The sequence below is a fragment of the Vulpes vulpes genome, chromosome 3 (assembly GCF_048418805.1).
Source record: "Vulpes vulpes isolate BD-2025 chromosome 3, VulVul3, whole genome shotgun sequence".
Lineage (NCBI taxonomy): Eukaryota > Metazoa > Chordata > Mammalia > Carnivora > Canidae > Vulpes > Vulpes vulpes.
The window spans coordinates 102,910,350-103,483,825 of NC_132782.1; the positions used below are offsets into that span (position 1 = coordinate 102,910,350).

Sequence of the window (573,476 nt, forward strand, 5' to 3'; positions counted from 1 at the left end):
TTACAGTTGAAAAGGCTGGGCAGAGGCAGAGTAACTTGTCAGGGGCTGTGTAGACAGTAGATGGCTGAATCACACTTTGAACTCAGGCAGACTGGTTGGGAAGGGAGGAGTCTATAACCATGACCATTTTGCCCTATCGCCTCAGCACTGGTTAATATATGGGCAGTCAGTGACACAGGAGCGGGGGCTGGGGCCCGGGAGTCTAAGCTTTCACCCTGGATACCAGCAAAACCTTTCCTCTCCCCCTCTCCTCCTGAATCCCCTGCCTGATGTATAGTTTCCATTACACACGCACATCAACTGCACCGAATAAATAAGAGGAGTGATTGAATGGGAGACGCCCAAAGGGCCTAGGGAGGGATATAGGATTGGTTTCTATGATCTTTTAAAAAATTTATTTACTTCTTTATTTTAGAGCGAGTGAGAGAGAGAGCATGAGAAGGAGGGGTAGATGGAGAGGTAGAAAGAATCTCAAGCAGACTCCTTGCTGAGCTCGATGTGGGGCTCAATCTCATGACCATAAGATCAAGACCTACGCCAAAGCCAAGATTTGGATGCTTAGCTGACTACACCACCCAGGTGCTCCTCTATGATTTTTTAATGGGCCCGGGCTCCCCCCAAGAGTGAGTTTTTAAGGAATAATTACTTTCAAGTGATAATGCTCCTTGAGTAGTTGCTTTGAGGTTTATACGTTCAACAAATATTTATTGAACATCTATTTTAAGCCAGGTCTTGCTAGTAATAGGAGAAAGTTGCTGTTCCTGTGGAGTTTAAAAGATCAGGGGCTTTTTGTTTTTAAATAATTTTTATATCCAACATGAGACTTGAATGTACAACACCAAGATCAAGAGTCAGATGCTCTACTGACTGAGCCAGCCAGGTGCCCCAAAGTGTTGAGTTGTTTTTTTTTTTTTAAGTTTTTTTTTTTTTTTTTTTTTTTTTTATGGTGGGGGAACGGGTTAATTAAATAATCACATAAATAAAAGCCATTTACAGCTGTGGTAAAAGATGGGAAGAAAGGGTGGAAATGAGCCAACAAGGGTCCTGGCCTACTGGCAGTGGAAGTCAAGGAATGCTTCTGGAAGGATGAAGTTTTTGAGCTGAGATCTAAGTGATAAGTCTGGTCTCAGGCCTGGATCAGGCTGTAGAAAACAGAAACAGGATGGAGCAGGTCCTCAGAAGAACTGGAAGACGATCTGGGTGGCAGGAATCCAGAGACAGAAGCAGAAGGGACCCATCCAGGGCAAGAGGCATAGAAGGGCCAGAGCTTGCAGGATCTTGTTGGCTGAGGGAGGGGCTTCAGCTGGGCCCTAAGAGCAAGGCAGGCTAGATGTGTTTCCATTCTCATCCACACGTTTTGTTCATTCATTCTTTCAACAAATATTAATTGAACAAACACGAAAAAATTCTTAACATCATGAGTCAACAGGGAAATGTAAATAAAACCCCTTCCATGACAACCTACCAGAGTGATTAAGTTGAAAATACCAAGTTTCGGCAAAGCTACAGAACGAAAACTCCCAACTCTGTTAGCGGGAGTGCAAATTGGTTCAACCGCTTTGGAAAACTGCTGGGTACTTTCTGACGAAGCTAAACACACGATTACGTGGCAATCCTCCTCTCCCTGGAGGAGGAGGAGCTTCGGGGCGGGGGTGTGGAGTGTTTATGTGCATCGAGAAACATCTACGAGAAATGTTCATAACAGCTTTGAGTAGTGAAAAACTAGAAGTAACCAAGTGGCCCGTCAGCAGTCAAAAGATGAATGAATCGTGGCATATGTACACAATGGATCACTACACAGCCAAAACATTTTTAAAAAAAGAATCAGGGGCGCCTGGGTGGCTCAGTTGGTTGAGTCAGACTCGTGATTTTGGCTCAGATTATGATGTCAGGGTCATGAGATTGAGCCCCGCATCAGGCTCCATGCTCAACAAAGACTCTGCTTGGAATTCCCTCCCCCCCCTTCAAAAAAAAAAAAAAAAATCAGGGGCAGCCCAGGTGGCTCAGTGGTTTAGTGCCACCTTCGGCCCAGGGCCTGATCTTAGAGACCCAGGATTGAGTCCCGCATCGGGCTCCCTGCATGGAGTTGGCTTCTCCCTCTGCCTTTCTCTCTCTGTGTCTCTCATGAATAAGTAAAAATCTTTTTAAAAAAATAAAAAATAAAAATAAATTAAAAAATCAGGGCATCTGGGTGGCTCAGTGGGTTAAGCATCTGCCTTCAGCTCAGGTCATGATCTTGGGGTCCTGGGATCAAGCCCCACATCAGGCTCCCTGCTCAGCTAGGAGTCTGCTTCTCCCTCTTCTTCTACCCCTCCCCCCCGCTCATGCACTCTCTCTCCCTCTCTCATAATTAATAAATAAGATCTTTAAAAATATATAAAGAGTATAAAATTACTAACACAGGTAACAATAGGAAAGAATGGAATCTCACCAAATGTAAAAATGCATTAAAAAGTAAGGAGAAAAAAAAAAAAGTAAGGAGCAAATGAAGCCAGACATAAACAAATACATTTTTTCACGATGCCGTCTATAAGTTCAAGCAGAGGTGTGACTAATAAATATTGATCTGAGTTAGAACAATGGCTATGTTGGGAGGTCTTGATTAGGAAGGGATACAAGAGGACCTGGCAGGGATCTGGAAATGTACCAAACTGGATCTGGCGGTAATTATACGCTTTATACACGCACACACACACGCATCTTAAAATTCATTGAGCTGCACACTCATGTTGGTTGTACTTGCTCTATAAAACATAAAGATTTAAAACAGACTGGGGATCCCTGGGTGGCTCAGTGGTTTGGCGCCTGCCTTCGGCCCAGGGCGTGATCTTGGAGTCCCGGGATCGAGTCCTGCGTCGGACTCCCTGCATGGAGCCTGTTTCTCCCTCTGCCTGTTTCTCCCTCTGCCTGTGTCTCTGCCTCTCTCTCTCTCTCTCTCTCTCTATCTCTCATGAATAAATAAATAAAATATTTTTTAAAAATGTAAAACAGAAAATAAATAATAAGTGTACCATCTTCCTGGAATAGAGATTAAGGGTCAGGGACACGAGATAACGCACAAGGTCTCATCTCTGGGATGTGGCCAAGAGAGGCAAAGCCTGCTCTGAACTGCCATGCCCTCCCCTCCCCGAGCTCCTCCCGCAGCCACAGACCCAAAGGCCCTCTTTTCTTCTCTCCGTCTCCTTCCTCCTCAACTTTGGCTCCATTGCAATTAGAAACATCCGAGACCTAGCGGCTCTGGGCCCTGGGCTGAACCCACCCTACCAACAACCAACAGAAGAACTGGTGCTAGGATCCCTGGGTGGCTCAGTGGTTTGGTGCCTACCTTAGGCCCAGGGCGTGATCCTGGATCAAGCTCCCCGCATGGTGCCTGCTTCTCCTTCTCCTGTGTTTCTGCCTCTCTTTCTCTCTCTCTGTGTCTCTCATAAATAAATAAAATCTTAAAAAAAAAAAAAAAACAGAGGAACTGGTGCTGAAAATGTAGGATCTAGATTTCAAGCGCTGGCAGCCAAGGTAGACTGTGAGTGAGTGAATCCAGCAGACAAGCAGGCTGGGGAGATCCTTATTCCTTCCTGAATCATAGCATCCTGGTCCTGTTCACTTATTTTTCAGTACTGATCACTATTTGCCATCATTTGATTATTTATTGGCTCCATGCAGGCCTCCTCGGCCGCACTGGAAGGTACTAGATACTAACCATCCCTCACGTGGCATCCCTCCTTCCTGGTGTCCTGTGCCTGGACCTCCCCACTGCAATCAGAGCTCTGCACAGCAGCCAGGGGCTCCTGTGAAAGCAGAAAAGCTACACATGCCGCATAAAGCCTGCCTGGCCTCCCACCATGCTTAGTACAAAACCCGACCAGATATGGTCCAGCGCTTCCGTTTCTGGATATGCACCTACAAGAAGTGAAAACGGGGAAATATTATATTGTGAATAAATATTATATTGTGTATATTTTGCCACCATCTGAGAAATAAGGATACATGACAAGGCCCTCTGGGACCAGGCTCCTGTCCATCTCCAAAGGCCATCTTGCCCCTGTTTGTCCTCAAACCTTGCATGTCAGCCACATAGAGGGCTTTCTGCTCCTGGAACTCACCAAGCTCATTGCCCACATCTGGCCTTTATCCCTGCTGATTCCTCTGCATGGAGCCTTCTTCCTCCAGGTCTTTAAGTGGCCTGTGGATCCCCTCACTCAGGACTCAGCTCAAATGTCACCTCCTCCGAGTGCCCTTCCCTAAGGAACTTGCCCTGAGTAGCCCCATCCCCTTGAACTCATCACCTACTTTATTTTCTTCATAGCAGTTAACACTCCCTGCCAATGTTTGTTAAATGGGCCCTTCTCTCCTCCTAGAATAAGGACATGACCTTGTTTCCCTTCGGGAACTCACTCAACACATTTTTTAAAAAAGATTACTTATTTATTTATTCATGAGAGACACAGAGAGAGGCAGAGACACAGGCAGAGGGAGAAGCAGGCTCCATGCAGCTAGCCCGAGACGGGACTCTATCTCGGGACCTCGGGATCACGACCTGAGCCCAAGGTAGATGCTCAACCACTGAGCCACCCAGGCGTCCCTCACTCAACAAATATTTATGGCGCATCAGGCAGTGTCCTGGGCAGAAGCGGGTAAACTACTACCAGACCTTTGTTTTTTTGTCAATAACGTCTCATTGGAATACAGTCCCATGCATTGCTTTAATGCATTTTTTTATAGCTGCTTCAGCCCTACAACCTCAGAGCTGAGGGAAGTCATGGGAGAGAACTCAGCTGAGAAGCAGTGGGATTTGAATTAGGTTTTAACAGGTCACTCTGGCTGCTGCGTGGAGAATAGACCAAGGGTGGGCTTGACAGCCAGTGGGACAGTGGAAACACAGTGTGATAAGATCAAAGCAAAACAGGTCTGTGAATAAAGGGGCTAATGTCAGCCTTGACTGCCACGTGGACCCAGGGTCCTGTTTCCCTGAAGCTATAAGGTGAAGTTACTGTGGACTCTTGTGTTCAGAAAGCCCTGATCTGAGGCTCTGTGCTGGGTGTTGGAAATCGGGGCAGCTTCTCCTCTGTGTCCAGGTAACAGATCTTCCAGGAGAGAGAAAGCTATTTCACTGCTATGGGTACAGTTTCAAACTGCAAATTCTCTGTGATTTTAGGGAACAAAATTTCTCGCCAAGTAAGAAAGGAACGGTCGCTCAAAGAGAGAGGTCACTTTGACACCTTACAGGTGCAGAGTGTCCTCTCGAGAAATACTGCCTCCTGTTACCTTTGCAATTGGTTTGGTTGTGTCTGTTATCCCAGCCTGAAGAACGGCCAGGCTGAGTTTTTCCTCTCTCGGCCTAATGTCCTTTTCACTTGCTCACAATTAAGGATCATTCACTGCATTCTGTTCTTTTGTACCTTACATGTATTTTGACCTAGGAACAGTCCCCCACTTTTTTTTTTTTAAATAACATTCTGTTGCGGCAGAGAAACAAGCCAATTATACCGAATGTCACAGATTTCTCCTTTTGTTTCTTCCTTGGCATGGTTTAATTTGTTCTTCTGTCTCTTATATATTCTGTGAACTTTATTTTTTTTAATTTTTTAAAGATCTTTTTGTTTACTCGGAGAGAGTGCACGTACCCACACGAGGGGGGTGGGGGTGAGAAGAGAGAGAGAGAGAGAGAGAGAGAGAGAGAGAGAATCTCAAGCAGAGTCCCTGTTGAGCAGGGAGCCCCATGCAGGGCTCGATCTCATGACCCTGAGATCATGACCCAGCAGAAATCAAGAGTTGGATGTTCAACTGATTGAGCCACCCCGGGGCCCCTATTCTGTGAACTTTAGATCCGAAAGCTTCTTTGGATTCAGGTTAGTAAACATGCTTTCTGAAATAGGAGCTGCTGGCAAGGACAGTTTTAAGAGGATCTGTCTTCCACATAGACTTAGCACCCAGCTCTCTCCTAGATAGTCAAGCGGAAGAAATGAAAAGGGACGTCCACACAAAGACTCATACTTGGACGAGCATTATTCATCACAGCCCCCAAACTAAAAACGAGCCAAATCTCCATCAACAAGTGAATGAGAATCAATTCGCAATATATCCATGCAATGATTACTGCTCAGCAATGAAAAGGAAGTACACGTTAGACCCCTCTCAGATTCATTGTGCTGAGAGAAAGGAACTAGACGTGAAGGGCCACGCACTGTACATAGTCACAGAAAGCAGACCACTAAATGCCTGAAACCTGAGAAAGGGGAAATTGACTGCAAAGGAGCATGAGAGAACTTTCTGGAATGAAGGACATTTCCTTTCTCTATCTTGAATGTGGTGGAGATCACACAGGCATATGCATTTGTCAGAACTCATCACAGTGGATACTTTAAATGGGGTTATCCAGAAAACGAAAACTTTTGCAGTTCAGATGGTTTCCTGTTTACTTTCATTCCCCATAGAGGGAGCATGGCTTGTTGAGTGATAGGTGACTACACACAATCTCTTTTGTTTTTTTAAAGATTTTATTTATTTTAGAGAAAGAGAGCATGAGCAGGGAGAGGGGCAGAGTGAGATGGAGAAATCTCAAGCATACTCCACACCGAGTGTGGAGTCAACGTAGACCTGGATCCCACAGCCCTGAGATCATGACCTGAACTGACACTGAGAGTTGGACACTCAACCAACTGAGCCATCCAGGCACTCCTTCAAATAATTTCTGACAATGACAAAATTTCCATTCCAGTCTCCTGTTTATGTGAAAAACATTTCTCAGTATTTACTTCTATAAAAACAAAACATTGGAATAGCACTTACTCTAAACTCTGTCCCATTCCAGCCATGAACAATACCCACAGGTAGATGAACCTGAAAAAATACAGACAAAAATAGCCAACCCCATTCATCTCATTAAAAGACTTATTTAGAATGAAACATTTTATACATTGTACATCTGAAACTAACATTACACTGTATGTTAACTAGCTGGAATTTTCACAAAAACTTTTTAAAAAAGAATAAAATATTTTTAATATATAACAATTACTGATCACGACTTAATCTATTTCTGTTGTTTTGATCAATTATATTCAGATAATTCAAAGAAAAATTTTAGCACTCACAGCCTTAAGAACACAGGACAGTTTTCAAAATTAGACCCCTCGGGAAATAAGGCTTAAAAAAAAAGTAACTTCATTTAAGCATTTTTGTTGCAGAGAAGTATAATCAAGTAATTAATTTTTAAAAAGCCTTTCAAGTATATTACACTAAGGCAGAAATCTTTGAGGGAAGATGAATGGAAATATGAGTTCAAAGAGAAAAAAAAAAGAGGGAAATAAAATTTCCAACTATTAAGAGCCTGTTCTTGTTTCTTTTTTGTTGTTGTTGTTGTTCCTACAAAATTTTCCATTTGTTTTCATGATGTTGTGTGATTATGCTCATGGATCTTTGTTTTGTTTTGTTTTCATTTCATAATCATAAACTTAACTCTGTAATCCAGCCAGACTTGGAAGGGAGTAAGGAAAATATGGAACCCCATAGAGCTTCAGAGAGAGCACAAAGATTATAGGATATTTCAAGCAGATGCGGGTGTAGAGGTGCCCTTCCAAGCCAGAGAAGGAATGGTCTGGTAGCCAAGATAAAACAGGTCAGATTGATTAGATTTGTCCACAGTCAGCGATGACCATCTTCCTTCTTGTCTTGCCATTCCTGGGCCCAAAGTGTTCCATGGTTTCCACAATATTCATGCCCTCGTTTACCTTGCCAGAGAACACATGCTTGCCATCCAAACAATTGGTCTTGGCAGCACAGATGAAAAACTGAGAACTGTTTGTTGTCAGGTCCAGTATTTGCCATGGCCAAGATGCCAGGACCCATGTGCTTCAGGACGAAATTCCCATCGCCAATTCCTCCCCAAAATGGACTTACCACCACTGCCACCATGGCATATGATGTCACTACCCTGGCACATACTTCTTGGAATAATCCTGTGAAAGCAGGAAACTTTATAACCAAATCCTTCCTCCCCAGTGCTCAGAGCACGAAAATTTTCTGTGGTCTTTGAAACTTGGTCTGCAAACATCTCGGAGGAGATGCAGCCCAAAGGCTGGCCATCCACAGTCGGGTTGACCATGGCTGGGGGGAGGCAGGCGGCTTGGGAGTGGTGGCTTCTGCTTATGAATTTTTCTTAAAGATTATTTATTTATTTATTCATGAGAGACACAGAGAGAGGCAGAGAGACAGGTAGAGGAAGAAGCAGGCTCCCCGTGGGGAGCCCGATGCAGGACTCAATCCCAGGACCCCGGGGATAATGAATAAAAAATAAAGAAGCACACATAAATAAAGGGGTTATGTTTTTTTTTAAGATTTTTTAAAAGCTTTTTAAATTTATTTGAGAGAGAGAGAGAGAAAGGGTGTGCATGAGCAAGAGGGAGGAGCTGAGGGAGAGAGCTAAGCAGACTCCCTGCTGAGCAAAGTGCTGGACAACAAGGGGCTTGATCCCAGGACACCAGGATCACAATCTGAGCTGAAGACAGACACTTAACCGATGGAGCCACCCAGAGGCCCCAAGGGGTTATGTATTGATTAGTTCATAAAACCACTGTGGCCAGAGGCTCATGGGACCTGTATTTCCCCTAAGAACAACGATTCAGTATGCTCTAATTTGGTGTTCCCAGTGCCTTCACTGAACATTACTTCCATGAATAATGAGGCTCAACTGTAAATGGGATTATATACTATGCGACTTTTGATCTGGTTTCTTTTACTTAGCACAACATTTTTGAGGTTCATTCATGTTGTAACATGTCTGAATTTCATCATTTCAATGGCTGAATGACAGTCTATTGTGTGACTAGACAACAATTGATTTAGCCATTCAATAGTTGAGGAACATTTGGATTATTTCCATTTTTTTGGCTATTTTGAATAGTGTGGGGATGTCTGGGTGGCTCAGTGGGTTTAGCGCCTGCCTTCAGCCAGGGACGTGATCCTGGAGACCCGGGATCAAGTCCCACGTTGGGCTCCCTGCATGGATTCTGTTTCTCCCTCTGCCTGTGTCTCTGCTTTTCTCTCTCTCCCTTTCTCTCTCTCATGAATAAATAAATAAAATCTTTTATTAAAAAAATGAATTGTGTGCTGCTATCAACGTGTCTATATGCATTTGTCTGAGTACCTGTTTCTATCATTTTAGATGTCTACCTAGGAGTGGAATTTCTGGGTCATGTCGGGGGGACTCCATGTTTAAGTTTTTGAGAATTGAGTGTTTTCCACAGTATCTGCACCATTTTACATCGCTAGCAACGTATGAGAGTTCCAATTTCCCCACATCCTCATCAACACTGGTTATTTTTTTTCTGTTTGTTTGTTTGTTTCCACTGTAGCTAGCCTCATGAGTATATTTGCATTTCCCTGATGACTAATGATGTGGAACATTTTGTTTTGTGCTTGTTGACCATTTGCATATCTTCTTTGGCAGAGTGTCTATTCAAGTCTGTTATTTATGTTTTCATTGGGTTGTTTGCTTCTTTGTCCTTGATGGTAAGTGTTCTTCATATATTCTGGATACTAGGCCTTTATCAGATACATGATTTGCAAATATTTTCTCCCATTCTGTGGGTCATCTCTCACTTTCTAGGTAATATTCTTTAGTGCACAGGAGTCTTTAATTTGTTAAAATCCAATTTCACTATTTTTCTCCTGTTGCGTGTAAGAATCCATTGGCGGGGCACCAAGGTGGCTCAGTCAGTTGGGCATCTGACTCTTGATTTCAGCTCAGGTCATGATCTTAGGTCATGAGGTCAAGCACCGCGTTGGGCTCTATACTCAGCGGCAAGTCTGCTTGATATTCTCTCCCTGCCCCCCACTCATGTTCCCTTTCTCTCTCTCTCTAAAATAAATATATATTTTTTAAAGAATTCATTGGCAGGATGCCTGGGTGGCTCAGTGGTTGAGCATCTGCCTTCGGCCCATTGTATGATCCTGGAGTCCTGGGATCGAGTCCCACATCGGGCTCCCTACATGGAGCCTGCTTCTCTCTCTGCCTCTCTCTCTGTGTCTCTCATGAATATATAAATAAAATCTTAAAAAAAAAAAAAGAATCTATTGGCAAATCCAAGATCATGAGGATTCACTTCAATGTTTTCTTCTAAAAGTGTTATAGTTTTAGCCCTTATATTTAGGTCCCTGATCAATTTTGAATTGATTTTTGTTTATGGTGTGAGGTAAAAGTCCAACTTCATTCTTTTCCATGTACATATCTGGTTGTTCCAGGACCATTCATTGAAAAGATTATTCTTTCCCCCAATGAATGACCTTGGCACCCTTGTCAAAATCACTTGGCCATTGGTTAGAACTATCCACATGGCCCAGGCCAACCTCAAGGAATCAAGTATAGTTGAAAGGAAGGAGACTTAAAATACTTGGTAAATGAGACCAATGACTACCGTAGTCTTCATAAAGGAGACTGCAGAATTCTTCTCCAGGAAACTAAGTAGCTCAAGAGGAAGATCTACAAATACTGACATTTGGAGCTCTCCATGATAGGCCCGGGTCCCTCACATCTCCCTACAATGGAGCTTACTAGTCTAGTCTACAAAACCTCTCTTCATGGCAGAACTTTCCAGAAGCTTTAAGCTCCTCACTCCAAAACATGAACAAGCAGCTAAAGACTCCAGATACCTGTGAAAAGCTTTTATTATGAAAGACAAGTCCAAAACAATTAGCAAAAAGGGATTTGGGGAAACAATGACAATGAGGGTAATAAAGTCCCAAAAAGCTACCATAAATATCGTGGAGAGATAACAGACGATATATTATTCCTAAAACAAGAACAGGGCCTCTTTTTGTTTTCTTTTTCTTTTTTTAAGTAGGTTTGAACTCATGACCCTGAGATCAAGATCTGAGCCAAGATCAGGAGTTGGACACCTAACTGACTGAGCCACCCAGGTGCCCCTGTTCTGGAGTATTTAAGGTGAACTCATGGTCTCTGTAACTTATCTTAAAATATTTCAGCAAAGCACAACAAGATACCACGTTGTATGTTCTAGAATGGCTGTAATAAAAAAGGCAGCATTGATGTGTGTTCTGGTTTGTCTTCCTTCTCCCCAACTTCATGTCTAGCTCTCTAACTCCCCACCTGCTGGCAGGTGTTGCTGATCCTACAGCAACTTGAGGCCTTCCATCCAATACAGAGGTAGCAGCTGTCCACTGAATTCTCTACCAGTTGCCACAATTGTGTAAGATGTAATCTGAATAACACATCCCACTTACCACTGATTCAAGCCCTAATTGATGTAAGGTTGGTCCTAATTCCCCGAGGAAAGGCGACCATGTATTCATCAAGGTTACTGCATGCATAGAACATCCCCGAAAGGCCTTACCAGTCACTAGTAACCGTAAGATATTTGGAGGGAGGGGATGGGATGTTCAGGGATCAGGAACCTTACTTTTCATGCGTTCATTTGTTTACATTTTTTTTTTTACTTTGTGCATATATACATTTTTCAAATGGACGCTCATGGTAAAATACAACACGCATATAGAAAAAGCACATAATATATGCAGCTTGTGTAGTGTGGTATCTCCTTGTGGTTTTAATTTGCATCTCCCTGATTACAAATGAAGCTGAGGACTTCTTTTGATATTATTGGCCCTATGGATTTCTTACTATTTGCAAGGGCTTTTTAAAGTCTTTTCTCCATTTTTCTACCGATTGTCTGTCTTTTTCTTAATTATTTGAAGGAGTTCTTAGTTCAGTATATATATAAATTCTTTATCATTTATATAGGTGGTAAATACCTTCTACTTCTCTCTGGGTTTGTTTGTTTGTTTTAACCTTCTTTTAAGAAGTTTTTTTTTTATGAAGAGAGTTTCTAAATTTAGTTCATTCAAATTTATCAACCGATTTCTTTCTCATTTTTAAAGTTTTATTTATTAAAGTAATCTCTACATCCAACACAGGACTCAAACTCACAACCCTGAGAGTTGCATGCTCCTCTGGCTCCTCTGACTGAGCCACCAGGAGCCCCTAAATGTCTTTCTTTCTTTCTTTCTTTCTTTCTTTCTTTCTTTCTTTCTTTCTTTCTTTCTTTCTTTCCTTCTTTCGTTTCAGAGGTAGCATTTAGGGATTCATCAGTTGCATATAACACCCAGTGCTGGGGCACCTAGGTGGCTCAGTGGTTGAGTGTCTGCCTTTGGCTCAGGTTATGATCCTGGGGTCCTGGGATCGAGTCCCACATCAGGCTCCTTGCAGGGAGCCTGCTTCTCCGTCTTCCTATGCCTCTGCCTCTTTCTGTGTCTCTCATGAATAAATAAATAAAATATTTTTAAAAAATAACACCCAGTGCTCATTATATCCTCAATGTATCTTTTTATCGCTAGTGCTGTTTGTGTTTTATTTAAGTTTCATGGTAAGTCTTGATATCCAGTTAAGCAAATCTTTCATTTTGGTTTCCTCCAACCCAAGGGTGTCTGGCTATTTTTGCTTCTTTCCTTTGCCATATAAGCTTCAGAATCAGATCATTAAGTTCTAAAACAAAAAACAAAAAACAAAACAAACAACCCCCCCCAAAAAAAAAACAAAGAAAAAAGCAAGCTGAGATTTTGATTGAGATTGCATCTGATCTATAAGCCATTCTGTAGAATTACAGGGAAATTGATGCCTTTCAATCTTAAATCTCTTAATCAATTAGCATGGTATTCCTCTTCATTTACTTAGATCCATTTTAATGTCTCTCAAAAAACTTTTTTTACAATATTTCAGAGGTTTTGTACATCTTCTGTGAGATGTTGGACCTTTTTATTAAGTGTTCTTGAGTGTAGGAAGGAGACTTGCTTTTAACTTTGTTGAACTGTCAATTTTTTTACCATATGCATATATTTTTCAGAATATATTATTAAGATTTTTTAAAATATTTTACTTATTTCTTCATGATAGACACAGAGAGAGACAGAGAGGCAGAGACACAGGCAGAGGGAGAAGCAGGCTCCCTGCAGGGAGCCCAATGTGGAACTCGATCCCAGGACTCCAGGATCACACCCTGGGCCAAAGGCGGGCGCTTAAACCTCTGAGCCACCCAGGCTGCCCTATTATTAAGATTTTTAAATCAGTACTACGTCATCATTGCTTGAAAATTGAAACTATGAAGAGGTACACATTGGGGAGTCTCTTTCCCACTCCTGTGTCCATTTACATATCTCCAACCTTTTCCAAGGGATAGCCATAATTTATATTTCCTCTTGGTATATGGTCTGAATATATGTGGTACTCTCCAAATTCATATGTTGAAATCTACACCCAGTGTGTTGACATTAGTAAGTAGGGTCTTCAGGAAGTGATTAGTAGGTCATGAGAGTAGAGCCCTCGTAAATGAGATTGACGCCCCTATAAAAGTGACCCCAGAGAGCTCCCTTGTCCCCTTCTGCCATATGGGGACACAGGGAGAAGGCACTGGCTATGGACCAGGAAGAGTCCTCAATCAACCATGCTGGGGCCTTGATCTTGGATTTCCAGCCACCAGAACTGTGAAAAATAAGTTTGTATTGTTTATAAGCCCAACAGTCTGTGATATTTTGTTGTGGCAGCTTGGGCAGACTAAGACACCTCTCTTCTCAAAACAAATGCCATATATTATGTATATTTCTGACAATATCTCACAGGCAAGGCAAAAACACAAGGGACCAGTGGCTATGTTCCTTGCATTCAGAAGAAGCTGAGTGTGCAAACCCAAGAAGTTCTGATAAAGCGATCCCTGGAGAGACGTTCCCCACTGTTACACTCTGTTCTCTCAACAGCCTTTTAAAATTTTTGATCATCACTTATTAAGTTACAAAGAGCCAGTCCGTATGCTATGCTAAGCACTTTATATACTCCACCTGTTTTCTTCACTTCTCCCAGTGACCCAGAGCCCACGTACCCATCCACTTACAGAAGGCACAGTGCCTAAAGCCATAATACTCACTTTTAGGGTCCCATAAAAATATTTTAATTATTTTCAAATCATTATATTGTTTATTATATTTGTCTTTATAACAATGCAATAAAAAAAGTTTTAGATTGTTTTTTTAATGGAGGAATAAGGCCCCATCAGCAACCCTACCAGGTGGGTACTACTGTTATACAAATTATCCAAGGGAAGAAATTCAAGTTTGAGAAGAGCCTTGGCCAAGGTCAGACAGAAAGTGTGTTAATAGGGACTTGAATCCAGGCCTGGAGGACCTCGCTTAGCCACTCATCTAAAGGATCTCCAGGTCAGCACTTTCATATCCAACAGACGTGTGTAGTTGAAGCTGGAGAGGTTTGCTCTGGGAAGAGAAGAGTTAGAAGAGATTTCACAGAGTCTTCAAATATCTTTATGGCTGTCACATGGCAAAAGATTAGCCCTGTTCTGAATTGTTCCTGATAACTGAGCTAGGGTAGGTGGAGTGAAATTGCAGGAAAGTAGATTTTGATCCAGGGAGATAATGAACTTCCTGGGACTAATGAGATCCTTGCCATGACAATTTCTCCCAAAGACCAAAGATGGGAAGTATCATCCTAGCCGCTGACAAGAAAAGAATTCAAATAAGACTCTGTTGGAGAAGCTTGCTGCCTTGGGAGGAGATTTGGGTGAGAAAGAGATGAACTTTCATGTCCCTTCTATGTGAAGAGTCAGTCTACCATTGTAAATAGGAGCAACTCATCAGAATAGGGGAGGTTGGGTCCTCCCCACCCATACCCCAGTCCCTCGAATCTTTATTGAGTCCTCTCATATACCATGGGTGGGAGCCTAAAGGGATAGACTCTTTGGAAAAGCCATTGGCAGTATTCATTAATATCTAGACTGTTCATACCTTTGACTTAGCAATTCTATAAGGAGGAATCTGTCCTGTGATGTAAGTACACAGATGAGCAAAGGCTTTTTGCCCAAGGGTGTTTGCCACAGTATGTTTATAATTGCAGGAGGTTGACAACAACCAATGTGTCCATCAGGGTTAAGGGATTATATAGGATTGATATATTGTGAGTGATTCAAACCCAGACCCTTTAGGATGTCACCCTTAAGGGAGCGTCAGACAGGGCAGCCGGGGTGGCTCAGCGGTTTAGAGCTGCCTTCAGTCCAGGGCGTGATCCTGGAGACCTGGGATCCAGTCCCACATTGGGCTCCCTGCATGGAATCTGATTCTCCCTCTGACTGTGTCTCTGCCTCTCTCTCTCTCTCTCTGTGTATGTGTGTATGTGTCTCTCATGAATAAATAAATAAAATATTTTTTAAAAAGGGAGCATCAGACAATTATCAAACATACTTAATAAGTTAAATCCCGCAGCACAGTTAGAGATTGGTGGGAGCTGCATTAGGAACCTGGGAATGTGGGGGCTGGGGGGAGATGGGGATAGAGTGCAACTTTAAGTGGGGAGGCTAGGGTAGGCCTCATTGATAAAATGACATCTGAGAAAGACCTGAAGCTCAGTGGGACACCTGCCCCTCTTACCATTTTTTTTTTTTTAAGTTTGTTTTGTTTTGTTTTGAAGTAGGCTCCTCTCCCAAAGTGGGGTTTGAACTCACAACCCCGTGATCAAGGGCTGATGCTCCAACCCCTGAGTCAGCCATGTGCCCGTTTCCTTCGTTCTAAGGGGAAATTTGCCGGGATAACACCTTTGATGGGCCAGCCATCCAGCACGCCTTGGAAGGACAGTTGTTCATTTCAGTCCTGAAATTAAAAAGAGCTCACAAAGCTCTTATCTCATGTATAAAGCCTAAAAGCATTTCAGTTTGCAAACCAAGAGTGGGAGGCCTTGGGCCCTGGTGACTGTCTTATCTGCTTCCCAGTAAAGGAATTGAAACATCTCTTCGTAGGGAAAGGTCCTGCTTGCGCATCCTGTTTGCCTGCCTGCCTGCCTGCCTGCCTGCCTTTGTAGCAATCGGCCCATTGTGTTTCCATCAGTTTAACTGCCTGGGGAGGCTCCTCAGCTCTCTTTGTCCTTGATAAAGGACAGGGCCTCCTCCATTAGGCAATGATGAAGCCATTCTTGTGGTCTCTCCCTGGACAGGAGGTCACAAGTCAGCAGCTCCTTAAACCACAGGAGTTGGTCCCTATCAATACACTCTTGGCAGCAGACAGATGGGAGGTACCGATGGGATCAGTCCCTTGTTTTCCCTGACTCCAAGCAGGCCTTATCTGGTTCCTTTCAAAAATGGCTCTGGGTCATCTGGGTGGTTCTCTGTGTCACTCATGAATAAATACAGAAAATCTTTTAAAAAAATGACTCTGGCCTCTTTAGGGCAACAAGTAACTTAATGGGATCTGCTCTGGTTTACATGTTACCTCAAGTAGAGAATGGGGCTCCTTCAAGAGAAGAGACAAATAGAATTTTCTCCCAAAGCCAGAAATAAGTATCCTGAGACAGCTCAAAAAGTCCCAATGGAGGGATGAGGAAAGACTTCACTGGGACCAGTGACGCAGAGGAGAACAGAGGAGACACAATGGGGTTCTGACACAGGGAAATGGAGGATGGTGTCCTAGGCAGAAATCACAGCTAAGAAAAACACATGGAAGCTGCTAACAATGGAGCATATTCAAGCTGTTCTAAGCAGTTCCTTGTGTCCAAAGCATAGTGACAAAGAAAAGAATAAATCTTAGTTAACATTCATTGTGTACTTATATGTGCTGGCAGCACACAAGACACTTTCTAGTCTGTTTGATCCTCCTAATAATCTTATGAGCAAGTATATTAATATCCCAACTCTCTAGGTGAGGAAGCAGAGGCAAAGAAGGATTGATAGTTTGCCCATTTGTGGCACCACCAATAATAAGATTCACGATAATCAACTGCCACTGATTAATGACCGCATCCTCTGAGTGTTGAATGTACCTCCTCCTCCTCTGATCTGACTCTCACTGTCCAGAAAAGAAACTGAGGCTTGGGTAGCAGTAAAATTTTCGTATATTATTGAAACTAAGCTGGTACTCATTTTAACCAACTTGTTATAAATTAAGATGTTAGTTGTAATTCCTCAGGGCAACCACTATGAAAATAACTGGGAAATATATAGTATAAGAGATAAGGAAATCAAAATGGTACAGCAGAAAATACCTAACAAAAAAATGTAGGCAGTCACAGGGGAATTGAGAAACAAAGAAGATATGACATGGAGAAAACAAAGAGGAAAATAGCAGAAGTAAGTCTTTACTTATCAGTAATCACATTCGATGTAAATGGATTAAACTCTCCAATTAAAGAGTGGGTTGACGGAATTGGCAAATAGCATGAATGAACTTTACACTCACTGGAGATCCAAAGACACAAATGGGCTGAAAAAAAAGATATTCCATGCAAACAGTGGTCAAGAGGGCTGGAATGATTATACTGATATAAAAAAAAGTAGACTTTAAATAAAAAACTGTGACAAGAGGGACACCTGGGTGGCTCAGTGGTTGAGCGTCTGCCTTCTGCTCACGGGGTGATCCCAGAGTGATCAGGATCAAGTTCTACATCAGGCTTCCTGCGAGAAGCCTGCTTCTTCTCTCTTTGCCTATGTCTCTGCCTCTCTGTGTCTCTCATGAATAAATGAATAAAATCTTTGAAAAAAAAAAACGATTTTGGGCGAGGATGTGGAGAAACTGGAACCCTTTTGCACTGCTGATAGAAATGTAAAATAGAGCATTCTCTGTGGACAACAGTGTAGCAGTTCCTCAAAAAGGTGAATAATTGTCATATGACCCAGTGCGTCCATGCCTAGGCATAGATCACAGAATGGAAATAGTGTTCAAACATTAACGTGTACATGAATGTTACCTGCCTCTTTATTCATAATAGTCCAAAAGTAGAACCAACAGTTGTCCATCAACTGTTGCATGGATAAATAACGTCTAGTCTAGCCATACAATGGAATAGTACTCAGCCACAAAAGGCAGTAAGGTACTGATACACACTACATTGTGGATGAATCTTGAAATCATGCTAAGAGAAAGAACCCACACATAAAAAGCCACATACTATATGAATCTGTTTATATGAAATATCCAGAACAAGCAAATCCATAGAGTGTGAAAGTAGGTTAGTGTTTGGCAAGGCCTGGGGGTGGGGACACAGGGAGTGGGCAGTGGCTGCTTAGTGGGGTTTCCTCTCGGGGTGATGAAAATGCTCTGAAATAGATAGTGGTGGTGGTTGCACAACGTGGTGAATGTGTTAAAAGCCACTGACTTGTACCCTTTAAGATGGCGATATTTATGTCATGGGAATTTTACCTCAATGAGTTAAGGAATTAATAGAAATGAGAACAAAATAAAGAAAAAAAAAAGAAAAAAAAAAGAGATGAGGCTCAGATGAATGGGATATGAGGTGAGTTTTGCTAAGTGTTTCTGGATCTCTGAGAGAGGTTCTGGAAGTTTTTTTCTCCTCTGACCATTGACAGGCGAAGCTCCATGCAATCTGCCCTATCAAATTCACCTTGTGCCTCTCTGACCCTGTCAGTTGAGCCTGATTCCACTTCCTGAAATGAACTCATGTTCAGGGTCCTTCCACATGCTGTTCCACGTTCCTGAAATGGTCTTCCACCCCTGTGCCTGGCTGACACTACCATTCTTTAGCTCTCAGCTCAAACATCCCTTCCCTGGGGAAGCTGTGGCAGTTTTATATACACAACTCTAACTCTCACAGCACGTTCTGTTCTTATAAGGTGACTTTGACACTCTTCCCATTGAGGTGTGTGGTCTGTGTTCCCTTGCCTTGAATCGAGGTAAGCTTGAGACCACCATTGGAGTGCCATGATGGGACGTTGGAAGGAGTGACATTATGTCACTTTCATAAAAGGGAAAAACTTCTGCCCAGTTCTCCTGGGAGGCTCACTCTTGGAATCCAGCCACCATGCTGTATGGAAGCCCAAGTAGCCATGGAAGCCCCCTCCCCGCCATGGAGGGGGACTGGGATTCCTGGTCCATAATATCTCTGGGTGACAGCCAGCAGATAACTGGCACTGCCTTGCCAGCCAGCCATGTGATGAGCCATCTTAAAAGTGGATCCTCCAGAATCTTGACAACATCAAGTGTCAGAAGCCAGACATAAATGGCCACATATTGCATGTTTCTATTTATATGAAATGCCCAGAATGTGAATATCTATAGGGACAGAAATAGAGTAGTGGATGCCAGGGGCCAGGGAGAGGGAAACTCAAGGAGTGACTTTTCATGGGTACAGGATTTCTTTTTAAGGGAATAAAAATGTCCTGGAATTAGACCGTGATGATGATGGCACAACCTCATGGATCTACTAAAAACTACTGAGTTGTACAATTTAAAGTGGTGAATTTTATGGCATGAAAATTACATCTTTAAGAAAGTAGACCCTGCCAATTCCAGTGAAGCTGCCCTGGCTGATGCCATGTGGAGCACAGAGTTGCTGTCCAGGCCAAATTCTGCCCAAATTGCAGCTTTGTGGACAAAAATAAATGTTGCTGTTTTAAGCCACTAAGTTTGGGGATCATTGTTCCAGAAGAATAGATGCTGGTATAGAAGCTTTCCTCAACCACCTCCTCAGGGTAGGGCAGGGTCTCCGTTGTCTCTGTATTTATTATACCTCCTATCTTAGTTTGTAATTAAATATTCGACTAATTGCTACTTTCTTATTGACCAGTAAGCTCCGTGTTGTGTCTTTAGCAAAAACCAGTCCCCAGAGGTGTACGTGCCCGCAGTGTTTGAGAACCATGTGGCTGATGTCCGAGTAGATGGAAAGCAGGTGGAGTCGGCTTTGTGGGACATGGCTGGGCAGGAAGGTGATGATCACTGGAGGCCACTCTCATACCTGGACACACTTGTTATACTGATGTATTTCCTAATGACAGCCTTGATAGTTTAGAAAAAAAATTCTAGAGTAATGACTCCGGAAGTCAAATATTTTTGACTGACACTCCTATCATCCTGCTTGGAAGCAAGAAGAATCTTCAGAATGATGGGCCCACAAGGCAGGAGCGAGTCAAGGTGAAGTAGGAGCCGGCAAAGACCTTTTCTGCTTTCCTTTGGTTTCATGCTTGGATTCACACATAACTTGCCAGCATTCACACCCACTTCTGAGTGACAACAAAGCTGGGCAGATAACCAGAATGCTGCAATGGTTATGGTTAGAGTTGCAAGGGGCCAGGGATATGTTTGTAAGAATGTCATCAAGAGCCAGTGCAGCAGGGGTGACCTATCCAGACATCACCTTGCCTGGCTGGGTTCAAGACTGGCTCTGCCACCAATCCTCTATGTGACCTTGAGCAAAATGCTTGACTCTTCTGTGCTTTGGTTCTAGTGTGTATATTCTCATTACAATTGGAGTCCAGAGAGAAAAGGGAAGCCTTATGTTGGACAAAGATTTAGAAAATTGGGGGAGATTATGGGGAGGACATTGACATTATCCTACATTCTTTTCCATATTTATCATATGGATCTGTGAGTTCATTGCAGCAACCACACATCACCAATTTGTCTAGTCTAGCTAGAATATCAAAGAAGCTGTTCCCTTGCTGGGCAAATGAAATGGAAAACCTTGGGGCTGGCTTCAGGCTGTGAATGTGGCCAAGTCTCCGCCCAGCTGTCTGAACTCGGGCAGGTCACTTTGCCCCCCTGAGTCTTCCATTTCTCTTCTCACCTTTAAACCAGAATAACAACAGCACCTACCTCCTGGGAATAAATTAAATGGTACATGCAAAATGTTTCACACAGTACCTATGATGAGTACTTCTTCAAAAACAACAGCCACTTCTGTTTTTTGGATTGTGCTCAGTGCAAGAAGATTGCAAAGAAAGACAGAAGCTATTTTCCCCCTTAATATATGCAGAAAGAATTTGAATTGCCCTAGGATTTGGACCCATCCCTTTACACCAGCAGTTTGGATTTGGTTGCCATAGTCTCGGGGACCGTGAATGGCCAATGTGGAGGCTTGTTGTAGTTTCAGAAGTTGCCTTGACTTGTCTGACAAGGAGATACTGTTTCTATAATGTAGTTGTCTCCAATTTGTAAAATTCCATCTATGGATTTTTTTTCCCTTCCTATTCTCTACAGCCTCTTGTGGCAGGTCCTAAGAAAAGGCATGCTTACAAGGAGGGAGGTGACTAAGTCTTGGTAAGACACTAGACTCGTTTGAACTCAACTCTGTCCAGCTGGGTTCCTCTGATAAAATACATTTCAGCAAGAGTTACCTCAAGAATTCCTTAATCCCTAATCCTTTTTGTAAACAAGGCATTGAATAAATGTATTGCTCATCCCTCTGAAAAAGACCTTTTGAAAGTGGCATTCTTATTTTACCCAGCAGATCTGTTTTACTTCCTCCAAAGGGCTGACATTAATACCCACTGCCTTCCCCACTCCTGCCAAAATAAAATTCCATATTAAAACCTCCCACATGTCAACGTTCCAATGTGAGAACCACATATATGCCCCAGTTCAGAGGCTGGAACCTATAATCTCCAAGGGCTGCATTTTCTTAGTCACCATAGAGCAAGGCTGGGGTATAATCCCAGCTCCACCCCAAAGTCTACTTGCTTGGGGCCAGTTACTTCTCTGAAAGTCAATTTCATCTGTGAGATGAGCTGCCTTGCACCCCTTCATTCATCCAGTCATTCTACAAATGTTTGTACCAGAGATGATCACAATAGATGAGGTTTCTGTCCTGTAAACCTGGCAAGTGTGGGCATCAGGCGTGAAATAGCATCACAACCCAGTGCATGTGGGCAGCGCTGCCAGGGCGGGTGGTGTGGGGTGGGGGGAGTTCTGGGGCTTTCTGAGGATGACTTATGCTCAACTTTCCTGTCACTCTCCAGGTGCAGTGCAGGGAACGCCCTTCACTCCAGAGTTGCTGAGTGATGAGTCACCCTCGAGAAAATGGGTAAGTGGAGCAGACAGGGGATCAGAGGCCACCAGAACTTATTACTGGTCTCTGGGATCAAGTCACAGGTTCCCAGGGAAGGTGACTGTATGTGTGGAGGGCGTTTGTTACAGAGGGCCATTGCAATCAACATCCAGGGATGGGATTTGGGGAAGGGGAGGAGGAAGTCAATGCGGAGACCCTGCATGATGCCTCATTACTGCGATCGTGAGCTTCAGCTTTCTGACACAGGATCATGGCAACTGATCATCTCGAGTGGAATAGTACAGTTTCATGACTTCAAAAATTGTCCTAGTGCCTCCTTATGGACAGTCCCCTTCATTCATCCCAGCCCCTGGCAGCCAAAGTATGATGACCTTTCCATACTTTTTCCAAAGGGACTTTGCCTTTTTCCAAAATATTACATAAGTGGAATCATCTGTGATGTAGATTTCTGAGTCTTGTTTCTTTCACCAAACACAACATCTTGGAGATTCATCTGTGTTGTTGCATGTATCAGTGACCAGCTCCTTTTTATTATTGAGCATTTATTATCCTGTGGCACAGATATATGCTACAGCTAATTTATATCTATTCACCTGTTGGAATCCATTAGGTTATTTCCAGGTGGGGCAATTACAAACAAATATGCTATGATTTCACAGCGGTTTTGTGTGGACATAAGTTTTTATTTTTCCTGGGTAAACACCTAGGAGTGGGATTACTGAATTGTCTGGTGAGTATATGTTTGGCTTAATTAGCAGTGGCAAAACTGATTTCCAGAGTGACTCTACCACTTTGTTTTCCTATCAGCAATGAATGTATACTCACCAGTATCTGGTATTGTCATTGTCACTCGTTTTCATTTCAGCCATTCTGATGGGCACGTAGAGATTTTGTCTACTATCAGCAGTGCTATATGAATATTCTTATACATATAACCTTGGTGATTAGTTGTGAGTGTGTCCATAAGATACATTCTTAGAACTGCCATTGGTGGGTCGTAGGGTGTGAAAAGTTGATTAGATATTGCCAAAGAGCCTTCTGAGAAGGTGGGGCCAATATATACACATACCAGCTAGGAATGGTTATGTCTGTTTCCCCACAACCTCAACACAGAGTCTTGGGTGATTGCTGTGTGAGTATCTACCTCAGAGAGTTGTTGGTGAGAACTTGAAGTAAAGTATTAGAGCCGTGCCTGTCATACGCAGAGTGGCAGTGGATGTCATCGTATGATTACCACTACAAACCCATCGATCACATTATTATTTGTCTTTCTCTGAGTTTCTCATCAAGATATATGAGAGTCCTTTTTCTCTGAGGAGCTCAAACATTCTACCTACAGAATTTGGTTAATCCTTATAAATCTCTTCAGATGTTGGCCAGGAATTCAGGCTCTGTGGGTTTTACAGAATAGGGAAGTATGACACAATAGAGTCTTTCTAAGTTTACAGAACAGATCTGTGTTCCACAAAGTCAAAATTAATCTCCTTTGGAATGGGAATGGACTCCTCTAGGTTACAACGGCCTTCAAATGTTTTGTGTGGTGTGTGTGTGTTTGCGTGCGTGTGTGTGTGTGTGTATGTGGCTATCTACTTTAAGAAATACACCAAAAGCCAGGTCACAACATTCTTACCCAAAACAGAAATTAAAAAAAAAAAAAGTACTTCTTTGTTTTCTATTTGTTCCATCCCATCTCATTGAAAATATGTTCATTGGGAGCCACTGATAAATAGATTTCAGAACCTACTATGGGTTAAGACTAGCAATTTAAAGGGCACTGTTCTGGGATCTAGGTCACGGGCATAGACCTTCCTGGCAATGGAAGGAATCACATAACTGGATTCCTAACTGGAAGCGCAGAGTCTCACACTCAGTTTTGGGTAAATTATCCCCATTATTCCCATGTTTTTTCTTCTTCATGTATTTGGGATGGTAGAGTTTATTCGTTCCTCAATTATTCACAAATAGCTTTTGGATTCCTTAGGTGCACTACCCATAATTAAGTGCCAGGGGAAGAGAACAGGCTTTGAACAGCAAGACGCCTGGATGCAAATCTCACCTCCACCATTTGCTCATGATCTTGATTTAAGCCTTATCGGTCATCCAAGACTCCGTTTCCTCCCTGTAAAATGGGAGTTACAGTAGAGAAATCACTGAGCCAATATATATAAAGCATTTAGCACAGTGTCAGGCTCACAGTTAAGTCCTTAACACAGTGAGACCAGCAGCACCAGCATCACCAGAGAACTTGTTAGAAATGCAGTTCTTGGAGGGCGCCTGGGTGGCTCAGTGGTTGAGCTTCTGCCTTTGGCTCAAGTCGTGATTCCTAGGTGTGATCCTGGGTTCCTGGGATCAAGTCCTGCATCAGGCTCGCTGCAGGGAGCCTGCTTCTCCCTCTGCCTATGTCTCTGCCTCTCTCTCTCTCTCTCTCTCTCTCTGTGTGTGTGTGTCTCTCTCTAAAATAAAATAATTAGAATAGAACAGAATGCAGTTCTCAGATATCACCCTGGATTGACTACATCAGAAACCGCAGCAGTGGGGCCCCATGATTCCTAGGTGTGATCCTGGGTTCCTAGGATCAAGTCTTGCATCAGGCTCGCTGCAGGGAGCCTGCTTCTCTCTCTGCCTATGTCTCTGCCTCTCTCTCTCTCTCTCTCACTGTGTCTCTCTAAAATAAAATAATGAATAGAATAGAATAGAATAGAATAGAATAGAATAGAATGGAATAGAATGCAGTTCTCAGATCTCACCCTGGCTTGACTACATCAAAAACCCCAGCGGTGGGGCCCCGTGATCTGTTTTAACAAATCTTCCAGGTTTGAAGGAAGCACTGATCACCCACAGTGCAGCACTAAAGAGCCGGCAGCATCTGCAAGTGAGGTCTCTAACTGGTCTCCGGGCCGGCTCCTCCCACCTCCTCCCTCAGCACCTAGAGAGCTCGCTGATTGGTAGGATCCCTCGGGACCGTCACCACCCAACCAATCCGGGAGGGCGAAAACTGAAAGGGGCGGGACTGAGCAGCGCGAGAGGGGCGCACCTATTGGCTGTAGACCGGCGCTGCGCGTGCGCACAGCCGACGCGCGCCCGTGACGGCCGGTTGAAAGATGGCGACTGTCGCGGAGCTGAAGGCTGGTGAGTTCGAGTGGGCGGTGTGCCGGGTGAACGGCGCCTGGTCTTCCTCCCGTGAAGAGGATGGGCTGGAAGGAGAGCGCGCGGAACACAGAGTTAGCCTTTCCGGGGGTCGCTGCGCGGCGTCAGGGCCCGCAAGGCGTCTGGCTGGCGTGGCGGCCGCTGCGCCGGGGACGGGGGGGTGGGGAGGGGGGTGGGGTCCTGGGGGAGAGAAGCGGTTGCTCGGGACCAGCTGGGCGGGTCCCAGGTGCGCCGTCGAGCCGAGGAGATGCTGCGCGACCCGCAGGTTCCCGAGAGGTCTGCAGCCCTCGGTGGGCCTCCGGCGCTTTTGTCGGAGCCCTGTCGGGCCGAGGCTCTGGGCTGCCCCTTTCGTCGGCGCGACCCCGAACCATTAGCTTACCTGTCTCACCGAAGCCTTGCCGCAACCTGCTGGTTGGGTCCCGGTCCCCGTCGGGAAGGCCTGCAGGTAGGAGAGTGGTCTGGCCTGCCCTGGCCACGCTCCTGTGGTTTTTGTTTTTTTGTCCCCCCCCCTCCCCCCCAGCAAGAGTTCCGCAAAGGTGCGAGTCATCGAGCGGGGTGGTGTTTGCGCACCGTTGGTTTTTAAAATTTTTCTTAAGGTTTATTTGTGATAGAGAGACACAGAGAGAGGCAGAGACACAGGCAGAGGGAGAAGCAGGCTCCACGCCAGGAGCCCGACGTGGGACTCGATCTGGGGACTCCAGGATCGCGCCCTGGGTCAAAGGCAGGCGCTAAACCGCTGCGCCACCCGGGGATCCCCCGCACCGTTGGTTTTAACGAAGGTGTCCAAGCGGCGAACAGTAGTCGGAGGCGAGAAGCGACCGAGCCTTCCGTGGGGCCCTGCCCAGCCCGCCTGTGTTACCCAGTGGAGTCTGTGTGACACCCTAGGCCTGTGTAGGTTGTGAGAAATGGAGGTGCAGGGAGTTGCAATAGCTCGCGCCAAGTAACCGAGCTAGAAAGAGGCAGTGCGAGGCAGTGCGTGAGAACCTGGGTTTGCTCCCCCAGCTCTCCCCACCTCCCCGAGCTCCAAGTCTTCATCCCAGGGTCATACTGCTACCTGATTAATAACACTAGTTCCGGTTTTCAGGGACCTTGAGCTCTTAAATGAGTCATTTTTTTTAGAAAAGATTTTATTTATTCATTCATTCGTTCATTCATTCATAAGAGGCAGAGACACAGGCAGAGGGAGAAGCAGGCTCCCTGCAAGGAGCCCCCATGGGGGACTCGATCCCAGGTCTCCAGGATCACACCCTGGGCCCAAGGCAGCAGATGCTCAACCGCTGGGCCACCCAGGTGCCCCTAAAAAGGTCATTCTTAAATACCTAGTGAGGAGGGGTTGAATCTCTTTTGAGGGTAGAGTTCAGTAAGCATTGATACAAATGTGTATTTGGGGCATTGGGCTCATGAATGGTCAGAAAAAAAGGCATGCCTTTATCCACAAGGAATAGTCTTTTAAGTGAATCCGAGCACCCTCTCTGCACGAAATCCATAACACGTGTAAATCAGAGGATTTTTTTTTCTTTGTTTTTTTTTTTCTTTTTTATTGGTGTTCAATTTGCCAACATATAGCATAACACCCAGTGCTCATCCCACCAAGTGCCCCACTCAGTGCCCATCACCCAGTCACCCCAACCCCCCCCCCCCCCCCGCCTACCTCCCCTTCCACCACCCCTTGTTCATTTCCCAGAGTTAGGTGTCTCGCATGTTTTGTCACCTTCACTGTAAATCAGAGGATTTAAAGATGCTTTGGGATATCAGGCCAGGTTAAGAACCTCTTTTTTTTTTTTTTTTTTTAAGATTGCATTTATTTATTCATTAGACACAGAGGGAGGCAGAGGGAGAAGCAGGCTCCCTGCGGGGAGCCTGATGCAGAACTCCATCCTAGAACCCTGGGATCAGGATCTGAGCCAAAGGCAGAAAAAGCTCAACCACCGAGCCACCCAGGCATCTTTCTGAAGTTGTTGCTAGGGTACAGAGGTTTTTGTTGTTGTTGTTGTTGTTGTTTTTTTTTTTTTTTTTTTTTTTTTTTTTTTTTAGGGTACAGAGTTTTAAGCATAGTTAGAGAAAGGGCAAAATGGTATGCAACCTGAAAAGAAAATGTAATAGGAGATTAGGAGTGTCCTATGCAGATGTATCCCTACATGTATCCTTTTATGTTTTTTTCTTCTGTATTTCCCACTTCAGAATATGCTGTGTGTTCCAGAGAAACTTTTTTTTTAAAAGTATTTATTTATTTATTTATTTATTTATTTATTTATTTATTTATTTATTTATTTATGAGAGACAGAGTGAGGCAGAGACACAGGCAAAGGGAGAAGCAGGCTCCATGCAGGAGCCTGATGTGGGACTCAATCCCGGATCCCCAGGATCATACCCCGGGCCAAAGGTGGCGCTAAAACGCTGAACCACCGTGGCTGCCCCCAGAGAAACTTCTTGAAAATCTATTTCCCACTCAATCATTTTACATTGTATGAGCTTTTACCTTTTTCTTTTTCCTTAAAGAGGGGCAAGTAGGAAGGAGCAGAGGGAGAAGGAGAAAGAGAATCTTGAGTAGGCTCCATCCCCACTGTAGAGCCTAATGCAAGGCTGCATCACAGGACCCTGAGATCATAACCTGAGCTGAAATCAAGAGTCTGGTCCTTAACCAACTGAGCCACCCGAGTGCCCCTGGGCTTTTACCTTTTTAAACATTTTCACATTTTCCACCTCACTTGGTTCTGCCTCTGAGATGTAGGACTCCGTATGTTGCAGAGGGCAGCTGAGGCATAAGCTGGTGATGACACAGGATAGGCTTCCTAATTCCAGCTTCATTAATTCTCATTTCTCTGCTGAGTTTGAGGTTGTGTTGTGTGCAAATTCAGAGTAATTGGGGGATCTCTGGGTGGCTCAGCGGTTTAGCGCCTGCGTTTGGCCCAGGGCATGATCCTGGAGTCCCCGGATCGAGTCCTGTGTTGGGCTCCCGGCATGGAGCCTGCTTCTCCCTCTGCCTGTGTCTCTGCCTCTCTCTCTCTTTCCATGTCTATCATGAATAAATAAATAAATAAATAAATAAATAAATAAATAAATAAATAAATAAATAATAAATCTTTAAAAAAAATTTCAGAGTAATTGGGACAGGATCCTGGCCAGCAGAAGAAAATCTCTTCCATCTAATTTCCAAAGATGGAGTTAAAGAAGCACATTTGGTTATGATCCCAAGAATATGATAAGGCTGGACCTTCCTTTTATGGGCCTGTTACAATGTCTGATTGGGTGATAACTGTACTTGCATACCTGCCCAAAAGGTTGAGGGGATGATTTAAAAACAAGGGGCAAGAAAGGTTAAAGTTTAGTCTACACCGTGTCTCTGTAATCATATGGCCCAGGTTTTTGTTATGTATTAAAGCTTATGGGGGTTTTATGTTTATGCCTATGTGGATAAGCTCCTTGGGCCTTATTTATGAATTTTTCTTTATTTTGGTGCCTTTGGCAGAGTGCAGTACAGTAGTAAAATATGTTTATTACACCAATAATATACAGCAGTGTATTATGCTCCTAGGTAGCATTTATTGAGCTTTTACTATGTTCTAATCACTGTGCATGAGACGTATTGATTGTCTAGGTTTATTATTTAGCCATTAGGGACAGTGTGAAAAAAGTTAACTTTTTTGGAAGTTAACTCATAAGTGTCTTTAAAAAGCAAACAAAACCCAAATAAACACCTTTTTGTTCAGAATAGGCCATCCCCCAAGGATTCTGGATATCAAAGGTTTTTATCAAAAGACAACAAATTCCTTATGGGATGCACTTGATGTCTTTAATCATCTTTCTAGACCAGAGGTTTTTATTGACACAGAACTTGTCTGCAGTGATTAACACTCCTGAAAATATAGGAGACAGTGTAAATTTCAGGCCCCGGTAAGCTAAGTACAATTCTGTGCTCCCTTCTTGTTCCTCACTGAAGATGTGTACCAGACCATAGCTTCCTACAGTGATGATTTTGGAAAAATAAACTTGAATTTGATTAAATATATTGAAATAGCAAATCATTGCACCTTGGGAACTTTATTTTTTATTACAAACAGGATAAAATTGGATAACTTCCATTCAGCATATTGTTTAGATCAAAACAATGGCTATTAGGCCATTTACCTTTTAAACATTTTTCTTCAAAGTATACCTAAGAATGACCAAATTTATTCTTCATTAATGTTTTATATTTAACAGTTTTAAAGGACACCTTGGAGAAAAGGGGAGTATTGGGGCATTTAAAAGCAAGGATCCGAGCTGAAGTATTCAGTGCCCTAGATGATGAAAGTGAACCCCGACCACCATTGTCTCATGAAAACCTTATAATTAATGAACTAATTCGGGAATATCTTGAATTCAACAAATATAAGTATACAGCATCTGTCCTCATATCAGGTAAGAGGTTATTATTACTTGCCTGAAACAAAAATCTGCTTTTTCCTTTCCTCAATTCTCAGGAAATATTTAGGCTGAAAATCTTTTTTTTTTCTTTTTTTTTTTTAAGATTTTATTTAATCATGAGAGACACACAGAGACACAGGCAGAGGGAGAAGCAGGATCCATACAGGGAGCCCGATGTCAGACTCGATCCTGGGACTCTGGAATCACCCCCTGAGCCGAAGGCAGACCCCCTCAGCTCAACCACTGAGCCACTTAGGCCGCTAGGCTGAAAATCTAATTCCATTACCATACAGTATTGTTCAAGTGACTGGGACATAAAAATCTCCTGAGCTCTTTCCATAACTTGAATACATTCTCATGGGGCTTATTGTCTTGTAAGGGAAAATAAATACCTAAACACTTAAACTCATGTGTACTTTGAAAAATCATTTGTATTCCTGATTCTGAAAATTAAAAGTGATTTACACTTTATCTTGTGTGCTGCCAGCTTTTTCTATGTAGATGCTTTAAAAATACACAGTTTTGGGCGATTGGTTGGTTAAGCATCTAACTCTTGATCTCAGCTCAGGTCTTGATCTTATGGTTATGAGTTCAATGCTGGGCATGGAGGCTACTTTAAAATTAAGAATACACATAGTTTTGATGTGTATATTCTTTATTAAAAATATGAGAGGTTGGAGATAAAACTTCAAAATATTGCTAATATTGTAGGTTAGGGATATATAGAAATGTGTGTAAAAGCATGGTATTTTAAAACAGTTGTGAACTGGGGTGCCTGTCTGGCTCAGTCAGTTGAGCATCCAACTCTTGGTCTCAGCTCAGCTTTTGATCTCAGGGCTGTGGGTTTGAGCCCCGAGTTGGGCTCTGCACTCAGTGTGGGACCTAATTAAAAAGGATCAGGAAGGTAAACACCAACTCACTACAGTGATAGGAGGGAGAGAAATGGTGTTGGGGAGTTAAAAAAGTTAAAATACACTTATCTCATTCTATTTCTCATTTTATTTCAGTTAAAATACCCTTATTTTATTTCTGAAGAAAGAAAGAACTGGAGGGAATGCATAGTAGTGAAGTTAGATTTTCATCTGCCCTGGAGGGAGACACGGGACTGGAACGATGACTTTAATTTTTATTAATCTGTGTTTTAAGACTATCTCTTGCCTCATCAATGAAAAGAAACCATGAATTCGATTTTGGAAGAGAGAATAAATTCTTTGTGGTGTTGGAACTTTTCCATTTAATAGATTTTTTAATTAATATTCTAGATCTTTTATTTAATGTTAAGCATATACCTTAACTGAGTAAAGACTGGTGATTTTTTTTTAATATTTTATTTATTTATTTATTTATTCATGAGAGACGCAGAGAGAGAGAGAGAGAGAGAGGCAGAGACACAGGCAGAGGGAGAAGCAGGCTCCATGCAGGGAGCTCAACGTGGGACTCAATCATGGGGACTCCAGGATCACAACCTGGGCTGAAGGCAGCGCTAAACTACTGAGCCACCCAGGCTGCCCCAGACCGGTGATTTTTAGTGGTCTAAGAATCTTCGTATTAGCCCCCACTTTCCTTAGTTAGAGATGGGTGTATAATACTATTAATACTCAGAAAAGAAGAACATTATGAAAATATAATGAATTAGGTCTTGGACCTGGGCTTCCCTAGAATAAAAAGTAGTCACAATAGTCAAGTTTCATGTTAGGTATCTTGGCTTTTTTAAAAAACTGAGGTGTAATTAATAATGCAGTATACCTTTTTTAGTATACAGTTCTATGGATTTTACCAAATGCATACAGTTGTGTAACTACCACCTCAGTTAAAATCACAATATAGAATATTTTTATCACCTCAAAACATCCTCTCTGCCCTGTTGCAGTTAACTTCTTCAGCTACTAACCCCTAGCAACCACTGATCTGTTGTTTTCTGTTCCTAATATTTGCCTTTTCCAGAATGTCCTGTAAATGAGCCCATTCAGGTTGTAGCCTTTTGAGTCCGCTTCCTTTCACTTAGTATAATGCATTTGAGATTTAGCTGTGTTGGTTTTTTCCCCCTGAATAGCATTCCTTTGTATGGCTGTGCCAATTTATCTATTATCAGTTGATGGTCAGTTGTTTGTAGTTTTTGGCAATTATCAATCAGCTGCCCTTAAAGTTCACACACAGGTTTTTGTGTGAAGGTAAGCTTTCATTTCTCTTGAGTAAGGAGGTAAGAGTGGGATTGCAGTTGTTTGTGGTTAAGAACATGCTCACCTTTATAAGAAACGGCTCAGCTGTTTTCCAAAGTGGCTGTACCATTTTGCTCTGCTACTAGCAAAGCAAAGTATGAGAGTATCCAGTTGCCTTGTATCCCTGCCAGCACTTCATATTTGGGTTAATTTTACTTTTAGAATTATTGCTACCAAATAAATATTGTTCCTGTCTTGTATTTAATTTGTGGGCTTCTCAAAAAAAAAAAAAAAAAAAAAAAAAAGCCTTCTGAAGTCCATTATGCAGAAGCAGTATGTTCCCAACAAAAAATTGGGGGATTTAAAAAATGAATTTATGTTAAATTCTGTTAAGTTATATATATAACGGGGAGCTCGGGTGGCTCAGTGGTTTAGCGCCATCTTCGGCCCAGGGCATGGTCCTGGGGACTCGGAATCAAGTCCCACGTCAGGCTCCCTGCATGGAGCCTGCTTCTCCCTCTGCCTGTGTCTCTGCCTCTCTCTCTCTGTATCTCTCATGAGTAAATAAATAAAATATTTAAAAAAAAATAGTTATATGTATAACAAAATGATACTTTGAAAATCATAAAATCACATAGATCTGCCTAGGAATCTGCCATTATCACCCTCCCAAAATCTGAAAAGTCTGTATACCTGGTAAGTGGTTCTTATCAAAATCATATGTGCTTTTTAGAAGAATAAAGACTTAAAATTTTTCTTCCAGAATCTGGTCAACCTGTAGTTCCATTGGACAGACCATTTCTTATCCGTGAACTAAATGCATTTGAAGAATCAAAGGATGATACAATGTAAGTTTTTTTAAATAAAATTTTTTAAAATAAAAACTTAAAAATAAGTTTTTAGTTATTACTGTTTTGTAGTCCTAATCATTTATTAGTGGCTTTATTTCATTTTAATTGAGCAGGAATTTATTTGGTTCAAGTGTGTGTCTAACACTGCACCAAATCCAAATAAGACAAGGCATCTGCTCTTGAGCTAAAATTCCCATAGTTCCAGAGGACCGAACCTCTGTCTTGCTAAGTAAGGGTCACTCTTCTTGGCTTCTTGATGCATCCTTTTTTGTCTCCTCAGGCTTTGCTCTATCAGTTGTTTTTTTTCTCATGTCAGACTCTTCTGATTATTTAAACTCTTCTGATTATTTCCTCCATTTCAACCTAGGAATATACTCAGATCTAAAAAAATACCGGTCAAATCGTTTTTACCACTGAACTTAGTGATAACCAGCCATCTGCTTTCATTTTGTTTCTCTCCCCTCTTTTGCCTTCTGTGCATATCAAAAATTCTTCCCTCACCATTTATACTGAAACTGTGCTCTTGAAAAGAAGGGCGACTACTTTCAGGTAGTTTCTTAGTTCTTTTTGTCCCTCAAGGTCGCTCAAACTTTTTCCAGAGGATCCTTGAATGGCACACACACACACACAAAAATACAGTTGTACCTAGGAGGCCAGGGGACATAGCTCAAAACAGCCCTTCCCTGGCAAGAATTTTCTTTGAAGTCTTATGTTTTCTCTTTCTGAAAATTTCTTGAATTTTTTTCTTTCTGCTTCATGGTATAATTATCTGTTTTACCTTACAAATGCTATAAATGACATACCAATTAGATTGAAATCTCCCACAAATCTTTGTACCGTTAATAATCCAGAATCATATGCCCCCTTTATCCTGTGCTTTGTCCTAAGTCCCTGGCACCAGGGTGGGGTATACATCTGTATTTCCAGTTTAAGAAACTCAATTTTGCTTGAGTTTCTGTAGCGTTTTGTAATAGTGACTGTTGCCTCTTAAGATACTTTTTGTCACTTGTCTTTTTTGACCCTTTACTGTCTAGATTTTCCCTTCCCTAATAGTGTTCTCAGTTTCTTCTTTGGCTCGTTTAGGGTTCCCTTAGATCGTGAGCAGTCTCCAGATTTTGTCCTCTTGTCCCCTTGCCCACTTTTCCAAGTATGCCTGAGTCTTTAATGATGCCTCTATGTTGGTGACTCTATTTTTTTTTTTTTTTGAGATTTATTCATGAGAGAGAGAGAGAGAGGCAGAGACACAGGCAGAGGGAGAAGCAGGCTCCATGCAGGGAGCCGGATGTGGGACTCGATCCCAGGTCTTCAGGATCACGCCCCGAGCTGAAGGCGGTGCTAAACCGCTGACCCACCCAGGCTGCCTGGTGTCTTTATACCCAACAGACACCCTGAAGTGTGGGCCCACGTTTCTGCTGGCATCTCAAACTCAGTGTGTCCAAAATCTAAATGTGTTATTTTCACCTCCTTAAACCCACCATGTGTGTTCCTTATCTAGCCATTAGGGTCTTAAACTCGGAGTCTACTTCCATCTGTGGCTCCTTCCCCTCTCTCTACCAGTCACCTTGTGGTTCCGTCACTCCACAGTGTTCCCTGTCCCTTCCCACTGCCCTGCACTGTTTAGAAGCCATCTGTCTACTTTGTCTGTCTCTAGGCACTTTCTTTCCAACTTACCTTCATACTGCCAACAGTTTGCTTTCTGAAAGGCAGTTACTGCTCTGTTTAAAACATTTCTGCTGTAGGGCTGCCTGAGTGGTTCAGTCGGCTAAGCGTCCGACTCTTAAACTCAGTTCAGGTCTTGAGTACAAAGCCCCCACTGGGCTCCATGCTGGGTGTGGAGTCTACATTCAAAACAAAACAAAACCCCTCCATTGTAAACTTTTCAGATTTTGGAAAGTAACATGGATTATATAGTTGAAATTTGCTAAGAGAGTAGAACTTAAATGTTTTTTTTCATCCATGAAAGTAGCACACACAAAAGTAAATGGGTGAGGTGATGGGTATGTTAACTCAGTGAGAGGAATTCCTTCGCAGTGTGTGTGTAGTATATCAGATCATCGTGTGGTACACTTTAAATACCTTACAATTTTATTTCTCAGTTATACCTCAGTAAAGCTGGGAGAAAAAAAGTAATATGGCAAGTATACCAAATACTAGGTGTATGTGCCGGTGTGAACATACAGTGACTCCATAAATATACTGATAGTTTTTCAGGGAAGCTTAAGAATTTTCACACAAAGTACAATAAAAATATATAATAGCCCTGGTTAGGTCAAGCCATGCTACCAACAGTTTGTGCCAAATTTATGAAGAAAACTAGTTTTCAGAGTTTTTGTGTTTCAGCATTGCAAATAAGGTAATTATAAAGCCAAACTTAAAAAAAAATCTTTTTTTGAACTTTTATTTTATTTTATTTTTGTAATTTTTATTTTTATTTATTTATGATAGTCACAGAGAGAGAGAGAGAGAGAGAGAGAGAGGCAGAGGCAGAGGCAGAGACACAGGCAGAGGGAGAAGCAGGCTCCATGCACCGGGAGTTCGACGTGGGATTCGATCCTTGGTCTCCAGGATTGCGCCCTGGGCCAAAGGCAGGCGCCAAACTGCTGCGGCACCCAGGGATCCCTGAACTTTTATTTAAAAAAAAATCTTAATATCCATGAATTCATGGATTAAACATGCAAGCTATGTATTTTCTAATAACATTAAAAAGTATCTGAGTCTTAAAATTTTTAAATCTTAAAACTTCATTGATGTTAATTTAAGAACAAAATTGTTGAAACTTAAAAATCTTCTTGAACCTGTTAGCTCATTGGGAAACATGGGTTTAAAATTAAATGAAAAGACAGATCTTACATTCCTGGTTATGAGAGTTACAATGTAAGATATATTCCTTTCATATAAGAGTTGGGCATCTTAAATAGAGAAACCTACTTTCCTGCTTTCCTCATGATCTGGAGAAGTTGGCATGCAAGCAGTTATTGCTGCCTAACTGAGTGCCCCAGAATTTGGTAGCTTGAAACAATCATTTATTATCTGTAGTAGGTCAGGAATCTCAGGGCGCTTCTGATGCTCAGCGTTTCTCTGGAGATTCCAGTTACAATGTAGCCAGGGAGGCCCTGGTCTGAAGGCCTGGCTAGGGCTGCAGGATCCCCTTCTGTGTGGCTCGCTCCCACAAGACCATTCCTTCCACGTGTACCTTTCCCTGGGACAGCTTGAGCGTCCTCATGACATGGCACATACTTCCCCAGAGAGAAGGCATGGAGGAGACCACGGTGCACAGTGCTTTATGACCTAGTCTTGGAAGCTGCACAGCGCTGTCACTAGAATACCTTATTTGGTTCATAGAAGTGACTTGGGCCCACACTCCAGGGGAGGGCAATTAGGCTCCACTGTGTGAAGAGAAAGACATGTCCTACTTTAATCTATCACGTCAACTAATAAATATCTCAAAAAAAAAATCAGTGAAATTGTATTTTCAGTGATGAGATTAGAAACGAAAACATTTCTGTAGTACCTGTCTTCATTGTCAGCAGGTAGCTTCCCTTTCTGCAGGGGGACTAATAGAAATCACCAGCAGCATATTGTCGTGAGAAGAATATAGGACTTGGGGTTCAAGTAGAAAGTTTGTTTACTTACTAAGGAATCTCCAAATCTTCCCTGAGGTATGGTATTCTCATTTATCCACAAAGTGAAGATAAAATGGAGAGGGGTTAGAGTATTTTGTAAACTGTAAAAGTAGCTTTTTTAATGGGCCCTGCCTCCCAAAAAATAGCTTGTTAAATATCAATTCTAACCCAACTGCTGAATAGCTAACATTCATATACCATTTAATATGTGCCAGGCACAGTTCTAAACACTTGATATTTATTGGCTCATTTGGTCCACAACAACCCTTGAAGGTAAGGGCTACACTTATTCTCATTTATAGAGGAAGAAACATGGAGAAGGCTGGGGACATGAAGAATCTTGCTGAGGTCAAGTGGTGAATCCAGGATTTTAACCTAGACAGTCTGGCTTTGCCCACATGTGATCTTTAGGCAAGGATCTATTCCTCTACTTAGTGTTTACTGAATACTTGTTGTGTATCTATCAGACAGTGCTAGGCACTGGAAAATCTTCCACTGGACTTTGAAAGTCGAAAAGCAGAATTCCTGTGTATTGATGACACTGTGTTTCAGTTTGGGTGATGTTTACATAGTTAACATGGGTTCTCTGGGTTTTTAAATTGTCTTTCAAGTTAAATGGTACTCTTATATTTTAAAAAGCTCAAATAGGGATCCCTGGGTGGTGCAGCTGTTTGGCACCTGCCTTTGGCCCAGGGCGCGATCCTGGAGACCCAGGATCGAATCCCACGTCGGGCTCCCAGTGCATGGAGCTTGCTTCTCTCTCAGCCTGTGTCTCTGCCTCTCACTCTCTCTCTCTATGTGACTATCATAAATAAATAAAAATAAAAAAAAATAAAAAAAAATAAAAAGCTCAAATAGTTTGCGATTTGGATAGTAACCGTGCATCTTCTTTCTTTTAAGTCTTGAAAATTACGTGGCCATTTTGGTGGCAGAGGAAGCCTTAAAGAATAGAGGTTTTAAGCTTTTCCTGTATCTGCAATTTTAATTGATTTTGGTTTTCTTCCTGCTACAGACCTCTTTTATATGGAATTTTAGCTCATTTTTTACACAGAACGAAGGATGACCTCCAAAATCCATTCCTGAGAGGGTCTTCACTTCAGCCTCCAAACCCAAATCTCGGTGGACAGCCTAGCAGAAGAAAGCAAAGGGGTATGAATTTCCTGAGATTCATCATTTAGCTGTCAGCAAGCATTTGTTCTTCTTTTGTTTAAAAAAAATTTTAAGATTTTTAAGTAATGCACATACCCAACATGGGGCTTGGACCCCACAACCTCAAGATCAGGAGTCACACGCTTCACTGACTGAGCCAGCCAGGTGCCCCAAGTATTGTTTTCTTCTTAAATATCTTTCTCTCAGGAATAGTTTTTCCTGAGCTTTTGAGTTATAGTTTAATTCTACTTCCATCTAATAAAGTTTGAGTCTGTGTTACTTATTCTTCAAGAAACAAAATGCTTTTTGGAAGGAGAATCTTGGGATGGGAGAGTGGACAAAATTCTTAGGCACTCTTTCTATGCCAAAATATGGAAAAACCTGATTTTCACAGAGATTTGTACTCTTTTGGAGCAGCTTAGATCATTAGCATACTGAAGAAATAGCCTTTTATCAAGTCATCACTTTTTCCCCCTTCAAGACTGAAGAAAGGCAAGATTACTGAGTACAGATAGAGAAGTCACAGGTGTCTATATCCTTTGCATTCTTGGGGGACTGTTTGTGAAAGACTGACAGTTACCTACAACTAAATTCCTAGGAGCATAGCCCCTGTTTTCAGAATGTTTACTCTTTAATGAGCTTTCATTTGTTTTGATCACATCAGCAATAGGATCTCAGTTTGATCATCTGAACTGAATGGTTTATAGCTCCTTCCCAACCTTGGTAGATTTGATCTCTTTCTCAGAAGGACAGTCAGAGCTGGGGCTCAGGCATCAGATTAGCAGAGCAAATCTAAATCTTAAAGAACGTTGAAATAAACTTACAGGAAACATCTAGAAAACAAATTGCCTCTCGTAGTTTTTTAAAGATTTTATTTATTTATTCATGAGAGATACACAGAGAGAGGCAGAGACACAGGCAAAGGGAGAAGCAGACTCTCCCCAGGGAGCCCGACATGGGACTTGATCCCAGGACCCTGAGCTGAAGGCAGATGCTGAGCCACTGAGCCCCCCAGGCATCCCACCTCTGTTAGTTTTCATAAACTGCTGTGAGCAGTATTGATCACGTTAAATATTTGCTGTGTCTCCTAAGATCTGAAAATGAAGTATTTGTGAAGCAAGGTGACCACCTTTGGAGGTTATTTCTGATTTCACTAGGAGCTGTTCATTTCTGTATCTTAGAATGCTGAGCTGATGGAGCATTGAAAAAGAAATCATTCCTGCCTCCTTACCTGGCAGTTGAGAAAACCAGGACTGAGAGGTTGTAACTCCTCTGAAGCTTGCAGCTGATCATTTTTAACCGAATCAGCACCTCCAAGTGCTATTCCTGTACACTTTTCCCATTAAAGAATGTAAAGAAGTTTTCCTAGTTCCCTTTTCAGGGCTTGGTGCCTACTATTTGATGAGTACTTAAAAAGCAAAACAAAACACACAAGTGCATGAGTCAGTCTCTAAACATTCACATCATACAGTGTAGAATTCCCTTGACTCTCTTCCCTCCTGTCTGTCCCTAACTCCCTAGTCTGTCCCTCCCGTGGAAGGTCCCTGTCAGCAGCTGAGAGGGTGGGATCTCCTTCCAGACTCATTTTGGTGCATGTAGATTTATACATATTGCTGCTCTCTGTGTTCTCCTGCCATTCACTTTGTTTTCACTCGTCTTGTCGAAGTGTGTAGAGCTTCTTTGACCTCATTCTTAACTTGGTGTATTACGGCATAGTATTGCTAATCATCCTCTACTGATGTACTTTTATGTTCTTAATTGTTCGCTTTTACCATATTGCAGTGTAGAGTTACTTCTTCGTCCACACAAGTATTTCTCTGGTGTGGACACCCTAGAAGTACAATTGGTGGTTCAAAGCCTGTGCCCATTAAAAAATGTAGTAGAGGGCAGCCCAGGTGGCTCAGCGGTTTAGCGCCGCCTTCGGCCCAGGTTGTGATCCTGGAGACCCAGGATCGAGTCCCACGTCGGGCTCCCTGCATGGAGCCTGCTTCTCCCTCTGTGTGTGTCTCATGAATAAATAAATTAAAATCTTAAAAAAAAAAAAAAAGTAGTAGATACTGTCTCATTCCCCTCCAAAAAGGCTTTACCAGTTTACATGCCCACCAAGAATAAGTGATAATACCAGCGTCTCTATTTAATTGCCACCAGGGGATATTGTACATGTGAACACTTGTTAACATGGCAAACCCATGACTTGGGTTCTTTCAGTCCTATAAGGAAAAATAACATCTTGAGAAATCACTTTTCTGGCTTGTAAGCTCTTTATTTTTATTTGTTTTCAGGTGTACAATATAGTAATTCAGCACCCCACTGGCGTGCTTATCACCAGAAGTGCCCTCCTTAACCCCCATCACCTATTTACCCCATCCACCCCCCACCTCCCCTCTGGGAACCGTCTGTGTGTTCTCTAGAGTTCAGTGTTTTTTTGATTTGTCTTTTTTCTTCCTTTGTTCATTTGTTTCTTAAATTCCACGTGTGAGTGACATCATTGGTATTTGTGTTTCCCTGAGTTACTTTGCTTGGCATGATACCCTCTAGCTCTATCCATGTCCTTGCATGGCTTGTAAGCTTTTTATAATCAATGTCATTCATGGCTAATGACTTATAACAAAGTTACAAGTAACAGAGTATTTATTTCTTAACTCAGTTCTATTCTTTTGAGATGTGGGTCACAGAATAGCTAGTGGTAGCTTTACACTGCGGAGGTGGGAGGGCTGGTGTGGGGGAGAGAGAGGGAAAGAAAAAGGGAGACAAAGGGTGAGGGAGGAGAGTGCATTAGTTGCTCTGGGGCCTTCAGAGACATCAGAGAATCCAGTTCAGGTTAGTAGAACTGTGGGTGCATGTTCAGTGGAAAGCTCCATGCCAGGCTCAGAGGTGAGGAGGACTGCTGCACTAACAGAAGAATAGGGATTTTGGTAATTATTTTTCTTGACCTTCAGAAATTTTCTTGATAACAATGAACTCTTTGTGCAATGATTTGTGAAGAATTGCCAGCCAAAAATGGCATTTTGTCCCAGTAACACACTTCAGCATTTACTTTCTCAATTCTAGCTTAGTGTTTGATAGAAACATGTTTTATTTGACAACATTGAAAGGTTACAAAGATCTTAAAATAATTATTCAGATTACAATAACCTGATTTCTACAGAAGCTCATCCAGCTGAAATACAAAACACTAAAATGAAATCGTCTTTTCTGTGAACCTAAGCATGCCAATGGGAAAAGCATGCCAATGGGAAAACTCTTCTTTTATCGAAGTGCTGAAAAAAATGAACCGGGCTTATGTAGGCACACGTGCCTTTGGGATGGAAACCAGTTGATTAGTGCTGCTGATGTTAGAGCTTAAAATATTAGAGGCAAAGTAGTTCTTGCAATAATTAAAAGATCAGGTATCTCGTAAAAGAGAAAATCATTATCAGCGCAACTTTAATGCACTTCTATGAAGTCCATGAATAACATACTTCTTTTTTTTTTTTTTTTTTTTTTTTTTTAAAAGATTTTATTTATTTATTCTTGAGAGATAGAAGGAGAGACAGAGCCAGAGACACAGGCAGAGACATAGCCAGAGGGAGAAGCAGGCTCCATGCACCGGGAGCCCGACGTGGGATTCGATCCCAGGTCTCCAGGATCGCGCCCTGGGCCAAAGGCAGGCGCCAAACCGCTGCGCCACCCAGGGATCCCCTGAATAACATACTTCTTAATACTGCTTTTCTAGAAAACTTAAAATGGTTATGGTCTCAGGGTATTGTTAATTTTGTTCTGTCCAACAAAGCTGCCTAAAAATGAGGGGGATAGTCCTCTGTGACCCAGACCTACAGTCTCCATTCTTTATGTGGGCGATCAGCTGCTGTGGCCCGGCCAGCCTGGATGTAGAAGCAGATTGTCTTTAGAATTAGAAAATCCAGTATGTTTTTGGTGCTAAAGCTGGATGTTTCTAACAACTGTCTAAATTTGTGTTCTTTTTCTCCTGTCATCAAAATCATAAAAAATGGGTTTTTCCATTGTAAAAGTGTCCTCGGAATATTGTCAGGTTTCCACAATTTCTCAGAATTTAGCTTTGCCTTGCATTTTTGTTGGATTTGGCTAGTAAATCTCTTCAGGTTCTTTTAATTCAGGGTACTTCTGCCCTCTACCCCTTGCTCCCTATGACAAAAGAAATTCAGCAAAAGTGACTAGGGCCCCTTCTATTGTCAGAGCACAGGGGGTGGTCACAGGGGCTCTGGGCTCTTCCGAACTCTCAGGGACCTTTATTGTGTCTTCGCTTGAAGAACATTTTCTATGGTTTCTTGGATACTTTTCTGATTTGGGTTAGGAAAATGTAAACTCTGCTAGTTTGTTTTGTTTTGCCACAAGATGGTGCTGCTAGAGGCATTTCTATTTGAAGATAGAGTTTTTTTTTTTTCCTCCTCCTTTCTTTTTAGTTGAAGAACTTTGGCATCCCTCAAAATGCTAATTGAACACTCTGTCCTTTCTCATGGATTCCATTCCATACGTATCATGTGAGAGAAGTTTATAACTGCTCCTTACACTTGGGTTTACTCCAAGGTGCTCTCTATTCCTTTAAAAACATTTTAGAGGGGCGCTCGGGTGGCTCAATCTGCTCCCAGGGTCCTGGGATTGAGCCCTGTGTAGGGCTCCCCGCTCAGCAGAGAGTCTGCTTCTCCCTCTCCCTTTGTACCCTCACTTTCTTGCTCTTTCTTAAATACATAAATAAAATCTTAAAGAGAAAACACTTGAGAGTGAGTCTTTAGTACTAAACGTTTCTGATTTCTTCAGTAATGTTTTAAAAATGGTGAGTTGATTTCATTGTCCTAAGCCACCTAAAGAACTCATACAATATTAAATATGTAACATCTGAAAATATATGTAGATATGTCTGCACACTGCCTACTTTGACTTGGAATAAGTACTGACATTTATTTCTGTTCATTTCAGATGACCACTTACAAAAAGAGAAGGGGAACAGTACTAATATGGAAGATCCTCTTGTTTCTAAAGCAGTGAAGAGATGACCTTTCCATTCGGGTCATCTTTGATCTTAAAATTGTATGTATTAAAAGAAAAAAAATTGTGTGTATTAAGTAATGTATTTATTCTCCCAGCATTACCAAAATATATCACTAATATTTGTAGAAAATCGGGTTTCTGCAAAACATTTAGCCCCCTCCTATTTTACTACATTTGTGAGTAAAAGCTAACTCTGTCATCTAGCTTGTTGGATTTGACTCAAAAGAAAATGCATTGTTTCTTTAGAAAGAATTTTAAAGATTTTTAAATTTGTGAGAACTGGAAGGACTTTTTAAAAAGTACCCTGTATATTCTCCAAAAAAACAAGATTCAGGTCTTTATAGCCATATACTGTGCCCTTTAACAAGATTATATTGATTACATTTCCTTCAGGCTGGAATTACATGGATTTGTAGAAAAATTCATTTATGTTTTTAAAAAGCATTTGAAAGAACATTAAAGCCAGAAAAAATGAATTCCTATGTAGTTTGATTTTTTTGTTGTTGTTTACGATTAGTGATTTTTCAGATAACCATTTATAATTTGGTTTGAATATGTGAATTACCATCTAAATTTGAACTTCTAAACTAGGTAACAATGTACTTTTTCTTTCCTTAGACCATTTTGGCTCCTACTGGAAGATTTAATTAAAAGGTAGAGGGGGAAATAATTCTTTTAATTTTGCTGTAAGTAAAACAAAGAGTTTATTTTATTATACAAAGAATGTGGAATAAGCATGAAGAGACAGGCTTTAGGAGAAATACCAGAAAGCACCTTTTAAAGGATGGCTTTGTTTAGCCTCCATGTGGCCCTCAGCTGTGCAATTACAAGATGAGCTATGAAAGAGCTAGTCCCTACCTATCTGGACTCTAAATCTCATGACATGTCAATTTTTTATTCTTGGGATAGAAAAATGGTAAGAGTTCTTGCTGTGCTATCTTTAAAATGCTATTTGATATTTACTACAACATTTTTATAACGTGGAGTCTACAGACTAATGTCCCTAACAACAGCTATTATAATAGCCCTTGATTGGCAAAAGTCATAAAGTATATTCAGACGGAACTTGAATGTTTTCCACAGGACAGGTGAGAAGGGCTGTCAATAGCAAAATTGGCATTCTCTTCAGGGTGTTGATTCTGTGCTGTCTTTGGAAATTATTGAAACTTTTGAGTTTATGTTTGGTGTTGGTTGGTCCTTACAGATTAACCAGGAATTTTTACTTGAATGAAGAAAATTATTAAAGAAATTCCCTTAAGCCATACTTTACAAGTCAGAGGATTTTTGAGAGGCCCAATTGATGAGCTAGAATTACATATATAGATGCAGAAGTGTACTATAAGGGCTCATTTCCATTTTTTAAATTAAATCTGTAGTATCTGATAACAATTACGAATTCCATTGTATTATATGTGGTAATATAAATATCTGAATTCTTCTCAGAGGACTTGGTTTTCATCCAAGCATGTTGGCAGTGGACGCTAAATTTACCTCAGGAATTACAACCATGCAGGATTAGATTTTTTAAAAATGCTGGAGTTTATAATGTTGATCACTGATATAAAATCATCACAATAGAAGCTAACCAGAATTGTCACATGTAGTCCACAGTGCTTGTATGCATTACTCTGTAACTCGTTTGTACCTAGGCAACTTTTATACTTTGAATGTATTATTTAATAAAAAAAAAAACAATTAAGCAACTCACCTTTGTGCAGTGAGTGTTATACCTATAACTCTTCTGTCATCAGGAGGTGAACACCAGGACAAGTGGCTCCCCAGACCTTCCTTCAGGATCTCTAGTGGCCTCGTTGTTGGAGGGTGTAGAGAGGTGGAGGGAGGGGAACTTTTCCTGGTGGGTGTGCACTCAGTATCAGCCACGTCACCCTGCAATGGTTACTCTTCATCCAGGAGGCTGATGGGATCAGTCTCTGGGGGAAAAGTATTGTAATCTAGGGTGGGCATTTAGGGGCTCAAAACCTATTTAGTAGTATGTTTTTATATTTGGAAAAGAGAAAACCACCTATTTTCAAAACTGAGATTTTTATGATGATTTCCATAAAGGACCTTAGGTTGAAAAGTCTGCTCTAGAAATTTTTATACTCAGGATTTTTGAATGGCGTCAATTAATTTATAAGCCAGTCATTGAAAAAGTTACGTTGGCTGAGGCATTAAAAAGAAAAAACTAAGAGAAAGACAAGACAAATATAAACGACACATCAAACTATTCTCATAAACTAAATCAGTGCATCATGCTGGTGGTTTTCCTGGGGTTGTCGGGAGAAGTTGTCTTCCAGAAATACGGAGAAGTTTTAGGAGAAGACTTGGGATTTACAGAAAAACAGGATGAGAATTGGAACTGAAGAGGGACTTAGGGAAAGTGGAAATATAAAACTTGGGCAGTCTGAAAACCAAGCAGGAGCAGAGGTGACGTTAGAAGATGATAAATTTAGCTTAGCATATATGTTTGCACAGAGTAAACTGATAGCTTTATAATTATGTGCAAGAACGCAATTGTATACGACTCACATGCCTGTGTGATTATATAACATTTGATGTGTTCTTTTAACCTAAAGCCAAGTGTACTTGAAGGATTAACATTGTGAGAATATGCCTTTAAAGGCATTTGGGACAATGCTTCCTGGCCACTTGGTATTTGAGTTTTGTTAACAACCATTCTGCAAGGATTGCATGGTCTTTTTTGTTTGTTTGTAACAAAAGGTAAAACTACTTTTTTCAAAAAAAAGACCTTTTAAAAAATACATTTATTTATTAGAGCAAGCAAGGGAGGGGCAGAGGGAGAAGCAGGAGAATCAGGAGAAGCAGACTCCTTCAGTGTGGGGAGGAACACCCTGGGTCCAGGACCCAGGACCCTTGGGCCAGATATTTATCCAACTGAGCCACCCAGGCACCCCCGAAAAATAGACTATTTTTGAAAGCAACCTTAGGTTCACTGCGAAGTTGAGTATAGGGTACAGAGAATTTCTGTATACCTCCTATCCCTCCCCCAACACACTCACAGCAGGACCCCCCATGGGAGTGGCACATTTGTTCCAATCAGTGGACCTACACGGACACATCACGAACACCCAAAGTCCATAGTTTACATCAAGGTTCATTTCCGGTGCTGTTCACTCTGTGTGTTTGAACAAATGTATAATGACACGTATCCACCACTGTAGTACTGGCACAGAGTATTTTCACTGCCCTAAAAACCTTCTGATCAGCCTGTCCATCCCTCTAGCCCCCCAGCCTCTGGCAACCACAGACGTCTTCACTGTCTTCATGGTTTTACCTTTCCCAGAATGACACATACTTGGAATCCTACAGGATGTGGTCTTTTCAGACTGTCGTCTTTCACTTAGTAATATGCACCTAAGATTCCTCTGGGTCTTTTCACGGCTTGAGAGCTTGTTTGTTTTTAGCACCAAATTTTAGCATCACCTCAGTTTCCCACAGATTGTCCACTTGCCTCCTGAATAGCAGCTTGGTTGCTCCCAGGTTTTGACAACTCTGGGTAAAGCTGCTTTAAACATCCCAAGTGCAGGCTTTGGCATGGATGAAAGCTTTCAACTCATTTGGGTAAAATCTTGAGTATGATCTGCTGGTTCATATGTTAAGAATATGTTTAATTTTGTAAAACACTGTAAAACTAGAGAATTTTAGAGTCCTTCCCAATGGAGGGTAGGGAATCTGGAGTTAACCAACACCAGAGTTGGAAATTGATGAAGGAAAGAGCATTGCAGGTCACTATGCCATACCAGCTTGACCTGGAGAAGTGTGGAGCTCTCATGCGTGAAACAGGAGTGACTTTGTGCAAGAGAGATGGAGCCAAGCCGGGCCTGTGGCCAGGAATGATGTCCCTTCATTCACAAGAAGGCACAGTCCTGCGCAAATCTTGGGCTGGAAGACTTGAGTGGTGATAATACACCTCTTTAAATAATGAGATTGTGAAACACAGGCAGAAGTAAACCATGCTTGGGCCCAATCTTTGATATTATTAAAAACTGGAGGGAATCATATTTTGGAGCTTTTTGAAGCCAATAGCAAACACAAAGCTATTTGACAAAGAGGAGAAGGCTCCAAGAGAGAAATTGACCCTCTGCCATCCTGTTTCATGAGTTCATGGAAACTCCCATTATACAGCACCTCACCGAAAAGACAAGCCAAGGAAACTTACTGGACAGCTCTTGAAGTAACACTTTTTTAAAGTATTTTCCCCCCTAGATCTTAGAATAACCGGCTTTTTGAGCCATCAGAAATAAAACAGACATTTGACTTCATCAGTGTAACAATGCACTTTTGAAGACTTGAACAACTGAGCTTCTGCACTGCACAGATGTTTAATGAATGACTGTTAATGTACACATACGGTCTCCGAGCACTTGTAGAATGTACCAGAAAGGTATGGAATACTTTATATAAGGCCTTCCCGTGCATCATCATGTTTGACAACTCAGGAAGGTGGTTGAAGCAAAAATTCTGTCCATCTGTGCTCCTCCTTGAGAAGACACAGGCTCCGTTCCCTGACTGTCCTGGGGCTTCAGCTCTGGTGCCTCGCAGCCCACGTGTAAATCTCAGACATGTAAACCTCCCAACTACTCAACACAGACTCCAGCAGACATGTGGGGTTGGAATTCCTGCTCCAGCACTAGCGAGCTATGCTACCTTGGCTTGCTCCTTAATTCATCAACCTGCTTTGTCAACCACAGAATGAGAAAAAAAAAATTTTTTTTCAAGTACCTATTTCATAGGGTTGTTCTAAGGAAGAGGAGAGAGAAGGCAGGAAAATTCAGTGTTCGTTATAAAGCCTCCATTTATTAATAATTGCTTATAAGGCTGGCTCAGTGGTTAAGCATCTGCCTTTGGGTCAGGTCGTGATCCTGGGGTCCTGGGATCAAGTCCCACGTCGGGCTCCTCACATGGAGCCTGCTTCTCCCTCTTCCTGTGTCTCTGCCTCTCTCTGGGTGTCTCTCATGAGTAAATACAAATCTTAAAAGAAAAAAAATTGCCAACAAGTGCGATTCCGACGGCCTGCTCTGGGTTCTTTCCAGAACGGGAAGGTGGTAGTGAACTTCACTTTTCCCCTTCATCACCCTCCGCTCCGCACCACGTCTATACCAACGCAGGGACAATTTCCACTCCTTTTACAGCGTGGACAGTAAAAGGCACGTGGAGTAGCAGCTTATCCATCATTTTCTGAAGAGCTTTTCCCTAGCTCTGCAATCAGCTGAACTCGAGCAGTTCCTGCCTCTGCCTTAGGCCCGTGGGGTGTTTTCAGGGGTGCAACAGCAGGAGAGGTTGACATTGGAAGCAGACCAAGAGGGTCTGAGATGCTGAGCCTGCAGGAGGGGCGGGCTCTCCCTCACCATCACGCACCCAAGGCCTACTTGGTTTCCTCGGGTGAGAATACCAACAGCAAGCAGCACAATATGTTCATTTCACAAGGATCATCTCACCGACTGTTTACAAACAGCCAGGTAGGGAAACTGAGTCCCAGAGTATTTAAGTGACTGGCCCATGGTGGAACAGCCAGAAAGTGGCACCAGCCACTCGTTTCAGAGACCTGTCTTTAGCCTCTAAGCCAATTCACCCCTGGAAGGCATTTCCCTTTCAAATCTCTCTGGAAGTGAGTCATGGCAACGGGTGGGCCTGGGCAAATCTCTGCACACCTCCAGGACCTCAGTGTTCTCGCCTGCAAAATGGGGGTATGAATACAGATCCCCCCCTTCTGATCTGGCACCGGGGGTAGTGGACCTAGCGCACAGAGCCCGGCAGGGGTCTTCCCGCCTCCTCTGACCCTGTCCCCGCGCGGCCTGTCGCAGCCACGGGAGGCGCCCCCCCCCCCGCCCCCCCGCACCCGGGGCCGCCGCGCCGGGAGGCCGCTCGGCACCATATTTAGTCAGGGGGAGCGGGCAGCCCGGGCTGGTATGCGGCGCTGGGAATTCCTGCAGGAAGGAGCCCGCGCCTGCCCTTTTTGGGTTGTCGCCCGCCCTGCGCCCCCCGCCGCGCCCTGGAGGGAGGACCGGCCGGAACCGGAGCCCGTGCGGGGCGGGGCGGGGGCGGCGGGAGCGGGGCGCGCGGGTCCGGCTGGCGCGGGGCCAGCCCACCGCCTCGGCTTCCTTTTATGGCCTGTGTGCGTGCGGGCGACAGGGCCCCGGGAGAGACCTGGAGCCAGAGACACGGGGCCGCAGATAGAGACCCAGGGGAGAGACACGGGGCGGGAGATAGAGACCCAGGGGAGAGACACGGGGCGGGAGATAGAGACCCAGGGGAGAGACACGGGGAGAGACACGGGGCTGGGAGATAGAGACCCAGGGGCAAGAGAGAGAGGGAGACCCAGGGGCGAGACATGGGGCCAGAGACAGAGGGAGACACAGGGGAGAGACATGGGGCCAGAGATAGAAGGAGACACAGGGGTCAGTGACAGAGGGAGACTAGGGGCCAGAGACAGAGGCAAACACCTGGGAGAGACTCGGGGCCAGAGATAGAGAGAGACACAGGGGCCAGAGACAGAGGGAGATGTCCGGGAGAGACACGGGGCCAGAGACAGAGAGAGACTTAGGACAAAGTGAGAGAGTGACAGAGATATACAGAGTGACTGGAAGACAAAGCCTGATGCAGATACACTGCATCGGAAGGACGAAAGGAGGAGAGAGAGAGAGACAGACCAACAGAGGCAGGGGGAGGAGGGGAGAGAGAGGTCCTCAGAAAGAGGGGAGGCAGGGGTGAAGTTTTAAGCAGCTTCTTCATTTGCAAGAATTTCTTGGGCGGGGGAGCAGCGCTTGGGAACTCGCAAGGGCGGGGTCTCACCCACTTTCTCTTTGGACCCTGACAGCACCTTGCAAGTTGCATGAAGTACCCTCCCCAACACACGAACCCATTTTTCAGCGCAGACACTGAGGCTCAGAGCAGGGAGGTGGCTGGCCTGAGGCCAGGCCGTGGCCCGATGGCACTTCCAGGCCTGAAGTCACAGCAGCGGGGTTGCTTTTGTTTTGCTTTTGTTTGTTTGTTTGTTTGTTGCTCGTGGGTGGAAGTGGCGCAAACTGGAAAGAGTTAAAACTTCCCCTTCCCGGACAGTTCCCTGCCGTCGGGGGCTTCTGCCCGTGCTTGGCGAAGTTCACAAAATCCCCTTTCTCTTCCCTTCCTGCAGCGCCGGGGCCCCCTCTCCAGCCCGTGGGAGGCGAATACAATGGGGACTGGGGCGGGGGCTCGCAGTTCCGGCCCCCACAACCCCCTCCCGGCCGTGGGGAGGAGGCGCGAAGAATCCGTGATCCCCCCCAGACGCGGGGTGACTGTCCCCGGGCGGAGGCGGGGTGAGAGACACCTGCCCCAGGCTTCCGCGGGGCGCGCCACGCCCCCGCGCCCCCATGCGCCTCTCTCCCTGCGCCCCCCCGCGCCCCCATGCGCCTCTCTCCCTGCGCCCCTCTCCCTGCGCCCCCCCCGTGCCCCCATGCGCCTCTCTCCCTGCGCCCCCCCCGCGCCCCTCCATGCGCCTCTCTCCCTGCGCCCCCCCGCGCCCCCATGCGCCTCTCTCCCTACGCCCCCCCGCGCCCCCATGCGCCTCTCTCCCTGCGCCCCTCTCCCTGCGCCCCCCCGTGCCCCCATGCGCCTCTCTCCCTGCGCCCCCCCCGCGCCCCTCCATGCGCCTCTCTCCCTGCGCCCCCCCGTGCCCCCATGCGCCTCTCTCCCTGCGCCCCCCCCCGTGCCCCCATGCGCCTCTCTCCCTGCGCCCCCCCGCGCCCCCATGCGCCTCTCTCCCTGCGCCCCCCCCGTGCCCCCATGCGCCTCTCTCCCTGCGCCCCCCCCCCGTGCCCCCATGCGCCTCTCTCCCTGCGCCCCCCCGTGCCCCCATGCGCCTCTCTCCCTGCGCCCCCCCCCGTGCCCCCATGCGCCTCTCTCCCTGCGCCCCCCCGCGCCCCTCCATGCGCCTCTCTCCCTGCGCCCCCCCGCGCCCCTCCATGCGCCTCTCTCCCTGCGCCCCCCCGTGCCCCCATGCGCCTCTCTCTCCCTGCGCCCCCCCGTGCCCCCATGCGCCTCTCTCTCCCTGCGCCCCCCCGCGCACCCGCAGCGCCCTCCCCGCGCCCCCTTGCGCCTCTCCCTGCGCCCTTTCCCGCGCCCCACATGAGCCTCTCCTGCGCCCCCCCGCGTCGCCCCATGCGCCTCTCCCCTCGCGCCCCCACATGCGCCTCTCCCTGCGCCCCCTGTGCCCCCCATGCACCTCTCTCCCTGCGCCCCCCCGCGCCCCCCGGGCTCCTCTCTCCCTGCGCACCGCCCGCCGCGCCCCCCCAAGCGCCTCTCCCTGCCCCCCCGCGCCCCCCCGCGCCCCCCGGGCTCCTCTCTCCCTGCGCACCACCCGCCGCAGGTGCGCCCCGGGACCGCACAGACGCCGCGCTTCCCGGGCCCTGCAGGGGGCGCTGCGGAGGGAGGGCACGGAACCCTCCCCACCCCCTCCCCCGGGGCCGCCTCCCCTTTCCCACCCGCGGGCGGGCAGCTGGGTCTATAAAGCGAGGCGTCCCCAGCGACCCGGGAGATTTGGGCTCCCCTGCCTGGGAGGTGTGCCAGACCTGAGCTCTCCACCCAGTGTCTTCTCCGCTGTCCCCCCAGTTGGAGATCTGTAAGTAGGGTGGTCCTGGGGCGGGGTGGGGGGGCTTTGAGGGTCCCATGGGGCACCCTACAGGGGCTGGAGCGGTGAGGGCTCTGCTTGTCAGCCTCTCAAGGACTGTGGTGAGGAGGTGGGGAGTCACAATTTTCATTTCTCTGCCCGGTCAGCCTCGGTTTTCCCCAAACCAGCATCTCCCAAGGTTGCCAATGCTAAGGACCACCTTGGGGGTACTCAAAAGGCAGCAGTTCCGGGGGCCACCTCCCCATGCACTTGAATCCAGAAAACCTGCTTAAAAACCAACCAAACCAAAGAGGAGTCCCAGACAATTCTTATAAAGCAAATCCGGGAGATGTGATCCCTTAACATCTCAGAGGACCAGCTTCCACGGGCTACTAATTTTTATTTTAGGCACAAAGTGCAACTGAACTTCACCGAAAAGTCATATCCAGTCACAGAGGCGGGCACAGTAATGTTCCAAGTGGATTTGGAAGCCTGGCTTAATTCTTTTGATAATGTGTTAAATCAGTTAAAAACACATGGGCAGACACTCCGAAGAAAGAGGGGAGTTTTTCACCAGTTTAGAGGATGTGCTTGTGGATGTCCCCCGAGAGGTAGGGCTGGTTGAGACACAGTATATTCATTACATCCCAGTGTTCATGCAGACCACCCCCCGCCCCCCTCCAAAGTTTAAAAAAAAAAATCTTAACCCAGTTGACCCCCACCCAGACGGATGCTCGAGCCTCAATTTGCATCCACGACCTGCAGGTGTATTAGGGAAGGTGGCACCGGACTGCGGGCAGCGCGGCTGGTACAAATGTTGCTCTCACCTGCCCTGGATGGTGGGCAACGTGTGAGAAAGAGCGTGGCTGGTGCCGTTTTCACCCCGCATGGAGAGCGGGGCGGGGGGGGGGGGGGGATTTTGCTGCTTCTGGAAAAGCACCGTTCAAAGCCACCGTTCAAAGCTGATCAAGAAGTTAGAGAAGAGAAATTACTTAGAAACCCAGGCCAGAGAGTGTGGAGCGTTAAGAACTGATGGGTTAAATTGCAGCGTGGCCCGGGGCTGGCCAGGGGAGGGCAGGCCGACTGTTGGTGAGGCCCCTTGCACACTTGGGTTCTGTTTGGTCTTCTCCATTGGTTTCGTTTTCTTGAAGATGCTCGGCTCAAAGGCAGTGGCTGGCAGTGTTTAAAATACAGGACGTGGACTCTCTGGAGGGAACTCTTCCCTCTGCGTTTTGCCACCGAGACAGCCAAAACCGACGGGATACATAGGTGCCAGGCACGGTAGCTATGTTTGATGCAATTTAGGGAGCTCAGTGAATCGCCGCAACCACCTTTTAAAGGAGGCATCGTGATGCCTGTTGAGTAAAAAGGCAGCCTAGGCTCAGAGAGGTTCTAGAACTTCCCTAGTGTCCCCCAGCTGGCAAGTCGTGAAACCCATCCCTGGGTCTGTCTGATGCCAAGGCTGTAGCCCTGACCCTATTGTCTTTACCACGCACAAATATTCTTTTTGGAACCAGGTTTGGGGGGGAGGGCAGTGCACAAAATGCTTCCAGGAAGGCAAATATTTATCATCTTCTCTTTGAGGCAAACAACCAACTGACCTTTTTTGAGTTTAAAATAAAATGCATTGTTTGTCCCCTGGTGGTGGGCGGTCAGGGCTGCCATCGGGACAGTCTGCCGCATGAGCTGGCGGGGCCTTCCGCAAGAAGCTTCTGGGCTTCGCCTTGTACCCACCATGATTTTCTATTTTCCTGTCTGACATAGACGTGTTATTCCGTACAAGGTATTTGTTAGGGGTTTGTTATCATTACTTTTCTGTCCAGGGGCTGAGATTGAGGCAAACATGCCCATGTATGGTAGCGTTTTCCACGAAGCCATCCCCGGCTCACTCGCAAATTAGCGTCCTATTGCAGCCTTGCTGGTCGTGACTCTGGGGATTTCTCTGCCCTGGTTCTTGCCGATGGGGAACAAGTGGAGGAGCCCCAACAAGAAGACCTATGGGAGGGAAGAGAGCTGACTTTTTCTTGCTCCTCTCTTATGTGGAGGCTTTATTTATTTATTTATTTTTAAAAGTTTGACCACTCAGGTTTATTAAGCTACCACTTTCCAAGGTGGGGAATAGAGAACAGGACTTCTGGTTCTGGAAGAAGGTGATTATCTTTGTGAGACCCTCTTGCACCGGTGGTCAGTGACCCCAAGGCTTCACGAGGGCTGTGAGGGATGCCGTCCAGTCCTTTGATGAGCTTCTTTAATACTCTACAGTCCTGTCCCTTGATTCGTGAGCAGGTCCCCACTGTTTCCCCATTGCACGTCTGCCCCTGGCACTGTCTCCTCTGTGCTGCCCCTTCCCGGAGCTCGGCCCCACAGAAGGGTCGCTCAAACCAGCTCATCAGAATCTTGCCTCTTCATCAACTGCCAATTACCTGAGTCCCTTACCCAGCATTGGGGGCTCATTACTGACTGAATCAGTTGGCCAACTTAGGACCCCTAATCTTCAAGAAGGGAAGAGGAACCATTCTGGAGGCTGTGATGTCCAGTGTCAAGGTTCTTGGTGAGGACACTCTTCCAGATTGGAAGGAGGGTGTCTTCTCATTGTCTGCTCACATGGTCTCTCCTGGAAGTTTTATTTTTTTTTTTTTTAAGGGGGTGGAGTGTCTCTTCTTTCTGCAGGACCCCAAACCCAAGCAGGTGGATTTTCTGTGGTAGGCATAACTGTGTGATTCTAAAATCAGATAGGCATCGGATTTTCCTGGAAAACCAAGTCCAGTGTTAAATCCACCGGGATCCTAGAATGTCATGAGCAAACCTAGAAATCATCTGCACTGGACTTTGCAAACCTCAGCTTTTCCATCCGAAAAATGGGGTGGGGAAGAGCTAACGTTTGTTGAGCTCTTTTGCCAGTCAACATGCTAAGTTCTTTACTGGCATCGTTTTACCAACTTTACAGCAACCCTTTGGAGCAGATATTATTACTGTTTTACTAGTGTGCTCTGAATAACTGGCTCAAGATAGCTTGGCTGGCCAAGGAGGAGGAATGGATTCTGCAGATCTAGCTCTTTCAAACTCTACAGCCCACGGTATTGCCCTGTTGGGAGGATTAAGTGGGATAATGCATATGAAGGGTTTAACACAGCGCCTGGCCCCTGGCAAACTTCAGTGGACAGTTTTTTATAATGTACGTGACCAGAGACTTTGAGGATTTTGCTCAATGTGGCACGGCCGGTACTTGGCAGAACCAGAAAGCCTATTGTGCGGCCTCTCCGTAAAGGAGAAACTTGGCCCTAATTTCCCTTTTCTGTAATATCTTCACAAACCCGACTCCTATTTGCCCTGAAGATGGTTCCTAGAATCTTCTTTGATGTTGACATGGCCACACTTCCTCCCTGTGCCAGGAACACCACAGATTCTAGCTACACTGGCCTGTTTGTGATTCATGTAGGGTCGCGATGGCATCCTTTAAGAGCTCACCTGTGAACAGAAGACCTTTTACAGTGGCTCTTTTGCTCCCTGGGCTCTCCGGCCTCCACCCCTGACCTTGAAAGAATTTAACCATGGCCACACATTGGAGGAAAGGCTGAGTTTGGAGAAAGCCAAGCAGGCCTTTGAAGGAAATTTTATAAGGATCAGATGAAGGAGGAAGGAGCTAGCGGTGCTGTTTCTGCCGTGGGGAGTCCCGTATCTTGGACTTGAATCGGTTATTCAGAGGGTTGGAAGGAACAGCCCTCATCAGAAGTCCCCAAGAAAGGGCCACAGGACTCCCCCTTGCTCACTGACGCAGGCTTGACCTTGCAAGGTCATGATACCCATTCCTTCCTTACCCTGGAGCAGCAAAGTGTGCAGCCAATGATACAGAATCCCAAAAGGAGCCAGTTGGGGTCATGATCACCCCTAGGCCAAATGTCCTTCTTCCTGACTCCCTCTCCCCATCCCCTCCTCATTCTTTTTCATCCCTGGAAGTAATCATGGGTAGAATAGTCTCATGTATCTTTCCAAAACTTTCCTACGTTGAATTTCCTTTTTTTTTTTTTCTTACACAAATATTGGCATTCTGGAAATTAGGGTGGTTTTTTTCCTCCCCTCTTAATCATAGATCTTCAACATCTTTCTAAATCAGCATGTTTTGGCATTTTAAAAAATCAGCTGCATAATACCCTATTATTTGAAAGTACAGCTTCTTATGAAACAGCCTCTTATGGAAACATACCAGCTGCTCCCCATCACTTATAAAGAGTACTTTGGGGACCATCCTTATATCTATTTTTGTCTGATTACATGAGTTTATTTGTCAGATAAATTCCCAGCAATGCAATGGCTAAGTCAGAGGCCATCCACATTTATTTTTATTTATTATTATTTTCTTTTTGAGAGAGAGAGATTGAGAGGGGCGGACGGAAGAGGGGGAGAGCAGGGGAGGGGAGGAGGAAGAGGGAGAAAAAGAATCTTGGGCAGGCTCCATGCCCAGCTCAGAGCCCAACACAGGGCTCGATCTCACAACCCTGAGATTGTGTCCTGAGCTGAAATCATGAGTCAGATGCTTAACTGACTGAACCACCCAGGGGCCCCAGAATACACATTTTAAGTAAATAGATATGGGGCAGCCCCGGTGGCTTGGCAGTTTAGTGCCGCCTTCAGCTCAGGGCCTGATCCTGGAGACCCGGGATCGAGTCCCACATCAGGCTCCCTGCATGGAGCCTACTTCTCCCTCTGCCTGTGTCTCTGCCTCTCTCTCTCTCTCTCTCTCTCTCTGTGTTCTCATGAATAAATAAATAAAATCTTTAAAAAAAATAGATATGAGAAATACCTGTTGCATTTGAGACTATACATTTACCATAAGCTGTCTCATGCCAGAGTTGTAAGCTACAAAATACAATGGGGCTTTTAGGGCCAGAAATGACCAGTTCTCTCTAACCCAAAAGTGTTTTCTTTATTTCTTTTAGTTTTAAAGATTTTATTTATTTATTCATGAGAGAGAGAGAGAGAGAGAGAGAGAGAGGCAGAGACACAGAGAGAGAAGCAGGCTCCATGCAGGGAGCCTGATGTGGGACTTGATCCCGGGACTCCAGGATCATGCCCTGGGCTGAAGGCAGATGCTCAACCGCTGAGCCACCCAGGTGTCCGCCATAAGTGTTTTCCATAGGAGCGACACTGTCTCTTGCTAACAACCACGTTCTCTTGGTAGGGGAGAAAAATCATTTAGCTCTATGAACTAAAAAAACTTCCTTCCAGAGTGCCTTTAAACACAATATTTAAATGAGTTAGGCAGGGAGCCTGGGTGGCTCAGTGGTTGAGCCCCAGGATCGAGTCCCGCGTCGGGCTCCCTGCAAGGGGCCTGCTTCTCCTTCTGCCTATGTCTCTGCCTCTCTCTCTGTGTCTCTCATGACTAATTAATACCTTAAAAAATAATAATAATAAATGAGTTAGGCAGATGTACTAAAGCAACACTGAAGTGGCCATTTCACTGCCCACCTTCTACCTGTCAAGTGAGGTCGGGACCACATTTTCGGGAGGTGGGGTGTGTGCCTGATGGATGCGCAGTGAGGGGGCCAGGCCATGCAGCCGGGAAGAGCATTTCTACTCATGTCAGGCAGATCTGGTTTTAAATCCGGGCTCCAACTGTTTTACACAGGAAGGCTTTTAATGTAGGTGACTTTCTGGGATCCCTGTAATCTTAAAGGAGTGATAGATTATGCTCACCTTGTGGAATACTTAGGACACCTAGTGCGCTCGTGTATTTAATGAATGGCCTGGCCTGTTACCCCATGAATAGAAGGGGCCTGGTAATTATGGTGCTATTATTAGTCATAGAGTCCAGTTACCTCGTGGGGACAACTTGGGGCCGGGAGAACTGGTGCATCCAGGGAGCCTGGTCCCTCTCCTGCTTCCCTCTACACATCTGGCTCCTCCCACACCTAGGCCAGGCCTTGACCTAGTTTCTCTGATGCAGAGGGCCTTCTAGCAGGTGGACTGTGTTCTAGATCAGGCTCAGAGGGCGTTTGTTTTGTCTGCATGGCACTTAAAAACGTGCAGTGATTTAATTTGAGGGGTGGCTCTCTCTCGTACCTAAATTCAGACTTCTGGGTGTGTTAAACACCTGGCAATGCAGGGCCCACCCTCTCACTGGGTGACCCACCATCTCTAGGCAGGGTGAGAGGGTGCTGGCCAGCCACCTCTAGCCTGTGTCACTCTACGTTCCTCACCTGACCCTGGGGACACTTAGGTTTGTGTCTCTGGCCTAAGCTCTTGAGCTGGCAGCTTGGCAATGAAATCTTCAGGGAAGCTGTCAAGCAGTAGTGATGATGTGCAAATCCTATCCCATTTGGGCCCTGGAGTATTTTATGCACTTTTCATTAGTGCAGAAGCAGAAAGGGCAAAATCTTTTACCCCTGCATTCCTCGAGGGGGAGTAAAGCTGATGTGAAAACACATGAGAGCAGCTCAGCAGTTTCGATTGGTCCAGTTTCAACCCTTTGATGCAGAGTCACGGATGCCCTAAAATGTTAGCGCAAAATGTTCCCCCGAAGTGAAAAAACACGAAGCTCAGAGAGGCAGAGCCCAGAGTCACCCAGCAAATTCGTAGCAGAACTGGGACTTGTAACCCCTGTGGTCTCACGGAGGCTAAGGAAGAGCTCATTTGTGCTCAAAGGATGAAACGGTGTGGTGTTGGCGAGGCAGTCGGGACAGTGGACACAGCGGACACACTCGGCTGTGCCCAATGTTGGTGACACGGAGAGCAGCTGAGTCCTTTGTTTCCATCAAACTGTTTGAGAGCAGCCCTTGCTCAATAAACTGTCCTTAGTGGAGCAATAACCCTGCAAGTGTCCTTCCAGCCCCTGGAGCCGATGCAGGACAGCGGGGGAGGGGACAGCAGAGGAGGAGGAGGCCTTGAAAGGAGGGTGGGGACCCCCCCATCTCCCTGGGGTCTGGCCCTCCAGGCGTCTGTCTCTTGTCTGATCTGCTGTCTTCACTCCACCTGTGTGACCTTCTGCAGTTGGCCTTCCAAGTGGGTGTGGACGAGGTAGCGGGTGTCCTTGGCTTTAATGGTCTTCCTAAGAGAGCCCTTGCTTTTGCTCTAAAGCAGTGGTTCTCACTGGGGATACTTTTGCCCCCCAAGGGGCATCTGGCAACGTCCAGAGTTGTCACAACCGGCAGGAAGGGTGGCTCCTTGGCGGGGAGTAGTTGGGACCGGGGGGTGCCCTACACATCCCCAACCAGAGAATCAGCCCCAAGTGTCTGGAGTGCCCAGGCTGGAAGCCCCTGCTTGGAGCGAAGGACCACGGCAAGGGCAGAATGCCAGGTTCTGCTTCCACGCGGCGTGCGGGGAATCCCTCACTGGCTCGCGCTCCCCCATCGCTGCGGCAAATTTTTTTTTTTCTTTTTGCCAGCTGCCTTTTTTTTAAAGATTTTATTTATTTATGGCAATTTTTTTTTTTTGCCAGCTGCCTTTTTTTTTTTTTTAAGATTTTATTTATTTATTCACGAGAGACACAGAGAGAGAGAGAGAGAGGCAGAGACCCAGGCAGAAGGAGAAGCAGGCTCCATGCAGGGAGCCAGATGTGGGACTTGATCCCGGGTCTCTAGGATCACGCCCTGGGCTGAAGGTGGAGCCAAACCGCTGAGCCACCTGGGCTGCCCTGCCAGCTGCTATTTATTTGTCCCCGACCTCCCCTGATGCCCGATCTGAGGCGTCTTGCTAGCTGCCAGCCCCCCGAATGTTGAAGACTCTGCGTGCCTGGCCGGAGCACGTTCTTGCAATGATGACAACGATTTATCTGGAGCCTCCAGCACTGATCCGGGGTGATTCTCAGGCTGGCCTCTAGTTCCCACGGTCCTCAAGTGCTCCCTGCCTGTTTCAAAGAAGGCGAACAAAGCAGAAAAGGTCACCTTGGAAATAGCCCTTTGTTCAGATTCCACCAGAGCTCACTGTGCCATTATGGTCAAGTGGCTTAACCTCTCTGTGCCTGTCTCCTCATCCGCAAACCAGAGTTAATGGGGCACCTTGGTGTTTATGAGGGGGTTAAATGAGATGATAGCTGGTACCCAGTAAAGATTTAGCAACTCTGATCACTAATATTAGTGGTAGTAATTTGCTAGGCTCACTGAATTTCCTCAAGGGCACATCTGTCGGATTCCATCAGGGTTTGGTGGGAAAAGAGGTCTGTGGCCAAATGTTTTGAGGAGCCTCGGGCGTAAAATCACTTTTGGGATTCAGACCTTGCCAAGGTCTTGGATGTCTTGATACTTGCTCTGCCTCTCCACGACAGAGGTGGGGGGCTGGGAGCCTGGGGGAATGGGAACGAGGGGGAAGTTGTGCTTTTCAAGTGGATTCAACCGCAGAATCTTTTTTATTTTTTGAAGAGTATCCTGATCTCCCTGAATCCCACCCAACTCCCCACCCCTAATTTCAAGGGATTAGGGTTCCAAGGAGCACAGTCTGGGAAATGCCATTCCAGGGTGAAGCCAGGCTCCTCTTTCCTTTGACTAAAGCAGATTTCGCACTTGGTAACTGTCAGAAGCATCAAAGCCATGAGATATTTTATGTAGAAGCCAGCTTCTCTCGCTCCTTTTTTGGACAGAGACCGACTCTTTGCACTTGATCTAGTTTGTGTTTCTGAATCCTAGATTAGACACGGTTCCCGGCGGTGGGGATTCCTATATCCTTTTATTTTTCTGGGTTTTGTTTGTTTGTTTTTATTTTTATTTTTTGTTTTTCTGACTTTTTAGGCAGCTGACCAACATCACAATTTGAGAGAGCCCACTTCGTTGTCTCACTGCTCAGAACAAATCAAATACATCCCCGGCCTCTTGAGTATATCTGGCTCCTATTGTATTGTATTGTATTGTATTCATTTTATTTTAAAGATTTTATTTATTTATTCATGAGAGACACACAGAGACACAGGCAGAGGGAGAAGCAGGCTCCATGCAGGGAGCCCGATGTGGGACTCGATCCCGGGCCTCCAGGATCACACCCCAGGCTGAAGGTGGCACTAAACCGCTGAGCCACCCGGGCTGCCTTTTATTTTATTTTTTTAAGATTTTATTTATTTGTTCATGAAAGACAGGAGAGAGAGAGAGGCAGAGACACAGGTAGAGGGAGAAGCAGGCTCCATGCAGGGAGCCCGAAGGGGTACTCGATCCCAGGACCCCAGGATCACGCCCTGGGCCAAAGGCAGGCACCAAACCACTGAGCCACCCAGGGATCCCCTCTGGCTCCTATTTTAAACACTTTTCCTTGCACAACTAATTTAAGTGTCCTTAACCAATCAAACTGGCTCTGCTGTGTGACCTCAGGCAGATTCCTTCACCTCTCTGAGCCTCTGTTTCCATATCTGTAAGGTGGAGCTGCCTGTAACACCCCGCTCCGAAGGCTGTGCTGTCTTTGCTAGATGATCCTGCATGTGAGCGATTCAGCCCAGGGCCTGTACGGGGTCTGTGAGTGTTAACTGTCACTCTTGGTATTCAGAAAACTTGGCCCTGGGGATGATGTACAAGCCGAATGGGAGATGGTGGATATTGACATTGCTTACACATAGATGAGAATTGTACTCATTTTATGTAGAAATATTTTTCCTTAAATGGAAACTTGCGGAAGTCAGCAGAACAGCGTAACCCACCTGCAGGCACCCCAGCCCTCAACCCCAGGCTTGTCAGTTCAGCTACAATGATTCCCTCTGTCTCTGAAAGAAAAGGACTCTAAATACTTTTTTTAAAAAGATTTTATTGTTTATTTAAGAGAGAGAACATGAGCGAAGAGAGAGAAGCAGACTCCCCTCTGAGCAGGGAGAGCCATGTGGGGCTCGATCCCAGGACCCCGAGATCATGACCCAAGCTGAAGGCAGGTGCTTAACCCACTGAGCCACGCAGACGCCCCTCTAAATACTTTTAAAAAGTTTATTCACTTAAGTCATCTCTACACCTAACATGCGACTCAAACTCACAACCCCAAGATCAAGAGCCCCATGTTCCTCCCAGGCACCCCAGGAAAGGATCCTAAATAGAGGAAGTCATAGTACCTTTGTCACCCCCCCCCAAAAATTGAACAAATTCCCTAATATAAAGGCTATCGAGTTGATGTTCGAATTTTCTTACGTTTTTGGAGGGGTTGTCAAAATTTTGGGTTTTTTCTCACAATTGCATGTCACTTAAAGCTTTCCATGCAAGGGGTGGCTTTTTAAAAATGCAAAACGTGGGATCCCTGGGTGGCTCAGTGGTTGAGCATCTGCCTTCAGCCCAGGGCGTGATCCTGGAGACCCGGATGGAGTCCCACATTGGGCTCCCTGCATGAAGCCTGCTTCTCCCTCTGCCTGTGTCTCTGCCTCTCTCTCTGTGTCTCTCATAAATAAATAAAATCTTAAAAAAAATAAAAATGCAAAACATGCCCTTCTCTCTGATTTGCCCTCGTACGTGTGCCCTGCGGGGAGAAGGGGCTTCATTCCCTCCCTCACCCCCTCTGTGTTTGTCTTTTATTGTCCTTGCTGGACCTTTTCGTTCAGGAAGTGTTCCAATGCATGCACAAGTAGGGAGAACGTTAGGACACACTCCCTGGCACCTGCCACTCCACTTTGACAATGATCAAGCTGGAGACGCGTCTTTGTTGGCCTTTAGCTCCCATTTTTCCTCTGTCTCAAAGCTCCTTTGAGTTTATAGGTTCCTCTCCTTTCTTCTGTACTTTGCTAATGAAGTAGAGTCATTTGTCCTATGCCTGCCCACCTGTGGACTTTGTTGCATTCCCCCCACCAGCCCTCCGTGACTGTATTGAGCATGATCCCTGTGCCCGGCATTTGTGGGCACTAGACCCAAAGGCTTTGTCCGCTTTGGCCCCCGACCCCCTCCCCTTTGCCTTTCTGGAAGAATATTTCCTTGATGCTAGTGGCGCTCTGGATGGCATCCCATCTGGAGGTACGTGTATCTGATCAACAACTTATTGTGATAATAAGGTTAATTTAGCACATTTAGGTGATGCCATCCTCATGCACCGATGATAAAGCTCTGCATCTGCTTTTCATCTAACACCGTGGGTCTGACAGCTTGGACTCAGACCCGCATCCTCTGCATCACCCAGGGGAACTTGTTAAAGGAGCAGATCCTGGGGCTCCTCCCAGCCCTGCTGATTCAGAAGCTCTGGGGGGAGGGCCCAGCCGTCTGGGATTTCACAAGCCCCCAGGGGAGGCTGGTGCACGGAGACGTGTGCAGCCTCTGGTCTGATTATTTTAGCAGCTACAGATGGTCATCGTCAGGGCCCGTTATTTTATTAGGAGTTCCCAAATTGCTACATTTCTAGTTTTGTCGTTTCTTCTACATTTGTTAAGTGACATTGTTCCAAATAGCGTGAGTGTTCTCTAACAACAGTTAAAAGTGAGGTTGCAGGAGGGATGCTCCTGGGGTAACGTCCCATGAAAAACCTGCAAGAGTTTAAAAATGCAGGAAATGTGATTTTTTTTAAAGATTTTATTTATTCACGAGAGACAGAGAGAGAGAGAGAGAGGCAGAGACACAGGCAGAGGGAGAAGCAGGCTCCACGCAGGGAGCCCGACGTGGGACTCGATCCAGGGTCTCCAGGATCACACCCTGGGCTGAAGGCAGGCGTTCAACCACTGAGGCACCCAGGCGTCCCCAAAATAATGTCTTGATTGCCTGTCTTACATGGATGACCTTTGAAATTTATGTTAATCGTCATGCTTCGTGGATTTAAACATACTTTGCTTTCCATCCCTATAGTTATTTTTCTTACTGATGTTCAAATTCTCCTGCATTGGACCAGAGAACCATAGTTTAATATTTTATAGCGTCATAGAGTTTTTTTTAAAGTAATCTCTACACCCAACTCAAACCCTGAAATCAAGAGTCACATGCTCCACTGATTGAGCCAGGCAGGCGCCCCAGTCTTTTAGATTTTTAAAAATGTATTTACATATGTACCAAATCACAAGACAGATTCTCTTACAAATATTTCAATAAGCCTTATTGAGATATAATCTATATTCAGGAAAACTCACTATTTTTTTAAATTCACTGGCTTTTAAGTATCTGGCCCAGTGAGTTTTGATGAATGTATACAGTTGTGTAACCACCATAATCAGAATATAGAACATTTTCATCCCCCTGAAAGTTCCTTTGTGCCTCTTGGCAGTCAGTTCCTCTCCCTGCCTCTGGCAGCTGACTATGCTTTGCTTCCTCTCATGATGGTTTTGCCTCTTCTAGATTTGTGTATCAGTGAGGTAATAGAGCCTTTTGGGTCTGGCTTCTTTGGCTTTGCCTAATGCTTTTGAGATCTGTTTTTTTCTTCCTGAGGATGCTATTTAGGTATAATTTTAACTTAGAAATACATCATACACATCTTTGTATGATCAATGGTCACATCTTGTATGATTCCCTTTGTATGAAATGTCTAGAAAAGACAAATCTATAGAGAGGGTAGATTAGTTGGTGCCAGCAGTTGGGGATGGAGTGATGGCAGCCTGGCACAAGGGAACCCTTTTTGGGGTGATGGGAACGTTCCAAATTTTATTGTAGTGATAGGTGCACAACTCTGAAAATTTGCTAAAAGTTAATGAATTGTACATTTGCAAATGAGAGAATTTTATGGCATGTAAATGACCCTTTAATAAATATATTAAAAGAAAAGGAATTTTGGCATAAGAGGAAGTCCACACTCTGCATTTTCAGGGGAATTACTCGTGATGTGTGGATGTCCCAGTTAAGAAGACATCCCTGGGGGCACCTGGGTGGCTCAGTGGGTTAAGCATCTGCCTTCAGCTCAGGTCCTGATCCTGGGGTCCTGGGATTGAGCCCCACATCATTAGGCTCCCTGCTCCCTCTGCCCCTCCCCCTACTTGTGCTTTCTCTCTCAAATGACAGAAAGAAAGAAAGAAAGAAAGAAAAATGCAATTTCAGATCAAAGAGTTTGTATAGATTTTAAGGTTTTTCCATCCAGAAGTATGGTGTGTACAGAGGCCCAGCCCCTACAACTCTTGACAACACTGGATATTACCAATAACTTTCACCTCAGCCAAGCTGATTGGGGAAAATCAACAGCTCCTTTCTTTAATTCATTTACTAGTGAGGCTGAGCATCTTTTTCTCATGTGTATGGGTTGTTTGAAGGTCTTTAGGGAAAAAAAATCTATTTTTTTGTTGATCATAAATTTAAAATTACAAAACTACAAATGTGATAAAAAGAGGTCATCAAAAGTATATCCATGTTCACAGTAGCATTTTCACAATAGCTGAAACATGGATGCAACTCAGGTGCCCATCAACAAAAGAAGGGATAAGCACAATGTGTTATACACATACGATGGAATAATCTTCTATTGTAAAAGAAATTGGAAAAAAATGATAGAAAGTTAAAAATCCCTCTGGGGTGCCTGGGTGGCTCGGTTAAGCATCTGGCTCTTGATTTTGGCTGGGGTCATGATCTTTGGGTCATGAGATGGAGCCCCGTGTCAGGCTCTGCGTTAGCAGGGAGTCTGCTTGAAATTCTCTTTCCCTGTCTCCCTCTGCCCCCACTCATGCTCTCTCTTTTTTTCTCTTAAAAAAAAAAAAGTAGGTAAAAATCCCCTCCTAAAGTATACTCAAAAGTGGGTATTTCTCCACAATTTTTTTGCCCATATTATTCTATATATTTTAAAATAAAAGTGGGATATTATACCTACTGTTTCCATTCTCCCTTTTATTTTTTAAAAAGCCTTGTTGACCTATAATTCACAAGCTATACACTCATTTAAATGGTACAATTCGTGGCAGCCCGGGTGGCTCAGGGGCAGCCCGGGTGGCTCAGCGGTTTAGCGCCACCTTCAACCCAGGGCCTGATCCTGGAGACCTGGGATCCAGTCCCACTTCTGGCTTCCTGCATGGAGCCTGCTTCTTCCTCTGCCTGTGTCTCTCTCTCTCTCTGTCTCTCTCTCTCTCATGAATAAATAAATAGAATCTTTAAACAAAATTAAAATAAATAAATAAATAAATAAATAAATAAATAAATAAATGGTACAATTCAATGGCCTTTATCATTTTCACAAAGCTGTATATCCACAGCTATAATAAATTCTAAAATATTTCCATTTCCCCCCAAAAGAAGCCTTATACCCCTGAGCTGTCACTCTCCCAGCCCCTGACAACCACTAATCTACTTCAATCTTTATGGATCTGCATGTTCTGGATATTTTATATAAATGGGATCACACAGCATGTGGCCCTTTGTGACCGGATTCTTTCACTTGACGTAATTTTGTTGAGATTCCTCTGTGTTGCAGCGTGTATCAATCAGTACTTTCTTCCTTTTCTCAGGCTGAATAATATTTCACCCTATAAATAGACCATACCAACCCCTGCATAGTATTTTGTTGTATGGCTCGGCGGTTGGGCATCTGCCTTGGGCTAAGGTCATGATCCCGGGTCCTGGGATCGAGTCCTACATCGGGCTCCCTGCAGGGAACCTGCTTCTCCCTCTGCCTGTGTCTCTGCCTCTCTCTGTGTGTCTCTCATGAATAAATAAATCAACCTTAAAAGAAGAAAAAGAAAATATTGTGGTTGATGTGTCCAGCGCCATGATGATGGATGAAGATGTTCTTCAATGATGAAGATGTTCTTCTGAGGGGCTCTGGTTGTTTCCATTCTTTGACCATATAAACAATACCGTAGGGCACATCCTCATACTTTGTGGAATGTCTCTGCAGACTGTGTTCCTAGGCATGCGAGGTGACAGATTCCTCTGTCTTTAGGGCTCGATTCTGGCTGGAGTCTGATGCTGTCCTTTCCTTCATTCCACAGGGGACCAACCAGGCACCATGGCACAGAAAGGCCAGCTCAGTGATGATGAGAAGTTTCTCTTTGTGGACAAAAACTTCGTCAACAGCCCAGTCGCCCAGGCTGACTGGGCTGCCAAGAAGCTGGTTTGGGTCCCTTCAGAAAAGCAAGGCTTCGAGGCAGCCAGCATCAAGGAGGAGAAAGGGGATGAGGTGATTGTCGAGTTGGTGGAGAATGGCAAGAAGGTCACGGTTGGCAAAGATGACATCCAGAAGATGAACCCACCCAAGTTCTCCAAGGTGGAGGACATGGCGGAGCTGACGTGCCTTAATGAAGCCTCTGTGCTACACAATCTGAGGGAGAGATACTTCTCGGGACTCATCTACGTGAGTATCTGGGGACAGCCAGTCACTTCTTCCCAGGCTTCCCGCACCTCTAAGGGAGGAAGAGCTTTAAAGATGTGTTTGGGGTACAGGTTGGGAGGAGGAGAGTCTGACCCGAGGGAGGCCACATGGAGAGCTAGAATTCATTCAGACTTGGGTTCACCCCTGTCCTGCCCTGTCCTGCCCCACCTAGTTCGGTGACCTCGAACAAATTCTCTCACTTACTGAAGCTTCAGTTTTCCTACTGGTGAAGTGGGAATAACCACCCTCCCCACATAAAGGAGGCGCAAAGATGCTATGTGGTCACCAATGCGGAGGCCAGCGTGTGTGGCCAATGCTCAACAGGTTTCACTGAAGTACTTCCTGTTCTTCCTTCATCTTGGAGATGAGGGGGAGCTCATAATCTCTTGGGAAGGCTGGAGCATCTGGGCATCCAGGTGGGAGGAGACGTGGAGGCCTTCCCCGTCACAAGTGGGAATTCCTAGATTGGAGCCGGGGCTCCTTGGGGTCAACGGTGTAGATCAGAGCAGCCAAGAGCTGCATTGTCCACTAGGGTAGCCACTGGGCACGTGTGGCTAACTAAATTTAGATGCAAGTCCATTAGAAATCAGAATTCATTTCTTCAGTTGCACTGGCCAATGTCAAGTGCTCAAGAGCCACTGGAGGCTAGCGGCTGCTGTATTGGGTAGCACGGGATGGAACATTGTCATCCCCACAGGAAGTTCTGATGGGGGGCGATGTGACACAGGGGGTACACCTGTTCCTTGTGGGTTTGGACCAACTCCCCAGAGCAAGGACATAGGTGGCCCCCCGGTATCAAGCTGCTGGGAACAGGAGTGTCCTTCCATTTAGCTTTTGTCTGTGTGCTTCTCACAAAGGGCACACTGATCCGTTGGGCGAATTACCTGGTTTCTCGGAAATTTCATTTCCCTCTCTGTGACATGAGCACAAGATTAGTACCGACCTCGCGAGTGGGTTAGTTGGCACACGTCTGGGGACACTGCCAGCTCTCAGAATGCTAGGTGTTCCTGTCACTGTTATGGTCCCTTTTCCTGGACCCTGTGCAAACTTGTGAGAACATTCCCTTCCATCGTTACGTCCTCTGGCCCTGCCCTTGTCACGTTGCTGCCTGAAATTTACCCTTTAAAAAAAATCCTTGTCCTCTAGAAAAAGGATCTGTGGATTTTCTTTTTTTCCTAGTTAGGAAAAGAAGTCACATTTACTACAGGAGAGTTGGTAAATTCAGAGAAGCACAGCAAAAACACAAAAACTCAGTCCTCCTCCAGAGGCAGCTGATGAAATGGTGCATTCGTGAGCTCTTTGCTCGTGTGAACGGTACATGTTTACACATACACAAGCCTGCACACATAGGCTGGCGGCTCACTCTTTTTTTCCGTGTATGAGTCAATGCTGAGCATCCCCACATTTCTGCTATTACCCCCCAAATACTACCCTCTGAGGGGCTATGTAATCTGTCCCGCGGATGTGCCCTAACTGGCTATCCATTCTTCATATGGAGAGCTCAGAGTGGCTAACAGTGGCTTTTTTTTTTTTTTTAAGAACCAAGAGGGAACAGAGGAGCGACCTGTAATTATCAAATCCCTCCTCTAACCCCTGTTGTGTGCCTTGACCCCTTTAATCAATACAACATCCATGGAATAAGCGTATGTGTCCCATTTAACAGGTGAGCAAGCTATCTCAGCATGCTGAAGCCTATCCTTAACTTCCCTAACTAAGCAGCCAAGGTCCCCTTTATCCGAGCCACTCCTTGTATGGAAATACTATGGACCTGGAGCTGTCGGTACAGGGTGGGCATTTCCAAGGCCAGCCTGCCAGGAGCTGGGGGGTAGGCGGGGGGGCAAGGGGGTGAGGGCAGTGAGAGGTGGAATGGAGCTCTTCTAGGCCTCCCATCTAAGATATGTTCTCTCCCTCAGCGAGGTCAAGGACAGGCCCGTGTATAAATCTCACCTGCTGTCCTCTGACATAGCATTTGATCCCAAAATAGAAATCAGAAAAAAAAATAATAAAGGGCTTATGAAGGTCCCGAGACCCAAAATATCTAATCTGACAGCAGATTAAAAAAAATGAATCAAAGCGCTAAATTCCTGCTATGCTTCTCTGGACAGATTAGATGAAAAGCCTCTCAGCCTTGTGACCAGGTGCCTCCTCCTATCTCCTTCCTTTCTGGTCAGGTTAGTCACTTAAATAGAACCGTTGTCCTTGATGGAGGAAATAAAGAGGGAGGTGGGGGAGGGAAAGCATACACATGACAGCAGGAGGTGTGTCCCTTGGGAGCAGGTGGGTGGCAGGTGATGCTGAGGCAGCCAGGGAGCCTGACTTGGCCCAGCTAATGAAGAGAACATTCCCCTCTGTTCTGCAAAGTGCACCTCAAATGAAGACCCCTGTCTTCTTGGTTCTAGAAGAGTCTGTGGAAGCCATGGGGTCTTGTGTCTGACCCCTGAGATGCAGGCTCTTACCTTACTTGTTCATGGTACACACATGACACAAGCATGTGAGCCCTCGTCCGCACTCACCTGCCCTTCTGGACGCTGGAGGCTCTCTGCCAGGAGCTCAGTAGGACCACTCGGCCATTGGCTCTGTCCTTTCTGTTGAGGGACAGGCAAGGGTTTCAGGCAGAGGAAGCTCAATAAAGTGTGAGCCTTGCCTGTGGTGGGTACTGTCCCGAGTCCTTCCCAACCCGTTTTGTCCTTTTACACCACTGGGGAGAGCGGTGCCGACCTCCCACCCTGCCCTTGACCTGTTCGAGGCAGAGAGCTGCCGTGACTTGCCTGGGAAGGAACCCGGTTCAGACTCTGCTCTGCTTTTTTAGTCTCATTTTTGCAGATAAACTGGGGCTTAGAGGGGTGCCTGGGTGGCTCAGAGGCTAAGCATCTGTCTTCAGTCAGGTCGTGATCCCAGGGTCCTGGGATCAAGTCCAGCATCAGGCTCCCTGCTCTGCTCGTGCCCCCGCCCCATGAATAAATAAATATAATCTTAAAAAAAAAAAAAACAACTAGGCCTTAGAAAACTTATATAACGTGATGAGAAACAGCTGGATCTTGAACCCAGGAAGGCTGGCTCTGGGACCAGTGCTTTGAACCACTACTCATTTAACCTGCCAGTGAGGCTAGTACCCCATTTCAGAGACCAGGGCACTGAGCTCAGCTGCTCTCGGTCCTATTTCTGGAAGTGAGCAGAGCTGGGATCCAGGCAAGGCTTTCTGCCTCCGGGGCTGGAGTGACTGACTACCTGTGGATGGTAAAGGGTGTGAGGGTAGCTGAAAGCTTGAGCAGGAGGAGATGGGTGTGGGCTAGGGCAGGTGGGGATGATGCCATGGGTGCCATTAGCTTGGAGCTGGACAACCGTTAAGTGCACAGAAGGAAGAAGTCCAACTTTTTAATTATGATTTCTTGGGCACCTACTAGGTTGCAAGTTGTTGGTACAGAGTGAGTGATTTTTTAAAAATAATTGAGCTAATTTGGTATATCTCCTTTCCCTATCCACCTTACCCCCCCCCACCCCACCCCCCCCAAAAAAGAAAGAAAATCTCAGTTTCTGTCATTGCTTGAAAAAGCAGAGGATCTGATACCCCTGGGCCCAGGTTGCTAGGTGACTGCTGTGTTAGGTGGGGTGTGGGCACTGTTTTTCCATAGGCCTCACTGCTCCCTGCTGTCTTCCAGGGAGAGAGTCCCCTTCCCGGGGCTGAGTTTTTTCATTGTTGATCACTACACCTACTTTTTCTTCATACCTGGTTCAGTGCACTCATCTCCAAGCTGCTTGATCTCTGTAAACAGGGGGACTTCCTACCCCTATGCCAACAGCTTGGGGTTGGGAACATGATCCAGAGCAAATGTAGATGGACTTCCCTATCCATTGGGTTTCCAAGCCCAAATTCCCCACCCAAGAACCCCAAAGGATATTTTCCTCGTTCTGATTGCACTATTCTGGGAAGACCAAGAGGTAAGGAGAGGCCTTCCTTCCAAAATCGAGCAGGTGACAATGTTTTCATCTTAGACACTTGGCCCAATGACTTGAAGGAGTATCTGCCCGGGGATGCTGAGAGCAGGCTGTGAGCAGAGACCTCCTGAGTCCCCGAGGGTCCTGGAGGATGGAAATAAGATCTACAACTGCACCAGGTCTCAGAAGGTAGAAAGAAAACACAGCTGGAAGCTTCCCATTATTGAGCTCCATGAGCTCAATGTTTAGACCTCTTGGATTGTTATTGCTTCAGAGAAGCTTTCCACTAACACAAGGCTATCCATGCAAAGACCACAAGAGAATATTTAAAAATAAGAAGTATGTATCTTGTCTTGTGGCTTTTTCTTGTGTTTGTTGTTAACTATCTAGTCAGATTGAAAATGTTGTTTTGAATGGGTAATACATGCAAATATTAAATAGTATGTCAGGATACTCCAATTTTTTCCTTTCATCCCTATTCTTTTTTTTTTTTAATTTATTCATGAGAGATACACAGAGAGAGGCAGAGACATAAGCAGAGGGAGAAGCAGGCTCCATGCAGGGAGCCTGATGCGGGACTCGATCCCAGGACTCTGGGATCACACCCTGAGTCAAAAGCAGACACTCAATCACTGAGCCACCCAGGCGTCCCTCATCCCCATTCCATTCCCTTCCATAGAGAAACTGTGAAGACCTTTCTTACATAGGCTTCCAGAAATATTTCATGGTGGCTGATATTTCACAGGCAAATATATGTATATTTGTATATATGCATATTTGTATACATATAAATGTACTCTTTTTAATGGTAGCATGCCATAATTTTTAAGCTGGTCCCCCCACTGATGGATATTTAGGTTGTTTCTAGTCTTTCTTTCCCTTAAATATCAAAGCTGCAGTAAATTGCATTCTTCCTGGACTCTGTCTTTCCGACAGATGTCCTGAACGTCGTGACATTGCACTATAACCTGGTAAAGAATGTACATCTCTGGATCCCTGGGTGGTGCAGCGATTTAGCGCCTGCCTTTGGCCCAGGGCGCGATCCTGGAGACCCGGGATTGAATCCCACGTCGGGCTCCCGGTGCATGGAGGCTGCTTCTCCCTCTGCCTATGTCTCTGCCTCTCTCTCTCTCTCTCTGTGTGACTATCATAAATAAATACAAATTTAAAAAAATATTATAGAATATACATCTTCCCATCATTTTTTAAAAAAGATTTTATTTTATTTTATTTTATTCTTATCCCGAAGTTACGGATCCGGCTTACGGACTTCCCTTCCCTACATTGTTCCAACAATTAACCTACATTGTTCCAACTGATTTTATTTATCCAAAAGAGAGACAGAGGGAGAGAAAGAGAACACAAGCAGGGAGATGGGCAGAGGGAGAAGCAGACTCCCCTACTGAGGGTAGAGCCCGACGTGGGGCTCGATCCCAGGACCCTGAGATCATGACCTGAGCCAAAGGTGGACGCTTAACCTGCTGAGCCCCCCGGGTGCTCCTCTCCATCGTTTCATACGTGGGGAAGAAGAGGCTCAGGTGTTCAGCCACTCACACGAATCCCGCAGGTAATTAGGGCAAAGTTAAGGCTCTGCCCTGGGCCGCGCTGCTGAAACCCCGTGTGCCTTCCACCTTCCTCACCCACTGATTCTCGTTTCTGCCGGAGGAGGCAGCCGAGGGAGCAGTCTCCTGCCCAAGGCTCTGTGGCTGACCATATAAAGTGTCAGGGAAAAACTGGAGTCACTTCCTAATACGGTCACAAGAGGGAAAGCCTTGGCCTGTGGCTGGGGCCCACTGGTGGCATGGGGACCCTGGGATCCTGGCTGGGACACAGGAGGCGGGGGCTATTGAGAGCTCTGAACTGGGCCAGCTGGAGAGGAGGTTGTGGGGCACAGGGAGGCAGAGACATCACCAACTGCAGGGGGGCTGGGTCTGCTGAGGTCAACCGGGTTAAACGACAGAGCTCAAGCCTCCAGATTCTGAAGGCCGACCACCCTGCGTGGGGCGTGCTGCTGCCTGCCCAGCCCTTCCTGACTCGGGTCCTTGTGCCCTGGAAAGATTTGCCAAACTGAACAGAGATTCAGATTCTCCTGAAATCTTGGATTAAGTGCTTGCTGGGGGCTCAGCCCCGGGAGCTGTCCTAGGCCAACAGGAGGAAAGCGCTCCTTCCTCAGAAGCTGGTGATGGGATTGGGAGAGCCATGCATTCCTCCTTCCTTCTGTTTGTTGTATTCAGCAAGTACTTACTGAGTGTCTGCCTTGTGCCCGGCCCCATGCTGGGCTGGAGATACCCTGGTACGCAGCTTGCGGCCCAGGAGGTGACATTTAGGATGAGCCCTGAAAGGGGAGATGGAAATGGCTCTGGGGAGGCTGAGGGGGGGACCCATTCCAGGTTATGCGAAGGTTCCAAGGTGGCAAGGTTTTTGTCATCATGAAATAGAGGGAGCGTGGTATGGTCACTAACATTATTGAGCACCTGCTATCTACTGGGCCCTCTGTTAAATGCTTCGCCTGCATTATCTCACAGCAAGCCTGTAAAGGATCTCTTACGTCACACCTTCATGTTGCAGTCGAGGAAAAACAGGCTCAGAGGGGTCAAGAGACTTGCCCAGGGTCACACAGCCAGGAAGTAGCAGAATGAGGTTCAAACCAAGTCCTCAGTACCCGATTCTGTACCCTTAACCACGGCCCTTTACTGCCTCCAGGTCAAAGGCTTGGTGAGAGGGTGGTTTGGGCCATAAATGACCCCCACGTTCTAACAGGGGTGTGGCGGTTGGCAGTGGGCACGGCCCAGAAAGATCTGGAGGTGGGGTTAAGACCCGCGGGAGAGGTGGGAGTGGGTTGACCTTCATCCAGATGACTGATGGTTGATCGGTTGATCGGGCACTTACTCCTTGGGAGGCCCCAGGCCAGGGACCAGGGCACAGATGAACCGGACGTGGAGCCCCTGCCCTAGGACAGCATTGGCACCAGCGCAGCAAACATCTGCTGAGCACCTGCTGTGTGCCGGCCCAGGGCGAAGCCCCAGGTCACAGAGATAAGGCCTTTGCAGCCCCTGCTCCAGGGAAGCTTTAGTAATTAACCTACCCCTCAGGCACTTATGGAGCAAGTATTTAGTGAGCACCTACTGTATGCAGGCCCAAAGAGGAGGAAAGGGGTGCTCCTGCCCCCAGGGCACTTGCACTGGTGTTAATGGGATGAAGGGAGGGGGCTGGATGATCCGATGAAGGAGGGGCCCACAGCGGACCAGTCAGGCCGAGTGCAGGTCTTGGCCTCTGCCTCCCTCTGCAGGAACCTCACCCTTCACCCTCGCTCGCTCCTCTTCATGATCCAAAAACAGTAAACTGCCTGCAGCTCACCCATGTGCCCCTCGCCCTGCTGCCTTCCATGCCTTTGTTACCTCCCAAGCAGGTTAACACCTTCCTGTCCGTGAAGATTAGGGGCAGGGAGCACCCCCACCCAACTGGAAGTTTCCCTGACCCCCCCCCCCCCCCCCGTGTGGATTAGGACCCTCTCTCCCTTCCTCCCCCATTTCTCTGGGCTCTGTCCTTGTTCTTGTGACATTATTTTTAAACGTCCTCATCCCTTCTCTGATCTGTGGGTTCTTTGAGGGCAGGCGCTACCACTGATGTATTTATCTCCAGCATCTAGCACAGACCCGGTATACAGTAGGTGCTCAGTAAGTGGCTGATGACGTTTAGACAGGCCCTATGTTGACCTCACTCCTGCCTTTTTAGGGGAATGGTGAGAACCAGGGAGATTATGCCCTCCTTCCCCCACCAATCCTGTACCTTTTGAAGACTACTGTCCCCCTGCCACCCAGGGCCATCACACACCATTGTCCCCTAGCAGGCTGAGCCCTGGAGGGACCCTCCTCCTCCCATCACCTGCAGCCGTTGGCTGAAATCCCTCTGAGGGCAGGACCTTGTGTTTTTTTGTTGTCTTTAAACCTGGCCTCTGCCTCCCTCTGCAGAGCCTTGTGGCACGGTGTTGAGGATATACACGCTGAATGAATGAGGGAGTGAGTGAATTAATGATGCCTTGTTCCTCTGTCTATAGGATCAGCAGAAGTCGGACAGCCTCCCAGGCAGTGCTCAGGCCTGGGAGTGGGCCGAGCTGGGCTTGGCTGCCAGGGTCTCACTTTGTGACCTTGGTCAGGCTGCCCACCCTCTCTGGTGTGTGCTTTGGCCTGCGTGTCCCCCCGAGATGGGCCATCTGCTCCTCCTCTGGCCCCTTCTAGGGGGAGTTGGAGGGAGGGCCTGCTTCACGGCTAGGAGAGCCTCCGGCAGCCCTGATTATGTCTTTTGGGAAAAAAAAACAGTTCCTGTCGGACAGGATGGAGTCTGTCCACTGAGCTGTGACCTCAGCCCAGGGGAAAATCTGATGTCTAGGAGAGGACAGCGATACCAATGATAGCGCCTTGCTCGTGTGTGCACACGCATGGGGGTGGGGTGGGGTGTTGCCGAGGGCCTTCACGCCCCTTTCCCTCTTCTGATTATTTCCAGATGCTCCTGTGCACTTACTTGGTGGGGGCAGGACAACTTTTTTTTTTAATTATGGTAAAATCCATATAACCTAGAACTCACCACGTTAGCCAGTTTTAAGGATACATTTCCGAGGCAGTTAGCACCACCATCAGCGTTTTCTAGCCTGTACATTTTTATCACCCCAAAAGGGAAACCCCGTAGCCCTTAGCAGTCATCTCGCTCTCCTCAGTCCCTGGAAACCAGATCTGTTCCGGTCCCTGTGATTGGCCTGTCCTGGGCATTTCTTGGCAATGGAATCCTAAACCATGCGACCTTTTGTGGCTGGCTGCTTCCATGTCGGGGTGCGTCGGTGCCGTAGTGCGTGGCAGGACCATTCCTTCCTAAGGACAGCTGTGCCGGTCCCTTCTTTTTACAGATGAGGGGGTGCTTTGTTAACAGTCCAGGACGTGTGAGCTCTGGGGGGTTCTGAGTTTCCTGCCAGCTGTGTGACCTGGTGACAACCTCACCAAACCTGTTTTCTCATCTGCCGCGCGGGCAGCAGGGAAATCGCAGAGGGACTGTCACAGGGTGGATAAGAAGACTCGGTGAGCAGATAGGTGCCCACGCAGTGCTTAGAGCTCGGTGCCTGGCACACAGTAAGCGCTCAGTAGGCGGAAGCTGCTACCCAAGCCCAAGAGGCTCAGGGCGGTGAGGGGCAGCAGCACGCAGGAGAGGGGCCGGGGTCCGAACCCCGACTGTCGGAAAGCACGCAGCTGTGAGATAGAACATAGGGACTCAGGGTGCCTGGGTGGCTCTGTGGTTGAGCATCTGCCTTTGGCTCAGGGTGTGATCCCAGGGTCACGGGATCGAGTCCCACATTGGGCTCCCCACAGGGAGCCTGGTACACCCTCTGCCTCTCTCTGTGTGTCTCTCATGAATAAATGAATCTTAAAAAAAAAAAACATGGGGGTGTCCAGAGACCCAGTTTTTGGCCCTCGCTCCTCTTCCCCCATATGCAGCCTGTCAGTGATGCCATGGCCTTCCCATTAGCGCTCTGAGCCTCAGTTTCTCCATCTCTGGAATGGCAATGTGAATGCATCTAGCAGTTTCGCTGTGAGGCTGCAGGGAGAAAACGCACCCAGAGGCGCTCAGTGGATATGAAATGCAGGTGGTGGTGGGCGTCGCTGCGTGGGGCCCCCGAGGACTGGGTGGCTGGGATCCCCCACACCTACCTAGTGCTGGAAGTAAGCTTGGGTTCTCTGTTTGGCAGACGTACTCCGGCCTCTTCTGCGTGGTGGTCAACCCCTACAAGCAGCTGCCCATCTACTCGGAGAAGATCGTGGAGATGTACAAGGGCAAGAAGCGGCACGAGATGCCGCCGCACATCTACGCCATCGCCGACACGGCCTACCGGAGCATGCTGCAGGGTGAGCGCGGGCTGCACGGGCGCTGCAGGGCCTCTGTCCCCGCCCCGGGATTGCCTGGGCCCCCCGCCTGCTGTCCCCGCCAGGAATGCGGAGGCGGGCAGGCCGTGTGGGTCCCAGGAGCCTTGTGACTGAAAAAGGGAAAAAGGCAGCTGAACGCCTGGGTGCACGGCTGGGAGGGCGAGGGCGGGCACATGGCCTGGGCAAATGTGGGGGGTGCCCGCCAGCCAGCTCCGCACTTGCAGCCAGCTGTGGCTCACCCCCGGGTGCTGCCAGAGGTCTTCTCCTCTCTGGCTTCAGTTTCTCCGGCTGTAAAAAGGGAGTGTTAGGGTCCCTCTTGCAGCTGGTGGAGATTCTCATGGAGGCTTGTCCAGACTGAAGATCTTCACCTATTACCTCCGTGTTTGTGCATTATTATCACTATTACTATGATCAATGAGCTCCTTTTTTTTTTTAAAGATTTTATTTTTTTATTCATGAGAGACACACAGAGAGAGACAGAGACACAGGCAGAGGGAGATGCAGGCTCCATGCAGGGACCCCGATGTGGGACTCGATCCTGGGACTCTGGGATCATGCCCTGTGCTAAAGGCCGGTGCTAAACTGCTGAGCCACCCAGGGATCCCCTATTAATGAGCTTTTAATGGAGGAAAAATATACATACAGTAGAGGATGTAAAGTGCACAAATTTAGTGTCCAGATTTAAATTAATTTTGGTGTATGTCTTCATATGCCACTGCTCAGATCAAGATGTGAAATCTTTCCAGAAAGTTCCTTCACGCCTCTTCCCAGTCAGTACCTCCCCTATACCCCCCAGAAGTAACGGCTATTCTGACTTCCATCACCATCAGTTTTGCCTGTTCTTAAACTTCATAAAAATGATGTCCTTATGTTACTTAATATTTTTCTCATCAGTTTTCTCCCCCACAATCTAGTTCAAATGGAACAAAAAAACAGCAGTATATTAGATTTAGTTAAAAGCCTGGATTCTAAAACAGGGGTGCCTGTGTTTAAATCCCAGCTCTGGGGGCACCTGATTCCAGGATCCCGGGATCACGCTCTGAGCCAAAGGCAGACGCGCAACCACTGAGCCACCCACGTGTCCCTCTGAGTTGTGAGCTTTATCTGTTCAACAGCCTTGGTCCTCCCTCAGTGAATCCTTTCGCCTGAAAACAGTTGAGCCCTTGCATTTCTCCTCATGTGTTTTGGATGCATTGTATAAAGGGCAGCACCCATCCCAGTGTCATTGGCCTTTGGGGAAGGGTAAGAGGATTTTCTTTCCTGTAACTGGATCGGGTCTTGAGACACAGGAGTTCTCCCATCCTTACATTGGGAGAGGACAACAGAAAAGGGCTTGGGCTGTCCTAAAGCTGTGTATAATTATTATGTGATTATGAGGTGTGAATAATCCTGAGGTTGTGAACCAGCAGCTGGTAGGCTGCATCCAGCGTTCAGATAAGTTTGGCTTGGTCCACACAGAGTTTTAAGGTACTTGAAGTATCTTAAAAAGTCATCAACTTTTTTAAATTGGGAAATTATACATAAAATGTGTGTCTTTTTCTAGGGGCATGAATTTCCCAGTGTCGCAGTCCTTACCTGGCTTGGGGCACTCATTTATATTAACTACCTGGCCCTACCTCTGAGGGTGTGCTGAGTCAGGAATTGAGAGCTCAGTTCTGGAGATCCCCTGAGGGTAGGGATCCAGGTGTGCCTAAGAGATACCCCCCAAGGTAGAAGGGCTGAATAGAAGTGCCCCCAGATTATTGACAGAGTTAGCCAAACCCCACCAGTATGGCCCAAACTGCAGACATGGGGCAGCCATTACCTTCAAAGGCGAGCAGATGGAGCCTTGCAGAAGGGGCTGTGGAGATGGAATCTCAGGTTGTGAAGGATGGCACCTGGAGTTAGGGATGTGTCTTTGTTTAAATAAATAAATAAACTTTGTGTGCTGCCTTGATGGAAAAGTTTGCAGGGATGGTTCACACACCTTTTTAAAGAAGCTAAACATCACCAAGTTAGAGTGTTCATGTCATTTGGGGTGCTTTTAAGTTGCACAAAAATATAACACACCATATGGCAACTACTTAAAGTGGCTCTAATTAGGAGCCACTTCATAGGAGTTTGTTATTTCACATAATAAGAAGTGTGCAGGTTGGTGGGTTAGTTAATTCAACAGCTCAAAAACAGACTTTTGGGGGGATTTTCTTGGCTTCTTCCTCATGGTCACAGGATGGCAGCCATAGCTCCAGATACTACATCCTCGTGCGACGATATCCAAAAGCACGAAGGAAACAAAAAGTTAGGTTCTTTCCCTCTGTCTCTTTTTTATCAGGGAGAAAAACCTTTTCCAGAAACTCCTCAGAAGACATCCCCTTACATCTCATTGGCTAAAACTTGGTCGCATGCCAACCTCTAAACTCTGGTTTAGATGGTTACAGAGAGGACTGGGACATTAGTGACTGTAATTATGTCTCCTTGACTAAACCTTTGGTCACATGCCAACCTTTAAGCCACTCATTGGCAAAGAGGACCGAGACCTTCATAATTGGTTTAGACTATTCCTGGTTCTTTCCTTGGAGCTGAGGGAACTCCCACAAGCACATTTTCTCTGAATACCAGAAAAATGAAATTCTGTTAGCAAAGGAGAAGGGGGGAGTGACAGGTAAGCACTGCCACAGTGCTCTTAATATACGCATGTGTGACTTTAAAAAAACCTTTAATATTTAATGTTCATCCTAGAAAAATTAAAACATTTATTTAAGCTACGGAGAACATATCAGCACCCATGATTTTGTCACCCAGAGATCACCACCATTAACACTTGGGTACATAGCTGAACATCCTGAAGTGAAGGAATTTTTGATTGTCTGAAAATAATTGATTCCAGGAAAAAAAAATCACTTAAAACAGGGACCAAATTTTCACTGGAAGGGGGTGGGGGAAAGGGTTTGTCTAGGCTGGGGAAATGACATTGCAAATTGTCAGTCTATTTTATCTACATTTAATAGGAGTTTGGTTATAAATGCAACTAGATGCTAGTTCTTAGATTGAGTATAAAATTAAGGGATTTTTTTTTTTTTTTGCTTTTATTTCAGACAGAATCACATGAGATAACACAACATTCTTCATACCATGTTTGATTCCTGCAGCAGGAGCTAAGGAAAATAATTTTTGCAGACTTATTAGAAGGGTCACCAGTCTTCCCAAATGTTCTTTTGTGTTTGAGGGTGCTTCATAAAACCCCCGTCGTGTTGTTGTTCATAATGATTCTGCGATATTTAGTGAATTAATCTGACTTGTGTGTGTGTGGGGGGGGGTGGCCTTTCCAAGCTCATTGACTTCGTGACACCCTGCAGCTTCAAAGAAATCTGCAGTTTTGCAGAGCTGCTGCTTTGTTCTGTGTATCACAATGATGGTGGGTGTTGCTCCCCAATAATCGGTAAGAGAGAGCTGCTGAGTTGGTGGGCAGTGGTGTGCAGGCTGAAGAAGGATGCCTCAGTGAGGTCTGATTTCCTAAGCAGTTGACTCAGTGAAGGATATTTTTGTGTTGTGGTCCTGTTGCTTTCCTAGACAACCCCTCCACTGCGGGGCATTGTGACACTAGATGAGGAGGAGGATCCCCAGTGTTAATATATTGTCTCCCCTCTAGGCTCTGGGCTATAACACAAAATCACATTGTGAAATAGTATGGGCAGCCCCGGTGGCTCAGTTTTAGTGCCGCCTTCAGCCCAGGGCATGATCCTGGAAATCTGGGATCGAGTCCCACATCTGGCTCCCTGCGTGGGGCCTGTTTCTTCCTCTGCCTGTGTCTCTGCCTCTCTCTCTCTCTCTCTCTCTCTCTCTCTCTCTCTCTCCGTCTCTCATGAGTAAATAAATAAAATCTTAAAAAAAAAAAGATTTCTTAAAAAAAAAAAAACATTGACACATTGTAACAGTGACAAGGGTGAGCACACCCATCCATAAAAGATCAACTTTATTTTGTTTCAATTTTTTTTTATTTAGTGTCAATATTAACAGCTGCTACATATGGGTTCATTTTGGCAATACCTCATACTTTCTGGAAAACTTACTAATGATAAATTCCCATGAAACAAATCATGGAGGTGAGGGGGAAATGCAAGCTTGGGAAAAATAACTTTTTCTCTATAAAGTGGAAGTTTGTTTTTTTGCGGAGGAAGGCGTAGGCCCAGTTTGTGACCATGTTGATGAAGATCGCGATCCCACGGTGTAAGGCCACTCTGCTGGGACCCACGTTGAGCTTTCGTTGTAAAGGGAGCAGCCCTTTAGGCTTCCTCCCTAAATCCTTTTGTAGAACAAGATGGGGTGTGAAGAGATGGGGTTGGGGAGGGATGGATAACACACACGCTGAACGTAGAATATAGAATGCAATGTTTGCATGTGTTACATGAACCCCTAAATTCCCAAGGACCCATACGCTGCATAGGAGCCAGACTCTGTCCTCGTCTGTCCAGCATCTGCCCGGCACATGGTAGCTGCTCAGTTAATATGTGTTGATGAATGAATGAATGTACTTAATCACTAATTCTTCCCCAAACTCTCCTTTTTAAACATGTTGATCTCCTTTTACTACGTCTAGATATGTGTTGAGGACGCTACCTATACCTCGTCCTCGAGGGTGATTACTACTGGAGCCTTCCAACCTGCCCTGGCTACCCTCTATGACAGGTAGCCAACATCTGGGACCTTCCTTATCATGCTTGGACTTGACTTCAGCCCTCTCTTGGTGGATTCCTTGTTTCTGGGTTTCCATGTCTTCCTCTTCCTTGATTTTCCCTCTTGCTTATACCTGGAGCACCTTTTCTAGTACCTTCTCAAGTAAGGCTATAGATGAGACAGATTGGGATCCTGCATATCTCAACTGAAGACTTGATGATTCCCTGATATGTAAGGGCCCATTCAGCCCAGTTAAAATTTTAAGCAACAAATACTTTTCTTCCAGAATTTTTAAGGCATGCCTTCATAGCCTTCTAGCTTGCTTTGTTTCCGAAAAGATAAAAGCCAATATGATTTTTTTTTTCCAATCTGATTCTTAATCTCTTGTGTGTGACCAATTTTTTTTTCTTCTCCTCTGGAAGCGTTTAGAGCTCTCTTTATCCCTGTGTTCATGATGATGGGATTTGTCATGGGTCTGCTTTCACCCACTGTGCTAGAGGCTTCGTGGATGCTCTTAATCTATAAACTCCTGGCGTTAAATTCTGGGAAATTTTTGTGAATTACTTCCTTGGTGATTTATTTCTCTCTGTGTTCTCTGTTCTGCTTTTCTAGAAGTCTTCTCATGTCCAGAATTGAACTGTTCCCTTTTTCATCTCCTTCTCTTCTTCTTCTTTTTTTCTGGGCTGTCACCTCCTAGTGATTTATTTCAACTTCTGTCTGATGTATTAGTAGCTTTCTTCAGACGTCTGCTGATTCTCCACTGTCTGTTCATCTGGGATGATCCAGTGCAATGCTGCCAGGTGCTCAACAGGCTTTGCAGGAGGAGCTTGCTGGTGATGAGCTTAGCTATAGTTTGGTTAGAGCTGGGCCATCGCACTGGGGCACTTCTGATAGATCTTTCCATCTTTTCTTGTCCTTGGGCTGATCAGCTTTTTCAGGGAAGATTCATGCAATCTTCTTCCTGGAGGGTAAAGATCTGTCTACCGTCATTTTGAGGGTCTAGTCCAGAGGCTAAGCATTTCAAACTGTGGAATGAAACTTGCAGATTATCCTTTCAGTACAGTCCCTGGTGCCCCTCACCCCTCCAGGAATTTTATTCTTCCGAAAATAAAATCTGCCTCCTGCTATGGGCCATGGCAAGGGCAGTCACTTGTATCTTGCTTATCTAGCACCTTCTTAAACAGACTTGCAGGCATTCCTTGTATTTGCATGTGTCCTCCTTTGCCCTGTCTTCACGAGCCCCCTGCTGCCACCAGTTACTGAGGGGACAGGGGGTTCTGTGATGAAATTGGGTCGCTTCTAGCTTTCCCCACTACCAGCTTAGACTTCTTTCCTGGGCCTGTCCTCACTCATCCCATTTTCTGGCTTCCAAGACTTCATTACACTTCATTCTTTTCCAGTTCATTTCAACTGGTTCATGTGTGCTTGAAAAATCCCTTTACTGGAATTTTACTCAGGTTAGGGGAGGAAGAAGCAGTAGCTGTGTGTGCCCAACCCACTATTCCTCAATGGAAATTCCCTCAAACCTTCTTTTCAAAGAAGTGATAATCACAATAGTGGATTTTCCCCCCAAATCACAATAGTGGATTTCCCCCCAAAACGTATTATAAGTCATCTCTACATCCAATGTGGTGCTCGAACTCACAATCCCGAGATCAAGAGTCAAATATGCTCTACCTACTGAGCCAGCCAGGGGCCCTAGTGATAATGGATTTTTAATATGTGCCTCCTCTGTGCTCAGGGATTTACAGGAATATTTCCAGTAATCCTAACCCCCAACCTGCAAGGCAGACAAGATCAGATTAAGATCTTTAGAATTAAGCCTTGGGGCGCCTGGGTAAATCAGTCAGTTAAGCATCTGCCTTCAGCTCCGGTCATGATCCCAGGGTCCTGGACTCGAGCCCCACATCAGGCTCCCTGCTCAGCAGGGAGTCTGCTTCTCCCTCTCCCTCTGCTCCTCCCTCCCCCCAGTTTGTGCTCTCTCTCTCTCTCTCTCAAATAAAAAAATCCTTTTAAAAAATAAGTAAAATAAAATTAAGCCTTGAAACTATTATAGTGTCCACATGGGTAATCCAGAATAAAAACAATACTAAATTATAAAGTCAGGAGTGCCAACAACGTTTTTGTTTTTCCCCATCACATTTCCGTTGCTATTTTTAAAAAATATTTTCTTTATTTATTCATGAGAGACACACAGAGAGAGGCAGAGACACAGGCAGAGGGAGAAGCAGGCTCCCCGCAGGGAGCCCGATGCAGGACTAGATCCCAGGACCCTGGGATCACGACCTGAGCCAAAGGCAGACTTTCAACCACTGAGCCACCCAGGTGCCCCCCCATTGCTGGTTTTTATAAAACAGCAAATACCAAATCCTTTCAAAAGTTTTCATCAACTTCTCCTCCCTTCATCCCCGAGGTGTGCGTGTGCACGTGGGCCTGTGTTTATATGACTTGTGCACACATCCAACCCTGGAGGCAGGTGCAATTATTAGCCTCATTTTAGAGCCTAGGAAACTGAGGCTTGGGGAGGTGAAGAACTTGCCAAAGGTCCCGCCGTGAGTGTCGGAGCTGGATTTGAACTTGGCTTATCTGCTACCCACGCCTAAGGCTTGCCGGTTGATGGATGGCCCTAGCTGCTGCATTGAGCCCCTAATGGTCCCCAGGGAAGGTGGTTTGCTCCTGGAAAGGTCTCTCATCTTACCTGTCAGGCTCAGCCCTGGCAAAGTGACTGCTAGGTGATCGGGGTAAATTAATAGGGTGTTAAGTGGGGAAAGCACCACTATTGAGGCTTTCCTGATAAGCCACTTCAGATCTCCTGCCTCCCCTGCCCGGGTGGGGTGGGGGGCCTGGGGGAAGGGTGTGAAAGGCACATAGGATTGATTTCCTTCTGATGTGTTGAGTGGAGCCCTCAGGATTTGTTACTCTGTGCAAGATAGCAGCTGGGAGTGTTTCATCCTCATGTAGTTAGCACCAAGGGCCACTATCAGTGGATTAAAAAAGAAAGCACAGCCGGTGGGCCTCTATCAGCTCGGGGCTCTTGGCTGAACCCTCTTCAAACTGAAGGGAAATCTGGGAGATGGCATGATCTAACCTCTAAGCTCTCTGCTTTGCAAGTTCTCACACTCAGTGGCATCCCTCTCTCTGGGGTCAGCAGGCCCTAGGGTGCTGCAGGGGCCTGGGGGCTCCTCAGGCTCACCCCCTCCCCAGAGGCTGCTCTGGAAGCTTGGCAGGGAGAGGGATGACACCGATGTCCCCCTGGCTGACCGCTATGGAAAGCCTGCAGGGCTCGGCCCTCTCCGGCACCATGCAGGACCGTACCCAGCGGCAGAGCCTGCCCACTGGACAGACGGATGAAACCGACCCTCACGGTACCAAGCAAGTTGGCCCTAGAGCCCGGTGTCCCACCTGGAGGTGTCCCCCTCTGCTGCCCTTGAAGCATTTATCTTCCCTCCAAGGCTGGTAGTATGGTAGTGGGGTGCTGTTACCCCCATTTCACAGACCAGGAAACCGAGGCCCCAGGAGGCTGAGGGGTAGGCTTAGCCCTTCTCGCTTGAAAGCGCTGAACCTGGCCCGATACCCTGTGCCCTCGGGACAGAATCGCTGCTGTCCAGAATCACTTCTCTCGAACTCTCCATTTCGGATGACATTGATGACGGCCCTGGCGACGATCAGAGCAGGTGCTGAGGGCCTCAACGTGCAGGGGCAATTTTAAGCTTTGTGCACCCAGTCTTCACTGTTTTCATGTCCTTGAAAGGTGTGGATTTTGGTACCTGTGTTCCTCGTAAGAACAGTGTCTTGCCTCAGAGGTGGAGCCTGGCAGTCATTCCAGGTGGCTTTGCTCCAGAGACCGTGCTCCTTTGACAATGTGGCCCCAGAGAGCGGGGACCAGATGCGTGGTTGGAGATTTTGCAGCGGCTCTTGCCTCTGCATCTGGCCTGGTGGCAGGGAGGACAGACGGTGGCTCCGTCTGCCCAGCTCGGTCCTCACCGAGTCCCTGGGACGTGTAGCTATCATGAGAGGTTCACGTTCTTTGCCAGGAAAAGAGGAAGGAGAAAGGATCATCTGATTCTGATGAGCCTTTTATGGACCGCCTGTGGTGTCTTACTCGAAGGGGTGAGAGTTCCGGAGAATTCTTTTTTTTTTCCTTTTTTTTTTTTTTTTTTTTTTTTTTAACAAGCAGTATTGAGTTGAAGAAGCAGGCATGCTTAGGGGGCTTGGGAAGCTCTGGCTGGTGCCTGTTGTTCCCTCGGTGTTCTGCTGACCTCAAAGAGAATCTGGCTCCCTGTTCCCCTTTTGATTCAACAGTGTTGAGACCCCACTGTGGGCTGTGGGATGGTGAGGAGGGGCACCATCTACTTGGCGGGGATGAGGCGAGGGAGAAGGCGGGGATTAATCACATCATCCCCACAAATACATGTGCTATGGAAGGGAGTTCCAGGGAGCTGTGAGCTGGACCCTGGGGCCTGTCATATTCTGGGAGGGCAGGCAAGGCGACACATGGGCATAACAAGGAGGTGGCTCTGGGATCCATAAACTGGTTGGGGCTGGAGCAGAGAGAAGGAGGGAGAGTGGGGCCGGGGCAGCTGAGGCCCAAGAGACCACCATGAAAATATTGGTTTTGCCCTGACCCCATCCATCAACTGGCCAGGTCTGCCGTTAAAGATGCCAGTGCTCTGTGTGGGTTTGGGTTCCTGCTGGGGTCCAGCACAAACCCTCAGAGGTATCTCTTCCCACCCAGAATCTCTTCCTAGCAGCTCTGCTGGAGGAGAAGGTGGGAGAGGAAGTCCAGAAGAAGAGAAGGATCCTGACTTGCAGAGTGTGTAGTGGGTTAGGGCATGGGCTCTGGAGCTGGGTTCAAATCCCTGTTCTGCAATGCACCCACTTCTTTGTGTCTGGTTTGCTTTTGTCCTGTGAGGCTAATAATTGGGCCTGTTCCAATTGTGGCAAGGGTTAATTTGGACAGTGCATGGGGAACACGCTGCCTGTTCACAGCAAGTGCAGCAGGTGTTAGCTGTCATCTGGAACCTTCTGGCCTCCGCCTTCATGGGTGGAGGTGACCCTACAGGGACCCAGGCTTGGCCACCTCCCCCTCGCTGGGTCCCCTAGCAGCCTGGCATGGGAAGGAAGAGAAGCAGTGAGCCTGGGTCTGTTCTTAGTCCCAGCTTGGTTTTCTCCTTTTATGGTCAGCCTGCAGGCCTCTGGCTCCCCAGCCGTAAACCACGAGCTTGTGTTTGGGATCGAGCCGAAATAGCTGGTCTGTGGGGAGCTGGGCGTCCCCTGAGAGTCTTCGGGCCCACTTCGGGGGAGGGACCACCGGAGTCCTTTATCTCTTCGGAAAGCTCACCCGCATACTTGCACGTCCAAGGCCAGACCCCAAGTCTGGGGAGAAGGAGAAAGAGGGGCATGTGTAGGGGTGAGTGTGAGGTAAGGAGAGCCCCAGGGCTCCTGGCTGGGTGAAGCTGGAATGCCAGCTCCAGCCCTGCACACCTCGGCTCCTGGACTGTGTCCTCTCTGTCTGTGGGACCCTCTGTGTCCCAGACCCTCTGCTTGAGAGGCATCTGCTTCGTGGATTCCTACAAAATCTTCTCTTCTCCAGGCAGCTCGGTATCACTTCAGCTGCCAAGACTTAAACCATCCCTCTCTCAGGCAGCAGCAAATACCCGTCCTAGGAATTGCTCACTCCTTTTGGTCATTGCTTTGCCCATCTGACTCCCACACTGCCTTGTAAGCCTCTCAAAAGCAGACTTCCAGAGGACTTCATGAATTTCACGTTTCTAGGGGCTGGCACATGGTAGGGGGTCAGGACTTGTTTGCTGAGTGAGTATGTGACTGCAGATGGAAGTGTTCACCCTTGCTTCTGTCTCGGTTGCCTTGACAGAAGAAGAGATGCCAATGAGGAAGCATTTCCCCGGTACCTACTATGTGTCAGGCACTGTTCCTGGCACCTGAGAACAGGCACAGCCCTTGACCTTCAGCATTTCAGGGCTGGGAGGAGAAGCATTGAAAGCAGTTTTATAACTTGTGAAAAACAAATAGCTCTGTGTGAAGTTTAAGGAGTCCAGGCTCTCGATTCAGACATGGTATAAGCTTAGCATTGTTTTTAAAAAAAGTTTTATTGTGGGGGCACCGAGGTGGCTCAGTCAGGTAAGCATCTGCCTTGGGCTCAGGTCATGATCTTACGGTCCTTGGTCCTCGGATTGAGCTCTGAGTCAGGCTCCCTGCTCAGTGGGGAGCCTGCTTCTCCCTCTGCCTCTGCCCCTCCCCCTGCCTGTGCACTCTCTCTCTCTCCATCAAATAGATGAATAAAATCTTTTAAAAAGTTTTATTATATGGTTTATATACCACAAATTAATCCATTTATTATTTTTTTAAATATTTATTTATTTATTTATTCATGAGAGACACAGAGAGAGGCAGAGGGAGGAGAAGCAGGCCCCATGCAAGGAGCTCAATGTGGGATTCGATCCCAGGACCCCTGGATCGTGCCCTGAGCCGAAGGCAGATGCTCAACCACTGAGCCACCCAGGTGTCCCAGATTCATTTAAAGTATACAATTCCCTGGTCATTAGTGAATTTACAGGAGTATGCAGTCATCACAATCTAATTTTATATTTCTTTCACCCTCCCCCAGCCAAAAAATTGTGTGCCCGTCGGTAGTCACCTCCCTGTCCTACCTACAGTTCCCAGGCGATCGCTTGTCTACTTTCGGTCTCTTTAGATTTGTCTACTTTGGACACTTCCTATCAATGGAATGAATGCTACCAGATGTGGCCCTCCCTGAGCAGAATGGCTTCATGTTATAGCAAGTGTCAGTGCTTTATTTCTTCTTTATGGTGGAGTAATACTCAACTCTATGGACGTACCCCATTTTGTCTATCCCCTTAGCATCTGATGGATTTCTTTTTATTGTTTCTACTTATGAGCTATTATCAATAATGTAAAGTAGTGTAATTTTTACAAAGTTGGAAAAGAAAAACCCTGCCTGTCCTATCATGGATAAATGACCGGTTATTTTTCCAGATAATCTGTACCCTTTCCTGCTACAAAATATTGAGGTGAAACAATGATTGTAATGAGATTAAGTGCTATGATGGAGGGAACCTTTGGACTCTCAAAGCCAGGGCCACCACTAAGCCACATGGTGTCTTTGTAAAAATAGAGAAAGGCACTCTTTTCTCAAGGCACTTTTCCTCCACCTGTTAGAAGATTGTCTTAATAAATGTACAAATCTAAAATGACCCATGTGAATGGTTCCCTCTAGAGTTACGCAGTGTATGACCTGTACCACTGTCCATGGTAGCCCTAGAGGGGGCATGCAGTAGAAGGGCCTCCAATTTAGCTCTAGGGAGGTATAGAGTCAGAGAAAAATCATAGAGGAGGTGACTGTCAAGATGCCGTTTCAACAATGGATTGGAATGGGACACCTGGGTGGCTCAGTAGGGTGATCATCTGACTATTGGTTTTGGCTCAGGTCATGATCTCAGGGTCATGAGACCAAGCCCTGTGTCCAGCTCCATGCTCAGCAGGGGGTCTGCTTGAGATTCTCTCCCTTTCCCTCTGCCTTCCCTCTTCCCCCCACTGCTCATGCTTGCTCTCTCTTGTTCTCTTTCAAATAAATAAATCTTTAAAAAAAATAGTGGATTGGGGTATATACCCTAAAGAATTGAAAATGAATTCTCAAATAAAAACTTGTACTTGAATGTTCAGAGTAGCACTACCCACAATAGCTGAAAGATAGGAAACAACCCAAATGCCCATCATTGGACAAATGGACACACAAAATATGGTATATCCATGTAATGGAATATTAGCAAGCCATAGAAAGGAAGGGAGTTCGGACACATGTCAATAACAGGGAGGAATTGTGCAAACATCATGCTAAGTGAAACAAGGCAGACACAAAAGGCTACATTCTGTACAATTGGATTTATGGGAAATGTCTGGAATAGGTAAGAAAAGAGAAGAAAGCAGATTGGGGGTTAACGGAGTGGGGAATGAAGAGTGACCGGTGAATGGGCAGATGAGAATGTTCCGGAACTAGATGTGCCCTAGACACACCATGCACAGTGCACAACGCTGTGAACGTACGACACACCGCCCAAGTGTTGGCTTTGACTTGGTTAATTTTGCGTTAGGCGAATTTCACCTCCAGGGGGATAAGGAGGAGGAGGAAAATGGGTCAGGCAGGGCCAGAGCGCTGTGGGCAGGAGCGGCAGAGTGCAAAGTTCGGGCGGGGGGGCGGGGTACCCTGCTTCCCACATCCAGACGACTCTTGCCCCCTCGGGTCAGATGGAATATGCTCGGGCTCCGCGGGAGGTGGAAGGCCCCGGGAAGGTGCAGGTCAGCCCGCGGTGCCCACGCCAGGCCTCCCTGCGCCCCGTGGCCGGCGCCGTCAGCTTCCCACGCCTGCAGGCCGTATGTGTTTCCGATGGGAATGTCCCCGGCCTGAGGTCCCCGGTGGCCCCCTGCTGCCTCTCCTGGGGACCTCCTGTGAGGAAAGGCCCCAGGACCAGCGCCTGACCCTATAAATCTCCTGTGCTCTGGGCCAGGCTTCCCAAGGCTGCTGGGGGAAGCCTGACCCCCCTCCCCCTCTCTCTGGAGCAGATGGATCAGGAGAGCCTGTCTGTCTGTCAGTCTCAAAATCATTCCTGAAAATAGTGGAGGTTGTCTGGGCCAGCCCCCAGGGGCGGGGCGGGGTGCCCCTCTGCTTGGTTCTGATCACAGGATGATCTGGGTTGTTTTTTTTTTAAATATTTTATTTATTTATTTGAAAGAGAGAGAGAGAGAGAGTATGAGTAGGGTGAGAGGCAGAGGCAGAAGCAGACTCCCCGCTGAGCAGGGAGCCCAGTGCAGGGCTCGGACCCAAGGCCCTGGGATCATGACCTAAGCCGAAGGCAGGCGCCCAACCGACTGAGCCACCCAGGTGCCCCCTGACTGTTTTTAACGGGTTTCTTATTTTGCTCTGCTCCTGAGCGGGTTTCTCCTTCTGGGTGGAAGTTAGAGACCCACACATCCACATTCCCTGATGCCAGGACGAGGAGCCGGGTTGTACCTATGCCGGGCGCCTCCCACTGCAGATGCCCCATGGACAGGAGAGGTGCCCCTGACTTCAGTCTCTCTCTACAATGCACTGGGGACATTTAAGTTTTTTCCTCTGTTTTAATCTCGGAAGGAGGTGCCACCCGTGTACGAGTGTGGGTTGCCCGAGGAAGGAAAAACAGCCTGCCCCTGCTAGCTGTGAGACTGTGCTCATTTTCTAGGGCTGCTGTACAAACTGCTATGGACTTGGTGGCCAGAGAAGTGGGATTTGTTTTCTCTGACTGCTCTGGAGGCCCAAAGTCAAGGCATTGGCCAGGCTGGCTCCTTCTGGAGGCTCTGAGGAAGAATCTGGGTTGTGTCTCTCTCCTGGCTTCGGGTAGTGCCTGGCTCCTTGGCACTCCTCGGCTTGTAGACACATCCCTCCTGTCTCTCCTCCTCCTTCACATGGCCTTCTCCCTGTGTGTCTTTTTTTTTTTTTTTTAAAGATTTTATTTACTTATTCATGATAGAGAGAGAGAGAGAGAGAGAGAGAGAGAGAGGCAGAGGGAGAAGCAGGCTCCACACAGGGAGCCCGACGTGGGACTCGATCCCGGGTCTCCAGGATCACACCCTGGGCCAAAGGCAGGCATTAAACTGCTGAGTCACTCAGGGATCCCCTCTCCCTGTGTCTCTAATCTCACCATCCTTTCTCTTAATAATAAGAGCTCCGGTCATTGATTTAGATCCTACCCTAAGTCCCGGATCATCTCATCTGGAGATCTTTCATTATACCTGTAACACCCTGATTTTAAATAAGGTCACCTTTTGAGTTTTAGAGCAGACATATCTCCTGGGGTGGGGGTGGGGGGGCGGCGCAGTGACCTGGGGCGGGGGTGCACAGTGACCTGAGGCAGGTCACCTTCCTTCTGCACTCTGTTTCCCTCATCTGTAAAATGGGGGTGAAGCCAGGGCTCACCTCTGGGGCTGCCATGGGAATTAAATGGGTTACGTAGCACCGAAGGAGCTCAGCACAGGTGTGAGGGGCAGTGAGCACTCTGGAGGGGCACTTACTGGGGGCATTGTGGGTAGTGGTGGCTGTTTCCCTTCTCTGTGTCCTAAGCTTCGGGATTATAGTGGTTTCCTCAAGAGCAGTAAAGAGTATTTTTTGCATTGGCCAATTTTTGGCGAGATGAGGGGACGGCAATGCATGCCCATAGCACAAACGTGAACAGGTTAGAAGCAGATGGCATGAAAGTAGGTGTCCCACCTGTTCTGATTCTCAGGAACCCTCTCCTCAGGGCCAGCCACTGCGGGCCGTGTCAAGTTGGTGGCTTCACTGTATAGCCAATGCGTATATAGGTACTTGAGGGTGTGTGTGCATATATACGTGTATGTGTGTGTGTGCATGTGTAGCGATATACCTCTTTTTATTTATTTCTTTAGAGAGAGCATGGGCAAGTGGGGTGGAGAGGGAATCTCAAGCTGAGCTTATGACCCTGGGATCAGGACTTGAGCCTAAATCAAGAGTCAGATACTTAACCGACTGATCCACCCAGATGCACCCCTATGTTGGACTTTTAAAGAAACTTCCAGGGGTACCTGGGTGGCTCAGTGGTCAAGTATCTGTCTTTGGCTCAGGGCATGATCCTGGAGTCTTGGGATCAAGTCCCACATCGGGCTCCATGCATGAAACCTGCTTCTCCCTCTGCCTATGTCTCTGCCTCTCTCTCTCTGTGTGTCTCTCATGAATACATAAATTCGTAAATTAAAAACCTTTCAAAAAAATAAAGAAAGAAAGAAAGAAAGAAAGAAAGAAAGAAAGAAAGAAAGAAAGAAAGAAAGAAACTTCCAGAGTGGGAGAGTGTTAAGTTGCAGTGATCGGCAACACAGCATGTCAGGAAGATCACTCTGAGCAGGAAGGTGTTTGGAAGAGGACAGGGCGAGATCTTTGGCGAGGTGTGGATTGAGACAGCCCGAGCCCCATGGCAGCAAGGACAGAGCCAGGGAATGGATTTCAGAAACACTTGCAGAAATTTCAGAAACTGGATGGATGGGATCCCTGGGTGGCGCAGCGGTTTGGCGCCTGCCTTTGGCCCAGGGCGCGATCCTGGAGACCCCGGATCGAATCCCACGTCGGGCTCCCGGTGCATGGAGCCTGCTTCTCACTCTGCCTATGTCTCTGCCTCTCTCTCTCTCTCTGATGACTATCATAGATAAATAAAAATTAAAAAAATAAAAAAAAGAAACTGGATGGATTGCAGAAAACTTGGGCGTTGCCTGTCAGCAGATAGGATGCCCCGATTTCTCAGTTATAGCTAATTGGCCGATAACTGAAGGCGTCGGTAACTGTCCCCATATCCCTCGTAGGACAGAAAATGAGTTCCAGACTCTGGCTTCACCCTCTGAGGCCACTTTAAGAGTCGAAGGTGATCAGTAATGTCTACTTTATCACATTTAATCTCATGGTGCCCTGTGTTCCCCAGCAAGGCTCTCTGGGGGTCAGCCATAGATCAACCCAGCACTGATATGATCCAGGAAAGGAATGTTTGGAGGACTGTCAGCGGGCTTGCAGGTGGGGTGGGAAGCCTGGAGAGCCAGCCTCAGAAATGGCAGGAATGGGCTTCTCGGGACCTGGGGCAGGGCCTGAGGTCTCTGTCCACCTGCTGTGCTTCCCCATCCTCTTGGCTGGGGGACCCAGTGGGGCAGCCCCCCTAAGACTGAACATGATGGCAGGGGTGGGGTCAGAGGCACGTCTCCTAGAGGAACACAGGATGCTCTTCCCAGAAGAGGTGATGTGAGGGGCACCTGGGTGGCTCAGTGGTTGAGCGTCTGCCTTGGGCTCAGGGCATGATCCTGGGGTCCTGGGATCGAGTCCCGCATGGGGGAGCCTGCTTCTCTCTCTGCCTGTGTCTCTGCCTCTCTCTCTCTGTGTCTCTCATGAATAAATAAATAAAACCTTTTTTAAAAAAAGGAAATGCTAGGTTTTCAAACCCAAACTGTCCACTACCCTACATTCCAGGTGCAGAAACTGAGGCATAGAGGGGTTAAGACTATCCACCCAAGGCCACAGAACTGAGAAGTGGCTGAGTGGGACCCCAGTCTGTTCTGTCTGGCAGATTGGGATCCCGGGTCCCCACCCCACCCACCCTCGGAGCTGGAGGCGCTGGGATGCCCACGGCCTTCCAAACTAGCCAGGCCCCAGCATCTTTCTGGGGCTGCCTCCAGGACGTGGGGGTAGGGAAGAGTATCTAAAAGAGCCCTGCTGTCCTCTTGGCTCTACCCTAGGCAATGAGTCCAGTTGGTCCATCACCCCCTTTGGTGGGGCAAGTGTGCAGAAGCTTTGGATGGGGGTGTTGGGGGGAGGCATATCCAGACCCTCAGCTTGGAGCTACTTCTAATTCACGGCCTTTTTTTCTTTCTGTTTGCAGATCGAGAGGACCAGTCCATTCTGTGCACGTAAGTGGAGCCTCTGTTTTTTTTTTTTCCTCCTGTTTTTCTATGGTCGAGATGCAACCTACTAAAGAGAAAAGGTCCCTGAGGGCGAGGCCTTTGCTTACCGTTGCTGATGCCTCGCTTGTATCTGGTGTGGAGTAGATGCACGCTCAATGTTTGCTGAACGGAAGTCCTCGTGCCAAGGTAGGCACATCCCAACTGCCAGTGGGACCTGGCGCCGTCTGGCTCTGCGCCATCCCCCTTTCCTAGAACTCGCATTTATTGAGCACTTACTGCATGCTCGGCCCTGAACTATTGACAGAGTTGTGCCTCTTTGCAGAACAGCTGTGTGAAGGTGGAAGGCATCTCTGTTAGTGAAGAAACCTTGGCTTGTGTTACTGCCCTAACAGGTCACAGTGAGCAAGCACATTTGTGCCGTATTTGGTTGGCATCACTGTGTCTTCAAAGACCCAAATACGTTAGCTCAGTTTAGAATCATTCAGGGAATCTTCTATACTCAGGAACATCCCTCCTGTCATAGGCAGGATAATGCCCAACACCCCCCCACCCCCGCCCAGTGATCTCTGCATCCTAATTTCTGGAAGCTGTATGTCAGGTCATGTGGCCTGGGGGCATGAAGATTGCAGATGCTGTTAAGGTTGCTAATCAGTGGACCTTAATATACGGAGATTGTCAAGGTTATCCAGATGGCTCAGAGTCATCACAAGGTTTTTTTTTTTTTTTAAGATTTTATTTATTTATTCATGAGAGACACAGAGAGAGAGGCAGAGACACAGGCAGAGGGAGAAGCAGGCTCCCTGTGGGGAGCCCGATGTGGGACTCGATCCCAGGACCCCAGGATTGTGACTTGGACCATAGACAGATGCTGAACCATTGAGCCACCCAGGTGCCCGCAGTCCTCCTACCTTGACCCCACCTAGCCTTAGCCCTTCTGCTCTAGTTTGGAAGAAGAAATACTTCCCAGTAGAAGCCTACAGGATTTTTAAGATGTTTTTTGATAACATGGTCTAATATTGAGGGGACACAGATACCTCAAGAGGGCAGTGCTGTGGTTAGGAGGTGGGCCCTTGGAGGCACAGGGCTAGGTCTGCTTTCCTGCCTCACTGCATGCTGGCAGTTTGTCCTTGGGCAGGCTGGGTAAGTCTGCAAACCTCAGTGTTCTCATCTGTAGAATGGGGATATCAATTGTGACCCCACCCCTGGGGTTGTTGGGAGGACCAAAGGGGCAGTATCGAGGGGGATAACTTAGCATGGTCCCTGGCGTGTAGTAGGTGCCGCCTCATTGTTGGCTGGTTGTCTGATGCAGTGGTGGTATTTTGCCGGAGTTTTGCTGAGCCTTGCTTGTGGGAGGCGCCATGGTGTTCAGGAGAGAAACCCAGGCCTAGGAATCAGAATCCTGGCTGCAATAGAACCTCTACTTGCACAGATCCAAGGATCCCTGAGTTAGACCTCTGTAATTTTTAGGGCAGGATCAACAAAGTATGACCCAAGGGCCAAATCCAGCCCTTGGTCTGTTTTCATAAATAAAGTTTTATCAGAACACAGCCACACCCATTCATGTCTGTGTTGCTTGTGGCTGCTTTAGGGCCACTATGACTGAGGGGTGAGTATTTGCAATAGACATCACTTGTGTCCCTCAGAGGCTCAAATATTTACTCTCTGGCCCTTTACAGAAAAAGTTTTCCCACCCTCAGCTTTAGGCGAATCAATAAACTTCTCTCTACTTGCTTTTTCTCTTTTTTTCCATTCTACCATAGAAACAAAATAAATTTTTTAAATTTTCACTTAAATTGAAGTGCAAAATGCATGCGGACACATATTTTAATTTTTTTTTTTTGTAACTGTAAGACTAATGCAGATAAATACCCATAAGTGAACAGTAGGAAGACTTCACCCACAGTCCACTGCCAAGCTTGGCCCCAGTAAATGGTTTTGGGATTTTTAAAAAAGATTTTATTTGTTTGTTTGTTTGTTTGTTTGTTTGTTTGTTTAAGAGAGAGTGAGAGCACGTGAGTAAGGGGAGAAGCAGAGGGGGAGAGAGAGGGAATCTTAAGCAGCTTCCCTGCCGAGGACAGAGGTTAACATGGGACTTGATCTCAGGACCCTGAGATCATGACCTGAGCTAAAATTAAGTGTCAGATGCTCAACAGACTGAGCCACCCAAAGCACCCCTCACCCCAGTGAATCTTGATGTAGCTCTTCTTTTTTTTTTTTTTTCTATAGGCTGTTTTAAACATAAACATGAACTCGGTTATATGCATACTTTTTTCTCTTACTCTTTTCCATTTGACATTCCACCGACATCACGTTTCCACATTATTTACAAATGTCCCTTTTGGATGACCACTGACCCTCCAGGGAGCCAGTGAAACACCTGACCAGACCCCCAGTGTGGCGCTCTTAGGTCATTTAAATTTTATCCTCAAATAAAAATATGATGATGACCAACTTTATGGGCAAAACTTCCTCTGTGATCCCTCAGCTTCTTTCTTGGGGCCGGAAGTAGGATCGCAGAAGTAGGATCACAAAAGCCAAGGTTGTGTCTGGCTTAAGGCTCCTGATTCCAGAGCTTGTTTTTTTAAAAAAAACAAAACAAAACAAAAAAACTTGTGTTTCTCCAACCTCATTCACCTGGCACCGTGGTTAGGGTTTTGACCGTATGTGCATGTTATTGTTAAATTAATATTATTCTTTAAGTGGAATCGCTTTAAAAAATAGAATAGTTTTGAAATTATTTTAGATTTACCAAAAAAATTGCCGAGATAGAGTTCCCATACCCCACCTGCCAAGTTTCAGTTTCTCCTGATAGTAACATGTGACGTCACCACGACACGTGTCACCCGAAGACACCAGCATTGGGACATCACAGTTAATTGAACTGTAGACTGTAGGTTCACTAATTTTAACTTAAATTGAAATGTAAAAATGCATGTGAACACAGAAATTTAATTTTTTTTGTATTCTGTTCCATGAGCCCATCCAGAATTGCATCTTGTCATCATGTCTCCCTAGGCTCTCCTTGGCTATGACAGTTTCTCAGACGTTCCTTATTTTCCATGACCCAGATGGTTTTGAGGACTAACCGGGGCTTTAGCAGAACACCCCTCAAACTGGGTTTGTCTGATGTTGTTCTAGGTCACTAGACTGCCGTTATGGGTTTGGGGGAGAATTATGCAGAGACCAGGTGACTTCTTCATGCTACCATATCGGGGGGGTACATCAGACCCATGTGACACCCACATGACACTAAGGTGACCTGTCCCTGGTGATGTTAACCATCCTCACCTGGTCCACATTGTATCTTCTGGGTTTAGCGATCATGTCTGTGCCAATTGTTGCTGTCCTGGTCAGCTTATTTTGGGGACCTTGTGCAGCTTAAAACCATCTCAGGTACCCCTGAGTGTGGGTCCTGCTAGATTTCTGTCCCCAGATGTGGCTGCACGTTGGCTCCTGAGCGACTGCCGTTTTGACTCCAAGACAGGCCAGAGTTTCACTTTAGGGGCAGCCAGTGAGCTTGACACGTGGCTACAGAAAGCCATGTACCCTGTCTGAGCCTCAGTTTCCTTACCTGTAAAATGGGCAGCTGCACCCACCTCCCAGGGGGGTTGTGAGGCATCCCTGAGTCAATTCATGGAAAGCACTGAGCACGGTGCCGGATAGTGTCATTTCAGGCTCAGTGAACATAATTGTCACTCATCAGTTATTTTTGAAAGTGCTGCGTCACCCTTAGCCATGCTAATAAGTGAAAGCAAGGGAAACCTATAGGGTGACAGATAGGTAGCCAATCATATTCATGATAAGCCATGAACGTGACTTTCTTTTTTTTTTTTAAATACTTTTAAGGCGTTTATTTATTAAAATGTTCTCTGCCAAGGTATGTCCATGGTTTTCTTAATGCATTTTTAGACATGGCCAGTAGATCTACAGCTGGCTGCTTACATGCCTTTGTTGTATCCCCAGACCAGGATTTACAAGTACAAATGCCTCGGAGAGGCTGGCAGGTAACAGAAGGGGGTGGATTAGGTCAGGGGTGACATTAGGGAGTAGCGGGGACTGTGGCAAACTGCAAAGTTCACACGCATTCGAGGGGCAGCTGCAATTGTGCCCGAGACAACTTATACTGTGGGAGAATGCTGACCCACTGTTCCTAGAGCTAGCTGGGGGTTTTTGCCTCCCCCAAGAGGATCCAGAACTCTGGATTTTAGAAAACACAGCCAGTCTGCCCTTGCTTTTTCCACTCAGCAGTGGACCTTAGAGTGTGTTCTTTCTGGTCCTACAAAAACCAGCCTCCCTCCCTGTGACTGCCCAGAAATGCTGTGTTTTATAAAACTACCCTCCATGGACTGTAGCTGTGATTGTTTCCAGGCTTAAAAAATATAGAGAAGTACAACATAAAAGATACATAGATATATATATAGATAAAAGATATAAATATATATCATATATATTATATACAATCAATCCTTCTTATTTCTTGATTCTGTATTTGCCAATTCACCTACTTGCTAAAATTTATTTGTAACCCCCAACTGAGACTCCGGGTGCTTTTGGGGCTCTTCAAAGACACACGCCAAGCCAGGAAAAGTTTGAGCAGCCCAACAGGGCACACCTTCCCAGCTAAGGGAACTCTCCTTTCCTGTTTCAACTCCTGAGCTGTGAGCAGGGGCCCTCTGTGTGCTAGATTCAGCACCACATGGTTTGCATTTTTGTAGCTTTTAACAAGATTTTAACATGATTTCACCGTTAATAGTGCATCCCAAGCGTGGGGCTGAAGCGCCGTCTTCCTAAGCACGAGATGGCTAGCTGTGCCTTATAGAGCAAATTCATGTGCTGGATGAGCTTCTTTCAGGCATGAGTTTTAGAGCTGTTGGCTGTGAGTTCAACGTTGACAAATCAATTATATATATGAAAGTGTCTTTAAACAGAAACACACATTAGGCGAGATTATATAGGGAGCAGTTGGCAGAGGAGCCTTTTGAGCACCTGTGCACCAGGTGGGAGCCACACATCTCCCCAGGCTCCCAGGTAGCAACAGTGTTGCTCATCGGCATCTGACAGAGAGGAGCAGGTGAGAGTGTGCCTTGGAGATGGCTTCCTAGCTGTGCGACCCTGCACAGGTCACCTAACCTCTCTGTGCTGAGTATGGAGAGGCCCTGAGGAAGAGGAAGCAGCCGCCCTGCCGTCACCCCCAACACCCACACCAGCACCAGGTTCTGCTTCCCTTAGAACAGCATTGGCCATCAGGCCTTTCTGTGCTGATGGCTGCCGAGCGCTTGAAATGTGGCTAATGTGACAGAGGAACCGGATTGTTACTTTGTCTTCATAGCCACCTGCAGCTAGTGACTCCTGCTTTAGACACATGGTTCTGAAGTATTTTGTACCTCTGTCCACTCCTCTGGTTCTGCTCTCCCTCATTCAGGACCTGTCACCTCTTGCCTGGACAGTTGCAGTAGCCCCCTAGCTGGGCTTCCCACAGCTCTGCTTCCCTCCATGACCATGCCCCGTTCCTTCTTTCCTTCCTTCCTTCCTTCCTTCCTTCCTTCCTTCCTTCCTTCCTTCAGTAGATATTTGTTGTGCGAAGTAGTATGATGGAGCAGGGTGTGGATTCCAGAGCCCAACCTCTGGGGTTCGAATCCAGCCCCATCACTGCCACTGGCAGTGCCTTTCTGAGAGCAGAAACAAGTCCCTTAACTTCTCCAGGCCTGTTTCCCCATCTGTAAAATGGGCCCAATAGGTGCTCCACTGGGGGGTGGTTGTGGGGATTTCACGAATCAGTTCGTGGAAGAGCCTAAGAATGCCACTGCCTCTTGGTGAGCCACCCCTACACACACACACGAATCAACTGCTGTAACTGTGTTGTGTTTACTGTTTAGTCTCCTCCCTGCAACCCATGCTGTAGCCTGCAGGTTTGATATTTCCCCCCACAGGTCCTCAAGCCCCATTCTCCTCTTTAAATGGTTTCCTGTACTTGTTAGAATAATAACAAAACTCTTCATCATGGCCAAGAAGATTGGCCCTGATCTGACCCTACCTTTCTTCCCTCATCACTTGCTACTGACACCCCCTCCTGACCCTCCGGCCACACCAGGCTCCTTGCTCTTCCCCCTGTCTGCTACTCCTCACCCTTGCTTCTTCCCACAGGGCTCTGCTCCCCCTCTGGCTACCCATGGACAGCCGTCCCCGGACCCCAGCCCCCGATCATGCCACCCTGATATAGCAACAACAGACCCTCGGATAACCTTGAATACTTATTCATTTCCTTGGCTAGTGTCTGTCTCCGTCTCCTGGAACGTGAGCTCAGTGACAGTGAGACAGTGTCCCCATCCTGTCGCACGCTGCCCCTGTACACGGCCAGCACCCAGTGAGTAGGCAACTGGCTGCTGGTGCAGAGGAAACCCCCAGCCCTTCAACTTTTATTTGCAAATGTGTCCAGTCACCCCTTGAACCGTCATCAGCTTAGCTGTCCTTATTAAATTTCACTTTGGCCATTGTTAAAATCCACCCAAGTGGATAGCAGGGTCTGAGCTTTTAAAAAAATCAGGGGTCCAGGTAAGCCCAGCCAGGAGTCACGCTTTGCTCCAAGTGATTAAGCAGTCATGAATCTGGAAGGTGAGGGCATGTAGTGTTTAGAGCTGAGTCCTGTCTGGTCTAGCATGTCATGTTGTTCATACAGAGTGACCAGATGGGAGGCCTAGGTGAGGCGTGGAGGGGCCTTGGGTGGAGAGGGAGCTGTGTGTTCGAGGAATAACCTGTATGTCACAAGGGGCTGGATTAAGAGACAAGGGGGTGATGGGGCAGGAGGTCAGAGGGAGGTAAGGTGGGGTCTTCTGGGCTCTGGGGAGGATTTTGAATTTTAATCTAAAATGGACAGGAAAGCATTAGGAGACCACTGCCAAGGGTCGGCAAACTCAGACCATTCGGCCAAATGCAGCCCTTCTCTATTTTTTATAAATAAAGTTTTATCGGCACATAGCCATGTTTGTTGGTTTTCCCGCTACAATAGCAGAGCTGAGTATTTGGGACAGAGAATGCATGACCCTGGAAGCCTAAGTATTTACTAACCAGCTCTTTACTGGAATGGTTTGCAGTCTCCTGGCTTATACAGTGGAAAAATAGGATAGGACTCATGTTTTAATAATAGTATGAATGCTGAAGATAATAAAATGAATAGAAACATTATATAAGCATTAATATGTAAGTATTAATATAAGCATGAGGAAGAAATGGTTATAAGTAATAATAGCTCACATTTTTCTGTATCTGGCATTGTTCTAAACATCTTATACATATTCACTTATTTAATCCTTATAACAATCATGTGAGTGCTTTAATTATACCTGTTTTAGGGGTCCCTGGGTGGCTTAGTTGGTTAAGTATCTGCCTTCGGCTCAGGTCACGATCCTGGGGTCCTGGGATGGAGCCCCGCGTTGGGCTCCCTGCTCAGTGGGGAGCCTGCTTCTCCCTCTCCCTCTGCTGCTCTCTATCAAGTAAATAAAATCTTAAAAAAAATTATACCTATTTTATAGGTAAGGGAACCAAGGCATGGGAATAGTTAAATGACTTGCCCAAGGTCGCACGGGTAACTGGCAAAGCAGGGATTTGAATTCAGACTCAGATTTGAACTCTCGCCTTGGAGCCCATCGGGCTATTTTGCTGATTCATGCCATAGGGGGAGGAGGCATTGCTTCTGCCTAAAGGTGGTATTCAGAACAGAGGTAATACTTGTCTGGGCTTTGCAGGGGTGTAGGAGTTGGACAGCAGACTTGCTAGAGGACCTCGCCAGCTACAGGGGCTGGAATCCCATGAGGACCAGCTCTGAAACCCAGAGCTAGTTTGGCTCTGCTGCCAAGGGCAGACACAGGCTGAAATGAACGTGTAAATATCCTTCAACCCCCACAGGACCCAGGACCAGCACCGTGATGTGTAAAATCACGCAAAATGAAAATGCAGAGCCCTTTATTCAAAGAGTATTAAGAATTTCAGGATAGTGGGGTGCCTGGGTGACTCAGTGGGTTAAGCGTCTGCCTTTGGCTCAGGTCATGATGCCAGGATCCTGGGATTGAGTCCCATGTGGGGCTCCCTGCTCGGTGGGGAGTTGCTTCTCCCTCTCCCTCTGCTCCTCCCCCCTGCTTGTGCTCTTTGTCAAATAAATAGATAATATTAAAAAAAATAATAATTTCAAGATGGCAACATCAGAGCACAAAGTCAAGCCCTCCCGTGAAGCCAGCCCAGCTGGGGTTAAAGCACCCATTGCCGCCGGGGCAGGACTTGGCAGGGGGAGGATTAAGAGGCCAGGAGGCCTTATATGGTCACGAGCAAGGAACTGGGCGCGAAGTTCCCTACAAAACAGGACAGAGGTCTTGGGCTCTCCGATCAGGAAGGCATCTTCACCCCCGGAGTTCAGGGATCAGAAAAGCAAAGACATTAATGTTTCTAAAGCAGTCCTGAGCACATCAATCTTCAGACACCCGTGGGCCTGGAGCTCTGGAGTTTTCTTTGGCACAACCTCCCAGGACAATTTATTTTTATCAATAAAACTTGGAAACTGTTGAGCCAAGCAGCCCACATGGGGAGAAGCAGATTCCCAGAGTATATGTCCCACTTTCCCTCCCTCCTAGGTCAAGGGCCAGGGCCGCGGTCATGGTCATGACAATATCTTTGTTGTAGAAGGGATGAGGTGGAAGAGGCTGAAAATGAGATTGGAAAATGAGATTATTGTGGGAAAGGGGAGGATCTGGGGATCTAGACAGTGTGTACTGTCTTGGATCTGAATAGCCACAGGACCACCTATAAAGGTGGCTTCCCATGCTCATATTTTCTCTTCTTCCTCTTGCTCTGGTCAGAACCTACCCCTTCAGTCGGGGTGACGTCTGTCAAGCATTCCAATGTTAGCCTGATTGAAGTAATTCATACTAAGGTGTGAATGACTGAATGGCTTGGTTCATTGGTTCCTCTGGCCTTAGAAAGCAAGTTCCTGGAGGAGTGGGCCTGAGTTGTGTAATGACTGGGTGAGACACGGTAGAAAGAGTCCTGATTGCATCGGAATCAGAGACCTGACTTTCAGTTCTGACTGTCCCTTGCCTTGCTGTGTGACCTAGGGCAAGGTGCTTACCTACTCTGGGCCAGAGTTCCTCTTCTATAATAACCCAGAAGTGGTACATCCTACCTTTAGGGTCGGGGAAGGGGGAAGGTAAAGGAGATAATGCATGTGAAACAATTAGCATGAGGTCTCTACTCCCCTTAAAAAGTCAGTTCTCTCCTTAAAATTACAAAAAAAGGGCAGTCCGGGTGGCTCAGCGGTTTAGCACCGCCTTCAGCCCAGGGCCTGATCCTGAAGACCTGGTATCGAGTCCCGCATTGGGCTCCCTGCATGGAGCCTGCTTCTCCCTCAGCCTGTGTCTCTGCCTCTCTCTCTCCCTGTGTCTCTTATGAACAAATAAATAAAATCTTTTTAAAAATTACAAAAAAAAATTCTTTTTTTGATTTGGATTCTGTTTCCCCCTCAAGTAAAGGGATAATGACTCTATGGTCCCCCACTCACAAAGTGCCTCTGAGACCACATGAAAGGATCTGGCCACTGGGATAAAACCATTAGAAAGAGGGAGAGGGCCGGACTAAGGCCAGCATTCCTGGAGATCAGACACTTGATGTCCGGACATTGGGGCCCACAGCACTAGGTTCAGAAATTCAGGGCGCGTGTTTCTTTCTTTCTTTCTTTTTTAGCCATGAGCAAAGTTGTTAACGGGCGCTTGGCAGGGCAAATTAATTTCTTTCTTTCCTAATTAGGAAAAAGAACAAGGACCACACTAGTGCTGTGGCACTGGTTCAGCGTGGAGAGCCCTGAGCTGACCTCGCCGTAGACACATTCTTTTCCAGACTTAAAAAAAAAAAAAAAAAGTATCTCTTGTGTTTCAGTATATTCAGTGAGCTCAGAAAATGTGAGCATCTAGGCAAATAAAGGCAAACAAAAGAAGAAAACTGGGAGAGGAGGATGAGAAGGGAGGATGAGAGTGTTTTGGCGGAGGCCCTGTCCTTTCAATTTATCTGGAAGAGTGGAAGTCAGAGTCCGTATCTGGGGACACCTGGGTGGCTCAGCGGTTGAGCACCTACCTTTGGCTCAGGGTGTGATCCCAGAGTCCCAGGATCAAGTCCCGCTTCGGGATTCCTGCAGGGAGCCTGCTTCTCCCTCTGCCTGTGTCTCTGCCTCTGTCTGTGTGTCTCTCCTTAATAAATACGTAAAATCTTAAAAAAACAAAACAGAGTTGGTATCTGGAGCCCTCGGGTGACACAATCCCACTATGATGATCTTTGTGGCCAAGAGAGGCAGGTGGTTCAAGGAGGCCATTTGATTTAAAAAACAAAACAAAACAAAACAAAAAAAACCCTGCCATATTCTGGGAGTGCTCTTTTGAAAAGACAGCTAATGTCAGCTAAACATATCAGTTATTTACACTTTAGCCTAAATTGCCTCAGCCAGGTTTATCCTTTGATTCTTGACTCAGATCGTTAGCTAACCACCTTACAATCAGAGTGGGCTTCTGCAGAGGATGAAGGGACTTCTATCTGCCCAATGGCTGGTAGGATAATCTGTAAGGGAAGCTTCTAAAACTTTTGCCTTTGGGTCTGGCACTCTGAGAGATATCTATTTCCTTCCTGGAAGGCTGCCCTTTGCCTGATCTTTTTATTTTTTAATTTTATTTATTTATTCATGAGAGACACAGAGAGAGAGTCAGAGACACAGGCAGAGGGAGAAGCAGGCTCCTTGTGGGGAGCCCCATGTGGGACTGGATCCTGGGACCCTGGAATCACGTCCTGAGCCAAAGGCAGACGCTCAACTGCTGAGCCACCCAGGTGCCCTGATCTTTCTATCTGTAAACAAAGCTAGTGATGTCTTAAAAGTAGATGATTTGCAGAGAAACTATTCCGTGTGGCACTATAGTGATGGACTCGCATCATCACACGTGTGTCCAAACCCATAGAACGTCCAGTGCCAAAAGTGACACCTAGTGTCAATGCTGGACTTTGGGTGATGATAGGTCTGTTCATTGATTAGAACAATGTACCCCTCTCCTGGGGGGTGTTGGTAGTAGGGGAGGCCATACAGGAAGGGACAGGGGGATATGAGAACTGAGTGTACATTCTGCCCAATGTAAACCTAGAAAATGCTCTAAAGATAATTAAGTATTTTAAACAAAAAATCGATGATTGCAAATAAACCTAAGTTTGGACCTTGGTAGGGCAAACTCTGTTTTCCTCTTTGACTCTGTTCCTCTGAGTCCTCTCCTGCATTCTCTCAGGAGGAGTACACTGGGGTGGTGGCTAGTGTTTTCGGTGCGGCTCAGCTGTGTGCCAGCGGCCTGACCGTGGGCGAGTCACCTCCCCTCCTGTGGGAGCCTCACCTGCCCGACCTGGTGAACGGCCCCAAGCTGTAGAACGAGGGTAGGGTTATTTCCAGGGGCTCACTGTTCTCATGTCTTTCAGAGGGGAGTCTGGAGCCGGGAAAACAGAAAACACCAAGAAAGTCATCCAGTACCTAGCCGTGGTGGCCTCCTCCCACAAGGGCAAGAAGGACACAAGCATCACGGTGAGTGCGGCCCCTGCTCAGTGGCCGAGCCATGGTGCCCGGGTCTCTGGGTTCCATTGAGAAGGCCCGTATTTAACAGGCCCCTTGCCCTGCAACTCACAAGAGCGGTCTAACTGGGTGGGCCCTAGGGGTCTGGCCCATCGCTCGTCTTGGCCAGGATCATCATCCTGAGGGGTCCCACCTCATGACATGGGATGAGGTCTCTCCTACCACAGTGAGGAGTCTTGCTTCACATCAGGGCTTCCCCCTAGTGGTGTCATTGTCATTTGGGACCAGATAGTTTTGTGGGGGTTGGGGAGCTGCCTCATGCACTGTAGGACTTTGAGCAGCATCCTGGCCTCTCCCCACAAGATGCTGGTAGCAAGCCCCTCCACCAAGCTGTGACAACCAGAAACATCTACGAGCATCACCAGGGGTCCTCTGGGGGTACCCAATTGCCCCCCGCTGGGAACCATCACTGTAAATGTAAACTCTGTAGGACCGAGACACACCTGTCACTCCTCCACATGCTCCTTTGACTGGGACCCCAGGGCCTGGGAATATCAGTGTCACTCGGCTCTGGGCTTTGGTCCAGTGCACTTGACTGAGCATCCACTGTGCCGGGCATCGTAGGATGGGGTCCAGCCCTGCATCCGAGCAATGCTGTCATTCTGTTCACCCGGGCTTCTAGATGGGTGGTGAAGAGAGATTGCTGACAAATGACCATTCAGATAAACCCACAGTGACGCAGTTGGGGGGCTCGGAAGGAAAAGAAGAGCAAGTTTCTAGCATCATCCCATCTTGGGTCCATCCCCCTCTTTGTCCTCCTCTGTCTTGGCCTGGCCTCATCTGTCCCCAAGGAGGGGACATGCAGTGGGGCTGCTTGAAGGACTTGCTGGCACCTCTGTCTGAAGGTTTGGGGCTGGGGCGACAGCAGATTGGTGGCCTGGAGATGGCTTTGGGTGTCATGGCTCCTGCCATCGCAGGAGCTGTCACAGAGACGGCCTGTCTGGAGGCTCTCGGAGGTCTGGGGTGGGCGCCGCTCGTGGCTGGGGGAGCCCTCCTCCCTGCCACAGATGTAGGAAATCCAGCATTTCCAAGCCATCTCTGGCACAACATGTTGGAACACACCATCCTGCGGTTAAGTTTGCGTGGCAGTGAAACGCGGCTTTTCGCTGCGTCGTCTTTCCCTGTAACCGTAAACCTAAGAGATGAGAACACTTAATAATGACCGATCTCTCCCCTGTGCCTACGATGTGCCAGACACTTTTCTCCTCCACGTCTGCAAACCTGTCTCAGACAGCATCTTGTTGGTCACATTTTAATCTGTTATTGCCCGCCCCCGCCGCCTCCCCACCATCACAAAACGTTTTGAGATGTCTGCATCTCTGGGAAATTCTTAAAAGGAATAAGCTGGAATGGAAAGGAAACTGAATCAAAAAAAAGTTGCTGCCTCTCCGGTTACTCGGGGGAATCCAGGCTGTCTGGGGTCAGGGTGGGTGGTGGGTGGGGGGCCGGGGGTATTGAAATCTTCATTTTCCTGCCCCTGATGTGCACGTGATTGGAATGACACTGATATTTGTTTTATACCATATTGTTCAACTACAGCAAGGCCCAGCTCTTGCCTACGTGAGTAACTGGGAGTGTTTTCCTGGTGTGTACGGGAGGCACGGAGTGTATTTAGATCTGCATGCTCCTGTTGCACCCACTGAGTCCCATAGCTGATGGTAGAAGGGGCGGGGCCCCTGAGTGTCACAGTCCAAACCGACAAGCTCACCAAAGGACCGTCCGGTGGGGGTCCGACGCCAGTGTGTGGTGTTGGGCACATTCGCCCACCGCAGGGCCCCCACCAGAATGCCCCAGGGGGGGCCTCCAGCCTGGAACGGATGTCCCTGGTTCAGAATGAACCCCCCACCCTTTCCCACCAATGCATCCTCCACCGGGACCCCCCTGAACTGGACCGCCCTAGAAACGTCTGTCCCATCTGGTTGAGCGTTTTAGGACTGTCTGGCCCTGAAGCTTCCCTGGCTTGATTGACAGTCGGTTAATGGCACTGCTGTGGCATGCCTCCCTCCCCCTCCTCCCTGCCGTCATCCCAGAATTTCTCCCCCGAGCCCTGGCCCCCGCACACCGGTGTGTCCTCGTGCATGTGTGTGCAGTGCGTGTCTTTCTTTGCATGCCGGTTGCTTGACCCAAGGCTCCGGACACAGGAGACTTGGAGTTTGCGATGCACTAGCTTTGGTGGCACGGTAAGGCCCCAGCTATGCGGCACACGACAGGGTCCCCTGCCTGGACCTCTGCAGACATGAACTCCTCTCTAACGCAGAGCTTGGGGGTGGGGGGGCTGGCATATGGGTCCCATTCTGCAAGAGATCCTCAGAGGTCCTAGCATCCAGGGCTGGGGTCACACTCACTCCATCTTAGTTAGACGCTGGGAGGCAATGTCCTGGATGGATCAGAAGGAGAGTCGGGATTCTTATTTGGGATCTGCTCCTGTGTGACCCTGGCCAAGTCACTTAACTTCTCTGGGCCACGGTTCTCATAGTCCATACAATGAGCAGTTGGGACCAGATGTCCATGTTTAAAGCTCTCCCGAGAAGTATCTTTTTTTTTTTTTTTTTGGCTCCGTCAGCCAGAATTCCCAAAGGTTCCCAGGGAACCTTTTTTGGGGGCACACGGGGACCCCAAGTTTGTGTTGACAGTAGTAATCCCTTTAGCCCTTTGCCCTCCTTGCAGATTCCCACAGATCCCAGTTATGGGAATTTTACTCGTGCCCAAGATTTTCATGGAGGTGACACCTTCATTTCATCTTTGAGGGCATATGAAGGAATAAATGCAGAAATAAGTAGCAGCTTCCTGTTTTGTCCCTTCCGGGACAGCTACCCGTGATGCCCTCCTAGTGGACGGAGGCCCAGGCAGCGAGCTGAGTGCTCCCCCTCCCCTCTAGAACCTTCCCAGCTTTTTTTTTTTTTTAAGCCCAGTCCCACTGGCCTGAGGACAGGGACAGGGAGCTTGGCAGAGGGGACAAGGGGACAAGAGGAAACCCTCGGGTCCCAGGGTGGGCCTGGAGGAAGGGCTTGGATGGGGAGGCCACTGGGCCGGTCTGCAACTGCCATGTTTCCGGGCTAGGCAAAAGCAGCTCATCGCTTTCCTGGCATGACTTACCTCGTTGGCCCTTTTCTGCCACGATTAATCACGTGACCGCGTCTGTGCACAGGAGCCCCCTCGGAGGGGGCCGGTGGGCTGTGGACAGCCTCTGCTGCATTTAACCTGATGAATGGAGCTCAGGCGACCTGCTTTGAGGCTTTGTTCTGCAGTTCGGTTAAGACGATTCCCGGTGGGTTTTGTGCATTCTTTATTGGTCCTCCATAAAAGACTTCAGAAAACTAGGCCCGAGAAGAGGAAACTTGCAACTTAAAAAAAAAAAAATCACACTAAACCCCTCAGGAGAAGGAATGTAGAGGTCAGCTTGAAGACAGCTGCCGGTTAAACGTGCGCAGCAGCAGGACTGCCACGGACAGCGGGGCAGGTTGTGCACTGCACAGCTCCAAGGAGCGCAGTTCATTACCGTGTAGATGACGTCCTCAACTTTGTGCCTGGGACTTCCATGGAGGTGACATCTTCCTTTCGTCTTGGCAGAGGAGCAGGGCGCGTGAGGGAACGAATGTAGAAATAAGTAGCAGCTTCCCGTCTTGTCCCTTTAGGGACAGCTCCCCGTGTTGCCCTCCTGGTGGCGGAGGCCCGGGGAAAGAACGTGCAGTGGTTCTGAGTGAAGTAACGCTGCAGAGATGAGCAAGCCCTGGTCAGAAAGCGCCCTTCCTAGGGAGCAGAGGTCCCAGCTGTGAGACAGCCCGGCCAGTTGCTTGTCTTCTGAAATCCTTGAGCAGACCTGGCCGCTAGCTTTGGAGTGTCGACTGGGGCAGGAGACAGGATAGGAGAGAAGCTGCAGGGAAGGGGCCGAGTTCGGGGACGGCCTCCGTCCACCGCAGGACCCTGAGCGCCTGGGCTACTTTCTCCACTAACTAGACGTGAATAAATTCCAGGGTGAGCTGGAAAAGCAGCTTCTACAAGCAAACCCGATTCTGGAGGCTTTTGGCAATGCCAAGACGGTCAAGAACGACAACTCCTCACGATTCGTAAGTAGCAAAACCCCTGAGGTGTCCTCTCCCACCAGAGAAGGGGGGAGAGTCTGAGGCAGGATGCGGGGGTGCATGTCCCAGCAGAGTATGGCTCTGCGTCTTCAGTCCTGTTGTGACCTTACCACGCTGCAAGGGCTCCTGCCACGCATCCCTTCATTCATTCACTCATTCACTCCACAAGTATTCACTGAGCATCTGCTGGATACTAGGCACCTGTGAGGCATTTGACATTTATTCTTTTTTTAAAAAATGATTTTATTTTTTCATGAGACACAGAGAGAGGCAGAGACACAGGCGGAGGGAGAAGCAGGCTCTGTGCAGGGAGTCCTGTGCGGGACCCGATCCCGGGACTCCGGGATCACACCTTGAGCTGAAGGCAGACACTCAACCGCTGACCCACCCAAGCGCCCCTTGATGTTTATTCAGTAAATATTTACTGAGCACCTAGTAGGTGCTAGACACTTAATGGGGCAGAAGAACCCCAAAAGTGGGTGGTTAATGACATGAAGACATGGCTCACCCAAAGAGGAGGCTTGATTCCCAGCTGGATTAACTGGAGCCTGGTGGATTGTAGTGGGGCCAGCATGCATCTGAGCAGGGGGCAGGGAGGAAGTCCTCCAGCCACAAAACTTACCTCCTCCTTACTGGGACTCTACCTCTTAAGAGCACTGTCCCATTGGGCAGGTCACATTGCCTCTCTCAGCCTCACTTTGCCCATCTTTAAAATGGGGATAACCCCAAAATAAAATAATAAAATGGGGATAACCATGACCAGCTGAGGGGCATTGCAAGAGCCAAATGAAATTGATTTTGGGGAGCTGAGGCTGGGAAGCCCCCCAGGAACTATGTTTTCCTGTTGGCAGGGCAAATTCATCCGCATCAACTTCGACGTCACCGGCTACATCGTGGGAGCCAACATTGAGACGTGTATCCTTTGCTGAGCCCAGGTCACACGGCACCTGCCCCACAACCCACCTCCTGCCCCGAGCCCGAGAGGCCCTGGGAAGGTGCAAGAGCTGTCCCCCTCTCTCCCCCAGGCTCTTGGGTTCCTTCCAGAACAAATCTGCCCTGGAGTTGTTATCCCTCGACAGCAAGCATTCCACGTGGTGTTCACGCAAATGTGAACCCCACGCAGCCTGCGTGTGATTCTGGGTTGACCTCTCCTTAGCTGGGTGACCTTGTGCCAGTTACTCAACGTCTCTGTGCCTCATCTGTTATTACTCATGGGGGTGATAACAGTACCTGCCTCACAGAGCTGCTGTGAGAATAAAGTGAATTAATTCACATAAAAGGCAATTGGGACCACGCCAGGGACAGGATAAGGCTGGCTGAGTATCGGCTCTTATGTGATCTTCTCTTTCTTTCCTTTTCTCTTTCTTTCTTTCTTTCTTTCTTTCTTTCTTTCTTTCTTTGATCCCATTTTTATTTATTCATGAGAGACACAGAGACAGGCAGAGACACAGGCAGAAGGAGAAGCAGGCTCCATGCAGGGAGCCCGATGTGGGACTCAATCCTGGGACCCCGGGATCACAACCTGAGCCAAAGGTAGATGCTCAACCGCTGAGCCACCCAGCTGCCCCTTCACTTTATCCTTTCAGAGCCATGGCCCCCTTGTCCTGCTTAGGGAGCTGGTTTGTAACCAGTTTCCATCCCAGAGATAAGAAATTAGTGGAGGCAGGACTTGCCCAGAGGAACAGCGGTGCTGCAGAGGACCTATAGCACTGCCTTTTTGAGACTCTGGATGGCAAAGTGGAGCCACTTAGAAATTTCTGGACTCAGGGACCAGTTTGTGGTTCAGGGATCAACCAACTTAGAAGCACAACAGATGCCTCTCAGGCTCAAGAACGTTGTATTTTTATAGTCGCTTGTGGAGCACATGCTCGGTACTCATGGGATCCCAGGGAATGTTCTAGTGCATCTCGGTGCCTTGGATGAGGGAGGACTTGGGGGTGCCTCGGGTCTCAGTTCATTCTCAGCTCTGCCGTGTTAGCTGTGGGGTCTGGGGCAAGTCACCTGGCCTCTCTGAGCCTCACTTTTGCCACCTGTGAAATGGGGGTGATAACAGCCCCTACTTGTGGAGCTGCCGTTAAACTGTGGTTCAGTGAAATGATGAGCATGGCCCTTGGCCCAGGGCGTGGCCCAAAGCGAGTATCTGTGGCTGTTACGCCACCATTAATTTCTCTCATTTTTTATAGATTTTATTTATTCATGAGACACACACAGTGAGAGGCAGAGACACAGGCAGAGGGAGAAGCAGGCTCCCTGCAAGGAGCCTGATGCGGGACTCAATCCTGGGACTCCAGGATGATGCCCTGGGCTGAAGACACTAAACCTCTGAGCCACCCAGGGATCCCCCCACCTTTTCTTTCTTTTTAAGAGAGAGAGCACATGTGGGTAGGCAGGGAGAGGCAGAGGCAAGAGAGGGAGGGGGAGACTCTCCAGCAGACTCCCTGCTGAGCACGGAGCCCCACACAGGGCTCGATCTCCCAACTCTGAGATCACCACCTGAGCTGAAATCAAGGGTCGGCTACTCTACAGAGTGAGCCTCCCAGGCACCCCCAACTTTTGTCATTTTCTATTTTAATCCACCCAAACTCTGTTCCCTGGAAAATCAGTATTCATACGGTGCAAAATGTCAGTATTCATCTAGAGAAGCGCCCACAGCAAATGCTAGTGCCTTAAATTCACATGTGAGAACCAGGCTCTGGGTGACTGTGTTAAAATCGGCTGAAGCCATAGGGGGACGAGCATTTCTTCCCTGAACCCCCCAATCCCCGGATCAGATTGTGTCTTCTCCCCTGCTCTGTCGTGTCAGTCCATGCAGGGCAATGTTTCCTTTCAAAGCCTCTTACAATACAGGCCGACAGATTCTAAAATCCAGAAACTTCTGAAAACCAAAACTCAGCTGGTGGTAAAAGCGACTGAGCCCACAAGAGGCAATTTGTAGTGTCTCTCTATTCCCCTTAGGAGAGCAGTGACACCTTTTGCTGTATCGGTGAGTCCCTCAGAGCCATCGAGAGTGTCATACGGGGGCACCTGGGTGGCTCAGTGGTTGAGCATCTGCCTTTGGCTCAGGTCGTGATCCTGGGGTCCTAGGATCAAGTCCCGCATCAGGCTCCCTGCAGGGAGCCTGCTCCTCCCTCTGCCTGTGTCTCTGCCTCTCAATCTGTGTCTCTTGTGAATAAATAAATAAATACATCTTTTTTAAAAAGTGTCCTATGATACTCATATATCCACAGCGGTCTGTCCAAAGTCTAGCAAATTCTGAAACTCTTCTGGCCCAAGGGTTGTGACATTTTTATGATCGTTAACCTTACACAGGGGTCACTGTGCATTGGGTGCCAGCCTGGGCCCTCGGGACATAGTATCTCATTTACTTCTGGCCCTACTCTGAGAGGTGGGGATGCAGTGTCTGCAGAGGACCCAGCCGTGCCCTGAGCTGCCACTGGGATGCTGATGCCAGGACATGGGTGCTGGTGGGCCAGTGGAATCCTGGTTCTTTAGGTGTAAGGAAACAGCTTCCTGTGTGTTCTGGGGGAAGCAGGCCCCCGACCACCAGCCAGCCCAGCCTCTCTGAGACCAGGGGCCCTCTATGGGCTGAGAGCCCCACGATCTGGAGCTGCATGGCCAGCCCTCCCCCAGCCCAGGGAAGAGTCTGCTTTATAGCTTGTTCTCCGGTCCCCACCCACACTTCTCAGCTGTTCATTTCCTATGTTTGTGGTAAGTCCCGGACAGAGAGCCCTCCCTCTGGCCTCAGCTTCTGCCCTTTAGATCAGTGGCCGGCAAAGTGCGTAGCCTGGCCAGCAGCACCTGTGTCACCCGGGAGCTTGTTAGAAATGCAGGCCTCAGGCCCTGCCCCAGACCTGCAGACTCAGAGCTCCAGCAATGGGTTGGCCCCTGGATTTTAACAAGGCTTCTAAGGATGCACAGTTGGAAGTGGGTTGGGGCAGCTGAGGCAACTGTTAGGTTTTAGGTCTCCAGGAAGGCAAGACTGCCACCTTTGCAGAGCACAGGTGGGCCTGCCCCGATGTCCTACAACATTGCACTTGGGGGTGAAGAAATCCACCTGGTGTAACAGCCCAGCCACCCGTGTGCCATCCCCCGCAGTCCGCGACCCCCTGGTCTCCATGCCGCACCACAGCAGAATGGGCTCTCCCCTTAGGTGAATTAGGGCTGTGTTCCCATTCTCCTTCCCGAGGCAAGTCGAACCCCAGGGTGTTTTTGGCCACCACAGACATTGCTTTGCCACTTCCTAGCTGTGTGCTCTTGGACAATGACTTCTTTCCCTGAGCCTCTGTTTCTCTATGTTGAAAATACAAATAATATTTGCATTTGCTTCCTAGGATAGTTTGTGAGGCTCAAAAGAGATGTCCCGCCCTGCAATTGGTGAGGCAGGGATTGGGGAGGAAGGGTAGGTTCTGGCAAGGGGAACACCTGTGGTATCCCCAGAATTCTTAACTCCCCCCACAAACCAGATCTGCTGGAGAAGTCCCGGGCGATTCGCCAAGCCAGAGACGAGAGGACATTCCACATCTTTTACTACCTGATTGCCGGAGCCAAGGACAAGATGAAAAGTAAGTGACTTGCGAGGACACATCACTGGAGGGGGGTGGGGTTCAGCTCTCCCACTTATCATGATCCAGGGTTAATAGACTGGCTGTTAAACCAGAGCTTCACGTGCTGCCAGGGGAATAATTATCTTTGGGTGGCAGGTGTATGAGTCCTCATCTCCTTTCAGTGACTGTGGCTTTGGTTCAGGCCACATTTACTGAGCACCTGCTATGGGACATAGCAGCCAGTCTAATTAGATGTTGGTTAATTAACTAATCAAGTCCAATTAGATACAATCTGCCTTCCAAGAAGGGAGAGAGACAATTGCAGTATTTGCCAGTTTACAAAACTTGGAAGTATGTAAGATGCAATTTCGTAAGGCGTCTGGAAGGGAAACCAAGCACTTTTCATTATCCGTGTTGAAATCAACCTTAAGTGGCCTTTATGGGGCAGGGGCCAACAAGCCATCTGTGAAGGACTAGGTAATACATCTTTTAGGCTTTTTGCAGGTGAGGGCACTTTGTCACAACTACTCAGCTCTGCTGTTGTAAAGCAAAGGCAGCCATAGGCAATATATACAGCAAGTGCACATAGCTAAATTACAATAAAACTTTATTTACAAAGTAGGCAGTATGCTATAGTTGCTTACCTCTGTTGTAGGGGAAAATATTAAAAAAAAGGAAAATATTTTTAAAAAGGATTTTATTTAGACACACACGAGTGGGGGAGGAGCAGAGGAAGAAGGAGAGAGAAAATCCTAAGAGGACTCCCCGCTGAGTGCAGAGCCTGACATGGGGCTCAATCTCAGGACCCTGAGATCATGACCTGAGCTGAAATCAAGCTTCAGGGAAGCCCCGATGGCGCAGCAGTTTAGAGCTGCCTGCAGCCCAGGGTGCGATACTGGAGACCCAGGATCAAGTCCCACGTCGGGCTCCCTGCATGGGGCCTGCTTCTCCCTCTGCCTGTGTCTCTGCCTCTCTCTCTCTCTCTCTCTCTCTCTCTCTCTCATTGTGTGTCTCTCATGAATAAATAAATAATTAAAAAATGAAATCAAGCTTCAGATACTTAACTGAGCCACCCAGGCACCCTAGGGAAAAAAATATTTATCTTGAGGTATAACTAACATATAGCATAGTTTCAGGTATACAACATAATGATTCTACATTTATATATATTGTGAAGTGATCACCACTATGAGTATAGTTAACATCTGTCACTGGTAGGGAAAATATTTTTCCCTGTAAGTGCAACCTACTGTATACCAGGTTCCAGTAGGAAATTATGTGTTCTGAGCATGCTAACTCTTAGAAGAAAATACAGATCACATAGCTGGAAAAAAAAAAGAACATACCAGTCAATATAGTGATGATTTTAAGACTAAAATTTTATGATAGCAACGCAAACTTTGCTTCTCATCACTTTTGGGAACCCAGGGTTAGTTATTTTGCTGAAGAAACCCTACGGAAGGGATGTGTGCGCTGGTGCCTCTGCTGTGATGAGGTGTGTTGCAATGTTCCACCACTAGGGAGGCGAACCTCATTCATTGTTTAATCCTGATGCTTAGTGATCTGGAGCATATAATAGAGTCCCAGGGGGCACAATTTTGACTAAAAGGGGGGTACATGCTGAACAGATGTTGTACGCTGGAAATTAGGTAAATTATCAGCTATAGTGCAGGACATTATGAGGTGGCCCAGGGAAAAATGTGTATGTCTCTCCTTGTCTTTGGCACCGAGGTCAACTGTTTGGTTGTTTGGTAATCTGGGCTCCAGTTTTGTGCTGTGTCCCTAGTCTCCCAGAAATTGGGCAAGGATAAGGCTAACTACTGAAATTCCAAGAGGCCATTTTTATTCTTGCTGATAGATCTGGGAAGAGGTTAGGCTTTTAGAGAGGATCAAGCATTTGTAAATTTACCCATAATCTGGATCATGAAATCTTGGCCAAGACCCAAATCCTTGTGACTTTAATCAGGCATTGCGGCTAATCCAAAGGCTGGAGTTAACTGGTGTCTTGGGTCAATTTAACCTGAGGCACCTTCCAAGTGACTTGACCCGTGAAAGACCTTTGTTCAAAAGGAAAAGTATCTCATTGACTTTTCTCCAAAACCATAATCAAATCCAGCTTCATTAAAGATTTATCTGGAGGAGGACACTTGATGTATTGGAGGCCATCCTAAAAGCAAAGCCTACAAGAAAATGAGAAGCAATTATAAATGTGGGGGCTTAATAAGAGTAGCAACAAAATGTAACCCCAGAAATCACTTTACAGAGAACCACGTTTCCTGATAGAACCAGAGTTGGTAAATGTTTTTGCTAAAGGACCAGATAGTAAATATTTTAGGTTTGGAGGGCATCATTTCTGTGGCAGCTGCTCAAATCTGCCTGCCTCCGTAGCATGAAAGCAGACTTAGAAAAGAGACAAGGAGATGCGAGTGGCTGTGTTCCAATAAAACTTTATTTAGGAAACAACCAGCAGACTAGATTTGACAAGCCCTGACATCAATTTTATTTATTGACTCGAATAGAAACAGATGTATGGGAAGGCAGTGTAAGAGAGCTAAATCTTTATCCACCATTGCAGGTAGATAATATCTCATTTTGGAATATGCAGAAATAGCCAATTATAGGTGATATATAAGCATTAACATTATAATATATATAAGCCTACATAAAAATGACATATATACAAGCCTGTGTTATATATAATTTATATTAAGCCTGTTAAATAGAGAGATGGTGCTAATTTCCAGAAGGAACAGCTAAAAAAGGTAGAAGTAATACTATAGGGTAAGGTAGGAATTGGACAAAGGATGTACAGGGAATGGTGTTTTTATTATAAACCTTTTAGTAGTACTTGATTTTTAAAATCATGTGTATTAATGATGTGATAGTTTCCTAAGTGGACGGATAAATAATTATCTAACTCTGCAGGCAGCTCTGTTCCTAAAGGCAGGGTGTTTGGGGGCAGCTGAGATAAAGGCATCTCTTCCTCTGGCTAGATGCAACCCTGTGTCGGGGAACACAGCTTAGGAAATGGAGCCAAGCGTAGGTTTCGGCTCCAGACAGCTTGGGACAGTGCACAACCTACACCACTGTATGAAGCTGGTGATGGCTGGTGGTGCCTTCTGTGGGATGGAACAGAAGGAAGGTTTTAAACTGTGTATATTTTGGGAAAGGAAGTGAAAATATGATGGTCCAGACCCATTACCGGGTTCCTGCCTCATATCCAAAGTCCATCTTCCTAATCACTGCCCCATCTTTGTCTCCTTCTAGATGACTTGCTTTTGGAGGGCTTCAACAACTACACATTCCTCTCCAATGGCTTTGTGCCCATCCCGGCTGCTCAGGATGACGAGATGTTCCAGGAAACAGTGGAGGCCATGGCAATCATGGGCTTCAGTGAGGAGGAGCAACTGTGTAAGTCTTCACACCTGGAGGCTGGGTGCTGGTGAGGGAACCTCGATTCATGCCTTCAGGACTGCCAGAATTAATTAGAGGCTCTTCTCTGGTCAGGACAGATGTCTGCTTGCTTCCACTCCCTCAAAAAAAAAAAAAAAAAAAAAAAAAGAAGAAGAAGAAGGAAAATGAATATTACTTTAGATGGGTTATTGATGTTTTAGAAAAGTGGCTTCATATGTTAGGGCTCTTTCAGTTACAGGTGACCCAAATTGGCTTAAGCAAAAAGGAAAATGATCCACTTGCAGAGCTGGAAAGTTCAGGGATGTGGGTTTCAGGTACAATGGGTTCTGTGTCTCTAGAACTTGGTCTCAGAGCAATGTTGTCTTTAGGTGGGTTACAGTTTCTTGGCAGCACAAGGGCTGCCATGGCTCCAGCCCTTACCTCCTTTGGATTTATGTCCAACAGAACAGATTGGGTTCCCTGCCTGAGTCCATGAGTAGAGTCTTATTGACTCTTACCAGTTGGCTTAGGTTGGTGTCATATTTCTGAGTTATTCACAACGATGCAGGGTTATGGAAAGCTCTGAGTGGCTTATGTTATGGTCTCTATTCCATGTTGGAGCTGGAGATAGGACGTTGGCCTTGTCAAGAACATAGGGGAACAGGATGGGTGGGGGTGGGGGGAGAAACTGAGGCAGTGGGTTAACTTGGGTTCCTCCTGGAAAGGCAGTTCTGGGCATGGACCCATGTTCATCAGCATCACCAACCAATGGCCAGGAAACATGTTTGATCCTGAGATCAAGAAAGCTCAAAGAGATAATCTTGGTTTCCACACTGTGCTTCAAGAAATACTTGTCCTTCTGGGTTAGATGTGCCCCAGCGTTCAAGGTTAATCTCTTTTGGGAACACAGGACAAGGTTGTGGAAAATGTTTGTCCCTTCCCACGCCCATACCCTTTTGGAGCCCCAGAATAGTGGTAAGGTTGCCGAAATGCAGCAGACAGGGAGGGGCAGCTCCCCACCGCCGAGGGGCAGCCCCCCCTCCCCAGAAAAAGCGGGCTCCATGGGTCAGTGGACAAATGGGTGGTGTTTGTGGATTTTGGCCAGAGCCGCACATCAGAGTCCAATATTAACAGCACCCCTTCCTGATGGCATTGGCTCTCCCAGAGTGATTTATTTGATTTGGGATGTGAGTCATTTTTACTTCTAATCTGTGCTTTAAACACACACACAAACCACTAATGATTAAGTATTTGCTGTGTGCCAGGCATTCGCTAATGCCTCTTTGGCGGGGGGGGGGGGGGGGGGGGGGGAGGACGTCCAGTATTAAAATAATAAAAAAAACAGAACAAACTAAAATGTTGATCAGAGAGGATTTATTCCATTATTATTTGGCCTTAAGAAAGAAAATGATTGGTTTCTTTTTTTAAAAAAGATTTTATGTATTTATTTGAGAGAGAGGGAGAGCAAGCAGAGGAGAGAGAGAAGCAGGGGTCCCCATCCCCGGACCCCAGGATCATGACCTGAGCCGATGGCAGACGCTTAATCCACTGAGCCACCCAGGTGCTCCAAGAAAAGGATTGCTTTCTAAATCATTTTCGAAACACATACTGGCGGAAATACTTCTGATGTAGTTAAAGTGACAAAGCAATATTGCTAAGTGCTTGATATGCATTATTTAATATCAAAAGAACCCAACCATGTGGCCACTGTTATCCTCAATTTGCACATGAGGAACTGAGGTGCAGAGAAGTGAAGGAGTTTCCCCAAGGACACACAGCACGTTGTCCCTCTCAGGTCTCAGGGACTCTCACACCCCATTGTGTGATTCACCATCTTTTTTTTTTTTTTTGTCTGCGGAAAGGTGGCTTTTGTCCTGTACAAAATCTTTCAAAAATCTCTATCAGAATCAAGGTCTGGAAATCAAAGTGAGGAAGAGCCCAGTGTATTCTAAAACATGGAATCCCAGTGACGTGGAATCCCACTGCAGGATGATTATCATGTCTCTGCCCCTTTTCAATTCTCCTGTTGAGTTTCAAGAAGAGAGTAGCAGCTGAGCACCCACTAGGTCCTCAGCCCCCTCTGGTCCTTGCTCCTTCTCCCTTTCACCACACAGAGCAGACCTTGGACCCAGCATCTTGCTAGAATTTGCTAATATCGTTCCCTTTTCCCTGGATTGATTTCTATAGTTGCCTCCTATTTATATGGCAAGGGAAGCTCATCTTTCACTTGCGATACGGTTTCCTAGTAAAATAAGCTTCAGGAAGAAGAAGTGAGTGAATGGCTAGAAAAACGTTAAGTGAAGAGCAGCGTGGATGGGACACAGACACAGATGAGTGTTAGGATGAGCGTGTGCATCCTTCTGGAGCGTGGTTTGCTCCTTCTGGACGAGTGATGCCCTGTTGGACTCAGACCTAGACCAGTGTGTGTGCCAGCCCCCAGTTACAGCTCCAGAGAGAACCCCAGGGCTCCACAAGAGAGGCTGGAGGAGAATGGGGCTAGCCTGGGGGGGTGGGGGGTCAGGTGCGAGCCCCGGAGCTTCGTGGGGCCCCAGGTGACCAGCCCCTCTGGTTCCTGCAGCTCAGTGAGGGAGAAGTAGGTGCCAGCCACATGGAGAGCTAGTGGCACTGTAGGGCTAGAGTCATGATGACATCACAGCAACCAGTGGTTCTTGGGTCCCGACCGTGTTCGGGTGCTAGGCATTTCCTCCTCATGACAATCCTAGGATCTAAGTGTTTTTATGGGCTTTCTGATGGCCAAACAGAGGCCCAGAGAGGCTGATGCCTGACTTGAGGTCACACAGCCCCTAAGAACAGGGCCAGGCAGCGAACCCCCTGGCAGCTAGCTCCAGCACCCAGGCACCCAGACCCCTCCTAGGGACTGTCTAGATCCATTTCCCAGACTTCATCATTTGTAAATGATGCCACTTCTGGGTTCCAAGCCATATTAGCATTGGCTGAATATTTTTGCGCAGGGTCTAGATTTCTTCAGCCCTTACGCTCCAGGTTTTATCCTAAACAACAATTTTTGTTAAAATCATTAATTGTATGCCCTGATTGCATGATTTCTGGTAAATTAGAGTAAATACCTAATGAGTCGGAGTTGTAGAACCACGTCACCTAAGATCACCCATCCTGTAGGCCGCTGGCAGTACTCAGGCCATGTTGGGAAGCCCGTGTCCCTATTCCCCGGCACTGAGGATGGTGTGTCGGTTCCCTGGGCCTGCTGAAGTGAATGAGGACAGACTTGGGGGCCTCAAACAACAGAAATAGGTTCTCTCAGCTCTGGAGGCCAGAAGTCCAAAGTTTTGGACTTTCAAAGTCCAAAGTCATGGTGTTTGCATGGTTTGCTCCTTCTGGAGGCCTTAAGGGAACATCTGTCCCACACCTGTGTCCTGGCTTCATCTCTCTTCTTTCCATACATGCATCCATGATCCATCTTCCATCCACCCATACATCCTTCTGTCCTTCCATCCTGCATCCTCCATCCATCTTCCCTTCCTTTTTATGTGTGTCTGGACCCTGAAGTAGGCTTTGAGAATACAGAGATGAGAGGACAATCCCCTACCTCCAGTAACTCATGGTCTTGTGGGGATTTCAGACATAGGAGCCATTTTAACACCAACATGGCTGAGAATGGCATCTGAAGGGTTCCCAGGGCCTGGGAACACATTGTTTTTTTCTGAAGACACCTAGATAACAAATGGGAAACAATTTCCCCCTTCTTCTCGATTCTAGCATCAATATCTTGTACACTCAGCCAGATGATATTAAGCAGCACAAGGATTTTTGTTTTGTTTTTTGCTCTTGAAACATCTTTCATTGACACATAATTTACATTTAGAAAATTGCGCATATCATGAGGGCACATTTTGATTAATTTTTATTAATCACATACACCTGTGCTCCTGGCACCCATTTTAACTGAGAGAACACTAACAGCTCCCCAGAACTTTCCATAGCCCTTCTCGTAGTTTCCCTCAGTCAAGGATAACCATTCTCCTAGCTTCTGACAGCAGAGTTTTTCCTGTTCTTGAACTTTCTGTAAGCAGACTTACATAGTTCTGTTCTTATTTGCATTTAGCATGTTATTTGTTCAGTGCTTGTGTTTGTGAGATACAACAGCTTTATTGTTTGTGGTTGTAAATCATTCATTCTCCTTGCTGTATTGTAGGGGTTGACAAATATTTTCTGTAAAGGGTCAGATAGTAAATACTTTGTGGGTCCTACGACCTCTGTTGCAACTGTTGAGTTCTGCCCTTGTAGCATCGAACAGCTACTGATGATATGTAGATAAATGATTGTGGCTGTGTTTCAATAAAACTTTATTTACAATGGCAGGCAGTGGGCCGGAGTTGGTTCATGGGCTGTGGTTTCCTCCATGGATTGGGTCCAACCCCCGCTGTACAGTATTCCCTTGTAACCCAAGATTTTTAGGAACCATCTGAACACATGTTGCTACCCCCAGCCAGATTTTCTACCATGTTAGCAGGGAATTAGGTTAGTTTGCCTTTTTCCTAGACTTAGGAGCTCACAACTGAGTCTTTTGGGGAGAAAGATGTAGATTGGCTCTAAGGTCAAGTTATTGGGAAAACCTTTTAGACTCTAAACTTCCTGAACATCTGAACGTTGACGTCTGTGTCTTATCTGTTTTTTTTTTTTTCTCACCCCAGCCATACTGAAAGTGGTGTCATCTGTCCTGCAACTTGGAAATATTGTCTTCAAGAAGGAAAGAAACACAGACCAGGCATCCATGCCGGATAACACAGGTGCTTGTTGCCTTTTAATAACTGACAATGTCTGTGATGGGAAGGAGGGCAAAAGGAAGTCTTTGGTTGTTTTTTGGGTGAGGTATTAACAAGTGCTAAACTAAGTTATTTTTTTCTTTAAAGATTTTATGTATTTATTCATGAGAGACACAGAAAGAGAGGCAGAGACACAGGCAGAGGGAAAAGCAGGCTCCATGCAGGGAGCCTGATGTGGGACTCAATCCCAGGACCCTGGGATAATGACTGGAGCCGAAGGCACATGCTCAACCACTGAGCCACCCAGACACCTCTAAACTAAGCTATTTTCACTGACTTTTATCTTTTTTAGACTTTTTACTGCTGAAGGCCCTACAGTGGGAAGTTCTTGAATCAGAGCATGGTGGGAGGTGGAAACTAATGGTTTTAGACCAGACAGGATCCTTAGGGAGCATCAATTCTAAGCCAGCTTCCATTATTTGTTTTCTTAAACAAATCTTTTGAGCATGTATAATAGGCCAGGCTCTGGGATTCATCAAGAAACTAAATAGGAACAGCCCCATTCCTCGTGGCTCATACAGTCTTGCTGGGGAGACAGACCTCAAGTTTCTCCGCAATTAGAGTTGCCAGATAAAATAGAAGATGCCCAGGAATACCTGAATTTCAGATAAACAATAAATATTTATATATAATTGGGAATATATATTTGGGGATAATATATTTATATTATATTAATAATATATTTGGGAATATATTTATATTATCTGGATGTCATTATAAAAGGACATATTTTATAATATGTTGTAGGTTCTATGCAATATTTGGGACATAACTATAATTTGTCAATGTTGATTGTTTACCTGAAATTCAAGTTTAGTTAAGCATCCTGTGTTGTTATTTTTTTCTAAATTTGACAGCCTTACCTGCAAATAAGCGGTGTTTCATGTTATGGAAAGATTGCTTGGGTACCCCATGCTTGTGAGTGGCTGAGCCAAAAGATAATTTAAGTCCCCAGCTTGTCCACCTGTTGTCTCCACAGGCCAGCGCAGGCCGGGTATTGTATGGCTTTTGCAAGCTCCCTAGAGCTTACTCTCCATTGGACCTGTCAGGTGTTCCTCCTCCTTGCAAAGGGACAGGGGGAAAAAAATCCTAAAACCACACCATGTATCATTCACCACACATGCACAAACCATCAAGCAAGATTAGCCCTTGAGTGAAGGAAGCAGTCCTTATTTTTAATTTATTTTCTTTTAAAGAAAAGTTTTAAAATGCAGAAATACACTAATATAACAAGAGTCCACCATCCAGAATGGACATTTGTGAGCATGTTCTAATACTACTTAGTCTTTAAAATAAAACAGAGTAGCCAACAGTGACATTCCCTCATTCTCCTAGTAGGGTCCCATTCTCCTTGTGTCTCCAAGCGACCACAACATAATTGTCCCCTTACAATTGCGTTTTTATACTTTCCCATACATATATTTAAACAATAGATAGTGTTGCTTAGTGAGTGTGATTTTAATCTACATGAGTGATGTCACACTGGAGACATCCTTCTGCAACTTTTCTCACCATTATCTGGATCAGGGTTTCTTGACAGTAGCGCCCCCTAGTGTGACAACCAAAAATGTCTCCCATCCTTGCCATAAGTCCTGTGAGGGCAAAATCATCCCCAGTTAAGAGCTATTTATTGGTCTAGAGAGAAAGAGAAAACTGAAGTCATTCCTTTAACTGCTGTTTGGTACTCACCTTGTGAAAATACCATGATATATTTATTTGCTTCCATATTAATAGACATTTAAGTCATTTCCAATATTTTTCTGCCACAAATGATGCAGCACCTATCTTGGCACAGTAGGACACATCTTTATTGGTAGTTGACCATATGTTAGGCGCTTTACATGCCTTACCTAGTTTAATTGAGTTGACAAGCCCACACGGTACCAAATGGCCTACTCTTTTTACAAGCCGAAAAAAGCAAGGCTCTAGGAAGTTAAATATGTGATTTAATAAATATGTGATTTTTCCAAAATCACATAATTAGGAAATGGGAAAGGGGCAAGAATTTGAACCTAGAATTGTCTGACCCTAAGGCCCCATGTGGAGCATACCTCCATCCCACCTCTTTGCAAAGCACTGGGGATGGGGTCACCAGTGACAGCAGTTTTCGGGACTCTCTAATGCTATGTTCACTACCATCATGCTCCATTTCTCAAAAAAAGCCCAATGTATACACAGATCACAAATATCCCATGGGATGTGCCTGCCTTCCTAAGCCTTCTCTTTTGTGATACACTTCATGTGCTTTTTTCCTCTATCCAGCTGCTCAGAAAGTTTGCCACCTCATGGGAATTAATGTGACAGATTTCACCAGGTCCATCCTGACCCCACGTATCAAAGTTGGGCGGGATGTAGTACAGAAAGCTCAGACAAAAGAACAGGTAATGATGCACTTACTGTTTATTTTTGCATGTGAAGTAATTTCTACACTTGCCATTTATTTCTGCAGAATCTTCCATACATACATACATACATCCGTTCATCCATCCATGCATCCATCCATCCTTCCATTCATCCATTTACCCATCCATGCATCTATCTTTTCATCCATCAATCCATCCACCCATCCATGCATTCATCTATCCATCCATCCACTTATCCATCATCCATCCTTTTATCCATCCATTCATCCATCCATGCATCTATTCACCCATTCATCCATCCATCTCTTCATCCATCTGTTCACCCATCCATGCACTCCTCTATCCATCCGTTTATCCATCTATTCATCTATCCATCCATCTACTCATCCATGCACCCATATATCCATCCACCTTTTTATCCATCTGTCCATTTCTTTATCCCTCATCCATCCAATACTAGAATATTCAAAATCCCATATCAGGTTTTGAAGATCCAGTACTGAACAAGAGCAGCACAGTACCTCACTCACAATCTCATCTTGATCTCTTAGTTGTACACATGAGGTCAGACCTAAAAGATATATTTTTTTAAATGACTGTGTACCCTTTCTGGAAACAGAACTGACCACTTCTAAATGGTCCCAGGGATGGAACAGGCTCTATGCTGTTCCGAGTCCCTCCATCCCTCTGATAGGATCCATTTAGTTATCTACACAGTCATTCCTTAGGTCTGACCACTCTATTCCTTACTGCCACTTTTCTGCTGGTTGTAGAGATGGCATAATTTCCATTTTTTGTTTATTTTTTAAGGACTGGTTATGGGTAGGAGGGGTATAAAAATCTGAGCTGCTGGCCGGGCTCATATGAAAATGCGGCACTGGGGATGACCATGTTCCCTCACTTCTCCCTACAGGCAGACTTTGCCATAGAGGCTCTGGCCAAGGCTACTTATGAACGCCTTTTCCGCTGGATACTCAGCCGTGTGAACAAAGCCCTAGACAAGACCCACCGGCAAGGGGCTTCGTTCCTGGGAATCCTAGACATTGCTGGATTTGAGATCTTTGAGGTACAGCTTGGTGGGATCATGACAGCCATGGTCTTGGCTCTTTGGGATGAAGCTTCCCTTTGGAGAAGTCATTATTTCAGAGAAAGGCAGGCAGATGACCACTTAGAGTGGGAGGCTGTCTAGCTAAGGTTACACCCTTGAGAGTGTAAGAGATGTATTGTTTGGTGAAACTGAGAAAGCCAGAGCTACAGCTGGGCCCAGCACGCAAGACCTGATCTCTTTCATCTCTCTCTCTCTTTCCCACCCTCTATGTTGGTTCCATTCTCAAGCCAGTTTTCCCCTCATGGTGGCAAGATGGCTGCCACAGCTCTAAACTACCTCTCAGCAACCCTGGAAGTTCCAACCAGTTCCAACTGTTCCCAACAGTTCCAACCAAAATCTTGCACTTGAGTCTCATTGACTCTTACCTGAGTTGGGCCAAGCCCTGATTTCAGGGTCTTGCCATACTTCATGTAGTGTGAATCCTGGATCCTACTTCCACAGATTGGAGGGACATTCTCAGTGGAAGGGAAGGTCTTGAGATTGACAGATTTTCTAAAACACAGCACCTACTAGAGAATGACTCCCTCTCTGAGTTTCCATGTCCACATCTATACAGTGGTGGTATTGAAGTAGCCTACACAGTTGTTCTACCCATAAGTCACTGCACAGGTGAAGGAGATAACCGTCCTTAAAACAACCTGGGGGTGGGGGGCTGTGACAATCGCCAGCCCCATGAACTCTAGGCAGCCTTTGCCGGGGCGAAGCCCTCTCTGGGCTCTGGGATGGCAGACGGGCTCTTGCAGAAAGGGTGCCAGCCACGGCGCTGTCTCAGGGGAGAGCTTCCCTGGGCCCTGTGTCCTCTGACCAGGATGCTCACTGGGCCTTCCCCGTGTCACACACCCAGGTGAACTCGTTTGAGCAGCTGTGCATCAACTACACCAACGAGAAGCTGCAGCAGCTCTTCAACCACACCATGTTCATCCTGGAGCAAGAGGAGTATCAGCGTGAGGGCATCGAGTGGAACTTCATCGACTTCGGGCTTGACCTGCAGCCCTGCATCGAGCTCATTGAGCGGCCGGTGAGGGCCCACATCACACTCGCATGCGTGTGTGGCCTCGTTCGGCTGGCACGTGGGCCCTGCCCTCGCCCCGCGTGTGCACGGCTTCCCCCACCACCGAGTCCTTGTGAACTCGATCACACTTTCCCTTAGCCCACATTTCACTATCAAAGGTATTTTCTTTTTTTTTTATTTCTCCCTCCTTCCCTCCCTCCCCTCCTTTCCCCTCCCTTCTCCCCCTTCCCCCCATTCATTCATTCTCAAAGGCAAGGGCCTTTGTTTTGTTCACTGATGTATCCCTAATTCCTAGAAGCACGTCCATAGTAGGTGCACAATCAATAATTGTTGAATGACTGTGTACTGAGCGGGGTGCCTCTTTAGGGGCTAGGGAGGTAACCAGGAACCAGATGGACTTAGTCCCTGCCCTCTTGAAGGAGTAGATGATGAAACCAGACAAACAAATCAACTAAACCTCTGATAAGGCCTATGTGGAGAATGATTTAGGGAGGCCTGCTTTGGACAGAGCAGTGGAAAAATACTTCTCGGGGTGCCTGGCTAGCTTAGTCAGAGGAGCATGTGACTTTTGATCTCAGGGTGGTGAGTTCAAGCCCCATGTGGGGTGTAGAGTTTACATTAAAGAGAGAGAGAGAAAGAGAAAGAAAAAAGGAAAGAAAGAATGAAAGAAAGAAGGAAAGAAAGAAAGAAAGAAAGAAAGAAAGAAAGAAAGAAAGAAAAGGAAAGAAAGAAAGAAAAAGAAAGAAAGAAAAAAACTTCTCTGATCGGAGTCTAAAAAGTGAAGACCCTTCCAGCAGAGTGAATGACGTGTGTAAACTATGGCCATATTCTTGGCACCTTGGTTTAGCCTGTCTAGGCCACAGAAAAGAGCTTATTCAAAGTAACCCTGAGGTGGGATCCCTGGGTGGCGCAGTGGTTTAGCGACTGCCTTTGGCCCAGGGCGCGATCCTGGAGACCCAGGATCGAATCCCACATCAGGCTCCCGGTGCATGGAGCCTGCTTCTCCCTCTGCCTGTGTCTCTGCCTCTCTCTTTCTCTCTGTGTGTGACTATCATAAATAAAAAAAATAAAAATAAAAATAAAAGCCCCAATGCTCTTTAAAAAAAAAAAAAAAGTAACCCTGAGGTGAATATTTATGTGAAGGAACAAATTCACGAGTGAAATCTTTGTTCAGTGTGTGCTGTCCACCAGGGGGCAGAAGCAAGCATGTTCTTTTGGTGCCTGCCCTTCCATCCCCAGTGGAGGTCCACTGGACACAGGGTAATTTGAGGTTAGATTTGTAGGAGTGGAAGACATAAATCCATCTTTATACATAGGTAGAAAAGGTGATAGAACCAGGGGGAGGCTGCCTATGGTGTGTTTCGGTGGCCAGCTCTCTCTGGCAAGCCCGAGGCTTGGGCACCCTAACTGTGATCCTGCCTTCCTTGTTTCCCACAGAACAACCCTCCAGGTGTGCTGGCCCTGCTGGACGAGGAGTGCTGGTTCCCCAAAGCCACAGACAAGTCCTTCGTGGAGAAGCTATGCACAGAGCAGGGCAACCATCCCAAGTTTCAGAAGCCCAAGCAGCTCAAGGACAAAACGGAGTTCTCCATCATCCACTATGCTGGGAAGGTACCAGCCCCGGGTGCCAGGGCTCTCTCTGTCTCCAGGAACCAGGCAAGGCACTCAGAGTAGGAGTGGTTTGGGAACGGAAGAGTCCAAAGGCATCCGTGTAAAGCAAATCCAGCAAGTCCTGCGATATATGATCCATCTGAGTATCTATAAGGAAGATGTATATATATACTCTAACCTCTATAGCATTTCCCAAATGCTTCTAGAGCATTTCCTCTATAGCATTGGCCAGTTTCCAGGGTGGCCAGGAAGTTCTTTCTCGTATAGACTCTGAATCCTTCCTGCTACTATTTAAACCCAACAGGAAGGGCCAACTGGGATGGGATGACCGATAAACACACTCTGGAGTCCAACAAAAATCTTCCTGACCACAGTCTTGAGCTTGCCACTGCCAGCCTTTACTCTCCAGGCAAATATGGAATGATTGTCTTCTTCCTTCTCCTTGTCCTCTTCCTCCTCCTCCTCCTCCTCCCCCTTCTTCTTCTTGATAATGATGATCATAATGTGGTGGCTGTAAATATATAGGAGCTTCCTCGATGGCTCCTGAGGGTCCTGGGTAATGTAGAAAAGACACAGCTTAGCCTGGCTTGCAGGATCCGACTACTTTATTATCTCTCCAGTGCCTCTACTGCCTCGTGCGAACAGGCAATGCCCTGCCTATACCAGGGGGATGGCAAACCACGGCCCCGTGTGCCTCATCTGACCCACAGCCTGCTTTTGTAAATAAGGTTCTATGGGCGCACAGCCTCGTGCATTTGTTTACATGTCTTTGCTTGTGACACTACATGAGAGAGATGTTGTGCCCTGCAAAGCTGAAAATATTTACTATCTGGGCTTTTTACCATAAAAGTTTGCCAACTCCTACCCTATACTCAAGGGAGTGTACATTCCCTTAAGCACACGGAATAACTCTTTTTCTCTTTTCTGCCTTCCCAAGTGTTTTTTTTTTTTTTTCTGCGATCAGGCCTGGCTACCATGGTAACAACCCATATCCCATCATAACCCTCCAGAGCTATTTAACAGGTTCCTTCCATTTCAGAGCCACAGTAATAAAATATAAGGTTTGTCCATGTTCAAGTCCGGAATCGAAAAAGGTTTACTTGGGATCCCTGGGTGGCACAGCGGTTTGGCGCCTGCCTTTGGCCCAGGGTGTGATCCTGGAGACCTGGGATCGAATCCCACGTCGGGCTCCCGGTGCATGCGGCCTGCTTCTCCCTCTGCCTGTGTCTCTGCCTCTCTCTCTCTCTCTCTCTCTCTCTCTCTGTGTGTGTGTGTGTGACTGTCATAAATAAATTTAAAAAAAATTTTTTTTAATTTAAAAAAAAAAGAAAAAGGTTTACTGGTCCTTTTTTCTGTATATCCATATATCAGGATCTCCAAGGCGCAAAAATTACATTCTCATCAGAGATGAGAAAGGAAGTTCCTCAAACATAATGTAATTGTTGCCGAGGCTTCTCTGTGTGGGAGGGGATCCCTGGGTGTGGAGGGAGGGTTCTTGCCATCAGCAAAGCTCTCCATCCGTCAGAACTCACAGCCATCCTACTGGGCTATGCAGAGTGGAGGCTGTCAGAAGCTTACCAAGAGAAGTGAGAGTAGATAGAGTCAGTGAGGGGTGCTGTTAGCTGATGCCTCACCGTGCCTCTACTGGTCTCTGCATGGGTGTTCGTGGCTTCCCATTGTGATGGCTGCTGATGCCATTTCCTCTCTGACCTTGGAAGATTGGGAGGGAACCAGGAGGCCTTGGGTCCTGGCCTTAGTGTGTAATGGAGGCAGAAGCACCTGACCAGTGGGGTGATCCTTGGCAGGTGGACTACAATGCCAGCGCCTGGCTGACCAAGAACATGGACCCGCTGAATGACAACGTGACTTCCCTCCTCAACGCCTCCTCAGACAAGTTTGTGGCCGACCTGTGGAAGGACGGTAAGGCCCTCCTGGCTGGAACCGGAGGATTGGACACAAGGTCCTCCACCTCCTCCCAGCTGCCTGGGTTCCCACACCTGCTGCTATGAGGGGTGGGCCTATATGGGGGTGGGGGAGAGGGCCGCGTGTGCAGGTGCTAGTGATGACTTGCTGGCACATTTAGCCACTTCCTGAGTGGTAACCCCTGACCCCTCAGTCCCACACCTGGATCCCAGAGAGAAAGTCCTAAATTAGGGCACAGGTGGTAACAGAGAAAACAGTGCATGAGGCATGGTGACTTCCTATCTGGAGTCAGAAAGATTTCACTTAATCATAACTCTGCCACATGCTAGCTGTGTCATCTTGGACAAGTCTCTTGATGTCATTAAACTTGAGTGCCCTCCTTAGTAAAACCAGGAGGTAATAATGGTCCCCAACCCTCCTAGGATTACTGTGAGGGTAGAATTAGACCAAGAGCTCAAGCTTGAGCATGCATCTGGATCTTCTGGGGGACTTGTCAAATCTCAGAAAATTGGGCTGTATCCCCGGAGGTTCTGATTTGGCAGGTCTGGGTGGGGCCTGAGATTCCGCATTTTTAACAAGTTCCTAGGTGCTGCTGAGGCTGCCCTGGGGACCATGCTTTGGTTCCCTCTGAGGAGAGATAATCCTTGTGAAGTGCTTAGCACTTGCCAGTCCCATAGTAAAGGCTCAGTGCGTGCCTGCTGCCATGACGACTACTACAGGTGGTGGGGTTTTCTGCTCTTATTTCTGGACCTCAGTGCCTGCAACAGATTTCTATCCTTGCACAGAGCCTGTGGGCCTTGGGCTTAAAGGTCTGGCCACCCTTGTTTTAAGCACAGTAGAAGATGCTGTAGGAAGGGTTCTGTTGTGTAGACATTTACTAAGTGCTCACCATGTGCCAGGCCCTGGGGTAATGGGGTCATGGCATCTCACCCTGGGATTCTTGACCGTTTTGGCAAGGCCCTTCCCTCCAGGAGCCCAGAGCCTTGCGGGAGACAGATATAAGCAAAGATATTATTACATGGACCCTAACTGAGTACAAGGAGGAGAAACAGAGCATCCTAATGCCAGTGGAATTGAACTGAACCCCCATCATCCTACTGCATACAACCATCATCTGTAGACTATTTCATCCAACAATGATGGAATGCACATTCCTCTCAAGCTCACGTGGAACTTCACCAGTTAGACCACATTCTAGGGCATAAAACACACTTTAATGAATCTAAAAGAATAAGCATACATTGTCTGCTCTTGGAGCTCCATGGAATTAAACTAGAAATCAATAAGAGAAAGATAGTTGGAAAATCCCCAAATAGTGGAACTTAAACAACATACTTCTAAATAGCACGTGGGCCCAAGAAACCTCTTCCTCGGCCCTTGGCCCATGTGTTGTTTCGAAGTGTTTTGGTATGTAATTTAATTTTCTCAAGTGAAATTTTAAAATATTTTGAACTAAGTAAAAATGAAAACACAACTTACCAAAGTCTGTGGGGTGCAGCAAAAGCAGTGCCTTGAGGGAAATTCATAGCAATGCCAATGGTTTCAGCTTGGCATCTGCAGTGCCCCCTGGAAGGGTAAAAGTCTCTCATTCTCTTTTGAAAGAAAAAGAACCACTGTGGTTGTAATACCACCACCAATAACACCACCACCTGTTCTTTGTTGAGTCACCTAGTAATGTGCCAGATTCCTACTTGGGAGGGTTTGCTATACCTTCTGCCCAGAAAATTATTTCCCTGAATATCTACTTAATTACTCACTCAACTTATTGGGGAGATCACCCCCATTACTTTCTCTCTCCCCCTTTACCCTGCTTTATCTTTCTAACCACATCTCACCACTTGGAATATTATATACTTACATATGTAATCATTGTCAGTCCCTTCCCATTAGAGTATCCATAGGATATGAGCTGGGGTGTGTGTGTGTGTGTGTGGTGTGTGTGCGTGGAGACACAGGGTCTCTATTTTGTTCGTGTCTGTATCCATAGAGCTTGGTACATAGTAGGTTCTCCGTAAATATTTGTTGGTAGATGAAGGACTAAAGGCAGGCAGGAGGGGTGTGCCTTATTTCCTTATGCCTGCCTGATGAAGTAGATGCTGTTGTTACCCCCTTTTTGTAGAAGGAGAAGCTGAGTGCCACAACATGGCACCAGGCCAAGGCAGTGGCAAGAGCAGGATTTATTCCCAGGTTTATGTGACAACATCAAAGAGAATTTGTTCTTTGTGTCACTCAGGGGCTTTCAGGATTTTCCAAATAGATAATACATGGAAAGTAATCCTTTGCATACCTCCCCTTACCTATTGCTAGTAGAAAGGTGTTGGTCAGCACAGTAAAGAATGGGGGGTGGTGCCCACCAAAAGGGAGCAGAGGACTTGGGGTCTCCACCCTCTGGGCTTGGTCCTCTGGTCTATGGTGGGGGTGGAGGGCCCCTGGGATGGCCAGAGGCTGACAGACACCAACATTAATGTGCCCCACAGTGGACCGCATTGTGGGCCTGGACCAGATGGCCAAGATGACAGAGAGCTCACTGCCCAGTGCCTCCAAGACCAAGAAGGGCATGTTCCGCACGGTGGGGCAGCTGTACAAAGAGCAGCTGGGGAAGCTGATGACCACGCTACGCAATACCACACCCAACTTTGTGCGCTGCATCATCCCCAACCACGAGAAGAGAGTGAGGCCGCCTGCCTGGTTCCTTGGGTGGTCAAAATATCCTCCCTGGGATATTGTCAGGGGGCTTTGGGAAAGGGAAAGGCAGACCAGAGTAGAGGGGCAGGAAGACAGCCTGACTCCATACCCCAACGGCTCCATCTAACACAGGTAGAAGGTTGTCTGAATTGGGTACCTATTCTCCATCCTGGAGGCAAAAGGAAGCAAGGGGACAGAAGTGACCTTCAGCCTTGGAGTTTCCAGGGCATCAAATCACTCATTCATTCATGATTCCAGTCAATATTTACTGAGCTGCACCTGTGCCAGGTATGGAGGACACAGTGCTGGATAAATTGTAGTCTTTGCCTACAGGTTTCTTTTTTTTTAAGATTTTATTTATTCATGAGAGACACAGAGAGAGAGAGAGAGAGAGAGAGAGAGAGAGAGAGAGGCAGAGACACAGGCAGAGGGAGAAGCAGGCTCCATGCAGGGAGCCCGATGCGGGACTCGATCCCGGGTCTCCAGGATCACGCCCTGGGCCGAAGGCAGTGCTAAACCGCTGAGCCACTCGGGCTGCCCTGCCTGCAGGTTTCTTATGGTGATCTAGTGCAGGGTGCTCACAGCTGGGGCAGTCGTGCCCCCCCCCCACCAGGGACATCTGGCCATATCTGAACACTTTGTTGGCAGTCATAACTGGGAGGGAGCTGCTGTTCCCATCCAATATGCAGAAGCCAGGGATGCTACTAAATGCCCTATGGCACACAGGGCAGCCCTCAGAGTGGGAAAAGCAGTGACTAATCCAGCCCAAGACGTCAGTAGTGCTGATGTTATAGGAGACACAGTGGGAGAGAGACACACACAAGCTGATACGCACAATGTGGTAAATTATGAGAACACTGTGAAGCTGGAGCTCCCATTGCAGCTTCAGGGCTCAGAGAAAGCTGCCTTGGGAACGAGGAGGCATCAGCTTGATGACGTGGAAGGCAAAGTGGGGAAGGCATCCTAGGCAATGGGAGCGGTAGAAACTAAGATTGAGCTGAGGAATGAAAAGTCGAGGCAGTGAAACCCAAGGTCATTTCATGTTGACGTGTAATGGTGTGCGGCAGGGATTGGAGGAAAGATGGGGTTGGATCACTTGGCAGGAGTGAGGTTATGGCATTGCTTGTGGGTTGACCAGAGGATGCCACTGGGGGCTTTTATAGCAGAGGTATGTCATGATCAGACTGATGTTATAGAAATAGAATGAGAGGGGCACCTGGGTGGCTCAGTGGTTGAGCATCTGCCTTAGGCTCAGGGCATGATCTCGGGGTCCTGGAATCAAGTCCCGCATCAGGCTCCCCACAGAGAGCCTGCTTCTCCCTCTGCCTGTGTCTCTGCCTCTCTCACTGTACCTTTCATGAATAAATAAATAAATAAATAAATAAATAAATAAATAAATAAATAAATTTTTAAAAAAGAATGAGAGGTTGCAGGAGGAGGCAAAACAAGGGTGGGAAGCACGTAGGGGTTGGTGACGGTGTGTGGATGGCAGTGGAGAGCAGTGGGTCCATTGGGAGCTATCTGGGAGGGAGCTGCTGTAGAGCCAGTGAGGGAGAGGAAGTGAGGGAAGGAGAGGTGACAGGGAGGAAGCCCCAGTTTCTAGCCAGGTGCTGCTGGTGCCACCAAGTACAAGAGAGGTGGTACCTGAATCCTCAGCTGAGACCTCACCCGGTGCCTCTGTCAACCGGGGTGGCCTGACAAGGTGGGTCACCCAGCCCTGAGGTTCAGGGCTTGCTGCTCCGTGAGTCCCGGTTGCACTGGTCCACGGGCCTCTCTGTCCTTGTAGTCGGGCAAGCTGGACGCCTTCCTGGTGCTGGAGCAGCTGCGGTGCAACGGGGTGTTGGAAGGCATTCGCATCTGCCGCCAGGGCTTCCCCAACAGGATCGTCTTCCAGGAGTTCCGCCAACGGTGAGCCCGCTGGGGCCAGGCATTGGGGGGGACGCGTGGGGTGCAGGTGGTAAGCCAGCTCAGGTGGAGGAATGGAAGGACGCTGGAGAGGTGTTTGATCGGTGCCATCTGCTCTGTGTCTCCAGCTACGAGATCCTGGCTGCCAACGCCATTCCCAAGGGCTTCATGGACGGGAAGCAGGCCTGCATTCTCATGGTGAGCCCTGCCCCGGCCCCTCCCCAGGGTTCCGACTGCAAACCCTCCTGCAACCCTTCCGGTCCCGGGGTGCATGGCCAGGAGCTTGCTGGGGCGGGACCTTCCTTAACCACACCTAATGCACACATGTCGCAGCTGAGAACAAGAACGCCTGTCCCCCTCCCTTCTGCAGATCAAAGCCCTAGAACTTGACCCCAACTTGTACAGAATCGGACAGAGCAAAATCTTCTTCCGAACGGGGGTCCTGGCCCACCTGGAAGAGGAACGGGACTTGAAGATCACAGATGTCATCATGGCTTTCCAGGCCATGTGTCGTGGCTACCTGGCCAGAAAGTAAGGACCCGGGTGCTGTGGCCTCCCTGCAAACAGCCCAGAAAAACACACTCCTTGGTGGGTGGGGGTGGGGGGCTCTCTGGGCTCATGTTCGGGTTCCCTGCTTCTAAGAGACCAGAGGCTTCAGGAAGCATCCTGATTGACCAGCAGCTCCTTCTTGCAGAGGCAGAAATGCTACCACTTTAGGGATGCGCGCTAGGTATAAGGGCAGGCCCGGAAGGGGGTGAGACCCTGGGCATCGCCGGGGCTCCCCGACTTCCTTGCTGCTGAGCCTTGGGCAAGTTTGGCTTTCTCTCCAAGGCTCCTATTCCTCCCCTGGAGGATGCAAATACTCATCCCTACCCCCATGGGTTTCTTCGTGAGGAGTCGGCAAAGTGCTGCACAAAGAGGGCCAAGACAGGGCCTGGTTATCTTTTCACCAGTGAGAGAATATGATGAAGAATCAGAGGAAAGAGGATTTGGCCGTGTGCATATCCCCGTGTCCACAAGGGACTCATAAGGCTGGGTCTTGGAAGACCGGATGCCCCTTCTGTTTTGTGAGGCCTGGGGTCTGCAGGCGGGATGGGGTTCCTGGAGGGAAGTCACACCCCAAAGAAGACTGCAGGGGCTGGCCGAGCAGCTCTCCGTCCAGGCGTGTGTTGCCATGAGGTCGGGACCACGCTCGCAGCTGCAGAGCCCTGATCATGATAAGCCCATTCATTGCCGAGTGGGTCAAGACGGTCAAGGCCAGAAATGGGGAGCTCGGAGTCCAGGGACAGACCTAAGCGGTTAAATTTCATAGCAAAGTTCCCCGATGCACCCTCCCGCCGCCACTACCTGGCGCAGCCTCATTCCTCAAGTTCACCCTCGTTCCAAGGTGGCAGCCGAGGGGAGGAAGGAGGACCCGGCTCCCTCTGCAGTGGTTTTGCCAACCCGACGGCCCTTAAACACAACGGGCGTTGGTTCCAAGGCAGATCCGAGATTTCTAAAATACACTCGAATGAAGAGTAGGTTTGTCGGACGCTCAGCTGTGGGGAAGTCAAGGCACGGCTGGGGATGTGGAGGTTCCCCCTGGGAATGGCGTAGCCTAGATGGATTTCCTGGGTGGTGCTGGGACCACGGCTCTGAGTCTGGGGCTTTTTGTGAGCTGGGGTTTTCTTTGAACCCCGAGAAAGGCTGTGGCCTCCGGATTATTGAAGTTGGTCTGTGCCCAGACCACGTGCAGGTGCTGATGCTCAGAGCCTCCTGGGGGAGGGATCTGAGCTGGAGAGGATGCAGGGGATGTCCCCACGTGAGTCACAAAATCACATACTGTGGACAGGTGTGTCTTGCTTTCAGGATGCCGTGGATGACCCGGGGAGACAGGTGTTGGGTCCCCTGGGCTTCTCACGCCCCCTCTCCTCCTCCCCAGGGCCTTTGCCAAGCGGCAGCAACAGCTGACGGCCATGAAGGTGATCCAGAGGAACTGCGCAGCCTACCTCAAGCTGCGGAACTGGCAGTGGTGGAGGCTGTTCACCAAAGTGAGTGTTCGGGGCCCCACGGCCCTTGGGCCCCTCAGCCTGAGCCTGGTGCTGCAGATGCTCCAGATGTGGGGCTGCATCTGGTTGACAGCCTGTGTGCACTCGAGGGCTCCGACTCGACTGGAGCTGGCACCAGTTCTCCAGGCCTGAGAAGGGCCCCCTCCTTGTTCGGCACGTGGGTTAGAAATGCCCGAGACTCGGATGCAGGGCATCTCCACCACCTTGGGGATCCCTCGTGTTGCTCATTTATGGCCACGCTCACGTCCCCGCTGTAGCCCCGGCACCGCTCCTCTGTTCTCCATTTCTGAGATTTTGCCATTTCGAGAACATTATAGAAGTGGAGTCGTGCAGTATGTCATCTTGGCGACTGGCTCTTTTTACAAAGCACCCTTCTCTGGAGATCCTTCTAGATTGGTGGGTGTATCCACCGTTTGTTCTCTGGGTGCAGCTTGTCCTTGCAGGGCCACTGGCTGTCACAGACACAGCTTCCTCTTTCATGCCTTTGGGTGTGAAAATTGGCACAAACCTTTTTCATCAAGCAAATAAATATCCGGTGCCTGCTGTGTGCCAGGCACATGCCAGGTGCTGGGGATACAGCGATGAACAGCCATCATGGGCTCTGGTTTATGAATATTCTAGACATGCTGGGGAGCAGACACTGAGCAAATAAACACAGAAACAAATACCTAACAGTAAAGTAGGGTAAGTGCATAGAAGGAGCCGGAGTCTACACAACAGAGGCTTCTCTGGTGCCTGGTGAGGGCTGGAACGCAGGAGTTAGGAGTCAGCCCGATCAAGAACAGGGAGGGGGGGGCACCTGGCTGGCTCAGTGGCTGAGCATCTGCTTTTGGCTCAGGGCGTGATCCTGGAGTCCCGGGATCGAGTCCTGAGTTGGGCTGTCTGCAGGGAGCCTGCTTCTCCCTCCTCCTGTGTCTCTGCTTCTCTCTCTGTGTCTCTTGTGAATAAATAAATAAAATCTTAAGAAAAAAAAAAAAAAACAGGGAGGGGAAGCTGCTTTGGCAGGTTTCATCTTCATTGACCCAACTTTTGAAAAACTGTCCTAAGAAAGCCATCTGCTATAATGGAAATCAGGAATTGAGGGCATTTATCATGGTCTTATTTTTTTTATAAATTTATTTTTTATTAGTGTTCAATTTGCCGACATATAGAATAACACCTAGTGCTCATTCTGTCAAGTGCCCACCTCAGTGCCCGTCACCCAGTCATCCCCACTCCCCACCCACCTCCCCTTCCACCACCCCTAGTTCGTTCCCCAGAGTTAGGAGTCTTTCATGTTCTGTCTCCCTTTCTGATATTTACCACTTACTTTTTCTCCTTTATCATGGTCTTATTAGCAGTAGCAAAACATCAGTGCCCAAGGCCCAACAGACTCATCCATCCATGGGAGACTTTTAAGCTCTTAAAAATGATGGCTATCGAAAAGCCCTCAGAAGAGTAGGTTTTGTTTTGTGTTGCTTGTTTGTTTTATTCATGAGACACACAGAGAGAGAGGCAGAGACACAGGCAGAGGGAGAAGCAGGCTCCCTGCAGGGAGCCCGATGCAGGACTCGATCCCGGGGCTCCAGGATCCCGCCCTGAGCCAAAGGCTCAACCACTGAGCCTCCCAGGCGACCCAGAAGAGTAGGTTTAGAAGGAACATACCTCCACATCATAAAGGCCTGCTATGAAAAACACACAGCTGACATCATCCTTATTGGGAGAAACCTATGAGCTTTCCCCTTAAGCCGGGAGCAAGGCGGGGAGGGAGGCCCTCTCTCACCGCTTCCAGTCCGCGGAAATGGCAGCTATCCAAAAACAAAGTTGTGAAGCTGACAGGGCAGCATGGGGCAGTAGTTATCTTGTGGTTTTAACTAATGGGAGCGACATATTAAATTGGACAGCGTGATCTCGGCCGTATTTCTTAAGCATGTAGGAGAAAAGACTGGCGGGAAATGCCAACGATGCGTGTAATGACCTTGATGGGGGGTGTAGAACGTGATAGATTTTTCTCTCCCTTTTCTCCTTGGAACACGCCAGTTCGTCAGCATAATTTCTCTCTCTGGGAAAAGGACAAAGTGGGAGAAGGAGAGACTTTTTTCCTTTACACTGTGCACCTGTTTTTCGGTTCTGATTTACGGTTTCTCAACCTCAGCACTCCTGGTATTTTGGGATGGATAATCCCTGGTTGTGGGGGCTGTCCCATGCATTCTAGAGCATGCAGCGGCATCCCTGGCCTGGGCCCACTAGGTGTTGGTGGCATCCCCCTGCCCCTGTTGGGACAGCCCAAACCGTCCCCAGAAATTCCCAAGTGTCCCTTTGGTGTGGGATGGCCCCTAGTTGGGAACCACGATCTAAGCTGCTAGGAGAGCTTATCTCTTCCTTGTGCCACAAAAGCAAGTGACGGCTGACCATGTGTACGCAGGTGAAGCCCCTGCTGCAGGTGACACGGCAGGAGGAGGAGATGCAGGCCAAGGAGGATGAGCTGCAAAAGACCAAGGAGCGGCAGCAGAAGGCAGAGAACGAGCTCAAGGAGCTGGAGCAGAAGCACACACAGGTAGCAGGCCGGAGCCTGGCGGGGGCCATGCACGGGGGAGGGGGGGAGCACACGTGTCCCCGCTGGGCTCACGGGCCACCTCCCTGCTCCCCACGTGCAGCTGGCTGAGGAGAAGAACCTGCTCCAGGAGCAGCTGCAAGCAGAGACGGAGCTGTACGCTGAGGCCGAGGAGATGCGGGTCCGCCTGGCGGCTAAGAAGCAGGAACTGGAGGAGATCCTGCACGAGATGGAGGCCCGCCTGGAGGAGGAGGAAGACCGAGGCCAGCAGCTGCAGGCCGAGAAGAAGAAGATGGCCCAGCAGATGCTGGTAAGGCCCTGCAGGGGCTGCCCTCGCTGTGCGCCGTGTCACTGGACCCCCACTGCAGGCCTAGAGGTGCGCGTGGTCCTGTATGGCCCCCCCCCGGGGGGTGCAGTTTGGAGAGGACCGGCACAGCTTTGAACGCGGGTCCCCTGGGCGGCTCCCTTCTCCTGCCCTCCGTGTGCAAACACCTTTTATCCCCCTAGCAGCCCCGGCTAAGGGGCGGTGGCATTAGTTGGCTGTCCTCATGGGACCAAAAGGGCCCCAGAACTTAGCAGCTCGGAATAACAAAGCATGACGTCACACGGTCAGGAACCTCAGAGCACTTCGGCCACTGGGAGGTTCTGGCCTGGAGTCTGTCACGGGGATGCAGTCGGGGTGCGACCCCAGGGCTGAAGGACCTGTGTCTGTGTGGCCTGCTCCCATGGCTGCAGTCAAGATGCCGCAGTTTCTCCCTGGGGCGGGGCTGGGTGGCTTCTCCTTAGAGCTACACGGTGGCTGGTTGGCTTCCCCCAGGGTGGGAGGCGAATCACAAGAGGTAACAGGAAAGGAGGCCACAATGCCTCTCATAGCCTCATCTCGGAGGTTACACTCCATCGCTTCCTCCCGATCTTATTAGAAGCATGTCCTGGGTGCAGCCCGCACTGATGGGGAGAGGAATTAGCCTCTGCTTCTCGAAGGGAGGGGTACCAGAGAATTCACGGACACATTTTGAAACCACCACGGAATTGACTCTCCCCATTTGATGCATGGAGAGACTGAGGCTCCATGAGGCCAGTGGTTTCCCAAACCCTTTATTTCTAGTGCACAGGAGCCCTGAGGCCCGGCCTCTGCACGGGTCGGTCCCCAAGCTCCAAGGGAGGAACCCCGTTGGGAGTGAGGCTTGTGATTCTTTTCTCTCCCCCCAAAGGACCTAGAAGAACAGCTAGAGGAGGAGGAAGCCGCAAGGCAGAAGCTACAGCTCGAGAAAGTCACGGCTGAGGCCAAGATCAAGAAACTGGAGGACGATATTCTGGTCATGGATGACCAGAACAATAAGCTGTCAAAAGTGAGTGGGGCTGTGTCTGGGTTAACATGGCAGGACCACGGGGTTAAGGGCTCCAGCCCAAACTGGACAAGTCCTTGCGACACCCGGGGTGAGTAGGTCACTCTGGGCGGTAGCCACCAGGCAGCCCCACTGGGTTCAGGCTCCCTGTAGTTCTCTGAGCTACAGGTCAGCCAGGCACCTTCTGTGAGCCAGGCCCTGTTTGGGGTGCAAGGCATGTGTGGTGAAGGTGGGCCCTGCCCTGGTGGGGCTCATACTCTAGGGAAGCAGGATAGATAATCCTACACCTACCCATTAATGACCATCACAATCAGGGTCCTGAAGATTGCATTCACCATACTATAAAAATAGATCATTAGGGGATGGAAGCGAGGTATTCAGGGAAGGCTTCCTGGAGGAGGTGACAATGATGAGGAAACCTGAAGAATGAAGAGTAGTTGGAAAGGGGGTGAAGAAGCAGCCCAGCAGATGGTCCTCTCTGTGCAAAGGCCCTGAGGCAGGGAAGAGCTAGCATGTGGCAGAGAGAGATGAGGGCACGGTTGCCTGGAACATGAAGTATGAGGGGCAGAGGTCACATGAGATGGGACATAGTTGGGGTTTTTTTTTAAGACTTTATTTATTTATTCATGAGAGACACACAAAGAGAGGCAGAGACACAGGCAGAGGGAGAAGCAGCCTCCACGCAGGGAGCCCCATGTGGGACTCAATCCCGGGACTCTGGGATCATGCCCTGGGCCAAAGGCAGATGCTCAACCACTGAGCCGCCCAGGCGTCCCACATAGTTGGGTTTTAAGGAATAACCATCAAGGAACTCCTCTTTATCCTTTTGAAACTAGAGGTTGTATTTGGTGTTCATGCAGGTTTTTCTTTCCAACTGTTTTTCTAGAAATGACTAAAAAATGCAATGTAGATCCCAGAGAAGAGGAAAAAGAAAAAAAAAATCACTGATGTTTCTTTTTCTTTCCCCTAAAAGGAGCGAAAACTCCTCGAAGAGAGGATTAGTGACTTAACAACGAATCTTGCAGAGGAGGAAGAAAAGGCCAAGAATCTTACCAAGCTAAAAAATAAGCATGAATCTATGATTTCAGAACTGGAAGGTAAGCTGGCTACCCTGAGGAGGGTGTTAGATGGGTGTTTTAAAATGAGAGAGCAAATCTGAGCCTCTCCAGGCTCCTGCAGCCAACACACCTGTCATAACGGAGGTGCTTTTCATCGGCACTGGCTTTCTCCCACAAGATAGTGGTCTGGAAAAAAAGAAAAAGATAGTGGTCTGGGCTGCAACTGTTGCCTGTAGGGCTATGTGTGCATGTGTGTGTGTTCACGTTTGTGTGTTTGTGTTCATTCATGTATGTGTTATGTGTGTTCCTGTGTGTTCATGCATGTATGTGTTATTGTGTGTTCCTGTCCATGCGTGTTCACACATGTGTGTTTTGTGTGTGTGTTTGTGCACGTATGTGCTATTGTGCTTGTGTTCATGAGTGTGTTTGAGTATGTGTGTTCATGTGTGTTTGTGTCCATGTGTGTTCATGTGTGTATGTGTTTGTGTTCGTGTGTGTATGTGTTACTGTGTTTGTGTTCATGCGTGTATGTTTTGTGTGTGTTCATGTGTTCATGTTTGTGTGTGTTCATGTGCATTCACGCATGCATGTTACTGTGTGTTCATGTGTGTTCGTGCATGTATGTGTTTGTGTTCACGTATGTGTTTGTGTTCATATGTGTTTGTGCACGTATGTGTTATTATGTGTTCATGTGTGTTCATGCATGTGTGTGTTTGTGCATGTGTTCATGAGTGTGTGTGTTCATGAGCGTGTGTGTATGTGAATTGCCGGAGCAGGAAGGCTTGTCCTCCGGGCGCCTTTCTGGTGGTCTCCACCTGCTGAGGGGCCCTGGCTTCGTCGCAGTGCGGCTGAAGAAGGAGGAGAAGAGCCGGCAGGAGCTGGAGAAGCTGAAGCGGAAGCTGGAAGGGGAGGCGAGTGACTTCCACGAGCAGATAGCTGACCTGCAGGCCCAGATCGCAGAGCTCAAGATGCAGCTGGCCAAGAAGGAGGAGGAGCTGCAGGCGGCCCTGGGCAGGTAGCCCGGCTGAACACGCTGTGCGTGTTCGTGTGTCCCGTGGGCTCCCGCCGGACCAGAGCGGGCCCCACCTTGCTCCTCCTCCTCCTCCTCCTCCTCCAGGCAGGCCTCCGTCCTGCTGGGTGCCTCCTCTGTCTTGCTTGCGCCTCCAGAGCCGTGCCAGTGACTTTCTTCTCTTCCCCGCAAGCTCAGCTTCTCTCTGCGTCTCCCCTCCACCTCCTCCATGCCTGCCTCTCCATGTCCAGGCCTTCCCTCGTCTACACTTGTGCACAGAGTCCGTTCCACTGGCCTCTCAAGCACCACCTGCCTGAGGCCGGGACGACCCTCCTGCCCCTCCTTTGGAGGGTCTTTTTTGTGAATGCCAGTCTCCCCTTTACTCTGCTGCTGGCTCTCCGCCCATCCCCGGGCTGCAGCGGCCCTCACACCCCATGGGCCCTTCGAAACCTGTCCCCGCACCACCCCATTTGCCTTTCCCCCAGCTCCCGGCTGGGTTCACGCTAATGGGCTCGCACTGAGAATCCAGCAGCTACGGTGGTGACTTTCCTGTTCACTGTGTGCCAGGCTCTTCCCAGGCAGTGTCTTCACACGCACCTGGCTAGGTACACTCCTGTGATCTCCATGTCACTGGTCAGGAAGTGGTGTGTGGGGCGAGGTGAGGGAACATGTGACCATCACACCGTGTTTCGGAGGCAGAGCTGGGGTCTCAGCCCCAGAACTTTCTGACCAATCCCCCTGCCAGCTCCTCCTCCAGTGTGTGCTACAGGACGGCGCTAGGGTGACGGGCCAGAGCCATCACCTGGGTTGTGAACCCGCATGGAAGACCTTGCTGGTCTGTGCAGGGAAGGCCAGCTTCCCGCCTGCACAGCCTAACCCTAACCTGACCATTTAGGGTTCTCTCTTAGTTCTCCTCATTCCCAAACTCAGTACAACCTGGGTGCTCACCTCCCCCTGTCCTGAGGAATCTTGCCTCTGGGCCCTCTTTCATGCTGTTCCCTTTCCATCCATCACAGCAAAGCAAGAGGCCAGCTCCACCGTGCGTCAGGAGGGAGCTGTTTCCATGAGATTCCTAATGCACGCCAGGCCATTCAGACAATGCTTCTCATCCCCCACCTTGACCCCACAGTCACCGCGTCCCCCACACTAGGGGCCCGGTTTTAATCTCTCTCCAAGCAACGCCTGGCCAAGTGCTTTGCATGGAACCTGGAGCAGGCTCCATGCCACTGTTTGAGCAAAAGAAAGAAAGGAAAACAAGTAGCTGCTGAGGAGAAACAACTGTCCAGTGTTCACAAAGTCTCTATTAAGCTCCTGGTGTGAACTGGGCACCTGGCTCGTCTGGGATCATGCTTTGCATTCACACACATACACACACACACACACACACACACACCTCACAACCTATTTTTTGACATCACACAGGTCCCAATCTGCAAGCAGTCCTGGCCTAGCAAGAAGCGGTCCACTGTGTCTCAGGGACGTGGGTGGGACTTGTTTTGATGTCTGTGGAACATGAGTAACTGGTCCCAGGAAGCAATTTTTGGCCACGTTGTGAGGTCTCCGGGGGTCTTCACTCTGGTGATCTGTCCCCGGCAGGCTCGATGATGAAATTGCTCAGAAGAACAATGCTCTGAAGAAGATCCGGGAGCTGGAGGGTCACATCTCAGACCTCCAGGAGGACCTGGACTCAGAACGGGCCGCGAGAAACAAGGCCGAAAAGCAGAAGCGGGACCTGGGGGAGGAGCTGGAAGCGCTGAAGACGGAGCTGGAGGACACGCTGGACAGCACGGCCACCCAGCAGGAGCTCAGGTGGGAGGCCGGCCCGCGGAGCCCAGCGGCTCCCCCTCCCCACCGCACGATGGGGTGGCCGGTGGAGAAGGGGCAACCCCCAGGCACATCCTGAACCCCTGGCTTGCTCAGGCCCTACAGTTACCCTCTTTAAGAGAGGCACAGTCCTGTCTCATCTTATTTTGCATCACGGTAGTAGGACCATTTCAAAGCTATAGAAACGTAGACACCAAAAGCATCATCCTTAGTCCCAACATGGCTGATGTTTTGGGGTATTCCTTCCTATCCTTGTCGTGTGTGTGTCTATGTGTGTAAATAATTCTCCAGGTTCCAGTCTCCAAGAGTGTGTGTGGGAGTTTTGTGATAAATGTTGTAAAAAAACATTGGTTGGATCCAACATTTGTTGGATTGTTGGAGGCTAACGGACACGAGCAGCAACAACAAAAAAGCACCCCAACGCAAACACACAACCCGTCCCCCAACAAAAACTGGTCACCTGCTAGATAATGCATGCTGACCTTAGTGAAAGTAGGTTGCTGATTCACTCAACGCATATGCAAATGTATTTTTTAATACTTTATTTATTCATGAGAGATACACAGAGAAAGGCAGAGACATAGGCAGAGGGAGAAGCAGGCTCCATGCAGGGAGCCCGATGTGGGACTCGATCCCAGGACCCTGGGATCATGCTCTGAGCCGAAGGCAGGTGCTCAACCACTGAGCCCCCCAGGTGTCCCTATACAAATGCATTTTGAGTGCATCTGGCATCAGGTGCAATGCTAATGCTGAGACTGATTACCTACACTTTGGGTTTTGTGTCACATCCCTTACCTGCGCTTAGAAGCCAGCACGATATTCTGCTCCCTTCCCACCTGGCCCATGATCCAGGAAAGCCCAGTGCAGTGTTTAAACACCTGACCATGTGGGTTCAGATTCTGGCTCTGTCACGTGGTGGTTGTACCAACATGGGCAGACTGCCTACCCTTTCTTAGCCTTAGATTTCTCATCTGTAAAATTGGAAAAATTAATATATGTGCCTCTGAGGGTTACCCTGAAGGTTATATGAGGTGATGTACATGAAGAACTTAGGTCAGAGCCTGGCACATAGTAGGTGCTCAATAATAAGAGCTAATACTACTTTTTTTTTTTTTTTTTTTTTTTTTGCTGGTCTTAAGAGTTTCTGGGCGGTCACATGCTCCTCATTTTGCAGCTGAGGAGATGCCAGGTCCAGAGAGGTCAGGTGACTCAGCCGAGGTCACCCAGCCAGGGAGGGCTGGTGGTGGATGGAGACTTCAGCGCTGGGTCCTGGGAGAGCTCTTGTTCCTCTGCACAGCGCTGAGGGGAGCCCCATTCTCCCCTCAATGGCCATCCACTGTGTTCTTTCTGTCCAGGGCCAAGAGGGAGCAGGAGGTGACGGTGCTAAAGAAGGCCTTGGATGAGGAGACCCGGTCCCATGAGGCCCAGGTCCAGGAAATGAGGCAGAAGCACACACAGGCAGTGGAGGAACTCACCGAGCAGCTGGAGCAGTTCAAGAGGGTACGTCATCATCTTTTTGGGGACCACATGCAAAACAGCGACGTGCACGCAGCTTCAAATAGCTACATATCAGGGTCTGTGTGACCCAGACAAACAGCGGGGCGCCTGGGTGGCTCAGTGGGTTAAGCGTCTACCTCCAGCTCAGGTCATGATCCTGGGGTCCTGGGATCGAGTCCCGCATCGGGCTCCCTGCTCAGTGGGGAGTCTGCTTCTCCCTCTCCCTCTGCCCCTCCTCCCTGCTCATGTTCTCTCTTGCAGGCTCTCTCTCTCTAACGTAAATACATTTTTAAAAAAGATTTTATTTGTTCATAAGAGACACACAGAGAGGCAGAGGGAGAAGCAGGCTCCATGTGGGGTGAACTTCCTAGCTTGCGACGTCCAGGTTGTATCCCTAAAGATCTGAATCACCTCCATCACCCTCGGTGCTATGGCTTCCCACATCCCTGCACTTTCTAGATATTCCCCCCGAAGCTAGACTAAATGGGGGTAGCACTACCTAAAAATTGTTGGAGTTTGCATTTGTTTCTGTCACTGGCCAAGGTGAATATTCTTTCAGGAGGTGATGTAGTGAGCACCTTCAGGTGAGCTGGTTTATGGCTACTTCTATCAGAATCTGAAAATTTCCTGCACATTAAAATAATGGCAGCCATCCCTTCTGTAGCCCCGACTGTGTGCCAGATACTGTCTCATTGCTTTACAAACACTAATTCATTTCATTTCCCCTGTGGCCTTGCTAACATGCATATCTCCAGGCCCCGTCTTCCAGCCTCATACAAGCAGTCTTAGGACTGCTCTTGGAAGAGTGCAGTGCCAAAAGAGCCCCCCTCACCCTCCTGATGAATAAAAGGACACTTCTTTGTGTCCTCTTGTCAAATGGGATCTGAATACTAGCCTTTGACATTTTGCTAATACTTTATGTATTCTGGACGAATAAGATTTTGCTAATTGTACCTACAAAGTGCATTTCCCCCTCCAGTACTTTGTTGAATGAAAGTGGTGAGAGTGGACAACCTTGTCTTGTTCCTGCCTTTCGGGGAGGTCTTTCCTGTTTTTTCCCCACTGAGTATGATGCTCCTCTTGTTTTTTAAAAGTCAGAATTATTGACGTATATGCATTTTTACCTGTATACCTCACCAGTTTTAACTGTATAGTTTAATTTTGATAGATCTATGCTTTTTTGTATAACCATCACCTGTCATGATCTAGAACATGAAATTTAAAAAAATAGCTGGAGTTCAGATTTCTATGTAACATTTCTTTATTAAAATGTTGGCAACCAAGAATAGGTCAAACAGGATGTGACAGCAGGTTGGATGTAGCTCGTGGAATGCTGGTTTGTCACCTTGAGCTTGAGAAAAACAGAATACAGAAAGTCTTGTGGTGGCTGTGTGTCCGCCACGTTGCCATGTTCCTCCCCTGCGGGGACAAGTCTGAGTCCCTGGAACCTACCTGATGGAGGGGTTGGGGGAAACAGTAGCAAGTGGTGTGCCAGGTAATGTGGGCTCCCATCTCAAAATGCTTTCCTGGTCAGAGCTGTGATGCTTTCCTTCCCCTCTGTTTGTCTGCCCAGGCCAAGGCCAACCTGGACAAGAATAAGCAGACACTGGAGAAGGAGAACGCAGACCTGGCCGGTGAGCTGCGGGTCCTGAACCAGGCAAAGCAGGAGGTGGAACACAAGAAGAAGAAGCTGGAGGTGCAGCTGCAGGAGCTGCAGTCCAAGTGTAGCGATGGGGAGCGGGCCCGGGCCGAGCTCAACGACAAGGTCCACAAGCTGCAGGTGAGGCGGCAACGCAGCGAGCATCCCCCCTGGTCCCAGCTCCGTGGGGGCCGAAGCTATTCCCAGCTAACTGAAGTCTCTCTTGCTGAAAAGCAAGTTGGTGGTCCTCTTGTTGCATGCTCCAGTGTGCAGGGACCTTCATCTGCTCATTCAACAAGTATCAGAGTATCTGCTGCAGGCCAAGCTAAGATATAACAGCAAGAAAGACACAGGCCCTGCCCCTACCCCGACAGAACTCTGACCTGAGGGAGGGAAAGGCATTTATAATCCCATGAATGAATGTAAAATGATGTAGTAAGGGTAGGTAACAAGCGGCCTGGTCTGCGGGAGGAGGAGGAGTCGGGAAAGGCTTCACTGAGAAGGAAGTACAGTCTGAGATAAGTAGAAGTCTAGCAGGGAGAGGGAACAGCATGTGCAAGGGCCCAGGGGTAAGTGGGAAATTAGGAGAGATCACAGAAGTAGAGCTAGAATGCTGAGCTGCAGGGGAAACATGGTATAAAGTGGGACTAGAGAGGTAGGTTGTGGCCGGGTGACACAGGGTCCTCCAGGTCCTATTATATGTACATTGGTCTTTACTCTGAGTGACAAGAAGCCATTGATAGTTTTTAAGATGAGCAATCACAAGGTCTGTTTGTCTTTGGTCTTATGTAGCTTTGACGAGATGTCTGGCCTGACTTCCACTCATGGAATATAGGCAGACTTTCGATAAATATTTAATGTGCTTACAGTCTGGGACAAGGGGGCAAGGGGAGCATTAAATAGGATTTTTTCCCCACAAGCAGTGGAGAGCAGGGGTTCTGCTATCCTAACATAAGCGATGTCCTAGAGGAGTAGAGTCAAGATCATTTATATCCTCATTGTAAGTGGGAAGAGGACGGATGGTAGGCTGATACCTCCAAAAGGACCTGCTCCTGCATCTCTGGTTTTGGCCATGGGGCCAATGAAAGGGCAAAGAGTAAGGGGGGAAGAAGAGGGTTGGTGGTAAAAGGGCCCCTGGAAGCGGAGGTGCCGTATGTATCCTCCTCTCCAACATTAGGGAGTAGGTGAGTCCAGAGCAGCTCTGTGTCGGGCTCTTGAACCTGCTGTTTCATTTTTGCCAACCTTGGCAAGGACCCAGGATCTATTTGGTGCGAACAGAGTGCAATACGAGTTTGGGGCTCTAAGAGGTTCTTAGAACCAGGCATCGCACACACTTTCTGTGGGAGCCACGGAACTGCCGTGATCAGCCCCATCATGGCTCGGGTATTTCTCAATCAGTGGATTCCCACAAGACCTATCATGTGAGTTAAGAGGGCTTCTCTAGCTTAATAAGGGTCCCGCTCTGGAGGTTCTAATCACAGTCTCTTGGCATCCTCAGAACGAAGTGGAGAGTGTCACAGGGATGCTCAACGAGGCTGAGGGGAAGGCCATAAAACTGGCCAAGGACGTGGCGTCCCTTGGGTCCCAGCTCCAGGACACTCAGGTGGGTATCCTGCCGCCCACCCAGAGGGACCCGGGGTAGGAGCTTCCTGCGTGTGGGCCCCTGGGACTTCTGTGTGTCCTTTTGTAGGAGCTGCTTCAAGAAGAAACTCGGCAGAAACTCAACGTGTCCACCAAGTTGCGCCAGCTGGAGGATGAGAGGAACAGCCTGCAGGACCAGCTGGACGAGGAGATGGAAGCCAAGCAGAACCTGGAGCGCCACATCTCAACTCTGAACATCCAGGTGCTGGCTGTGTGTCCTTGCTTTTCTAGGTCTAAGCCGCGAGGGCCCATCAGGAGCTCGGCTGTGCTCCAGTAGAGCACTGACTCACTGGCTCCCCCTGATGTTGAATGTCTCCAACGAGGAGAAAGCGGTCTCTTCCCAGGGGTGGGGGTATGGGATGGGAATCATCCAATGGCCCTCCTCTCACCAGACCCTGGGCACTGCCGTTTTAGCTCTCCGATTCGAAGAAGAAGCTGCAGGACTTTGCCAGCACCGTGGAAGCCTTGGAAGAGGGCAAGAAGAAGTTCCAGAAGGAAATCGAAGGCCTCACCCAGCAGTACGAAGAGAAGGCAGCTGCTTATGACAAACTGGAAAAGACCAAGAACAGGCTTCAGCAGGAGCTGGACGACCTGGTCGTCGATTTGGACAACCAGCGGCAACTGGTGTCCAACCTGGAAAAGAAGCAGAAGAAGTTCGATCAGGTAAGGGCTGGAGGGTGGGCCACTGTGTTCGAGGACATGGGCTGGGGTCGGTGGGTCTGTGAGGCAGCCGGTGTGGCTGCTGTGTACCTGCACCCCAGTCCCTGCTGTGCTGGCAGCTATGGAAAGCTAGCTTGCCTTGGGTGACCCTGAAATGTGAGGCTCAAGGACGGCGGCAGTGCCCGGGCATAACTGCCAGGTGCCCCCCACCGTGATGCTCGCCCGAGACCCCACCAATGCCTTAGTTTCTAGCCCTGGAATGAGACTTATTTTATTTACTCAGCAAGTATTTATTGAGTACCTCCTGAATATTCCAAGTAATTTAGTGTTTCCACCCTTTAGATAACCACGTTCCCCTAACATTTCATTTTGGAGAATTTCTAGCACAGTGCGACCCTCAAAGCATGAAACAGGCAACACCTGGATTCGATCATCAGTGTTTTACCAAACATGCTTTATTACATGTTTATTTATAAGGATAAACTGCAGCTGTCAATGGCATCTTATCTTTTAGATGCATTTCAAAGCAAATTACAGCCCTCCCCCTCCATACCTCAACACTATCAGCTAGAGTTCTCGTTTAATATACAATTTTGCTTCTTGTGAGGTAAAAATTTATGTGGAAATGCAGAAATCTTCAGCGTACACTCTCTTGAGTGCTGATAAATGCATATACCTGTGTGGCCTACACCCCTAAATACCAACTTTGTATATGTTACTCAAATCTAGCAAATGTCATTTGGTTTGCAAGTGACTTGGGGACTGTCCTAAAAATCAATTTGGGGATTGTGCTAGGCCAGCACCAGAGGCATGGGGGCCCAGAGTACCAGGCTTCTAGGTGACGTGCAGGCTCTTCCAGTTTCCGTCTTGGTGCGGTCAGCCTGTCCTCACTGCTTCCATTCTGCTGCTCTGTTCCCAGTTTGAAGGCCTGAGATCACGTTTTTTATTTTCCTGTCACTATTGTGTAGGATTCTGTGGCGACTGCTATTTAGGGGGCCCCTATTACTAACCTGTCTCTGGTGACTTCTAGAAATCTGGTTTTTGGATGTTTCAGTGTATAATACGCTGAGCTCTCTGCAGATGAGGTTAACATCAGGACAGAGTGTTCTTTGAACCGTCCCTCCAAGTGGAGGAATAAGTGTGTGTGTGCATGCACAGTGTGTATGCACACACTCACCCTTTCCCTACTCCAGCTCACAGGGCGCTTTAGAGAGCCAGCGTTGAGTGGCCATGAAAAAACAAAAACAATTATTGGCTCCTGGTGGGATTAAGTGTCACTCTGACCTCAGTAGTAGTAGTGTGTTCTAACCAACACGGGCGGCACAAGTGATTTCCAAGCACAGAGGCTGGGCAGATGCTGGCTCTGCCTAAGGCTGACCTGGAAGTCAGAAGCAAGCTTATTATTAACTCTCTCCATAGATACCTTAATTACTTAGACCTGCCCCTGAATAAATTTAGCAGGACACAATGCTTCTAGCCCATATTTGCAATGACATGAAGGCCAAACTTTGGGCATGCCTTTGGGTATCACCTCTGGGGCTTTTGTTGTGTTACAGTTGTTGGCTGAGGAGAAAAGCATCTCTTCCAAATACGCGGATGAAAGGGACAGAGCGGAGGCAGAAGCCAGGGAAAAGGAGACCAAGGCCTTGTCCCTGGCGCGAGCCCTCGAGGAGGCCCTAGAAGCCAAAGAGGAACTTGAGAGGACCAACAAAATGCTCAAGGCCGAGATGGAGGATCTGGTTAGCTCCAAGGATGATGTGGGCAAGAACGTAAGTCCCTCTTCATTGTCCTGGCTTGTTTATGTTTCACCAACCCACCGTCCCCACTATTTACCAGTTCATGGGGGTGGGATGAGGGGGGCTGGCTCTTTGATGTGAAATGATCATCGTGAATGAAGGCTTCCCTCTGACTGTCACACATGGGGGCTGGTTAGGAACAGCGGTTTGCATGGGGGGCTGAGTCCAGGGTTCCCAAAGGAAAGGCTCTGGTCTTGATTCCTGGCCATGCAACCTGTGAGTGGCAACAAGCCACCTCTCTGACCTGAATGAGCTTCCTGTCACTGTGGGTTGCCGGACCACCTTCATGAAGCCAACTCTCATGTGAAAGGTCCATGAACTGGAGAAGTCCAAGCGGGCCCTGGAAACCCAGATGGAGGAGATGAAGACGCAGCTGGAGGAGCTGGAAGACGAGCTGCAGGCTACAGAAGATGCCAAGCTGCGGCTCGAGGTCAACATGCAGGCCCTCAAGGGCCAGTTTGAGCGGGACCTCCAGGCCCGCGATGAACAGAACGAAGAGAAGAGGAGGCAGCTCCAGAGGCAGGTAATCTGGGTCAGGTCAGGGAAAAGCGGGGACAGGGAGGTAGGTAGAGCCAGTTTCCTTCCACTACCACCTCCTGGCCCAAGGGAGACTTGGTTTTCTCCCCTGCAACCTGGGGAGGAACAGACCCACCTTGCAGGGGATTGTGCATACCTGGGAGCTTGTTGAACACTGGCTGAGGTGGGGAGAGGGCCTCCCCACGGGACAGGTCAGCCCAGCAGCGCACATCTCCCCTCCTCGCTCAGCTTCACGAATACGAGACAGAACTGGAAGATGAGAGAAAGCAACGTGCCCTGGCAGCTGCGGCCAAGAAGAAGCTAGAAGGCGATCTGAAAGACCTGGAGCTGCAGGCCGACTCGGCCATCAAAGGCAGGGAAGAAGCCATCAAGCAGCTTCGCAAACTGCAGGTGGGTGATGCCTGAATGCAGGGCACAGGTGGAAGGAGGGCATGGCTCCCTCCCGGTGACAGCACCGGGGCCTACTAGCTGGTGGTTTCCCACCACAGTTCGTCACTTGGGTGCTGTTTCCTGCCCTGGGTTAGACACCATTACCAGGCATTTGGCCTTCGCCCTCAGACCACATCTCCACTGCCATCCAGAATGTACCCCCAGACAGCAACCTGGCTGTGCAAGGTTGAGGGCAATGCTCATGCAACAGGGATTTCTTTGTGGTTAATTGTGGAAAATCCTAGGGGTTGGCATAATCTGGCGAGTAAGGACATCATAGCTTGTCCTTCCTGTTGACTCGTGCAGGCTCAGATGAAGGACTTCCAAAGGGAGCTGGAAGATGCCCGTGCCTCCAGAGACGAGATCTTTGCCACCGCCAAAGAGAATGAGAAGAAAGCGAAGAGCTTAGAAGCAGACCTCATGCAGCTCCAGGAGGTAAAGCCCTCTCGCTGAGAGGCTCAGATAGGGGTATCATGATTGGAGCCCCTGGCATCCTAGTGTGTGCACCCACAGATTTCTTTCCCTCATCCAGCATTCCACGTAGGTGGACCCCCAGAGTAAGGCCAGGGAGAGACGATCAGGGAAAGACACAGGATTTTCCTCCTCTGGTGTAGAGGCAGGGCCTCCCCCGGGTTCAGAGAAGTCACAGCCACTTTCAAGAGTGGTCATAGAAACTGCTGGGGGCCTGGTGATAGGAGCAGGTGGGTTTTTGGGTGCGGCTCAGCCCTTCCATGGTAGGTAACAAGTGTCCTTCCTCCCACCCCCATCGTCCAGGATCTAGCTGCAGCTGAGAGAGCTCGCAAACAGGCCGACTTGGAGAAGGAGGAACTGGCCGAGGAGCTGGCCAGCAGTGTCTCAGGAAGGTATGGAGCCACGCAGGGAGGAGCAGGGAGAGGCAGCTCATGGGAGAGCCTCCTGGGGCACCTATTTTAATGCTGAAGATGACAGTAACCAGCTGAGCTTGTCATAGGAGTCTGGAGGTCTTCAGACCCCATTTGAGTGTGTGGCCAGTTTCATTCATTCTGAACGAACAGCATGGAGGGGCTGGGGCTGGGCGGGAGCAGCTGGGGACATCAGAGAGAAAAGAGCTGGTCTTTGCACCAGGCGTGGCTCTGCCGATACCAACCAGATAGGAGTCCTGGCTCCCTGCTTCCCAGCTCTGTGATTTTGGACAAGTCTCCGGGCCTCCGTTTCCTGCTATAAATGAGGGCAACTCTAAGGCATCACTCCTCCAAGGACAGGGAATCTTCTAAACTTGGAGGCTGGAGTATCAGACGTGGCTGCACTTCCCTTAGGAATACACTTCAGGACGAGAAGCGCCGCCTGGAGGCCCGGATTGCACAGCTGGAGGAGGAGCTGGAGGAAGAGCAAGGCAACATGGAGGCCATGAGCGACCGCGTGCGGAAGGCCACGCAGCAGGTGGGGACCGGAGCTGGGCTCCACCCTGTAAGAAGCCCAGCACTGGTCCAGTGACATGCACTGCAGGCTACTGTGTGCCAGGCCTGGGTGGGGGTGGAGGGGAGCGGGGAGCAAGGGTCCAGCACATCTGCTGGCTGCCCCTCTCACAGTTACGCAGCACCGTTGTCACAGCATGTCATGCCAGCCTGCAGTGTCTCATCAGGTGGCCAGTGTATGTCTGGCCCCTCCAGCAGGTGATGTGTGTCTAGAGGAAGGGCCTCGGGGGTCTACTTCTTGCTCTGTCCCTAGCCCCAGACCCTGGCCTTACACTGATGAGTGCTCAGTGACATCACTGAGTCCCAGCTCCGTGACAGGTGCTGGGGACCCACCATGTGACCTGGAGACGGGGAGCCTGGGTGGCACTGGGACACCGCCTCTTGAGCTGTGCCCAGAAAGGAGCTGGTGGCTGGAGGAGGTGGGGAGGGCTCCTGGGTTCTCCAGCTCCAAGGGTACATGCAGAATCCAAAGAAGGCTGGGGGGCAGCAGGAAAAGACTGTCACCTCAGCGGGCCACCCCAGGCTTCTGTGCCCTCCACCTCATGCCCTTCACCGTCCTCCCCAGGCCGAGCAGCTCAACAACGAGCTGGCCACTGAACGCAGTGCGGCCCAGAAGAACGAGAGTGCAAGGCAGCAGCTGGAGCGGCAGAACAAGGAGCTCCGGAGCAAGCTGCAGGAGATGGAGGGGGCAGTCAAGTCCAAGTTCAAATCCACCATTGCGGCGCTGGAGGCCAAGATCGCACAACTGGAGGAGCAGGTCGAGCAGGAGGCCAGGTAGGTGGGGCCTGGGCTCCAAAGACACCCTGCCTGCCTGATAGTGAGTGGCGGGCGGGGGTCACTTGGAGAGCTCTCAGGGCATCCGTTCTGGCCGGGAAAGAAGCCAAGCGGTACCCACACTGCAGGTGTGCTGGGAGACCTGCGTGTGGACACCGGAGGGAGGTGGGCCTGGCCCGGAGGAGGCCCCTACCAATAGCACTGAGTAGCAGGGCCTCCTCTGGGGGCAGGGGGGCGGGGGCAGCCAGCCAAGCTCCCCTTGGCCTGCGTTTTTGCAGGATGTCATGTTAAGGGCTCCACAGAGTCCAAATCAGCAACCCGTGCAGCACAAGCAAGTATGGTAACGCTTCTCATCTTACTGAGAAAGTACGGTCACGGCACCTTTGTCCCCATCAGACTGCCCGGGTTCCGACCCGTTCTTTTTATTTTGGTAGTGGCTTTATGTAACTCGCCTACCCTAGCATTCAGCCAGTTAGTGTTCAGCTCAATGGCTTTTAGTATATTCGCAGGGAGGGGCACCCTCTCCACGAAACATTTTCGTCACCTCAGTAAGACCCTGTGCCCCTTTGCCATCACCCTCTGTCTCTCCCCGCCCTCAGCAACCGCTGATCTACTTTGCGTTTCTGTGGTCTATTCTGGATGTTTCCTATAAATGGGACTTTTTGTGACTGGCCTCTTTCACTGGGCATGTCCTCAACGTCCACGTGTGTCGGAGCAGGTGTCAGTACTACATTCCTTTTTATGGCCAAATACAGTGCTTTATGTGATTTGGGGGATGAGCCCTGACTTGGGCCTCGGGAAAAGAGCCCTCGGTGGGTGAGATGCTGCTCAGGTCTCCACACCAACAACGCGGGAAGCCATCCGTACCCCCTCTGTGTGTGCAGAGAGAAGCAGGCGACCGCCAAGTCGCTGAAGCAGAAGGACAAGAAGCTAAAGGAGGTCCTGCTGCAGGTGGAGGACGAGCGCAAGATGGCAGAGCAATACAAGGAGCAGGTGACCCGGCTCCCGGGCCTCTCCCAGCCCTGCAGGGACCCCAGCGGTGCCCCCAACCCCTGCCCTGACCCTCAGACCTCTCCCTCACAGGCAGAGAAAGGAAACGCGAAGGTCAAGCAACTCAAGAGGCAGTTGGAGGAGGCGGAGGAGGAGTCCCAGCGCATCAACGCCAACCGCAGGAAGCTGCAGCGGGAGCTGGATGAAGCCACAGAGAGCAACGAGGCCATGGGCCGCGAGGTGAATGCGCTCAAGAGCAAGCTCAGGTAAGGCTCGCCGGCCTGACGTGCCCCACCGAATTTCTTTATAGATGCAAGGGCTCCCTTTCCCTGATGCCCCGCTCCTTTCTGAGGCTCCAACTCCTGCAGCACCCGTGTGGGCCCGGCACCCATCGGGGGCGCCAATCCTCCCTCCAGTGTTTTAAGGGCTGCTATCCTTCCCCTCCCATGGTCAGATGAGGAGGAGGAGGAGGGGGAGGAGATAAACCCCCACCACCTGAAGCCATACATGTCCCTTCTCTCCGGAGCCCCTTTTCTGGACTCTCTCTACCCTGAGGGTCTTTCATCACCATTGCTGTTTGGGGCTTGATCGTTCTTGGTCACAAGAGCTGGCCTGTGCATTGTCGGATGTTGAGCAGCATCCCCGGCCTCTCCGCACTGAATGCAGTGGTGGCACGCTCTGGACTGTCCCAGCCAAAAATGTCTCCAGACGTTGCCCAATTCCCCTGGGGGTGCAGATGCATGTGGTCGAGAACCTCTGCCCTAACTGGGGTTAGATTTTCTCTCCCACACCCCTGCACCTCCAGGCCTGGAGCTGGGTCCCATGCTTGACCATCTCCCCTCTGCAATCCTTCCACGGGCTTTACCACTGGCTCTAACTTGCCCCTCAAGCATCGAGTCATCTGCCTGCTGCCTTCTTTAGTTTGTTAAAACACAACCCAAATTAAATCACCCTTCCTACTTTCTGCTGCTCAGAGTGGTTTGAGAAAAGCAGACAAGCGCACTGCCATCTCCTGCGGGGTGTTCTGTTCTCTATGGCCACGAGGAGTGGACCCCACCAGTGCTGCCTGGACCTCAGGCTCCCCTCGTCCTCCCACTCTCTTGGGCCTCTGCTTTTCCCTTTCTCCCCAGACTTTCTCCCCCCTGCCCATCCTTACCAGCTCCCATTTCCCCATCGAACTACCTCCCAACACCTGCACTCATTTCTTCTCTGTCCCCAGTTCCAGGCTGGACGGTCTAGCACCAGCTCCGGCCAACACCTCTGCTAGACGTAACCTCTGTTTCACTCAAGGACGTTGTTCCAGAAATTCTTACCTTTCTCTCCTTTGCAACGTCTTCCCTCAACGGAGTCATTCCATGAGCTGAGGAAACCTCTGAGCCTCATCCCCTCCTCCCCTTTACCACAAAACCCTAATGGTCAGTGTGCAGGTCTCACCGGACTCAGTTGCAGAATGTCTTGGGCTTCCCAGCACTCCCCTCAGCTGGTTGGCTTCCTACTTTTCTGGCTTTCCTCGTCTCCTCTGCTGGTACCTCATCTTCAGGCCGGCTTGCTGTTGGCCTGACCCGGGGCACCATCTTGGTCTCTCTTCATCTCCGTCTCTGCTCACTCCCTAGGTGATCTCAACCAACCTGGTGGCTTTGAATTCCACCCATGGCAAGTGACTTCCTAGTTTCTATCTCCAGCCCAGATTTCTTCCTGGAATCCCAGACCTGTGAGCCATCCCCCACCCCCACCCCCAATGCCTCACGGGCAGCTCAGATCTTGAGGCCTGACTGAATCCCTTCACCCCTAAACCAGCTTCTCTCACAGACTTCTCCAGCTCAGCAACTGGAATGATAAAGCGGTCATTAACCCAGGCCACGATCCTGTGGTCATACTTTATTTCTTCCCTTTCCCTTATACCTCACACCCAGTCTGTCAGAGAATCCAGTCAACTTTCCCTTAAAAATATCGTACATCCAGAATCCAAGTACTCCTTGCCATCCTGGTTCAAGCCACCTTCTCCTACCATCTAGATAACTTTCACAGCTTCCTCAGGGGCCTCTGTGTGTCTGTGCCTTTATAGTCTGTTCTCAACACAGTAGCCAGAGGGATCCTTTTTAAATGGAGGTGAGTCACAACCTGCCTTTGCTTGAAACTATCCAATGGCTTCTACCTCATTCAGATTGAAAGCATCATCTTTATGCTGGTTGGTTCCACTAGGCCCTAATGATCTCTGTCCACTGCCTCCTAAATAAGCCGTCCAATTCCACAGATGTTGCCTCGGGGCCTTTGCACTGGTGGTTCCCTCTGCTTTGAATGCCCTTCCTCCAGCTCTCCACATAGCTGGATCCCTCCTTCCCTTCCTTAAGCACTGACTTATCCATGTTACCCTGTTTACAACTTCCAACCTCACTCCCTCACTCTCCTCTTTCCTACCCATCTGTCACCATGTAACCTGCTATTTAGTCTACGTATGTCATTTGCAGCCTTCACTCTGGCTCCGTGAGCACCGAGGTTTTGTCTGTTTATTCATCCCCGGTGTCTGGGATGGTGCTGGGCACAAACCTGCAGTCAATGAGTCAAAGATGTTTCCCCAACCTCGTTGTCATACCCCCTTGACCATTCTGCCTTAGTCTCTCACTCCCTGTACCATTGTTGACTTCACGTTGTCTTTGAAATTAACTGTTCTAATCATACACACACCTATTTGCAACTAAAATATACCACCCCTGTATTGTTAAACCAGCATCACCAGCATTAACAGGTCACAATGAAATTAAAACACAGTGGAAATAAAACAATAATGAATTCTAGCTACTGTGGCTATAAATTGAGGACTAGGACCGGAGGGCCTACTTTTCAGTTAACAAGGGAGTGAGAGAGAAGACATTAGCACCAAAAAGACGGTCTCTGAGATAATCTGATGTATTTTAAAAAGAGTCGGGAAGGGAATATTGTCACTGTGCAACTGAGTTATCCAGTGGCATGCCCAGGAACCATGAAACCACCTGCCATATCGACTCCAGACTCTGAGATCCACTGCATGAGATGAGGGGAAAGCCAAAACCCCTTTCAGAATGAGGAAGAGAAGGGCTGGTGCAGAGTATAGGGCTTCGGGAAGCAGACCCCAGGTCATGCAAGGTGAAGGGCTGTGGGTCCCACTGAGGGGATGGAAGCCAGACATAACCCCTCAGGTCCAACAGGGGCTTGGGAGCAACCCCCAGGGGGATGGCCAGCAAGAGAGCTGTTCTTGCCATGAAGACCCCTGGAATTTGCTCTGCTGGCCACTGGACCCTCCTCGGCGATGGGCTGAGTAGTGGGGAAGCAGTCAGCCATTCTAGCTCCATCACCCCTAAGCTGTCACTGCTCCCTTTTCTCAGGACCAATGATCCTTTTGGCACACACTGAACATCCCCCGTGGGTTCTGCCCCAGACAAACCACCCTTCTTAGGCCGTATAGGCCAGTATTGAACACGCAGCTCCTTATGGTCTTAGTATGAGCTTACATTAAGGTGTGGTGCAGACAGATCATAACTTTCCTGCTTCCTGGGTCTTGTCTATGAGCAAAACCTAAAGCCAAGCACTCGAGCTTTGAATGAGGTTGGCGAGCCTCGCCAGCTCTCAGCGGACAAGGAATTGCAAAGCAAGTTTCATAGTTCTCCCGACTACGTAAATCTCAACATGCGCTCCCGTTAAAGCCTGACCGCTGTACCCAGCACTTGCCACGACGCCAGTCATCTCCAACACGAGCTCTTCAGTGGAAACAGTGGCTTACATGAGCCAGCCTAAGAGCTCTTGGTATCGGGTGCTTCACTGCAAGGTTGACTTCTAAGTGCCTTTAATGACTTAATTGAAGTGAATGCCTTTAATGATTAAAAACACACTTAAACGGACTCCCTCTCGTTTGCGGATGATAACCACCAGGGACTCTCTCTCTCTGTTTCAGAGGGCCCCTCCCCCAGGAAACTCCGCAATGACTCACCAGGTATCATGCCTTCTAGCTTCACAGCTCATGTATGTTGTACTCGGGTCCACTTCTTTCCTGCTATCCTGCCCTTCCTCTCCCCTTTTGGTCCCCCCAAATTGCCATGAGATTGCCGCAAAACCTGAAGGCATGGGTATCTTAGGTCAAAACTCTTTCATCGCAGCCAAGATCAACTGAAGATTTCATCTCCTGACCCATCTTCCTTCCTTACTTCTGCCTTTGGCATCTGACATGGCACCCAGTGTGTCCTTGTCACCGTGTGTTGACAATTGTTTGGAGGCTGCGTGTGTATCACCTGGATTGTTTTTACCTGCCCAAGAGGGCCTCTTTCACACTGTTAGGATGCTTGGCTGTGTGTCTGACAGCTAGCTCCACAGTCTGGGTCCATTTCTGGAGAATGGCTTCAAGCTGGCTGGTCTGGCTCACCCATCAGAATTCACAGAGCACAGGTTCATGGTAACCACAGCTCAGCAACTTGTCACACCCTCTCCACCCCCCGCAGCTGGGCTTTTCACAAACACGTCTGTGAAAGAAATGAGCTCTCGCTGCACGTTGTACAACTGCTGGGGCTGCGTGAGGCTGAAGTAAGGCCTACCTGCTACCTGCATTTCCAGCACGCGGGGGTATACACTGGTCACCTTGGAGCCACACGTGGTCCTGGCACAGCTTTTTCCAGAGGTCTTGTGGGCACATTTTCAGAGTGGGGAGTGGACACCCAACACTCGAGAAAGAACATAGGGCCCTTGACAAGAAAGAGTTTAGAAGCCTTGACTTGTCTGGGAGTCTAAGAGCTTCATCACCCGTGAAGTTAGGCCCTGTGGCCTGGTGTCCCTTTCATCTTCAAGAGGCCAAGTGAGCCCCAGCCGGTGTCCCTTCTGCTCTGTAGGAGAATCTCAGCTTTGCTGCCACTACCCAAATACTTAAGAAGCTGACTGAGGTATTGGCAAGAGCTTTAGGAGAACTTTCAGCCTCTATGACACAGCTTCTGAGCAGCACTCCTGCCAGCTCAGACTGGAATGATGGACCCCCTGGGTGACGGGGGAACTGAGGTCTTGCAAAGCAAATGCTCATACTCTTGTGCGGATTCTTGGCGCACTACTGGTGCCTTGCACAAGTTCTTTGAGCCCATGAATAGAAGCCAGATTCTCCAGGATCAGACCCTTCCAGGCAATCTTTAGAGGGTCCCTTATTTCCTGTGAGTGAGGCAGACAGTGCCAACCTTTGCCCTGGATTTGAAACCAGTTCCTTCAAGCAGGACACCTGCACTGGCAGATAGGCTCTCGGGACTGGGGGCCGAGCAGGGGGCTTCTGGTGACCCAGGGCTTGATTGACCTCTTAGGTCAAGGGAACACATTTATCACTTGAACTTTAACGTCCAAATACAGACTGTCCCAAGAGATAAAGAGTGCCTGGAGCCTGGAATGGTAGGCGAGACAGTTTCCCAGCCCGAGGCTGTCCCAGGAATTTTGAACCAGGAGGGTAGAAGCAGGAGGAGAGACATGCAAGCAGCAGCTGCCACTTTTTCTGTCCTGTACTCTGAGACCCTTCTCCTGGACCCAGGTTCTTAGAAAGGACAGTGCTAAAGAATACTTTTTAAGGTCTCTTCAAGAGAGAGACAGAGTGATGGACAGTGAGTTCTAAGGGCGCTGAGCACCTCCAAGCTTCCCTTGGATGTTAGTGAGGCCGGCCAGAGACTTTAGCTGGGAGTGGCTACAACTTGGGAGAATTCCTTCCTGATAGCTGCCCCTTAGAAAGTACCATACTCTGAACCTGGGCATGTTCTCCCAACCCATCCATGTTTCTCCCATCCTTGGACCCCAAAAGGCTCAAGCTGAGACTCCCCTCCTCAGGGAGTGATCAGGACACTCTAGGCCTTGCTTATGCCTCTAATCTTACTTCTCTTGAGCTTCCCCTTTTGACTAAACAATTGATCACTGAAATGGGGCTCTCCCTTGTGACTTGTCTGTCCAGTAACTTCAGGTGGCCAAGCAGGTCATTTTCATCACAGAAAGTCTGTACTCTGCTTAGGCTTCCTAAAATGAGCTAAGACCTGTCCTCCGATTCAGGTCAAACGGGGCCAGATGGCTGGAGCCCAACACAATTATTGGTGTGGTTGCAGAAGAGATGGCAAACGTTTCTTCCAAGCAGAGAAGGTTGAATGCAGGTGGATTCAACTTCTCCTTCTGCCGGCCTGCTTTTCTAAGCAAAGTCTCACTTCAGGTGCCCCGGGCAGGCCCTGGCAGTAACTCAGGGCATCTAGTACTCCAGAGATGGGAGTCCTTAGGCAAAGAAACGGGTGTCCTACCAGCCAGAGCTAAAATACCCCTTGGATTAACAAGTCTTATCTAACAAATATTCACTGTAGCACCTCTTTATAAGCCATGCATGGTGCCTGCATGGTGAGTAAGAATCAGGTAAGACCTCCGCCCTGTGAGAACGCACACCAAGAATTCTGCTCCACACAAGCAGGGGGCCCTGCCTTGCTTTAACCAAGAACATCCTTCTGGCATCCACACAATGACCTCTTTCCTTCAACACTGCCTATGTTCATTTCTACCTCCTTCCAATTGAAAACCTAAGACCCCTTCCCCTTTTTCTTTTTACCTTTTGAAGGCAAGGAAGTACATCATGAGAACATGTTCCCCTTTATACTGGCCCCACAGAGTATGCATAAACCCACGGGAACGTGTCAGCCCCCGCTTGACCTCTTTTTTTAAAAAATTCTTTTCAAAAAAAAAAATAAATAAAAAATTCTTTTCTAAATAAAGACCCCATCAGACCAGAATCCTATGGGTCATTAGATGACCAAGCCAGAATTTTTTTTTTTTTAATGCAGATAGTCTTACATTGAAAAATCTACTCCCCCCCCCCCCCCCCCCATGCAAGCTGATGAAATGCTACTGTACCTTGAGACTGGTCAGGGCTTGACTTCAACCTGAGTATTTGTATCTCATTTGAGTTTGTCTGCGTGTGTTTTTTGCCCCTTGAAAAATCTCTCCCCATCTCAAGGGAGATCTCTGTACTCAACAGACACATATTCTCTTCAATCCCACAGGCGAGGAAACGAGACCACTTTTGTTCCCTCTAGAAGGTCTGGAGGACGTCGAGTTATTGAAAACGCAGATGGCTCTGACGAGGAAGTGGATGCTCGCGACGCCGACTTCAACGGAACCAAAGCCAGTGAATGAACAACTTGCTCCAAACAGAACAAAACAAAACCCAGTGGACTCTGCTTAGCACTGTCTAAACCCGTCTTCAAATTCCAAACATCACAGACACCTCTCACGATGAATATAAACACCACCGCCCTGAGTCCAGGGTATCAGTGGAACTTTTGAGTGATGTACCCAATGAGAAGAACCCAACAGGCAACACAGACACACCCGCTCCCCCTAGCGGTGAATCGTACAGAGATTTTGAGTTTTTAGGGAAAACATAACCACAGTAACTGATCCCTGGCAACTTAGTGTACGTGACATGGGGAAAAAAATCACCAAAGTGGGTGCCACCGCCGCCTCCCACTCCCAAGTCATTCTCTAACCTGTGTACCCTTCCAATGTGTCGGGTGGGCCCATTTGAGTTTTTTCCCCTCCTGGTTAACACACCTCAGACGCACACAGTTCACGGAGACCAAGTGCCTTCGGTAGTCACAGGAATTAAAAAGGAGACACTGCTCCAGCGGGTAAGAGCAGGAATGTTACACTGTTTTATATGCACCCCGATTGTACTTAAGGACACCCTCACTAATAAAAGGTTATAAATCACTGGAATGCAGTCAGCTTTTCTGTTGTTTTCTAGAGTCAAAGAATGGGGGTTGGGGGAGATTCTCGTTGAGTTGTTACGACGGCCCTGTGAAGTCAGCTTATTCTTCATTCACAAACGGGGAAATTGAAGGCTGGGGAGGTGAAATAAGTTGTCTGAGATCCCAAAGCTGGCCATTAAAAAAAAAAAAAAAAAGAAAGAAAGAAAGAAAAAAGCATGTAGAGATGTCACAGGAGTCTGTGTAAAGAGACTTCTCCAACCAGAGGTGGGCAGCTCTAGGCCCCAGGAAGGAGGAATGCAACCGGGAAGCATGTCCTTATCAATCCAAACCCATACAGACAGACATACTGTGAAGAATATAAAACATGCTTGAATTTTAAAGTTAAAAAAAAAAAAAAACACACACACACACAAGACTTCATCCAGCACAGGTCAACAAACTTTTTCTGTAAAGGCCAGAGAGTCAATGTTTTAGGCTACATACGGTCTCTCTCACATGTTCTCCTTCCTTCCTTTCCTTCCTTTTAAGTAACCCTTTAAAAATATAAAAACCATTCTTGCTGCGGGGGCCATACAACAACCACATTGTGGGTCTTTTTCCTTCCTCAGCTTGAGTGTTCTAGACAGAGATCCTTTGCAAAAGTCCTAATTGACACAAAACAGTTCAGCGTAGGGACTCCACAGGCCCAATAGATTTGAGAAGAAACAATGCAAACTGAAAAACTCAAGCCAATGACCAAATACGAATACACCCTGAGCAATAACCCAAATATATCCCAAATACACTAAGAAGCCGACTTGAAGGGGCATTTTTTAAAAGGATGGTTTTGGGTTTTTTTTTCCATAGTTACTTGGTTAAAAACCAAGTTTTTCACCACCATACGAGCAAACATAAAAGCACAAATGAAGCGACATTTACTGACCACCACCACAAGCTAGTTGAAAATTAGTTTCTCTTGATTTTATTGTTCTTTTAAAAAAATAAAAGTATGTTTTTTACCGATACAGGTTAGAATGTTCCCAGGGTAAGGAACCAGGCACCAGAGATCAATTCTCTGTTGAATTTCAGTAGCACTTGTGAAGTTCTATTTTTAACTCAAGGATATTTTTGCTATTCTTTTGGAAAAATAACTTAGTAAAAAAGGTCATTAAGCTGCATGCATGCTCCTGAATTCATGTGTTCTTTTTTACTTGCCTCCAAAAGCGTGAGACACAGTTCACAACAAGCAGGTTTGGGTACATACAACATCCGAGTGGAAATCCCATGTTTGTTTCTTCTTTGACAAGGAAGCTTCCAACAACAATCCTGTAGTTTAATCTTATTTGGAGGTCACCCTGATGATTTTATCAAGGCTTTGAATGAAGTCCTGCTCTTAAGGGCTGCATTCATAAGGCCATGCCACCCCAAAGACTGTCAGGGTCCTGAAGCAAAGGTCAACCTCAGGCCAGGGCAGAAGTTCAGGAAAACTAACGATCAGGATCGATCTAAAGAGGATGCAAACTTTCCAACTGACTTGGTCTACACAAGATCCCCTCTGAAACAAGCACACCTCCAAATGCCTCAGTAAGAGGCAGATTAAGATGTCCCAGAGGCACACTACACCGTAGTTTCTTTTTTAAAAGGCATGTGTCTATTCTACTCTGCTCTCCTAGACCTGATTTCATCACACAGACCCTTCCTGTGCCACAGAGCAAAGTTTTGTTCTAGAAGATAGCCTGAGTCTGAGATGGGCTCACATCCCACTTTTACGGCATCTCCAGACATTAAAAACGCATCTCAAAACCATTCGGGAGTCTGGTCAGCTCACAATGATGGGGTAGCCTCAGCATCCACACCTTAGCACCCTTTCCACAGGCTCCAGTTTGTCCCTGTCCCATTTGCAACACACCAGCAAGGAGGATGGGGATTACGATACAACATTTCTTGGGGCCACGGGCGATGGCCTCATTGGCTAATGTAACTGTTTGCTCCTATTTCTCAAACTAGCTTCAAAACACAAAAACCTAGTTTAAAGAGGGTAAGAAAGGTACGATTCCCGCACAGGCACACCGGGGCTTCAGCTTCCGTGGATTTCCTAAAGCAACATCTTGACTACACCCTGGGCTGACGGCAGCGACGGTGAGGAAATATTTGAAGGCGGCTTCCCAAATTCCAGGCGTTTTCCCAACCTTCAGACAGAGCAAACCAAATTAGGTGGACATTACAGCTGTTACAGACTGGCTAGCATTGGGGCCTGCAAGTTCTAAGAGTGAATATCAGGAGTCAGGAGCAGTGTCTCCCTGGGTGTCATTTTTCTCTCCCATGAAATGAAGGAAAGGACACTGGCCACCTAGCTCACACACTGCCAAGGCCACACGAGAAGCCCAGTCACATAGAAGACCCGCTAAAGACATCCTCTTCGACAGGGCTGCATGCCATACAAAACGAGTCTTCCTTTCCCGCCAGCAGTCTGCCATGGTGACAGGTCTGCCACAGTGACATGGCTTGGGAGCCAGGAAAATGGTGGCACAGCTTAGAAAATTAATCAATCTAGAAGCTGCCCCTTTGCTCCTCAGGTAAGCAAATACGCGATGCTGCCAGAGATCAGATTTGTGTCTTCCCATCAGGTGACTAGCTTCAGGAATCTAGTCTGGCTAGAACTGAATGCTTACTTCCTGAGTTTCTAAAGATCTTATTTATTTATTTTTTGTTTTTAAGGAAAAAAAATCCTCCTCTGGGGGAAGCAGAGCAGTGTTTGAAGCTCAAGTCCCAAACAAGTGTTTTATACAGGATGTGCTCACAGGGTGACCAGGAGCTGGGGCCGCAGCATCAAATAATGAAAACGAGCCTCTTCCTAGCCATTTACTCTTAACCAGAAGATACCACCTAACTCTGTCTCAAAGGGGGTGGGGGCAAGGTTCACAGACATAACCCTGCAGCTTTTCCCAAATGGCTACTGGTCAGGGGTTAGAGGTTCCCACCTGGAATGGACAGCTAAAGGTACTGACCCTTTATCACCCAGAGGCACGCCGGTGCTGCTTGGCTGTCTCTCACTGCCATCTCTGTGCTTGCTCCCCCGCCCGGAGGCTGGGCCACTTGTTCGATTTGGGGACTGATCATACACAAAGTTCCGGCAGGACGCAAGTTTGGACTCCAGGGCCTGCAGAGAAACACATTTTCATCTTTCAAGTTAAAGACAAGAACTCCCCTCTCACCCAGAGCCTGAACACAGACAATAACTTGCAACGGTGGTTCTCAAATTGTGTTATACAGTGGAATTCCAAAGTGGGGCCCTGAAGGGACCTAATGTATATCTAACTTTTAGAGCCACTAGCCTCAGACATTTTTAGGAGCTTCCTGAGAAATTCAATAACCCTGCCAACCATCTAGTTCTGCCTATGGGAAATATGAAATCCACTTTGGATTTTGTCCTAGCCTTTCAAGATTTTGTTTTTTAACTCTCTAAGAAACAAATAAATGAATGAATGTTGTTTGCTTATTTATAATTATTATATAATATATAATTATAATATAATTATTTATAAATAAATAATTTTATTCATTCATTTTTAAAGATTTTATTTATTCATAGAATACACAAAGAGAGACAGAGACACAAGCAGAAGGAGAAGCAGGCTCCATGCAGGGAGCCCGATGTGGGACTTGATCCCAGGACCCTGGGATCACACCCTGGGCAGAAGGCAAATGGCTTAACTGCTGAGCCACCCAAGTGTCCCTCCCTAAGAAATTTAAAAAGAGGAAGCAATTTTTATAATGTTTCTCAGTTCTCAGTTTTTTTCAAATTAAGAAAAAAACCATAGACACCAACCAAATTTCTCAAATTCCAAAGAAAAATGGCAGGGAAAGATATGCCCAGGGATCAAAGGGATGAAAGTTAGAGCTCTGGGTGTTCGTCAATAACAATGCCCACAGAAGTTCAAATGATGCTACAGGACACTAACAGAACCAGAGTTTTGCCTAAAATGCAGGGAGTCTCTGTTAAAGGGGAGAGGAACTAATCAGGTCACCCCTCTCCGATATCCTGAAACAGGCAAGGAGCCACACCAAAGCCCAGGGAGGTGGCAGTCTTACCCCTACTTTCCGAAGCAGGTCTCCCACAATGTTGAGGGCCGATATCCGTGCTGCAGGAGTGAGGGGAGTCCCACCCATAGAGTCGTCCAGACCTGGGTGTGCAAAAGGAGGGACACGTAATACCAACCCACAGTCGAAAGTTTGTGCACAAACATCCCTAAATGCAGAACCACGGGTGTGAGCGCAGGAAGCTAACTCTGCCCTCCGATCCTAGATGCTGCCCTGTTTCACTTGACAGTTAACTAAGACAGAAAAAGTCTACTTGATGAGCAACCGTTTGCAGTCTTAAAACTACCGTATTAATTGTTTATCTTTATGTGTTATTCTTTTAAAGCAAAATCAAAACAAGTCTTCTTGAAATTCTAGGAATTCCATGTAGTTATGAACATCATCCGAACAAACCACATTTGTAAGGGGGCTTCCTCTCCAGAGCCCCTCTCTCTCCTCCAAGCAGGACCCAAGGACCAGCAGCACCAGCATCACCCTGGTTAGGATGCAGGATCCCAGGCCCTGCCCAGACCTGCTGAATGTTAGGTGCATACCGAAGTGTGGAAAGCCCTGCTCTAGACAGGGATTCTGGAAGTCTCACCAGTCTCTTGATCCCAGGGAATAGGCTAACAGATAAAATAGTCAGTAGTAGTGTGAGCCCTGGAGCCAGCTAGGCCTGGGTCTGAATCCCAACTCTGCTATTCACCAGCTGTATGACCTGATGTAAGCTCCTTTATCAGGGCCTTAGTGTCCTCACCCATCTCCTCACCCATCCCATGGGGACAGCACTGGCATCTTGGCCTGTGGTAAGAATTCAGTGAGGTCATATATATGCAAAGCATCTGAAGCAGAGTGGCTAATGAGCATATACCAAGTACCCAATAATTGTCTATTGTTGTTACTTGCTATTAAGTGACCCAGTAACAGTCTTAGTTAATCAGCAGAGGAGCTAGGGTGAAAACTCAAATTTTTCTTTTTTTTATTTAATCATACAGCCCAGGTTATACTGGTTCTACTTCTAGATGGAAATATTGCTAGACTCACAGAATGCTTTTCCAATTTTTTTTATCTGGTTACTGCAATTTTCAACTTCGGAAACTTTGTGTTTAAGGAGAGGATTTCTGGCTTCCAATGAAGACTGAGAATGTCTGCTAATGCCTGGGGTAGGAGCAGAGTGGCAGCTGCCCCCTCGAGATGAGGCTTCCATTTTCCTGCTTACCACAAACTCCATCGCTCCCTATTACCTCACAACCAAGCTCTTCTTATCTCAAAGCTTTGCCCCCCACCCTAGGAACACCCATTTGCTCCTTTTAAACACACCCAGTGTCTGTCTCACCCAGAACCCGACTCCTAGGAGAGTTTTGTGAAGCAGAGAAAATCCTCCCAATGGCCATTCCCTTACCGCGTCTGAACGTCCCTGGTGTGTTTAAGCTAGTGCTGGGTCCCCGATGAGCTATGGGAGTGGATGGTACAGAGCCAGTGGCCTGCACAGCTGTGTCTGTCCTTTCGGCTTCCACCGAGCTAGGCATGGGGGTCCGGGGCTTCTCCTGCTTCTGCTGCACAGCCAACTCCTGCCGCAAATCTGAGCCAGGACAAGGATTCAGATTAGGTCCTTGCTTCGGGTGATGGGGGGAGGGGAGGGTCAACAGTAGACACTGGTCAGGGAAAAGAAGTACCAGAATGGAAAATCATAGGTGAAACCCTCAATGAAGTGAAACCCAAGGGACCTGGCCTAGTAGGCTTGGAAAATTATAGATGTTTTAAGTAAAAACATTAAGGTTTAAAAATTTTTTTAAACTATGGCAGTGGCAGGTCACTATTGCTTTCCTTGTTTCAAAAGCAATTTCAGTGCAATAAGGAATAGAGAATAAATACTAAGTGAAAATATGCTTTCCCAGCCCATCCCCAAATGCCCCTCCTTACCCATAATCACTATAATATGGAGAGATATTTTCAATCCTTTTTCTCTGTATTTTCAGACATACAGTTTACATAGATCTCTATTAGACAAATAATAGGAGTTCTCATAAAACATAAATAGAAACATATCTACTGACTATGACAGTATATCTTAACCTAACTATATTAATATCTATAATTTAACAATTGTTTAACGTTCCAGAAAATAAATCTATGCAACTTATTTAACCACTTCACTACTGATAGGAATTTAAACCACCTTTCAATGGGACGCCTGGGTGGCTCAGTGTTTGAGCCTCTGCCTTCAGTTCAGGGCATGATCCCATAGTTCCAGGATCGAGTCCCGCATCACGCTCCCTGTAGGGAGCCTGCTTCTTCCTCTGCCTATGTCTCTGCCTTCTCTCTGTGTCTCTCATAAATAAATAAATAAAATCTTTTAAATAAATAAACTATCTTTCAAGCTTAAAGAGTGTTTTCTTTTTAACCCCCCTTCTACTGGCTCTATTTTAGAAACTAAATTAATGTTATGAACAATTAATTGGGATGTTAAAAAAAAAAATCTCTTCTGCACCTAGATCTACCTCTCGAACTGTGAACTTCCATGGAGCAAATGCTGACGGGAATTCAGTGCTCTAAGGCACATGTATCAGCTGCCATCAAGCCACAAAAACAAGCGGGCTAGCACGGAATTCCATCAACACGAATTTTCTCCCAACAAAACTCTTATACCCCTACTGATCAGAAAGCTAGGGGTGGGTTTAAATAACCACAAGGGGTCTTTACAGGGCCAGACATCAGACAGTTCTTAGCAAGGGGTCAAGACTGAGGCTGAGGGCTACCCAGTGTGGTTCTATACCCTCTGACCCAGACTGTTCATGTGCCAAGTGGAGCATGGATTTCCAGCCAAGGTAATGCTGGGCAACCTTGCAGGACAAGCTGTTCTCAGGGAGGGAGAGGGGAAAACACTGGTGAGGGCACAAAGAACAAAGCCATGGCCTCCTGACCTCTGGCTTCATCCTTCAGTCGCTGAACAGATTCTAGGAGATTCTCTTTCTCATCAAGCTCACTCTCCAGGAAGGCATTTCTTTCAATGGCTTGATTCAAACGCTGCTCAAAGTCTTCCAGAGACATGATCGTGGCCCTGGTAAAAAATAAAAATAAAAATACGCAATTACCATATGATCCAGCAATTACTCTGCTGGGCATATATTCAAGAGAAGTAAAAGCAGGATCTCAAAGAGATAATTGTATACGCATGTTCATAGCAGCATCATTCATAGCAATCAAGCAGAAGTAACCCAAACATCTATGAACAGATAAATAAAGAGAATGTGGCATATACAATTGATGTATGAACAGAGCGGGTGAGGAGGATAGTGGTGCCAACCTTCACATGTTAAAAACCTACATATAACTTCTGACTCCCAAAAATTAACTATGAATCATCTAGTATTGGTCAAAAGCATAATCAACAACAGTCAACTAACACATATTTTGTATGCTCTATGTATTACACACTGTACTCTACAATAAAGTGAAAGAAAATGTTATTAAGAAAATCATAGGAAAAAACACATTTATAGTAACAGACTGCATTTATTTAAAAAAATTCTGTGAGCAGACCCACACAGTTCAAACCTGTGTTGACTCAACTTTGCATACACTGGAATATTATGCAGCCTTAAAAAGAAAGTAAAAGAAAAGAAAATCCTGTCGCACACTACAACATGGGTGAATCTCAAAGATCTATGCTAGGAAAATAAGCCAGTCACATGAGGACAAATACTGTAGGGTTCCACTCCTACAGAGTACCCAAAGTAGTGAAAAATCAGAGAAAACAGAAAGGGGATTACTGAGGGCCAGAAGGAGCATGGAGGAGGATTTAGTGTCTAGTGGGTCCAAGTTTCAATGTCACAGGATGAGAAAGGTCTGGAGAACTGTTGCACAATTAGGTGAATATACTTAATGCTTCTCAACTGTACACTTAAAAATGGTTAAGATGGTGAATTTGATGTAATGTGTTATCACAAGAAGTTTTTTTTCCAACTTCTGTGTAACAGGAACATGGAAGAGTAAAATGAGATAAATCAGTCTGGGCAGCCTGGGTGGCTCAGTGGTTTAGCGCCGCCTTCGGCCCAGGGTATGATCCTGGAGACCTGGGATCAAGTCCCACGTCGGGCTCCCTGCATGGAGCCTGCTTCTCCCTCTGCCTGTGTCTCTGCCTCTCTCTGTATGTCTCATGAATAAATAAATAAAATCTTAAAAAAAAAAATCAATTCTAACCTTTTTCCTACCTTAGCATTCATATGTTAAACAAAAAAGAACCCTTAAGGAATGTATTTAATTTTTAGTTACTTCCAATTAGGCCCTGAGTCTCTCAAGGTTATGCCCTTCCTAAAAGTAAGCCATTTCATTTAACAGATCTACAGTAGAAGAACTTTAACAGGCAAATGTCTGGTAGGGCTGAGAAATTACTGTTCTTGAAGTAGATGGTCAAATTTTCCAAATACAACTATTAAAATTTTATAATAAAATTGTCATGTCTTAGATACAGAGAGAGGCAGATACACAGGCAGGGGGAGAAGCAGGCTCCCTGTGGAAAGCCTGGTGTGGGACTCGGTCCCAGGACTCTGGGATAACGACCTGAGCCAAAAGCAGACTTGAGGCAAAGGCAGACGCTCAACCACTGAGCCACCCAGGTGCCCTTAATTTTTTTTTTTTTAATAAACCTCAGTATCCCATAACTTTATTCATTCTATAATGATGGGTCATTATATATATAATGATATGAATAGGGATCCCTGGGTGGCGCAGTGGTTTGGCGCCTGCCTTTGGCCCAGGGCATGATCCTGGAGACCCGGGATCGAATCCCACGTCGGGCTCCCGGTGCATGGAGCCTGCTTCTCCCTCTGCCTATGTCTCTGACTCTCTCTCTCTCTGTGTGACTATCATAAATAAATAAATAAAATTTTTTTAAATTATGATATGAATATATGAATATATATGAATGATATGAATATATAATATTCATGATATAATGATGACTTGGGCTTCACCTCTACCTCTTCTGATTTTTTTTTTTTTTAAGATTTTATTTATTTACTCATGAAAGCCAGAAGAAGAAACAGAGGGAGAAGCAGGCTTCCTGACAAGAGCCTGACGCAGGACTTGATCCCAGGACTCTGGGATCATGACCTGACTCAAAGGCAGACACTCAACCACTGAGCCACCCCAGTGCCCCTACCTCATCTGATTTTAACACCAAACAATTCAGCATTTGGCCGCAATGGGAATCCTATGTGCCTTTAATTTTAAAAAAATATAATGAAATGTAAGACAGACAAGAAAAAGAAAGCACAGACTAACTGCTTTATAAACCTTGGACTGCAGAATGCCCTTCCAACTGTGGCTGATATATCTAACCACAGAGAAATCAAATAACTTCTGGCAGTAACGTAAACAACAAAGCTGGAGGACAAATCTAAACTCCAAATATTTTCAATTCGTATCAAAACATATAACAATCTCCTAGAAATGAAAAACAACCCAATTTAAAAGTAGGCAAAGATAAACAGTTCATAGAAAAAGACATAAAACAGTTCTTAAATTAGGAAAAGGAACCAACATCACTCATAATTGAGAAATGTATCCATTGATCACTTATACTGGCAGAAATGCAAAGTTTTGAAAACCACTCTTAGTGAAGCTATTTGGAAAAGAGGGATTTACATACATACTTGCAGGGAATATAAAGTGATACAACCATATAGAGAACAAATGGGCAATAACTATCAAAATCACATACGCATCTATCCCTTGACCCGGCAATTTCACTTGTGGGAATTTATCTACAAATAAACATCTGTGCAAGCAATGTTTAGCATTCGTAACAGTAATGCTTATCACTGCACAAGAATGCAAATGTAGCAGATAACCATCCACAGGGGACTGGACAAATAAATTATTATGTATTATACAACACCAACCATACAATAGAATATTATGCACTTGGGGAAAAAAGAACAAAGAATGTTTTATGTCCTGAAAAATCTGGAAGATCTACTGTTATGTGAAAGAAGATGTGCAACAGTGTGTATAGAATGCTCTTTGTAGGAAGGGCAGAAGGGAGGGATAATATGAATTCCCCTTTTCCCTATTTGCTTGAATTTGCATTAAAAAAACTCTACCTTTTGTACATTATTTTTGAACTGGTGAATGTACTATCTCTTCATGGTAGACTGCATCACTGGTCCTAATTCTTCAGCCTCCCTACATCCACATCCTTGTTATGGCCTCATTGTGAGTGGAATATACTGTCCTACCTCTTGACTTGGACCATGTGACTTTGCTTTGATCAATGAAATATGGGGGGAAACAATGGTATGCCACTGGCTTGCTAAAAATCACACATACTACAAAGTCACGGAAATCAAGTCATTACAGTATTGGTATAGTAATTCACAAATTGTACACTGGACCAAAATAAAGAATTCAGAATGAATCCCAGGATATGTCAGAGATTAACATATGACAGAGATGGGTTACACTCAGTGGGAAAAATGAGTGTTTAATAAATAGTACTGGCACAATCAGCTATCTAGGCATTGAAAATAAATTGGGGGGCAACTGGGTGGCTCAGTGTTGAGCGCCTGCTTTTGGCTCAGGTAATTCTAGGATAAAGTCCCGCTTTGGTCTTTCTGCAGGGAGCCTGCTTCTCCCTCTGCCTCCATCTCTGCCACTCTCTGTGTCTCTTACAAATGAATAAATAAAATCTTTAGAAAAAAAAGAAAAGAAGATTGGATCTAGTATCTTGTACTAGATAAATAAATTTCAGGCAGATTAAAAGCATAAGTATAAAACAAAAAAGTCTTACAAAAAACAAATTAAGAGAAGACACACACAAAGGATCAAGGAGCTCTCCCTAGTGAACTCTGGAGACCTAGAAGCTAAAAAAGGAGACATAAACTGGATGATCTAAAAATGGTAATTATTTGTATGGAAAATGATAACAGAGACAAAGGCAAAAGACTGGATTATTCTAGGACAAATATTTTCCATGTAGGACAAAAAGATTAGCAGTGAAAATATACAAAGAGCTCTGACAAATGGGTAAGAAAAGAGACCCCATTTCTGATAATGATAAGGTGGCTTGTATCAGACGAAACTTCCCATAGATTACACTAGAGTCTGGAGACCCTGGCAATAATGGGAGCCAATACAGTGGGTGAATGTTGCATCTCTTAGTGCTTTGCCTATAGCTCCAGTGATCCACTAACACAGGGGAGTGCCAAATTCTCATACAAACTCTTCTCGTATCTCTGGCAAACCCCTGGACCATGCATATGCACAGCAGACTTGAAGCAGTCTGGTCAAGGCTAAAAGAATCAAACAGATTTCAGCTTCTGCCCATTAAGCAGAAACAGTTTGTGGAGTGTTAGTTCAGCCAAGTTAACAGATCAAAAAAACAAAACAAAAAAAAAAAAAAAAGAAAAAAAGAAAAAAAAAAAAAAAACAAAACAAAACAAAACGAAACAAAAAAACATAATCCATAGTTTCTGTAACACATCATTCATAATGCATGTTCTAGAATTTAAAATTACTTGACACGTTAAGAACACAAAAAATGTGATCCAAACTCAGGAGAAAAGGCAATCACGGGGACAAATCAGCCCTAAGATAACCTAGACGTGAGAATTAGCAGGAAAGGACTTTCAAGTAGCTACTGTAGCTCTGCTCAAAGACATAAAGAGAGGGGCGCTTGGGTAGCTGTCTGTTAAGCATTCTGTCTCTTGATCTCAGCTAAGGTCTTGATCTCAGGGTTGTGAATTCAATCAAGCCCCACATTGGGCTCCACACTGGGCACGGAATCTACTTAAACTGATGATGATGATAATGATAATAATACTAATAATGATGCAGAGGACTGTGGAGGCGACATAAAGTTTTCATATCTTAACAAGAGCATGGGTCACGTGAACATATATGCAATTTATCCAAACTGATGGAACTATATGTTTAAAATCTGTGCATGCCACTATATGCAATTTATATCTAACTTTTAAAGTGGTTTCATTAAAAAAAAAAAAAAAGGCCTGGCACAGAGTAGTTATATAATAAAAGTTAGGATTGTTAGTATTCTGCTAAACAACAGAATGTCAGTTTAGGAAATCCTGTTCTTCGCACATGCTTACCTTAGGGCGGTATCTAGCACATGCTTGTCCTTCTGCCTGGGATGTTCTCACCTCATAATCTTCCTCCCCTGGATGATGCCTATGCATCTCCTGGTCTTAGCCCAAATGTCACTTCCACTGGGAAGTCCTACTTAACATTTACCTGCCAATGGCCGGACTAATGCATCCTATCACATGCCCCCTAGACTTGCAGCACCTACTGCTGTAGTCAAGTTGCACTTGGGGGGCGACTGGGTGGCTCAGTTAGTTAAGTGTCTGCCTTTGGCTCAGGTCATGATCTTGGGATCTTGGAATCCAGCCCTGAGTTGGGTGCCCTGTTCGCAGGAAATCTGCTTCTCCTTCTCCCTCAGTGCCTTTGCCAACTCAGGCTCAAGCTGTCTCTCTCCAATAAATAAATAATCTTAAAGAAAAAAAAGTTGCACTTATCTGTCCATTGTCCATTTCCTATAAGGACACTGGCTTGGCTCCCTGCTGAATTCTTTATACTTAACCCAGTGCTTGGTACCCAGGCGCTGGGGTCAAACAGTAAAGACAAAAGGCTCTAAAATCTGTTTTCTCCTTCCCGACGTACCGTTTTGCTCTTTCCAAGTCGTCATTTGCTTGCTCCAGCTCTCTGATGTATTTCTGAAGTTGATCCTTGATTGCTTTGGTCTGGGCAAGGTCATCCTCCAAGGCTGAAATCTGCCGGTAGCCTTCGGAGTGCTGAGTTTCAAACTTCTCCTGGAGGACAAAATTAACACTGAGGGTATGATTTAAGTCTTCTGATAAGCGGTGTTCACCTTCCTTCCCTGTCATTTCCTTAAAAATACTTGAACATACATTTTCCTGCTGGAGTGAACACTGTTGTGTTTTGTTGTTGTTTTGGTTTTTTTTTTTTTTTAAGATTTTATTTATTTGAGAGAGAGAGAGAGAGCAAGCACAAGAGCATGAGTGGGGTGAAGGGCAGAGGGAGACACAAACTTCCCACTGAGCAGAGAGCCCGATGTAGGGCTCCATCCCAGGACCCTGGGATCATGACCTGAGCCAAAGGGAGCCGCTTAACCAACTGAACCCCCTGGGTACCCCAAACACTGTTGTTTTTAGCACATGAACATCCATTTCTCCCTATGTGTGCAGTTCAGCAGCATCCTGATTTCTTTAGGGGATTTAGCTCTCCATTATAGGATCTTTATGGGACCAGTCTTCACCTCATCCTCACAAGGAGGCCCCAGACATTCTAGCAGCCTCCTGCCACAGCCTGGGGACATGCCTAAGATCAGCCAGCAGAACCTTCTCTCCACATGGATCATGACCATGTGAGGGCAGACAGCAAGAACGGGGAGCCACTATTCAAAGCTGTTATATTCCAAGTGCTTCCTGCCTCCTGCCCCCTCCGTAACTCGGTCCCTGCAGCCTCTAGGTGTTAAGAAGCCCCTGACAATCTTCAAAGCAATTATTTTGCTCAAAGCATCCACAGCCATAGAAAGCCACATAAACTTCTCCAACTCTCATCCACAAGGGCAACACAAATCCACTTCATGTGACATCCCTGGATTGTGTATCAGGAATCACAATGACTTTGGATGCTTGTGCCTCGCCCTAAGAGCAGGAAACCATGAACTTAGTCTGACAACTGTTCTAACTTTGTGATCCAGGACACACCCCTGCAGCATGGGGGGAGTTAGAAGGGACTTCTGGACCTTTGTGGGAGGGAGGGAAGGAAGGAAGAAAACAAAACAAAAAAAAAACCCCACAACTTGTTATTAATTACCAAAAGTTGCTTCTCCCTCTGCCTGTGTCTCTGCTTCTCTGTGTCTGTCATGAATAAATAAATAAAATCTTTAAAAATAACAATAGTAATAATTACCAAAAGTAGCTCAGTGTGATCTGACTAGTGCTTTCCAAGGCAAAGAATAGTAAAATGACTTTGCGATCTGCTGCTGCTGAATTTCAGCAGCTAACATTCATCGCATGCTTACTCTGGGTCAGCTTCTGGGCTCACGACAGTACTTATATTGGCCCATTTAACACCACTTCAGAGATGTGAACTGAGGCTTCTTCATTAACCCAAAGCCAACTGGGAGCTAATGACTGAGCCAAGATCCAGTCTGGGCCACCAGGGCTTGTGCTCTTAAAAAAAAAAAAAAAAAAAAGAATAAATAAATTTATTCATTCATGAGAGAACACATCAAGGGAAGCAGAGACATAGACAGAGGGAGAGGCAGGCTCCCTGCAGGGAGCCCCATGCGGGACTCAATCCCAGGACCCCGGGATCACGATCTGAGACAAAGACAGACACTCAACCACTGAGCCAACCAGGTGCCCCAGGGCTTGTGCTTTTTTTTTTTTTTAAGATTTTATTTATTTATTCATGAGAGACACAGAAAGAGAGAGGCAGAGACATAGGCAGAGAGAGAAGCAGGCTCCATGCAGGAAGCCCGATGTGGGACTCGATCCCGGGACTCCAGGACTATGTCCTGGGCCAAAGGCAGATGGTTAACCACTGAGCCACCCAGGGATCCCCAGGCTTGTGCTCTTAAAACAACTATACTAAATTGCCCTCCAACATTTCCTTCCAGAACACATTGGTATTGACTGTTCGTACACACACACACACACACACACACACACACACACACACTGCTCAGGCTTCTCTTTCAAATCACCTTCCTTCACCCAACACCCCTACTGCTTTCCCTTCATCTACACACAAAAGAAAACACTTCCCACAGGAAAGGCCCAAAGTCTACTTAGAAAGTTTGAGGGGTCCTGGCTGGCTCAGTTGGTGGAGCATCCAACTCCTGATCTCAGGGTTGTGAGTTCAAGCCCCACATTGGGTGTGGAGAGGACTTAAAAAATCTTAAAAAAAGGAAAAAAGGAAGTTTGAAAAACAGATGAACTCCTCTCTCCTCAATCAAGTAAACAAAGGCGTTGCTAATCTGGATGCGCCAGGATAGTGACATAATGGTGCCTGGGCCAGAGAGGTGTGGTGAGAGCACCGTGGGGGAAGGGCTCCCACGGAACAAGTAGATCATTTACAAGGCGCTGACAGGGAGGGCATTCCACATCCTCGCTGCTGGGTCCCCTCTGATACTCTGTTTCCTGGCCTGGAGCACAGGAAGCATCTCCACTCAGGCAAGGAGGGGCCGACCAAGCCCCACGCCCGGGAAATTCCCAGGGCTGGCTCTGATGGCTTCACACCCTTTATCAGGGTGCATCACCAAATAAAACAGAAAAGTAGAGGATCCTAGGTCAGTAACCTAAATTCAAATGCAGCTTCCAAGATGATGTAGTTAAGGGGCTTCTCCACCGGCATAAAGATTCAAATGATGCCCTTTGAAGTTAGGGACATGAAAAGCCATTGCTAAATATTATGCTTTCATTTGGGGTTAATTATAATAAGCTGTCAGCTGATGGAGGCCTCAACAGACGCTCTGTTTGACCTCTTACAGGCCTTTTTGTTCAATTTGTGATGAATAAGCCAGTTGTCAAGAAGTCTGACTCAGTTGAATACATTTCTCTGAGTTACTGACAGATATTTGCTGGCAGCAGTTTATTTATTTTTAAAGTAATCTGTACCCCAGCATGGGGCTCGAACTCACAACCCTGAGACCCCGAGCCGCATGCTCCAACAGTGGAGCCAGCCAGGAAGCCCCCTGGCGGCAGTTATCCTATTTCCTTGCATTTCTATTTCTTTCCCGGCTCTATGCTCTGCACCTCATGCATCTATCATGTGGCTGTCATGAAGAGGTCTTCTGCAGGTTCAAGGGCTCTGTTGGGAAGCAGTTAATTACTTCATAATTGCGCAGTATGAGCCTGCCTCCATAGAGGGCCTGTTCCCTCTCCCGACTCTGGTTCACAGATTTTACTTCCACACTGCTTCTTGCGTCCCTTCCAAGTTAAGCATGGGAATGATTCCTTAGTGCCTATGGCAGGGGTCAGGTTGTTAATCAAATGAGTGATGTGGGCCAGGTGTAGAGATAAAGCAAGGGACACTTATATCTCAGTGTCAGAAATGGAGGTGGGGGATGGCTGCGGGAACTCAGATGGACTGGTGAACAGTGGCTCTGTCTCGGCAACCACTACATGGTGTTTTGTTGGTGTGGAATAATGCAGGCCTGGTATGGCCAGATCTGCTGGTTCTCAAAGGGAGTCAGGAATCCAGATTTTTATACAAAGCCTCACAACTTTGAATATTAAGTACTTAAGTAGGGGCATCTGAGTGGCACAGTCCGTCAAGCATCTTACTCTTCATTTTGGCTCAGGTCATGACATCAGGGTTGAGACTGAGCCCCACCTGGGCTCTGCACTCAGCGTGGAGTCAGCTTGAGATTCTCTCCCTCTGCTGCGCTCTCCACACACATCCACGCTCTCTAAATAAATAAAATCTTTAAAAAACATTAAAGACGGACACCTGGGTGACTCAGTGGTTGTGTATCTGCCTTCAGCTCAGTCGTGATCCCAGGGCCCTGGGATTCAGGGCTTCCCCACAGGAAGCCTACTTCTCCCTCTGCCTATGTCTCTGCCTCTCTCTGTGTGTGTCTTATGAATAAATAAAATCTTAAAAAAAAAAAAAAAGCAGAACAAAACAAAAAACACTAAAAGATGAAAATTTTATTACCAAAAGAATAAACTATAAACAAACCCTCAACTCTAGGGAATAACAGCATGCTGAAGGTCGCCTGGGTGGCTCAGTGGTTGAGCATCTGGCTTTGGCTCAGGGCGTGATCCTGGGGTCCTGGGATCAAGTCCCTCATTGGGTTCCCTGCAGGGGAGCCTGCTTCTCTCTCTGCCTCTGTGTGTCTCTCATGAACAAATAAAATTTTTAAAAATAATAGCATGCTGAAGTATTGACGGGCAAGTGTATAGATGTAAGTCACTCTGAACTCCATCAGAAAACTAGATTGATAGATGGATATGATAGGTAATAAAAAGTCAAGCATGGCAAAGGTTATTAGTAGAGCCTCAGTGGCAGATAAACCAATGGCCACCGGAAAAGTCTTTCAAACTTGCTGTGTGCATGAAAACTGTCATGACAAAATGTTGAATAAAAACCACCAAAGGCTAACAGGTGAAAACATCTGTGGGCCAGATTGATCTGTAGATGGCCAGTGTGGGCTCTGTGGTCTACAACATAAAAAGTTTATGCTCAGCTCTGAGATCTTTGGGATCTTTCCTCTGCCCCTCCCCAACCCTCAATCCCCAACCCAGTGGCTGGTCCCACTTTTTCCCATGCACTACTAAAGCCAGGATTCTCAAGTCTGCTTGATACCCATTCTTGTCTGTGTTTATGGAAGGTCCAGATTAACTCTTCACTAACCCCTACACCTTAACCTGCTAGCTATGCGCGCGCGCACACACACACACACACACGCACACAGACTCCCCTCACCTTCAACCATCAGATCAAATCCAGCTCATGAAGACCTTTCTCAGAAGGATCTCCTGGTCAGTACAATGTAATTGGGTATCTTAAGTGCTTTTTGGGGTTAGGTTTGTCTTCCTCACAGAGCTTCCGGAATACCAGGAGTGCATCTCCCTCCACTATCCACCATACCTTACCCTTGGTTCTTTCCTCTAGCACCTCATTAAAATTTACATGGGGAGCTTTATTTTTAAAAACTGAAGGGGTGCCTGGTGGCTCAGTCAGTTAGGTGGTCAACTAGATTTTGGCTCAGGTTGTGATCTCTGGGTCCTGGGATCTATCCCTGCATTAGGCTCCGTGCTCAGCAGGGAGTCTGCTTCAGGATTCTCTCTCCCCTTCAGGCCCTCTCCTTGCTCACTCTATCTCTAAAACAAATAAATAAATCTTAAAAAAAAGACATGCAGACATGCTAGGTGCCCCCCCAAACACATTCAGACCAGGAACCTCAGGGCAGAGGTAGGTTCAGGCCTGATTTTTTTTTTTAAGATTTATTTATTCATGAGAGACAGAGAGAGAGAGAGGCAGAGACATAGGCAGAGGGAGAAGCAGGCTCCCTGCAGGGAGTGATGTGGGATTCGATCCTGGGACTCCAGGATTATGCCCTGGGCCGAAGGCAGACGCTTAACCGAAGGCAGACGCTTAACCGAAGGCAGACGCTTAACCGCTAAGCCACTCAGGGATCCTACAGGCCTAATATTCATGAAACTAGCCAGGTGATCCAGCCTGGCAGTGAGGGCTGAGAGCCGAAGTCTCCAGGGCACTGTATGAGTGATTATCTGCTAAGCCCTACAAAACGTCCAAAAGGCAGTCTTTGCTCTTGGAACCAGTGATGCTCCAGATACTTGGCAACATCTGTAGGTATTTCTGGTTGTCATCATCGGGGGCGGGGGAGGGGGGAGTATATTGGGCCTTGTACAATATAATGATGAGCAGATCTAGTGACACCCTATACTCTAAAAATGTCTATCTTTGGGCACCACAGTGGCTCAAGTTGGTTAAGCTTCTGCCTTCACTCAGGTCATGATCTCAGGGTCCTGGGATCAATCCCTGCGTTGGGCTCTTTGCTCAGTGGGGAGTCTGCTTCTCTCTCTCCCTCTGCCCCTCCCCCAGCTTGTGCTGTCTCTTTCTCTCAAACAAATAAAATCTTAAAAATAAATAAATAAATAAGAACATCTACCTTTCATATGCCTTGTGGGGTTGTGGTAGATAGCCAAGGATGACCATGTGGACACATGTGTGACTCGTTTCTCATAGAGCTCCTCCCAACGGGGGCAAAAAAAAAAAAGAGTTCTACTACCATATGCACCCAGCAGGCCAGCAGGCTGGCCTCCCAAGGCAGGGCTCACTTTCCCAAGCACACACACCAGGAGGGAAGGCTGTCTAGACCTGCTATTTCCTCTCACCTTGATGGTTTCCAGCTCCATACGAAGGCGGTTATTCTCTGACAGGAGGTCCCTGTTCCTGGTTTCAATCTGTTGCAGCTGCGTCTCCAATTCAGCTTCATATTCGCGGCTTCCCTCCTGGAATTCTCGGAGTTCCTCCTGTGTGTTCTCTGCCCTAAAAAATTCCCAGCTGTGTCAGGCAATCATTTACTGAGCACCTACTGTGCTGCTGAGTGTTATGCATACCTTTTGAGGCAGAAACTCTCCTTACCCTCATTTTACAGATAAGGCTGAGCTGAGTAACTTGTCTCAAGGTCATAGGAGTCAGAAGCAGAGCTCAGACCTGAACCTAGGTGTTCCTGACTCCAAAGCCATTTCTTTACCAACCCACCCTCCACTCATTCATTCAACGTATTTTTTTAAACTCAATGTGGACTTGGGATTGCATGCCCTCTGCAGATTTACTTATAAGCAGAAATTGGATCTAATATAAATGTTTGCTTATCCCCACGGCTGCAATGTACACCCACCCACCCCCAGACACTCAATTCCAGCTCCTCAAGCCTTAAAAGTCAAGCAACATTTTTTTTTAATACTAAATCTGAATTATCTTTAAGTCCAAGTAAGAATAAGGAAATTAGAGGAACTGGAATAAGACCTCCAGGTGGAGAGTAAAAGAGTCCATGAGAAACAAAGAAACAATGCTGAACACACACACATACACACACTCTACTCCCAGATAGGGACACTGAATTGTTGGCTTCAGATCTAAAATCTGCAACAGCCCATATTGTCAGGCACACGGAGAGGTTCTTTCCTCTCGCGAGGGGGAATGACCAGATATGGCATCTGGAACGGATAAAATCCTGCCAGAAAATAAGATGGGAAGGAGCACAGACAGCAATTTGCTTAGGACCGTAGGCTTTGGCACTCACATTCTAGCCAAGCCACTTACTGCCTGTGTGACCTTGGTGGGCAAGTTTATTTGCCTTCCCGGAGGCTCAGTTCCTCATTTGCAAAATGGGGTAATAATTGTTTCCTCAGGAGGCGGTTCGAGATTTAATGGACAGAGTGTGTGTAAGGTCCTTTACAGTGCTTGTCACTTAAGAGGCCACAAAACACATGGTTGCTGCCACCCCAGTGGGAAGAAAAAGCAGGGTCGACTTTGGAAGACTGACCTCTGCTTGTAGGTCATAGCCAGATCTTTCCAGTAGTTCGCTTCTTCCTCCTCAGAACTGAAAGTCTTTCCCGAGTCTTCCATTGTGAAAACAAAGGAAGAGGTCACTCTCCTTGTGGCATGGTGTCTAGGAGAGAAAGCTTTAATATTATTACCCATATCTGGTTAAATAGCGATCTCTTTTTTAAGATTTACTAGAGAGAGAGTGTGTGCAGAGCACGAGAGGGAGTGCATGAACAGGGGGAGGGTCAGAGGGAGAAGCAGACTCCCCACTGAGCAGGGTGTCCAACACACATGGGGCTCAATCCCAGGACTCTGGGACATGAGCCAAAGGCAGACACTTAACCTAAGACTGAGCCACCCAGGTGCCCCTAAATAGATGAGCTTTAATGGGGGGGAACCTCCTGAATTTTATGTTGGATTAAATGATAAAACATTGCCAAAAACTGAAACTAAACCCAGACAAAATACAGCCCACCCATATTACATTCCACAAATTGACAAAACTACCAGGACTGTATTCATTTCATGGGGAGAGAGGGGTTGCCAAGGGAGGGGAGAAGGAGGTGAGGACATCGCCTGGGGTTCTAGTTTAGACAACTGGTATACCACCATCCCCATCACCAGTAATAAAGAATATGAGAAGGAAAGTCTTCGGGGCATGAAGATAATGAGGCCAGTTTGGGACATTTCCAGTTTGACATGCTTGTGACACATCCAGAAGCAAAAGATCTGAAACTCTAGGGTGACACAAACTTAAAGAGTCCTGAGCCTGTAGCTGCTTCTTCCCTTTTTCTTGTGACGGAACTGCTGGAGAATCTAGTGAGGACTATTTATGGAACTCTGAGGAATGCCAACGTTTGACTGGTAGGCAAAGAAAGAAACAGTAATCTTAGGAGATAGAGGACAAATGAAGAGACAAGAACCAGACAGTGAGCCATCCTGGGAATAGATGGTGTCAAGGGGAAAAGCAGGAACGTTCCACAGTATCCATGCTACAACAGAGAAACTAAGATAAGGACTGGAAAATACCCAGGAGACTTAGCGAAATGTCGGTCACTGGTGATGTGGGCAAGAGTAGTTTCAACACAGTGGAGGGGGGAGGAGGAATAAATTGGGTGGTTACGAGGAGGCGAAGAAGAGGAAGTAGAGGGAATTTTGGAGAGCTGGGTGTGAGAAGCAGACAAACCGGAGAGTAGCTAGAGGGCAGGGGGTGGGAATGGGGCCTTGGCTCCAAGAACTTGGAGACACCCAGAGCAGAGGCTGGGGAACAGCTGGCAATTCACAGACTCCCTGCTGGTAGAGCCTCTCCACATAACAGCTTATTCTCTGAATTTAAGACTCTGAGCTTGTCAAAAGTTCATCAGGAATCCAAATGAGAGGTCTCCAAGGTCCCTTCCTTCCCTCAAGGGAGCTCACAATGTGGTGTCCTTAGGGACAAAAGAATGAATGCAACCCCTCACTTTGCAAGGTATAACTGTATTTTTTTTTTTCTTTTTGAGAGAGACACCACACGTGAGAGCAAGCACTGCAGAAGGAAAGAGTATTTTAAGCAGGCTCCAGCTCAGAGCATGGAACCCAACTTGGGGCTCCATCTCAGGACCCTTAGATCATAACTTGAGCTGAAATCAAGAGTTGGATGCTTACCCAACTGAGCCACCCAGGCGCCCATAACAAGCTTTATTTTTTACTACAAATATGAGTCATTCAGCTAAATATGTTAGAGTTGACATGGACACAATCACCAACTTCTGGATCCCTGGCAAAAAAATAATTTAATTATATTGGAGCACAATCCTTATTTATAACTAGATTTGTTAGTACCTGTACTCACATCTTACTAATTTCTCTCCCTTCCCAGATTCAGAGACAAGATGCCCCATTCCCCACCTACCACCTTCTGGGGAACAGAATTTCTCTGAAAGCTGGATGAAAGCAGAAAAGCTGGACAGAGTAGAAAGCCGTCCATTTGTTGATTTTTTTTTTCCAGTCCAGTATTTCTTCTTCCAGCTTTCTGGAACACCACCCCAATCTTAGGAAAACCAACCCTATACTCATTCCACGTGATTCAGATGTACTTCGCACCAGCATCTAGGAGACACATGATTGGACGGATGCCTCCAGCATCAGTAACTGGCTCAGAGGTGGGCCAATGTTGGTTCAGGGCTGGCCCTTAACCCAAGGAGAACCAATGACAGCTGCAAGTTGAACCCAAACTAAGTCATTGATTGGTTCAGGGCTGGCCCTTACCCAAACTGAGCAAACCAGTGTCCAGGTCTTGGGCTTTCGAAGAGCCATCAAGAAAGACACTCTGGGGGATGCCTGGGTGGTTCAGCAGTTGAGCGTCTGCTTTCTGCCCAAGGCGTGATCCTGGAGTCCCTGGATCGAGTCCCACATGGGGCTCCCTGCATGGAGCCTGCTTCTCCCTCTGCCTATGACTCTGCCTCTGTGTCTTTCATGAATACATAAATAAAATCTTAAAAAAAAAAAAAAAAAAAGACACTCTGGAAGTGTTAGCTAACCTTATTGTGGTAATGGTTTCACAATATGCATGTTTATCAAACCATCATGCTATATGCCTTAAACTTACACAATGTTATTTGTCAATTATATCTCCATAAAGCTGGGAGAAAAAAGAAACTCTTTCCACTAGGGTAAGACGGTAGGAGGTAAGCCTGGAGCTGCCAGAGATCATCCCTCCATCATAAGAGAAGGAAGCCAAAACAGAGGAAAGCAGGGCCAAGAGGTGGAGACACTGGGTCCTGATGATATCATTTGAACACCTGGATCCAGTCATACTTGATTTAAGGTTATGAGAGATTGCCAACCACCTTTCTTGATTATACCAGTTAGGATTGGATTCCTGCCATGGAGATCCTGATTAAGGTAAGTAGTGAAAGATGTTGTTTGCTGAAAGTAAAAAGAACAGAGCACCTGGAGTGTAAATAACAGTAATTAACATGGCAGGAGGTAAGGATAAACTCAGGTCTGGTACTCCCTGCTCAAGCCTTAAGCTCTGATGACCCTAGAACTCATCAATATGAAATCCCCAAACCACCGCCTCTAGTGTCAAGAGCCTGTGCAACTGAGGACCGTGTGGCCATTATGTAGAGTACAGTCTCAACTGCATGGCATGGGAATCTGTGTAGTATGCCAAAAAAGTGAGAACTAAAAACAATGGGTGTAAATCGACTTTTCCTGCTATCTGGGAAAATATCACGTCCAATATTTAATGTAATTAGTTCCTACTTCTCTAAACATTCCCCAATCCTAGCCCCCCTCGTTAGCAATGTGGTTCAAACCACATTGCCTTCTTTCTGTTCCTTGAACACACCAAGCTTGCTCCCACCTCAGGGCTTTTGCACTTGCTATTCTCTGCCTGGAATGCTTCTCCCTCAGCTCTCTGCCCAGATATCCTTCTTGTCATTCCGATCTCAGCTGAAATGTCCTCCCCAGGGAGACCTTATTTGAATATCCCACCAAATATCCCCTCCAGTTCTTCACTATTAACACCTACTTTGTTTTATTTCACCATTTTGAGTTTTGTTTTTATTTTCCCCCACTGGAATGTCAATGATTGAATACAGCGGCCTTCTGGGTCTTGCTTTTTTATCCCAATGCCTAGAACAGTGCCTGGCATATACTAGGCATTCAATAAATGTTTGTGGAATGAATGAAGGGGAAGACAGATATGGGACCACTAAGAGGAAGGGGATGTAAGGTTAAGGAAAGGCAGGAAGGCAGAAACCTCTGAAGACTAGTTTATAGTTGACATCTGTAAATCTCTAAGAGGCTTGTCAGGAAAACCTCACTCTCCCTCAGCACCTGTGTGGCATCTCATTAGTGGGAAGCGGCAGGAGAGGATACCATGTTGGAAACGACCCCCGCCTCAGGTGTACATGATAAGGATCATCTGATACTGTTCTTGGGGTTTAATAACGGTTCATCCTGCACTCTTAAAACATGGCCAGTGAGGACTAAAAGTCCTTGGGAAAGAAGTGAATTTGAGATGTTTTAGGAGGCACTTCCAATGCAAGAGAGGCTTTAATTATAATGGTGCTGATGGGTGGGCTGATTTTGGACTTCAGGGCCAGGAGTTGGTGGGGAGAAGCTAAGCAGAGACCTGAGCTCCTGTCACAGCCTGAACCAACTGTAGTTCCTTCAACTAAAGGGGAAAAACCACAGGCTTGGCATTTCAACCCAAACCGCCGTGCAATTTAAAAACAATCCTTAGGGAAGAGAAAAAAATATATTCTAGACTAAGAAGCAGTAACAGCTGAACTTCACACTGAAACAACAATCTTAAAAATGTACGATTCTTCCTTTGCCATTTGAAAATGTCTCACAGTTCCAATGTGCATTATTCTTTGCCACAGAAAGCAGGTAAGATGACTTGGAAAGACTCCCTCTCCTTACTGAGTTGAACCACCACCTTCTGTTTGCCCTGTGCTGGGTGTGTAATAACTTATCTTCAAGTTTATCCCCTTTGAGCCAACTGACTATAAGAGTAAGCAAGACATCACTAGGTTCCTAGAAGCAGAAGCTGGAGCAGAAACACTGCATGCCTTGGCCATTTCCATAGGTGCAAGTGAATGGCTAGAGGCAAACCAGACCAAGTGCAAGTTGGGAGGGGTGACTGGAGGGCCTTTGAATTCAAGTTCATGGTCTCCTTGGGGTTGCAAAGAGAATGTCCAGAGGTCAGATTCACTCGTTTTATCCGGCCCACATAGTCTCTTCAAAGGCACTGTGACAAGCATGGGTTAATGCTAGGTCTCGGTATATACAACTCTGTACCTGCTCTCTTAAAAATGGGTGCTACATGTATTTATTACATTTGTGCTACAAGTGTTCTAGGCATTTTGCCTCTGAGCCTGTGCTCTCAATAGGGCCATCGTGCCCCAGGAGCTCTATGGACAAATCCAATGGGCACTTCGAAAGTATATGCTACAGCATGTAAGGAAGAACAAGCTGGGAGCAAGAAGTTCAAAAATTATGTGTTCTCCATTTTGCGTAACTTCGATCTCCCGACACACCTTTGCTTTCAAAACCCTAGAGAGAAAAAAAAAGCAATCTCCTTTCTTCACTTAGAAGAAAGCCAGCATAGCTGGTCAGGAACAATACACATGGATAAACTATCAAGAATTAACACAATGCCCTCCTCCACACCAACCTCCATCCTCCCCAACCAAAACAAACGGAAGAGCTGAATGGAGAGGGAGGGTCAGAAAGACTTGGCCAAACGTCAGCACGTGCTTCAACAGCTTCTAGGTTATGACGCAGGCCCTGCATTTTGCAGAAGTGGCATCACTGGGGCAAAACCAGTCCAAGAGTCAGCAAGTCTGGCTTCTGTCTCTACACCATCCAAGTCTATAATGATCTTCCTACAAAAATACTGAGATAGGCATGCAAGGACATATACTCAAGGGTGTATGCCATCATTCACTGATGTGGAAAATTGGAGCACCTCAACTGTCAACAGAGGACTGGGAAAAATTATGTAGTCGTTAAGAAATATATGAACTAATATGGAAGAAAGCTCATGATACGTTGAAAGAAGGGTACCAGTTTTGTTTGTAAAGGTACGTCGCTCTCTTTGCATACATGAAAAGGATCTGGAAGCATGTACCAGACGGGGGGTAAAGTAGGCACTGAGATAGGACCTGTGGGGTGGGAGCAGGGGGAGGCGTGGCCAGTGGCTCAGTTGGGTTAAGTAACTACCTTGGGCTCAGGTCCTGGGATCGAGCCCCGTGTTGGGGTTCCCTGCTCAGAGGAGAGGCTGTTTCTCCCTCTCCCTGCCCCCACCCACGCTCTCTAATAAATAAATAACATCTTTAAAAAAAAACCTGTTCCAGACACACTACTGTATGCATCGATTTTTACAATAAGCATAGGCTGCTTTTGAAATTTTAAAAAGCTTAACTCAGATCAAAACATAGAATGAAAAAAAAAATAATAGAATGGCTACTGTTTCAGGATAAGGTTATTCTATTGAATCAAGATGCCAGGGAAAGATTTTTTCCATACCCTGGTTTCCCTCTCCTCCATCCCTTCTCCAACATTTCCAAACACCTACTAAGTACTTAAGGCACTGCTGGGAGAGGCAGGCAGAAGGCACGTACATCAGTACTAGGTGCAAAAACAGTCCTAGCTGCTGACACAAACTTTCTGAATGCAGGCCGTCTCCTGTCAGGAAATTATCTGGTAAGGAAAGGGAGTGTAATCTCTCTGGGCTCACACGTTCTGAGGCAAAAGAACACACTTTGGAAACAAAAATAACATCCTAACAGAAAAAACCAAGTTAAACTATTATCCAAAATGAGAGGATAAAATATGCCAGTCGGAGGCCCCTGAGACTTCAAGGATCTAATCCTACACAAAGGACACAGTAAGAGGAAAGATTTAAGTTTCAAACCTGGTTAAATAGCAGTGTGGTGGTGGGGTCAGATAAGCAGCTCTGGGAGTCAGTCACCGGGATCCAACTGCTCTTCAAAGCACCCTATCCATGTCCTAAAAAGCCGTCCTCTCCAAGAATACAGAAACAAAACTAGCATAGAAAATGACAAATCTCTGCCCAGTGCGCCCTGTAAAGGCCATTTCTTTAGAAAGGAAGTTAAAAGGGACCTTGAGGCTAAAAGTAGAAAAGAGGCACAACCTGGTACCAACCCTGGACAAAGAAATCTGGGAAGCTCAGACCCTCAGGAGGCAGAGAACTTGAGATGACTGGAGAAGATAAGGTTGCTTTCCCCCCAAAAGCGGTGTCAAGGTGATGATGGCGGGATTTCCCATGACCTTGGGGAGGCAGGTAAGCCCCAGCACTGCATTCAAACTGTAGAATAAGCGTTTTCATCCTTTATCCAATCCTTCCCCAAAGTGCAGTCAGGAGAAATCTGAACCTCCCTGCAGCAGAGATCTGAGAAAAAGCAGGGGGAAGGAGACTGTTCCAAACACGTTCCCGAAGGCAAGGGAGATGGATGCCAAGGAGGGGGGAGGCTTTTGGAAGGAGGCCTGAACTGAGGGGTGGAAGTAGCAAGGGGCAGTGGACGAGAAGTTTGGAGGGGGCAGGGGGAGTACGAGGAATGAGGGGGGAGTCGGGGGCAGCAGGAGGAAAAGGGGTGGGGGGGGGGGGGAAACGAGACAGGGAAAAAAAAAAAAAAGAGCGGAGAGTCGGGAGGGGTGGGGGTGGGAGGGGCGGAGGGCGGAGGGGCCGGGCCGCGGGGGCTGGGGTCGAGGAGGGCAGAGGGGCAAGCAGTCCCGGAGGGAGCGGAGGGCAGCAGGTCGGGAGACGGGCCAGCGCTGGGAGAGAAAGAAAGTTGGCAAAGGCGAGCAGCTGGGCGCGAGGACACAAGGGTGGGAAGGCGCAAAGTTAGGCAGGGCGGCTCCGGAGAGCGGGAGTTTTGAGCCCAGCGCCCGGGACCAGCGGAGCGCGGGCGGCCGGGGAGGGGCGCTGCAAGGGCCCCCCGCCAGGAGGCGCGGCGGTGCCGGAGGGCTTCCCGGCGGTGGCGGCGGCCCCGGCCCCGGCCGCGGCAGCCCCGCACTTACCCGGGAGCGGTCCGCGAGGACGGGCGGCGGCGGCGGCGGCGGCGGCGGCGGGCACTGCACCGCCCGGGCCTCTGGCCCCGCCCCCGCCCCCGCCGGCCATTGGCTGCGCTGCCGCGGGACCGCGTTCGCCTCAGCCAATCAGCGCCCAGCGACGCCGTTTGGAAACTTTTTTTTTTTTTTTCCCAGGGCCCGGGCGCGGCGAGGCCACGCGGCGGCTCTCCCGGGCGGCGGGCGGCGGGCGGCGGAGGCCTGGCGGGCCTGGGACTGTGCGGGCGGGTCCCCGGGCATCCCGGGACGGGCTCGAACGTGAGCGCCACGCTCTTCGAGAAAATACGACTCCCTTCCCTTAGACGCCGCTCGCAATTTTTCCCCAACTGCTGGGAGGGACAGAGATCCAGGTCCGCTCTGGCTAAGCAATGCTCCATGTGGCCTTTACGCCCATAATAAAGATTTCAGCAGGGATCCCTGGGTGGCGCAGCGGTTTGGCGCCTGCCTTTGGCCCAGGGCGCGATCCTGGAGACCCGGGATCGAATCCCACGTCGGGCTCCCGGTGCATGGAGCCTGCTTCTCCCTCTGCCTGTGTCTCTGTCTGCCTCTCTCTCTCTCTCTGTATGACTATCATAAATAAATAATAATAATAAAAATTTAAAAAAAAAAGATTTCAGCATCGTTATCTTCTTCAAAGGCAGCAGACTTCGCGTCTAAGGCTTTGGCTCCGAGCCTGGCTTTGAACTCTGGGCAGCCGGGGGGTGGAGGGGTGGGCTCAGCGGTTTGGCGTCTGCCTTCGGCCCGGGGCGTAATCCGGGAGAACCGGGTTCGACTCCTGCCTGCACCGGGCTCCCTGCATGGAGCCTGCTTCTCCCAATGCCTGTGTCTCTGCCTCTCTGTGTCTCATGAATAAGTGGATTAAATCTAAATAAAATAAAATAAATAAAATAGGGGCTCCTAATAGGATTATGCAAAGACAAGATTTGGAGTCTGTGAAACATCTAGGGTAGTGCCTGGCACACAGTGAAAGACAATTGATATAACTGTTAAGTGACCATGATTTCTTCATTGGTTATGTATGTCAGGCACAAGTTAACCTTTTTTTTTGTTTGTTTGTTTAAGATTTTATTTATTTATCCATGAGAAACAGGCATATAGGCAGAAGCAGGCTCCTCGCAGGGACCCCAATGATGACACCCTAAGCCGAACAAAGTTAGATGCTCAACCAACAGGCTACCCAGGTGCCCCCACAAGGCTGACTTCTTAAATGTGGGTTTTCTTATTCGTAACAGCAATCCCAACTGTTCATCAACAAATATTTATTTGAGCACTCGGGCTTATGACACAACAAATGTCAAACAAAATGCCAGTCCTCAAAAGGCTTATGCGGCTAAGAAAGCAAGACACTATACCAGCAAACAGAAAGAGTAATTTCAGGTGCAAGGTCATTTGAGAGAAAAGAGCTGGAAGGGGTCATTTTAGATGGTGAGGGAAGGCTGCTCTAAGGAGGTGACAACAGAGCTGAGACCCAGATGAAAATGACAGAAAAGCACTTTTATTGCTCTCATTTTATTAAGATTTTATTTATTCATGACAGACATAGAGCGAGAGAGAGGCAGAGACACAGGCAGAGGGAGAAGCAGGCTCCATGCAGGGAGCCCAATGTGGGACTCAATCCCTTGTCTCCAGGATCAGGCTCTGGACCAAAGACGGCCTAAACCACTAGGCCACCAGGGCTGCCCTATTGCTCTCATTTTAAAGTTGAGAAAACAAAGGTGCAGGAAATTAAATACATTGCCCAAGGAGTCCCAATTAGCAATAACAAATCAGGCTTCAAACCTGGGTCTGTTGGACTCCTACACCAGCCCTCTTCAGCACTACCCCAGAGGCAAAGAGATTTTTAGCTATTTTGAGGCCTCCTGCCACAATCTTTAGAATCCTTCCTGCCTCTCTGCCTTGGTTAAGAATGGCCATTTTCTAATTTGACTTTGTTTTGACTCCTCAAGTTCCTAAAGAAACTCAGAGACCCAAAAGGGAACCTCACTACCTGTACCAACAGAGTTAAGGAAAGTACCAACATGTCTTTCAGGAAATTTCCATCCCGGTCACAAACACTAATAAAATCATTCACACCCTCTCGACATTTTTCCTCTGATGCTCTCTTTCATCCTCAGAATTTTGACTCCCACCACTCTGTGAGGTCTCTGGGCAGGGAGTAATCATTCCCAGTTTACAGATAGACAGAAACACAAATTGATGAGTTACCAGTCCTGCCTCAATGGCATTGATCAAGTCACTTAAAGTAGCTAGTTTCCAATTTCCTTCATTTTCCATAAAGACGAGAGGGAGTGCATTGAAATGATGAAAGTCCTCTTCAGGAATAGTTTAGGGGAAAGGGTTTGTTATTGGGTAAAACCTTTGCAATAAAAGGAAAATTCAGTGTACTTTAAAACTTTTCCTTTCTTCTATTCAGTGTTTTCCTTGTAGCTTTTAGATACGAATTAGCAGAGAGCTCAGTTTCTCTTTCTTTCGTCCTTCCATTACAATTTATGATTTTGGAACGCTAAACCGAGCATAGGCGGAAGGGAAGTTGCTGGGGGAGAAACCCCATTAGTGGTAGCTAAGTTAATTTAAGAGGTGAAATGAATGTAAAGTGGCCTCTTAAGCAGCACAAAAATAAAACATCCTGGTTTCATAAATGTGAGGATTATAATTTGGACATAGAAAAACCAAAAGTTACTCTCTGGTAAAAGAGTCTGGCCAGCAAAGAAATAAGAGTAAGATTAACAGAGACTATATTTAAGAAAATAACCCCTAGGAAAAATACGAAAGCACTCTTTCACAAGTATCAAATTGCTTTCACTTCATAATTGCTTTCAAGGGCTGGTGTAGTCTGCTTAGGCTGGTTTTCTACAGAAAACACTAAAACTGCATTTCCTTAAAAATTATTTGTGATTCAGACTTTTCATTAACTTTCCATGTAGTAGGATTGATTCCACTTTACTTAGGGAGTTTAACCTGTTGAGTTCAGGGACAGCTCTGGACTTGGAAGAATGCCAAGCAAAGTCAAACAAAATGTGTCTGTCCTGTATTATTTTGTGACCACCACCAACTTTTTTTAAAAGGCAATTTAAAATACAGTCACTTTGTTTCCTTTTTGTATTTTAGTTGCTTGGGTCTGTGTTCAGAGATACTCAACCAGAATAAAAAAGAAAAAACTCCTCTAAAGAGAAGCATATTTGTTTGGTACTTTGGGAGAAAGAAAGGGGAAGGAAAAAAAAAAAACAGTAGACACTGGGTTGTTTTTTCATCTGTTCTAATTCCCACTTGGAAAATAATACCCACACACAGACACAATGAGGATTTACTTAGCAGTAATAAATACCTAAGCAGGCAGATGATGTGTGTGCTTGTCATCTGCTTTCTGGAAAATGAAAATCAAGCACAAAGGGTGCTTCAGCTACGTGTTTGATCTTGCCCTCCACAATAGGACTATACAAGGATGCCTACAGGGATGTATCAGCTTCCCCTGAAATCACCCCCCGCCCCCCCAACAAAATCCAAATTGTTTAATGAAATGGCCTCATCCTGCAGGGGGTAAAAAAAAAAAAATCTCATTTGGCCATTTCGACTTATTCTTCTGCAAAATGAATCTGTTTCTCAGCAAGCTTCAGAAGTGAACTTGTAGGTCGGATTCAGCTTGCACGTCTTAAATACGTCTCGATTTAGATGCGGGTTTTGTTTTTCTCAATAGCCACAGGAAGTAGGGAGCGGTTGGCAGTTTCGGAAGCGACCGTCTCATGCTTAGGTTTTTTTTTTTTTAATGACTTCAGGTAAAAGACCGTGAAGCACCAACCCTCCCTTCCCCCCCCCCCCGAAAAACCCCCAACAATGCATGTCACATCCACCCACCGAAACACAAGCCCTTACAGGCTTCGCAGGGCTTCCCCCCACCCCATCCCTGAAAAGTTTGCATGCACTTGCAGCGGGCTCTGGACTACAGGGCTTTTAAAAATGACGTTTTCTAACTGAAAACACGAGGACCCCTTAATGGGAGGGGGGGCCAGTGTGCAGCACACAGCCTGGGCACACACCTCACTTGTTTGCCCCCTGGGTCACCCTCTTGCAAGAAGTGGCCCCACCGGGACCTCGCGGGAAGCCCCGCGGGCGGTTATTTTTCTCTCCACTCGCCACTAGGTTGCAGTAGATGAAGGATGCTGCGCAAATTATGCATCCCTTAATTAAAAAAAAAAAAAGAGAGCGAGCGAGCCATCACGTGACCAGGGGGAACCAGGGAGAGCGGAGCTCGCGCGCGCACACCAGCGAGAGCGCCAAAACCGTCGCGTTTTTCATCAAAATCCTGTTTAAATCGCCTTCCCTCCAAAGACCCAAAGAGCTCAATCGTATCAAAATCCCGATTGGCAGGTTTTTTTCCAACCCCCACCCCCCCGCCCGGCTCCACCTCACAAGCCTTCTCATTCTCCGCTTATCAGGTTCCTTCCCACTCCACCACGATAAGCCAGGGAGAAGGCCTCCCTAAGCAGGGGGTTTTGGCCCCAAAAAGCCGGGGTCTCCCCCTGGGAAGGTCCCTATTTAGGGGTTTATCGGGAGGGGACTGAGCCTGACGAGGCTGCAGGGCCGCGAGGCCCCGCCCCCCCCGGGGTTCCCAGCACGCCCCGCGCGGGGAGGACGCGGCGGCGGGGGCGGGGTGGAGGAAGGGGCGGGGCCACGGCGGGCGGGCAGGCGCGGCGGGGGGGGGAGAGAAGGGCGTCGGTTTTGCGACAGGGGCGGTGCGGTGCGGAAGCGGAAGTGGAGGGTGCGCTTGGCGGCGGCGGCGGGAGCTGCGGAGTCGGGAATCAAAACAAAGGGCCTGGGGGGGCGGGGGGAAGGCGGCGGGGCCGGAATGTGAGCGGAGGTGGAGCCGGCGGCTGAGGTGAGTTGGCTGGCACCGCTGGGGACTGGTTCCTGATGGGCTCACTGCTCTGGGGCCGCCGGCTGGAGGCGGGACAGCGTCCCCCCCCCCCTTTCCCCTGCCCTTTGCTGGCGGGGGTGGGGGAGGTTGTCTGCTCCGGGGGGAAGGACTGGGACCCACCAGACAGGCCCCCACCGTGGGTTTGGGTTGTCACCCTTTCAGGTCGGTTCACGACTGTCACTGCCGCGCCGCTGCTGCTCTTTGGGGGTGTTTGGCTGCCCGCCCGCACCTGTCTCCCTGTTCCCCGGGGGGCTTCCAGGTGTGGAGAGCAGCCTTTCCGGAGCAGCGTGCACAGTTGGAAGGTTAAGAAGGGAAGAAAGAGGTGAATGTTTTTCAGCCCCCCCCCCCCCTCCTTGAGCGTTCTTGCACTCCCCTTGGACGGTTCAGCACTCCCTAGGGTATAGTCTCTGGCTTGACAGGTAGTGTTGAGTTGCCTTAGGGCTTGAGCCACTCCCACTACTAATTGTAACGCTACGCCTCCATACACGTTTTAGTTTCCCAAGTAGTTGTTTTTGTTTTGTTTTGTTTTGTTTTGTTTTGTTTTTCTGGCATTACCAAGAGCTTTCCAGTCACCTTTGTATCTTCTGGACTTCCCCCACTCCCCCTCTCCCCCCGAGCTGGAAATACACTTTTGCATGTTGGGAAATCAAGACCTAAAGGATCTTCCTAGACATTTCTTGAACACTTGACTCGTTCAGCAATCGTTGAGACGGTGCTAGGCACTTGGCAGGTGCAGGAAGTGGAGCAATGAATGAGAAAACGTGGTGTCTGCTTGTCTGCTGCCATGGAGTTTATGTTCAAGTCGGGGAGGCATAATTTAGAAAAAAAAATCAAACAATTTTAGTAAGAAGAGCTACGAAACAAAAGTAAGTAAGGGGACTGTGTCGTGGGGGAGTCGAAGACTAACTTGTGTTAAGAGAGGCCGCTTCTAGATTTTATACTTCGTCTCGTTAAATCCCAACAACAGCCCTATGAGGATGCTACAGTTATAATCAGGCCCATTTTACGGTAGGATCTGAGGTTCAGAGAGGTTGCGAACTCTCTAAAAGCTGCCTAGATAGGGAGCAGCAAAATTGGGGATTAATATACAGGCAGACATCAGAAGGCTGCGCTCTCAAGCACTAATTGTTCAAAGACTCCCACTCAAATCAACAAAAAACTTGTTTTGGCTACCTGAGTTACTTAGTGGCATTCCCAGGAATGGGAAATTTTCTGGGTGCAGGCCACTTAAAAGCTATTACATTTCTTTTAAAGATTTATTTATTTATTCATGATAGACATAGAGAGGCAGAGACACAGGCAGAGGGAGAAGCAGGCTCCATGGCGGGAGCCCGACATGGGACTCGATCCTGGGACTCGATCCTGGGACTCCAGGATTGCGCCCTGGGCCGAAGGCAGGTGCTAAACCGCTGAGCCACCCAGGGATCCCCAAAGCTAATACATTTGTACTTTTGATTGTGTTGAGCAATAAATACGGAAGGCAGGCGCCTTGGTGTGATGGAAAGAAAGAGGCGGACAAGCCTGGCTCTGCCCCCTAATTCTGTGATCTTGGCCAAGTTACAAAACCTAATTAAATTTGTGTTTACTCCTAGGTAAAATGTAGCTCACTTCTCCCTTGTCTAGCTCACCCTTGTATAGCTCAGGCTCAGGTTTCCTGCTCCTGCTTTACTGAGGGGGGAAAAAATTACACAAATGAATCTTATTGTCTGGTTGTTTTCATCATTGTATCTCGTGCCAAGCACAGGCCTGCTATATAGTAGAACTAAATAAATAGTTGTTGAATGAGGAAATAATGTTAAATAAAAATGGTTTGTGATCTGTATTGTACTCTGCCTCTTAACTCACTTTCAGGATTGGTCTTGAAGAAATTTGAAAGAGCATGTTGAAGTTGCATATTGTGAACATCACAGGTTCCCATGATCCAGAGAGGAGATGGTTGGGGGTTACGAGATCTGTGTTCAGTAGGAAGAACAACTGTCATAATTTATTGTAGTTGTGGAGGTACACTCATCTCTCCCTCCAGATTAACTCTTTTAGTAGTAGGTAAATAGTTACTATATTTATCCCTTCACTTAACAATAATTACTTAGTATATACTATGTTGCAAACCCTGTACTTGGCGCAAGCTCTACATTGGTGAAGACAGATGGTGGGGTCATTTACCTAATTTTTCCCCCCTTTGTAATGCTGTAGAGGGGAAGAACTTAGCCACACTCTGCAGAGGAAGAGACTGAAACTTAATATAAGTTTTTGTAGCTTCCACATAAGGGCCAAATAGTAAATATTTTAGGCTTTGTGGGCCATGCAGTCTCTGTTACAAATACTCAACTCTGTAGCTGTAGTGCAAAAATAGCCACAGACGGTATTTAAACAAAGTTATCTATTTAAAATAGAGACACCAAAAGTTGAATTTCATATAATTTTGGGTTACAAGATATGATTCTTTTGATTCCCCCCCCCCCCCCAAGAATTAAAAAGTATAAAATACCTTCTTAGTTTGAAGGTCTTTAAAATACAAGCAAAGGGCTGGTTTTGGCTGGCAGGCTATATGTGATTGGTTCTATATTACAGATAGGATACTCATCTCTCCCTTCACCATACTACGTAGATATTAAAATCTCTTGAGAAGAGCATCTTTTCAGAGAGAGAGAGACTTAAAAGAAATTGTTTTCTTTATGTCCAGTTGAAATTTCTGATAAATCGATAACCTTAAAATGGCCACTGCAGGTAAGAATAGGCAGTTGTTTGGTATGATGGCAAAGACTTGGAAATGAGGTTCATTTGTCCTTACCATTGGCAGTCTGCCTCCATGCCCACTGGCTGTTATTGATTTGATCTGCTTTTATTGTACTGTTTAAGACTTGTAAGAATGCGGTTGGTTGCACTGGGGTAGATACAGCACATCTGTGACTGAAGATTTCTCGATTAGATTTTTGGTGGTATATCTGATTGTATTTTTGTAATAAGTAAATGAAGAAATTGGTTCGATTTGTTCTGTAGCAAAATCAAATTCAGAGTCCAAAGAATTCACTTAGTTTGGACCTTCCATAGTCACATCAATGACACAGTGGGATAGGTTGCTATTAAGTCAATTTCAGAATCTTATGTAATTGGTAATGAAGACATGTAGTTGTTCTTTTACTAAAATTACGTACTCTCTTGGTTAACTTTTTGACCTTTACCAGTAGATTCTTTAGGGAGAGATGGTTGAGAAGAATTAAGAAAAACTATAGAAAAGGCCTGCTCAGGGCTAAATGGGTTGGCATTTGGCTAGAATTCTACCTTTATTCTTTACTCTTTGACTTAATGGGAGCCATTATACCGTAAATAATGTTGTTCCATAAATACAGTTGCGGTCTCACTTTTTAAAATTTATTTGAGAGAGAGCAGCAGAAGGAGAGGGAGAAGCAGGCTCCCCACTGAGCAGGGAGCACAACGTGATGTGGGACTCTCCATCTCTCCATCCCAGGATCCTGAGATTGTGATCCGAGCCGACAGCCACCCAGGTGCCCCTGCAATCTTCCATTTTAATAATGAAATTTGTACTTAGGCAAATAAATAACATTGCAGTCTCCTTCTTAACAGGGTGGAAGAATGAAAGAAAAGAAAGATGAAAGAATGTTGAACCACTTTGTATGGCTGTATGATGGAAGGAAGCGGAACTGAGGACTCCTGCAGTAGAACACCTGGATGGCTGCAACAAAATAATGATGCTAAGCCATGGCTTTGGAAATTCTCTAATTGCTTTTCTCGTCCTGAGCAGACATTGCCACTTAGTCCCCAAACGGTAACTATGCTCAAGACTGAGAACACAGCAAACTCCTTATGCAAATAGATGAGCGGTCCATTTGGTGGGGCAGTCTCTCTCCCTGGAGTCTCTGTACTAAGTTTTATCTCGTATCCAGCCTATTCCTCCTTGTAGCACATGGTTATAATTCCTGATTCAAGGAGAGCCTAAACCTTTTAACTCCTGTATTCCTATTCTAAGTATTGTAGGTGCTTTAAATATTTAATGTTAAAATTTGGGGATGATTTGTTTCTTATCAAAAGTCACAGATGCCAGTGATAAAATCCAAATTAGAGAGTCAAATCAGAGGAAAGTATAAAATAGATTTTATTTCACTCTAGCCTTCTGAGATTTGAGTCTCAAAATTGAAGCAAGATTAATAGGACTTTATTGGCAGTCTTTTTCTATTCAAGATTTCTCTTGAATATTTAAACATGTCTGTAACTTCCTTTGCTTTTTCATAGTGATTTTGACTTTTTTCTGATTCCATTTCATGCCCCATATTACCACTTTTTTTTTTTTTTTTTTTTTTTTGCTATTGCACTTGGAATTTAAATGTCTTTACTTTAAATTTACATAAGGGTATTAGTAACTTTTAAAAAACTCAAATTCCATATCTTCTCCAGGTTTTCATTATATACTTAACTTTTTTCTTTTTCTTTTTCTTCTTTTTTTTTTTATGGCATCAGTAATTGAGGTCATTTCTTTTAGGGACATTTGGCAACAGGGTTGGCAGCTTAGGCAGGGCTTCTGGGCTGGAGGATCTGACCCTTGTGGAGTCACATGGTACAGGATTGTGCTCTCAGCTTTACAGATCCAGAAACCTGATTTTATCAGTGGCACCCAGAATGGAGTAAATTCAGGAGGACCAACTCATAATAACCCTGATCATGAGAGCCAGGTGTCTGTAAATCACAATGCCAGTAGATGAATTTCCAGCCTGAACTGTAATTATGAAGAGGGCACAACACACTGCTTGTTGGCAGTCAGTCAATTGCTGTCACCTCCCTTTTAGGAAATGTCCAAGTGAAAAATCCAGATTTCTCCTAAATGAGTGTACTCTCCCAGATGAGTGTAGAACCACAGCCAAAGGAGTGAAATCATAGCAGTCATATGGCCCTTTCTGTGCTCTGAGAGAAGAGCATGTCGCTCTCACTATATCAGGACATCCTCTTTCTCTTAATAGTTCCTGCAGTGAGCCAGTAAGGGCTACTGATTAGCTGGATCTCCTTTAAGAGGCAGGTACTCTGCTGAGTGCTTTACATGCACTATCTCATTTCCTCCTTCTAACAACTGCAGGAGGTATATCCTATTGTTCCCAATTGAAGGCGGAAGAAACTAAAGTATAGACAGGTTGTGTAACTTACCCAAGGCCCTCAGTTACTGAGCGCATTCAGACCCAAGTCTCTGACACTGTGCTATGCTATAATCTTGTAAATATTCTGGCCTCCTGTGTCTATGTTAGAGGCGAATGACAAACTCTTTCTCTGGAACCTTGTTCCCAAATAATTTTCTAATTACTCTTAATCTTGTCCCTGGCTATAAAGTCATTATTGGCATTATGGCTTTAGGTCATGATACCCTGGAACTTGCTTAATGTCATCAGCTACACATTTGAAACCTCCAAGGGTGGGCCACTTGGACAGATAGCTAATCTCATCTTTAATGTTTGGAATCCTCTGGAGGACCTTCCTAAACCCATGATGGTCTGACTGCAGGAACCATTAAGTATTTTCCTCAAAGTACATGGCTTGGAAGCCATCTTTATTGAATGCTGTTGGTGACTGTTGTTTTCATGCCACCTGTTTTGTCTTTAGAAGACCCTAGGAGGCAAGGGGAAGTTATCGAAGGGAAGTCCCTGGGGCACAGATGGTTAACCTGCCCTGCTGAACATGGAAGCAGAACCCACCCCCAGTCACCTAAAATTCAGGAAGGACAGACACGGTCTTGATTTTAGTTGTCTGTTTCAGTGTTCACCTCTTGAAGACCTCTCTGAAGAATACTCCTGGTTTCAGCTGCCATTCCATATTGTTTAGTTATGGTGGAGTAATGTGAACAGGATTGAACACTATTTTCATTTTGGGATTGCAGTAGGATGTGAGTAACCAAAAGTCACTGGCCTCATAACATTAACTTGCATTTTGATCTTCTCTTCCCAGAAAGATTACATGGAGAACAAGAAAGTTGCTGTGGAATTAAAGGATGTGCCATCTCCCCTTCATGCTGGCTCTAAACTCTTTCCAGCAGTCCCACTTCCAGATATTCATTCTCTTCAGCAACCTAAAATACAGCTTTCACCTGTCCCCAAAGTAAGCTGCTGTGCTCATTGCCCTAATGAACCCTCCACTTCACCAATGCATTTTGGTGGTGGTGGTGGTGGCGGCGGTAGTGGAGGTACTGGTAGCTTGATTCACCCAGGCGCACTGTTAGACTCGCAGAGCACCAGGACCATCACGTGTCAGGTAGGGTCAGGGTTTGCTTTCCAGTCTGCGTCTTCACTCCAGAATGCCTCAGCTAGGAGCAGTTTGGCCGGCATTGCAAGTGACTTTCCCAGCATGTGTCTAGAAAGTAATCTATCTTCCTGCAAACACCTGCCCTGTTGTGGAAAGCTTCATTTCCAATCATGTCATGGTAATGTGCACAAGCTGCATCAGTTCCCGGCTCTCCAGGGCTGCGCCTCTGCTGGCTATTTCCCCTGTTCTGATTTCACAAGCGGGGCTCCAGGGCATTTGGAAGAGCACGTGTCACAGTCGGAGCTAACGCCTCACTTGTGCACCAATTCTTTGCACCTAAATGTGGTACCTCCGGTTTGTTTAAAGGGCTCACTTTACTGCGAAGACTGTCTAAACAAGGTGTGTATCTTTTTATTTGTTCTGTTGGGTGCAGCTGATATTTGAGGAATGACTTTTTTTAAAAAAGTAGATCTTGAAAAATCTTTATTGTGCATGGGGTTGAAGATTCTTCTGTGAGGTAGCTTTTACCCCATCAGTGCAGCTTGGTCCTGAAAGAAGCAAAGGGTAAAAATGGAAGGGCCATTCAAAAAAGTGCAGAGTCATCATTTATGTAGTTGTTGCTTTTAGAGGCTCTTGTAATAAATCTGTTTTTTGTAAACCCTAGTTCGGCAAAGCTTCGTGTTCTGTTCTGTCTTTAAAGGCTAGAGCACAATTGCGGTTTCTCATAACTTAATACTCACCTTATACGTGGACCCATTTGTGTAATGTAGGTCACGCCATGTTGTTCTTTTGTAATAATTTGAGGGTCTTGGAACTTGGCCTCAATCACATGAATATTCAAGCAAAGATCTCAGTCACTTCCACGTAGAGTGTTCAGGGTCGCCTTTGCAGTATACACGTGCCCTAGATTGTAAAGGTCTGATCATGTGAATATCTTCCTAGATCATTTCAAGTCACTTCTTGAAGTGAGTTTATGAACTGATGGCTAATAGTTCTAGGAATGCCCTTAAGTACTGAAAATACATTCCACCAGAGGTTAACAGGTGGAAAGAAGAAACACTTAGACTGTATTTTCAGTTGTTGTTTATAACTCTAGGTTCTGAAATGATGTATCTGAAACCTCCTCCTCTTTTTAAAAAAATTTTTAAAACAGCCGGCAAGAAATAGTATAATTGATGCTGCTAAAGTCTGGCCAAATATACCACCTCCAAATACTCAAACTGCACCTGTTACTATTCCTCTGTGTAATGGCTGTGGAACCAAAGGAACAGGGAAGGAGACCACGTTGTTATTGGCGACCAGTCTAGGCAAAGCTTCTTCGAAATTTGGTAAATGACAGTATGGTATAAAATGTGCATATTTAAGTAGTTTGCAGTATCTGATACTAACACCGCATTTAATCGCCTTGAAAAGATTCCTTGTGGTTCTAAAGCTACTGTGTATATGAGTCTTCATTTCTACCTCTTGGTAAAAATCTTTTTATTCTCACAGACCAACAAGTCATTTGTCTTTTATGTTGAGCTGCGCCTATTTGAGACCAGACGCTGTGTATAGAAAAATAGGGAGTATATTAGGAGAAGTAAGTGCTAGAGGGGACTCTTTATCTACACAGGTTCATAAATAATCATGCTTGTTAATTGTGTACTCTATAGAAATACTTAATATTTAGAAAGATTTTATAATGTTTGATGAAAAACAGTAAGTGAAAAACCTATTGTCATTTCCCCCAAAACTAGCTAATGTGGTATTTTATCTTTCAAAAACCTTTTTTAAAATATTAAGTCAGATGTTAATGCAGTGTTACATTTTTTTTTTTTAATCAAGGACAGTAACAACTTTACACTTTGTCACCTCTTCATTGCTCTTCCATACTGAGTGGGTAGACAAGCATGAGCAGACATAACAATCAGGTCCCAGAGCTGCAGTGTCCATTCACCTCAGAGAAGCGTAATGATCAGCCTGAGAATGGCTCGTGCTTTGCAATGGATTTATTGTGGGCTTGAAGTAACTTGACCTTTAGATTTGTTCTCTCCTGAAAAATAGGAATAATGGCTTAGAAATACTATTGCAACTTGCAGTTGTGCTATTAGGTCAACCAGTGAGGTTGGTATCCTTAAACTTAACATCAATCAGTAATTTCATTTTTCTGCCAGTAAAAATGATAGGTAGCTACCTATGATTTTATTTTAGTTTGCCATTTTTTTTCACTATATGTGATTGAAAGTGTTAACATTTCCTAAGGGTCACCAGAAGTTGCACTAACCGGACAGGTGCTGGAAAACTTACCCCCCATTGGAGTTTTTTGGGATATTGAAAACTGTTCAGTTCCCTCTGGCCGCTCAGCTACTGCTGTTGTACAGAGAATCCGTGAGAAGTTTTTTAAAGGCCACAGAGAAGCAGAATTCATCTGTGTGTGCGACATTAGTAAAGAAAACAAAGAAGTTATCCAAGAGCTGAATAATTGCCAGGTAAAAAAAAAGAAAATTATTATGGTAGAAGAATAACCACATGGGGTGTTTTTTCCTTAAGAATTTTAATTTAGAGTTAGTTTAATATATATTTCTGTCAAGTTTGCAAATAGAGGAAATTAGCAAAAAATTATTTCTAAAGTGCTAGAAATCATTTAATCATATCTGATGTTTCAATAATCTACTTATATGTGATTATTGCTCTGCTAGTATGATGGTTATGTCTATTGTTTCTTTTGACTTCCATGACTGCCCTATGGAAAGGGCTCATAGAATTTATTTGAAATAGACAAATTCAGCTGAGGCACCAAGATGTTAACCAACTTTTTATTTATTTATTTTTAAATGTACCTTTTTTGTTTTTATTTTTTATTTTTTTAAAGATTTTTATTTATTTATGAAAGACAGAGAGAGAGAGAGAGGCACAGACACAGGCAGAGGGAGAAGCAGGCTCCACACAGAGAGCCCGACGTGGGACTCGATCCCGGGCCTCCAGGATCAGGCCCTGGGCTGAAGGTGGCGCTAAACCACTGAACCACCAGGGCTGCCCTTAACCAACTTTTTAGTTCATGTGGCCGATGAACTAGGATTTACTTATTTTTTCAAGACTTTATTTATTCGTGAGAGACGCAGAGGGAGAGGCAGGCTCCCTGCAGGGCTCGATCCCAGGACCCAGGGATCATGACCTGAGCCAAAGGTGGACACTCTACCACTGAGCCACCAGGTGCCCTGGATGAGCTAGGATTTAAATCCAGATGGTCTGGCTGCAGTTTGTTCTCTTAAACCAGAACTAGAATCCAGTTCTTTTGACTCTTGGACAAGTAATTCTATTGATACGCTATATTGCTGCCTAAAATTCTGTATTCATGCTCCTTAAAAAAACTAATACATTCTATTGTGTATTGCACGTAGTTGAAGTACCTCTCAAACCCTTTCCTTGCTCTGGCGACTGCTATGTAAGCCTCATGGCTTTAACAGAAATAAACACGTTTTAACTCTTGGGGTGGGGAGGGACACAGAAGCCTCCCCTGTCCCACCACCTGACCCTAGACCCAAAAGCCACAGGCAGTGTATGGTGGAGACAAATGACATCAAATACAGCGCTAAGTCATACCTTCATCATATACCAATCTCTGCTACTTCCCCAGCTGTTGGCAGAAGCTGTTAGAGCTAATTTACCTACTTCAGATTTCACTTCCTTTTCTGCCTGTTCTCTGAAGGGGGGATGGATAAAGTACAAAAGCAGAAGATCAGAGAGGCAAGCAGGCATAATAATGGATCCAGTTCATTTGTACGGAGAGACAAATTTGAAGTTACTGAGATCCACTTATAATTTTCTTCCATTCCTAAGTGGCAGTAATGTGTCTTTCCTCGGGGACCATCTGTTAAGATGTGGGCAGAACGCATAGTGGTTTTCTGACCTCAGCTCTTGCTTGTTTGCCCTTACTGTATATTAACACAGGTAACTGTTGCCCACATCAATGCTACTGCAAAGAATGCGGCTGACGATAAGCTCCGCCAGAGTCTCCGAAGGTTTGCAAACACGCACACTGCTCCAGCCACAGTGGTTCTTGTGTCAAGTAAGTGCAGAAGCATCTGCTAATTTCAGCAAAACCGACTATATGGGAATAGTTAGAGAAGCCGGAACACATTAAAGTAAAATATGCCCCCAGAGAGGCTGAAACACATAGGACATACTTAACGTTTATGTCTGAGAGCTGTTTAGAGAAGAAGTGGAGTCTATGTGGGTTTTCTGTATTTTCTCCTTAGAACTTGAGTACAGGTTCTTGTGGAGCCAGTTAAAGAAAATGTATTTTTATTTATTTATTTTTACCCTGGTCCCAGTATTGCTAATTGTAAAAACCTAAGAAGAATCAGTTCCAAAGTTGATGCTCCCTAATAAAATGTCAATATTTGCTCCTTTTTATTACCAGAAGTAACGTGTGTCTTGGAATTCAGTGTAAATATGTGGTAAAATTGTCCTGTTAGTGTTAATTTGTCCCACACGAAGGGGATGGGAGGTGGTAAGCTACTCTGGATATGGTCTAGCCATCCCTCTTTTCTCAATATGTCAGTGGAGTTGTATGTCTCTGTCCTAATGTTTGGGGGTGGGGGTGGGCTGTACCTTTTCTTTCAGCTGATGTCAATTTTGCATTGGAACTGAGTGACCTGAGACACAGGCATGGTTTCCACATAATTTTGGTCCATAAAAACCAAGCGTCAGAAGCCCTGCTACATCATGCTAACGAGCTGATCAGATTTGAAGAGTTCATTTCCGACTTGCCCCCCAGGTTACCACTAAAAATGCCAGTAAGTGGGTTTGCATTCTTTTTTGCTGTATTCTGATGTTACATTATGGAGACTAAAGACCACCTGTAATAGGGGTCACCAAGTGAGGCCGTTCTTTGCAGGAGGCTGGCCAGAGTTGTTTTTTTTTTTTTTTTTTTTAAAGAGTTTATTTATTCATGAGAGACACACACAGAGAGAGGCAGAGACACAGGCAGAGGGAGGAGCAGGCTCCATGCAGGGAGCCTGATGTGGCACTTGATCCCAAGTCTCCAGGATCACACCCTGGGCTGAAGGCGGCGCTAAACCGCTGAGCCACCAGGACTGCCTAGCCAGAGTTTTTAAATAAGGCTTAGAAATAGTTCTTCTCTTAAAAATTTACAGAAAATTGATATGAATGGATTTTACTTTTATTTTGTTGCATAGTATCATAGGGAATTATAGGTTAACCCTACCAAGAGCCATTTGTGTCTCCAAAGCCAGCAGTGTTTTTTGTCTAGTGGTTGAAATAATGGAAACATTATTACTCCATTAACTTCCGGGCATGGATAAAGAATATGGTGGTGGTTTGCACATGCTCATGTTTTGCAACAAATAAACAGAATAATTATACACTTTTTTTTAAGAGTTATTTATTTTAAAGAAAGAGAGTGCATGTGTGAGTAGGGGGAGGGCAGAGGGAAAGAGTGAATCTGAATCAGACTGCTTGGCAATGAGCCTGACAGGATGCTCGATCCCACGACCCCAAGATCATGAATGGAACTGAAACCAAGAGTCAGAGGCTTGACTGAGTCACCCCGGTGCCCCTAGTTGTATACCATTGAGGCATTTAATCCTTAAGCCCCAGGAACCCTTGGGCTTGTTTTCTACAGTTACATTCCCCACCACGCATGCACACTTGCACAATTAGGTGTGGTTATTGCTACACCTGTAGCTCGTTGAGCCACATGCTAGGATCATATTTCCAGCAGGGTGAGCATTTCTTTTAGTTTTAATTTGGGATAAGCATGTTTACCACAGTGTTGAGCTGTGTTTAAGCTCTTTGGAGAATATATAAAGAAATATATAAAGAAATTGGCATTCCCTTTTCTGAAGTCAAAGACCGTTAAGTCAAATATATTTTAGGTAACACACTGTCCACTTTTGGGATCCTTATTCTTTATGGTTAGGGAAAAAAAAAAAAAAAAAAGACTTGATTATCCAGAACAGTAAATCTGGCCATTTTCATTCACTAGAGTGATCATTTACGGTACATTTCTCCCTTTTTTTTTTTTTTTTTTTATTCAGTCTACATAAGTTTACCTTCTCCTCTGTAAATCATTATGACCTCCCCTCCAAGGCTAAGGCTGTTAGCTTAAGTCTAGAGATCCCTCCTTGTTGTTCTAATTATGTAATTGAACGTGTGCCCCTGAATTAACCTGTTGTAACACTTCTCCTCTGTATCAGCAGTGCCATACTCTGCTCTATGTTTATAACCTACCAGCAAATAAAGATGGCAAGAGCATCAGCAACAGGCTCAGACGCCTGTCTGATAATTGTGGTGGGAAAGTGCTGAGTATCACAGGCTGCAGTGCGATTCTCCGCTTCATAAACCAAGATAGTGCGGAACGGGCTCAGAAGCGAATGGAAAACGAAGATGTCTTTGGTAATAGGATCATTGTGTCATTTACTCCAAAAACTAGAGAACTCTGTGAGACAAAGAGTTCCAGTGCAATTGCCGATAAAGCGAAGTCTCCCAAAAAACTTAAGAATCCAAAATTGTGCCTCATCAAAGATACAAGTGAACAATCTTCCAGTGCCAAAGCCACGCCTGGAAAAGGGTCGCAGGCAAATTCTGGATCTGCTACAAAAACCACAAATGTTAAAAGTTTACAGGTAACTTTGATACCTCTTGCTTTCTGAAGTTTATGGTAGGTTTGGTTTTTCTTTGGTGTCTGTGTTTTACATGCCTGCCTGCTTTTGGCGTGTCCTTTTTTTATTTCTGTCTTTGATGATACTCCGAGTTCCATGTTTTTCTTTTCTGTACGGGCGTTAACTCCTTGGGTACCTACATTTTCACATCCGTTGCACTTGTCTCTTTTAAGGAGCTGTGCCGCCTGGAGTCGAAGACTGGGACTAGAAACAGTGACTCCCATCAGGGTAACCCAAGGCTGGCAGCACCTCCTCACAGAAGCTCGAGCGCCACAGCGCCTGCACCTAAAAACTCGGGGACAGCAGAATCTGCTTACAAAACCAATCCGAAGTAGGTTAAATTACTCTTGCTCACGGATGCTTGTCTAACATGAAGGAAACCCAATGACCCATCCCCTTCAATTTTTCCCTCCTTTAGAAAAGAGATCCTCTGTGCCCGAAGTGTCACCAGTTCTCCCGTAGAGAAAAAAGACAAAGAGGAGACCCCGTTCCAAGTGAGTTACCCATCTGCTTTTAGCAAGTTGATCGCGTCGAGGCAAGTCAGTCCTTTGCTCACTGCACAGTCTTGGTCTTCTCGGTGAGTCTGGCTTCTTGATTGTGGGGGTAGTTACTCAAAGGGTAGGGCTTACAGAATAACATTTGTTGAAAAGAATGCAAGTGATATAGGAGTGCTCAAAGGGAAAGATGAGTCTTCCACCCCTCCTCCTCCATCCCCACTTTTTCTTAGGTAATTAGCTAACGTTTGGGGCCAGTGGTCCTCACCGTTTCTCCCTCCTCCACGTGGGAATCAGGGTAAGCAGAGTACAGAGAAATTTATCCAGGAGTCCCTGGCCTGGACAGGAGGCATGTTAAGATGTCCTTACTGTTTCTTCCTCACTTTGTCATGTTGGGGAAGAAGCCCAAACTGGACACGAGTTGGTTATTCTTATTCATAGCATAATTACCAGGAGCTATTTGAGAAGCAAGGGTCTCTGTAAACCACCATAATTACCTAAGTAACACTTAGCTTACCTAAGCTATCCAGACTCACTCAGTACTTCTGGAGGACAGGAGCCACAAGGCCGAGTTGCATCACATGAACTCCTTCAGGCATCATATTTGTTCTGCTGAGTTGGTGAAGACTCACTCCAGAAAGTGACTTTGTATCTGTAAAGTCACATTTTATTTTTATTTTTTTAAAGATTTTATTTATTCATGAAAGAGAGAGGTAGAGACATAGGCAGAGGGAGGAGCAACAGGCTCCATGCAGGGAGCCCGATTTGGGACTTAATGCTGGGACTCTAGGATCAGGCCCTGAGCCAAAGGCAGACGCTCAATCGCTGAGCCACCCAGGCATCCCTGTAAAGTTACATTTTAAAAGTCACATAATGGGGATCCCTAGGTGGCTCAGCAGTTTAGACCTGCCTTTGACCCAGGGTGTGATCCCGAAGTCCTAGGATCGAGTTCTGCATCGGGCTCCTTGCATAGAGCCTACTTCTCTGTGTGTGTGTGTGTGTCTTTCATGAATAAATAAATATAATCTTTTAAAAAAAATAAATCACATAAAAGTTTCCTGATCTGGAGAAAGACTGTAACACATGAGCAAGAACATATAGCGTTTTCAGAGCCAGGGAGAGGTTAAATGACATATTGGTATAACAGGCTAAACCAAGAATAAATGCCCAAATTGGAAAACTAATTCATCAGGGCCACTTATAATTTCTTTTCTTTTCTTTTCTTTTTTTTTTTTTTTTTTTAAGAATTTATTCATTTATTCATGAGAGAGAGGTAGAGACACAGGCAGGAGGAGAAACAGGCTCCGTGCAGGGAACCTGATGTGGGACTTGATCCCCGGACCTCTGGGATCATGCCCTGAGCCAAAGGCAGATGCTCAACTCCTGAGCCACCCAGGTGTCCCCCACTTATAATTTTTGCCTTTAGTTTTAAATAATCCGGTAAAAGAATATTTGATGTTAAATCATGTACTGGTTGTTAATAAGGGGTCAACAGGTAGTACTTTTGACAATAAATATCAATCAGTGTGTATTTAAGATAAACCTACATTTGAAAACCAAATAGTTTGGTTGTGTTGTGGAAGGCTGCTTTCTACATATAGCTTCAAACAAAGTCTAAATGATCTAAATGAAGTAAATAGAGTCACAGTTTTTAAAAATAATTCAATATGTATGTCTTAAGCAGGAGTATGTCTCCAAACCTTTTAAACAGAGCATCCCCACTTGCTTTCAACATTGCAAATCCGAGCATTGGTGCCGACAGCCCAGACCCATTTGCAAATGGTGCTGACATCCAGATCAGCAACATCGACTACAGATTATCCCGGAAGGAGCTGCAGCAGCTCATGCAGGAAGCATTTTCTAAGCACGGCAAGGTAACCTTTCTCTTTTGTTCTTGCCTTTCTTTTACTTTTTGCTAGCACTCCATGTCAAGAGAATGTCATTCAACACATGTAACCACAGCCAGGATATAAGGATTACTGAATGAGTTTGAACTCCTTCCTTTTCCCTATTTTTCCTATGGTCTGCTCATGGTCATGCTATACATTTGGTTTTTAGGACATAGCCTGAGAGAGCAAGAGACCTACTGGAAAAGCAGCTGTAGTTATAGGCAGGGACTTAAGTGGCACTTTGGGAAATAAAACGCTGACGGATCTTATTTGGCTCTGGCTGCTAAAATACAGAAATAGGATTCTAAAGTAATGTTGTCTGTTTTTGTTAATACCTTACTGTATTTGATGTAGTTTTTAGGTGCTATTTGCTAGAAGTGCACCTCTTCCAGATTATTAAAATGGCTATGTCCCAGGTGTTTGCAGGGTCTGGAGAAGACTCCAAAGACTCCTCGCATGTGTTGGCCCCTGAGCCTGCATGGGAGAGCTGTGTGTGCCAGAGCATGCAGGCAAGCCAGGCCAATTTTATATCCCTGAAGGTCACTCAGTCCTAGTTCACTTAGGTTTTGCTTGGCAGAAGTGTAGAGTTCTGACAAGTTCCCTCACAGAAGCATGGAAGTTCACAAACATGTTCCTTAATGATTCACCTTTAGTTTTAAGATGACAGGGTTCTGGGTAGACCTAGCGTTCCATTTTCCTTTTTACTGCTGTAGGTGAAGAGTGTTGAGCTCAGCCCCCATACAGATTATCAGCTCAAGGCTGTTGTTCAGATGGAGAACTTACAAGAAGCAATCAATGCGGTGAATAGCCTCCACAGATACAAAATTGGCAGCAAGAAGATCCTGGTCTCACTTGCTACAGGAGCTGCTAATAAATCACTCTCTTTACTGAGGTAAAAACAAACCATTTATTTTAAGAAATAACATTGTAGCCCAGAAACAATTTTGGAAATAAGAAAATAGATTTGATCACATTTCCAGCCCTCTTTGATGATTAAATATGCAATAATGCTTATTCTTAATTGATAGAGCTTATAAATAAGCTAGAAGTTAGCAAAAAGCTAGTTAGAATAATCCAACTCTTTTTCAAGTCATTACTCAAAGGTGAAGTACAGCTTAAGCTTGGCAGGCAGTTAGGAGTAAAGTAATATACCACATATCCAGAACAGGTTCTAAAAATAGTACCCCTCTACAATAAAAGTTTATAAGCCTGGAAAGTCTGAAATATTACCTCCAAATCTTAGGAGAAGGTAGGTTTGTCTGTAAAGGGTAGATCTACAAAGCTCCAAACTCAACTTACAGATAGATCCTAAACATCAAATAGACACTCCGAAAGTCTGCATTATGATAATGTCAGTTGTAGGAATCTGGTGATGATTTTATTCTCAATGTGCTTTGGTGATGCTTCAGCTCTCCCTGTTTTGGGGGGAAACTAGTGAAACAGAACTCCCTCCTAAAAATCTGTTTGAACTCTCAGAGATCTTTTTCTGTGACATGTACTTCACCATTATTTTAAATTATGGTTTTTATCCCCTAGAATAAAAATAATACTGAAGAAACTTTGGAAAGGTCAGAAACAAAAAAGAAGCCGGAGGGGGCAGGGGGGTGGAAATCCATAATCCTGCAGCTCAAAGCCAAGCACTCAACAGTTTGCCTTTTCGTTTTCTCTCAGAGTGTTTCTGGGTGTCTTTTTATTTTTTAAAACCAAAGTTTGGATGATATATTCAGTTGTGTACTGAACTATGGGAATTCCACCCCCTAGGTCTCTAACAGGTGAACCACAGCATGGCAGGAGACATTCAAGCCTTTTTCTCTGTTAACAAGGTGTTTATCTCAGAGTGGTCACCATCCTTCTGATACACAGGTGTGAGAAGCCCTATGCTTGAGTCTGATAAAAATCCCATTGTCTGACTTTATATTCTTCAATCACCTTGTCTCTAACGTCAAGTTTTTAAGTTTTTCCAGGAACTAAATTTTGATATATCAGAAACTGGCAAATTTATGTTGCGTGGACCATTGAGAAATTCAGGGGTGAGGGGTGCTGACCACTTCCCCACACATGTAGTCAAATACCTTCATATAACTTTTGGCTCCCCAGAATCTTAACTACTGATTGTGTACTGTTCACTGGAAGCCTTACTGATAACATAGACAATGGATTAATAGCCTGTTTTGTATGTTCTGTATGTTACACGCTGTATGTTTACAATAAAGTAAGATAGAAGAAAGTGTTACTAAAACCATAAGAAAATGTGTATTTACAGGACTGTACTACTTCTGTTGAAAGAAATCCATATATAAGTGGGCTCTTGAAATTCAGACGTGTTCAAGGGTCAGCCATGCATCTTGTTAATTTTATGAGTTTTTTAAGTACAACTTGGAAAACATTTTTTGATATCCAACATCTATTCGCTAATGAGTAAAATTTTGTTTTACAGTGCAGAAACAATGTCGATTCTTCAGGATGCTCCTGCCTGCTGTCTGCCTCTTTTTAAATTTACAGATATCTATGAAAAAAAGTAAGTTAGGTGTTTTTTATTTTTTCATTAATCTAGTCAGTACTGATTGGCAGCTTCCAGAATTCCTATATTGATGTGGAGATTGGCATAAAATTATGGTAGCTGCTTTTAAGGAATTTCCAGCTTGGTAGAGGAAAAGACACAAAAGCACTGATATTCTGAATTTGATTTTAACATACATCTTAAAAATGTCTTTGGTTTTTAGTAAATTGAGACCTCATTCTCTAAAGCTGTACTTTTATTTTTTTCCAATTGAATTTTGAGTTTCATTCATCATTGAGTGAACATTTTTTTTTTAAGATTTTTTTAAAAGTTGTTTATCCATGAGAGAGAGAGAGACAGAGACAGAGACATAGGCAGAGGGAGAAGCAGGCTCCCTGAGAGGAGCCCGATGCGGGATGATTCCAGGGTCCTGGGATCATGACCTGAGCCAAAGGCAGACGGCGCTCAATCACTGAGCCACCCAGGTGCCCCAACAATTTTTTTTACATAAGATTATTTATTTATTTATTTATTATTTATTTATTTATTTGAGAGAGAGTGCACAAGCTAAGGGGAGGGGTACAGGGAGAAAGACAAGCGGACTCCCTGCCAGCAGGGAGCCCGACACTGACAGTGGGCTCATTCCCAGGACCGTAGGATCTTGACCCAAGCTGAAGGCAGATGCTTAATCAACTGAGCTTCCCAGACACCTTGAGTGAACATTTTTTTTTTTTTTTTAAATATTTTTTTTATTTATTTATGATAGTCACACACACACAGAGAGAGAGAGGCAGAGACATAGGCAGAGGGAGAAGCAGGCTCCATGCACTGGGAGCCCGACGTGGGATTCGATCCCGGGTCTCCAGGATCGCGCCCTGGGTCAAAGGCAGGCGCTAAACCGCTGCACCACCCAGGGATCCCAGATTTTTGAGTATCTTCTAGAACTAGAAGCTCCAGGACAAGGACTTAAGACCATCGCTTTCAGTACCCAGGGCTTTGTAGGTGCTCAGCAGGTATTAGTGTAATGAAAGTGTGAGGCTCTATGGAGAATGCAGAGCTGGGAAGACACAACCCTTGTTCCGGAGGAACTCATGTCTGAAAGGAAAGAGAAAACACAAATCATTACATAGAACAAAGAAAACAGAAGGGAGAAGGAGGGAGGAGAAAATGCTATAAGGATGGAAAGAACAGGAGCTGGACCATTACCCTGTGAACTGTGGGAGCCCTGAGTAGTGGAAGAGTAAGCCGGGGAGGTGTGGTGGTGGGAACCATGCTTCAGGATGACTCTTATAGTGGTCTGGTCTGAGATGGAATGGACAGGGCAGGAAGGGAGATGAAGGAGGGACATTGCCACACCAGCCCCCAGGCCTGGGCAAATGCTGTTGGAATGCTGAGGTTCCAGTTGTCAGGTGAGACAGGACTGGGTGACTGGTCTTACATAGCAGGGAAGCTAAAGAGTAGAGGTCAATTTGATGCTGAGTTATTTTGCCAGATGACTGGGAGAATGGTTGTATCGTTAAGCCAGAAATTGAGAGATGAAGGAAGCATGTTTAGGAGGTACAGTGAATTTTTGACCTTGGTTTTGGACATTTGAGATCTGATGTGACAGTTACTTTCCTAAAGGGGATCGTGAAAGACAGAGCAGATAGGGAGGGACAGGGAACCTAGAGAGGCAGAACTGGATGGAATGCCCCCAGGGACGGAGGTGAGAATGACATCGGGATGTATGGGGATGTGCGAGGTTTGGCAGGGAGGAGGCGGCTGCTGGTGACTTGAGAGCCATCCCTCCAGAGTTCTGTGGATAAAATCCTGAAGGGAGCAGGCTGACAGGCTGGATGGTAAAATGGCAGAGCAGCTCCTGAGAGAGCAGCTGTTTCCATTAGATGCAAGACCAGAGTGTAGGACTGAGAGCACTAGGGGTGTGTGTACGTGTGCAGGGGCAGACCGTGCGAGTGAGGGCGTGAGACTGCATTTGGTCAGGGGGACGTCTGAGTGTGTGTGTAGGGCCTGGGAAAAAAAAACCACTGGAGTGGTTGAACGAGTGCTTAATATGTCCCGAGTTCTTTCCAGACATTTAATCCTCACATCAACCCTATGCGGTAGGTAATATCTTCCCATTTTGCATTTGGGAAAGCTGAGGCCCAGGTTGGTTCTAGAAGGTGACTGAGGCCACACAGGTTGAGTCAGGATGTGAACTAAAATCTGCCTTCCAAGCTTGTGATTTTAAGCTCCCGAGTATGAAAGACCTATGTTGGGAGCAGTGGGGGGCGGCACATGTGGTTAAGGAGTTCAGCTTCGGGAAGAGTGGGTCATGAGGTTGAGGCATAGGTGAGGTGAGAGAGTAGCTGGAAAGGACTATACCTCTTTTGAGAGAGGAAAGCAGAGGTGGTGAGGGGTAGCTAATACAGAGGGATTTCCAGCTTGGGGAGCCAACTTGAAAGAGGTCCTGTCAGATAGCTTTCCATGTGAGAAAATTCAGTGAGGTCATTTACAGAAACTGCAGAGTTCGAGGAATAGGTACCAAATGACACAGAGACTACTGGGCAGTGGGCCAGAGGTGACTTGAAGCAAGTGCCAAGCATTACTGGTTTAGTAGTGAATGAATTTATAGTAGAATTATTTCACTTTGACTTTTGAAGAGCCTGAGGAACCATTTTTGGTGATAGCCCTTTGTTTCATCAGATACATAGGCATTTCTGCATAATCCAAGAAAAACATCCTATGTCAGCATATCTCTCCTTTTCCTCGCTTTTAGGTTTGGACACAAGTTGAATGTGTCGGATTTATATAAATTAACAGACACAGTCGCAATCCGTGAACAAGGGAATGGCAGACTGGTGTGTCTCTTACCCAGCAGTCAGGCCCGGCAGAGTCCCTTGGGGTCTTCTCAGTCACATGATGGTTCCTCGACAAATTGCAGCCCAATTATATTTGAAGAGTTAGAATATCACGAGCCTGTCTGCAGACAGCATTGTTCCAATAAGGACTTCAGGTATATATATTCCCCTTCAGAAATAATCCTTTTGCATGTGGGCGTGGACTGTCTATGGCAATCACCTTGCAGACGTTTTCGACTGCTGAGAAATGTCCCCTAACAGTTTTTTCTCTTTTCTGTAGTGAGCATGAATTTGATCCAGACTCCTATAAGATTCCTTTTGTGATTCTCTCTTTGAAGACATTTGCGCCCCAGGTTCATAGTCTCCTGCAGACACATGAGGGCACTGTGCCTTTATTAAGGTAAACATATCAAACCATTGAGATATGATGCCTTAGGTCTTCTCTTTAAAGAAGGTCTGCCCTCTGCCTATACCTCTTCCAAGCGAGTATTCTAGAATGCTTCATCCTCACATTTTTAGCACCGTGCAAGTCAAAGTAGATCTGAAATGGGACCCATTGGCTCAGTACTTCAAGCAAATTAGTGTTTGTGCTGAGTTTTAGAAACATAAGCAATGACTAGGAATGTCTCTTCCCCGCAGAGATGAGATTAGTGTAAGCGCTATTCTAGAAGTATGCACACATGTTGCAGGAGTGTACAGGACCTCAAGCAGTAGGTTGTAAAACTTGAGAGAGAGGTGTCCTTCACAAGGCCATATAACCATCCCATGGGCCACATGCTACACTTAGGAAAAGGGCCAGCACAGGATTAGGTTGCCCTAAAGGCACTGACACATTAAAGCAGGTAAATAACTGGCTTGGAACCCAGTTGTGCCTTATTTCTAACTCCTCTCTGCTGGAACATTGTCCAGGAATTTCTGGTATCATCAGAATGCATTAAAGAGATCAGTGCCACAGTGGTTGCCTCCCCTCTCTGGGACCTGAATTTTCACCTTCAAACCCAGATCCTGAAGATTTAAAGAGAAATGATTTATTAACGGATATATTAAAGATTTCTGTTTGGCAGGTGCTTTGGTGTTCCATTATTTTGATTAGCCTTCTTTTTCCCCCTGCTTCAGCTTTCCAGATTGTTATGCTGCCGAGTTTGGAGGACTGGAAGTGGTGCAGGAAAATCAAGGGGGTGTTCCCCTAGAACACCTCATCACTTGTGTTCCAGGTGTAAACATCGCCACTGCACAGAATGGCGTCAAAGTGGTCAAATGGATTCACAACAAGCCCCCACCTCCAAACACAGGTGGGAGTCAGGCATTTGGTGTTTCTGAGCCACTGTCTACTGTGAGAGGAGGCTGTTTGCCAAGCACAAAGCACCGTGAATGTCTCCCTTGATCTTTTTTTTTTTTTCCCCTTGATCTTTTAAAAACCAAAACTACTCTAAAGTGCTGAAGGTTTGGCAGAACCAGACTTTTTGGAAGTATCACACTTCTGAATGTCTTTAGCCCTAACCTAATTTTGTGAAGCTTCTTGGCTTGTCAGTTGCCTTTTAAAAATCATTCCAGGCATTTGAAAGAAATACCTCTAAATGCTGATTTACCTTTGAAATTCATTCTGGTCAGTATTTCTGACTTTGATAAATGTGAAAACAAATTGACTTCTCAGTGTGAAGGACCAAGAAATGTAAACGTAGCTTTGGGTGAGTTTCTGAGTTCCTGTCTAATCCCACCACCTGTGAACAACACTCTAAATTGTGGCCTTCCTGTGGACACTTCGTTCTCTTTGGCCCCAAACACTTCCTCTTTTTGCTCCTTCTCCAAGAGGAAGAAAGGTAAAGATTACCAGGAAATGTAATGTACCAGGAGAAATGTAAAGATTACCAGGAAATGTAATGTACCAGGAGAAATGTTTGTATCAGAGCTGCTCACCACCTTTCCCTCAGTCCTAGACCACACAGGCTCCCATACAGTGTGCTCTTTCTCCTTTGTCATTAGCTTGCCAATGTTGTAGAAAGGTTTCCATCCAGTTATACTTTTATAATTAAAATTTTTTTCTTAATTAAGTGGACATTCAAGATGAATGTAAGAACTTCATTCTTACTCAATTTTATATCAGCAAGTTTTATGTTACTGCTTTCCGTGGTTTCCTGAGCAGTTTTTCAGCTTTCCTGTGTGTTATTTAGGCTTTTCTGGGCTACCTGCTTGCTGCTCATCTAAATAACTTTGTTTCTGTTGGAAAGTATGTTCCATGGGACCAAATTACAAATGAGTCTTTGAAATACAACCAGTTTATAAGCTGGAAAAGTCCTGTATTAATTTTTACTTCTGCTTTTGACACTTTGCCAAACTACTTTGTAGAACACTAAGAAGTAGTGGTCAAGCATCTGCCAGCCCATAAAGAAGTTGCACTAGCCTGCAGATTATATGGGACCCGAGTATAGATGCTGAGAAGTAAAGCGGCCCTTTGGTCTCGTCTCCTTGGTCATAGTTGAGCTTAGGCAGGAGAATGCGAGGTTAGTTACCTTTCTTTCAGCAGTGAAATCCTGCTTTCTATCTGAGGCACGTTCTGTTTTTCTCTCTGTCTAGACCCTTGGCTTCTGCGTTCCAAAAGTCCTGTGGGCAACCCCCAGCTGATCCAGTTCAGCAGGGAAGTGATTGACCTGCTCAAGAGCCAGCCGTCCTGTGTCATCCCCATTAGTAATTTCATCCCATCCTACCACCACCATTTTGCAAAGCAGTGTCGGGTATCAGACTATGGATATTCCAAGCTGATAGAATTATTGGAAGCCGTGCCTCATGTGTTGCAGGTAAGGAAAGCTTAGGGATTATTTGTTTAATGACAGGAACGTTCCTCCGTAGCTTCTTAGTTTTCCCAGAAAACTGTGAGTTTAAACTTAAAGTAGGAACCCGTTAGAGCACTGAGGAGTATTTTCCTTCTAACCTCTGTAGACTGACCTTCCTCTTCCTGGCCCAGACCGCTTCAGGATTGTTTATTCTTACAGAAGAGCTGCCATGAACACGGGCTTTGCTCTTACCAATGAGTTGAAGACCAACTCCGGGACTGGAGCCTAGCATTGGTTCCTAAGGAGTCTTTGCCTTATTGAGAGTGTTCTTTTTTTTTTTTTTTAAGATTGTATTTATTTATTCATGAGAGACACAAGCATTGGTTCCTAAGGAGTCTTTGCCTTATTGAGAGTGTTCTTTTTTTTTTTTTTAAGATTGTATTTATTTATTCATGAGAGACACAGAGAGAGGCAGAGACATAGGCAGAGGGAGAAGCAGGCTCCATGCAGGAAGCCTGATGAGAGACTCCATCCTGGGACTCCGGGATCATGCCCTGAGCCAAAGGCAGACACTCAACCGCTGAGCCACCCAGGCGTCCCAATTCAGAGTTTTCTATATCCTACCTATAAAACAGTTTTCCATTTATAAAATCACTTGGAACACCTTAGCTGTAGGTTTAGGTAAAATTAGTTGCAGGCAAAATTAGTTGCGTAGATTAATAATAAGCTTTTTATTTCTATACTCGTGACTCTCTGAGAAGGAGCATGAAGGGCAAACAGAAAGGGAATGGAGGTCCCAGGCACTTGATCTGTTGATCATTTTAACCATCTATATTCTGTTGATCTACATGTGTTTAAAATGCAGATATCATACATAAAAGCACTTATTCTCTGAGAGTAGCAACAGGTGGGAGAGAATGCCATCAGCCAGAAAGTCAATACATGCCAAGGTCTGACAAGTGTAAATAATCAAAAGTATTTGATTTGCAGATTCTCGGAATGGGCTCCAAACGTTTGTTGACCCTTACCCACAGGGCTCAGGTGAAGCGCTTTACTCAGGATTTACTAAAACTTCTCAAATCCCAAGCCAGCAAACAGGTCATTGTGAGGGAGTTCTCACAGGCTTATCATTGGTAAGTTGATGAGAAAGGGGGAGAGAAAAGCAAATATTTAAAACACGTTTTCTTCCCACAAATTTAAAATAATTAACATTTTCTGTTTACCATTCTTTTGGAACACTTAGAAAGTTAATTAAGCAAGTGATATTTCTCATTATTTACCCATTTCCATGGTTAAATTCTAGGTGTTTCTCAAAAGACTGGGATGTTACTGAATACGGTGTTTGTGAGTTGATTGATATTGTATCAGAGATCCCAGACACAACCATCTGCTTATCCCAACAAGATAATGAAATGGTGATTTGTATCCCCAAAAGAGGTATGTTGACGTAAATGTGCTGGAAGATCATTGCATATCTCAGTGGTTATCTTAACACAGAATCCTTTATGCTTCCCCCACCACCTCTGTGGTTTCTGAAGATTCCATAGACACAGTGCAGTGTGAGAACTCTCACTTAACAGTGGATCCAAGGTTCTTTGGAGCAGATGCAGCCATTTGCCAACAAGAAAAGCAAGCTGGTTTTTTAGAATTCAGTGTAGGGGGGGAAAGGGCATAAGCAGCACTTTCTTGAAATGCCTTCTTCAGCCTGTCTGTGGCTATTGACACCACAGTTATCCAGCTGAGAGTCAGTTACCATGGCTGTTGGTTGCTTATCTCTTGTCTTTAAGCTACTTGACTGCACTCTTGAGAAGGAAAGAAGATCCAAGCAAATGTTTTGCTTTATCTTTCACATTTTGGTCATTCTGGTTGAGGTCTGGGAGCTGGGATAGGTGAAATTACATCTATCTACAGTCTTGTTTTCCCAGTAATATTAATCAGTGATTCTTAACCTGTGTTCCTGCAGAACACTGATGTTCATGGAATCATAATACTCCAAAGCTTTTGGAGTAATGTCAGTCTTCCCAATTCTAATTTAAAAATAGAAACAAAAATGGAAGCTGAAGATTTTTCTCCCTGTATTTTTGTTAAACTTTCATTGCCTGATACTCTTTTCTGCTAGCAATTTTAACTGAAGATCAGAAGAAGAAACAAAAAGTATGTGGCTATTGAGAAATGTGATTTTACAAAAATAATTTCTAGGCCGCTTTTATAAGTACAGAGACCTGGATGCATGTTAGACTCATATATATGGGATGGGGTGGGGGACAAGGAGCTAGAGAAAATACGTCTAGCTTGCAAGGCGAAATTGCAAGCTAGTATATGTGTATTTGCAAGATGTGTATTTCATAGTATTCCGTGATAGTCCCCTGGCTTCCTGGTGTTGTGCCCTTGAATGCATTTGAAAACCATTCTGCAGAGAGAGAACATGAACATTTTTGTTTCAGGTTGAATGTGTTCAGAAGGCAGTGATGATATCCCTTGGCTTCTGGGGTAGGACTAACTTTAGCAGTAAAGCTTAACACAAATGAGTGGAAGAAAACTGTGACTTCTTTCTTTCCTTCTTTTTTAAGAGCGTACCCAGGATGAAATAGAAAGGACAAAACAGTTCTCCAAGGATGTAGTGGATTTGCTGCGGCACCAGCCACACTTCCGGATGCCCTTTAACAAATTCATCCCGTCCTACCACCACCACTTTGGCCGGCAGTGCAAACTTGCTTACTATGGTTTTACCAAACTACTTGAACTTTTTGAAGCCATACCTGATATCTTACAAGTGAGTGAAGAGATTCCAATGATGTTTTTCTGAACAATATATGGGGGGAGTGTTTGTTTTTCCCTCAGGCCTATTTTCCTGGGAAGCAGAGAGTTAAGAAATAGGAGGAAAACTTTAAATATTTCGGTCAGAGAAGCTATGTCGTTGGCTCACTTGTGTTTTTAGGTAAACATAGGGTTTTTTTTCCTATTCAATAAATAAATCATTCTTCAAATTTGTTTCAGATAATTCTTGAAAAAAAGATGAAATATTTTGATTTCTTAAATGGGATGTCCTTCTATTAGCACCATACTTTTCACATCTTAGGTTGGAGGTGGGGACAAGAGTATACAAGGTGGTAGGAATGCTTAGCTGTTAAGCCATTGCTAAGTTGAACTAGATTTCTCTTGTTAGTTTTATCAGAATTACTATTTTTGACACCTAAAGTGCTTTTCAGGTTTTTCTCATGTATCTTAAAATACACATTACCTCTCAAGCCTCTTTAAGCATGCGGTTCACTGGTATTAAATACATCATATGTATTTGTACTTGGTGTATATATATATGTACTTGGTGGCTCAGTCCGTTAAGCATGGGGCTGCTGATCTCAGCTCAAGTCAAGATCTCAGTGTCGTGAGTTCAAGCCCCGTGCTGGGCTCCATGATGGGTGTGGAGCCTACTTAAAAAATAGGTATATATGTATATATATTACATGCTGTGCTGCCAATTTCCGGAACTTTTTAATCTTGCAAAACTGAAGCTCTGTATCCATGAAGGAATGCCGAAGTGCTTCTCAGTCACTGACTGTATATGTTTCTCTGCCATTTAATTCCATGAAGGTAATAACATATTCACTCTTGCCTTCCTCCTCCTCTGTGTTTTCCAAGGTATTAGAATGCGGAGAAGAAAAAATCCTCACGTTGACAGAGGTGGAACGCTTCAAAGCTCTGGCTGCCCAGTTTGTCAAACTCCTTCGGTCCCAAAAAGATAACTGCCTCATGATGACAGATCTACTTACAGAATATGCTAAAACCTTTGGTTACACATTTCGTCTCCAAGACTATGATGTCAGTTCAATTTCAGCTTTAACACAGAAACTCTGCCATGTTGTAAAGGTGAGCAGGGTTTTATTTTTATGGACGACAATATGTGGTGGCATCATCATTGCCAGGATGCTTACCTGTGCTTCACATGTCTCTGTTCACACCTGGCACTATTTACTGCTTCACAGGCAGTGCTTTGTATGCCATTAATACATTTAGGTAGTAGGAGATGACTGTGGTTTGGCAGGTAAAAGTGTTGGTCTTGCTCTTGTGTGTTTCTTTGTCAAGGGGCCTTGGAACATCTTTTTGAACTGAGGAGATCTCTGTGTTATCCACGGGTGTTTCTTCTCAGGTGTATCCTTCTAAGTGGATTGTGGTCTCTGAAGTTTTGGGGAGACTGTCATCACTTTCTCCCTCTTTCCCCCTCCAGATTCTGACTCACTTGAGTAGATTTAGAAGCAGGCAAGGCTTATGGCTACCTTAGTTGCTGATAACAGGAGGTTGGAGAGGGTAACTCCTTTTTCCTGCCCTGGCAAGAGCAGCTAGATGGCTTCAAGCTGCCTCCAGCACAAGACCACAAAACTCACTTTAAGGAAGGAGAAGTGGAAGGTGAAACATACCACCAAGTGGGGGTCAGCCCAGCTTACAGATATGGAAGGGATCCAGTGACATACTGTCTGGTGATGGGGAGAAGAACCTTCACAGAGGTTCTTCTGTGAGCATTTCTGTGAGCATGTCATCAAAATCTCCACAAATCTGTAGCCCTGATAAGTGGGGTGGTGGGTTTACCCAATTAACTTCCTGCTTTGGCTGTGGGTGAGCGTCCAAACCAGGGACACACTGGGAGTGTGATGGTTTCTCAAGTGCTACTTTCCTCTCTCTGCCTCTGAGAACCCAGAGCCCCAGAGATTGTGAGTCTGTGATTACCCAGCCCTTACTGAGGCACTGAGATGGGTGGTCTTGGCTAGGAAACCTGACAGAGGGAAACTCTGTGACAGTAAACTTGGTTTGCCTACCTACACCTAAGCAGCGTGCATGCTGAAGCTCTGCCTGTTGTAAATCCATGGTTGGCTCGCTTCACAGACTTGTTCCTCTGCCCGAGGCCTGCGGCTCCCACTTAGCAAATGCTTGTTTCTTCACATGCTGTTTGGTCCCCAAACGATAACCTATGTCTTTTCCAGAAGGTTCCCCTTCCATTTGCACTTCATCACTCCAACCCTGTATCTCAAGAACCAGAGAGAATCAAGGGATAGACATGTAGTCAGATAGGAAAATACCCACTTGCTGGCTGGTGATGATGGATTAGTGTGGATGCCTGTAGTCCAAGTGGGCTTTCAGTCCCCACCCCAGTCTAGTCCCTGGGGCACAAATGTGGAGTATGTGGACAACCCTGTGGACTGTCACCTGCAGTCCAGACTAACCTCTTGAGTGCAGCATCCTTCAGTTCAGGGGCGTGGGCCCCGGGATGCCAGCGGCCAGTCTCACCTCCTTGCATAGGGGAGTGGAAGGAGTGCCCTAAGAGAGGATGGTACTGATGGCCACCTGATTGTGGACCAGCAGAAAGGGAGGGAGCAGTCCCTGCTCTGGTATGCCACAGCAGCTGGAAACAAACTCACACGTTCACTTCCGTGTAAGAGAAGGAAGTAGAGGTTTTCCCTGTGTTGGTCTCCCTAGCCCCAAGAATAGTAGCTGAGCCAGTGGCTGTGGCCCAGTGTGCCATTCTCAATCTGGGAAACTCTGGGACTCTTGTTCCCCCAGATTGCTGACATGGAGTCGGGCAAACAGATTCAGCTGATCAACCGCAAGTCCCTGCGTGCCCTCACTGCCCAGCTGCTGGTGTTGCTGATGTCTTGGGAAGGAGCCACTCACCTTTCTGTCGATGAGCTCAAGAGACATTACGAAACTACCCACAGTGCTCCCCTCAACCCCTGTGAATATGGATTCATGACGTTGACTGAACTTCTGAAGAGTCTGCCCTACTTAGTGGAGGTATGCATGCTCACAGTTCTGTAGAGCCATCTTACTGAGAACTGCTGAACTGTTCCTGGATCACCTGATGGCCTGAGTTAGAGGGTATAACGTGGGAAGGGACCTTTCGGTTATTTTGTTGTTGAACAAATGAGGCAGAGCAGGGGTGCAGGCACCTTGCCCAAATGAGTGCCCAGCTAAGAGGGAAGCCCTGGCCTCCTGAGTCCTGAGCTAGGGTGCTTTCATGCTACTCCAGGCTGCAGTTTGCTACTGTTAGTTCTTTCTGAATAAGGTAGATGATGTCGGGGCAGAGGGTAGGGGTGGGGCTCTGTCAGAAAGAAATATTGGTCACCTGGGTAGCCTTTTAAGAACAGCAATTAAGGGGGATCCCTGGGTGGCTCAGTGGTTGAGCACCTGCCTTCAGCCCAGGGCGTGATCCTGGAGACCTGGGATCAAGTCCCACTTCGGGCTCCCTGCATGGAGCCTGCTTCTCCCTCTGCCTGTGTCTCTGCCTCTCTCTCTCTCTCTCTCTCTCTGTGTGTGTGTGTGTGTGTGTGTGTGTGTGTCTCTCTGTGTGTGTCTTTCATGAATAAATAAATAAAATCTTTAAAAAAAAATAATAGCACTTAAGATGAGAAGAATCATAGAATACTACAGAAATAGATGAGGTCTCTACACACCCCCCATTATCAAAATTGACCCCAAGAAGTTAAAAATTAGACCAGTTACAAAAAGGAGGCTGTAAGATCATTGAAATTTTACCACTGAAACAGACACCAGGACCAGATAGGTTAACAGTTGGATTTTTCACTAACTTTAAAGAATAACTACCAACTTCTAAAAATCATTCTAAGCCATGTTAAAAACAAAACCAAAAAAACCTCACCACTTCACTTTATGAAACCAAAGCAACCTTAAAACTAACACAGTCCCCCAAAAGATAGTGATTCTAAATAGGGTACTAACCAGTCAAGTCCAGCAACATGGGGAAAAGAGTGTTACTATGCAACCATGTGAGTGATGACTAAGTAGTTAAGAGATGTGGACAAAAACTGTCCTTGGCCAAACTCAGGCCGGGCTCCTGGGAACCACCTTCTAGATGACAGCACGACTTTGGATGTTAGTAATTGTCCGTTCCCCAACAGCCCCTTCCACTTTACCTATAATCTCCACTTTCTTTGCTATATTCAGAATTGAGCCTAATTCTGCACTGAGATTCTTTCCTTTTATTGCAGTAGTTCCTGAATAAAATCTGTTTTTCTTACTGTGACTACTGTCCAGCTCTGGTTTGTCCTCACAATATCAAATCCAACATTTTCGAGACTCTTTTAATTACCTATTAAGTGAACAGTGCTTCTAGGCAGCGTAAATGGATGATCCAAGACGGAAGGCTTTCCGTGGCCAGCTCGGATTGGGAAGTACCCCTTCCCTTGGAGATTCTCAGCACACATTAAGAGTCTGAAAAGGTTTATGGTAAAGAAACTTGTTTACTTGAGGCCAGAAGAGCTTTTGGGGTTTCTTCCCCTATTGCCCCCCTTCCTTTTTAAAGACTAATGTCTCCATCCCACAGCACAGCGTTCCTCAGACCCCCACTTTGGGAGAGGGGGTTCATTGGCTGCAGTCCCTGCTGTCCAATGCAGTTCTCTCTCTCTCTGGGGGTTTGCTCCCTCCTCATTCTGTCCTTCAGTCTGAGACCCCAAGTCTGCCAGTTTCCCTCCTTCCTGACACAGTTTCCAGACCTCTGCCATCCCCGACACACAGATAGTACTGAAGTTTGTTCAAGGCAAAGGAGATCCTTGAATGAGCACCCCCTCTTCCCAGGCTTATTGCCCATTTTCGAATTGACTTGGCACCTTTTCACTCTCAGCTGGAGGCCCTGGCTCCTACGGGGCATGGCCAGTCACTCTGGAAGTTTCTAATGCCACAATTTTCTCTTGAACCAGGTTTTCACTAATGATAAGACCGAAGAGTGTGTGAAGCTCACAAGCCTGTATTTGTTTGCCAAGAACGTGCGGTCTTTACTTCATACTTACCACTACCAGCAGCTTTTTCTCCATGAGTTTTCCATGGCCTATACCAAGTATGTCGGAGAAACACTGCAACCCAAGACCTATGGCTACAGTAGCGTGGAGGAGCTCTTGGGAGCAATTCCGCAGGTGGGTGTCCTCTGAGCTGCTTAGAGAGCATCTTCCTGGAGAGCCCCAGGTTCACTCTCCTGAGCGCAGTGATGAAATGCTGCCTGGAGAAGAAAATGGCAGGCATTTCAAAAAACATACTGTTGGCATTAAAGGAACAATTTTAGCGTTTCTGCTTCATTCTACAAGCCTTTATTAAATTCCTGTATGCCAGGTGAGTAAGTTTTAGCCCCTTTCCTCAGAAAGCTCTCAGATAATGGAGAATAAGGGCACCTGGCAGGTGAAGAGGCAGTGTGGTCAGTGCAGCCTTGGGTGGATACAGCCCATGCCCAGACTCGGGGTTCCTTCCAGAGTTGCAGTGTCAAGGATTTATAGAAATGAACCATGTGACGAAGAGGGGACCACATAAGCAGATGCAGAGTAGTGACAAGTAGTGTGGAATATTGAGGGCATTAAAAACCAGTTAGGGGCCCACCAGTGGAGTTAGAGCTCATGCATGGAGGGCCTTGCTCCTCCAGGTAAGTAGAATGACCTGGAAGAGAGGAGTGGGGAGCCTCAGGTTTGTGTGTGAAAGGCACCAATGTCACCACGGTGTCCAGAGTAGCAAGAGGGGAGGAGGGAGCTTGGTGAGTACCCTGGCCATGGCCAGAGCACAGATGAGAGTGAGAATGAGACTGAACCTGTGCGAGGGGCAATAAAGCACCCAGGGAGGCTGGGTGGGGACTTGGTGACGGATGCATGTTGGGAAGTGCTGGGAGCCAACAGCCTCCATTCCTTCTCTTGCTTGGCTAAGGTGGAGAGAGGACTCTGTTTCAGGATTAGGACTGGGAGCTTAATTTGAGAGGTCTGGAAGTTTTGCATGAATTCTTTTATGGAATATTTAGTTTCTGGGGAAAATAGTAAGGACTCTCGTGTGATAACTGTCATCTTTAACAGAGCAGAACTGGTGTAGGGGAGATAGTCTTTCTAAAAGCCATAAAATATTTTTAAAGCTGAATCGCACCATTTTTAGACCACACTTCTTATAAGGGGCATGTTTCTGCCACCTGTTACTTTAAAAGCTAAAGAAAGTATAGAGGCATTTTCCTTGGTATTGGTTTCTAATTTCTAATATATTTAGGGTCACCACAACAGGTCACATTCTTCCTGGATTTAGGGCTTATTTCCCCTCCTTTTCCACTGCTTAACCAGTAGTATGTCTTGTGTGCAGGTGGTCTGGATAAAAGGACATGGTCATAAGAGAATTGTAGTGTTAAAAAATGACATGAAAAGTAAGTAAGCCCCCATCCCCTCCCCACTTCGGAAATCCCAGTTCTCTCACTGACTTCTCCCTCTGACGGGTGCTCTTGATCCCCCAGGTCGTTTGAGTTCACTCAGCCTGGCCCCCACCCATCCTGAAAACCAGCCTTCATCCACAGAGCACATTCTGGTGGCCCCTGAATCTCGCATAGCCTCGGAACTCACCCTTGGAGCAAGCAGCGATGGTAAGCAAGGCAAAACCCAGCCAAGCTTGTGAAAGTCTCAGAGAACTGGCTGGGAGTGGGTGGGAATCAAGGACAGCAGGGGACCATCTTCATTCATTCAAGTTAAGTCTTGGTACATTTTCCAAAACAGTGTGGTATTCAGTTGATAACAGAAAAACCAGCCTGCACTTGATAGCATTTTATGGTTCCTGGTTCAGGTTCTTGAAGGAGGTTGACACCCCTGTAATGACAATATGTCAGCTCAGTTCAGACGTTAGAGGAAAAAATTTTTCTGATGTTTGTTAAAACAGTACTTTAAGACGATTTCAATAGGGTCAACTTTGCTGCACCCGGGGAGGGAGATGGAGGTCAATTCTGAGTACAAGGAGGAGCAGAGATGTTTTAGTCAAGGAGCAAAGTGAGGGGGTGTGAGTGTGGGCGGACATCACCGGGAGATATCAGGGTGGAGGAATGAGGACCTTGATCAAAGAGCAAGGATTGGAGGGGCAGGAGGGGGGTATTCTCGCAAAACGGACTTCCCAAGATGGTTGCTAAGTCTGGGCTCAGTAAGGACCAGACAAACACAGAAAACCAAGGTCAAGGCCTTATGGAGAAGAGGGCTGAAAGGGCCAGGCTCAAGTTGGATCAAGGAAAGAGTCTTTGTCACGGGGCCTCCCTGGGAAAGACTTGATAGTAATGCATTAATAATACCCAAAACATTGACTCACTCAGATTTTATGTGGAGCCTCCTCTGGAAGCTCAAACTGACTCACTTGAGCACTATAGCAATTGTAACTTCACTGAGTCTTGAACCCATTGCTGTGGATGAGACTTCTATCTTTCTATGACTCTGTAAATTGCTAATTGGAAGCATTACTGTGGTCTGTGTGTGGAGGACACATTTCACATTTTATAAAGCAGGGAATGGCACACCCTGCCCTCAGCTGTCAACACAGCCTGCAGGGGGGTTACCTCCAGTGTCCAAATGAGGAACCCAAGTTCCGAGAGGTTAAAGAACTTACCCAGGATCACTCAGCAAGGGAGTGATGAAACTGGGGCCCAAGTCTTAAAATTCGGAGCTTGTGCTCATTTTAATTATCTTGTGCCTCCTCCAAGGACTGTCATTTCCCCCTTTGGAAACTGACTGTGGAACACCCCCCCCCCCCCACGCCCCCCTGCCCTTTTTTGGCTGTGACCCCTTGGGGCATTGCTGTTCCTGAGAATACAAATCGGGAGATCCGGGCTTGTGGCATTTCCTTTACCAGAGTGACCCAGGCTTTTCTGTTAATGGCTTTGTTGTTGCTGTTAACCTTGAGTTCTTGAGTACTTCCTGGCCTTTTTCATCTTGAAGGCCAAGAGAGAAAGCCTCAGGCACAGACTTGTGGTAGACTGCTGCCCTGAGTCGAGCCCGGCCTGCCTTCTCTGTCCAGGGCCCCACCAGGCAGAACAGGAGCTTCTCCGCCTGACCAACGACTCTCCTGTGGACCTCCTGTGTGCACCTGTCCCCTCCTGCCTGCCGTCCCCTCAGCTGAGACCAGATCCCGTCATCCTCCAATCTGCTGATCTCATTCAGTTTGAGGAACACCCTCAAGAGCCTTCTGGTAAGGATGCACGGTGTTGTTGCGGGGGGATTTTCTCTGTGGGTTAAAAAATAAAAGCACGATTCCAGAACGGTAAAAAGTTTGACGGAGGTAGGGAGAAGCTACGTTTTCAGGCACAAGAATACCTGCCCTGATTATTCAGGACCCTGTTTTCCAGTCAGTCTTCCTTGCAAAACTATGTTCACAGCCCTGGGTGGCTTGGGGAGCAGCAAGCCCCGGAATGATGGCAGGTCTGGAGGGATGATGTGGCTGAGCCGTGGAGAAGCCCACAGAGGTGTGCGCGGAGGGCTTCCTGGGCCTTCTAAAGGCACAGCAGCTCCGGTCTGGCGCAGAGCTGAGTGACTGCTCTGGTACTGGGGCCCCCTGGGGTATGAGCAGGGGAGGGAGGGCCCTGCACAGGTGAGCTGAGAAGGGACAGGAAGTCCACTGCTGAGGGTATCGACCTGGTGCCTGCCTTGGGTGGCCCCCTTGTGTCCGATCCTGCGCTAAGGCTCACAGGCACACTCCTGCCTCCTCCTCACCTCAGCCCTGCAGCGTAGGGCACCGTGGGCTGGTGCAGCTTGGCCTGCCGCCAGAGACCACACCAGGCCCAGGCTGCTGGACTGGGAAGTGGCTGAGCTGGGATTTGAACCCCAGGCCTCCTGTCTTGCTGCTGTGTTGCCTCACCTCCGGAGAGGATGGCCCACCTGCTCTGTCCAGGCCCTTCCCTCATCTGTCACAATGAGTTCTTCTCCGCTCTGCTTTTGTTTCCAGGGGAAACAGCCTCGTGTTGCCCCATGAAAGAACTGAGGCTGGAAAGCAGGAGGTGGGGAAACTCAAACCTGCTTCTGCTCCTGGGAGATATAACCTGTGGCAGAAGCAGGAGAGGGCTCCCCTAGGAGGCTGCAGTTGTTACGAGACCAACTCCAGCCTCCCGCGCAGGCTGTGGCTTTGGTGCATTTAGTCCACGTGAGTTCAGCGTCTATCCACATGTGACCAGAAAGAGAGATCTACTCTCTGGCTTGGGCAGTTCTGTCCGCACTTCTCCCGAGTGCCCGCCTGAGAAGGGAGCTGGGAATCTGCATCCCTCCGTCACTCTGGCCTTTCTGTGCCTCTGGTGCCAGGGCCCCTGGCGCACGCAGTGGGAGTCTGAGGTACATGACATCTCTAGCAAAATTGGCTGTGTGTGCGCGGCACGCCCAGTACCTGGGGCTCGACCAGAGGAAGAGCAGCCTGTAAACACAGGGGAGATGGCTGTGCTTCACTGCCTGGATATTTGAGGGTGATTCTGACTCTGTGCATATCTCTCCTTGTCCCTGCCCACCTTAGAGCCACGCAGGGTATAGTCCTCTGTCAGCGGTACAGGCCAGGGCTTCCTGACACTGAAGCCCTGTGTCAGGAGAGAGTCTTTCTTTTAATATATATTTTCTTTTTTTTTTTTTAAGATTTTATTTATTTATTCATGATAGACACAAAGAGACAGAGAGAGAGAGGCAGAGGGAGTAGCAGGCTCCATACAGGGAGCCCGACGTGGGATTCGATCCCGGGTCTCCAGGATCGTGCCCTGGGCCAAAGGCAGGCGCTAAACCGCTGTGCCACTCAGGGATCCCCTCAGGGGAGAGTCTTTAGGTCCCGTGAGGGTCATGTCCTATCTTTACCTGACAGAATGAATGGGCAAATAATCCACATGGGGGGTGGGGAGGTGGGTGATATTTCTACACCATTGCCCATGGAGTTATAGCCCAAAATGAAGCTTTCTAAAACTTTGTAATTCCAGAGAAAGCTGAGGTACAGTGTATCTATAAATATCTGACTCACGTAACATGTTGGCCATGTGACTGGTATGTAATTGCAACAAGGGCATGATGTTTGGTGGGTGACTTTAAGAATATTTTTTGAAATAATATGAGGGAGAAACTAAAAACCCAGCACATCTTATAGGTCTTAGAACTGAATGTGTTGCTTTTTTGTCTTTACAGAAATTATGATTTTAAACCAAGCAGAGAAAATTGAAATCCCAGTACCAATAAAGAACAACCACCCAGCCTCAGACTCCAGCTCCTCTGGCATCTCAGCAGCTGACCCAGTGCCTCCCTGCCCCTCCTCGGAAACCTCAGAGTCACTGCCCAGCAAGGACCCCGTGGAAAGCCCAGCCAAAAAGCAACCCAAAAATAGAGTAAAATTGGCAGCCAATTTTTCCTTTGCACCTATAACCAAGCTTTGACTCGCGTTTTGAACATAGAATTAGGATGGGGAAACACTGTCTGATTCTGCACACAAAAGTGGGTTCAGAAAACACAGCCTTTTCTGTTTGAATGCAGACCCCCTAGAAGCCACTTACTTCATCTTTAGATGTATCCCATAACGTTTTGTTTCTTTTACGTTGAACACAGCTTAGAGCTGAAGTGTTTCTTTTTCTTCTCTCCTAATTATTTGGAAAAAACAAGCCAAAAAAAAAAAAAAAACACCCAAAAACCTCTTGGCATTTGTTAAGGAATCCTTAATATATATATCTTACCAAATTTTTTTGAATTATTATGAAATGTAATGGTGTTCTGTGAGAAGAAAGCAGTGAGAACTCAGAAGGAATGGTTTTACTTCCATTCAAGCCACATCCGTGGTAGAGTCTTACATGTAGCATAAGAAAGCCTCTCAGCCTTTGCTTGCTGGTGTTTCCAGACAGTATGAATCCAGTGCAGAGTGTGTGATGCAGCAAAGCCTGCTCCACGGCCCTGCGTGTTCCTACGCGGAAGCAGAAGGGCAGGCGAGGTGGGGAGAATGTATTTTCAGGTTGGGTGTGAAGGTTCCTGGCGTCCATGTGACTTGTAAGCGTGCCTTGTTTGTCTTATTGAACTATGTCTGTAGTTGACAAATGTGACTTCATCACAAATTTTTAAAAATGTTTCCACTTCGGGGTGCCATGTCAGAGCTTTCTAGAACGTTGAGGATGTTTTAAGCTTCCCTTTTATGTTAACGTTCCAGTGTGATACGGATTTAGGTTAAGGAAAAGGAGATGGTCTTGGTGTCATGAATTTAAAGTCAGCATTTGAATTCCAGCACACAGTATTGTGTGTCAAGCGGCAATGTTGGGAAGAGAGCCTGATTTTCTAAAATATGCATGAAATGCATAAATTACAAATCAGAGCTGAGGGGCAAGGTGCTTTGACAGGAGCGATATCGATACTCTTTCCACTAGGAAGAGACAGAAATTCTATCTATACGTGTGAAGGCCAAGGTTGATCATCTTAACCTTGTATTTGTAATTTTAAACCTGGTTTTGGTAGCTGGGAAGCTTTATGTGGAGTGTGAGCAAGTGTGTGTGTGTGTGTGCGCGTGTGTGTCTATGTTGGCTCAGTGTCTTTTAATAGCATCTGCTTTTACTGTTACTTCTCGCAGTTGGAAGCATGTTGGGTTTTTTGTGGTGTCTGATGTTGGCATTTGGGAAAAGCCAGCCTTACGAGGGAGCACTGCCCTGTGGACCGAGCTTCGCCTCGAGGTGGCAGAGGCATCCGGTGACGGGTGGCCTCCCACCCCTCCTGGAGAAACCTGACATTTACAATGGGTTGTATTTGTTGGGCAAAAAGGCGGATTCATTCATAGAGCAGAAAGAACCAGTTGGCATAAGGTCTTCCACTACTGAGATGGTTTCTTTTGGGGAAAATGTTTATATTCTGTAATTTCTAGAAAGCCAGAAAATGGGCTCTGATTTCATAGCCAGCATTTTGATAAAATGCCACAAAACAAGGGCTATAAGAGAGATTTTTACAAGTCAGGTTTTTGTTCCCCAAAATCTTTAAAATGAAGCCAGTGATTTCCCAGTTCTTCACACATGGCCCCAGTCAAGATGGAACAACACTGGAAAAGCCTTCCAAGCATTATGGCCCTGTGCGAATCCTCTACGAATGAAGGCATTTCTTCTACAGACATAGTACGTACGGCAGGAAGTCAAATGCCGATGTGCAATTTTTTTTTTCTTTTTAAGAAGCTTTTAAACAGTGTGATAAAGTTGGTGTTGAGAACCTCAGTTGCCTTATTCTGAGACTTCTTAAGGCTGAATTTGCACTCTGGGACTTTAGTTTTGCTCGCATATGCGGGATTGATTCTAAAAACGTCAGAGGTACCATTACAAGTCACGAGGAACAGTCTCAGAGCAGCTGCTTTGGGCAACAGAGCCTGCAGGCGCGCACTGTCATGGGAGTGTGGCCGAACCGAACTGTTTGCTGGGATCGCCAGTCAGTCTGGGACGCGTGTGTGGCCCTAACAGTCGCTGCTGGAAGATAAGAGAATATGGCGTGAGCTTGTTGTGTCTGTGATGTACTCCACAAATGGCCAGTCTGATTGCTATCTATTTTTTTATCCAGAGGCTTAATTAAATGATGTGACAAAATAATGTATGAGAATTAAGACAAAGAAATTCTTTATTTCTGGGTGGAAAGATGTACCAGATTAGATATATCTGTTTAAAGGAAAAAAAAAAAAAAAGAAAAAGTTACCACCACAACCCCCTTTCCCATCTTGCACTGTTTGTTTCAGATTGGGCTTGGGGGAAGAGATGTTTTTTTTTTCTTAACCGTCTACTTTGTTTGAACACTTTTTTTGTGGTTCAAGTGCTGTTTTGTGTGTTGGGACCAAACAGTTGTCAATAAACTTTACGAAGCAAGCATCTAATTCGAGTTTTCCAAATCTTTGTGACTTGTCTGAGTGGAGGGACCATCCGGTCTGGTCTTCTTTTCACCTTGGGTTCCCCCCAACTTCTCACCCCTTCTGAAAATCCAGCTGTTGGAGAGAGTGGATTGGCCTGACAGTTTAGGGGCCCTTTTCACTTAGCACGCGGCGCTGGCAGGTGTCTGCACTAATGCTGCCCTCCCACTGGCATGGTTAGGACCCTCCAAGGTTTCCAGCCGAGTTCCGGTGTATGAACACATGTGGGGCAAATACAGTAACTACAAGCCCCTCTGTTCATAAACCTGAGATAAATCCCTTGGATCTCTCTCCCTGTAAGAGAAATCCATTTTGCAGGCCGCCTTATTTTTTTGTCACTGCCAGGCATGCCTTTCCAATAAGCCCATTTGGAAAAGACCCCTTTCACAGACTCCACTGTGAAGCCCTTCCTCTGACACCACTGTGACACTCCCTGCCACCCTGCCCACTCCCCCCATCCCCGTGCGAGAATCTGAAAGGACCTAGAAGATACTTGAATGTTTGGCTAAATTGCTTCTTCATGAAGAACAATTTTTTTAATTGCAACACTAAAAAGCTCTTAAAGACTTTTGGCCGTCCTTTCTGGTCGTCTTTTATGGTAGCAGATCTTCCAGAAAAACTTGAGCTGCCACTGTGCCCCTTTTGTAGTTTTGTAGTTTTGTAGGTCTGGACATGGGTTTGCAGTGGGGCCTTGCCTTTCTCTGTGTGTTCCCACATGGTCCAGAGGTGGTGGCTTCGAAGGGGGCCGGCTGAGCGCAGGTAAACCTGTCTGTGCTCAGGAGATGGGTGTTGACATCTAGAACCTGGGTCCCGATGCTTTGCCCTAGCTGTTCCCTCTACCATGAGGAGCGCGGTGCTCTGGGATTTCTCTTCTCTGCTTTCTAGCAGCTTCCCGTGGGCAGAGACCAAGTCATGGCTCAGAAGCGTCCCTGCTGCCTCCCCCATCAGTGACCATGCTCCGCAGACTGGACAGGTCACACATTAGCTCTGGGACTGTGGGAGGAACAGCCACCCTGACTCACTGCCCCAGAAACCAACCCTCGGCGTGGCCCCGCCACTGCCTGCTCGACCTGCACTTCACACGCTCCCAAGATAGCCAGTCTCCTGGCTGTGTTAACAGCATCAGTGTCACCTAATGCCACTCTTTGGGGACAGACCGAGCCAATATGTTTGAATCAACACTTTGCCAGGAAAGTTCTAGTCTCTCCCTGGGAGGAAGACAGCCCTGGGAAGTAGGAGGAAACAGCTGATTACCTATGGGACACAGTCAGCTAATGATGGAAATGGCAGGACAGAGAGAACCACTCACTTTGCAGGTGTGCGGGGACAGGAACCCAGAAGCTCTCAAGTCAGAAACCGAGGGCCAGGATGTTTCTTAGCCAGACAAGAAGAATTCCCATTTTCTGGGAAGGAAAGACTTGGAAATGGGGCACTCAGTGCAGAGGAGGCAAGAGGAAGCGCATGCAGGTGGAAGCTCAAGAGCCACCACCACAGTGTGAAGTGGCCAGGAGTCCTGTGGTGGCCAAGGGCACAGTGGTACCATCTTCTCCGTCCGCTGCAGGCAGCTCACAGGAAGGCCTCTCCTTCCACCTCTGCCCAGAAGCCTTCCCAGCTGCAGGGCCTGACGCGGGAGAAGGCCCCACTCCCACCTCCCATCCTGCCTCCCTCAGAGTTTCTGAGGTCGCTCACAGTGAGTGCGGGGCCCCTGCCCTCGGTGTTAGCAGCCTCTGAATCTGGCGTGTGGCCCAGATGTGGAATCAGGAAAGACCTCTCTGTTCTCAAGTGTCACCTCCCTATGTGAGGAGAATACGGTTTTACACACGGACTCCGAGTCCTGAGCCTCCCAACTTCTCCCCACTGCCCTCCGTCCTGAAAGAGGGCCCCAAGTTTGGTTGGCTCTCAGCTAGAAGCCACCTGCAAACCCTGAAGCCCACCTGCAATCTCTGGAGCCCACCTGCAAACCCTGAATGAAGCCCACCTGAAAATCCTGGAGGCCGCCTTCAATCCCTGGAGGCCACCTGCAAACCCTGGAGGCCGCCTGCAAGCCCTGGAGGCCGTCCACAGTTCCCTGCCACATGGGCTCCCTCAAAATGACACCTTAAAAAAAATAAAAATAAAAAATGACACCTTAGCTCATTGAACCCACAAGAATAACCTCTAGTCGGCTAGGAGGGAGCCTCACAGAATGTAACCTAGTCAAGGAAGTGCCTTCCCATCTTCCTTGCCAACATCCCTCAGGTAGAAGGAAGCCTCGGGCTCCTCCGTGATCCTGGAGTGAGTGGCTGGATCCCGGGCTGAAGCATCAGAGAGGGTCAGCAGCCACGTTTCAAAGCTGCGAGGGCCCTGATGGACTGCCTTCCAGTCCACCCACCTTCCACCTCTGCACTGACGTTTACAGATGGGAACGGGGGGCAGTGGGGGTGAAGCAGAGAACCAGCCTCTCTGACCCAGCAAAGTAATACTGGGCCTGTCATGGGACTGTTAAAAAGAAAAAAAACAAAAAACAGGACAAGAGGCCCAAAATGGAATTGTTTATGCTGAGCTCCGTACCACTGAACCAAGACTTTGCTACAATTTCGGGGCTCCCAGGAATCAGAATCAGCACTAGTCAGGTAATCTGCCTGACAGGCCCCTGGGGTCCCCTAAAGGAAAGCAGCCTCACGATGACCAGCCTGCTCGTTGGCCTAGTGTACCTTCCGCCCCTGCTCCCTCCTGCCCATGAAAGGCTTTCCTTTTGTACAGCTCCTCAGAGAGCCTTCCTCTCTGCTTCATTTTTTTTTTTTTTTAAGATTTTTATTTATGAGAGACAGAGAGAGGCAGAGGGAGAAGCAGGCTCCATGCAGGGAGCCCGATGCGGGACTCGATCCGGGGAATCTGGGATCAGATTCCTGAGCCGAAGGCAGACACTCAACCGCTGAGCCACCCAGGCATCCCACCTCTCTGTTCCTTTGGATGTTGCCTCATTCGAATTGATTTTCGTTCAAGTGAGCTTAACATTTTTCACATGCCTCAGTTTACCTTTTACCATAACGCAAGCCAGGCCTGCCGACCCCATGGTGGGGTCCAAGAAGGCCCCAGGACGGGTGCCCAGAGCTGCTGCTGGAGACCCTGCCCAGGATAAAGCCAGCCCGAGGGAGGCAGGCACGGAGGCAGACAAACACGGAGTCCAGGTGACAGCACTTGAACCCCTGGGCCCAGTGGGTTGATTGAACCCCTGATCTCAGCCGAGGCAGGAGCCAGGAAATCCTCTTGTGTTCTGGCCTCTTTGGCTTCTGTTTTGGTGACTTACAATCCAGAGCATCCCACTGCGGGGTTGGCAGCCCCAGGCGGCCTCTGTCCCCACCCCAACCTCACCTCCTCCAACTTTTCTCCGAGCTGCGTCTCGCTGCAGAGGTGTGCCCTCCTTCAGGGACGTCCCCGAACCCCAGATTCAGGCAGCTGTCCCCTCCCATGCTCCTGAGGCCTCTGCACTCACCACTCTCCCAGTAGAACAGAAGTCCACAACCCCACCACTGTTTAGCAAAACTCAAAACCGCTGCACCTGCTGCTCCTGTGGTCAGAGGGGCAATGAGTTGCAGACACCTTATTGGCAGAGGAATAGACCCTGGTGTGGGTAGTGGGCCCGGGGACCTGGATTTGGGTTAGTGTGAGCAGCCCAGAAGGAGCTGAATTGTTCCTATTAAAGTGGGAGGGAAATTGCTCACGAGGAGGCCTGGGGACACAGAGGTGGGCCCTACGGTGGCTGGTGGCAAAGCTGGTGGGAAAAGGAGCGGTGGGTCCTCACCAGTGTGTGCGGCTGTGATGCAGACCCGCACCCACCTCCATAGACGTTCTGGAAGGTCGGCTTTGTGTCCTGAGGCTCTGTGCAGCTCGGTTTCTGTGGTGAGTTGGGGAAGGAGGTGAGTTCCACGTGGGACTCAGCGGGTGGAGGAGGGCACAGCCAAGGGAAGGGATGTGAGGGGTGTGCAGAGCTCGTGGTGGCGCAGGCCAGGTCGCGGGTGACCAGTGGTGGGGGCTGTAGGCCTGGGCAGGTGCCAACATCTTAGGGAAGCACGTGGATTGGGGCTCCAGCTGACAGGTTACAGCAACCTTTGTCACCACATCCTATTCCCAAGTCTGCTCACTGCCAGCTTCATGGGCGCAGGACCCAGTGGGTCTTACCCTCTCCCCCAGAAATTCCTGAACCTGAGCAACCTTCTGATCACGCAGCTCCTTACCTTCAGCTGTGGCCAGTAACAGCCTGCTGTTCTAAGGACATTATTTACTACGTGCATTGCCCTGAGCCTGTCCTGCACGGTTGACGTCGCATTGATGCCCCAGTGTTCTCTCCGTCTTACGGGTCTGGACACTGAGGTGCAGAGAGCAGAAGGGATCACCCAGGCTCCCACAGGGAGGGCTTCAGGGGGATTTTCACCCAGGCAGGCTGACTCCAAGCCGAAGCCCTTCATCACCTTCTAGATTGCTTTCCCTTTTGCTAATCCTGCTGGTCAGCAGGTCTTGTTCGGATCTACCGCCACTGAGGAGGGCTACCCCTGTCCTCCTGTTCGGTGCCCATCTCCCTCACTAGACAGGTTACAGGAAGGCAGGACCCACCCCCCTCATCTGGTTCATCCGTGTTCCCTGGTACCAGCCATGTGCAACACTCACTAGTGGAATTAAACACGTGAAAGGATGGAAAAATGACCTGCCACTTGTTCTTCAAGCCAGCCGTCCTGTCTTACCCCAGCCCATGACGCCCACCCTGCGGTCCTGTTAGTGGTGGCAGGTGTCTGAGCCTTGGCTGGTGGCAGTGGGTGCATTGTAACTGCTGCTTCTCAAGCTGCATTCAAGCTGAGCTGGTGCATTCCTACAGCTCAGGGCTGTCCAGCCACCACGGGCGGAACAGAAAGGTTTAGAAAAGGCTCAGCTGCTGCAGGTGTGGTCGTGACTCCCCTCCATTTGAGGACGGCTCAACAGGGAATGGGGTGCGAGGCTGCTGGGGTTTGAAATGAGAAAGAAACACACTGAGCCCAGCTCTCACCGTGCTCTCAGACTCAGGTCTTCGCTCTCCCACGGACATGCTGTGTGAACTTGGGCTAATCATCTTCCCTTGCTGAGCCTCTGTTGTCCCATCTGCCAAATGGGAGAGATGGCCTCTCCCCCACTGTGATGGAACAGTAGGTGAGGGGGCACTCTCCTGCCTGATGCATCTGACTTCCATGCCAGCACCTTGCTGAAACTGCTCACCAACCCCATGCTTCAAAAAAATATATTTATTTATTATTAATTAATTAATTAATGACACAGAGAGAGAGGCAGAGACACAGGCAGAGGGAGAAGCAGGTTTCCTGCGGGGACCCTGATGTGGGACTTGATCCCAGAACCTCGGGATCACAACCTGAGCCAAAGGCAGATGCTCAACTGCTGAGCCACCCAGGCGTCCCCCCACCAACCCCATCGTATTGCAACATCCCTTGGGCCCTTTCCATGAGGTTTTTAAAGTCACATGATCCCCGGGTCACTTTAGATGCTGAAGAACATCCCCTCTCTGACAATGCCAGGTGTTTCTTCTTCCTGCCCAGCTGCTCCTACTGCTTGTTCCCTTAAATGATAGTGTGAGCAAGGGTGTGAGGCTGGAGGAATGGTGAAGCCGGAGGGTGGAAAGGCCCTGGAGGTGCTGATCACATTAAGGTTTGGCAAACCAGGCCCCAGCCCAAAGACTTTACTGCAAGAGTGGGGGCAGGTGCAAGAGAGCTGGAAACCGGCCAGGTTCGCACATTAGGAAGGTCATTTTGGCTTCAGCGTGGCGCACAGGTAGAGCTAGAGAAAGAACTGGCAGGGAATCTGAGAAGTTCTTGGCAGGGAGAGTAATGTGTGAGGGCCCAGGAGAGATGTCGACAGGCGGCATAGCCAGAAGAACCATAAAAACCTCAGAAAACTTCGGTGGCCCCCTGCACAACAGGCGAGTGGATGTGATGGGGCCAGGGATGTGGGGAGGGGCTAGGTCCAGAGGGCCTTGTCATCCACATGAGAGAGCCTGGATTTCAACCTGAAGATGTGGGCACTGTTTTATTTTTTTAAATATTTTATTTATTTATTCATGAGAGACACACAGAGAGAGAGAGAGGCAGAGACACAGGCAGAGAGAGAAGCAGGCTCCACGCAGGGAGACTGATGTGGGACTCGATCCCGGGTCTCCAGGATCATGCCCTGGGCAGAAGGCAGGCACTAAACCACTGAGCCACCCGGGCTGCCCATGGGCACCGTTTTAAAGAGGGGAATGACAATAAGGTCTGTATTATTCAGAAAGGCAGCCGGCTGGCCGCTGTGTAGGACTGACCAGGTGCTAAGGAGCCCAGCTCAGAGGTCCGAGGTTGATCAAGCAAAAGATGATGGTGATTACACTGGGGGTGTGGTGGTGTGCAACAGACGCTAGGGAAACTCATTGGGCAGAAGCTAAGGACTTGGCAGTTGTGTGGATTTGAGGAGGGACAGATGAGTCAAGGTCAAGTCCTAGGATAATCTTTTTTGAGATGGGAAATAGCAGAGGAAGCTGAGGCTAAAGTTTAGGATGGGGGTTGGCCAACTTTTTCAGAAAGGGCCAGAGTAAATATCTGAGGATTTGCTGGCCACACAGTCTCTGTCACAAGTACTCAACTGTGCTATTGTAGCACAAAAGCAGCCGGAGATGATATATACACAAATGCTCTCGGTTATCTGCCAGTATAACACAATTTACAAAAAACAGGTGATGGGACCATGGGCTGGCCCCTGGTATAGGACCTGTCACATTTGATGTGCCTACTCTGGTTTCAGATGGAGAGTCTAGGCAGCAGGGAAGTGGGTCCGAGGACTGGAGAAAGTTCTAGGTGAAGGAGAGAATCCAGGAGCAGTCGGGGTGCAAAGGCCATTTACCAAGGCCAGGAGGGAGGAAGAGCAGAATGCTGAGAGCCAGGCCCAGAGGTCAAGAAAGAAAGGAGACTGGATAGAGGTTCTCCTGGGTGCTAGGAGGTTCCCCTAGAGAAAGGGCATGTTGGCAGTGTCATCAGTGGGCTCTAACACACTCCAGAGAGCTAGCATGAGGGCCGACTGCATGGAGTGGATGTAAATGCCGGGCGCCAGAATAGGCCACCCCAAGAAATGCTGCGCCTTGGCATATGGGTTATTTTGAGCTAAAGGCCCTTGAGAACCAACTAGTGCAGGGAAAGCTCTCCTTTCAGAAAGGCAATCTCCATTTATTTATTTATTTTTGCAATCTCCATTTATAAAGGAAATTTCCATTTGTAAAAGGTGTCTGGCTCTCACACACCAGGAAGAGGAGGAGTCTGATCAGTGAAGGCAAGTCTTAAATCTGCATAACAAACCTTACCATGCAACCACTGTTTACCATACTCTTCCTGGGCCCCTCCCCACAACTTGCCACCCCAACAGAGGCACCAAACCCCTTTTCCTTTTAGTTCAAATGGTTTGTAAGTTCAAGTTCTAAAGACCTCTTTGGGTTGCTGCGTGCTCCCACATATACTCGTGCAACGCCTGTGTTCATACACTCCTGATTGCTTTTCTCTTGTTCTTCTTTGGGCAGTCTTATGGAAAGGGACCAAGTTGAAGAACCTAAGTAGAATAAAGGAATGGATTTTTCCTTCCCTACATAACCGCATGGTGACATCCCCAATGAGAGGGGTCAGGGATAAGAGAGTGACAGAAACCAGGCTGAAATAGGATGAGCACAGGAGTAGAGATGAGGGAATGAAGATAGCAAGATGGCGGACAATTCTCAACACGTAAGGCCGTGAAGATGGAGAAAGAAGTGGTGGCTGCAGGGAAAGATGGGATGGAGTGCTGGTTGGTTGGTTGGTAATGGGAGAGATTTGTTTCAATTCTGAAGGGAAAAGGAAGGCCTCTTGAGTCTACAGGAGGAGAGTTGGGATGAATGGCCCAACCATTCATCCCAACTCCTAGGTGGTGGGCTCCCACCACCAACTCCTAGGGCATTGCTCAAAGGACTTGGGGCCACTTCCTCATCTGTACGGTGGAAATGACGAGAGCATCTGCTTCTGGGGGCCATGTGAGGGACTTTAGAGAAAATCCACATGTGGCTCTCAGTAAATGTTTCTCCAGTTGTATCCTTCCTGCTCCAGCTTCCAAAACGAGTGTGTCTGGATCTGCAAGGTTTCCTGGCTTTGCAGGCAGCCCTGGTGATCTGGGAACATCTTGAATGATTACTTTCTTCTGCTCTTGTGTGAAATCCTAAATAAATGGTGGAAGGTTTTTTTGTTTGTTTAAAATAAATCAATAGAAATAGCAGGAACATAAATTAGGTGTACCCCAGGGCTCCAGGGATGTACTAGAGGCAGGATTTTTATGAGGGTTTCGATCTCCTTTGGCTCGTTGGATCAGTGAGTGACTGCTCTCTAATTGGTCTGAGGTCAGGCCTTCCAGACTCATGCTTCCTACAAAGGAGGAAGAGGGGCAGACCCTTTGCAGCCTGGATTTTTATTGCAAGAATGGGAAGCATGTGTGGAGTGGCTTGAATAGCATTCCCCCCAAATTCAGGTGTACTTGCTATCCCAGAGTGTGACCTTATTTGGAAGAAGGGTCTTGGCAGAAGTCATTAAGCTAAGGATCTACAGGAAAGCATTCTGGGTTGTAGGCGAACCTTGGAAGAAGAGGATGGAACATAGACACACATACACAAAAGACAAAAGCATGTGAAGACAGAGGTAGAAACTGGGGTGGCCAAGGCAAGGAACACCGAGGATTGCCAAGAGTCACCAGGAGCTGGGAGTGGTGAAGAATTCTTCCCTAGAGCCTCCAGAGGGAGCATGGCTCTGCCAACACCTTGATTCCAGACCTCTGGCCTCCGGAACAGTGAGAGGGTACACTTGTGTTGTTTTAAGCCACTCTGGTTGAAGTAACATGTTATCGTCGCATCCTGGGAAGCTCACAGAGTCTGGCTTCATGCTTGGTCTAGGGCAGTGAAGGAGGCCAAAGGGTCCCCTGAAGCCAATGTGGTGGCACAGGCAGTGGCCTAAGGCACACTCTTTGGCTTCAGAGTGGCAGGAAGTGTGGTGTAGGCCAAAGCTTGGACTGAGGCACAAACACATCCAAGATGGGGGCAGGGTTTGAGGGTGTGCTGCCCCCTGGGAGAGCCATGGATCCCAAGGCTCTGGGGTCCTCAGTCAGAGATATTTGTGTCAACTGCAAAGCTGCTGCGACTTGAAAGACCTTCAGATTAACTTTTGGTTTACAAATATTTTTGAAAAAGGTGACCTAAGAACTTTACTTTTATCTTAAGGAAAAATCAGAAATTCAGATACAGCTCTATCCCCCAGGGTATTTATCTTGACATTCTTTTTTTTTTTTTTTTTTTAAGATTTTATTTATTTATTTGAGAGAGAGAAAGCATGAGTAGGGAAGAAGCAGAGGGAGAAGGAGAAGCAGACTCCACACTGAGCATGGGGCCCGATGTAAGACTCGATTCTAGGACCCCAGGATCATGACCTGAGCCAAGGCCCAACCCAATGAGCCACCCAGGTGCCCCATGACATTCTTAATAATACTAAAAAGTAGAAGCAATCTAAATGTCCGATAGTAAGATAAGGGTTAGATAGATTATGGCATAGCCACGAGATGGATTACTGAGCAGCCGTTGTAAATATTTGTGAGGAGTGTTTGTTACAAAGAACTCTTGATGATGTGGGAAAATGATAGTGATCTAATGCTCAATGAAAAAAGAAACTGGTTATAAGATGATACAATATGATGCCGGTTGTTGTGGGAGGAAAAAAATGCATGAAAGGAAACCTGCCAAAAGGGCAGCAAGGTCTCGAGCTGGAAAATTTGTGGAGATACAAACAGAAAACAAGAAACTTCTTTATACTTTCTATACTTTTAAAAGGTTTACTATGTACATGGATGACTTCCAGAATCAAGAGAAAAAGTAAAAAAACGTTAAAAATGCTGTGTACGTGGTTTCCACTTTTATTTTCTCCGATGGATGATTGCACATCAGCGAATCTTGAGTTAGGCTAACTATGTTAGGCCGGTCACGACAGGCACACGTACAGAGAGGTCACACGGGCTGCGCCGAGCTGGCTGTAGCAAATGTACATCAAGTTACACAGGTGGAATTATTAGGCTGGTTGAAACACACCACCGACCGATGGGACACGGTTGGGTCAGGCCACCTCTCCCGCCCGCTGCCGCTGATGTTTACGGAGGTCTGTGTGTTAGGCTGGTTTGTGTGTCCTGTTGGCACTCCCTCCAGTGGGCCCCCAGTGGGTGGAGGGCACCCGAGGCAGCATCTGCTCTGGGGCCCCTTCTCAGCCTGCCCTTGCCCGGTGTTGGAGCCTCTAGCTTTCCGCTACCTCTTCCGAGTGCTGGTTGGGCTCCAGCCCAGGCCCTCATCCCCGCTGTGCTCCACACATCTGGGGCACACATTGCAAGGGAAGGAAGGGCCAAGAGCAAACGGACACATTCTGGATGTGAACTGTGCCCAGACACGGGAGGGGAGGAAGCAGGAGATGTAACCACGACACCACACACGAGCTCAGCCTTTACAGATGGGCCCTCGAGTCTCCACAGTCTTGGGCTGAGTGGAGGCCTCCAGAACACAGCCCCTGGGAGGGGACAGACAGGGGGGCGGGAGCTGTGCCCATCTGGGGCTGGCCGGATAGCAGAGCTACGAGGGTGGATGAGGCATGTGTCCGACGTGGTGCTGGATTGTTGAAAAGTCACGACTATACACACCTGGGGATCGTGCCCCTCGTCCAGATCATTCGCACGGTGGGTTAGATATAGATAGATAGAAGTGGAGACATACTTTTTCAAGGAAGGATCTTTCCTGGTGGTTGGATAAACAGTGAGACAGACTCCTGGGTTTGGCATGCTCTGGGGGGTGGGGGGCCATGCGACGGTGAGGGACTCCCTATTGCTACACTCTGTACAGGGCGGTCGGGCCCGCCCGCCACGCCCACGGCCCCTGGTGGCAGTCACAGGCTGGCCTTCAACCCCTTCCGCCTTGGAGAGCTCTCAGGCCCCCGGTGAAATGGGGGCTATGAAGACAGGAGGGTGGGGGGGTCCCCGTGGCCCCGGGGCACCCCACATGGGGGGCTACATGATATTGCACTGGGTGGCCCCACAGCAATCCTTGATGAGTGCCAGGCCGGTCTTGGCCACTGTGGGCTTGCTAGGTGGGGGCTCTGCTTTCTTCTCTGCTCGAGAGCCTGCAGCAGGGTAGGAGCGTGGAGGGGGAGAGGGAGAAAGGGAGAGAGGGGAAGAGGTGATATAAGGAGAGCCCCTTGACCACCTGCAGCCCCTGCCCCATCCCGACCCCTAGCCAGGCTTGCTCAGCTCCACAGGTGCAGAGAGTGGCTGTGTGTTTTTAGACGGTTCCGAAGCCTGTTCCCACCCCCATCCCCCCACCCCCCACCCCCGCCAATCACAGTCTTCAGCTCTAATCCTATTCAGTTCTCTTTGCTATTGTATCTGCCACGCCTGGCACAGGGTCTGGCTTTCAAAGCATCTGGTGAACCGATAAATGGGAAATTTTGTCCAAGTCACTTTAATCTGGGGATTCATGTCTTTCAGTCCTGGAAAGTGGCCGTAACGTGATCTTTTCAGATACCTCCAACTCTCTTGTTCCCTGTTGCCCCCCTTCTGGAATGCCTATGAGAAGGAAGTTGGACCTTCCTATTCTCTCTTCCATGTTTTGGAAGGCATTTTCTATCTCTTTGTCTCTTTGTGTTACCTGCTGGTTAAGTTCCTCGGCTCTGCCTTCCAATTTCTGAATTCTCACTTCAGCTCTGTTTAATCTACTGAGTTTTTACTTCTGTGACTATGTGTGTGTATATATATATATATATATATATATATATATATATATATATTTTTATAGAAACCTAATTGTTTGCAAATCTACCAATTCTTTGCTCGTGGCATCCTGCGATTTCACTTTGGGTTTTATCCCTTCTCTTATCTCTTTCATCATTTTAAATACACTTACGATATTGCCTCTTTTAGGTAGTCTGTTATCTCTGATTCTTGGGAGGGCAGCCACTCTCCTTGTGGCAGCTACTGACTCCAATCATGGTGGTTCAATTCTTCATGGGTTTTGAATTTTTATTAACAGCTCATCTTCACAGAGGTCGTTTTATCTGTGGGTTACATATTGTGGGATGCGGAAGTGTCCCCACTGAGCAGTTTTGCATTTGCTTTGCTGGAGTCCCAGAGATTTCACTGGTTTTATACTTGTTTTAATTTTTCAACTTTAGATCCCAGCACTAGATGATTAGAGTAAATTTGAACACTTGGCCCCTTGCATAGGATATAAGCTTGGTGTTTTGATTTTCTTGCCAGATTTCTTTTGGCTATCGATAACCCTGCATAAAAGGCAATTTTCCTTGCTCCTTCCCCACACTGCTAGGTGAGATTTTTCTAATTGGCCTGCCATGAAAGAGACAGTCCACTGAGGATACTGGATCCAAGGGCCCTGTGCCTTGTCATATTAGAGGCTTGCTGAAGGGACTTTCTTCTTCCTTTATACCCTTGCACTTTATACCACATTTCAAGGGACGTTAATAGATGGTCAGGGAAAACTGAGTTTATGGCCATAGTAGATGATGGTGGCTTTTGGGTTTTGTCTTCCTAGCAAGAATTCCAGTCCCTTCTCTGTGATAACAGCAGATGTCCCTGTGGCTACAAAAGTAGGCATGCAACACAGATCTGGCCAACCATAGTATCCCAGCCTCTTGATGATGGTGATGGCCTAGGAAGTGGGAACATGATCCAAGAAGGTCCAATCAGAATATGCCCCTGAGATTGATGTGTTTGGATACCAGGACGTAGAACCAACGGTGTTGTCTTGCTGCTGCTAAGCTATGGTTCTGGAGTTCAGGCCCTATGAAGAAGGCCTGTGTAGCAGGAGAAAATGAAGCTCACATACAATGAGGGGCAGAGATAGAAACGTAAGGGAAGTGAGGGCATTCTAATAGTGTCCAGTCCCTGAAGCTCGTTCCTCTTGCTCTTCTTCCAACAAATCCCCTTTTTTTGCTACAGCAAATTTAAATTGGGTATCCGTTTCTTACAACTGAAAGTGGCCTCACTGGGCCAACAAAGAGATGACAGTTCCTTGACAGCAGGACCTGTTATCACTTTTATAGGCTAATAGACATTGGCACCAAAGACAGGGTCAAATACGCAGCACTTCCCAAACTTATGTCACACAGAACCCTTTTCGCTCTGGGTATCAACAGAGGCTGGAGTTCCCTGAGCCTCAGCTCCCGTCTTTTTGCCCCAGTGGTTACACAACTCCTAAGAAATCCACCAAACCAGTGATTGGTAGAGGGACATTGGCTGCCAGGACCAGAAACACAGTCTGCAGAACCCAGTGTGAAATGAAAACTCAGGGCCCCTTGTTGCAAAACTATTAAGAATCTCAAGACAGCAATAGCAGAACATGAAAGCAGGCATGGTGCCCTTCTGGGCATCGGGGCCTGGGCAGCTTCACTGGTGGCATGCCCACAAAGCTGGCCCCACCTGCTGCCACCGTGTGCCCAAGTTTGATCTCTAGAAAGCATCTTATTGTCCCCCCACTATGGCTCCAGGATCTCTTTTAAATTTCGTTTTCTCTTGGATGGGGGAAGGAGGAGGAATAATGGATACACTCACTGGCTGGAGATTTGGTTACTTTATCTAGAGGTTTTAACTTGATTCTCAGGAAATCCGCCATTTCCTTGTCTTCTTCTTGCTCCCTGTGAAGACAGGTGTATAAAGACATGAGTTACGAAGGGTAAGCAAGGAAAGCATCAAGGAACTGAGGAAATGGAGCCAGAGATTGTGTGGGACCACGCGTTGGGCTCTATGGCTAGTGCCCGCATGCCGCGTGTTACGTGCGGATGGGAATGCTGTTCTGTGTTCTGTGTGCATGGTGCACATATGTTGTTGTGTGTTATGTGTCTATGGTGTGTGCATGTTGCATTTGATGACGCACAGAAGCTCTGAAGCACAGACACATATCAACAATGCAGTGATAGTCTCGCCGGGGCCAGGGTGAGATCCCAGGGCAGAAGCAGGGCCATGGTAAGACTCAGCCTCTTGCTGGGGGTTCGGCGAGCTGAGTAACACCCCTCCTGACCCGGTACCCTTAAGTCACCCTGGACATCTGTGCTCCCCCGAGGTATGTGGCAAGTGTCCAGAGCAGGTCACCTGAACTCTTCCAGCAATTTACCAGGAATGAAGTCGGAGGACCCATCCTGGCTGAGACACGCAAGGAGCATTCCAGGCCTTAGAGGACCCAGGAGGACACAGACAATAAAGAGCTAGTTGCCTTCTGGGTTGGAAGAGGCCCTGTGAGCCTCTCTCCTTGCAGAGGGCTCCAAAGGCCTGGGTCCAGGGCGAAAATACTCAAGAATCGACATTCACACCTCTCCTTTGAGCAGGAGGCTCCAGAGCCCATGGTTGTTCAGATCAAGTGGCAGGTGTGTCTGCCTTTGAAGGCTTTTTGGAGCTGGATTCCAGTTTCCCTGGAATGTGCAACGGGTCCTCAGGCCAGAGAGCTGGGGGTTCATTTGGATCCAGTGTTTGGGAACATTTGCCAAGGCCATACCTGGCAGGCCGGGACGTGAGTCCCTGCAGCAGAAGACAGCTTTGGGAGGAGGCCGAGGGCTGTGTTCTAGCTGCCTGGTGCAAGGGCACGGGAGCCCACTCACCTTAGCCGCTCGACCTCCGCGTCATCCACCAGAAAGTCTCTCTTCTGCACCAACTTGTGGATCTTCTGGATTAGCTCATCCTCTCTCTGCTTCTGTGGCTTCGTCTTTTCTTTTTCTGGGAAGAAGAAAACACCAGCAAAGAAACAGTCGAGTGCAACTGCTGGAAGCACATGGGTCCGAGGGCCGGGGTTGGAATCCTGAACTGCCATGTCACTTGCTGGGTGACCTTGAAGAGGCAACTGGACCTCTTCAAGGCTCAGTTTCCCTTCCTGTAAAGACACACAATGGAGCTTAAACAGAGGGGCCTGAGTAAATGGCTTAGCACAGAGCTTGGTCCATGGCAGCTACTCGGGAAGTGGTAATGATCAACAAGGGGGGTCACGCAGAAGTCTAGGGGCCCTGAGGGCTGGGGTAGGGGTGCGGGAGGGTTAGTCTACAGCCAAGGCAAATAAATCTGCACATGGAAATCATCCATGCTCATGGCTCTAGTCTTGCCCCAGATACTAAGGGCTAGAAGGCCAAAGAGAGAACAAAAGACCCAGGCCTAGAGATGATGACTGAGAGAAGTAGGAGGGGAGAAATTTGAACCCGCCTTGGCTCCCTCTGCTCAGACCTCTTCAGAAGGTAAGAAGTATGGGGTGGCTTGTCTTGTACCACCCACTGGCCTCCAAGCATCAACCACCTACCTCCAGGCATCAACCACCTGCCTGTAGGCACCAGCCACCTGCCTCTAGGTACCACCCACCTACCTCCAGGCACCACCCACCTGCCTGCAGGCACTACCACTTGCTTGGTCATGTGATCCTCGTGCTTGCCAACATCCTCCACCTACTTGCCAATGAGAACTGTCAATTTGCCAGCTTCACCCCCTGCTTGCTGGCACCACACACCTGATTCCTAACATGTCCATGTGCTTACCAGCGTGACTCTCCAACTTGCTTCTCTCCTCCAGCACATCTCCTTAGCCCAGGCCATCTCTTCCTGGACCATGTGTGCCCTTCTTACTGGACTCGCTGGCCTGTCCCCACAACACAACTGTGAGCACCCCATTGTAGAACCAGACAATCCTGCCTTCAAGCCCAAGCTTCTCCTCTTCCTAGCTGTGCGACTCTGGGCATGTTCCACAACCTCTCCGAGCATCCAGTCTCTCAACATAGATAATCATGAAGTTACTGCAAATTTTAAGAGAGATAAACCAAGGAAAACAGTAGGCTCGCTGCTTAGCACATAGCGAGGGTTCATAAACTGTCAGCAGCTCCTATTATAAGCCATTATTTTTACGTCGCCTCTATTGTTTCAATGACTAAATGCCTCCCTCTTAAGTATTTACTGAATCAAGTACAAAAGAAAGACTTATTTAATGAATAAAAAGCAAATCTCATGGCATAAGTGTGCAGATGAAAAGTGCTTCATAAATTGGAGCTATTATATTTGTATTCCCATGAGCTTGTCACTTTCATTTAATCCCTGTTCCTCAACCTTGGCACTACTGATACTCAAGACTGGATCATTCTCTGTTACAAAGTCTATCCTCTACACTTGACGATGTTTAGCAGCATCCCCGGCCTCTACCCACTAGATGCCTGGAGTACACCACCCCAGATGTGACAACTCAGAATGCCTCCAGACATTGCCCAGTGTCCCCAGGGGGCAAAATCACCTCTGGTTGAGAACTACTAGTTTAATCCTTTCCAACAACCCTATGGATCCAGCTACTATTTTTTATGTCCGAGGGCAAGGTGCCATGGCCTCAACAGCCAGGGCTACACATCCCAGGTTCTGAAGTGGCGGTGGTGGCAAGGAGGTGAGATAAGACATCTTGACTTGTCCCTGAGGAGCCCTCAAGGCAGAGAGGGCCCCAGGCATTCTCTCCAACCAGACATCTGTACCCACCATCTGGGAGCTGGTGAGTGATCTTCTGACCCTGGTTGGAGAAATGTGGCCATTCAGTGAGCTCTTTCCTTAATACCTCTATTGATGTGTTGCCAGGAGCCCTGTTTCACCCTCTTCACCCCCCACTCAGCTTAATCCATCTAGACACCTGGTTGTGGTCTCGCGAATACACAGAAAGACTCAGCAAGGAGTTGGGAGGAGAATGTAGGGAGGGGTGAGTGGGAAAGCAGGAGAAAGAAAATTTTAGTATGTGAATTTCTACACAAAGGGTGTCTGGGAAAACTTGATTTCCTGGAGCAATCAATGGGACTGGTGTTAAGGACCTGGGCTCTGTTGCTGACTGGTCCCATGACCTTGTCAGCCTGTGTTTCTCAGCTGGATAGTCAATGACATTTCAGACGGAATGTGCTCTTCATGTGGGACTCCCTCACACTGCAGGTTGTGGCGTCCCTGCTCTGCCTACTGAGTATCGGTACTCATCTTAATTTAAACTTTTGGTTTTTTTGTTCGGCATGGATTTTGTGTGTGTGTGTGTGTGTGTGTGTGTGTGTGTGTGTGTGTTGGGTTTTTTGTTTTGTTTTGTTTTTTTAAAGATTTATTTTATTTTGGAGACTGAGAGAGAGAGCAGGGAGGGGAGGGGCAGAGACAGAGGGAGAGGAAGGATATTTAACCAGACTGTGCTGAGAATGGAGCCCAAAACAGGGCTCGATCCCACAACCATGAGATCATGACCTGAGCCAAAATCATGAGTCAGATACTCATCTAACTGAGTCACCCAAGCACTGCAATTTTGGCATTTTAAATATTGCATTAATATATTATTTGTCCTGATTACTGACTCTTTTTGTGCTCCAGCTGAGCACCTTGTCCTCCTCACCCTAGTCCCGGTCCTGGTCAGTTGGGCATGCCAAGGACTGTGTCAACCAAGGAGCCCTGCTCCCAACCATTTCCACCTGTGTTCTAGAGGCTGCCATGGCCCTGACTGGAGCCCCTGTGGCTTGCGGTGGCCCTGGCTGGTCCAGTGGTCACACACCCATGTCTCCTTTGCTTTAGCAGCTCCCGTGTGTTCTGCTGAGCCAACAGTGGTCTCAGAAATCCTCCTTCCTAGGAGGGAGAAAGCAACCACGTTAGGCCCATCAGAGTTCTCCAGGGAGGCTGGAAATTAGGACACAGTGGCCCTAAGAGTTGGGTTTTTGTGTGGGAAGATCATGGGAAGGAGATGGAATGACCTGGCTAGGCTCATGCAAAACAGGAGAGAATGACAGAGAGAATGACACAGGAGACAGAGAGGGAAGGAACATTCCAACAACTTCCCTGTCTCTGGTTCTGGACCCTTGTGAGGTTGGATTGAGCTTCATGACAGTATTGGGTTGAATAGTATCATTCCACCCCCCCCCCCCCATGTTGCCAATGACATGACTACCCTGTTTGGAAATAGGAGCTTTGCAGATGTAATTAGTTGAGATGAAGTCATATTCACTAGGGTGAGCATAAATCCAATGACAGCTGTCCTGTGAGAAGGGGAGAGGACACAGAAATATACAGGGAAGAAGCCAAGGGATGACGGAAGCAGAGACTGGAGCAAGCCAGCCGCAAGCCAGGCAGTACCAGGGATTGCAGGCGGCCACCAGGAGCTGGAGGAGGCGAGGAAGGACTCTCCTCTAGAACCTCCACAGGGAGCAGGGCCCGGTTGACACTTGGATTCTGGACTTCTGGCCTCCAGCACTGAGGGAGAATTAATTTATGTTGTTTCATGCTGCTGATTTCAAGGGAATTTGTTACAGCAGCCACAGGGAGCTAATACAATGGCTGAGGTCTCCAGGGGGCTCCCCTGTCATTGCCCGTTGGGTGCTTCCGTCAGCTGGGGCGGGTATTTATATCTCTGAAACTACTTCTAGACAGGATATGAAATGCAACCGCACAACAGGTCTGGTGGCTCTTCACCGTGGCTGCTCCTCTCCATCTCATGAGGCTTTCAAAAATGACCCATGTACTAACCGAATGGAATTTCTAGTGGGTGATGCCTAGACATTGCTCTCTGGGTCTGACATTTGACTTTCTGTTGTAACGGTTTTATTGAGATATAATTCACATACCATTACAAGATACCCATCGAGTCATGCAACCATGACCACGATCAATTTTCGAACAGTTGAATCACCTCGAAGAGAAACCCTATACCCGTTTGCTGTCACCCGACACAGTCCCTGGCACCTGGTCACAGCTCGCTAGAGCAGTGGTGTCCGGAGGATCTGTTAGGCCTATACACACTGCCGGCAGAATGAGAATGTACTGAGTGCTCCCCTGCTTTGCCTCTACTACCTCACAGCATCTGCAGAGCAACCATGTGAGGGTGGCGTTATTGGCCTCGTTTTGCAAACAAGGAATTTAGGGCTCAGAGAAATCGAGTTGCCACGTGAAGGCCACCTGTCTGGCAAGCCTGGATTCAACAGGTCATTGGGGTCTAATGTAGGGCTCCTTAGACAGGTGCAGTGTTGCACCCTCCTGCCGGGGTATATTTGGCAACATGTGGAGACATTTTTGGTTGTCACAGCTGTGGGGGAGTTGCTACTGGCATCTGGGGGATAGAGCCCAGGGGTGCTGCTAAGCATCTGCAGTGCACAGGACAGCCCCCCATTAACCCCAACAAGGAATGGCCCAGCCCTGCATGTCCTAGTGAGAAGGCATCTAGAACAGTGCCCAGTTCTACGACGCATTCTCGCTTTCTCTTTTTTCTTTACAGAGGGAGAGAAAGAGTGTGTGCGAGTGAGGTGGCAGGAAGGGTAGAGGGAGAGGGAGAGAGAGAGAATCCCAAGCAGACTCCACGCTGAGCACAGAGCCCCACATGGGGCTCAATCTCTCCATCCTGAGATCATGACCTGAGCTGAAACTGAGATGAGTGCTTGACCGACTGAGCCACCCGGGTGCCCCTGGATCTGCAATGCATTCCACTGTGTGTCCTGCTCCGTCATAGCGACTGCTCTCGCTCTCCGGAACCCGCCGTGTGCCAGGCCCTGTCTCTTCCCGCTGGCTCATGAGCGGCTAGAGCAGGGAATCCTTTTGTCTTCATCACCACATGCCCAGCACCTAGTTCCAGGCTTGCAGCTGCAGTGCCTCATGAGACATACTTACAGAACTGATAGAAGGACAAACACGTTCAAGTAGGGGCCAGGGAGTGCTTATCCGGCCTGTGCTGCTCCTCCCCAAGGCCAAGGCAAGGTTCTTGAGATGGGGTGGTGTTCCTGGATCCACTACCCCCTCCCTTAGCACCTACCAGGCCCTCATTCCCGCACCCAGCCAGCCTGGATGAGCAGGGAAGGCTCTCTCGGGAAAAGGGGCCATATAAACTATGACCTGAAGGATGGGGAGAAATTGTATGTGTCTGTATATCTGGATTTATTCCATATACTTGAAGCAAAACAAGATTTTCCAACACAATACCTACCAGAGCAGATATGACAATATATTAAACAAGATGTAAAAGAGATTTCATAAAAATTTTTTTTAAATGCCACTTTTCTCAGGGCACCTGGGTGGCTCAGTCGGTTGAGCGTCTGCCTTCAGCTCAGCTCATGGTCCTGGGGTCCTGGGATCGAGTCCCTGCTCAGCGGGGAATCTGTTTCTCCCTCTCCCTGTGCCGCTCCTGCTCATGCTCACTCTCACTCTTGCTCTCTCTCAAATAAATAAATAAAATCCTTGAAAAATTCCACCTTTCTCATTAAATATTTGTGAGTTTGGAAAAGATAATTATGGTTCAGGTTTGTTACTGTCATGTTAAGATGAATTAATAAATAAATATGTTAAAAGGGTGGGTGGAAATTTGTTCAGTAAATGACAATAACAACAGGAATAATTTATTAAGCACCTACTATAGGATGGGAACCGTGCATAGCACCGTACATGTTTTTCCACTCAGTCAATCCCACAATGACCCTACGAGGTAGATATCATCGTTGTCCCAGTTGACAGGTGACAAAACCTGAGTTTTAGAGGAGTAAGCTGCTCCAGGTCATGTCATTAGTAATGGACAGATCTAGGTTGGACTCCAAAGTCAGAGCTTGTAACCACCCTACTCTGCCCCCCAAAAGAATAGTAATAGTACTAATTATTAATACTCACCAGACTCTTATTTTTGGGCCAGATGTGAAGCTAAGCTCATAGCTTGCCATGTTTTGTGTATCACAATGAGATTTATAGCCAATGAGTGCTATGACTAGTCCCATTTTTAAAGGATGGGAAATTGAGTGTCAGATAAAGTGACTTTTCCAAGGTCAAGGGGGATGTAGAATTAGGACTTGAAACTGAGTCTACCTGATGTGGAGTGGTGCATTGCAAGAATGGTGCTGCATTAGGACAGGAGGTGAACTCTGTCTTCCAGATGGAAGGGGCACAGATGGGGCCGGCCAGGGTGCTCTGGGTAGCTCCTTTGCTAGTCTGGAGTCCCTAATACTTACCTGGGATGGCCACCAAGTTCTGTAGCTCCTGCTTCAGGTCCATAATGTCGTTGCAGAGCTGGATGTCATCCATCCTGGGGAGACAGGACACCAGGCCACAGCAGGTTACGTTGACCAAACGTTCTACACCCTGAGCATCACCCAGTTTAAACAAAGGGTTTAGGGGAGGATGGTATCCTCTGTGAAGACTACACATGCTCTTTTTTAAAAATTTAAATTCAATTTAATTAACGTAGTATATTTTTAGTTTCTGAGGTAGAATTTAGTGATTCATCAGTTGTATGTAACACCCAGCACTCATCACATCATGTGCCCTCCTTAAATGCCCATCACCCAGTTATCCCATCCCCTCACCCCATCCCCTCCAGTAACCTTCAGTCTGTATCCTAGAGTTAAAAGTCTCTTATGGTTTTCCTCTTTCTCTGTTTTCATCTTATTTTTCTTTCCCTTCCCCTATGTTCATCTATTTTGTTTCTTAAATGCCACATATGAGTGATATCATATGGTATTTGTCTTTGTCTGATTGACATATTTTGCTTAGCCTAATACCCTCTAGTTCCATCCACATTGATGCAAATGGCAAGATTTCATTTTTTGATGGCTGAGTAATATTCATATATATATATATATCTCACAACTTCTTTATCCATTCTTCTGTTAATGGACATCAAGTGGACATCAAGGCTGTTTCTATATTTTAGCTATTGTGGACATTGCTGCTATAAACATTCTGGTGCAGGTGCCCCTTTGAATCACAGTGTTTATATCCTTTGGGTAAATACCTAGTAGTACAATTGCTAGGTTATAGAGTAGCTCTATTTTCAAATTTTTGAGAAACCTCCATACTGCTTTCCAGAGTGGCTGCACCAGTTTGCATTCCCACCAACAGTGTAAGAGGGCTCCCGTTTCTCCACATCCTCATCAATATCTGTTGTTTCCTGACTTGTTAAATTTAGCTATTCTGACCAGTGGACCACACATGCTCCTTTTTTTTTTTTTTTAAGATTTAATTTATTTATTCATAAGAGACACAGAGAAAGAGGGAGAAGCAGGCTCCCTGCGAGGAACCTGGTGTGAAACTCGATTCCAGGACCCCGGGATCACAACCTGAGCCAATGGCAGATGCTTAACCACTGAGCCACCCAGGTGCCCCCCACATATGCTCTTTATACAAGTTCTCCTTCAAAAGAAGAAAAACAGGGGTGCCTGGCTGACTCAGAAGATCATCTGACTCTCGATCTTGGGGCTGTGAGTTCGAGCCCCATGTGGGGTTTAGAGATTACTTAAATAAATAAAAATTTTTAAAAATAAGAGAAAAGGAAGAAAAACAGAAGTGCCTGCTATCCTACTACTTAGAAATGATCAATAACTGTTAATAATACTTTGATTGCTTTTGGTCTTCACGTCCTTGATTCTATTTGCTTATACAAGTGAACTCAGGCTTCAGGTTCAGTGTTTTCTTTTATCAGTTATATTAAAAAATTTTAAACATTATAGAAATTCATAATGTGGAGGAAAATCTCCCACAATCTTTTAGAAAAAAAGACATTGTCAACACTTTGGTATGTATTCCTCCAGATTTTTTTAAATGTTCATGTTTATACCATAAGTTACGACATCATTGTTATTATGCAAAAACATTTTGCAATTTTTTTAAGTTCATGATATATCTTGGGCCTTTTTCCATGTCAGTACATGCACATCTCCTCGTTTTTAATGGCTGCATAGTATTTCATTATATTGCTATATGGTGATTTATTTAACCATTCCCCAATGCACAGACATCTGGGTTGTTTCTAGGATAAATTCCTAGAAATACATTAATTCCTAGAAAAATTAATTCCTAGAAATGTAATCACAGGGTCAAGTGACATATAACATTTATATTTTTTTGAAGATTTACTTTATTTGACAGAGAGAGAGCAGGGGCAGAGGGGCAGGGCAGAGAGAAGGGGGGCCTGATGCGGGGCTCCATCCCAGGACCTGAGATCATGACCTGTACCAAAACCAAGAGTTGGATGCTCAACCAACTGAGCTGCCCAGGCACCCCAACTCTTGTGTTTTAATTAGTAACTTCCAAATTGCCCTCCAGATGGATTGTGCATGATATTCCCACCAACTGTGTGAAAGGACGCTCACTCCTATTATCTCACTCATCGGGCTGCCTGGACAATGTGGCATTACGAATTACAGTTTTGTAGATGTGCTATAATTTTAACTTAGATGGTTGTAAACAATACATGTACTGGATACCTGGAATTTCACCAAGTAGATGTTTCAAGTCTGCTTTAATTACCTCCTTATCTTCATTATGTAGGTGGGGTTTTCAGGTTGGGTTTTGGGGGTGCCATTTTAGCCACTGTCGGATACATCTGGAATTTTGAAATAATTTTCCAGATTTTGAAAAATACCAATGGGTACGAGAAAGGAAAGGATTCACATGAGGCTTTTTCTTCATGTTAGATTATTTGGAGTGGGGGCCGTGGATTCTCAGAAGTGGCATCACTGAGTACAAAGAGCTTGACGTGGCTGCAGCTACTGAGACATATTTTCAAATCGCTTCCCTGTGGGGCGTGGAGGGTATCTGCCTTCATTCTGCATGTCTTTATTGAACATCTCCTGTGCCCACCACCGTCGTGGGCTCCAGGCAGGCATCAGCTTCCTCTGCCCTCAGGAGCTATAAATTTAGGTGGGTTGACAGATAGTGAATGCAAATACAACAGAATGTCACATGCTCTGAAGAAGAATAAAGCGAAGGGCATGGCTGGGGTTGGGGGTAGGTGGATGGAGGGGCCAGTTTGGACACATCATCCTACTATCCCAGCAAGAGGGGAGCATTCACATTCTCAAAGGACTTGTCTGAGTCCACATAGCAAGTGGGAACAGGCCAATGACTAGAAATCAACTCCTCTGAATCCAACCTTGCAGCCTCCTTCCACAAATCTGCTCCCCCTATTCAGAAATGCCATCCACAGACCAGCTGTGGACCCTGCCCTTCCTTTGCTGGCCCATATGACCCCCCTCTTCTGATACTAGCTCCCAGCTTTCAGGACAAGCAGCAGGATCATCTCCCCGTTGCCAGAGGCCCCCATTTGTCATTCGTCAGGCCCTGCCCTAAAATGTCCTAGCAGGTGGCAGCTGCCTCGAGCGAGACAGGGGGCTTGCCAGGAGGGCACAGCCTGTTCCCGTGGGCTCCTATCGGCGATGGTTCAGCTGGAGGGGCTCCAGAATCCTTTTCCGCATCGATTGCAGAGATCAGCCTACATCAGTGGCTCTAATGAGGATGATTTCGGTCTCTGGGGATATTTGGCAACGACTAGAGACACGTTGGTTGTGACAACTGGGCGCGTGTGGGGATGGCTGCTGGCATCTACTGGGCAGAGTCCAGGGATGTTGCTAAACATCCTACAGTGCACGGGACGGCCCCGTGGTAGAGACTGATCCGGTCTGAATCAATCATGCTCACGTTGAAAAATCGTGGGTTATAACCACAGAATTGAGACAGGTACCTGACTGATCATTTTTGAGAGATGAAAGAAGGAAAGGTGGGGTGATAGGGGCAAAAGAGAGGCAATGGTTAGAAGCAAGAGCACTGGCACCCAACAGCTCTATGTCTAAGTGGCTGCACACCAGCAACTTAACTTCTCTGAGTCTTACTCTCCTTGTTTTTTTTGAAAGATTTTTTTTTTTTTTTAAATTCTTGAGTGCCACACAGAGAGGCAGAGACACAGGCAGAGGGAGAAGCAGGCTCCATGCAGGGAGCCCAATGCGGGACTCGATCCCAGGACCCCGGGATCATGCCCAGAGCCAAACTCAGGTGCTCAACTACTGAGCCACCCAGGTGTCCCCCACTTTCCTCATTTTTAAAATGGAAATAGTAACAATCTTGCCTCCCCAGATTATTCCACGTGTCAAAGGCTGAGCGTGTGCCCAGGACACATAGAGTAGAGTGCTCGGTAATTGGCATCTGTTGTAACGATTAGCTATGACAAAGAAGCAGGGAGAGAGAGCAAATGATGCTGGGGAAATATCTGACAAATGGAATGTGTTCAACCTGAGAAATAATCATCTTTATTGGTTATGTTCCTTGATGCAAAAGTTTTCAAATAACTTCTTACCTAATTGTAGGAGAGACCCTTGCTCACTGCAGAGTTTTTGGAAAATACCAATGGGTATGAGAAAGGAAACTAAAATGATGCGTGACCTCCAACCTCCCGCGCAACCCAGAGGCCGCTGTTCTGCTCCGAGTGTCTCCTCTCTGTAACCCAAGTGTGGCAGGCGTGCCCTGGGAGGTCTTAGTCCTCACTCTTCTGTCCTTCTCGAAACCACAGGCAGCATGATTTTGAGTTCTCCCAAACACACTCAAATCTACCACCATTAAGAGGTTAAGGTGGAAACCTTCAGAAGCTCTCAGGGGGAGTCATGCTGCAGATCCTCATGAAAATCCCCATTAGATAGCACTCTTGCCCTCACATTTCTCTCTTGCTACCAGTTCCCATGTCTTCTCTTTCTCTCCATTCCTCTTCCACACACCTTGCAGCCAAAGGAGGGCCCTCCCATCCCAGACAACCCAGTTCTGGTCTTCAACTTACAAACCCCAGTTGTGAGAGCCCAAAGCATGTTGGTTACTGGAACATCCCCCCAGGAAAGGAGCGTATTCTCTCGTCCTCGTTCCCAAGTTATTTATCAGACTATTCACCTCAATAAAAATCAGGTCTGGCTGGCCTGGGTGGTTCAGTAAGTTAAGCATCTGCATTCAACTCAGGTCATGATCCCGGGGTCCTAGGATTGAGTCCCTTGTCGGGCTCCCTGCTCAGAGGGAAGTCTGCTCTCGTTCTCTCTTGGCCCTTCCCTGCCACTCACGCTCTCTTTCTCCCAAATAAATAAATAAAATATTTTATTTTTTAATAAAATATTTTAAAATAAATAAATAAAAATCAGGTCTTTCTCTGGAATATGGAGGGAAGGCTTTCACCATTAAGAGAAACAAAAAGTCAACATGTATTGAGCATCTGCTATGTGCCAGGCACTGTCTCACACTTTCTATGCATAAACTCAACTAAGTCCTTGCAGCCCGTCCTATGAGAAAAGGGTGTGTATCCTCATTTTACAGAAGATGAAAGGGAAGTTAAGCAACGTGCCCAAAGCTCCACCCTGAGAAGGGGCAGTTGGGGTTCAGCCCGAGCTTGTGCTCTTGACCACTTTGCCATGGTGTCTCCTGTCTGTGTGACTCCTTGAGTTGGTTCTTGTCCTTCAGTTGACATGATCATCACACTGACCCACACTGACCCATCACACTGACCCCTAGATGGGCATCACAGTTGCCCATCACACTGACCTTCACCTTCCACCTTCTTCCTAGAGCCCTGGCTTGTTCAGGAAGCAGTATCTTCGTCCCCCACCCCCCACCCCATGGAAGCCAATTGTCTTAGTAAGCTCAGGCTGCCATAACAAAATACCATAGGCTGTGTGGCTTAAACCACGAACATCGATTTCTCACAGTTCTGAAGTGCTAGGAAGTCCACCAAGATCAAGATGTCAGCCAATATGGTCCCTGGTGAGGGCCTCCTTCCTGGTTTGCAGGTGGCTACGTTCTTGCTAAATCTTCACAGGGTGGATAAAGGTATCCTCTCTCTCTGGGGTCTACTTGTATAAGGACCCTAATCCCATTTGTAGGGGCTCCACCCTCATGACCTAAGTACCTCCCAAAGGCTCCACCTCCCAGTACCATCACACTGGGGATTAGGGCCTCAACATACGAATTTGGGGGGTGAAAATTTAGTCTGCAGCAACAGTGATAGCAATCCCATATGCCTTTGCCAGACATCCACTTTTCCAGGCTCCCTTGCAGCTAGAGGTAGCCAAGAGACCCACTTCCAGCCAATGAGATGGAAGAGGAAGTCTGCTTGGGTCCACTCCGTGGAAAGATGATCCAAATCCTCAGTGTTACCCCGCCCCTAGTCCTGATGCTTCAGTTTGTCACTGTGGTGAGAATGGCAAGGGGAAGGAAGAAGGAGGAGGCACCCTGCTGACTCTCAGACCACCCGTATCTGAACTTCTTGTGAAGTAAATACTAAATGTTCTTATGGTTTAAGTAGAGTGACCAACTGTCTTGGTTTGCCTGCAACTGTTTCAGCTTTAGCACTGAAATTCCCATGTCATGGAAAACCAGCCCATCCCAGGCAAAGGGGGACAGCTGATCACCCTAAATTTAAGACACTATTTATTTATTTTTTTTTTAAGACACTATTTAAAAAAAAATTTTTTTTTGAATAAGTGAGGGACAGAGAGAGACTCTTTTTTTTTTTTTTTTTTTTTTTCAGAGAGAGACTCTTAAGCAGACTCCAGGCCCAGCTCAGAGCCCAACACAGGCCTCAATCTCATGACCCCGAGATCATGACTTGAGCTGAATTCAAGAGTCAGACGCCAAACTGACTGAGCCACCCAGGTGCCCCTAGATTTAAGACACTATTAATCGAATGTTCTGTTACTTGTAGCTGAAGACATCTTCACCGATACATTAAAAAGTATTTCAATAGTTTATGCAAAGCACTTCTGAAGCTTGGTTGGAACTTTTGAATAAGGCACGTTAGTCTAGTTCTCTGTAGAAATAGAGCTAAGTCCTAGAAATTAAACTCTGCTGTTGCCAGCTTGTTCCAGAGAGAGAGAGAGAGAGAGAGAGACAGAATGAGAGGGAGGGAGAGAGAGAGAGAGAGAGAGAGAGAGAGAGAGAGATGTCATCTCCAAGAACCTGATTAATGCAACAGGGAAAAGAAGTCAGCTCGTGCCATTCTGCATCTCAGCCTTTCATGCAGGGACGATGGAGAAAATTGGTTGTTGAGTCCTGAGTTCCATTTTACCAGCTCTGGGCAGTAAAAAGTGATCAAGCTCTGTCAGAATAATGGTGCAGCTGCTTTACCAAATATCTTTGAAAATGACATGGTCTGGAGCCTAATGGAAATCCAGCAGAGACCGTAATACGAAGGTGGAAGTACACTGACAGAGGAAAAGGCTGACTTTTAAAAATAATATTTATCTGGCTCTTTCTTTTATAAATTATGGATGCTGTGGCATTCCTGGGATGGGGTGAGAAGAAGTAGCATCCATCCAGAGATGAAACACTGGTCTAGGGCCTGGAGCCTGGACCCTGACCTGAGTCCCAGCACAAACCTCTCCCATCACTAAAAGGAAAACTCTGGCTTTCTATACACTCTACCCTTCTGACACCAAATGTGTGTGTTTTTCCACACTGAGCAATTCTCCAGGTCTTGGCAGACCCTGACTGGGTGTCCTACGACTTAACTCAATTTGATACTTGCTGCCTGAGGGTAGCACAGACTCTAAGATTAAGGGCTCCATCCCCTAAGCCTACCCCTGCTTCAGGTGCCCATGGCAAACCCAGATCACCTGCACTTTTGACCAACTGGCCATAAATCGGGGTTCCCCCCAGCCCCCTGCTCTGGTTCAGTACTTTGTTGGAACTGCTCATAAAATTCAGGGAAACATCCATTTAGATTTTCTGGTTTATTATAAACTATATTACAAAGGGTACAGGTGAATAGAGTGATGAAGAGGAAGCACAGAGCCAGATATGGGGAGCCCTCTCCAGGCTCTCCCAACATCCTACTTTAGAGATTTTTTTTTATGAGGCTCCATCATGTAAGCATGATTCTTTTTTTTTTTTTTTTTGAAGATTTTATTTCTTTATTTGACAGAGAGAGGGAAAGCACAAGCAAAGGAAGTGGGAGAGGGAGAAGCAGGCTCCCCCCTGAGCAGGGAACCCGATGCGGGGCTCTATCCCAGGATCCCAGGACCATGACCTGACCAAAGGCAGATGCCCAACCGACTGAGCCACCCAGGCACCCTAACATGATTAATTCTGAAGTCAGTCTCCATATCCTCTCCCTCCCCTAGAGAATGTTCCAAGCTTCTAATCATGCCTTGGTCTTTCTGGTGACCTGCCCCCATTCTAAAGCCATCTAGGGGCCCCAGTCACCAGTCGTCTTATCAGCATACAAGGAGATACTTTAATCACTCAGAAAACTCCTAGGGGCTCCTCATGTCGAGAACTTTGGTCAAAGACCAAATAGCAGCACAAAGGAGGTGCTCCCAGCACCTCCTATCACTCAGGAAAGTACAAGAATGTCAGAATTCTTTGTATCAGAAACTGGAGTCAAAGCCCAGACATACTTCTTCTTATACCGCAGTGACTTTGGACAAGTCATTCCTCCCCTCTCAGGAGCTCTGTTTCGCGTATAAAATGAGGGGATCCCTCATTCTATGTTGGGCCATGCACCTGGCCCATCTGGGCCATGCTCTGCTAGCACATGGAGCCAGCCGGACCTGACGGCTGATCTCAGTTCACCGTTCACTGCCTGTACAACGTGGGCAGGTCCCGCCCTGGTCTGGGCCTCAGTGCTCTTGCTTGGAAAAGGAATTATACCCTTGTCTTGGGGTTGCATGAGCATGAAACAAGTTCCTGGTGTCCAGCAGGTGGCCCTGCGCTCGGCACACACATAGTCGGTGCACAGGGTAAAGGTCACAGCCATCCGCCTTGGGTGAGGAGGTGTGTGGCCAGGCTGTCGCCTGTCAGACACTCCTGAAGAATCCTCGCCACTGTCCCCGCATCAGAGAATGAGTCTCACTTTCCTGTGCTATTTCAATGTCCTCAAGCCGAATGGTGAGGATGATGAATGTGAGCATTTGTTTAGTGTTCTTGGATTAATGAGCTTAAATGCTATCCCCGGGGGGTGGGGGGATATAAGGACTGTGACATCTCGGGGAGCCCGTGGGCTCAATCACCTCTTAGCATCCTGCCAGGGATCAAGGGCCCAGAGAGACGCCAGTCACACGGGCTTAGGTGACACATCTACGACAGGGACATCCTTGTGACGCAACACTGAGGAGCAAGCTGCCTGTTTGCCCTGTGACGTGTCTGTGATCTGCGTGCTTCTCCTTCTGTTATAACCCTACCCTTGTTCCTCGATGCGACCCTCTGTTCCCAAAAGAACATCACCTCCCCAGGAGCACAGATTACTTCTCTGCACCCCACCCCCCAGGGCTTTTCTAGACTGTCTCACTTGTGAGTCAAAGGAAATTACTAGCACTGAAAAACTCATCAAGCTGAACCGTGAGGGTCTGTGTCCCTTCCTGTGTGTGTGCCACACGCGTCAATTACAGATTTACCTGAAAAAAAAAATTTTCCACAATGTTGTTGAGTTTTGTTTTAGGCCTAGAAGGGTATTTCTGGTCTTTGGTTATTGTCTAAATATTCCTTAAATGCAGCCTCCCTGTAAAAATGTCAAGCAATACAGATGTATAACCGTAGGTGACATTTATTTATGTTTTTGTACTATTGGTGCCGGGCTCTGGGCTAAGCTTTTAGCACAAAACACCTCAATTAATGCTCACAGCGACCCTCCCAGGTGAATACTATTATTATCACCCTTCTGATGATGTCAGGAATTTGTTCAAGGTCACAGAGCAACAGGAACTTGAACCACCGAGGCAGTCTGGTCTCCCCACTAGGAATATGCAAGTTCCATCCCCTATGGTGGTTGGAGTCTGGGGAAGACAGAGCTCAGAGTAGTTGGGGGGAAGGTTTTGCAGCATGAGGGGCCACTTGCAGGGGCACAGCCTTGATGTCAGGGAGAAGGGTGCCAGGCCCTCAGGCAACAGGGGCAGCTCACTCACGCTGGCTGCAGGAAGGCATGTGTTGTCCCCAAGTATGTGGCAAGTGAAGAGTCCACCTGCATAGGACATATTGGTGGGTCTGGGTTACAAAGGCCTACCATAGGAGCCATCTTGGGTTCTAGAGTGAGAGCATGGCACAGCAACGTGTCTATGAAAGCCAGTTTGGCTAGATGTGTGAGCCGTGTGCACACACCTGGAAGAGAGCACCCTCACTCTGAACTTTCTGTGTAAGGTACCCAGGAGACTTCATGGAGGATGGGTTTGTTCATGAGTCTTCAGCACCATTGACAAGCTACGGCCCATAGACCAAATCCAGCCCACTGTCTGCTCTGGTACATTGGATGAGCTAAGAATGGGGGGTTTTGTTCTGTTTTGGGGGAGGGGGTTGGTTTGGTTTGGGGCATGGAGCCCAATATGGGGCTGGATCTCACAACCCTGAGATCACGACCTGAGATGAAGAGTTGGACATTCACCAGACTGAGCGCCCCCAGCATGCCTTGATAAGATGGTTTCTACATTTTTAAATAGAAAAAAAAAAAAATCAAAAGGAGGATAAAATATCCGGACACATGAAAATTAAATGAAATTCAAAGTTCAGTGTCTATAAATAATGTTTTATTGGAACACAGCCGTGCCCATTCATTCACGGGTTGTCGGTGGCTGCTTTCGCTTAACTGCAGAGGTGAGTCATTGGGACAGAGACTGTATTACGGCCAGCTGCACTCTCACATTTTTACCAGCTGGCACTTTGTAGAAATGTTTTGTTGAGTCCTGATCTTCAGAAAGGACCATGCGTTAATCAGAGACTAAAGGACTTGCTGAGGCTGGAAGAGCTCTCACCTTATACGGATGAAGAAGCCAATCCCCAGAGAGGGGACTATTGCTCACAGATGCATTGACTTGCTGATGCATCTAATAAATCAATCATCCTGAAAATACTTATTAAGAGCCTACTGTGTGCCAGGCTTCCTGATTCAATTTTCACTTGCACAAGCCACTGAGTATCCAGGCCAGCCACCAAGGCCATGCGGTGAGCCGGGAGGGCTCTCACGGGTCCTGCTGCTTTCACTAGGGGTCCAGCCTGCCCTCTTCTCCGGGCTCCAGCGGGGAATTGGGCTGTGCCCAATGCATAGAAGGTTGGCCAACAGACTGCCTGCAGGCACCAGCTAATGTGATCTGGCAATTTCTGCAAAAGCATTTGTCCTTCTATGCGTCCTTTGTCTCTTGAAAGGAGATACTAAGTTTCTGAGATTTCATTTCTCATTTTATGTTGAGGCTCCAATCTCCTACCAAAATAGAGCCTAGACTGAGATCCGTAAGTGGTCCCTTGAATGGCTCAGAAAGCTAGGAAGGGGAGGAGGTTCTGGCCCCAGGTTTTTCTAATCCTGGCCCTGAGGCCCTTGGCTGAGTGGCTCACCAGGAACTGAAGATGCAGACAGGGCGCCTGGTTAAGTGCCTGCCTTCTGCTCAGGTCATGATCTCGGGGTCCTGGGATCAAGCCCCATGTTAGGTTTCCTGCTCAGCAGGGAGTCGGTTTCTCCTTTTCCATCTGCCCTTCCCTCACCCATGCTCTCTCTCTCTCTCTCAAATAAATAAATAAATTCTTTTTAAAAAAAGAATTAAAGATGTGGATAAAGATTAAGTTTCAAAGAGGTGAGGGTAGGAGGGAAAAAGGAAAAGGGAAGGGAACAGAGAAAAGGAATCACTGTAAATGCTCCAGAAGAGCACGTGGATTCCATATATAATTTTCAACCTCTATAAGGAAGAACTCAACAACCATTACGAGGTTATTGCCAGCCAACCTGAAAGATTTTCTCAAGAGGACCCCTCGAGAAAGTACAGCCAAGAGAGAAGAGATGAGCTGAGATACTAAGGGGTTAGGGCTGCCCGATTTGGTAAACAAACAAAAACCAGGGCACCCAATTATATTTGCTTTTCAGATAAATATCTGATAATTTGTAGTATAAAGATGCCCCACACAATGTTTGGAACATACCCCATGCTAAAAACATGATCTGTGGTTTATCTGAAATTCAGATAGAACTCGGCATCCTGTGTTTTCTCTGGCAATCCCAGGAGAAGAGGAAGGCTAGAGTTTCAGCATCAACTTCATTTCCAAGCCAGGGGCTGGGGAGTAGGGGGTAGAATGTTCTATGCTGGGGGAGGAGGGAAGTCTTCTGCAGGCCACAGTAGTCAGAATAGTGGCTGCATCTCCTAGACTTGGCCCTCCCCACGGCCACTGGACAGCCCTTTGTTGACTGGTTTCCTGCCCTGTGGGAGTCTGAGAAGACCGGGATGAAAAGCCTCAGGGAGAAATAAGAAACATGGTCCATGGACTGATGGGAGGAGAAAATTGGGGACAATTTGGAAACCTATGTCAAGGGCTTTGAAAACATTTAAACTCTTGATTATACCCTCTGATTTCCATTTCTAAGGTTTCATCCTCAAGAGAGTGTTAAGGGTACCATAAAAATTTAGCAATGATTATGTGGAATACAGCCTCATTTGCAATAGCAAAAAATAACAAAAAGCAACCTAAATGTCCACCATTAATAGCAGGCTGCATAAGTAAGTATGGGACATAGGCATAACGGGATTCATAACCCAGGCATTAAAAATGACGTGTGGGAGAGATGGGATTGGTGTCAGAGAATAAACCCTATAAAAAATGGTTAACAAATGTGAGGATCCAGTTTTGCAAAGTACATATGCACAGACTCCATTCGAGATGTTACAGTGATGATTTTGAAGGAATTTTTATTGCTTTCATTTGCTTCTGTTTTAATTTTTTTTCACAATATGCATATACCTCTGTGGTTGGAAAAGGTGCTTGGTATGATATCTGGATGACTTTTAAAGTGTTTTGTTTTTGGGGGGCACCTGTGTAGTGCAGTCGGTTAAGCATCTGACTTGCTTTTGGCTCGGGTCGTGATCTCAGGGTTGTGGGATCAAGCCCCACGTCAAGCTCCGTGCTCATTGCAGTCTACTTGAGATTCTCTCTCCCTCTCTCTGCCCCTCCTGCTTCTGCTCTCTCTCTCTCAAAAATAAATAAATTTAAGAAAGAGGCATTTTGTTTTTTAAAGATTTTATTTATTTGGCAGAGAGAGAGGGCACAAGTGGAGGAGTGGGAGAGGGAGAAACAGGCTCCCCACTGAGCAGGGAGGGAACTCAACACGGGGCTCGAGAGCTGGACCCTGAGGTCATGACCTGAGCCCACGGTAGATGCTCAATCACTGAGTTACCCAGGAGCCCCTTGTTTTTCATTTTAAATTACTACAGGCCACCCCTCTCCCCAGAGGCAAACCTGGCCAGCCTTGGGTCACTGCAGCCACAGTAGAAACCCATCTGCGGCTTTATTTCTTTGGCCTCATCTCTAGCCATGGACTGGCCACTCTGGGCTAGCAGCCCAGTGCACACCTGCATGCATCCTCACCTTTGACCTTCAAGCCTGCTCTCCCTTCAAGTCTTCCCGGGATCAGAACACCTTTGTCTCAGGCTAATTCCTCAGCAGTCCCCGAGATGGCCTTCCTGATTCCCCCTGTGGCTGGATCAGGTGCTCTTCATTCATGCTGCCAAGGCCCAGGTCATACCGCCGTCCATCCCCACCCCCCCCATAACCACCTGGACACTCGTATTTCTTCCTAATAGACTGTGTGCACCCTCTAAGGGACCTCAAGTCTTCCCTCTGTGGTTCAGAGTTCAGGTTCACCTGCACCTGACAGGTCTTAGTAAACCTGTGATAAGGAAAAGCAGGCGGGTGGGTGGCCACGGAGCAGACACATGGTCCCGGAGTTTTATTAAAACAAGGCCTTGGGACTGCAATTGCAGGTGGAAAATTTTCAAATCCCATGATAGAGACCTCATGAGAGCAATAGCATTTATCAAAGGTGGTGAGTCACCCCCAGAGAAATCCAATTAAACATCCGGATTTCAAATGATCCTGCTTTGCATTTTGCTATCAATACAGTTTCTATTCTGAGCCCCTTGGGCGTTTGGGCCTCCTGTGCTTTCTCTGCTACCTGCTGAGTCTCCGCAGGTGTGCTAGGTCCTCTCCCAAACCTACCCTCCCCGCCCCACGGCCACCTCATGCTCACACAGTCCTAACAGCAGGGAGCACTCGCCTGAGCACGTACGCAGGTCGGGAACAGGACCTGGTACTACCTCATTTCATCTGTAAGGCAGGTATTATCGTTCCTAACTTTATCGAAGGCTCAGAGAGGTTAAGTAAATCGTCCAAGATCACATAGCTGGCAAAGCATGAAAGTAAGATTGAGGGCACCTGGGTGGCTCAGTGGTTGCATGTCTGCCTCTGGCCCAGGGCGTGATCCTGGGGTCCTGGGATCAAGTACTGCATCGGGCTCCCTGCATGGAGCCTGCTACTCCCTCTGCCTGTGTCTCTGCCTCTCTCCCTGTGTCTCTCATGAATAAATAAATAAAATTAAAAAAAAAAAAGATTGAAAGAAGGCGGTCTGACTCCAGAGCCCTAACAACTGCCACTATGACACACTGGCTAGAGATGCTACCCAGATATTATTGTCCCATTCTGCCCTAGGACCCCCATCCTTAGCCCCATCCGTGCAGTCAGGATGCTTTTCAAACGGTTTTACCAAGTGGCAGTTCCAAGGTGTGGGCTTCCTGGGGGATGACTTCAGCTCCATCTCGTAATTTCCATTAGCTAGGCAAACCACCTTGACATTTCAATGTCTTTGAGATAGGCTATAGGAATTCCCCCCAGTATTTTGTGTAAAGTGTAAGTAAAAATCCTGGTAGAAAATCATGCTACATGTGTCGCTCTGGACACACCCAGCGTTGGATAAAGACCGTGGTCATGCTATGGTAGTTGCAGCTTTCAGATTAATCCCCTGCTCCCTCCTTGTGACCACACAGCAGTCCTGAAGCTTCCCCATATGGGAATTCTAAAGCTGTCGTTCCCTTCTGAGCATCTAAGGATGGAAGGAAAAAAAAACTTAGAAACAATTTGCAAGCCCCCAACCCAGGAAGGGCTCCCCCACCGCTCTCCCCACCCATCCCTGGGGGTCTAGGCATTGGGTGGTCTGCCCACACTCTGGCTCAGCTCTAGACCTACCAGAACGCCAAGGATTCTTCTGGAGTGTGAACAGTCTGCCATCACCACCCAAAGTCCCTGTTAGACTCACTGCATCCCCAGAAGCAGATCTGCTTTTGATGATAAGTATATTAACATTTAAATCAACCTCATGTTTATTCAGCACCAGTGATTAGTGGCCTCCTTTACATGGAAGGAGGACCTTAGGGTTTGGCCGAATCACAAAGAAACAGCGAACACAAAAATCCAGCATCTGCTGGATGCCCCAGAACCAGGCAGAGTAGGGTTATCATAAGCAGTGCTGCTGGCAAATACTTAACAGCTGCCTGGGAGTCAGGGACCAAGTAGAAGCCGTGGTTTTTGTGTCATTTGCCAATTTCCATGGTGTAAATACTCCCACCATGGCGGATTCCGAGTTTCCAACAGTTCAACAATGAGCAGGGAAGATTCCTGCAAATTTAACATCACTGGTTGGAATCAGCAGGTGGACACATTTAGGGGGGTGCCTCTTCACCATTCTTTAAATATTTATTCAACATTTATTTAGAAAGAGGATCTGAGGGGCGCCTGGGTAGCTCAGCAATTGAGCATCTGCCTTTGGCTCAGGGCGTGATCCTGGAGTCCTGGGATTGAGTCCCGCATCAGGCTCCCCGCAGGAGCCTGCTTCTCCCTCTGCCTGTGTCTCTGCTTCTCTCTCTGTGTCTCTCATGAATAAATAAATAAAATCTTAAAAAAAAAAAAAAGAGGATCTGAACGCTGTGTGGGGAGATTACCAGTGGTGATGATGATGGTGATGAGATGATGATGATGATTTTAACTACAATTTATTCAGAATTCACCACATGCCAGGGATTAAGTGCTTGCACAGATTTTCTCAATGAATCCATATAGGGTTATAACAACCCTGAGAAGTGGATTCTCATGTGATCATCAGTCTTATAGCTGAAAGATCCTGTGACTCAGAGAGGTTAAATGGCTCAACCAAAATCACACAGCTGCTCTTCCCCCAAGCGGCCTGGGGTGACCTCCGAAAATGGTTCGCTACTCACTGGACCCAGAAAACCTTACAAAATCATGTAAGTTGAGAGGTTCAAATCTTCGTGTTCACTTTAAGAACACACATGAAACTGCGTAGGCCATCAAGGGTATGCATATCCAAAAAGCCACCAAGTATCTGAAAGATGTCACTTTGCAGAAGCAGTGTGTGCCATTCCGTCGCTACAATGGTGGAGTTGGTAGGTGTGTGCAGGCCAAACAGTGGGGCTGGACACAGGGTCGGTGGCCCAAGAAGATTGCCGAATTTTTACTATACATGCTTAAAAATGCAGAGAGTAATGCTGAGCTTAGGAGTTTAGATGTAGATTCTCTGGTCAATGAACACATCCAGGTGAACAAAGCCCCCAAGATGCAACGTAGAACCTACAGGGCTCATCGCCGGATTAACCCATACATGAGCTCTCTCTGCCACATCGATGATTCTTACTGAAAAAGAGCAGATTGTTCCTAAACCAGAAGAGGAGGTTGCACAGAAGAAAAAGATATCCCAGAAGAAATGGAAGAAACAAAAACTTATGGCCCAGGAGTAAATTCTGCATAAAATAAATGCAAATTTAAAAAAAAATCGCACAGGTAATTAAATGGCAGAGCCAGGGTGTTAATCCAAGTAGTCTGACTTGGATGTCCATGCAAAGCCTCTCCTTTATTGCTCCAAGAAATTTAATTCTGACATCAGTACTATATAACCCTCGTAAAAGACAAAACCCCCCAATCCTGCAGATGGCAGAACTCAGCCTACTTAGAAAACTATTTAGAGACCATCTATTGTGATTCACACTGTTGCCCTTGGAGTGAGGGAGGGAGTGGGGGGTGTGGAGCGTGACTCCTGGATGGGATGAGAGTTTCAAGTTTGGGTTGCTAGATAGCCAAACTCTAAATTTAGGGGACCCATTCACTGTGTCAATTCTCATCAGAGAAGTTCAAACATGGAGGCCCCTGCCCCAACTTTGCCAGAGACTACCAACCAGAAGATCCTGCCAAGACCACTGAGCAAATGACAAAAAGGGTGGTGAAGCTGGAGCTGTAGTATCCAGCAACGATGGCAGTGGTGTCCTGGTCAGATCGGTCCTGTGGCCAGCCCCTGGAGCCCTCTTAATTCCTGCTCATTTCCCAAGCCCCCTCTTGGGTTCTATGAGCCCTCCACCCCACTCAACCCCAGTTTCAGCCTTGGCAGTCAATCCTGTTTTAGTTCTGCTTGAGTCCAGCAGAGCTGATTTCTGTTGCTTGCAGCCAAGAACCCGAACGGAAACAAGCTTCTCCCCCAAGTGGCTCCTGACACCCACACGAATCCTTCCTCTAAGGGAAGTTGGGATGGGGACAATTTTCTCCATCTCATGTCACTTTACTAAGTCTGTTGCACCTCCAATAGGTTGGTAACTGGCTAGCTTGTCCCTTAATTCCTTTCTGGACAGAAAGGTACCACTAAGAAGGTGTTAGAAAGGACTGATTATAACAGTGGGGCTTCCTTTAGGTGCTTTTGGGGATGGTTTCACTCCACATTGGATATTGTCAGGAAGTGGGGAATGATGATCCTCTGATAAGTTATCTTAGTAATTCTTACCTATAATGTGAGAAGAACAGAGCAAGCTCAAGCTATGACCGGTAAGGAAGCAGCAGTCCCTCAAATGAGCCAGGATACCTAGATGTCTGGTCATTTGTGTGGTTTGCACAATGTTCACGTCTTATTTGCTCTCAGATGCGCTCATGAAGTGGTTTTATTTGGTCTTGATCTACCATGGTCCCGGAATGGCCTTGTCTGATGCCGGTGATCTGCAGAAGGGTTATGTCCGGCAGAACACTTGGCCTACGAGTACCTGGCCAGCTCTTGGCTACCTCTAGAGGTTCTTTTCTCTTCCTCACAGTGGAAGAATTAATTTATATATTCCCTATCTCCCCATAAGTAATTATTGAAATCCTTGGCTCTGGGGACCAGTCCTACCCATTTCTCATCATTCCTGTGGTGCCCAGCACGGTGCCTCGCACATGGAATGTGCCCTGGGAATGCTCATTGAACTAAATCGTGGGCATGGGGAACTCTGAGACCTGGCACTTTGATGATCATGCAGGAGCATAGTTTCAAAATTTAAAACAGTGACTCCTACAGATCGAGAACAAACACTTGTCAAAAAGGTATTTAACTCATTAGGGAAGCAGTAAGACGGTAAGGCTCATTCTCAGAGCATTTAAGAAACTGGATTCATGGGCACTTTTTAATGACAATCTTGGAACGAGATTGCTAGGTTGGAATGAATAAAATCATAACGATTAGGGTTAGTTCTACTGGATAAAATCCACATGTTAACATGTAATTTCCTAGTGTCAGTGCTCTGGTCAAATAGTAGGTGAGAGAGTCAAACACATGCACACACTCCACCCCAGATAATTCAATAATGCCTGGACAGGCCTCTAAATAATGCTCCTCCATGAAAAGGACATGCTCCCTCCATCCTCTTTACCTTATTTCCAATTTGTAATTTTTATTTTAAAAGTGTAATAAGGGGTCCCTGGATGGCTCTGTCGGTTAAGCATCCAACTTGATTTCAGCTCAAAGTTGTGAGATCAAGTCCCACATCAGGCTCCGCGCTGAGTATGGAGTCTGCTTGAGATCCCTCGCGCCCCACTTCACCTTCATTCACACACACACTCTCTCTCAAATAAAGTAGTAAATCTTTTTTAAAAAGGTGTGATAAAAGACTCTGGCTTCTTCTCAACACATTCAGTTGACATTTTTCAACACTTCATATCTGGTAATCTCTCACATAGTAGCAACATCATGGCTAGCATTTATTGAGTAGTTACTATATCTTAGGTACCATCATGACTTTTGTATATAGCTTACCTGCTCTTCACAAAGTAATCCCTATCAGGCAACTCACTCTGAGGAAAACAAGTGTGGTATAATAAAATACAGCAGTCCTGAGGTGCCTGGGTGGCTCAGTTAGTTAAGCATCCGACTCTTGATTTTGGCCCAGATCATGATCTCAGGGCCATGAGATTGAGCTCTGCATGGATCTCTGAGCTGGGCATGGAGCCTGCTTGAGATTCTCTCTCTCTCCCTCCCTCTCCCTCTGCCTCTCCCCCATTCTCTCTCTCTCTCTAAGATTTTGTTTATTCATTCATGAGAGAAACACAGAGAGAGGCAGAGACACAGGCAGAGGGAGGAGAAACAGGCTCCATGCAGGGAGCCCGATGTGGGACTCGATCCTGGGACCCCAGGATCACACCCTGAGCCAAAGGCAGACATTCAACTGCTGAGCCACCCAGGTGTCCCCCCCACCTCTGTCTCTTTTTAAAAAGATTTTTAATTTATTTATTCATGAGAGACACAGAGGGCAAGGCAGAGACACAGGCAGAGGGAGAAGCAGGCTCCTTGTGGGGAGCCTTATGCAGGACTCGATCCCAGGACCCCAGGATCACACCCTGAGCCGAAGGCAGACCCTCAATCACTGAGCCACCCAGGTGTCCCCTTTCTCTTTAAAAAAATTTAAGAAATAAAGCAAAATACATAACTCCCCCCTTATCCACGATTCCTCTTTCCATGGTTTCAGTTACCCGCAGTCACGTGGCTGGTCCAGAAGCAGATGATCCTCTTGTTAGTGTATGGTCACGTCAGTGGTAGCCTAACGCTAGGTCACAACACTTACGTCATTCTCCTCATTTCATCTCATTACTTAGGCATTTATCATCTCACGTCATCACAAGAAGAAGGGTGAGTACAGGACTGAGATATTCATCAAGAGGCCATATTCACATAACTTTTGTTACACTGTAATTGTTCTATTTTATTATTAGCTACTGTTGCGAATCTCTTACTGTGCCTAATTTAGAAGTGAAACTTTCTCATAGGTATATATATGTATGTATATATGTAAGAAAAAACATAGTGTATACATAGAGTTTGGTGCTATCTGTGGTTTCAGGCATCTACCTGGGGGGGTCTTGGAACTATCCCCTCAGATAAGAGGGAACTATTATCTTTCTATTTGGTCTTTGTCCCTGGTTTCTGGCACAGAGCTCCTAAAACCTTTGGTGGAATTTCTCCGAGGAAAAGGAGAGTCTTTCCTTATTCATAATGACCCGCTCAGGCACAAACACCAGAGTCTATGCCAATGAGGGGTTCATAGTGGGACCCCTAGAAAGCTTCATGTAGGGGATGGTCACCAGAAAGACCAAACATGTGATTAGAAGCTGGGAGCTTTCAGACACACACACACCTCGTTCAGAAGAGAGGAAGGGAATGCAGGTTGAGTTATAAAAACATTTGAATGATGTGATTCAAGGAGTTTCTGGGTTGGTGGACACACATGAGCTGGGAAGGGCAGTGTGCCCAGAAAGGGAATGGAAACTCTTGCATCACCCCACCATCCCTATTTTGTGCCCTACACATCTCTTCCATTTGGCTGTTCCTGATTGTATCCTTCATACTAAACCAGTCCACACAAGCAAAATGCTTCCCTAGATTCTGTGAGTCGATCTAGCAAATTCTCCAATCTGGGGGGACGGGCATGGGAACCCTGAATTTGTAGTTGGCTGGACAGTAGCGTAGGTACCTGGGGACCTGTGATGGGCATCTGAAGTGAGGGCAGTGTTGTGGAAACGAGCCCTTTATTTTGTGGGATCCAACCTTGACTCCGGGTAGATAGTGTCAAAATTGAATTAAATTGTTGGGTATTCCATTAGAGTCAGAGAATCAGAGAATTGGTATGGAAAAATGACACATATTTGATCAATAACATCACACTAAACAAAAGAGTTACAGAGAAGGTAAACAATTTGCCCAAGATCACACAGCTGGTGAGCTGCTCAGCTGAGACACAGCTCTAACACAAATACAGCTCTTAACCTTCGATCCTTCCATAGGCTTCCTCTATCTGTAGTGACTACCTCACCTCCCCCAGCAGAGGCAATATTCACATGCCCCTTGCAGGAAAGAAGGCTCACTGGGGTGAGGTCAGTGTTTCCTGAACATTGGTCATGTGCCTGACACCATGGCAATGACCTCCAGGTCTCATGCCTGCTCCACTATTACTCAATATTTTTCTTTCCATACGAAAACATTTTGATACAAAACTTTGACAGCATCGTAGATGGCGAACCAATATTTTTCCTTTAAAGATGTGAAAACGAATTCTCAATGAATGTTTCTCTGGCTACCACCTAACATCACCCCAGACTGCAGCGCACTTTGGGAAAAACTGGACCAACTGAATCACCTGAGGTCACATAGCTGAGATCTCAACCCAGGTCCTGTCCCCCAGTCCGAAGCTGGTTTGGCCACGATGCAGAACCGCTGACCGCGCCATGTGTCTTGTTAACTGTGCCAGCGCAGCAAGGGGAGAGGACCTCTTGAAGTTTCTCAAGAAGGCTCAATGTGACCAAAGGGAAAACCAGACAGAGTCACAGCAGACAACAGATGGCCAGAGGGCTGACTCCTCCAGGCAGTTAATGATGCTCTGGGCAAGTCTCCCTGAATTTAATCCGAGCCGATGACAGACTGCGATGCATCTACTCTAAATTGTTCTAGCAGCAGGTGCAATTTTCCCCCAGAACCTGAAAGGCCAGTCCTGGTAGGTCTAAGGGGCAGCCCGAACTCCTGAAGACCTGGAACAGCACTGGATAGTCATCATCCCCCCCTTGGGGTGGGGGGCAGGAAGGTGCAAGATTCCCTTTTAATGATCTGGTACAGCTCACCAAACTCCCATCTGAAGAAACCTCATGTGAAGACAAAATGGTAGTTTTTTTCAGGCATTTCCTGAAGTGTTGCTTTCAAAGTGAAATTTGCATCTCATTTTATAAACGGACAATTTTTGTCTTGAGCCAAGTGCTCATTCCGTAACTTCCTCTTGGAATCACAGGCAGGCTTCGGTGAGCATTCCCATGACTAAGACATAGGAGGTGCTTACAGGGGCTGCGCTCTATGCTAAGTTCTTTTCATGCATTCATTCATTTATTCCTCACTCCAGTGCTATCAGGTGTGAACTTTAATTGCACCAGTTTTACAGGATTTGAGGCTTTGAGTGTGTGCAGTTCGTCAGTGGTAAGGCCGAGAGCAAATGTCTGCACTATCCAGCTCCAGGATCCACCTTTATCATATTACATTCTGATCCCCAAATCCCTCTGCGGTTCAATGCAGAAGCTCAGAAATTCCCTATCTTTCAACCCTCAGCTTGCTCACTTGAGCTCTTTAAAAAAATAAAAACAAACAAGGGAGACTATGTATTGGGTTTTTAGAAGTCAAAAACAGGTGGGCAATGGAGCAAAATGAAAGCAATCGTTGCTGAATGATTTTAAATTCGGCTTTCGGTGACAAGCTTTTAGAAAGCTAATTGTTGTGATTTTCTTGGTAAATACAGCACCAGGTTCAATTAAAGTCTTAATCAATGTATTTTGATAACGGACACGATGATGAAGACAACAGATGGCACTGGGATTTTCATATGCCATGGGAGACCACAAACATACATTTCATTCTGATTCCAATCACGATTTGAAGCAACTCGAAAGAGAGGTACCTATTGGCATGCCAGGAGCCATGCTAATGTTGGACAGATTTTATACTTTCAGGCTGAGACCAATTTTCATCAAGAAAAAATTATAAAGAGAAAGTAAGAAGATGAGTCATCTGTAAGCAACCAGCTTCTACTTCACCCAGGGAAGAGGTGAAGGGACGTCTGTGCGGTGGGAGGTGGAGGTGGGCACAATCACCCCCAACTGCTTTTAAAACTTGCAATGGCTGCACTACACACCTGGGGTCAATTAAATCAGACTCTAGCACAAGACCCAGGCATCAGCATTTTCTCTAAAGCTCTCCATGTGATTCCCATGTGATTTACTGCCTCCAGCCTCTGGCTGCTTTTTCTGTAAAGGCTCTGGATGCGTATGGGTCAGGGCTCCATCAGAGAAGCAGAGCCACCATGAATCATGGGGCAAGGGATGTATGGTAGGAATTAGGCCTTTCACAATCGTGGGAGGAGCTGGGGATGCAAAGGTCTGGGAGGGGCTGTGGAAGACCAGAGGAGTCACCAGCCAGCCCATCTGAGAAGTCAGGCACATCTAACTGGTGAGGTGGGGCCCTAGAGGGAAAGCAGGTGGAGGGATCTTTGGGAGGCTGTTGTCTTGCCTGCCAGGTGTCTAGAAAACGGAGGACAGCTGTTGGTCAGCAGGGCTGGCAGTTGGGATGACAGCTGGATGATAAGTTAGGGAGAGTGAGGGTGCGCTGGAACCTCCATGGCCTCCTCTGATTACCTCCTCATCTAAATCTGGTGGCCCTCAGCGAGTAAACACTGCACTTCCCATCTGTCTCTCAGATCTCCCACCTTTCATCTGGAACCAGACAAGGAAAGGGATTCTGGGAAATGGAGTTCTCAACAGAGCTTCGGTTTCAACAGAACCTCCCAGCATGGGCTTAGAAAGAATAGAAATTCCCTCAAGCTCACTTGATGAAAGATAGTTTAGTAAAGGTGTAAAAAATGGGGAGAAATATTAGTACCTCAACAGCTGGTACCTAGATGATTCTTGGGGAAGAAAGAGTTTTTGCTCAATTATAACTTGACGAACAGATGGAGTAGGGTTCCCGAGAGCCCTAGCATCTCTTGGTGCCATGGCTTCTTGGAAGCAGGTGAAACTGCTCTGCATGAAACAGGGAGCAGGGTGCACCTGTGTGGCTGGGTCAGGTGAGCATCCAACTCTTGGTTTCGGCTCAGGTCATGATCTCAGGGTCCTGGGATTAAGGCCCATATCAGGCTCCAAGCTCAGCATGGAATTAGTTTAAGATTCTCTCTCTCTCTCTCTCTCTCTCTCTCTCTCTCTCTCTCTCTCGGTCTCCCTCTGCCCCTCCCCCTGCTCTTTCTCAAATAAATAAACCTTAAAAAAAAAAAAAAAAGACGAAGACAGGGAAGGGAGGTTGTCTTCCTTAGAACTGAGAGGTTTGAGCTAGGAGATAGCAAGCAAGGTGGTTGAGCCTGGGCCCTGTGAGTAAAAAAAAAGAAAAGAAAAAGAAAAAGGAACCGCTCCGTACAGGATAGCTAAAAGGACCTCATTAGCCAGGAATGCCAACTGTGGGTTTTTTCATTGCTGTGAAGAGCTCAGTGCAAGCCCTTTCTGGATGTCTAGTTCGACAACTCCTCGGATGACCTATGGGAGTAGCATAGGGCTTTGTTACATTCTGTCGTTATGGAAACTGGTGAAGCAACCGAGTTTCCTACCCACGTGGATGGGGTTCTAGGATGCAGGAAACCAAGCCTGGGAGCAGAGAAGAGCTGAGCAGGGAAACCCTGAAATTCAGTAACATCACAGTGGCAGACCTTGGGTTTCTCCAGACTGCAGAAACCCGGGTGTCAGACATTTCTCCAAGGGTCTGGACAGTGGACACCCAGGGGGGAAGAAGATGTGACATCTTATGGAAAGGCCCAGTTCAGCTGAGCTGCTTGGAGACTGGCATTGGAATGTCATGTCATTCTCTGCTTCCGGGGACAAGAATCTTTCTCATTTGCTACGCTGGGGCAGCTGTGCTGTCCTCCTTCCCAAAGATAGGCCTTCTGTGCTCATCCAGTGTCTTTGGTTTGCAAATCCATCACCGAACTGGCCCAGTCTCTATGTGTCTCAGGAGAGAGACTCTGATCTGCCCAGACTGAGCCCATCTGGACCAGTCAGCTCTGGCCAGGGGGAGGGGAGTAAGGAGAGACAGGAACCAGCCCTACACCTGGAACTGGTTCTCTAAGGAGAGGGGATAGGCTGGAAGTCAAGGATTGGCACTGGGTGAGCACCGCAGAGCCAGGCGCCAGGGCCAGGCTGCTGCATCTAGAATCCCAATCCTGCTAGTTCTTAGATGGGTGATCTTGGGCAAGTCTCTTCACTTCCATGAAACACAATCTCCTCCCCTGTTAAATGTGGCTCACAATAGTAGTTGCCTCGTCAGGTTGCTATGGAGATGAAAGCAGGCGATCCACATAAGAAGTTCAGCATCGTGTGTGGCACCGTGGGGGTGCTCAGGAGATGTCAGAGAAATCAATAAACATGACAGCCTTAAGAGTTGAGCATAGCACCCTGGCACCCGCTGGCCCACCCCATTGCCCATCTGAAGCTTCCGCACATCCCCCAGGAGTCACGCAGCTTTTACATCCTCCCTCGGGCTGCACTGGGGCAGAGCTCCCATCTACACTGTTCATTCCCACGTTCCCAGGACGTGACACACAGTAATTATACAGTAGATGCCGGCTGCATGAAGGAAGGAATAAATAAACTCTTGATAATCCCCAGGTGTGGAAACTCATTACCTCCCAAGGCTCCAACTTTTTATAGCTCCGAGTGTTTGGAGAGGCCTCTCTTGGGCTGAGATGGTAAGCTGATTCACCGGCGGCGTCTGTGTTTGGTCCCGGTTCCATGTAGGAGAAACAGACTCCGCCTTCCATGGGCCAATCCTTCAGCTGTCTCGAGACCTATCAGGTGCCCTGAGCCTTCTCCTCTCCAGTCCATACATCCTCGCCGTGGAGGAGATCTTCGTGCCGCCTTCCAATCCCCCCTTCTTCTGTGCCCCCTTTTCAAGCTAAATAACTATTACTAAAAATCCAGAGCGTGGGCCCCACGTCTGCTCTTAAGGATGCACCTGTTCGTTTCCAAACTCGATTTCTTCCAGAAGGAAAGAAAAGTAACATTTACTGAGCACTTACATTGTGGCAGGCACGGGGCTGGGCACTCCATCTATAAGTGACTACTTTTACTCCCTGTAAGCCCCCTGCGTGATGTCAGAGCCTTTCCCGTTTGGCAGATGAGACAGCTGGAGGCCCAGAGAGGTTAAGGTGTTTGCCCAAGACTGCACAGCTTGTAAGTGGCAGGGCTAGCGTTCAAACGTAGGGATAATCTCACCTGGAGCAAGTAGAGGTCTCTCTCTTTATCAGAAGGCAACGCTGTCAAAGGCGAGGACACCCAGAAGTGAAAACACAGGCTGCCTTCCCACCGGCAGAAGCCAGCCCGGAGTGTCTTGGATTGACTGAATCTAACCCAAACCCCCTGAGGAGTGTAGCGGACCAAGGACAGAACGACCCAGAGTGGGTCAAAATTCCAGATGGAAATTCAGATCAGATCCCCTATCTGATCATTCAGTGAATGGCAGCCAATTAAATGAAGTGAAAGATGTAAATCAGGGTATTTACATTTCCGGGGGAGGGGGGCAGCTAAGCTTCAGGACCTGGAACCCCCAGGCACACCTGCTAAGCCCTTTGTACTTTCCGTCCTTCCCTCTCTCCGTGAGCCTCCCACCCCGGGAAATCTCAAGGGAGGGCTGGCTCTCATTTGAAGAGAAACGTGGAACTGAGGCGGCCCCATCCAGCATCCTCTGATTCTGAGCGCAGAGGAAAAGCGGAGCCCTCGGTTGAGACCAGCCAGTGACAGGGACAAGAACTTCTCAACCTCTGCTGCCACTCAAATCAGCGATGTTCCAGAAACAAGCAAAGAGAGCGCGAAAACCTCTGTCAGGCCTCTCTATTTGCATTACTGAGGCTCGCTCCCCGCCCCCCTCTGTCTCATAAGATGCTGTTTCTTTGGGAGATTTCAAAAAATAATGAGAACTTAGCATAAGATAAAGTGATGAGGGTTCTTTCTCCCCATGGAGTTGTGCCTTCTCCTCTGCTCAGCCTGGCGATGGCCCTGTTACTGTCAGCCCTATCTGTCACTGTCACAGCCACGCTGGGACCCCAGCTCAACCCTGAGCCCTTATGTGCATTGCAATTGTCTCTCCTACTGTGGTCAGCTGAACAATGTCCCTCAAAGATATGCGTGTCCTAATCCCTGGGATCTGGGATTATGTTAAACTGTGTGGTAAAAGTGGTTTTGGGGGTGTGATCACATCAGGGCTCTTGAGACAGAGAGATCTTCCTGGGGTTATTTAGGTGGGTTCAAAATGTAATCACAGGGCAGCCCTGGTGGCCCAGCAGTTTGGTGCCACCTTCAGCCTGGGGTGGGATCCTGGAGACCCGGGGTCAAGTCCCACGTCAGGCTCCCTGCATGGGGCCTGCTTCTCCCTCTGCCTGTGTCTCTGCCTCTCTGTTTCTGTCTGTCATGAATAAATAAATAAAATCTTTAAAAAAAACAAACAAAATGTAATCACAAGTATCCTTATAAGAGGGAGACAGAGCGAGACTGGATGCAGAAGAGGAAAGGAGACAGGAGACGTCAGCAGAGAGGGATTTCAAGATTCCATTCTTCTGGCTTTGACAGGGGAGGAGGGCGCCACCAGCCAAGGACTGCAAGAAACGCAGCTCTAGAAACTGGAAAACACAAGGAAAAAGATCGTCCCCTGTGGCCTCCAGAAGGAGCATGATCCCGCTGATGCTTGACTTGAGCCCAGTGAAACTGATTTCAGACCGCTGGCCTCCAGAACTGTTAGAGCATAAGTGTGTGTTATTTTAAGACACCAGCTCTGGGCATCTGGGTGGCTCCGTGGGTTAAGCATCTGCCTTTGGCTCAGGTCATGATCCCAGGGTCCTGGGATCAAGCCCCATGTGGGGCTCCCTGCTCGGTGGTGGCTCCCTGGTTCTCCCTCTGCCTCTCTCCCTGCTTGTGCACCTTCCCTCTCTCTGCCGAATAAATGAATAAGATCTTAAAAAAAAAAAAAAGACACCGACTCTGTGGTAGATTGTTACAGCAGCCACGAGAAACTCATGCACATAGCAAAGCATCTACACTGCAAGCTACTGCATCACACTGTCATTCTGCAGGAAGGCTACGAACTGGATCCAGATAACCCTTCAGAGGGCCAGGAAGCTCTCCCTGCCTGGATTTGCCAGCCCCAGGGGAGCCCTTGCAACGGGTCGGGTGTGGGGACAAGTGGGAAGATGAATACTCTTGCTCATCTGTATGGTAGGTATTCACTGTGCACCTGCTCTGAGTTTGGGCACTCATTGGGTGCCGCCAATACTGCTAGGGGTGCAAACAGCTCAGCCTCTGCTTCCATCAAGGCCAGTGTCAGGTTGGAGAAGGATACTGAACACATACTCACACCAATGCATGTGTTTATAAATGGAGGGAATCTAAGGAAAGGATCGCGGTTATGGGGATAAGACTGGACACAGTCTGGGAAATGCTGGGAAAGCTTCCCCTCAGATGCAAACCTGGATCTGAGCCCTGGAGGGAGAGAGAGAGATAACCAGGCATAGAGGGTGGCAGGAGCAGGAGTCCAGGCAGAGGAAACAGCATTGGAAATGGCCCCGTGGCAGGACAGGGCCTGGAGTATATGTGGGGGAACTGAAGGGTGCCCATGGGATGCTGATCAGTGGTGAGGGCTGAGGGTGGAGGAAAGATGAAGAACAAAGGGCAGAAGAGACAGGAACAGACCCAGTGGAACCAGATCTAGGCTTGGTCACAGTAACAAATTATGGAGGGTGTTTAACACTGGGACCGTGGCCTGATTTGCATTTCAAGAAGCTTCCTCTGGCTGTGGTACCCTGGCGTGGAGGGCAGCAGCAGGGTGGAAAGCTGGGATGCTCTTGAGATCCAAGACTGAGATGGGAATGCACACTTGGGTGACGACTGTGGCAGGGGAGGAAAGTGGACAGTTTTTAAAACTACTTTAGGAGGTAAAATTGACTCAATTTGGGGGTGCATTAACTATGCAAGGTGGCAAATTGGAAGGAATCAAGAATGGTGTCTGACTTCAGATTTTGGTATTTCCGTGAGTAGATGATGGTGCTGGGCCATTTGCAGAGCTACATTTGGTGGGGACAGGGCTGTGGAATGGCATGGGGGTCATGAGTTTGGACTTGGACATACTGGGTTTGATGTACCTGCGACATGGATGTGAAGATATCAAAGATCATAAACTTCCTTCCCTTTCCTAGCATTTTTCCTTTAAAAAGGTGCTTGTGGGGCACCTGGGTGGCTCAGTCAGTTGAGTGTCTGTCTCTTGATTTTGGCTCAGGTCATGATCTCAGGGTCATGAGATTGAGCCCAGCATTGGGCTCTGCACTGGGTTTGGAGCCTGCTTAAGATTCTCTCTCTCCTTCTCCCTCTGCCCTTCCCCTCTCCCATTGACACTCATGCACTCTCTCCCTCTCTTAAAAAAAAAAAAAAAGCAAAAGTAAAAGTAAAAGGTGCATGTGTGTCCAAAAAGACAAACACTGTATGATTCCATTTATGTAAGGAAATTAGAGTAGTCAAAATCTCAGGGGCAGAAGGCCAACTGTGGTTGCCAGGGGCTGGGGGGCAAATGGTGAGTTGTTGTTTGATGGATATAGGATTACAGTTTTGCGAGTTGGAAAGTTCTGGAGATGGACAGAGGTAATGGTTGCACAACAGTGTAAATATTCTTAATACCACTGAACTCTACACTCACAAATGATCACAATGGTAAATTTGATGTTTGATCTTATGTATATTTTGCCACAAAAAAATTGGAAAAAAATGTGCATGTGTGTGTTTGTGAACTATATACAAAAGTAGGCATAAAATAAATATATGCCTTTTGTGGAGTAATAAATAGTTATGTCCACATCATCTTGCCTAAGTCATAACCTGTATAGGACCCTTAGAAGCCCCATTGTGCCCTGTTCCTTTGAGTTTCCCTCATTCCCTCAGAGGTAATCACTAGGCTGAGCTTCTTGTAATGCTTTTTCTTTCTATAATTTATATCTTATAAATTTATTTATAATTTAAATCTTTATATGAATACCTGCACATTTTTTGGTTTTAGACATTTTGATCTTTACATCATCTTGACTGAAAGTCTTATTTTTGAGATGCATCTGGGTTAATGCCTGTAGAGCATCCATTTTCACTGCTATATAGTATTCCACAGAGTGACTAGGCCACAATTCATTTGTCCTTTTCTACTGCCTATAAACATTTGAGCTGTTTCCAGTTTTTTGCTCTTACAAACAAGGCTGATAAGAATATCCTGGGATATGCCACCTGGCACTCATGTGTGAGCATTTCTTTAGGGCACTGCTGTGATGATGGAAATGTTCTACAAAAATGTGTATGCCTTCCAGCAGGACAGCCATTAGGCACAATTGATTAAGAAGCTCTTGAAGTGTAGTAGCTACTGAAGGACTGTATTTTTTTCATTTCTTTTTTTTAAGATTTTATTTATTTATTCATGAGAGACACAGAGAAGAGGCAGAGACACAGGCAGAGGGAGAAGCAGGCTCCCTGTGCGGAGCCTGATGTGGGACTTGACCCAGGACCCCAGGATCACGACCTGAACCAAAGGCAGACACTTCGCCACTGAGTCACCCAGGTGTCCCTCTATTTTATTTCAATGAATTTGAAGTGAAATGGCTATGTGAAGCTAGTGCCTACCCAGTTGTACAGAGCAGCCCTAGGGTATTACCCAGGACAGAAGCTGCTGGCTATAGGATAAGTACATGCTCATCTTTACTAGGTGATGCCGACTGTTTCACAAAGTGCTAGAACCAATATCCTTTTATCTTAATCAGTCTTCAACTTCCTAGGTCTTTGCTAGCCAGATAAAGCATCCAGATGGAAGTTTCTGAGAATAAACAGGGTTGATTAGTCAGGATTCTCCTATGGAACAGAAACAATAGGAGATTTGATCAATTGATTGATTGATTGATCTACTAACTAATTATAAGGAAGTGGTTCACATGATTATGGAGGCTGAGAAGTCCCAAGATCTGTCATTGGCAAGCTGGAGAAGCAGAAAAGCCGATGGTATAGCTCCAGTCCCAAAGCTGGCAGGCTCAGACCCCAAGAAGTGTTGATTTTTCAGTTCAAGTCCACAGGAGGAAAAGATCAATATCCCAGCTCATCAGCAAAGCAGACAGAGTTCCCTCTTTTTCAGCCTTTTTGTTCTATTCAGGCCTCCAATGGATCACATGGGGCCCACCCACCTTGGGAAAAGCAATCTGATTTACTTGGTCTATTGATCTGAATGTTCATCTCACCCAGAAACACCCTCACAGACTCCCCCAGAATAATGTATGACCAACTATCTGGCCACCCTATGGCCCAGTCAAATTGCCACATAAAATTAACTGTCACAAGAGCCTAGGATGGTGGGACGCCTGGGTGGCTCAGCAGTCGAGCATCTGCCTTTGGCTCAGGGTATGATCTAGTGGTCCCAGGGTCGAGTCCCACAGCGGGCTCCCTGCATGGAGCCTGCTTCTCCCTCTGCCTGTGTCTCTGCCTCTCTCTGTGAGAGTATCCCAGCAAACAGGAGACTCAGAGGAGATCCTTGGATGTAAGAGAATGAAGTCCTGGTAAGGCAGTCCGAGTTCCAAGAGAGAAGAATTTCCTTTTCTGAAGTGTCGTCTGACTGTAAAAGGCAACTTGGAACAGAAGCGTGTCAGGTGGGGGACATGTCTTTCTCCGTTTGATCAGCCCAGATTCCCACCCTCATCCCTACCTCCCAGCATGCTTAGAAATTCAGGAGGATCCTTGCACTCAGAGGTCCAACCTGCAATGTCCTCCATCCTCTCTCCTCCCTCCCCCACCCCAACTCCTCACATTCCTGTACATTTTGTCCAAAACAAGTTGCTTTTCAGATCTTCTGCATCGAAAGGCATTGCTCCCCACCTGTTGTGTACAGTGGCTCTGGGAACAGTGACCTGTTCTTAGGGGATGCTATTTAAAACCCAGAGCGCAACCAGCATGATGCAGAACCCCTGAAGGTGGCTAAGATGTGTCAAGTTATATAAATGCACATGCTTCAATTTGCTCTTGGCTTGAAGCTTTTCCTAACAAGACTTGAGAACATCAGCTCATTAAAGACGAAAAAAAATGCAGGTGTATAAAACATTTTTAAAAATAACACTAGTAACAATAAAGTTAAGGCCCCGGAGCAGAGTTGGTCTTACTGGTGGAGAGCCACTCCCCAGCTTCTGGGGGAGACAAATGTGTTTTTGGGTATTCCCCGGGGATGACTAAGCAGCCCCAATCCCCTACGATCCCTCAAAGCTCAGTGTTAACAGTGAAAGGGAGGAGGGGAATTTGGATCTGCTTATTTCCTAGGAAGAGCCAGGCACCTACTTTCCCACACGTCCTCTCTTTTCTTGCCGTCTTGCTGCCAGGGAAGCATCGATGCCCCACTGGACAGAGGGAGAAACTGAAGCTAGAACACGGCTAAAAATCTGCTCCAGGCCAGATAGTTGGTAACAAGTAAAAAGTGAGATTCTAAGCCAGTTGAGAGACCCCCCACCCCACCCCGGGCATGATGGTTGGGATGGATGCTGGACCCAGAATGCTTGGGATATGTCATTATCTGCTATTTAATGGACACTGTGCAACCCCAGGCAAGTTACTTGACCTCTCTGTGCATGAGTTTCCTCCTGGCAGGGAGGGTGGGAAATAGCGGGGTGGGGTGGGTATTACCTATCTCTATAGTTGTGGTGAGGATGAAATGAATCAACGCATGTAAAATATTTAGAACACTGCTCAGCATTGCAAGTATTGAAAAACTGCTATTTACAACTTACGCACTTTCCACCTCCCCAACCCGAATCTCCGCCGGATCCTAGGGCCTGACCTCTTCACCGCACCGAGTACTTCTTAATGAAATGAAGCAACTGGGGCGCTCCGGGTGGCTCAGTCGGTTGAGCATCTGCCTTCGGCTCAGGTCATGATCCTGCGGTCCTGGGATCAAGTCCCTGGTCAGGCTCCCTGCTCAGCGGGGAGCCTGCTTCTCCCTCACTCCCCCTCTGTCCTTCACCCCGCTCCTGCTCTATCTCTCTGGGTCTCTTGCTCTCTAAGTCTCAAATAAAAAAATACAATCTTAATATAAATAAATAAATAAAATGAGGTCACAGGGGTCCAAGCCCAGGCTCTGGAAACAGCGGACTGTGAGCACCGAGCTCCTGAGATCCTCCCTTCCCTGGCCTGCCTCCCCTGCCCGCTGCGGTTCTCAGTGTCCTTGCTTAAAGCCGCCACCACCCAGGGCAAGCTGAGTGACAGAGCACACTGTCCTTTTATGAAAATCCACCAAGCGGGTGTGAAATGAAGATAACCACCCCCTGCCCCTGCTCAGAGGCAGAAGATTCTTAATTATCTGAAAGCCAGTTAAACAGCAGGACTGGGATGGTCCAGGGATGCGGGAGAGCTGGGCTGGCTCGGGCTGCGGAGTCATGGGAAGCTGTTGGTGTGACTCAGTGCCCGGAGTTAAAGGTGAGAAAATGAGTGTGATGTTGGTGACAGCCTCCGTAGGACAGGCTAGGGAGTGGCATGGACGTGGGGCAGCAGCGGACGGACGGGAGCTGGGTGGCATAGAGATCAAGGAGCCCACAAAGTAGGCTTCAAGCTCTATGGCCTGGACATTTGGCACCTATTACAGAGGCATTTTTGTGATACTGAGGGCTTTCACTGACTCATTCAGATGAAGCTCGTAAAATCATCAAACTTCATGAGGGAGATCTCCAGCTGCCGCTTAGCTGCCTATAAACCAGAGTACAAGCTAAGGGACACAGAGAAGGTGACAACGCCATGCCCACCAGGGTCATTCATAGCCCTTCCCCGAACCTGACCTTGGGAACCTTCACCAAGGCATTGGGAAGGCTGCCCTGATTCATCCTTCCATTAGTAGGTACTTTCCATAGATGATGTGATAACATGTGTTCAGGGCTCATTGAAAGTTGACTGCTGAGCTCCCTGAGAACCCCCGTAGAGCACTACTATGACTTCCTGGCGGGTTGACTTGCACACCTGGCCGCCCAAGTGAGAGCTCATCATTTTAGGTTCCAAATAAATCACTTGTCTCCAGGGCAAGAGTATGGAGAAGTCCTGACTCAGTCCTGTTCACTGAGCCTGAGCCGCCCTCAGTAAAATCCTTTCCATTTCTACCACACTTAATTCAAGATGGTGGAACAAGACAAAACCCAATGTGGGATGGTGAGATTGTGGGACTGCAGGCATCCAACCGGGAGTTTGTCTTTCATTCCAGAAGTGCTGGGCAAAGACAGGGGGAATGAAGAGTACACAGCAGTTTTTCTATACTCTGTCCTGAGCCCAAGGTCACACACCTAGGATGTGGGAGAGCCAGGATGATCCCTGAGTTCACTTCTCATCAATTCATTCTAGTTCCCTGGGGATTGGGTAAATCTCCTTCTTCTATTTCCTCACCATCCTGGCAAGAGGAGAGGTTGAACCAGCAAGGTTCAAAGAACATAGCAAAGAACATAGAAATCCATGAAAGAAAAAATGTTAAACTTTGGGAGTGTTAGGAGCAGCAGCCGTTGGACCCATTCTCTAATGAATCAATATAGCAGGAGACAGTAAGAGTGAGAAGACACCCGCAACCATGAAATGTGGTCTGACTCACATAGTCTCCACAGGAGCTGATGGGTATGAACCTGATTACTTCAGAGCAGGTGTGACAAAACCAACCTGGTCTTGGTTATTACAGCTACAATCATTGGGACTGTCTCAGTCAACAGCTGTCACATTCCTGTCACTCAGCACTTCTCCACCTGAGCCTGAAAATGCTTAGTATGGTCTGAAATTCTATTTCCCCTCTTACCCTGTGCCCAGAGCCCTCATGTGTGTGTGTGTGTGTGTGTGTGTGTGTGTGTGTGTGTGTGTGGTGTGTGTGAAGGGAAGTTGCTCAGTAAGGACGGAATGTGAAAGAATAATTTATTGCATGTTCAACAAATAATAATTGGCCTAATAAGTGCCCAGTTCAAAATGCTGGAAAGATAGAACAGTGAGAAAGATGAATAAGATTCCTACCCTCATGGTGTATACTCTTTAAAGAATTTTCTTCCTTCATTCCCTCCCTCCCTCCTTCCTTCCTTCATTCACTCACTGAATCAATACTCTGGACTCCCTGCATCCTAGCTTGGCTTTTTATTAGTTAATGCAACCATGGACAAAATTTTTAACCTCCAATTTTCTCTTCTCTAAAAGGGATGCAAGAACAGGGCCCCTATAGCTGTGTGAGGGCCTGGCTCTGAGAAATAGCCAGGGTACTGAATTCAAGAATGGCCCACCCATGGACTGCTAGCCTGCAAGGCCAAGGATGACGGAGGAGGCGTTTGTTTGGGTCTGAGTGAGTGGGCAATGATCTCTATCCTGTCCATCCGGGGTCCACTGTGTACCTCTGAGATTGACAAGGTAGATGCACCATCAGGTACAATACCAGGCTGGGTAGAGGGATGGGGGAGCTGTCAGTATCACCCACTATTGTTTGCAAGCTCCTAGCAAGTCTCCCCACTCCAGGGGGCCTGGAAGTTGGCCCCTCCCCTGGAGAATGTCATTGAGCCTCTCTTATATCCTGACTACACTGACATCTTTCTGTATCCTTTGAATAATTTGATTTATTCAAGTATCTACTGATGTATTGACAGTCCCCTGGAGAGCATAGCTGCTTTCAAGTATCTATGGTCGACATTTGTCCCTAAGTGAGCATGATGGAACAATTTATCGAGGTTGCAGGTCAAGAGTTTAGTGCAGCACTTGGCTCAGAGCTGGAGCTTAAATGCCAAGTATTTTTGTCATGTGCCCTCACTGTGTGCCAGGCATGTGCCAGAGGCTGGGCTAATGAGTGTGTGCACACTCGATGCAAAGGTCAGTAAATGCAAAGTGACAGCCATTGTTCCTCTAGCAACAAAAGCAATCTTTGCTCCCTCTTGACCATTGCAGGCTGAAGTGAGCTCTTCACTACTTTACAGCAGAACCTGTATGTTCTCTGTCTTCTTTCTTTTATTTTTATTTATTTATTTATTTTTTAGATAGCACACACGGGGCGGGGGGGAGCTGAGGAGAAGACAGAAAATTGTTTTTTTTAAGATTTTATTTATTTATTTGAGAGAAAGAGAGAGAGCAGGAGCAGGGGGAGGGGCAGAGAGAGAGGGGGAGACTCTCAAGCAAGCTCCACACTGAGCACAGAGCCTAACACAGGGCTCGATCTTGCGACCCTGAGATCATGACCCGAGCTGAAATCAAGAGTAGGACACCCAACTGACTGAGCCATCCAGGCGCCCCAACTAAAGGTTCTAAGTTAAGTAATAGAGGAGTAGTCAGAAAACTATCCACCAGAATTAATAAAAGCCATTACTATTAACACAGGTCATTTTTATGAATTGGGATTAAAGATAGAATGGAGGAACAAAGACTTGATTTGCATGCACAAAGTATGTACAGGCACACCTGATTTTACTGTGCTTCACTTTATTATGCTTCACAGATACTGCACATTTTATTTTTTATTTATTTTTATTTATTTTTTGATATTGCACTTTTTAAAAATAATTTTATTTATTTACTCATGAAACACACACAGAGAGGCAGAGACATAGGTAGATGGAGAAGCAGGCTCCCTGCAGGGGAACCTGACGCGGGATTCGATCCCTGGACCTGAGCTGAAGGCAGACGCTCAAGCGCTGAGCCACCGAATATTGCATTGTTTTTACAGATTGAAGGTTCAAGACTCCAGTGGGGGAAGTTGGTACAGATGTGGTGGGAGTAGCAAGGGAATTGGAATTAGAAGTGGAGCTTGGAGATGGAACTAAATTGCTACCACCTCTTGATAGAACTTTAACAGATAGGACCTGCTTCTCATGGACGAGCAAAGAAAGTGGTCTCTTGAGATGGAAACTACTCCTGGTGAAGATGCCGTGCAGACTGTTGAAATGACAACAAATGATCGAGAATATGACATAAACTTAGTGGATAAAGCAGCAGCGATGTGGTTTGGAGGATTGACTCCAGTTTGGAAGGACATTCTACTCTGGGTGAAATGAGATCGAGGGAGCATCACATACTACAGAGAAACCCTGCATGAAAAGAACAATCCATACATGTGACAGATTTCATTGTTGTTTCATCTTAAGAAGTTGCCACAGCCACCCCCACCTTCGGCACCCACCAGCCTGATCAGTCCACACCTGTCAACATCGAGGCAAGACCCTCACCAGCCAAAGGATTATGATTTGCTGAATGCCAAGATGACAGCTAGCAGTCTGCATTTTTTTTAGCAATAAAATCTTGTTTTAATTAAGGTATGTGCATTGTTTTATTTTTTTGCATTTTTTTTAAAGACAACACTATTGCTCATTTAGTAGGCAATAGTACAGTGTAAACATAACTTTTATATGCACTGGGAAGCTAAAAAATTAATCTTACTCAGTTTATAGCAAGTTTTGCTTTACTGCAGTGGTCCGGAACTGAACCCACAATATGTCTAAGGCACACCTGTATTATTTATAGACTGTGATCATCCCAAACCCTCTTGTTGCCAGGGAACCCTCAACTATTCCAGACTCTCTGGCTTTTCCCTTTGCCCTGAGTCCATCCACAAGGAGGAGCTGCATGGAGACTGCAGCATTCGCCAATCCCATGCTTGATCCTTGCTGTTTGTCTACTCGTTTAACACAGGGGGACCATAGCCATTACTTGAATTCAGGAGTTGCCGCTCTGAGGGCGAGCCCTGAGAATCTGTGTCAAGTCCAGTGGTCTCTTGTGCACATCAGACAAAGACACAGAACTTCTTGCCACTCATCTGTACTTGGATCACCCACAGGCACCTCAAAGTCCTCTCCTGTCCTAGTTATATCTCCGTGGTTGGAATCACCTTTTTTTTTCTTTTTATTGGAGTTTAATTTGCCAACATATAGCATAACACCCAGTGCTCATCCCATCAAGTGCCCCCCTCAGTGCCCGTCACCCAGTCACCCCAACCCCCCTCCCACCTCCCTTTCCACTACCCCGGAATCACCTGACTTACTAGAACAGTTGGTCATACTTCTCCTCCACAATCGATCCTTCCTCAAGTCCTTTTGATAAACCAAAACCGAAACCAAAAGCAAAACCCATGAAGAGGAAAGAATTGTTTCTGGACACTCACGTATGGAGGGATTTAGCTTATTCCCAGGTTAGAGGGAAGATGTTTCTCATTCATAGAGTGGGGTGCTTTAGAGCTTTCTTCTAAGGGACCGTGCCTGTGAAGCATTTAGCACAGGGTCTGGCCTACACAGAGAACCAAATAAATGGCAGCACTTAAATCCAGTGGGCCACCTCATGGGGTGAGAGAAGGCCACACAAGGAGAATACGGGTTTTGAAAGCAAGAAGAGCAGGACCTGAAGCCTAATTGTTCTATTTATTAGCTGGGAGGCCCTGAGCAGGGTAACTTCCCTGAGCCTCAGTCTTTCTCATCTGCAAAATGGAATAATCCCATAACGGGCCTAAGTGAAATCAGTAAAAGGGTACAGGCGGCATGTGCACTTTCCAGGGCACGCCCAGAAGGTGTGATGTTGCTGCTTCTTCCAATGGAGGTTGGGTCAAATCATGTGACTCTGAGGTTGCCAGTGACCCAAGGGGAGAGGTATTATCATTTTCCCCCATTTCCCAAATCAGGGAAATGAAGTGCTGAGAGAACCTGCCCCAAACTCTCCCAGCTATTTTGGATCTCAGAACTATCTGAACCCAGAGGGCATGCACCTACCAACACGGGCAGAGGTATCACCTCTGGGTCCCCATCTCTACCACCACCAACCCTCCCCCACCACCGCCCACCCTCTCTTGTCCCTTTTCTCTTCTCAGAAGGAAACATAGAAAGAGCTTGGACTCTTTTGGTCTTTGAGTCAGCCTGGCTTGAGTTCAATCCCAACTTCAAGATCTTGTTTAAAATGGAAGACTCCATGGGGGCACCTGGGGGGTGCAGTCAATTGAGCATCCAACTCTTGGTTTCAGCCCAGGTGACGATCTCGCAGTTGTGAGATCGAGCCCCAGGTCAGGTTCTGTGCTTAGCGCCAAGCCTGCTTAAGACTCTCTCTCCTTCTCCCTCTGCTCCTCCCCACTGTGCTCACTCTCTCTCAAATAAATCTTCGCTAAATAAATAACTAATAGAACAGGAGACTCTGATACCCACCCCTCTAGGCAGTAGTGAGAACCAAACAAGATTTTTTTTTCAATGTACGCAATGCCTTTACCCCAGTGCCTGGCCCACAGTCACGAATAGTAAATGCTAGGTTGTCTGGGTGCCCTCCCCTCCCCGTCCCTTCCTTTCCTCGGCCACGTCCCTGAAGCACTCACATAAACCTGAGCTCAGACTCCCGTCGGACCAACACTTCTCGGAGGCGCTGAATTTTCGCCATCTCCAGCTCGATCTCCTCGGGCATCATGGTTGTCTCTGCCATGGAGATGATGTCCAGCTGATCTGTGCAGGAGACATGACACGTAGGCGTCAAGACCCCAAGGCCACCCCAGTTTTTCAAGAACTCCCTTAGGACAGTCCTTGGGCTGGTTCCAGGGGGCTGCCCTGCCCCAGTGCCCATGGCACCCCGAGAGGGCACACGGATGGCACCCTGAGATGCATGCATGTATTTATGAGCCAGCCCTTTGGAAACCTGGAAAACCCCATTTTCCATGGGAATCTTGTTCTGGTGGCAAGGAGGAGGCTCAGGAGGGCTCACCAAACCCGTGCAAAGTTATATACATGGCTCTGACAGTCCCTGCCAGGTCCCCAGCTCCTGAGCTTCTGCTCCCCCTGATCACAGCCCTTTGTCCTTGTCCCAGCCTCAAGACCAAGGCCAACTTTATGCAGAAAATAATTTTATAATCATTCTTTTACAGTCATACTATTAATTATTACCTTATTAGGAACACTAAGTAATGAAAGTAATACAAGTTTGTTGTAGAAAATTCAGGTAATACAGGTTGGCAAAAAAAAAAAAAAAAAATTAAAGTAAAAAAGTCATCCATAACCCCACTGCCCGGAGAACCACTATCCACATTTTTTGGTGGACATTCTTTCCATCTCATATTTATAGTTAGAATTAAAAATATGGCAATATATAAAAATCCATATATTAAAAAAATTCTGTGTAGGGGCACCTGAGTGGCTCAGTCAGGTAAGCGTCTGCCTTCGGCTCAGGTCATGATCTTGGGGTCCTGGAATCGAGTTTCGTGTCGGGCTCCCTGCTCAGCGGGGAGTCTGCTTCTCTTTCTGCCCTTCCTGCTCGTATTCTTGCTCTCACTCTCTTTCTCAAATACATAAATAAAATCTTTTTAACATCTTATATGTATTACCATATATATGGAAAGACACTAAATATATATGCATATATCCATCTATGTGTGCATGTGTATTCACTCACTTGAGTTAACATAAAAAATACCTGAGGGGCACCTGGGTGGCTCAGTGGTTGAGCGTCTGCCTTTGGCTCAGCTCGTGATCTTGGGGTCCTGAGATCGAGTCCTACATCTGGTTCCTCTTAGGGAGCCTGCTTCTCCCTCTACCTAGGTCTCTACCTCTCTCTCTCTGTGTCTCTCATGAATAAATAAATAAAATCTTAAAAAAAAAATACCCGAGGCTGCGGCTTAGGCATCAGATATTTATTTTCTCACAGTGCTGGAGGCTAGAAATCCCAGGTCAAGGTCTGGCAGGGTCAGTTTCTAGTGAGAGCTCTCTTCCAGGCTTGTTAGATGGCCACCTTGTCTCAATGGGCTCACACAGCCTTTTCTTTGCACACACGCAGAGAGCGCTCTGGTGTCTCTTCTTACAATGACACTAATCCTATCAGATCAGGGCCCCATCCTGATGACTTAATTTAACCACAGTCAGTTCCTCAAAGGCCTTCTCTACGAATTAGCCACCCTGGGGGTTAGGGCTTTAGTATATGAATTCAGGGGGACGTAAAGACTCAGTTTATGACAATATGCATGTATAATATATTTGTACATATATGTATTAGCACACGTAGTGCCATTAACATTCTGGTGTACATTCTTCTGTATATACATAGTAATTTATACGATTATATATATTATATATGTGGTGTGCATATTTGGGGTAATACATGTGGGGTTTTTATATGTTTTCTATGCATAAGATTATAAATACACATGCATTTCCCTATAGCAAAGATATGAGATCACCTAAATGCCCATCAGTGGATGAACAGATAAAAAAAGATGTGGTATATATACGATGGAAGACAAGACAAGTATGATTATCACTTACATGTGGAATTTTAAAAAGTCAAATTTGTAGAAAACAGAGTACAATGATGGTTACCAGGGGATGGGGGGGTGGTAAAATTGATGTCGTTCAAGAGTTGTTAAGGGTACAAACTCGCAAAAAGGAGTAAATACACATACCTTAAAAAAAAAACTGGAAAAATGTATACTAAACTGTTAGTAGTTAAAAATGTTCATACACACCCACACCAATGTATATCAATATTTCCACCAACATACAGGTCTGGTTTGGGTGATATAAAGTTAGGGTCTCACATTTTATTACCTGTTCTTTTCCCGTAACATATCGTGAGCATTTTCGCACATCCTTGGGTGTTTTTCCCCAGCAGCAGTGGGAAAGGTTTGTGGTCTTCTATTTGTGGTTTTACCATGAATCACTCCACCAACCCCCAGACATTTAGATTGTTTCCCATTCTCCCCTCCATAAACAGCTCCGTGACAAGCATTCTCAGAGCTCAGTCTTTGCATTGCCAGAGCAAAAGGCTGGGTTTTAAAGGCTGTGGGATCCTGAGATCTTTCACAGGGAGAGAAAAAGATACAGGGGAGGAGACAGCGTTGCTTTGCTGGGCCAACTCCACATAACCTACATCTATCTGCCCATTCCTTCTACACCCAACACCTTGGCTCTACCGCCTGGCGTTTGTCTTTTTCCTTACCTCCAGGTCAATGGTTTGGAAAGCTGCTCTCTCTCTCTACCTGTCTCCCTCCTATGACCTGGACTCCTGACTCTGACCTGGATCCCTGATCCAGGGGACCCAGGGGCTGGGGTGTTGTGATTTGCAGACTTCCCTGAAGTCAACTCCTGCTTGCTTGGATCTCGCGTCATCACCTACTCGGAGAAGCCTGCCGGACTGCTCTGTTACTGTGGGAAACTTCTGACCCAGGGTTCTCCGCTCAATATCAGGTTGGGGCGAACTGCCATATTGGTCAATCACCCGCCCCCTAACACGTCTGTTCCACAGGCCTCCCCTCCACCCACCAGAACTCCCTATTTGTGTTGAGGAATCAGGAGGAAGGCTGTTACCTGTAGCTGACTCCCACCTTCCAACGAATGGTCTCCCTAATGCTCTCTGTGATAATTCACAATTTGTAAGAGATAAATGAGGACAAAGGCAAGAAATGAGTCAGGGTGAAGAAACTGTGGCCCGGCAGCAGTAGGCTCGCTGGAGTCCTTGTCCCCACTCTGCTCAGCCCCTCAGAGCAGCATCTCCTCTTTTACTTTCCAAGAAGTCCCAGATTTCCCAGCATGGACAGTGCATGATGCTGAGCCAGGGAGAAGGGCAGTGAACAATTGTCTAGATGGGTGGTGGGGAGGTGGGCAGATGGAGGAAATGTCAAATCGGGGACACACTATCCCCTCCCGCAGCCCTCCGAGCATCGTGAATCCTGAAGACCATCCTGCTGTCAGACTGAGCTGGTGCCAAAATGGGGGTGAAAGGGGAGATGGAGGGGCTGGGGGTGGGAGGGTGAGCGTCAGAAAGAGGAGGGAGAAGGAGGGGGATCAGAGGAGCTGTCTCAGGACTGGGACTTGAGCAGAGAGACAGATGTCTAAGGAGGAATTTTAGGAACTGTCCATGTGACATGCTGAGTCATGATCTCAAGGCTCCCGGAATCAGATTTGGGGTCCTATGATCCCTGACGCCAGAATCAAGGTGGCTCCTGGGGCTGGAGCAATGAGGCCTGACTTGAGAGAGGAGGAAGGCAGGGACAGGATAAAAATATTGATATTAATTGAACGTTACTGTGTGTCAGCCTCCAATGAGGCTAGAGGTTGAGGCCAGATTGGAGGAGTGTGGACTCTGGGCACAGGGCAGTGCCGGGTTGTAGTGACCAGGGATGGGGGTTGGGGGCATTCTAGAGTCAGATGGCTGGGGTCTGAGTCCCAGCTCTGCCCCGCACTACCTGTGCGGCCTCAGAGAGTTAGCTAACATCTCGTGACTCAGTTTCCTCGTCTGTAATGTAAGGACACCCAGGGCAGTTGTGAGGATGGAATTAACAGGCATATCAGCCTCCATGCCTTGTTCCGATGCCCTGTGTCATCACCACCAGCCCCCTCTGCCGCGCCAGCTCTTTTAATCCTCACCATAAACCAGTAGGATCAAGATGTTCTCTTGTTGAACAAATAAGGAAACAAATGCTTGAAACTGGCTATGGAAGGAGCCAGGCCCTTGTCTGCCTCCTAAAGGCGGGCACTTGTCCCCATCACCATCACCCTTTGTGCAAACAGATGTTTTACATCCAGCTCTCGCTGTCTATGCACATCATAAAGGCAAGGGCAGTGTCTTGGTTTCCCAGGGCTACAGGAACAGAGCAGCACAGATTCAGTGACTTAAAGCAACGGGACTTCCTTTTGTTTGCATTTCTAGAGGCCAGAAGTTCCAAATCAAGGTGTCGGCAGGGCTGTGTTCACTCCAGAGGCTCTGGGGAGGGTCCCTCCTTGCCTCTTCCAGACCTTGGTGGCTCCTGGCAATCCCTGGTCTGTGGCAGCATTGCCCAACCTCTGCCTCTGTGTTCATGGGGCTGTCTTCCCTGCGGCTCTGTGTGTCCTTTTCTGTAAAAACCCTATTTTCAAAGGTCACATTCTGAGGTTCTGGATGGATGTGATTTTTTTTTTTTTTTTTTTTTAGATTTTATTTATTTACTCATGAGAGACACAGAGAGAGAGGCAGAGACAAAAGCAGAGGGAGAAGAAGGCTCCCTGTGGGGAGCCCAATGTGGGGACTCGATCCCAGGACCCCGGGATCATGCCCTGAGCTGAAGGCAGAGGCTCAACTTCTGAGCCACCCAGGTGCCCCGGTGGAGGTGAATTTGGGGAGCACACTATTTAACCCACCACAGGGATGAATGGCCATGGGCTTGCAAGCTCCCTGCTGGCAGCGTCCCCTCTTGGAAAGCTTCAGTTGCTGCACTGGGTGCAGCCCTAGCTGGAAGCAGCTGGGGTCCCAGGAAGCAGCCAGGGGGAGAGGCAGAGTTAGAGATCTTTGGCCTTAAGCTAATCCCAGCTGCATGACCTTAAATGAGCCCTTCACCTCTTAGCTTCTCTTACTTCCTTTGCAAAATGGGGTTCAGTAGCTACCATGCACTATGCTGTACTGAGGTTTTGTATGATCTCATTTATTTTTTTAAAGATTTTATTTATTTACTCATGAGAGACACAGAGAGAGAGGCAGAGACATAAAGCAGAGGGAGAAGCAGGCTCCATGCAGGGAGCCCGACGTGGGACTTGATCCCAGGTCTTTAGGACCGGGCCCTGGGCTGAAGGCGGTGCTAAACTGCTGAGCCACCCGAGCTGCCCTATATGATCTCATTTAATCTCTATTTTATACCTGAGGAATCAGAGGCTTAGAGAAGGAAGTGACTTGGCCAACATCACACAATCAGAATGTTGCAGAGACGGGATGCAAACCCAGGGCACAATCTCCGTCTCTCTCAGGCACATTACATAGCCTCTGGGCAAGGGCTAAAGGCATTTGTCGATGGAAAAGAGTGTGGTTAACCACCCTGCAGGTATAAGTATCCTAATTTCTCACATCGTGGTTCAGATGGGCAACCTGATTGCCATCAGACGGATGTTGAAAATGGCCCCCTGGGGCAAAACACAGGACAAGGCCTCAATAACCTCCTATGGTTTGGCATTTTACCTCCGACCTCAAGGGAGGATGGAAGTGGTAGCACTGCCAGGCTCCAGGTGCTAAGATGAGCATTTAGGGTTGACTTGGGGCAGAGAATGGGTTGAACCCTGTGTTGAAAAGTCTTGCAGGGGTGCTCTCCATCTCCTGGAGAAAGGAGAAAAGCCTAGGCCTCAAATTGGATGCGGCATGGTTAGAATCCCTTCTTGCGCTGAGTGCTCTGTGCCAGCTCTGTGCTAGGCTCACGATAGGCATCATGTCAATTAATCTTCACAGCATCAGATCTGGCCCCTGCCTGATTGTATAAATAAACGTTTATTGAAACACTGGCCATGCTCATCTATTTACATACTATGTGTGGCCACTTCCATGTTACAACAGCAGAACTTTGTAGTTGCAACAGCAACAGAGACCGCATGGTCCATAAAACCTCCAGTACTTACTGTCTGGTCCTTTACAGAAAAAGTTTACCAACCCCTGCCCTAGACAGTAGATGCTATAATCTCCCCAGTTTAAAGATAAAAAAGAAAGAAAGAAAGGAAAGAAAGAAAGAAAGAAAGAAAGAAAGAAAGAGAAAGGAGAAAGAAAGAAGAGTTATCCAGTAACAATAAGAGCTAACATTTATTGAATATTTGTCATATGCTAGGATAAAATTACCTTATTTGAGTCTCAAAACAGCCCTATTTAGCACCCCCACTTCATAGACAAGCAAGATGAAGCTCAAGAAAAGAGCTGAAATTTAAAGTCAGATCTGTCCTACTCCAAAGCCCTTGTTGAAATAATCACACTCATTTCAGAACTACCTCCCTAGCTTCAGAAGTATCATCACCATCTTGACAAGAGAGAAAATGGAGCATATTCTATTGCTCTAGGTAAACGGGGAGGAGCAGGCATGGTGATTATCTGGGCAGCTTGTGAAAAAGGCAGATTTTCTGATTCTACCCCAGGAGAGTAGGCTAAAACCGGGCTGGGGAGTCCTGTCCAGGGAACCTATGTAGAAAGCTTTCAGGCCAGACTGTGAGGGGCACCGGTACAAGTCGTGAATAAATCAATGTCACACATGCTCAGCTTCTGTTCAGTCTGAACTTGCGAGACAGAGCTAGCATGATGGAAACCTTCTGGACGTTTTCCAGCTGCAGGGCAGGCATCCAATGGCTGTCAATGAGTGTGTCCACCAGCAGGACCAATCCTGGGAAAAGACGACCAAACGTTTCTGGCTGGCTAGAGAGGATGGTGCCCACAAGGCTCCAAGGCTGCTGTCTAGAGAGAGCAGAGCCTGAAGGCAAGGAAGTCCCCAGGGCTCCAACTGCCACTGCCATCGTCACTGAGCTCCCGGGAGCTGAGTCACTTCTGGGGGTTGAGGTAGCTAAATCCATCTTTTTATCCCCAAATGCCACACCAGGGAAATGCATGCCTCATGAACCCTGCAGCACAAGCTAACAAGAGCTGAACCCTGGGCAGGATGGGAAAGTTGCTGCAGGTTTCACCATATACCTGGAAAATTTAAAGCTGTCCAGGGATAGGGTGGTGGTGATGGTAGATGAGGGAGGGTTGGCCATCTCCTAGAAGCTTGTGATTTATTTTTTTATTATTTTTTTAAAGATTTATTTATTTATTTACCTATTCAGAGAGAGAGAGGCAGAGACACAGGCAGAGGGAGAAGCGGGCTCCTTGCAGGAAGCCGGACGTGGGACTCCATCCCAGGTCTCCAGGACCACACCCCGGGCTGCAGGCGGCGCTAAACCCCTGCGCCACCGGGGCTGCCCCAAGCTTGTGATTTAAATATAGGCAGGAAGGGGTAAAACCATGCTGGGGAACAGAAAAGGCTTCCCTAGTCTGTCTTTTCCAACCATGGATCCGAATAGGAATTTAAGCCCGGGGTCCCCCAGACAGTCTCCCACCCCCATCACCTTGTTTCTGCTTTGCAACTTTCATGTACCTTGTAGATGCCCCCCCTCAGAGCTTGAGCTCATGGAGCATTTACTGTGAGTGTGGTGCATGTCACCACACACCCCAGTGCCTTAGCAGGGATACACTAGCATTAGTACCCTTCCTTTAGAGACTGATAGGATGAGGTTCAGAGAGATCGTAAGTCATTGGCCAAAATCACTGAACCGGTGAATGTCAGAGCTAGAACTCAGACCCGGGTCTTTCTGATTTCAGAACCCATGTTGTAGATCAAAGGGCTACAGAAGAGCATTTCCAAAACCTCAATCACTGCTTGGAACTCATCACAGCTTTGCATCACACAGTATCGGCTATGGCCTGAGTGACTGCCCCCCTCCAACCCATATGTTGAAATCCTAAACCCTAGTGTGATGGTATCAGGAGAGGGGACCCTTGGGAGGTAATCAGGGTTAGATGAGGTCATGTGGGTGAAGCTCCATGATGGGATTAGTGTCCTTAAAGGAAGGGGACACCAGAACTTGCTTTCACTCTCTCTCTGCTCTCCCCCATGCAAAGACATAGTGATAAGACCACCATCCATAAACCAGGGAGGGGTTCTCACCAAATACAAGATCTGCCAACGCCTTGATCTTGGACTTCCAAGCCTCCAGAACCGTGAGAAGTCAATGTTTATAACATAAGCCCCCCAGTCTACAGTATTTTGCTAAAGCTGCCCAAGCAAAGGCACGACCTATACTATCATTTATTCAATATTTCTTTAGATTGGCTTTTTTTTTCACTCAAATAGGCTCCTTCAGAGGAAATTCCTATCATATCCATAAAGAATAAGTCACTATTACTTAGCATAATTGGGAAGTAGCCATAAAAATAATTCCAGTGGAAACAAAGCAATGTTGTTAAATTCCGGCTAAATGCTCAGATTGAAGCCAAATGCTTCTTTCTCAACAAGGTAGATTAGCAAATCCTAGAAAGTTAGCAAGTGTTAGAGAGATATTAAAGGCAAACCACCAGATTGAGGCTTTCTTTGATAATTGGGGGTGGGGGCAAATTTCCCACAATGTAATTCAATGTTGTTTGATGCTAGAAGCATCTGAGTACCACTGGGGGTACCGCTTTCACCCCCCTCCCCGGAAAAGTTGTCATACAGATTGGAACAGTGTTAGAGGTCGTTTGGTCAGCGTCATGTCTGTGCCCTACAGGGTGTGACCTGACACAACAGGATTGGGTTCTGAGGGTCCCTTGACAAACAGCAATAGGCCTGCACTCTGGAGTTGTCACTGGAAAATTAAATGAGAATGGAAGTCTGAAGGAAAAGTCTCAACCATGTGTCACTTTGTCACCCAAAGATGCATCAGCCAACTGAGTCATTATTTCAACCCAGCTCATATCATAGAGGCAATTACATGAGTTGTCACACTGATTTCAGCCCCAACAAACATTTATGAGGTGCCTAGCATCCTTAGAACAACCTCAGAAGGACACCTGAGAGAAGGGCCTTGGTGGTTACCTGTGGGGAATGGGGGGTCAGTGTTAGGATCCCCTTCCACCATCTTTTTCCATTGTTTGAATTTTCATTTTTTTTAAAGATTTTATGTATTTATTCATGAGAGACACACAGAGAGGCAGACACATAGGCAGAGGGATCAAGAGGGTCCTTGATCCCAGGACCCCAGGATCACGACCTGAGCCAAAGGCAGATGCTCAACCACTGAGCCACCCAGGTGCCCCCATTGTTTGAATTTTTAAATAAACTTGCCGTTTTGGAATTATTTTAGGTTTATGAGAAGTTGCAAAGGTATCACGGAGATTTCCCATATACCCTTCCCACTGTTGCCAACATCATCAAGACGCTGATGTTGGTGCATTGCTATTGGCTATATTGTTTGAATTGTAGCATTAGCAGGAGTAAATCAAGGTAGATTTAAAATAAAGAAATGAAGAGCAAAGGAAAAGGGTTGGTGAGTGCAGGCTCTGTAGGAGCAAGGCCAGCCCCCGAAGAGGGCAAGTGAAGGGGGTAGTTATGGGCATGGACTCTGGGGTCTCAGGCTTGGCTCCTATGCTGACCTTGGTCTCATCCATTGATGACTCTGGGCCTCAGTTTCTTCATCTGCAACATAGAGACAATCATACTCATTTCATAGATAATTTATTTAAGTGCCAGGCACATAACAAGTTCTCTTTAACTCTCTCTGTAATATTTGCTCTTATTATTCCTTTAGTAAGTATGAACTAAAAACCCACTTTGTGCCAGACACCACTCTAAGTAGTGAGGATGGAACAGACAGACAAAATCCCTGCCCTCGTTGAGCTGACCTTCCAGAAAGGGGCTTACACGTCAGGGAGGAAGGTCATTAGTACACCATCAGCTTATCCCAGATGGTAGATCTGGGCAGAGTCTGGTTCGAATCTTGGATCTACTACTATGTGTGTGATCTGGACACACCACTCAATCTTCTTCTTCTTTTTTTTTTTTTTTTAAGATTTTATTTATTTATTCATGAGAGACACACAGAGAGAGGCAGAGACACAGGCAGAGGGAGAAGCAGGCTCTATGCAGGGAGCCTGATGCGGGACTCGATCCCAAGACCCTGGGATCACGCCCTGAGCCAAAGGCAGACGCTCAACTGCTGAGCCACCCAGGCGTCCCACCACTCAATCTTCTTAATCTCAGCTTCCTTTTTTAGTAAAATGGGACTCCTACATCACAGAGTTGCTGCTCTGGAGGCGACATAAAATGTCAAGTGCTTGGTGCCACACCTGGCACGACAAAGAGTGCTCAGTCTCGTTCTGACTACCCTCATGTGTTCTTCCCCTGGAAGAAGCCAGACTAATGAGGAAAGGAAACAGGATGAGGAGCATCAGATCTGGAGATCAACATGCTGCATTTGGGCCATCCTTCTGTCCCTCTAGGTAAGACTTTGGTCCTCCAATTCCACCTACCCTGGAAGCAGAGTCCAGAGGGTACCCATAAGCCCTCTGACAGGAGCCAGTCTCTTAGCTCACCCCCAAGTGTACCCACCCAGGCACGTCTTCCCACCCGACAGTCTTAAATACCAGGGAAATACAGCTGAGCCCCATTGCTATATCCTGATGCACTTCCAAGGCTCCTGGTGACACCCCCACCTTTTATTGTCATCAATCATTCATGTAGGAAAGAAGTTCATCTCAACCCCCAAACATTGCATTATGGGATGCACCAAGCATCTCGCCCTCTCACTATAACGGGAATATGATAGCAAACAGCCGGTTGCTTTTAATGAGTCATCATTTCCCAAGAAGATGAAGTAACTGCTTTTAATTCCAATACTCCCGGCGGCTCCATTCCCCCCCAGCCTGCCTCATGAAGGAGGGTGCCGCTGGGTCCTGCATGTAATCATCCCTCCTGCTACATTGGGCCTTCCCACCCCAGTCTCTTTATACTCACAATCACCCCACAAGGAAGGCTTTACAGCCAAGGAAGCTGACTTGCCTCCAAACTTTGGCCATGATAATTATGGCCTCTGATGTGACTTTGGGCTCATTTTTTAATGTCTCTGAGTTTCTATTTTCTCAGCCACATCTGACCTGTCGGAGATGGCAAAAGTAATTAAGAGAATGTACTCTCAGCACTAGGGTAAAGAAATAAGTGCCCCAGCCAAGTCGACTTGGGTTTAAACCCTGGCTCTGCCCCTTTCTAATTGCTGACCTTGGGCAAATGACTTAACCTCTTTAAGCCTCTGTGTCATTATCTGTAAAATGGGGGTAAGGAAACAATGTGAGAACACTGAAGGCTCATTCTGAAAGCTCGGGGACCGAAGCGAAGGCAAGGGTTTGATCTTACCCCTGCTCGGCAGCCTCTAAGCACTGTTTGGACCTGAGTCCCTCCCTCTCAGCACCATGGACATTTAGAGCCAGATCATTCTTTGCTAAGGGGATTGTCTGTGCATTGTAGGATATTTAGCAACGTCCCCGGCCTCTACCAACTAAATGCTGGTAGCATCCTCCCACCAACCCCAAATATCTTCGAACATTTGCCAGTATCCCCTGGGGGACAAAAGTATCCCTGGCTGACAATCACTGGTTTAGCTCCACTTTTTCAGGAGAGCGCCTAGAAACACCTTACATTTCCTGTTTGCTGTACAAGGTTAACATAGTCACACGTTTCATGGATTAGTCTGTGGACATCTTAGAGGTGTCAATATTCAGCCTGTCACAGTCTACCCTCCCTACCATGGAGGGTCCTAGGATGGGGTCATTTTCATCTTTGAAGGTAGAAACTGTGTCTGTGGGGAGGGACCTCAATCCGGTGAAGACGTGAGACAACCAAGCAGGGAGAGTGCCCTCCTGCTCACTGGCCATTGTCCATGTCACCCAGCTCAATGTCAGCAGCCATGGCACAACACTGCTTAACTGATGGCAAGGCTCAAGTCAGAATGTTGGCTCTGCCCCTTACTGGCTTGTGCCCCTGGACAAGTTATTTAAATTCTTCGAGTTACCTCTTTCTCACTAAAGTTGGTCTAATAATACTCGTTCACAATATTTGTTCATTCCATAACAACTATCTGCACAGTTGGTAAGTGGATTATGCAATCTTATGTACCCTAAGGGTATCCATCATTTGTAGGTGGGGACAATAATAGAAGCTACTCATTGGTTGTAGTGAGGCTTGAGTCAGAGATTATAAGGTTAGTACATAAAAAAGACCAAGTTAGATCTTGATGAGTGTCAATTATCATTCACCATCACCACCACTATCATCATCATCATCACCATCACCACCATCATCATCACTATCACCACCACCATCATTGCAGTCACCACCACCATCACCATCACCATCATCGTCATCACTATCACCATGCCCATGCCCATGACATCATCACCATCACCACCACCATCACCATCACCATCAAAAGAGAAAGCACCCAGGACACCTGGGTGGCTCAGTGGTTGAGCACCTGCCTTTGGCCCAGGGCCTGATCCTGGAGTCCCAGGATCGAGTCCCACATCGGGCTTCCTACATGAGTCTGCTTATCCCTCTGCCTGTGTCTCTGCCTCTGTCTCTGTGTGTCTCTCATTAATAAATAAATAAAATCTTTTTAAAAAGAGAGAGAAAGCACCCCACCACAGCTGAAGGTAGGAGTTGGAAAGAACAGAGATCACCCTTGGGAGCCCCTGTCTCCTTTACTTCCCTTCCCAGAACTCTGTTCATTGGGAATACTCCACCTCATACACCATCCCATCTCATGCCTTCTTAAGAAGGAAGAGAAGGACCAAAAGTCGTGTGTACCACCTACATCATCCACAAAATCAGCATTAGGCTTTGGGTGTATGGGGGGGGGGGTGATAATAAGGTAATGGAAATAAATTCTTTTTTGAAAGCAAATATTCTAGAATATTATCCTTCAAGGAATCATCTTGGAATTCTTTATCCTTCTATTAATACCAACATTCCTCAAGCCTTTTAAGACTTTTCTTAGACTCTTATATGACTATTAAATCCTTTATGGAATAAGGAGAGGTATTAATAAACAAACTCTTTGATAATTACTTTCAAATCAGCTTAGGAGCCATTGAAGAAAAGCAGTTTAACACATTTTTTCTTAGTTTAACACATTTAAATTCATGTTTTTATATTCACATGATCTGATTACCCATTTTATGTGCATAAGCTGACTCAGAATGACTTTGGGTAGTTCCAAAAAATCAAACTCCCTCTCCAAGGCAAAGATTTATCACTATTGTGGATGTTCACAAGATCTCAGCACAGACTGGAACTACAATTCCAAAGGAGGATTTCCAGAAAGGCTTTCATCTGAATAATGCGTGTGTTACCACCAAGGTGGGACTTTGAGGGAGATGACACATGAGTTGTAGCAGATCATTTAACAATGTGTAATGTCATTTTTTGTTACTTGGCATCCTCCCTCCAACACTTCTAAGTGACCTTCAATGTGTCACCAAACAGCTCTGTCATATTTCTCCCAACCCCGAGTGGAAGGGCTTGGGTTGGCTTATGAAGTCCTCTGAGATCATATAAGAGAATCAAATACTCTTGCTAATTCAGTAGGAATTGTTAGGGATGTAGAATTAAGAGTGTGGAATGGAGGGACACCTGGGTGGCTCAGCGATTGAGCATCTGCCTTCGGCTCAAGGCATGGTCCTGGGGTCCTGGAATTGAGTCCCGCATCTGGCTCCCTACAGGGACCCTGCTTTTCCCTCTATGTCTCTACCTCTGTGTCTCCCATAAACAAATAAAATCTTTAAAAAAAGACTGTAGAATGGATAACCTTGTAATAACAATAAGATTACTGTCCAATTAAAACTGCATAAACATGGTGCACCTGGGTGGCACAGTTGGCTAAGCTTCTCACTCTTGGTTTCAGCTCAGGTGGTGATCTCAGGGTCCTAAGACCAAGCCCTGTGTCAGGCTTGGTGCTCAGTACAGAGTCTGCTTGAGGATTCTCTCTCTCCCTCTCCTTCTGCCCCTCCTGCTCATGCTCTCTCTCTTTCTAAAATAAATAAATAAATATTCAAAAAATAAAATTGCATAAACAACTAATTTTTAGCACCTTTGCAAGTTCATTCTATTATTCAAGGTTCATTTAAAAAATCCTCCAACCCTGAATCTCAGAATGATTTCATGAATATAGACCATTATTAATCTATCCTGAGTCGTGATTCATGCATCTCTACTAAGACTCCCTAACATTTGCAATTTACAAACCAATTCAGAAGTTAAGTGAAGGACGAGGGTCATGCAAGGATGGATAGAAAACCAGATGGTACTGCTTAAAACCATGCTTGGTGGGGCTAAAATGATTGGGATCTAGAGGAAAATTAATTGTGACTGTCTAAAGTAATATTTCAGTTTTTAAAAATTGCCTTGCCTGGAAATCATGTGGCTCATTTCATCCTTCACTGGCTGGAAACTTAGGGATAAACCACTTGGAGAACATTATTTTCATTCAGAAAATGCGAGACAGGGGAACAGCATGGATAAATCATGATATGAATGGAGGCAATTTGGGTGGGATTCAAGGTGTCTGAGGGTCCGAGAGCATCAACCAGGGAAGCCAGTGCAAGGACTGCACACGAGCATGGGTGGGCCAAGGTCAATGTTCATCAACACAGATGGCTCACTGGGAAGCCAGGGGCAGAAGCCAATGTGGAGATGGAGATGCTGGACTGGAAGTCCAACATGGGAAGTAAGCTGTGGTCCCAACAGGGAGATGATCAATCACAAAGGCAAGAGCTTCAGGACTGGAAATACTCAAGGATTTTTCTTTTAATTAACTGAAGTCCATACTTTATTCAGATTCCCTCAGTTTTTACCTAATGCCCTTTTTCTAGTCTCAGTTCCAACCAGGTTACCACAACATTTACAGTCCTCTTGGCTGTGACAGTATTCTTTGTTTTGGATGATGACTTTGACAGTTTGGAGGAGTACTCAGCAGCTGTTTTGTAGAATGTCCTTCAACTGGGATTTGTCTGCTATTTCTCTGATCCTTACCCTGAGGCTATGGGTTTGAAGGAAGAAGACCACAGAGGGAACAGGCCATTCTCATCACTTTCTATCAAGGGCATATGTTCTCAAGGTGACTTGTCAATGCTGATACTGACCTTGATCACCTGGCTGACCAGTGTTTGTCAGATTCCTTCACTGTAGGGTTATTCTTCCCCTCTGCCACAGTCCTTCCCATACTGCCCTCTCTAGAAAGAAGTCACCAAGCACAGCTCACATTTACAGGGTAGAAAGTTATGTTCTCCTCCTTGAGGGGTGGACTATGGTATTATTTTAATAATCAGAATATATATATTCCCACCTTAGTAGATGAAGAGGAGGGGCATCTGGGTGGCCCAGTGAGCATCTGCCTTTGGCTCAGGTCATGATCCCGGGGTCCTGGGATCAAGTCCCACGTTGGACTCCCTGCAGAGAGCCTGCTTCTCCCTCTGCCTATGTCTCTGCCTCTCTCTGTGTGTCTCTCCTGAATAATTAAAATCTTTTTTAAAAGATGAAGAGGATCACATGCCAGTGGAGCAAAAGCCCAGAATTTCTCATGTGTCCCAGCCTGACCTGGAGATGTGGCAAGAGCCAGCTCCCCAGCAATGCTGCAAGAGCTGCAAAATTTGAGCATTAAGTCCAAGGGTCAACCTGACTTCAGAAAAGCTGAAGACACCAAAAAACCCCAAACCAAACCAAACAACACACACACACACACACACACACAAAATTTTTAAAAAACAAAAAAGAACACTGGACACAAAAGCAAGGCAAGAAGTTCAGACAGTATTCTTTTCATAGGCGCTGACTTTTTTCATTTAGTTCGTTCTTCTTTTTTTTTAAGATTTTATTTATTTATTCATGACAGAGAGAGAGACAGAGAGAGAGAGAGAGAGAGAGAGAGGCAGAGGGAGAAGCAGACTCCCTGCAGGGAGCCTGACATAGGACTCAATCCTGGGTCTCCAGGATCACGCCCCGGGCTGAAGGCGGCACTAAACGCTGGGCCACTGGGGCTGCCCATAGTTCCTTCATTCTTTTTGAACACTCAAGGCTCTGTCCCTTGGGTGGTCCTTTCTCTGTGGAGCTTTGGGCAGATGACATGGCTTCATATGTCACTTGGTGACTCTCTGTTTATTCGACATAGCTACTGTACACCAGACACTATTCTAGGAGCTGGCCTGCAGAAGTGAAACAGCCCTCCTAGGCAGGGAGATGAGCCAAAAGCAAGCAGATAGACAACATCCTTTAAATTGACAGAATTATGCAATGAGTAAAATGCCCTTATGAGCTACGAAGCGATAGATGGGGCACTCCTTCAGACAATGGGGTCAGGGAAGACCGCTCTGAGAAAGGGACATTTGAGCTGCCATCGAATGGCCAACAGGATCAAGCTTGGGAAGTTAAGAGGAGGTTGAATTGCAGGTGCAGAAGCTCTCAGATGAAAGCCAGCTTTGTGTTCAAGAACCAACAGAGACGGGCCCATGTGGCTGGAGCAAGATGAGGAAGCAGAGCAGCATTCTGGAATGTAGGGACAGGGAGAGGCTGGAGGACTCAAGGCCTGGAGGGCTCCAGCTACAGCCTCAGAAGGCTGTTGAGGATTAAATGCATCTCGACGCGTGCAAAGTGCTTAGCCCGGGGTCTGGTCATAGCCAGCAATCGATAAATGCAATAAAAAATAAAATAAAATAAAACAAAGACAATCATTTTGAACGCAGTTACGCAGATGCGGGCTGCTTTTCCCCCACTCAGCCACAGCCAGCTCAGCAGCAACCTGTCTGGATGTCTGCTGGGTGTGGGACAGCCCAGAGCCCCCCTACCCCCACCCCGCATCCCTTCCATCCTGTTCCAGACTGGGGGGTGTGTGGCATTCAAACCACAAGGATACAGAGTGTTTGGGGGCACACACACCCAGGCACACATGGCAGGGCCCGAAACACCAGCCCAGGCCTCAGTCAGCCCTGAAGTGTGTCCAGAAGTTTCCTTGTGAGGGCTTAGCAGAACGTGAATGTGCCATCCCCAAATTTGCCACTTTGGCCTAAGAATAATTTTGAGCTCAAGGCATGTGAGGAAAAAAAGTGAACAAACCAGAAACAAAGAAAGCTCTCTGCCCTTCCCCACTTGCCTAAAAGCAGGACATCAATCATTAAAGGTGTCTCTTGCCTCGCTCTCAGGTAGGCCAGAGGTTAATCACTGCAGAGAACTCTAGACCCTTATCAGCATCAGACAAATCTAAGAAACAAATGCTGCTAAAAACTAGCCCTTGTCTGCCATTAATTTCCCCCCATACATTTACCTTCCCGCGATTTACTGCCTGGCAGCTCAAAGTCCTTCCCCTCTGACTTCTCACTTCTCTAAAACTGTACTGTTCTTCTGCAAAGATGCTGTACGAGCCCAAATTCTAACCAGTACCGAGAGTTACTGATCACGGGGCGCTCTGGGCTGTGAAATCAACTGCTATTCGTTTCTGTCTTGATAATCCATCTTTTGTCAGTTTAATTTACAGGCTCCCAGCCCAGCACTGTAACATGTGTAGGAGAAAAAGATTTTTTTTTCTTCCCCCTACACCTGTTTGGTGTCTCTGAAAGTGGGTGCTGGTAATTAGGGGCCACAGCCTGGGTCTGGGAAAAGCTGGGGGAAGCAAAAACAGCGTGGGAATGAAGTGTTCCCTGCAATAAGGGCATGGGGGGAACATGTAGGAAAAGCTAAACTTCGTGGGGTAGAGAAGCGCAGAAGAAGGTGTCCACAATATCCGTGAGCGTGGAAAACTGCAGTGTGAATCACGGAGAGCCCACGTCAGGAAAGGGCTATTTTGAGCCGAGTGACAGAGTTGGCTGTTCGCTATTCAAGTCACTGTTTCCCTGAAGCAGAATTTCAATCAAAGGAGGCCTATGAGTCGAGGCCACCCGATTGCACGGAAAATGAAAAATAAACCTTTCTGTAGCTCCAGGCTTCCCAAGCCCAGGCGGTCTGCTCCAAGACAAGCTGGACTCTGCAAAGATTTTGCCAAAGGGGTAGACAAGCAGTCCCCTTGAGACGAGGGGGGTGGGAAGGGCTGTTTCCTGCTGTGGGCTCATTTTGTTCAAGGCCTTTAGATTCTAAATGTCATTGTGTCATGTCTCTGACATGGACTGGACATCTGTAGATTTTGGCCTCCCTGCACCCATTCACCTTCCTTGGGTAATAAGACCCCTATTTCCATTGGGGAACCAATGTGGGCTTCCCTCCCAATTCCGCACCCCGCCCCCGCCGCCCCGCACACCCCAGTCTTGGGGATAGTGGAGCAGAGCCCACCCAGGCATGGCCTTCCATTTCCCCAGCTGCTGGGGCTGGTTCAGATGGTCAAGGGGCCCAAGAGCAAAATGCAAGGAATCTGGCCCAGAACTTTTACGTGAACTCTTGGAGGAAGACAAACTTTGTCCAGCTTCCTGCTGGACATGAACCTGCTGTCACATAGATCTTGAGAGCGAAGCCTTCATGGAAGAAGGTCAAGGGCTAAGAGATGGACAGAAACCAGTGAGGGGTTTTGAAACCCTGGATAGACCACCCCCAGAGAAATAGAACCTAGTGCGTCCTCTTTTTGCCTAAACAGTTCTGAGAGTTTCTTGCTGCATGTAACCAAGAGAGTCACACAAACACTCCACACACATCCTTTTAAGAGAAATGTGTGAGGAGGAGCAGCATGGGGTGGAAATGCCTCCGGAGGAGCAGAGCTGCGGATAAAGGGCAGTCCTGCTGTCTCCAGCCTGCCTTCACTCAGAATGCTCCCATGATGGGCTCCTAAAAGCAGGATCTGCAAACCACAGCCTGAGGGCCAAATCCAGCCTGCTGCTGTTTTTGTACCGCCTGTGAGCTAAAAAAGGGTTTTTACATTTTTAAATCGCTGGGAGAAAAAAAAATCAAAAGAAGAGGAATGGATCGTGACATGCGAAGATTATACAAAATTCAAATTTCAGTGTCCATAAATAAAGCTTTATTGGAACATAGCCATGCCCATTTGTTTATGTATTGTCTATGGCTGCTTTCACACAGAGTCGGATGGTTGGGATAGAGACCATATGGCTTCGAAGACACAAATATTTACTATTAGTCCTTTAAGAAAAGGTTTGTAAACCCTTATCCAAAGGGGTCCTTTAGACATTTGGGAAAAGTGATTCTGTTACTTGTCTTTATAAACTTACTATGCTGATAAACTTGGTAAAAAAAAAAAAAAAAAAAAAAAAAAAGGTCTTTCTGGCCAGGTAAAGTGAGAATAGAGAATAGCTTTTTTTTTTTTTTAAGATTTTATTTATTTATTCATGAGACACACAGAGAGAAGCAGAGACACAGGCAGAGGGAGAAGCAGGCTCCCTGCAGGGAGACTGTTGTGGGACTCGATCCCAGGACTCCGGGATCACAACTTGAACCAAAGGCAGTCGCTCAACCACTGAGCCACCCAGGCATCCCAAGAAAGAAAATATTATTAAGAAAATCATAAGGAAGAGAAAATACATTTGCAGGACTGTACTGTATTTATTGAAAAATATCCTCATACGAGTGGACCCATGTGGTTCAAACCTGTGTTGTTCAAGGGTCAACATTAGATTGCCTTCCCCAGTGTGGGTGAGCAGCCTCCAGTTCTTTGAGGACCTGAACAGGGCAAAAGGCAGAAGAGGAATTCACCCCTGTTTTTTCTTTTTCTACTTCATTGACTGAGCTGAGCCAGCTCATCTCATCTTCTTCTATTCAAGAACTGGTGTTTATACCATCAGCTCCCCTGGTTTGCAGGCCTTCCTCTGGACTCAGACTGAATTACACCCCAGGTTCTCTTGGGTCTCCAGGTAGCAGAAGACAGATCATGAGAATCCCCTGCCTCCATAATCTAATGAACCAATTCTTCCTAATAAACCGTATACATACATATACGTATCCTGTTGGGTTTCTCTGGGGAATCCTAACTAATACAATCCCAGAATCCTTAAACAATATCCCCTTGTGGCCAAATCGAATGGGTTTCAATTACCTACAGCAGAAAGGATCCTCAAACGTTGCCCAGTTAAGGGCAAAACAGTCTTCCAATTTTTACATTCTCTGAATCATCAGCACAGGCCTCTCAAATAATGGATTTTCTGTATTTCTAATTATTCCCTCAGCTGTGCGCTAACTAGGCCAGCTCTCAGGAACTACTGGTTTGCAGGTGGAAGGACTCGTTGACTATGCCTAAAATGGACAATCTGGGAGTCTGAGAATTGGTTGTAGGCTTTGGTCTTGGTTTTCTGGTGGAGGTTTGTTTACTTCTCTTTTCCTGAGAAGGAAGCAAGCATCGCTCCCCATTTTCTTCCAGTTAAACAGCTGGAAATGGCAGTTGATACTTGGCGTGGAACTGGGGGAGATAAACAGGGTCTCAGAGCCAATTACTAAAATGACTGGCGTGCATCCATAACTTCCTTGTACGTCACATCAGGTGGAAACGGTTTAGACATCCTCCAAACCCTTTTCTGGGACATTAAGCAAGTGGGTTGGAATAAGAGAGCACTATCTTCCAGGGTAGGTAGGAATTGGCATTCAAATGGGTGTGACGGTCCCTTTTATGGATGAGCAGTGGAAGGACCTGAATGGCCAGGAGATTCACGAACTATGGCAAAATCAGAATCAGGCCTCTGGCCTCAGAGTCCAGCTTCTCAAGCTCAGTGACCTCTGAATGACGAATTTTCTTTTGCCCCACCTGGTGTAGACATTTCCTGATTTTCCCTTGGGAGATAAGGCAGGTGACCCAGAACCTGGCCTATCAGAACATTCTACTGCCACCTCTTGCCCTTTCTCCTGCCACAGTAATTCGTTCAGATGAAGAAATTATCCCAGTTGGAGCAACCAGAGTCAGTCCCAGGACTTCTAGTGAAACTCCTGGAGAAGAGGACTCTATCCCACTGGGATTGCTAGCTGATGGGTAACATAAGCTTGAGCTGTTGGCGTCGCCAACACTGGAAATCCAACACTGGGAGATACAGAATTAAAGAAGATGAAAAGACTGAGGCCTCCGGATCCAGGACTGAACTGATGCATTTTTGAACCCCTGGATTTAGCCATGCCTGAAGCCAAAATGGTCTATTCTTAAGCCAATAACCTCTTTATTTTTTAAAATATTTTATTTATTTATTTGAGAGAGAGAGAGAGAGCAAGCATGAGTGGGGGGAGGGGCAGATGAGGAGGGAGAGAAATCCTTAAGCAGACTCCCAGCTGGGCCTGGGCTTCTGTGGGGCTCAGTCCTCAGACCCTGAGATCATGACCTGAGCCCAAATCAAGAATTGAACACACAACCGACTGAGCCACCCAGGTGCTCCCAATCACCTCTTTCTTTAGCTTAAACCAGTTGAATTAGTTGTGTTGCTTGAACCTGAGGAGTGCAGCCATCATCTTATAGCCTGCAGGGCTGGTCACTTCCTGCCCTGCACATTCCAAACACCTGGCAATGACCAGCAGGCTGAACGTGACAACGGCCATTCTTGCACACACTGTTCAGTGAGCATCTACTACATGCCAGATGCCGGGCCCAATGCTGCAGACACAGAGGTGAACGAGAGAGACCGACCCACTCTGTCCTCACAGATAATGGGATCAACTATTACAATAATGTAAACATGTGCTTTGGCAGGGGGAGGCATCAGGGCCTTGCCTAGTGTAGGTGTCCCTGAGAAAGCGACCTTTAATCGGACACTCAAAGAATGAGTTAGCTGTGTAAGAGGACCGAGAACACGGGGAAGTGGAAAGGAGATGAAGAGGCAGAGGGAAAGCCAACGCAAAGACCAAGCAGCAAGAGAGAGGGAGGGCAGCCGAGGATCTGGGCTAGGAACTGGCAAGAGGCAAGGCTGGAGGGTTCTCTCTCTTCCTCATCTGCAGGTCTGTTAACTATAATCCTAAAGCATATCCCAAATCCATCCACTTCATGCCATCCCATTGCCCCATCATCCGAGCAATTGCTAGAGCCACCCATGATCCGAGCATCATCCGAGCAATTGCTAAATTCAAGGCCACAGCCTTGAACCTGCACAATCCATTCGTCACACAGATGCCAGGGTGAGGGCAGTAGGGAGCCATTGAAAGAACATGCGCCAGAAAAGATCCTTTTCCTACATCGGGGTCTTTTGTTGCCCACAGAAGAGATCATCTTTAGCTCTTTCTAAATTAGGCCCTGGGGCACCTGGGTGGCTCAGTTGGTTAAGCGTCTGCCTTCAGCTAAAGTCATGATCTCTGGATCCTGGGATCAAGCCCTCACCGGGGTATGTGTTTCTTCCCCTCCCTCTGCCTGCTGCTTCCCCTGCTTGTGTTCTCTCTGTGTGTCAAATAAATAAATAAAATCTTAAAAAAAAAATAAAATAAATTGAGCCCTGAAGTTATTTTTCTGGATGTTCAGTCAGACTGCCAGAAGGGTCTACTGGAAGAACACCCCAGAGGGATGCTGCTTGGCTTGGCAAAGCCATCCAAGCTGCTCTAAATCAATTCACGGCGAATAATTATTTGTCATAGTCTTGGGTCTTCCTTGGATTCTTCAGCCTCCGATGCAGGGAACCTGTTTGGGGTTGCACTTGCCATTCAGTTCAGCAAAGAGGGTTCAGGGCTTCCTTTGGGCAGGACCACCTGCTGGATGGCAGGGGTTGGGTGCACACAGGAGAATGTCCTGAGACCAAGGAACTTTGAAACCCACGGAAAGAGAGGAATTCATGAGACCAAAGAGGAAAAGCAAGGGTAGAACAAGTATTTTTAATATACGATACACTGTATAATGGATAATTTGACACTGTCTGAATTTTGCTTCAATTTAAAACCAGAAAAATAGGGATGGCGGGATGCCCGGGTAGCTCCATGGTTGAGCATCTGCCTTCAGCTCAGGTCCTGATCTCAGGGTCCTGGGATCGAGTCCCATATCGGGCTCCCCTCTCAGCAGAGAGCATGCTTCACCTTCTCCCTTGGCCCCCCTCCACACCACCCCCTACTGGTGTTCACTCTCTCTCTCTTAAATAAATAAATAAATTAATTAATTAATTAATTAATTAATTAATTAATTATTTTTTAAAAATAAGAAAAGAAGAAGGGGGGAAAGGACATAATTCTAGCCAGGAAGATACTAAAGATTTCATGGAGGGGATGGCATTGGAGCTGGATCCTGACAGATGGTTTGGGTCTTGTCCTCTGGAGGTCGGGAGGCAGGAAATGAGTGAGAGGCATTTCTTAGGCCTAATAAAGAGCTAAGCCTTAATTACATCACTTATCCTCAGGGCAAGCCTTCCAAAAAGGAAATAATACAGTGCCCTATCTTATAGATGGGGAAGGGAGGCACAGAAAGGGACTGAGCTAAGTTTGCACAGCTGGGGAGTAGTAGAGAGCTGCGATCAAATCCAGGTTCATCTGATTCTCAGCTAGGCTGAGCTGTCTTTGTTCTTTTTTAAGATTTTATTTATTTATTCATGAGAGACACAGAGAGAGAGAGAGAGGCAGAGACACAGGCAGAGGGAGAAGCAGGCTCCCTGCGGGGAACCTGATGCAGAACTCGATCCCAGGACCCCGGGATCATGACCTGAGCTGAAGGCAGATGCTCAACCACTGAGCCATCCTGCTGCCCCTGAGCTGTCTTCTCTAGAAGGAAAAGCATGTACACTCAGATTTCTCCCTTAAATTAATTTATACAAAATGAGCAAAAGGGGTCAATAGTTATAAATGTCCAAGTTATAAAAGAAATAAGTCCTGGGGTGTCTGGATGGTGCAGTCACTTGAGCATCTGGCTCTTGATTTCAGCTCAGGTCATGATTTCAGCGTCATGAGATCAATCCCCATGATGGTCTTCACCCTCAGTGCAGTCTACCTGAGACTCTCTCTCTCTCCGCCCCTCCTTTCTGCTCTGTCTGTAAAATAAGTAAATATTCAAAAAATTTTAAAAAAAAGAAGTCCCGAGCATGTGATGTACAGGATGGTGACTATAGTTAATAATACCACATTGTACATTTGAAAGTAAGAGAGTAGATCTGAAAAGGTCTCATGACAAAAATTTTAAAAATGCAAAGCTAATGTGTAGTGATGAACATTAGTGAGGTGACCATTTCACAATATATGCAAATGTTGTACACCTGAAGCTAATATTATGTTATATGTTAACTACATCTCAATACAAAAAAGAATTTATCCTTCTAAGGCTTTCATGGAAGAATAATCCATGGAATTTAGCCCGCTAGATATATACTCATGACAGCATTCTTCATAACAGTGAAAACTGGAGGGGCACCAGGGTGGCTCAGGGGTTGAATGTCTGCCTTAGGCTCAGGGTATGATCCTGGGGTCCTGGGATCTCATCCCACCTTAGGCTCCCCTCATGGAGCCTGCTTCTCCACCTGCCTGTGTCTCTGCCTCTCTCCCTATGTCTCTCATGAATAAATAAATAAAATATTTTTAAAAAAAACAGTAAAAATTGGAAATGTCAAATGTTCAGCTGTAGGGGCTAGTTAAAATCAGATTGTTGAAGAATACTTGATGAGTTGGGAACATGGTTGCAATATATAGTGCCAAGTAAAAAAAAATGGCGGGATATGGAAAAGTGAATATTTGCTTATTATTATTATTTGCATGGGAAAAATATATGGAAAAATTACTGGAAAGAAAACATGCATCAGGATGTTGCTTAACTCAGGGAGGTGGAATTGTGGGTGATACTCTTCTGTATGTTTTATATTTTTTCTCAGTTTTCATGTCTGTAGAATTGACATAATATTAAGATTCCTCTCATCAAATTGTTATAAAGATCCAATGAGATAATGCTTGTAAAGTTTAAAGCACACTGTCTGACCTAGGATAAATGCCCACCAAAATAACCGTAACTACAATTATTATGCACATGTACTAATTTTGTAGCTAGGGATACAGACAATAAATGCTATTTCAAAATCCTGTAGAACCTTTTTAGTTTTTTGGCTTTTGTCTTAAACATAGGACACTCCTACATCACAGCCCCTGGAAGTCACCTCTCTTTGCTCCCTGTCAGTGGTTTTCTCCTCCAGGTGGAAAACTGGAGGTAGTAGTGAGTCATGGCTCTTCCACAGGTGCCCTTGAGATGTGACCTTGATTCAGCTCCATGCTGCTCTGTGCAGAAAGAAACTGGCTTCTTCCAGGATAAGCCCTCTGTACCCAGGCTGTCCCTCCAAAGAGGGTTGCCCCATAGAGGGTGACAGGGCTCAAAGCCAGCCAGTGGATGGTTCTGGTGGCCACCAAGACATCTTCACATGCCCTACTCCCAACCCTAGGCATCAGGAACGGCATCTCTGCTTATCTCATGGCTTCCTGTTTTGGGTGGTGACATCAAGGCATCCAATTCAGCCTATGTACTGGGCAGAGACTTTTTTCCTTAGAGATAGAGAAGATGTGGCCTTAGCATCATCCCATACCTCTGGGTAGTCCCTCCAATTAGGATCGGGCTTTTTTTTCCTTTCTCTCAAGGCTGGTTTCCACTCAAGGTCACTCTGCCACTTGGAGCAGGCTGGGGAGCTGCAGGCATCTTGCCAACATCAATGGCAGTGGATCCTATCCTGCAAGGAAACATCTCTGTATTTCGCAGAAGATCTGGTTCAGGGTCCCAATGATGTTTTAGAATTACGCAAGCAATACGTGAATTAATTCTCATTGTAGAAAATTTGAACAATCTAGAAGTATACTAAAAAAGGAAAGAAGAGTGTTCCCTTGACATTTCTCTTCTGGGCTCATGCCTCTCCCTGAGGTAACCAACCACTGGTGATAGTTGGGCGGGCATATACAAATACGCATAGGTGCAGGGTTCTTGATTGTGTTTTACAAAAATAGGAATATACATATTCGGCAACTTGTTTTGCCTAATTGACTTGTCTTGAAGAACTTTTCCTTGATTTTCGAAATAGATCTACTGCAGTCTTTTCTATATAGCTACATAGAATTTTATGTTAAAACTCTACCAAAGTTTAATCACTTCCCTATTGATGGACATTGGGTTGTTCCCACATTTTCATTGCAAGATACAACGCTATAATGAAATTCCATTATAGAGAGCTTCATGCCTTCGTGCAAGTATGTGTGAAACACAGATCCCTGAAAGGGAAATTCCTGGATCAAAGGAGAGGTTAATTTAAAATAATGTTGAGTATTGCCAAGGGCCTTTCCAAAAAGCCAAATGAATTTCCAAATTTATTCTTTCAAGTTGATGCTGATTTCTCAAGATTTTACAGACAATTGTGATATGTATTTAGGAAAAGTATTTTAAGTTTGCTATATTCCAGTATTTTTCTTCCTTTCAAGAGGTCTCCACAAAGAGATTAATATTTATAGAATAGGCACACTTACTACCTTGAACTTGAACATAAGATAGAAGAGAAAATTGCATGGTTGACTGGAGGCAATGAGCAGGAAAATGCACTTGATTGTCTTGACAAATCCACCACTGCCCAAGTGGGAACTCAGTGATAGGTTAATTGTCCTCTCCAAGGTAGAGGGACTCAAAACAAAAGCTAATATTTATTTTATATCATCTTCCAAAAAATATCATAAGTTTCTGACTATTCTTATTGTTTTTTTAAAAAGATTTTATTTACTTATTCATAGAGACAGAGAGAGAGAGAGGCAGAGACACAGGCAGAGGGAGAAGCAGGCTCCATGCAGAGAGCCTGACGTGGGACTCTATCCAGGGTCTCCAGGATCATGCCCTGGGCTGCAGGCGGCGCTAAACTGCTGCGCCACCGGGGCTGCCCTATTGTTTTTTGTTTGTTTTGTTTTGTTTTGTTTTTTAAGATTTATTTATTCATTTGAGAGAGAGAGAGAGCAAGCATGAATCAGGGGAGGGGTAGAGGGAGAGAATCTTTAAGCATTTTGCAAATCTCCTTAACGTCTGGCTAGATTTTCATATGTGCTTCCACATTCAGTCTATTGCGTTATATTGTTTTGGTTGGAGCAATAAAGAAAATCTACCCTTACACAGATAGGTGGTTAGCAAATAGAAGTATTTTAATAGCCTTTTAAAAAAGTTTTTATTTAAATTCCAGTTAGTTAACATACAATGTAATATTAGTTTCAGGTGTACAATACAGTGATTCAACACTTCCATTCATCATCCTGTATTCATCACAAGTGTAGTCCATAATCCCCATCACCTGTTTCACTCATCCCCCGCCCTCCGCCCCCTCCCATTGGTGTGTTCTCTATAGTCAGAGTTTGCTTCTTGGTTTGTCTCTCTCTCTCTCTCTCTCTCTGTTTTCCCCTTTGTTCATTTGTTTTGTTTCTTAAATTCCACATATGAGTGAGATCATATGGTATTTGCCTTTCTCTGACTGACTTATTTTGCTTAGCATTATACCTGCTAGATCCATCTGTATCATTGCCAATGTCAAGATTCCATCCTTTTTTATGGCTGAGTATTATTCCATTGTGTATTCTTTATCCATTCATCAGTAGTTGGACACTCAGGCTGTTTCCATAATTTGGCTATTGTAGTTCTAATAGCCTTTCCAGATTATTGTGGATATTTTTATTTTCTACGATACCAAAACTCAACAAGTAGTATCTTCAAGGTTAGCTGCAATGTGGATTCTGAAACTATATCATGAACTTTTTATATTCTGTTATATGAAAATCCATTGATTTACCTTAGTCTTTGAAGAAATCTTTTAGTTAAGCATAATTTTGCAATATCATACATCGGTCATTTAGAAAATATTGATTTATTAGTTATGGTAATCTCTCATTGCTGACACATTTCATCAGAAAAGTCACATTAATTCACATTACTACCAGTCTCATCTGACAAGTCATGTACTGGGAAGCTGTCAAGCTCATGGGAACAGATGCAAGTTTTCCAAAATCCTAATCGTCTATTGAAAGCTCAAGTTTTATCACTGGCAACAAATACTGTCAGTTGTTTTCCTTGAAGTGACAGTCTCACTTCATTCACTTTTGAGAAACCGTCTGGCAAACAGCCAAGCCTTGAAAATTGTCAGTTATTCTTTTAAGTAAAAACGGCACTCTATACAAGAAAGAGAAAAAAGAAAGAAAAGAAAAGCAGCTAGTTCAGTTCAAACAATTGCAGTGTTTTTCCTTCAGAATACACAGACGTGCTTTATATGTACTTCCCATTCCATCATCCAGAATATTTAAAAAACATGTACTCAATGGTCAAAAGTCAAAAGAAATTAATAATTCTTATTGTTTCATCAAGAACATTCTTAAGTGAAACTGATGTTTGTTTTTACCTGTGAGTGCATGGCAGTGAAGAACATAATGATTCTAAGCAGAGCTGGGCTCAGACTTAAGCCCTAAGATATCAATAATTATCTTATGTAAATGGCCTAAATATATCAACTAAAAAAAAAAAACTCAGTTGGCAAGTGAATAGAAACTTATGATCTGGCAATATATTATCTACAAGAAATTCACTTCAAATATAACAGCATACGTGGATTGAAAGTAAGATGACAGAAAAAGTTAAACACACATTAGTCAAAAGAAGGAGTGACTATACTAATATCAGATAAAAGTAGACTTCAAGGTAGATAAAGTAGACTTCAAAGCATAGAAAATTACAAGAAGGACATGATATAATTATAAAGGGTTAGTCCATCAAGACGATATAGCAACCCTGTTTATGCACCAAACAATACAGCCTCAAGATACATGAAGCCTACTAAAGAGTGGAAAGGACAGACAGATACACATACATCCACTGGCGGGACTACTAGACAGAAAATCAGCAGATATCAAATAATTGAAGAGTTCTATCAACTAAATATAACTGATATTTATGGAACATTCCACCCAGCAACAATAGAATGCACATTTCCCCCAAGTGCCCATAGAACATTAATCAAGATAGACAACATCCTGGGCTAAAACCAAATTTAAGAAATTTAAAACAGTTGAAATCATACAAGCTACGTTCTCTGAACATAGTGGAATCAATAACAAATATAACAGAAAAATCTCTCAACACTTGGAAATTAAACAACATACTTCTAAATAATCCTGGGCTCAAAAAAGAAATCTCAAAGGAAATTTTTAAAAAAGATCCAAATGAAAGTGAAAATACAATATATCAACATATATGGGATGCAGCTAAGACTGTAGAGAGAGGGAAATTTGTAGCACTAAATATGATAGAAAAGAGAAATTTCTCAAATCAATAATCTAACTTCCTATCTCAAGAAACTGAAAAAAAAAAGAATGTTAAAATAAACCCAAAGAATGCAGAAGGAAGGACATAATAAAGATAAAAGCAGAATCAGGGAATTAAAAAACATCAAAACAATAGAGAAAAATCAACAAATTTGGGGCCCCTGTGTGACTCGGTTAAGGGTCTGACTCTTGGTTTCAGCTCAGGTCATGATCTCATGGGCCATGATCTCATGGGTCAGGAGATGAGCCCTGTATGGGGCTCCAGGCTCAGCATGGAGTCTGCTTGAGGTTCCCTCTCTCTGCCCTCCTACCCTGCACATGCACATTCTCTCTCTCTCTCTCTCTCTCTCTCTCTCTCTCTCAAATAAAAAAAATCTCAAAAAAAATATATATGGTTTTAATACACACACTGCATGTAAATCTGGGGAAATCTGAATAATATCAATGATTGCATAAATGTCAATCTTCTGCTTTTGATATTGCACCATAGTTACGTAAAATTCTACCATTGGGTGAAAATGAGTGAAAGGTAGACAGAGATCTCTCTATTATTTCTTAACTCCATGTGCAGTACAATTACCTCTAAATTTTTTTAAGACAGGTCAGACTGAGAAAATGTATTTATCACACACAAATATACCTATGATCAGGAACCAAACATAAAGAATGCCCTGAAAACAACACCACCATAGGAAGAAAAAAAAAAAAAAAACACAGCAAACTGATATGAACTAAGGATTCCCTGAAGAGGAAATTCAAATATCCAATCAACATATGAAAAGATGTTTAACCTAACTGGTAATCAGGAAAATGCAAAAATAAAATAACAAATACCATTTCACACTCATAAGATTGGCAAATTTTTAATAATCTTGAGAGCTGGTGGTTGTTCAGTGTGGATATTAAAAAACACGGCTACTCTACCCTGCTGGGAAGGATGTAAATTTGTAACAGTCACAGTTGGATAACAATTTGACAGTGTTTACTAAAACTGAAGATGTGCATACTCTCTGCTTAGCACTTCCACTTCTAGATAAATACCCTGCCTCAACTCTTGGGCCCAAAAAGATACATACCAGAGGGACACCTGGGTGGCTCAGTGATTGAGTGTTTGCCTTCAGCCCAGGGTGTGATCCTGGAGTCCTGGGATCGAGTCCCACATCGGGCTCCCTGCATGGAGCCTGCTTCTCCCTCTGTCTATGTCTCTCCCTCTCCCTCTGTGACTCTCATGAATAAATAAATAAAATCTTAAAAAAAAAAAAAGAAAATACAAACCAGGGACCATGAGAGCAGTGTTTGCTAATAATGAAAAATCAAAAACCACCCAGATATTATTAATAGGACATTGAGTGAAAAATTTATGGTATATTCATATACTATAAATATTTTGAGCAGTTAAAAAAATTGTTCTACATGTATCAACGTGCATAAATCCTGAAAATGTAAAGTTTAGTGGCAAAAACGAGTGGCAAAAAGATATGTACAACGTGTTATCACATATTATTTATGGATATATACATCATACGATAAAAAAAAAAAAGCACATGGATAAGCACTTTGGAAAGGAAGGGGAATAAGAGGGATCTTCAGGAGCGCCCAGATGGTTTAGTTGGTTAAACGTCTGACTTCAGTTCAGGACATGATCTTGGGGTCCTGAGATCAAGCCCCAGCTCGGGGAAGTCTGGGGCTTGGGAAGTGTGAAGCCTGTTTCTCTCTCTTCCTCTGTCCCTCCTCCCGCTCATGTGTGCCCTCCCAAATAAATAAAATCTTTTTTTTTTTTTAAAGGGAACTTGGCTGAATTTTTAAGTTTTTTTTTTTAATTGATGTGAAGTAAAGACCTTAGCAATATCCAAATCTGGATATAGGAGTGTTAGGTTTTCTCTGTGCTAGTCTTATGCCCGAAATTAAAAAAGAAGAAAAGGGCACCTGGGTGGCTCAGCCGTTGAGCATCTGTCTGCCTTTGGCTCAGGGCTGCCTTTAGCTCAGGGCATGATCCTGGAGACCCTGGATAGAGTCCCACATCTGGCTCCCTGCAGGGAGCCTGCTTCTCCCTCTGCCTGTGTCTGAGCCTCTCTCTCTGTGTCTCTCATGAATAAATAAATAAAATCTTTTAAAAAAAAACAACAATACTCACAGAAAGAACCCTAAGTTTGCTCCATGATGCTGAGACATACCCTCATATGGAAGACCCATAGCCTGACAATGACTAAGGCAGTTGCTGGAGCTGGAGTGGGGAAGGTTGAGGAGAGGGTGTGGAGAAGGGGGAAAGTGAGGCATGGGGTGGCTTTCCCCAAATCTATTCTCCCAACGTGGCATCTCTTCGGGAATATTTTAGGTGAGAAGTTACTGCGATCATTTTTAAGGCCACAATGAAAATAGACCCAGAGAAGTTGTGTGAAAGCCAAGGTCAGGCTGTTGAGTGGTTCAGCGATGAGGCAGGCAGAGGCAGGTGGGTAAAGAGACGCTCCTGTTATGCTTCCTCCCCCACCTCCACGTGCTCCTGCCCTGGCTTGTTCACCCTAAGGGTTAGGACCCTGCTGCTTCTGCTGTAACAGTGGTTCCAAGGAGGCCTTTAGGGGCATTTCAAAGACTCTGTCACCCACGATACCATTGGAAGGAGGCACAGGACCTCGTTCCTGTCATTGGATTCAGAATGACATTTCCTCTCCTCCCCTCATCAGTATATCCATGCTAGGACTTCTCACCCTCAGCACTATTGACATCTGGGGTCAAATAATTCTTTGTTAGGAGGAGGGGGGTTGAGCCACACATCACAGGTTTAACAATACCCCTTGCTTCTACCCACCAGAGGCCTGCAGTTGTGACAATTAAGAACGTCTCCAGGGGGCGCCTGGGTGGCCCAGTCGGTTAAGCATCTGCCTCTTGGTTTCAGCTCAGGTCATGATCTCAGAGTCTTGAGGTCAAGACATTCAGCAGGGGAGCCTGCTTGGGATTCTTTCTCTCTCTCCCTCTGTCCCCCTACTCTACCCCACTATTCATTCTCTAAATAAATAAATAAATAGATGATAGATAGATAGATGATAGATAGATAGATAGATAGATAGATAGATAGATAGATAGTATCTCCAGACATTGCCAAATGTCCCCTGGGGTCAAATGGTCCCTGATCAAGAACCACTGCTCCAGGCAATTGGCCAGCTGCACAGTTACTTGGCTTCTGGTCCAAGTCCACTTGGTGAAACCACAGGTGTCACCCTGTGGTTTCAGCAGCAGGTCGAGTACAAGACCCTTTCTCATCCTCTTCACCACCGCCTTGCAGCCACATGGCCAACAAAGCTTGCTTCCTTGACTAAAAGGCTTCCCCGGTGGTGTCTCTTGGACAGATCAGTTCGGCTGTGCTTTATACTCAAGCAGAAACAAACTGGCCTCCCAGAACCCTTTCCAGTTTGTGAAACTCTGTGGATGAGTGTCTCCAGGCCATGTCCACCTTACTGAGGGATGACTCTGCATGGTTCAAGGATCCAGAGCTGCCCGCTTCCCAGCCTCCGCGTCTGAGTTATTTGACATCTGGCAGCAGAAGGGCTGAGTGAGTCCAGCATTCAGCCCCCTTGACTAATCTTCTAGAATCAATAACCTGAGTCACTGTACCTGACATTTATAGCAGCCTCCTTAAAAACGTGATCTATTTATTTATTTTTCAATTTCTTTTCCTCTCTCCATGTCCCAGTAAATTAAATCTCTGTCCTCAAGCCCCAGAGGGGGGCCTGCTCTCAAATGATTTTCCAGGTTGTTTGCCACTCCTGTTCCTGCTGTCTCCTCCTCCTCCAGAAACACGTGCGTTTCCCAGACTCCCCTCCCAGGTAAAGGCTTCTGTGCTACAGATGTCACACTGTCTCCGACCACCACCCCCACTCTGCCCCAGACCCGGCCTTCCAGCCAGGTGATCTCATGGTATCTCGGACTTACGGTGGCCAGGTTTAGCAACTGAAAATACAGGGTGCCCTGTGAACTCTAACTTCCAGACCAACAAACGATTTAGTATAAGTATATCCCCAAATATGGCATGGGACATACTTATCTTCCAAAAAATTATTTGTGGTTTGTCTGCAATTCTAAGTTTAACTGGGCATTTTTATCTGGCAACCTTACCTGGACTTCTCCTGCAGATGGAAATCATATTTCCACTTGTGTGATTAGCTCCATGAGGGCAATGGATAGGTTTGTTTCTCCCCTGTTTTATTCCTGGCTCCTAGAATCAAGTTTTGGGTACAGATGGGATTGGAATTAACTCTGATAGGTGAATGGATGAGTGTGTGGAGGAAGGAGGGAAGAAGGAAGGAAGGAAGGAAGGAAGGAAGGAAGGAAGGAAGGAAGGAAGGAAGGTTGGTTGGGAACATTCCTACCCAACCAGCTTATCTTCCTTCCTTGACTTTGCTCATTCCCTCCTCATCTGGTTACCTGAGCACAAGGGTAATTTCTGTCTGAATACCTTCCTGGGCTCCCTAGGCTGGGTCAGAAGTCTCTGAGTTCCCAATGCACCCAGATCTTCCCTCTTATGAGGCACTTAACATATTATATAATTATGTATTAATGTGTCTGTCTCTCTCACCAGCCCATAAATTCCTTGAGGGCAGGCGCAGTGTCTCATTCATCTTGGAAACCCTGTAACTAGGTAGAGCTGGTAAATGTTCAGCCAATAGTCATTGATGTGTTAAAGCTGATTCACTGATGTGTCACACTGACTGCCTCGTCTCAATGTGGCCCAGCCCTGCTTCTACCTTTGACCATCTTCAGGCCGCTTTGGGCACATAATAACATCAAAAACAAATTAACAAAAACAAAATAAGGAACAAAGACAACAAACCTGACCCCAATAGTAATTTTTTTTTTAATTGAAGCTTTAGGGCGAGATAATTACGCGATTCATCGCAGAGCAAAATTTCTAAATGTTCTCTTGCTTTGCATCTTTTCTGCTTATACACCCTTTATGCTCCCCTGATTCTCCTCCTTATTTCTCCTCCCACTCTTCTCTGGCCAAGCTGGCTCCAGGGTCCCAAACACCTGCTCCAACTCCCTGTACCTATAGTTGGCAGGTTCTTTTTCTTATGTAGGGATGTTTAGTCCACTCTATAGACTTTTCCAATTTGCATTCCACTCAGAGAATCCTCAACCCCCTCAGAGAATTCTTCTTGGGAGTCTACTTCCTTAGAAGTTGGAGGGATAGGGGAATTTTAGAGGAATAACTTAAATTAGGGCTTCTTGTCACTGTCCATTCCAAGAGTGGAACGGGAATTGAAGTGGAAAACATGCCAATTCCATGGGGAGAATGGAAGGTTGGTGGCATTAAGACCAGAACTAATGAGAATCGAGGTGTGGCAAGAGGGAGAGCAACTGAGAGAATAGAGATCAGATAAGAGAAGAAGAGAATGAAACCAGAAGTCCTGATGTTGAGAATGGCTTCTCAAGCATCCTCCCCATCTAACAATTATTAATTGTTAATAATTAATTATTAACAATTAATTGCCCCATCTAACAATGATGGTGGCTCTTCCCTGAGGCTGTTTCCTATTGATGCTGCTGTGATTTCTTTTCTGCATCAAAGCCACCACTACAGTGCACCTGAGCATGATGATACCTCAGAATAGAATAGAGAGGGGGGCACCAGGTAAAGAACCCAGAGAGGTTCAAAGGGATGCTTCTGAAAACATGCAATTCATTCTACTCTTCCCTTTTATTTTTGTGCTTAGATGCATCTATGTTTATAAACATCAAAACTTCCTATTGGGCTGACCCTTTCATCATTGTAAAATGCCCCTCTTTGTCTCTAAAAATGTTTTTTGTCTTAAAGTCAATTTCATTCAAGATTAGTAGAACCATTCTTGCTCTCTTATGTTTTCCTGGGATATATTTTTCTATCTTTTTCTTTTCAACCTATTTGTGTCTTTGAATCTAAAGTGTGTTTAAAATGTGTAGGTAGGGGCACCTGGGTGGTTGAGCATCGGCCTTTGGCTCAGGTCATGATCTCGGGGTCCTGGGATCAAGTTCCACATCGGGCTCCCTGCATGGAGCCTGCTTCTCCCTCTGTCTCTGCCTCTGTGTGTCTCTCATGAATAAATAAAATCTTTTTATAAATAAATAAATAAATAAATAAATAAATAAATAAATAAAATGTGTGGGCAGCATGTAGTTGGATCTTCACCCCCATCCAATCCAGTCTGACAATCTCTGCTTTTTAATTGAAGCATTTAATTCACTTACATTTAATGTGATTACTGGTGTGATTGAATTTATATCTGCCATTTTGTTCTTTGTTTTCTCTGCATCTCCTGTCTTTTTTATTCCTCTCTTCCTCCTTTACTGACTTCATTTATGTCAAATAGATATTTTTTGTGTGCCTAGGATCAAGTCCCACATCAGGCTCCCTGCATGGAGCCTGCTTCTCCCTCTGCCTGTGTCTCTGCCTCTGTGTGTGTGTGTGTCTCTCATGAATAAATAACTAAAATCTTAAAAAAAAATAGGACAAGCTAAGGGCACCTGAAGGGTTCAGTCAGTTAAAGCATCAGACTCCTGATTTTGGCTTGGAGTCTGCTTGTATGCCTCTCCTTCTCTGCACCCCCCCCCCCCCCCCGGCCCTGCTTACTCTCTCTGTCTCTCATTCTTAAATAAATAAATAAATAAATAAATAAATAAATAAATAAATAAATAAAATGAGCTAGTTTTGTATTATTGACATAGGATGTGGGTCGTGATATTGAGTGAAAACATTAGGCTCTGTTAGTAAACATACAATTATTTTCATTAAAAAAAAAAAAACCTATGTTAATATATGTCCGCCAAATCTGATGGTAGTTTGAGGGTGAGAAATGGCTTTTACTTTGTCCTTTTTACATTTTGAATTGCTTGAATTTTTATAATGAGCACGTATGACTTTTAAAAGACTTTTGAAAAGCTTACTGACAGCATCTATCCAGCCCCTGCAATAAATGCCACGAAATTAATTCAATCTCTTAACATCTCAGCTGCCTGAAAAGAAAAGAAAATGTCAACTTGGTTGGCCAGAAATTGCTATAAAGAACAGTCAAACATTAACTATAGCCCTTTCCAAGAATGTGGATAGAAAGTCAGGCCAGAAGCCTCCTGGCTTCAGAATACAGGCTAAACACCTTGCTGGGGAATACCAACTCAGAAGAGCATTCATTATACTCCCAACATGCGGCTCAAACTCACAATCAAGAAGGGGGAGGGGAAGGAGCATCCCTTAAAATAAAGCTATTTCCTATCTATCTTGACATAGTTAACATTACCACTGCTTTATTGACTCAATTGTTGTACATCCAATATACCAGCGCATTCCAGACACATTTTTTTCTCCTCTGGGGCCATGTTCTTGCAGCAGCTACCCTCAGCATCACAGTACCTGGCTTTTTGTGCCAGGGATAAGCAGGGGGTGACCCGTTATATTGTGCACCATTGTGTAGCAAAAACCTTCTTAACCATTGCAATCTCCATAAAACAGGTAGTAGGAGGGGAAACCAGGCTGGTTGGACTGATGGTTTCCTGGAATGCAGGACTTATCAGTGCTAAACTTGGGACAGGCTCAGGCAACCCAAAATGGTTGAAGCCCCTTCTAATGACCATTGTTGCGTATTTTTTCAGATGACATTTGTTCTACTCTTCCCCTAATCATCTCAAGGCTTCTAGTTGCAAGAGATTGTTGATGCTTCAGAGCCTGCGTGAGCGATTTCTCACAAAATACTCATTATAACCAAATTCCACTACCTGAACCGTTGCTGCGTTCAAAGGAGAGCCTTTCAAATGTAATTTTCTGAGTGCTGAATTCCATTTTTCCTGCTCAGTCCTCACCATGCTCACAGTATAATAGAGTAGCAATCTTGATCTTGTAGCTTAACAAAGTCATTTTGGTCAAAAGCCTATTGCATATTCCCAGAGACTGGAATCTCTGGATTGAGATGGCGTCTGGGCACAGGTGATCTTAGGACGTACTATGGGAGGGACACTGACCCCATGGAAGGCAATAGTGCTGGAAACTCGATAGTTTTTGGTCCTTCCGATGGCTTGTTTGAGAAGGACTTGTTAGCATATTCAAGCTCCACTGCTCCCCATCAAAGCAGTTAATAATCATCAGCCATGGCTAGGCTTATAATGATTTTTTTAATTTTAGAGACTGCGGGAGTTGGGCAGGGCGGGGGGGAAGAGCACATGTGTGCATATGGTGGGGGCAGATGGAGAGAGAGAGAGACTCTCAAGCAGACTCTCTGCTGAGCATGGAGTCTGATGTGGGGCTCGATCTCAAGACCCTGAGATCAAGGGCTGAAATCAAGAGTTGGGTGCTTAATCAACTAAGTCACCCAAGCACCCTTTTTTGGAGACTTTTAAAACACTCTTCAAATCACAAAAGACCCCCTTCTAGGAGACTGAAAATCATTTGATCCCAGGTGCAGGATTTCACATATTTTGGAAATGTGAATGTGTTTTTTCATACTTGTTCCATATACTCAGTAGAACCTAAAAAATGTCCTAGGCTGAATTGAGGTGCTCTGCGAGTGTTGGAGAAATAGGGTTAGTCATTATTCAATTACATCAAGTCAGGTTTTAAGATTTAGACGCTTTCATACATTTTTTTTTTTTTTAGGATTTTATTTACTTATTCATGAGAGACACAGAGAGAGAGGCAGAGACATAGGTAGAAGGAGACGCAGGCTCCCTGCAGGGAGCCCGATGAGGGACTTGATCCCAAGACATTGGGATCATGACCTGAGCCAAAGGATGGCTCAGATGTTCAACCACTGAGCCACCCAGGTGCCCCAAGAGCAGGTGGAGGAACAGAAGAAGAGGGTGGAGGGAGAAGCAGATTCTTCCCTGAGCATGGAGCCTGATGTGGGGCTCAATCCCAGGACCCTGGGATCAGGACCTTAGCCAAAGTCAGATGCTTAGCCAACTGAGCCACCCAGGGACCCCTCCCTCCCTCCGGCAAAGGTCTTAATATTCACACTTTCAGAGAGCTTCTGACTCTTGCTCAAGTGTCTGACTCTTGATCTCAGCTCAGGTCATGATCTTGGGGTCATGAATTCAAACCACACATTGGGCCCCAAGCTGAGCGTGAAGCCTACTTACTTTTTTTTTTTTAAGATTTTATTTATTTATTCATGAGAGAGAGAGAGAGAGAGAGAGAGAGAGAGAGGCAGAGCCTTGGGGAGAGGGAGAAGCAGGCTCCACGCAGGGAGCCCGACGTGGGACTTGATCCCAGGTTTCCATGATCATGCCCTGGGCCAAAGGCAGGTGCTAAACCACTGAGCCACTGGGGATTCCCTGGAGCCTACTTACTTAAAAAAAAAATTACATTGGTACAGTACTATTCACTACCCCACAGACTTGATTTGAATTCACTCATTTCCCCCATTAAAGTTCTTTTTCTGCTGCAGGATCCAGCCCCAGCATCCCACACTGCTTTAGCATCCCCCTTTGTTAACTAAACAGAGCCACCCTATCTTAATCAGGACAACAAGCATCAGCTCCCTTTTCTCATTAGAGTGTGTTAGAAACCAGACAGCAGACCTCAAATGGAATCACTTATGCTAAGCCCCACATCACCAAACCGAGATTTAACTTACAGTTTTGGAAAAAAAAAATTACAGTTTTGGCTCTCCCAGAAATGGAACCTTAAACCAGTCGATCAGGAATTGTCTGATCAGATTAGTTACCTTATCTGCCTGATACACCCGTGTGATCCCCTTAAAGAAAGTAAACGTGCCATAACCAACCCATTTTTTTTTGCCTAGTCCAACTATCTTTTTTTTTTTTTCCTAGTCCAACCTTCTTCTTCGTGTTCCCTTCTGGCTATAAAATCTCTCACCTTGTACTGCTCTTTGGAGCTCTGTTCTATATACTGGATTTGGATGCATGAATCGTTGATTAAAGCCAGTAAGATCTCTAAAACTTATTCCGTTGCATTTTGTTTTTCAACACGGGTATTCTCACATTGGACACATTCACTTAATTCTCACTCATTCAACAGATATTAATGGAGAACTTGCCAAGTGCCGGGTGACTAACAGGTGTGATCCCTTCTGTAACAGAATTAAGGGAAAGAGTAACCATGTGATGGGAAGAAAATTGCCAAGACAGAAGGACACTGAGCCTGCGGAACACCAGGGAAAGCCTTGGAGGGAGGGGGGTGGCATTGATAGTTGACACCTTAAAGCATAAGAAGGAGGAATTTGCCAGGTGAGAAAGGAGAGAATCCAAGCAAAGTCACCCCGCAGAAGAGGTTCCCCATCCTGGGAAATGAGAGCAAGGCAACCAACTAGGAGGGGATCCAGGTGAGGCTGGATTGCAAAACAGACCAAGTAGATGCCCTCCTATTTGTGAGATGAAAATGATTCAGAACAAACTAACTGATAGCTGCATATTAATTGATTTTTCCTCTGTCTCTCTGTAATGCCCAGTTCTCACTGGCTGGTGGTGAATGCACAAACCCAGTGCCCAGCAAGCCATTTGCACAAAAAGAAATCAAAACGTATGTTTATTGAATCAAGTTAGACTTTCTGTTCCATCCCATTCTCGTTACTGTTGCTCCAAATTATACCAGTTACATCTAATTTGTCAAGCACTATTTTCTCTTCGGCCGCCACTTCTCACCTGCTCTGAGCCACATGCAGCTCTGCCTGAAGACTTCCTCCCTCCAAACACTAAAAAAGAGCCCTCTCTTCTGTCCACAGGGAGGGAGATGTGCCCTAAAACAGTGGAAATGTGTGAGAAAAAGGGGCCAGATTCCAAAATGTGACTTGTCTCTCTTTGAGAAGAAGCGTGATTCAGAGGACAGGGGGAGGCGGGGGGAGAGGGCAAGGAGAGGAAGGAAGACAAAGGGACATCTGGAAGGATGTTCTTGGTGGTTATCTGAGGGTGGCAGGATTATTTTAAATGACATTTGCTTTCTTTGATAATCTTCAGTATTTTTTAATTAAAAAGATTATGACTCAGCCATGCCTAGGTGATGAAGCTTCCATTAAACCCCAGAAGGACAGAGTTCAGAGAGCTCCCGGGCTGCTGAACATGTGGAGGAGCAGGGAAAGAGGCGCATCTGGGAGTTCGCCACCCTTTCCCCATACCCTGCCCTATGCATCTCTTCCATCCAGCTATTCCTGAGTTATATGCTTTTATAATAAACTGAGGATCTAGTTTTTAAAAAATTATGAGCGTTAATCCTCTTGTTATCAGAATTTAAAAGCTAGTTGTTTTTATTGGCGAGGGAAAGACAATCTCACCCCTTAGTGGTTATCTGTAGAGGGACTGAGGGGTTTTGCTCTGCAAGCACCTGATGTCCTTTCTCTGGTCATGCACCTCCCTTGTGTTTGTGAAATTCTTTCTCCCTGTGGAATGCCGTCTGCTGGGACTGGCAACCAAGATGCCCCACTCTTCCTACTCCAGGGTTGGGTACCGATCGAGCTGGACCAATAAACACATTGGGCTTTGATCCTATTAGCTTGGCTGCTGCCAACCGCCGTGCAACACCGATTGCTCGTGGAGCTTGCCTGGTTGCAGGCGAGGGTCCACCGCCCAAGAATAGTTGCAAAGGTCAATACCGGGAGGAGGCACTGGGATTTGGGGAAAGTTTGTAGAGTCCGGCGTGCCTTTTATAGGTTCCCATTTTGGGGACTTTTTTTTTAAGCATTTCTTTTTTTATTTTTAAGATTTTAAAAATGTATTCATGAGAGACACACAGAGAGAGGCAGAGACACAGGCAGAGGGAGAAGCAGGCTCCTCTCAGGGAGCCCAATATGGGACTGGATCCCAGGACTCTGGGATCATGACCTGAGCCAAAGGCAGAAGCTCAACCATTGAGCCACCCAGGTGCCCCTCATTTTGGCGGCTTCCATACGCAGGAGGTAGGATTATTTTCAAGCAACAGAACTAACTCTGGTTAACTTAGAGATTTTTCTGTCTGTCCTCCCCCTGGGTGTTTGAATCTTGAGCACAGTGTCTGAAGGATGAAAATGAGAAAGGGGGTGCTGATGCAGCTTGAATTTTCTACCACCTGGACTTTTCTAACTCATTTCTTTATTTTTACCTGGAACTCTACAGTTATCATGGATCCTCATTTTAAAGTCTAGCTATTTAGCCTTTTTAAAAATTCTATAAGGATTTTCACATGCCTCTAATAAACTTTTTTTTCTTCCTAAGTTTCTGTGCTTTGCAAGCTTATTTAAATGTGATCCACAGGGATCCCTGGGTGGCTCAGCGGTTTAGTGCCTGCCTTTGGCCCAGGGCATGATCCTGGAGTCCCAGGATTGAGTCCTGTGTCGGGCTCCAAAACATGGATCCTGCTTCTCTCTCTGCCTCTCTCTCTGTCTCTCTCATGAATAAACAAAATCTTTAAATAAATAAATGTGACCCACAGTGAGACATACACAGAGTGGTCCTGGTATCTACATAAACATAAGTGAAATAAAAATTGCACAAAATGATATTTATCCTTAGTATCTCAGATGCATCCTTATATTTTCTATTTCATTGTTTAAATTCTGTTTGCAACCCCTTAAACTGATCGATGGGTTGTTCCCACACCTGGAAAGCCTCTCAGTTATTCTGAGTCGATTCCTGTTAACTTGTCAATAATCCTACCTGTCATGTGTGGAAACCCCAAATGAGCACCTATAAAAGGAATACTAAACCACACCAACTTTTCTCTCGGGCAGTCTACTTTCCTTAGCTACAGGACAAGCTCTACGAGCAAAAAGCCTGCTACTGGTGATTGGGAGCGGGCAAGCATAAGAGCAAAGCCAAACTGGCCAGAATTTTCTCCTCCTGCAGCAAACAAAACGTCACTTGGGATCTGACCACCTTCTCTATGCCTGGCATTTGTCTAGTCAAGGGGTTGACAAGCCTGCAGGCCAAAGCCGCCCACTGCCAGGTTTTTTTGTTTTGTTTTGTTTTGTTTTTCTGGCTCATGAGCTAAGAATGGCCTCTACATTTTTAAATGGTTGGGAAAAAATATCAAAAGAAGAGTAATATTTCATGATGTGTGAGAATTACATGAGATCCAAATTTCAGTGTCTGGAAATAAAGTTTATAAGGAACACAGCCATGTCCATTCATTTGGGTTATTCTCATCTGTGGCAGCACCCAGGCTACAGCAGTAGAGCTGAGTAGTTTTGACAGAGACCGTATGGCCCGTACAGCTGAAAATATTTACTATCTAGTCCCGTACAGAGAGAGATTGCCAACCCCTGACCTAAATGCTGGAGGGAGATTAAAATAAAGGTAAGGCTTGGTCCCTGCTCTCAAGGAGCTCAGGACCAACAGGGCGACACAGTTTCCATGCAACTGAAACAAATCAAGGATGGGCAGTGCAACAGGAGGTCAAAAGAAGGAGTAGACTGGAAGGACACATGGGGGCCCCTGGTAGAGGTGAGCCTGGGGCATTGGCAACACCTGTATTTCCTTTTTATTTCTTTAAAGATGTTTTAATTTATTTATTCATGAGAGACACACAGAAAGAGGCAGAGACACAGGCAGAGGGAGAAGCAGGCTCCCCACAGGGAGCCTGATGTGGGACTCAATCCTGGGACCCTGGGATCACGCCCTGGGCCAAAGGCAGATGTTCCACCTCTGAGCCACCCAGGTGCCCCAACACCTGTTATTTCTATGTAGGAGGGGCTTGGAGACAATCTGGTTGGGAACGTGGAGCTACATTTGCCTTTTTCTTTACGTAAGGGGCAGGAGTCAGCTGTGCATATCACAGGAAAGGAGCTGCGGAAGCAGGGAGACTGATGGAGCTGCCACCAAGGAAAGGTAGGATCCTGCTTGAGCAGACAAGAAAGGAGGGTGGCATGGCACAAAGAAAGGAGTAACAACAATATTGTTGTCAATATGTCAACAATATTGACAACAATAATAATAACCATTGCTATAATCGAGCCCTTTACACGTGCGGGGCACTGTGTTCAATGCCCCACCGGCCGTACCTTCACTGAATGCTCTCGATCATTGTTAGGAGACAGGTACCTATTATCCCCATTTTACACACAAGGATGTGAAGGAGACTGATGCTCAGATCAAAGGTGAATTGGAGAGCACAGAGGGAAGTAAGTTTGTTGGGAGGGAGAAAAGATGTGGATTACTGAGGGTGGGGAAGACCAAGCAGAGTGTATTATACTTCAATTAATAAATATGAGGGCAGCCCGGGTGGCTCAGCGGTTTAGCGCCTGCCTTCAGCCCAGGGCGTGATCCTGGAGTCCTGGGATTGAGTCCTGCATCGGGCTCCCTGCATGGAGCATGCTTCTCCCTCTGCCTGTGTCTCTGCCTCTCTCTGTGTGTGTCTCATAAATAAATAAAAATCTTTAAAAAAAAAATAAATATGAGGGGCGCCTGGGGGGGTTCAGTTGGTTGAGCCTCTGACTCTTGATTTTGACTCAGGTCATCATCTCGGGGTCATGGGATGGAGCCCCACATCAGGTTCCCTGCTCAGCCGGCGGGATATCTGCTTGAGATTCTTTCTCTCCTTCTGCCCTCCTCCCTCCTCTCTCTCTCCCTCTCTCCTCAAAGTAATAAATAAATCTTTAAATACATAAATACGAACAACCAACAAAATATGATACAGGTGGGGCACCTGGGTAGCTCAGGTGGTTAAGTTCCCAACTCTTGATTTTGGCTCAGGTCATGACCTCAGGGTCATGAGATAGAGCCAAGTCAGGCTCTGCGTTGAGTGTGGAACCTGCTTAAGATCCTCTCTCTCCCTCTGCCCCTCCCCCACTCTCTCTAAAATATATATTTTATATATATGGTAGAAGAGTTTGTAGTTGGTGTCAGAGGCCAACTAAAGGCCAATCGAAGATCCCTACCATCAAGAAATGTGCATCACAAATTTCACCCAGCAATTCCCAAGCTTATTGACCAGAGGCCTCCCATTTTCTTAGAAAACTGGCCAATAGCTTCTCTTCCTCAGAACATGGCTTAGGAAATGCTGCCTTTGAGAAAAGGCCTATGGTCATACGGGAGATCACTTTATGGGACCATGAGCATCCAGATGGCTGATTTCATAAATGCAGCCAAGACAAATGGATACGCGGATCTCTATCTTTATAACCGGCCTCCAATACGCCTCTGTGTGGAGTCTCCAGATCTTTATGCACCGAGCCGCCTCGTATGTCAAGCTAGTAAGTAATCGAACACCGAGGGGTTTAGACTCACTCGCCGACTTCAAGCTGCCTTGCTTTATTTTTAGAGAATACAAGTGGCAGCTGAGTACATACTGTAAATCGAGACACCCAATTCCAATCCCACAGAGGCCAAAGTGATTCCTCTCTCAAGGCCATTTTTAGAAGCTTGTTAGCATCTTGCCCAGTATCCCTACCTCCTCAGGAAGGGAAGCAGCATGCCTCAGCTGCTTAGGAATCAAATACCTCGATGCAGTTCGGCAAACTCGTACTGAATTCCTAGTGTGTGCCAGTTCCCACGTTTAACAGCCTCTTCTTTGAAAGGAAGATCTGTTAACTGGGCAAGGTTGGTAGACATCAGCCACAGGATGTATGGTAATGGCCCTGAACTTATATATATATATTTAAGAGAGAGTAGGTAATTTTAGATTGCTGGGCAGCTACGTGACAACTGCAAGGCTTACCCCCTCACAGCTTCAATCAAGCTGAACATCTGGATGGTGCTTTAAAGTCCATAAGCTATTTGGCATCAAGTGCTAAACATCTGGATAATTAATAGACTGGGTGCTTGCTCATTTTTCAGTGCCCTCCAAACTGGTTTTCAAATACAGACTTTCACTGGCCCACGTCCCCTCTGAAATCGTTTTCTTCTCTCAAGGGTAATTTTCCTCACTGTACCTCTTGAAAACGTGTAGTTTTCTTTGTGTCTGAAAGCTGGCTAATTCAGAGCCTGGGCTCTCACGGCTTCCTCTTCAGGAGAGCATGTAGGGCATGTCGGAAGCGAAAATGCTTTGACGGGAGATTATGCATCTAGTGGTCACCTCTCTGGCTTATCTGATTCTATGCTTTCCTCGTCTTTGAGCTGTTCTACAATTGTGTAAGTAGTAGTATAACAAGGCAAAAATAATTCTTGTGCACATGCAAATCCTCGCCCAGCTGGTAGAAGTCTGAGTAACTTCTCTTTCCTTCAAGGAAAATCCAGATTTACTTGCATTTAACCCTTCATTTCAAGATTTCTGATCTATATATATGAGTTCTTCAGATTCTGTTGAATTGGATTATAACATGTACTTGGTTCCCTCATTGAGCAGAGGAAAACCTTTAACATGTGTTTATTTTTAAAAAGTGGTTTAGAGTAGGCTCCATGCCCAGCAAAGAGCCCAATTTGGGGTTCAAACTCACAACCCTGAGATCATGACCTGAACTGAAATCAAGAGTCGATGGCTTAACCGACTGAGCCACTTAGGTGCCCCCTAACATGTGTTTATTTTTATATCGTCGTGAGAGTGATGATTCTACCTTTTTCTAAAAATTACCTTTTTATTTATTTTTAGGGAGAGAATGTGGGTGAGCTGGGGGAGGGGCAGAGGGAGAGGGAAAGAGAGAATCTCAAGTAGATTCCCTGCTGAACATGGATCCAGATGTGGATGAAAGGCTTGATCCCATGACCCTGAGATCATGACCTGAGCCGAAACCAAGAGTCGGCTGCTCAACTGACTGAGCCACCGAGGTGCCCCTGAAAATTCTCTTTTAACAATAACAGAGAAAAATACATTGTTTTTCTGCATTCTCCCAAATATGCCTTGTCTCTTGCCCTATGCCCCATTAGAACTATGGGTGAATTTCTCCTGCTAATGCCACATTGTCATATAGTAGCAGGCTATTTCTTTGAGAAATGCATTAGCTAATGGATAATTATCTTTTCTAAATACAGTTTTTTTGTGTTTCAGAAAAGGAGCTAAATTAATGGAGAGGCTCGTCCCCCTGATACAGGCTATACATCTCTCTATCCATGACAAATTTCTGAATAATGTTTGCTAATCATAATAGCAATAGTACCTTTTGTATTCAGAAATGGATGGCAGATCTAGGGCAACAGGACCCGTGGGTTGAATTGTTCTCCCAACAGCAATGACAGATTTACAATTTAGTATTTAATAATTTATTTTACTGAGAGTTTTCAGGTGTTGGCCATCATGACCTGGTGGAGAAAGTCCTTTATTAGGAAGGGAACTCTTATTTACTTAGTCCTTTTCAAATAGACAGGATAAACGGGTTCAAGTTCTACTGAGTTTACCCAGCTTGAACATTTGGGAAAATGATCATCCCTCTGGGGTAAGGGTTTCTAATCCATTAAAAAGGGAGGGATGGGCATGCCTGGGTGGCTCAATCGGTTAAGTGTCTGACTCTTGATTTCAGCTCAGGTCATGATCTCAGGGTCATGAGATCAAGCCTCTTGTTGGGCTCTGCACTCAGCTCAGAGTCTGCTTGAGATTCTCTCTCCCTCTCCGTCTGCCCACCCTGCACGTGTGCCCTCAAGTGCACACACATGCACTCTCTCAAACAATAAGTAAATAAATAAAATCTTTTAAAAATACAAAAAAAGGGGGGGGAGGTGGAGAAGTGGGCTAACTGTATTCAAAGCTGCTCTGGGGATTTATCTAATGTACAGCGAGAGCTTAGAATCATACAGAACTAGACTATCTCCAGAAATAGCCATTTTTATCCTATGTTCTATCAAAGAAATAGAATGATAAACATTGAACATAAACATGGGCAAACATATACACAGCCTGTCTTTCTGAAGAAGAGGAGGGGACACCTGAACCATTAGGAATACTTGATTTCTTTGTATACGTCTACACTAAGAAATTCATCCAAGAACATTAAAAGAACTATGCCTTCTGTCTCCTCCCCACCTCATCAAAAGAAGTGCTCACTTCAGTTCACATGAATGGAGATGTCATCTGTCACCCGTTGTGCTGTTTTCTTGGTCCCTTTTGTGACTGGCTGTGCACTCTTTGGGGTGGTGATAAAGAAGAAAAGGGTCAGTCCCCAGACACAGTGTTCCAGAGAAAACTTTGAGTCCGTGTTCTCGAGGCTGACATAAGTCCTTCTCATTTTGGTAGCAGAGTTAAGGGCTGTTGTTTGAAGGGGTATTTCTACTTATCTACCTGAAACATTTTCTTTGTTATAAGTGAAAGTGACAATTTCTTCTTCACTTCAACTTCTAGTAAATAGGAATCTTCCCAGGCAGGAGCCTTAAGGAAAATCGAATCCATTTTGCATGGAGATATTTCTTTATGCTTCAGGGAGCTCATAATCAGGTTCCTCCCGGCTTAATGCTGAGCACATCCAATACAGTTTTTAATGACAATGCTTTCTGTGTGTGTGAACAGAAAACCGTGAGGTATGTGGAGAAACAGAGGCCAGAAACCTAGGGACTGAGGTGCAGAGATGGGGTCAAAAAACCTTTGGACTCTTCTGCATCACAAAACTAGGGTATCCATATCAAAAAGGAATGAGATCTGATCAGCACTTCTCTGGGGACAAGTTTGCCCCTCTAGTGAACATTTGGCAACGTCTGGAGAGAGTTTTTTGTTGTCATGATTGGGCAGGAGTGTGTGGGGGGGGTGTTGGTACTATTGGCATCTAGTGGGCAGAAGCCAGAAATGTTGCTGACCATCCTATGGTGCACGGGTCACCCCCCACAGTACAGCATGGTCCAGCCCCAAATGTCAATGTCAATAAGGCCAAGGTCAAGAAATCCTGGACAACAGGACTCCACAAATTTCCTTCCAGCCCTAAGATGTCATGATGCTAAAACATGATTCCAATCCTAAATAATAAGTCTATTGCTATCGACTTAATTGTCCCCCCAAGTCCCCATGTTAAAGCCTTAACCCCCCCCCCATGTGATTGTATTTGGAGGCAGGGCCATAAGGAGGTAACTAGGTTTAATGAGGTCATAAGAAACAGGTAGAATTAGTGTCCTTATTAGAAGAGATATTATAGCGACCCCTCCCTCTCTCTACCTATGTGCTCGCAAGGGGTTATGTAGGCACCTGTGTGGCTCAGTCGGTTGGGCGTCTGCCTTTGGCTCAGGTCATGATTTTGGGGTGGAATCGAGGCCCACGTCGGGCTCCCTGCTCAGCATGGAGTCTGCTTCTCCCTCTCCCTCAGGCCCTCTCCCTGTTGTGCTCTCTCACTCTCTCTCTCTCTCTCTCTCTCTCTCTCAAATACATAAATAAAATATTAAAAAAAAAAAACTAAGTGAAAGAAGCCAGGTTACATATTGCCCAATTCCATCTATAGGAAATATCCAGAATAGGTAAATCCATAGAGACAAAAGGTAGTTGCCAGGGACTAGGGGAAGGGGTGCATAGGGAGGGACCACTTAAGGGTACAGGGTTTCTCGCAAGTAGGTAGAGGTGGAGATTGCACAAGATTGTGAATGTGCTAAATGTCACTGACTTATACACGTTAAATGGTTAAGGGTTAATTTTATGGCATGTGAGTTTCAGTGAAAAAGAAAGAAAGAAGGAATGAATGAATGAATCTCTATCTCAGTAGAGGAGAAAGATGCACAAAGCTAAACCAGTCGTGGCTAAGCATTTGGGAAGTAACAAACCCCGGCTCTAAGGCAGAACTGATCCCTAGGAAAGACCTCTTAGCTCTTGGAACCCAGCCCGGCGCCCTGGGCCCAAGCTGAGCTGCTTTTACGGATGGCGTTTGCACGGAATGTAACCACCAGGATGTGCTCCGGGGACGCCTTCCATGTGTCTGTTTAAACATGATGAAGATGGATGGGCTGCAGGACCGGTGGGCAGCAGGTGTCCAGCACCAACACAGCCCTGCAAGCGCATGATGCGTGCACAGGTTTCACCTGGTGTGCTGGCTGTGGAAGAACCAAATGGACCCAAACTGGGAATAATTTCTGTTTCTTGTCAAAATGATGGCCGCCTTTTAAGAGCCACCTGCTAAAAGCATTTCACCCCGGGAGTGGGGGCCTGGACTAATCTCCAGCTTTCAGCGATCTTAATGCCTTCCAGGACCATAGTCGATTGACTATGCATGTCCTCTCTCATCCAAATTCATATGTTAAAAAATCTAATCCTCAAGGTATGGTATTTGGGGGGTGAGAACCTTTGGGAGGTGACAAGGTCACAAGGATGAAGCCCTTATGAGTGGGATTAGCGCCCTGATAAAGGAGACCCCAGAGACCCCCTGTACCCTCCGCCACGTGAGGGCACAGCTACGGGACAGTCTGTGAGGCAGGAGGTCCTCAGCAGGCACAGAATCTGCAGGTGCCTTGATCTTGGACTTCCAGCCTCGGGAACTGTGAGCAATAAATTTCTGTTTTTTATAAACTACCCAGCTTATGTATGGCCTTTTGTTGTAGCAGCCTGAGCAGAGTAAACACGGGAAACAAAACAGTTAAGGGAAGCCTGGTAGGGTCTCTTCCTCTGCTGATTATTGCCTATTTCCCAAATACTGTCTCTGAGACTGGGATTACAGGGCATGAGTGGTTTCACTACTCAGCCCTGGGGACCACCAGGGGGGACTGGGAAGTGCAAAGAGAGAAGATCTAAAGGAACATGGTCCACATGGTGATGACCCAGATTCTTAAAATAGAGCTCCACAAACGATTGCAGATGCCTTTCCTTTTTTTAAAATAAAATACACAATTCCAATGGAATTTAATATACTTGGATGTTCATAAATAATTGTAGTGGGAAAGGTATGAACTTCTCAATCAGACAGTCTAGAGAGTCAAATCCCTTCTCTATTGACTAATGGGGTATGATTTCCATCTCTCTGCTCCTGGATATATATTTGTATATGCGCACATGCACGCGCGCGCGCACACACACACACACACACACACTGCTTTATCTTTAGAGGATTGTGGTGAGGATTATATCAGACGAAATTCTCTCTCCTCGATTCTGAGGCCCACCTTTCCCACCGCATTTTATCATTTCTGAAGTTAGGATGCCCCTTCTCCTGTTCCACAAATGTGTAACTTAACACAAACATGTAAGTGTGATAATATTATCAGAGGATGTTTTCTTCCCCCAGTGAAGTACTTTTTAAAATTCTCTTTTTCCCTTGGCTGTCTGCTACCACCTCCCCTTTATTTTTTTTTCTTTCTTTCTTTCTTTCTTTCTTTCTTTAAGATTTTATTTACTTATTCATGAGAGACACAGAAAGAGATGAAAAGACACAGGCAGAGGGAGAAGCAGGCTGCCTCTGGGGAGCCCAATGTGGGACTTGATCCTAGGACCTGAGCCAAAGGCTGACACTCAACCACTGAGCCACCCAGGCACCCCATGCCACCTTTTTCTTCCCTCACATCAGCTTTGTCCCCAATCCCTTCCCCAACATAGCCTATGGCAATAACTTATTACTCATCCTTCCATCTTTTCCTCTTACTAATAAGGTCACACACAGGCACATGCATGCAAGTGGATGCTATACATTATATGTGCTATACATAGAAACAGAATTCTGTTTTACAAAAATGAGATCCTATTACATACATTTTCCTGGGTTTCCTTTTCCTCCCTCAATCATACCTCTAAGACAACTATTATTGCTCTACTTTCTTCCTTTTTAATGGCTTTGGAACATTTCACAGTGGATGAACAATAATTTATTCAACCATCCTTCTGCTGATGGGCCTTCATTTTGTGTCCAGTTTTTTTTTTTTCCTCCCCACATATGTCTTTGTATGCTGGTGTTTTCATTTCTGTTGGATGGAGTCCCAGGAGCCGGGATTGCTAGGTCAAAGCATACGAGCATTTTAAATTTTAATAGATGTTATCCGGTTGCTTTCCAAAAAGGCTGGAGCGCTCAACGGTTCCACCAGCAGTGTCTAAGAGGACTCTGTTCTCTGCGTGAAATTAAAAGGCCTTTTAATGGCCCGGTGTATTTAACATGGCCATGCTGGGTTTTGTTTCTGTTGTTCTGGAAAGATGTGAGGGACTCTGGATTGGTGTGCCCCACCTCTGTGGATACCTAATAGTCAAGGAGATATGATTCATATGTAAAGCACCAGCCAAGCCCACATCCATCATGACTTGTTAGCTCACTGCCAGTTCGCAGTAACCAGGACCTATTCCTGCTATTTTGTATCTGCTCTGAGTGCCTCCTTCCCTGGAAGCATCTGGAACAACCTGTCTAAACCAGGAGATGGGCAGGTGATTCAGACCAAGACTCCAGCTAACTTTATTCTTCAGTCCAATGATTTCAAAGGGTTACAAACACCATTAAATCATTTGCACTTCAGTCTTTGGAGATTAACAGCCACCTAATTCAGCAGCTATGGGTTGAATGAGAAGCTTCTAAGTGCTGGCCAATGTGGTAGATGCCGGGCATTCAGCACTGAGCAGCAAATATGACACCCAGTGTCTCTGTGATCATTGTTCTTGCAAGAAGTCAGAATCACATCACAGCACTTGGATTCGGCCATAAAATGTGGTTTGACCTTATGAGGACTCATCTTCTCAAGGACCTTCAAAAATGGGTGTATAGCAAAACAACTGAATTAATCTCTGGATAATATTTTGCCGGGAGTGCATGGAGGTCAGCAAACTGACCTGGATCCTGTCTCCAAAGGACTAAGAAGGACAGCATCCTCTCTCTGGTCCCTTGGTTCAGCACCACTGGAAACAGGGACTGCTCCCAGCCGACCCTCCACCCCCTTTTCCTCAGCTTGGTTGAGGTGTAATTGACTGATGAAAATGGAAGATCTTCCAAGTGGGCACCGTGGTGATTTGTGACAGGGATACACTGTGAACAAACTCCTATCATCTAGTGATTAACACCCCCATCACCTTACCTATTTATCTTCTGTGTGTGTGACAGAGAGAACATTTAAGTTCTGCTCCCTTAGCAAATTTCAATTATATGATACAGTGTTATCAACTGTAGTCACCATGTTTTACATTAGATCCCCAGACCTTATTCATCTTATACCTTAGAGTTTGTACCCTTTTTACCAACCTCTCTCTCATCCCCCAGCCCCTGGTAACCACTTCTCTACTATGTTTCTGTGAGCTTGAGTATTTATTCTTTTTCTTTATGTCTCTTTTTTAGGTTCCACATATAAGTGATATCATGCAATTTCTGTCTTTCTCTGATTTATTTTACTTAGCATAATGCCCTCAAGGACCATCCATTGTCACAAATGGAATATGGCGGGATTTCCTTCTTTCTCCTGGCTGAATGATACTTCATTGTAGATATTCACCACATCTTCTTTATCCATTCATCCATTCATGGACATTTAGGTTGTTTCCATATCGAGGCTATTGTGAATACAGCTGCGATGAACATGGGAGTGCTGATACCTCTTCAATATCCTGTTTTTGTTTCCTTAAAAATATATACCCAGAAGTGGGACTGCTGGATCATATGGTAGTTCTATTTTTACTAGTAGACCTTAAATCACTTTGAAGGCAGGGACTATAAACACCTTACTCAAAATGCTACTGTATTCTCAAGAGTTTAGCACCATAATTGGCATATAAGAGGCCAGCAATAAATATGTATTGAATGGATGAGGAATGAATGGATAGATGGGCAGACATGTGAATAAATGATTTACCTGTTCAGGAATTTCAAATGCACAGAATAATGAGTGTCACACATTGTGGTTAATTTCCAATTTGGATGTTATGGAATTTGGATATACTTTATTATTAATTATTATTATTTTATTTTGGAGAGAGAAAGAGAGTCATGTGAGGTGGGGGGTGGGTAGGCAGATTGAGAGAGAGAGGGAGGGAATATCAGGCAGGCTCCATGCTCAGCAAGGAGCCTGATATAGGGCTTAGAACCCTGAGATCATGACTTGAGCTGAAATCGAGAGTCAACACAGCCCACTGAGCCACCCAGAAGCCCCAAAACATACCATTTGTAATGCAGTTGTTTAAAAAAAATGCAGTTGTGTGTCAAATAAAAATGTCCCTGGAAACCCTGGTCTAGTACAAGCAGCCTAGGCTGTTAGATTCTTACTCAGTCTTACTGCTGTACCCCTTCCCTGGGATGAGTCCTTAACCTGTTTACCTACATCCAAAGGGACACAACAATTCCAGCTCCTTGCCCTTTTTTTTGTAAAGAGCAAATGCAAAAACGCAGGAAAAATATTAGAAAGCGCTATATGAATGTATGGGGTCATTATTCTCCCCATACACCAATCCCTGCTTGCACCACTTCAAACCCTATAGAAAGTGAGAGTGGGCCACACTGATGCCAATGTATTTAATTCCCGAGACCCCGGCTAACCGTACTGCTAACTCCCTGCCTACCACACTGCCAGCACTTCGGACACCCTCCTTGCCTCCTACCTGTAATCAGCTACTAATGCCTTCTCCCTTCCAGAGATCTGATTAGCCCCTTCCTCCCCATACACTGCCACTGCTGTAGGCCCCAGCCTTGGTGACTTCATGACCAGATGATTCCAGAACCCTCCTGCTTCCCCGCCCTTCCCCACAATGTGCAACCACTGCCAGACAAGTCTTCCTGAAATGCTACTTTCTTTTTTTAAAAGATTTATTTATTTATTTATTTATTTATTTATTTATTTATTTATGAGAGAGAGAGAGAGAGAGAGAGAGAGAGGCAGAGACACAGGCAGAGGGAGAAGCAGGCTCCATGCTGGGAGCCTAACACGGGACTCAATCCTGGGACTCCAGAATCACGTCCTGGACCAAAGGCAGGCACTAAACCGCTGAGCTACCCAGGGATCTCCAAAATGCTACTTTCTTTACCTCCATCCCTTGCCCTGCTCCGGACACCTGTCATGTTTATTCTGGCCGAGCGTCGTGACCCTGCTCAACCAACCTCATACCTCATGACTCCTCCTGATGCAGCCAAGTCCAAGCCTGCCTCCAGCAATCGCCACATGCTCTGGCACCCGCATTCTTTTCTGAGGCTAGTCCACCCACTTTGATGTCCCTTGTTCTCTCCAGTTGTCTAAATGTACCCAGTTGAGGCCCACTGTATGTCCTATTCCTTCAACACCATCTTCCCCATTTACTGAGAGCACCAGGCTCTATGCCAAGGGCTATCACATATTTTCTCTTTGGATCTTCTTCATTACCATATGAGGTAGGTCCTGTTATTAGCTCCATTTTATAGATGAGAAGGCTGAACTTCAGAGAGGTTAAGAGCTGCCCAGGGTCACACAGCTTATGAGAGGGAAAGCCAGGATTCAAATGTAGGCAGAGCTTCCACTCTCAAACACTACGCTAATCTGCCCCACTGTTGCCCAAGATGTCTTTCCTGAACACCCAAAGGAGGCGTTTGTCTGTGAAGCTACACATCTTCTCCAAAACAGAAAGGCTCTTCCTGCAGCATTTCTGTGAACCTGCTCCCATTTCACCCTGAAGGCACTAGGAGGTAGTGAGATGGAGTCAAGTTTACAAGAGACGTGTGTGTAATAGAAATTAATGAGCCAGAGAACAGAATCAGTACTACGAAACACGAAGATGCACTAGAAACGCTACCTGACCTTACCCATGTGGATAAATGGCAGTCCGAGCCAACCCCAAGAGACCAGGAAAACAGCAAGGCTAAGTCCCCTGGGCTTGGGTTCGAGTCCCAGCTCTGCCATCTATTGGCAAAGTGACACTGGGCAAGTCACTTAACCTCCCTGAGAGGCATTTCCTCATCTGTAAAATGCAACTAATATTTCCACATGCCTCCCATCATAAGGTATTTTAGAAAGAGTAAATTAGAGGATGTATGTAGACACACACATGCATGGAACAGGAACTCGGGAACGGCTCTGTACGTGTTACTTTCTGTAATCATTCCTTTCTACCTCCCTTAGAATAGTTCGTGTTTTCTCCTTTAACCATCTCTATGTGTAGAGGCATTTTAATAAAAAAAAATCATGAACATGACTGATTCATTCAAAGAAACTTATTCTAGGGGTCTGGTCTTTAGGCACCCCACTTGGACCTTGCAGGAAGATTTTGTCTCAATGGGGAGCTGAGCCTTCTCTATATCCAGCCCAATATAGACTCGCCCTGGGCTTCAAAGCCTGCTCATCTCCTGCTCTGGTCTCGCCTCCCTCATGCATTTAAAGCCTAGAGTATTACTGATACATTTACAGTTCCCAGGTCGCATGTGTCACTTCAGGTCTGTGTCTTCACACGGGCTGTTCCCTCTGCCTGGAAGGCTGCTCCTCCCAATCAGTGTTGAAATACTGTTCATCTTTTTAGGCTACTTCAGACCGCCCAGAACCATCCCTCAAAACACACGTAACACAAAATATGCCATCTTAGCCGTCCGTGTTCAAGGGTACAGTTCAGTGGTATTAAGTACATCTCTGGGTTTCAGAGGAAGAAATTGAGGTCTGGGGAAGGTAGGTGACTGGCCCAAGATCACAAGGTGAGGAAGCAGTGGACAGAGGCCTGGAACACAGATAGTCGGAGAACCCCTTAAGGGTGGGGTCTGGGGAAAAAAAGGGTGGGGTCTGGGTCTTTTTCCTCTCTCTGCCTCTGCAGCCAGCATACAGGAGGGGCTCCAGCCTGCTGAATAAGTGAACAGTGAAGGAATGAATGAACCACTTGGGCAGCCTTGTTGGGGGAACCTTGTGAGTGCTGGTCTGAGTGGCCACGCTGCTAGCATCTATCTGCCTCTGCTGGTCTCCAAGCTGCAGGCTCATCCGGGTAGCAGAGGATTCACATCCATGAATCAGACAGACCCTGAGTCCCAGGATTTGAGAGCCAAGGGGAAAGAAACAGAAAAAAAGAGAAAAAGCTCTAGTGCATGGACCCTGGCCTTGGGGACCCCCACCTGCCTGCATGGGTCCGGGCAGCTCATCTGAAATGCCCGTCCCTCTGTGAGTGACCTAGGGAAACCCTGCTTTGGCCTTCAGGCCCAGTGCCCACACTGCTCATTGCTGTCACTCTGGGGACCCCAGGAAGAGCAGAGCTCTCCTTCCTCTCGCTTCTTGCTGTCCCTTCATTTAGCATTTGTTTCATGTTACTATATTACAAATGATGTCTGTGTCTCCACACTCCCCAAATCTGGAAGCTTCTTAAGGGTGGTGGCTGTGTCTTATCTCATCTCTAATCTCCACAGCATCTATGCTAGGAATAATAGACACTGGCAAGGAACATTTACAGTCACGGAGGGTGAGATTCTGGTTCCAGCACTGCCACATACCAGCTTCGTGACCTTCAGAGCAAGTTTCTCAACCTCCTGAAGCCCCAGTGTCCCCATCTGTAAAAGGGGAGCGAGAATTCAGCTGACCTGATAGGGTTGTGATGAGAATTTAATAAGCTTAAGTTCCCAGCTAGACCTCATTAACTACTATTATTATTAGTAAGTCTTTAATAATTCGAGACCAAGAGGCACAAATAGTTTTTCCTTCAATTAACACGTAAGAAAGACATGGTTGCAAGAATCATATGACAGGGGCGCCGAGGTGGCTCAGTCGGTTAAGGGTCTGCCTTCAGCTCAGGCTGTGATCCCAGGGTCCTGGGATCAAGCCCCTTTCCAGGCTCCCTGTTCAGCTGGGGGTCTGCTTCTCCCTCTGCCTCTGCCCCTCCCCCCCGCTTGTGTGCACTCTCTCTCAGAGAAAGAAAGAAACAAACAACAGTAGGAACTCAGAGAAACATAAATAATTGGGTTTCCTCTAAGTGCATACTAGATACAGTCCTGTTCATAATCTTCACGTTCCTGCTACGATAATTCCCGCAGTAAGTTACACAATCAGCTGCCCATCCAGCAGAGAGGAGAGACGGTCACATTTCCTCAGAGCTCAGTCTCCCACAGGACAGCCTAAGCTGCCCCTACCCCTTGTCACACCTTTCACACTCACGGAAATTCCTACCACTTATCAACAAGATTGATTAAAGAAAGAACCAGGACTATAGACAGCAAAGAATAATTTCATTGATCCTTACTTGCCCTCTGTGGTCTTATTCTCCATCCAGGGTGCTGATGTGACCTTTTAAAAACAAAACCCAGGGCATCTGGGTGGCTCGGTTGGTTAAGCATCTACCTTAGGCTCAGGTCATGACCCCAGGGTCCTGGGATCAAGCCCTGCTTTGGGCTCCCTACACAGTGGGGAGTCTGCTTCTCCCTCTGCCCTTCCCCCTCATTTGTTCTCTCCCCTTCTCTGTCTCTCAAAAATAAATTAAAAAAATTTGTTTTAAAAAGTGAAAACAAAACGCAGGTTATGTTAGTCTCCTGCTTAACACTCTGTAGTAGCTTCTTCTGTAATAGGAATAAAATCTGTATGTTTGTGTGTGTGTGACCACAACCTACAAGGCCCTACCTTGGCTCCTCTCTGATTCATCTCCACTCTCTCCCCTGACTCTCTGGGTGCCAGCCACCTTGGCCTTCTGTCTTCCTCTAACACAGCTAGGGCCTTTGCATTTGATCCCTGACATTTCCTGGCAAAATGTCACCTTCTTAGATATTTCCTGACCACCCAGATGGGAAATATTCCTCCCCTATTAATTCTCATGTAACACTTACCATTTGAGCTACATTATTTGTTTGCCTACATATTATCTGACACCTTCATTTCTCTGAATAGAAGCTCCCCGTGGGCAGGAACCTCTTCTGTCTTGCTCAATGCTGTATCCGCTGCCCCTAGAACACTTTCTGGCACTTACACTCAGTACCTATTAATTGAATGAATAAATGAGGTGCACGGGGGCGAAGCAGATCATGGTCATTTTTCACTTTTTATTTTTATATTTCAGATGAATTTCCATTTTTTAATAAAGTACGCATACTATTCTATAATCTGGAAAAAAGAAATAATGCCAGCACAAAATAAAACTGAGATAATGAAATTAGCATAGTTCATCAGACAGATGAAAGGAACACAAAAACCTTTGCCAAGAATCAGTGATGTGGATTGTGCGCAATCCGTGTTATTTCCGCCTCCACACTGTTTATACCTGAAGCTTCAGCCAGGGGAACAATCTGCTTGCTAGTCAGTACACACCCTTGGACTTTTAAATAATTGTCACCTCCCCTGGTGATTGAGCTTTCCACTTAATTCCAATCCCCCACTCTCAGCACACTGATTTCTACCATTGTGCTTTTGCCAATGCTTTTACCTCTGGGGCATTCCCTCCCCTGCTGTGCCACTCTCACCTCCCCATCCCAGCCTTCAACCCTGCATGTTCCCAGTCCAAAATCTTGATCATCCTTTAGGGGACATGTAAGCCTATCATGAAATGGCTACGATCACAGACAACTGTGCTTTTAAAAAACTCCATGCTTTCTCAAAAGTCACCTTGTCTTTGTGTCTCCCTCAATTAATTACAGTTGGGTGAAAGCAATATTTTTATATATCTCACCACACTGAAATGTCACTATCCATTTTCCAACTGAGTAAAAAGAAAAAAAAAAAAACTAACTCACTGCTAGTGGGAAAATGCTGTCTAAGGTGGATGGGAGCAAATGCTTGGAATCCTTCTCAAAGGAGAAAACACCAGGTGGTTTTCAAGGGTTCAGAAGCCATTCCTCCATACGTTCCCATGAGGAGGAACGTGGTGGGTACACAATCATTATCTGCAAATTACAAAGCAACGGACACAAGAAAAGAACTGACTGGTAAGCTCAGAATAATCTTCTCTCATGTTGGCTGGTGCCATCCGCTTCTGTCCTATGATGACAACCATTCAGCGCCGACTTTCAGTGTGCCAGGCTCTGTGCTAAGTGCATTATATACATTATCTCATTGAATCCTCCGGACAGCCTTTAATGGTCATGATGATGACTATCCTGTAGGGGGAGGTTATGGAGAGGACATGACCACCATTTGACCCAAGAGCTGGCCCTGGAGCAAGGGGAGACTCCTCACCCCCTGCCCTGTCCTTGAAAGGTACCAGCATTTTCATAGGGGAAGCCATTCCAAGGGCACAGCCTCGAGAGAGTTATCTAGATCATCTGGAAGTATACATGACTGAACCCTGTTCAGGCCTGCATAAAAACTTTTAAGATTCTAGAGGGCAGACATGGAGATCTACTCATCTTGCAACCTCATAGAAACGTCCTTGGTTCTTGAACCTGCCACCTACGCATCTGGAGCAGCCTACCCATCCTTCCTCTCTGTGTGTGGGGGGGCCGGTTTGAATTTCACCAGGGGAAGCTCCCAAGGTATCAATCTAACAAATGGCCATTTTGCGAATGAGGTAGCTGACACCCAAGGAGGTGCAACAATTTCCTAGGGTGACAAAGCAACAAAGCATTAAAGCTGTTTTGGACCCAATTCACCCGATTTCAAAACTCCCATTCTTTGTTACTGGACTATACATATCTTCCATCTGAAAACTATAGTTAAAATTAAAGATAGTAGTTAACACAATCTACACTGAGAATGACCAGTCCTGCAATCATCCCCCCCACCCCCACCCCGCGCTTAAAAAATTCTTTTTAGGGGCACCTGGGTGGCTCAGTGATTGAGTGTCTGCCTTTGGCTCAGGTCATCATTCCAGGGTCCTGGGATCGAGTCCTGCATCGGGTTGCCTGCAGGGAGCCTGCTTCTCCCTCTGCCTATGTCTCTGCCTCTCTCTGTGTGTCTTTCCTGATTAAATAAATAAAATCTTTAAAAAATAAATAAAATAAAAATTATTTTTTGAGTAACACTCAAGGTTTAACATAAAATATTTAAATATAGGTAGGAGTTAAAGCATGTCTTCTTTTTTTAAAAGGTATTTATTTCTAAAGTAATCTTTATGCCCAATGTGGGGCTCAAACCTCTGACCCCAAGATCAAGAGTCTCAGGCTCTACCAACTTAGCCAGCCAGGTGCCCCAAGCCTAGCTTCTTTGTAATACGCTTCTTTTTTTGCCTCCAGCATTTCATCCATTACAACTTTCTGTTGACTTGGCAATTATTAATTCCATAGAATCAACAGTACTAATTTTCACATTCATTAATAAATGGAGGTCTCACATGTTATGATATGAATCCATAGATCCCGAGGAAGTTGAGAGGGAGTTAAAAAAAAAACCCACTTGTATCCAAAAGGGTCAGAGGGTGTCTGGGTGGCACAATTGGTTAGGTGTCTGACTCTTGGTTTCAGCTCAGGTCATGATCTCAGTGTTGTGGGATTGACCCCTGTGTCAGGTTCCTTGGTGGATGTGGAATCTGTTTTATATTCTCTCTTCCTCTTCCTCTGCCCTTCAGGCCTGTGTGCATGCTCACTCTCTGCCTCTCCCTGTCTCTCTCTCTCACAAATAAATCTTAAGAAAAATAAAACTAAAAACAACAACAACAAAAAAAAGGTCAGGTTGCAGACAAGAGTCCAGAGATCAAAGCTTTCTAAAGATAACAATCCCAGTTTTAAGATTCAAAAGCAGGACTCTGGATCAGTGCTTTAAGAGTATTTCAAGTTTGAATAGGGGTGGGGGGAGAAGCAGATTTCGGGATCCAACCAAAAGGAGATCAGAAACTGTGGTCTTGTATGTGAACAGGAAGCAAAAGTCAGAGTCTTTGATGATTTGGAACAGAGAAGATGAGAAAGCCTTTCTACCAGGCTTTTAACAGTTTGCAACCTAAGACTCAGAAGGATAAAAATTTCAAGAGCTCAAATGCTATAAATTGGGTGTTTGGTATGATTTTCCTGTATGTTTGGAAACTGTCCTAATAAAATGGCAAGAGAATGAAAAGGTAGAAGAGAATTATTAGGGAACTGACCAACACTGCAGTGTGAGTGTAGAGTGTCACTTTATGCACTCCCTTGTGAAAGATGGAAGGACAGACTCTGTTGCTCCTACAGACATAGTAATTAAAAAAAAAAAAATCAAAGCAGCAAACACATGTTGAGCACTTACCTTGAGCTCTACAGACATTTTCTTATTGAGTTTTCACAATGAGGCTATAAGGTAGGTCCTATGATCATCTCTTTCAGAGACCAGAGGCAGAATAAGGCTTAAAAACGTGTCTCAGGTTAGTCACAGAGCCAGCGAGGAGCAGAGCAGAGCCCCATTCAAACCCAGAGCTTATGTGAACACAGCTTCTACTCTACAAGGACCCAGCATTCTTTCAAGGCCACTGGGAGCTCCAGAGTCCAACAGGGTGGCCTCATATTTGTAACATTGCTATATGTCTTCTGGGATTCTCTCAACAGATTTAGAGCTTCCTAAAACTGTGAAAGCAATAAACATGTTAAAAGCAGAGAGGGGCTCTGGGTTCAAATCCTGGCTCTGGAGCTTCACTGTCAGGGCACCTAGCAAGCCCAGGCTTTGCCAGCTATGAAAAGGGGGTCCACGATATTCACCTCGGGAGGTAGCCATGGGCACCGAATGAGATGATGCATTTAAAGTTTTCAGCCCAGGGCAGCCCCGGTGGCCTAGTGGTTTAGCGTCACCTCCAGCCCACGGTGTGATCCTAGAGACTGGGGATCGAGTCCCACATTGGGCTCCCTTCATGGAGCCTGCTTCTCCCTCTGCCTGTGTCTCTGCCTCTCTGTCTCTCATGAATAAATAAATAAAATATTTTTTTAAAAAAAGAATAAGTTCAGGGACAACTGGGTGGCTCAGCGGTTAAGTGTCTGCCTCTGGCCCAGGGTGTGATCCTGGAGTCCCAGGATCGAGTCCCACATGGGACTCCCTGTATGGAGCCTGCTTTTCCCTCTGCCTGTGTCTCTGCCTCTCTCTATGTCTGTCATGAATAAATAAATAAAAAATCCTTAAAAAAAATAAAGTTCTCAGCCCAGGACCTGGTGCGTGGCCATCTATCAAACCGGGCAGCCATTGTGGGGATTATTCTGAGCTTGTAGGAAGCAGAGCCCCTCAGTCCTGGTGTCATGCCAAAGTACCAAAGCCAAAGGGTTTTGAAAGGAGGAAACAGGAGAAAGGACCCAGATTTTCAAAGGAGCAAGAAAAGGCAAAAGATTGGGAGCACTGTGAGTTCCAGGTGCAGAACTGAGCCCTCGAATTGTGATTTCAACCTGAACCCTTGAGAACTGGAATACAGTTGAGCCATTCAAGGAAGATTTTCTGAATTTGTAATTACAGGTGTGGGGAAAGGGCACACACACACAATCTCCTACCAAAAAAAAAAAAAAAAAAGAACACATTCACAATACTTTGGGCCAACAGAGCTCTGCGATTGGTGCTGAGCATGGTTACTCAGAGCCAAGGCAGGAAGCTGAGGGTCCTTGAGAAGGGTGAGAGGCCCTTCCCAGCCCGCAGGAGGCACCTCGCTAGCACGAGCAGCGCAGGGGCAGGGGCAGAGCGCCCCCGGCTTTGCAGGGAGGGCTGGCGACCCTCCGGCCCTTGCGGCCGCCTCTAGACTCGAAGGCAGGAGTTTTTAACCACTGCGCCCCATTCATTGCCAACAAAAACCCTCCGTTTATTGGTAAACACTGTTGGCACCCAAACACCGTAGAGAGACTCGCCCGTTTCCGAAGTGCCTTCTAGGATTGTCCCCAAACCAGAGACGGAGGGAGTCGAGGCAGAGAGCAGAAGGGTGCGCACAGGGTTAACGCTCCCCTAACCCTGAGCTTCCCCACCCGCGACCCGGGAGCAGGCGGGGGAAGAGGCGCTGGGGATATCAGGTGTGTGCCCTGAACCTGAAACAACGGGGGAGAAGCCCGGCGGACACTCCCCCCTGTTTGCAGGGGGGTCCAGCCGCTCCCGCGTCCTAGCGCATCCCGGGCGGAGAACCGCCTCTCCCCTGGCGGCCGCGGGCAGGACCCTACTTTCCGAGACGGGCCGCGAGCTTAGGGATCCGGGACGACCGAGTCCCCCCCGCCGTCCCCGAGCACCCGGTGCAGCCCAGGCTGGAGGGTCCCCCTTTTGTTCGGGGAGAGCGCGGCGCTGCGCGGCGCTGCGCATCCCCCGGCGCCGAGAGCCCCGCTGCGGGGGCGCCCCCCTCGGCCGGCTCCCCGCGAGCCCCGCGCTCCCGCCACCGCCGGCTCCAGCGCCCGGATCCCCAGCTGCCCCCCTGCAGCCGAGTACTCACTTCGCCCCAGTCCCTCGGCCGTCCACGCCGTCTCCTCCACCGCCCCATAGCGCCTCAGAGGCTTCTCGGTTTCCAGGTGGGTGGACAGAGATTGCTTTAACTCCATCGCTGATCCCCGCGGGCAGGTCGGCGGGTCCCCCCTTTACTCCATCCCCGCCGCGGGCTGCAGGGAGGGAGGCGGCTCCAGCCAGCAGCGTTTTAAGGGGCCGGGCGCTCGTGACGCTGCTCCATCTCTTCCGCCGCCAGGGCCGGGGAGCGCCGACTGGTACCCAGCAGGGGGAGGGATGCAGGGCGCATGCGCAATGCGGGCGGCGGGGCCCGGGAGGGGGGCGGGAGGAGGGAGGGGAGGAGGGAGCGGGGGGAGCTTGGGGGTTGGGTAGAGAGAAAGAGGGGCAGATGATAACTCCAAGAACAACAGAAACAACTGAAATGGGAAGTAAAAATAAGGCCCCTGCCCATTGCTGGAGCTGGTGGTGATGCTCGGGCTCCGTCAGCGCGCTGCTAGGATTTGAGTGGGATTTGTGAGCGCATCCCTAGCTGTGGGCGACGGATCCATCTTTGTGGGGAGGGTGCAGAAGCCTGAGTGTGGACTTGAATCTGTGGGTTCTGTGCTTGGCCGAGTGCATCTCTGTGGTTTGCTTCTCTGCGTGTAACTGGACTACGTTATGGGACATATGGGACTATGAAATGGGACAGTCTTGTTAGGCAGGTGCTTATGTCAACTCTGTGTGTTTGCATGAACTTGAGAGGGACGGGAACGTATTTTGGATACAATTGTAGCCAAACTGTTCAGAACGTGGGTCTTTAACTTTCCGGAAACTCAGGGGTTCCTCTTACTCACACAGCATGGCCGTATTAAAAGTTCAAAGTAAAATCAGCAGCTACATTGGTAAAAATTAGTAATGGTTATTAAATGACAGGCTAGGGGGATCCCTGGGTGGCGCAGCGGTTTGGCGCCTGCCTTTGGCCCAGGGCGCAACCCTGGAGACCCGGGATCGAATCCCACGTCAGGCTCCTGGTGCATGGAGCCTGCTTCTCCCTCTGCCTGTGTCTCTGCCTCTCTCTCTCTCTCTGTATGACTATCATAAATAAATAATAAAAAAAAAATTTTAAAAAAAATGACAGGCTAGGTGCTAAACACTTCCTAATAGCTGTCTGAAACAGATACTATGTTGTCAGCCTTGTTTTACAGAGCAGAAAAAGAAAAAAACATTATTTGCTCCAAGTCCCACATGTACCGAGTGGCCTGGTCAGCAACTGAATCCAGACCTAGCCTCTTTATTATGCTGACTCTTCAGACTACATTGATATGGTGTCTTGTATGCCAGGAGGGGGTGGGGGGAGACACTATAGAATATGAGTTGTTTGTTGTTCGTTGTTGCTTTTAAGATGTCATCTGGGGCAATTTTTGGTATCCACTTGGCTTGTGGAAGTGTAGAATGGCCTACCTGTTCCAGAAAATTGTTTAGCCACTGGTAGTAAGTATCCTTAAAAAGTTATGCCTGGGTGGATCAGTGGTTGAGCGTCTGCCTTCAGCTCAGGTCGTGATCCCAGGATCCTGGGATCAAGTCCTGCATCATGCTTCTTGCAGGGAGCCTGCTTCTCCCTCTGCCTGTGTCTCTGCCTTGCCCTCTGTGCCTCTCATGAATAAATAAATGAAATCTTTTTTTAAAAAGTTATTATCAATAATAAACTTCTAAATAGCCCATGAGAGAAAAGGGAAATAACAATGAAAATCATGAAATATTTAGAGCTGAATAACCCTGAGACTACCACATATTAAAACGTATAAGTTTTGATGGAAACAAATGTAGAGCCTTAAATGCCTGCATTAAAAAACATAAGACTAAGTGGGTTAGGATGAACAGATAAGCAAATGTGGTCTATCCATACAATGGAATACTGTTTGGCCTTAAAAAGAAAGGAAATTCCACAATATGTTACACATGGATGAACCTCAAGGACAGTATGCTAAGCAAAATAAACCAGTCACAAAAATAAATAAATAAATAGATAGACAGATAAATAAATAAATAAGACGGATACCGTGTGATTCCGCTTACAGGAGGTATTTAGAGTAGTCAGATATCATAGAGATAGGAAGTAGAATGATGGTTGCCAGGGGCTGGGGGAAGGGAGGATAGTTATTGTTTAATGGGTACAGATTTGCAGTTTTACAAGATGAAAAGAGTTTTGGAGATGGATGGTGGTGATGGCAGCACAAAAAATGAATGAATTTAATACCAGTGACATATACTTAAAAATGGTTTAAAAAATGGGTGAAGTGTTCAACTCAAAAGACTTTAATAAAGAAGAAGGGATGGGCACCTGGGTGGCCCAGATGGTTAAATATCTGACTCTTGATTTGGGCTGAGGTCAAGATCTCAGGTTAGTGAGATCAAGCCCAGTGTCAGTGTCTAGCTGTGCTCAGCAAAGAGTCTGCTTGAGATTCTCTTTCTCTCCCTCTCCCCTCCCAACTCCCTGCATTCTGTCTCTCTCTAAAAGAAAGAAATAGAACTTAAAAAGAATAAGAAAGAACAGATAAAACCTGTGAAGTGGAAAAAAGAAAATCATCATGATAAGACATAAATTAAAGAAGCAATAGAGGAGATCCACAAAACCAAAACCTGATTCCTTGCGGGGAATATACAAATAAATAAGGCAAAACTTTTCTAGACTCACCAGGATAGACACTCATGAGTAATATTAGGAATGAAAAAGGAGACATAACACTAATACAGGAAGGTTTTTTTTTTAACTGGTTGAAATAGATAACTTTAAGAAGCAAATTACTAAAATGTATTTAAGAAATAAAAAAAAGTAATAATCATTACAAAAACTGGATTCTCAGAAAGGGAGACAGAACATGAGAGACTCCTAACTCTGGGAAACGAACTAGGGGTGGTGGAAGGGGAGGTAGGAGGGGGGTGGGGGTGACTGGGTGACGGGCACTGAGGAGGGTGTTTGACGGGATGAGCACTGGGTGTTATTCTATATGTTGGCAAATTGAACACCAATAAAAAATAAATTTATTTTTAAAAACCCAAAAACTGGATTCTTTTTGTTAAAGGTTTATTTCTTTTAAAGAATGAGCTCAGGTCATGATCTCTATAGGGAATAGGACTTTAAAATAAACTAAGCTTCAGTCAGTTAAGCAACTGACTTGGGCTCAGGTCATGATCTTGGAGTTCTGGGGTTGAGGCCTGTGTCAGGCTCCCTGCAGGGAGTCTGCTTCTCCCTCTCCCTCTCCTTCTACCTCTCCTCCTCCCCTCCACACCCGCTCATGCTCTGTCTCTGTTTCTCTTTCAAATAAATAAATAAAATCTTTTAACAAAAAGCTATTGTAAAGCCTTTAGACATAAGAAGGAATTCGAGAGCCCCAAAATAGATCCGCATGTATTTGGAAATTTGGTATATGACAGAGGAGGCATTATGAATAAATACAGAATAGAAAGACTTTTACAATACAGAAAAGATAGACTTTTCACTAAATGGTGGTGAGGTGGTTGCCTAACCAAATGGAAAAGTAAAATAAAAATGTCAACCCTGTACTACCGATCATATATACACAAAAATCACAGGGAGATGAAAGGCCTGAATGAGAAAAAAGCAAAATTTTTAAAATTCCTAATATCATAGGGGCACCTGGGTGGCTCAGTGGTTGAGTGTCTGCCTTTGGCTCAGGTCATAATACTGGGATCCTGGGATTGAGGCCCGCTTCAGGCTCCCTGCTCAGCAGGGAGTCTGCTTAAATTAAAGAGACTCCCATGCCCATTAAGCAGTTATTCTGTATTCCCTCTCCCTCCAGCTCCTGGCAATTGCCAGCCCTTTCTTCTTCTATGAGTTTGCCTGTTCTGGACATTTCACAAGAATGAAATCATACAGTACGTGACCTTTGTGTCCAGCTTCTTGCGCTTTGCATACTGTTTTCAGGGTTCTGTCCATGCTGGGGTGTGAATCAGTACTCCCCTCCTTTTGACAGCCGAGTGGTCTTCTATGTATGAATACACCACATTTGGCTTATCCATTCATCCATTAATGGACATGTGTGTTGTTTCCACCTTTGGCTATGATGAGCAGTGCTGCTCTGAACATTTGCACAAAACTGTCTGTTCAAGAACCTCTTTCAAGGTACCGAAGAGTGGAATTGCTGAGTTATATGGCAATACTATGTTTAACTTTTGGAGAAACAGCAAACTGTTTCCCACGGTAGTTGAACCATTTTACATTCCCTCCAGCAATGCATGAGGGATCTAATTTCTCCACACCCTCCCTAACACTTATGATATATACATATTTTTTTTGTGATTGGAGCCACAGCAATGGAATAGACCAAACTACTCCAAAAAGGGATGACTTTTAGAGGCTTAATATTAAACAAAAGAAATCAGACGCAGAATAGTATATACTGAGGAATTCCATCCATATAAAGTTCAAAAACAGGCAAAATTTACCTGTAGTGATAAATGTCAGAATAGTGGTTATTTTTAGGGGGATACTGAACAATAAGCAAGAAGGGCAATTGTTAAAATACTAGAAATGTATTGAAATGATTGATGACATGATGATATGGGTGTGTATGGATATATATATTTTATATGGATATATATGTAAATATGGATATTCATTGGGAAAGCCACTTAAGAGATATGCCCTTTACTATATGGAAATTATATCTCTATACTAAAAACTAATTAAATGGGATGCCTGGGTGGTTCAGTCCATTAAGAATCTGCCTTTGGCTCAAGTCATAATCTCAGGGTTCTGGGATAGAGCCCCGCATTGGGCTCCCTATTCAGCAGAGAGTCTACTTCTCTCTCTTCCTGTGCCCCTCCCCCTGCTCATGCTTTCTCTCTTAAATAATAAAATCTCTGGGGAAAAAAAGCCTAATTAAATACAAGGGTATATAAGTAAAATTAAAATAAATAATATTTTAAAAATAAGGAAAATAAAAATTAAAAAACTAAACAAATGGGTGTATAAATAAAATTTAAAATGGTCAGTAGGTTCAGGGACCTTTGTCATGCTATTCTCTCTACTTTTCTGTATTAAATTAAAATTAATGTAATTTTTTAAAAAGAAAAAGAAGAAAAGAAAAGTAGCCAGAACTCTTGGACCCAAAATTCAACTCTCAGGAATCTACCCTAAGAAATATTTGAAATATTAAACATTATCACACAATGTTCTATAAACATAAAAGGGAAAAGTGGAATACACAATGTAATGTGAAGTATGGGCTATTGTTCTTGATCTTTTGATTAAGATCAAGCATACACTGTAATCTCAAACATATTAAGTATTTCATAAAATGATAATAGTGGAAATTAAATGAAAAATACTGTGATCCCAAGTCTGTTATCTGCTCACATATATACACACATATATACACATATCCAATAAAAGAAAACATTGAAATGACACGTACCAAAGCATTAAGAATGACCACCTGTGAACTGTCGAGATGATAAACAATGTTTTGTTTGAATTCTCCAATGTTCCCACAAGGTGTATGTGTTACTTTTATAGTGAGAGAAAAAAATCAGTAATGTTTTTAATGCATGGAAAATAAAAAGATGAAGAACAAACACACAACAATATTAATAATGGTTGTTTCTAAGAGTGGAGAGTTAGGGGAAATCTTTTGCTTTTTAATTTTCTGAATTCTCCAATCATCTCTACTGATCACATGCTGTGTCATTGTTGAAAGATAGATGAATTCTATTTCTAAAAATGTGTGAGTAATACAATTCCGTAATCCTAGAGGACAAAACGAGCCCTGCCACAGCCGTGCCCAGAACCCTGTCTATTTGCATTAGTCTGGGGTGGTAATGCTTCAAGTTCAGTAACTGGCTGAAGTAACCATCTGCATGGAATTATTAAGTGGCTATTCCAGCCCTGGCTTCTCATCCTGGCTCAGTGCCTCACTCTTCTGGGAATGCCAGACTCGCAGGGGATGCTGGATGATTACAAAGAGCCAGGGCGGCAGTGGGGCCAGTGCCACACACTTTTATAACTGTCATTTGGGTTGATTGAAAGGGAAAATAATGTAATATCAGCTTGGTAATTTGGTACTTTATCCGGCGTGTTAACAATTTGCAAATGTACATGACACCGAACTTATCAGAACAGCATGATTTTCAAAAACACAGGCTTTGATATCTGGAGCATCTGAGTTCAAGCCCCGACACTGCCACCTGCCAGCTGTGTTACCCTGTATGACATATCACTTAATTTCTCTGAGTTTCACTTTCTTTACCTCTAAGCCTCTAATGACAATATCCCCGGGGACTGGCATGTTGGTGACATGAGACCACGTGCAACACTACATCAGAGGTCCCCAGTACAAGTGGTCGCTGTCATCGTCTTTGCTCTTTTTATTGTTATTACTACGAATACATTGTGCTGGCTGACGGTATGGAGTTCTCACCTTTGGGGCATTTACCGAGTGAGGTCTCCAAAACAAAACAGAGATTTATTAAAAGTCACCGAGTAGAGAAGTTGACCTCTCAGGTGTTGCTGGTGGAAATGTACCACAGTACAGCCACTTTGGAAGACAGCTTGGCACTTTCTCAAAAGGGTCAGCACAGTGACCATAGGACCCAGCAATTCCAATCCTGCTAAAAATGAAAAAATACGATTGTATAAAACTGTGTGCATGAACGTTCATAGTAGCATTATCCACGAGCTGTTAGAGACAATGCAAATGTCCATCAGTGGACAAATGGACAAATAAAATGTGGTATGTTCTTAGGGTGAAACAATAATTGGCAATAAAAAGGAATGAAGCATCGATAATACCCTACGATGTGGATAAATCTTGAAAATGCTGTGCTGGGACGCCTGGGTGGCTCAGCGGTTGAGGGTCTGCTTTCAGCTCAAGGTGTGATCCCAGAGTCCTGGGATCGAGTCCCACATCAGGCTTCCCTTGGGGAGCCTGCTTCTCCCTCTGCCTCTGTCTCTGCCTCTCTTTCTCTGTGCCTTTCATTAATAAATAAAACCTTTAAAAAAAAGAAAAGAAAATGCTGTGCTAAGTGAAAGGCACCAGTCCTAACAGACCACATGTGTATTGTATGATCCCATTTGTATGGAATGTCTAGGATGTCTATCTATAGAGGAAGCACATCTATAGAAAATCTATAGAGCAAGGAAGCAGGTTAGTGGTTGCCTAGGACTTGGGGGCAGGGAAGGTTGTTTCCAAACCAGAAATGGACACTTTTCATCACGCAAAGCTGGGAGGACCACAACTCTCTTCTCTCATCAGAACTAGGTTGTTCTGTTGGTTTGTTCTGTTTGTAAAGCCTGTGATCAATGTCTTAGGAGCTCATAAGCTTTTATAAAGCAAATCCGGATGTGTTTGTTTGGCATCTAAAATAAATACAGATGGGGTACAATGGACCAAATGTGTCAATAGACCTCCTCCCAGTTTAGGGAGAAGTGAATATTGAAGTAAGCATGTAAGTATGCGTTTGGGTTTTAGGGTTTCATCTCTTCCACAATGAAATAGCACATCATTAGTTTCCAACACAGACACACACACCAAGAGACGCTACTAACATTCTAGTGTGTGTGCAGTTCCAGCCATACCACTTACCAGTTCGTGACCCTTGGGCAAGTCACTTCTCTCCATTCCACTGAAACGGCTCTAAGATCCCTGATGCTCTATTTCTTGTCATATCCAATAGCTTTGTCTCAATCATCATCCTACTTAATCTCTCCAAAAAAATACAACCTTGTGAGCCAGACCCCACTCTAAACTCCCAACCCCCACCTGGCTTCTAGGAAGGTTCTTTCCTGGTCCTCCTGACCCCAGCCTCCACTGTGCCATCCCCCTCAGGAGCTCCTCTCCCAATGCTCATCCCCTTCAGTTATGGTTTGCCAAGTGTTCATCCCCTTCTGGCTCTTCTCGTCTCATTCTTCACCCCCTTCCTGGTTAAAATTATCATTTGTTCTAATGGCTTCTAATCTCCATCTGCAGCTCCTGTCCCTCTCTGAAATGTTCCACTCCACACACTCCCCACCCACCCCCCATACCTCTTGGAAAGACCCAGCAGTCTTGGGAAAACTGATAAAAGAGGGAAATGGATTTGGAAGAGCAAATAGAGTTAAAGAGGGTTCCAGAAAGCACACTGTGTATTGCTCTTGAAGGAGGCTTAGGAGAGGGAAAGGAAGCTAAGGAAATATATACCCAAGACTTAGGATCTGAAATCCTGCATCTGTTAGAGCGCTGGGGCTGGTGCTTCTGCACGAATTGTTCAAGGAGAGGGGATCAGGTGTTTCGGCCCTGCTGGGACATGAAGTTATTATGAGAGAAGCCAAGGCTACGTGCCTGTGTAGGGTACAGAGGGAGGCTGAGAAAAATCCCCAGGGTGCATGGGGAGTCTCCCTGTATTATGGTGCTTTTTTAGCTGTTTTTTTTCCAACTGACATTTATTGAGTGGTTACTATATAGTGGACACTTTACAAGCACTACCCTTCTTAACTCTATACTCCAAACAGTATCCTACAAGATGGGGGTTTGTAGCTTGGAGAGCTCCTCACTAATAAGTAAGTAAACTGCTCACTAATAAGTGGCAGGACCTGCATTCAATCTCAGCCTGCCAGTTCCAGAGGCCAAACACTTACCCACAGTTCACACCACCTCTCAAAGCTTTCCTTTCTTCTCCAGGAATCACCATGGCAATGGCCGGGAAAAGGGATTTATAACCTCAAGCTGAAAATGTTCAAAATCAGACTCCTTAGATCTTCCCCCAAACCTGCTCCACCTGAATTAGAAATCTCATATTTTTCCTCAGTACTTCATTCTCCAATATTCTACAGTCTCCCTCCACCTTAGTCGGTCAACGAATCCTACTGATTCGACCTTAGGAACCTCTCCCAAATCCAACCGTACCCTCCATTCCCACTGCCTTGCTTTAGCTCACTTCTGCATCATCTTTCACTTAGACTATTGCAAAAAACACCTTCTCTGTTTTCTCCCCACTGGAGACCATTCTCCACACTGCTTCTAAAATTATCTTGAAGCACACAGACACACACACACACACACACACACACACTCAATGCCACTCATGTGCTTAAAAACCCCCATTGCATTCCCACTGCCTGAAGAATAATTTACATAACCGGTCTCTTTGGTTTTGAGGAAATCAGGTTATTCCCCCAACTTCTTGGAATGATCAAGAAAACTGTGAGAATAGTCTTGCAGTTAAAGCTCTGTAGACATCCTTTCTTTCCTTAGGATGAATTCCTAAACCTGAAATTGCTGAGTCGAAGGATGTGTACATCATCAAAGGCACTCGATGCCTTTTATTAAGCCATCTTCCAGGGATGTCATGCCAAGTTATACTCACCAGAAGTGTGTACTACATGGGGTGCCTGGGTGGTTTAGTCAGTTAAATGTCTGTCTTCAGCTCAGGTTATGATCTCAGGGTCCTGGGATCGAACCCCAAGTTGGGCTCCACACTCAGCAAAGAGTCTGCTGCTTGCTCTCACCCCCACCCTGTCTGTCCCTCTCCCTGCTCATGCTTAATCTCACATACACACACACACTTTCTCTCTCTCTCTCTCTCTCTCTCTCTCAAATAAATAAATAAATAAATAATCATCAGAGCTGGAAGATTGAATGGCACACAGTAGGTACTCAGTAAATATTTGTTGAATGAACAAATAAACTAAATAAATGGAAGAAAAGTCTATTAAAAGCTCCCTGATTTGTGTATAGCTCTCATAAGCACATCATAACACAACTGCTCTGTGCTGTGTCCATATTCACTTGACTGTTCCATGTGGAATGATTCAGGAGCATCCCTCTGCACATGGGGCTGATATTTCTGGATGCTCTACAATACTGCTCCATCCAGGGAGCAAAATCCTTACACCCTATCCACACTGACTATGTAGATACAGACCCAATTCTACTCTCTTCAATTTTCCATCATCATCGAGGCTGGGAAAAGGTTGACGGAAACTAAATAGCAAAGTGAATAGAGGTACTGAAAGTTCACAGATCTGTATCTCCAGATGTGTATATGCAACTCTGTTGGACAGCTCCACTAGAATAAATGTCCCAGAAGCACCTCAAATTAAATCCCTTCTCTCCAAAACCAACCGCGGTGGATGACATTTTTGTTTCAGCCAGTCATTCAAGCCAGAAAATTTGTATTTTGACCTACAAATCTTGCTGATATCAGCTGGAGTGCATCTACATCAATTAACCTACAGTCTATCCCTTCCTCTCCGTTTCTACTACTGTTGAACAAATTCGGTTCCAGTGATGTCTCCCCTGGACAATGCAGTATACATTTAACCTTACTCTTTCTTTCTTTTTTTTTTTTTTAAGAAATTTATTTTTTTTAATTTTTATTTATTTATGATAGTCACACACAGAGAGAGAGAGAGGCAGAGACACAGGCAGAGGGAGAAGCAGGCTCCATGCACCAGGAGCCCGACGTGGGACTCGATCCTGGGTTTCCAGGATCGCGCCCTCAGCCAAAGACAGGCGCTAAACCGCTGCGCCACCCAGGGATCCCTAACCTTACTCTTTCAACAAATATTTGTGAGCATGAATTCAGTGCCAGGGAATGTGCTAGATTCCAGGGTTCAGCCATGAAGAAGTGTTGTTCAGTAGTTGGCAGAAAACTGTGGGCCGATCCAGGTGGCCAATGGATAATATATCACCTTCTTGGAGGTTCGTTATGATATTAACGTCTTAGAAGCTCTGAGAACTGTTCAGCCCCATGTAACCCTGTGTTTTCCACACTTCTCTGAACAGGAGCCCTCTTGTCAGATAACAGTTACAAGGTTCTTAAAACCATACATCACAAAGCACGTACTGGGAAACCCTCATGAGAAGGAACATACTGGTTTCAACTGAGATCTTGTATATTTATTTCCCTGGGGATGCCATATTTTGCTAGGTTCTGTCTATAAACAAGCTACATTTGTTAATATATATGATGTCCCCCATTTTATTAAACAAATACATATGTAACTCAATGCCCATAAAGACTTATGACAGAGGTAAGCCACAAACGCCAAAAAGCACTGATTTAGATGAAGAAGGTGACAAGTGAGACTTCCTGGAGGAGGTGACATCTGAGCTAAGTTTTGAGGCATGAATAAGAGTTATCAAGGGAAGAGAGAAAGATTTCTGGGCAGTTGGAACAGCAAGTGCAAAGATACAAATGTGTTAGTCTAGTGAGTTTGGGGAAGTCCAAACAAAAATGGCTACTGTATGGAGAGCTTGCGCTGTGCCGGACTCTGAGCTCTGGGTCCTGTGCATATTACAAGCCTATGAGATAGCTTTTCTTATACACTTGCCTTTTCACCCCTTTCTTTTTTTAAAAGATTTTATTTATTTATTCATAAGAGACAGAGAGAGAGAGGCTGAAACATAGGCAGAGGGAGAAGGAAGCTCCCTGCAGGGAGCCCGATGTAGGACTCAATCCCAGGACCCTGGGATCATGACCTGAGCCAAAGGTAGATGCTCAACCACTGAGCCACCCAGGTGCCCCTTTCTCCCTTCTTTTTAAAAGATGAAGACACCACCTCAGTGAGGTTAAGTGAGATTCCCAAAGTCACCTAGGTGGTGCTAGGTATTGAACCTAAGTCTGTATGACACTAAAGGCCATGTGTTCAACCACTGAGCTATTCTACAACTAAGCTGCAGTAGAGGGATGAGTTAGGTACCAGCAAGAGATGAGACTGCCCAGGCAGAAAAAAAGTCACATTTGCCGCCTCGGTCAAAGGAATTTAGAGATTATCCAGAAGGCCATGAGGGACCACTGAAGGAACCACTGATATTTAGCAGAAGAGGGGCAGAGTCAGTATTTCTGAAATGTCATTTGATGGTACCCAGGAGAATGGGGTGGAGGATTGGAAATGACATAAAGTTAGAGGCAGGGATATCAGTTGGGAGGCTCTAGTGGTAAAATACAAAAGTGCTTCTCAAAGTTTTATGTGCTAGAACAGGCATTCTGATTCAGACAGTCTTAAATGAGAGTCTTAGAGGTTCCCACATGATACTGAGGCTGTGGTTTGTGGACCATACTTTGAGTAGCAAGGCTTTACATGAGAAACAATGGGTCTTGAAAGGAACAATGGCACTGAGATCAAAAGGGAGGTCTAGACCAAAGTGACATTAAAGGGACAACAGGACTTGTTGACCAAGCAGCCTGGAATAGCCTCACTAGGCTAACATAGCTGTTACAAATGGTAAAGGAGGAATGTTTGAATTAATCTATGCAACTCTGCTCTACTTTTTAAATATTTTATTTATTTATTCATGGGACACAGAGAGAGAGAGAGAGAAGAAGAGACATAGGCAGAGGGAGAAGCAGGCTCCCTGTGGGACTCAATCCCAGGACCCTGAGATCATGACCCAAGCCAAAGGCAGATACTCAACCACTCAGCCACCTGGGTGCCCTGGGACCCTTGGTTTCTTCTGAGGTCATGATGTCATGGGTTGTGGGATCAAGCCCTACCTGGGGCTCCATACTCCTTGGGGGTCTGCTTGGGGATTCTCTCTCTGCCCCTCCCCCCACTCATTCTCTCTCTGTCTCTCAAATAAATAAATAAATAAATCTTAAAAAAAACTCTATTAAATGATAAAGATATTTTATTATTTAAATATCAACAAATGTTTAATAAACCACTCAATTCTTAAAATCTAGAGCTCTATTTTGCTTACAAGTCTGTTTCTTGAGAACAAGGTCCTTCTCTTATCTCAATCCCTCATGCTTCATACAGTGGCTGGGCCACAGCTTAAATATTTGTTGAGTTAATGTTAAAGATTGGAATGGTGACTACAAAGTGATAGAGTTGTAGAAATTGTGTCAACCAGAAGAAAAGAGGATTGCCTGACTCTAGGGAACATGAAAACATAAACTCTTGCTGGTTCATGGCATTAGTAAGTTAAACGAGCTAGATATAGCTGAATTATAGACTGGGATTAAAAATGCGATATATCCCAGTACATGTTTTAGGGGTCTGCTAGAATTTTTTTGTCATGCATAAAAGAAATGCCAAGTAAGGGGTCATGGTCTGCTTTGCCTGGCTTGAGAGTAGAAAGGAGTAAAATCAATCTTTTTCTTTTCCTCACTTACATCTATCCCAGAAGCGTCCTGTGTGTGAACGATATGTAATCCCCTACTACACAGGAAAATAAATTTCTCAAGAGAAAGGCTCATCTATCATTTAGTGGATCTTAAGAATCAATCTCTATTAAAAAAATGCACTAACATTGATCGATCCTGTTATGTTCGAGGGACTCTTCTTCGAGTTTCCACATAGTTAATCTCATTTAATCCTAAGTAGATTGAGGCTATGGAAGGTTGAGCTCCTTCCCCAGGATCACATAACTAGTAAATAAAGAAGGAGGTGCTGAGAAGCACATGCTTCATCATCTCTGCTCTTATTATTAGAAAAAATTTCCTTGTATAAACCTCAGGGACTTTACACAGGAAATATTGGATTACTGTAATATGACTCATCAGCCCAATTTAAAATTACCTATTCATTATAATGTAATGATGCTTGCATAACAGAGAAAATGCTGTTGCATTTCCCTTTCTGGCTCTGTAGCAGCCATACATAGATCACAGAACTATAAACATAGGCTAATTATATGAACTACAGACGCAATCAATATTAAGAAAATTCTCAACTGCTCATATTTACGTGGTTGAAAATATATGGTCTAATTTTGGTCAGCGGTAGCATCTAGGTAATGCTGACTCAGAAGGAAAACATTTGTTGTTGCCATGAGAAGTGGAATAGAAAATCTGAATCATACTGTACCACATCAAATGTTACCACTATTAATATAACATGATGTGCTAAATAGTGAGCAAGATGGAATTAGACCATCCCTGACCGACAGATTCCTCATTACACCAGCAGACAGATACAAGGAATATTGTCACAGCACCATATCCATCCCTTCATGGTTTTATGTTCCTTATCAACTAAGCTAATAAGCCATGTGTGGTTTTCTAGCCAATGTCACCAACGTAGTGTATCATCAGAAACAGGGATCATGCAAACTCATGGCTACAGTGGCCAGGTGCGTGATGGAAATAAATACCTTGAGCGTGTTGTAAGACCATAGGATATGAAGTCAATGGTGAACTTTCTAATGGAGGCGGGTACTATTGCACAATGCTTACTGGAGGACCACAGCAACCATGGGGCCGGATCTTCCCCTTTTTTAGGAGATGCCAGAAACCCAGAGTTTTAGTATGAAATCTTCCAAGTCTTTAAACCTTGTGGGTGCCATAAAAAGCACTCTGTGGGCCAGATTTGTCCATTCTCACCCGCATGCATCTATTAAAAGACTTCTGGTTTATCTCTCATTTCTATCTTCTCCTATCCTGTGGAAGGCTAAACTTGATTAAGTTCCAGTTTCCCTTTTGAGATAAGAGTCTCTGATACACTCTCTATATATTTACTTGAGACATCAGAAAATTTAAAATTCATTTTTATTTTTTTTAAGATTTTATGTATTTATTTGTCACAGAGAGAGGGAGCAAGCACAAGCAGGGGGAGTGGCAGAGTGAGAGGGAGAAGTAGGCTCCCCACCGATCAGGGAACCTGACGTGGGGCTCGATCCAAAGATCATGACCTGAATCCAAGGTAAATGCTTCACTGACTGAGCCACCAGGTGCCCCATAAATTAATTTTCAAATAAACTATTTCTACTTATGGTCTTTATTCATTCAGCCAGTCAAAAATATTTATTGAGTGCCCGTTATGTGCCAATTGTTTTTCTGGGAGCTTGAGATACACTAGTGGGCAAAATAGACAAGGATATAGACAATAGCCTACCTTGAGCTCGAGGGAAGAGAATGGTGGAGACATACAACAAACAATAAAGGTAATAAACTATATAGAATAATAAAAGATGTTATGTGCCATAGAAAAATAATGTAGATCAGAGTAAGGAAGATTGGAAGAGTAGATAGGGAAAGGGGACTCATGACCATTTTAACCAAGGTGGTAGGAGAAGACCTTATTGAGAAGATATATCAGAGTAAAGAATTGAGGAACCTGAGAGAATTGGCCCTGAGGTTATCATAGGGAAGACCTTATGCAAAGATCCTGTGGTATCCAGCTTCTAAGATGGCCCCCAATGATCCCTGCCTCTGGTATTTACACCCTTGAAGGCTGGATTTAGAACAGAGTGTGGCAAAAGTGGAAGTGTGTCTTGACAGCTAAGTCATACACAACGTTGACATTCTCTCAAATGTCCTTTCTCTTGGGTCTCAGACTCTGGGGAAAGCCATGTTGGGAGTTGTCCCATGGAGAGGTTTACCTGGTGAAAACCTGAGGCCTCCAGCCAATAGTCGTGTGAGTGAGCTGGGAACCAGATCCTCCAGCCTCGGTCTGTTGTCCCCAGACCACAGCTCCAGCTGTCATTTGACTATAACCTCATGAGAGACCCTGAACCAGAACCACCCACCTAAGCCAATCCCAGATTTCTGATCCACAGAAACTCCATGGAAGAATAGATGTCTGTTGTAATTACCTTTGGGGGCAATTTGTTATACAGCAACAGGTATAATAAATATGCCTGGAGAAAGTGAGGAAGAGAAAAAAATGTAAGAACCAAGGTCAGAGGGTCAAGACACTAGGGTATGTGGTTGGATCTCCAAACTGTTGTAAGAATCTTGGCTTGTTTTCAGCATGAGATAAAGAGCCATTTCAAGGATTTATTCTCGGGGGAGGGGCATAAAATGGCTTACTCATCTGACGACTGGAAAAGAAGGTAGGATTTGGGGCACTCTACATAAACTATGTTGTATTTGTAGTAACACAGAAAAGTCTCTTCTTTTTCTTTTTAAGTAGATTCCACGTCCAACATGGGGCTTGAACTCATGACCCTGAGATCAAGAATTGGGCAATGCTTTACTGACTAAGCCAGCCAGCTGCACCAGAAAAGCTTTTCCTTATTTTCTCCCTTGCCTCTAATTTCTGTCCTTAATTGGCCTGTGCTTTTCAACAAGTATTCCATGGCTATTTCAACTATAATCTTTAGGTATCTCTATATCCTGAAATATTCCAGTATCCTCTATATTCTGAAACCTCATGCTTCTCCTTCCATGCACCAACCCAGAAACAATATTTTGGACTTCAGCAGAGCTATTTTTAAACCTCCGTAAAACCTGGACACTCTTTCTTTTAGAGGGTTACCCTACATAGTGTTAAACGTATTAAAATGCACCCACATCCCCCATTTAACATAGATGATAGAATTAGTACATTGAGCTGCAGATGACTAGCAAACATGATATTGTCTCAAGACATTTAAATGTATGCATTTTAATTTTCCAAGATTTTTTTTTGTATTTTGAAGCCACACCTACGTGAGTGCATACATATATGTATATGTATATACCTGAAAGGCATATGTGCATATATACACACACATTTCAAGTTTCTAACATTTCTATAAACCCTTAAAAAGGTCAGAGACCCTCAGCACTGTGTTCACAGTCCCCCTAAGACAAAATATCCTGGAACTAGCTTCTTTTTACCCTGTAGAACAGTTTCTCAACTGGATACCACTGACATTTGGGGCTAGACAATTCTCTGTTCTGGGGGCTGTGTACCGTAGGATGTCTAGCAGCACCCGTGGCCTCTACCCAGTAGATGCTGGTAGCACCTCCCACATCCCCAGGTCGTGACCACCAAAAATGTCTCTAGACATTGCCATATAACCACTGGCAGTAGGGTTGCCAGATAAAGCACAGAAGTGCTGGAAGTTTCCAGTTAAATATACATTTCAGATAAACTGCAAATCATTTTTATTCATATATCCCCAAATGCAACCTCTGGGACATATTTAGACTAAAAAAATTAGTCATTGTTAATCTGCAATTCACATTTAGCTGGGTGCCCTTTATTTTTATTTGCTAAATCTATGAGCCCTACCTGGAGGGCAAACTCATCCCCAGCTGAGAACCATTGCTCTTGATCTTAATTCCCACCCTACACCTTCTCTCCTCTTCCTTCTCTACCAGCTTGAGATCTAACGGCATATTACTTATTATGCCAGATAGCAAAATCAAAGAAATCAGCTTTCTTTAATTTTAGGAGCTCTCTATGCATGAATGCAATCAATGCCAATGTTAGTACCCATTTACACAGAAATAAAACAAGTATTTCTTGAACCCCTTTGGGCAAAGGCACTGGGCTGGAGGGATACAGAGCCAACCTAAAACATACTCCTTATCTTCAATGAGCTTCAATTTTGTTGGAAGAAAATGTAATATACGTAAGACAGCTTACAATACACAATAATATGTCATTAAGTGTTGCGTTGTGGGGTACAGACTGTAAACGCTCTGAGAGTCAGGTGAAAAGAACTGTATAGGAATGACCAGACCAGGCAGAGATGACTTTATTTTTTTTAATTTTTTTAAAAGATTTATTTATTTATGTATTCATGAGAGACACAGAGACATAGGCAAAGGGAGAAGCAGGCTCCCCATGGGGAGCCCGATCCAGAATGCCGGGATCACAACCTGAGCCAAAGGCAGACGATCATCCACTGAGCCACCCAGGCATCCCACAAAGATGGCTTTAGGGCAAGGAGTTTAGGACTGGGCTTTGAACACCGACTATAAAACACAGAATAGGTACTCAGTTCAATGAATATTTGTTGAATAAATGGATAAATAGAAGAGGTGCCTGGGTGGCTTAGTTGGATAAGCCTCTGACTCTTGATCTCAGCTCAGGTCTTGATCTCACAGTTGTGAGTTCAGGCCCTGCACAGGGCTGCATGCTGGTCAGGGAGCCTACTTCAAAAAAGGGGGGGGCGGGGAATAAATGGATGAATGAGTAGTTAGGTACTCTAGTGAATTGTTTTTAGTTCTCTACCATCATGCATTGTATCTATGGCCCTTCCCTAGCCCCAGCAGCTCAGAGGAAGGAAGACGCAGTGAAAAACCATACATAACCCAGAAGTCCAATCATTAGCTCCTAGATTTCAAAACAAGCTTTGGAAACTCATCATGGAAGGATGACTTTTAAATACCTCTTATGGTCCAGTAATTTACCTCTGAGAATCAAAAATAAAGTCCCAAAGGACTCAGGGCATAAATTCTGGCAATGATTAATAGATTTGTGGAGAATCAGTGAAGACTCAGATTACCTCACCCGGGGAGGTAGAGGGAGTTTAAATGGAAGGGGGAGACCAAGCAGAGAGATTTCTGGGGCTGGAGAGAGAGAGAGAGAGAGACGCTGTCTGGGGAGGAGTTGAGTAAGCATTGAAAGGCCAGCCTCTGAAGTGAATATCAGACCTCCTCAGCAAGGAGAAGCTAGGTCAATATTCAGAAGTGGCACCGATCACTGCCTAAGCCAACACTGGCCTTGGTCCATGCACAGGATCTATCTACATGGCAGTTCTTGTTGCCTGCATGTCCATTTTCCAGCAAGATGGACATGTGTGTGGCTCCATCATGGCTCAGCCTGCTAAGTCACCATGTGTGTACAACCCTATTTTCCCTAACCCTGGGGAAGAGCCTTCAGAGCCCATACTGACCAGAGCCAGCACAGGAATGAATACTAACCTAGGCCCACTCCCCTCCACCAAGGGGATTTATGAGCAGAATTTACATCTTATTATTTTTTTAAGATTTTATTTATTTATTCATGAAAGACACAGAGAGAGAGAGAGGCAGAGACACAGGCAGAGGGAGAAGCAGGCTCCATGCAGGGATGCGGGACTCGATCCTAGGACCCCAGGATCATGCCCTGAGCCAAAGGCAGACATTCAACTGCTGAGCCACCCAGGCATCTCAGAATTTGCATTTTTAAAAAAGAGGCAAAGACACAATATCCTAGGAAGGGACACATGAGCAAATACCAGCTCTTCTAACAGGACCATGAAGAAACCAGTCTACAGTAGGGGGGAGGAATACAGAAATTGCTGATTTTCCCTTGTAAAAACATTTGCGAGTATCGTTCATCATTCTTTCTACACATCTGCAGTTAAAAATTGCCTCCTCGAGCCTTCGTCTTACACTTGACCATTTTATACACTTTTTTTGTCCTTGTGAGTTTTCATTTCTTCAGGTGAAAGCATCATTGCGCCAAACTGTTGAGAAATGACTCAAGATGTACATATCACATTTTATTAATTCCTCCCAGAGGGTAAAATAAACCACTTGGAATTATTAACTCTATTCAAAATTTTCACACATCACCTGCAGGAAATTCTCTAACACTATTCTCACAAATTCATTATTGGCCCAAAGCCTGGAAATCGTGGCTCATTTTGGTATTATTTATCATTATGGAGTAAAAACAGTCTGCAAAAATGTGACAGATTATAACTTCTCCCTGGTAGGTTTATATCGTACTTTTCAGTATATTAACGTAATATTTCATGTTTCTTTATTAAGACCTCCAAATATTATTAAAGCATTTTCTCTGGCATCCAACCGCATAAACTGATGCCCCCCCCCCAACTTTTCTTCAATAGCAAAAAAATGAAATAAGACAAACTGGCCAAAATGTACAAGAACTTATACAAGTTCTTGTGAACACATGGACATGGACACATGTGGGGTTTTTTTGTTGTTGTTAATGTTAAAACATTCTCCTGATCTTCAATATGGAAACCTGCTATTAAAGAAACCAAGTGAGGGGATCCCTGGGTGGCTCAGCGGTTTGGCACCTGCCTTTGGCCCAGGGTGTGATCCTGGAGTCCTGGGATCGAGTCCCACGTCAGGCTCCCGGCATGGAGCCTGCTTCTCCCTCCTCCTGTGTCTCTGCCTCTCTCTCTCTCTATGTCTATCATAAATAAATAAATAAATCTTTAAAGAAACCAAGTGAATGTGGAATATTTTTACTTAGGTTTATTAGTTTTTATTTCAATTTTCCTGTTTACAACTGTTACATAGAAGACATTCAGAGAGAATGATACATGAAAATTTAACAAACCTGAACGCTATGTGTAGCTTAATTCCATGTGGTCCATCCTCATTCAGATTCTAGAATTAAAAGGCAAGCATCATGTACATGGAAGGGAATTCTGGCTCCCATACTCCCAAGTTCACTTCCTGATGACTACTTACTATTCCCATTATACCCACAACAGTTTTTAAAAATTTTAATTCCAGCTAATTAACATACAGTGGTATATTAGTTTCAGGTGTATCATATAGTGATTCAACACTTCCATCCATCACCTGGTGTTCATCATGACAGGTGTGCTCCTTAATCCCCATCACCTGTTCCACCGTTCCCCCACCCACCTCCCCTCTGGTAACCATCAGTATGTTCTCTATAGTTAAGAGTCTGTTTCTTTTTTTTAAGATTTTTTTTTTAAATTCATGAGAGACACACAGACAGGCAGAGATACAGGCAGAGGGAGAAGCAGGCTCCTTGCAGGGAGCCTGATGTGGAACTCCATCCCAGGACCCTAGGGTCATGACCCAAGCCAAAGGCAGACACTCAACCACTGAGCCACACAGGCATCCCAAGAGTCTTTTTGGGGGGGGGGGTGTCTCTCTTCTACCCACAACAGACTTTAAAATATATATATATATATATATATATATATTTATTTATTTATTTATTTATTTATTTATTTGAGAGAAAGAGGGAGAGCACGCACATGGCAAGGGGCAGAGGGAGAGAATCCCAAGTAGTCTCCCTGCTGAGCTTGGAGTCCCCCCGCCCGACCTCCCACCCCTTTAACTTCCCATCACCCCATGCCAGACTCATTCCCAGGATGCATGAGATCACGACCTGAGCCAAAATCATGAGTCAGACGCTCAACCTACTAAGCCGTGCAGACAACCCCACAACAGTTTGAGTCTATACTGAACAACAAAAAGGAACCTAAAATGCAGATGCAGTAAATACAGCAAGAGTAGCCAAGAAAAGACCTCTGTGACCTTGAGGCATACGAATATATACGTTCATAAGCAGAATAGACATGCAAATATTTGCTGAACTCAACTTCAGAACAATGCAACAAGTTTTTCAAATGCATATTCCCAGTTGAGAATGAACACATTCTCATTGAGTGTGTTCTGGGAAATCTATTTCAGTCAAGACAGTAGGAAAGAATATAAATCACAAAAGAAGAGAAGAGCATACTCCAGCCTAAAGGAGCCAAGTCAGCTCTGAATGGTGCAAAAGTAGCCTTAGTAACTTGAAGTTGAAGCTCAAATTGTTAGTAAAAGGGATCTTAATACTGCAATTTTTTCCCTACTTCTGCTCAAAAAGAATGGTTTTTGAGAAACCAGTTGGGAAAGATTTCAATTCTAAATTTTTAGCTCTTTGAGAGTATGTTTGTATGGACATACATAGGAAGTAAGCCAAACATTTGGAAAGAATTAAGTAAGTGACAAGAACACATATAAACGAATAAGGACAACTTGTATCTCAATCCAAAGTAAGGGCATAAATTTCATATTTGCAATAAAGAGGATTTGGGTAAATCTCATTTCCTTTACATATTTCCAAGAATATTCATACCACCAATAACACAATATAGCCAGAGTCATTTACTGTACTTAACTAAAATTCATTTATTTCTCACATACACTACATCACAATACACCAAAAATTTAATATACATGTTTTATACATAAAATTTAAACTTAAAAACAAAGCTACTGGTGTTGCCCTTACAACACTTCCTGACCCAAATATGAAAGAACATTCTAACTCTGTAGTTTGGGAGAATAGGACTCACCCCAGGGATTAGAAGATGAACAAATACAGCTTTTCATCACAAATACTAAAAAGGCAATGTTCACATAGCAGGTGTTTGACCACCAACTTGACCTTAGCATAGAGGCGGCGTATCAGTCACATTGACTGAGTCTTTCACTAAAGAAGCACTTGCAAGGGGCACATGAGTGGCTCAGCCAGTTAGGCATCTGCCTTCAACTCAGGTCATGATCCTGAGGTCCTCGGGTTGTGATTACGTCTCACATCAGGCTCCCTGCTCAGCGGGGAGTCTGCTTCTCCCTCTCTCTCTCTGCCCCTTGCCCCTGCTTGCTCTCTCTCTCTCTCTCTCTCTCTCAACTAACTAAATAAAATCTTTAGGGATGCCTGGGTGACTCAGCTGTTTAGCACCTGGCTTCGGCCCAGGGCATGATCCTGGAGACCCAGGATCAAGTCCTGTGTTGGGCTCCCTATGTGGAGTCTGCTTCTCCCTCTGCCTGTGTCCCTGCCTCTCTCTCTCTCTTTCTCTCTGTCTCTCATGAATAAATAAATAATATCTTTATAAATAAATAAATAAATAAATAAATAAATAAAATCTTTTAAAAAAAGAAGAAAAAGAAAGAGCACCATCGAGCACTTAAAGGTCTCAGTCTAACTGGACTCCATTCTCAGCCCCCAACATTCATAGAATTCACAACATACATATCCATCCACTGTCAAGCTAAAGTGAACACGCAGTCAGTTCCATTATTTGGCAATTATCTGGCTATCTGGCTGAAATATTTTCAGGTCATATAGATTTGTGGTCCTAATAGAGAGGCTTTGGATTAGGGTGGATGACCACCTACCTACACATTATGATTTCAGGGGTCCCAGAAAATAATGTTCTGTGTAATTCCATAATATTTATGAGCTGGTGGTCATCGCCCACAGACAACCACAATGCATGAACCACAAACTATGAAATGTTAACATATATAAACTAAGAGGTATTGTTTAATGTTCTCCAGAGAAATACAACCAAGAGATGTACATATATGGGGGTGGGTTATTATAAGGAATTGGTTCACATGATTATGGAGGCAAATCCCTCTACCAGTGACTTGGAGGCTAGAGACCAGGAGAGCTGATCATTTAGGTCCAGTCTAAGTATGAAGACCTGGGAACCAAGAGAGCTGATGGTGTAGATCCCATCTGAAGGCCAGCAGCCTCAAAACCCAAAATGAGCTAATGTTTCTGTTTGAGTCCAAAGGCAGGAAAAAAACCAGTGTCCCAGTTTGAAGGCAGGAAGAATTTTTTCTTACTTCGGTGACATCAGCCTTTGTCTTGTATTCAGTCTCTCAACTGATTAGATGAGGCCCACCCACATTAGGGAGAGTAATCTGCTTGACTCATTCTATCAATTTATATGCTAACCTCATCAAAAAACACTCTCTAAACACCCAGAGTGTTTGACCACATATCTAGCTCTCCCAGGATCCAGTCAAGTTGACACATAATTAACCATTAGAAAATGTTTCTCAGTGATTCAGAGAAAGTCCAACTACCATAATTCTACCTATTCTCAAAGACAAACAATCTAGCCCTTGTGAGAGGTGTGAAGAGATGCCTTTCTGAGGGATATGTGCAAGTTGGGCACAGGAAACTAAAGCCCGTAAGTCATAAGCATCCCTAAGAAGACATAAATGTCTGAGCCTGAGGCTGGAATAGGTGAAAGTCTAGGCTGTGCTGAGCTTAAAACAGGACAGCTGCCTGCATATTGGGGATGAAAATGAAAGTGAGAATAGTCCAGGAGCACCTGGGTGGCTCAGCGGTTGAGCATCTGCCTTTGGTTCAGGTCATGATCCCAAAGTCCTGGGATCCAGCCCCCTGTCAAGTTCCTGCTCAGGCTCCCCTGCTCAGAGGGGAGGAGTCTGCTTTTCCCTCTCCCTCAAACAAATAAATACAAAACAACAAAAAAGTGAGATCAGTGCAGGTTTCTCAACACCAGCAAAAAGCAACAGATGATAAATTCACAAACTACACTAATTCATTCAACAGTGACCTTTTTTAAAGATTTTATTTATTTATTCATGAGAGACACAGAGAGAGAGAGAGAGAAAGAGAGAGGCAGAGACACAGGCAGAGGGAGAAACAGGCTTTCCTGCAAGGAGCCCGATGCAAGACTCAATCCCAGACCCTGGGATCATGACCTGAACCAAAGGCAGACACGCAACCGCTGAGCCACCCAGGCATCCCACATTCAACAGTGTTAACAGAGTTTCTGCTGTGTGTTGGACATTGTAATAGACACTTTAGATACAAATATAAATAAAAAAATATATTCTTCCCTCTAGAAGCTCACAGTCTGGAAGGGAACACAAATATGCAAATAGATAATGACTACCCATCATGGAAATTTCACAATACATTGTGATGATCTTTGCTCAGCTGGTTCTGAGCCAACGGGAAGTGAACGGCATCGCAGAAAGTGTTTCAGGAGTCTTCTGCCAAAGATACATCCTCTTCTCTCCACCTCTTCCTGCTATGCCAATAGTTCCTGAAATTCCATCCAGAGATTTGTGTTAGCAATTAAAAAAAAAAAAAAACTCAAGCTAGAAAGGCTCTCATCCACATCTCAGTAAATTAGCTTCATAAACTACTCCACATCTAGTTGAAATCAGCCACATGAAGAGAATGGGAGTTTTGAGAGGCAAGGATAGGAAACGAGAACTAATCTGGAAGATACAGCATGATAGCCAAAGAGATTGCAGGAAAAGGGCATCTCTGAAAATGGGTAATGCAAGGTCTAGGTCTTAAGACACAAGAATCCATTAACTTCCTAATACTTTCAGAAGATGAACCAAATGAATGGAAGCTGCATCCAGAATATTTCACTTCAAAATTCTCCCTTAGAGCTGATCCAAAGAGGGACCCTGTGTTACCACCTCTCTAAAAGCATGGCTGCCATGCTTGGTCCCTAACCTCATCACAATTATTCTGTCTTGGAGTGTCTGGGTGATCTTGGTTGGGGGAAGGGTTGAAGGACAGAAGGGAGTTTGATGTAGCCATTCAACAGGGAAAGAAGAATATATGGATGAATTAAAGATCTATTTAAGGAAAAGACAGACTTACAGAGAGGAAGAGAACAGGGAAAGTTTTTTTATTTATATATACCCAAAATGTTACTCAATAATTAATTACTCTCTTCTGGTCACTTACTTGGCTACCGTTCATAGCTGTCTTTGTCTGTAACCTTTAAACTCCAAGTACATACTTGATCTTTGAACTCCAGATTTCCCCTTTCACTTATTGGCTATTGACAGCATTAAAAGAAAATTTTTCAATAGGTTTTTTGGTTTTTTTTAAGTTTTTTTTTTAAAGTAGGCTCAATGCCCAACATGGAAACCAAGGTGGGGCTTGAGCTCACAACCTTAGATCAAGACCTAAGCTAAGATCAAGAGTCACATGCTTAACCAACTGAGCCACCCAGACACCCCTTTTAATAGTTTATAAATTGCATTTTCTGTGACTTGGTTCCTTTAGATTCCAAACATTTTGGGTAAAATGAGATTGAATGTAGCCAATGCAAAGTCTAAATCTTCAAACAAAAATCTACTAACTTTCTAATACTTTCAGAAGACAAATCTAATTTCTCAATGAAAGCTGCCTCCAGAATATGTTAAGTGTGTTCTGGGTAGAATTTGTTTTGGCATGTACTCTGTAGAAATCCATGTAAAATTTCACTGAACTGAAAGTAAATTACCCACAGAGCAAAAAATATTTTTGAAAGCTTCAAACAAATTCTAAAGGATGGCAATCCTTGGGAGAAAAACAGTAAACAAATAAAGTATATACCAATGATAGTTGAGTTAGAAATTGTAGTTCTGGGTAATGTATCTCAATAGAAGAGACTACTCACCTTTAATTTGGTTGGATGTGGTTAACATAATTGATCTGGGGGCCCTATTTAGATACAACCTCAAATACCAAAGTTAAACTTCTTCATCTATGTATTTTATTGGAAAGAAATGAAATACAGAGACACCTGGGTGGCTCAGCAGTTGAGTGTCTGCCGTCGGGTCGGGGCGTGATCCAGGTCCAGGGATCAAGTCCTACATCAGGCTCCCTGTGAGAAGACTGCTTCTCTCCCTGTCTCTGCCTCTCTCTGTGTGTCTCTCATGAATAAATAAATAAAATCTTAAAAAAAAAAAAGAAATGAAATACATTTTTCTTCAAATTAAAGAACCAAAATTATGATTATTAATGAAGTCCTACAATGTGAAACAGTTTCTTTTTGGGCCCCCAAAGCATCCATACAAATGAGAAAAATATTTCTCAAGCATCCTTCATTTGTATGATGCCCTAAAGGCCAAATTCACTGACTGTAGAGTGGGTAAATGAATAGTTACTTTGGGGGCACCTCGGTGGCTCAGTCAGTTAAGCATCTGACTCTTGATTTCTGCTCAGGTCATGATCTCAGGGTTGTGAGATCAAGCCCTACATTGGGCTCAGCACTCAGAGGGAGTCTGCCTGAGATTCTCTCTCTCCCTCTCTCTCTCTCCCCTTCCCCCCACCTCTCTCTCTTCAAATAAATAAATCTTCTTTTTAAGATTTCATTTATTTATTCATGAGAGACACAGAGAGAGAGGCAGAGACATAGGCAGAGGGAGAAGCAGGCTCCCTGATGCAGAATTCAATCCCAGGACCCCAGGATCATGACTGGAGTCAAAGGTAGACACTCAACCACTGAGCCACCCAAGTGTCCCTAAATAAATAAATCTTCAGAAAAGAAGTCAATTACTTTGTCTACTGAATCACCTTCTGCACAGAGTCCAAGGAAAATATTTTCACATGCTTCTTTCAAACGTGGTATCAGAACATTTTAAATATATGGAAACTCTCACATTGCCTAATTCTGTCTCACCAAATCATGATGTAGATAAAAAGGTACCACTATAATTTTCCTACAAATGAAAAAGACTAAGAAGTTGCAAATCACTCATAATTTTGAAGTACAAGTAAGCTGGCTAGAAGCATTTACATTACCCAAAGTTGAGGAGTGTTCTATGGAAATTTTCCTCTATGTTAGAAATTAAAGGCTTTTTCCTGGCTTTGTCTTTCAAGATCTCATCTCACTTGATCCTACCATCCACATTCCACCTTTGATCTTGTGACTTTTCATCTTTCAGGACCCAGCTTAGGCATCTCTTCCAAGAAGCCTTCCTTGATTATCCAGGGCACCATGATTTCAAATTACCTACTGCTTATGCCACTAACCAACAACTAGATAGCTTTGCTTCCTTTGGTAATATCCAAGCTTTCCACTGATCACTTGTCATAGGTGCTATTCAAGCACTGAATGATGAAGTGGACTAAATGTTCTGAGAACATGATTATCAATGTTTTTATTATACTCCCAAGTAAACCATGATCCTTTTTTCTTTTTTTAAAGATTTTATTTATTTATTTATTCATAAGAGACAGAGACAGAGAGAGAGAGAGAGAGAGAGAGAGTCAAGAGACATAGGCAGAGAGACAAGTGGTTTCCCTGCGGGGAGTCTGATGTGGGACTCAATCCCAGGACCCCAGGATCAGGATCACAACCTGAGCAGAAGGCAGATAGACACTCAACCACTGAGCCACCCAGGCGCTCGATCACAATTCTTTTCACATAGTTATCATCATGTTGGTTACTCTCTTTACATCCCTACACTGACCATTTATTTTTTTTAATTAATTTTTATTGGTGTTCAATTTACCAACATACAGAAAAACACCCAGTGCTCATCCCGTCAAGTGTCCGCCTCAGTGCCCGTCACCCATTCCCCTCCACTACACTGACCATTTAATAATGGTTGATTATTTACCTGAAGGTTAGGGTTAATAATAGTTGATTATTTACCTGAAGGTTAGGGTTATGGTTATTTTGTTATGGTTATACTGGTGGATGATAATAAGGGTCACATCCATTTGTGTAGAAGGAAAGATCTCTCCTGGATTGAGAAATCATTTCTCAGTTATCTGGAGACCTAATTCTGAGCCCAGCGCTGGAAACCAAGCGTCCAATAAGATGGGACTGGGGCACTCGTAATTTTAATGGTAGCAGGGCCAAGAAGACAGCCCCCTGGTGGAGTTGGTCAATGGTCTCATCAGTGACAATTAATGAGTCAGGAAACAAGAATGCTGGGAGATGCTATCTGAGTCACAGGGTGACTACCCCAAATGCCTGGATCTAAGACAGGACTTGTGATCCCTTGAGTTCAAGCTAATTCATGGGGAAATCAGAATTTGGTATTCTGTAAGCTTTAAAAAAAAATGCTTTTGACATTTTTCAAATTCCCCTTTCAAATTTCTCTTTTGTTTTCTACATGTATTGGGTAAAGTTGTTTTTGAAAACCCAGTCTGCCTCAGCTCTGTTAAGGGAAACAAATTATAGGCTTTGCCTTTGCTTGAGCAAGCCCAGGGCCAGAAGTACACAGTGAGGCAACACACACTCAAGTTAAAGAAATCTTACGGAATGGGAGAATCGGGAGGAAGAGTAGGAGTCACCTGCTGGGTTCCAAATCCAGGAAGATTTAGAGGGCATTTTACCAAGATTGGCAGCATTTTAAAATAGACAAATATTGTATTACTTGGAAAAATTTTCATTTCTCACACTAAAATTTAAAAGTACAATTGCATACAAATCAGAAGTCTGTTACTTGCAAAAATTCAGAGCATACATGCTCTATAAGCCTTTTTCCCCTTGACGGTATAAACAAGGTCTGTTTTCCCAATTAGTTTCATACAAAATGCAAACATTATTCTCCCATCATAAAAGTAATTTTGAAGCTCATCTAAAAGATTGCCAGGTAATACTTTAGCATAGTTACTCAAGATACACTGTTTTTTAAAGATTTTATTTATTTATTCATGAGAGACACACAGAGGCAGAGACACAGGCAGAGGGAGAAGCAGGCTCCATGCAGGGAGCCCGAGTGGGACTCAATCCCTGGACTCCAGGATCACGCCCTGGGCTGAAGGCGGTGCTAAATTGCTGAGCCACCCAGGGATCTCAAGATACACTTTTTTAAAGAATAAAATTTGCCTTAGGTATTATGAGATAGCTTTTCCATTGTACATATTCTGTTGTATTTTCCAAACAATGTAAATAACAAATTATTTTAGAAGGAAGCTATCTACAAATTTCCTTACTATTGCCCCAATAACGTAAAATATATTAATTCTTATTAAATTCAAATAAATCATAGACATTATATACTTATGAACTACATAAATTTAGATTACAAATTATATAAATTATATGCATAAAAATTTAAGGATATATTCTTAAATTAATCTTAAACACAAATCCGCAAGGTGAATGCATTAACATTTCCCATTCTAAAATCCGTAAAATACTCCTCTAGAAGCAGCAGCATTGTGATAGAATTCTTAAGTGAAGTTTGCTGAAACTTCTTGATATATGCATATCATTTTTAGACCAACTAGTTTTGAGGTTAGACAAACTGAGTAAATCTGAAAGTCTGGATCAAGTGTCTCATGTCTAACTTAAAGATTATTGATAAAGATTTATTGGAAAGCATTGATTTTTTTTTTTTAAGTAGGCTCCATGCCCAGTGTGGAGCCCAGCAAGAGGCTCAAACTCATGACCTGTCGATTGAGACCTAGCTAAGAGCAAGATCGGATGCATAACAACTGAGCCACCCACGTACCCCTGGAAAGCACTGATTTTTAAAAATATAGCCTCAATGTGAAATTTGGGGTAACTGTTTTCCCTGGAAACCTATGGAATAGAGTTTTTTCTTCCAGAGGAAGAAAAATTGTTTATTTTCTTAGAAACTTTGCCCAATATACGTCTTTAAGATGCCAGAAATTTTGTAAATTTCCTATCTCTAAAAAATGGGGCACTTCAGTCCACTGAATATGCTCAAAACTAGAACACATGAACTAAAAAGCACTGAACTTTGAAATTACAAAAGTAGAAGACATCCATAAAATACATTCTATATGAGACACACCAATCAGATTCTATTTTTTTTTTTTTTGACAGCATAAAATGTACTTACAGAACTGGGTGTTAGTGTAACAATAAATTATTATACAAAGTATTTTGAGGAAAAAAATTCTGTTATCCAATCTTCTCTTTGAGCTCTATGTAAATAGAAATTTACTCTAAGGACTGTTTGGGGTATAAAAGTCAAAGTGATCCAAAAGTGTTTAGGAGATAACCTGAGATTTTAGAAGCAAAATGTATACAATCAAAACAGGTATTTTAAATCAGCTGGCATTAAAATATTAGAATATAAATCATAATAACTGCTAAATGCCATGGTATCACTGTTAACCAGTACTAGCCAGAGAATTAGAGAAGTAAAAATATTAGAGAAGTGAGACTTTCAGACCAAGATGAGAAAAAAAAAGTTTGGATAAAATTTAAAGTACTCATGGATAATGAAACAATTGAATTGATGGAATAGTCCTTCTCCAAAATGGAGCCTATAATTGGTAAGTAGACTCTTTTATCTGCATGCAATTCTCTGGAGAGAGAAAGGAAGGAAGGAAGGAAGGAAGGAAGGAAGGAAGGAAGGAAGGAAGGGAGGAAGGGAGGGAAGCAAATCGTTGTCAGGGAGTCCTTGGCTTCTCATTTCTTAGGGGATCTCTCAAGTGCATTGGCCTCCTTCACATGAAGGAAGGTGAAAGCAGACTTGAACGTGCCATCGCCACTCTGTTGCGAAAAGCAGAGGAATGTAGCCCACAGAAAACCACAAAGTCCAGTGTAAGCTGTCCTCCAGTGAACAGGAACCAGGCTAAAGTTGGTGAGCTGAAACAGAAAGAAAGAGTGTGCCAGGGCTCCTTGTCAACCACAGCCTTGATATAGCATTCCAAGGAGTTGGAGACTCACCTGCACAAAAGGCCAGTACACGAGACCACTCTGAAATACAGAAAAACTCCATTAGAATGCCTTGTAATCCCACAAGAAACAATCCCACTGCTCATTCTATGAGAGATGAAGAAATACCAGGTGGAGAGAACCCAGAGCTGATATTGTATTTCAGGCTAAGCCGATTAAATCAGACTGCTTAAAGTCTCTCAAGTAGAAGAGGGTGGGAGCTGTGCAAAGAGCTTTTAGGTATGAGACGATTATATTAGTCAAATGTGAAGGTGCGGAATGAAAAGGCTACCAGAATCAGTACCAGTTCTGTTAAACAGCCGCTTTCAAAATAACATATACGAAAAAATATATATATATATACATACGCTGTGGTTTTCCTGTTAGCCCAAGGAAATGTTGCAGGAATGTATTTATAAGAGGATCATCGATAAAGTTTTAAATTGATCATTTTTTATTCGATGATTTGTTAATAATATCTTCTACTGGGGTGTCCAAGTGGCTCATCAGATAAGCACCTGCCTTTGGCTCAGGTCATGATCCCAGGGTCCTGGGATCGAGCCCCATGTTGGGCTCTCTGCTCAGCGAGGAGACTGCTCCTCCCCCTCTCCCCTGCTTGTTCTCTCTTGCTCCCTCTCTTTCTCTCAAATAAAATCTTTAAAAATAATATCAATAATATCTTCTACTATTTCGTGCAATGAGAGCCAGGGGTGACTCTAATTTTATCTAAAATGTTTGATTTTTGGGCAGCCCGGGTGACTCAGCGGTTTAGCACTGACTTCAGCCCAGGGCCTGATCCTGGAGACCCGGGATCGAGTCCCACATCGGGCTTCCTGCATGGTGCCAGCTTCTCCCTCTGCCTGTGTCTCTACTTCTCTCTCTGTGTCTCTCATGAATAAATAAATAAAATCTTTTTAAAAATAAAATAAATAAAATAAAATGTTTTATTTTTTGTTAAAAAAAATGTAAGGTGAATAACATATACTATTTCCTGCTGTAGAATAAGTTTAGCTGACGTTCTTGCATATTACAAAATGTCTCCAAAAAGGGAATGCTTTGCTGTCATCGTCGTTGTTGGTTTTAGGGGGAGGGGAAACAGAACTGTATTCTTCAAAAATATTAGTGTTGTAATAGATAAAACAAGGCCAAGGAAATACAATTAATGGAGACTAAAGAGACCTGGCAACTAAATGCACTACCTGACCCTAGGCTGGATCCTGAGCCAGAAGGAAAAAGAAATGCTAAAGAGACCATCAGGTAGTCAATTAACAAACATGGCAGAGGATGGTGGATGAGATCAAAGGATTATTACTTTTGTTAAATGTACTGAAGTTGCTAACTCTGCTGTAGTTATACAAAAGAACACACTTAGGGGCACTTGGGAGGCTCAGTGGTTGAACATCTGCCTTTGGCTCAGGGCGTGATCCTGAGGTCCTGGGATCGAGTCCCGCATCTGTAGGGAGCCTGCTTCTCCCTCTGCCTGTGTCTCTGCCTCTGTCTCTCTGTGTCTCTCATGAATAAATAAATAAAATCTTTAAAAAAAGAACACACTTATTCTTAGAAAATAGATCAAGTATCTAGGGCAAAGGGTAATTCTGTGTGTAACTTACTCTCAAATGCTTCAGAGAAACAGACAGAAAGGCGGATGGAGAGATAGATCGAGCCAAGAAAAAATAAAAGAGACAGGCAAACTGTTAACTATCGGTAAAGGGTATTCACTGAACTATTCTTGTTACTTTTTCATCAGTTAGAAATTATTTCCAAATTAAAGTTTTTAAAAACTATAATAGAGACAGATGTAACATCAGATAAATTTCTAAGAGGTAATTTACCTAAGCTCCCCCACCACCACCTTGTGGCTGGTGAAAAGAGACAGAAATTTCATGCCATCTGCACAAAAACCAACCAACCAACCAACCAACCAACCAACCAAAAAGTACTACCTACATGTAAATAACAAATAAAGTAGGAATGTCCTTTCTACCTTCATCCAAACAACTTGGATTGGGCAGGGTCTTGATTCCAAGCAATTCTATTCTCACTCATAAGAGTGGGCTTGGGCTACAAAAAAACCTTCTGTGACAGATTCTTTTTTTTTTTTTTAAGATTGTATTTATTTATTTGAGAGACAGACAGACAGACAGAAACAGTGACCAGGATAGCACAAGCAGAGAGGAGAGGGAGAACCAGGCTCCCCTCTGAGCAGGGAGCCTGATGTGGGGCTGGACCCTAGGACCCCAGGATCATGACCTGAGCCGCAGGCAGATGCTTAACCAACTGAGCCACCCAGGCACCCCTCGTGACAAATTGTCTTTGGCTGCTTCTTGTCTTTCAATTCCTAATGTTTGTGCTCCTGGTTTCATTGATCAAGATTGACTTGAGAGCCTGGTTTGAGCCCAGTTTCTTCCATATCTAATATCCCTAGCTCTAGCTGCTTTCTCCTGTCACTATTACTGATGTTCAGGATCTTCGGTATGGTATTTAACACTCAACAAAGGTGGCCTGTGTGTCTTCATTAAGGGAGGTGGCCTGTGTGTCTTCATTAAGGGAGGGGGATCTCCAAATCCCTGATTTAGGTAAAATCCTCTTGCTTTCCCAATTCTTCTTGCTTGCTTAAAAAAAAAAAAAAAAGTTAAATGTATATACCTTCATAGGATCCATGATATACTGGGAAAACGTGTTCCTTTTTTCAAAATCAAGCAGAAGAAAATTATACTTGGATGTCGCATTGGACTCACAACTTCTGCCCCAAGAGAAGTTAACAAGTTCTGAACACATTTTCTGCTTAAAGGAAGAAGAAACTGTCCCTGAGCATGTGGCTTGCACGCTCCCTACCATTCACTTCCAACCACCAAGTGGGTAATGCTGATTCTGGAGCTCAATGTAACTCAGTAGAAGATTCCAGAAGCAGGAGGGGCGATAGCCAGGTGTGGGTTGGCACTGCTTCTGATAGGGAATTAAGTACATGTGAAGCCCAAGGCCAGTCTGTGTACATTCTGCAATCCTGAAAATTCACTCCATTGGGATTAGTAAAATCAAACATCCTCTAGGCCAGAGATGGAAACCACCCCTGAATTTGCCAGGCCTTATGGATACTGCTCAATAAATCTTAATTGAATGAGTTAATAAATATTTGTTGGATTGGGTTGTGTATATTTGCATTGAGCAAACAGTACAACAGGTAACTTACTTCAAGCCTAGAAGTAATCTTGGGAAACATTATCCTTCACACAGACTGAGCAGAATGTACACCTGGGAACATATGCTCCAAATGGGAATGATTCCATTAACCACTCAGATTCTACTTTTCCTATTTTGCAGTAATCTCTTTGGCTCCAAAATGCACTAAATGAACTGTAATCACTAACAAGAGTAAACTTAAAAAACAGGAATCGTGTGAACGTCGACTAAAACTCAGAGACACTCATGTATAGACACCCTTAAAGCCTCTTCTCATTTCTCTTTCAAAACAAATTTAAGGGGCACCTGGGTGGTTCAGTAGTTGAGCATCTGCCTTCAGCTCATGTCATGACCCCAGGGTCCTGGGATCTGAGTCCTGCATCAGGCTCCTTGCCTGTGTCTCTGTCTCTCTCTGTGTGTCTCTCATAAATAAATAAAATCTTTAAAAAAAAGTTAGATCTCTTCATCAAAATATTGTTCCTTTGTGCCAACCCACTGGAGCCCTAAATTAAGAATAGCTTCCTTAGGGCTCCTGGGTGGCTCAGTCAGTTAAGTGTCTGCCTTCATCTCAGGTCATGATCTGGGGGTCCTGGGATCGAGCCCTGTGCTGGGCTTTCTGCTCAGCAGGGAGCCTGCTTCTCCCTCTCCTTCTGCTTGCTTCTCCCTCTCCCTCACCCTGCTTGTGCACACTCTTTCTCAGATAAATAAATAAACCTTAAAAAAAAGAATAGTTTTCTTAAAATGTATTTAAAGTTACAAATATACTAAAAGATCTTGATTACCTTTTCAAATTTTTTTTTAATTTATGATAGTCGCAGAGAGAGAGAGAGAGAGAGGCAGAGACACAGGCAGAGGGAGAAGCAGGCTCCATGCACCGGAGGCCCGACGTGGGATTCGATCCCGGGTCTCCAGGATCGCGCCCTGGGCCAAAGGCAGGCGCCAAACCGCTGCGCCACCCAGGGATCCCTTGATTACCTTTTCAAAAGTCTGTCTTACCTTGTATGTATTCCAAAATTTCTTTTTCAGGTCCAAAAATATATCATCCTTTTCCTGGAGAATACTCATACCTATTTGTAAAAACAGGCACCACAAGGATTTTGCAAGACTCAGTAGGAAGAACACTGTATAACAGTTCAAGTTTTCTCTTTCAATATGCAAAGTACCCACCAGTATGTATCTTTTATTCATTATATCCCTTCTGATCCAACAGTGAAAACAACATGAACTCCATTCTAAAACTAGATAAATCTTTTTAAAATATATATGGAATTTAAAAAATAAAACCAGATAAATCTTAAAGGAATGATAAATATGAAGTGAAAATAGCAGAGTATAAATATAATAGCAGAAAGATAGCTAATAGGTATATATATGTATACCATATACATATGCCATATATATATACCATATATATATAGATATATAGATATATAGATATATGTAGTAAGAGAACCCACAGCATTCAGATAGGGCAATTGGTGACTTCTCTGCCTTCCAAACTTTTTGTAAAATGTTTAACATTTTTAAAAATGTTTTAAAATGTTTTAAAATGTTTAACATTTTAAATGTTTAGCATTTTAAAAATTTAGGGTCGCCTGGATGGCTTAGTCTATTAAATGTTTGTCTTTGGCTCAGGACATGATCCAGTGTCCTGGGATAGAGCCCCCACTGGGCTCCCAACTCATCAGAGTCTGCTTCTCCCTCTGCCTCTGCCCCTCCCCCTGGCTTGTGCTCTAGCTCATTCTCAATCTCTCTCTCTCTCTCATGAATAAATAAAGCCTTTAAGTAAATAAATAAAATTTTAGACACTTAAATTCCTTCTTTTTAAAGAATAAAAAAAGGCTGATGGACCTCGTGGGTATTCCGGCAACTACAAAGTTCCCATCAGCATTCTAATCAGAATTATTCTAATCAGAATTTGAAAGCAGAACACTAATTCAGCCTTTCTAAAAACATTCTGAAAACTTTGCATGTTCAACAACCCTGAAAAGAAATTCAGGGAGCAAAGACAAAAATCCTCCTATTTTAGGAAGGAGTAAAAATAAAAGTGCTTTAAAAAGTCTCCTTCAAATCCGATTAGGAGGAAGGGGAAACGAGGGTTTTTTTAGTTAAATGCAAGGGATTCTGAGAACAGGATTTATAAGAATCCCCAGGCGTATATTGGTAATATCGGGTTCTACTTTCCAAGCACTAATTAAGCACTAAGCACTTTCTGTGCCTTATTTCATTTGACCACCCCCCTCCCCCATACAATCCGCTGAGGTTGGGAGTTACAGAGGCGGAAATGAGCTCTGGGAGGTTAATACCGGACCAAGTCCTACTGAGGTAAGGATTCTGAGCCAGACCTCTCCATCACAATCTGAGATCCCCAAGGTGGCCCCAGCACAAAAGATCATCTGATATAGGCAATTTCTAGGTTGGAAGTTCCTTGAACAAACATCCAACCCCTCCAGTCCCCCCCTTCACTTTCACAGGAGGAGAGGGAAATCGGGCCAGAAATCTAAAAGCAAAACAAAGCAGCCATCTGGGTAGGAATCCGTGTTCAGGGAGCCTCAGACTTAAATCACAATGCTCCGGGAGCTGGGTTCCTGCAGCATCTTTCTGGCTTACAGACATACGGACAACATTCAAGATGAACATCACAGCATGGATTATGTTGTTTTTGGGCAAGTCACTGAACCCCCTTTGAGACTGTGTTCTTATCTGTAACACAAGAATAGCAAAGAGCGCCTGCCTCACTGGGTTGTTGGAGGATTAAAGTGGGAACCTGGGGGCACCTAGGTGGCTCAGTGGTTGGGCGTCTGCCTTTGGCTCAGGTCATGATCAGGTCCTAGGATCAAGTCCCACATCAGGCTCCCTGCAGGGAGCCTGCTTCTCCCTCTGCCCATGTCTCTGCCTCTCTCTATGTGTCTCTCATGAATAAATAAACAAATTTTTTTTAAAATAAATAAATAAAATAAAACAGGAAACTGGTTCCTCGAGGTCCAGCCCCTAGGTCCCAACTCCTTCACTGGAGTTCAAGGCAATTGCAGTCATGGGCATGAGGAGCCTCTTTGCAGATATGCCCCCGAAGTCACACATCTTGGGACCAGGCACCTGACAGCCATGGCTCCCAGGTCCTTTATTTTACTGACCCCACTGACCGCATCATCCATGTGGTCCGGCTGAGACTACAACAGGCAACCAGGGGTTCATACTTCATACTTCCTGAGGGGTTGATGAGGAAAGGAACCAGATCTGGATCCCCAAAATAAGATCCACAGGGCAGTGTAGGTTTCTTCAAGGTGCTGAGTGACCCCCACCCCCATGACCTGGTTTAGAAGGCACTGGCAGCCAATGAAAAGAAGACCATCTTCGGGTAGGGGGAGGATATGTTATCCCCAATGCCAGGGTCAGGCCCAGGGCCCTTGGATTTTCTTGAGGAATTGGTGACTGTCCCCCACCCTTCTCCTTTACTGGCTATGGAAACTGCTAGGAGGATGGAGGCTACAGAGCCCCTCCCATTGTTTTTAGTCTGTAAGGCCCTAAGGAAGCTTCCCAAAGTCAGATCTTTAGGCCTCAGTGTGATTTTCAGAGGAAGGGCCTCCCAGGACTTTTCACGGGCCAAGAGTTCTCCAAGGCAGGGTCCAAGGTCCACTCACATTTTCTTGGCTTTTCATAGACCGGACGGGACCCCCAAAGGAAAATCTTGTTACCAAAGCAGGACTAAGGCCTTGAGTATGAGTTTTCTTGGGGGAATCTGTTCCTACCTCCGGTTGCACCTGCTCTGCTCCCGGGGTCCCGCAGCAGCCCCGCGGCGCACTTGGTCGGTGTGTTAGAAAGGAGTGTGCGCCCCTGGTAAGGAGGCCCGTCGCCCCAGGCTCGGATTTTCCCAAGAGCAGGACAGGCCTGTCCCACAACTGGGTCACAGGGGTTGCAGCCTCCAGGGCCACTGGCTGTGATCTCCTTGATGTTCATGTGGACCTTTTTCAGGGGGGGAATGGACCCGCCCCCCTCCAGCTCTGCCTCCCTCCAGTTCTAGCTGATGCCCCGGGCCCCCACCGAGCATGCACGACCACCGCAGCGTCCCAACCGTGGTCCTGGCCCCTGGCTCCCTCCTAGGCGCCACCTCTCAACTTCTCCCACTTACTCCCTGGTTGCCACACTTCTCAGCTCTTGCACCTGGACCCCCAGTTCCGCCCCTGCAGTCCTGCGCGCATCCCCACCCCCACCCCGACCCCATGGCTTGCTTCCAGCCCTGGGCGCCCCCCGCCCCGCCCCCCCAGCCCTTGGCTCTCCCTCTCCATCCCCGCCCCGGGCCCCTCACCTGCATAGAAGGCCGAGACGGCCACCGGCCCGCCGATCGCCTGGTCGCACAGCACCTTGGCCAGCACCGCGCGCGGCGCACGGCCCGGCAGCGCGCGCTCCAGCAGGCGCAGCCACACGTAGTTGAAGTTGCCGTGGAAGGTCACGGCCACGGTGGCCACGCGCCGCGTCTGCTGCCAGTCGGCCGGAGCGCCCCGTAGCCGTTGCTGCAGCGCGTCCCCGGCGGAGAAGAGCGCCGCGTAGAGCAGCACGTTGGTGGGCCACGGGTAGCGCCGGGCCGCGCGCAGCAGCGCCCGCCACCAGCCAGCCATGCCCATGGGGGGGGGGGGGGGTGCCCAGCGACCGCGGCGCCAGCTCCCCGGGCCACGCCCGCCCGCGCCCGGCCCTGCGCGCCGCCTCCGCCACCTGCACCTGTCCTCGCGGATGCTCCCGAGCCATTGGGCGCCCCGCGCACACCCAGTCCGCGCGCTCCAATCCCGTGGCCGCGGGGCCGAGCCTCGGAAACGCGGGCGGGCCGGTGCACCGAATGCGGGATCCGTTTCCCTGAAATGTCCAGAGCAGGCTCGTGCATCGACAGAAAGTAGGCTAGCGCTTGTCGGAGGCTGTGGGGTGGGGTGGGGGGGATGCGAAGTGACTTGGGTGTGCGCTTCTTTGGCGTGTGATTATATCTCAAAAAAAAAAAAAAAAAAAAGTTGAAAGAGATGGGAAGACAAGGGGTGGAGGAAGAAGGGATACCAAAACCCAGTTACCAAGAGGACGGTGTAATGTTAATGTGCAAACAAGTCACCCTTCCAATGCACACAACACGCTGTTAGGTCGCTTAGGAGACAAATCCAGAAGTTCACGTGTGAAGCCTTTTCTGAACGGGAGCTCCAGTAAGGTAAGAGGGGGGGGACCTACTGCCTTCTCTTCAGTGTGGGACTCACTGAATATTGCCTCGCAAAACATGCTGAGCTCCCAGGCAGTGTCCCAGAAGGAGGGGGTCACTGGGGACCCCAGCCCCAGATAACCATCTCAGCCCTCCTTGCTTCTTCAGAAGGAGGGGGTCACTGGGGACCCCAGCCCCAGATAACCATCTCAGCCCTCCTTGCTTCTTTTCCTCCTTCCTTGTTTTTTCTTTCTTCATTGACACATCCAAGCCCATCCTCATTCTCTGTCTCTTTCTCTCTTCTATTAAGCTACCCTCTTTTTAAAAAGATTTTATTTATTCATCATAGACATAGAGAAAGAGAGAGAGAGAGAGAAGGCAGAGACACAGGCAGAGGGAGAAGCAGGGCCCATGCCAGGAGGCCGACGCAGAACTCCATCCGGGGATTCCAGGATCGCACCCTGGGCCAAAGGCAGGCGCCAAGCTGCTGAGCCACCCAGGGATCCCCCAGCTACCCCCCTTTTATTTCATTTTAATTTTTTAAAGATTTAGTTTATTTGAGAGCAAGAGAAAGAGAGAGCTCAGAATGGCAGGGGAGGGCCAGAAGGAGAAGGAGAGAATAGGGTGCCCCTCATTTTAATTTGTTTTAATTTTAACTTTTCATTTCGAGATGATTCCAGACTTAGAAAAAAAAAGTTGCAAAAGTAGTACGGAGTTCCCATGCAGGCATACCCAAGCTTCCCCAAATACTGACATCTTGCATAATAACCATAGTACAATGATCAAAACCAGACACTAATCGCTGATGTAATTCTATTACCTAATCTACAGACCTTATTCAAATTGTTGCCAGTTGTCCCACTAAAGTCCTTTTTTCCAGTCTGGCCTCCAGTCTGGCATCCTGGTCTGGATCATTTTGCATTGCACTGAATTATTATGTTATCTATGGTCTTAGTCTCCACTCTGGGGAGCTGGGGGTTATTTTGCAGACTTCCTCCACTTGACCCCGTTATTGTTATGGGCTAAATTATATGCCTCCCCAGATTCATATGTTGGAGCCCTAACCCCCAGGATCTCAGGATGTGACTGCTTTGGAGATAGGACCTTTAAAGAGGTGATTGGATAATGATAGGATGGGACCAAGCAATCTGACTGGTGTCCTGATAAGAAGAGGGAATTTGGGGATGCCTGGGTGGCTCAGCGGTTGAGCGTCTGCCTTCGGCTCAGGGCGTGATCCTGGCTGGGGTCCTGGGATCGAGTCCTGCCTCGGGCTCCCCACAGGGAGCCTGCTTCTCCCTCTGCCTGTGTGTCTCCCCTCTCTCTGTGTGTGTGTCTCTCGTGAATAATAAATAAAATCTTTTTAAAAAAGGAAGAAGAGGGAATTTGGAGACGCACAAAGAAACACGCGGGCAGTGCATGCACAGGGGAAAGGTAGTGTGGGGACACAATGAGAAGGAGGCCACCTGCAAGCCAAGAAGAGAAGCCTTCGGAGAAATCAGCTCAGCTGACACCTAGACCTTGGACTTCTAGCCTTCTGAACTGTGAGAAAATAAATTTATTTTTTAACCCACCTAGTCTGTTGTTTTTTATTCTGGCAGCCCTAGCTGACTAATAACACCCATGCTCTTCAATTCTTGGAAATCTGCCAATTTTTGTGGTCTTTGACCCTTTCTTCTTGCTTCAAGTCAACAGCCAGGCATCCCACACCCCTGCCCCCCCCCCTCTCATTCTATTGGCAATCATTTCTGATTCTGACCTGCCTGTCTCCCTCTTAGAAGGACCTTTGTGATTACATTCAGCCCAACTGGATAATCCAGGATAATCTCCGTATCTTATGTCGAGAATCATCTACAAAGTCCCTTTTGCCGTGTAAAATAATGTATTCACACATCCTGGGGGTTCAGACAGGACATCTTTGGAGGGCCATTATTCAGCCTACTGTACCCCCTTCTATCATGTCTTCCTTCTCTGTAACCCTTCTGATCTCTTCCAACAGCAATTGATCATGTTAGCTGACATCAAACCGCCTGTTTCTCAATGCATATGCATAAAGACTATCTTTGTCCAGCACTTTTTCATTCATTCACTCAATAGATCAATAGTCTTGAGTACTATTATATGCAATGCACTAAACTCTATGCTTGTGGCAAGGATTTGTATTTGCAATGCCTTTTTAAAAAATCTAATTACTGCCTAGAGGAAATTGTGGCCTTCATTATGAATACAAGAAAATATCCCAGATGATTCCTACACCACTCCCTTGACCAAATTTGTTAGAGAGAAAAATAGAGCAAAATTGGAGACAACAAGCAGGAAGGTGGGGTGGGGAGGGACTGGCGTGGTGGCCATGTGAAATACAAGATGCCCAGTTAACTTTGAAATTTCAGATGAACAATGCATGACTTTTTAGCATAAGTCTAAATATGCCCCATGCAATATTTGGAACACACTTATAATAAAAAATTTTCACTGCTCATCTGAAACTCAAAGTTAACGGGCACTCTCTATTTTTTAAATTTATTTTGCTAAATCTGGCACCCCTTTGGTGAGAGCCTGCTACATATGTCTGTTATCTATGAGGCACCCAACACCTGAACTCATTATTTCTCTTAGAACTCCAGTGAGGGAGGGGATTGGAAACAATTGCAGGGACATACATCCTCCAAAATCTATGGTAATCTTTATCAAGCAGCTCAACATATTTGCTTAATGGGAGTTGAAAGATAAATAAATACCAAGAAGGCTGAGATGGTTCAACATGGGTTGCTATATATTTGTCTCTTCTTAAAAACAAGAAAAAAAAACCCCCAGTCATTAAGGACAATCTATTACTCAAGCAAATGCTGAAGGACCCACATGGCCTTCAAAGAAGAGGAGATGCTCTAAGATAAATTAATTCATTACATCGATGCTTCATCATCTGTGCAAGCTGTGATTTGGAGCCCTCTGGCAACAACGAGGCAACACATTCCATGTGACATTAATATCTCTGAACAGTAGGGGATAACTTGGAGAATGGAGTGCCCTGTTAAAATGTAAAAGGAATTTTTTGAGGAAGAATTTCAGCAGGGAATAAGCCCTGATGTGGGAACTGAGTTTCAATGTACAACTAAGGATCACATTAAAAATACATTAGGATGATTACAAAGAAGCTTATTGTAGCAGCTATTATTTCTTTTTATTTAAATGAATCAGGGCTTCATAAGAACCACCATGTGGGCCACGGTGTCTAAAATCTTCTATTCCCTCTTGAAAATTTCTCTGAAATTTCTACTGACAAACTGAAGGCTTCTATGCTTAAAAGGCTGCAAGACAGCTCTGTTTTGCAAAGAGCAGAGGAAGCAATCAGTTAAAGCTACCCCTCAAAAAGAAAAAACAAAAGAGAGGTTCCTTGGGCAGCCCTGGTGGCTCAGGGGTTTAGCACCGCCTTCAGACCAGGACATGATCCTGGAGACCTAGGATGGAGTCCCATATCCGGCTCCTGCGTGGAGCCTGTTTCTGTCTCTGGCTCTGTGTGTGTGTGTGTGTGTGTCTCTCATGAATAAATAAATAAAATTTATATTTAAAAAAAAAAAGAGAGGTGCCTAGGTGACTCAGTCCGTTAAGCATCTGCCTTCAGCTCAGGTATGATGGCGGGATCCTGGGAGGGAGTCTGCTTCTCCCTCTCCCTCTGTCCCCCCCCCCCATTCATTCTCTCTCTCTCTCTCTCTCTCTCTTTTAAAAAAGGTCTCTGAAGCTCCTCAAACCCTTCCAAGATCACCTCTAAGACATCACTTGTTTCTGGTTATGGATACAGAGCAGAAAACCATCTTCCTCCTTGTCACCTGAAATGAGGCTCAAAGGGAGGCTGACAATGATACTATGGAACCCTCCCTCTTTCCTTCCCACCCTTTCATTCCAGAATGCTTACTCTAGAATTTCTCCAGCAGAGATCCAGATGGAAGAGGCTTGGGTCGACTTGAAGCTGGGTATGCCCAGCAAACACACAGTCTTTGCTTAGCATGGCTACAGACGAATTAAAAGAGGTATGCTTGGGACACCTGGGTGGCTCAGTAGTTGAGTGTCAGCCTTTGGCTCAGGTTGTGATCCTGGGGTCCTGGGATGGAGTCCTGCATCCGGCTCCCCGTGGGAAGCCTGCTTCTCTCTCTGCCTGTGTCTCTGTCTCTCTCTGTGTGTCTCTCATGAATAAATTTAAATTTTTTTTTCTTAAAAAAGAGAGCTATGCTTTATGCAAATCATACTACACTAATTACTACCACCCCCACCCCACCCATTATTTGCGCTGTCGGGGACCAGAGGTCAACCACAGTCAGGAAGCAGATGATCCACCTCGTGACAGATTATCAGAGGGTCAGTGGTAGCCTAACCTTCCCTCACAGCGCCTATATCATTCACATCACCTCCTCTCATTCTGCAGTCATTCTATCACCGCACATCATCACCAGAAGGGTGAGTACAGGACAGTAAAATATTTTGAGAGATTGACTACATTCATGTAACATTTATTATTGATTATAGTTGTAATTGTTCTACTTTATCATTAGTGTGAATCTCTTACTGTGGTTTATAAATTAAGCTTTATCATAATGATGGGGAGCAGAAGGCTAGCTGAGGACAAAGCACAAGCTCACACCCTGCAAACCCCACGCCCCCACTCCTGGGTGGGATGTATGTGACATTCCTCAGGTATTCCTGGATGCCCTAAAGCTAAGGGAAAGGAAGAACAAATAGTCAACTTACAGAGATTCTAGTTCTATAGACAGGAGTCCCGCCTCAGTTTACAAAATGTCTTAGTGATTTAGAAGAAAAAGCATTCTTATCAATAACCTAACTTCCAGAAGGAAACTCCCAACTATCTTAAAACTAATGTTTTAGTGGAAGAAAAAACAACCTTAACTTGACAATAGCAAGGCCTCCAGTATCTCCTATGTCCTCTTTAGCATACAAAAATTCTTTTGAAAATCTCTCTTTTCTTTACCTACCCCAACTCCCGGATATATAATCAACCATCCCTCACAACCCCAGGGCAGCAGCTCTTTCTGCTCACGGGTGCTGTCCCCCTGCTTTAATAAAACCACTGTTTTGCACCAAAGACATCTCAAGAATTCTCTCTTGGTCACCAGCTCCAGACCTCACCCCTCCAAACCTCCCCTATATTCTAAAACATCAATAGAGGGGATCCCAGGGTGGCGCAGCGGTTTAGTGCCTGCCTTTGGCCCAGGGCGCGATCCTGGAGACCCGGGATCAGGTCCCACGTCGGGCTCCCGGTGCATGGAGCCTGCTTCTCCCTCTGCCTATGTCTCTGCCTCTCTCTCTCTCTCTCTCTCTCTCTCTCTCTCTGTGTGTGTGTGTGTGTGTGTAACTATCATAAATAAATAAAATTTAAAAAATAAAAAATAAAACATCAATAGGGATGTATAGGCAAAGACACAGCATATATGTTTTCAGTACTGTCCGAAGGTTCAGACATCCACTGGAGGGTCTTGGAAAGTATTCCCCTGGGGATAATGGGAGGGAGGGACTGCTCTGCTGTATGACTTTCTTTTTAAAAATTATTTTTGGGGGATCCCTGGGTGGCGCAGTGGTTTGGCGCCTGCCTTTGGCCCGGGGCGCGATCCTGGAGACCGGGGATCGAATCCCACATCGGGCTCCCGGTGCATGGAGCCTGCTTCTCCCTCTGCCTGTGTCTCTGCCTCTCTCTCTATCTCTCTGTGACTATCATAAATAAATAAAAATTTAAAAAAAAAATTTTTTTTTAAAAAGTTATTTTTGGGGCAGCCCGGGTGGCTCAGCGGTTTAGCGCCACCTTCAGTCCAGGTCGTGATCCTGGAGACCTAGGATCGAGTCCCATGTCAGGCTTCCTGCCTGGAGCCTGCTTCTCCCTCTGCCTGTGTCTCTGCCTCCCTCTCTGTCTCTCATGAATAAATAAATAAATAAATAAATTTTTTAAAGTTATTTTTGGAGTGCCTGAGTGGCTCAGTTGGTTACGTGCCTGCTCAGGTCATGATCCTAGGGTTGTGGTATCCAGCCCCATGTCCAACCCCCAGCTCAGCCAGTGAGTCTGCTTCTCCTTCTGCCCCTCTCCCTGTTCTGTTCTCTCTCTCTCAAAAAAAAAAATCTTTTTTTTAAGGTTATCTTTATTTGGATGGGCGAATGGGATTGAAATTATGGAGGTAAGAGTAAGAGGCACCACCACTACTGACTCCCGGTCTGAACAAGCACTGGGGTAAAGAGCAGGTGCTCCAGCTGGAAAAGATCAGAAAGTTAGCGGGAAGAAGCTATAAGCCTACTTCCCACCAGACCCTCAGTTTCTCCTATTAGCAGAAACAATATTAAGCGATTCTGTCTTGAAATCATTGCATTTCGGCTCTACTGTGGAAAAACCATGCCTAAAAATTGGGTCTCTAAGCAACTCTCACACCCTTGACATTGACACAAATTGTATGAAAGGTGCTTGGATAGATACGATGGGTTTGGGAGCGTTTCTATGTTGGCCAGAGCTGAAACAAAACCCTGAGGCTAAAAATGTTATCTGTTCTTTGCTCTTGTTTAGAAGTTTGGAACACTTCCTCATCCTTCTATCCTGCCCCCAGTAGAACACTAAGACACGGCAATGGATTTCTCCAGAGAGATGGTGGACCTTATAGATTCCAACCTACAACTTGGCATTTTGAAATGGTGCTGTTTGAAAGAAATATTTGAGGTAGAGTGTTTCTCTGGCGCAGGAACTCTGCTTTCACCATCTTTATTTTAAGTAACTCTTCTGCCCACAATTGGTGTGGGATAATAGAGCAATTAAATTTATTTCATTAATTTTCCATTGTGACATTTTGGGGAAAGGAAATAGCTTTGCCAAGTAAGTCCTCCTAAAATACATCAAAAAAAAAAAAAAAAAAGGAAATTTAAAAATCTGAAATCATGGGAAACCCAACATAAGAGGTAGCTTTAAAGATACTGCATATTCAAAATGCAAATGAGTTAAGAATTTCCATATAAAAGGTGAATTAATTAGGAGACTTTTCTTCTCCATTTATGCTTTTTCTGAACCTCTGAAACTCCAGTTACTATAGGAAATGTATGACTCTACTAAAATGTGGAAGAAATAACTAGTAGAATACGGATCTGGGGATGAGTTTAGTACTCTATCTGCCTGACTCAATCAGAGAAATCACATCATAATTAGAACAAGGAAAGCAGGGGCTCCTGGGGGGCTCAGTATGTTAAGTGTCTGCCTTTGGCTCAGGTGATGATCGTAGGGTCCTGAGATTGAGCCCTTCCTCCAGCTCCCTGCTCCAAGAAGAGTCTGCTTCTCCCTCTCCCCCTGCTTGTGCTCTCTCTCTCTAACAAACAAATAAAATATTTTTTTAAATAAAAGGGTAATACAGTTGATTCTTATTTTTCAAAGCAGTTATATTCTATAAATTTGCTATGAACATTTAAATTAGCAAATGTTGAGCTGTGGCTTTTCCAGGTTAGGGTCCATTGAGGCTCTGGTCACAGCATTTTCATCAACCGATCGACCCGTAAACTTGGCTTTGTGTTTCTGTTGAAGGACACCTCGTTTAATATAGTGTTGATTCATTCCCATTGAACTCTCCAGCTGGAAACACGGGCAGAGGGAGAAGCAGGCTCCACGCAGGGAGTCCGACATGGGACTCGATCCCAGGTCTCCAGGATCAGGCCCTAGGCTAAAGGCAGCGCTAAACCACTGAGCCACCTGGGCTGCCCTAGAATTTACCTTTTCATGCTATTTTACTTTTTGCAATGTCAACTAAAATATTTAATATCATCTAAAATTTTACTTTAGGGAAAAAAGAATCTTAAACATAAGTTGAAATGTGGCTTAAGATGACAGTTAAAATTTTTTTTCATATGGCTGCATCAATCTTCACATACTTGCTTCAGATTTTCCAAGACTTCATGCCCAACTCTGCTCCCATGATATTTGGATGATGATAGGTCTGTGAATTGTGAGAACTACTCAAACATCAAAGAAAGGTCCTTTGAGTAATAGAAAAATCAGTGGGAATGCCTTCCTCAAGATCTTGAAAATTAATGGTAAATTGTCCATGGTAGTGGTTTATTTTGGTTGATTTTCTTTTATTTCCAGCTAATTATCAGTGAACAAATATTCTCAATGTTTCAGAACAGAGATTTCGAATTTACAGCTTGAAAGATGAATTCATTCATGATTTATTCTCTATTCTCTTATCCTGCTCTATTTTCCTGATGGTACTTAAAATTAATTAATATTAGATAGCTATTTGTTATCTCTTCATTCCAATGCAATGTAAGATCCACAAATGCAAAGACTCTTATAATCACTGTAACTCTGATTCCTAGAATGCTGCCTGGCATGTAGTGGACTCTCAGAAATTATTTGTTGAATTAATGCATTCAATAATCATACACTGCATCACAGACATTGGACTATGGAGACCTGGGATGTGAAATTGCTTACTTGGCCCATAGAGTGTCTTTAAAATGTGATACTCATTAAAACCAGATTGAAAACACTGGAAATGTTTGGAAATAAAATCTGCACATTGTGCCAGCGTATAGATTCATTATCCATCCATTCATTCATTCTCCAACCGTTTTTAGAGTCTACGTGCCAGTTACTGGGGACAAAATAACATTACAGACAGACTCTGTCTCTGCAGAAATGGCATTTATAGTCTATTAAGGGAGACAGACATTAAACAAATAATTACGATTGTGCTAAGCACACGGAAAAAGTACAGGTGCCTATATGAGCACTTATGATGTTTCCCTGAGAAAATGATATTTAAACTTCTACCAAAGAGGTTAGAAGTTTATCAAGGGGAAAGAAGGAGAGAACAATCCAGTGAAAGAAAACCACTTCTCAGGAAGGGGCTTGCTGTAGTAGAAGAACAAGGGAGGGGCACTGGGGTGGCTTAGCCAGTCAAGCATTTGCCTTCGGCTTAGGTCATGATCCCAGGGTCCCAGGATCGAGCCCCATGTGGTCAGGCTCCCTACTCAGCGAGGAGTTTGCTTCTCCCTCTGCCTCTGCCCCTCCTCCCGTAGTGTGCATGTGCTCTCCCTCTCTCTCTCTTTCTCTCGCTCACTCTCTCAAATAAATAAAATCTTGGGGGGGGGGGGGAGAACAAGGGATACATGAGAGCTGAGGTGAAAGGAGGCCAAATCATATTTGTGGGCCATGTGAAGGTTGCATGCTTTGCTTCACTCCAGGGACCACCCAAGGCTTCTCAGCAGGAGATCCGATTTCCCTGTTTAACAGACTACTCTACTGGTTGTGTTCAGAATGGTTTGGCTACAGAGGTTGCTGAGGTATGGCAGAGACAAGGAGTGGAGATGGAGATGTGGACAGCTTTGAGAGATATTTAAGAGTATGTGTAACAACACGGATTGGAAGATGTTGGGGAAGGAGAAGTGTATGAGAAAGACACCAGTTTCCTGGCTTGAACCACTGGGCGGGTGATGGTGCCTTTACTGGGATGGGGGATGTCAAGGAGACCCTCGTTGTGGATGGAAGAAGATGTGTTCAATACGTATCTATGAATGTACATGACTGGATTACAAGTTTCAGAAACATGATAACCCTCACTATATGGGATGCACTCTATTTTTTAATCAACTTTATTGAAGTATGTTTTACATATAATAAAATACATCCATATTACATACACAAGGAGTTGTGACAAAAGCATATACCTCTGTACACCACCACAACTAAAATTAAAATTCCTATCACCTCCAAAAATTCCATTTCCCATGTGCGCTGTTAACGCACCTCCATCAGGGGCCCCAGGCTTTCAATCATTATAGATGAGTCTGCACTGCCTAGAATTTCATGTAATTGGAATTACACCATGTATGCATTCTTTATATTTGGCTTCTCTCAGCATAATGTTTCTGAGGTTCATCTATGACAGGAGTCTGCGAACTACAGTCTATAGGCCAAATCTGGCCAACTGACTATATAAAAGTCCAAGAGCTTAAAAAAAAATCTGAGAGCTAAGAATGGCTTTCTATTTCCAAATGGTTGGGTCGGGGGACTAGAAGAATATTTCATGATGTGAAAATTGTATGGAATTTGAAATTTTGTGTCCATCAATAAAGTTTTATTTTTTTAAAGCTTGTGTTTATTTTTTTAAATATTTTATTTATTAATGAGAAACACACACACACACACAGAGAGAGAGAGGCAGGGACACAGGCAGAGGGAGAAGCAGGCTCCACGCAGGGAGCCCGATGTGGGACCCAATCCCAGGTCTCCAGGATCACACCCTGGGCTGAAGGTGGCATAAACCGCTGAGCCACCCGGGCTACCCCATCAATAAAGTTTTATTGGGAGATAGCATTGACTCCTTTGCTTACATATTGTCTGTAACTACTTTCATGCTATACAGTGTTGTGCCAGAGACTGAATGGTCCTCAAAGCCTGAAATATGTACCACTTTCCACCTGGACCTTTACAGAAAATACTGACTTTTATGGCATTCCACGTGTCTGTAGTTCCTTTTTATGGCTGTGTAGTATGGATAGGCAACAAATATTTTTCTTTTTGCTATTGAGGGACATGTGGATTGTTTCCTAATTATCCTTACTCCATATAATGCGCCATGATGTTTCCTAGTCCAATTCAGTTTTTCCAAATTGCGAGTCAGGACACAGTAAATTGACTTCACAACTTCTGGATTAGTTGACTGTCAGTATGAAAACAATACTGCTTTCTAGATGTTAGTAAAAGGTGGAGAATACAAGGGAGAGGGAGAGAAGACTGTTAGAGCTGAAGGCTGAGAAAATCCAGTAAATTAAATAAATGTTGGACAGAGGAAGAAGGGTGGAGAAGAGGCAGGCAGAGGAGAGCACAATGGAGAGTTTCATCTTGGGAAGCCAAGGAAGTCTCGGTTTTGGGAAGGACGTGATTTGGGGCACCTGAGTGGCTCAGTGGCTGAGTCTCTGCCTTTGGCTCAGGTTGTGGTCCCAGGGTCCTGGGATCGAATCCCGCATCATGCTCCCCACAGGGGAGCATTTTAAAAATCTTTTAAAAAAAGAAAGAAAAGAAAAGTAGGTGATTAACTGGATCTAATGCAGCTAAGACATATTGTGTAAAATGGATTGGGACGATGTTACTGAGGGTTAGGTGGAATGAAGCAGCTGAAGCCAGATTGAGATGAGTTGGTGGTACACATGTGATGAAACTTGAGACCATAAATGTAACTGGAGGAGGATGTGGATGTGCTCTACGGGGGAGTTTTTTGTTTGCTTGTTTTTGATGTAAAAACCACAAGAATGTTTAAAGAACACTAAAAGACAAGTATAACCTGAATTTTCAGATCAGTAAACTAAAACAGCACAAAGTTAAGCAACTGGCCCAAGTAGCTTTTCGGTGTAAAGAGCTCAGGTTTTTTTGGATCTAGAATCTGAGCTCACACTGTGCTAGTCTATGAACCAGGAAAAAACTGGCCTATGTGTAATCCAATACTTATAACTTTGATTTAGAAGTCTACAGTAAAAAAAAAAATACTTTTATAGCCTTTTGAAGGCTTTTTGGGAGGAAAACATGATTATTAGATTTGTGAATAATAAGAAACTCGCCTACTTCTAGATCAGATGGGTCTCTGCTCCATACAATCTGCTTATAGAGGAAAATCACAAAGCTTCAAAAAATCAACATTAGGATCTTTTAAAACTAGATGGAAACCCCACATTGATGAACAGTTTACAAGGTTTTTGTCCTGTATTTGTTGTGAGACACACAAAGACTGAAGAACTGTTCAAGAGCATGCTGTTCCAGGGACACCTGGGTGGCTCAGTGGTTGAGCGTCTGCCTTTGGCTCAGGTCCTGATCCTGGAGTCCTGGGGTCCTGGGATCAAGTCCCACGTTGGGCTACTCATGGGGAGTAGCTGTTTCTCCCTCTGCCCATGTCTCTGCCCACTTCTCTCTCTGTGTGTCTCTCATGAATAAATAAAATTAAAAAAAATTTTTTTTTAAAAAGAGAGCATGCTATTCCAGGCCTTCTATTAAGGACTTTACTGGGAAAATTGTCAAAATGTGAATAGAGTCCATTGATTAGGAAGTAATATCATCTGCAACCAACTAGGAAATGATTCAGAGGGAAAAAATACGTGTTTATTCATATTTATGTATTCATTTAGAGAGAACATTATAGCAAATGTGGTGACATGTTAACATTTGGGAGATTTGAGTGAAGGGTTTAAGAGAATTCTTTGTACTCTCCTTGCAACTTTCCTACAAGTCTGAAATTATGTCAAAACAAAATGAAAAATGAAAGGGTGATGAGAAATCGTATCTTGGCAAACTTCCTTGGATACCAAAATATAGGTGACATAATAAAATTCACCGGTTTTCTCATTTAGGTCAGAATTAATGTAAAGAATGTTAATGCCTGATAACACAAAAAAAGAAAACAGGTACCGCATGCCTCCTGATGAGGAGAACCACAGCCGTCTCTGAACAGGTCCCCAGAACTTCAAACCTGAACTTGATTAAGCTTTAGATTCAATTACCAATTTGCAGGAAATACAGAGACCAAGAAAATCCAGACTAAGGAAAATTCTAGAACAGTGGCCTGATGTCTTCAACAAATCAAATATAAAAGGAAAAAAAAGATTTGGAAAACCTACAGATTAAAAGAGACTATACATACATATACAGATGCATATATATGTATATGGAGAGACTATGTATAAAGAAATTGGGTATATAATGCTGTAAAGGTCAGAAAGTGGTTATTTTTTTTCTTGGGGTCAGGGGAGCTGGGATTGTTTCAGGCAGGGGCTCCTAGTGTGATGTCTGAGAAGCTTTCTCTCATAGAGGGAACTGTGATTACTGATGTTAGTCAAGAACAATTCATTTCTTTTAAGCTGTTTCCTATATTTTAACGATAAAACTTGGGTTTTAAAATATTTATTAATTTATTTAAATTCAGCTTGCCAGGATATATTCTAATACCCAGTGCTCATCTCATCCTGTGCCCTCCTTAACGCCGGTCACCTAGTTACCCTATCCACTTTCCCTCCTCCTTCTAACTCTGCTTATGAATTCTGCCAAACTAACCAAGCAAGGTCTCAGCGTTGCCACCTCAAGTCGTCTTTAGGAACTGCAGACTTCTTTCCAAAATTGCCCGGTAAAGGTAAGGTTTTAAAAATTATTGAAATCTATTTTTTTACAGGCAATTTACTTAACTTTTTTTTTAATTCATAAGAGGAATGCATACAAAAGGCAAAAATTCAGATAGTATAGAAGAATATAAAATGGGATATTGCCAATTTCTTTTTCCTTATCTCAAAACCCCTACTCCCATTCTATAGAAACTTTCACCTTTTACTTTGTAAAAAATATTTTTGTATCTGTTTCTTAATTTAGAAAGAATCTATTGTTCCCTTACTCTAAAAATGGGAAATTCATTGCCGTTTGCACTGGCTCGCCTATCCTCTCCACCTTCTGATTTTTGTTAATTTTATTTCTTCTAGAGATAAAAGTGAATACCCTTTATACCTTTAAAGATCACATTGCAAACTTTGAATCTTGATTTAGACCTTTTAGCGAGTATTTACTCACACTCTGAAATGAAGTTGAAGACATTAGTAATTCCATTTTTATTCCTACTCACCTTGCCTCTTCCCTCCCACTTTTTTGTAATTTATTAATTTTATATTGCCGTGGTGAATAGTAAATACATCGTCCATAGGTGTCGCTTGGTTGATTCAAAAAGTTAGAGGTTAAAAGCAACATCTACAATATGGTTATTTAAATGTCAATCAGGGTGCCACAAAAATCATGTGAATGGACTCAAAGGGAAAAATAACCACTTTTTTTTTTTTTTTTACTTTTTTTTGGTCTATGAATCAGGAAAAGATCTGTATCAGACCTTTTTTTTTTTTTTTTTTTTTTGCCTATGAATCAGGAAAAGGTCTGTATCAGCATGTATAAGCCAAATGTTCTCACAATGAGTGATTTCATGCTTTGGCTTCCTACAGTATTTTTTTTCTCATATGTCTGTACTAGCTCAAAGAACACTGCATAATAATTTATCAGCGTACATATCTGTCCAACCACAAGGCAAATAGTTTTTTAACTTATTTTGCTGTGTGGTGTCACAGACAGACTTTATAAAAGGAAAGCTTTGGATATTTTTCCCCCAGACAAATGCACTCAAATACAAAATTTGGCGTATAGTTTCAGGAGTTTCACAGGCCTTCCTCTGGGTCCCAAAGTAAAAAGAGTTTCCTTAAAGGCAGAGATAGTGTCTTATTTTTGTATTCCCAGCACCTAACTGTTCAAGATGGCAGCTAACAAACATATTTGGGTAAATATTAGTATGTGTTGCTGAAGTCAGCATTATTTGGGTAAATACTAAATGAATTATTCCCACTTTTTCACATGGGAATAATTTTCATGTTTTAAAGTTTACTTTTAGAATAGAACAGGTTAGTTTCATCTCTCTAGTTTCCATGTCATATAATCTACTTTATAATGTAATGGGCAGATACTTGGAGGTGGCTTTAGAAATTATCAATTTTTAAAAATTTATTCATGAGAGACACAGAGAAGCAGAGACATAGGCAGAGGGAGAAGCAGGCTCCCTGCAGAGGACGTGATGCAGGACTTGATCCCAGGACCCCGGCGGGGGGGGGGGGGGGTCACAACCTGAGCTGAATGCAGATGCTCAACCACTGAGCCACCCAGGTATCCCCGAAATGATGATTTTTTTAATGATTCATGCTGAGATGCTCAGGGGTGAAACATACTGATGTCTACAACTTTTAAGTCTACCAGAACAGAAGATATACTGATGGATAGATAGATGCTTACGTAAGAAAGCAAATATGGGGAAATGCTCATTGTAGAATCTAAAAAGTGGACATGTGGTTGTTTACTGTACGGTTGTTTTTCCCAAATGTCTGAACATTTTCATAATAACTTGGAAATAGTGATGTGTTTTGATCAAGCAGAGGTATATTCAACGTGAGACCTTGGAAGACATCATAAATCTATCTTTCCTTCTGTTGGCAGAACTCAGAATCTGAATAGTTAGTTCCCTTGGGTCGCTCTGAGCCAGCCGCACACAAGGCTTCCTTTGGTAGAAAACAATTTTATTAACGTAGCTGGGCAGTTTACCAAATACGAGTTAGATAGCGCGAAACATATTAATTACTATACTGAAACCCCAGCTGTTTACACAAATTTCAGAAGAGATGTGCACAACAGAGGAGGGGAAAGGGGATGGTTTTGCGGCTGTAATGTCTTTGGGGGAAGTGGTGTTTTGTTAAGATTTTATTTGTTTATTCATGAGAGACACAGAGAGAGGCAGAGGGGGAAGCAGGCTCCCTGCAGGGGACCTGATGCAGGACTCGATCCCGAGACCCCGGGGTCACGCCCTGAGCTGAAGGCAGACGCTCAGCCACTGTGAGCCCCCTAGGCGCCCCTCTGGTGAAGTGTTTTACTGACTGCAAACGTGGTAGGCTCGTCTGTTGCAGCTTTCCTCATTAGCGCAATATATTAAGCAAATGCATGGCCTCTCCCATTCGTCAGACACACATCACGATCATACCGCAGAGGTGGAGGCGGCCACGGAGGCAGTGTGGGTAGTGGACAGGTGCCGCAGTCAGGGTGCTTGGGTCTGGACGCCCCGCTAGACGAGCACCGGGAAATGGATAACGATCTCTCCATCACAGGGCTGCTGCACTATAAAGTGGAACAGGAGTAACTATCATCATCATCACCACCTGACAAGCCCTAAGTACGGCTTAACATAATGGAAGAAGCTGCACCAGTTGTCTCAAAGCCTCTTCCGCCTGGAATTCTGCGGTAAAAGATCGGAGACAACCACCCCGCCTTGCACAAGCACCTCTTTCCGTGCGCGCATCCCTGGAGAACCTCATACCTGAACCGTCCCCCCCTCTCCGCAAACCCCTCGGCACCTTGCAAAGTGCAGATCCTGCGCATGCGCTGCGGTGCTCGCCGGCCCCGCCCCCCTGTGGCGCATGGCCTGTTCCATTCCCGAGGGAGGTTGACAGTGGGGAGCCCTTGGAAGCCTGGGCCTGGAAGCACAGGTGCGCTCACTGGAATTTTCCAGCCTCTCAGTACGGGAGTGCTCATTTGTGGTTATTATGTGTCTGCCCCGACGCTTGCGCAGGGTTTCTGAAAATTTGGGGCGGCCCCACCGTGCGTCCCCCCCCTCCACCTGGAAACGTTAGGACTGGCCGGCGTGACGGCAGCGTACGGAAGCCCGGAGGCCCCCCCCACGGAGAGGCCCCGCCCCCTGCCTCCCCGCGACCCGCAGATTTCCCACCGCGCAGCGACGCCGGGCGGCTCCTCCTCGTCTCCGCCCCGCCGGCCGCGGCCGCGGGGGGACGTCAGCGCTGCCAGCGTGGAAACCGCGGCTGGCCGCGGGAGGCGGAAGTAACGCTCGGGCCGCGGGGGCCTCCACTGGGCTCTGCCGGCCGCCTCAGCCATGGACGCGTCCCTGGAGAAGGTCCGTACTCGGGCTGGGGGGTCGCGCTGCGGCCCGGGAGCCCCCCCCGCCTCCCCCCTGCACCCGCCTCCGGGGCGACTGTTTCCCGGTCGCGAGCTGCCATTGTGACCGGGGAGGGGGGCGCTCACCGGCCGTGCCGGGGGCGCCCTGGCGGCGGAGGCCCGGGCACGTCACGGTCCCCGTGGGCGGGGGGAAGCGCGGCCGCTTCTGCCGCGGGGCCGACCTTGGGGCCTGCGCGAGCAGCCCCAACAGCTCGCGGCCCCGGGAGAGCCTGCACAGGAGCCCGGGTTGCCTCGGAGCCAGCTGCAAGCTTGTAGGTTTTCAGTGGTCTCCCAATTTGCAGGGGGCGGGGGTGGAGACTGAACTTCAGCGTGACCAGGAATCCTCACCCGGGAGCTCCAGATTTTCGCCCCTAGGGTCGGAACCCGTGGGGGCGGGACGGCTTTGCAGATTCTCTCGCCCCCTCGTCCCCTCCCCTCCCCTCCCCTCCCCCACGTGATTCTGACGCCGCGGTTTGGGAAGAGCTGGGAGCCCCCCCCCCCGCTCCCGCGGGGTCACGGAGGGGTGCGTCTTCTGTAGATGGGGAATTGCGTTTGGCGGGGTTTTGCTGCTACTCCGGCAGCTCGTGGCGCACCCCACCCCACCCCACCCCTACCCACCCCCGGCCCGGCCCTCTCCGAAATCCACAGATAGCCACGATTTCCTGTGGTTCGCCGTGGGGAAGCAGCAGCGTGATGTCTGTACCTGGCTGACCGCTTTGGGCAAAGCGGAGGCGGATCCTCCTAGTCGTCCTGGATGTTTAGGGCCCGTAGATGAGAGAGAACCAGGGCTTGCATCCCTTCACGGAGACCTGTCTTCGGAACCTGGCGTTCGGCCTTCCCTTCAGGTCCTTCTCCCTCTTCAAGTTTGGGGAATCTGCTTGTGCAGACCCAGGGGTTTCTTTTAATGCATGTAGAATTCCGGAGCAATGCTAGCTTTTTTTGTTTGTTTGTTTGTTTGTTTAAGATTTTATGTATTTACTCATGAGAGACCACGCGGAGAGAGAGAAGCAGAGGCACAGGCAGAGGGAGAAGCAGGATCCGCGCGGGGAGCCCGACGTGGGATCAGATCCGATCCCGGATCTCCAGGGTCACGCCCCGGGCTGAAGGCGGCGCTAAACCGCTGAGCCACCCGGGCTGCCCAGTGCTAGCGTTTTAAGGTTGCTATATGTTGATTTTGAACGGGCAGAAATGACATACTTTGTCTTTTTTTCTTTCTTTCTTTCTTTTCTTTTTTCTTTTTCCAGCGTGGCAGCTGCTGTAGATTCACTCCCTTGTCCCTGGCAAGTTGAAGGGAGTAATTGTAGCAGTTCAGCCAGATGTGTTCAGGTGCCTCCAGTCAGTGGTATAGCCTACGCCTCTGGTTTCTCATAGACTGGGCGGAAGGCAGTCAAGAAAAAGAAAAATAAGATGATGTTTTTAGTGTTGCATGTTCTGCTGGCTAGGAATAAAGTCTTTCCAGGCGTGTGATTAAGTACAATGTCTACCCTGCGGTACTTGGAGTTACAGGTTAGGTCAGTGATTCTCGGCCATGTGCAGTTTTATTCCCCAGGGGACATTTGGCAGCTTGTCTGGAGACCTTTCTGATGGTCACACTAGAGGGGTAGGGAGTGCTGCTGGCACAGAGTGGGGTAGAGAGGCCAAGGATGCTGCTAAACCTCCCACCTTGCACAGGACAGCCTCAGTACCAGAGAATTATCTGCTTAAAATGTTAGTCATGGCTGAGCTGAGCGTTCCTGGTCTGGATCATATGTGTGATGTCAGTAGTTGGAACATAAAATGATGCTAAGATTGCCTCTCCAGTGTTGTTTCCTGTCCCATTTTCATAGGACAGAATGGGCTTTGTGTCTTTTCATTTAGGAACCTAAAGAACTGGTGTGATCTTTCCTCCACAGATACTTTTTTATAGGCAAATCTGAAAAACAGAATGGGTTGGAATCCCACTTTAAATATTACTTTTCTGGCATTTAACTAGTCGATGACACTGGTTTCTCCCTGTAAATGTTAATCGATGATAAAAGATTGTAAACTCTAAAAAAATAAAAAAAAAATTTAAAAATAAAAAAATTTAAAAATAAATAAATAAATGAATGAATGAATGAATAAATAAATAAATAAATAAATATTGTAAACTCTCCAAATGAAGATCTGAAGAAGTACTGAAACTCCAAAGAACTTAAGGCTGGAGCATTCGCAAAGATGGCAGTGATCTTTGAGGAATTCAGAATGTGGGCTGGAAGTTTCTGCCTTAGGCCAATGTGGAAATTCTGAATGTAAGTTTTTGAAAGCTAAGACTGTGTCTTATTTTTGTATTCCCTGTAGCAATAGAGGGCCTCACATGTAATGAACAATTTCTGTTGGTGCTAAGTGGGCAGAAAAGAAAAAGAATTGCTATAATATGAATGTTAGGGGTTTCATGTTCTGAAAGACCATTTGAATCAAAGTAAAAACATTGAATTGTGTCCATTATTCCTGTTTCTTTGAGGCTATTCTGGGCTAAATTCTACATCGCAAATATAAATTCGAGAACTATTTGAGCAGTTCTGAATGATCGCATTTAAACTGATCCTTGCATAATTTATACTGGCTACAGAAACCACAATGTTATTTGATTCCCATCCTCTAATTTCAAGTAATTGCACTCTCTAAAATGTAGTAGTCCATCATCATTTAGTAGAATCAGTGAGTACATTTCCTTTGGTCCAAATATAATTTTGTAGTCTTGGTTTTTCTTTAATCTATATAGAAAAGAGACCTGCAATGACAGAACCCTTTTCTTGTCTTGCTTGCTTTTCTTTCACAGTAGTATCCGTTGTATCTGAAATTAGTGAAGTCTCAAGAAATCAAGACAGGTCAATTGAAGGGGCAGGGCATTCAAACCAGAAGAGTAGGTGTAGGAGCCTCAGCGCCCCAGTACTGTGTGTCCACCTCCAAGGAACAAGACCCTGTCACATAGTCTCACAGTGTTTACTTATGTTAATAGTCAAGTTTAAAAAAAATGCTGCAGGAAGTAATTACTCTGATGCTCTATATCTTAATAAGTGAACACACCTACATACACTTTTTAAATAAAATCCTGCTACTTTAAACTTGTGCAACAGCCCAGACCTTTTTCTGTTGTTTGGAAAAGCTCATTCTTCCTGGGTGTTATGTTTGGATAAAGTGTATTGCAGTTTGTTTGCATTGACTTTAATTCTAACCTTGAATCAACTTAAATGCAGCCCTACTGGCATTCTGGGTTGGATAATTCTCTGTTGTGAGAGGGTGTGCTGTGCATTGTAGAATGTTTAGTGGCATCCCTGTCCTCTACCAGGAGCATTTCTCACGGTGGAAGAACCAGAGTCTCCAAATGAAGCAATTGTTGTTCCTGGGGTTGGGGAGATTGCCTCTAGTTGAGAACCACTGATTTAGAGAATCTGGAGCTGTGCTGTTGGGTATGGTTTGGCTACTTAAATTTATGTTAATTAAAATTAAGTAAAATCTAAAACACAGTTCCTCGGTCGGCGCATTTCAAGTGCTCAACAGACAGTGTGGCTTGTGGCTGCACTACCAGAGAGCATAGATGTAGGACATTTCCATGATCACAGACTGTTCTGTTGGGCAGCACTGTAGAGTGGGGCTCTTTTATTTATTGTTGTATCTAATTCTCCTCTCTAAAAGAGGCAACTTTGACCCTGTTTCTGATCGAAATAATTGCATACCGATCTATTATTTTTTCTTGTACTCATTCCCTCATTCCGAGCAAAGTTTTCCCCCGCCTTTGGACCTGATATTGGAAAATTCTTTCGTCTCACTGTTTGTAAGTTTATAAGGAGCGATAGGAGCATGACCGGAACATCCTGATTATTACCTATACAGACTACCAGAATTTCTATTCCTGGTTTTTATTTGAAAAGTTCACAAAAGGAACCTCTATTAGCCATGTTTGAAATAACGATTTTCTGTGGTCTGATCCTTTAGACCTTGTAGAAAAGGTGACGGGAAATGATAGGCTGTAATTTTAGCATTCACTTAAAGCCGATCCCTGTATCATCATAATGTAAGTGTTTTGCATACAGGTGCATGGTGGCTGAAGTGGTAAATGATTATCAAATGCTGGGTGTCGGGAAAACATGGTACAAAGTTCCTGATCCTAAAAATTTATGACCTTCATGATTTTTGATTTATTCGAGATTACAGAGGCAGTCAGTGACAGAGCTGTCTATAGTCCCCAGTGTGTTCCCCCATACCTAAGATTGAGTTACGATTATAGGTAGAAATTGCCTGAGTTTAATGTCAGCTGTTTTCACCTAAAGCAGTAGCCTGCTTTGATTTAGAATTTTTTTTTAAAAAAATTTATTTATTCATAGAGACACAGAGAGAGGCAGAGACACAGGCAGAGGGAGAAGCAGGCTCCACGCAGGGAACCGGACGTGGGACTCGATCCCCGGTCTCCAGGATCACACCCTGAGCTGAAGGCAGCGCTAAACCGCTGAGCTACCCGGGCTGCCCCTGATTTAGAATTTTTATTGAAGGCTGGCTTTGTTCAGAGGCCATTCCTGAGAGAAACATGAGGTGAATAAGACCTGATCCTTGCAGGAGGTTATGTTCTGATAGGGGCATACATGTTTAGACAAATCCTTGTGTATAGCAAGGAGGAGTAAAAAGTATTAAGGAAAAAAATGGGGACTGCATGGAGTTGAGTGCCCAGGAAAGATTTTTTGTGGGAGAGATTTTTTGGGGGGCGGGGGGGGGGGGGGCGGATTCTTTAGGTAGAATATTCAGAACCATGGCTTTTCTAGAGTTTGTTAAAGATGTAATTGAAATGTAAATGTTTACTTTATAATGATTGTGCCCCATATCATATTGCTGGTAGAATGTAAATTAAGTTTCGTATTTTGAAAACGGAAACCAGTTTCGTATTTTGAAGTTAAATCAGTTATAAAAAATTATTAAAAATACGCTTCCAATCACTTTGAAAGTGTCCCAAACTTAGCTTACATCTATTTTTTTCCAAGCAATATTCAAAATGAAAATATTTTTAATATTTTTGTTTGATTTCTGTTATCACAATCATTTTTTGCTTTATTAAATGCCCAGTATTTAGTTGCCTTAAAGCTGGATGGTTGGGATCCCTGGGTGGCGCAGCGGTTTGGCGCCTGCCTTTGGCCCAGGGCGCGATCCGGAAGACCCTGGATCGAATCCCACGTCGGGCTCCCGGTGCATGGAGCCTGCTTCTTCCTCTGCCTGTGTCTCTGCCTCTCTCTCTCTCTCTCTGTGACTATCATAAATAAATAAAAATTAAAAAAAAAAAAAAAAAAAGCTGGATGGTCCTTGGGAATGCCTGGGTGGCTCAGCGGTTGAGCGTGTGCCTTCAGCTCAGGGCATGATCCCAGGATCTAGGATGGAGTCCCACATCAGGCTCTCTTCAGGGAGTCTGCTTCTCCCTCTGCCTATGTCTATCTGTCTCTCTCTCTCTCTCTGTGTGTTTCTCATGAATGGATAAATAAATCTTTTAAAAAAAAAAAAAGCTGGATGGTCCTTGACATCTAGCCTGGGACCCTATCACTTTTTATTTCTGTGGAAAATGCATTCTGAGTTTCAAATGACTGAGGGAAGAGTACACTTTTCAAATAGAACCTTCTTCCTATGTGCAGAAAAGCAGAAACAGCAAAATAAAGCTCTCATTTTAAAGTGCAGCTCTGGGGGATGCTTGGGAGGCTCAGTTGGGTTGAGTGTCTGACTCTCACTTTCAGCTCAGTTTTCGATCTCAGGGTTGTGAATTTTAGCTTCATGTTGGACTCCATGCTCAGTGTGGAGCCTACTTAGAAAATAAAACGCGAACTCCGTGACATTGAACATTTAGCTACAGTGATCTTAGGATCCTAGTGAGACTGAATTACTTATTAGACTAGACATTGTATTAGGTGGAATCCTATGAAGTTGTGGGTTTTGTGCTTTAAAAACAGTTGAATGGGGATCCCTGGGTGGCGGAGCGGTTTAGCGCCTGCCTTTGGCCCAGGGCGCGATCCTGGAGACCTGGGATCGAATCCCACGTCGGGCTCCCGGTGCATGGAGCCTGCTTCTCCCTCTGCCTGTGTCTCTGCCTCTCTCTCTCTCTCTCTGTGACTATCATAAATAAAAATAAAAATAAAAACAGTTGAATGTAAGCAGTTTCACTTTCAGCCTTTATTTTTTTTTAAATTTTTTTAATTATTTATGATAGGCACACAGTGAGAGAGAGAGAGAGAGGCAGAGACACAGGCAGAGGGAGAAGCAGGCTCCATGCACCGGGAGCCCGACGTGGGATTCGATCCCAGGTCTCCAGGATCGCGCCCTGGGCCAAAGGCAGGCGCTAAACCGCTCCGCCACCCAGGGATCCCACTTTCAGCCTTTAAAAAAAAAAAGATTTTATATATTTATTCACTAGAGACATAAGCAGAGGGAGAAAGAAACAGGCTCCCTCAGGGGAGTCAGATGGGGGGCTCTATCCCAGGACCCCAGGATCACAACCTGAGCCCAGGGCAGATGCTCAACCACTGAGCCACCAAGGGGTCCCCACACAGTTCAGCCTTAAAGGTCTGAAGATGCATAGATCCACATGAAGGCTTCAGAATTGATGGGTTCCTTTCCTCAGAAAGATTAAATCTAGCAGCGTTAATCCTACAAAGTTCCAATTCAGCGTGGGACAGAGTGATATTGGTGAGGATAATGGATATCTTTCTCTTTCTGATTCCATCCCCAAGTCCTAGGAAACACTGGAATGAAAGACTTCTATTTTCCAGTGACGATAGCATGCTTTTCTGTAGGCAATTTTTTTGTGTTCCAAGATAAATGTGTGATTCCAGATGAACTAGTAGACGTCTTAGAAATAGTTTGCTTGATATGTGGTACTTTTCGATCTGTGTAGTTGTTGGGAAGCACTTATTCATGATATATTTAAACCTGAGTGAATTGATCTCCAGAGGAGTAGTCTCTAGCAATACATTTGTTGAAACTTAGACTTGGATCCCTAGCATTCCCAACAGATATCTTAAGGCGAGTGATTTGAATTTTTTTTTTTTAACCCTCCGCATGTTTCTGTGACAGGTTTGATCTGATGTTACTAACTGCTGCCTATTTATCTCTACCAGATTATTCTCTACCATCTATTTTTGCCCCTTTTCCCCATATATTCTTTTTTGCTTCTCTTCTTGATGAATTGGTATGATTAAATACTAATACCCTATGCAATATTTGAATATCCCTCTTCAACTAGGAATATTAAGCTACTTAATGAGCCAGTGATGACAGTAGTCTTCATGTTGTCACAGACACACTCACACACACAGTCCATGAGAGTTAAAAAAGATTTTCCAAGAGTATCCAGTTCTTAGAAGACACAGACAATAGTACCTAGTTTTTAATGGAAAACTTTTCTGTTGAAATCAGGCAAAAGTATTTATAAATGTAGAAATTGAGATTCCAAAAAGGCAAGCCAGGTTTGCCACTATATCACTGTCCCAGAGAATCCCTCTCAAAAATTTCCTCTTGTCCTTGACCTGAAAGAAACAGCTGTGCTGCTGTGTTCGTGCTTCTTAGAGATGGGTAGTATTTGGGGTACTTGTTGAACTAGTGCTGGATAGCAGGCACAATTTTTGTTTTTGCTGCGGAGGAAAATAAGTGATTTTGAGAGAGTTGATGATAATTGTATGGTTATCACCAGGATTCACCTCGTTTAGAAAGACAGGGAAGGCCACAATAGTAGGTATGTTAGAATCACAGGATTTTGGAGTTTTTTTCTGATTGCTTTGATCAATTGAAGAAAGGTGGCAATTTTTTTTCTTAATATATCTAATGTGTACATGGTAAACTAGCATTTGATGACACCACGGTCTTCTGTCCAATATGAGCAGCTGGTATTCTCACATGCTTTAGTTTTTCTTTGTTAATAGTCCTAAAATTCCCCAATTGTGAACATTCCTCCTCTGAAAAAGTTTATCGAAAATACAGTATCATTTAAAAAAAAAAAAAGAAAATACAGTATTATTTACTTCTGTTGATGAATGTTGTGATTTATATGTCTTAAAATTACATTTTAGGGGCGCCTGGGTGGCCTGGTCAGTTTAGTGTCTGACTCTTGGTTTCGGCTCACGTCATGATCTCAAGGTTGTGAGATTGAGCCCCACAATGGGCTCCATGCTCAGCACGGAGTCTGCTTGAGATTCGTTCTCCTCTCTCCTGTGCCTCCCTCTTGTGCTTGTGCTTTCTCTCTCTCTTTAAATAAATAAATAAATCTTTAAAAAATAAATAAAATTAGATTTTTAGACTTATTTTTCCCTCTCTACAGGGAGCTGCTTCTCTTTAAAGGGTTAGCTCTATATTTCCCAAGCAGCAGTTATTCATATATCATCTTTGAATCTTGCCATATGTTTGCCATTTGCACTATTAATTGCTCAATATTTCTTGTAAATTGACTTTAAATTAATTCGCTTGCCTTTTTAAAATTAAGGGACAGGGATCCCTGGGTGGCTCAGTGGTTTAGTGCCTGCCTTCCGCCCAGCGCATGATCCTGGGGTCCAGGGATCGAGTCCCGCATTGGGCTCCCTGCATGGAGTCTACTTCTCCCTCTGCCTCTCTCTCTCTCTCTCTCTGTCTCTCATGAATAAATAAATAAAATCTTTAAAAAAAATAAAATTGAGGGACAATTTATGCACAATAAAAATACCCACTCTAATGATACAGTTTGGATAATGATACAGTTATATACAAACATATGACCACCAGCATGATCAAGATGTAGAACATTTGCATCTCCCTACAAAGTTCCCTTGAGCCTCTTTCCAGATATGTTTTCTTTCTCTTCCTTTCTCTCCCCGCCCCCCTTTTAATTTAGATTTTGCTAAACAGTGGTGTCCATGAATTCAGGGTTTGAGGTTTCCCCTAATTCATGTGAAAGTAAATATATGATTTTTGTTTTCATACTTGGTTCAACTGAAAAAAATATATACAAGAGCTCAATCAAGCATGCTTGAGAGCTGAGAACATTTTAAAAATGACTGTAGAGCAATAGTTCCCAAATTTTATGCCTTAAGATGGTTGTTTTTCTACTACAGCTTACCATTTTTGAAAGGTTGTTATAAACAACTTCTTAGTAAATGAACTTTATTAACAAATGAGTGTTTATTTGGTTGTTAATAACTGCCAACATCTGTACTACAAGTTACATCCTGTATATGGGATGTCAGATCAATTTAGCAGGTCACTACCAACAGTTTTTAAAAACTTAAATAGAACAAAATAATAAATAGGTTGTATTCCAAATAAGGGTAGGAATAGTACTGGTGTTACTTTATACTGAGTTGATACAATTCTAGCCAAGAGCAAAAATAAGTGATTTTTTTTTTTCACTAATCCATGCAGCCCTATTCCAGATAAATTTAGAACTTCCTACTAGCTTTTAGAAAACTTTTGAGAATTACTCCCTGACTACTTCTACTGTTTTTACCTCGGATTTGACTCTTGAGTTTTCTCCTCTAACATTTAAATTGTGAGAACTTTAATTGGTATTTTAACATCATAAGTGTAATATTTCTTCTTTTGATAGTGGCAGGAAATTTTAATATTCTGCACTGACTGAAAGTGATGAAAATCAACTAGTGTAAACATGGGCTCTTAAAAAATATTTATAAAATGCTCTATGTGTGTGTGTGTGTGTGTGTGTCTTTCATGAATAAATAAATAAAATCTTTTTAAAAAAAGGGGGGGGGGGCAGTCCAGGTGGCTCAGCAGTTTAGTGTCGCCTTCAGCCCAGGGTGTGATCCTGGAGACCCCGGATCCCGTCCCACGTTGGGCTCCCAGCATGAAGCCTGCTTCTCCCTCTGCCTGTGTCTCTGACTCACTCTCTCTGTGTGTCTCTCTCATGAATACATAAATCTTTAAAAAAAATTTATAAAATGACAAATAGTGGGGCTTGTTTTACAAAATTAGCTGTTTCAGTTCTGTGACAATTACCACACAATCAAATGGTTTTTCTTAGCTTTGAAATTGCATTAAGCCATACCATGCATCTTTGTTAAATATAATTGAAGCAAAAATACTGAATCCATTTCATTACACAGCAGAATCAACCACAACTGAAATATAATTTATAAATTTGCAGTCTGATAACTAACACTGTAATAGCTGTCTCTGAATCCTCAGTAATAAGCGTAAAGTGGTTTTGTGATTAGGTATACACACTTTATAAATGCTTTGTTGCACTGTTTTGGTTGGTTTTTTTTGACAGTATGATTGCTGCAGCCTTTTTAAGGCTTAGCGACCAAAGGTGAGCAGAGCCCATAGGTGTCCAGCTCAGAAGTCTGAGTTAGCCACCTGCTCTCTTTCCTAGAAAAGCACCCGAAAACCCCCACATTCACATACTTCACAACCTGGACTGGCTCGCTTAAGGTCAGTAGGAAAGACATAGCTAAAGACTGCTGGCCTCGAAAGGGATGGTTGGAATCTGTTGATCATTTTGTTAACAGAAGGACCTTTTTTCCAGAATTTGTTCCTGGTAGGCTCCAGATTTTGAGTCAGGTCACTTTACTCAAGATTTCAAAATGTATTTCAAAATGTATTCAGATGTGTTTATTGGTAGGAAAAGAAGTCTTAGAAATAGTTGCCCTTCAGGTGCACTACTTGCAAATTATTTGTTGTCTCTGATTTTACTTTTAACTCAGACAGCCAGGACCATAGACATTTGCATGGACTCTACTAGGTGGAATGAGGGCGTGAGCTCTAGAGTGAACATTTTAGTTGAGGCCAGGGTAACTGCACATCCTGGTTGGCCCAGAACTGTCTCAGTTTATAACTGTTGTCATGACTTAATTGTTAATGGTGCTTCCTTTCACTCTTGCAAATGCCCTGGGTTAAATGGTATGTTTTTGGTCATCTAGTTGACACTGTGAAATTTTACCAATAGGGAGAGCATTCTGATATACTTTTTATCTGGGTGAAAACATTAAGCAAGGATCATCTTTAAAGTGAGGCCTGGGGCACCTGGGTGTTTCAGTCGACTCTTGATCTCAGCTCAGGTCTTGATCTCTGGGTTGTAAATTCAAGTTCCACCTTGGGCTCCCTGCTGGACGTGAAGCCTACTTTAAAGGGGGGGGGGGGGGCTTAGCTCTAATTATGACTTTTGAGTAAAGGACTTTTTCAAAGTATGAATTGCTTTATTTACTTATTTGATAAAATTGAAAAGCAGTATTGCCTAGTGGCTAAGAGCACTGGTTCTAGGGTAGTATAGGGTTTGTTTTAAATTCTGACCCTACATTTGCACCCCGATGTTTTTGGCAGCAATGTCCACAATAGCTAAACTATGGAAAGAGCCCAAATGTCCCTTGACAGATGAATGGATAAACAAGATGTGGTGCGCGCGCGCATGCACACACACACACACACACACACACACACACGGTGGAATACTACTCAACCATCAAAAATGAAATCTTGCCATTTGCAACGATGTAGATGAAATTAGAAGGTATTCTAAACAGTAAATCAGAAAAAGGCAATTATATGATCTCACTCATGAGGAATTTAAGAAACAAAACAGGATCATGGGGAATGGAGAGAAAAATAAAACAAGACAAAATCAGAGAGGGAGACAAACCATAAGACACTCTTAATCACAGGAAACAAAGTGAGAGTTGATGGAGTCAGGGAAGGAGGTGAGGGATGGGGTAACTGGGTAATGGGCATTAAGGAGGGAACGGGATATGATGAGCACTGAGTGTTATATGCAACTGATGAATCACTGAACTCTACCTCTGAGTCTAATAATACACTATATGTTAATTAATTGAATTTAAATAAAAAAATAAATTCTGGCCCTAAAGCATACTATCTGCCTTTGGGTTAGTCAGAAAGTAATACATATAAAAGTATTAGCGTAATGGCTGGAATATAATAACTGTTAGTAATTATTAAGGATCACAAATCTCATTGAGCCCTTTTCCTGTGCTAGACCCTGTATTGGTGCTAAGGAATTAAAAAAAAAAAATAGGACATTCCCTAGGAACCTAGCACAGGTACTATTTTTTCCCCTCAAAATCCTGAGACAATCTCTATCTAAATACTGAATAATAGATGTCTTTATACAAGCTTAACCTTTTACTCATTTAGGTTTGTATCTGGCTGTTACCCTGCTGTTGTTTATTAACATTTACCACACAACTGCCTTGCCTGGCACTGTAACAGTTATGGAGGATATGAAATGTGAATAAGATAATCACGGCTGCCCTCACTTGAAGCCTCTGGAGGCATGGTTTTTAGTTTTAGGGAACTGATTAACAAATATACATTATTCTTAGAGCGTTCCTTGACAGAGTGTAGTAGTATCCTGCAGCTGGATAACATTTTGTATTTTGGATTTATCCATTTAACACAACCCCTTGAGGGTCTGTTGCATTGCCAGTCCCATCATATTCACATTTAATTTACTGGAAGTTAACTATAAATGTTATTTTCCCTAGCCACCCACTTTGTGCCACCTGCTCCACCCTCCACTTCCTAAAAGAGAGGAGGAGCCAGAACAATTTAAATATAAGCCTTTCATCTCAATGAGCATGTGCTCTGTAGAGAGACTCAAATGGGGGAATACAAAGCTGCATTTTCCTCCTGCCTTTCACAATGTGAGCATCTCACCATCACATATGAATTCTGGTGTTTAAAAATTAGTACTGTTCCTAAGAAGTGAATTCTAAACGAAGTCAACTGTTTTTGTCTACTCTTAGCTGAAAAAGTGTGTTGAGTCCTATAGGAAACGTCAGCTGTGTTGCACTTAGAGTCACTATGTTGATGCCCATTATGCTGTGCTTTCCTAAGCGGTTTCAGAGGTAACATGACAGCTCAAGCAAGAATCAAGCTGACTTGAGACTCTTAGTCCTACAAAAGCAGTCAAAATTAGTAGGAGTCTGAATTACTGCCTTCAAGAAGCTTATAATCTAATTGGAGAGAATATTGGAAAGATCATCTCTAAAACAACTTGCAGTACAGGATGTAAAGAATCGTAAGGATAAAGGGCAATTGCATATTAGAATGGCCCCAGTTTCAAGTATTCTGTTCCATTGTCCCCATAAATACAATCCTTTTGTCAGGCAACAGGTCCAGATTCTTTGGGTTAGCAAGAATGATAATGGTATCTTTTTTTAAAATAAATTTGTTTTTAATTTTTTTTGAAGAGTTTATTTATTCATGAGAGACAGAGAGGTAGAGACATAGGCAGAGAGAGAAGCAGGCCCCATAGAGGGAGCCTTATGTGGGACTCGATCCTGGGACTCCAGGATCACACCCTGGGCCAAAGGCAGATGCTCAACCACTGAGCCACCCAGGTGTCCCGATATTGATATCTTTAAAGAGAATAGAACAGAGTGAAGTAGTTTTATCCACCAAAGTTTCTTGGAAGTATTGAATTGTGATTTAATAGCTAGAGAGAGAAACAGCAGAAGGATATCTCAGGGCAAGTGTTAAAAGCATGAAATAAAAATAAATAAATAAATAAATAAATAAATAAATAAATAAATAAAATTAAAAAAAAAAAAAAGCATGAAATGTGGAAGTGTGGTTGATCAAGCAGAAGTGTTTATCTTTTCATTTGGCCAGATGATTGGGAACACCCTGGAGGGTCACAGGGATGAGGATAATGAGGAACATGACCAGTAGACTGAGGAGTTCAGACACATTCTCTTGTCCATTATCTGTTCCTCATTCTGCTCATACTCCTTGGCTATGAACACAGAGACCATTTGAGATTACTTACTAACCCATCTCATGATTACATTTAAATTTTGAATTTTATTGGAAACACCAGTTTTAAAATGATTTTTCTGTCTTGTGTAAATTGTATTGGATGTGGCTACATGGTTATTTTGTAATCCCTTTTGGGAGTCAGTGTGATGTAATAGAAAAGTCTGAAACAGGAGTCAGGAAGCCAGAGAGTTCTGGCACTGTTATGTGACCTGTTAGCTCTGTGACGTTAGGCCAGTCACTTTACCTCTCTGAATCTTAGTTTCTTCAGTTCTCAAATGGTAGGCCGGAGGTTTACGTCCTATACTTACTCTTCTTCTGTTCAATGATTGCTTCTACAAGTGAAAGTTAAAACTCTTACTGTTACAGAACAGATCTGCTGAGGGGCAGAGAGCTAAAAGCCCCAATTGCCTACCTAACCGTACTTTCCCAAAGTTCTTCCCACGAGTCTTAAGACTCAGAAGAACACAAGTGGAAAATCCCTGGATTAGTCCCTAAGGTCCCTTCCAGAATTAACATTTTTCCATATTAAAATTGATATACTGAGTAGCATTTCTTAAAAAAAAAAAAATTGAGGAGAGGTGTAACTGGGTGGCTCTGTCAGTTCAGCAAGCATCTGACTCTTGATTTTGGCTCAGCTCACAATCTCAGGGTTGTGAGATCAAGCCCTGCATTGGGCATGGAGCCTACTTAAGATTCTCTCCCTCTCCTTCTCTTAAAAAAACAATTTTGAAGAGATACTGCAATACCAACTGTAATATAACCTATTGTACACTTACTCCATATAGTTATGATGAGGTGTAATAAGCAGTCTGAAGGAAAAAGAGCATTAAATACACTTGAAGTACACTTGAAGAGTTAGAAGGGAACATAAGAAAGCCTTTATAACTATTTATAACCCAACTCGTAAAGAAGTTCAGGATGACCAGATTGTCTGCCTTAAGATTGCTAACGAGGTTAATAAGAAAAAGGGAAAAGAGTTTGTGTGTTGAATTTTGTAAGATTTTTAAGCATTTCTTTTTTTGAATGGGAGATAGAAGTATACTTGGTACCAAAATCCGAAAAGAACAAAAAGATGTGAGCTGAAACAGATTTGATCTGATGCCCATCCTTCCAGTTCCCTTCTCTGGTGTCAGTCACTATGACCAGCTGTGTAAGCTTCCAGAGTGTATGGAATCACTTCCAGGTTTGTTTGTTTGTTTTTAAGATTTATTTATTCATGAGAGACACCAAGAGAGGCAGAGACATAGGCAGAGGGAGAAGCAGGCTCCCTGCAGGAAGCCCAATGCAGTACTCATTCCCAGGACCCGGGATCATGACCAGAGCCAAAGGCAGATGCTCAACCACTGAACTACCCAGGCGCCCCTTACTTCCAGATTTATGAGGGTATTAGTTTTCTGGGGCGACTGTGACAAATTAGCACAAACTGAAAATATGGAAGTGATTTTCCCACAGTTCTGGAGGCTAGAAGTTTGAAATCTGTATCACTGAGCTGCAATCGAGGTGTTGGCCAGGCTAAACTCCCTGCAGAGGTTCCAGGGGAGAGGAGAGTCTTTCCTTTCTTATGCCAATTTATATTGCCTGTCCACACACATTCCTGAGTTCATGGCCCCATCACTGATTTTTGAGGCCAGCACCACCTTCAGACCTCTTTCCGCTCTGTCCTCATGTGGCCTTCTGTGTGTCTATGTGTGCGTGCGTGCGCGTGCATGCAAGAGTAGTCTCCTCCTGCTTCTCTCTTACCTGGATACACGTGGCTACGTTTAGAGCTCACCTGCCCAATTCAGAGTAATCTTACATCTCAGGATCTTTAATCACATCTGCAAAGACTCTGCTGTACAAGGTAACAGTCACAAGTTCCAGGGCATTATGAAGTGAATATCTTTGGAGAGGCCATTTTTCAGCCTACTACAGCAGTAAAACAAATAGCATACCTACTTTTCTGAACCTTGCTTCTAAGAATGTAAAATGGGAATAATCTAGCATTCATTGAAGTCTGTAAATAATGTTACATCCGTAGAGTGGAATCTGGTGTTAATACTACAAATGAAGTGCATGTATACTGACATGGAGCCATATTCACTATAAAGTAGAAAACACGTTGCAGGGCATGCAGGAGTAAGGTGAGAATTTGGAAAGAAACATGTCAATCTTGAGCAGCTTCCCCTGGGGAGGGAGACTGGTGGACTTTTTTTACATTGCATGTTTGTACTTTAGAATTTCAAAATCACATGTACTTGAGGGGTGCCTGGGTGGGTCAGTTGGTTAGGTGTCTGACTCTTGGTTTCAGCTGAAGTCATGATCTCAGGGTCATGAGATAGAGCCCTGAGTTGGGCTCTATGCTCAGTGTGGAGTCTGTTTGGGATTCTTTCTCTCTCTGCCCCTCACCCCATTTGTATGCACACATGCATGCGCTGTCTCTCCCTCCTTCTAAAATAAATAAAAATCTTTTTAAAAAATATAACGAAAATAGAGAACCTTTAAAACATGTACTTTATAATAAATTCATGTGTTTTATAATGAATCCAGAAGAAAAAGGACTGGAGTTTAATTTTTCTTGATGAATTATTTTGCAGAAATAGTACAGGATTATTACAATTTAACCTTTTTCGATTTGTTTCCCAGATAGCAGACCCTACATTAGCTGAGATGGGAAAAAACTTAAAGGAGGCCATGAAGATGCTAGAGGACAGTCAGAGGTGAGCCTGGAACAGAAGTGACCCTATTAAACGTGTTCAGCCTGTTGTGAAGCTGGTGGCACTGGTTTCCTGCTGGTAAAAACACCTCTTGGTTTCACAATGTCACGCTTAGCTTAGTTTCGTCTGACTTTAAAGATGGTGTTTGTTTTAGGTAGAAGGTACTTTGTAATTAAAAGATTTTGAAATCGAGGAGCTGAACTTAAAATTTTCAGTTCTGCCTATGAAGAGTTTTATTTAACTTAATATATTGATTTGAATTCTATAAGTACTTCTTACTGTATGTTTAGGTCATTATAGAGCATCAGCTAACCAAGAAATGGTTTAAAGTGTTATTTTTTTTTTCACGTTCTTTTCCTGAAATTCAAACTATCCCGAACCAAGCTAGGGGCTAGGGCGACAGGGGTGGGGGAAAAGATGTGATGAATGTGTTTCAAATCCTACATCACTACATTACTAAGAGGTTCGAGGCAACATTGTCACATGCTTGCATGTTCAAATATTAGAAATTTGATAAGATAGAACAAATAGTTTTTTTATTTTCTTTAAATTAGAAGAACAGAGGAGGAAAATGGAAAGAAGCTGGTATCAGGAGATATTCCAGGGCCACTCCAAGGCAGGTAAGTGGCAATGAAGATACATACTTTTAGTTAGGGTATGTGTTTTTTTTAAATCAAGATTTTCAAACCATTGTTGATTGATAATTTTAGTTATGATAAGCATAAAGCAACTTGAGAGTCCTGTGCAGTGTAACATCAGAAAACTGGAATGCCATTGGCTAGTTGGTGATAATTCTGAATCTACAATACTGCTACCCCTTTCCTCTTCAGAATTTAATTTCCCATTCAGAATTTAGCAAACCCATGACTCAAAGCAATGCGCAAACTATAATTATATCTCAACTATCATATTTAGTTCATCCCTGAAACCTGTAATCTATTCAGTAGACTATGTTTTATAGTGAGAGATATATTAATTTGATAAGATTGAACATTTTTATAATACTACAGTACGATGAAAATGTCAACTTTGATCATTTGTAGCAGAGTGATTATTTTTGGCAACTAAAGAAAATCTGTCAAGTGTGTGGTTTAAGCTAGCAGGGAAAATATCAGAAAAATAAGTAGGTGTGTAACTAAAATGTTTACAGGATGTTAGCACTCAGTCTGGAATTAAAGTCCTAGCCCAGCTTCCCTCAAGCTTTCTTTCTTTCTTTCTTTCTTTTTCTTTCTTTTCTTCTTTCTTCTTTCTTCTTTCTTCTTTTATAACCAGGAAACTGCACATAGGTAAATAGTACAACTCCCTTAAATTGTCCTTTGACCTGAATATGAATATAATACAATGTTGCAAAAGAGAAGTGTGGAGGAAGGATCACACTGTGTCAATATAAGTGTCCTATCTAACACACCCAGATACTGATATCTTAAGATAGGCACTCCTGCTTTTAGCCTGAATGGTGCTGATTTGAAGCCCTCTAGATGTGAAGCAGGTTCCAAGCTGAGAGCATGAACCAAATCCTATCAGTCCTTTCTTCCCAGACCTCTGGAGGGGAAGAAAGGGGTTCTACTAATCCCACGGAAGTTTCCCTAGAAGAGATACCAACAGGAACATGGGAGGGAATTAAAGCCACATGTCAGGAGTAGTCACACTTAATAAAGCTGACAGCCAACATCTCAGAAATGGTGCTTTGTCAGGCACAGCATTAAACGTTTTTCGTGCACTCCTTGTGTCCTCACAATTCTGTGGTGTGAGGGCTTAGTGAGTTTCAGCAGCTTGCTCAAGGTCACGTCACTAGCACCGACTCTGTTCACAAAGTCCAAGGGCCAGAGCCCCTCTCACATGGAGGTCAGTACCTTGAGAAGATTGGGTATTGGGCATTGTTTTGACAGTGCTGCTTTTTCAAAAGAACTTTTTGTCACATTCCCCTTAATGAAGTGATAATATTTTTACATTACATTATTACAAGTTGCCTTGCCATTGCTTACTACTTTAGCTGTTCACATTCTTGTAAGTTTTCAGCTCCTCATGTAATAATGTATCTTGGATAGAGGAAAATCTGTTTGCAATCTAAGCAGATCTCCAGTTTCCCTGCTTGGGGAAGACATGGTGATAAAGGATGCTTGCATTACACCTTTAAGTCTCCTTAGAACAACCAGACAAGACTCCTATGTGAAAGGAGACTAGTCATACCAGTGGCATTGGAGTATTCTTTTTGCTTCTTTGACCTTCTAGGATCTTAAAAAGACTATTTTGGTTTTTTTTTTGATATGCTTATTTAACATTCTGCTTGGATTCAAATGAACTGGTAGAGAAACGGTGCTGAAGTAATATTAGTGAAATTTTCAGAAATCAATCTCGTGTTTAGGTAGAAGATTTAATACTTACATAGTTATAATGAGAATTGAGTTAATTTGAGGTTTGCTTTTAAAAGATGTCTCATGTATCTCAAGCACATTCTTTCTCAATTAAAAAAACTGATCAAAGCTAGTTTAAATGAAGGAAATAGAGTGGTAAGGGATGTGTGCTATTTCCACCTGTCCGTCAGCTCTCTTTTTATTCTGCAGTGGACAAGACATGGTGAGCATCCTCCAGTTAGTTCAGAATCTGATGCATGGAGATGAAGATGAGGAGCCCCAGAGTACCCGGTAATGAGGGACGGTTGGCAGCTTCTCTTTGAAAGTATATGTGTTCTTAATTTTGATAGTGATTGCATTCTTACAGGTTGCCAAAACAGAGAGCTACATTTCATTCAGAGTTATATGTGGTATTAAAAATGTTCATTTTTCCTTTTCAGAGAGACATTTAATAGATTTTAGGTAACATATTTCACTCACTAAAACTCAACCCTGTAATATCTTGGCTTTGTGTCTTAGAGAGAGGCTGGCAAAAAGACCAAAGAATGAATAACTGCTATGTGCTATGCTGCTGGTGGTGGCTTCTGCTTCATGCTTCCAGTTCGAACTGCTAGGAATTGCCACAGCTGAATCTCTTGGTGGCAGTCCATGTCTGTGAATCATCCATTTATTTTTATTCCTTTAATTCAGCTATTTCTTTAGTTTCATGGTTAACTGTCTTAAATTTAATTTTCTTTAAAGATTTTATTTATTCATGAGAGACACAGAGAGAGAGGCAGAGGCACAGGCAGACGGAGAAGCAGAATCCATCCAGGGAGCCCAGTGTGGGACTTCAGGATCATGCCCTGAGTCGAAGACAGAAGCTCAACCACTGAGCCACCCAGGCATCCCAAATTTAATTTTTTTTTTTTTTTGGACTAAGTAATACTTTTTCTCCCCTTTTCAAATTTCAAAAAATAAAAGAGTATACAATGGCAATTTTCAGTCAGTGATGTGATACTATGTGTTACCTAAACCTAAAGTTGATGTAAATTCTAAAATTACAGAGGACTTGGATGAAAAGTGGAATTTCTTTCATATTCCTCCCTGCTAGCTTGTTCTTGTGTATTCTTCAGAGATACTTTATGTGTATGTATACACAAGCAAAATGTCTACATTCCCTCTATTATGTGAATACTGTGTTTTTCTCTACCTTGCTTTTTTCATTTAGGTCTTAGAGTTCATCACTTATCAGTACACAAGGGCCTTTCTTTTGTAAGAGATAGTTTCACTTTGGATGTATGAACCATATTTTATTTAATAGTCTCCTGTTCATGTTTACTGTTGCAAACATTGCTACAGCCAGTAACTATGTACATGTGTCATTTATCACACAAGCAAGTGTTTCTGGAGATTAAAGTCCTAAAAGTGGGGTTTCTAGGCTAGATAGTTTGTGTATTTGTAATTTTGATAGATACTGCCAAATTTCCCACCGTGGAATTTTGCCAGTTTACAGCCCCACCAACAGTGCATGAGAGAGTCTCTTTCCCCATACCTTTCCCTGCAAGGCTCTTAGCTGACTTAAGGACTGTTGCCAGTCTGCAAGGTTAGAAATTGTATTTCAGCACAATTTTAGACTGCATTTTTCTTATGAATCAGTTTAAGTGTCTTTTTTTACGTGTTTTAAGGCCCATTTATATTTCCTTTTCTGTGAAATATATCCCTTGCCCTGTATCCTGTCCAATTTTTTGGTCTTACTCTTACCGATTTGCACTTTCTCTTATAAGAGAAATTAGTCCTTCTATTTTAATTATGCATAAAATGATACTTGGTTCCCCTTGAATTTGCTGTATTGTTATAAACAGCTGTTCAATGCAGGGAATTGATCTTCATCTAATGATTTTTTTAAAAAATTATTTTCTGCCCAATGTATCTCAGCTCTACACTCCATGGTTTTTACAGCTGGCATTTAATTTTTAAAAATGGGGGGGGGGGGAATTATTCACAGTGTGTATATTTAGTAGATATTCAATAAAAAGCATAAATACCTCCTAGGACCTGAATTTTTAAAATATTTTTCTTCCCCAGATTGTCAGTACTTTGTTACATGAATTTTCTAGATTTATTTGCATTTTTACCTCCTAGGCCATTAAATGGATTTCAAGTCTGACAGATCTCTGTGGAAATACTGTGTCTCTAGGTTTTGTTTTATTGCTTTATTCATATTTTGAATACTCTTTTAATATAACTGATTTTAATTAACAGAATCCAGAATATTGGAGAACAAGGTCATATAGCTTTGCTGGGGCATAGTCTGGGAGCTTATATTTCAACTCTGGACAAAGAGAAGCTTAGAAAACTTACGACCAGGATACTTTCAGACACTACCTTATGGCTATGCAGAATTTTCAGGTAAGGACATTTATGAGTTGGGTACAGACTGTTTTCTGGAGCTGTGCTACCTAAGTTAATGTCTGCCTCTTCCCTTTCCTCTTGAAGGGTTGCTTAATCTCTGAATGTCTCAGTTTCCTTATCTATTAAGTGGGGATAACAGGAATATCTATGTCATGGTATTGTTATGAAGATTAAATGAGTGAAAGAATTAGCATATGCCAAGAGACAAGAACATAAGCACATGTAGTTTGGATAATGTCAGAGTTACTTATTTTAAGGATTCCTGCTTGGCATATGTTGATACAAGATATAGAGCAGGAAAATGCTTCAAGTATTTTTAATCAAAGTATTAGCTTGTGCTTTAGTGGAAAGGAAATGCTGCTATAAGAAAGTTGGATGTGTGTTATGAAATTGAAATTTGCTTTATGCTGTGATAATGTTGGCATTATTATAATTATAGCAGGTAGGGATTCAGTAGAAGACAGAGGACCAAGGGTATTTTTGTGTTTATGCTGTTACTTTTAAAGAAAAGGAATGTCTGCCTAGTCCTGGAAGATTTATCTTGAGAGACTCACTTTCAGAAGTTGGGAACGAGGTTGGCTTGGCGAGAGTCTAAGTTTGCCTAACTGTATTGCAAAGGAGAAATTTTCTTCTATTTTAATAAAAGTCTACCACCTGAAATTGAAATTCTCTCTCCTTATTTCTCTAGCAGACTGAGAAGAGTAATTTGGCCCAGGCAGATAATAGTGAAAGCAAAAGTTAGGCTGATTAGCATTTTTGACAATTTTATTTACTTTGGATGTTTTAGGGCTGAAACTAAGAACCTCAATTGTGTTATCTAGTACTGGCCTTCTTGTAGAATAAGCCAGAACCATGATTTCAGCCTTTTTATATCTGAAGGACTCCTGTCCTCTACTGTTTCTTATGGTTTCTGCTCTCTGTGGAGTTGAGTATGGATGAAGGATCATTGCCTCTGTTCTGTTTTTTTTTTTTTTTTTTTAAGGTTTGTTTATTTGAAAGAGAGCAAGCAAACAGGGTGAGGGGTAGAGAGAAAGGGAGACAAGCTTACTCCTTGCTGGGCAGGTAGCTCAATGAATGGCTTGATCTCAGGATTCTAAGATCATGACCTGAGTCAAAATCAAGAGTTGGACACTCAACAGACTGAGCCACCCAGGCTCTATTCTTTATAACCTCCAGCTCTAGGGTAAAGTCAGCCGTCTAAGAGACTGAGGGTGATCCCTATCTTTTTTGACTATTCTAGATGACAATTTCTAGGTTAAGAAAAGAATTACTTCCAGGATTGTAAAATGAGAGTTAACATAAGATAAGACTGTATTGATATATGGCTGTCTCTTAACAGGTATGAAAATGGCTGCGCTTATTTCCACGAAGAAGAAAGAGAAGGACTTGCAAAGATCTGTAGGCTTGCTATTCATTCTCGTTATGAAGACTTTGTAGTGGATGGATTCAATGTGTTATATAATAAGAAACCTGTTATATATCTTAGTGCTGCTGCTAGGCCTGGCCTGGGCCAGTACCTTTGTAATCAGGTAATGTGGTATATAGTGGATATTTTAAAGTACTTGTATTTTGTCTGTCCTGAAACTTTATAAAATATGTAGACCTGTGTCTTTAGCTGCAGTTCTTTTCAAATGAAAAGAAACAATATGTTTGGTCATTACCAGAAAATATATAAATGTATATTAATGAATTTTCAGATGTATATATACATCTATGTGAATATATATATTCACTATATATATATATATGTGTGTGTGTGTGTGTATGTTAGTGCACACACAAACAGGATAAAGGGGAGAGGGAGAGAATTTTTTTTTTTTAAGATTTTATTTATTCATGAGAGATACAGAGGCAGAGACATAGGCAGAAGGAGAAGCAGGGTCCCTGCAGGGAGCCTGATGCGGTACTCAATCCTAGGACCTCAGGATCATTACCTGAACCAAAGGTGGGTACTCAACCACTAAGCCACCCAGGTGCCCCAGAGAATCTTAAGCAGGCTCCATGCTCAGTGTGTAGCATAATGCAGGGCTCAATTTCACACCCCTGAGATCATGCCATGAGCAAAAATCAAGAGTTGGATGCTTAACCAGCTGAGCCTCCCAGGCACCCCTTAAGTGTGTGTGTGTGTGTGTAGAGAGAGAGAGTCAACATTTTTTTTTCTCCAAGCTTTGTTTATATTTAGAAATTATTTTCTAGATTATATTTGTTAGATGGATTTTCAGAGTCTATCTAGAATTATAGGATCAAAGAGCATTACCATTTTTGAAGTTCATGGTACATGTAGCCCAATTAAAGGGCTACAAAAGAAATGTTCAGCCTCTTGGCCAAGACTGCTTTAAGGCAAAACCCATAGGATTAGAGGGTTTTTGTTTTTTGTAAGATGGAGGAGTCCTGGGGAGATACATGGGGGAAACTCAGGGACTTAAGTTGATTATGAGCTATGATCACTGATGACAAGAAATTATGTCTCTTTTTTTTTTTTTTTTAAGATTTTATTTAGTTATGAGACGAGGAGAGACTAGCGGACTTCACACTGCAGAATCTGACACGGGTCTCAATTTCAGGACCCTGAGATTATGACCTGAGCCGAAACCAGGAGTCAGATGCGTAACCGATTGAGCCACACAGTTCCCCTTATGTCCTCTTTTTGAGTGTGTACAGAATGAGATTTATAATATCCTTACAGAAAGCTGGAACAAGTTACTTATTAAGTACCTACTGCAAGCCAGGTTCTTATGGACCCATAGCTGTCTTGAGGCAAGAGTCCAATCTTTAAAAGATGGGTGGGGGTGGGGGTGTGCCTGGCTGGCTCAGTCGCAAGAGTATGCAACTCTTGATCTCGAGTCCTGAGTGCCGGCTTCACCCTGGGTGTAGAGCTTTTACTGTATGAGGGTATTTTGTTAAGTGAGAAAGGCAGATGGCAGGATAGTGTATATATATAAGATGGTCATATTCATGTTTTTGAAAATGTTTATTTGTGTAGGGCGCCTGACTGGCTCAGTCAGAGGAGCACGCAGCTCTTGATCTTGGAGCCATGAGTTTAAGCCCCACATTGGGCGCAGAGCTTACTTTTAAAAAAGAAAGTGCGTATGTGTATGTTTTTCATACCTAAAAAAATTTTATATAAATACTTAGAAAATATTTAGAAGGTTTTATACTAACCTGTTAACAGTGGTGGAGTGATGGCGTATGGGGTGGTAGGGCATTTTCACCTTTATCTTCTGTAATTTTTGTTGTGTATCTTACTTGGGTTTTATTTCATAATTTAAAAAGAAAATCCTTCAAGGGAAATAAAGTGTGCATACAGTGCTCATTAAGTTTTTGGTCTCAAAATGGTGCTACCAAGTCTTAGTTACACAGAACAATATGCTGCAACTGTTTAAAAGTTTCTAAAACTATAAATTCTTCAAGGATTTGGAAGCTAAAAATAAAGAATATAAAATTTATTTGATGATTACTCTCTTCATTCATAACACCGACTTCATTTCTTTAAGAAATGTACATCTGCTAATCCATATTTATTCCTTTTTAGGAGTGGGTGGATCCATAAATGAGATACTCTTCTTTGAATGCCTTTTGCTGTGTTATTTATCACTAATGCTTGGAGGAAGGATCCTAAATTATCTCCCAAAATGCTTAGAGCTTGATTGTTTCTTGGTTTGGAAACGTGTTTTTGTTTTTTGGGATATTCTAGAGTATAAAAAAGATAGTTACTCATTCAGAGCATGAATTGATAATTATTCATTTCATTGACACAGAAAATATTATATTGTCTGTATTTTCTTAAGAATCTCAGCTCCAGGCAGCCCAGATGGCTCAGCGGTTTAGCACCACCTTTAGCCCAGGGTGTGATCCTGGGGTCCCAGGGCGTGATCCTGGGGTCCCAGGATCGAGTCCCATGTCGGGCTCCCTGCATGGAGCCTGCTTCTCCCTCTGCCTGTGTCTCTGCCCCTCCCTCCCTCTCTCTCATAAATAAATAAAATCTTAAAAAAAAAAAAAAAAAAGAATCTCAGCTCCTAGGGGGAACCTGGATGGCTCAGTTGGTTAAGCATCTGCCTGTAGCTCAGGTCATCCCAGGGTCCTGGGATTGAGTCCCATATAGGGCTCCCTGCCCAGCTGGGGGGAGCCTGCTTCTCCCTCTCCCTCCGTCCATCCCCTGCCTGTGCTCTCCCATGCACATGCACTCTCTCAAATAAAAAAATTAGAATCTCAGCTTGTGGAAATTGACCTTTCTTTTAAACTTGACTTTCTAGATGTACTATAGCATCTGTTTATAGTATTAAGAGTTCATAAGGAGAAGAATTGTTTAAAAAGAGTAATTGTGACTTTTCCCAGAGCCACAGTCTTTTAGGGGCATAAGTAAATGGTGACAAAGCTCTTTCTTACGAAATTATATGTTTCCTCTTGCAGCTTGGGTTGCCCTTCCCATGTTTGTGTCGTGTGCCGTGTAACACTATGTTTGGATCCCAGCATCAGATGGTGAGTTCTCTTTTTGGTTTGTAAAATAATACAGAATTGTGTTTCGAAACTGTCTTCCTTTCAAATGAAGTTCTGTTTGCCGGCCTCCAGGTAATTTTAGCTTTTTCATTTATTGCTTGTTTTTATTGCATAATACGTGTTTCCGGGTTTGCATGTCCATGAAGGTTGGCTGGCTATATGGTCAGGAGCACCTGCCTCTTAAGCAATCTTGTCATTACTATATCACCTGCTTTAAGTAGAAACATGGGAATCCAGTTAAGCACCAGAAACTTCTTCTGAAGCTCATCTTTAGAAAGGTTATCATTGTTGTCTGGATTTGTGAATGGCAGATTTTGAAAATGGGGTTCTTTATTGTAATGTGGGATCAAAATTGGATTCTCTGGGATGCTTGGGTGGCTCAGTGGTTGAGCGTCTGCCTTCAGCTCAGGTCATGATCCTGGGGTCCTGGGATCAAGTCCCACATCAGGCTCCCCACAAGGAGCCTGCTTCTACTTCTCTCTGTGTCTCTGCCTCTCTCTCTCTGTGTCTCTCATGAATAAATAAAGTCTTTAAAAAAAATTGGGTTCTCCTTTTTTTTTTTAATTTTTAAGTTTTTAAAATTTAAATTCAGCTTAACATATAATGTATTATTAGTTTCAGAGGTAAAGTTCAGTGATTCATCAGTCTTATATAATACCCAGTGCTCATTATATCCCATGCCCGTCTTAATGTCCATCCCCCAGTTACCATCCCCCCACCTCCCTCCCCTCCAGCAACCCTCAGTTTGTTTCCTGTGATTCAGAGTCTCTTATGATTTGTCTCCCTCTGATTTCGTCTTATTTTATTTTTCCCTCCCTTCCCCTCTTCTGCTTATTTTTAAACATTCAAGTGTTAAGCCTTTCCAGCTGAAGCCAGAAAAAAGGGAATAGGTTTAGGGTTCTGTGTTTCTTTTTCCAAGGTCGTTTGCTCTTCTGGTTCAGATACATCAATGAGTAATATTAGAGATATATCTTTAGCTATTTTGAGGGGATTAAGAGACTATTTTCTTTAAACATGTTTAAAATTATAGAAATATCCTTTGTGCAGTTTTTAACTTTGATCTCATTTAACTAATTTTTGTAGTTAATCTTCAAGGGAAACTTTGATTTTTGTTTCTATGATTAGAGAAAATAGAAAAATAAGACTTGAATATCTGGATGGCTCAGCTGGTTAAGTATCTGACTTTTGATCTCAACTCGAGGCTTAATCTTAGGGTCATGCATTCAAGCCCCATGTTGGACTCTAGTAGGGTGTGGAACCTACTTAAAAAATAAAAGAGTAAAAAAAAAAATAAAAGAGTAAGAATTGATTTGTGTGATTGAGAACCATCTGCTGCTTTTGAAAATTAGAATTATTTATTTATTTATTTATTTATTTTTTTTTTAGAATTTTTTATTGTATAACAGCTTTTATCCTGGTTGCTTTATGTTTTTGTGGTTTGCCTTTTCATCTAGGATGTTGCTTTCCTGGAGAAACTGATTAAAGATGATATAGAACGAGGAAAACTGCCCCTTCTGCTTGTAGCAAATGCTGGTAGGTACTACGAACGGAATCTCCCATTTTAGACATATGAGAGAATGACTGGGTACTAAGCCTAAAAAAAGAGTCTAAAGAAATGTTTATGTGCCACATGTTTAAGGTAGTTTGTATTAGCATCGTGGTGAGAATTACAATACTACATTTGCCTCCTTAGATTCCCTTTTAATTATTGGTTTGTTTAGGGAGTTACTTTGTTAGTTTGTATACTTCTTCATTTAAGTTGTAAGTACTTCCTTCTCTTGTGTGCTTCCTTTCTAAATTGAATTTTAAAATGTCACACTTAGTGGCACTTGGGTGGCTCACTCAGTTAAGCATCTATCTGCCTTTGGCTCGGGTCGTGATCCTAGGGTCAAGCCCCGTGTCTCCTGGCTCCCTGTTGATTAAAGAGCCTGCTTCTCCCCTCTCCCTTGCTCTTTCCCCTGCTTGTGCACTCCCCTGGTCCCTTTCTGTCAAATTAGTAAAATCTATTAAAAAATAAAAATGTCACACTTAAATGTCCACCTTGTATATAACAGTTCCTCTACCACTTCCTGCTGTGCTTTCCACCTCATATTCAGCATTGTACTTGAAATTATAGACAGTGCATAAGGCAAGAAAAATAATGAAGTGACATACATATTAGAATAAACTATCTTGACTTGCAGATGGCATGACTATGTAAATAGAAAATCCTAAGGAAACTACAGAGAAGCTATTGGAACTATTAAGTAGACTGATCAAGGTTGTAGGATTTCTGTATATCAGCAATGAACCATTGAAATTGAATTAAAAATGCCACTCATAATAGCATCAAAAAATGAAAACTTTATGGATAAATTTAACAAAAATATATGCCAGATCTGTACACTGAAAAAAGGCCACTGGTGGAAAATGTTGCTGAGAGATATTCAAGAAGACCCACCCAAATAAATGGAGTGATATACACCTGTTGGAAGACTCAATATTACAAAGTCTAATTTCCGCAAATTACAGATTCTACAGAACAGTCCCTATTATGATTTCAGCAGGCTATAATTTCTTACAGAAGTTGATAAGCTGATTCTGAATTGTATATGGAAATATAGAGGCTGTGAAGATAACCAAAATAATTTTGAAAAAGAACAGAATTCAAAGACTTAAGTTTGGGACGCCTGGGTGGCTCAGTGGTTGAGCACCTGCCTTTGGCTCAGGGTGTGATCCCAGGGTCCTGGGGTCGAGTCCCGCATCGGGCTCCCTGCATGGAGCCTGCTTCTCCCTCTGCCTGTGTTGTGTCTCTGCTTCTCTCTCTGCATCTCTCATGAATGAATAAATAAAATCTTTGGAAAAAAAAAAAGGACTTAGGCTTATCTGGTTTTTAGCTTTAATATAAAGCTACAGAAATCAGGACAGTGTGGGATTAATTGCAAAGAATAGAGTTTAGAAATAGACTCACGTGTGTATGGTCATTTGACTTGTTACAATGATGCCAAGGTATTTCAAGGGAAAAAAGGTGGGTCTTTTCCACCAGTGGCCTTGAAAGCGGATATCCACGTGGGAAAAAAAATGAATCTTAACCCATACCTCTGTATACAAAAATCAGTGATAGAGGGTTTATAGACCTAAACTGTGCAAAAGAACCACTTGCATTGGTTGTGTTTGTTGAGGTGGTTGTGGGGGTTTGCAGCCTTGTTAGGTGGGATTCTGTTAATGCGAAGGTTAGGACGGTCGGGAGAATGTGCAAGTCCAGTTTCACTCATGCTCTATGAAGAGGGACCCGCCTACCCAACCTGTAGTGTAAACAGACTTATTAAGGAGACGGGTTAAAGCATTCAGTATGTTTAACTTTAGAATGCATAATCTGGATTGAAAACAAAGAACCTCTCATATATGTGGGGCTAAAAAAAACCCCCACAAATTTATCAATGTACATTTATAATGGACACACCTAAATAAAAATAACCCAGGAAAGGACAAAAAGCAAGCATGGAAAAGAGTATCTTGGGTAAGTAGTGACAGCCATGTTAGTGTGAGATACAGTAGACTACACGCTAATTATAATTCATGTACTCCATAAGACACAATAGTTAAGAATGCTGACAAATGTAACTGAGATATATAAAGGAAAGCCAAAGGAAAAATTGATAGAATACAAATATGAATTCACAAACCCACAGTCTTGGTGAGAGACTTGAATATACTTCTCCTGAAAGAACATCAAGTAGCTAAAGAAAAAAAAAAAGCATCTAGAGGTTTTAAGTAGCAATATTAACAAGCTTCTATAGTTACATAAAAAGAATATGTACACTTCAGAACTTGAATCAACTTTTACAAGTTGATTTTAAGCCAGTTCACAGAGAAAATCTCAATGAGACATAAAATGTTACTTCCTGCTTAGAGATAATGTAGTTAAAAGCTTTTATCATGCTGTAAAGACTCAAAAGTATTTAGTATCCTTTTTTGTGTGTTTCACCCTAGGAACTGCAGCAGTAGGGCACACAGATAAGATTGGGCGTTTGAAAGAACTCTGTGAGCAGTACGGCATATGGCTTCACGTGGAGGGGTGAGTAGAGGGCAAGGTTGGCTCGGTGGTAGGCCTGCAGGCAGTGTTCATGAAGAGTGGGCATCCAGATTCTTATTTTGTTGTAACGTTTATCACTAAGGGCTCTTTGGGTTGCATAGTAAAGGTAACAAAATAACTCAAAGTAGTCTGGGTGAGAAGAGATTTTATTGGCTCACACTAAAAAAAAATGGTGTTAGAATTATATTTAGGCATAGTGTCAGCCGGGGCTCAGCATCTGCCTCTCCCCTCCACCCTCTCCCCCAGTCACTTGGCCTCATTTCCTTTATGTTGCCTCCATCTATAGATAGATTTTCCTGTTTTGGTACAAACTAGTTGCAGTGGCTCCAACTTGTTTTCCAGCTTGTGTCCTGAGGGTCAGAAGTCCCAGCAAAAAGTCTCCTACTAAGTCCATCACTGTGGCCAGGGAAGTCTAACAGTTTGGTAGTTGAGGTTATTTGTGCACCCCTGGAGCAGGTGGTGGTGTCTCCTCCACCCAAAGCTGTGGTCTGATGGAGGAGATGGGGGTGGTTTCCCAGAAGATCTTAGGGGAGGATACAGGGCAGCTATGGGAATCCATACCCAGCCCACCATATGAGCTGGGTTCTTATTTTATCCCTTTAGGAAGAGAGTGATGACTGGAAAATAATAGGTATGAAAGATAAAAAATGAGATACCCATTACACTATGTAAGTAGGTGACATCCCCTAAAACACTTTTGATTAAAGCACATTTTCAAGGTTTTGCTGAAATTTGCATATACCTCATTTTCTGTTATAAATGCTTTTAACCCAGCTGAATGACATTGAAATGTCAGCTTAAAACAACACAGCCTTTTTTGTTTTTAATATAAACTTAATAAGCAGCAATAAATAATTTGTTTTTTTTTTCCAGTGTGAATCTGGCAACCTTGGCTTTAGGTTATGTCTCCTCATCAGTGCTGGTATGTGATTGATTTACTGAATATTGTGATTTTAAGAAGGAATTTAAAATCACTTAATCCTGGAGCGCCTGGTGGCTCTGTCAGTCCAGCTCTTGATTTTCAGTCCAGTCTTGATCTCAAGGTTGTGGGTTCAAGCCCCGTATTGAGCTCCATGTTGGACATGGAGCCTACTTTAAAAAAAAATCTCTTAATCCCTGATGACTTTTCATGCTTTTTATGAATGGAAGAGTATGTGGTTTAGTGTGTTCTGATAGTCTATAACAAAAAGTTGTTTTCTCTTTGGTAGGCTGCAACCAAATGTGACAGCATGACATTGACTCCAGGTCCATGGCTGGGTTTGCCGGCTGTCCCTGCAGTCACCCTTTATAAACATGACGATCCTGCCTTGGTAAGCTCACTTTCACTGGGGGGGACTAGGATGTGGTGCTAATAATCATTATTGAGTCTAGGAGCAAAGTATGGAAAAAGTGAAAAATTTTCTTAATGCCACCTGAGATTTTTTAAATCAAAAGAATGTTTCTAGCATAAGTGAAACAGTACTGTGTGCGGTTTATTTTTCTATTTATCCTCCCCATAGGCCCCCATGTGTACGAAGAACTTTTTATGGCATTTTATGACTCTGTAATATTCTGTCACTTAAATACCACAATTTAATCATTCTCTTTGTCAACTTTTAAGATGTTTTCAATTTTTTGTTACTAAAGAGCGTCTTTTTGTATTTCGAATTACTTCCTTAGAATAGGTTCCCAGAAGTGACATTAAGAGTAAAGTTCCTAATTCCTGTTGTCTACAAGGTTGTAATTCTTTTTTTTAAGAAGTGGTTCTTGCTAGTAGTGGATCAGTTAGTGATAGGCATATGCGAAATAAGCTTCACTGATTCTTACTAATAAGACAGTTCATGTGTTGCTCAGTTGATAATGGCCAGGTGTTTGAGGACACTCAGCCTTGGATAGGACTACCTCTTGAGTGCCTGAGAGATCTGGCTGTGGGACGTGACCCCTCTGGATTCTCATCCTGGCTTTGCCGCACCTGAGCCATGCACCCTTGAAAGCAAGTTCTCTGATCCAGGTTGCCTAGAATACTGCCCTCGTGAAACTGTAGATGATCAGATGAATAAGACAAACCAAATGCCTAGCATAGCATCTAACATGTACTAATAAATGCAGAGGAAACTAGATAATTCTGCTTGTGTCTTCGTCGGCTTTGATCACTAAAACCATATTGGCTTTTTTTAGACTTTAGTTGCTGGTCTTACATCAAACAAGCCAGCAGACAAGCTCCGTGCCCTACCGCTGTGGTTGTCTTTACAGTACTTGGGGCTTGATGGGATTGTGGAGAGGATTAAGCATGCATGCCAACTGGTGAGTAGAAGTCTCAAGTTCAGCTGAGCGACCAGTACCCCATGGCAAGAGCAGTGACTGAAAACTGCCCCATTGCCTCACCCACTGTCCATTACCTTGTTGGCTGGATTTGGCATCTCATGAGCAGCAGACTGCAGGCATATGTTTCCTGTCCAAAGCTCTGGGAGGGACTGCTGCGGTGTCCCAGCATTTGTATCCACACAAAATCAGATAAGATGAATGCCGGTGTCATCATAGGATGAGAAAAGAAGTCACAGGATGAGAGCCAAGGAGTGGAGGAAGAAACAAAAGAGGAGTGTTGGGTGGGGGGTGGGGGGGTAAATATGGCACTTGACTGGCTGTCTTTTGAGAGGGAAGGAAATAGGGCCACTAGGGGTTGGTGAATCCATGGGCTGCATATTTTTAATACCAGCTGGCTTGGCCTCCCAAGTGGCAAGGCTCAAGGGACAGTTCTGTAATTCTCCTTCTGTATGAGGTGTTCTGATTATGAAAATGCATAATTATGCCATAGTTTAGAAAGCAAAAAAAGTCACATTAATGCAGTGTGAGAGCTGAGTCTGAAAGCTGGACGTCACCTAAGTCTGTTTGCTTACGTGGGAGACAGGGGTGAGGTAATAAGAGATTGTTAGGTGGACTTAATGAGCTCATATGTGTGAGGCTTTTACAGTAGCGCCTGATCATATGCAGATGGATTTAAAAATCTATGTTTTAAATGTATTCTGTGGAATCAGCACTTCTCAAGTGTCATGTTTAGGGAAATTTACTATCTTTGTATCACTGTAGCAGCTGTCTTTGGGTTCCTGATGTCAGGATAGTTCATTCTAACCCTAGTTTCTGATGCAACAGAGATACTGTAAATGAAGCAGTTTGATTTTTACATTTTACTTTAAGATTTATGTTCATTATTTTTACAGAAGCACATTTTTTGAAAAAATTCTCACCAGGCTGTCCACTCAAGTCTTGAGATTTGGTTGCTCAGAAGGAGAGGCCTTTATTGCTTTGGTAACTTAGTCACTTCAGGGAAGGTCTGGGGATCAGGGGAGGGCTCTTCAATTCCCTCTGGCTTATGGAGCACAGGAAAATAATGAGACGTTAGCTCCCAAGCCCTTGAGGTCACTGCAGCTCTGTCTGCCTGCAGGCAAATGCTGTAGCTGGTCATAGGACTTCTGAGATAGCCTGTCGCTGACTCCCTGCTGTTCCGAGCACATGTGAACCTGCAGGGAAATGTAGCACATGTGGTTATAGTGCATCCGTGGGGGCAGAAATCTGTATCTTCCTCCGTTGCTTCCTCTCATCATTATCGTCATCATCATCATCCTCGTCTTCCTGGGAAGCAGTTAGTGGGCATTTATTCTGTGCGAAGCCCTATGCAGTGCACTGACCACCCAGTCTCATTTGACCTTCCCTAGAATATGAAGTCCGCAGGTATACAGTGTACTAACAAATAGTTTTCATGAGGGTTTTCCACATTTCCATTCAGTAAATGCAGAATGCATGAGCCCCAATTGCATGAAGTAGATGCTGTTTTATCCCCACATCAGTGATGAAAGACCTGGGATGGAGATGATAATAGAATGATGAGGGTGAAAGTCATCACACATATGATGCACATAGTGTTCTGGCGACCGTTTCCATGCATCTGACACAACAGCCCTGTCTCCCCATTTTATCATTAGGGACTTGAAGTACAGAGAGGCTGAATAGTGTCCACGCTCATAGCTAGTAAGTGGCAGATGGACTTACTCATCCTGCAGGTGAGATTCTGAACTCAGGGGTGCTTATTCCAGACCCTGTGTCTGAACAGCTCTTCCTCCTGTGTCTTTCCTCTTCCTTCCCCAGTATTAAGTTCTGCGCCTTGTGCACATCCACATTCGGTAGGAATATTCAGATCTTCCTACTGTTTACTTGTTACTTTGGGAGGGTTTTTGAGCTATAATTGACATATAACATTGTATCAGTTTCAGGTATACCACATAATGAGTCAATATTTGTGTGTATTGGGAAACAATCACCACAGATACAAGTCTAAGTAACACGTGTCACCATACATTGTTACAGAATTATTTTTTCTTGTGATGAAGACTTTTAAGAATTCTAACAATTTTCAAATATACAGTATAGTGTTAAGAACTATAGTCACCATGCTGACATGACATCCCTGTGACTGACTTGTTTTACAACTGGAAATTTGTATCCTTAAACCACCTTTGCCCATTTCTGCCACCTTCCACCCCCTGCCTCTTGCAATCACCAGTCTCTTCTCTATATTGATAAGTTTGTGGGGGGTTTTGTTTTGTTTGAGATTCCACATATAAGTGAGATCGTATGCTATTTGTTTTTCTCTTTCTAAATTATTTCACTTAGCATAATATCCTGAAGGTCCATTCATGTTGTTACAAATGGCAAGATTTCATTCTTTTTTATGGTGAATGATACTTCACTGTGTATGTACGTTATATACCATATTTCCTTATTCATCCATCCATTGCTGGACATTCAGGTTGTTTCTATATCTTGGCTATAGTAAATAATGCTGCAGTGAACATGGGGGTGCAGATATCTTTTCAAATTGGTATTTTTGCTTTCTTTGGATAAATACCCAGAAGTGGAATTGCTGAATCATATGGTAGTTCTATTTTTAAATTTTTGAGGAAACTCTATACTATTTTCCATAAGGGCTATGCCAGTTTACATTCTTAACCAGTAGTGCCCTGGGGTTCCCTTTTCTCTACCTTCTTGCCAATGTTTGTTATTTCTTTTCTTTTTGATACTAGCCATTCTGACAGGTTTAGGGCGTTACTTCATTGAGGTGGTTTTTTTTTTTTTTTTTTTTTTTAAGATTTATTTATTCATTCAGAGAGAGCGAGAGAGAGGCAGAGACACACAGGCAGAGGGAGAAGCAGGCTCCATGCAGGAAGCCCAATGTGGGACTCGATCCCGGGTCTCCAGGATCACACCCCGGGCTGCAGGCGGCGCTAAACCGCTGCTCCACCAGGGCTGCCCTTCACTGAGGTTTTGATTTGCATTTCCCTGAGGATGGGTGACACTGAGCACCTTTTATGCACCTCTTGGCCATCTGCAGATCTTCTTTGGAAAAATCTCTATTCAGATCTTCCTATTGTTTAATCAGATGTTGGGGGTTTTTTGCTCTTGAGTTGTAGGAGTTGTATATATCTTGGACATTAACTCCTTATCAGATAAATTATTTGCAAATACTTTCTCCCATTCGGTAGGCTGCCTTTTCACTTTGATGGTGGCTTCCTTTGCTGTGCAGAAGCTGTTTAGTTTGATGTGTGCCCACTGGTTCGTTTTTGCATTTGTTGCCAGGTACTGAGTGGTTTTTGAAAGAATGGATGACAGATTTGGCAAATACGACAAATTTATGTATGTCTTATTAGAAAAAGCTTTTCTGGAAGCACCACATGTAACTTGCAACTGAAAGATTGGGAATGTTTGCAGTTGTTGTAAAGCAAGAATTGGGAGGCCTAACTCAGGAGCCACCAAGTGACAGATGGCATTATGTGCCTGCTGAGGTCCTTGTGGGCAGGCCTGCAAAGACCCTCCTGAAAACCATTTCTTAATATGTTGCCCTGATCTAATGAAATTAAAATCAGTAATTATTAAGTACAGAATTTAATTGAAAATATAATAATTGCTGCGCTTTGTGTTTTGCAGAGTCAGCGGTTACAAGAAAGTTTGAAGAAAGTGAACCACATCAAAATCTTGGTACGGTATATGTTTTGATCTGTTTTTAGTAAATAGCTTAAGTTCAAGTTAGAATGATCTTCTCCAGATTTGATGCATTTCAGTATAATTGTGACAGCTCTTTTTGGAAGAGAATCATGCGCATCCTGATGACCTAACTACAGAAAGCATGAAGCCCTAGCAATTTGTACCATATGCTGAACCCCTGTGGTGCTTTTCGTATAATCATTTGTAGTTTTATTCTGTTTAAATATAGAAATGCACAAAGATCTAACAAACACTATTGTCTTCACCTGCCCAATGATTTTTAAAACACCCATCTTACTGATGTGAAAAGTCATTTTTGTCTCTCACAGTGTTTCAGATTACTTTTTCTGAATCCTTCTGACACCAGTTTTCATTTGCACAAAGCAGGGAGTAAGGAAGAGATAGGCGTGTGGCCTTACTCTGGTCTCCTGGTATCTCCCTAAAAGATGCCAAACTCTATCGAGATTGCCACCTAGGGGTGGTTACTAGACAAAGAGATGAGGATTTAGGGCTGATAATCAAGTATCAGTTCAGATTTGAATGTTTGCATGTTTTGCTTCATAGGATTTTAGAATTTCAGAAAATACAGGTCAGATTCTAATTTAAACAGAATCACTGAGTGCTTCTTTGACAGTTCTGCAGGACACAGTTAAGTGTAAAACTAATATTTGAATTAATTTGGGGTTCAAGATAATAGAGATGATATCCATTTTAGTACACGGTTTGCTTTCAGTGCCTGAGAGGGGGGCTGCTCTGCATTGCCGTCAGAGTAGGAGCTTGGAGCCTTTTCAGTTGACCTGAGATGACCCAAGTTCTAGCTTGGAAGAGGAGAGTGGCCCATTGGAGAAGCAGTGGGATGAATGTAAGTCAGGACACTTGGGTTCTAATTTCAGCCATACCACTGAGGCCCTGTGACATTGAGTCATTCTCTTAACTGCCTAAGCCTGTGAGCTCAGTTGTCAGTGAAGGTATGTTGGTTGGATCCTTTAGTAAACAGAGAAGCCCAAACTATGGACTAGCATGAGCAAGATGGCAGGAATCAGGCAGCGCTAGGCCAGTGGACTTTCTGTCTCTCCCTCGCTGAGCCCACTGGGCTCCTCATGTCCTCTCTCCCTGTCCCTCCTCCTCCCCCAAGCTGAGAGACTCTGCTGGTGCTAGTGGGTTTAGAGTGCCTTTGTAAGGCCATGGAACCCTGCTCCATCTCTCCCTCCAGTGGATGCTTTTCTCAGTAGATGTGCAATAATGGCAAACACCGTGAAGCACTGTGGCTTCGGTAACTGTCATCATCACAGCTGCTGTGTATAGGATGCGTGCTGCATGCCACGCACAGTACTGAGCATGTGCGGTCTTTCATTACCCCTCACCATAGTCTTCTTTGTGTTTGCTCTTCCCTCTAGCTAGAAACACTGTTCCTTTTAGTTCTTTTCATGACTGGTTTCTTATCCTTTAGATCTTAGTTCAAATATCACGTCTTCAGGGGCACCGGTGTGGCTCAGTCATTTGAGCATCTAACTTTAGATTTTGACTGCGCCTGGGTGGCGCAGTGGTGTGGTGCCTGCCTTTGGCCCAGGGCGTGATCCTGGAGACCCGGGATCGAATCCCACGTCGGGCTCCCGGTGCATGGAGCCTGCTTCTCCCTCTGCCTGTGTCTCTGCCTCTCTCTCTCTCTCTCTCTCTCTCTCTCTGACTATCATAAGCTAAAAAAAAAAAAAAAAAAAGATTTTGACTCGGGTCATGATCTCAGGGTCCTGGGATTGAGCCCTAGGTTAGGCTCTGCATTCAGTGCGGGGCCTGCTTGAAGATTCTTTCTCCCTCTCCCTCTGCACTGCCCCTGCTTGTGCTTGTGCTCACTCTCGTGTTCTCTCTTTGTCTCTCTCTCTCTCTCTCTCTCTCTCTCTCTCAAATCTTAAAAAAAAAAAAAAAGTATCATGTCTTCAGAGAGGCCTTTCCTGGTTGTTCTGTGTAAACCAGCCCAGCCACCATCCATCATTCTGTCCCCTGGGTGTTGTCCTTCTTTGCAGTTCTTACTACCTGAGACCATGTGTGTGTTCCTTGTCTGTTTCTTTGTAAATGATTTATAAAGGCAGGGACTTTTGTCTTATTTGTTTTTTTCTTACTGTGCTTAGTATTCAGCCTACAGTAGGTATTTAAGTGCAAATAAATTAATCTGTGAGTTGGTTGCAATGGCTAGCCCTCCTTCCTGGTGAGGAAATAGGCACAGAGCAGTTCAGTGACATGCTCAGGCCGCACAGCTAGGACGTGGTGGAGCTGGGATTCATACTGCAAGGTGTGTGTGTAACCAGTGGGCCCTTCTATCCCTGGTCAGTTTATAGGAAAAGTTAGTATTTGTCCCACTTCAGTGGCTTGTTACAAAGGGCAGATCAGATAATGTATGAGAAAGCAAAGTGAAGGCTGTAAGGCATCATAAAATACCTGTCACTATTAAATATCTTTTTCTCTTGCCACTGTATTTGTTTGGTGCTCCCATAGATCCCCAGTCATTGAGTCCTTAGGAGACGTCCCTGCGGTGGAGCAGTGCTCCTTTCATCTCTGTTGTTTGCTGTGGTTACATGTCCCGACTCCCATCGTAGTAGGTGGCAGAGCCAGGACTTGAACCTTTGGAAGACAAGCTGTATCTACAGCATCGTAGCTCCTTCTCCAAGCTCCTTGGGGTCTTCTTGCCCATCTAGACAGCCAGCCCTGGAGAAGCCTCTTGGTCCCGGAGCACAGGTGTGCTTCCCGGTGCCCAGAGGCCTTAGGCAGCTGTTTGTCCTAGGCTCGGTGCTGGTCTCCTCAGCAGCTGCATCATGGACTGCTGTTTGACTGGCTTTCCTGGGCACATGGGCTGCGTCCTGACCTTCAGCATTTAGGGGGAAATCTAATACATCCCCTGACCCCTGAAAACCTCAGAATGCCCCTTTGCGCGGTTGACATCTCAGCTGGCTTTTAAGATTGTCTCTGTCCTTAGGGTTCTGCTTCTTTGACCATGGTGTGTCTGAGTGAAGATTTTCTAAGACTCCTGCCTGAAATTTGTGCTTCTTTAACCTGGGGTTCTTTTTTTTTTTTTTTTTCCTTAATCCTGTCAAGTTTGTTTTTTCAAACATAACTGCCTTCTCCAGTCTTACCTCTGGACCTTGAGTTGGTAGTGTAGTGAACCTTGTCGCTCCATGTTCCATCTGTCCCTTGGACATATCCCGCGTCTGCCTCTCGGCTGCTGCCGCATGAGTTTCTCCAGGCCTTACTTTGGTCCTGAGCTGCCGCTCACCCGTGTCAGCCATTCACTGGGTTTTTATTTTGATGACAACTTCTTCCTTCCAGCAAATTCTCTTCAGTTCTTATTCAAGTTGATGCCTCCTTTTTGGTCATCTTTCTTTTCTTTTTTTTTTTTTGTTCATATTATTTTTTTTAATGGTTCTTGGTCTTCATTTCTCTATTTAAGCCTGGTTGTTATAGTCTATTTCTGTTGCTTTAGTATTTGAATTCTTGGAGCACAGATCGTCCCCTAGATTGTGTCTGCTGACTCCTGCTCCCTGAGTGTGTGTGTGTCATAATTTGTCATCATGAACTAGATAATTGTATGACTGGCTCAGGTCCATCTGTCTATCAGTTCCACAGCTTTAGGACTCCTGTGCCACATGGGACGTCAAGCCTGGTACAGTGCACACCTAATGTTTTGATCTCTCAAGAGAGAATTTTTTTCTCCCTGGGTAGACAGAGCCTCAGGTAGGCCCTCTTGCCGGTCAGTGGGTAGAGTTTTTCTCTCTGTCTTTTCAAAGGAGCATCCTTCAAAGGATCCTGGCTTTATATGCCCTTTCCCCCCATCTGCACATGGGCTTGAAGACTCTAGATGTTAAAGCCAGGTTCTCCTACCTGCTCCCTTCCCAACAGCCCCTGCTCAGCTGACAGTGTTCTTTGCTTTCTCTTCTTTTTTCTTTTTTTTTTTTTTTTAGAGTCACTGTTTTTGTAAGCCTAGCAGTAGTTATCAGGTTTTTTTGGTTATCAGGATATTTAATCTAGCGTTTCAGTCTGCTGTGTTGCTAGAACCAGAATTCTGTCTACATAACCCTGGACAGTATTTCTCATGCACTGACATTTGAGACCACCAAGCTCAAAGAAATAAGAAACCAAAGACTGTATTAAACTAAATATAGAAGTCTCAGCATTCACATCATCCTGCCTTATCCTAACTGAGGATGGGGGAATGGTTGTAGAAGTTTGTTGCTTTTGTTTCTGTCTCCTTGGGTTTACTACATTCTCTTCAGATATTAAGCCCCTCTAGCTTTAAAGATATTAATTTGTTAATATGAAGGTCAAAGGAGATGATAGACAGGTGAGCACAGGAATCAGCTCAGTAAGTTGGCAGATTTGATACATATCTTGCTTGACCTGAACCACATCCGTGTGGTCCTTTGAGAGGTTAGTAGAGAAGCCCCAAGGCCAGCTACTTCCTGGCTGTGCACATTAGCATTTCTGCCATGGAGACCTCACATGCAGTGCCTTGGAAGATAGGTTTGTTTTTGTTGTTGTTGTTTTTAAAGATTTTATTTATTTGAGAGAGAGAGTATAAGCAGAGGGAAAGGGAGAAGCAGGCTCCCTGCTGAGCAGGGAGTCCCATGTGGGGCTTGATCCTAGGACCCTGAGATCTTGCCCTGAGCCAAAGCAGACGCCCAACTGACTGAGCCACTCAGGCGCCCTGGAAAATAGGTCTTATGACTAGAATTGTTGAAGATCTACTGTCCTTGTGTGTCATATTCTGTCAAAGGCATTGCCCTTCCCTTTGTATCCTCGTGCTGTGGTAGAGTTGATGGCCAGCTGTATGTTTGCTCATTGGTGACCTTGAACTTCATTTGGCTAATCTTAACAGTGATATTAAGTGATCTTAATGCAGTGAATGTTTTTGTCTAATGAAATCCATTAATAGTCATCTGACACCTGTCCCGATTATAAGTACCACCTCAGTGACTTAGAAAATATGTAGATTTAGTTCTAGACTGTATCTTCATTACCAGCAGGATTTACATCGTGGTCTGGGAGTTTTTCAAAGTGAGAAGAATGTACCTATCCCCCTTTTGTCTGTGAATATAAAAAGTTGCAGTCAGGGGTGCCTGGGTGGCTCAGTCAGTTGAGCATCTGACTTGATTTCAGCTCAGGTCATGATCTGATTTCAACTCAGGGTTGTGGGATCGAGCCCCATGTCGGGCTCTGCGCTGGGCGTGGAGCCTGCTCGGGATTCTCTCTCTCCCTCTGCCCCATTCTTTCTCTCTCAAAAATAAAATCTTAAAAAAAAGTTACAGTCAGTCCTGCTTGAGTTAGAGTTAGTGTAATTTCTGGATTCCTGAAAGCTTCAGCTCTCCCCATGCTGATTCTGGTTCTACTTGTAACTTGCCACCTTTGATCTGTAATGGCAGGCTTATGTTTGTTATTATTATAGTTTTCTCCTGCTTTAATTTCAGCTTACCAGTGTCAGATGTTATAATTCAGCAATGTATTCTCAGAACTGGCTTAGAATTATTTCTAGGAATTTTACTAAGCCCCTGATTGTTGTTTCTGTAGCAACTGAAATTAACCTTTGAATTTTATGTGTTTATTAAGAAAACATGCTATCTCTAGCCTGTTTTTCAAACTCACTGTTTTATTTTGCAGGTGTTGGGATTTAATGTTACTTGGTAATATCAGATTGATTTTTCAGGTGGAAGATGAGCTCAGTTCTCCAGTAGTGGTGTTCAGGTTTTTCCAGGAATTACCAGGCTCAGGTAGGTGATTCTAAAAAGGGTTATTTTTGTATTTATGTTTAAGAGCTTTCTGTTTTATTTCAGCTTATATAGATAGTCCAAATACTTTGACTGCTAAAATCTTCAGTCCTTGTTTCAGAAGATATAATTTTTTAAGAGACCCTCATTGTGCTCAGTGTGTTAAGCATCCAGGTTTTTACTTTAGCACATGTCATTGATCTCTAGTCATGAGACTGAGACTCCATTGGGCTCTGCCCTGGGTGTAGGGCCTGCTTAAGATTCTCTCCCTCTCCTATCCCTCCCCACCCTCGCTCTTGCACATGCTTGCTCTCTCTTAAAAAAAAAAAAAAAGTTATAATAATAATTTTCATAAGAACTCCAGACCTAAATGCTGTAGCATATTACTTATAGTTTCCTATGATCAAACCAGTAGTTTCCATATGCCAGTCCCTGGACTAGTGCTAGAATGAATGGGTAAGAGTCCCTTGAAAATAGAGATCTGGATACACATGTACATACAACTTGAGTGAATCAAAGTATGTGAAATAGGGCCCCCAAATCTCTATTTTATTTTCCTATGCTTATCATAGTTTATATTTAAAGTAATTTAAAAAGGCAGCCCAGGTGGCTCAGCGGTTTAGCGCCACCTTCAGCCCAGGGTGTGATCCTGGAGACCCGGGATTGAGTCCCACATCCGGCTCCCTGCATGGAGCCTGCTTCTCCCTCTGCCTGTGTCTCTGCCTCTCTCTCTTTCTGTGTGTCTCATGAATAAATAAATAAAATCTTTAAAAGAAAGTAAAGTAATTTAAGATACAGCGTAAACATACATTGAAGACGTGGCAGTTGAGTTTGGGAATAACATGAGGCTACTTTTAAAGGATGGCCCAAGCACCACCCAGCTAGTCCAGAGCATGGTTATTTCTCACCTGGACAGCCACTGTCCCTGCTGAACTGATTCTTCCATGAACTTCACACACCCTATTCTGGACCATTCTCTGCATGCAGTCCAAGCATGTACATGGAGTCTCGTCGTGCCCTCGTGCCCTGTCGCTGCCCAGAGCCTTCAGTATCTTACAGTTTCTGTTGAATTAGACCCAAGGTCTGTAGCTCACAAGGCCTGTGAGGTGCGGCCTTTGCCATCTTCTCCGATTTCCTTTTAGGCTGATCACTTTGTTTTAGTCTGACTGGCCTCCGAGTTTCTAGAACATTTTGCTCTGTCCCAGAGCAAGACCTTTGCACTTGCTGTTCCTTTGCCTTGAGCATGTTTCCCTTCATTCTCCTTCTGGCTGGCTCCCTGTCAACATTCAGGTCTCTATAATGTCTGTCCTCAGGGAGGCCTTCCCCATCGGTCCTGAGGCAACTCCATCATAGGATATCAGGCCCCGCCTTCTTTCATGGCACTACAACAGTATACGGTGATTTCATTTCTTTCCTTTATGGTGTTCCTTTGATGGACTATAAACAGCAGGATAACAGAAACCTTGTCCACCTTATATTCCTCATGCCCAGCATAGCACAAGCAGGCACCCAGACCATTTGAACAAAAGGAGGATAATTCTGTTGTGAGGCCCACTCTGGGTGCTCTTGAGTTCTCTGATTTACGTTGCACGGTGGTTGATAGACTAGCTGGTAACTTAAAATGTTATCCTTTAATTTCCTCTCAAAGTTCCTTGAAAAAAGACTTCTTAAATGAAAGTAAGAATTTTATTTGTGGGATTATATTCAGGTGTTATATTTTTCATGAGGAAAAACAATACAGAAGCTTAAAAACCCCTCTGTAAGATACACATTTTCAAAAATTTTAAGTTGTGGTAAAAAAAAAAAGTTTACCATCATATGTCTATAGTTTAGTTCGGTTATTACGTTCACGTTGTTGTCAACAGCTCTCCAGAACATTACATCTTGCAAAAGTGAAACTCCATACTCATTACACACCAACTCCCCATCCCCTGCTCCCTCCCAGCCCCTGGCAACTACCATCTACCTTGTGTCTCTGAGTTTGACTCCTTAGGTACCTCATGTGAGTGGAGTCATACAGCATGAGTCTTTTTGTAACTGGCTTATTTCACTTAGTGTAATGTCCTGAAGGTTCATCCATATTGAGCATGTGAGAGAAATTCCTTCCTTTTTAAAGATGAGTAACACTATGCTGTATGTATATACCACACGCCCTGGGCTTTTGTTTACTGTTTACAGATTTTATTTCTGTAATATTTAAGACTTCTCTTTTGGGTTAATGTTGGGAGCTCATGAAATCAGGTTTGAAGGGTGCGTATGGATTTGTGTTACCAGAAGGTGAATCCCCTTTCTTTGTTTTGGTGTCATCAGATCCAGTGCTTAAAGCCATCCCAGTGCCGAGCATGGCACCCTCAGCAGTCGGCCGGGAGAGACACTCCTGTGACGCCCTGAATCGCTGGGTAAGAATGGCGGTCGTGTGCTCTTTCTTCTTCGTCCCAGATGGAGTAATACATGGTCATGTCTAGGAAATCAGACCCTCGGGAAAGACACTCCGTGAAGGTGCTGGGCTTCCCTCCAGGGCTCTTAGATCGCCGCTCCACAGGCTATGTAACTTCCAGCAGGGCCTTCCAATGTCATCCCCTTGGGTGACCATTTCCTGGCTGCTGAGTATGGCTGCAAAACTCCCTGCCAGACAGGGAGTGCAGTGTGGCCGCCTTGGAGTTCTGGTGAGCGTCTGTCACAGTGTCAGAGGTGCAGGAGCCAGAGCCCCCCAAGCACCTGGAAGTCAGTATGGACCCGAGACACTGCACTTCGGCTGCCTTTTGACACTGAAATTGTGCCTCTGGGATTTTCATGTAAAGAATGTTCTGAACAGTGTCAGGGTGTCCACCATAGCAGCATCCATCCTAGCATAGAATGGGTCATGCTCCCGTTAGGGGCTTTGGTGAATGAGTTATGATCCATTCATACAATGACATTCAAAACAGCCAGAATAAACCCTGTAGCTGGATGTTTATGGCAGAAAGGAAATGGTCATCATAAATTCTGTGAAAAGCTACAGGTCACTACCCAGCATGGAGGGTATCGCGTTTTATGGCAATAGAAAATACAGAGACCCAGGATGGGCCTATCACACGTCAACAGTGGGCGCTTCTCAGTAGTGTGTTGTGGGTAATTTTTATTTTATTTTTTTGGTTTACCTGTATTTCCTAGATTTTTCTACACTGAAGTTATAGTTTTCAATAACAAAAAGTGTAAAACTCTTAGTCCATTGAAAAAGAAGGGGCCATAAGTATTCAAAGAGAATCGAGACTCAGGGACATTTGCTCACGGGAGCCTCCTGGGCCTGGGGCTGAGTGGGTGAGGGGAGGTGGGAGGACTTGTGAGCCCCTCCCCGTGGGCACCTCTTCACTCCTCCCTTGTCCCTGCAGCTGGGAGAGCAGCTCAAACAGCTGGTGCCTGCGAGCGGCCTCACTGTCATGGATCTGGAAGTGGAGGGTGTGTGCATTCGCTTCAGCCCTTTGATGACAGCAGCAGGTAACGGCCGCCCCCGTGGACTGCCCTCACTCGTGGGAGCGACAGTGAAGTCCCTGAAAGCTTGATTTGCTTTTCCTGGGGATGCTGTGCTCTCTGTCTTTGCCTGTGGGCTGCATTTAGGTAGATGAGCTCTCCAGAGTAACTTCTCAGACTTTTGAAGCCACTTGAGTCTCCCTATGTTTTGGGGTCTTGTGACCCTTCGTTTTCTCTTCCATGGTGCTCCGTCCACACTGCACGTGAGAATCACTCGTGGAGCTTTGAAACTCCCAGCGGCAGGGCCCCAGGGCACAGAGCCTGGGTGTCCTTAGTGTTTAAAGCTACCCTGGCAGTTTGAACCAACCCACATAGGTTGAGGGCCACCATTTTAGATGTTTTCGGAAGCAGCAGGGCTGCAAGTCCATGGGCTTCTACGACCACGTCCTGGGTGCGCACCGTGTGGGAGCGAGAGCGAGCGCGAGCTGCGGCACCTGTAGGCACCTGCAGATCTGTATGCACTGCTGTGCAGGGCAATGCGAGGTCACGTATGTGGAGGGCCCTACGTAGCGCTGGCCTCAGCAGGGTGAGACTGAGAAATCAGCTGACAAGATGTATTTAAAAACTGATTATGCTTTTTTTCTGAGATGATTTAAAGATTTTCAGAAGATGTTTGAGGTTTTTTTCCCCCACAAGATATTTTTAATACTTTTGGAAATATCCTCAAAGACCTCAGAATAGGTTGATGCAGGCATTTGTTCAGCAAAGGAAAGCCCGTCAGGAAGATGACTGGTAGCCTCCCGATCTTCCAGTAATTTCTGCACCTGCTAAACGGGCCGGAGGCTTAGTCTGTAAACCTGGCAAAGCAAGCTGAGGGCACCCCTGGGCAGCGCGTACTGAGGCTTAGTGCAATCCTTTGCCACATTTGACTCACCGGCGCGAGGTAGTGATGTTGGGTCCCTGCAGCCCTGGGGGGCTGTCATCAGCGCGCCCTCCTGCCCCCCCTCACACTCTCCCCATGCCATTAATGTGGACAGAGAGCCATGTGCTTGCCTCATTGTCTTTAGCCTGCGATGCAACATGTATAACTTGAGTAGAGTCCTGTGAGAAGAATCTGATTTCTCTGTTAGTGTTTCATCGTGTGTTATGTCAGGGGGCTAATTATGTCTTCTGTGTAATAGAGAACTGTGTCTACACCTGCAGGAGCTGGCTGTATCAGTTTTTAACACCTGACTTCTTCATATGGGCTTAGTGGGTGGGTTTTTTTTTTTTTTTTTTTAAACCTCAGCTCCCACTAATCAGATGTCTCTGGAGCTGCTGACCTCCCTGACAGTGGAAGGGGAGCCTGCCCTCTTGCTTTTCACCACTCCTTACATATTTCTCTAACACTCTGGGGATTTGCTCAGTTTTAGGCACCCGGGGAGAGGATGTGGATCAGCTTGTAGCCTGCATCCAGAGCCAGCTGCCCGTCCTGACCTGCACACTGCAGCTGCGGGAGGAGTTCAAGCAGGAGGTGACGGCTGCAGCAGGTCTCTTGCACGTCGATGACCCTAACTGGCCTGGAATAGGGGTCGTCAGGTATGGGTTTGGCCTCCCGGCTGGGGTTCATTCCACTCTGCCATAGAGAGACCACGGCTGGGTCATTTCGTAGAACAGCTTGGAAGAGGAAGGTGAATACATACGGTCTCGGTGTGCGTGTCTAATGGAAATTCCGCAAGATGTTTTGGGCACCTAGAAGAAAGCACAGCGCAGTGGTGTGTGGGCACCCTTGCTCTTAGTGAAATAGCTATCACTGTACTTTCTGAGACTGGGGGTCAGGGGGGGACACATTCAAGTGCATGGCTGACAGGTGGTTACTACCACAGAGTGCAGAGAGTCACAGCTCGCTAAGGCTGAGGACCAGCTTGCCGGCCAAGCACAGGCCTCTGCCCTCCGTGGTTCAGTGCGCCATTATCCCTGTGGCTGTTTTCCATCTTCTTCCAGGGCAGCGGGGAGACTTCCTACTTCTGTTATAAATGCTGAGGCTTCCAGACCTGGCCTCTCCCAGTTTCATGGACTGGAGATTTGGGCCTTCCTTGCCACGTCCCTAACAGTGTCTGACCTTGAGATGCTCCGAGTGGCTCCTTGGCCCACTTGTCTCACATTCTGGGAAACCGCCAGGACCTTATACTCCACCTGCAGGCCTGGGTCTGAAGAGGCGTTCAGTCTTTTACATTGAAACACTGTCATTTGATATTGTTTGTAGGTATGAACATGCTAATGATGATAAGAGCAGTTTGAAATTAGATCCAGAAGGGGAAAAAATCCATGCTGGACTCCTGAAAAAGTTAAATGAGCTGGAATCTGACCTTACATTTAAAATGGGTAACTACTACTTTTCTAAGTCAACTATGAACTTCAGAAGGCCATTTTCTAACTGGTTCAAGGACAGTGGGCTCTGTGTCCTCGGAAGAAATGCAGGTTTAGTTCTTTCTAGAATGAGCTATCTCCCTTCCCCTCCCACAGCCTCTGTGGGTGTCCCGAGTTAGCACGCTTTCCTTGCCTCCTGAGGGAGGCTCCACTGTGCATGGTCGTGCTGTTGGATAGGAGAGTGGGTCCTGGGTGGCCCCGTGACTGAGGACTTGGCCACCAAGTCGCTTGCTGGTTTCCTCCCACAGGCCCGGAGTATAAAAGCATGAAGAGCTGTATTTACGTTGGCATGGCGAGTGATGATGTGGATATTTCTGAGCTAGTGGAGACCATTGCAGTCACAGCCCGAGAAATTGAGGAGAACTCACGGGTGTGTAAGAGTAATATGTGTCTCATTCCTTTCTGGGTTTTCTCCGGGCAGCTAGCTGAGGTTCTGAGGGAAGATGCTCCCCTCCGAACGAATCTGCTCCCCAAAAGTGTGTGAATGCTTCCTGTGAACTAAACCTTGGGCCAGGAATCCAGGAACCCTGCCCTCAGTGGGCTCACAGGCATATGTGGGGCGGGGCGTGGGGTGGGCAGAGACCCGTGTTGCCGGTGAGGCAGTCAATGCCATGGGGGAGAAGGGGAGGGGGGCTGAGTGTTTGGAAAGACGCAGTTGCCTCTGCCTGACAGGGCGAGGGGTGACTTCCTGAGCGTGGCTGGTCCTGGGGCTGCGTGAGGCAGGTATTTCTGACAGCAGAACTTCCCTCTGCCCATTGGCGTGGAGACCAGGCCATAAGCTTTCCTGGGTCGTTCTGCAAACCAGGTACTTGAGTCACTAGAAATCCCTCAGAAGCTGAGAAAAGGGACCAAAGCTGGACGGGTCTGAGGAGACCGAGGCGTGTGCGCAGCTCCGTCCTGGTGGGAGGGCAAGAGAAGTTAGCTGTGAGCCCAAGGAGCCGGCTTCATTCATTCTCGGGTGGGCTTCCTGAAGGTTCTTCCAGACTCACTCTCACTTCCAATTCCATTTCCACGAACGTTGAGTAGTGTACCTATTACCTGTTGGGAAGACATTCAGGTCGCAGGGAGAGCAGTCTCTCCTCCTTTCCCTGAAGACGAGGCCAGGCCCCAAGGTGTCTTACCCGCTTCTGTTTGATTTCCTATCTTCGTATCCTGATGTTTAAAAGTGTGGAATTCCATTTACTGACACACTTTTGAAAAATGTCACCAGTGCTGTGGTAATAGTCCTAGGTCTCGGGCAAGAAGCTTAGGCGACTGGGCCCCCGGGTGGCTCAGTCAGTTGGGTGTCTGACTCTTGATTTCGACCTAGGTCACGATCTCAGGGTCGTCGTGAGTTCGAGCCCCGCCTGGGGCGCAGCGCTCAGCACCAAGTCGGCTGGGATTCCCTTCCTCCCTCTCCTGCTCCTCCCCTCTCTTGTACACATTCTCTCTTTAGATAAATAAAAATAAAATCTTAAGAAAAGCAAAAGCTTGGACAAAATACTGTCTTTCTTGGCCCTAACACAGCTCCTGGAAAACATGACAGAGGTGGTTCGGAAAGGGATTCAGGAAGCTCAGGTTCAGCTGCAGAAGGCAAATGAGGAGCGGCTTCTGGAAGAGGTGAGGCTGAGCGCAGCAGGTCCCAGCTGGCGCCCCGGAGCCCCGGTGGGCAGTGTGGTCACAAGCCATGGTTGTGTTTTGCAGGGGGTGTTGCGGCAGATCCCCGTCGTGGGGTCCGTACTGAACTGGTTTTCTCCAGTACAAGCTTCACAGAAGGGAAGGACTTTTAACTTAACAGCAGGTAGGACGGACTGACGTCGCCCCGGGCCTCACTGACCGGGGGCCTGGGAGCTCACACGGCCCCATGGAAATGAGGCGCGGTAGTGCAGGAGCAGACCCCCTCCCTGGAATCCATGAGAGCCGGGGCATCTGGGAAAGATGGTGTCCGCTCTCGGCTCCTCCTTCCTCTTCTACTGGAGGAAGCTCCCTCCCTCGGGGCCGCTCCCTAGAAGCGGCAGCTGCGGCTGCCTAGCCTGGGACCGCAGCCTGGGACCCTGGTGGATTTGTAATGCGCCAGGCCTCAGCCTTCAGCGCAGAGGTCTGTGTTCCTTGCTGCTCAAGGACGTTTCCCACTTGGCCATGGGCCCCAAGGCACGCTGGAGCCACCCTGTTGGCTCTTTTCACATGGACGCAAGATCCCCGGGGAGGTACGGGTGGACGCCCCGGCATGGCTGGGCCTCGTGAGTACTGCCGCAAGGTGCCCTTGTCCCCTCCCCAGCGTGTGTCTGGACGGCCGAAGGCTCTTCCAGTTTGGGCGAGCCCAGGGCGGCCTGTGCCCGGGGCTCCTGCACACCCCTCTCTTTCCTCGGCAGGCTCCCTAGAGTCCACGGAACACACCTACGTCTACAAGGTGCAAGGCACGGGAGTCACCCCGCCTCAGACGCCCTCAGGCACTCGCACGAAGCAGAGACTTCCAGGTACATTTCATCTTCATGTTTGATTTTGACACTGAAGAGATCTGGTGGTTCCCTTGGGAACACAGACCTTTGCGTCCTGGGAGGCTTTTCCTGTTCGGTGTCACCTGCATCCAAAGTCCTGTTTCTCTTAAGACCAACTGTCCTTTTAACCATGTCAGTTGCCTTGGGCTTTAGCCTTGGAGAAATTTCTCTGTAGCACCTCGGGGTTGGGAAGTTAGGGTCTTGGGAGCTGGCATCTGTTTGACCTGGTGTTGACTCGCCTGAGCTTTTCCCGATCGTGGTCTGGGTGTTCCCAGCCTCAGGAGCCGCGCTGACGTCCTGCCAGCCAGTTCTTGTTCCTCACTTCCTCCCCTCGGTGCTTCAGAGCTGGGGATCGCAGGGGTTTCTGGAAGCACTTGTGGTTAAATGAAGCAGTTGCTTGTCGCACAGAGAACTTTCAGCAGTGTCCGTGGATCTTTCTCTAGGCCAGAAGCCTTTTAAGAGATCCCTAAGAGGCTCCGATGCTCTAAGCGAGACCAGTTCTGTCAGCCACGTGGAAGACTTAGAGAAGATGGAGCATCTGTCCAGTGGGCCAGAGCAAGATGCCCTGGAGACCACCAGCCCTGAGCCCCCTCCCGGGGCTCCCAGCCCGCAGGAAGCCGAGCCACTGGGAGCCCCCCAGAGCAGGGTGCAGCGCCCAGAAGATGACCGTCCACAGGTAGAAGATGCGGAGAGCTTGAGATAAAATTCAGTGTTTTGCTTTGAGACCATACCGAGTATTGTTTCAGGGGAGAGGACATTAGACTGAGAATTGTGAGCTGTGCCACACGCGAATGCAAGAGAGGTTCCTGGTGTTTGTGCTTACCTGGGACTTTTGCACACATACATGCCTGAAGGCCAGGCTTTTTAGAAGGGCAACTGACTTGTCTCCTTCCGTGGGTATGTAGAACAACTCCTACGTCTGTCTACCCAGCTGCAGTTAACACCGTTTCCCCCCCCCCCCCCCAGGTCACCATAAACACTCGGGTTCACGAAGAACACCTGTATTTTCAAGTGCCCGCCACTTGAAACACTTCCGCTGACCTTTCTAAACATCATTGTAAGACCACATACGAGGTTCCATGTAACTTTTCGTTAAGACCGTTGTCTTTAGAACTCTCTGGGCTCTCTGCTGTTCTGCTGCCCAGGGGTGAGAGCAGTCTTTGCCCTCAGTTTTCATGGTGTTCGGTCCGGTCAGGTTGCAGTGTACAGCAGGCTTGGATTTGGCTTAAGGAGAAAGGATTCAATGGGATTGTGAAGGAGAGAGCCGGCGCCGTACCGGCCAGCCCCGCCGCTCTCTCCCGGGACGCGGAGTGAGGGCCCGTGAGCCGGGCAGCGCTTCTGGCTGTGACGTCCCTCAGCCACAAATCCATTTCTCCCTTTCTGTACTATTTGTAAACAAACTAAAGGACTATCTATTGAGTAACTGTAAAACTCTTGACCATATATATGTATATTTTTAAATATTGGTAAAGCTTTTAAATTGGCACACGGGTACAGACTGTGCTCATTTCTATGTTTAATATCTGAAAATCCGATAGAGATGCTACTCTTAGCCTAACGTTAACTATGCTGTGTAGCACCCAGTTAAGTTTTGATTCTATGATAAGTATACCTTCGACCCATTTCACATGGGAGCTTCTCACCCCTTTGGGCCCAACTCAGAAACCAGAACCAGAAAACTAATCTCACTCAGGCTGGTCAAGCCAGACCACTGCAGAAATAACTGGAAGTAAGCCCTTAATTCTGCCCGTTTCTACTTCTCCAGCAGTACTGCATCTCCTCATTTGTCCTAGGTAACGGCCCCTGTGCCTTTAGCCCAGCAAAGTCAAGCTACGGGACCCCTCAGGATGGTGGGGATTCACACTGGGTTTGTGGACTGTTGTGTTGGAAGCCTTAGTTACACCATATTAAGCCTATAATTAGACTCTGATTGGATGTGATTTCTGACATTTGGCACTTGTCGAAATGTAATTTTTTTTTTTTTTGGGTGCAGATGATTCAAGTCTTCCCTATTTGGTGCAATGAAGTATAGCAGATAAAATGGGGAAAGGGGAAATTATCACCTTTAACAAGATTAATTTTTAAATGTTTTTATATATATTTGAATTGTTAAATTGGTTTTGCTGAAACAGACTTTCACGCTTAAAACACTATTTGAATGTTGGTTTCAATAAAGGTTCTTGAAATTGTTACCAGTGAGTTCAGTTTGTACATGGTAATTAATCAGGCATAGCGACCAGAAAAATAGAGGTCTCTACAAGTATAACTTGTATGTATCACAATTGGAGCATTTTAATGACCTTACACCTAAAAAGAACAGGTTTCTTGGTGGCTTTGTGTAATTCTCACATTAAATGTAGTTTCCTAGGAGATTATTCTGTTTTTCCCTCTGAACCTTTCATTCATCTAGAAGTCTAATATCAGTTTTGGAATTGATGCTTCTAAAACATTTTGGAACCAAAAAACCCCTCTGTGAGATGTGTAAATCTTCACAGAATTTTAGTGCAGTTTATTGTGTTTAAAGAACATCATTTTTTCCCTTTTTCCTCTAACTTAGCAGAATTAGAAATACTTACCATTGTATCTGCAATGGCTGCTTGTAGAATCACGAGGCGGGCGGCTCCTCCAGTGCCCTTAGTACCAAAGAGCAAAGGCTGGATGTCAGCTTCAGCGAAGCAGAAAGTAAACCTAAACAAATGCCTTTGCCAAAATAAGATTTTATTTTGAAAGTCATTTGAAGGACAGGAAGGAAGGAGACCTAAGACTCAGCGGATGTAAATTCTGATGCACATTCTTTGCAGCCCCCCACTGTGGTCTTTGTCAGGCCAACAAGTTGCTTTCTTTGGTGATCCCGTGTTCAGCTTCCTGGACAAGAGATCTTTTCCCATAAGCCACCTTCATTCTTCTTGTAGAGCAGAGCTTTGTTTCCAGGAAACAGTACACTGGTTGGAGATGGGTGTTTTTTTAAAAACATCAAGGTAGATCTAATATGTTGCACAAAGTGGGGCGGCTCAGCCAGAGGTGAAGTGGAAAGATTCTGGAAAGACAAGATTCTGGGCATGAGAGGAACAACCTGGCTGTTACCTTCCCTGACAGAGCTGTCGAAGTATCTCCATGTTCTTAAACATGGGACTGGATGTTCTCAGATCACACAGTATATATAACTTATAGAATTATCTAAGACATAAGGGGTCCTGCACTAATGAGAAAAAAGCAGTTGTCTGCATATTCCTTCAACCCAGGCGAATGCCTGGCTGGGACCTGACTTCTCCGCTGATCCAGAACTTAGGGTCTGCGGATGGCATCCTAAAAATTACTACCCACTAAAAGCAAAGCGGCTGCACTCTAAACATTTTGTCTCTTACAAGTGAAGAAACCAGGGTGCAAAGATACAAGATTTACCCAACCTGTCCATTCTCACCTCTAGTATTTGCTGATCATCTTGCTGCAGCCAGAAATCCACGTGTGGAAATGGCATCCAGGAATACGGTCCTATACGAAGCTGTTCTGTCTCTGCGTCGTAAATACTAATCATCTAAAAGAGAACATTTCAAGGGCAGAAGGTAAGGCATGTTCTCAGCCGCTCAAACCCCACCAGCAATGCCAGCCCCAGTGTAGTCCAATAATAAAGCTGCTCGAAAATGTCTCCTAGTAACTAAAGCCACTACCGCACTGCGTAACGTGCGGTATTTCAGTCCTGACAGTCCGCTCGGAAGACAGCATTCTTCCCCCTTTGGGTGAAAACCTGAGGCTCAGAGGGACAGCACTGTGCCGGCAGCTGCATTTCCAGGAAGTGTCCGAGCTGGGCCGCAGCCCTGGGTGCGCCTGACTGAAGTCCACGGTGGCGGGACTCACTGCTCTGGAAAACCCTGCCTCCTCATCTGTGCTCCAAGCAACCCTGCGGCCTGCGCCAATCAATCAAGAGCAAGCAAAAAACACTTGTAGACATGCCCATGTGCCGAGCAACGCACTCCTGGAAGCAGGTCCGCTGCTGGTGGTTCCTCACCAGCAGTGTGCGGGGTTGGTTCCCGAGGCCAAACGAGGCTCTGAACGTCAGCTGGGGCAAGGCTGCGGTGCCGCTGGTGAAGGGCACTAGCGCTCTTACATTTTCCAAGGAAAACGTCCACATTTCCTCAGCGCTCTTCAGGGGCCTGCAGGGGCGCTTTCTAGTCTCACTTACTGGAGCGCGAGTGACAGGATCCCTTAAGCATCATTTAATGGCCTGGGACTCTCAGGTTTTTATTTTTCTTTCAAAATTAAGGTCTTAGTATTAAAAAGCATCCCGGGCAATCGGACTTTTAAAAACTGATCTGAGCCTGCTCTGGGAGTTCTCCCTTTGCTCCAGCGGCTTGATCTCCCAGGACTTGGGGGAGAGCGTGTGCTGCCAGGTTGGCAGCCTTTCCCCCGGCCCAGCTCGCCTTTCCTCGTGGGAAACTTCTAGGTAAAGGTGCACAAAGTAAAGGGGGCTCCTTGTCCTCGGATTGGATGGTGGGGACACACATTACCTCCTTCTGCGCCTTCAAGGCCTAGAACTGGGGACGTGAGCTTATAACTTAAAAATCCTTCCCGTGTGTGCCAGGTGATCCCTGACCACTTGAGCGCTTTAAGGAGACGCGCAGTTCCTTTCTAAGGTCTATAAAACTGGAGGCTTTGGAGCGTGATGCCCTTCTGTTCCCCTTCAACCTTCAACACAAAGATGACTCACTGGTCCTCCTGTTAAAGCTCGGGCGGCACGCAGCTCCTCCTCTGGGCCCCGATCTGGGAAGGACGCTCTGTAAATCTCCGCAGTCTTGATGTTGACCGCTGTGGAGGGCACACAGTGTTTTCTTGGACTAAAGACACGAATGGCAAGTTTGCACGGTCTTACACCTCTACTACCACGTGCAATGGAACTTGATGAGTCTCCCCCCGAGAGAGACAGAGAGACAAGGAGGAGAGCCATCTGGTTCAGGTTCCACCGTGAGGTGTCTAGCTTCCCCCCCGGTGGAGGAAGGGCAGCCGCGGCCCTGGAGCCAAGCCCTTCGTGCACACAGCTGGGGCCCGCACCAGACCCCGTCAGACCGCTGCAAACGTGGGGTGGCCCCTCCGTGCCGAGCAGCCCGCCTGCCACCCCTCCAGGCCTGCCTGTGGCACGCCTCCCTGCTCAGCCCTGTGAGGGAGAGGAGCTCTGGATGGCTCAGGCCGAAGGGTGGCCTGGGATCGTGGCCAAGGCTGGTGCCTTTGCGTATGTCTGAAATAACAAAAGTTCTAGGGGCTGAAATCACGATCACCTGCGCACCCAGCCAGTAAGCTGCGACGGGGCGGCAGTCCTCTGCACACATAGCTAGTATCCCCCCAACTCTGAACCTCGGGATGCCTCGCGGGAGAGGGTTCTGGGTTTTCTTGAGCTGGAAGAGCTTTATGCTTTCCTTTAGGGGGAGCTTTGTTCTCAACCAAACCTTACTGGGCAGCTGACGTGTGACGCACAGGCCGCTCCCGCCGGAGCAGGCTGGAGGAGAGCGCCGACCACGGGCAGCCCTGTCGCCCAGCACCGCTGGCTCTGCCTCATGTCCGCTACCCGTCGCAGTCTTAGGGTGTGGGCATCCTCTGTTTTGTAGACAGAGGTCAGAGAAGCCGGGCTGCTTCCTGGGGCCCCCCGGGGTGGGGGGGGCACGCAGAGGAGCCAGGAGGGGACAGTGACCACAAGGGGGTTCACAACTAGGTCCGGTCAGCCTGGAACCCGAGCCTGCCCTGTGAGCATGGGACTGGCCTCCGACCCTCAAAGAAACGTGCTACTTACCAATGCCATAAATTATTGGAAAGTGGTTTTCGTTTTCTTCCCGGTCGTTTAATTCTGACCAAAAAGAAGAAAAAATTATTTTTAGGATCTAATTTCTCTTTTTTAAAATTTTTTATTTATTTATGATAGTCACACAGAGAGAGAGAGAGAGAGAGAGGCAGAGACACAGGCAGAGGGAGAAGCAGGCTCCATGCACCGGGAGCCCGACGAGGGATTCGATCCCAGGTCTCCAGGATCGCGCCCTGGGCCAAAGGCAGGCGCCAAACCGCTGCGCCACCCAGGGATCCCTAGGATCTAATTTCTAAAACATGTTCCACAATTGCTTTCATGTTCTATAACTAAAGCCAAGAAGGAGCCCACACTGCAAAAGGGGGAAAAATCAGAACACGTAAGGGACTGTGACCCTGCATCCCTGCCAAGTGCCAGAGCAGCCGGGTTTATAGTCAGCAGAGCGCTGCGGCCACCACACTTGGCTGGGGGGGGGGGGGGCACGCGGGGGGGCACATCTTCCCTCCTTCCCAGGAGCCGAGGAGGCCTCTGAAAATCCCCAGCAGCCAGGGCTCTGGGTGAGGGAGGGGCGGGCACAAGGGGGACACGTGTCGGCAGCGCTGGCCTTCATCTCCTGCCACCGAGGTCCTCACGCAAGGTCCTGCTTTAGGGGTGAGGGCACCAGCTTCGGGGACAGACGCCAGAGCTCACCTGTCACACACAATGTCACTAGGTGAATGTCCTCCTCTTGTCTGTCAAATTCACCTACAACGAGAATTTTTCATTAGCGGCGGGCAGGTGGCCGAGCCGTCCACGGAGGCCAGGTTCCCGCAGACCAACGCCACGGCGCCCTGCCTGCCAAGTGACAGGCCTGTCCCTGGCCTCAGGCCCAGAGGAAACGGACTGGGGCCTTTTCTCTCCCTTCTGGGGCTTTGAGGGGGGCAGCTGACTCAAGCTGTTTAACTTTTTCCACGATCATCAGTCATAACTTGATTACTGTAAAAACATGTGGAAAACACACGCAAGTGTAAGAAGCATATGGGTCTTCAATGGTCCAAGCATGTGGGTTTTTAACGCCCAAGACTGTGGCGGTGAAGAGTGCGCGCATCCCTGCTGAGCCCGTGTCCCTGGGGAGCCGTGTCCCTGCTGAGCCCGTATCCCTGAGGAGCCTGTGTCCCTGCTGAGCCCATGTCCCTGGGGAGCCCGTGTCCCTGGGGAGCCCGTATCCCTGAGGAACCCGTACCCCTGAGGAGCCCGTGTCCCTGAGGAGCCCGTGTCCCTGCTGAGCCCACGTCTGTGCTGAGCTGTGTCCCTGCTGAGCCTAATCCCTGCTGAGCCCGTGTCCCTGCAGAGCCCGTGTCCATGTGGAGCCAATGTCCCTGGGGAGCACATGTCCCTGCTGAGCCCGTGTCCCTGGGGAGCCATGTCCCTGCTGAGCCCATGTCCCTGGGGAGCCCGTATCCCTGCTGAGCCCGTGTCCCTGCGGAGCCGTGTCCGTTCTGAGCCCATGTCCCTGGGGAGCCCATGTCCCTGCAGAGCCCATGTCCCTGGGCAGCCCACCCGCACACACACGCCCCACCCCAGCCACACCCCTCCCTATCCCCAAGTCCTGCCAACCGGCTACTTCTCTGCTTCTTTGCTGAGGGACTTTAGCGCCCTTCCTAACGTGCAGAATATTCCTCCTGCCACCTTTGGCCATGAATCCCTGAAGCTGCGGATGATGTTCTCAGACTCCCAGCTGGGAGCTGCTGGGTCAGACGTGGCCTGCTCCGCCCACAGGCTGTCCCCAGTGTCTCTGCGTCTGTCCTGGGGGTACAGACGCCCTCCGCCAGCTCCCGCAGCCGTCCCTTTTCCTGCAGGCTGCTCTAAGGCGGGGAAGCACGGCCCCGCGGGGCTCGAGCTTTCTGCAGATGCCCGGGCACTCCTTACACCGCCCAGAGGGCTGGCTGTCCCAGGCCACCGAGCGCTGCTTCCCGGACACCCTCACGCCCACCCCGGGCCCCTGCACGAGGCCAGGCCGGGCCAGGCCCCTCTGACCGTTTGCACATACGGGGATTTTGATCCCAGGGACGGTGGCTGCAAATTTTTATCAGGGTCGAAAAAGCAGTGCACTTACTAAGAAGCTGGTGAGTAAGTTTTTGTGACAACTGCCTGTCGTCACTGAAGCCTCCCACGAGGTGCACCTCCAGCCTGGCAAAGAGACGGGACGGTGGTCAGAGGCCCGCACAGCAGCCACGGGCCCTGCGTTTGCCTGGATTTCAGCTCCGCTTCGTGAAGCCTCGCTCTACGGCGGCGCCGCCTTCGGGCCTCGTCCGAGCCGTGGCGCAGGGAGGACGCGTCTGGGCGGCACTGGGGGAAACGGGGCAGGCTGCCAGGGCTGCGCGAGCCTCTGGGGACCCCGCCCAGGGGCCCTGAGTGCCAAGGGGAGCCGGGGGTCACGCTCTGCTCTGGAAGCACGGGATGTCCCGTCGGTCACCCACCCACCGCAGGGCGCTTCCAGAAGCTCTTACACGGCTCAGCCCAAGGGGGATTGGGGCGTGGGGCCTTCGGGCGGGGACTGCGGTCCGCCCCTCGCGCTGTCCCCCTCCACCTCACCTCCGTTCCCGAGGAGGAAACGGGGTCTGTTCCTAAAGCCAGGCGTCCCCGGTGCGCCGGCACCTGCAAGCTGGGGAAGCCCTGCCACTCCCTCGGGGCGACCCCCCCCCCCCCGCCCCCCGGGGACAGTCACAGCCCTGGGAAGCCTCGTGGCTGGGAACCCCCAACTCCCTTCCTGGAGCCCGTGTTCCCACTGCCCTCCTCCATGAACCCCCTTGTCCGCAGCCTGTGACAGCCCGGGACAGCACCTTCTATGGTAGACAAAACCTCAGGAAGGTCCCCGAGTCGGCCACGTGACCAGCACAAGCACCAGATCAAGCAGCCCCCACAAACGTGGACCGGCAAGAGAAGCCATGATCGCCACGGGGCCACAGGTCCGTTCACCCAGTCATCCTGCGGCGGACCCCCCAGAGCCACAATGTTCGGCCCAGAACAGAGCAGGAACACCGCCCACCATGTCCCCAGCGGCGGGCAGCAGGGCCTGCGCCCAGGTAATGAGCACACCTGGTGCAAAGTAAACTCCCCAGGTGTCGCCTGTGCGGGTCACACGCTCCTGAAGCTGGCCCAGCCTGGTGACATCAGTGACACTCAGGCAGAGAGCCCCGGGCTTGGTGTCCAGCTCCGCCCAGCAGCCCTTCCGTCCAGGCCCCGTCTACTGCACTTCCCAAGGCCCCCGGCTTTAGAGTAGGGGCACCCGGGGCAGGTTCCATCTACTCTGTCTGCGGCTGTGGCCTGGGCGCCTGTGACAGGGTCTGGCTGGGAGGAGCCCCCCCCCGGGACAAGGAGCTGCCGGAAGAACAAATGAACCAACACAGGGAGCCCACCTCTGGGTGGAACATCTAAAAGCAGGTGAGGTTCAAAGTCACACCCCGTGTGTCCGCCCCACAACCCCTGACGCGGGGCCAGCACTGTGCCTGTTGGTCTCCCACAGAACCAGCCACCACCGCTGCGGCCACGGTCACCCCTCCTCCCCAACGGCGCTTGGTTCCGACGGCACGAGACAGACTAGCGTGGGGCTCACCTTCCACCCTGAGCGTGGTCGGAGAAGGATTTGATGGAGCTCATGATCAAGGGAACCTCTGCTTTGGTGTCGGTTCCATCACAGTGGGTCAAGCAGGTCGCCCCGTTACCTGCAGGAAAGGGCAGAATGACTGTGGTCATTCCCAGTGAGAACGCAGCGCACAGGCACATCCACTCCTGGCCCTTCAGACCTCCTCATGTGGAAGAAGAGATCAAAACTCCTGTGCTGCCCCGTCAAGCCTTCTGACCCGGGCTCCGGGGGGACACCCAGGCGGCTAGAGAGGAGGGGAGCAGGGTCAGGCCACACACGGGACACTGGGGGACTCAGGTGCAGACTCCTGACGGTCCCCCACGGGGGCCGCTTTAAGGATCAGTTTCCTTCATGGCTCGCACCTACCTGTGTGCCTCAGGACCACAATGTGACAAGTGGTGGCATCGTCAGAACCCAGAATGGAGATGGAGCCTGTTTGAAAGAGAAAGAAAATAAAATATCCAGGAGCCTTGAGGGGTAGCACCCAAATCACTGCTTCCTAACCTACCATCCTTTGGGGAGGTCACTGCAAGCTCTCTTTGCTGAACATACAGAAGGCCCTGGGGTCCCACTTGTTGAACAGACTGACCTCTGAGAAGTCTGGCTCTTTCCTGTTTAATTAAAAAAAAATAATAATGATGGAAATTAGTGAGGATGGAGTCCCCAGGGAGGTGGCGGGGGTCCAGCAGGCACCTAGGCCAGAGACGTGCTCACAGAGCCCGGCGTGTATGCGCACGGGATGGGGGCTGAGGCACGGGCATGGCAGGCACTATGGTGGGGGACAAGGCAGGGGTACAATGAGATGCTATTCTTTATGGAACCCATGAAATGGTATTGCTGGGAGCAAGGGGCATTCCCTGCACAGCTCTGCAACAGGGAAGGGAATCGGGGCATCTGGGCGAGTGCCCCAGTGGGCTCCGAAGCCACAGCCCTCGTGGAGGAGAGGCTAGGCCCGTCCCTGCCCCCTGTCTGGTCCCCCCACTTCAGGGCACCGCCCTGAGGATGCCCCCCGAAACCTGTGCGCTCCCCTGCACTGCTCAGAACACCACGGCTCGGGAGGGGGTGGCGTGGCCAGGGAGGCGGAAGGCTACGTGGGCAGATGGGTGGAAATGCAAACTGAAAAGATACGAAAGTGGAAAAAACCAAAACCAAACAAACAAAAAACCACCTAAAGAGCTAGAGCTACGCCCTTCCCACAGCAGGGCTCAGGCTCTGAGCTTTCTGCAAATGCTCCCTGACGGGGCCCCACGGACAGGCTCAGAAAGCCGGGACGGATCCGGATCCGCGGAAGGCAGGCTGTGTGAATGTCGGTGTCCAAACCTCCTCTCCTCTAGCCCTGGCATCAGTGCCTCTGCGGGTCCCGGGGAGCGTGAATCGTGCGTGCAAGTCCCGCATCACTAGCCTGGGCGCCTGAACCTAACGTGTCACAGGAGGGAAATGAGGCTGGAACTCAAGTTTAAGAAAATCTTAGGCAGTAAGCCTAGGAAAAAAAATTTTTTCAGTAATAATTAAACTCAGGTGGTTAAACTTTTTTTTTTTTTTTAAGATTTCATTTATTTATTCATGAGAGACAGAGAGGCGGATGGAGAAGCAGGCTCCATGCAGGGAGCCCGACATGGGACTCGATCCCGGGTTCCCAGGATCAGGCCCTGGGCTGAAGGCAGATGCTAAACTGCTGAGCCACCCGGGCTGCCCAGGTTAAACTTTTTAACGAAAACGGAAACTTCTTTTTTCAAAGACATCAGATTGATACAATTTATATCAGTAAGGGATACATAAGATGTATCATTTTTTCCTAACTTGCAACAAGCAAGTTCCCCCCAGAACAAATTCCTCCAAACCGCAAAGGCAGAGGAGGTGTGTTGGGTCTGGACTGCAGCTGAGCTTTATGGTCCCCATGGGCTGCTCCCTGTCCCCTGACTGCTGCTCGCTTAGCTTGGTGCTTGTTGACGTCATAAAGCACCAGATGTAAAAAAAAAAATCAATCGTGATCAGCTTCATTAGTTATACAGGGTCTGTTTCTTTTCATAAACTTTCATTAATCAGAAGCGAGGCAACAAGTAGTGGGACAGCAGCTCCACAGAACCAACCAGAAGGACAGGAACTGGCCTGTCAATCAGCCGGGCAGGGGCTGCACCAGGCAAGGAGGTACCGGTGTGCTTCACCGTCTGACACTCAGAGCACCGCATGTCGCCAGTGCCTTTCAGTGCAATCCGCTTCTCGCCTTCATTCAAAATAAGGAACAGGGGGATGCAGCTTTCCCTTGACCCTAATTCCTTTACCACATACCTGCTTTATTCTTTTGGGGGTGGGGGTGGGGCGAGGAGGGCAGAGGCAAAGTGTCACCACCCAGAAGCAAAGCCACGTGTGAGCATGAACTGCCACCTGCATACCCAAGACCAGAACTCACGACGCCCCACCCCTGCCGCCCCAGCCGGGCTCCTGTTTCCCCAGACAGACAGGAGCGTAAATTATCAGAAGAGATGATGCCACAGAGCGAAAAAGAACGTGTCGTTATGGTTTTCCACTTTATGGAGAAAAAAAAAGCTGAGCTAACCTCCTCCTCCGTGGAAAAACACCGAGAGCTACTTTAGAAACTCACGCCCCTTCCTGAAATAGAGGTGCCCGGTCTTCTGAACGTCTGCCGTTCTCGGGGCCCCCCCCGTTCATGCAGAACCCCCTCTGCGCCAGTCTCTCGCCTCCCAATCCCTCTTCCAGAAGCGTCGCTCGCCCAAGCCAGGGCTCTGCGAACTTTTCTCTGAAAAGAGCCAGATAGGAACTATTTTGGGCTCTGCTGGGGTGCGGTCTCTTGTTGCAGCCACTAGGCTCTGCTGTGTAGCCTGAAAGCAGCAGGGACAACACGTAAACAAAACGGATGGTGCTGTGTCCCCAAAAGGTTTTATTTATGGGTGACACTAAAATCTTAATTTCACGTAATTTCACACATGGCGAAATGCTACTCTTTTGATTTTCTACTTCCCACTCCGGGGTTTAAAAAGGTGAAAACCGTCAGTGGCTCACGGGTGGTCCAGACATCGTCGGGCCCCGGGGCAGGGGTTAGCTGGACCCCTCGCGTGGCCAGCTGCTTAGTAGGGCCACGGGTCCCTTCCCCCTGCTGCTGGATATTTGCAAGTGTCCCCGCAGATGCTCCTGCCCTCTTTCCCAGATGCTGTGGGCTCCTTAGCCCGTGCAAGGATGCAGACCCCACGGCAGCTGTTTCCCTGACCCTGCGGCGCCCCCCAGGGCTGCCGGCCTCACTGCTTCCACACGCCTGTTCTGCTCCGGGCCATCATCTGGTGCAGTTCTCTGGACCCACACTTAGCAAGATGCTGCGGGACTGGCTTCTGGGCCCTGGTGACTGGGAAAGAGCAAAGGCTCGAGGACAGAGCCCCAAGGGACATTCTGTGGTGCTGGCTGTGACCTAGACCTGCCTTGTCATGCAGTGGCCACGAGCCATGTGCCCTGAGCGCCTGACATGGTTAATATGTAGGACCGAGGGGCTGGGTTCTCCTGGCTGGTGGCCAGGGTCCCCATGTGGGCTGCACCACCCATGGCCGCACCACCCACAGGGCCGGGACCTCGAGACACTCCTGCCCCCAGCCTCAGAGTGCCCATCCATAAAATGGGTGGAGCAAGAGCACCTGCTTCCGCAGGCCTGCACGGTCCCCCGTGTCACTGGGACTGGTGCCCTCTGTGCTGGGCAGGGCTAGGGACAGGCTTCCGGTGCCGCAGAGGCCACAGCGTCCTGTGAAGAAGGCATATTGCTGAACAGAGCTTGCAGTATGCTCTCACTCGCGGACGCACGTCACTCATACGCCGAGGGAAACCTCTGTACAGGCATTTACCCGGGTGCGAAGAGGGGCTGCGGTGGTGTTCTTGACGTTTATATGCTGCTGCTTACAAAAAGGGGACATGCTAAAACGAGGCAGGGATGCCTGGGGGCTCAGCGGTTGAGATCCGCCTTTCACTCGATGCGTGATCCCAGGGTCCTGGGATCGAGTGTGCTTCTCCCTCTATGTCTCTGCCTCTCTCTGTTGTCTCTCAGGAATAAATAAAATCTTAAAAAAAAAAAAAAAAAGCAAATCTAATGAAAACTTTCATCGGGCCCCACTGCTTATTCACTGAAAGACCCAGTGAAACCCGTCGAGCCTGGGTGTGCGCCCTCCCCAGGGTTTCCATCCTGGTCTGGCCTGGTCTGGCCTGCACCACCCTCCTCCCGGGCTGCCCCGTCCCAGCCTCCTGCCTGCGCACTGGGCCTGCTGCCGCGGAAGCCCATCTCCCTAACTTCTTAGCACAGAGATGTTCAGGGGTATAAAAAACCTGCGTCAGGTAGATTCTTTGGGCAGCTGAAGGGTCCCCGCCCTGGCCGGTCCCACTCGGGGCCGGGGTGGCGGGGTGGGGGGTGGCGGGGTGGGGGGCGCGGCCCTCGGAGCGCGCCCGCAGGGGCCGTTTCCTGCAGGCCGAGACCCCCGGCGCCCCGCACCGCGTCCCCGCACCGCGTCCCCGCACCGCGTCCCCGCACCGCGTCCCCGCACCGCGTCCCCGCACCGCGTCCCCGCACCGCGTCCCCGCACCGCGTCCCCGCACCGCGTCCCCGCACCGCGTCCGCAGGGCCCGCCCCGCCCCGGAGGGCACACGCCGCGCCTGCGGGAGGCCCCGCTCTGCGCCCCGGGTCAGCGGGGTCAGGGGGACCCGGGCGACGACGCGCGCCCTCCGGCCCGGCCGCGGGGGACCCCGAGGCGCCCCCTGCCCGGAGCTGCGGCTCGAGGGAGGCCCCTCCTGGGGCGCCTGCGGGCGGGGCCGGGCCGGGCCGGGGCCGGGGCCGCAGCGCGGGACAAAGGCAGGAGGACGGACGAGACCCGAGCCTTCCGTCAGGGCGTGGCCCCCGCGCGGCTGCGGGAGCAGGGCCCGCTCCTCTCGCTAAAAATACCGGGGGCGGGGGCGGGGGCGGCGGGGGGGGAGGTGGGGGGAGGTGGGGGCGGTGGGGGAGGGGAGGGGAGGGGAGGGGAGGGGAGGGGGCGCCGCCGGGACCCCCGACCCCTCCCCCGCGGCCAGGGTGCCGGGCCCGGCTGGCGGCGCTGCCGGGGAGCCGCGGGACCAGCCTCCCCCGGCTGCCGGCTCCCGGCTCCCCGCGGACCCCCCGCCCCCCCCCCCGGCCAGGGAGGGCGCCGGCAGCTCGGCCTCCAGGGCCCGGCCCGGCGGGGGGGGGGGGGCCGCCCGGGGTCGGGCCGCGCGCCGCGCTGCTGTGCGGCGTCGGGCAAGCCGCCCAACCTCTCTGGGCCGCCGGCCCCGCTCCTGCAGAGGCCGCGGCGGAGCCCTCGGGGGTCCCGGGGGGCACAGGCGCCCCGAGTCGCTCCGCCAAGTTTGAGCTCCGCCTCGAGGCGGCGGCGGCGGCGGCGGGGCGAGCAGGGTGGGCCCGCGGGCAGCGGCCCCCGGCGGCCTCCGAGCCCCCCGCCCCGCCGCGCCCCGGCCCGGCCCGGCCCGCCCCGGGCCCCGCTCACCTCCAGCCGCGGGTGCGCTCGCACGAGGTCCCCGGCCGACTGCGGCAGCCGCACCCGCCGCCCCTCGACGAGCAGCGGCATCGCGGAGGCGGCCGCCCCGGCAGGCCCAGGGAGGCGGCGGCCTCCCCAGCCCCGGGCCGCCCGCGGCCCCCGCCCCGCCCCGCCCCCGCCCGGGGCCGCCCCGCCGCGCCCCGCCCCGCCCCCCGCGGGCGCCGCCGGGAAGTGGAGTCCCACCGGGGGGAGGGGCGCGGCGCGGCGCGGGGGTGGCCGAGGGAACCGGGGGCGGGCCCGCGCGGCCCTGTGGGAGATGTAGTCCAAGCGCGAGGGAGCGGTCGGCGGCCAGGTCCCCCCGCCCCCCCCCGCAGGGAGCCCTGGGAAATGTAGTCCCGAAAGCGTGGGCGCCCCGAGAGGGCGCGGAGCTGGGCTGACAGCCAGAGCCTGGGCTCGGTCTCAATGACCAGCCAGCCTGGCCGGAGTGTGGGCTTTGGGGTCCGACGGCCTGCAGTCAACATCACGGCTCTACTACTCCATCGTGACCTTGAGATTGTTCATGAGTGAGGAACCTACACTGCTCCATAGCATTATGTTCAATCAATAGTAAACGTTAAACTGCGAAAATAGAGCCGAAACGTTGCTAGCCGCACACATTTAGAAATCGTCCTAACACTTGCTGCCTGGCGTCCAGTAGGCACTTAATGATGAACCCTGGGACTGAAGATCAACAAGATACCTTCCGTCCCTACTGAGAATAGCTATCTCGGGGTGAAGCTTCCTACCTGGGGGCTCTCTGTTCTGAATTTGGAAATATTCCTTAAGTAGACCCAACTCCACACTACCTTAACTAAAAGGTAACTTTACAAATTAGCGATGAGATGAGGAGCCACCTCACAGAGCAAGCATGTTGGAATGGCATCTGTATTCCCCCGCCTTAGTTTTTCAAAGCTCCCAAGGGGATTGGGGGGGGGGGGTGCAGGGGGCCACAAACACTGGCCCTTCCTCTCCAGGTGGCACCTCTTCAGCTGGTACCAAGGAGCCAATCAGTGTGGCTGAAACAAACGTCGCCTCTGCCTTGGAAAGATCTCTCCATGGAAGTGCTTCTTGCTTCACTTTCTCACAAGACAGAACAGCTACTGCCTTTCCATGCATTCCCAATGAATCATCACAACCCTAAAGTACATAGTAGTTATTTCCACCTTACAGCTCACAAGGGAGTTCAGACTTGCTCAACATCACACAGCTGGCTAGACAGACACTAACAACCCGTGACACCTGAGAAGTCCCTGGTCCTTTCACACTTGTATAAATTCACCACTTCTCTTTAAGAGCTGGCCATACCAGACAGACAACAGGGTGGACCCTGGAACTCCTACCCCAAATGAAAGCCTGCTTTTCAATAAGACGAATAGAAGATCCTTTTTCTAGAATTCCCAAGGAAATCCCCCAATTTTCACCCCAAAGATGTTCTTTTAAAGCATGTGCATTTTTCAAAGAAGTGTTTGTTTTCCTGGAATCAGTTCAAGCCTGGGTGGCTCTTGTGGCTGGATGTGCGCAGAGTCCTTGACACCTTGGCTGCCCCTGGAATCGTCGCTCCTCACCAGTGTGTACTTTGTTTCCCAGCACCACCTGCAGCCGGTCTAGTGGTACTTGTGCCTCTTAAACAGAGAAAAGGTTCAACTGCAGTTTCTCATGGAGCTTTAACAGAGATCAGTAAAAACCACAGAAATCATGGCATCAGTGTGAGAAGCCTCTTTATTGGGGTAACTCCCTAGACTCCTTTACTGGTGTAAGAACAAAAGGTCCAGATTAACTGTGCCATTTTTTTATTTTTACAATGTTTTCCCCCTCAACTCCTTTGAAATTAAACAGACTTATTTATAAAGACACCCTTCTACATTAAAACTTCAACCCATAAAGGCCCACTTACCGTTTACTTCTACGGACACATTTTCATGTACTCATTTACCCAGCATACAAAAATCCCACCTTTTTGCCAGTTAAAAAAAAAGAAAGAGAGAACCTAAACGTTCTCAAATGACTTTCCACCAAGTCACCAAAAGAAAATCTGCAATATCCAAAACATTTTAAACCAATAAAAATTTCTATTTTCCAAAAACGTATTTACTCTACATTGCCATCAATATAATTATACAAGAGCATACAAAGCCCTAGGAAAGAGAAGTATTTCATTACAAAATATTTGTGATCAAGAAAATATTGCTTGCTTTTAAATAATAGGAAAAGTGGCAGAAAAATAAATATGTTTAGAGATGTCCATTTTCACAAGTAACAAAAAAAGTACACAAATAAGGAATGAAGCTAAAAATGCATGAGCTACAAAATGAGCCTAGCAGTGTTTGCACACGTGTTATAAAGTGAGGTTGTTTAGACTCCTCTCTCTCAGTGTTTAGTTATAAAAGTACAAAAAGAGCCTCACCAGAGGAGATCTCACTAAGCGAAATCCATGATGCCAGCAGCCAACAGACCAAGGCTGGAGCTATATGTAACCTTGGTCTGTTGTGGCTGGCAAAAACATTCCACCGAATAACCCAAGACCCCTTTTTCCCCCGCCCGTTAGCACAAAGAAATTCTCAAAATGACCAACTGATTCTAGTTTTTTAAAAAAGAGGAAAACCCAAGTAACATTCCACTACAAACAAGTAGTTCCAGTTCTAACACCTCCTGGGAGCCTCAGGGTAAAATGCCAACGTGCTATGTTTTATAAAAGTCCAACCTCACTCTCAGCACATGGGAATTACATTTACCGCGAACTTCGCGTTTCTTTTAAATTCATTTTTAAACTCACAAGTGTATGATTTGTCTGCTTCTATTTCCCTAAACACTCCATCTCTTCCCTCCAGGATTTCATTGGTCTCCAAAGTCCCTGGAGATTTTCCGTGCCAGCTCCAGCTTCCAGAATCAGGGACCAGCTCTGGCCACCTCTCCACATTCCTCCCGTCCTCTCCGCACCCCATGACAACCCAAAACAGACATATAGTTCCAGCTGAGGGTCAACAATATGTCCAAAGTAAAATCATTTTAAAGACACTGAATAGCGTCTACATAGAGGATTTTTTTCCACTGAAAAGAAATCAGATCAACACAGTCCTGTGACTACGGCTCAGACAAAAACCTATGTGGAAAAATGCAATCGGTTAAAACAGGCTGTTGCCAATATTAGAAATTTCACAATGATGTTGTAAAGCTGAAATGAAATAAAATATACATTAGACAACCCAAGCCTTCAAAATTTATCAAAACTCCATTCCAAAATATTGCACATGATATCCAGTCTTTTCCTTCTGTCTGTAGGGAAGCAAACAGGAAAAAAAAAGTCCATTCAGACACTAAAGTCTACCTTGAAAGTAAGATGCCTGAGGCATGTACTCACTTCAGTTCAAATAGCATGAGCCCTGGCACTCAAGGGCCCAACAGGGAGGAATGCTCGTTTCAATCACAAACCCTTGTAATCAGAGGGGACTGGTCTGGCAGGTATAACACGGGAGGGGAGCCCACACTACTCGCAGGGCTTCGGAAATGCGTGTCAAAGGAGCTCGGAGTGATCCCAACTTCACCCTTCAAAAAATCATCATCTTCGTCTTCCACCACCTCCTATATAAAGAACAGAGATTATCAGTAGGATCCCCAATGGCAGTGTGAAATTTCAAGAATTCCTTTGAGGAATGTGCCACTTCTAGAAAGATGAACATAAAGAAAAGTATCTTAATTTCAGAAACTTCCTCAGACGCCCACTTCAATATTACCAACCACCTACATGTTTGCTGGTCACATGTCGTAACTACTTACATGTGTAAAGTGTGATTTTTTTATTTATTTTTATTTATTATTATTATTTTTTAATATATTTATGATAGTCACAGAGAGAGAGAGAGAGAGAGAGGCAGAGACACAGGCGGAGGAAGAAGCAGGCTCCATGCACCGGGAGCCTGATGTGGGATTCGATCCCGGGTCTCCAGGATCGCACCCTGGGCCAAAGGCAGGCGCCAAACCGCTGCGCCACCCAGGGATCCCAAGTGTGATTTTTCTAAAACAGATTTTAAGCTCAGAAAGGGCAGGCAGCATGACACGACATTCTCACTCAGCATCATCACCCTTGTATCTAACACAATGTGAATGAGTGAATGAACGACCCCTGCCCCCACACCCAAAAAACTATAAAGAAAAAAAGAGCTTTCCAATGATTACTTATGAAAAATGATAAAGTAAATTCGAGATTGTTACTTGGTAGTGATGATCATGTGGTAAAGATCTTAATTTATGGAGTTGATTTTTAATTAACCTTCACTACCCAAAGTCCACTTATAAAAGTTCTAGTTTAGGGCAGCTCGGGTGGCTCAGTGGTTTAGCACCTGCCTTCAGCCCAGGGCATGATCCTAGAGACCTGGGATTGAGTCCCACATCGGGCTCCCTGCATGGAGCCTGCTTCTCCCTCTGCCTGTGTCTCTCATGAATAAATAAATAAAATCTTAAAAAAAAAAAGGGGGGGGGGGGTCTAGTTCACCAAAAAAACAAAACTTCTCTTCATAAAAAGAACATAACCTGAGCTTGGATTTTTGTGAAGGCAGAATGAATAAAATGTAGTGTTTTTTAAGTGTAACATTGCTATTCACACCGGAAATTCCAAGAGTGCTGAGTCACGAATTTACCTTTTTAATGGGTTTCTTAAACTCCTGAAGCTCTTCTGCATTCATGTCTTCCCATATCTGATAAACAGGATCGATGAATTTCTTCGACCTGTCGACAGTGATCACATTTCAAAGTCAAGCTCGATGCTATACTGAAGGTCAGACTTGTCTGGCTCTTTTCCCACAGGATCCATTACCCAAAATAAACACTATGGCTCAAATAATCATTGTGCCAAAAAATACTGCTATGTCACAGTACTGTAAATAACATAGCTCCTTGTTTGTAAAGCTTCATCTACTCAGCGTATGAAGCAACTGCTTCTCAGCTTTTTATTTTCAAGTGAAATTATCTCTCAACTCTGCAAGAACTGACAATGAGTTAGAATATATCCAAAGGAAAACAAAATTATATTACTCTGGAATTTCATTTTTTATCTTCTTATAGTAAATCTACTAAAAATTAGTCTGGGGAGAAAAATCAATGTGGTTTCAGTCAACCAAGACTTGGGGGACCAGATAATCCTCAGTTATGGTGTTGCTAGTCAGTAAGTGCACAATAAGCAGAACTCCTGCTTCCTTACACAGATGCATAGTTGAAGACTGGCCTGGTAGTTTTTCACAACTACCCATCTAGACACATCACGTAGCTGCTGTTTATCCTTTGCAACAGCACGGACTGTGGTCTCCAGAGGAAGGAACAAGTCGCTTGGCAGAAAATTCTGAGCCACGAAAAAGGCAGCATCCTCCCTATCCTAACACCTCTATACCCAGCCCCTTGCATGTTGAAACCAACAGGTTTACAGAAAAACAAAAAATGAATGAAAAAACCTTTGGCATCAATCCAGGGTTCTTCCTGAATTGCAGGTATGCACACCCCGGAGTGCTCTGGGCACCTGCCGCCTCTGACAGGCATCGTCTGCCTTGGGCCCATGACATACATGCAAGGGGACCTCGAGCTGCTGATAAACAGATATGAACAGCCACCTAGGACAAAGGAGCCCTAATCCTGAGAAAAGCAAATACACAACCCATGTAAAGTCCCCACTGCCAGGTCAGTGGTCTAATTGTACCTACCTCTTAAGCACACAAGGATCGAAGGGGAAGAAGGTGTCAAGTGGGTTTGTGCAGGTTTGCACCGAGTCCCCTCCAGCTGTGTTTCTAATAACTGGCAGCATCTGGCGATTGTTCCTCTCAATGATAGTGTAGCAGAAGACCAGCTGGTATTTACTATGGAACAACAAAACCAGACGTAGACGGAAGGCGTTAATAGGGTGGAAATACTCTGCGCTGACACGCTTGTTCGTGTGTGACAACTATTCTGACCACACAGATATTGTCAAACATAACAAGTACAAGAAAAAATAACATAAAACAAGAAGCAATGCTTTTAGGGTACAGCTTTCCGGGCGTACTGTTTACAAGCTTGACAAGGAGAGAGAAAGTGTGGCTACTGCTTTCAGCACGAGAGTGGCTTAGATTAACAGGCATGACTCACTAAAAATGAATGTGTTCAAGGTATGAATCTCTTTAGCTGGCAAAACTATGTAAGCTGTCTAATTTACTTTCACTATTTGTAAGAAAATTAGAAGTTTGGTGAAAAGGGGGTTCAGGATTTACTGACAGGATCATGGTTGCTGAGGGAGAGTCTTGGCTGTTGAAGTGAGGACGGTACTGGACATGCCTGTAATGATGCCCCTAAGCTGCTGTTCCCAATCCTGAAAAAACAACTTCATCCCAACAAAGGACTGATTAAAAAAAAATTAACAGGACATGACACAACAGTCAAAATCAAGTGCAACTGTATGGGTCAATAGGAATCCCAAAATCATTAAGGAAGCAAAAGCAGGAGTCACAGAACAATACATCGGCTTGACACACACCACTGTTCCTGGCTCTTGGCCTCATGTCTCACCCCAGAATTCCACTGTCCACCCGACCCCATACCTATAGCCTCTCAGACAGCCTGCACCCTACCTGAGGCCCTCTGCTCCCAGCCCACAAAAATTCTAGGAGCTCCTGTCTCAGCTTTTCTTCATCTGCTGCTTCCCACCTTCCCGCCATGTGCTGGGCCTTTCACACCCCAGACCTTCTTGCTTGCTCATTCCTTTCCTCAATTCTGTTATCATTTTTGAAATCTCAGGACAGCCCCCAAAACTAGTCCTCAGGAGACAGAATACCTTGAACTACAAGCCCAACAAAAGAAAAATAAGGGCCCTAAGTAAGAGCAGCAAGTGATCTAAAGGGGACTAAATGATGAAAGAATTATCTTTGTCTTGTACCAGAAGAGACTCCTAGCTGTTATAGATTTTAAGCCATGATCCTAGCCTGAATATTCTGATCAAGGGCTCAGAATCTCCATCTCACTTTGTATTTTAGGCAGAAGAATTCGGAGAGGACCAGAGACTGCCTGTGTTCACATGCTGGCTCTGCCACCAGGGAGCCCCTTCTCATTAGTCATCCTGTCTCTCTGGGCCTCCACCTTCTTTTTTTTTTTTTTAAGATTTTATTTATTCACGAGACACACAGAGAGAGAGGCAGAGACATAGGCAGAGGGAGAAGCAGGCTCTATGCTGAGCCTGATGCAGGACTTGACCCCAGGACTCCAGGATCAGGCCCTGAGCCAAAGGCAGATGCACCTAACCACTGAGCCATCCAGGTGTCCCTACCTTCCTGGTTTTAAGCAGGGCTTACCACTACAGTCCTCACACGGTGAGGACAGTGAGCTGGGTGTGATACCTGTCCAGGTGTGCAGGGACACAGCACCTACTCTGCACGGCCTGGAGTCATGGGCCTGACTGGACAGCCCCTGTAAGAGCCTGTCTCCTACTGGCGTAACCCTCTCACATCCCGTCTGTTTATCATCCTAATGAATATCTTTGTAAAAATCATAAAAAAACAAAAGCTTAACTGCAATGTTTCCTGCAAGTACACGCTTACTGGTTTTTACATGTTTTATGGTTATTAATTTTACTGAATAATTTCATAGAAATTTAGGAGAATTGTACAATACTGACACTAACATAAATATATATATATATATATATATATACACATATCTTTTTTAAAGATTTTATTTTTTTTATTTATTCATGAGAGACACAGAGTAGGAGAGAGAGAGGCAGAGACACAGGCAGAGGAGAAGCAGACTCCGTGCAGGGAGCCCGACGTGGGACTCGATCCCGGGTCTCCAGGATCACGCCCTGGGCTGCAGGCAGCGCTAAACCACTGCGCCACCGGGGCTGCCCCATATATATATTTTTAAATAGTTTCCCCCCCGTAAGGTAAAAATAACTTACCTTGTGATTGCAGCAAAAAAGTTAACTACCGAAGGCAGACAAATCTTCAGGGGATTCAGCTGACTCATCACTATACGTTCAAAATTTAGACTTTGAAGGTATCTCAAACCTTTGATTAAAAAACAAAACACTTTATTAAAAGTACAAACATAACAGTCTAAGTATCTTTAAGCAGCACAGATTATCTCACACATCAAAAAAAATTCTCACAAAGTTATTTGCAGAAATGCTTTAAATAATTGAGGTCCATGTAGTCACACAATGCAGAGCCCCACAGAATGTCACCAGGCTTAATCACACCTCCTTACGACGAAGTCAACTTTTCTAAAGAAAACAGCGTATTCTTTCAAAGACACAGGAAGTAAACACACATCTGTAGTGAGCAATGAACTTCTGTGACAATTTGGAAGTTGGGTACTTGTAAGCTCAGCATATCCTGAGTTTGAGGGGGGGGGGGAACCCAGGTGATTTGATTTCAGTTAATCACGAAATCAATACGAAGCTGAGGCAACACTCAGTGTCCATTCCCAAGAGGTAGTGACTATACAATTTGGAGTTTCTCCTTCCTTACTTCCACAAACAGATACATATGCCAATCTGACAAGAGCAAACAAACAGCAATACCTGAATGTCTAAAATTATTAGTGAAGTTGAGCAAATTATTCAAGTGTGCAATAGCTGTTCATTTACCAGTTGTGCTTTTTTCACAAGGAAACTAGAGGTAGAAGTAAAAATTACATAGCTACCACTCTCCTGGAACAAGTAAATATAGTTCTCTCCTATATTAGTAAAAGAAAGATAGCACGCTTATTTTTAAAGGCAAGCAAGCTAATCTACGCTTAAGTACATTTTTCTTAGGAGATTCTTTAATGTCTTTTTTTTTTAAGTTTTATTTAAGTAATTTCTACACCCAACGTGGGGTTTGAATTCACGACCCAGAGATCCAGAGCCCCGTGTTCTTCTAAGCCAGCCAGACACCCCATCTTTGATGTATATTCTGATAAAAATAACTAAAAATGTCATGGCTTTCAATAACTACATCCTCTTTAACCAAGACTCTTACCATTTTTTAAAATTTAAATTCAATTTGTCAACCTATCTTACATTTACACAAAAAAAATAGATACTTTGCTTACATTGTGCTAAAACCTTGCCCTTCTCCTGATTTATACAACTAGTCCTAATCTTTTTAGAAGTAACAGGATATAAGTAAATACATACAATCAACACATACAAGTTCAATTTCAGAGCTGTGGTTCTCACTTCTTAAGGCAGCTGTGCCCTCGAGGAGGACATGTGGCAGTGTCTGAGAATTTGAGTTGTCACAACAGAGTTGGTGGGGGAAGGGGGACCTAATGCTACCAGCATTTAGCGGGTAGAGTGCCAACCATCATAGAATGCCCAGGACGGCCCCCACAACTAGAGAACCAGCCCCAAATGTCAGAGCTTGAGAACATTTGGTTTAGAGGAAACAGCTTATTAAACCATTTGAATTATTCATGCAAATAAATAAAACCATTTAAGTTGACTTAATGCTATTCTTGTCACACTAACCTGATAAACAAGCTTCATCTGGTAGATTTAAATTATATACACAACCCTCAGAAATTAGCAAAACTGAAGATTAATGCTTAAGTCCTTAGATAAAGCAGAGTAACTGTTAGGACCCCAAGCTTTAGAATCATACCCATCTGGTTTTATTCTCTAATCCTGCCAATCAATATCCTGTGTGTGCCTAGGCCCCACAAGGGGGAATGATGCCCACTCTTCAGGGGCCATCCCGAGGACAGCAGGGAGCACTGTGCCAGGCCTCGCCTCTAAGAACAACATCTTCACGGTTCACAAGTACTCTAGATGCCACCCTCTAAAATGGAGTGCTCAACCTCAAGTCCATCCTCTGCTCCAGAGGGGCTACAAAGGGCTTTAGGAGCTCAAGGGCTGCTGGAAAATAAGGGTCAAAGTCTGAGTGCATGGACATTATTCTGACTCCAGAGTTTTCACGAAATTCTCAAAAAAGTAACAACTCTCCCTTCTAAAGAGTGACTGGCATCCCAGGAAAATCCAGTTCACATCTGTCAATCCCACATCACTGACCTTCTTTCAGGTTTCCACTTAATAGCTGCTTGTGTCTGAAAACAAAAGTGTAGAACACAGCCTGGCAAGCTGAGTAAAAGGGTCCGTGGAGCGCAACGTCACAAAATGCCTTTGCTCCTGAATCCTGGTTGTTAAGGTAGATGTGCAGCCAGTTAACCAAAAGATCTAGGCATGATTTTACAGTACTAGGGAAAAAAAAAAATTCAAGTCAACTTCACTTGCTTCATAAAAAAATAACAGTGACGTAAAAGCACACCAATTGCCTCTCACTACAAAGTCAGTCTGTAAGATTCTTATCTATTTATTACCCATGAGCACAGAGAAGCAATCAAAGGAAGGAAAAGTATGGGCAGAAGGGAAGACAGCTTTTCAATTGTAAGGTAGAGTGCACAGACCTTCTAAGAAAAACAGGCCCCTAAGGATGCCTGAGGTCCCAAGGGATGGACAAGTGCCTCCTTATCAACTCAGAAGGACTTCTCCAACAGGCTCCCTGACCTCTCAGAGGAATAGGGCCACAGAAAAAGGCACATTTAGCAATATCTCACAAGGAAGAGATAGTCCAATTGAGTTCATCATTCTCTACGGGATTCTGATGAAGTTCTGTGGCCATAAGTTAGGGCAGCATGGACAGGTGGCTTTTTTTTTTTTTAAGAGAATTCTTTTTTTTTTTTTTAAAGATTTATTTATTTATTTATGATAGTCATACAGAGAGAGAGAGAGAGGCAGAGACACAGGCAGAGGGAGAAGCAGGCTCCATGCACCGAGAGCCCGACGTGGGATTCGATCCTGGGTCTCCAGGATCGCGCCCTGGGCCAAAGGCAGGCGCCAAACCGCTGCACCACCCAGGGATCCCGGACAGGTGGCTTTTAGTTGTTGGGGAAGGGTGTGTAACAGCATCCTTGCCCAAACACATCTTCACAGATCACTGGAAGAAGTAGGCCCAGAGCTGGCCTCCTAAATAGATCTATTACCTTTAAAACAGTTTTTTCTTCAGCTTTAACAGATACAACTGATTTGTAATGCAAATGAAAAATGACAAACCTATAATAAGAATCAAAACAGTATACAGCACTGTAAAATAATCCATGAAGACAAATGAGTCTTCACATTTAAGTGTAACCATCCAAAACAGATGACACAAGCTTTCTATCTAAGGTTTTATATCTAAAGGAGACATTTTATTCTGAAATTGCCTTGTGGAAATGTTAACATCTTGCCTAGAGTGGGGGAACAGATTTTTTCACTTTAAAGGTAGACCAAAAAAAAAAAAAAAAAAATTAAAGCAGGTATTTCTCTGACTTAAGACAATGCCATAATCTTTTTAAAGCATGACATGAAAAAGCACTTGGAAAATTAGGTTACTTACATAAGAGGAATAAATTTAGCTCTTGCCAAAAAGCTTCCAATATAATTTCCAGCAGCTTGCCTGATGATGGCAGGATTATTTGGATCCTGCAATTTTTTCCAGAGATGTTCCAAAAATGCTTCTGCGAATCCCTATAAAAAGAAAAGGTACTGCTCCAATCTTTTTTAATGTTGAAGAAATCTCTGGCTATCAGAATTCTAAGATTGTAACTCAGCAATAGGGAAAAGTACTAGATAAAGAATATATATGCAGTTCTCACAGTTCTTCCATTTTACAACACTGAAAGATACAAGTATTAAAAATAAAGTGTTCCCCAGCCTTAAAATAAGTTCCTAAAATGAGGTGGACTTCAGATTCAACCCTACAGATTTCGTAGGGTCAGTGACAGGGCTTTGGAATCCACCTGTTTTAAAAGCTCCACAGGTGATTCTAACAATTAGCCCAAAATGGAAACCAGGGATAACCCATACTCACATGGGAACCTTGCAGCAGTGCTGTCAAGAGTGCCAAGTACTCTCGCAGTTTCTGACTGCACATGCTGAACTTACCCAGAAAGAGAGACACAGATTAAAGTGGGGTGTTTTACTAATTATGTCAATCATGGAAAAAACACTAATTAATGCTTCTCTTTCACAATGGGCACAATCTCCACTTCTCCCAAGTAGCTCTTTGCAAGAGCTACAAAAACATACTTGAGAGCAAAAGATGAATACTCTCCTGACTATTCCAGGAAACTATAAACAGTGGCAAAGGAAGTCTTCTGTATTTCCTCTTTTTTTTCCCCCAAAAAAAAGAGCCAAAGGCTAAAGTTTTAAAATTCTGGATTGAGAAGATGTTTTGGGCCAGTTAGGATCAACTGAGAGAGAATGAAGGACATAAACATAAATACTCCTGGGATTTTAACAGTGAAGGCTCCAACGAAAGGCCAAGGCACCACCTAGTGGGCCAAATGCAGAATGGCACTCTCTGAGCACTTGGCCTAGAACATGCTATCTTATTACAGACACCAATAAAACGAGCTCAAGAAAAAAAGAAATATTCACCTCGTGTCTCCCTTCCCTTTTCCTTCTTGCCCTCAGTTTTTAAGGCAAAATCATAGGCAAGAATAAAATAAGCAAGACAATGCTGACATAGTACTCACCAATTTAAAGCTGCAGAGGTAAAACATGAAAAACTGGACATGGCAGGAGGCGTGGGTGGGCAATAGGAGTTTGTCGAAGATGGTTATGAGATCTCGATATAAATCCTTCGTTTTGTTGTTATCTACCTTGCCTAGAGAGAAGTTTTGGCATTTCAGCTTCACACGATTCTTTTAAGCTGCCACTTTCATTACCAAATTTCAAAAAATAAAGTACCACTCAGAAACATTATCCATTAGGCTGTGATTCTAACAAAATGCCATTTTTATTTTGCACAGAATTTTCCTTTCTAACTGTAATAATCCAGCACTGACGATGAAGCAGGCTCTCATCTCACACTGCTGTGATGCCATAAAAAGGAAACCCTTATAAAGGGCAATTTTACTATTTGTGTGCCAAAAGCCCTTTGATCCACTAATTCTACTGCTAGGGATTTATCACATGGAGATAACTGGACACAGATATACAAGGATGTTCACTACACGTTTATAATGGCAAAAACGGGGGGGGGGGGGGTGCGGATAAAAGAGACCAGTTAAATCTACACAGTCAATAACCACCTAGAAGGACAGCGAATGGTCTGAGAAAATGTTCACAGCAGATGGAAAGGGCAGTGATGAATCACTGTGTACAGCATGCCCTCCAAATGCACTCTCCCAAAATACACATTACTAGAAAAACACACTCCCAAATATACACGTTAATAGAAGAGAAAAAACTCTATCAAGATACTAACGATGGTTCTCTGAACGGTACAAATGCATTTAAATTATTTAAATTGTCTTTTTTAATCCTTTCCTGTAGTTCCCAAATTTTCTCCCACCAACTGTACTATTTTTGTAACAAAAAAAATTAAAATAATACAGCCAACTCAGATTCAACTCCTATTACTCCGAGTGGCTATCATTCTTAAATCTTCGCCACATGAATGAAGAATCCTGTTTTCATGGCAAATCCTCTAGACAAAAAGTTGGATAGCAAGAAGCACCCTGATGTGTTCATGGTGGTACCGACACCTGGCACAACACAGCACAAGACCTCCACACCCAATCCCTAGCACCAGGCACCATGTACCAAAGTGCAGTGCACTCTGAGATGTCTTAAACAACTCAAGTGTGATTTGATCTCCACCTAAAAATAACCAAACTCCATACATAATTCTTGCCTATGACAGTGAAACGATTAGGGGCTTTGAAGACAAATGCAGCTGAGCCTGAATCCAGTCCCACACTCTAAGGCTGTGTCACACTGGCAAGTAACCTGACCTCTCAAAACCCTCATACTCAAAACAGTGATTTTTATGCGATTTCTAGGAGTACACGTAATGTGAAAACATATGAACAGGTAACATATGAAAAACATCCCTCACACAGCCAGGGGCGTTGCTGTTTTCAACAGTAGCTACTGTGACGATTATGGGTCATTACCATCTACGTAGCAGACATCCTTAATGTAGGACAGAAGCAAAGACAGCAAGATGTCCAGGCGCTCGGCTACAGGATGTACCATGTGATCAAGCCTTTGTTGGTCAGCCTTTGTGTCGCGTTCAGTGTCTTCATCCTCATCCTTTGAAAATAAAGGAAAAACTGACGTTAAACTCTGTAGTAAAACCAGGTAAGTGGGAAATTCTCAGAGGTGATTATAAAACAGGGGGTGCCTGATTGAGCATCTGCCTTTGGTTCAGGTCATGATCCGGGGATCCTGGGACCGAGTCCCACATCAGGTTCCCTGCTTGGAGCCTGCTTCTCCCGATGCCAATGTCTCTGCCTCTCTCTGTGTGTTTCTCATGAGTAAATAAATTTTTTTAAAAAATCTTAATAAAAAGGGCAGCCCGGGTGGCTCAGCAGTTTAGCGCCACCTTCAGCCCAGGTTGTGATCCTGGAGACCCGGGATCAAGTCCCACGTCTGGCTCCCTGCATGGAGCCTGCTTCTCCCTCTGCCTGTGTCTCTGCCTCTCTCTCTCATGCTGTGTCTCTCATGAATAAATAAATAAAATCGTTAAAAAAAAAAAAGATTTAAAAAATCTTAATTAAAAAAGGAAAGATAAAACAAAGAAGACACAGAACCCCTCTAGGGAGGGGCTCCCCACCAGAGGTGTGACTCGGAACCAATTTTACTCAAAATAAAAGCAGAAAAAAAAAAAAAATAAAAATAAATAAATAAATAAAAAAAAATAAAAGCAGATTCCGAACCCAGCCAGATTCTCCTGTATAAGGCCCACCTGAAGCAAGGCCACACCAACATCACAGCTTTCCCCAGCTCCTGGAACTCATTGTGCAGGGTGCTGCTAGTGCCAGATCTCTTCCCAGGACAGGGCACCCTTGCACCAGGTGCTGTGAGCACTGGTTCTCCAGAGAACCGCCCTTGTAATCCCTTCTTGCCCTCCCCAGCTGAAAGGACGAGGTGGCAAGGGGTCACAGGAGGCTGTCTCTCTGGCTTCAAGCTGGGACCTAGGGTCATCGTGCTGCAGCTGTTTTCCAACTGAGGGCAAACTCTCACTTAGTTCCTTCTTCTGCCCTTTCCTGCTTCTTCACGCCTTCTCAGGCCCTCCTACGGTGAGCCCGCCCCAGGCAGAGTAGTACTGCATTATGGCAAAGAAATCACATCGCCTTCCCATTTATCACTCCTTCATAAGCAGTATGTGGTTTACCAAACAAACAAAAAAAAAAGGCAAGCACAAACAGAGGAATAAAAATGAAACCTACTTCACCACAACCCACACTTACAGCCCTGGAAATAAATGAACTCTACTGGACAGTAAGCATCATGACAGCAGCTGCTCATTTAAACATCACTTTCAAGTCTGCTGTACTACTGTTTTAATCTAAAGCCTCGAAGTTAGCCACCCTCTCCCACCCTCTGGAATTACGAACCGCGCATGGGTGCTCATTATTAAATGCTGACCATATTGAAGAGTCCTTCTGTGGCATCTGGCCCACTACCAGTCTGAATGGCTGCTTCTTCAGCATCCTCAATATCCTGCCGGGATGCATTCACCTACATTATAACAAAAGGGGAAAAAAAAGAATAAAAGCTTTGAAAATACAACTATTTTGGGGTACTATTTTGGGGTACAGTTTAGAATGCATTTAGAAAGAAGGGTTACATATAAGTAGGAAAAAAGGCATGATTTTTTCTTTTGTGTTTTTTGTTTTAAAGATTTTCTTTGGGGATCCCTGGGTGGCGCAGTGGTTTGGCGCCTGCCTTTGGCCCAGGGCGCGATCCTGGAGACCCGGGATCGAGTCCCACGTCAGGCTCCCGGTGCATGGAGCCTGCTTCTCCCTCCGCCTGTGTCTCTGCCTCTCTCTCTCTCTCTGTGACTATCATAAATAAATAAAAAAATTATAAAAAAAAATAAAATAAAATAAAAAAAAATAAAGATTTTCTTTGGGCAGCCCCAGTGGTGCAGCGGTTTAGCGCCTGCAGCCTGGGGTGTGATCCTGAAGACCCGGGATCGAGTCCCACGTCGGGCTCCCTGCATGGAGCCTGCTTCTCTCTCTGCCTGTGCCTCTGCCTCTCTTTCGCTCTCTCTGAATAAATAAATAAATAAATCTTTAAAAAAAAAAAAGATTTTCTTTATTTATTCATGAGACACAAGGAGAAGGAGAAGGCTAGGCATGATCCTGGAGTCCCAGGATCAAGTCCTACATTGGGCTCCCTGCATAGAGCCTGCTTCTCCCTCTGCCGGTGTCTCTGCCTCTGTCTCTTGTGAATAAATAAATTCCTTAAAAAAAAAAAAAAAAAAAAAAAAACTGTTCCCTAAGTATGTATACCATGGGAAGACTTCAGAGATTACATATGCAACTGCCAGACAGGCTTTCCTCCCAGTGAGTAATGAGCCAGCTTGCCCACCCTCCAGATCTTCCCAGACCTGCCCTGTGGTTACCTTGTCCTCCCCACAGCACCACTGCTCTCCTCCATCACTCATCTTCTGTCCACAGACCTTAAGTTGCCCCAACCCTAAAGCACGACCCTCAGCCCTGCTCCAGCCCCGCCTACATCCTCACCAAAGCCCCCAACAGCCCCACGCGCCAACCATGCACACTCTCCCCTGAAACGCAGCTTCCCCCTCCAGGGCACAGCAGCAGACTACCTCCTAATCACCAAATCCAAGGACATGACTTTTGCTCTGCTCATCCTCCTTCAAAATGTCAACAATAGCTCATACTCACAACCAAACCCTTCCTTCTTCCAGATCCTCTGTAGGTATCCATACTTGCTTTCCCTCCCACTTCCCATCACATCTTCTCTCTCCTGCCCTAAGCAGCATCACTGCACAGGTGTGCTCTTCTTCCCTACCTGAAGCTACCACTGCTTGCAGAGGATTTTCCATCTGGCTCCCCACCTGAACCCCAATCAATCCAAAACAGAACTCTTCCTCTCTCAGCCTCCTCCTGACTTTTCTCCCTATGGCCAACACCAACTCTATTCCCCAGGAAGCTACCTCTCTCTTACCCTCTACTACTGTACTTCCAATCCAGTCAAAAGGACCATTCGCATTTCTTGCCCCATGTCACTAGAATCCACCACTTTCCTTCATTCCCACTGCAGTCCTCTTTAAAAAGTGTATAAAGAATTCAACATCACTTCCTTAGGATTGCCTTCTTGACTTCTTCACAAGACACGTTTTCTAGCACATAACTATGCATGAGTTCCATTCATAGCATTTACATACACAAAGTATTTTCACATTTATGTGACCATCTAATTAATCAATGTCTTGTTCCCCAACCATGAGACATCAGACTGTCTATAACTACCAGGACATCCATCAAATTCAAGAAATGTTCAAAGAAATCAATCAAAGGTAATATGTGGATTCTTCTCCATTACTGCTACTACTGTTTCACATACTATGTATTTTATAAATGGAAATCAATGAGAAAAACAAATGATCAAATACTTACATCCAACTTGAGTAGCTTCTCGATCACAAGCTCCAAAATTTCATGCCTTAAGTTTGGAAAATATACACTAATCCTTAGTAAGTTATGAACATAACATTCCTAAAACATAAAGAGACAAAACATTTCAACAAAGGATGAACGTTTCATAATGATGTAGAGAAAACATCATACACTCTTTAGTTCAAAATAAACAGAAAAAAATCGACTATCCAGGAACACAGAAACTATACTCTTTCTCCAATACAACATTCAGTATAATTAATCTAATTACCCCCAGTAAATTAAATTTGCTGGGGGGTAGGGTTGGTTTTTTTAAGATTTTATTTTTAAGTAATTTCTACATTCAATATGGAGCTCGAACTCAGAACCCTCATATACAATTCATCCATCTAAAGTGTACCAGTTCAACAGTTTTTATTATATTCAGAGTTGCACAACCTCACCATAACCAACACTTGCATCACCCTAAAAAGGAATTTTGTATATTTTAGTAACGTACCTCCCCCTAGCCCTAAGTAACCACTGATCTACTTTCTAAGGATTTGCCTATTCTAGACTTGTCATGTAAATGGAATCTTATACTATGTGGCGTTGTAGCATGCTTTCAAGGTTCACTGTTTGTAGCAAGTAAACTATCCCGTTTTATAACCATATAATATCCATTGTGTGTGTGTGTGTGTGTATGTGTGGATACCACATGTTGTTTATTCACTGGCCCATAAACATGTTTGTTCCTATATTTTGGCTGTCACAAATAATGCTGCTTCTGAATATTTGTGTAAAGTATTGTGTAGACATACATTTTCTGCTGGATAGACACCTAGCAGTGGAAATGCTAAGTCGTATGGCAAGTCTATGTTTAATCTTTCTGAAGAACTGTCAAGAAGGCTTCCCGAAGCAGTTCCACCACATTATATACATTCTCACCAGTAATACAACGAGGGTTCTGACTTCTCTACTTCTCACCCCTACTTGTTACTATCTGAGCACAGCCATCCAAGTTGGTATGAAGTGGGATCTTATGGTTTTGTCTTGCGTTCCCTCAATGGCTAGTGATGTTGAGCTTTGTCATGTGCTCACTGACCATATATGTATCACTTTTGGAAAAAAAAACCTTTCAGATCATTTGCCCATTTTTACATTGGGTTATTTGCCTTTTTATTATCAAGATGTTAAAGAGTGCTTCACATATTCTAGATATGCTCCTTCCAATGCATGTCTTACAAGTATCTTCTCCCACTGTTTGGGTTGTCTTTTCATTCTCTCAAAGGTGTCCAATAAAGCTGAGCTGTTTAATTTTAAAGAAGTTGAACTTGTCTGGTTTTCTGGGGCTCCTGTGCTTCAGGCATCCTATCTGGAAATTACTGCCTAATCCCAGGTCAAAAAATGCTCACCTATATGTTCTTCAAAGAGCTTCTTTTCAGCTTACATTTAGGTCTTCCATCCACTTTGAGTTCACTTTTGTTTGGGAAAGCGGGGACTGCTTCATTCTTTACATGTAGATTTCCATTTGTCCCACAACCATTTATGAAAAGACTGTTCTCTGTCCCAATAGATTATCTTGTACAACTGGCATTTGTATGCTGAATCCTATAGTCTATAACCAGGTTGAACTCATTTTAGTTCTAATAGTGTTTTTGAGGATTCCTCAGGATTTTTCTAAATGTAAATACAGGCATTTTTACTTCTTCCTTTCCAATCTGGATGCCTTTTCCTCTTCCTGCCCGCCCTTGCTAGAACTTCTAGGACAACACTGAATAAAAGCGGCAAAAGCAGACATCCTTGTTCTGTTCCTTATCTTAGAGGAAAGCCCTTAGTCATTCACCATTGAGTAGTATGTTACCTGTTGAGTTTTTCATAGGTGCCCTATATCAGGTAGAAAAAGTTCCCTTATGTTTGTCATGAAAGGGTTTTAGTGTTTGTCAAATGTTTTTCTGCATCTGTTGAAAGGATTGTGTGGTTTCTGTCATCTATTGTACTGATGTGGTGTGTTATATCAACTGATTTTAACAGGTATTAAATGTATGCATTCCTAGAATAAATCTCACTTCGTCATGGCACGCAACTCTTTTCATGTTGCTAAATGCAGTTTTCTAGTGGGTTGTTGATTTTTATATCTATAAGAGAGACAAGATTTATAATATTCCATGTGAAGCAGACTATCACAAGCATTAGCAAAATCTTACTAACTCTGTATTTAACACTTACAAGACCTTATTTAGGAAAAAATAAGCTATGCTTAAAAAGAAACCACTACTCATTACTGAAAACCACAGATCATCTAAATATTATACAAAAACTTAAGAATTCATCCATACGTTATGTTCAAGTAGGGCATGTTTACAATTGGTAATACATATACTATTACCTTCTTGTAATTTTTATCTGTATATTCATTAAACCTATTCAGATATTTCTGGAATGGATTCTGCCCTTGATTTGTATAACGGAAAAAGGCACTGACATCCTTAGTGAGGCAAAGGCACTTTGCCTTCCTTAGTGAGGAAAAGGCACTCACATCCTTAGTGAGTTCCTAAGAAAGGAATCTGAGTCAAATTCTTTCTCTTGAGTTTAATCTAGAAAACAATTGCAAAGATAGATGTAACATCACCTAAAACTAAACCAAAATTTCCATTATTTTCCCCATGAAAAGATTTCTTACCAATGTTCTCTCTGATTTTCGAACAAACGGAAATTTTTCCACCAGTATTGGCATAAGAAACCATGGTGTCCTATTTAAAATAAATAAATAAATAAAATCAACTAATCCATGTTAATTGGAGTTTCTTGGAAAGTGACATTTCCATTTTAAGAGCAAATACGGATGTAAGAGACAAATGGTAACTAACTACTTCAAATAACCGGAACTTAAACACATGGCTTCAGAGAAAATCTACAATAACTTAGGGAGACCTAACCCATTAACCTTATTATCAATAGCAAATTAAAGGGCAATTCTTTTTTCTACATAAGTGACAAAACTTCAGTTTAAAATCTATGTTTTCCAATGTCGTGCACATATATTATTTTAAAAAGGAGAAAAAAGTAACAATTTGGTATTTTTTTGAAGTTAGCAAATAAACTTAGAGAAGGAACTTCAAGTTCACCCCTCCAAAAGAAATCCATGCTTTTCTTAAAAATCTATGCTTTTCTGTAACTTTTTAAAAATTCAAATATGGGGTGCCTGGGAGCTCAGTTGGTTAAGCAACTGATTCTTGATTTCAGCTCAGGTCACAATCTCAGGGTCATGGGATGGAGTCACACATCAGGCTCTACACGCAGCAGGCAATCTGCATGAGATTCTTTCTCTCCCCCTACTCAGGGGGAGTATATAAAATAAATCTTTTTTTTAATATAAATATTTATTTATTCATGAGAGACAGAGACATAGGCAGAGGGAGAAGAAGGCTTCCTGTGGAGAGCCTGACAATGGGACTGGATCCCAGGACCCTGATCTGAGTGAAAGGCAGAGGCTCAACCACTGAGCCACTCAAGTGGCCCCCCAAAATAAATCCTTTTTTTTTTTTTTTTTTTAAGATTTTATTCATTCAGGAGAGACACACACAGAGAGAGAGGTAGAGACACAGACATGGAGAAGCAGGCTCCATGCAGGGAGCCCGATGTGGGACCCAATCTTGGGACTGGGATCACACCCTGAGCCAAAGGCAGATGCTCAACCTCTAAGCCACCCAGGCATCCCTAAAATAAATCTTTAAGAAAAAAAATTCAAATGTAATCCACATACAGTATTTGAACTGCAGTTTTTACTTATATGGCATGACACAAGCTTAAATGAAAATTTTTGGATATCATATCTTGTAGAAGGCAAAAGCAAAATTCTAACCACAATATAAAATGTGGAAGAAAATTTGCACACAAGCTTTAAGCAACAATTTAAATAATTTTAATCAAGTTATTAATTCTTAAATTTTTAAATTTTTTAAAAATTTTATTTATTCATGAGAGACACACAGAGAGAGAAAGAGGCAGAGACCATGCAGGGAGCCTGATGTGGAACTCCATCCCAGGACTCCAGGAACATGCCCTGGGCCAAAGGCAGGCGCTAAACCGCTTAGCCACCCAGGTGTCCCAATTTTTAAATAAAAGACAACGGAGAGAACTAAAACGCCATCATGTAGAATGTGGTTGTTCTGTCAACAAGTTACAAAAACATGTAGAATATGGGACATCTGGGTGGCTCAGAGGTTAAGCGTCTGCCTTTGGAACAGGGCATGATCCTGGAGTCCCAGGATTAAGTCCCACATCAGGCTCCCTGCGTGGAGCAGGCTTCTCCCCCTGCCTATGTCTCGTTCTCTCTCTTTCTTTCTCTCTCTCTCTCTCTGTCTCTCATGAATAAATAAAATCTTAAAAAAAGGAAAAATAAAAACCATCATGTAGAATACAACTTGAGTTTTGATGCTGTGAACATAATAATTTCCTACTAATTGATTATAATTTTCTTGAGACTTAAAGACCATGATTCAAAATAAGCAACAAAAGGATACTCACGATGGGACATATCTTGCTATTATTTGCAAGGCTCTGTGACATGTGTCAAAATTGGCAGGAAGATCTACAATGAGAAAACTAAGTATGAGCATAAAAATAAAATTGGAAACTGAAAAATTATGTATTTTAAGCTAAAAACACCCACTAAACATAACTGAATCATTTATTAGCAACAAATTAAACTTAACATTTTTCTCCAGAGCCAACTATCAAAGGAGACTAAATGATCAATTACATAAGTAATGCATCAAAGGCAGCTGATTACATGTTAATGCTAAATGTAACAAAAAGATTCCATCAAAGGTTGCCATCTGTTACAGTCTACCTATAAGAATAAATCCTGGCATTGCCATATATTTTATCATTCAATATGCATTCTCTCAGACACAGGAAGCATCCCTTGCACTTTCTTCTATTTCTCTTTATACTTACTATCATCTTCATCATCAGAGTCGGAAACATCTACGTCACCTTCCTTAATTACCACCCGGGCTTTTGAGGGAAAAACAAGATATGTTATTCTTTTTGTCACCAATCTAAACAATCGACTGCTACACAAAAAAGAGATTTTCCATTGTCCAAACATAGTACAATGACTGAATTTGCAGGTAAAAAAAAAAAAAAAAAAAACCTCAAATAATTTTAAAGATAAAAATCACTGATTTTTACATTTCATGAAAATCTCACTAAAGCAAATTATAACCCTAAAAAAAAAAAATCACAGTAACAAATCTAGATGCTTCCACAGAAATTATAAGGAATAGATATGTACCTAAACTGTTGCCAATATGCATCTCAGAATTTTCCTTGTTGGCACAATCCCCTCACTGTTCCTAGAAAGTATGCTTTATTTTAATAAAGAGGTATTCCTTTTTTAAAAGATTTTATTTTTTTACTCATGAGAGACACAGAGAAAGAGAGAGATACAGAGACATAGGCAGAGGGAAAAGCAGACTCCATACAGGGAATCTGACGTGGGACTCGATCCCAGGTTTCCAGAATCAGGCTCTGGGCTGAAGGCAGCCCTAAACCCCTGAGCCACCAGCTGCCCAATTAAGAGGTATTTAAAGCAACACCTGGGTGGCTCAGTGGTTGAGCGTCTGTCTTGGGCTGAGGTTGTGATCCCAGGGTCCTGGGATAAAGTCCCACATCAGGCTTCCCACAGGGAGCCTCCTTCTCCCTCTCCCTGTGTCTCTGCCTCTTTCTCTGTGTATCTCATGAATAAATAAAATCTTTTTAAAAAATAAAAAATAAAATACAGAGATTTAAAAAATGAAAAATCAAAAAAAGCAAAGAACCACTTACGAGGTACAAAATAAGAAACAATCATGCTGAGACATGGTCTAAGGAAGACAGTCTGTGCTGATACAAGATTACCAAGAAAAGCCAAATACTCCTCCACCACTGTCTGACTTCTATTCAACCACTGCAATCTCTAGAGGTGGGAGGAAGAGAAACATAAAAGAAACATTTTACTGATACAATATGTTCTGTTTTCAAAGTACTGAAGCACATACCAGTGAAATAACCGGTAACTTACCAATAAAATACTAATAAGCTGCTCAAAGTCCTTAGTTAAGTACATGATGGAAGAACGAAATTCTAACAGCCAGTTTATCATCTGGTCATCCTTAAGACAAACAAAGAAAAGTGCTTTCAAAATCACAAATCCTCTACATTAACTGAAAACGTGATACCTATAGTGCACCAAGCACCTACCAGTAATATTTAAATTAGGAGAAAAAACTTACAAACTTACACTGAAGCCAAACTGGAATGAAAATTTCTAAGTTTGTATTAAAACAGAAGGATGTTATAATGTTACATTACAACTACCAATTCAGACATACAGAAAAAAGAATTAAATGTAATACTTCATTCTGATCACTTCCTTTGCCCTAAGTAAGTGGAAATATCTCAAATGTTGACATGTGACACTTTTTCAAACGCAGGATGGCAGATTCAAATCCCTATAAGACCACAAGGACTAGGGGATCCCTGGGTGGCGCAGCGGTTTAACGCCTGCCTTTGGCCCGGGGCGTGATCCTGGAGTCCTGGGATCAAGTCCCACGTCAGGCTCCCTGCATGGAGCCTGCTTCTCCCTCTGCCTGTGTCTCTGCCTCTCTCTCTCTCTCTCTCTCTCTCTGTGTGTGTGTGTGTCTCTCATGAATAAGTAAATTAAAAAAACCTTAAAAAAAAAAAAAAAAAGGCCACAAGGACTAGAGTTACCTCTATTTCCTCTCTATTCATGCTGATGTTGAAACATGTTGATAACATTCAATCTAAGCTAATTAATTAGGGACATCAATACATACAACTTTTTCTCAAATCAACCTGTAACAAGATCTAAATGTATTAAGATGTGTTATATATACAGGGGTGCCTGGGTGGCTCAGTTAGTTTAGTGTCTGACTCTTAATTCTGGCTCAGGTCATGATCTCAGGGTTGTTGAGATCGAGCCCTACATCAGACTCTATGCTGAGCATGGAGCCTGCTAAAGATTCTCCCTCTCTCTGTCCTCTCTGCTCATGTCATGCTCTCTCACCCATCTCAAAAAAAAAAAAAAAGGTTTAATATATAAATCTTGGCTCCAGTACTCCAGGAAATATTTTCAGGCAATAAACTTTTAGTGACATGGGAAAAACTACTAAAAGAAAAGAAGTCATGTATAAAATATGCTATCAGTTAGGTAAATATATACTGTTTGTAATAACTCACATGTACCACGTATGTAAGAACAAACCAACCCCCCCTCAATTTGGAAAGAAATGGTTAATGCTAATTAAGACTCAGTAGGGGAAAGGCATATATAAATAAAAGCAATACAATGCTGTACCTATAACAAGGGACTACTAACAGTGTTGTGCTTCCAGTGATAGATTATTACAGACAGTATGGTACCTACATGAGAGACTACTACCAGCCAGCCTTGTACCTGCAGGTATGGACTACTGATAGGGAGTATTATTTAGTGAGAACACAGCAGGTACCAAGTATGATGCTCAATACCACGCATATGCATCTCTTACTAATCCTAACAATGTTGACGATGGAGCTGTTATTCCCATTTTACAACTGAGGAAACTGAGGCTAAGAGCCTGAATGGCTCAACCTGCCCATTTGAGAAGCTAATAAAGAACCAGGTTCAAACCTGTCTGAGTCAAAGCCTGTGTTCTTGCAACTCTTCCACAATGCCATGCTCCACACAGAGAAGGAGCCCACTGCCTTTTTCTCAACTTCATTCAACCATGACTGCTTGCGATGTGCTGTGACAAATTTCAACGAGATTGACTCTTTCCTGATAAAACCCCAAGTAAGCAGGCAGTAAAATCAAGTAAATCACAACTCATTTGCACTATGGTGCAATTTCATAATGTCCACAATCAGTAAAGGTAGCTTTACTGGTGTCTCACCAAGGCCTGAAGCAGAGAAAACAAGCTAAGTTATGTGCAAATAAAACGGAGTTAACTCTATCCTATCCCTTTTCCACTAAAAACAGTGCAACAAAATTATAAGGCTACCATGTAAACTGCTCCATCTTTTAAAGTGAACTAGTCGCAAATGCTGATGCTTTAGTACTGAACCATTATTAGCAAATCACTTGCAACACTTTCTGAACTAACACAGACACAACTGCTGCAACTGCCAGGGTATGTCAAGACACCACACCACCAAGAGGTGCTGATAAAAAATACAGTGGGGTGCCTGGCTGGCTCAGTCAGTGGGGCATATGAGCCTTGATCTCAGGGTCGTTGAGTCTGAGCCCCACGCTGGGTTGTAGAGATTACTTAAAAAAAAAAAAAAAAAAAAAAACTTAAAAACAACAATAATGGAACACAAAGAAAATGGTTCTTTGTACCCACAGAAGAACTGGAGGGCCAGGGAAAGTTTTAAACAGGAAGTTACACTTCTGCTGTCTGTAAACAGACTGGGTGTTCTCTGGGGGCTACATTCCTCACTGAGTAACAAGCATGTATTCAGAAAATCAAAAGTAGTTCAGTTATGGCTGAACTATGTGGGAAGCACGTCAACTGATAAATCAGGGAATCAAAGAGAGGCAGAGATAAATTACTGAAGTCCTTGTAGGACAGATTTGTGATTGGGAAGATCCGCTGAGGGATCCCTGGGTGGCGCAGCGGTTTGGCGCCTGCCTTTGGCCCAGGGCGCGATCCTGGAGACCCAGGATCGAATCCCACGTCGGGCTCCTGGTGCATGGAGCCTGCTTCTCCCTCTGCCTGTGTCTCTGCCTCTCTCTCTCTCTCTGTGACTATCATAAATAAATTAAAAAAAAAAAAAAAAAAAAAAGGAAGATCCGCTGGAAGGGTGGGGAATAGAGTGAATGAACACCATGTACTTATAGAGAACCAAGGAATGTTCAACTAAAGAGGACACTTCACGGGATGCCTGGGTGGCTCAGTGGTTGAGATTCTACCTTTGGCTCAGGTCGTGATCCTGGGGTCCTAGGATCAAGTCCTGTATCGGGCACCCCGCAGGGAGCCTGCTTCTTCCTCTGCCTGTGTCTCTGCTTCTGTCTGTGTCTCTCATGAATAAATAAATAAAATATTTTTAAAAAATAAAAATAAAGAGGCCACTTCGGAGGGGCCTGAGTGGCTCAGTCAGTTAAGTGTCTGCCTTCTGCTTAGGTCATGATCCCGGGGTCCTGGGATCAAGCCCCACATCAGGCTTCCTGCTTAGCAGGAATCTGCTTCTCCCTCTCCTCTGCCCCTCTCCTGCTCTCCCTGTTCATGCTCTCTCTCACAACCACTTTCTAATAAATAAAATCCTTTAAAATATAAAATAAATTTTAAAAAGATACTTCAGCTAGATCTCAAACAGCAGGAGTTTTGTCAGTAAAGTAATAATAGTAAACACTAATATAGTAATTACCATGCCATGCACTGTTCTAAAATTTTAACACACAATAACTCATTTAATCCTTACAACCACCCCATGAGGTAGGTGCTACCACTGGTTTCCATTTTATAGCGGGAGGTAGTGAGGCTTAGAAGGGCAGTATATTTACCCAGTAACAAAGCCAGTAAGGGAGGGAACCCATGTAGCCAGAGCCAGAGCCCATGCTCAAATAGGTAGCAAAAAAAGTAGATGCAGAGGACCTCTTGCAGTCACAAAAGGCACATGTAAAAAGATAAAGATCTCTATCATAGTTATTATAGCAGAGGACTCACAGTGGATTTAAACATGTACAGGAAATGAGAAAATACACACTGTCAGCAGAAACAACAGATAAAAACTACAAAGCCCTTTGTGTCAGGAACTGTCCTAGCACCTCTCATATGTTAACTCACTGGATCCTCTAAAACCTCTAATTTAAAAGCCCACTCTTGTTTTTCAGGTTTTACAAAGACAAAAACAAAAGCAGAGAGGTTAAACAAGTTGCCCAAGATCACACACTGGGAAACAGAGTAAGGATTTGATCTCAGGCAATCTGACTACCATTACCATGGTAATAGACTATTTTTTCCAAAACTGGGAATTATTAGGAGAAAAAAGGGAAACAAAATTTATTGAGTCGTGACTATGTGACAGGTATATATCTTAAAAGCTACTTCTCTTGAAACATTTTCAAAAATGCTGAAAAGAGTAGTAGTAGTAGCAGCTTGAAACACAAGTCAATTTGTGTTTTTGTTTTAGCAGTGGAAAGACATGAGAGCTGCATGCAACACAGACCAAAGAGGTTCCAAAAGGAAAGATGAAGGAGGAATTCTCAACCTAAGCACTACTGACATCTTGGACTTGATGCTTCTTTGCTATGGAGGGCTGCCCTGTACATTGCTGGACATGTAGCAGCACCCATCATCCACTCACTAGATGCTAGTAGAAGCCCTCCCTCCCCAAGATGTGACAACCAAAAATGTCTCCAGTTCATCACCGCATGTGTCCTGGGGGCAAAAGTGTCCCTGATTGAGAGCCACCGCATTAAAGTGGGGGACCATACTGAGAGCAATTTCTTGAGAACAGAATAGGGCCAAAACTGCAAACTCAATCTGTGGCAACAACTTTGCTCATGATCAAATGTAAATTAATTACCTTTATGTCTGGATCTGATAGCTGGTTCTTCAACAACTCAAAGTCATTTGTTTCACCCTAAACAAGAACAGGGGGGGGGGAAAGTAGTTTGCTTCAATTTCCTGTTAAAAAACAAATAGCAGGACTTTTTACTATTACAAACGGAACATCATAACTTTCACAGATCAGGGATCCCTGGGTGGCGCAGCGGTTTGGCGCCTGCCTTTGGCCCAGGGCACGATCCTAGAAACCCGGGATCAAATCCCACGTCGGGCTCCTGGTGCATGGAGCCTGCTTCTCCCTCTGCCTATGTCTCTGCCTCTCTCTCTGTGTGTGTGTGACTATCATAAATAAATAAAAATTTAAAAAAATAAAATAAAATAACTTTCACAGATCAATGGATTGTAAAATTCTAACTACAAAAATTTAAAAACTCATATGAGTGGAGCTAGGAGGCTTGGAAAAAAAGAAAATGAATACTAACAGGTTGTTCCCATCTAGGTATATGTGCCTACTGACACCTGAATACAACAGCTGATGACAGAAGAGACCATCCTTTCACATATATACGGATTTAAAATGCTTATACATACAAAAAGACATTCATAGTTTTCTTCCATCACTGAGATTTAGTAGAATCACTTCTAAACTAACACAAAACCTAACCAAAAAACAAAACAAATCCCTACTGATAGAGTTGGTTTATTGTCCCAAAACAATGCTTAGGTAATTCCTTAAGAAATAAAATGCTCTTGGGGTGAGTGGGTAGCTCAGACAGTTGAGAGTTCGACTCCTGGTTTCAGCTCAGGTCATCATTTCCAGGTTGTGAGATGGAGTCTGCACTCAGTAGGGAGTCTGTCTCCCTCTCCCTTTACCCCTCCCCCATGTGCTTGCTCTCTAAAAAATGTCTTTAAAAACGGAAAGAAAATGCTCTGATCTAACGATTTTTTTATCCTAGCATTTGATAGTTTTTTAAAGATATTATGCAAATAAAGCATTTGAAGGTCTACAACCTCAGCAAAGAGGCTATTACTAATTTTCAGCTGATAGCATCATACTGTTGTTATTAAATAACTGACTTCAAGATTGACGTCTAAAATTCATTTTACTATGTCTACTGGTGTTTAGTATAAAGGCTACAATTATATCCTAGCCAACAAAAACCAAATCTTCACATATCAATTATATCTCAATAAAGCATGGGGGGGAATGGACACCAAACATCACATTATCTCCCCTTACCTTTTTGTACTTCAGCAAGACTTCTGTCACAGTTCCACCAAACCGAACAGTTTTTCTTGGGGGAGAATTGAAGAAATCATTCTCTAACGTGAGCATATCTGAAAGCCTGTAGAACCGAGATTACCACACTATTGAGTGCAGAACAGAGAAGGTTGAAAATTGTAACAGTCAACATTTACTGAGCCAACACCATTCACTGGGACTACCGCTAAAGCCTAACTGGCCTCCCTGCTTCCACTCTAACCTCCCAACATTCTTCATTCAGTGATCTAATGATCTTTCCAAAACTTAAGACAGATCATGCTACTCTACTCTCCTGTCAAGTTCTCCAAAGGTTTCCCACCTCACTTAGAATACAAACCCAAACTCTGTCACTTATCTTCAACGTCCTACATTAATCTGGCCCTGGCCTACCTCTCTGACCTCATCTCCAACCACTTAACGTACTGCAGCCAGTTGGTTTCTATTCTTCAAACTTGCCAAGCTGATTCCCATTTCTCTTGCTGTTCCCTCTATTAGAAACACTCATGCTCCAGATCTACACTCACTGGGTTCTGCTCTTCATTCAAGCTGAAGGTCAAATGTTAGAGGGACCGAGATCTTCAAGTACTCATCCTCTCCCTCTCCCCCCATCATCACCCTGTTTTATTTCTTCAGGTTATCTCTACCTGAAACCACACTGTTCCTTCATTTATTGGCCTGGCCACTGCCTTTCCCTCCTTAGACTCTAAGCTCTGTTAAGAGCAGAAATACTGTCTTTTGATAAACTCCTGTCTTCAGCATCTAAACAAGAAAGCAGGGCAGCCCGGGTGGGTCAGCGGTTTAAGCGCCGCCTTCAGCCCAGAGCCTGATCCTGGAGTCCCGCGATCAAGTCCCACATCGGGCTCCCTGCTTCTCCCTCTGCCTGTGTCTCAGCCTCTCTTGCTCTCTGTGTCTCTCATGAATGAATAAATAAAATCTTTAAAATAAATAAATAAATAAACAAGAAAGGATAGGCACTTAAATACTATGAATGACATAATTGCCAAGTGTCACAAAGTTTTCTTCCTCTACACGGAGGGCGGAAAAACAGCATCCTACTAATAATGACTCTCAAAAGTTAAACCCTGAAATGTTTCAGGGGTTAGGAGCTTTCAGGGAGGAAGACAGGGGCGCCTGGGCGGCTCGGTCTGTTAAGCATGGGACTCTTGGTTTTGGCTGAGGTCATGATCTCAGAGTCTTAAGATGGGAGCCCAACCTGCAGCCCCGAGCTCAACGCGGAGTCGGCGTGAGGTTCCCCCTCTCGCCCTCTGCCCCTCCCGCAGCTTGGGTCCCCCCTCTCTCTCTCTCTCAAATAAATAAATCTTTAAAAAAAAAAAAAAAGTTGAGACAGACTTTAAAAAAGTGCACGTGTTGACAAATTTCAAACAAAAAATTACGACACTGTGTGCCATGAAGGACGGCATCCCCCCCACCCCCACCCCCGCCACAAATCAAAGAGCCCAGGGAACTCCTTCCAAGTCTGGACGAAGACGCCGGAGGGAGGAGTTAAGGAGAGGCTAGTACCCAGGCCCGGGGGGCGGTGGGGGAGGCCCGGGTGGGGGACAGAGTCACCCTCCCAGCCCCCTCTCCCATCTTTACGACCCGCTTCGGGGACATGGGCTCACTCCTGAGGACCCGAGATGACCCTCTCTAGCCGTTGCTCCCCCGACTCCATCAGCTCTGCCCCCAGGCCCTTTCACATCCGCCGCCCTAACCCCCGGTCCTGGGATTCTGTCCCAGACGGCGCAGAGCGAAGCGTCCCGGGGTCTCCTCACCCGGTCCTCGACGCGCCCAGAGTCTTGACTGCAGAGCTCGAGGCAGCCCCATCTCCGGGAAACCGCGCGTGGAGCAAAGGGGCCGCCATTGGGCCCGACGCGAGCGACGACTGCAGCTCCTACCGGAAGTCGTGCTCTTTGGGGCCGCCCTCTGGGCCGGAAGACGCGCGCGCGCGGCGGCCTCCAGCCAATCAGGAGCCCCGCGTGTGAGCGCAGAGAGCCCGGCGGCCTAGAGCGCCTCCTGAGTCGTCTCCTCCGCGCCCTGCGTCAAGGCCCCTCCTCCCACGTGGAGGACTTTCCCCGCCGCACGCCGGGCCGCGCTTGCAGTGGCTGCAGCGCTGGGAGAGGAGAGGTCCTTGGAGTCTCCGGACCAGCCCCGGGGGTCCTGAAGGAAGGGCGGGGCCCCCCGGGAGGTGCTAAGCGGTGGCCGGGTTCCTCGAGTAGTAACTTTACGATGTCAGAGCATCCCTTAGTCACACTAAAGAAACTGAGCCTCAAGCCCGCAGAGAGAGGGGCGGGGGATTCGAACTCAGCGCAGCTCCACCACCCAGCATCCTGGGCTCTGTGCCCTCTGGCACCACCCTCACAGACATCCCCGCTGATCTCATCTTTGCAGAAACTGAGGTGTGACGGAGCGATTTACCCAGCGATCACCACCCAGGTGCGGAGGTGATCTGGGATGAGACATCAAAGAGCGAGAGGGCAGTTTGCAAGAGGCATTAGCCCTTGGACTTAAATGTTTGTTTTTTTTTTTAAGATTTTATTTATTCATGAGAGACACAGAGAGAGAGGCAGAGACACAGGCAGAGGGAGAAGCAGGTTCCATGCAGGGAGCCCGACGCAGGACTCGATCCCAGGACCCCAGGATCACGCCCTGGGCTGAAGGCAGATGCTCAACCGCTGAGCCACCCGGGCTGCCTGGACTTAAATATTGAAGGGAGGTCCAGGAGTCGGCCAGGCCAACAAAGCAGTGAAAGGTCTTCCAGAATGGGGAACGGCAGGTGCCCAGGCCTGATGGGAGGGTAGGAAGCCGAGGAGGGCAGGGGGGAGTGACCCGCCCCTTGGTTTCTAGGAATGCAACATGTTGCAACCTTTGGAAACTGTATAGAACCATCAAAAGGACATTGAACCAGCTGCAGCAGCTTGTGAAATAAAACACTGCTCTATTTTGCAACAGTGTATCATCAGTAACTGTCTTTCTGCCAAGGCCATAGGGACGCATTTCTTTATATATATATATATAATAAATTTATTTTTTATTGGTGTTCAATTTACCAACATACAGAATAACACCCAGTGCTCATCCCGTCAAGTGCCCCCCTCAGTGCCCATCACCCATTCACCCCCACCCCCCGCCCTCCTCCCCTTCCACCACCCCTAGTTCGTTTCCCAGAGTTAGGAGTCTCTATGTTCTGTCTCCTTTTCTGATGTTTCCAACACATATCTTCTCCCTTCCCTTATATTCCCTTTCACTATTATTTATATTCCCCAAATGAATGAGAACATATAATGTTTGCATAGGGACGCATTTCTTACCCCTCTGGTTTACAGAGTTCCTTCAGAGTGTTGTGCAGACATCGCCAATGTCCTGAGAGCAGAGGAAGTTGCGCCCTAACTCACAAAGCTACTTCAAGACAACCCTTAGGGGCACCTGGGTGGCTCCCCAGTTGAGCATCTGCCTTTGGCTCAGGGCGTGACCCCGGGGTCCTGGGATCAGGTCCTGGGATCAGGTCCTGCATCGGGCTCCCCACGGGGAGCCTGCTTCTCCCTCTGCCTGTGTCTCTGCCTCCCTCTGTGTGTCTCTCATGAATAAATACATAAATAAAATATTTTTTTAAAAGGACAGCTGTTGAAGTGGGAATCTTCTTCCCTCCATCCCCAAACCAGAGGGAAAAAAATCTACATTCATCGGCACTCTCATACACCATCAGTAGAAATTTAACTCTGTGCCATGGAGCAATTTGACAATTAATTTATTCTTTCATTGTTAAGAGTATGCAAGGAAAGCACATGTGCAAAAATATGTTAATGTAAGTCATACAACATAATAAAATGAATATCTGGGATTATACAACCCAATTTATGAAACAGAATGTTAACCTGTTCTTTTGAAGCTTCCTGTGTGCTCCTCCCAAGTCCCACCTTCTCCCTGCTTCTTCTGAAAGGTAATTGCTGTCCTAACTTTTTAAAAGCATTTCAACTTTTCTTGGGACACCTGGGTGGCTCAGTGGTTGAGTGTCTGCCTCTGGCTCAGGGCGTGATCCCGGAATCTGGGATCGAGTCCCACATCAAGCTAACTGCATGGAGCCTGCTTCTCCCTCTGCCTGTGTCTCTGCCTCTCTCTGTGTGTGTCTCTCATGAATAAATAAATAAATCTTAAAAAATAAGAACATTTCCATTTTTCTTTATGTAATTAATTACCGTATACATTCCTAAACGATGTATATAATCATGCTTATCTTTCCATGATAGAACTGTTTCCAGCCTGCATTATACTTCTGCTGATTTCAGGTACCTGAATGGCTCAGTCAGTTAAGTATCTGACTTTCCATTTCCACTTAGATCGTGATCTCAGGGTCGTGAGATCAAGCCCCATGTCAGGCCCCACACTAGGAGTGGAGCCTGCTTAAGATTCTCTCTCTCCCTCTGTCCCCACCCACCCACCCACGTTCTCTCCCTGCCTCAAAAAATAATAAAATAAAAAATATACTTCTGCTCATTTCAATCCATCCCTGCTGTATATAATTATGTTTCTCTGCCATGAAGCATTCCACTATATTAGTATACCATGATTTATATATCCATTTTCCTATCACCAACATTTAGATTATTTTTGGCTCCTCAAACCCCCACTATTATTTACATTGCTGTGAATATGCTTGTATAGTCTCCTGAATCACATATGTGAAATTTTTTCTAGGGTACAGTGTTGGCTTGGAGGGTATACGAGTCATGGTTGAAAGAGTTTTCAAAAGTGGTTGTGCCAATGTACACTTCTCATGAAGATATATACAACATATCTTCTCCTTAAGCTTGAGCACAGCTCCTTCCTTATTTTCCCAAAGCACCGTTAAGACTAGGCTTCCATGTTAAAAATTGTTTTCAATGGAAGACTTAGCATAATACAAGGAAAATCTTAAAGCTAAATAGCACAATTCACTGTGAGAGTTCTTTGGTTATGTTCCATGGGCCAACTGACCTTGCTGGGATAAAAGCCTCCTTTATCCATTCTTGCCTTCCCTAGAATCCCATCTCTTTTTGTCGCCAGCTCTGGCCAAAGAAAGTGAAGACTGGGGCACGTGGCTGGCTCAATCAGTAGAGCCTATGACTGTTGATCTCAGGGTCATGAGTTCAAACCCCATGTTAGGCATAGAGATTATTTTTTTAAAAGGAGGGAGGAGTGCTTGCTTTGGCAGCATAGGTCCAAAAAAAAAAAAAAAAAAGGAAAAGAAATAGTTCTCCTCCAAAAACAACAGAAAGGCAAACAACATTAACACAACAGCCTGCAAAGACAGCCTTGCCCACAATGTAGTCATTCTTTTACATCACTGTGCATTGCAATTGTTCATAATTGTTCTGAGCTGCTTCATTTAAGAATGAATTTTTGCTTTACTTTCATATACCCAGAAGACCCATTAAAGTGTTTTTCAAAAGAGCAGTCTTCCCCTAGAGACAAATTTTACAATCATCCCCAGAGTAATTCTGTTGGTTAAAACTTCTTGGCTTGAAAGTAACAGAAACTATCTGGAGCTAGCTTAAGCACAGAAGGGGAATTTGTTTCTAAGGATACAAAGATACCTTAAGGCAACAAAGAATTGTTGGTCAAGTCTGAGTCAAGTGCCCTTCTCTAACTTAATCTAGACAGGTGAGGTCATATCGTACCAAATGGCTTCCAATGAATACTTGCAGTGGATGAGAGGGTCAATATTAATGCTCAACAAATATATTTTTTTAAGTTTTCCAAATGGCTGAATGGTAGGGAAGATCCAGATCAACAATTTCTAACTAGAAAAACCAATAGTATGTATCCCATTTGTTTCTTTCCCCTTTCCAGAAAGAGTCAGCAATTATTTCATGAATCAATTATCTTTCTAAAAACTCCTTCTACTAATGCAAAGGCTCAACTGTGTATATCTTTAGTATATATATACTAGTGTATATTATCTAAAAATTTACTTCTATAATAGAGGATAAAGAAAGCCTTAGGACCATGTTTAGCTGTATGATCCATTTCCCTACTGATTAAAATAGCATGATAAATATATACTATATAGTATATATATGTATATATGTGTGTGTATGTATATATATATTTTTTGCTTCTCCACAGGAAGCCTGCTTATCCCTCTGCCTGTGTCTCTGCCTCTCTCTGTGTGTCTCTCATGAATAAATAAATAAAATCTTTAAAAAATAATAAATAAAAGCACAGCTTTGTCATTTACTCTATTACTTTGGACAACTGACTTATGTTCTCAGAACACCAGTTGCCTTGTCTATAAGAGGGGATAACAATTTTTTGAGCTATTTTAAAAAGATTTTATTTATTTGTTTGAGCAAGAGAGTATGAGCAGGGGAAGGGGCAGAGGAAGAGGGAGAAGCAGACTCCCTGCTGAGCAGGGAGCTCAACATGAGGCTTGATCCCAGGACCCCAGAATCATGACCAGAGCAGAAGGTAGATGCTGACTGAGCCACCCAGGTGCCCCTTTTTGAGCCATTTTAGAGCTAGTATAAGGATTATGTTGGAGCACATAAAGCACAGACCACAAAACATGGCACAGTGAAGCAGAACAGGGTAGGTTCTTAGTGAAGGATAGTATTGGCCCACTTATTTTCCTGTAAATATGAAATGTATTGAGATTCTTGATATAGTTACAATCAGGTGAAAACTAACCTATGAGATAGATGATTTATTGTTGGGGAGAAGAAAATAACTCATAAATTGCCCTGTAGTAATATCTTGTATATTTTGTATTTGATGACTTAGAATATAGTTTCCCATTGCTTTTTATTTTTTTTTAATTTTTTTTAATTTCTTATTTATTTATGATAGTCACAGAGAGAGAGAGAGAGAGAGAGAGAGAGAGAGAGAGAGGCAGAGACACAGGCGGAGGGAGAAGCAGGCTCCATGCACCAGGAGCCTGATGTGGGATTTGATCCCGGGTCTCCAGGATCGCGCCCTGGGCCAAAGGCAGGCGCCAAACCGCTGCGCCACCCAGGGATCCCTCCCATTGCTTTTTAAACTATTTTGAAAACTGCAGCCAATGCCTGATTACTTTGAGTTTGATTATCTAGTTCTAGACCAGTCAGCCCCTCAATAGTACAAATGGAGACAAAGGAAATTATTTCTGTGGAGAATGAATCATCTCTGTGTCCCATGTGGTACCTAGCACTTAGAAGGTACTAAATAAAAAACAAACAATTTAATCACTTTTTACTAACTCCAGTTTTAGAAATCTTGGGTAAAAGGTAAAAATGAGACTCTTTGAACTCTGTTATTTTATTTTTCACTGTCACTATCTCTAGCCAGAGATTTTCACAACTGAGCTCTGACTATGCCAGAGACATCACATCAAATACTGGGAATAGTGTTTGAAATTCAAATAGTGTTGAATAGGACTTTGATTCTGATTCTTTTTTTTAAGATTTTATTTATTTATTCATGAGAGACAGAGAGAGAGAGAGACAGAGACAGAGACACAGGCAGAGAGAGAGGTGGGTTCCACGTAGGGAGCACGATGGGACTCGATCCTAGGTCTCCAGGATCACACCCTGAGCCAAAGGGAGGCACTTAACTGCTGAGCCCTGATTCTGATTCTTATGCAGAATGATGTCAATACGACTTTATTATTATTTTTTAAAATATTTTATTTAGGGGATCCCTGGGTGGCTCAGCGGTTTAGCACCACCTTCACTCCAGGGCCTGATTCTGGATACCCGGGATGGAGTCCCACATCGGGCTCCCTGCATGGAGCCACCTTCTCCCTCATGAGTAAATAAATAAAATCTTTTAAAAAAAGCTTATAAACCTGTAAAATCAGATTTAACTTGCATTATTAACATCGGGCTCCCTGCATGGAGCCACCTTCTCCCTCATGAGTAAATAAATAAAATCTTTTAAAAAAAGCTTATAAACCTGTAAAATCAGATTTAACTTGCATTATTAACAACTTCAGAGAAACGTTCAAAGAGGCCAAAAAGGAAAGGTATAGAACAAGATCTATAGTGTCCTATTTGTTACACACACATGTGCACATGTGGGGTTTTGCTTTGCGCAGACTCTCTGGATAGGTATACCAAACACCAGACACTAATAATAGTGATGGTTTCTGGACAAAGGGCCATGGACAACTGCGGGGCCAGGGGTTGGAGGAACAGTTTCTTGTCAACATAGAGCCTTCAGTGCTATTTAGACAATTTCACTTTTTCTATTTTAAAGATTTATTTTCGAGAGAGAGTGAGAGAGAGCACATACCTGCATGCATGTACATGAGGAGAGGGGCAAAGGGTGAGGGAGAGAATCTCAAGCAGACTCCCCGTTGAGTAGGGAGCCTGAGCAGAGCTTTATCTCCTAACCCCGAGATCATGACCTGAGCTGAAATAAAGAGTCAGATGCTCAACCGAGTGAGCTATCCAGGTGCCCACCACTTTTTCTATTTTAAACCATGTTCTTAAAAAATTAAAAAGTTCTGGTGGTGAGGATCAGTGAAGTAAAATGCCTCATTATTCTTTTTTAACTCAAGTTCAAACCACTGAGATGATATAATTTTTATTTTTTTTTTATTTTTTTTTTAAGATTTTATTTATTTATTCATGAGACATGGAGAGAGAAAGGCAAAGACACAGGCAGAGGGAGAAGAGGGCTCCAAGCAGGGAGCCTAATGTGGGACTTGATCCCAGGACCCCAGGATCACGCCCTGGGCCAAAGGCAGGTGCTAAACCGCTGAGCCACTCAGGGATCCCGAGATGATATAATTTTTAAAGGAGACTATTATCTATGCAATAAAATGCTGGTTATATGGATTTGTTGGAAAGAGGACGCAAAATGAGGGTTGTCAGATTTTAGCCCAGACTCTGCCACAAACTACCTACAAAATCTTAGGGAGGTCACTTATTTTTCTTTATAATTTCTATTTGTGTGTATGTTTCATGGGGGTAGATGGGAGGGACCACACTAAATGGCCTTTGGGATTCTTAAAGTCAGTGGTCAAACATTAATCTCTAGATTAGACCTATCTATTTATTAGGTCCAAATTTTGTATTACTTAAAAACATTCATTAGACTAGGAACAACCAAAATGTCTGTAAGTAGGAAATGACTTAATTATGATATATCTACTAACTGAAATAGTTTGTTCATAAAAAGAATAACTGGAAGGATCTTCAAGATGTATATTAAGTTTAAAAAGTTAGGTGCTGAACAGTACGTAGAGAAACACTAGAATATGTAAACACTTATATACATTTACTTATTTATTTAAAGATTTTATTTATTTATTCATGACAGAGAGAGAGAGAGAGAAAGAGAGAGAGAGAGAGGCAGAGACACAGGCAGAGGGAAAAGCAGGCTCCATGCAGGGAGCCCAATGCGGGACTTGATCCCAGGTCTCCAGGATCATGCCCTGGGCTGAAGGCGGCACTAAACCGCTGGGCCACCGGAGCTGCCCTATATACAAAATTTAAAAGAAAGGATTTAAAAGAAACTAATAACATTTTTAAAGATTTTATTTATTAATGAGACACACACACACACAGAGAGAGAGAGAGACCGAGAGAGAGAGGCAGAGACACAGGCAGAGGGAGAAGCAGATTCCACACAGGGAGCTCGATGTGGGATTGGATCCTGGGATTCCAGGGTCACACCCTGAGCTGAAGGCAGACACTCAACCGCTGAGCCACCCAGGCATCCCAATAACATTTTTTTAAGAGAAAGAGCATTAGCAGGGAGGGGGCAGAGAGAGAGAGAGAGAGAGAGAGAGAGAGAGAGAGTCTTAAGCAGGCTCCATGCTCAGCATGGACCCCCATATGGGGCTGGACCTCACGACCCTGAGATCACAGCCTGAGCCAAAATCAAGAGTTGGACGTTCAACTGACTGAGCCACCAGGCACCCCTACAGTTAGTAACATTTTTAATGTCTGTCAGTAGCACTGTGCTGAGGGTTGTAGGGAGACTTCACCATATACCATTTTATGCTTTTTGAATTTTATATGAAATATTTTTCCTAGTCAAGATTTAAATTTTAAAAATCCATTCATCCTGTAAGAACATTTCTAAAAATTTTTTTTTTAAGATTTATTCATTTATTTTCGAGAGAGAGAGCACGAGTGAGGGGAGAGGCCGAGGGAGAGGAAGACAAGCAGACTCCTTGCTGGGCAGGTAACCCAACACGGACCTTCATCTCAGGGACCCAGGATCATGACCTGAGCCTAACCCAAGAGTCCAATGCTCGACTGAACTACTCAGAACATTTCTTTTAAAATGTAGGTAAAGGGGAAACTTGGCTGACTCAGTTGGTGGAGCATGTGACTCTTGATCTTAGGTTATTTAGAGCCCCACATTGGGTGTAGAAATTACTAAAAAATAAAATCTTAAAATAGGGGAAATAACCAGGAGAGTTTGGTGTTTTTATGTTTGTTTGTTTGTTTGTTTATGATAGAGAGAGAGAGAGGCAGAGACACAGGAGGAGGGAGAAGCAGGCTCCACGCCAGGAGCCCGACGTGGGACTCAATCCTGGGACTCCAGGATCGCACCCTGGGCCAAAGGCAAGCGCCAAACTGCTGAGCCACCCAGGGATCCCCGAGTTTGGTGTTTTTAAAATAAAAACCATTTCTAGTTTTCTTTCAAGGCGACCATCACCCCTAGGCACTGTGGTAGCTCCTGAGGTCCACAAATCACAATTCTTAAGAACTGCCTCTATTTACCAAAGACAAAGTCCAGTCATATTAAAGATTTTCTGTGGACTTCTGTGAGCATGTGTGCACTTGCGCTCACACCCCCTCTACATTTATCTAGTCCTTTGTTCTGTAGTACATTAAAAGTGATTTTTCTCTAATTTCCTAACTGTGCTTCCTGAGATATTAAAATAACTGTGCTTGCCTGGTGCATCTTATATATAAAAACTCAACTGTTGCATATATGTATTACTTAAAAAGAAATCTATAAATGTCAGATGGTTTATAAACTGCCGGTTTAATCCAGTTTTTTTTTTTATTGTGGTAAAATACACATAATATACTATCTTGACTGTTTTTAAATGTATGGTTAAATGTATGGTGTTAAGTACATTCGTGCTGTTGTGCAACCAATCTCCAGAACAACTTCCGTTGGAAACTTATTTTTGGTTTTGTTTCTTAAATATTTTATTTATTTATTCATGAAAGAACTAAGAAGCAGAGACATAGGCGGTGGGGGGGGGGGGGCAGGGGGCCAGGTAAGCAGGCTCCCCTCAGGGAGCCTGATGTGGGACTGCATCCTGGGACTCTGGGATCACTCCGAGCCAAAGGCAGATGCTCAACCATTTAGCCACCCAGACGTACCTCACTGGAAACTCTATACCCATTATACAACTCTCCATTCCCACCCCCAGCCCCGGCCCCTGGCAGCCATCCCTCTACTTTCTGCCTCTAGGAATTTGATTTTGTCATATGAGAAATGTCGTATAAGGGGAACCATACAGTATTTGTCTGGCTGTGACTGGCTTACTTCACTTAGCGCAATGTTCTTCTATTATCCTTTGTTCCAAATAGCTGCAATGCATAGTCTTCCAGTCTGAGCTAATTTTTTAATTTTTATTTTATTTTTATTGTTTTTAAGATTTTACCCATTTATTATGAGAGACACAGAGAAAGAGGCAGAGACACAGGCAGAGGGAGAAGCAGGCTTCCTGCAGTGAGACTCAGCCCAGGACCCTGGGATCATGCCGAGTCAAAGGCAGATGCTCAACCACTGAACCACCCAGGTGCCCCTGAGCCAATTTTTAAAAAAATTCTAAATACAGAAATATGGAAGCATAGGATGGAAATGCGGAAGAAACATAAAAAGAACTTCTATTTTTGGAAGTTTTGATCAAAAGTACTATAACCACCTAGAAACAAGCTTTTGCCTATAATTGGAAATTTCAAAAGAAAACTACCTGTATATTAAAGCATTCTTGCAGAAATAAGCTACTAATACATAGAAAGGATATAAGAGGGTACTCTCAAATGAATTTTATTTGCTTATTATTAAAATATGCAATCCAATCAGTTTTTAAAACCCCTTGGGAAAATAGGAAATTCACGTTCCTTAAGTCAAAATGAACGTATAAATATATATTGTGGCATGTTACAACGCACTCATTGTGTTAACTTTTCTACTAGTTAGTGAGGTCATGAAGTACCCTTAAATCCAGACTTATATTTTCCAATGGCCATTTCTGTGGGAACTGTACTTACTTTCATGTTCACCCAGTGTATGCGAGGCATTATTTTCCACTTAGAATGCTAGAATGCTTTCACAAGAAGTCTATTTTAAAAACCAAGTTATTTTAAAACAAAGTTCATTTGGAATAGCATAGTTTATTATGGCTTAAAACTTTGGCAACAGAGAACTTTATGATATGATGCTGGAAAACTCTCCCCAACACTGATACACGCACACTTGGCAGAGGCAGTGTAGCAGGCCTGCTGGTCTGAGATAGGTCAGGACTCCACACGGAGGTTTCCAAAACGAGGTTATGGTAAGTATTTGTGCTTTTATAAAGTTGGTGATTCTGCAAAGAAAAAAGGGAATTTTTTTTTGAGATAGTATTTATAAACAGAGTAGAACAAATAAATTAGAGTTCTTGATTTCCACTTTCTGGGAGTCAAGCTTTCAATACAGAAGTCACCCACAGACTTCTCATGTTACAGTTCAACTTACAATTGACAGGCTTACAAAAAAAGCTCATTAATAACTTTAACTTGGAAGGAAAGCTTATCATCTACACCTTATAACAATTTATACATCAACTGCACGTTAATTCCAGCTCCGCTATTTGTGTGACATTGAGAAAATTACTTTTCAATCAATATCAAGTCTATTCTCCTCGAGGTGACATAATAATGGTGCCTACCTGCTTGTTATGACAAATGAGACAATGTCTGTAAATTACTTAGTAATTTGTGCATTATAAACACCCAATATATGTTAACTATAGGTTATTAATAAATGCCCCATGTCTGTGTTGATTCAAAACGGGAATATAAAGATAAATAAAACAAAAGTGAATAATATCTTCATGGTCAAGGGGCACCTGGGTGGCTCAGTCAGTTAAGTGTTTGCCTTTGGCTCAGGTCATGATCTCAGGGTCCTGGGATCGAGCCTCACATGGGGCTCCCTGCTCAGAGGGGAGTCTGCTTCTCCCTCTCCCTCTGCTCCTGGCCCCTCCCCAGGCTCATGCTCTGTCTTTCTCAAAAAAATAAAATCTTAAAAAAAAAAAAAGATCTTCATGGTCTAGAAGATATTACTATTTAAGAGCTAATGAGTCCTCTGAGGATAAAAAGATATTTTCTTAAGTACCTCATGAGCTATAGAGCAATTTTTTTATTATTCTAGATCAGGGTTCCTCAACCTCATGGTAACAGTGTTCTGGGTGGGATAATTCTGTGTTGTGATGAGCTAGTCAGTCCACTGTGTGTTGTGTGGCACCTCTGGCCTCTACCCACCAGATACCAGGAGCATCCTTTCCTCACTCTGCATTTTTGTGTTGCCATGGCCTATCAATGTGAGCTTCAAAGACCAACCTGGGCATCAGTTTCCACTCCTCAGAGCTGCCAATGCCTGCCTGTGTGGCCAGTGGTCTGCTCAGGACCTGAACATCACTACCTACACAGTCTAAACTCCACTATTGACAAATGTTAGTCATCAAACAGTGGCATTTCAATCTGGGAGTCAGAGACTCTGGAAATCACCTCTCCTCAGGTCAGTGGACCAGGATGAGATGGCTAGGTTCTCTGAGAGCAGAGAATTTTACCCTCAGGTGTAGGTGTCACTGGGTCAGAGTGAAACATCATGTTGGCTGTAGGCCTGACAGGCCAGGCCCCTCACCCTCTCTCTCAGGCCAATTGCTCTTAGGTGAATGCCTCCAGATGATGCAACTGGAATCAAAGTAACTGCCTACCCAGGTAAGCTGGGGGCCGCTTTCTCTCTTATTATGTAAGCAGCCACAAAATATCCTTGATTTTGCCTCTTGGCCCACAGAGCCTAAAATATTTACTATCTGGGCTTTTATAGAAAAAAAATGGTCAACTTTTGTTTTTTATATGTATTTTTCTCATGGTCAATACAGAGAAATGTCTCATAACATTTGGTGTTCATTCTACCTGACGTGATCTTTGTAGCAAAAAAAAAAAAAAAAAGTTATGTACGAGTAAATAAGTAAGTTATGTACAACTGTAAGTGTTTTCAAGATGAATGCCCATGGAGCCCACACTTGGGTTAGAAACTGTTGTGAATGTCTAAGAGCTTCTGTTTTCAGCTCAGAACTAACTGGGAGAGACCCTAACAATTATTATCTAATTATTGTCCTAACACTATTACCTTACAATAATGACCACAGGTAGAACTTTAACACACCTCTTCACAAGTCTTCAAAGGTCCTCCTCCCCACTTCAACCTCCGAGTCCCAAGCGGATGTCACGCAGGTTCCACATGGGCACTTGGATTTTATTTTATTTTTTCACTTGGATTTTAAAATGAAATAAATTCAGGGGCACCTGGGTGGCTCAGTTGTTGAGCATCTGCCTTTGGCTCAGGACGTGATCCTGGGGTCCCGGCATGGAGTCCCACATTGGGCTCCCTGAAGGGAGCCTGCTTCTCTCCCTCTGCCTATGTGTCTCTCATGAATAAATAAAATCTTTTTTTAAGATTTTACTTATTTATTCATGAGAGAGAGAGAAAGAGAGGCAGAGACGCAGGCAGAGGGAGAAGCAGGCTCCATCCAGGGAGCCCGATGTGGGACTCGATCCCGGGTCTCCAGGATCATGCCCTGGGCCGAAGGCAGGTGCTAAGCCACTGAGCCACCCAGGATCCCCAATAAATAAAATCTTAAAACAAAAACAAAACAGTGTCCAAACTGTACAAAACCAAAACAGCCAGAATGCTCTGTCCCTATATATATCTATAGAATGAATCTAGGTGTGTGTATACACACCTATATACATTCTATAGAAGGAGAACTGGAGAAAATTATAAGGAAATTAAGAGTTTGACTTCCACCAAATATTCAATTGTACCCCACCCTGGAAATGAAACCAACCAAGATGAAATAAACTTCTTAGATAATACGCTGGTAGCATTTAAGCAAGGAGCATTAAGATAACCTCCAAATACTGCTCTGCCCTATACTCCCCCTCCAGAGTAGGTAATTTATGGAATAGGATTAAAGAGAAAGAGCAGGAAATGGATACTCAGAAATGAATACCATTATGACCACACTTAACCCACCAAGGAGAAGGCTCACCAATTTTGACCTTCACGTGGGCTTTTTCTACCTTTCTAACTGACAAGGGGTTGGGGAGTTCAGTGGAACTGGTCCTCAGAAGCCTCAACCATAGAGTTCATCAAACAGGTTAGCACAAAGGGTCTTGTGGTTTAGTATAAAGCTCGTGGGATTTAGTTCAAATGGTTTCCAAACTTCGGGATCATTCAAGTTTCACTATATACTTAATTTTTACCTTAAGTTGACTCATGTAATGTGTTTTTGTTTGCTTGTTTTTCTTAAATGTATTTTGAAAAGCAACTATCGCTATTGTAAAGAGAAAAAAAACCAGCATTATTTGGCATAAATAGAAGTTATCCATTGCAAAAACCCAAACACATGTGGTATGAGAGATCCTAGCTGGGTGCAGCTGTTGCCTACCAAAGTGTTGGTGGCTGGAGATTACCAACTCCACAGTAAGGACGTACTCCTTGATAGAATCAAAAAGACCACAAAAGAATTGAAAGGGGAAGGACACCTGGGTGGCTCAGTGGTTGAGCCTCTGCCTTGGGCCCAGGGTGTGATCTCACATCGGGCTGCCCGCAGGGAGCCTGCTTCTCCCTCTGCCTGTGTCTCTCATGAATAAATAGATAAAATCTTTAAAAAAAAAAGGGGGGGGGGAATAACTTTCCCACTGGAGAACTCATTGCTACTTAATGCTGTGTCCCTGTACCACCTAAGATCATGTTGTTTCAGAAACAGCACAGTCCCTTCCCCCACCCCACCCACAGCTCCAGATGGAATGTCTTAATTGCCACCCTCTCCTTACAAAGCCTAAACAAAAGAAAATGATCTCACTCTCCAGTGGAGTAGGTAATGCCTTTAACAGCACTAGGTTTCAAAAACCTACCAAAGTTCAAAAGATGTAATCCCTGAAGGAACAGACCACCTGCCCTTCACCTCCACTCGCTTAATATTTTCCAACAGAAGGGCCTGAGGAAACCATCAAAAACACAGACCCAGAAATGATTAAGGAATATTGCAGGTGATGATTCTTCCAAAGGCACTTACTTGGCAGAGGCCTGAGAGGCCACTCCGTGGGCTGGGGTCTGGTTCTGTACTAGGGAGGCTGACTTTTCTTCTCTGAAGCAGGGGCAGGTGTGCTGCTCTCTTGGGACAAGGACTGCTGGGCCTGGGGAGCTGGAGGCCCCGACTCGGGGGCTGAGGATGCTGTGGCAGGGAATTCCTGCTTTAGCTCCTGGCCTGCTGGTGGCAGCGGAGTCTCAAAAGCCTGTGTGACTGGCTTCTTCTGAAGCTCCTGGGCAGGCTCAGACTGGCTGGGAGCAATCCCTTGAACACAAGAGATGGTCTCGGAGGTCTGGGGGGTGTGACACAAGGTCTTAGAGTCTGGGACTGCATGCGAGACAAGCAGCTCCACAGGCTGGGTCTGAGAAGACTGGGACGAAGGGAGCTGGATCAGAGACACAGGGGTGGCCAGGGCCTCGCCTTGGGAAGCCTGAGCACCTGGAGATGGCGTTTGAGAGGCGGAAGGAAGATTCCCCAGCTGGCTCTGGCCACCTGGGGCTTGCAGGTGGCTCAGGGCAGGAGACACCTGGGGGTGGCTTTGAGAAGCCAAGAGGACTGGGAGGTTCCTCTGGGCAGGCACTGGCACCACGGGATGGACCTGAGAGGCCACAGAGACTGCGGGCTGGCTCTGAGGGGCTACACCTGTCGATGGGCTCATGGGGGACAAGGGGACAGCAGGCGGACTCTCAGAGGGCCCAGGGGGCGCAGGCTGGCCTGCAGAGGCAGGAGTGACCGCAAGCTGGCTTCTGGAAACACGCAGGGCTGGAGGCCGGCGGGCAGAGGGGACTACGGGCAGGCTCCTGGAGGAGAGCACGGCTGCGCACTGGGGCTGGTCTGGAAGAGAGGGAGGGAACCCAGGCGGCACCAGACGAATGAATAACGAGCCCTTGCCCCGTCCTGGCGGCGCAGCCTCGGGGCCGGGGGTGCGAACTCGCTCGGCACCCCCGGCTGCCTCGGGTTTGCGGCCCAGGTCCTCTCTGCACGGGTCCTGCGCGTCGCCGCCCTCCTGGCCGCCTGCCGGCTCGTCTTTGCCCCGGTGCTCCTCCTCCAGCCGGCTCTGCAGCTGGCCCGACAGGGTCACACTCTGAAGGAACGCCCTGGGCCCGCAGCGCCGCCGCATCCGCCTCAAGGAGCTCGACACGTTGCAGACGGTGATGGAGATGCGGCGGCCCAGCGCGTCCGCCGCGGAGGAGGAGCGCACGGCGGCCGGGCTCTTCGCGGCCTCCTCCGCCGTCAGCTCGATGTTGCCGGTGTACCAGAAGACCCACCACAGCAGGCTGAAGAAGATGACGATGGAGCCCAGGTAGAGCAGCAGGTCGTAGAAGAACAGGTCGACGAAGACCCCGGTGAACAGCAGGGCGGCGCCCACCGTGTCGAACACCACCGCCAGCCAGAAGAAATGCCTGCAACGGCCGAGGCCCCGGTGCTTCTTGGCCTCCTCGACGAAGTTCCTCGAAAACTCCATGAGTTGCCACTGCCGCCGCGGCCGCCGCCGGGTCCGCGGAGGAGACCCGGGCGGGCCGTGCAGCCGCAGGCCGGCTGTGGGCCCCCGCGTCGCCATGGCAACGCCCCGGGTGCGCCGCGCAGGGGGCGGGGCTGGAAAGAGCGGCCGCAGCTCACCTGCCGGGGGGGAAGAAGCCCCGCCCCCGACGCCGGAGACGGGGCGCATGCGCAGTACGCCCGTCGCCTGCGTGTGCGCGCGCGTCCTCCCCGCATGCGCAGTGTTCCTCCCTCCCAGTGCGCAGGCTCACGGCATAGGGACGTGGGCTGGGGGGGCGGGGGCGGGGAGTCTAACCTAGTTAGTGTCCCTGCCTTCCGGGAGGGGAGCAGCTGCTTCACCTTTCCGCGCGCCTCCGCTTTGGGAGCCAGGGGCAAAGGATCTTCTAGTGACTGCCCCTGCGTCTGGGAGGACGGCGGGGCCCCCAGCTGCTGCCACAATGAATGGTCTTCCTTTGTTTAGGTCCAAGAAGTGCTTAGATTAGGATCTATTTTTGTTTTTTTTTTAAAGATTTTATTTATTTATTCATGAGACACAGAGAGAGAGAGGCAGGGACACAGGCAGAGGGAGAAGCAGGCTCCATGCAGGGAGCCCGACGCGGGACTCGATCCGGGGTCTCCAGGGTCACGCCCTGGGCCGAAGGCAGGCGCTAACCGCTGGGCCACCCGGGATCTAATTAGATCTTAATTCCCATCTTACCCGTTTGCGGGTAGTTACATTCTCGTGCTGGTTAATAGCAGACCTAGAGGGGAATGATGGAGGGCTTTTCCACCTCTCATTTTCTTCCCCTTTGGTGTTTACCACGTGTGTTCACCTGTTTGCCCCGAGCCTTGGGAGTAATTAAATGACTGCTTTTCCACTAGTCCCGACAGAGTAAGGTAGGAAGACAGTGTCAAAAGTAGGAAGGCCCTGGAGCCCAAAAACTAAAATAGATTAAAAATGAGCTCATGTGAAGCTTGAGCATTGGGTAAGACCTGGTGTCATTCAGGTTCTGTTAATAAAAAGCCTTGGCCAAGTACTCACTTTTGGTCATTCAGTTGTTAAAGGCAGGATTTTTTTTTTTTAATGACTTTTTCAGGGCATCTGGGTGGCTCAGTGGGTTAAGCATCTGCCTTCAGCTCAGGTCCTGATCCAGAGTTCCCGGATGGAGCTCTGCACTGGGCTCCCTGCTTCTCCCTCTCCTCTCTGCTGCTCCCCCTCTGTGTGCTCACCTTCTCTGCCAAATAAATAAATATTTTTAAAGAACAACTTCTTAATTTTAGGGGCGCCTGGGTGGCTTAATTGGTTGGGCGGCCAACTCTTGATTTCAGCTTTGATTGTGATCTCAGGGTCATGCAAACAAGCCCCCCATGGGGCTCCCAGCTCTGTGGGGTCTCCCTCTGCTCAAACTGTATTTCTCACTGTCTCTAAAATAAATAATCTTTAAAAATAATAACCTTTTAATTTTAGGAGAGATTTGCAGAAGAGTTGTGAAGATAATATAGACAGTTCCTGTCTATCCCCAAACACCCAGTATCTGTGATATGGGGAACAAAGGCAAAAAAAAAAAAATAAATCTCCTTAGAATTTACAGCCCATTGACAAGTCCTTTAAAAAGGCAGAGTTACCTCCCTCTAGGAACTGCCTAGAAGTTAATATTTTGCTAAGGGCAAAAGGCAATCTTAGGTTAACATTACCTGGACCTCTAGGATCTTGTAAGTCTTCAACATATACAAATTCCTTTGGAAACCTCCTTTATCTCTACCCTCCAATATACATGCTAGGAATCATCCTCTTAGCATAGGGGGTCTCATGAATAAGGTTTTATTAGACAGTAATAAATGACCTTTCCTAACAGTAGCTAGTCCCCTTAAGGTTTGGAAACCTTGTTTACAAAATTCTTTGGAGACTTACACTTTCCCAAAGCCCCTCTCAACTTGAAAGTATATAAAGTATATAATCAGCCACCCCTCACAATCCAAGTGCAGCTCTTTCTGCTCATAGGTCCTATCCCTGTATTTTAATAAAACTACCTATTTGGACAAAACACATCTCAAGAATCCTTTCTTGACTGCTCTGAACCCCAATATTTCCATATCATTTATACTTTTTTTAAAAAAATGCATTACAGGGGTTTCTGGGTGGCTCAGGTTAAGCGTCTGCCTTCAGCTCGGGTCATGATCTCAGAGTCCTGACTGAGATCAAGCCCTGCATCAGGCTCCTTGCTCAGCAGGGAGTCTACTTGTCCCTCTCCCTCTGCCCTGCCCTCCCCTCGTGTGTGCTCATCACTCTCTCTTGTGCTCTCTCTCTCTCTCTCAAATAAATAAAATAAAAATAAAATAAAATGCATTACAAAACAGTACCTTAATTCTCTTTATAAGTCTTTCTAAAAGTTGAGGAAGCAATGTTTCATGAATTTCTTGAGCCAACCAATAAGACTACCTCTGAACCTAGGTACCCCCGAAATATGCTAAAGGATACCTGATATCACAAGATAAAATATGGTCCTTCTTCCTACAATGTCAATTCTCCTTGATATCAAGTAGTTCAAATGTTTAAAAAATAAACATGTATTGTGAAATAGACCTAATATTTGCAAGTATGTCTATTTCCCATAATAATTGATAATTTAATCCAGCTCATACATTTCCAGTTTTACTTTTTTAAAAAAAGATTTATTTATTTATTTATTTATTTATTTATTTATTTATTTATTTATTTTAGAAAGCAAGAGTGAGAGAGTGAGTGTAAGTGAGTAGAGGAGCAGAAGGAGAGTGCGAGAGAGAATCCTTAAGCAGACTCCCTGCGGAGCGTGGAGCTGGACACGGGGCTTGATCTGAGGACCCTGAGATCATGACCTGAGTTGAATTCAAGACTTGGCTGCCCAGGGCAGCCCGGGTGGCTCAGTGGTTAGCACCGCCTTCAGCCCAGGGCCTGATCCTGGAGACCTGGGATCGAGTCCTGCATTGGGCTCCCTGCGTGGAGCCTGCTTCTCCCTCTGCCTGTGTCTCTGCCTCTGTTTGTGTGTCTTTCATGAATAAATAAAACCTTAAAAAAAAAGAGTTGGCTGCCCAACTGACACTTTTGTTTGCATCAAGATGATTTTCTAACTCAGAAGGTATAATCATACGTCTTGCTGAAATTTTATATGAATTAGGCATACTTACAAAATTACTCTCCTTGGTTGTAAGCAAGGGCATAGGCCTTCAAATAAACATGAAGCTTTATATTTTGTCATGTTCTCTCACTGGAGGATTTTATGCTCTTTTTATGATTAAAAAGTCATTTCACAGTAATATGTAGCATAAAAATATGCAATCTGTTTGCATCAAGATGCTTTTGATTTAACAGAGAGTATTTCTTCATTTGATATTATGGATATTAGTGTTGGGTGAATGCTAATTTGTGTCATAAGTGCCTTGATCGTATCTGATCTTGGTCCGTGGATATCCTCATGTATCTATGTTTTTAGAACAGATATAAGAATAGCCCATCAGCTCATTGAATTTGCTAAATAAATAAATAGATAAATAGTAAGTCCTTTATAAAATATTTAAAAACAGGGGTGCCTGTGTGGTGCAGTCAGTTATGTGTCTGACTCTTGGTTTCAGCTCAGGTCATGATCTCAGGGTCATGAGTTCAAGCCCTGAGTTGGGTTTCAAGCTCATTGCAGAGTCTGGTGGAGATTCTTTCTCTATCTCCAGCTTGTACACACTCTCTCCCTCTGTCTAAAAGAAATAAAGAAGTCTTTAAAAAAGAAAATATTTAAAAGTTATATTTGAATTCATAGACACAGAACTTTGGCTTGTGAAATTATGGCCGGGTAAGGCACAAATATGAGATAATCATCTGAGAGGAGGAATGATAGCTTCTACTCTTTTATACATCTGCCATAGTTGTTCCATTATAATTTTTCTGGCCACAAGCATCTGTATGTCAATATCATATTTTTCCAGTTAAGAATTTCCTGAGCTTGGGATCCCTGGGTGGCGCAGCGGTTTGGCGCCTGCCTTTGGCCCAGGGCGCGATCCTGGAGACCCGGGATCGAATCCCACGTCAGGCTCCCAGTGCATGGAGCCTGCTTCTCCCTCTGCCTGTGTCTCTGCCTCTCTCTCTCTCTCTCTCTCTCTCTCTCTCTGTGACTATAATAAATAAATTAAAAAAAAAAAAAAGAATTTCCTGAACTCAGGGTCCCTGGCAAGCTCAGTCAGAAGAGCATCCAACTCTTGATCTTGGGGTCATGAGTTTGATCCCTGTGTTGGGTGTAGAGATTACCTAAATAAATAACACTTTCAAAAAAAGGAACTCCTAAGCTTGGCAATATCAAAAATTTCCTTTCACTACAATCAAGTCAATACATTTTTCTTGTGCTGTTAGCTAGTCTTCTTAATGTGAATATAACTAACTTATAATCTGACACTTCTGTTTACGATGGGTTGCACTTGTTTAACTGTATCAAAAAATAGGGAAGGGGGTCAACTCGGTGGCACAGTCCATTGAGCAGCTGACTCTTGATTTCAGCTTGGGTCATGATCTGGGGGTCCTATGATCGAGCCCTGCGTGAGGCTTTGTGTTTGAGGCAGGGTGGGGTGTGTGGGGGGGAACAGGTGTCTGCTTGGGATTTGCTCTCTCCCTCTCCCTCTGCCCACCCCCCACACACCTGTGCGCGCACACACACACACACACTCTCTCTCTCTCATAAATCAATCAATCAATCAATTAATCAATCTTTTTTAAAAAGAAGCAAGAAAGAGAGTTTTCCTTCTTGTATTCCTAATGGTATCTCAGGTCTAATGAGATTTCCTACTAGCGTAAATTCCTTTTAAATTCAAATAAATAAGGCACAGATTCCTTTCTATCATTAGCTAAATCAACATTATCATAAGCCATAAATTCATCTAAATCTGGAAAGATTCTAGGGCTTTGACTTCCAATGATTTCTTGCAATCCTCTCAGAGGTATATCTTTTTTGCACAAAACATAACACTTAAAATCCCTGGCAAAATGTTCTGCCTTTTTAGTTCTCGGATTTTATGACTCTCTACCAACCATCATTTAGCAAACTATCAGTTTGAATATTTTTTACCTATACAGTCCCTGTTTTTTGTGGATTGTTTCTTTGGGCTCTCTCTTTCTTTTACAGGGTCACCCTTAATATTTCTTGCAGAGTTTGAATATTTTTTAAAACCTTTCTGTTTTGGGATCCCTGGGTGGCTCAGTGGTTTAGCACCTGCCTTTGGCACAGGGCATGATCCTGGAGTCCTGGGATCGAGTCCCACGTCGGGCTCCCTGCGTGGAGCCTGCTTCTCCCTCTGCCTGTGTCTCTGCCTCTCTCTCTCTGTGTGTGTCTCTCGTGAATGAGTGAATAAAATCTTAAAAAAAAAAACGTTCTGTTTTAAGGTCACCTATGTGGTGGAGTTGGTTAAGTATCCAACTCTTGGTTTCAGCTCAGGATATGATCTCAGGGTCTTGAGATCTAGCCCCATGTCAGGCTTTGCACTGAGCATGGGGTCTGCCTGAAATTCTCTCTCCTCTCCTTCTGCCCCTCCAACTTGTGGTCTCTCTCTCTCTAAAATGAATAAATTTTTAAAAATAACAATAAAATTAAATCTTTCTATTTTAGAAAATATCATAATGAAGCATTGAATCTTTATGGTCTCAAATTCTGTTTACATTCTTCCAATCTTTGGAATTTTTTTGACTTACAAATATTTGATTCTGTTGAGCTACTGCCAAAAAAATATGCATGGAAATAAAACAAAGACAAATATTCTTTAGAATAAGAGACCCAGTAAAAATAAATCAACTCACCATAGAATATTTTTTTTTATAAAACCAGTCTTTCGGAAATGTGATGTGTACTTTCAGAGTACTGTTGTGAAAATTAAATAACCGTGCAAATAAAGAGGTTAGTGTGCACAGTCCTGACACGCACAAGAAAACAATGGAGTGAAGCTATTAATACTATCATCAACCTTTTAGTAATATAAAGGAACTAACTATACCTTAGTGTGTAGAGAGCTTATGCAAAATTCTAAGAACTGTAAAAGACTTCATGAAGAATCAGACTGCCAGATTTAATTAGAAACAAAGATGAGGGATCCCTGGGTGGCGCAGCGGTTTGGCGCCTGCCTTTGGCCCAGGGCGCGATCCTGGAGACCCGGGATCGAATCCCACGTTGGGCTCCCGGTGCATGGAGCCTGCTTCTCCCTCCGCCTGTGTCTCTGCCTCTCTCTCTCTCTCTCTCTGTGACTATCATAAAAAAAAAAAAAATTAGAAACAAAGATGAAGAGGCACCTGGGTAGCTCAGTCAGTTGGGCAACCAACTCTTGGTTTTGGCTCAGGTTATGATCTCAGGGTCATGGGATCAAACCTTGTATTGGGCTCTATGCTGAGCACAGAGCCTGTTTGAGAGTCTCTCTCTCTCTTCTCCCTCTGCCCTGCCCCTGCTCATGCTCTCTCTCTTTAAAAAACAAAAACAAAGATTGGGTACCAGCTTCACATAGTATCTTTTTTTTAAGATTTTACTTATTTATTCATGAGACACACAGAGAGAGGCAGAGACACAGGCAGAGGGAGAAGCAGGCTCCCTGCGGGGAGCCCGATGTGGGACTCGATCCCAGGACCCCAGAATCACGCCCTGAGCCAAAGGCAGGCAGACAACCATTGAGCCACCCAGGTGCCCCTTCACATAGGATCTTTTTTTATTTTTTTTTATTTTTTTTATTTTAAAGATTTTATTCATTCATGAGAGACATACAGAGACAGAGAGAGAGAGAGAGAGAGAGAGAGGCAGAGACACAGGCAGAGGGAGAAGCAGGCTCCATGCAGGGAGCCTGACGTGGGACTCGATCCTGGGTCTTCAGGATCAGGCCCTGGGCTGAAGGCGGCGCTAAACCGCTGAGCCACCCGGGGTGCCCTTTTTTTTTTTTTTTTTTTTTTTATTTTAAAGATTTTATTCATTCATGAGAGACATACAGAGACAGAGAGAGAGAGAGAGAGAGACACATAGGATCTTATACTGGGAACACTCCCACTAGTGAGAACTTTATCATAACACAAATGGAAAATATGACTGTACCAAGCCTAAACTAAAAATGGACAGACAGAAAAAGAAATACTCTAGAGAATAGAATACAGTGTTTTTCTGTTGCATAGTTAACTCTTGAAGGAGTTGCAATAAGTACAAGAGAATGAGCTGTTCTAGTACATAAAAGATGGCCAGTGGTGAGTCTTCCCTTTACAGAGTTCTTCTACTGAGCCCCAGAGGTTGAAGAATTATAATTTCCTGAATATGTGTTAGAACTCCATAATTTTTAGACTCTAAAATTAGTTTCCTGCTACTATTAACCAGTCCTATTGTTATTTTAAGTAATAGCATGTTTATAGAAAAGTAAATACATACTTTCTTTAAAACACCTATTTTATACATTTTGGTGTTAAAAAAAATAGGCATATAGGGGCACCTGGGTGGTTCAGTGGTTGAGTGTCTGGCTTTGGCTCAGTGTATGATCCTGGGGTCCTGGGATCCAGTCTCACATCAGGCTCCCCAGTCATCCACTATCTGTGTTTTATGGTTGAAGAAATTGAGAGAAGACACCTGGGTGGCTCAGTGGTTGAGCGTTTGCCCTTGGCTCAGGGTGTGATCCTGGGGTTCCGGGATCGAGTCCCACATTGGGCTTCTTGCAAGGAGCCTGCTTCTCCCTCTGCCTGTGTCTCTGCCCCTCTCTGTGTGTCTCTCATAATTAAGTAAATAAAATCTTAAAAAAAAAAAAAAAAAAAAAAAAAAAAAAGGAAGGAACTGGAGAAAGAGTGACTTGTTAAGGTCATACAGCCACTAGGTGGCAGGCAAATCAGTATATGATACAGGATAGCGTAGGGGACTGAAAGTCCAGAGATAGGGCTTCATGACTGAAGCATTTGAACATACACTCTGTGCTGAAAGCCTTGGCTCCGGATGCATTTGAGCAGTTCTTAGAAACAGCGCACAGGGACACCTGGGTGGCTCAGTCGGTTAAATATCCAATTCTTGATTTTGGCTCAGGTCACAATCTCAGGGTCATGAGATCCAGCCCCACGGAGGGCTCCGTGCTGAGCATGGAGCTCTCTTAAGCAAGCTCCTCTCTTTCTGCACCACCCTGCTCCTGTCCCTTGCCTCCCAGGCTCACACACACTTTCTCTCCCCCTCTCTAAAAATAAATATTTATTTTAAAAAGCAAAAAAGAAATAGCTAACAGCCTAACGGAGAGAGACCTATGGCACACAAATTTGTGTGATAAGTGCTGGAACAAAAAGTCCCTTGGAGAGAAGGGTTCAGGGTGATGGTGGTTCCTCACTGGCTAAGTTGCAAGGTGGTTGATATCTGGGAGGAGATGCGATGTACGTCTTTCTCCTTTGGGGCCTGTAATGATTCCTGTTGGGATACTTCCCTAGGGATCTGTGATTGACAATTCTTCCTGTAACTGACTCTGGGTAGAAGGGCTCCCACTACCAGCCTCCCCTTCTAGCATCCTGATTCCACCTTGTGAGGTTACCCTATATCAATATTCACATTTCTCCCTTTTGATCAAAGACTTTCCTTGAAGGCATCACAGATCAAGTGTTAGATTTTTTTTTTTTTTTTTTTTTTTTTTTTTTTTGTATATAGTGGTTTTTGTTCCTCAGTGCCAGGAAGGACCTCCCCGCCCCTTTTTAAAAAAGATATTTATTTATTTATTTATTTATTTATTTATTTATTTATTTGACAGAGAGAGTGAGAGCACAAGCAGGGGGAATGGCAGACAGAGGGAGAGGGAGAAGCAGGCTCCCGGTGGAGCAGGGATCCCGATGCGGGGCTTGATCCCAGGACCCTCAGATCACACCCTGAGCTGAAGGCAGCCACTAAACTGACTGAGCGCCCCAGGCGCCCCAGGATGGACCTTTCCTGATTATAATGTCCCTTGTTGGAAGGAAAGCACATAGCAGTTGGGAAATCACGTAAGGTCACATTTGAGTAGCAAGGAGGGTACAGAGGGAAAGGTCTCACACACTTCCCTTCTGACGTCTGTGTTTTCTCAAGGTTATGTGTGCTGGAGATCATCTTAAAGCACTGAGCCAGCATCACCTTTTTTGGTACATTGTTTTAACAAAAGATTGACAGACAAGTACAGAATCAAAAGTAACATGATTCTAAACTGTATGTTGGTTCTAAACCAGGATCCTAAGTCTAAAGGTAGCCAAATGAAAATATTTATTGGCACTTATTATGACCTAGGGAAGAAAAATTTCTCTTAATGAAGGCAAACCCAGACTCATGTATGTCTCCTGGAAGTCTCTGATTAAAAGCAGTCATGAGGGATGCCTGGGTGGCTCAGTGGTTGAGCATCTGCCTTTGGCTCAGGGCATGATCTGGACACCCGGGATCGAGCCCCACATCGGGTTCCTGCATGGAGCCTGCTTTTCCCTCTGCCTAGGTCTCTGCCTCTCTCTCTCTATGTCTCTCATGAATAAATAAGTAAAATCTTGGGAAAAAAAATAAATAAAATAAAACTATTGTTATCTCAAAAAAAAACTTTTGAAGATAAATGTTATGGAATTATACAGTCTGTAAAGTTGTAAATTCAGAGACCATGAGTTTGGATAAGAAAGAACCCAGCAGCACTTACAGTTGAGATGTAAGAAGGACTTTTATGATTTCTGGACCATCTAACCCTTCAGAAAAAGCAACTGACATCACAGGATCATAATGAGGCTGTTTCCAAAAGGCCATGATCAGAAGAAAAGTCTTCCCCTTTCGCATGGGTTTGGGAAATGTGGACAAGGAAATGGTCTTTTCAGGTGAAAGCGAGAAGAGGTAATAATGAGAGAAAGGTATCAGGGCTGGTCAGGAAATCCCAGGAAAATCGTCTCTCGAGATGTCATCTACTTCAACCAGGAAATATTTATGTTCACATCACCATATGGTGTGGAGGTCCAGTCCGGGTTTGCAGCCTTCTTTAGATATGTCACTGGGATCCAAGAGTCTATTCTCTGGGATTTGGCAGCACAAGGGTTGGTTAGCAGTATCTCATAAGGACCTTTCCAATAAGGTTGAAGAGTCTTTCTGGAGGTGTCTTTTCTCAAAATCTCCAGGTTGCAAAGTGTGCTGCTTTAGGACATCATCTCCCAGGAGCATATTGGGAAGATTGCTCTACCAAAGCACAGCTACTTTAAAAAATTTTTATTTATTTGAGAGAGAGAGAGAGAGAGAGAGAGAGAGATCAAACAAACATGAGCAAAGGAAGGAGCAGAGGAGGAGGTAGTGGGAAGGGGAAAGAATTCCAAGCTGACTTCACACTCCACACAGAGCCTCTCCGGACTCAATCTCAGAACCCCGAGATCCTGACATGAGCTGAAACCAAGAGTCAGACACTTAACCGACTGAGTCCCCCAGGCGCCCTACAGAGCTACTTTCAATAGAAGCAATTAGTCCTTTACAGAATTTTTTTAAGATTTTATTTTTTTATTCATGAGAGAGAGGCAGAGATATAAGCAGAGGGAGAAGCAGGATCCCTGAAGGGAGCCCCATGAGGGACTTGATCCCAGGACCCCAGGATCATGCCCTGAGCCAAAGGCAGACACTCAACCCCTGAAACCGTGGGGCAAAGGAGACAGAGAAAAGGAGACAGAGACCAAATGCATTGGAAGTCTTGCTATCTCCAAGGGTAAGAGTCTACAAGTTAGTTCCAAGTTAGTTCCAAAGAGGTTGGATGTGAGATTTAGAAGAATCAATGGTGCTTTAGAGCAGGGTATTTGGAGAGCCATTACAAATTTTGCCTATTGAGTCTTTTTTTTTTTTTTAAGATTTTATTTATTGAGACAGAGAGAGAGAGAGGCAGTGGGAGAATCAAGCATCATACAGAGAGCCCGACGTGGGACTCGATCCAGGGCCTCCAGGATCACGCCCTGGGCTGCAGGCGGCGCTAAACCGCTGCGCCACCGGGGCTGCCCTGCCTATTGAGTCTTAATAGTGCTATTAGTGCGTGCAACTGACTCTCAGGATTGGGGACCGTATTGCCCAGAAGCAAGAATTCTTGTCCCCTCGCTGTATAAGAATCAAACTGACACAAGACAGATTAACAAGAGAAAATTAAATTTAGTTTTGTATTTACAGAGAATCCACATAGACATAGAAATTCCCAAAACAGGTAGAATGTGGCACACAGGTCATCCTGAACTAAGAAGGGGATAGCAGTCAGGGATTTCAAGGGAAAGGAAGGTACTTCACAGGGTAATGAGAAGAGCAGATGTTTGAGAATTAGATGTTTGCCCTGCTGTACAGATGGGTTATGCAGATAAAAGTCATCTCTCATAATAACCCTTATTCCAGGAAAAGATCCCCAATTTATATTCTTCTGTGTAGTTAAGGGAGTGGCAAAAAGTTACTTTTGAGCCTGCAGGGTCCCGAGTGCCTTCAACTCAAGAAAATCCTGGAGCACTGGTTGGTTCAGGCAGTAGAGCATGCTACCCTTCATCTCAGAGTCATGAGTTCAAACCCCATGCTGGACGTGGAGCTTATTAAAAATAATAATAATAAAACAATTTAAAAAATAATAAATCTTTTATCTTTTATGAGATGAGTGGCTCATCTTAGGATGGCCTGCCCACAGCTCCTACGGTTTGCACAATGAAAGTGTTGTTTTTTTTTTTATTATTTATGATAGTCACACAGAGAGAGGGAGAGAGAGAGAGGCAGAGACATAGGCAGAGGGAGAAGCAGGCCCCATGCACCGGGAGCCCGACCTGGGATTCGATCCCAGGTCTCCAGGATCGTGCCCTAGGCCAAAGGCAGGCGCCAAACCGCTGCGCCACCCAGGGATCCCTGCACAATGAAAGTGTTATAAAAGGGGCAGCTGAGTGGCTCAGTGGGTTAGGTGTCTGCTCCAGTCATGGTCCCAGAGTCCTGAAATCGAGCCCCACATCAGGCTCCCTGGTTGGGGGGAGTCTGCTTCTCCATCTGCTTCTCATCCTACTCATGCTGTCTCTCTCTCTCAAAATAAAATAAAATAAAATAAAATAAAATAAAATAAAATAAAATAAAATAAAATAAAATCTTTGGTAATGGGGAAGAAAATGTTGTAAAAACCAGCCCAACAGCACCTACGTATTGATGAGCTAACCAGTAAAATGGGTTCCCTGATCACTATGAAGTTCAAGAGGTGTTTCCCCAGGTAGGCATAATGTTTTCCAACAGCAGAAGCATTGGCTGGTCTACACGACCAAAGTTTGGTCCAGTGATAAAACATACAAACCATGACTAAAACATATTAATATGTAGGAGATGGGGAGCTGTACGAAATCCATTTGTGTGAACAGCTTTCCTTGGATCATTCTTTGGACACGTGGGACAAGTGAGGTAGTCACTTTTTCCCACCATTTGTTCACAAATGCTATTACTGTGTCAATAGACCAAGGGTTTAATGCATGTACAATCGTTAGTGGGAATTTCAGAACTTCTAGTAGGGCCAGATTGTTACTTGGTCCAAACCAGAACTCTTTTTATCAAACCAACAATTATTAGATTTTCAGCATTGTTTTTCACCTCTCTGGGACCAAATGTTGGGTACCTTTTGTCATTTTTTCCCCCAAATTATCATTTGAGAGAACATATATTTGGACTATGACAGAGGTTTGGCTACTGGTCTCCTTGAGAGCAGCATTTTTGGTGGAAATATCAGTGCTGTAGATTACTTTGGCTTCTGGGGAGTAGAGTCTGGCATGCCCCAGAATCTTAGCAGCCAGAGCTGCTGACAAAAGTATAGCATCTCATAAGTTTTGGGCAGAGGATCCATTTTTATTTTTTTAATTTTTGTATTTTTTTATTAGAGTTCGATTTGCCAACATATAGTATAACACCCAGTGCTCATCCCATTAAGTGCCCCCCTCAGTGCCCGTCACCCAGTCACCCCACCCCCCCGCCCACCTCCTCTTCCACTACCCCTTGTTGGTTTCCCAGAGTTAGGACTCTCTCATGTTGTGTCACCCTCTCTGATATTTCCCACTCATTTTCTCTCCTTTCCCCTATAATCCCTTTCACTATTTTTTATATTCCCCGTATGAGTGAAACCATATAATGATTGTCCTTCTCCGATTGACTTACTTCACTAAGCGTAATACCCTCCAGTTCCATCCACATCAAAGCAAATGGTGGGTATTGGGATCCCTGGGTGGCGCAGTGGTTTAGCGCCTGCCTTTGGCCCAGGGCGCGATCCTGGAGACCCGGGATCGAATCCCACGTCGGGCTCCTGGTGCATGGAGCCTGCTTCTCCCTCTGCTTGTGTCTCTGCCTCTGTGTGTGTGTGTGTGTGACTATCATAAATAAATAAAAAATTAAAAAAAACCAAATGGTGGGTATTTGTCGTTTCTAATGGCTGAGTAATATTCCATTGTATACATAGACCACATCTTGTTTATCCATTCGTCTTTCGATGGACACGGAGGCTCCTTCCACAGTTTGGCTATTGTGGGCATTGCTGCTAAAAACATCGGGGTGCAGGTGTCCCGGCGTTTCATTGCATCTGTATCTTTGGGGTAAATCCCCAACAGTGCAATTGCTGGGTCATAGGACAGGTCTTTTTTTTAACTCTTTGAGGAACCTCTGCACAGTTTTCCAGAGTGGCTGCACCAGTTCACATTCCCACCAACAGGGCAAGAGGGTTCCCTTTTCTCCACATCCTCTCCAACATTTGTGGTTTCCTGCCTGGTTAATTTTCCCCATTCTCACTGGTGTGAGGTGGTATCTCATTGTGGTTTTGATTTGTATTTCCCTGATGGCAAGTGATGCGGAGCATTTTCTCATGTGCATGTTGGCCATGTCCATGTCTTCCTCTGTGAGATTTCTGTTCATGTCTTTTGCCCATTTCATGATTGGATTGTTTGTTTCTTTGCTGTTGAGTTTAAGAAGTTCTTTATAGAACTTGGATACTAGCCCTTTATCTGATACGTCATTTGCAAATATCTTCTCCCATTCTGTAGGTTGTCTTTTAGTTTTGTTGACTGTTTCTTTTGCTGTGCAGAAGCTTTTTATCTCAAGTCCCAATAATTCATTTTTTCTTTTGTTTCCCTTGTCTTCATAGATGTATCTTGCAAGAAGTAGCCATGGCCAAGTTCAAAAAGGGTGTTGCCTGTGTTCTCTTCTAGAATTTTGATGGATTCTTGTCTCGTTAGATCTTTCATCCATTTTGAGTTTATCTTTGTGTATGGTGTAAGACAATGGTCTAGTTTTATTCTTCTGCATGTGGCTGTCCAATTTTCCCAGCACCATTTATTGAAGAGTGGATAGTCCTTTTTCCAGTGGATAGTCTATCCTGCTTTGTTGAATATTAGTCGACCATATAGTTGAGGGCCTATTTCTGGATTCTCTATTCTGTTCCATTGATCTATGTGTCTGTTTTTCTGCCAGTACCACACTGTCTTGATGATCACAGCTTTGTAGTACAACTTGAAATCCAGCATTGTGATGCCCCCAGCTCTGGTTTTCTTTTTCAATATTCCCCTGGATATTCGGGGTCTTTTCTGATTCCACACAAATCTTTTTTTTTAAGATTTTATTTTTATTTATTCATGAGAAACACAGGGAGGAGAGAGAGAGAGAGGCAGAGACACAGGCAGAGGGAGAAGCAGGCTCCATGCAGGGAGCCTGACTGACATGGGACTCGATCCCGGGTCCTCAGGATCACACTCCAGGCTGAAAGTGGCAGTAAACCGCTGAGCCACCCGGGCTGCCCTGATTCCACACAAATCTTAAGATGATTTGCTCCAACTCTCTGAAGAAAGTCCATGGTATTTTGATAGGGATTGCATTTTTAAAAAGATTTTATTTATTTATTCATTAGAGAGAGAGAGAGAGAGCGAGGCAGAGACACAGGCAGAGGGAGAAGCAGGCTCCATGTGGGACTCAATCCTAGGACTCCAGGATCACACCCTGGGTCAAAGGCAGGTGCAAAACTGCTGAGCCACCCAGGGATCCCCAGGGATTGCATTAAATGTGTAAATTGCCCTGGGTAACATTGACATTTTCATAATATTAATTCTTCCAATCCATGAGCATGGAATATTTTTCCATCTCTTTGTGTCTTCCTCAATTTTTTTTAAAGATTTTTATTTCCTAGATATTTGCAAATGACATATCAGATAAAGGGCTAGTATCCAAGTTCTATAAAGAACTTCTTAAACTCAACAGCAAAGAAACAAACAATCCAATCATGAAATGGGCAAAAGACATGAACAGAAATCTCACAGAGGAAGACATAGACATGGCCAACACACACATGAGAAAATGCTCCGCATCACTTGCCATCAGGGAAATACAAATCAAAACCACAATGAGATACCACCTCACACCAGTGAGAATGGGGAAAATTAGCCAGGCAGGAAACCACAAATGTTGGTGAGGATGTGGTGAAAGGGGAACCTTCTTGTACTGTTGGTGGGAATGTGAACTGGTGCAGCCACTCTGGAAAACTGTGTGGAGGCTCCTCAAAGAGTTAAAAATAGACCTGCCCTACGACCCAGCAATTGCACTGTTGGGGATTTACCCCAAAGATACAGATGCAATGAAACACCGGGACACCTGCACCCCGATATTTCTAGCAGCAATGTCCACAATAGCCAAACTGTGGAAGGAGTCTCGGTGTCCATCGAAAGACAAATGGATAAAGAAGATGTGGTTTATGTATACAATGGAATATTACTCAGCCATTAGAAATGACAAATACCCACCATTTGCTTCGACGTGGATGGAACTGGGGGGTATTATGCTGAGTGAAATAAGTCAATCGGAGAAGGACAAACATTATATGGTCTCATTCATTTGGGGAATATAAAAAATAGTGAAAGGGAATAGAGGGGAAGGGGGAAGAAATGGGTAGGAAATATCAGAAAGGGAGACAGAACATGGAAGACTCCTAACTCTGGGAAACGAACTAGGGGTCGTGGAAGGGGAGGTGGGCGGGGGGTGGGGGTGACTGGGTGGCGGGCACTGAGGGGGGCACTTGACAGGATGAGCACTGGATATTATTCTGTATGTTGGCAAATTGAACACCAATAAAAAATAAATTTATTATTTAAAAAAAGATTTTTATTTATTCATTCATGAGAGACACACAGAGAGAGGCAGAGACACAGGCAGAGGAAGAAGCAGGCTCCATGCAGGAAGCCCCATGTGGGACTCAATCCAGGGACCCCAGGATCACGCCCTGGGCTGAAGGTGGCGCTAAACTGCTGAGCCACCCAGGGATCCTCTCTTCCTCAATTTCTTTCAGAAGTGTTCTCTAGTTTTTAGGGTATAAATCCTTTACCTCTTTGGTTAGGTTTATTCCTAGGTATCTTATGCTTTTGGGTGCAATTATAAATGGAATTGACTCCTTAATTTCTCTTTCTTCAGCCTCATTGTTAGTGTATAGAAATGCCACTGACTTCTTGGCATTGATTTTGTATCCTGCCACACTGCCAAATTGCTGTATGAGTTCTAGCAATCTTGGGGTAGAGTCTTTTGGGTTTTCTATGTACAGTATCATGTCATCTGTGAAGAGGGAGAGTTTGACTTCTTCTTTTCCAATTTGAATGCCTTTTATTTCTTTTTGTTGTCTTATTGCTGAGGCGAGGACTTCCAGTACTATGTTGAATAGCAGTGGTGAGAGTGGACATCCCTGTCTTGTTCCTGATCTTAGGGGAAAGGCTCCCAGTGCTTCTCCATTAAGAATGAGATTTGCTGTGGGCTTATCGTAGATGGCTTTTAAGATGCTGAGTAATGTTCCCTCTATCCCTACACTCTAAAGAGTTTTGATTAGGAATGGATGCTGTATTTTGTCAAATGCTTTCTCTGCATCTATTGAGAGGATCATATGGCTCTTGTTTTTTCTCTTGCTGATACGATCTATCACATTGATTGTTTTACGAGTGTTGAACCACATTTGCATCCCAGGGATAAATCCCACTTGGTCATGGTGAATGATCTTCTTAATGTATTGTTGGATCCTATTGGCTAGTATCCTGTTGAGAACTTTTGCATCCGTGTTCATCAGGGATATTGGTCTATAATTCTCCTTTTTGGTGGGGTCTTTGTCTGGTTTTGGAATTAAGATGATGCTTGCCTCATAGAACAAGTTTCGAAGTATTCCATCTCTTTCTATCTTTTGGAACAGCTTTAGTAGAATAGGTATTGTTTCTTCTTCAAACGTTTGATAGAAATTCCCCTGGGAAGCCATCTGGCCCTGGACTTTTGTGTCTTGGGAGGTTTTTGATGACTGCTTCAATTTCCTCCCTGGTTATCAGCCTGTTCAGGTTTTCTATTTCTTCCTGTTCCAGTTTTGGTAGTTTGTGTTTTTCCAGAAATGCATCCATTTCTTTTAGATTGCCTAAGTTATTGGCGTATAGCTGCTCATAATATGTTTTTAAAATCGTTGGTATTTCCTTGGTATTGGTTCTGATCTTTCCTTTTTCATTTGTGATTTTCTTAATTTGAGTCTTTTCTCTTGTTTTTAATAAGGCTGGCTAATGGTTTATCTATCCTATTAATTCTTTTAAAGAAGCAACAACTCCTGGTTTTGTTGATCTGTTCCATAGTTCTAGTCTCTATTTCATTGAGTTCTGCTCGAATTTTTATTAACTCTCTTCTTCTGCATGGTGTAGGTTTTATTTGCTGTTCTTTCTCCAGTTCCTTTAGGTGTGAGGTTAGCTTGTGTATTTGAGTTTTTTTCCAGTTTTTTGAGGGATCCTTGTATTGCAACGTATTTCCCTCTTAGGACTGCTTTTGCTGTATCCCAAAGATTTTGAATGGTTGTATCTTCATTTTCATTAGTTTCCATGAATCTTTTTAATTCTTCTCTAATTTCCTGGTTGACCCTTTCATCTTTTAGCAGGATGCTCTTTAACCTCCACATGTTTGAGTTTCTTCCAAATTTCTTCTTGTGATTGAGTTCAAGTTTTAAAGCTTATGGTCTGAAAATATGCAGGGAACAATCTCAGTCTTTTGGTATTGGTTGAGACCTGATTTGTGACCTAGTATATGGTCTATTCTGGAGAAAGTTCCATGTGCACTTGAGAATAATGTGTATTCAGTTGGGATGTAAAGTCTGTAAATATCTGTGAAATTCATCTGGTCCAGTGTATCATTTAAAGCTCTTGTTTCTTTGGAGATGTTGTGCTTAGAAGATCTGTCAATTGCAGAAAGTGCCGTGTTGAAGTCTGCCAGTATTAGTGTATTATTATCTAAGTATATCTTTACTTTGGTCATTAATTGATTGATATACTTGGCAGCTCCCACATTAGGGGCATAATTTCATGATTATTAGGTCCTCTTGTTGGATAGACCCTTTAAGTATGATATAATATCCCTCTTCATCTCTTAGTATAATCTTTGGGATAAACTTTAATTTATCTGATATGAGGATTGCTACCCCAGCTTTCTTTTGAGGACCATTTGAATGGTAAATGGTTGTCCAACTTTTCATTTTCAGGCTGTAGGTGTCCTTAGGTCTGAAATGAGTCTCTTGTAGACAGCAAATGGATGGGTCTTGCTCTTTTATCCAGTCTGAAACCCTGAGTCTTTTGATGGGATCATTAAGCCCATTCATGTTGAGAGTTAGTATTGAAAGATATGAATTTAGTGTCATCGTAATACCTATTCAGTCCCTGTTTTTGTGGATTATTTCTTCGGGCTTCCTCTTTCTTTGATAGAGTCCCCCTTAATATTTCTTGCGAAGCCAGTTTGGTGGTCACATATTCTTTCAGTTTCTGCCTATCTTAGAAGCAGAAAGAAACTTTTCAGTTTCTGTCTATCTTTATCTCTCCTTCTATTCTGAATGAGAGCCTTGCTGGATAGAGTATTCTTGGCTGCAGATTCTTCTCATTTAGGACCCTGAATATATCCTGCCAGCCCTTTCTGGCCTGCCAGGTCTCTGGGGAGAGGTCTGCTGTTAATCTAATATTTCTCCCCATATAAGTTAGGGATCTCTTGTCTCTTGATGCTTTAAGGATTTTCTGTTTATCTTCGGAATTTGCAAGTTTCACTATTAAATGTCGAGGTGTTGAACAGTTTTTATTGATTTTAGGGGGGGATCTCTCTATCTCTGGGATCTGAATGCCTGTTTCCCTCCCCAAATTAGGGCATTTCTCAGCTGTGATTTGTTCAAATATGCTTTCTGGCCCTCTGTCCCTTTCGATGCCCTCTGGAACCCTAATTATACATAGATTTTTCCTTCTAAGGCTGTCATTTATTTCCCTTAACCTTTCCTCATGGTCTTTTAATTGTTTCTCTCTTCTTTCCTCAGTTTCCTTTCTTGCCATCAACTTGTCTTCTATGTCACTCACTCTTTCTTTTACCTCATTAACCCTCGTCGTTAGGACCTCCGGTTTGGATTGCATCTTATTTAACTGATTTTTAATTTCTGTCTGATTAGATTAAATTCTGCAGTCATGAAGTCTCTTGAATACTTTATGCTTTTTTCCAGAGCCACCAGTACCTTTATAATTGTGCTTCTGAATTGGCTTTATGACATTGAATTGTAATCCAAATTCTGTATCTCTGTGGCAGAGAGTACTCTTTCTGGTTCTTTCTTTTGTGGTGAGTTCTTCTTTCCAGTTATTTTGCTCAGTGCAGAGTGGCTGTATGAGTGGGCTGCGTCAAGAATATCAACCACGACTTAAGTAAATTTCACCCCAGATGATTCTGCCAAGGTCAGAGACCAGAAATTAAAAACAAAGATCAGAATGAAATAAAACAAAAGGACCACTAAAGTGAAAAACAAATTTTAAAACAAAGTAGTAAGGGCAGCCTGGGTGGCTCAGTGGTTTAGCGCCACCTTCAGCCCAGGGTCTGATCCTGGAGACCCAGGATCGCATCCCACGTCAGGTTCCCTGCCTGGAGCTTGCTTCTCCCTCTGCCTGTGTCTCTGCCTCTTTCTCTGGGTCTCTTATGAATAAATAAATAAAATCTAAAGAAAACCCCACAAAGTAGTAAAACAAAAAATGCCAGGAATCCTAAAGAAGAAGAAGAAGAAGAAGAAGAGAGAGAGAGAGAGAAAGAAAAGAAAAAGAAAAAGAAAAAGAAAGGAAAAGGAAAAAGGGGGTGGGACTGGGAGATGGTGGTGATGAAGAAGTTGTAGTGGAGGGAGAATGTAGTCTACCTGAGGGGTTCTAGAGGGTGATCCTCTTGTTTCTGAGTATATGAAGTTCTGCATGTTAGAAGATGCTCAGTCCCAAATTTATATAAGCCAGCAATACGTGTAGAAAGACCCAACATTGACCACCAAAACATAAGTGAGATAAAAGAGGGGGGCAGAATGGGAATGAGGAATCTCACAGAAAGAATCAGCACAGTATACCACTTGGTTCTGGGTGCGTACTGGTGATATTTTAGCAGGTATTCACTTCCGCCATTGTGGAACAAAATGAGGCAGAGAAAACAAAAAAAAAATACAAAACAAAAAAACCATATCTCATATATCTCCCAAAATTAAGTTGAGTATGTTGAAGGGAATCTAGAAGTGGAAAATACATCTAGGACCTGTGATTGTAGAAATATAAAAGTCAAAAAGGAAGAATCTTAAAAATGAAGAGGTGGTAAATATTGTAGTTAAGGTGGGAAAAGAGGAAATTAACAGTCTGATATAAAAACGGGTTGTACTGGAAAAAGAAAGGAAAAAAAAGGAGGGGTACCCTCTGGCTCTATATAATGTAAGTCCCTAGACTTCCCCTGGAGCTTTCCAGCGCTGCTCAGGCAAGGACTTGCTCTTCCCCTGTCCTTCCAGCTGGTCTCTGGGGGGAGGGCCCTGCTGTGCTGATTCTCAGGTGTGTGCACCTGCCAGGTGCACTGCTCAGCAGGAGCCATTTATCCTGTGAGGACCCTGCTCCCTGGTGGCCCCGATCCTCCCAGGCACAGGGTGACACCAGGAGGGACAACCACACTAGCAGCGGCCAGATCCCCAGCCCTGGAGTCAGCTCCCTCAGTAACCACCACAGTCTCCCAATCTTCAGGGACCTGGATACTCCGGGGGCGGGGGGTGCTGATCTGCACAACTCCGGGGCGCCCATGGCAGGAGCGTCCCCACTGTCCTGTGCCCTCCCCACCTCCGCCTGTCCTGGGGGAGGGCAGGATCCTGACCTCCCGGCTTCTCCCCAAGGCCCTGCCCGATAGGATCTATTTTTAATATGAAGTCCCATTAGAGCAAAGGACATTTTGTGGTTTCCCATAATATTTCAAAGTTAGGAGCGACCCTGAAAGTGTATCGACACTTTCCGACACTTGCCGTCCAGCCCTTGGCTACAATACAAGCCTGAGTAAAGGCGCAGAGCTCATCCTGCAGGGCTAAAGAAGCTGGAGGTTATATTTTTATTTTTATTTATTTATTTTTAAAGATTTTCTTTATTTATGAGAGACACACAGAGAGAGGAGAGACACAGACAGAGGAGAAGCAGGCTCCCTGCAGGGAGCCCGATGCAGGCCTCCATCCCAGGACCCTGGGATCAGTACCTGAACCACTGAGCCAGCCAGGGATCCCCAAAGCTGGAGGTTTTAAAGGAGCTACCTCCATGACTTGAAGAGAGTCGTGATAACATCCCCAGCCTGGTAGTCACTATTTTTCTTCTTTAAACAAAAACCATTAGCAAATGGTGACAAATCTGTGCTGGGTAGAGAAGTTTCCTCTAAATGCTCACAGGAATGTCAAAATGCAACCTGCCAGCGTGAGGCAGTCATGAGGGCTTCCGTGGATCTAAATGTAGCTTCTAGTTTGAGATCTTATGCCCTGGGTGCCTCATCTGAATGTGAGCAAACCGAAATTCTTCCCTGGAGACGTTTTGTCCCTTTGAGGCAAAAGTTTTAATGGGCGGCTGCTGTCTTCCAGTGAAGAGGTTGGAGAGGGGGTGCAGAGAAGCCAATCCTCTACATATGACAGCAAAATCGAGCCTGCAGAACACTTTTTCTCAAACCAACAGTTATTAGATTTTCCATATCTAAATGAGATGCTAGCTTTCCTTATCAACTAGGACACTACAGATGCACTACATAGATCACGAACAGGGGAAAATGTGCTTTCAGTGGGAATGGATATTAGTAGGACACGGGGGTTAGAACAAGAGGCTGCTGAGGGATAAAAGTATTTATTGCTTTGGGGGCCCCGGGGTGGCTCATTTGGTTAAGCATCTGCCTTTGGCTCAGGTCACGATCTCAGGGTCTTGGGTTCAAGTCTCACATGGGGCTCCCTGCTTAGCGGGGAGCCTTCTTCTCCCTCTCCCTCTGCTCCTCCTCCCTGCTCATGTGTGTTCTCTCCCTCTCTCTAATAAATATATAAAATCTTTTTTCTAAAAAAGGGCTTATTGCTTAAGCTCCTGAACAAACCTCCATCCTTGGCCATTGTGTTTTCTCACAGGTAAAATGGGGGTGTGACAGGAACCAGTGTAGGGGGGATAATGAAGCCCTGAACCTTATAATCTTCTATTATAGGCTTGCTGCCTTGAAGTACTTCTTTACTTATAGGGCATTGATTAATTATGGGGAGAGGTTCTGAGAGGGCAATTTGAGTCTTGATGGCAGGTGCACTGAGGATCCTGCCAACATCAGTTAAGGATTTTTCCCATAAAGGGGATGGTAGCTGGGGCACCTGGGTGGCTCAGTAGGTTGGGCAGCTGCCTTCAGTTTGGGTCATGATCCTGGGGTCCTGGGATTGAGCCCCGCATCAGGCTCCCTTCTCAGTGGGGAGTCTGCTTCTCCCTCTGCCCCCTTGCCCCTCCATCCCCCACTCATGCTCTCTCACTCACTTTCTCTCTCTCAAATAAATAAATAAAATCTTAAAGGGGATCCCTAGGTGGTTCAGCGTTTTGGCACCTGCCTTTGGTCCAGGCATGATCCTGGAGTCCCGGGATCAAGTTCCACGTCGGGCTCCCTGCATGGAGCCTGCTTCTCCCTCTGCCTCTCTGTGTGTGTCTATCATGAAAAAATAAATAAAATCTTAATAAATAAATAAAATCTTAAAAAAAAAAAGGAGGATGGTAGCTGATCCAATAGGAACAAATGATCATTGTCCCCAGACTCAGCCATAGTGCCATCAGAGACAGAGCAAAGATGGCAAGAGGTCATCTGTTTCCCCTGGCTGGCAATTTTGGCTACTGCTCTCAAATTCTAGAATTATTTCTCTCTCTTGGGAGAAAGAAATTCTGGGATGATACTTTTCTCAGAAATCGCAGCCCAATAAATGAACAGGGCCAGAGGAACTAAGGAGAAAAGGGTGTGTGTCTCTCAAAGGGCCTAGACCAAAGGGAATGGGTTCAGAGACAGGAACCCCTGGAGGTTTATGAGAGACCCCCCCCCCCATTTGAACTGTTTTAGTATTCCGAGACGGCTGCTTTACAGCAGTGGGGCTGAGCACCATGAGGGTAGCTCCAGTATAAATAGGCACAGAGAGATTCATTCCCAATCTGGAGAGTGCTTTGTCTGAGCCCATGAAGAAGGAGGATGATTGGAAAGAGCCCCTATATTTCCTCAGAGCCCCATCACTGATGATTGGGAACACACAGAAGAATGAAGGTGCTGGAGTACTTAAGATGGTAATATATATGTATTTTTTAATGCCTTAACTCTTTGCAATAGTAACAACTAGGCCATTTTTGCTTTATTTAGAACCTTCAATTGCTGGAGTTGAAAACTGAGAATTTTAGGGGCGCCTGGGTGGCTCCGTCAGTCAAGCATCTGCCTTCAGCTCATGATCCCAGGGTCCTGGGATCGAACTCCACGTTGGTGGGGAGGGGGTGTCCTGGTGGGGGGTGGGTCTCTGCTCAGCGGAGAGTCTGCTTCTCTGTCCTCCTGCCTGTGTGTGCACTTTCTCTCTGTCTCTCCCTCTCAAATAAATAAATAAAATCTTTTTTTTTTAAAAAGAGAAAGAATTGAGAATTTTAGAAGTCTTTCTTTTAGGGGACTCCTTTAGGATGCAAGTGAGCTGGTTTGCCAAATTACATAAACCTGGAATGGGCAGTGTCCCATCCCATCCTGGTGTTTTCGACCAAAAAGTTTCTTAACACGCAGTTAAATGCTACTCGGGTGGATGAAACATCTACAGGGAGACCATAATATTCTTCAAAGACAATTTGGAGGGGGCTTGGGTCACTCAGTTTGTTGAGCATCCGACTCTTGATTTAGGCTGAGTCGTGATCTCAGGGTCGTGAGATCGAGCCCCTCGTGGGGCTCCCTGCTCATTGGGGAGTCTGCTTCTCCCCCCCCCTCTCTAAAAAATAAATCTTATTTTTTAAAAAAAAAGACAATTTGGAGTTGATTGTAATAGACATGAACATGTTGGTCAGCCTTTTGTGTAAAAGCCTGAATTTTGTACCAGTCAGAAGGCTTATGACAATTTTAATATTAATAATATTAATTAATTATATAAAATAATTAATATTAATATAATTAATATAATAATTGCCTGGTGGAGATTTCCAGTGAATGTTCTAGCATCTTGCCAAAAGTTAGGGGTTTTACTTCTCTAAATCCCCTTCAGGATGGTGCCTTTGGGTTAGTTTCACGCAATGTTTGGCCTGGTCCTCATCAACAAGTGTGTGAACTAATGGATATAAATCCGAGAAACCAGGTTTGCTTGAATAACTATGTTGTAATTCTTCAGCAAACTTCAGTGGGAGGGCAGGGAGTGTCTTCCTTCACTCTGAGAAACTCTTTCACTAGGGCTCATGATTCAGCTTTAGTCCAGGTGATGTGGGAAACAAAGGCAAAAGAAAAAAATTAAACTTCCTTACTTCCTTCAGCCCGTTGACAAGTCCTTGAAACAGGTCGAGTGACCTTCCTTTGGGAGCTCAGCTGCCTGGATGTTAATACTTTGCTAAAGGCAAAAGGCAATCTTAGATTAACATTATCCCAACGCCCCCAGGATCCTGTGAGTCTACTTAAACATATATAAATTCCTTTGGAAACTTCTTTTATCTCTACCCTCACCAAGATATATGTTAGTAATCATCGTCCAAGCAGTACTACCCACTGATACACATCTGAAGTGTCTCATGACTCTTTTTGTTAGTAATAAAAATGACCTTCTGCTAACAATAGCTAGCCCCCTGTGGCCCTGGAGACCTTACTTCCAAATTCCTTAGAGACTTAGACTCTCCCTAATTCCCTGCCATCGTGAAAATATATAATGGGCCACTGCTCATGACCCCAGTGCAGCTCTTTCTGCCCATGAGTCTTGTCCCCATGCTTTACTGAAACCACCTTTTTGCACCAAAGATGTCTCAAGGATTCTTTCTTGGCCATTGGCTTGAACCCTATCATCTTTCCTACATCACAGGGAACATAAGAAATTTGAGGTTTGGGACACCTGGGTGGCTCAGTGGTTAAGTGTCTGCCTTTGATTCAGGTCATGATCTGGGGGTCCTGGAATCAAGTCCCACATCGGGCTCCCTGCAGGGAGCTTGCTTCTCCCTCTGCCTATGTCTCTGCCTCTCTCTGTGTCTCTTATGAATAAATAAAATCTTAAAAAAAAGAAAAGAAACTTGAGGTTTATTTTGATCCTCAGAAGACTAAAGAAGTGGATTTTAAGAGGTTCAGGAGAGAAGGGATCAGGGGGAGAGTCTGAGGAAGAGATAAATTTGGCAGAGAAAAGAGAGCAAGATGGTGCTGGAGATGGGGCCTGAGCACAAGGAGGCTACTTTGTTTCTAGAAATATAAAAGATGGGAAGGGGGAAATGAGGCCTTGGAGCCGTTTGGACTTCTTTCAATTATTTGCCTCAGGTAATTTAGAAACAGTATTTTACAAAGAGTCAAAATTAGAAGCCTCAAGGTACCATTTAAAATAGGTGTTCCAAAATAATAATAATAATAATAATAATAATAAATAGACTCTCCATTCAAGTGTTTTTCTCTTTTTTCTTTCTCTTAAAAAAAAAGTTTTTTTTTAAATGAGCCATAGCTTTTGTTTGTTTGGGTTTTTAAAAAAGATTTTATTTATTTATTCATAAAAAACAGAGAGAGAGGCAGAGACATAGGCAGAGGGAGAAGCAGGCTCACTGCGAGATGGGATCCCATTTTCTCTTAGAGATTTTTCTCTAAAGCAAAGAGAAAAATTCTTACATGGTAATTTCAAGAGGAACAGCCTAGTTTCAAAAAGAAGTGAGACCAAAGGCCTGCACAGTTCTGTAGGAACAGTCCAGTTCCATACAGGACTTGGACCAAAGAGCAGACAAGTACTCTCAGAAAGTAAAAACAAATGAACAGGGGATCCCTGGGTGGCGCAGTGGTTTAGCGCCTGCCTTTGGCTCAGGGCGTGATCCTGGAGACCCGGGATCGAATCCCACGTTGGGCTCCCGGTGCATGGAGGCTGCTTCTCCCTCTACCTATGTCTCTGCCTCTCTCTCTCTCTCTCTCTCTGTGACTATCATAAAAAAAAAAAAAAAAAAAAATGAACAAACACCACGACCAAAGCCTTGAAATAGATCTTGAACACAAGCATGGAGGTTGAAATCCAGGAGAAAAGTTACCTTCAATCTACAGGGTTGGAAAGAAAGCAGCGAGCCCAATAGGGTCTGTGGGTAGAGGTACCTGGTTGCTCACCAGCCCTGGAGTTGTTGAGGGTCTTCTCTGGATCCCACTTCTTCTTCTTCTCCTTCTTTTTTGTTTTAAGATTTTAATTATTTATTCATAAGAGACACACACAGAGAGGCAGAGACATAGGCAGAGGAAGAAGAGACCGCCTGTGCAGAACCTGATGAGGAACTTGATCCTAGGACCCCAGGATCATGACCTGAGCCAAAGGCAGACGCCCAACCACTGAGCTAACCAGGTGCCTCTGGATCCCACTTCTGATCATCAAATAATTTTAACCTTAAGAATAAGACTGTCAAACATTATATGATCTCATTCATTTGGGGAATATAAATAATAGTGAAAGGGAATAGAAGGGAAGGGAGAAGAAATGGGTAGGAAATATCAGAAAGGGAGACAGAACATGAAGACTCCTAAGTCTGGGAAACGAACTAGGGGTGGTGGAAAGGGAGGAGGGCGGGGGGTGGGGGTGAATGGGTGATGGGCACTGAGGGGGGCACTTGATTGGATGAGCGCTGGGTGTTATTCTGTATGTTGGCAAATTGAACACCAATAAAAAATAAATTTATTATTAAAAAATTAAAAAAAAAAGAATAAGACTGTCAGAGGCACCTGGGTAGCTCAGTGGTTGAGCACCTGCCTTCAGCTCAGGTCATGATCCCGGGGTCCTGAGATCAAGCCCCACATGGGGCTCCTTACTCAGTTGGGAGCCTCCTTCTTCCCTCTCCCTCTGCCTGCCATATGCTCAATCTCTTTCTCTCTCTCCCTCTCTCTCTGTCAATAAATGAAATCTTAAAATAAAAAAATCTTAATAAATTAAATAAAAAATCAATAAATCTTAAAAAAAAAAGTCTGTCGGTTAAGTTACTGACAGTTATGATGGGTTTATTCAGGAAAAGCAAAGAATTGCAATCTGGGATAAGCAAGCTATGGCAAAACCATAGAAAGTCTAACAAAAGAACGGAATGTTATTTTATGGAGAAGAAAGAGGAAGTTGGGGGGGTTGTTTTGAACAAAAATCCATTGCAAAGAAGCAAGAGTTCAGGGCGATAATAGTTTCTCACTGGCTGCGTTGCAGGGGTGGTTGATTTTTGGCAGGAGATGCAATGTACATCTTTCCTGGGGGAGAATTCATGACTTTTTCCTGTTGAGGTCCTTCTAGCAGGGATCTATAATTGACAATTCTTCCCATTATTGACCCTGGATGGTCCCCCTTCCAGAGGCCCCATCTAGCATCCCAAGTCCACCTTAGTGAGCTCTCCCTTTATTAATCTTCATAGTTCTTTTTTATATATATATTTTTTAATTTTTTATTTATTTATGATAGTCACAGAGAGAGAGAGAGGCAGAGACACAGGCAGAGGGAGAAGCAGGCTCCATGCACCGGAAGCCCGACGTGGGATTCGATCCCGGGTCTCCAGGATCGCGCCCTGGGCCAAAGGCAGGCGCCAAACCGCTGCGCCACCCAGGGATCCCTAATCTTCATAGTTCTAAACATAAATACTGAGGGTAAGGAGGGCCAATATGGATATTGGGTCTTTCAGGTAGGCAGGGCCATTGCGTGAGCAAGGGAGAATGAAAACTTTCTGGTGTATCAAAGAAATCTCCAGTGGACCAGTGTAGTTGATGTAGGTGCCTGTGTGTTTGGGCAGAGTGCTGAAGAAATGGGGTGGAGGCGCACAAGGGGACAGATGAGGCTAGGAGGGTTTCAGTGGTCAAGAAATTTAGGACATGATACAAAGGGAGAAACACAGAAGGGCCCTAAGCGAGGGGATGCTAACAGATGTACCATTTTAGGTTGTGCCCTCTTCGGTAGGGTGACAGGTAGTCTGAAGACAGCATCTGTCATCAGGGTAGCAGCGATTTAGGATTTGTACAGTATTTCCATGTTAAGAGCATGAACCGAGGCAGCAGTAGTGGGATAGAGAATTAGTGCCTGGCGAAAATAGTGTTAAGAAAGTAGATTTGAAGAAAAAAAAAGAAAAGAAAAGAAAGAAAGTAGATTTGATAAGGAAAGTCTGAGGGAGCTTTCACTGATGAGTCATAGCCAGAAGCTTAGAAAACACTGTCCTAACGTCCCCTCCAGCCCAGGGGCTTTTATCATCTGAAGGTTTATATAGGATGTCTTTTATTTGTTTGTTTGTGCTATTAAAGTATAATTAACATTCAATGTCATATTAGTTTCAGGTATACAGCATATTCATTCAACAATTCTACACATTGGGACGCCTGGGTGGCTCAGTGGTTGAGCATCTGCCTTTGCTCAGGGTGTGATCCTGGGGTCCTGGGATCAAGACTCACAGCGGGCTCCCCACAGGGAACCAGCTTCTCCCTCTGCCTATGCCTCTGCCTCTGCCTCTCTGTGTGTGTCTCTCATGAATAAATAAATAAAATGTAGTTCTTTTTAAAAAAAATTCTATGCATTACTCAGTGCTCACTCCCACAAGCATAATCACCAACTGTCACCATGCAATGTTAGTACAATATTGACTATAGTCCCTAAATTGTATTTTTCACCTCTGTGACTTATTTGTTTTCTAACTGGCAGTTTCTACCTCTTGATTCCCTCTGTTCTACAACCACCACCAACCCCCATCTCCCTCCCTCTGCTCTGGCCACCACTAGTTCTCTGTATTTAAGAGTCTGTTTGGTTTCTTTGTCCTACAGCATGTCCTTTAAATCAGAGGCTTGAAACCTCTGTGAAGTCGGGGACCAACATCTATCTTGGTCACTATTGTATTCCTCTTAAAGGATCCTGAAACAGATTTTATTTACTTATTTATTTTTTAAATTTTAATTTTTTTGGTGCAAAAAGTGGTTATATTAAAGCACAGGGATAGGAGCCTCGGGCAGAAAGAGTTGCTGAAACAGACTTTTTTTTTTTAAGATTTTATTTATTTATTTATTCATGAGAGATACACAGAGGCAGAAACACAGGCAGAGGGAGAAGCAGGCCTCATGCTGGGAGCCCGATGTGGGACCCGATCCCAGGACCCCAGGATCACATCCTGGGCCGAAGGCAGACACTCAACCACTGTGCCACCCAGGTGTCCCAAAACAGATTTTAAAATAACTGTTACAGACCAAAAATTAAACAGTATGTCCTTCTACTAATAGAATTAAAGTTTGTCATGAGATGTGAGAAGAAAATTCAGCCTACGTTTTCTGATACAAGCAAATCTTTTCAAGGTTTCAAAAAAGACCAGGGACGCCTGGGTGGCTCAGTCAGTTAAGCACCCGACTCTTGATTTTGGCTCAGGTTGGGATCTCAGGGTCCTGGGATGGAGCCCCACCTGGGGGCAGGGTGATGGGTGGTCCCCACTCAGTGGGGAGTCTGCTTGGGATTCTCTCTCCCTCTCCCTCTGTCCCATCCTCCACTCACATTCACACTCTCGTGCTCTCTCTTAAATAAATAAATAAATGTAAAAAAAAAAAAAAAAAAGAAGAAGACCACATCAGAAGTTCTATGAAGGAAGAACTGGTAAAAGCTTAATGACTATTTGAGACAATTTTCAAAGTCTTCAAGTTGAACCAGGCTCAGAATAAATTATACCTGCATGTTTCAGTGTTTTTTAGTGATATTTTAAAATTACTCAAAAAAAGTTATTTTTATGAAAGAAATGCTACCTTTACATACCTGATGCTGGAACCTGATGTAAGAACATAGAACAAAGCCTTTCAGGCCAAACAACACAATCACCAGTGGAGTCTTAAGTAACAACGTCATGGGGCACCTGGGTGGCTCAGTCAGTTAAGCATCTGACTTTGGCTCAGGTCGTGATTTCAGGGTCCTGGATGGAGCCCCCAGGAGGGTTCCCAGCTCAGCAGGGAGCCTGCTTCTCCCTCTCCCTAATCCTCTTCCCCCGTCCCCTCAAATAAACAAATAAATAACATCTTTGGAAAGAAAAAACAACAACCCAATGTCATGACAGCTCTTTTTAGGATGCAAGATCATGGTTAGATAATTATGATAACATATTTTCTCAGAGGAAGCCACTTTCACACTTCAGATTAGGGTTGTTTTTTTTTTTTTAATTCACTCATTTTTTTTAATGTGGTAAAATAAACCTAACATAAAATTTACCATTTTCACTATGTTTTCCAGCTTTTTTGGCCATGTGATTGACATATAACTTTGTGTAAGTTCAAGGTGGAGGTCATGTTGATTTGATACACTTACAAATTGCAAAACAATTACCAGCATAGAGTTAGGTAATATTTCCATCACATCACAAAAGTACCTTTCTTTTTTTTTTTTTTTTTTTTTGTGGTGAGGACACTTGCCATTTACTCTCTCAGCAACTTTCAAGTACATAATACAGGATTATTTGTAAAAAAAATTTTTTATTATGTATTTGTCTGTTTGTTTATAAACAAACACCAGGCTTGAACACAAGAGCCTAAGATCAAGACCTGAGCTGGGATCAAGAGTCGGATGCTTAACCCACTGAGCCACTCAGATGCTCCTAATACAGAATTATTAATTAAAATCACCATGCTGGATGTTAGAGTCCCAGAACTCACTTGTCTAGTAACTGAAAGTTTATAACCTTTGACCAACATGTCTATATCTCTCTCCTTGCACCCCACTCCCCCATCCTCTGGTGACCACCATTCTACTGCTTCTGAGTTTGGCTTTTTTAGATTCCACTAACACTGGCTTCATTTTACTTAGCAAGATGCCCTCAAGGGCCATCCGTGTTGTATCAAATGGCAGCATTTCCTTTTGTTCACGGCCAAATAATACAACAGTGTGTATATGTGTAACTCTTTCATTTCTGTTCTGATTTATTTATTTGCCAATTTTGCTTATCTTCAAAAAATGCTCTCTGTTTCACCAGTCTTTTTGTTTATTTTTCTGGTCTTTTTTAAGATCTTATTTATTTATTGAGACAGAGAGAGAGAGAGAGAGATAGAGAGAGAGAGGCAGAGACGCAGGCAGAGGGAGAAGCAGTCTCCACACAGGGAGCCAGACGTGGGACTCGATCCCGGATCTCCAGGATCACACCCTGGGCTGCAGGCAACACCAAACCACTGCGCCACCGGGGCTGCCCTTTTCTGGTCTTTTCTGACATATTTTCTGCTCTGATCTTTGTCATTTTCTGCCTTCTGCTATCCTCAAGCTTACTTTTTTCTTTTCTTTTCTTTTCTTTTCTTTTCTTTTCTTTTCTTTTCTTTCTTTTCTTTTTTTTTGCTAGTTCCTTGGGGTGTCAGGTTAGGTTGTTGATTTAAGATCTCTTTTTCATGGGATCCCTGGGTGGTGCAGCGGTTTAGCAAGCCTGCCTTTGGCCCAGGATGCGATCCTGGAGAAGCGGGATTGAGTCCCACGTCGGGCTCCTGGTGCATGGAGCCTGCTTCTCCCTCTGCCTCTCTCTCTCTCTCTCTCTCTCTGTGTGATTATCATAAATAAATAAAAACTTTTAAAAAAGATCTTTCTTTTGTTCTTAATGTTGAGTTTCCCACTATAAAGTTTCTCTCTTAGAATTACCTTGTCAGCATCCCAGAGGTGGTGTTGGGATATGGCATTTCCATTTGTTTGCTTCCTTTTCATTTCTTCTTTGACCAATAGTTTGTTCAGGATGGTGTTTCATTTTCATATATTTGTGAATTGTCCAGGTTTTCTTTTGTTGATTTTTAGTTTCATACTAGAAGGTTTGGAAAAATACTTGATATGATTTTAATACTTTTAAATTTGCTCAGACTTGTTGTGACCTCTCAGACAATCCTACTTGGGGAAGGCTCTATATGTTCTTGAGAAGACTATGCATTCTGTTGCTGTTGGATGGAAGGTTCTGTATATGTCTGTAGATCCATTTGCTTTATAGTGTTATTCAGGTCCTCTCTTTCCTTTTTTTTTTTTTTTTTTTTTTTTAAGATTTTACTTATTTAAGTAATCTCTACACCCAATGTGGGGCTTGAACTCACAATTCTGAGGTCAAGAGTCCCATGCTCTACCACTGAGCGAGCCAGGAGCCCCCCAACTCCCAAAGGCTTTTGTTTTATTATAGTCCATGAGCTGGGACTGATGTGGACAGGTAGCTGCCCTGATGAGCAGCAATGTCCATCCTGATGGCCATGAATGTGCCAAAGGTGCCACCATTCAGCATCATGGTTTTCCTGATGCCACCTGTCAGCTCCCAACCCCACATTCTGATCCTGAGACAGGAAAAGATACCAAAGAGTGCCCTGATTGCCATGCCCACTGCATAGCCCATCATAAAGCCCATCTTCATGAGGTTGAAACAGCTGGGCTGGGACTATCTGTAGGGCCTCAGGGCCACCTGCATCTTGTTTGAGGCTTTGATCACGCAGTTCTCAGGTTCTGCTTCCTTATTCAATGATCTGTTGTTGAAAGTGGAGTAATGAAGTCCCCTCCTATCATGGTTTTGTCTATTTCTTCCTTCAGCTCTGTATTTGCTTAATATGTTTAGATGTTCCTAGCATAGGTGCATATATATTCACAGTTGTTACATCTTCTGGATGAATTGACCCCTTATCATTATATAATGAACTTCTTTGTATCAAACCATTTTGGGCTTAACGTCTATTTTGTCTGATATAACAATAGCTACCCCTGCTTTCTTTTGGTTTCCAATGGCACAGGGTATCTTTTCCTTCACTTTGTTGTTGTTTGTTTGTTTGTTTAATTTTATTTTTTTTCATTCCTTCATTTTGAATCGAAGTGTGTCCTTGAAGCTGAAGTGAATCTCTTGTAGGCAGTATATAGCTGGATTTTTACAATTTTTAATTCACTCAGTCACCCTGTGTGTTTTGATTAGAGAATTTAGTCCATTTACAATTAAACTGGTGGAGTGCCTGGGTGGCTCAGTCGGTTAAACTTATGTTCTATATGGATAGTTGTTTTCATGATTTATCCTGCATCACAGACCACCTGGACCTGGATGTACACAGGCAGGATAAGATATATTGTTTGTGAGACTCATGCAATGTACAGAACCTTGGAAGCCTGTTTGTTTGAAATACACTATTTGGCCTCCAGGTCAGAACTGCCCCTTCTGTTCTGGACACCAAAAGCTATGAATTTTGCCTCACATCCCCTCCTGCTCCAGGCTGGACTGGCCCCCTAGAATGGAATCCAGGCAGACACACATAGCTCAGGCTATTTGAAAATATAGAAACCTGATAACATGGAAATGCAGTTCACTCAAACTGCATGTAGGTGAACAAGTATTTAACTTCAAACTCTGTCATCTGCCCTATAAATATGGCCTTTATGGGGATGGTCAGTTAAAAGTCTCACCTGAGGGGAGGATGTTCCGTCCAGGTCTCCAGGACTCCAGCCTGGCTGTCTCCATGGGGTTTCCCTAGCTGATAAGGTTGGATGTTCTAAGTACCCGATTTGATGTATCTTTGCCTGATTCTCATTTATTGCCTAATATTACCTTCATCTGTGTGTAGATTCCTTTCCTCTTCTATTTCTATTAGGTTTTTATAATAATAATAATAATACAGTTTTCTTTCCTTTTTTGAAACCCAAACACTGCTGTTGTGAATCTTGTGTTCAGAACAACATTGGATTCTTGGTTTAGGCTCAGGTCATGATCTCATAAGTAGTGAGATTGAGCCCCATGTTGGGTTCAACACTCAGTGGGGAGGCTGCTTAAAAATCCTCTCCCTCTTCCCCTTGCCCCACTCATGCACACACTCTCCCTCAGATAAATAAATATTTTAAGAAATAATTACAGTAAGTATAGACTTACTGTTGTTATTTTGTTCTAGTTTTCTGGGTGTTTTATAGTTCCCTTGATCCTTTCTTTCTCTCTTTCTGCATTTATAAATTGGTGATTTTCCATAGTGGTATGTTTTAATTCCCTGCTCTTTATCTTTTATGAGTCTACTGTAGGTTTTTGTCTTATAGTTACTGTGAGGTTTACACATAACATCATATAGATATAAACATCTATTTTACCTTAAAAATTTAACTTCAATTGCATACAAAACTCTACCATTCTACTTCTCCCTTTTATGTTTTTGATGTCATGATTTACCTATTTTTGCGTATTCATTAACAAATTATTATAGCTACAGTTATTTTTAATACTTATGTCCTTTAACCTTTATACTAGAGTTAAGTGGCTAACACTTTACCATATTACAGTATTTGAGTCTTTTGAGTTGACCAAATATATACCTATCGTCCTTTCTCATATATTTTCATTATGCTTTCATGATACTAACTAGTGTCATTTCATTTCAACTTGGAGAACTCATTTCAGTGTGTCTTTTTTTTAAAGTTTATTTATTTCAGTAATCTCTACACCCAACATGGGGCTTGAACTCACAACCCCTAGATCAAGAATCACATGCTCTACCAACTGAGCCAGCCAGGAGACCCTCTGGGACAGTCTTTATCTCTCCATTTCTAAAACACAGCTTTGCCAGGTAAAGTGTTCTGTGTTTTTTCTTTCAGCATTCTGACTATATCATCCTATTTACTTCCAGCCTGTAAGGTTTCTGCTGAGAAATTACCAATAGTCTATCTGTGGGAGTTCCCTTATAAGTTACAGGCTTTCATTTTTCACTTGCTGCTTTTAAGATTATCTTTGATATTTGATAGTTTTATTATAGCATGACTGGAGGAGGATCTTTTTAGAATTTTTTTTTATTTGAGAGAAAATGTGTGTGCATGCAAGCAAGCCAGGGGAGAGGCAAGGGATTGGAAGAGAGAATATCTCAAGATGACTCCACACTCAGCCCAACGTGAGGCTTGATCTCATGACAATTCAGTAACATTAGGTATATTCATACTATTGTGCAGCCTTCACCACCATTATCTCCAGAACCTTTTCATCTTCCCAAACAGAAAGTATGTATTTATTAAATCCATCATCCCTTTCCCCTGGCGCCTGGTAACCTACTACTGTACCTTCTGTCTCTATGAGTTTGACAATTCTAAGTCTCTCAAAAAGGAGCAATCATATAATATTTACCCTGCTGTGTCTTTTATTTATTTGTGTGTTTATTTATTTATTTTAAAATTAATTTTATTTTTTTCCCATGCAAAAAGGTATTTTTATTAAAGCACGGGGACAGAACAAAAGAGCTGCACTGGGATTGTCTGAGGGATTGATTATACTCTTTTAAATTGGAAGGTAGACATAAAGGAAGTTTCCAAAAGGATTTTTCATAGGTTAGGTAAGACTTACAGGACCCTGGAGGTCTGGCTATTGTCAAGCTAAGGCTGCTTTTCGCCTCTAGCAGAGCATTAACATTAAGGCAGCTATGAGTTCCTTGAGGAATGTCCTCCTTGGTCTATCTCAGGTATTTATCAATGAGCTGCAAGTTGTAAGGAAATTTATCTACATTTCTTTGTATTTGTCCTCCTCATCATTTCCCACCTGAACAATTTTGACAACCTGGTACCAAGACTCCTTCACTGCCGTAACTGCAAGCCATCAAATGATCCTTTCTACTCAAGGAGATTCACATACGTTGTTTGCTTGGATTCAGCTGCCTCTGCCTTTCATAACTCCAAAATAAATTCCTCAACTGATGGACATTGACACATAGGTAGGGACATCTCTCATCTCTACAGCCTTGTTCAGCCAGAAGAAGCTACAGAAGATAAGACCTTCCACCCTCAGCAACCTTCTAGATTTAAGTGTCTGGTTTTTTTTTTTTTTTTAAGATTTGATTTATTTATTCATGACAGACAGAGAGAGGCAGAGACACAGGCAGAGGGAGAAGCAGGCTCCTTGTGGGGGAGCCTGACACAGGATTTGACCCTAGGACCCCAGGATCACAACTTGAGCCAAAGGCAGATGCTCAACCACTGAGCCACCCAGGCATCCTGATTTCATTCCTTCTTAAGCTAATAGTTTTCAAAGTATGGCTATACTATGGGGCAATCAAATCAGGTAGAGGCCAGCTGCTTGGTGAAGAATTCACCCAAGGCAGAACAAAGGAGATAGAAGTTTGTTGACTACGCCTCGAGGGAGCTGCAGGCAGGACTGCAAGGGAGAGACTATCTGTTACAAGGCAGTGGAGGGGGCTGTGGTTTAAGGGGGAAGGCAAGGAGAGATGGGAATGTATGGAACTTTCTTTTTTTGGGAACTGTGTCTAGGTGTAAGTAAGCCGTAGGTCAGCTAGGGCTCATGGATATTTGGAGGTGGGTCACCTAATGGGCCTGTTCATAGTCAGCTGGGTTGGGGGAGTCACCATGGGTGCTTCTATCCCACACGTTTCCATTGTTCAAGTTGGTGGCTTTTACACAGCCTCTGGATGCACCACATTGTGTTTATCCATGCATCAGCTGATGGACATTTGGGCTGTTTCTTCCTTTTGGCTATCTTTATTCCTTTCTTTAAAAAATATTTTATTTATTCATTCATGAGAGACAGAGACACATGTAGAGGGAGAAGAAGGCTCCCTTCGGGGAGCCTGATGCAGGACTCAATCCTGGGAAAAAGCCCAGGGATCACAGCTAGAGCCAAAGGCAGAGGCTCAACCGCTCAGCCTCCATCATCTTTATTCTTGATCATCAGTCCAGGAATCCTGCAATTGGCTCCAGAGTGCAAACCTAAGTAGTTCTCCCTGTTAGTGATGTAGGAAAATGTTAGGGTTAGAAGGCAATGGTCAAGAAAGAATTCTTGAGACATCTTTGGTGCAACAAGGTGGTTTTATTAAAGCATAGGGACAGGACCTGTGGGCAGAAAGAGCTGCACTGGGGTCATGAGGAGTGGCCCATTATAGACTTTCAAGGTGGCAAGGGGTTAGGGAGAGCATAAGTCTCTATGGAATTTGGAAATAAGGTTTCCAGGACCTTTAGGGGGCTAGCTGTTGTTGGCAAAGGTCATTTATTACGGTCTAATAAAATATGAGTCATGAGACCCTTCAGATGTATACTGGTGGGCCATATGCTTGGGGATGATGACTAACATCTATCTTTAGAGATAAAGGAAGTCTCCAAAGGAATTTTTATATGTTAAGATAGACTTGTAGGATCCTGGGGGTCGGGCTAAGAATGCTTTTTGCCTTTAGCAAAGTATCAACATTGAGGCAGCTGAGCTTCTAGAGGAATGTCACCCTGCCTGTTTCAAGGACTTGTCAATGGGATATAAGTCGTCAGGAAATTTAATAAATTTTTGTTCTCCCTTTGTTTCCCACATCATTAGTATTGTTTGAGTAAAGTCCTAGCTGTCTGAAAATGAACAAATTTCAGCCTCCTCACAATGATATTTAAGAAAACTGTAGCTGGGGGATCCCTGAGTGGCTCAGCGGTTGAGCGCCTGCCTTTGGCCCAGGGCATGATCCTGGTGTCCCAGGATCAAGTCCCGTGTCGAGCTCCTGGCATGGAGCCTGCTTCTCCCTCTGCCTGTGTCTCTGCCCCACCCCCTCTCTCTGTCTATCATAAATAAATAAATAAATCGTTAAAAAAATCTAAAAAAAAAAAAAAGGAAACAGTAGCTGAAGATCATTCCCTATTACATGAGGAGTGTATCATTTGAACCTTAAAAAGACATTTTTTTCTCATTACTGATATCTGTTCATTTCTATGTTGTCAGCAGTTTCTCTGTTGAATCTTTTCCTCCTTTTCCTTAAGAAATTTAGTACTTTAGAGGTGTCAGGTTGGCTCAGTCAGTTAGGGAACCGAATATTGGTTTTGGCTAAGGTCATGACCTCAGATAGGAGATGAAACCCCATGATGGCCTCTGCACTCTGTGGGGAGTCTGGTCGAGATTTTCTCTCTCCCTCTGTCCCTTCCCCTGGTCATCCTTCCCCTGCTCTCTCTCTCTTAAATAAAATCTTTTTTTTTCTTTTTAAGATTATATAAGAGATAGGGAGAGAGAGAGAGAGAGAGAGAGAGAGAGAGAGAGGCAGAGACACAGGTAGAGGGAGAAGCAGGCTCCATGCAGGGATCCCGACATGGGTCTCCATCCCGGGTCTCCAGGATCACACCCCAGGCTGGGCCAAAGGCGGCACTAAACCACTGGGCCACTGGGGCTGCCCATAAAATCTTTTTTTAAAAAAAGAAATTTAGTACTTTAAAAAATCATCATTAAGACTCTTTTGTTTTTCAGATTTTATTTATTTGAGACAGAGAAAGTACACGAGAGAGCATGAGCAAAAGGGGAGGCAGAGAGAGAAGCAGACTCTCTGCTAAGCAGGGAGCCCAATGCAGGGGCCGGATCTCAGGACCCCAAGATCATGACCTGAGCCAAGGGAAGATGCTTAACCAACTGAGCCACCCAGATGCCCCTTAAGACTCTTTTTTAGAGTGATTCTTTCAAACAGAATATATTAAGTATCAACTTTCTACTTGTGCTCAGACTGGTGTCTGTTCACTCTATGGAAGGCCTTGACCCCATTTTGTGAGGTTTAATCACATGCTATGATTGCTCAGAGATTTTTGTTATCATTGTGATTTTTTTTTTTACTTAAATTCCAATAAGTTAACATACAGTGTAATCTTAGTTTAGTTTCAGTGTAGAACAGAGATTTTAGGTAACAGAAGGATGAGTGAGTGGCAAGAGCCATTGAGCCATTAGGTTCTGCTGTAACTTCACTGCTAAATAGTTGGGACTTCCTGCAAAAGATCTTCTTGGGGGAAGAGTGAATATTTTTTAAAAATATTCTGTTTATTTAAGAGAGAGAGAGAGAGCGCACACGCAAGCAGGGGGAAGAGCAGAGAGAGAGGGAGAGATAGAATTTCAAGCAGACTCCGTGTTGAGCATGGACTCCATCTCATGACCCTGAGATCATGACCTGAGCCAAAGCCAAGAACCTGAGCAGGAGGAGGGAGTGGGGAAGGGCAAAGGGAGAGGGAGAGAGGGAGAATGTTAGGCAGGCTCCACACCCAGCTTGGAGCCGTCATGGGGCTCGATCTCACAACCCTGAGCCAAAATCAAGAGTTGGACACTTAACCAAATGTTTTTAATGGACAGATTCAAGGGGCCAAGCACTCTTTTGGTTGCAAAGGACACAAACTCAAATCAAACTGGCATTATTAGAGAAAGCCAAGGAATGTGTTGATTACAAAGTGAGGAAGTGCACAGGATTGAAGGAAGAGCTGGGACAGGCAGGGGCTCGGGCTCGGTGTCTGGGCTTAGGACATGATGCAACCAGCACTCTTTCCATCTCTGCTTGTCTTCTTTCTGCCTACGGTCCTTCTCTACTTGACAAAGAAAATGTTGACTGCCGAATTCAGATTGCTTAGTAGCAGGGTTTTGTGTGTGTGTGTGTGTGTGTGTGTGTGTGTGTATTATTCATTTTATGGTTCCTGTAACACCTACACACACCTCTCTGCCTTCAGTATACCTTATCTTTTAGTTCATTGTTTTCATTATGTCTCTATGGGATCAACTATATATAAATATTTATTACTCCTAGTCTGCCTGTTATCGTTTAACTTTCTTTTTTTCATGATATCTTTAATGTTTTCTGGGTTTCATGTATCACTTGGGGAGACATTGTCATTGTTCCCTACTCCATAATTATAAATGCAAGATCCTTACTATGTCTTTTCAATATTTTATAATTGTGACTTCTAGGTTTAGGTCTTTTATATATATATATATATATATATATATATATATATATATATATATATAATTTATTTGAAGGGGAGGGGAAGAGAGAGAGACAAGATCGGGGGAGGGAGAAGCAGACACCACGCTGAGCAGGGAGCCTGACTCAACCAGAGCTCGAGTTCATGACACTGAGGTCATGACCTGAGCTGAAGGCAGATACTTAACTGACTGAGCCATCCAGGCACTCCTAGGTTTTGAGGTTTTTTAAGGATTTTTATTTATTCATGAGAGACACAGAAAGAGGCAGAGACATGGGCAGAGGAAGAAGCAGGCTCCCTGTGGGGAGCCCGAGGTGGGACTCCATCCCAGGACCCTGGGATCACGACCTGAGCCAAAGGCAGATGCTCAAACATTGGGTCACCCAGGTGTCTGTTCTGGATTTTTAAAGATTTTATTTATTTATTTTTTTATTTATGATAGTCACACAGAGAGAAGAGAAAGAGGCAGAGACACAGGCAGAGGGAGAAGCAGGCTCCATGCACTGGGAGCCCGATGCGGGACTCGATCCCGGGTCTCCAGGATCATGCCCTGGGCCAAAGGCAGGCGCCAAACCGCTGCGCCACCCAGGGATCCCATGTTCTGGATTTTTAAATGCACTTTCTCTTTAGTACTAACAGTTAATACTTTCTATTTAGGTGACATGGTACCTGTAAATAAAAATAATTTTGTCAATTCCTAATCCTTATATCTCTAACCATTAATATTTTTTTGTGCCTTATTGTGTTACTACCAGAAACACCAGTACAAAGTTAAATAATAAAAGCCATGATAGTGGCCATTCTTGTTCTGTTCCTGATTTAAATGGCAGATTTTTCTGTCACTTGTCTTTTCAAGGAGCCAGTCCCCCACCCCAATTTTTAATTTTTTAAAAATTTTTAATTTTTTTTAAAGATTTTATTTACTTATTCATGAGAGACAGAGAGAGACAAAGAGAGAGAGAGAGAGAGGCAGAGACACAGGCAGAGGGAGAAGCAGGTTCCATGCAGGGAGCTTGATGTGGGACTTGATCCTGGGACTCCAGGATCATGCCCTGGACTGAAGGCGGTGCTAAACTGCTGAGCCACCCAGGTGCCCCTCTGCAATTTTTTAGTGCAAGTTTGGGTTTGGTTTGACTTTCCTCTTTGACTTGCCTGTTTCTGTCTTGCATCTTCCATACAGATTAGACCTTACAACTTGCTGATTCAGAGCTTCTATCCTGTTGTGATATTGGGCATTTGACAGATCGTGTCAACAAGTGGCTTCCCCGAGTCCTGTCTCCCCTTCTGTGTATTTCTTCCTGCCTCCTTATTAAGCAGCTTTCAGAAGTTCCTAGAAATGATGGGTTGCAAGCTTTTCTCCAGCTTTTAGGACAGCAAAGGGACTTCCCTGTGAGATAGGTTTGGGTCCCTCATGCTCATAGCACTTTTAGTTTTAGTGAAAGTGTGGGAGACTTGCAGGAGGTATTTGGAATCAAATTTAAGTTCCCACACACAATAAACAACTAACATATTCCCATTTGAATTTTGATGGGAGTAGTTTTACAGGAATAATTTTTAAAGGAAAACTCATTATTATAAGACAGAGGTGTCTATCTGGCAACTTGGTGGTCTTTCCATCTATACAGGTCTTTTATGTCTTTCACTAGAGTTTTATAGTTTGTGTGAAGGTCTTCCACATTTTTTCAGATGACTTTCTAAATGTTACCCTCTTTGCTGTAGTTTGAAATCTTCAGATTATAAGAAAGCCAAAATGCAGAATGGAATTTCTTTTTTAAAGATTTATATTTAAAAAAATAAAAATAAAGATGTATATTTAGTTTGAGAGAGGATGAGAGCAGGAACAGGGGGAGCGGAAGTGGGAGAGGGAGAAGCAGACTCCCCACTGGCAGGAAGCCCAACATGGGGCTTGACCCCAGGACCCCAAGAGCATGACCCAAGCTGAAGGCGGGTGCCTAACTGACTGAGCCACCCAGGTGCCCCTGGAATTATCTTTCCTAACAGACATTTCATTTCTACCTTAGTTTATCCACAATGCACCCTGGGCTTAGAGTGCTTAGCATTATAATTTTTATTCTTCACAAATGACTCCAAAGGAAGAGGACATGTAATGAACCAAGTGAGTGAGTCTTGACCTCTGCTTACAACCCGCCTCTCAATTTACCCTTCTTATTGTCCCTCCACATTCGCGTAGTTGAAGTCAGGTACTAACGGTATCTGAGAAGGTGTCAGGACCCACACTTACTCGTGGAGGTTGTCACTCTGCACAACCAGCCCTTGTCCTGTATAGAACCCAGGATGGAACCTGGGAAGAACATGCAGAACCAGATTTTTCAGGCTTGCCACTACTGATATTTGTTCCTGGTTATGGGCTGAATTATGTCCTACCAAAATTCTTATGTTCAACCCCTAACTCCCAATGTGACTTTATTTGGAGACAGGGCATATCAGAAGGAAGGTGAAGTCAGGTCCTAGGGATGGCATATCCTTAATTGGTTAGGGCTGATGTTCTTGTAAGAAGGGGAAGAGATGGGGATCCCTGGGTGGCTCAGAGGTTTAGCGCCTGCCTTCGGCCCAGGGTGTGATCTTGGGGTCCCGGGATCAAGTCCCACGTTGGGTTCCCTCCATAGAGCCTGCTTCTCCCTCTGTGCCTCTGCCTCTCTCTCTCTCCCATAAATAAATAAAAATCTTAAAAAAAAAAAAAAAAAAGAAGGGAAAGAGATGCCAGAGATTTCTTCTTCGACAAGCACAGAGAAGTGGCTACATGAAGACATGGCAAGAAGGTGGTCCTTTCCAATCTAGGAAGAGAGTACTCCCCAGAAATTGAATCCACCAGCACCTTTATAGATTTCTAGCCTCCCAATGTTGAGAAACCGATTTCTGTTGTGTAAGCCACCCTATCTGTATTTTGTTATAGCAAATTGGTTCTGAAGACTTTCTTACTTAACCCACCACTTCTGTTGGTTCTTTTATTGTATCCCTAATATTAGGGGAGGAGTTGGAAGGAAGATGAATTTTTTCCTCTGCCCTAAACACAAGGAAAGCTTTTCTGAGAATAAAAGTGAATTATGCTGAGTGAAATAAGTCAATAGAGAAGGACAAACATTATATGGTCTCATTCATTTGGGGAATATAAAAAATAGTGAAAAGGAATAAAGGGGAAAGGAGAGAAAATGAGTGGGAAATATCAGAAAGGGAGACAGAACATTATAGACTCCTAACTATGGGAAATGAACAAGGGGTGGTGGAAAGGAAAGTGGGCAGGGGGTTGGGGTGACTGGGTGATGGGCACTGAGGGGGGCACTTGATGGGATGAGCACTGGGTGTTATGCTGTATGTTGGCAAATTGAACTCCAATTTAAAAGAATGAATGAAAAAAATTTAAAAAATTAGAAACAATTTTTTGATGCTATAGTTTAAAAATGAAAATTCATTTCCTGTTTAAGTAAATGAAAGTAAAATATACTTGAGGCCCGGCTCTGCACACAAGAATAGAGGCTCATTCTGGTGCCTGCAACTGGATTCAGCTGGGAGTTCATCCTGTAGGTGGACACCATAATGTTCTGCTTGTCTTTGACTAACCTTCTCCATTGTTCTGTTATAGCATTCACGTGTTCAATATCAGTGCCCAGAGAAAAACTAGTAAAAAGATAAAAGTTATCCAGTCTTCAGTTGACAAAGTCATTCCAATCATGAGGAGCTCACATCCTAACCTAGAAAGCACGATGAATTCATGGTGCGGAATCAAGAAACTCTCTGAATACCGAACCTCTCGTGTCACAGTGTTTAAGTTAGGAACATATGGGATCCCAGACCTGGCGGACTTTTGCTGGTGGCAGGAAGAAGAGCCCAAGAATTACAAATCCAATTGAAAGACTAAAACACTTTTCATTTTGGAAGGACATGGTTTTCTACATAAAGTTCCCTTGTACTCAGTGAGCATGACTTGGCAGACTAGGGTTCTAGCTTATCTAGTTTTCTGGGGATAGTAGAAAGAAAACAATGTTCTAGATTATTCTAGAACATCTTCTATGAACGTTCCTTGAGATAAGAGAATGCCTAGCTTTAATTCTACCTGCCTTTAGACAACTTTGGGAAGCAATCATGAATTTATTGAACAAATCTCAGTGAACTTCTTTTGAAAGCAGGATATACCCTGTTTTCCTGAGGCATGCTAGGGAGTATAGGAAACAAGCTTTGTACATCATTCTGAAACATTTTCACTATATGGCAAGTCATTTGATACTTCATTAAAAAAAAACACACAAATGATCCATAGAGAGTAAAATCCATTTGAATTTAAGAATCAGGGACACCTGGGTGGCTCAGGGTTGAGCATCTGCCTTCAGCCCAGGGTGTGATCCTGGAGTCCTGGGATCGAGTCCCACGTCGGGCTCCCTGCATGGAGCCTGCTTCTCCCTCTGCCTGTGTCTCTGCCTCTCTCTCTGTGTCTCTCATGAATAAATAAAACCTTTAAAAAAATAATTTAAGAATCACGAGTTGATGTCACAATCCAATCACTGGTTATCTAGTGACCTGTAAACAATCCACATGAGTGAAATGTCTATATGCTTTGCCACTCTCAACTTGCTTTAAATTGTAAACATTTTAGATCTGTGTCTGACGTGAACTAGCTGTTCATCTGGTAGGCAGCCGAGATATCACAGGTGTTTAGTGGCCTCAGAGCAAGGAAAAGTCTCTGTGAAGCCAAGTTTAGGCCCTGGGAATTTGATCCCATCATCTTGGGCAGGTAACCTCTCTGATATCAGTTTCTTCATTAGTGACAATACTTATACCTCATTTGGCAACTGGCAGGATTAAATTAGCACGCTGAGGAAACTCAAGGCTATCTCTGGTAGACACCCCTTTTGTAGCATCGGCTACCCTATCTTGTCTTGTAGCTCTCAAGTTTTCTCAAGGAGGTGATCAGAACACTCATCACAACTCTCCAAGGATAACTGTAGAGTCTAGAAGTCTGGAAGATTTGTCATTGTGTGACTGCTCTTCCACATTTCACCTTCTCATCCCCCATTCTCATCCCCCATTTCACTTTCTCATCCCCCATTCTCAGTATAAAGAAAGGCCCCCAACAGACCCCTCAATAAACTTCCAACCAAATGAGAGACTTATTCCTCAAATTCTGCAAAATCACGATGCACAGTCAAGAAGTTTGCAGATACCCTTGACACACGAGGATGCTTTTAACAATGTATTTAAAGGTTAGGACAACCTCCTAATGCAGTCTAGATTGGTGGAAGGCCTATCAGATTAAGAATCTGAAGACAGGGCTTCCAAGGCTTTGAACACCTGGATACAGAAATTCAGACTTATCAGCTTTATCAGCCCTGCCTTCAAACAGCTTGATCTGTTAGAGGTCAACAGTTATTTAAATCTGTGCAATCAAGTTTGATTGGTTTGACTATAGAGGTTGACACGGGTTAATGGATGGAAAGATGACCAGGAACAGATGGGAATAGCCTCCCAGCAACACATGGGCTTAGTCTGAGAATGATATGCATTACTCTACAGACTAAGCAGAGAGATCAAGTAAAATAATGGTGGGAAGCTGCCTTTTCAAGAATCCTGTACAAACATCAAGAAAAATGATACAGCAGTCATAAAAAAAAAAAGTTTACTTACCTGGTGTAAAAAGAAGTTTTCGAAGCAAGGATTAGAAACAGTTTCACAAGTAAGTATCCTTCAAAACAAAACAAAACAAAACCCTCAAAGTCAGAGAAAAATCTCACTCTTTCCCTTTCTTCTCTAAGTAGACTCTTGATTAGCCAACACAACAACAGGGATTTCTAAGAGGAAACCCATCATTGCACTTTGGGTTAGAATTTTTTTTAATTTAAAAGATTTTATTTATTTATTTGTGAGACACACAGGGAGAGAGACAGAGACATAGGCAGAGGGAGAAGCAGGCTCCCTGCAGGGAGCCCAATGTGGGACTCGATCCCAGAACTCTGGGATCACGCCCTAAGCCCCCTTGGTTTAGAATTTTTCCTAATTGAGTACATGATATTAGTGCACAGCCATAAGCCTGTTTCAGAAATCATTTTCAAAAGCTGTGAGCAAACACTAATGAGTTACTGAATAAGTAATTTGAAATATTTGTAAAATTTTATTTACATATTTTTTTGTTTAAGCGGGTTCTTCACCCAACATTGGACTTGAACTCACAACCATGAGAACAAGAGTTACATGCTCTACTGACCGAGACAGACAGGTGCCCCTGTAATTCTTAAATATATACACTGAACTGTTTTGTTTTTTTTCCAATTAGTAATTGTAGCTCCTTATCTTTTCATTTGGTTTTCCCTGCTCCAAATTTGCTCAAGTGAGGGGCACCTGGGGAGGCTGAGTTGGTTAAGCATCTGCCTTCAGCTCAGTTAATGATGTCTGGGTCCTGGGCAGGAGCCCCAAGTCCAGGTGATCTGCTCAGGGGGGAGTCTGCTTCTCCTTCTGCCCCTCCCCCTGCTTGTGGTCTCTCTGTCTCTCTCTCAAAGTCTTTAAAAAATTCTTGTTGAAGTGAAATCTACGGAGAGAGGAGTAATTGTAAACTATCTCATAATTTAATTTTCCCTACAAGATACTTAATTTTAGCCATTGATTAAAATAAGAATATGTACTTTTACAAGACAGGTGTTTATTATGAAAAAGACATTTCATGAAAGAAAGCTGGAAAAATAGAACAAGTGCAAGAATAGTAAAGAAAAACCTATCATGTAATAAAAAAGAAAAAGAAAAACATATCATGCATAACAAAGCCTAGAAGGAAATGCACCAAATTTGTCCATCACAATCAGGATTGGAGAAGCACTCAAAAACCATGAATCACACTATCTTTTTAGAAACTTTACAGTAAAATAATTCAGAATACTCTAAGTTACTTTCTGGAAGTGCCCTCATTTTCACCATGGGGGGTGAAAAATCAAAGCTCCAAAGGCTACTTGTTGCTGATATTTAAAAACAATGCCAAGAAATTGCCTTTAGGAAAAATTAGGAGAGGACTGTCTTATCTAGTGACCCTATAACGAAGTAAGTCCTAATAACCCTGTAAGGACTGACTCCAACCTCCTCCTACAAGAAGGTCTCAGGAATAGGGCACCCAGGGTAGCTTTCCCCTTTGCTAAATTCTGAACATACCTATTTTAAGTCTCTGGTAACCTTTAATCTGACTCATCACAATCGTGAAATAAACTAAATTCGAATATGTCAAACATTTCTAGAAAGGGCTCCAGTGAAGATGCTCACTGATTTCTCTAAAACTTTCATTTATTTAAAAAACTTTCAAAGTTACAGAATATTCTGAGGAACCAGCAGCCATTACAATGCTTTCAAAGCAAGAGGATCTTATCCTCACATGAAGGAAATCTTTGTTTTGAAGGAGAAGTATAAAGCTTCTGAATAGCACTGGGTGTTATTCTGTATGTTGACAAATTGAACACCAATAAAAAATAAATTTATTATTAAAAAAATAAAGCTTCTGAATAACACCAACGCATCTTATAAGAAATTTTTCTTAAAAAAAAAAAGAAAGACATTTTTCTTACACTTACCTGTTTTAAAAAACAGCTCTTAAGAAAGGAATTAGAAGATATTTCAAGAATCAGGCAATATATCATTGAGCCATCAAACACCTCCTACTTCTGCAGAGAAGAATTGGAAAACTCACCTCTTCTCTACCTATCACTTTTTTAAATTTATGGGATGGATCGTCATTAATCACAATAACGTGGAGTTTCAGAGGGACTCACACTGACAACTCAGATCTGTATTTTTCTTCCTAATTAAGCTTCTGGTTTTATGCTCTTCCTTAAGTGGTCCAGGATCTCATGAGTAGGGCCTGTGAGCAGTATTTGTTACTATAGGGCAGCAGTTCTCAATCCTGGTGCCCAGGAGAATCAGCCACTGAAGGAGTTTTAGAAAACACAGGTGCTTCTGCTCTGCTCCACACCACCTGACTGATAAGAATTTCTAGGGGCCACATCCTACATCAGAAGAAACGAAAAGCTCCCAGGTTGTTCTAAAGCTCATCTAGGGATCCCTGGGTGGCGCAGCGGTTTGGCCCCTGCCTTTGGCCCAGGGTGCGATCCTGGAGACCCAGGATCGAATCCCACGTCGGGCTCCCAGTGCATGGAGCCTGCTTCTCCCTCTGCCTGTGTCTGCTTCTCTCTCTGCCTGTGTCTCTGCCTCTCTCTCTCTCTCTCTCTCTCTCTGTGACTATCATAAATAAATAAATAAATTTAAAGCTCATCTAAAGCTCAGTACTAGGGGCATCTGGGGGGCTCAGTGGTTGAGCTTCTGCCTTCAGCTCAGGGTGTGATCCCAGGATCCTGGGATCAAGTCCAGTATTGGGCTCCCTGCATGGAGCCTGCTTCTCCCTCTGCCTGTGTCTCATGAATAAATAAATATTTTTTTTAAAAAAAAGTTCAGTATTAGGGTAAAAATCTAGTACTGTAATTTGCAGGTAATTAAGTATAAAATTAGAAAGTGATACACTGATTTGATGCTGTGTTCAGTAACACTATAACTGACTCCTCATTTGATTCCCTCGACACTATTTGACACAGATGTTACTTCTAAATGAAGGCCGCTTCTAAGCCAATGGATTGGTTCCCTAAGTGCCACCGGAGCAGCATCCATATCACCTGGGAGATTGTGAGAAACATAAATTATCCATCCCCACTTAGATCGGCTGGATCAGGAACTTTGGAGGTAGAGTTCAGCGACCAGGTTTTGATAAGCACTTTAATATTATTATCATTAATTTTAATTCTAGTGTAGTTAACATAGTGTTA

The 573,476-nt window shown here is 45.4% G+C and overlaps 10 protein-coding genes, 3 long non-coding RNA genes, 1 other non-coding gene and 1 pseudogene across 36 annotated transcripts; 7 read left to right on the forward strand and 8 right to left on the reverse strand.

The window, feature by feature from the left end:
- Window positions 1-7,625: 7,625 nt before the first annotated feature.
- Window positions 7,626-8,101, reverse strand: LOC140598068 (peptidyl-prolyl cis-trans isomerase A pseudogene; annotated as a pseudogene).
- Window positions 8,102-24,860: 16,759 nt separating this feature from the next.
- On the forward strand, window positions 24,861-43,846 carry CEP20 (centrosomal protein 20). Of its 3 annotated transcripts, XM_026003169.2 has the most exons (5): window positions 24,861-24,925; window positions 29,147-29,344; window positions 32,273-32,357; window positions 36,996-37,132; window positions 42,068-43,846. In XM_026003169.2, exons 1-5 carry the CDS (start codon window positions 24,898-24,900, stop codon window positions 42,142-42,144), a joined length of 525 nt encoding a protein of 174 aa, XP_025858954.1. In that variant the 5' UTR covers window positions 24,861-24,897; the 3' UTR covers window positions 42,145-43,846. The 3 variants fall into 3 exon arrangements, with proteins under 3 accessions (XP_025858954.1, XP_025858956.1, XP_025858955.1); XM_026003171.2 differs by lacking the exon at window positions 36,996-37,132 and having other exon boundaries at window positions 24,866-24,925; XM_026003170.2 differs by lacking the exon at window positions 29,147-29,344 and having other exon boundaries at window positions 24,867-24,925.
- Window positions 43,847-50,597: 6,751 nt separating this feature from the next.
- On the forward strand, window positions 50,598-162,883 carry MYH11 (myosin heavy chain 11). Of its 4 annotated transcripts, XM_026003167.2 has the most exons (43): window positions 50,604-50,756; window positions 65,512-65,873; window positions 75,562-75,718; window positions 92,833-92,860; window positions 104,339-104,441; window positions 106,029-106,049; window positions 108,464-108,556; window positions 109,423-109,486; window positions 113,035-113,133; window positions 116,383-116,526; window positions 121,179-121,274; window positions 123,573-123,691; window positions 124,587-124,739; window positions 125,626-125,799; window positions 127,231-127,404; window positions 129,210-129,324; window positions 131,805-131,998; window positions 133,799-133,920; window positions 134,046-134,115; window positions 134,288-134,448; window positions 135,839-135,947; window positions 138,370-138,501; window positions 138,602-138,808; window positions 139,710-139,847; window positions 140,818-140,941; window positions 141,746-141,917; window positions 143,508-143,720; window positions 145,091-145,235; window positions 146,806-147,012; window positions 148,370-148,474; window positions 148,562-148,714; window positions 148,927-149,175; window positions 150,729-150,941; window positions 151,279-151,491; window positions 151,734-151,895; window positions 152,241-152,369; window positions 152,709-152,797; window positions 153,230-153,353; window positions 153,954-154,162; window positions 155,047-155,155; window positions 155,246-155,418; window positions 159,081-159,119; window positions 162,175-162,883. In XM_026003167.2, exons 2-42 carry the CDS (start codon window positions 65,529-65,531, stop codon window positions 159,109-159,111), a joined length of 5,838 nt encoding a protein of 1,945 aa, XP_025858952.2. In that variant the 5' UTR covers window positions 50,604-50,756; window positions 65,512-65,528; the 3' UTR covers window positions 159,112-159,119; window positions 162,175-162,883. The 4 variants fall into 4 exon arrangements, with proteins under 4 accessions (XP_025858951.2, XP_025858952.2, XP_025858950.2 ...); XM_026003165.2 differs by lacking the exon at window positions 159,081-159,119; XM_072753782.1 differs by lacking the exon at window positions 106,029-106,049 and having other exon boundaries at window positions 50,618-50,756.
- A 934-nt stretch (window positions 162,884-163,817) lies between these two features.
- On the reverse strand, window positions 163,818-190,634 carry NDE1 (nudE neurodevelopment protein 1). Of its 3 annotated transcripts, none has more exons than XM_072753785.1 (10): window positions 190,555-190,607; window positions 189,428-189,925; window positions 183,017-183,142; window positions 181,860-182,013; window positions 175,624-175,772; window positions 169,866-170,002; window positions 168,344-168,523; window positions 166,954-167,045; window positions 165,870-166,021; window positions 163,818-165,050 (listed from the first exon to the last, which is right to left on the reverse strand). In XM_072753785.1, exons 3-10 carry the CDS (start codon window positions 183,097-183,099, stop codon window positions 164,957-164,959), a joined length of 1,041 nt encoding a protein of 346 aa, XP_072609886.1. In that variant the 5' UTR covers window positions 183,100-183,142; window positions 189,428-189,925; window positions 190,555-190,607; the 3' UTR covers window positions 163,818-164,956. The 3 variants fall into 3 exon arrangements, with proteins under 3 accessions (XP_072609886.1, XP_072609887.1, XP_072609885.1); XM_072753786.1 differs by having other exon boundaries at window positions 189,679-189,925; window positions 190,555-190,586; XM_072753784.1 differs by lacking the exon at window positions 189,428-189,925 and having other exon boundaries at window positions 190,555-190,634.
- A 4,641-nt stretch (window positions 190,635-195,275) lies between these two features.
- Window positions 195,276-234,519, forward strand: MARF1 (meiosis regulator and mRNA stability factor 1). Of its 6 annotated transcripts, none has more exons than XM_026003162.2 (27): window positions 195,276-195,475; window positions 199,100-199,301; window positions 201,461-202,153; window positions 202,908-203,082; window positions 203,996-204,222; window positions 205,685-205,802; window positions 206,360-206,532; window positions 207,955-208,383; window positions 208,593-208,750; window positions 208,838-208,996; window positions 210,625-210,787; window positions 211,516-211,694; window positions 213,240-213,320; window positions 216,058-216,294; window positions 216,420-216,539; window positions 217,256-217,431; window positions 218,714-218,934; window positions 219,901-220,043; window positions 220,214-220,347; window positions 221,481-221,683; window positions 222,550-222,777; window positions 224,464-224,694; window positions 226,617-226,829; window positions 228,019-228,079; window positions 228,167-228,292; window positions 229,702-229,872; window positions 231,831-234,519. In XM_026003162.2, exons 2-27 carry the CDS (start codon window positions 199,158-199,160, stop codon window positions 232,073-232,075), a joined length of 5,208 nt encoding a protein of 1,735 aa, XP_025858947.2. In that variant the 5' UTR covers window positions 195,276-195,475; window positions 199,100-199,157; the 3' UTR covers window positions 232,076-234,519. The 6 variants fall into 6 exon arrangements, with proteins under 6 accessions (XP_025858947.2, XP_025858944.2, XP_025858943.2 ...); XM_026003159.2 differs by having other exon boundaries at window positions 195,280-195,475; window positions 210,598-210,787; XM_026003158.2 differs by having other exon boundaries at window positions 195,293-195,475; window positions 210,595-210,787.
- A 9,977-nt stretch (window positions 234,520-244,496) lies between these two features.
- On the reverse strand, window positions 244,497-357,963 carry BMERB1 (bMERB domain containing 1). The gene is made up of 6 exons (XM_026003157.2): window positions 357,356-357,963; window positions 294,373-294,496; window positions 255,587-255,660; window positions 249,240-249,354; window positions 248,200-248,282; window positions 244,497-245,756 (listed from the first exon to the last, which is right to left on the reverse strand). The coding sequence occupies exons 1-6, from the start codon at window positions 357,459-357,461 to the stop codon at window positions 245,644-245,646; spliced, it is 615 nt and encodes a 204-aa protein (XP_025858942.1). The 5' UTR covers window positions 357,462-357,963; the 3' UTR covers window positions 244,497-245,643.
- Window positions 357,964-385,906: 27,943 nt separating this feature from the next.
- On the reverse strand, window positions 385,907-395,949 carry MPV17L (MPV17 mitochondrial inner membrane protein like). 2 transcript variants are annotated; one of them, XM_026002969.2, is made up of 4 exons: window positions 395,401-395,949; window positions 392,091-392,161; window positions 387,927-387,956; window positions 385,907-387,845 (listed from the first exon to the last, which is right to left on the reverse strand). In XM_026002969.2, the coding sequence occupies exons 1-4, from the start codon at window positions 395,714-395,716 to the stop codon at window positions 387,666-387,668; spliced, it is 597 nt and encodes a 198-aa protein (XP_025858754.2). In that variant the 5' UTR covers window positions 395,717-395,949; the 3' UTR covers window positions 385,907-387,665. The 2 variants fall into 2 exon arrangements, with proteins under 2 accessions (XP_025858754.2, XP_072609901.1); XM_072753800.1 differs by lacking the exon at window positions 395,401-395,949 and adding an exon at window positions 394,844-395,244.
- Window positions 395,950-396,142: 193 nt separating this feature from the next.
- Window positions 396,143-397,837, forward strand: LOC140598313 (uncharacterized). The gene is made up of 2 exons (XR_012000634.1): window positions 396,143-396,279; window positions 397,637-397,837. It is a non-coding gene; the product is annotated as an uncharacterized lncRNA (long non-coding RNA).
- Window positions 397,838-400,196: 2,359 nt separating this feature from the next.
- On the forward strand, window positions 400,197-406,386 carry LOC140598314 (uncharacterized). The gene is made up of 2 exons (XR_012000635.1): window positions 400,197-400,292; window positions 402,821-406,386. It is a non-coding gene; the product is annotated as an uncharacterized lncRNA (long non-coding RNA).
- Window positions 406,387-411,354: 4,968 nt separating this feature from the next.
- LOC112923346 (uncharacterized) lies at window positions 411,355-413,638 on the reverse strand. Its single transcript, XR_003235662.2, has 2 exons — window positions 413,502-413,638; window positions 411,355-411,967 (listed from the first exon to the last, which is right to left on the reverse strand). It is a non-coding gene; the product is annotated as an uncharacterized lncRNA (long non-coding RNA).
- PDXDC1 (pyridoxal dependent decarboxylase domain containing 1) lies at window positions 411,864-464,850 on the forward strand. Of its 8 annotated transcripts, none has more exons than XM_072753790.1 (24): window positions 412,527-412,757; window positions 414,942-415,068; window positions 429,167-429,240; window positions 429,792-429,857; window positions 431,802-431,882; window positions 433,836-433,982; window positions 435,325-435,514; window positions 438,396-438,464; window positions 439,937-440,015; window positions 442,455-442,539; window positions 443,431-443,479; window positions 443,766-443,867; window positions 444,715-444,840; window positions 448,516-448,566; window positions 454,262-454,325; window positions 456,633-456,721; window positions 457,694-457,799; window positions 459,179-459,350; window positions 460,018-460,136; window positions 460,430-460,551; window positions 461,688-461,780; window positions 461,865-461,961; window positions 462,533-462,637; window positions 463,102-464,850. In XM_072753790.1, the coding sequence occupies exons 3-24, from the start codon at window positions 429,191-429,193 to the stop codon at window positions 463,359-463,361; spliced, it is 2,322 nt and encodes a 773-aa protein (XP_072609891.1). In that variant the 5' UTR covers window positions 412,527-412,757; window positions 414,942-415,068; window positions 429,167-429,190; the 3' UTR covers window positions 463,362-464,850. The 8 variants fall into 8 exon arrangements, with proteins under 8 accessions (XP_072609890.1, XP_072609894.1, XP_072609891.1 ...); XM_072753794.1 differs by having other exon boundaries at window positions 412,551-412,757; window positions 429,167-429,315; XM_072753791.1 differs by lacking the exon at window positions 412,527-412,757 and adding an exon at window positions 412,896-413,070.
- Window positions 432,575-432,645, forward strand: LOC112923403 (small nucleolar RNA SNORD45). The gene has a single exon (XR_003235674.1). It is a non-coding gene; the product is annotated as a small nucleolar RNA SNORD45 (small nucleolar RNA).
- Window positions 464,851-465,355: 505 nt separating the features above from the next.
- NTAN1 (N-terminal asparagine amidase) lies at window positions 465,356-477,746 on the reverse strand. Of its 3 annotated transcripts, XM_072753798.1 has the most exons (11): window positions 475,917-476,034; window positions 475,713-475,816; window positions 472,580-472,682; window positions 472,438-472,503; window positions 472,042-472,150; window positions 470,542-470,615; window positions 469,137-469,190; window positions 468,438-468,491; window positions 467,364-467,461; window positions 466,080-466,193; window positions 465,356-465,695 (listed from the first exon to the last, which is right to left on the reverse strand). In XM_072753798.1, exons 5-11 carry the CDS (start codon window positions 472,083-472,085, stop codon window positions 465,516-465,518), a joined length of 618 nt encoding a protein of 205 aa, XP_072609899.1. In that variant the 5' UTR covers window positions 472,086-472,150; window positions 472,438-472,503; window positions 472,580-472,682; window positions 475,713-475,816; window positions 475,917-476,034; the 3' UTR covers window positions 465,356-465,515. The 3 variants fall into 3 exon arrangements, with proteins under 3 accessions (XP_072609899.1, XP_072609897.1, XP_072609900.1); XM_072753796.1 differs by lacking the exons at window positions 475,713-475,816; window positions 475,917-476,034 and adding an exon at window positions 477,573-477,746; XM_072753799.1 differs by lacking the exons at window positions 472,580-472,682; window positions 475,713-475,816; window positions 475,917-476,034 and adding an exon at window positions 477,573-477,725.
- A 1,557-nt stretch (window positions 477,747-479,303) lies between these two features.
- RRN3 (RRN3 homolog, RNA polymerase I transcription factor) lies at window positions 479,304-508,784 on the reverse strand. Its single transcript, XM_026003151.2, has 18 exons — window positions 508,592-508,784; window positions 506,796-506,901; window positions 505,575-505,631; window positions 501,067-501,156; window positions 500,832-500,961; window positions 499,959-500,018; window positions 499,527-499,590; window positions 497,680-497,749; window positions 495,018-495,116; window positions 493,015-493,107; window positions 491,538-491,676; window positions 490,113-490,243; window positions 488,972-489,102; window positions 487,606-487,790; window positions 485,512-485,620; window positions 483,290-483,442; window positions 482,237-482,324; window positions 479,304-481,181 (listed from the first exon to the last, which is right to left on the reverse strand). Exons 1-18 carry the CDS (start codon window positions 508,678-508,680, stop codon window positions 481,020-481,022), a joined length of 1,956 nt encoding a protein of 651 aa, XP_025858936.1. The 5' UTR covers window positions 508,681-508,784; the 3' UTR covers window positions 479,304-481,019.
- A 10,341-nt stretch (window positions 508,785-519,125) lies between these two features.
- Window positions 519,126-524,811, reverse strand: LOC112923343 (uncharacterized). The gene is made up of 2 exons (XM_026003150.2): window positions 523,099-524,811; window positions 519,126-519,339 (listed from the first exon to the last, which is right to left on the reverse strand). The coding sequence occupies exon 1, from the start codon at window positions 524,780-524,782 to the stop codon at window positions 523,148-523,150; it is 1,635 nt and encodes a 544-aa protein (XP_025858935.2). The 5' UTR covers window positions 524,783-524,811; the 3' UTR covers window positions 519,126-519,339; window positions 523,099-523,147.
- Window positions 524,812-573,476: the final 48,665 nt, after the last annotated feature.

Bases quoted from the DNA above. Each gene is read 5' to 3' on its own strand.
- RRN3 (XM_026003151.2), bottom strand. From the start codon at position 508,680: ATGGCGGCCCCTTTGCTCCACGCGCGGTTTCCCGGAGATGGGGCTGCC. The intron at 497,750-499,526 runs GTGAGTATCCTT...TATTTTAAATAG, and splicing joins ATAGCAAGATATGTCCCATC to GACACCATGGTTTCTTATGC. The intron at 482,325-483,289 runs GTAGGTACAATT...CACTGTCGACAG, and splicing joins GATCCTTGTGTGCTTAAGAG to GTCGAAGAAATTCATCGATC.
- CEP20 (XM_026003169.2), top strand. From the start codon at position 24,898: ATGGCGACTGTCGCGGAGCTGAAGGCTG. The intron at 32,358-36,995 runs GTAAGTTTTTTT...TTCCTGCTACAG, and splicing joins GAATCAAAGGATGATACAAT to ACCTCTTTTATATGGAATTT. The intron at 37,133-42,067 runs GTATGAATTTCC...TGTTCATTTCAG, and splicing joins TAGCAGAAGAAAGCAAAGGG to ATGACCACTTACAAAAAGAG.
- MYH11 (XM_026003165.2), top strand. From the start codon at position 65,529: ATGGCACAGAAAGGCCAGCTCAGTGATGATGAGAAGTTTCTCTTTGTG. The intron at 75,719-92,832 runs GTGAGCGCGGGC...TTCTGTTTGCAG, and splicing joins CTACCGGAGCATGCTGCAGG to ATCGAGAGGACCAGTCCATT. The intron at 104,442-106,028 runs GTGAGTGCGGCC...GTTCAACTACAG, and splicing joins AGAAGGACACAAGCATCACG to CAAGGCCCAGCTCTTGCCTA.
- MARF1 (XM_026003158.2), top strand. From the start codon at position 199,158: ATGATGGAAGGAAGCGGAACTGAGGACTCCTGCAGTAGAACACCTGGA. The intron at 217,432-218,713 runs GTGGGAGTCAGG...CTCTCTGTCTAG, and splicing joins GCCCCCACCTCCAAACACAG to ACCCTTGGCTTCTGCGTTCC. The intron at 220,348-221,480 runs GTATGTTGACGT...TTCTTTTTTAAG, and splicing joins GATTTGTATCCCCAAAAGAG to AGCGTACCCAGGATGAAATA.
- NDE1 (XM_072753784.1), bottom strand. From the start codon at position 183,099: ATGGAAGACTCGGGAAAGACTTTCAGTTCTGAGGAGGAAGAAGCGAAC. The intron at 170,003-175,623 runs GTACGTCGGGAA...ATTTTTTACCAG, and splicing joins GACTTGGAAAGAGCAAAACG to GGCCACGATCATGTCTCTGG. The intron at 165,051-165,869 runs GTCAGTACCTTT...CTCTGTCTGAAG, and splicing joins GTGCCTCTGGGTGATAAAGG to GTTGGGAAAACGCCTGGAAT.
- PDXDC1 (XM_072753789.1), top strand. From the start codon at position 412,737: ATGGACGCGTCCCTGGAGAAG. The intron at 457,800-459,178 runs GTAACGGCCGCC...GGATTTGCTCAG, and splicing joins CCCTTTGATGACAGCAGCAG to TTTTAGGCACCCGGGGAGAG. The intron at 461,962-462,532 runs GTAGGACGGACT...TTTCCTCGGCAG, and splicing joins GACTTTTAACTTAACAGCAG to GCTCCCTAGAGTCCACGGAA.
- NTAN1 (XM_072753796.1), bottom strand. From the start codon at position 477,653: ATGCCGCTGCTCGTCGAGGGGCGGCGGGTGCGGCTGCCGCAGTCGGCC. The intron at 469,191-470,541 runs GTAAGTGCACTG...TTCTCGTTGTAG, and splicing joins ACTTACTCACCAGCTTCTTA to GTGAATTTGACAGACAAGAG. The intron at 466,194-467,363 runs GTGAGTCATCTT...GTTCTCTTTTAG, and splicing joins GAGCTTTAACAGGAGGACCA to ATGATTAGTATTTACGACGC.
- BMERB1 (XM_026003157.2), bottom strand. From the start codon at position 357,461: ATGGAGTTAAAGCAATCTCTGTCCACCCACCTGGAAACCGAGAAGCCT. The intron at 249,355-255,586 runs GTAAGTATTAGG...TCTTCTTCCCAG, and splicing joins GAACTTGGTGGCCATCCCAG to AAAAAGAAAAGACGAAGCCA. The intron at 248,283-249,239 runs GTGAGTGGGCTC...CTGTCTTCACAG, and splicing joins GCGGAGGTCGAGCGGCTAAG to GGAGCAAGAAGAAGACAAGG.
- MPV17L (XM_026002969.2), bottom strand. From the start codon at position 395,716: ATGGGCATGGCTGGCTGGTGGCGGGCGCTGCTGCGCGCGGCCCGGCGC. The intron at 392,162-395,400 runs GTGAGGGGCCCG...TTTTACAAATAG, and splicing joins CGTCTCGGCCTTCTATGCAG to GTATGAGTATTCTCCAGGAA. The intron at 387,957-392,090 runs GTAAGACAGACT...TCTGTATTTCAG, and splicing joins AATTTTGGAATACATACAAG to AGTGGTCTCGTGTACTGGCC.
- LOC112923343 (XM_026003150.2), bottom strand. From the start codon at position 524,782: ATGCGCCCCGTCTCCGGCGTCGGGGGCGGGGCTTCTTCCCCCCCGGCA.